General features: G+C 45.6%; 2 protein-coding genes and 3 long non-coding RNA genes across 11 annotated transcripts; 3 read left to right on the forward strand and 2 right to left on the reverse strand.

Annotated features, from left to right (window-relative positions):
• Nucleotides 1-59,143: 59,143 nt before the first annotated feature.
• Nucleotides 59,144-425,908, forward strand: Arid1b (AT-rich interaction domain 1B). 5 transcript variants are annotated; one of them, XM_085687826.2, is made up of 21 exons: nucleotides 59,144-59,266; nucleotides 105,253-105,447; nucleotides 166,065-166,214; nucleotides 195,882-195,992; nucleotides 281,216-281,257; nucleotides 322,381-322,624; nucleotides 345,214-345,303; nucleotides 361,000-361,179; nucleotides 373,506-373,833; nucleotides 386,424-386,569; nucleotides 392,594-392,703; nucleotides 393,375-393,533; nucleotides 399,033-399,242; nucleotides 400,953-401,157; nucleotides 406,145-406,283; nucleotides 406,484-406,656; nucleotides 410,670-410,820; nucleotides 416,013-416,109; nucleotides 417,779-418,562; nucleotides 420,637-420,767; nucleotides 422,787-425,908. In XM_085687826.2, the coding sequence occupies exons 2-21, from the start codon at nucleotides 105,262-105,264 to the stop codon at nucleotides 424,503-424,505; spliced, it is 5,355 nt and encodes a 1,784-aa protein (XP_085543952.2). In that variant the 5' UTR covers nucleotides 59,144-59,266; nucleotides 105,253-105,261; the 3' UTR covers nucleotides 424,506-425,908. The 5 variants fall into 5 exon arrangements, with proteins under 5 accessions (XP_085543952.2, XP_085543934.2, XP_085543937.2 ...); XM_085687808.2 differs by lacking the exon at nucleotides 59,144-59,266 and adding an exon at nucleotides 59,581-61,410; XM_085687811.2 differs by lacking the exon at nucleotides 59,144-59,266 and adding an exon at nucleotides 59,581-61,410 and having other exon boundaries at nucleotides 399,036-399,242.
• A 37,493-nt stretch (nucleotides 425,909-463,401) lies between these two features.
• On the forward strand, nucleotides 463,402-486,396 carry LOC125391015 (uncharacterized). Its single transcript, XR_015739472.1, has 5 exons — nucleotides 463,402-463,503; nucleotides 472,897-473,314; nucleotides 481,663-481,801; nucleotides 483,943-484,131; nucleotides 484,650-486,396. It is a non-coding gene; the product is annotated as an uncharacterized LOC125391015 (long non-coding RNA).
• Nucleotides 486,397-488,508: 2,112 nt separating this feature from the next.
• Nucleotides 488,509-490,846, reverse strand: LOC146895789 (uncharacterized). Its single transcript, XR_015005016.2, has 2 exons — nucleotides 490,679-490,846; nucleotides 488,509-489,875 (listed from the first exon to the last, which is right to left on the reverse strand). It is a non-coding gene; the product is annotated as an uncharacterized LOC146895789 (long non-coding RNA).
• Nucleotides 490,847-499,047: 8,201 nt separating this feature from the next.
• Tmem242 (transmembrane protein 242) lies at nucleotides 499,048-525,835 on the reverse strand. Of its 2 annotated transcripts, XM_048420301.3 has the most exons (4): nucleotides 525,589-525,835; nucleotides 525,022-525,122; nucleotides 520,082-520,219; nucleotides 499,048-500,577 (listed from the first exon to the last, which is right to left on the reverse strand). In XM_048420301.3, the coding sequence occupies exons 1-4, from the start codon at nucleotides 525,671-525,673 to the stop codon at nucleotides 500,479-500,481; spliced, it is 423 nt and encodes a 140-aa protein (XP_048276258.2). In that variant the 5' UTR covers nucleotides 525,674-525,835; the 3' UTR covers nucleotides 499,048-500,478. The 2 variants fall into 2 exon arrangements, with proteins under 2 accessions (XP_048276258.2, XP_085543921.2); XM_085687795.2 differs by lacking the exons at nucleotides 520,082-520,219; nucleotides 525,022-525,122; nucleotides 525,589-525,835 and adding an exon at nucleotides 504,744-506,489.
• Nucleotides 525,836-526,012: 177 nt separating this feature from the next.
• Nucleotides 526,013-534,853, forward strand: LOC125391035 (uncharacterized). 2 transcript variants are annotated; one of them, XR_007228934.3, is made up of 4 exons: nucleotides 526,013-526,865; nucleotides 527,930-528,181; nucleotides 530,474-530,701; nucleotides 533,992-534,853. It is a non-coding gene; the product is annotated as an uncharacterized LOC125391035 (long non-coding RNA). The 2 variants fall into 2 exon arrangements; XR_015001279.2 differs by having other exon boundaries at nucleotides 527,930-528,055.
• Nucleotides 534,854-570,626: the final 35,773 nt, after the last annotated feature.

Genomic DNA, 570,626 nt, shown 5'->3' on the forward strand with positions numbered 1-570,626 from the left:
GAGAGAGAGAGAGAGTTTTGAAAGGAAGTGGGAAGACTCTGGGAACAGAGTCCAAAGATTTGAATGATGGATCTATCAGTTGACCTGGGAGATTTGCTTCAGCCTCTCTCCCACTGTCTAACCATCTTTATAATAGAAGCAACTGCTGTCTGACTTCCTTAGGACTGACAGTTCACAAATCAGGGCCCAGAGACTACGTATTAATTATGAAAGCTTGGCCTTTAGCTTAGGCTTGTTTCCAACTAGTTCTTATAACTTAATTAACCTATATTTTTTAATCTATGTTCTGCCACATGGCTCTTTACCTTTTCTCAGTACAGCACGTCAGACTTGCTCCAACTCTGCTGACAAAATCCTCAAGCCTGAATCTCTCCTCCCAGTTTCTCTCTCCGTCCAGAAGTCCCACCTATTGTCTCCTACCTAGCTGTTGGCCATTCTGCTTTTTATTGAACCAATCAGATGGCACCTTAGGCAGAGACACATCTTTACAGTGTACAAAAAGATTATCCCACAACAAGCTACAGTGATCAACACTTAAGAAACGCGGTCGTTAAATAAACCAACTCGAGTAAATCGTCACTCCTCTGTCGCAGGTTTGCAATGAACTGCTTAGCTCTATTAGTAGAGGATACACACTGAGATTAAAGGGGAAGCAACTCCTTAGGTCCCACAACCAACTGCTGATGATGGCAGCAGAAAACGGGGGCTATGCACAGTAACAGATTCGCAACACCAGACCACCCAAGACCAGAAAATGGCATAACTTCACTGTGCATTGGCAGGAAGACTACTACATTAAATTAAGGGGTCTTGGTTGTGGGGAGTGAAGGAGCACATGAAGTTCTGAGTGACTGAATATTGTTGACGTGAGCACAGCAGTGTGAAGGACCCTTGCCTCAGACTCATGGACAAATGACAAAGCCTCCCCTACTCCAGGGTGTGAGACTCGAAGAAACCCAGCCTCCTTGTTCAGTTGTATGCAGTACTCCATCTCTGTGTTGAACTCTATATAATAAACCCCAACTTTTCTGTGCATCCATGTGTTTTTTTCTTCATTCCCTTGTCATCCTCTTCAGGTCCAAGTCCCTGAGGGCCAAGCAAGGACTGGGCAGCTGGAGACACATCTCGTTTCATAGACTGCTTGCTTGGCAACCGTGAAGGCAAGAGTTCAATCCCTATATACATGGCAGGTGTATATGCTTGTAATTCCAGTGTCAGGGAGGCTCTGTGGGGCAATGGTCTTGTACTTTCTAAGATTTGTCACTTGTATTTTAATAAAATGCTGATGGGCTAGTAGCCAGGTAGGAAGTAAAGGTGGGGCAACAAGAGCAGGAGAATTCTGGGAAGAGGAAAGGCTCAGTCTGCAGTCGTCACTCAGATGCAGAGGAAGCAAGATGAGAACGCCTCACTAATAAAAGGCACCAAGCAATATGGCTGACATAGACGAGAATAATGAGCTAATTTAAGACGTAAGAATTAATTAATAAGAAGCCTGAGCTACTAGGCCAACCAGTTTATGATTAATGTAGACCTCTGTGTATTTCTTTGGGACTGAATGGCTGCGAGACCCAGTGGGACAGAAAAATCTCAGTCAACAGGGAGGCAGGACAAGTGGGTCAACCTAACCTACACGGCAAGTTCCAAGCCAATGAGAAACCCTGTCTTAAAAACCAAGACAGATGACATCTGAGGAACATTAACTGATATTATCTCCACATGCATGGCCACATGTATGTGTACACAAGCACACACACGCACACCTGCATAGGTATGTGTACACACACAAAAGAAGTTAAAGGCTTTGCTTGTTTGTTTGTTTTGTTTTCAAGACAGGGTTTCTCTATAGCTTTGGAGCCTGTCCTGGAACTAGCTCTTGTAGACCAGGCTGGCCTCGAACTCACAGAGATCCACCTGCCTCTGCCTCCAGAGTGCTGGGATTAAAGGCATGTGCCACCATCACCCAGCTAAGGTAAAGGCTTTTTATTATATCCTGAAGGATATTAGCTGCTTCAGCAACAAAAGAACCGATTCAGCCACTAATATTACCATGAAGATGAATCAAAAAGTGCTTTCATTTAAAACCATATTGTCCTTCTTCACAGCACGTCTAGTTAGAGTAAGAAATCACTGTCTAGATGTTTAACAGGTGAATAAACCAAAGAAATAACAGTTATAAAACAAAGAAATGTCTTGACAGTGATTGGCTCTACAACCATCAACACAGCGTCTTAAAGTGGATATTTAGTGATATGGCAAAATGTTCACAATATAAAGTTAAATTTAAAATAGAGGCTCTGGGGCTGGTGTGATGATTCGGCAGATGAGAATGCTTCCCTGTAGTAAGAATAATAAAACTCAGAGACAGATATTGGGGTTCAAGCTGAAGATCAGAAAAGCAAAACAGCCAAGTCTCTAGAGAAGTCTTACGTCTACCAAGGCTGGGTCACTGCAGACTGAGCCCTGAGTCTCTGTCGCCTTCTGCCTTAAATTCCCCTTTAGTGCTGGGATTAAAGGTGTGAGTCCCCACCACCTGGACCTGTTTCTGCACTGATCTTGTGTAGCCCAGGGTGGCCTTGAACTCACGAGATCCATCTGACTCTGTCTCCCAAATCCTGGGATTAAAGATGTGTGACACCACTGCCTGGCCTCTAGTGGCTTAGTGTTACCTTCTGCTCTTCACACTAGCTTTATTTATTAAAACATAAATAAAATATCACTCTACTTCCCTCCAGGCCTAAAGACCTGCATTTGATCCCCCAAGTCCCACAAGGTAATAGCCAAGAACTGGCTCCTGAAAGTTGTTCTCTGAGCTCCACTGAAGCACACACAAACACCAGGCTTGCACAAAACAAAACACAAAATAAACATGGAACGAAATGTTCTATTTTTTGTTGGTTTTGTTTCATGTTTTTGTTTGTTTGGTTGGTTGGTTGGTTTTGTTTTCGTTGCTATCATTTTGTTGTTTGGTTTTTCAAGACAGGGTTTTCCATTATGGCCCTGGTTGTCTAGGAACTAGGTCCTTAGACCAGGGTGGTCTCCAAATCAGAAATCCTCCTGCCTCTGCCTCCCCAGTGCCAGGACTAAAGGCAGGAACCCCCCAGACTTGGCCACAAAGATGTTTTTATGTTGCAGCTTTTAAGCTTAAAATTCTGAACTCTTTCCACTGCCGGGTGGAAGACTTGACACCAGCGCAGTGAGACCAGACAAGGGAGTTCTCGCCAACCTTGTTTATGCTGGAGGAAAAGGCAGAACAAACAACATCCATCAAGGGAAACTTGGATGTCTAGACAGCAGATTTGCCGGCAGAAATTGAAGAAAAGGAAAGAGTTACAGTAACCAATTCAGATCCTGCTAGTAGAGAATAACTGTAGTTTGAGAGCAATTATATAAAAGGTTGAAAGCATTCAAATCAACACTACAAGATGTGCGTTGTGTGTGTGTATATATAAGCAGGGATTTTTTTTTCTGGATTTTCCCAGAAAGGGTTTTTCTGTAGCAGCCCTGGCTGTTCTTGAACTCACCTTGTAGTTCAGGCTGACCTTGAACTCACAGAGATCCAGCCTGCCTCTGTCTCATTAAAGGCGTGTCTCACCACTCTCAGTTTAGCAATAACTTTTTAAAAGACATTTTATGTTTAATTTTATATCTTTGTGTGTAGTTGTGTATGCATGTAAGTATAGTACCATTAGAAGCCAGAATAGGGCATAGCATCTCCTAGGCGTGAAGCTGGTTATGAGCTACCCTGGGAGAGTGCTTTGAGCCTGACTCAGGTCCTCTGACAGAGTAGGAAGTGCTCTTAACTACTGAGTCATCTCTCTAGGCCTATGACTGTTTCTTAAAATACAGGAACGATAATAAACTCCAAATGCAGGGCGATAATCCTCTCTGGAAGGTGAGAAAAGGAGCTGAGTGTGGAAAGGGAGCACATGGGTGGTAGCTTCAGCTATGTCTGTATTGCTCTTGGGCAGAGCACAGAGGCTTATTCCACAATTCTCTGGTTGTCTCATGTGCCCGTAACATTTCATAATTAAAGAGAAGTATTCATAACGAAATAAAAGTTTTCAGTCAAATGTGCCACCAGATATGCAGTTAATTGAACCATGAACTGGTAGAATCATTTTAGATGTATTTGTATTTATGTGTTCATGTGCCTGCATGAATTTATGTGTAGCATGTGCAGAGCCGTGTAGGTGTCCATGTGTGCTGAATCTCCTGAAGCTGGAGTTAGTCTTAGTTGTGAGCCAACAAGTGGATGAATGGAACCGAACTTGGTTCTCTGAGAGAGCAGTAAGTGCTCTTAACCACTGAGCCCTGGTCCCTGAAATACTTTTAAAAAAATATATTATTGACCAAAGCTCAGGATTTCCAAAATAGAAAACTGAATTTCTACAAAGCAAACGATTTTCAATGCAAATAGTTTTATTATAATCATTTCCAATTTTGTTTAAAGTCCAAACCTTCTCTCCAGGGGAAGGAAAATTAAGGCATGTTCTCCCCTCCTTCCAAAACACATTCTCTTTAAAAGGGAGAAATAGATGAAGACATTAACTGTACAAAGCAATAGTCATCCCTTTAGTCTTCCACCAAATCACAAGTTGGGGGAGAAATTGGCGCTTCCAGCTTCGGTACCACAGCCCGGCTCGGGCAGTGCCACATTTACACAGGGCTAACCGGACTCGGCAGTGAAATGAATTGAAACTTACTTAAAAGGAGGAAAACTTTTGGTGCATTCCACACTTCCCCTTAAGTGCACTGTACCTTCAAATCATGCCGCCTCTCGCATTCCACAGAGCTTCGAAACACCCTTTAAATTGTCTACATAAATCACCTCATCCCCTAATGGAACAGTTTTCTCTCCCTGGACAAAAAAAAAAAAAGAGGCGATCTGTCCCCAAGGGGCTGCACCCCAGGATGAAGAGCCCTGCCCAGACAGGACCTCGTGCAGGTGTTACAACGACCCAGTTCTAACTGGAAGCCTGAAGAGTTGACTTCCTGTTCCCTCTGCCACCACAATCCCTGGGTTAAAATCTCTGCCTTTAAAATCTGGGACTCTCTACCTCCTCAGCGCAGAGAGCAATTGTTCCGGTGTGCTGAAACACGGGGTTACACACCAAGAAGGTGAACACAGTCACCAAGCTCGACATTATAAAGGACCTAGAGGCACGCGCCTCCTGGTAAACAGTTCAGTCCTCCGTGGGCTTCCTACAACTCACACATTCCCCTTAGCTCTTCCCAAACTGGTGACTTGCTGACAGGCACACACCCTAGGGAAGACCCACGCCACGTTCTAGGGGTTTGAATGTTTCCTTTGCAGAGAAGCCGCCAGGCCTGCGAGGGGCGGGCCCTGGCAGGGAAGGCCTTGCAGCAACTCACCTCTCCCCGCCCAGCCGGCTGCTCCAGCTGGAGGAGGTGCAGGGGGACAAGCGAAACTAGTTCATGTGTCAACTCCCCAAGGGATTTGGCTGAGGAGGGCCGGGCCTGGAGCAGCCGAGCCCAAGCACGAAAACCCTGGCACCACACTTCTCTTCCTCCATGCATGGCCGCTGTAGGTCTGCTTGCGAAGGTGATATTCTCTCTCTCTCTCTCTCTCTCTCTCTCTCTCTCTCTCTCTCTCTCTCTCTCTCTCTCTCTCTCACACACACACACACACACACACACACATACACACACAAATACATACACACACACACAGTGCTTACTAGCTGCGTCTCCCACATCTCCCATGACTGCAAGAGCCAGGCCAGCTCTCTGGAGAAGGGAAAGCTCGGCCTCTGAAATGTCGGGAAGCCTCCATCTCCGAGCAGGCTGGGCCCAACAACCCCTTCCTAAGGCCTTGGCTTTCCCTGGCCTTGAAAGGGCTGCATCAAACGGGAGACCACCAGACTGCGTTCAAGCTAAAGTTAATATCAGGAACCTCAGGTTCAGACTGGGGGGGCGGCTATCTCCCCAAAGGATCTCTCCCATCCTCGCAGCCAAATAAGGGGGTGCTAGTCCATATCTCTAAAGAGATAAAAGAAAGGGCTTGTGAGGAGCCACGCTGTTCACACAGGGCCACCACACCCGCTGCTGGGCTTGCTGTTCAAACCCCCAGATTCCAGAGTAGGCAAGGAAGAGCTGACTTCACTCTTGACCCCTTGTTTCTCTTGCCCACTATTTCTCAAGAGCCATTTTTCTCCCCCTCCACCATCCCCAACTACCCCTCCCCCCTTCTCTCCTTGGGCTTTCTTGAGAAGAGCTGTTTCTAGAATCCGAAGGAACAGAGAGGAGGATTAAAGGCCCAGAAAGCAGGGGAAATCCTTCATTAGAAAAAGACAAGGGCAGAGCCGGGGACTTCCGTGCTGGTCCCGCCCCCCGCCCAAGTTAATAAGCTACGAGAACCAGTTGCTTCAAGTCCGGACACGCTTTCCAGTTCTGCAGCTACAGAACCTTTTCTTTTCTTTCTTAATTTTTTTTTGTCACTTTAACTCCAGTAATCTTTGGTGCCCCCGAAGGCAAGCAGCACACCTAAATCATAAAGCTTCCAGATGCTTTTGAGTTCAAAGTTTTATTTTCTACTTTTAAAGCCCTCAATAAATTAGGGCAAAGGTAGCTGGAACTCAGCCTCCTGCCCCGCCGAGATTAAGGTTGGCGAGAAGATCTGCTCTTGAGAAACCAGGTGTAACGCGACCTGGGCGGAGGGATCTGGGAGTTGTTTGTGAAAGTGTTCCAGTCCTCTACGGCCTGGGCCGGTCTCCCACCGGCAATCCTGCAAGTTTGACACCAGCCAGGATCCGGTCGAGCTGTCTTTTTATGCAAGTCTCTAAAGCAACCGGGCATCCCGGCTTCAGTACTCCTGGCTTGCAGTGCCTGTCCCTGTAGCCCCCCCCGCCCCCCCCCAGCAACCTGTTTGCTGGCGGGGTCTTCACTGTAAAAGCCAAGTAATGTAGTCAAACATTCTGAACAAATTTAGACTGGTCCTAAGGGAAACAAATTAGTTCTCACTGACGTCTCCCTCCTCTTTAATAGAAGCTTATTGTGTGCTGAGGCTGTCGACTATTCATTCACCTTCCCAGTAACAAACATGCTTCCAAAATTCATTTTAAAGCGTGTGGCATTATGGGGCTGGAGAAACGGCTTAGCAATTAAGGATACTTACTGCTATTGCAAAGGTGCTGGGTTCGATTCCCAGCACCAATATCAGGTGCACACTTACATACGCATAAATAAAAGTGAATTTTAAAGTATTTTTTTAAATGTACCACCAGGAATTTGAGTTCTCGCTAAACCCTGTCTATCTGCACACCTGCATGCATGTCTCTTGTAGTACTACCGCACTTTTGAATCCTGGACCTACTGATGGTATTTAGTGTAGGGAGGAGGGACTCGGATGGTTTCCCCAAGGGAAAATCCAGGAGAAGGCGCTAGGGATGTGGGGAGGAGCAGGCAGAAATTTAAAAGGACAGAAGGAAGGTATCTTTATTATTATCATTTATTATTTTTATTTTATTTATTTTGCATCCCAACCGCAGTTTCCCCTCCTTCCGCTCACGCTGTTCCCTCCCCTCCCCTCCTCCCCACTGCCCCCACCCTCAAGGAAAGTGTCTAAAGGTGACCATGTTCCAGATCCCTGGGATATTCACAAACACACTGACATCCTACTCTAGAAGACCTTCCCCATTAAATCGTCTCCTCAAGGTCAAAGGGGGGGGGGAAGCGGAGGCTTTGGGAGAAAAACAAAGAGAGAAAGGATTGCTTCAAGACCTAGACAGGCTCTTAGCCTTCGGTTTTGTCCATGGTAAACCTGCTGGAACCAGGAGGTTCACAACCCATAGGCTCTCCCTGAGGTTGTGAAGGAGAGGGATGCCTCCGCCCCTCCTGGCCGTCTCCCACACTCCCCCTGGAACTTCTGGGACACCTGCTGCAGCTCAATTGTTTCCTAGAGGGCGGTCCTATCCAGGGAGGGTGGGGCTCCTGCTGGCGGTTCTAGCTGGGCGTTACTCCCAACAGTCAACTGTTGACTGTTTAGGTTTGTTTCACCTTAGTTATATTACAGTGAGAAGAGATTTAACCAGCAGACCAAGAGATCATGCACAGACCAAGAAATGGATGGATTGAACCAAAGGAGAAACTGCGGTCAGGATGTAAAATAAATAAAAATTAAATAAATAATAACAATACTTGTAACACCTGCACGAGGTCCTGACGGGGCAGGGATCTTCATCCTGGACTGTTGGAGCTCCGTGGGGACAGAGCGCCTCTTTTTTTTTTTTTTTTTTTTTGTCCAGAAAGTGAAATTAATCCAAGATTTTGACTGTTCCTTTGCTCAATAAAATCCTTTTGGCAAAGATTAAATGATGCCAAATAGCTATCAGTTTTATGCTGACAAGACTATCAAACTTGTTTTACTAAACACTTTCGCCTTCCCTTCCAACTGTCTAAACAGGATTTTCCCACTTAGCATCCTATCAGGCCAACTGTGATTATACCACAACTTAAGAGAGCCAATGTATCAAATATTAATGTTTGTCTAGCTATTAAAGGAGTTGGTGATTTCACTCTCTGGGCTTAAATAGAGCATACCATTTATAGGATTTGAAAAGAGCATAAATTAAAAAGTATTCATCTCGCCTTTGGTTTTTGTTGGAATGGCTTATAAGATAGCGTATTTTAAGCAGTAAGGCTAATAAAGAGGTGCATTTTCAAAGCACACAGCATGTAAGCAAAACGTTCTGCATTGCTGGAGGTATTCAGACTATATTTATCCAAGGACTCCCCCCCAAAAAAACCAAAATATTGAATAGCAGCCAGCCAGACAAAACTAGAGGTGTGGAGGGAACCCTGGGCCTTGGTCACCGCAAGGCACTGTAAGTGTGTTCCTTTGAGAACACTTTGCTTTAGAAAGTGGAAAAGCAAGAATATAAGGTGTATTAAGAAGAACATGCACAATACACACACACACACACACACGTGTGTGCAAAAGGTAAATGAATGCACTATTCAAGGTGGTCCATGTGTACGCACCACAATGTTTGTGAAAAGTCATTCAGTTAATATCTGGCTCTTATCTTTATCATTCATAGTTTAAAACCATAACTTGTAGCTTTTCATATCAATACCATACACAACAGATACAATAACTATTTATACATAATAAATAGATAGGTAAGTGGATTATTTCAAATTATTTCACATTTCAACCTTCTTTTATTTTGTTGTTGGTTTCTTTTGTGGGGAATATCTGTTTGTTGCTGGTTTTATCCTAACAGTGCAGAAAGAGGTCAAAGGGCATGCTAATCCAAAAGACCATGTGACCTGGATGAAATTATTTAGATAAATATCCCATTTTGTAGAACTAGAACACAATCTTACTAAGTGATTGTCAAATTAAGATTAGCATCTAGAACAATGGTTCTCAACCTGTGGGCCCCGACCTTTTGGGGGTTGAACCACCTTTTCACAGGGGTTACCTACTAGATATTTACATTACATTTCATAACAGTAGCAAAACTACACTTATGACATAGTAACGAGGTAATCTTATGGTTGGGGTCACCACAAGATGAGGAACTGTGTTAAAGGATTGCAGAAATAGGAGGGCTGAGAACCTCTGTTCAAGATAATATTTTATCTCAAATTTTCGTCTTTTCTTCTGAAAACAGCAAGATCTTAAATGTTGAAGAACATCACAAAATCATGTTGAGGGTTCCAGACGAGAACATAGTTTCCTTGCTCAAGAGACATAGGCTCATCCCCACCCCACTACTTCATGTATTGTATCACAGACATTAATGTGTAAATTTACAACGTGAAAATCGGCCATTCACTAAAATCAACTGACTATTTCTGCATTTCTGTCATAATCGAGAAGCAGAGATTGTGTCGGATTGAAGATGACCCTTAAACGCCTTCTGCCGAAGGGGCCACAGCCCTGAAGCCCACAAAGCGCCGGCAGCATCTCTAGGAAGCTGAGTTAGCACAAGTATGCACACAGACAAACACAGCAAACGTGGCCAAGAGCTAACGCTCCAACAAGCATCGCCAAGAGTCCCACACTTTGTACCCAACCTTCAGGAGCAACTTCACCACCTGAGTCCAGGAGCAATAATCAGGATGGGATGATTCCAGAAGTGTTAAATCTTGCTGAACCCAAAGAGCTGTGATTTGGGTCTGTCGTGCACATGTATAGTTAAAATAAAAGAGTCCGTGTGGTTTTTATTTAGTATGGGTGTTTATTTATATACCACATACATTCTCACATGGCACAATTGGACACTTTACAAGTCACGTGTTTTTAAACATTGGAATGCCTTAACTAAATTGGAACTGTTCAAGGTCTTTTTGGGCTTTCAAGAGAACTAGTAAGGAAGAAATTACTAGGAACAAAATAATACACCAATTTCCATTCTGATTTTGCCAGTTTGGTTTCTACCAGAGAATATTCCGTTCCTGTAATGACAGTTGTTGTGCCCTTAATTGAGACATAGTTATAGTACGTGCATATCAATATTTGTAAATGCAAATAGTTTTGGAGAAGCCCCCTGGAGCTCCAGTGAGAGAGGTGGAGATGTGGTGGGTCTGTGGATGGGGTGACCAAGCTCATGCTGTGCACAGTCTCCTCTATGAGCCTCCAATTGGGGATTTACACATCCTTTCGTGAAGTTCTTCAAATGAAAACATTTGTCTTTGTAGAAACATCTGGAGAGCTTGGGGCAGAGATAATGCTTTCTACTCAGGTTGTCCGGGGTATATCCAGGATGGTCTTGAATTTTAAAGTCTATCATATAGGGCTAGGAATAGAGCGCCTGACTGATAAAAGCCATGCCCTAGGGTGCATTGCAAGCATCGCAGAAAGTTGTGTATTTAAAGTTCTTCAGCACACCGCTGAAAGAAGGAAAGAAAAGCATTTATCTTTACATATTACGTAGCACTTGTTCAACCTACTTGATAGCACTGATGTTAAGCATGAAATAAATTTGAAAATTGCAAAGGAGGCCACCGACTGTGAGCTGGTGACATCTATGGACGCAGACGCATTGCTGGGCTGCGATTGCATTGCGTGTACCACTTCACACTCAACCCGTGAAGACCCAGGGTGCTGAGGTTCTTCCTTTATCAGCATTGTTGAAGCACAATCTAGAGAACAGAGGATGCATTTGTTGTATAAATAAAACGGCAACACCATGATTTTCAGGGTATTCATACAGGTGTACCGCCATCACTATATTCCAGCTTCTAGAACATTTCCATGATCCCCGCATCCCCTCATCTGCTGTTGATCCCTGATTTTACCCCCAACCTCAGGCAGAGTAGTCGTTCTTGTAATGCTTGTCTCTACAAACTTGCCTTGCTGGACATTGCACAGAAACGGAGCCGCAGAAACAGCCTTGTTCATTTAGCGTACTGCCCTTGCGTGCTTCTCTGGTGCTGTAAACACCGACCGAAAACAACTTGGGGAAGAGCAGGGCGTATTTGATACACAGGTTACAGTCCATATGCAGAGGGAAGCTGAAGGCAGGAGAGACCCAGGGAAGAACACCGCCCAGTGGGTTACTCCCCTGGCTTCCTTGGCTTTTCCTACACAGCCCAGACACAGCTGTCTAGGGAAGGCACCACTGACAGTGGGCGGGGCTCTCATGTATTTATGTATCCACAGTAAAGAAATTGCTCCGTGGGCCAATCTGAGAGAGGCAACGCTTCAGTTGAGATTTCCTCTTCCCTGGTGTGTCTAGGGTTTTTGAACAAAACAAAACAAACCATTCCACATGCGTTTTTGAGAGTTGGGTTTCTTTACTCTAAGCAACTGAATGAATATCAGTGAGAGAGCATTTCTCTCTGGTAGATTCTTACGGTGAGATGGTTTTGCTGGTGAGTTTGTGCTATTTTTTTCAACAGTTGCCAAGCTGAAACCCAAGGTGGCAATGTCACTTTGCTTTCTTTCCGGCAAAACCCGCAGGCTGCATGTACTTTGCGTCCCTTGCTCTGTGTGTACCTGGTCTGTCTGTCTGCTGCCATCCTGGTGTCTGTGGGATGCCTTATAATTGCCGTGGTTTTGATTTGCGTTTCCCTGATGGTCATGGAGGTTCAGCATCTTCTCCCGTGATTTACCTCGTCTTCTTTACTGAAACATCTGTTCGAATCTGTTGCTAATCTTTAAAACAGTGTTGATTTCTGCATTGCCGAATTGAGTAAGATTTGGATTTTTAATCATTAATTGTCTCTTTACCTAGCCTCAACTTGTGGCCTCTTCATTCTTTGGTTTTTCCCAGTTTTAAATTTCTGAACTATCAATTAACTTTTAGTGTGTATTTATTATATCACACACACACACACACACAAGCAAACTTGATTTTTAAACTGGCTCTGGGGTCGTCAAGATAACTTAGTGGGTAGAGGAACTTAATTGGTCCCAAGTTCCCATTTGTAGAAGGAAAGAGCTGACTCCTGCAAGCTGTCCTCTGACCTCCACACAGGTGCCATGGCACATGCATATTCACGGACACACACACCACAAATACGTATATGTAATTTAAAAATGAAAACTACCCTAACTCTAAAAGAAAAGCACTTCTGCCTAGTTTTTTTTTATAAAGTAAATAATTTGAACACAATAGATGTTTCATAAATATTTGCTGTTGTTGTAATAGCTGGGTATACTGGCACACGCCTTTAATCCAAGCACTTGGGAGGCAGAGTCAAGCAGATCTCTGTGAGTTCAAGGTCACCCTGGTCTACATAGTGAGTTTGCAGACAGCTAGAACCACATAGAGGGACCCTGTCTCAAAAACAAAAATAGAAAACAAAACAAAACCAAACCAAAAAGAGTTACATGTATGATAAAAAAAAACTTGTTTTTTATCAAAATATTTTCAGAGCACCTGGAATGCTAACTCAGTAAATTGTATTGTTTTTGTTTCTTTAATGCTTATTTCATCAAAAGCTTTGGTTTAAAACCATTTTGAGAGGAAGACAAGCTTCAGAGTTTAAACTCGGACAAAGAATTAATCACCAGAGAAAATTTGAAAAAAATCCCAAGAAGACATTACAATCTGTGGCAATTAAAATTTTAAAATAAGATAAATTTGAATTTAGGAACTTTGTTTTTCGGCAAGTGTGTTTGGGTATCTTAACAAAAAAAAAAAGTAGCAACAAAACAAAACATAATTGATTGCAAACGGGCAGTTTTCAAGTGTACCCAAGAGTAAGCAGAAAACAAATTGTGTACCTTAGTTATAAACAATACTTTGGAGCCCAAAGAAAAGATTGAAATAGAAACACATAAGCTTGATTGTAAATCAATAGTAATGTCCCCTATCACTAGTAAATAACAAGGGAGGGGGCAGCTCTTGAGTCCTACCTGGAAGGAGGCCAGCGGTATACACTTGAGAATATTTTAAGGTAATTATCATTTTTGTCTCTGTGTCAGTTAAAGTAGGCTTTTGCCTGCTACTAATTTTCTTTGGGTTACGGAGACCATTGTGTGAATGAAGGGCTTTTAAAGGCCATTTATATTGTGCAAACAGAGGTGCAAATTAGAGAGGACTTGCTCCTGAGAAAAGAGGACTCATGAAAGCTTAGGAACCCAGAACCTGCTTCTATTTTACATGGACAGAAAACACATCAATCTTGCCTTTAGAATATTTTCAATTAAAACGAACAGCGCACAGCACACGGAGAGCCAGTGAAAGCTGTGGTCGTGAGGGTTTTGAATAATTCTTCCATGCCATCTTTGCATCTAAACTGATAAACATATATTAGGGCTGAAATATAATCTGAAATCCCAGAGGGCCAAGATCCCCGAGCTGCTCAAGAAGGTTGTAAGGGAAAAGCAAGACAAAACTAGACCATCTGTTTTACTGTTCAACGTGCCACCGTCAGCAGGGAGGATTTGGAAGGGGATCCAGTTTAAGCCTGAATAGGGATGCAATGCAAGCTCACCGCGTATCATTAGCTCCCTCTCTCCTTGATAGCCAATCCGATCGTGTCTGCAAGTGTAGCTCCCCGTGTTCAAAACAAAGCCCATGGCAGCTGCAGGGACTGAGCTCCCTACACCCTCAGACACAAGGGTGAGTGGATTCCTCCATGCCCCAGGCAGAGCCTCCTGAATAATTGGAGGAGGCCAAGGGAGGTGTCCACTGGGCACGTGCAAGGGCTGGGAGACTCTAATTATAGTTTGCATAGACAACTGTACACAACTGTAAGCATCGGTCTAATTTACTCCTATTTTAGCCACTACTTCCCAATTGCCTAAGATTATAGTGTGTGAGAGAGAAAGAGACAGAGACAGAGAGAGAGGAGAGAGAGAATATATTCTTGAATCTGTACACATGTGTCTACATGTATGCTCACATATGTAGAGACTAGAAGTTAGCATTAGTATCATTCCTAAGGATCGTCCGCCCCATTCTTGGTGGTTGTTGTTTTTAGTTTGTTTGCTTTGATTTGCTTGCTTTATAGTTAGTCATTATTCACTCTTGTTTTTTTAGACTTATCTGTGGATGTGTTTGTGACACATGTGTGCTAGTGTCCACTGAGGCCAGAAGAGGGTATGAGAGCCTCTGGAGCTGGAGGTGAAAGTGATGGGAATCAGCCAATTGGTGCTGGAAACCAAACTAGAGTCCTCTAGAAGGACAGTAAGTGCTCTTACCTGCTAAGCCTTCTCCAGCTACTTTCCACCTTGATTCCAGAGACAGGGTCTCTCACTGGGATCTTGAGCTTGTTGATTAGGCCAGGCAGATTGGCCACAAAGATCTGCCTGCCTCCGCCTCACCAATACTGGAACCACAAGCATGGTCACCACCATGTCTGGTGTTGCTACACGGGTTCTGTGGGATTACAGGCATGGTCACCACCACATCTGGTGTTGCTACACAGGTTCTGTGAGATCACAAGCATGGTCACCACCACGCCTGGTGTTGCTTCACGGGTTCTGTGGGATCACAGGCATGGTCACCACCACGCCTGGTGTTGCTACACGGGTTCTGTGGGATCACAGGCATGGTCACCACCACGCCTGGTGTTGCTTCACGGGTTCTGTGGGATCACAGGCAAGGTTACCACCACGCCTGGTGTTGCTACACGGGTTCTGAGGATCAAATTAGATCTTCATGCTTGCATGGCAAGAGCTTGGCTGGGCTGAGCTACCTCTCCAGCCCCAGATTATATTTTGATAGCTCCTTACTTCTAAAGACATCATCTCCAAAACTGCCTTCCCCCTCGGTAAAACACTTATTTTTGAATTATAGCTGACGAGGTACCCAGGATTCCCACAGAGTTTAAAGAACAGAAACACATGAACTGAAACAGTGAGGAGAGGGAAAAATAAAGACTTCGTCTCAAGGAAAATCCATCTCAACACTCTCGCGTGAACCCCGTGCCCAGCTTCTGCATGGCAGCTGAATCAGAATCTTTCTGTTTCAGGTAGAGTTTGTCCTGTCTTGAAACCTTTGTAACCGCGAAGACTGAAGAGCCACATAAAGGTGGTGAAGGAATGCGCAGGTCTATAGTCAAGCCCTCTGTTGGTAGATCCTTTACTGCGCTCACTGTGGAAGCTGGCTTCAGGATGATGAGGTTGTGAGCTTGGTTTGGAGTTTGTCTGTTAAGACTTTAAAGCTCCTTCAAGGGAGACACGCAGGGACTGAGAGACATTGTCTGTTGCTATGGAAAGTTTTGTACTTAACCATATTACAGCATTCTGTCACGGATGACAAAAAAAAATGATTTTATAGCATATACTTCAGATATTAGAGAAGCATTGCAAAAGACTTTTATACATTGCGTATCACGAAGTCTCACCATCCTGCTGTCCAGTCCCTTCCTGCAAAAACAAGCGATTATGCTTTAGATGCCAGTCACTCGCCGCTCTTTACTTCAGCACCACTGATATTTCCATGGCAAAATTTACCTCTGCTTCACATTTCTTATTTCTCCCCAAGATCTGTCATGGTTTCCATATGAGAACTGTCCTTTCGGTATGTCACATAGTGTTACTTCCTGGTGAATAATTTGACACTGTGATTGTGAACGCTTGCTGTTCATGAGTCCGACTCTGTAGGAACCGGCAAGAGGGGGCCTCTTGTCTGTCAGAGTCTTGGCTTTTCCCGGCACATGTCACAGTTACAATATGCTCGCTGATGGGCAGCTTTGGCGTCTTTCCTTACTGCTAACCACTAAGTGGGCACTGTTCTTTGTCCCTGGCTTGGTTTCGGGGGTCATGGTTGTATGATGTTTCTAGAGTCATACAGAAGGAGGCAGGAAATTCCATAGTCAGAACATAGAGCATGGATGCATGTAGCCTGACTCCTCCATGGGTGAACTGTGTGACCTCAGGCAGGCTTTTGACTATTTCCTGGTCTGGTGCTACAGCTGTGACATTGGAGTGATAATGGTGACCACTTCGTACAACGAGACAGGAATTAAGTGAGGTCGTCTTGGTGAAGCTCTTCAAACTGTGCATGGTCGGGAGTAGGAATGCCATTAAGGGCTGGTTTATTGAAAGGCTCCACATGATACTACTACGATTGTAACTCTTGCCTTTTATCGTGAATGCACGACCACTTCTTTGACACAAGACTTAAAGTGGTGCTCTGGGCCAGCCTAGATGGATATTTGAAAACTATACGGGAACAGGAGATTTTCCAGCGTCCCACAAAGAGTGCTAAGACTGACCGATCGCTAGGCCATATCTACAAGGCCACTGTGGCCGCTAGCGTAGAATAACTATGACTCTCTCTTGTCTACTGTTCCTCTAAAAGCTACAGTTTGGCTCTGGATGACCCAAATGCAACAAAGTGCCTGCTTTCCAAGCATAAGGACACAAGGTTTAACCCTCAGAATAAAAGCAACAACAAAGCCTGGCATGATGGTCTGTGCTTCTAATTCCAGGCCTGGGGAGAGGAAGATAGGCAGAGCCACTGGCTTGGTGGCCAGCCAGTTTAGCCTACCTGCGTAACGAGTCTTTTTCCGTCCTGCCAGTCAGCTCCCAAATAACAACACCAAGACTTATTATTATTTATGAAAACTCGGCCTTAGCTTAGGCTTGTTTCTTAATTAACCCATTTCTATCAGTCTACGTGCTGCCACGTGGCTCGTGGCTTTTACCTCTCCTCCTACATGGCCTGCCTCCTCTGCGTCCAGCTGGTGACTCCCCCTTTCTTCTTCCCAGAGCTCTCTCTGTCCGGGAGTTCCACCTATACCCCCCCCCCCCCCGTCTAGCTAGTGGCCACTTAGCTTTTTATCGAACCAACCACAATGACACATCTTTACACAGTGTAATCAAATACTACAACATACTAGCTGAGCCCCAGACCAGTGAGAGATCATGTCTTGAAAAAAAAAAATGGACAAATTCCTTAGAGATGCTTCTGATGTGGTCTTGGCTCCACACCAGTGTGTGTACACATACATACATACATTCATACATGGTCATGTACTCAGACATGCACATACAACATAACACAACTGTTTTCTAGTACCAACTTGAAAGCCGCAAGTCCTCTTTGTCTATCATCTACATAGATTATCAAACCCAGTAAGAGGTCTAAGACAATTCTGATGACGAATCCAGTGAATATATGTAAGGCTTTACCAGTATACCAGGTTACATAAGTGTCAACATACAGAAAGAGGTTGAAGAGCTCATTTTGCATGATGCCTGAGTGAATCAGTGCAGACCTGATGCTCACTGTCAGGTGTAGTGTTTATCCAGCGCTCAGAGACAGTGCAAGTCCTCTCGTAACATACCTTGGTACTGTCAGGTCAGTCTTGCTGAAACTGAATGGCACTTTTTGACTATTGTTCTTCAACTGCTTTTCAGAAAAATTTATTTCCCTACCACCTCTAATGTGGTCAAATTCCCCTGTAAATATTACCTAATTTATTCATGTAACATCCCTTAGAGATAGGATGCATTCATCTCTGTTATTAGCATCTGGCATGAGCAGATTCACGTTTACTTTACTGGAAATCACCCGGAATAAATCTCATGTAGACATTAATGGAAAATATAATAGGAGATAAACACAGGTAGGCTTGCAAATGAAGATATTTTCCCTCCTTTGAAATCTGTTGACTAAAAAGATAAAAAGTGGAACAACTTATGATGATTGAATAGTAATAAAAAAAAGCAGCATTTAATCTAAATCTCTCTTTCCTGTGATTACAGCATGTTAAATATTACTCGATACTAGGGAGTCTGTTGATGAGCTATGTAAATGTTTTCCAATAAAATTAAATAGATTAGATTTAGAAAGAGAATGCTAACGCTTTGATGGTTTTTAAGGAGTCTTCTTTCCAAACTTTTCAGATGAGATATTTAAGACAGTGCCACCGCCCTCACAGTCCCAGAGGAACGAATGCCATCATTTCTTTACGTTGAGCAGGGGCAGAGACAGCCAAGATGTCCAAGATGTCTGTGCCATCTGCAGTGCTTCACTGCTAATTCTCTGCATGTCTTCTGCCTCCTGCGCTTTGTTTTGGTTGTCAACGTGTGTTACGGAGACAAGACTAAGATCACCCTGCGTTGACAGTTGAAGATTGACTTGGCGTGACGCACCGTGAGGTGAGTCTAATTGCTGTTAATATTAGAAGGACAAATAATCATAGCGAAGAAGATGGGCTATAAAAAAATAAGCAGGCAGAACTAGATCACAAGAGAAAGACAGTTTGATGAGGGGAACCCATTAACCTTAAAGGAGACAGTGCCTTGCTTCGGATGGAGCAGTCGGCAGTGCGACTGTGTTCATACTAGATGGAGAGGAAACAGTTTTTCTGACTCATTTATAGACTTAAAAATATGCTGCGTGTGGAGAACAAGGTCCTTCTGTGGTCCTTGCTAACAGGAGGCAAAGTTCCACGCCGGATGGACAATGGAAAACCATTTTTGCCTTTCCAGACCTCACTACATGGCTTCAAATTCCCAGTCCCCCACCTCTGCCTCCTGAGCACCGGGATTACAGGTGAGCGTCACCACAGCTCCGCTATGAGAGAAGGATCCAGACTATGACTTCTCGAACTCTAGTGTACCCACGAATCTTCAGGTTCTTAAAGAATTCTCGGCTCTGATTGATGACCTGTGGCCTGGTGTCTGAGAGGTTCTATTGGAGACACTCGCAGAAGAGGTCCCTACTGCTGATTCAGAATCATCTTTTTAGAACCCTCAGTCTCCCTACTGCTGGGATTGTACACGTGTACCACCATAGCTAGCTAAAACGTTCTGGTTTCAAGGTCACCTTGAAGTACTGGTAAGGCAGAAGCTAGGGCTAGGTGCTGTGAGGGGCAGACATCTTGGGTCTTCGTGGCATTTCATTCGTGGCCTCCTTGCTATGGTTGTAGTTACATGATGGCTACAGGAAGCGTGGAGATCATCTATCCAAAAATACTCTTCCCCACTTGAGTTCACAATAACTTATGAGAGATCGCCATCCCAGGCTAAGCTGTGAAGAGAACACGCAAGGATCACATAGTATGTGTTCTTCCTACATTCTGTCTGGACCCCACTTAGAGCATTTGCCGGTGGATCCACACTGGCAAGATTGTCTGACACCCTTCAGCGAACAGTCTGGTGTTCTGGGTTCTTGAGTGCATTAATCTTAATCCAACTTCAGATAGCTGACTATGTGGAGGAATGTCGAATTGCTTTTAATAATTAAGGATGCATTCGCGTTGAGGGGAGCCTTTACAAGAGGAAGACGGGTTTGAGAAACCTGATGGCACACTAAAGATTTGGGGTGATTATAGACTATCATTTGTTTTCATTTGTCTGGCTAGTGTGTGGGAATAGCATAGACATGAAACAGAAATTCTGTCCAACAGATGACAAGAAAGAAATGCACAGTTTCGTGGACAGTGCGTGTATTAAAGGTGGACAAGGGTTGATAGCTTAATTATGTCAGCTTCTTTTTCTCTAACTCGTTCTGTATATCTTATCTGTTTATCCTTCCCTACTTATGTTACCGCTATATGTCATTACTATATGCAGATAGTTACTAATTAACACTAGCATGCTATTGACTTATTCACTTTGAGAGACAGCTGCATGTAGCCAAGGCTATCCCTGAACTGACGATATGATTTTGTAGCTGTAATCTTCCGCATCTGTGTCCTGAGTACAGAGATCACAGGTGTGTGGTTTCACACCAGTTGATGGGACGCTGGCAATCAAACCCAGGGCCTCCTGTGCTCTAGGCAAGCACCGTACCAATTGAACTACGTCCCTTGCTCCATAACTCCAGTAATTTCCTTAGTCTACTTTGCAGCAACACATTAACTTCTAGTATTTAATAAAAACGCTCCCTCTTTCCAATATACACTAAAAAGCAAATAAGTTTCGAAACGGGGCTTCAGGAGAGCCCCCTCCCACTACACCTCTCTGGATAGCAGAAACGAGGCCAGAAACCAAAGCTGGAACGTGAGGGCTGAGGTTCCAGACATCTGTAGGAGATAAAGACCTGGCAGAAACCAGCCAGTGGTGGCACATGCCTTTAATCCCAGCGATCAGGAGGCAGAGGCAGAAGGATCTCTGTGAGTTCTAGGTCAGCCTACAGTGTGAGTTCCAGGACAGGAAGAGCTACACACAAAAACCCTGTCTCGATAAACAGCAACAGTAACAATAAAAAAGACCTAATAGAGAGAAGGATGGAAGGGGATAAGGCAGACCCATGGGTGGACGAGCCCTTAAACTCACTTAAACTCCCACAAAAGCCAGACTTTGGTGCAGAGCCAGGGAAACCCAGTCCCTGCCTACAGGAACCAGCAAGAAGTGTGTGAATCTCTGTGCCCGGAGTAAAGGACATCACCTGAGAGCAAATGACACCACATTGGGCCACATGTCCAGAGAGCTGAATTAACATTCTTTGCTTGGAAACCTGACCTTAATTCCATTTTCCTAGAAAATGGCTCCGTACAAATAAGTTAACACTAAAGACAGATCAAAAACAGATGCAGGTCTCTGAAACCCTGAGAGATCTAACAGACATAAACACAAAAGTGTACTGTGAGACCAGTTCCATACACTTGGGGGTTTGAAATTGTCTTGATTTCCCAGTTTTTCTATGAAAAAAAATATATATACACCATAGACTATGTGATGGTTCCTCTTCATCATCAGCTTGATTGGATATAATCACCATGGAAACACATCTCTGGGTGTGTCTATGAGCGTGCTTTCAGAATGATTTTTACTGAAAAGGGAAGATTGGTCCTGAATGTAGGTGGTATCATCCTACAGGCTGGGGTCCTGAATTGAACAGAAAAAGGGAACGTGAGGTGGGTCCCAGCACTCCAGGATTTACTCTCCTGATGCAGAGTGACAGTGACCTCACACTCTGGCCACTGTGACTTCCTCTGTCATGATGGGCTGGATCTCCTCAGACCATCAGTCAGAAAAAAAAAAACCTTACCTTCTTTAGTCACAAGGAAAAGAGTGACTAGTACAGAATGGGTAGCTTACCCAGTAGAAATTAGTTACATACTAGTTCTCCCAGGAAAGCCAAGTCCAAGATGTTTCTCCTGAAGACTTGCCCATGGGCTCGTCAACTGTAACATGAGGGGGCCGCTTGTTGGGGTTTATGTCCTGCCCGGCCCCCCCAGCTGTTTAGCCCCAGAGAAAAATCAACCACACAGAGGACTCTATAAGTTATGATGCTGATTGGCCCATTAGGTCAGGCTACTTATTAACTAACTCTTACATCTTGATTAAACCATTTATCTGATCTATTTTTAGCCATGTGGCTCAGTACCTTTTTCAGTGGGGCAGCTCACATCCTGCTGCTTCGGTGGCCTGGGCAGGAATGGGAAGAATCAACTTCCTCCTCCCCAGAATTCTCCTGCTCTCCTTGCATCATTTCCACTTCTTATCTGGTTTCCCCGCCTACACCTCCTGCCTGGCCAATCAGCGTTTATTTAAAACATGACTGGCAGAATACAGACAATTCTCCCGCACCACTAGACCACCTCACAGTAGTCTCATCGGAAGGGGTCATCTGCTTTGCCCACCAACCAGCTCAAAAGTCAACCTCTTCTGGAAACCCTCGCAGGCACATCCTATGTAAGACCATCAGTCTGGGCATCCTAGAGCCCTGTCAAGTGAAAATAACCACCCCACATTGGAATAGTGGGCAGGGCGCAAGTCAGTCCAGAGCAGAATCCTCTCTGAAAGGAGACCCTGAAGACGAACATACAGCAGCAATGGCAACATGCCATCAAGCTCACAGGAATATAACTACCATGAGAAAGAGTGACGCCAAAGAATTAACACCCAAAACACTTCAAAACGAAGGTCACATACGATGGATAAAGGAAATGTTTAAAGGATGTGAAGCTGCGCAAACAGAGACAATAGGGTGCGATGGCTACACAGAGACAATAGGGCGCGATGGCTACACAGAGACAATAGGGCGCGATGGCTACACAGACCAGGTCAAAGCAACATGAAACAAATCGAGTGTCTAGAAATGAATACATGCTCCATAAAGTCTCAATGCATAGACAAAAGTGTGTTCAACACTACAGAAAAACAGTAATGAAAAAATTGCCCATGATGAAAAATAGAGAGGATGAGACAGAGGAAGGGAAATGTGGTTCAGACATGAGAAAGGTAGAAGAGAAGGCCACACACCCAGACACAGGAAAATAGTCGAAAATGAAAAAAAAAAAAAGGGAGGAGGAATTCAAAGGAAAACCAATGATATTGTTTCTGTAGTAGGATACAAGAATCCAAAGCTTGAATAAACACAATGACTCCAGAGTCATGACCAGGGTCAGTGCCCAAAGGCCACCAAGCATGAGTGGCTACCTGTGTCCCATCCCTGGGACCCACGTGGTGGACAGAGAGATCCAACTTTCTCAAAAAAAAAAAAAAAAAAAAAAAAAGCTGAGCTGTCTTCTGACCTCCACTTGTGAGCTATGGCTTGGGTGCACAGCTGCACATGCATACAAAATAGATACAATATGAAAGTTTTTTAAACAAATAAATACACTTATTGCAAAATGAGAAAAACAAAAATAAGTAAATATCTAGTGTTCTGTTTGTTTGTTTGTTTGTTTGTTTGAAATCAACAATCCTGGAGCTAGTGGAAAGGCTCAGAGGGTAGAGGCATTTCCCATCAAGGCTGACAGCCTGAGTTTGATCCCCGGGACCCATGTGGTAGGAGAGACTAGATTTCCACAGGTTGGTCTCTAAGCTCTACATGTGAACTGTGGCACATGTATGCTGCCCACACATAAACAATAAGTTAACAAATAATAAATATGCAATAAAATATTTTTTTAAAAACAACAATGTCAATGTTTCCTATAAAGGAAATCTCAATAAATAAACTAAAAAGGTTCTGTATACATCGTTTGATTGTAATGCCACAGGGGCTGGTAGGATAACAAAGAGGGCTGAAGTTATGATGAAAGAATCTGAAAAACTAGGTGATAGACAGTCCCAATGTACAGTGCCTTGACTTACAGTTTTCCACCCCAGTGAGTTTATTTGGATGTAATTCCATAATAAAAAGTTAAGAAATACCTATGAGAAAGCGCAAATGGGACTATCTCTCCTCTTTCTCCCTTCCCCCTCCTCCTAGGTCTGCTTCTCCTCTTCCTGCTTCTACTGCTTCTCCTCCTCCTGCTGCTTCTCCTTCTCCTCCTGCTTCTTCTTCACCTCCTGCCTCCTCTTCTTCCTCCTGCTTCTCCTGCTTCTCCCGCTTCTCCATGCTTCTCCTTTCAGAGAGAGGGACTCACTTTTAGCCCCAGCTGACTTGAACTCACTCTGAAGACCAGGCTAGCCTTGAACTCAGAGACCCCACCAGTCTATTTGCCTCCCTAAAGGCATGCACCACCACACCTGCCTGAAACCACCTTTAACTATTTCCTCACCTCAGTGTATACACGATCAAAGGTGAGACACTTAGTGACCTGGTGATTTATAACGCTGGTTTTATAATTTTCCTGTGCCTCATGGCTATTCCCAAGAAGATTTTTTTTTTTAAAGCTTCTGGCTGACTTTGCTACTATAGGACTACATTCTCTGAGTACTTTATGAAGTGCTTTTACATACATCCTGTCGTCTTCTAATTTCCTCCTCTCGGTAATGTAAATGAAAAATGCATTTGCAGCATCCTTCACTTAACTAGCATGCAAATCACCTAACGATATGCAAATGAACAAATTCTGCGGGTGTCGGAAATTCCTCGCCAAGTGTCTTCTACTTCCCTTACCGCTAAGGAGACTTCACTCAAGTGCGCCCAGTGGATACGCTCTTACAGTGGAAAATTCCTGTTTCTGAGAGGCTGGCAGAGCTTGAAGACAGTGATTCTTCCACTAGAATTGCACATGTGTGTGTATGTATGTTCATGTGCACAGATATAGGTGTGTGGGGGTGTGTGCACCTCAAAGTGCAGGCCAGAGGAAAATCTCCAACATCCTTTCTCAGGCACCATCCAAGTATTCCTTCCTTTCTTCCTTCTTTCCCTGCCTCCCTTCCTCCCTCTCTCCTTCCCTCCCTCCCTCCCTCCCTTCCTTCTTTTCTTCTTTTTAGACAAGGTCTGTCACTGCTTGGACCTTACCGAGCAGGCCATGCTGGTTGAACACCAACAAGCCTGTGTCCTCCTCCCCAGCACTGGGATAACAAGTAAACCACCACGCCTAAGTTTTTGTTATTGTTGTTGTTGTCGTCGTTGTTTTCAACGTGAACTCTGGCGATTGAACTCAGGCCCTCTTGCCTCCAAGTCAAACATTTTGATACTGAGCCATCTCCCCAACCCTCCTATTAGTATTAAGGATTAGGCATAGTTCCTACTACACGCACTGTTTCATTGGCTGAAGAACAACCCGGGCTGAATAGCCCTAATATAATAATTGGAGAGTCGCAGAGAGTGTTAAGCAGAAAAGTTCACCACACCCTCCTTGTAAATCTAACTGTGGGGGCTGGAGAGATGGCTTGTGGTTAAGAGGAGTGCTCTTCCAGAGGACCCGAGGGCTCTTCCCAGCACTGACCAGTGGCTCACATTGCCTGTAACTCTAGTTCCAGAGGATCCAACACCCTCTTCTGGCCTCTGTGGGCAGCTGCACTCATTGTGGCACACACGCACACGCGTACACACACACACACACACACACACTAATTTTTTTAAATTAAATAAAATCAAACTTTGAAAATAAAAAACACTTAAAATTTATAAATGAGTGCATCACAATGTGCATGCAAGCAGCAAGCAGGGTGTGTGTGTGTGTGTGTGTGTGTGTGTGTGTGTGTGTGTGTGAGAGAGAGAGAGAGAGAGAGAGAGAGAGAGAGAGAGAGAGAAGTACTGAAGTTTGAACCCAGGGAATTGTACTTGCTAGCTGAACACTCTACCAGAGATTCACTTTAACTAGAAAGTTTAACAGTGTTTGATTTAAACAGGGGCTAGTTTAAACAGTCTAGTTTAACTGTTAAACTAGAAAGTTTAACAGTGTTTGATTTAAAAACTATACAAGAATTCTATCCTTAAAAATGAACTTCTAGTGGGGCTGATATCCGCATGACTTCTGTGATACCCACTTGATATGCGTGTGGGGGTGGTTATGGCAGAGATGTTCATCCTGAATTCTGGTTGCTTTCCTTAATAGGCAGGCAGCTCATCTAGAGGCATAAGAGCAGTTCGAGGCCTGGGCACAAACAAAGAGCAAAGCACCTGGCTATGTGATTCCTCCCTGTTCCTTTCCCGTGGGGCAGGCGGGGTGTCACTGAGGTGTATGCTGCCTTTTTCATGCGTGGAAATGAAGGCTTCTGCCTGGAACCCCCTTGACACAAAGCCTCGCTATTCACGGGCTTCCACAGGAAATCCAATCCATTCAACCCCTTAAAGAGTTACAGTCGAGGCATCAGTGGATAGCAGATCCTGAGAGGCTCGGTTCCGCGATCCGCAGTCACCCCTAAACGCTACTGTAGCTCTCTTAAGATTTCCCTTCTCTGGGACCCAGTCATCAGGGGCACCCTTCTTTATAACCTCTCCAGCATAGTTTTCCTGAGAACTTTCCATTCGTCTTCCAGAATGTTCTCCAAGGTGAGTTTCTTTGCCAGGTGCCCTTCGCCCAAGCCCTATTAAATGGAGCAATTGGGAAGGAACCTTTATCTTATCTTATCTCAGCACATAGTAAAGAAAGGTCCTAGAACAGCAAGGCCCATAACCAACAGTGATCCTGCTGCCCATAAAAAATAGTTCCTCATTAAAGTACCTGTGCCGACGTGTCTCTCTGCTCCAAACCACCTTCATTTTATAAATAGATTCAAATGTAAGGTAGAACAATTTTTAAAATAAAAGGATTATTAACAACACATTAGCTATATTCTCAGTCCACTAAATGTTATCATGAGTTGAATCAGAACTTATTTGGGGGTAGATAGAAACTTGGATATTAAACCTCTGTGGTTTAGAGTTCTGAGCAGTTTCAAAGGTCAGTTTCAAAGGTTTTAGAAAGTCTGGTGTCACCTCCTTTTGGTTTCAAATGCTCTTTATTTTTATTTATTTATTTATTTTTGGTTGAGTGTTCTCTTGTTCAGGGTTTATGAAGAATAGTTTTCCACTTTGTAGCCCATGCTCCCTATGAAGTCCAGACTGGCTCTTAACTTGTAGCAATCCTCCTGCCTCAGCTTCCCAAGAGCTGGGGTTTCAGGCCTATACCACTCACCCACACATGGCTTCAAATGCTTAATTCAAATTTTATTCTAATGACTTAAGACAGGTGATAAATAAATATTTACCTAATGAATGGAAAAATCTATGCATTCTCTCATCGGTAAATAATTCTTGAACCCAAAATACACTAGTCTTCCCCTCTTTCAGCAAACAAAACCAAAACAAGGTGTGGTGTGGTACAAGCCTGTAATCATTACCAGCACTTGGGAGTGAAGGAAGGGGAAGCAGGAGTTGGAGGCGAGCCTGGGCTACATGAGACTCTGCCTCAAACAAACAAGAAAGGGGAGACAGCTCAGACAGAAAGTGTTTGATACCAAAATATTGAAGCCCAGAGTCCAGATTCACAGAACCTACATAAAAGCCTGGTAGACATGGTGGCCCACCTGTAATTCCAACACTTGAAAGACAGACACAGGTCACCAAGGTACGCTGGCTCACTAGGCTAGCCAATTGGCAAGCTTTGGGTTCAGGTGAGAAGACCCTGCCTTAGTAAACAGAGTGGTGGTGGAGAAAGGCAGTTGACATCCATTTCCAGCTTCACAAGCAAGCACACAAACATGGGAACACATTACATATACAAGCCATAAATGTGTATGCATGCAGATGAATGAAAATAAGTTCTTAAAGAAATAAAACCAATATTCATTGGTCTCTGCTGTAGAAACAAAAAACTAAAAGGTAAAATAGTTAATAAAATAACCATTTCTCATAATTAGCCTACTGGAGATTTGAGATAATGTTTTGAACTCCCTTCACTTAAACTAAAATTGCCAACCAACTAAACTGTTCTCCCTAACTCACTTTAATTATTTCAGACTTAATTTTACCATTCATCCCTGCATTGGCAGCTGCATAGCCTCTTTAAAGAACGTAGTTCTTGTTAGTCAACTACTTAGTCAGTTGATGAATTTTTTTAAAAAACTACTAAATATCTAAAAGATCTGAAGCTAAAATAAGTTTGCAAGCATACTCAAGTAGTTAGTTATTTCCATATACAATCCCAGAGAATATTAGGAACCCTTCCTTCCTTCCTTCCTACCTTCCTTTCTCCTCTCCTCTCCTCTCCTCACCTCTCCTCTCCTCTCCTCTCCTCTCCTCCCCTCCCTTCCCCTCTCTCTCCTCTCTCCTTTGTCTCTCTCTGTCTCTCTCTCTGTCTCTCTGTCTCTCTGTCTCTGTCTCTGTCTCTCTCTCTCTCTCTCTCTCTCTCTCTCTCTCTCTCTCTCTCTCCTTCTTCCTGTTTGTTTATTGCTGTTTTTGAGACAAGGTTTCACTGTATAGTGTAACAGTTTTCTTTTGGGCTACCAACCAGCTCCCAAATCATGACACAGAGACTTATTATTAGTTGTGACTGTTCAGCCTTAACTTGGGTTGGTTTCTTGCTAGATCTTATAACTTAAATTAACCTCTTTCTAGTCATCTACAATTTTTTCCATCAATGTTTTTTACCTTTTATTCTGTACATACTGCTTTCACTGCTTGCTCTGTGGCTGGCTGGCTGGCTGGCTGGCTGGCTGGCTGGCTGGCTGGCTGATGTCTGGCTGGCTGGTCAGGGCATCTTTCTCCCTTGTTCTCTCCTTCCTTTTTCTCTCTGGAGCCTAGGTTCCTTCTCCTACTTATTTTCTCTGTCTACCAGCCTGGCCTATTCCTTTCCTAGCTACTGGCTATTCAGCTTTTTATTAAATCAATCAGGTGCCTTAGGCAGGCAAGATGAATCAAATGCTACACATCGCTACATAATTAAATTCAGCATAAGCATAGGTAACATATCTTTACATCTTTAACAAAGGCAGCAGAAACAAATGTAACACACCTTCATATAGTTAAAGTGATATTTTACAGCATAAGCAAATGTAACACATCTTTGCCTAGTTAGAATAATATTCCCTAATATCATTCCATAATGTAGTCCTGGCTGGCTTGGAAGTCACTCTAGAGACCAAGCTGGACTCAAACTCAGAGATCTGCTTGACTCTACCTCCCCAGTGCTGAGATTAAAGGCATGCGCCACCACCACCTAGATGGAACCATTTCAAGAATAAATCCCTGACTGTGGAGGCACCTGACCAGCAGAGAAAGTTCCAGAATGCATCACTCTCTGCTTCCTCCCTGTGGAGGCCTGTGACCACTCTGCTTCCTCCCTGTGGAGGCCTGTGACCAGCTGTCTCACTCTCCGACTCCATGCTTTTCCTGCCTTGAACGACTGTATCCCCAAACCGTGAGCCAAAATAAACTCTTTACTCCTCAAGTTGGTTTTCATTGGGTATTTATCACAGCAACAAGAAAATTAACTAGTACAGATTAAGAGTCTTTAATTCTGAAAAATTAAAGAATTTCACGTTACATACAACTCAGCATTGAGTACTTAGCCAACATCATCAATGCTTATCTCTAGACTGCAACTCCTTCAACGAAAACCCTTGAATGAATGCCAGTTATTAAGTACGACTAAAATGCAGCTCATGAGCTGCAGGGTTTGATCACCAGCACTGCAAAAATAAACCAAAAATAACATAAACCTCAACTACCTACCCATACACTGTGCCCTTAGTGAGCTGAGGTTGCTAACGGCCTTTGGATGAAATCTTTTAATGGCCAGTCAGCCTTAGTTCCCTTGAAAATGCAAAATTAGAGAAAGTCAATAAGATAATTTAAAAAGTACTCTATGAAGTGGAAGAGTTTAAAATAAGTTCTCCAAAGAGAACATTGCAATAGAAACAACAAAAAAATACAACAAAGAACTTAAGGCTAAAGTTCTGAGCAAGGTTTGGAATTCCCGAGAGCTCTATGCGTTATGTTACCTTAATTTTATCCTAAAGGGTTTAGAAGATGTGGAGATGGCTATCACCATTCTTTGACTTTTCATTGTTCTTTTTCTAATTTTGCTCCCTCCCGAAATATAAATTTGTCTTTCAGATAATGACTATGTATTAAAGTTACATCAAACAAGTATCTTAGGATTAAATCAGATCGAAGAATGCACATTCTTTGGGAAATTTTATTAAGTCCAGTTTCTCTAATGAGAGCCTTAAATAGAAATGACCTTAAATCAGATTTATCTTGCATAAAGAGTCTAGGAGTAAAACAGGGTCATCCTTGTAAGTAGGATATTTATTATAACTTCTTTAAAAGCCATTTTCATATCTACGACGTGACGTTCTTTCATTAATATCCAAATATTCTATATAATACATTTATATCATAAAGAAGGTAAACCATTCCACTTCAGAATGACACACTGGGGGGCAGAGACAGTGGCTCAGTTGGTAGAGTGCTTGCTTGTGATGCAACTGTGAAGTCCTGGCTTTGATGCCGAGCATCCCATAAAACTAGGAGTGGTGATCCATGCCTGTAATCTCATCACTCCTGCTTACACCTGGTGTAAGCAAGGACCAGAAGTTCCAGGTCATCCAAGGCTACGTGGGGGTTTGAGGCCGGCCTAAGACACATGAGACCTTGTCTCATATATATATGAGTATTATGTATATATATATATGTGTGTGTGTGTGTGTATACATACACACACACACACACACATATATATATATATATAATACTAGCTCCATCTGTAGAGGTAAGATTAACCAACAATTGTATCCAAAGTCAAAGCTCATAACCACAGAGAGAAATGAAACTTTCTGAAACTGAGCGCGACTTTTTCTCTTTCCTGTTACCAGAAATAAAAACATTTGTGGGGCGTTGGCAATCTGCCCTCCCAGGTATAATCAGTAGGCCTGTGAATTGATACAACCTTTCTAGAGAGCCATTTGGCCGCATGTATTAAACTTTAACACATAAATCTTACTTTTAAATTTAAATAACACAACCTTTGCTTTTCCAGTGCCATTTACAAACTTAGCCTGCGGTTCCCACACACCTGATCGGCGATGATCACTGATATATTTGTAAACAGCCAAAAGCCGGAAGAAAGTTCCATCAGGTATCTGGTCCTCCTGTATGTTGTGGTCCATGTGTGCTTGTCTATTGAGAAGATGGGCTAAAACAAGTGCTGAGAAGATGTTGTCTGTACACATACGTGTGTGGTGTGCATGTGGAGTTGGTCTAAAATAAATATTTTACTGGATAAAAGGAGGATGGGAAGTGCTTTTTCTTAGTCTATTATTTTACTCTGAATTACTTCTTTTAGTTTGATCGCTGTTCCGACTTCTTTGTTTGCATATGTGTTTGTGGCTACACGTTCATCGTGTTGTCTCTGTGACAGTTTACAGCCAATAGTGAATGTCCTTTTAACTGCGTTAAGGGTTTTCTTTCTGTGACAGCCCCCCCCCTCCGCCGCCCAGGATCTTCAGGACACCACAGTGCGCTTGCTTTTTTTACAAGCACAGGAACAAGCCTGAGAATATGGTCAGCTCCAGTGTGCCTGCCTTTCTTGTGGCACCTTGGGAAGAGAGTCACTCTGTAGCACTGGGCAGACACAGAGATGAAGGCACCCTAAGGGGTGGAGATGTTTGAGGAAACTGGCATCGCCATGTCTGAGGGCCCAAGTGGCTTTACAATAAAATAAAAGTTAATGTGCCTTTGTAAACCAATTTTGAAAAAGCCGTAATTGCATGCAAAGCTTTCTCATCTCCTCTCAAGTTGTCTCACGTAGGAGCCACTGGTTAAAGATAGGGGAAGGCAGGGAATGGAAGAAGACACGGGTGTTCCCCATGTGTTTTGGAAATCACATTTATTTGTGTGTTCTGGGGTGGGGGTACATGTGGAGGTCAGAGGACAACGTGCAGCTTTCCATCCTCTCCGACTGTACGACCCCTGGGAGGGAGCTCCGGTCAGCAAGCTTGGAGGCAATCCTTCCACCCTGAGCCACCTCTCCGACCCACAGCTCATATTCTGAAGCCTTTTTCTAGGGAGGTCCCAGTTCTAAACAACACCCTTATTCTAAAGAGAATCGACAACATGGATCAGAAGTACTTCATCTCATCTCATGCCACGTCAATTATAAACTGAAAGAAGAGGACATATTTGTACCATGTGAGCAGGGCTTTTTCAGACTAAAAAGGATCTGTGATACACTTAGGAATGATTATTTCCGTGTTTTCTGATATTGGACTCAATGCACTGAAAGGAAAAGAAACCACAAGGGGAGAAACGGGTACTTAATAGCTATTTTATTTATCCATCTTCTTTTCCTGTTTGATCAAATTTCCAGCAAACTGTTTTGCAGATTAAAGTTTATTTTTGCAGGCAAGGACTCAGTTGAAGCTGCTTTTTAATCAGAGAGGGATGGATTAAACTGCCCTCCTCCTAATTGCTTTGTGAAGCCTTCCCTTCTCCTTAATCTCACTGTAGTTTCTTAAGAAATGAGGCACTTATGTATCCCGGGGTCTTAAATGGAGCTTTCTGAATTGGAGGGGAAAGGAGGGTGCCTGCCGCATTAATCATTGAGTAACATCAATCAAGCTTCCGCTTGGACAGTCAAGTTCAGTGAAGTACAGAAGAACCCGGGGAATGTCTCCCTCTTCATAAGCCCCGACACTGGATATCCGTCATGAAGGCTTATAGATATAGTTATTTACATGCAAACAAAGTTATTTTAATGTAACATAATATTTGGGCACACTGTATAATATTATACAAAATATCATACCAGTTCCTTAGCCAGACTATTTCCTTCCTGCTCCTTCCAAACTTGTCCACTTATTGGCAGCAAGAATTACTGTTTTAAGGAATGTTTTGGTTCCAGGCCCATTTTCAGAGATGATAATGGTTACTCAGTGGTTAAGAGCCCTTGCTGCTTTTCCAGAGTACCCAGGTTCAGTTCCCTGCACCCAGATAGTGGCACACAACCCCCTGTAACTCCAAGTTCCCAGATCTTACACCCTCTTCTGCCTCCTTGGGTACCAGGCGTGTAAGTGGCGTACAACATACATACAGGCAAAACACCCACGTGCATAAAATAGTTTTTAAAAGTTGAGGAGAAGAGGTATTAAAGGGACAACCATAGTCTCTGTCACATAACCAAAATATTCACTCATGACTAGTTCAACAAATAAGCTGTGGTATTTTGACACAATAAAACGCAGAATCATTAAAGGAGCCGTGGGACCCCATAGTTACTAATACAGAGGACTCACGTTGTTTTGACTGAAAAGCCAGTTCTCACCTTCCACTTAATCATCTGCTCGAATCTTCCATGTTAATCTTTTTCTTTTTTCCCAGGTATATGTGTATGTCTATGCATGTTTCCATGTGTATAGGATGCACAGGCGTGTGTGAGTGTATGTGCATGTCTATGCATGTTTCCATTTGTATAGGATGCACAGGTGTGTGTGAGTGTATGTGCATGTCTATGCATGTTTCCATGTGTATAGGATGCACAGGCGTATGTGAGTGTATGTGCATGTCTATGCATGTTTCCATTTGTATAGGATGCACAGGCGAGTGTGGGCACATATGCATGTCTATGCATGTTTCAATGTGTATAGGATGCACAGGCATGTATGGGTGCGTGGGCATGTGTCTGTTGAGATCCCACCTTGGCATCAGATGTCTTCCTTGGTCACTTTTTACCCTACAGAGTGGCAAAGTCTCTCAATCATCCTGAAGCTCCAGGTTCAGTCAGTCTGTTGTGGAATGGTTTACTCTTTTTTCCTTTTTGAGGGGTCCACCACCCAGCTCCTGAATAAATCACATACGGAGGTTTATTCTTAGTTATGAATGCCTGGCCTCAGCTTGACTTATTTCTTGCCTGCTTTTTAAACTTCAGTTATCCCGCCTACCTTCTGCCTCTGGACTTTTCCTTTTCCTCTTTGTGTCTCACTTTCCTTCTTACTCCACAGCTGTCTGGGTGACTGGGCCTTGATGTCCTCCTCTCCCTTGTTCTCTCGTTGCTTGCTTTCCTTGTTTCTCCTTCTATTTATCCTCTCTGCCTGCCAGCCCCGCCTGTCCTTGCTCCTGCCTCGCTATTGACCGTTCAGCTCTTTATTAGACCATCAGGTGTTCGAGACAGGCAAAGAATCACAGCTTTACAGAGTTAATCAAATGCAGCGTAAGCAGAAGTAACACACCTTAAAGTAATACTCCCTGACAAGCCTGTGCTAGCCCATTCGCTCCAGGGATTCTTATCTCTGGCTCCACCTCCAGAATCCTGAGATTACAGAGGGCACCACGACCACCCAGTTTTTAGGTCAGTACTGGGGATTCGAACTCTGGTACTCTCTCTTGTGCAGCAGACACCTTACCCACTTGAGCCACTTCCTAGCCCTTCTATCATCTTGAAGTGCCATTTTAGTTTCTAAAATGATAGACTTTCTAAAATGCCTCTTTAGGATTTAAATTTCTGGCCACACTACATTGTGATGTGAAATAAGCCAGGTACCAACCACACACCTTGATTGCTGGTGGAGTGTTCATTGAGATTCGGTTGTGGCCATTCTGTTATTTGTCACCTCTGTTTGGGGCAAGATGCTGTATATATTTACTATAAAGACAGAATTACTTTTTCAACATATTTTATATGTCATAGTTATTGGCTTCAGACTTTGTTTAAAAAAAAATACATGCTATTTTGGGAAACTTCATGATTAATTCTAGTCGACCTACCTCTGTTCTGTTACTTTTGTGGCTAGGTTGTTGGCTACATTCAAATATGGGATTGTTATAGTTTCTCGGCAATTGTTGTAATTACAATTATTATTACTGCTAGTGTGTGTGTGTGTGTGTGTGTGTACGTGCACAGGGCACACGTGTGATAACGCATGTGCAGAGGGCAGCAGACAACTGGTGAGAGCTGGTTCTCTCCTTCACATGGCTCTCAAAGACTGAATTCAGGTGGGCAAGGTTAGGCAGCCAATCTTCTTTTCTTTCCTTTTTTAATTAAATGATGACCCTCTTTCTGCTGAATGTTAGCGCCTTAAAGTGTATTTCACATAATTAATGTGTCATCACCATTACCAGCTTAGCATTTATCTGGGCTTTACTTTTCGGTTTTTCCGCAAATGCAAGCCTTCACACTGAGGCTGTATCTCAAGTCAGAGGATCTCTGTTTTGAAGCTTGTGGGTTTATTTGCATTTGATACGACTTCTAATTTTGCCTTTATTTCCCCCATCTTATTATGTGTTGTCTTTTGTGTTGTCTATCTGCCTTTTTCTATGTTTAAATTGCATTTCTTTATGGATGTGTGCAGCGTGTGTGTGTGTGTGCTGTTCCCTAGTGTGCCAAACTATGACTGGAACATGTGAGAGTCAGTTCTCTCCTTCCTCAGGAGTGGGATGCAATTGATTTGCTAATTATTCTCACTGTCTTGTTTTTTTGCTTCTCGATCTCAGCCCTAGTGTTTAGGATCAGGGCCTGCACTTCTTGTGGATCACCCCACGCTCCAGGGGAAACAGCAGCTTCGCGGGGGGGGGGAGGCTTTAGGTACCAGATCCAAGTGTCCAATGACACCCTGCTTTCTGTGGAGTCTATGGAACATGAAGATCATCCCCAGGAGAAAAATCCAGCCCATTTGTGGCTCCACTCCCAGCTCAAGAGCCATGTGACTTGACTACATAGTCCCCTTGGCACACCCCACTGCCAAGAACAGCCCTGGCAAGGTAGGCCTGGGAGAAGCACTGGGTGTGGTAAAAGCCAGTTGGCCTGACTAGCTTGCTGTGACGGTGACTTCAAAAGGCTGGAGCGATCTGTGAACTCACCACCACTGGCAATAATGAGTTGAGAAGCTAAAATAAACTTTCATCAGATATGAATGATTTTTTTAAAAAGCAACAACATTTTAACCATGGTAGAAGAAAACTTTTTCTTTAAAAGACCAGTTTATCTTTCTAGCTTATTTCTGACGTTTTAAAGTCATTGTCATAGTACAAGGAGGATGTTGATTTCAAAGAGCATGTGGTCAAGAAGTATAGGGAATACAATGTACTGTAGGGAGGTTCGTTAATAAATTAGGTCAGGCATAGTGGCGCATGTCTTTAATCTTGGCACTGAAGAGACAGAAGCAGGTAGCTTTCTGTACGCTCAAGGCCAGTCTGGTCTACACAGTGAATTCCAGGCCAGTGAGAGAGGTGCATAGTGAGCCCTGTCTCATAAGTAAACAACCAAACAAACAAACATAAACGCCATGTTACGTTCTTGAGTTTTGTGAGATGTTATAACATTTAACTGTAGCTGAAATTAGTATTTGCTATCATTTCAATCTTTATGCTAAATGAACTAAACTTTGTGCCTTCTGTTAGTATGTCCGGATTATTTTGTTACAAAGAGTCAAGAGTCAACCCTGTTACCTGCTAGTTTAGACTCCTTCAGATTGCAAAATTGTAACCACTTTTGTTCTGTTTGGCTTTGCTTTACTAGCTTTGTCAAGTTTCTTTGTTTCAGACAGGATCCCTAGTGACCAGGTCGGCCTCTTAGCCCGGGGTCGTAGGCGCTCAGCACGGGGACACCTGTGCCGTACATTGAAAGCACGTCTTCACACTTTTGGATGAAGTACTTCATTGACCAAGTTAGCTATTTCAGGTCTTTGTGATTGCTTTTTTCCTGTCTGTTTCTGTTTTGATTTTAAGACAAAGTATCTCGCTGACCTGGACCTTTCCATCTGAAGGAGGCTAGCCAGCTTCTGAGCTGAGGAAGCTGCCTGCCTCCTACCTGTCCCTTCCCCATGCTGATACAACAAACCCATAACCCCATACCCAACTTTGTCACATGGTCCTGGAAATCCAACTCAAGTTCTTGCACTTTCGAGAAGCCGCTTTACCAACTGAGTCATCTCCCTAGCCCCCTCAAATAATATTTTTTAAACATCGAAGTTACAAAGAATAACGGAGAGCCAGGCAAGGTGAGGCACATCTGCAATCCCAGCTGGGAGGTGGAGGCCAAAGTTCAAGGTTAAAGAGGCAGAGGCAGGCAGATCTCTGAGTCTGAGGCTATCCTGATCTACATAGTGCATTCTGGGTTAGCCAGCGCTCCATTCATCCTTAACTACTTATCAAATTTGAGACCAGATTCTCACGAAACAAAATTGTTCTTTCAAAAAGACTGAGCTGTCATTAAGACCCTTTCTTAAAAGAGAGAGGCGGAGAGTGGGAGAGACAGAGAGAAGGAGAAGGCGAGGGGAAGAAGAATGAACAAAAGAATAATAGGGGAGTCAGGAGCATCTTAATACTGTACCAACACCCTCACATCAAATGGAGGAAGACAGAAAAATGTGTGCATCATTACTTTAACCACCACTGCTACCACCACCACCACCACTATCGCCATCACCATCACCACCACCACCACCATCATCACCACCATTACCTACCACCACTACCACCCACCACCATCACCATTACCACCACCATCACCACCAGCGTCACCACCACCATCACTATCACTGCCACCGCCATTGCCACTACCACCATAGATACCACCTCACCCTCTTCCTCATGTCGTCCTAAACTTGATGGCTACTGTGTCTCACAAAGAAGAATGGCCATGCTTGTTTTTAAATAGCGTATCATTGGACAGATGTGTGTTTTCCATTTGTGTCTGCCACTCAGATCACAAGCCCGAGTTTCCCTTACGTGGTTGGGCATGGCTATAATTTATTCATACTCATCACTATGTAGTATTCCACCACCTATCTTTTATTGTTCTGTCGATGGGCATTGATCTGCTTCTAGTTCTTTCCTAGCAGCCATAGTGCTGCTCTGAGCATTTTCGTTAAGTGCCTTTTGGAACAGGCTGTTTTCTCTAGAGTTGAAATCTCAGAGTGGAATTGCTAGGTCATAGAGCCTGGGTATTTTCATGAAGCAAAATTGTTCTCTGAAAAGATGGAGCTAATTTACAGACCAATCAGCAGAATATGAGGGTGGCCTCCTCTGCATGACGATCTCCGCACAAAGGGTTTGCCAGTTCTTTGAGTTTCTGGTGGGATTAATTTGTATTCTCTGGATTGAATTCAGTGGAGTGGGACTTTGTTCATCTCCTGGCCATTTGTGTTTCAATAAGTTCTCTTATCTCTTTTTAGACGATTGATCTGTCTTCTTGTTGATATGTAAGAGCTCTTTATATGTGCAGGATACAAACACCTTGACAACTGCTTTGTTTGGTTCGTGGCACTGGAGATTGAATGTAGGGTGTATTCTGGGCAAGTGGTTTCCAACAAGCTCCATACAAGCTACACTTCCACTGTTCTTTTTACTTACTATTTTGACACAAGGTCTCACTAAGCTTCTCTTTTTGGTCTTGAGTAGTTTTGTAAGTCAGTGCTTTGGTTAGGGTTCACTAGAGGAACAGAACTGGCAGAATAAATTATATAAATTATATAGCTATGATCCAGCTAACTCAACAATGGCTGTCCAGTCATTTACAGTCCCATGAGGCTGGATGTCTCAAATGGCCTTCAGTAGTCACCAAAATGTAGAGAAGTAGGCGTGAATGCCAACAAACGAATGAACTAGCCAGCCAGAGTGAGGGCAAGCAAAGACCAAAAGTTTCCTTATTCTGTGGCCTTTATACAGGCTGCAGCAGAAGGGGTGGCCCAGGTTAAAGGTGGATCGTCCCATCTCCAAAGAGCTGTCCTGTCTTCCTGTCTCAGAACATCTAGATGAAAAGTAGGTCCTCCCACTTCAAATGATTATTTAAGAAAAAGCCCCTTGCTGGGCGTGGTGACAAACACCTTTAATCCCAGAAACTAAGAAGCAGAGGCAGGCAGATCTCTGTGAATTTGAGGACAGCCTGATCTGCAGAGCAAGTTCCAGGACAACCAGGGTGACACAGAGAAACCCTGTCTCAAAAAAAACAAAAAATAAAACAAACAGAATTAGAAAGAAAAAAAGAAAGGAAGGAAGGAACGAAGGAAGGAAAGACAGACAGACAGACAGACAGACAGACAGACAGAAAGATCTCACTATAGCCAAGAGACAAGTGACAATCAAGAATAGCCATCACTTTCAGATAGGCCCCTTGAACTTGTGAGTCTTCTGCCTCAGTCTCTTAATGTGGCTGAGATTACAGGTCTTTGCCACTAAGCCTTAGCTCTTGGCATTCTGTTTTACTTTAGTGTGCCTGTATGTGTGTGTGTGTGTGTGTGCACATACATGTGTGTGTAGGCCAGAGATTGACCTGGGAATGTCTTGCTCAATAGCTTTCCCACGTTACCTTTTGGAAATGGGCTCCCAGGGAACCCAGGTCTTGTTTTCTATGCTGGACTAGCTAGCTGATAAACTGATCCTGCAGGATCTGCCAATCTCAATCTCCAAATATTGGGCTTATGCATGCTGGCCACAATACCCAGTTTTATCCCAGGAGCTCATTTGGTAGAAGGAGAAAGTCAACTTCTGAAAGCTGCCCTCTGACCTCCAAGTGTATCATGGCACAGTCACACACACACCCCCACATGCACAATACAATAAATGTTTTAAAATATATATTATATTTTATACATATATCATATATATGATAAGAGATGTGGTGGGAACTGCTTTCTGCCAATAGTTTTTTGGGTACCAGCCTTAGGGCATGGCTTCTGTGTGTGGATGGATCTCGTTTAAAGGAGAGGAAGGGTCTTGTCACTTTCTTGGGAGGTCGGAGCAGAAGCAAGCTTGTGCGGCTGTTCACATCTCCCCAGGCAGAATGGCGGGACATGACGGCTCCTACCTTGTCCTGTACTCTGTGAGTCTGTTTCCCTTTGAACCCCGTTGCCTTTCGTATCCTCGTAATAAAGACAATTTGTAACTTTTGCATTACCTCTCGCTTTAAAGAGAATTATTTAAATTAAGTTTGTGCAATAAAACAGAATGTCTTAAACACACACATTTTTAGAAAAACCTATTAGTTTTGCAAGCATCTTGCTTTAATCTCTTGTTAGTTTGAATAATTTCTCTATCATTAATATTGAGTTTTCTACATAAAACAATATCACACTTCATAAACTTTGCTTCTAAAATGACTACTAGACCTATACTGAGTGGTGGGGCATGGTGGTACACATTTATACTCCTAGGTCTATATAAGGAGACCCTGTCTCAAAACAACAAGAACCGATTTGGGAACTTCGCAGTTCCCTTCCCTGCATTTCACCCTCTTTTACCTTTCCATCTGGCTGTCTCTGTGTCCTTTGACAGTAGACGATTGTCCAGGGCGATCTAACTGCTCATCGGATTGGTCCTTTACTTCCAAGAGCCCAACTGGGTCTTGTTTCAGATCTGGAGTCTTCAGCTCATTGTCCTTCTGTTCCATGTTTGTCTCAAGCCATGCCCACATAGTAAAAGTAATGTCCATGCACTCTAGGATGTTCAATTATCTGGCGTTCCTTCAGTTTTAAGTTCTGAATTTTTTATATGATATGCCATCGTGTGTGTGCTTGTGCTTGTTTGTGTGTGTGTGTATGTGTGTGTTTGTACCCCACATGAACACCGATGCCTGTTTCTATGGAAATCTTGTTTGCCCCCAACTAGAGACTGGCCCCTATAGTGTGAGTTCACACTTGGATTCTCAATATCTCCACAGTTGTCATTGTGTCTTGGCTCACTGTGTGCTTGACCAACTTTCTTACTGATTGAGGAGCTGAGAACCCTCCTGGTTAGCAGCATAGAGTGAGACTATCATCCCACATCCAGACTTGCGCTCTGACCTCAGAAAAATGGCTCTGCTTCTTCCATGTGGGTAGCCTGGATATTGCAAGGCTCCTTGCTGTTTCTCCTCAGTGGGGTTCTTTTGTAGTGCCATTTAATGGATGAGGCAAACTTTCGAGAGCCTCTCCTTGACATGGACTGTTGGGGACTGTGGACCCCCAGACCCTGAATTTCTTGTAAACAACTTGTCTTCCTCGGCTCTGAGTGCCTACAGCTGCTCTGAGCACGAGACCCTGATGGCAGGGGCGTGGGTTCTGATGAGTCTGCAGCTGAAAGATTCTGAGAGCTGGGGCGTGGCCACAGCCCTATATAATCTACCCCTGAGCACAATAAAGAGGGCATTCTTGGCACTCTTTTATCAAGAATGTCCCGTGTCTCCGTGTCTCCGTGTCTCCGTGTCTCCGTGTTTCTGTGTGTGTGTGTGTGTGTGTGTGTGTGTGTGTGTGTGTGTGTGTGCGTGTGTTTTTAAGTCTCCAGCTTAGTTCCTGGCTACAGGTGGAGGTCCCAGCGAGATCGCCCTCGGGAATGGTGAGGATGGATTAAAGATGAGTATGTGTGTTATGTATGTTTGAGTACGTCTTTAAAGAGACAGAGTATAGACAGTCAGATTATAAGCCACAAAAAGATGGGATGTGCACAGAGAATTTGAGTTACATATATTTTGTTTTCTTCCTTTCTTTCTTTCTTTCTTTCTTTCTTTCTTTTGCATGGAGAAAGACATTTGATTTTTGGGAACTGCTAAAAAAAATGTGTCTTGACTTTAAAATATGGGTCTAAGGATATGTTACTTTGAAAAGGAGGCTCTGCTTTTGTTTACACAGAGGATAAGGGCCTGTGGATTTCTTCTAGACTGGTGTGGTTCGATGGACCAAGACGCCCTGAAATGTCCCTGTGAATACCCCCCAAAATTACTTCACCCAATAATCAGCAGGAAGTTATCTGGAGAAAAAACTACACCCAAATTCCCTACTAGAGGTTGTGGGGCCAAGGAGGATGCCATAGGTGGCGGTGGTACCTGGCATATTGGCAAGGGTGGCACTGGAGCTGAGGCGAGACTTCATCATCACTTTCCACCTTATTCTTTGAGACAGGGTCTGTCACTGAGCCTGGAGCTCACCGGATCAGCTAGACTAGCTGGCCAGTGAACTCGGGCTCTGGGATCACAGACATGTGCCACCTTGTTCTCCTCCCCTTATGTGGACACTGGGGATCCAAACTTAGGTCCGCATACTTGTGTAGCAAATACTTTTCCAAGCTCAGTCATCTCTCCAGTCCCAATAACCTATTTTTACAAATACAGTTTTGTAGGGGCTGGAGAGATGACTCAGTGGTTAAGAGCACTGGCTGCTCTTCTAGAGGACCTGGGTTCAATTCCCAGCACTCACTTGGTAGCTCCCAACTGTTCAGAACTCAAGTTCCATGGAATCCAACACCCTCGCACAGACACACATGCAGGCAAAACACTAATCAGTGTACATTAAATAAAAACAAATGAATGGTTTTTAAGAAGCACAATTTGTTCATTAGTAATTTCATTTTCAGTATCTTATTCAGAGTATGAATGTGCTTATTGAAGAGGGTGTCTGAAGCAGTCCACCTTTCTGCCGGAGCCAGAAACTGTAGACAGAAACAGGTCTTGATTACATTCGTCTTTAAAAGAAGACCCCCCAATGTGTATGATGATAGGTACTTTTGATTTCATATTGGTCTTACTTTAAGTATTTGGACTTCATACAATGAATATGTAATATTTGTTATTTGAAAACTCAAATTAACTTCAGCTTCGAAAGGCAATTTTAATGAAGACTGGATTAGGGTGCCATGTTATCGCAAAACTAACTCAGGAGCGATTGTGCCTTCAGCTATGTGTATTTGAGTAAGGGGAAACGCCACACAACGTCCCCAACCGAGTTCAGATGGGACTTTGGAATGCACTGCAGTAAAATGTTACTGGCTCGGAGGAGCTGAAGGAAATGAGTTTAGGTTAATACTTTGTCTAAATATTTTTAGCACTTTTTAGCTTTTATAGACAAACCCAATAAATGGAATGACAAATTGTATCAATTAGAAACGTTTTTATAATGAAAATATTACTTGTCTTTCACTTTCAAATAGAGGGAAAACGTTCATCTTCCTTTTTGCCCCTCAGTCCTTGGATATAGTGCTTACTATTCAAATAGCCTTAAGTAGGGCGTGTCTTAGATATTCTCCCTGGTGCTGTGATAAAGATAAGAAGAATAAAGGAAAGCCAGAAGAGAGGGCTAAGACCTTGTTGGGCCTTGTGGAACACAACAGCATTCATGAGGGTTCTTCCTCCCCAGCCTTTCCCATCCCAAATTCATTAGTCCTTAGCTAAGAGAAAGTAAGGAGGTGGCTGGTAGGTTGTGGTTTGATCATGCAGGAAAGGGTTAATCGTGGGAGAAGAACCCTCCTATCTAGTTGAGCCAAACACCAGAACCAAATTCAGCCCAGGCACTGTAGGGAGAAGCAACAACCCAGGCTTCATAGGAGTCTGGCGCATATGGCCCCTGACCTCAGAATGTCCTTGGATTCAGAATGACTGGGGACACCTCCAGCTCAGAGCGAGACCGGCGCAGTCCAGACTCCCCTTTGCTGGTGGCATCATCTTTCCTGCATTCTCTCACCATGCTGTTTGGTGCACTCATCTGTAAAATAGGGGTGTCACCTAGCATGCAGGAGCCTCCAAAAGAGGCAGAGAGGGGCTCAGGCAGAGTCCCTGCATGGCTCTCCCACACAGCGGGCACTCAGTGAGCATCCGCTGTTACACAGCTGCCAAGGAACACTTTGCGTAAGCGGTGCATGCCAGGTAGTGTTCAATAAGGAGAAGCCGATAGTTGGCAGCCCAGGCTGGCAGGCAGCACCAGTTTCAGCTGTCAGTGGGTAATAAGGTTCCAGCAGTGAAGGACGGGGCATTCCCAATAGAAGTGGACATGGGAGACGGCCGAGTGTGTAAGCAAAGAGCCAGGACTCAGAAGGAGCAGGGGGGTGGTTCAATGGTTGGAAGTCATGGGTGCGGTTAGTGAACCTGTGGGCCTTTGCAGTGTCTCAGCTACCAAGCTCTAGAGCTTAGCTAATTGAATTGAAGAGAACTAAAGCAAAGGAGAAGGGTGCGTCCAGTCTCAAGGGTCTGCTGTAATCTACTTAGACTACACACGGTATTTGCAAAAATGAAGAATCAAAAATGGGCTAGAGAGATGGTGCTGTGGTGCAGGCAGCTGCCACCAAGTCTGGCAAGCTGAGGGGTGTGAGCCCCAGGCCCCGCGTGGGACAAGGAGAGACTGGATTCCCACGTGTTGTTCTCTGACTTCCACCCACGACCCCCCCCCCACACACACACAAGCACACTAAACTAGCCAGTGGTAGGGCGCTAGTCTAGCATGCATGAGGCCCTGGGTTAGATTCTCAGCATCACAAAAATCAAAAATTGGAAAAGAAGAAAAGAAGGAGAAGGGGAAGAAAGGGAGGAGGGGAAAGGGAAGAAGGAAAGGGAGGATTGGAGAGGGAGCAAAGAGAATCACACAGATCCTCCTGGGAGGTTCTGCTCCCCTAATCCCCCTCATTCTATTTTTCTGCATCTTCAACTCAAAATCTCCCCAGTCGTCACCTATTAAGTGTTTTACATTTTGTTTTACAAATATAAACAAATCTATGCATATATTTTTGACTTCTGCTTTTTATACAGACAATAACAGGCACTTGGACTTTTTGTTTTGTTTTGTTTTGAGAGATGGTGTCACCCAGCAACCCAGGCTGACCTTGACCTCATGACTGTCCTACCTTAGCCTTCCAAGGGTTGGGATTACAGGCCTGAGCTGCTACACTTGGCTTTGCTTCAACTTTTTAAAACTTGACGTATATCTTATGGTAAAACTCTCCATACTGGCTGGGCAGTGGTGGTGCATACTTTTTGTCCCAGTACTCAGGAGGCAGAGGAGGGCAGATCTTTATGAGTTTGAGGCCAGCCTGGTCTACAGAGTGAGTTTCAGGACAGTTAGGGCTGTTACACAGAGGAAACCCAAACCAAACCAAACAAACCAACCAACCAAACAAACAAACAAACAAAAAGACTTTAAGTCAACAGAAAAAGCATGAAACATTTTTTTTAAAAAATGACAATGTAAGTCTCCTGTGGATTAGAATTGTAGCGATTCTGCCCTGGAAGAAAAATTCGAGGTCACTACAGGGTTCCTGCTTCTGAACTTATAGCTATTATCACTGCGAGACTTGGTTTGTCTTGGTTTATTTTGTTTTGAGAGAGGTCTCATGTGTTCCAGGCTGGCCTCTAACTCACTACGTAGTCAAGGATAATGTTGAACACCTGAGCTTCTTGTCCTAGCTTCAGAGTTTTTAGGTCTATAATCCTGTGCCACCATGTTGGCTTCACCATAGAATATTCAAGAATCCCATCTTTATTTCCCTTGAAACATCCAAGAAAGACCCTCTACACTCCCAGCCTTTTGAGGAGGCTAGCACCCGTGAACAGTGTGGTACAATTATGCCATCCCTGCTAAAACACACAGAACATTCTGGAAGAGGCTACATAAAGACTATAAGAGCTCGAAGAAGGGAGAATACTTACAAAATGGCATCTTCTAAGAATGATGTAGTTGCTGCAGTCATATGTAACTCCCAGTCAGGCATGGGTGGAAGAAGGGCTTAGGGGGTCTTAGTCATCACTGCTGAACAATTCAGGAAGAGCCGGAGTCATTGCCTTCCTTGTGTGCCCACTAGTGACCTCACCTGCTCGAATGGATAGTCCCAATCCAAGGGTCGCACAGATAGTCATGGTAAAAGGGACACAGTACCAAACTGAAAGCCATGAATGTGAGAAAGAGATGAGTGGAAGGAAGTGGAGATGATGGCGTAGGCGGAATATTCCGTCCTGCCAGCCAGCTCCCAAACAACTACACAGAGACTTGTTTTTAATTATAGATGTTCGGCTGATAGCTTAGGCTTCTTTCTAATTACCTCTTTTAACTTAAATTAACTATTTATATTAATTTACTTGCCGCCACATGGCTCATGGCTTGTTACCTCATCTTGTACACATCCTTCTTCCTCTGCATCTGGCTGGTGACTCGGCCCCTCTTCATCCCAGAGAGCTCTCTCCCCCTCCGCAAGTTCCACCTAACCTCTTCCTGCTTAGCTATTGGCCATTTAGCTCTTTATTAAGCCAATGAGAACAACACATCTTCACAGTGTACGAAAAGATAGTTCCACATCAGATGGGCATGGGAGGCCGACAAGAAAGGGTTGAGGGAGGGGAGTCTTCAGAATGCCGGATGTACATGTGTGGAACTGTGAGAGAATGAAGTTCGTTCAAAAGAAGAAGAGAACCATTAAATCAGATCCTAACAGACTAACCCAATGCCAAGAGTGTATTTAACAGCTTCTTATATTTGAATGTAAAAGTGAGAAGGTATTATGGTTTGAATGAGAAATATCCCTCATAGGCTCCCATCTTGGAACACTTGGTTCCCAGTTGGTGGCACTGTTTGGGGAAGCCATGGAACTCTTAGGTGCTGTGGCCTCTCTGGAGGACACATGTCACTGGCATGGGCTTTGGGAGTCTTTAACCTTGCTCAGCTTCTGATTTATATTTTCTGCTTTGTGCCTGTGGCTGAGGACAGTCTCTCAGCTTCCTGCACCTGCCGCTGTGTCCGCCGATGGCTAGCATGTCATCCCACCATGATGGACTCTCATCTCTCTGGAATGAGAAATCAAAATAAAACTACCTTTTCCATAAGTTGCTTTTGGTCATGGTTTTCCACAGCAAGAGACAATTAACAAATACAGAGAGTAAACCAAACATCTGGAAAATGTACTTCAACTTAGCTATAATTATTCTATTATAAAAGTAATCATGGTAGCCAGGAGTGCTGGTGTTCCTGTAATTTCAGGACTTGAGGGGCTGAGACAGGAGGCTGTTGGAAGTCCAAGATCATTGGGGGCTATACAGTAAGATTCAGTCTAGTCTTGTATACAGAGTGGGAACAAGTCTTCAAAAGGGGGACTAATACTAATGACTTTATTTCTTAGGAACGTTTATAAAATAGCAGAATAACGCTCCTTCTAGACGCCACAGGTTATATAACAGAAATCCCAGAGTTGGTGTGGGATACATTCCCCATGAGTGACTGACTTGCGGGAGGAATCCAAGAAATACTCAAACAACACAGCCCGTTACGGTTGGTCTTTGTCGGCCACCAGAACTTAACGGAAAGACCTTTATTACTGAAGAGACCATGCACTTTGGCCCCAGAACTTGGAGAAATCAAGTTTGTCCTCAGCATGAAGTTTCCTTTGTGCTGGAACTTTCATGTTCTAGAAGGTGCTTTGTGGGGCTAATGGGGTGGGATATTAGCAACAGCCTTAGGCAACGGTGAACCCCGATAGCTACATTAATGACAAGCTTGGCAAAATACGTCCGTTGTTGCAACAGGGATGTGACTGTTACAGAAGGAAATCCAAGTCTCCCCTTCCAGCTAAGACACTGCTGATAGCTGCTGGCTGCTGTAGTCTAGCTGTTTTGTTTGTTTATTTGTTTGTCCTTTTACGGATGTGGTCTCTGGTGGGTTGGCAATGCTCTGGTGGATGGTTCTATGCTCGTGCGTGTATGGGCAACTATAATGGGTTACTAAAAAAGAAAAGAAAATCAGGTTGAGAGGTGAATATGAGGGGGCAAACAAGAGGAGTTGAAACAGGGAAGTCAGGGAAAATATAATAGAAAACATTGTGTGTATGACAATGTTATATAAAATATTATCTGATCCTTAGCTGAACTTCAAGCAAAAAAAAAAAATTTCAAGAAAAGACATCCCAAATGAAGGCAAATAAAACACCAGTGAAACTAAAAACCACCACAACTGAAAAGGGGGCTCTTCTTGGTTGGGTGGGGGGCAGCAGGAAGTGATGCTGCTGTCGGAGAGAGGGGAAATGCCAAGGTCTTCAACTACAGCGGTTGCCTTGGCAGGAGAGAGAGACCCAGTGAGTCAACTGGTCCATTCACCTCTTCTGCTTGATGAGAAATTGAAGGCTCAGCCTGCAGGTGCCATTCAGGTCAAAGGCTGTCACAAGTCCTTGACAGTCCCTTCCCTACTCACCCGTGGCCTCTCCATACACATTTGACACTTTGAAGCAGTGTGCCAATCAAAACAGACCTCCTCTCTCCTGTTTTTATTAAGCAGGATTTGGGTTATGGTTACAGAAGGCTGCCATTTTAGAAGTCCAAATCTATTGCGAAGAAACTGAAGCAGAGGAAAAGTCAAGGAAGAATATGATAGAATGTGTGTGTGTGAGAGCGCGTGTGTGTGCGAGCGCGTGTGTGTGCGCGCGCAAGTGTGTGTGAGTGTGTGTTGTCAAAGTATGCACTTGTGTGTGTGCGTACATGTGTGTGCATGCGCGTGCATGTACATGTGCATGTGTGCGTGTGTTTCTAGAAGAAAGGAGATCTTTGAAAATCACAGAGGGAATTTTCTGGCAGCCAGAGCAGGTTAGGAGTAACAGTGTGGCAGGGATTTTGAGATAAAATATGAAAAAATAGAACAATTATCTAAGGAATTTGTACACAGAAGGTCAGGGGTAAAACCATAATTGAAAATGCTAAAGAGTCTTCTTCCCTTTTGTAAGTTCACTTTGAGCCTAAAATTTCTGACCTCCATGAATTATCTTAGCTCAGTAATGGAGTCTAGATGACTTCATGGTAAATAGATCAGATGATACATTGTAATCTACAACATTGTTTTTCTTTAAGATCCAGTGTTTTCTAGACACAATGTCCCTACAACCCTTGGTTTTTCTAACCTCCCCCCATTCCCTGGCTCCTGGCTCCCTCCCACCCTCCCTTCCTTCCCTTCTGTCCCCTAGGTCACCAGGGTGAGGTAAACTCTTATCTTCGTTGAAGTCATCAATCCCTTTCATACTTCAAACTGCATCCCAAAGAACCACGACGCTCCCTCCCATCCCCCACCTCTGTCGGCCCTCCCCCCCATCCCCCCCTCCCCGGACACAGAACATAGACTCGAGGGGGCAGAAGCCAGCGGCTTGTATCCAGTCACTTTTGCCTTAGTGCCGGTGTTGCTCTAAGGAGGAGTCATGACAACTCCACTTTACCCACTGTCCTATGGAGCCATGGAATCTGGGGTTTCATCTGGGCCCCACATTATCTCAGTGCCTGCCTTCCCCTCCTGCAGATGAACTGACACGGTGAGCAATAACAACTATCTTGAGAAATGGGTCCAGAAGCCCCAAGACTAGACTGTTTGGACGGAATGAAAATTTTTTGCAGTATCGGTTTGTCTTTTTTATTGACTTTCCTGACCTGCCCTCCTTTCTTCTGTGGGCTGCGTGGTATGTGCGAGTTGCATGTACTTAAGTGTGCAGGCCCGTGGGAGCCAGAGCAGGACACAAGGAATCTTGTGATATTACCCTCTGCCTTGTTGCTCTGAGATGGAGTTTCTCAATTAACCCGAAGTTCACCATCTTGCCTATGACCCCTAACTAACTAGGGAGTACTAGGGATCTCTCTGCCACCCAATGCCAGGGTGACATGTAACTATGCTCTATTTATTAATGTGGTTCTGGGGATTCGAACTCAGGTCCATATGCTTTCACAGCAAGTTCTTTTTTTTTTTTTTTTTTTAGTAAATTTTATTAAATTATAAAAGTTTCCATTTCCGCCCCCCCCTCCCAACACCCTCCCACTCCCCCCACCCCCCCCCCCCCTCCTTCCCCTCCGTCCCCCAGGGCAGTCAGGGTTTCCTGCCCTGTGGGAAGCTCCATCACAGCAAGTTCTTTAACCCACTAAGCCCTGTGTCTAGCCCTTCTGCTCCTACCTTCTGCCCGGGCATATCTAAGGATGAGGAGGAAGGGAAACTGTGACCTGTTCATAGCACCTTGGTCTCGGTCACTTTGTGTCTTCTCTCTTCTCTTCTTCCACAGCAGACGTTTTTCAGGGATGTATCCGAAGTATGTCTACACAAGACTTTTTTTAAGCCGGGAATTGAACCCACAGTGTCACACGTGTTGGGTAAACACCAGAGTGTTTACCGCTGAGCTACCAACCCCAGTCCTATGAAACAGATTCACAGTGAGTTACATAACTGAGAGAACTTCCTGGTGATACTTGCTGAAAGCAAAATTTTATTTTGACAGTGCTTAAAAACTTTTGGAGAAGGAATAAATTCACATGTGTTTAATGTGAAAAATTTAATCATGCAACAAGAAAAATGTTTGGGGTTGATTAGAGTATATCTGATTTCCTGAAATCATATACCAGAAAGTACATTTGGAAATTAATTCTCTGTTTAATTCCAAGCAATATGTTAAATGATTTATATAGTCTTTCATTTATCATATGAATCAGGTAGCATTTAGCCATCCTTTCTTCCTTCCTTTTCCCCTTCCTTCTGTCTCTTTGAGACAGGGGTCTGCTATAGCCCAGGCTAGCCTTGAACTCCTATGTAGCTGAGGATGACTTTGGACTTCTGGTTCCACTGCCCACTGAAATCGCCGGCCTGTATCATGACTCTGGGTTTATTCCGTGCTGGGGATCACACCTGGAGTTCTGAGAATGCTAGGCATGTTTGCAGTTCGTGTTTTATATATACCCTGATACTCCAATTCTACAAGGGCAAGGAAACTGCCCAAACCTGCACACCATACACAGAGAGCCGGGTGGGAGTCTGAGTTCTGCCTAGAGATCTTGGAAAGCCTGGTGGTTCGTGTGCTCTGCACAGGGCGGGATGAAGTTTTCCTGCTTGCCTCCTGGCTGGCTTTAAAAATACTATTTTCCATAAATCATTCTTCAAAATCCTTTTTTAAAAAGTCATTTTTATTTTTTCAGGGAATTCCACAGAGTTTGTGTATGTCATTCTCATAAAGATGTCCCTGAGATGAAACCCAGTGACTTGGTCTATTTTCACACTCAGCCTATGCAGGGTATACAAAATAAACAGCATATGGCAAGAAGTTAATGAGATTAGAAAAAAAATAAGTTCACTTAAAATAGTTCCTGGGATTTTCTACATGTGCTTTTGGTCTGGTTTCCAAAGAACGCAGGAGGTTTTCTCTGCTTCAGAGAGGGTGGCTATCTGCGCTGTTTCTTTTGGGGTCAGCCTCATGGAATCAGTCACAACGGTGAGGCTGTTTAGAAACACGTGTCAGGCTAGATGCTTGCAGCCAGAGTCTTATGTGAGGTGCCCGAGTGCTGTGCTCAGAGCACTGTGTGCGGCACTGGCTGCGGTTGACAGTCTGTGGCCTTGATCGTCCTTTGCTAAGGAGAATACTGGAGAGTCTACCTGATGCTGGAGCTGCGAAATCAGACATGGTTAATCTCTGACGACGGCAGCCTCTGAACACATTCTCCTAAGAGGAAGATCGGGCCTCTTGGGAAACATCTTTTGTGTTTCCTAAGTAAAGAAAAACATAAGAATCCCACCTTTATTTTATTCCTCTTTCATTTTGTTCAAGTACGCGTTGATGTGGATTCATGTGTTCGCGTCGCATGCATGCACACGTGCATGCCTGACTCCCGCCGATATTTGTATAAATTAGAGGTCAACCTTGTATAAATTAGAGGTCAACCTTGTATAAATTCGAAGAACTCCTTGTTTCTCAGGAGTTGACCACCTTGTTCTTGGCCTAGAGCTCACTGACTAGCTTAGGTTGGCTACAGTGAGTTTCAGGGATTTCCTCCTTCATCTCTCTGGTGAGAGATGAAGAACAAACAATTCACCTGACAATTTACACGTTTGGTTAATTTATTTTGATGGGTCATCTGTGCTCTGGGTTTGGCTCCTCAATGTCCCCCCAAAGGCATGATCCATGGTGTAGTACTATTGAGAGGCAGTAGAGGCTTCAAAAGGCGGGGCCTAGTGAGGTCTTTAGGTCACTGGGACCCACGGCCTTGAAAGGGATAACAGAACTCAAGACTTCTCTTTTCCCCCACTTCTTGCCTCTTTCTCTGGCCAGGTGGTAAGCCGCTTTGTTGGCCAAACCCTCCCACCATGATGAGCTGCCTTGCCATGGCCCCAGACCAGAAGAGCCACCTAGTCACAGACAGAACCTCAGGGCTGTGAGTCTAACAAATCCTTGCTCTAAGTTTATCTTCTCGGTTTTTTGTTCTAGCGATGCCGAGTTGACTGCATGATCTCAACCTCACAAATTTCTGGGAAAAGGCTCCCAGATCAAAAAGCAAAAATAAAACCAAAACCATTTCCACTCCTTGGGTATGAGGTATCATAGCGGCTCCCCAGATTTCTAAGTATCGGTTAGTTGAGAGTCTATGTGAGCAGAGTTGGTTATCAGAGCAATGGTAGGTGGGGATAGGGAGAGGGTGGGCTGAATGGTACTCTCTGCCATTCTGAATTTGTTGATTTGCCTAGGAAAAGAGAGGAGGAAAAAGCCAGAGGTGAGACCACCATCCTTCTAGTCTATCATCTCCTTATTTAATCTGTCTCTAAGTTCTTTACTGACGAAGCCTGACCATTTTACCAGAGGTCATTGTAATCAAAGGAGGTGCTCGGTGAAAAGAGAAAGACACCCCACTCTCCTGTGAACTCTGTCCTGTGCCAGGATTCGTAGAGTTGCAGTCAGTACTCTGGCTGACTATCTCCTGGGCTGTAAATGGAGATTCAGCTTTCATTCCCAGCCACCCAGACCCGAATAATCACACACAAACTCTATTAATTACAACACTGTTAGGCCAATGACTCAGGCATATTCCTAGCTAGCTCTTACATTGTAAATCAACCCATTTCTATTATTTTATGTTTTACCACAAGGCTCGTGGTTTGTTAACCTCACATCTTGCTTCTTGGGTGGCTACATGGTGTTTTCCTGACTCTGCCTTCTTTCTTCCTGCATTCAGTTTAGTTTTCCCAACTAGCTATATTCTGTCCTGCCATGGGCCAAAGCAGCTTCTTTATTAACCAATGGTAGTAAAACCTATTCATAGCATACAGAGGGGAATCCGACATCACTTGGCCTGCGGTAGGAAATGATCTGCATGCTAAGTGGCTGATCTTTGGGGCTGGTCCACTTTTTGTACACCCATGATATCTTCTGCTCCATCCAACTCTACTGTCCTTCCATTTCTCACTTGAACTCTGTCCCATCATGGCAGATAACTTGGAGAACCATTTATGAAGATGTCTAAGTTTCAAATCTGGTGTTCTTGTCAAGTATGTTATATAGTTAGTCCTAGAGCTAGAATAAAAAGTGTTCCTCGTCGTTTTGTGATCTTTTACCAGGCTACAGTGTGCACAGAACCCTGTGAGTTCATTTTAAAAAGGATTGATCTTAGGATCTATTGCACGTGGAAAGCACACTTGTATCACGTTGACTTTTGAAGGTGACTATATCAAAGTCTTAGACCTGCAAACATTAAAAGAGAACTATTATTGTTGTTGTTTGAGACAGGGTCTCACTATGTAGCCCTGGTCGACGTAGAACCCTGTGTGTAGACTAGAATGGCCTTGAACTCATGGAGAGTCACCTGGCTCTCTGCTTCCTGAATACTGAGGTTAAAGGCAAGCACCACCAAGCTTGGCACAGCCGACTAACGACGTCGTCGTTTGCTTTCTATTGCTGTGATAGAACACCATGGCCAAAAGCAGCTTGGGGAGGGAAGGCTTTATTCTGGAGTCAGGAACCGATGCAAGGGCTGTGAAGAAACACTGTTTATTGATTTTCTCAGTTTACCTTTTATAGTCCAGGAACACCTGCCTAGGGATGGCGCCACTCACGATGGGCTGGCGCCCACCCACATCAATCGTTAACCAAGAAAATATCCCACAGTCTTGCCTCCAGGTCAATTTGATGGAAGCATTTTCAGTTGAAGTTCCCTCTCCCATAACTTTGAGTCAAACTGGCAACACACTACACTGCTGGGCAACAGGAATTTGTGTTTCCGATCTTTTTGGGTGATTTCTCACAATCATAAGATGCTGGAAGCTTCAGCTAATCCCGCAGGGTCTGAAATGCCTCAGCCTGGGCTCCTGGACCGGATGCCCCATCCACACCCCAGCAGTTAGGGGTTTCCTGCCCTAACCTGGGTCTGTTGTCAGTGCCCCACCCCCGACCCACTAAAAAGCTTTAGTTGCTTCTCACTGCTGTTAAGACAGAAACTCTGATTTAATTAGGACTGCTGGACCAAGTATGGCAGCTGCACCAGGAAGCAACTGGCCTCTTTGACTTCACTCCAGCCCAAGCCTGGGGGTGGGGATGAGGGACAGTCTCTTGGTCCAGATCCCCCTAGTGACCATCACTAATGCTCTCCTAGTGCCTTTGCTTCAGCTGTCGTCACTCGGCAATCATGTTTATTTGTGTGAAAATCTGACTAATGGTCAGCAGGTACTTTCAGTTATTATTTCTATGCATGTATTGCTTTCCGAAGTGGCTGCAGGGTTGGTGCTGGTAAGAGGCTGGGCACTCCGCTGCTGGGAATGAATGGGGTTTGGCTGGACATGCCCGGTGGTTTATATGTAGGGAGAGGGTCCTTTCGACACTTGTATACCTTTAGTAAGATGGTCACCTACCCTGAGGAGACCAGCGGTTTAAGACTCATCCAGATGCGGAGAGATGTCTCAGTGCTTAAGAGCACTGGCTTGCTCTCTAGACAGGGGTTGATTCCCAGCACCCATGGGGTGGCTATAAGTATAGTTCTAGGGGGAGCTGATGCCTTCTGGAGTCTCTGAGCACCAGGCTGGCTTATGGTGCAGAGAGATGCCTGTAGACAAACACTCACAAACATAAAACTGAGAGTAATTTTTTAAAGATTCATCTGAAGATATTGGACAGAGTTATCTTAGTTAGGGTTTTTATTGTTAAGAGACATATGACCATGGTAATTCTTAAAATGAAAACAATTGGGGTAACTTGCTTACAGTTTCAGAGATTCGGTCTGTTGTCATCATGGTGGGGAGTATGGAGGCAGATGTGGTGCCAGAGGAGCTGCTGAGAGTCCTACATCTTACAGGCAACAGGAAGCCAACTAAGACAGGGCAGTATCCTGAGCATAGGAAACCTCAAGGCCCACCTCCACAGTGACAGGCTTCCTCCAACAAGGCCACACCTCCTAAGAGTGTCACTCCCTGAGACAATGGGAGCCAATAATAAACTACCACAAGAGCTCACTGAATTTTACATCTTAGAATAACATGTTGCAAGAAATATTTAAATTTTGTGGAGGAAATCTTCCTTGTAATTAACAACTAGCACATTTTTAGGGTATGCCGTTAAGGAGATCCCTAAATTTAGTAATGTCACTTTTTGTAAGAGACAGTCAGAACTAAGTCATTTGGCACTTCCTAGGACTATTGGAAGCCGGTTACTAATGGATCCTTTAAAGGTATCCATTGGTTTTCACAGCGGAACGAGGCACGGAGTAAGCAACTATCACAGCTGAAAATGAAGACGAGGAATGTGCCACATTAGTGCATATGGCCCATTTGGAATTTATTGTACTTGAAAAATAGCTTTTATTTTCAAAGTCCATATGTACTATAAAGCAATTAATCACATCTGTGAGAAAGACCCGGAAGGCCCTTGGATTAAGCCACAGAAACTTCTCTTGTGGAAAAAAAAAAAAAAAAAAGAAGTTGATTAGATTCCCAAAGGACTTCCTCTTGTATAAGTAATTATTATACATTATTGTATCAAATACGTTTACTAGCCAAGTATTTATTTTTGAGGAACTAGACTAATTTATAAAGTGGCTCAACACAAGTAGCAGCTCATCAATGGCGGGAGCCCAGTAACAACAGCCAATGAAAACCCGTCCACTGCTTTTCCAGTATTGGGAGGTGAATCCCGAGCCTCGAACATGCTCTACCACGGAGCTGTAACAGCACCCTTTTTTGATTTTTCAGGCAGGGTCTTTGTGAAGTTGTTTCAAACTTACGATCCTTCAGCTTCAGCCTCCCCAGCAGTTGGGGTTATGGGGTTACTGGCTTCTGCCAGTACTCCTGGCTAGGGAGAATGTTGAGAAATAGCAATCGCCTGTAACTTTCGGTGATGGTTTAAATGAGTGAAGACCGTCATGAAAACAAAGGGGGCTTCAATGGACACACATTTGTCTAAGAGTTATCCAACACTGGCGCTCTAGACTGTAATAAAAATATTTATTACACATCACTCCAAATGCAGACAGCTGGTAACATGCAATGCATTAAAATGCAGTCAGGTTTTCTTCATATGGCTCACCGCTGCTCCCGCATTCCCAGGGCCACTGGAGACAAACCACTGCCCTGATGATAGACTGGACATAGGCTTCTGGAAACTCAACCCAGGACTGGCGGTCTTAGTGATGGCAGAGCTGTGAGGATGGAGGGTTAGATGCCTGGTAGGGGCTGCCAACAATAGACAGCTCCATTAGGTGTCCTTTGGTGAGGAAATCTAAGCTCAGTTCTTCACTGGTCAAGGCCTCTGGAACACTGAGGGGCTGACCTCACTGTGTTTCCATGTAAATGTTTAAAGTTGCTCCCTATTCAGGACTGGGGAAAGGTAACACGTTTTTCTCTTTTGGACACGCCAGGAAGTAGATTCCAGGCAAGTCTGTTGAAGGATCACTTGTAATTTATCCCCATCCCGTTCACTGTGCCCACTTTAATCTCCTCAACAAATATAATACTGCTGCTGTTGGCCAAATCGTTTTAAATTATTTGTTGCCTATTCCCGTCCGCCCCTCTCAACCCTCGATCCTACCTAATTGCTCAGCATTCTGAACTTACAGGCCAGGGATAATTTACATAGCGGTTTCCAATCTGACACTGTAGAGCCCACACCATGCACCAACTCCGAGTTGTTCACTGCTAACGTCTAAATCGCAGACGTGAATGGGACAATTGTTTAGTGCTTTTTAAAGTCCCTGACCAAGACCAGTAGGGAAATCCCATTAGCCCCATTCATCGCATCTCTCATAAATCTAAAAGAAAAGCAAGTATCCAAAGCTTTATTCTTTAATAGTTCTTATTTGTAAAACCTTGACAGGGCTTTATTCCAAATTGCTTCCAAATTACGGAAAGAATACTGAGAAATATGATGGGCAGTGAATCGTGATAGCTTCAGTCGCCGGGTAAATAAGGAGAACAGTAAAAAGGGGCTAATCTAAGAGCAAACAGCACGATGGGCCTTGGAGAGTCAAGAAGAACAGAACTGTGGGATTCTTAGCTACCATCTGGCTCGATTCTCTTTCAGTGGGCAAGCTGAAGGGCCTTTTATTTGGGGCCCTAAAAGTTATTCAAAAGGAGCAGTACTGAATATTAATATTTCCATATAGTTGGGGGGGAAGAAAGAAAACCTTTTGTAACTGGAAAGGCATGTTCAAGAAAATAATGGGTAATCCTCTGACTACACACAGGGCTGGGGAGAACCCTGTGGGTGGGAGGTTTGCTGGGGCCAGAGCCCAGCCAGGCCACCAGCAGCTTTCCTCCTCCAAGGTTTCCTTGTGGTGACAGCAGAGACACAACTGTCATTACGGTTTGAGATTTAGGCACACGAGGTGTAAAATGAAGAAACTCATTAAGAAAAACCCAATGCAGCGATTGCGATTGCTCTATGGCACTAAAAGGGGCAAGGCCGGACTGCTGTGTGGGCAAAAGAAATAAGCGAGGGTTGAAGCTGTGCTTTTGTGAACGGCAAGCTTGTTTCATCATTTTATACCAGACCCCTGACAACTGCCATTTTCTTTATTAAGCACTGGGTTTTACATGAAACTTTAAGAGGTTTTCATTATGCTTTCCTGAGGGGTGTGTTGGGAAAGTTGAAAATAAGCCTAGGAGTCCATTTCTCTCCAGCAAAGGCTTGTTTTAAAAGACATTTTAGAATTCTCGGTGCTTCCAAAGACAAAACCAAGTCCTGCTGGCTTTGTGTTCCCCTACTCCTGCAGGCTGTAGGGCTGTCTGTCTGCTTTAGGGTGTGGCATCTGCCACTGGGGAGGGAAAACTGGCATGTGTCACCCTTTATAGCAGGTTGGGTTCCCTGTGCTGGGGGCCTCTATGTTATTGCCTCTTGGTTTTACTTTTTGAGTGGACTTGGAATTCAATGAGATTTCACTCACATGATTAACTATCAATTTTATTTTATTTTTTTTAGTTTCAAGATTTTGACATAAAAAAATTATTTCTAAGAAACAGGCCAGAGCTGAACTTGATGATTCATTTGCTCTTTTAAGCGTGGTTGTGGATAAGTCACAACATATGGCTTGTCTGAACTGACTTTGCTATATTTTACTCATTTGAAAAAAAGGGCACTTTTATGATTATATGTATATATTTAGTTTGACTGTAAATGTCTAAAAGCATAAATATGTAATTGATTTTAGAATGTCGATAGACATATACACAAAACAGACATATATTCTATTTGTATACGAGAAACTTTGAATTCAGCTTGTGTGGTACAACCCTATAATTAGCATGCATTCAAATATATAAAGAGAAGATCCAGGGGGAAAATGTCAAAAGGCACAGAAACAAAGATGTAGTGTTTTCTTGGCAGAAACTGATGACTTGGCATAAATTTATCTTATGACTGCTACTCACTCATATTCAAGGATATAGACCCTGTTTTCCAGTTGTTTCCAGAGCGTCGGGATCGCTGTTACACTCCGCAATGACCCTGGTTCTCCTCCCTGCCGTTTATTCACTGCGACACCCCACTTGACATCTAGAGTTACTTGTCTATTTAGCCATGTAAAATATTTACACTTGGTTTAGCAAACAACCACCGCAATTGACATAAACTAAAATAGTTTTTATGAGCTGCTAAAGAATGATTTTGGAAAACACTGTGTCCAAATCTAACGTATTCCTTCAGTCTGACCTCTGGAAAGCTTTGGTTTCAAAAGCTTTCTCTCAACACAAGTCAGTCCACCCTAGCACAACTGAGCCATGGCTTGGGTTAAGAAGTCCAAGTATCTGATACAGTCAAGAGGTGATTATAATAATAATGTTCAAAAACATTATACTGCCCAAACAATAGATATCTTTTTACAAAAGGGGAAAGTACTGCATATTTCTGCTTTGGGATTAGACTGTTTACATTATTATTGACTTTATGTTTATTAAATACATCTATTTGGTTTTGCTTCCCATTACTTAGAAATGAACTCATATCAAGAGGGTTAATTGCACACATTAACCTCTGAAACATGATGAAAGGTGTCGTGTGGATTTATGAAGACATGAGATAAACCTTAGCGGTCGCTGTTTTTGCACCAATATGTTAGTTAAACGTCTCCTGAATGCTGTCTGAAGCTAACACTCCACGTTTGAGAGGACACCCAAATGCATTATAAGAAAAACACTCCGTGGGGAATACTATGAGTTTTCATACCTACTTAAGGTGCCTTAAAAAATAAGTTATATAAACATCACCTTGGGGATTGGAGTAGTGAATCATGAGCAATTATTGAGTGCCTGCTGTGTACAGGGCACAGCAACCTTTGCGGCTTAACCTTCACTTAGTGTTTCCTAATTTTTCAGTTGGATGAAGTTGTGGGAATTATGATGGCCTGAAATCAAGTCGGAGAGGCCAAGGTTGTGAAGAATTACATAAGTCCTGGGAGAGACGATGCTTTTGCTCTGCTTTTGCTCGGCCGGCCTGGCTAAACGTTTCCCTTCCCCGCCGGCTCCAGACCACCTCGGGAGGCCCAACAAGACAACTTTGCTTCCCAGCCCCTTCTCCCTCTTTTGTCTGCTCGTCAGACTCGTTTTCCACCTTCGTAGCGCTCCCTTTAGACGTGAAAACAAACACAGGAACGCGGGTTGGCAAGGAGACCGGAGGCACGAGGGGAAAGAGCAGCTTCGGGCCGCCAGCGAGCGAGCGAGCGCCGGCAGCCTGGGCCCCCGCTCCCCCGGGCCGGGTCTAGCGAGCCAGGCCGAGCGGGCGAGCGCGGGGCAGCGGGCGAGCGCCGGGGGCCGAGTCCAGTCCGCGTTTTGCGAGTGCGCAGCAGCCCTCGGAGAGAAGCGGATAATAGTTGCTCCGGCTCGCCCGGCTCCCTCACGCCGCGCTGGGCCCGAGAGGCTCAGGCAAGTCGTACATTTCCCCCCCATATCCGGGTTAGAGAGGAAAAAGAGAGCGAGAGTGAGGGAGTGAGGGAGAGAGAGAGAGAAAAGTTTCATTGCTAGCGGAACTAAAAAACTTTCCGGCGGCCCAGGCCGGAGCGGGCGCGGGCCCCCGAGCGCAAAGGCGCGCCCCCGGCGGGCGGCCCGGGGCTGCGGGGGGTGGAGGCGGGGAGGGGAGGGAGGGCGCCGCGCTTCCCCGCGGGCCGCGTGGATGCGCGCAGGAGGGGCGGCCGACTGCGAGTGGGGACATTGTCTCCCCCCACTCCGCCCGGCCGCGCCACGCCGCGGCGATCATGGCCGCGCGGGCAGCAGCGGCGGCGGCGGCGGCGCGGGCGCGGGCGGGCAGCGGCGAGCGGCGGGCGCCTTCGGGGCCGCGGCCGGCGCCCGGGGCCCGGGACCTGGAGGCGGGCGCGCGCGGCGCGGTGGCGGCGGCTCCGGGCCCCATAGTGGGGGGCGGCGACGGCGGCCTGAATAATGTGCACCACCACCCCCTGCATCCCCGTCACGACCTGAACATGGCCCATAGCGCGAGCGCCGCGGCCGCCGCTGGCTCCAACAGCGCGCAGAGCGGCGGCTCCGAGGCGCCTCTCAAGGAGGGTGGAAGCGCCACCGCGCTGTCCTCCTCCTCCGCCGCCGCCGTCGCGGCCTCTTCCTCCTCCTCCTCCTCCTCCTCGGCGGGCCCCGGCTCGGCCATGGAGACCGGGCTGCTCCCCAACCACAAACTGAAAGCCGTTGGCGAGGCCCCCGCTGCACCGCCCCATCAGCCGCACCACCACCACCATGCCCACCACCACCATCACCACCATGCCCACCACCTCCACCACCACCACCACCACCACCACCACCACGCACTACAGCAGCAGCTAAACCAGTTCCAGCAGCCGCCGCAGCCACAGCAGCAGCAGCCGCCACAGCCGCCGCCGCAGCAGCATCATCCCACTGCCAACAACAGCCTGGGCGGCGCGGGCGGCGGCGCGCCCCAGCCCGGCCCGGACATGGAGCACCCGCAACATGGAGGCGCCAAGGACAGTGCCGCGGGCAGTCAGGCCGACCCGCAGGGCCAGCCTCTGCTGAGCAAGCCGGGCGACGAGGACGACGCGCCGCCCAAGATGGGGGAGCCGGTGGGCAGCCGCTATGAGCACCCGGGCCTGGGCGCGCAGCAGCCACCCGCGCCGGTCGCCGTGCCCGGGGGCGGCGGTGGCGGCCCGGCGGCCGTCTCGGAGTTTAATAATTACTATGGCAGCGCTGCCCCTGCTAGCGGCGGCCCCGGCGGCCGCGCTGGGCCTTGCTTTGATCAACATGGCGGACAACAAAGCCCCGGGATGGGGATGATGCACTCCGCCTCTGCCGCCGCCGGGGCCCCCAGCAGCATGGACCCCCTGCAGAACTCCCACGAAGGGTACCCCAACAGCCAGTACAACCATTATCCGGGCTACAGCCGGCCCGGCGCGGGCGGCGGCGGCGGAGGAGGAGGAGGCAGCGGAGGAGGTGGAGGAGGAGGAGGAGCAGGAGGAGCAGGAGGAGCAGGAGGAGCAGCGGCAGCGGCAGCAGGAGCCGGAGCTGTGGCGGCGGCGGCCGCGGCGGCGGCGGCGGCGGCGGCAGCAGCAGGAGGCGGCGGCGGCGGCTATGGGGGCTCGTCCTCGGGGTACGGGGTGCTGAGCTCCCCGCGGCAGCAGGGCGGCGGCATGATGATGGGCCCCGGGGGCGGCGGGGCCGCGAGCCTCAGCAAGGCGGCCGCCGGCGCGGCGGCAGCGGCGGGGGGCTTCCAGCGCTTCGCCGGCCAGAACCAGCACCCGTCGGGGGCCACGCCGACCCTCAACCAGCTGCTCACCTCGCCCAGCCCCATGATGCGGAGCTACGGCGGCAGCTACCCCGACTACAGCAGCCCCAGCGCGCCGCCGCCGCCGCCGTCGCAGCCCCAGTCCCAGGCGGCGGCGGCGGCGGCGGGGGCGGCGGCGGGTGGCCAGCAGGCGGCCGCGGGCATGGGCTTGGGCAAGGACCTGGGCGCCCAGTACGCCGCTGCCAGCCCGGCCTGGGCGGCCGCGCAACAAAGGAGTCACCCGGCGATGAGCCCCGGCACCCCCGGACCGACCATGGGCAGATCCCAGGTAACCCCCGCGCCGGCCGGGCCTGCTTCCGCCCGGGCCTCGCGAGCGAGCGAGCCCTGACTTTCTTTCTCCGCCGGGTACTTTTCCCCCGCGGCTGGCGGGGGTGGCGGGGGCGCGGCGCCGCCCGGCCGAGTCCGGAGCTGGCGGGGTCGGGGAACCGGGCCGGCCCGCGCCCTCCCCGGCTGCTGCTTGCGAGCCTGTGCCCGCGCCAGGCCCGGGACGGGACCGCGGTCCCCCTCGAGGCCGCGCCCGCCGGGAGGGCTCTCGGGGCGCCGGGATCCGCGGCCCGGCCTGGCTCCGCCGGCGCCCACGGTGTGCCCCGAGTGGGCGCGGAGAGAGAGCAACTTTCTCTTTCCTTCGGGCCCCGGTCGGGTTCCCATTCCCCTGCGAGGTAGAGGCAGGGATAATCGAGGTTAGCTTTGTGACAGCCGTGGCTGTTGGAGTTTGGATGTTTACCAGCAGGAATAAGACCCAGATTTACAACGACGTGGAGGCGAAATATTGTAAAATAACATCGATTCGTTCCTAAGAATAGCCGGGGAGATCCATTATGGGGCTTAGGGCTGCTTGGAAGGAGTCACCTTCAACAGGGAGGCGATGTTGAAGGAATAGATTCCGGATCGATGGAACTTATTTTGATCATGGCTTAGACTTTACTTTTTTATTCGGCAACCCTAGTGAGGTAGTAGGCCAGTGAAAATGGATCTTTCTGGATTGCATTTATGTGGGTTTTCTTGATTTTGCTGTCGCCCGAGTCCCACAGCGATATTAGGAAGTGTCTTGCGCCCTGGCTGTCTCTTGCTAGTAGGCTGAGCCTAAAGACTGACTTGATCTCCTTTGCAAGGTTTGGAATTTGAATTGTGGAGGTAAACTGGCTGTAATAGTCTCCAGACAGCTGCCTCTGAGTTGACATCTAATCTGCCATCTGATTGGCTCCCCTCTCACCATTGGGCATTTAGCACTGCTGATGTAAATAGAAGTGCGGAGCGGTGCAGTCACAAAAATTCCTGCCACAAATAATAACTGAACTCTGTTCCAAGCAGATGGAAGGTTGAATACTATTTAGAGCTTAAATTGTTATGAATCAGAGTTAGTAATAAGAGGATTGGATACAGAGAAACATGCTGTTGTCCAGTATTGGGCATTTATAAAACTCGGGTCTTTGATGGCAATCTTACAGTATGAACATCACATTTATCGTGGACTTTAATTGCGTACTGAAGATAGGAGCATTTAGAAATAATTAAAGTACAGGTCGTTCCAGTTTGGGCTTTGTCGAGCTTTTATAAAAGTCTGCTTTTTACAGATTTAAATGTGAATGTATTTTAATTCTGTCAGCACAGTTTAGTACGTTAAGATTTCAGTATTCCCATTGCAGTAATATTTCTGGCTGATGTTTAATTATCTAAACTCAGAAGAAAGCTATATATTTGGTGATTCTTAATTAGCTTAACATCAGAATGAAGCCATGCCTTTTCTGTGATCTGTGTTCTTGTAATTGTGACCATTTAAAGCTGGTCATGTGGAGGAGTGGACTTAGAATTGGCATATTTTAAAATCCATGAAATGAAACTAATTTTTGTAGAGAACAATTGACTAAAAAAGACAATGAATATTTCTGCGAAACCTGCTCCTCAGTTGGTTTGTAGCACATGGAAGTGCCCCCCCCCATGTTGTTTTCTTCCCTTTGATTGTTTTGTTAGGTAAGTAATGTGAGATTTATTTGAACTGCTTATGAATTAGAGCAAGCATATTATAGGCAAGTTGTAGTCGGTACTGTTTCTTCCAAGTAATTTTCCTCTGTGCACGTATTTCTGCTGTGAAGTTTTGTGATGGTTTTTAATCTGCTAGGAAAGAATAGCAATGGTTCTTTTTATTTAGCTCATTTGTTTTAGAAAGGTGTATTTTAATAATAGTTGTGCATCTGAGGATAGGTTTGTTAGGTAAAGGCCTTAATTTAACAAGTAATTGAGTGACTCCTAGGTTGGTACCCGATATCTGCTGCTTCCAAATCTACATAGTCCATGGAGTGAGTTCTACTTCAATAAAACATTTTCTCTGTTCTTGATGAAGAACTTGTGATTTCAGTTTTTGGTTTTGATCCACACAGTAAATGTGAAAGAGAAGCCTGGTAAAAATAAGCCCATATTATAATTAAAATTCTCATCTTTGTAAACCGTAAAGGGAGGAAGTGAGAGGCAGGTGTAGGTTCGTGTTACTTTTAGAGTATTATTTCTTAATGGTACCAATCATTGTAAATATTTTTTTGTTTGTTTGTTTTCTTTGAATGAGAGTGTGCCCATTATGGCCTCAGTGTGGCCCTTGGGAATTGCTTTTTTTATCTCTGAGAAAAAAAGGACAGACTTATGACCTCAATTCACATATTTCTCTTAGGTACCTTGCCGATAACATATAGAATGTTTCTTTTTACACTTTTATCTTTTCCTTTGGTTTTGCTTTTGGAAGAGCAGTGTTATTTAGTATTTGTTATGATAACTGGGCTAGGTAGCCACTTGTCCATAATATTAGATTATACCAGAATATAGATCATAAAATGTACAGTCATATTAAATAATTGAAAAATAAATCTTTTTTGGCTTTTAATACTTTTAGTTTCATTTTTGGTTTTAGGTAGATGGCTTGGTGACAATTTATTTTGTTGTCACTAGGAATAAAACCTTACTGTTGTGGGGAAAGGTTTTTTTCAAGATGGAAACAAACTGTTTTATGATTTAGTTTGTTCCCTTTTCTTTTTCTTTTGCAATAAGTATTTAAATAGCAGTCTCAAAATGAGTCTTAGGGACTGCTCACATACATAAACTTTTAGGAAGTATACATTTGTCTTGAATTCTGTGCATTATATTTTATCTTTAGTTTACAGATTATAAACTTTTATAAATAATAAAAATTGCTATTTACCATTAGAAAAAAACAGTTAGTTTAGTCTTACAAGGCAAGAAGCCCCAGAATCCTTCCTTATTCCTCAGAGTGACTGTAAGGACCATGTAAGGTCTCATGAAGGTTCATCCCTTCCCTCCTCCATGAGATCTGGTAGTTCAGATCTCATCAAGACATCTTGACGGCCTCAATTTATATATTTGCCTAGAAATGATGACTGTTATCTAGTTAGTGAATTTAGGAGCAGTGGTTCATACTTACGGCCTGTTATTTAAGAAACAAACCCAAGACCCTCCCAAATTAAAAAAAAAGTGTAGTTTTTTATTTTTATGTTTTATGAGATGAAAATATAGCTCAAATCAGTTTTGTTAGATGCCTTGACTTTTATATTACTTATTTTTGATTTATTTTTTATAATAGTAATCAGTTTCAAGGCAGTTGGTATAAAATTATACTTAATTAATAGTAAATCAGATTTATTCTTGGGTACATGTTTTTACCTTTGCTCTGTAATTGGAAACAACCTTCTTTTTTCTTTTTGGTTTTGTTTGTTTGTATTTAAGAATACATTTTTTTGTTCAGGCTTTGACCATTCCATTTTTCTCAATATCGTGTTGTGTGAGAAGTGTGTCATGGGTTTGGGCACAATCCAGATCATGCTTGGACACTTTCACTGATGGAGTTAAACCTCTGAATATCATGTTTCTTCTCTGCAGTTGAGGAGAATGACATCTTCACTCTCCTATGAGGACACCATTAATTCTACTTTGAGAACTAATTTGAAAAATAGGGGACTAGCTACAGGAAGACTTGCTAATCTTCCTGGACACAGTCATCTTTTAAAGAAAACCGGTGTAGTAGGGTTGTTTAGTTTTTAGTTCTGTATCATTAATAGACCGTATTCCTTTATAATTTGGGCTGATGTGTGTGCAAAGATGTCTTCTGATACAACAGGAGCATCGTTTCCCTAGGATACACACCAACTTCACGTCACCCTCGGCAGATCCGGAAGGTGATCCCTTCCTGTATTTAACCCTGTCCTTTCCTGGGAGGGTTGACTTAAAATTTCCAGAGTCTGTGAAATTTCCCAGCTTGTTTTGGGAGCAGTGCAGATGCCCTTGGGTTGCAAGGTTTTCGGGAGCTGGCCTCTTGCCGGGCCTTTTTTTTTTTTTGCCATTGCTGTGTCCAGCTGTCGCTGCCCAGGTCCTGGAGCCCCATGCTCCGAGCCGTATTCTCTGGCTCATTCCACTTTCATTTTTGGCTGTATGTAGCTTTGTAAATTTGAGGTTGATATTTATGTTTAATAAAATAGTCGTGTGTTACTTAAAACAACAGATTTATGGGAAGCTGAAAATGAATATTAATAAGAATCCCATTAATTTTTTTGCAGTATTTACATTTTCAAAATGGATGTTATGAAATTTTTATGGCACTAAAGCAGTGCTATTTTTACTTAAGGGGCCATACCCAATTCTTAGGCAGTTTGGGAGCTGGACTATTTGGGGCTGTGTGTGCCTTTTCAGAGGAGCGTTCTTTTCAGTGGAGGCTTTTGCTTTTGCAATTCTCTGTGGAATTCATGCTGCATGCTTGCTGTTTGTGCACACTTGCTGTGTATGCATTCTTGGATCTGTGCATGCATGCTTGCTTTGTATACAGGCTTGCTGCACATACAAGCTTATTGTGTATGCATGGTTACTGTGTATGTGCGAATGCTGTGTATGCACAATTACTATGTGTGCACACTTGCTATGTATGCATGCTTGAAGTTGTGTATGCATGCTTGAGGGTGAGGAATTCCACGACCCATTCCCTTGTTCCCTGTGGTGTGGGGGAGGAGCACTGGGCAGGGCTGTACATCCACCAAGAAGGTGTCTATGCATCACAGATGTGGATGTTACACAGTGTAGCCAGGCCCAGTTTGGAGACTGTTTGCATAAGACTCTTGACCCTTTTTGGTTTAATTAGGTGATTGAATGAATTCTGGTCTGAAACCTTGATGTACTGTGGTGGCCTTTTTCTCTTAGGAATTCAACAACTAGAAACAGATGCAGGTACCATTTAGTGATTACCTGAGTGTCTCTAGAACTGTACTCAGTTTACCCTGGGTTTACATTTGACTAAATATACTATTCGATATAATTGGATAATATAATAATAGATACACACTTACTGTAGTATCACACTGAGTGAATTTACTGAAGTGTAGTAGGTGTGTCCCCAGGAAGTTTTCTTCAAATGTATTTTGCTTTTGAAGGTATTTGTTTGTTTTTTTTTTGTTTTTTTGTTTGTATTTTTTGTTTTGTTTTTAAGACAGTTTTGTGTACCTCAGGCTAGCCTGGAACTTGGCGGATAGCAGAGGCTGATCTTAAACTTCTGATGCCTTCACTCCTGTGCTGGGATTACTGGTGTGGGCCACTACCACAGTTGATTTTCTGCATTCTTGAGATTGAACCCAGGACTTTGTGTATGCTGACCAAGAACTCTGCTCAGTGGGAATGCTTTTAAGCAGACTGCTCCTTAAAAGTGACTTAAATATAAGTTGAATCCAGTGGGTTTTTTCCAAACTCAGTTCTGCATGGATCGATGCCAAGTGCGTTAGAAGGCTACTGTTTGACAGAGGAATTAATGCTGACTTTATTTTGTTTCTTACATCATGTTTACTTCCAGGACAGACTGTGCATCCACGGGAGACAATCATTTCCATTTTTAAAGTCAGGGAGACGGCAGCAGGGTCTGGAAGGATGTGTTAAGCAGGACTGTCCTTTGGGAGTGACTGCGTGAGGTGCAGTCTCTGCTGGCCAACCCTTGTAGGGTGCTCTTCTAGGTGTTCTGGGCCTTGAGGAATAACTTTTTAGTTATTCTGTATTCAACCATTCTGGAAAGGGAGCCGTATTTGATGAAATCTAGAAAATCCTGGACGGATGTCAGTATCATACTTTTTATTTTTTGGAATAGATTGCCAAAAAAAGTGTTTAGATATATGTCTTCATATATTGATGGAACATCCGTAGCATAGGGTTTACTGTTTAGCGGCTTGTAGGCAGAGTCAGGTGGCACTGGGCACATCTCATTCCTGTGCTGGCATCTCTGAGACTTTTCACATCGTAAACAGCACAGAGGTGCTGCTGTTTCCGTTCTTTGTGTCAAACTTTGGCCTTGCTGGCTGTGACTGTGTGGTGTATTACACCACTTTGTTTGCTTGCTTGTTTTTAAGGGACCATTGGCTCTGCCACTTTATAGTCCTTTAGTAAAGCCTTCCTCAGGTTCCACTGGGGTACCAAGGATGTTTTCCTTTTAATTTAATTAATTTGTTAATTTCTGTTGTGACTTTGGGACTTGGTGGATTTGGTCTTTCTGGAGGTTGTGATTGTGTCATTGCTGGGGATGGCGTCATAATCGCCCTTCTCAGGTTGAAAGAGCCGGAGAACTTTGTGGCGAGAAACCTGGGACTCTGTATGATTGGACGTGGAAATAAACTGTCGTGATCACGTCTCTTTTTGCTTTTTTCTTACTTTTGCACTTTTAGCTTCTTTTAAAGCACATTTGTTTTATATTTGTAGTGTTAAGGGAAATGATTTACACTGAATTTTTTTTTTTTTCCTGTTTTAAATGTTTGGGCAGCACTGCCCTCAACCCCAGACACCAGAGTGAATGTCAGGCGAGGTGACAGATACTGTATTCTCTTTGCTCTTTGCGTCTTAGGTGCTGTAGCTGCTGCTGGTGTCTGTCTGTCTGTCTCTATGCCATGGGCTTGGACTTTGTGTGTAGGCCAGAGGTTGGCATTGAGTATCTTTCTTTTTAGAATTAATTATCTTTTGGGATAGAGTCTCTCACTGAACTTGGAAATTACTAAATCTGATAGACTGGCTGGCCCAGCGAGCCCCAGGCCACCTCTTGCCTCTCTGCCTTCCCTTGTGCCTCAGCAACCAGCTTCCCTTCCCTTCCCTTCCCTTCCCTCCCCTCCCCTCCCCTCCCCTCCCCTCCCCTCTTCTCTTTGGAGAGGGTCTTATGTACTCTGGATGACCTTAAACTTCTTCCAAGGGCTGGGGTTACAGGCATGTGTTAATATTTGTAATCTTATGTGGTATATGTATGCAATGCCGAGCTTCCTACTTGATAGGTGAGCATTTTACCAACTGAGTTCCCTCCCCAGCCTGCTTTTTTGACTTTTTGTTGTTGATGAACATTAAACTCAAGTCTTCACGATTGCAGGGCAGACTGAGCAGACACAGCTCCCCTGTTGTTAGTGTTGAGTCCTCTGTAAATACAGAAGTTCATGCAAAAGGAACTAATAGATGTAAAAAATGCTAAATTAAAAACTTAGAGCAATTGATCTTTTAACTAAAATGTAAAGAGTGCTCCATAAGAGAAACTTGTTAGATCCTTTCTTTTCTTTTTTCTTTTCGTTTTTATTAAAGCTTTTCTTTTATCATACAATATGTTTTGATTATGTTTGTTAGCTTTTTAATGTGAACAGAGTGGGGGGAGGGAGAGAGGGTGGACATTAGGATAATTTTTTAACACGGTTGATGTTGCTATGCAGTCAGCTCTTCAATGATGGACAGAAGGTACCAGATCCTAGAGAGGAAATGAATTTATCTGAGATCCTGTGCTGGAAAGAATCAATAATTATTTTATACGTGAACATTTAGTGTTCATGTATGCTATGTGGTATGTGTCTGCCACAAACAGCCGGCTAGCAGGTGATTATTTACTGAGTGCCCACTTTTTAGTCAGTGCTGTGTAGACGTAGGCAGTTTGTGGGGCTGCGGCCCCTGCTGCTCCCTGTCAACTGATTCCAGTGCTGCCAGGGCTTGCCCTGCCATACCTGCATGGCGAGTATTTGGCACTGTGGCCTTAGAATTGGCACATTTCAACAGTGTGAATGGCAGCTGTGTGGCTCCTCAAAGTCATGGCCTGATATGGGGAAGAGGGTGGGATTTTGGAAATACAGACAATTGCAGGTGGAGGCGATACAGCTGATATTATTTAGCGACCCTCGTTTCTCCCAGTCAACTACTGACTTTGTGCCTGTGCAAAACGTTGCTTCGTTAGAGTAATAACCAAAACCGGAAAATCGAATCATTATATAGAATGGTCCTTTTTCTTTTTCTCAGTTTTCTGCATCACATAGACTCTTGGAAAAAGAGAGGCAGTCTGCCGGACCTGGGGAATCTCCTTTGCTTGCGGGTACTTCTGAGAACTGTTGAGACAATGGATGCTGGCAGAGCCTTAGTGCAGCCAGCGCTCCAGGCCTGGAGTGAAGCTTTGTAGAAAGCCAGGCCCGACGATGAGTGAGGTGGCACCAGAACTCTCAGCGCAGCTCCTGCTTCCTTCTCTATGGCGTCTCAGAGCCCAGTCAGGACTTACTGGGAATCCCAGAATTGATCTAGGAGTTGACATCTAAGTTTTGAAACGTTACCCACCAAATTAAGAATCCATTGTAGTATCTTTCATTTTCTTTTTGCAATTCATTTGTAATTTTAAATAATAAATTTACTTTGCCCAATGAGTTACGGGTAACCTTGGAAATGCCAAGTGGAAAATCTTGCCAAGCAAGTAGTTTTCTGAGGAATCAGGCACAGCTCCCTGGACTTGTGCATTCATTGTGTTTAGTCCTGTGATAGGGTTCGTGAGAGAATGACGTCACGAGGCGCCTCTCCTAGTGGAGAGAGATCGTGGCTGGGAGTCCAGCAGACCCTGGCTTATCGTTGGGCTGGGGCACTCATTCTCTCTGGCCTCTGTAGGGATTTTATTTTCCATTTGGAATGTTGCTGAAGGCTTTCACTGAAGTCCTTCTGTTAATCCCGGACCCTTATGTTTTCCCTGACTCTCTTCCTGGACCTGCTTCTGTCTCACTTCTCAGTATGGTCAAGGGCAAGGTTGACCCGTCAGTCAGGTGATGTTTAGCCCTGCCCAGCTCCAGAGTTCTTTGCTTCTTTGTAGGCTCCAAGTAGCTGTCCACCACTGTCTCTACTCTTAAGCTCCCAGACTTCAGTGGAAGCTGAGAGCCATGTTGATGCTCAAAGTGCATTGCATGGGTGTACTGATGGGGATTTCAGGTCATCTGGGAGGTCCCGGTGAGCATGTCATTGCTGCTGGTAGTCCTCTGGTCAGGATCCAACACTGTCTATTTATACGAACTGAAAAAGTCACTCTCTTTATAGGATTATTAATTTTCAAAATTTCAGAAATTATAAATGAGGCATTTTGGAGTTTCTGGGTAATTGGACTTCTGTTCTTCACTAGCTGAGTTAGCTTGCTTTCTTTTGTATTGTTTTCAACTTCACTGGAACTATTACTTAGATTTGTTTCCTAACAAAATTATAATTTGTTATGTATAGGGGTTAGGGATGTTCTTAAATAATCAAAATACGCAATGTCAAATCTGAGACTGCTAATGGTTTTTCTCTGAATACTTTTTCTTTATTTTTAAATTATGCATATTTGTTGTTTGTGATTGTGTGTTAGTGCAGGTGCTGGAGGCTGGAAGAAGGTATTGAATCCCCACAAGCTGGGGTTACAGGCAGTTGTGAGCAGCCTGTTGTGAGTGCCAGGACCTGAACTCAGGTCTCTCTGGAAGAGTAGTATGCATTCTTAATCACTGAGCCGTCCCTCCAGCACCATTCCTTTTGTTTTTAATGCTGAGATTTAGAAAGCTGTCGTAGACAAAATTAAATTCTGTTATGAACAAGTGCCGAACGCTGTTTGGTGCTTTTCATGCAAAGAGTAAATACAGCATAGGATCCATAATTCTCCCTGGTGAATGATCAGAAACTCCTGGGGGTTTGCTGAATGGAAATCACAGTGAATGGCTGTGATACTGCTCAGATCTTGTGCAAAAGATCACAGCCCTCTAACCGTACCTCCTTAGGGGAAACTGACTGGGGGAGCCCCAGATGGGAGCGGGGAAGGGGAACCAAGCAGAGAACTAAGTATTCCGTGTGAGGATGCTATAGTGCAACCTGGTACCCTCTGTGCCACCCCGAAACAGTAATGGAAAGCAGTGCCCTGTTGGAAACATTTGAAAGGTGCTTGGTAGCTTGTCTTGATGTGTGTCGCTCACTTTCAGATCAGTTGCAAGAACCCTGTGTAGTCAGTGCTCACTCTTTTAGGGACTTGGACGTCGTTCTCGGGTGTGATGATGTTGGCAGGAAAGGGAGTCTAGTGTGGATTTTGTCTTGAGTGTCATTGTGTCATGAGTTCTCCCAGAAGAAATGACTGTGCAGTGAGGCGGACGCCCAGCAGCGGGGAGGAGAGCTGCTAGGTGTCCAAGGCCAGCCTGAGGTACCTAGTGAGTTGCAGGACAGCCTTAGTTACAAAGTAAGGCCCTGCCTCAAAAACAAACAGAAAAGGTCCAGAGTGTTCTTGCAGGAAGGGTCTAATATCAGGTCATGTAACTTTGCCTCACTGGGCAGTCTTGTGCCTGGCCTTTAGGAGGTGTCGCCATAGCCACAATGCAGGCTGCTCTGTGCTTGAAACTGTGGGGTGAGATGAGAGCCCCCAGCCACTCCTCTTGATTAAGGGGTCTGCTCCGCGCAGGGTAAAGGAATCCTGTGGGAATAGTTTTGTTAGGGCTGTGCTTCATATAGGCCAGACTGAGAGTGTGGACAAGCAAGAAGGTCCTGCCCATTAACTGAATGGCACTGGAGATGGAAGGAGAGACAAGGGTGAGAGCCGGAAGTGGTAAGCAACAGAAGGCTGTTTATTGTCTGTGTGACCTCAGGCAAGTGCCTTATGTCTCTGTGCTCTGTAGTTCCCTTCCAAGGAATGGGAAACAATCCTGTGGGACTTCCTGTGTGGACTTGATTAGGTGCCTTTGGCAGTGAAAGGGACATTTTAATAGAGTGACAAGATAGTGGTTTCTCATCAATAAAGATTTTAAATGACTTTGTTCTTTTATTCTTGTAGTTAATTTAACAGTCTATCAGTTTTTTCCTTTCAGAACAAATAAGTTAATATTTGAAGCTTAGTTCTAATCTAAATCACCTCAGACTCTTTTCCTGGTGTTTCTTTCTTAAGTTAGTGAATAGTTGTGAAGTGTGGTTCATAGGTTTCAAGCCTTATGTTAGTACCAAGGCAGATAGGTATGCAGAGAATATTTGTAAATCGTTAAACTTTATGTTCATTGCTTACCATAGACCGCTGCCCTTAGATTACAGAGAAGATAAATACTGGCAATTAGTTAAATGAAATAGTTTGTTGGGGTATTCCTATGTTCCTTATGCTGCTCCCTTAGAAACAGAGATTGTGTAACCGACCTCATAACCGCCTAACTTCTGAGCTGAGGGAAGATGCTGCTACGTAGACAGCTTCCACATTGGATCCTTTAGTCTCTAATTAATTTTCACTATCAATTAAGTAGGTTGAAATTATAGTCATGCAGGCTAGGAGTTTGCTAGCAGTGAAAGCTGCCCTTGCCCCTTGGTGCCAGGTCCCCAACTTGTTAGTTGATGTAGAAAATAGACAGAAGGGGAATTGCCCAGTGCAGGAGGCTTGTCCACAGCCCCTGGGCTTCTGTCCTTTCACCTGGTGGCCACAGCGTGAGGAAGACTGTAATGATTGACTGTTAGCCCTTCAGACACCAGTGTTGACGCTCATTCTGCAGGGAGTGTGTGTTGTCTTTGGAAGTTCCTGTGATTTCCCCTAGGCCTTATGACTCCTGAAGAGGGGAGAGAAGAAAGGAGCGCAACAGAGGAGGAATGTTCCTAGGGTGGCTATGCTTGGACAACTTACAGGAATATGACTTTTTAGTCTGATATTTGCCCTTGTAAGTATTCGATGTTTTATTGAAGAATAGTTACAAAGATGTTCGAGTCAGCTGGCCATCGGTGTGCTGACTTTTATCCTCTGTGTGGCTAGTAAATCCACGGAAGGATTTGGTGAGGAGGAGAGCGCACTCCAATGGCCGAGCTGACGACGCTGGGAGCTGGAGTCATTTCCAGTGTGCAATGATTTCTAGGCCCTCCCAGAGTTTCACGTGAAACACGTTAGGTAGTGTGCACAGCACCACGTGATCAAAATATTTTTCCCTGGCTGCTGCCAGAAGCTGACGATTGCTTCTCAACAATCTCACTTGTTGGGCATCCTGCCAAGATGTTTAAGAAAGGCCCCTTCCGTGAGCCTCCATTCCTAACCCCACTCTGAAGTGCCGTGACCTTCACATATGTAGATTAGCCATGTGCTCTGTGAATTGAAACTGCTGCCTCAGGAGGAAAGCCGTTTTCTTTATTCCACCGGGAATTTGACAGCTATTCTTCCCTGACCTGGGCAAAGAGAATGCAAGGAAATTGGACCCACATGGAGCAGGGACAGATAACCCAGGGAGGCAGCGTGTGCCAGCACGCAGGACTCTCCACCAGGTCCTGCGGTGTGGGCACTGGCCAAAGTGCTAACACACACAGACGTGTCAGCAGTGTTCCTTAGAAAAGACCCTTAACATTGTGGGCATTTTTAATTAGTGTCAAATAGCCTTTCCAAGGGAAGGCATTTTCTTCTCTTCCCTTTTCTTTCTTTTTTCTCCCCCCCTTTTTCGTTTGTTTGTTTATTATTTACTTATATGAAACAGAATCTCACATTGCATTCCAGGCTTGCCTAAAACTCACAAGCTTTCCATTGTTTCCTGAGTATTAGGATCACAGACATGTGCCCTCCCTGTCTGGGCTTCAAGATAATTGTTGAATTATCGTCTCTTTCCTATAAGTGTTTGAAAACAAAAAAAAATATTTTTAAACAAAATACTTTCCTTCTGTGGACCATTACCGGTCTTACATTTCCCTCAGACAAACCTTTCAAAGATGCTCGGACATGGAAGAGATGTGCAGTGCCTGCCTGAAGTGGACTGGTATGGCGTGACTCACTTGAGAGTTTTATATTGATTAATGCAATTAATGAGCCATGGGCTTTTATTAGATGAAAGTAGTTTGAAAGGGTGTTTTTCTCTGTCTTTCTAGTGTGTGCATGCAGACTTAGAGCTCTGCATGGGTGGCGGTCGAGGTACTTGATCAGGTTGGCTTGGTAGAGCATTCAGAAGGAAAACTTCTCTTTGTGAGATTAATCGGTCTGAAGAGGCTCTCTAGTGGGTTCTTGGCAGGAGGGTGAGCTGGGCAGTCTGACATTTATAAGTGCTTTTGTGTGGCTTTCAGGCTGAACTCTTCCTGTGAGCATTCTGGTTTACAACATGGGTCAGAGCTTGGGCGTAGGTACCTGCCTCTCTCAGCAGGTCCAGAGAGATCCCTCCTCTCTGGGGTGTGTGATGAGCAGGCCAGACTAAGGAGCAGAAAGACCTTTTCCTTTGACCTGATGAGGAGAATTAATTTTAAAAATTGGGAGAAATGATTGTGACAACATCCACTTTCAGAGATGTGGCCCCCCGGTCACTGAGCTCATGGGTTAGGAACAGAAGCACACCTCCAAAATGAGATTGATGGAGGTGGGGTGACGGCGGCGAGTGTCCCAGGAAAAAGGAGGCGATTCTGTGAGGGCTGAAGTAGCTAGGCGGCTGTTTAATTAAGGTCAGAGTGGCTACGTGCAGAATGGCCCTTCCGGGAGAAAAGGGTGCATAGAACAGAGGGAGAGTGGCCAGCCGGGCACAGAGAGAATGTCACAGTGGTAGTGAGTCAGCAGCCAAGTCTTGCATGGTTTTTAAAAATGTGCTCTGCCGAGGACAGTTATGTCACACTCAGGAGTGATTGATAAAACTCTGAAGAAATATGCTACTTTTTGTTCTTGACCTCTCAAAAATGTAGGTTTCCGGAAGGACTTAGGCGAGTCATACAAAATAGTGTAATAAAAATCAGTAGCATCAGAATGGCTGCAGTTCCTGGATGCGGCTGTGTGTGCTCTGCACATGTGTACAGCTGGGAGGCATCATCGTTACCCTGGTCTTGAGGACAAGCAAATGGGTAGAATTATGGAGTGTGTTTTTTCCCAGCCCCCCAGGGAGGAATACATTCAGAGGCCCCCCTTCTGTGGATGGGCCTGGAAGCCCACCTCTCTGCTCTTCACAGAGGCAGAATATTGTTGATCTGTGTAAAACCACACTGCGATAATTGAGCTTTTATTATGTGATTCCATTGTCATGACTGAACAAAGAGTAAAGAATCTGTATCACAAGAGGGTGGCTATTGGTTTATTCTGGTAGCATCAGGAGACATTGATTTACACCCGCCAGTCCTGGGAAGGCATACCATGATCTGGGTCATTGCTCTGAGTTACCAAGGCTGTGAAAAAGTCTTGGCGTTTAAAGAGAAGTGTAAATGTCTCCCTCTGTTTATTTCAGTGGGTGGTGGCTGAACTTCCCAAGCAGAAGGTGGGGAGTCTGCATTTGGAATGATTGTAGAATGGAGGAGCTGCTTAATGAGTTGATCTTTATAGAGAAGTGGATGATGGACCGGACAGTGTCTCGGGTCCCTTCTGTTATGTATAAGACCAGCACCTGTGGCTAGCACCTGGGAATTCAAGGAAGGAAGACGGTATCAAGGCGGATTGGATTGATAATTTTGGAAGGGACTTCTCAGAAGATTGGTAAAAGTAGGAATTGGGGAGCTGGAAGAGTAGGTGCATTTTAAAGAAGCCAACAAAAGACGATACTGTTGTGCTGAGCGTGAGAGCGAAGTGCGGAGGTGTGAGTGTTATCAGCCATCGCTGGGCTGGGGCTAAGGACTTGTCCTACAAACACAAGGAACTGGGTTTGTCCCCAGAAGCTGTGTAGAAATAAGTGTCTGTTATGGAATGCTTGTAGTTCCAGCACCCAGGAGGCAGAGCTTTCCCGTGATTCCATGGCCTGACTCTCTAGCTCAACTGATGAGTGCCAGCCGGCGGGAGGCCCTGGAAAGAGGGTGGATGGTATTCCTGAAGATGACACACAGGGCTGTCCTCAGGTCCCACATGGGTGCCCACACATGTGTTCACACAGCTTAAAAAAGAGAAGAGAACCAGGATATCAGTAAGAGTGAGAAACGAGCCTGAGAGAAACCTTCCTGCTTCCTTGGAAAGGTTCTTTTGTGAGATGCAGTCATGATTATCTGTCTTTGCTGTGGTCACAGGACCCCTTCAGGGCCAGATTTAGTGAGATTTGAAAGCACCTGGCTGGCAGTAGAAAACGCTTTCTTGCTTTGCTGCAATGCTTTGAGGCTTCTCGGGCCTCAGGATGCTGGGTCGGATGTGGGGAGCCTTTTGTGTCCTGTGAGAAAGGTACAGGACTGAAGACGGGTTCCCTTTGTGCCCTGAGTAGTTCTTATGCCTTAAAGTCTCAGCAAAAGCAAATTTCAGCTTTGAATAAAGAGCAGTTTGTCCTACAGCTCTCCTCCAGCAGAGGCGAAAGTTCTAGTCTTGACCCCGCGAAAGCGGTTCAGGAGTATGAAAGAGCCAGCTTTCCCACGGGTGTTTCCTCACCTGCTCACGCTCTCCCAATGCTGTTCTTAGCCCAGGCTCACAATATTCAACGTGGCTTTATTGGTCATGCGATTATATTCATAAGAATATGCTGAATGTCTGTTTATAGTAATGTTTTAGTTCTGGAGATGGCTGTATGGAAGTGGTCTCCCCTATGGTGTGGCAGTGTGGAGGGAATTCAAGAGAATTTAACCTTGTTTAGCCTGTAGTTGGAGCCTCAGAGATAGGTACCGAAAATAATCCTTACTTGCAACTCAGAACTCAGGTTTTACTGTGTGCAAGAGGGAACATTATGAAATGTTAGACAGTTTACAGTAATGAGCTATTGATAACTAGAAAGGTTAGTTCTCACACTGAAGAATAAATAGTTCACATGGAACATGAGAAGAAGGTGGCTGTAAAATCTGCTGTGTCCTAATGTGTTTCTCATACGTGAGTCACAGCCTCAATCTTTAAAAGAACTGTCACACAGATTTCTGCCCTCTGGTGCATCCTCAGAATGTACCCCTTTCACCTGGGCTGTTTTCAAAGGTGGTATTTTCACCATGAACAGCTGAAGAGACACATGCAGCCTGCTGTCCGCTGCCTCCTGGAGGCTGGGAGGAGGAGGAGGAGTGTGTAGGATTTCCCATCTGGCCCCATGGGCAGAAGATGGGTTCTGTAGTTTCTGCTGTGTATGCTTTGTTCCGGACTGTGGTTTGGGAATGCTGAGTTCCAGGTGTATTCTGGATAATACAATGAAGATGCTCAAGTTCGTGGCAAGAAAATAGGAAAGAGTAGGAGATGGGCTCCCACCTGGGCATGCATCTGTGTTCTTTAAAAATGGAGACTCTAGTCACGTGATGATGGCATGCCTTTAATCTCAGCATCTGGGAGGCAGAGGGTGACACATCTCTGTGAGTTCAAGGCCAACCTGGTCTACACAGGACAGCCAAGGCTACATACATCGTGAGATCTTGTCCCTAAACTAGAACAAAACCAAAACAAAAGCAAATAAACAGAATGAGCAGATATCCTGAGCCTGTTCCTGGAAGGCATGGCTGACTGTGGGGAAGCCTCAGATCTGGGGTGAAAGGAGGTCGGAATAGGAAGGGTCCCACAGCTTGGGAGTGGGCACGGTGTGAGGAGCAGTGTGGAGTCCCTGAGAGTGGGGAGGCCGCTGTGGCAGTTGGTGTCTAGGTGAACAGAGAGTGCGAGGAGGGCGAGCCACTGTGGGTGGTGAATAGGGAGGAGGAAGATGCTCGGAGATGCTGGAAGAGCCAGAAAGGAAGAGAGAACGTGGGCTGACCCTCCATTCTCTCTGCCTTGGGTGGCCCTTTCTTAGTGACTGGAGCTGTCCTGGCAGGGATGAGGGCCCCGTTTCTGTGTATCCCCAGAAGCTGCTGGTGTGGGTGACTGTGCTTGGGACCTGAGTTCATTTTTAACCCTGGCAACAGTCCTAGCAGGTTTTGTTTGCTGTTCCCACTTTATAGATTTCAGCAAATAGAAGTCACGGGGGAATGTTTGCACAAAGATTATTTACAAACATTTCTGAAAAATTTTTGTCCTCTATTGAGCTACCAGCGTTTCGTGTGCTCTTTCTCTTCGCCAGCTGGGGTGTCCCCTTGGGGTAGACATTGGGAACGACCTTGAGTGTCTAGAGACACTGCTTAAGGCAGGGGCATTGTTGGAGGCAGTGACTTGGGGTCAAGGCCTTGGTCAGCAGGAGTAAGATGTCACTGTATATTTTGTCATCACCTGTGAAGTCATTTGTGTTTGCAAATGTCACGTAGGCTTCTGTCTGAATAGGTGATTCATGGATGCTAAGTCGATAAAGCGGGAATATGTTTCTCCCGTGTATCTGTAATGAAGCCACTTTACAGTTACAGCACACACGTGCCCCTTGCTTTGAGTACAGGTTCCTCCACACTCCCTGTAGCCCCAAAGAGAAGCAGTTGTTTGCCATTGCACTCGAAAGTAATTAGTAATCAATGACATACGGTAATTGGCAGAGTAGCAGGTAGGTGTTGCCCCAGCCAGAGCTGAAGGATTCTACTTGTGTGTTTTGATGTTGGGGCCTGTATTATATGCACCCCGTTTCAGAGTGAGTACACACCCAGCTGAGGAAAGTGGGTGGCAGGTGTGGAATCGGGGATGTGTGCTTTCCTCCTCTCCATAGCGGGTGGAGTTCCAAGCACTGAATTTAGCGTTTGGAAGCTGTTGGCATATGACGGCTTTTTGCCTGCTTGCTTGATAGCATTTGATGTCCTGTGAAGACACCGGGAAAGCTGGAGAAAGAGCTCCCCTTTCCAGCAGAGGACGTCGTTTGGCTAAAGACAAAATACTCATCTAGGAAGCCAGAATAGGGAGATTCCCAGCCGGCAGGTGAAGAGGTCGTGGAGATGTTTCCCTGAGAGAGGCCCTGCCTCCCTCTGAGACCCTCGCCCTGCACATGCCAATCCTGTGCCTGGGTCTGCCAACTAGGAAGCAAGTTGACCCGGTGCTCTTCCTTCCTTTTGAGAGCGTACATTGCCACCCTTTTCAGAAAGAGAACTCAAAGATCCCAGCAGAGAGGGAAGAGAAGCTCTGTGTGTGAGGACAGTTGGGACTACATAGAGAGATTCTGTACCAAGCTTATCCCCAGAAGAGAGTGGTGGTGGGGACTCAGGATTAAGATGTCTGGAGTGCACTCTAGCACTATGGTACACGGTCACTAGCTCTGTGTGACTGGGAGCCAGAAGCTCAGTTCTTAAGTCATAGTGACTGCGCGTGCATGTGTGACTGTAGCGCGGGTCTGGGGGCATTAGAGAGAGTTCTGTGACAGAGTACTCTAGAATTTTTGGTTGCATCCTGTATTAGGTCAGGGAATTGAGACATTTGAGTGCTGTGAACGGCTTCTAGGTAAGAAGGCCTGTTCCTTTTATTTGATTGATCATCAGTAAGATAGGATATTGAATTATTTTTGAAGCTCCTCACTCTAATTTTTTTTTCCTCTTTGAGATGGGGGTCTCAGTGAGTAGCTTTGGCAGAACTCTCTGTGTAAACTGTGCTGGCTTTGAAATTGTGGGTGTCCTCCTGCCTCTGCCTCCTGAGAGCTGGAATAACAGCCATGTACACCGTGCCTGGCTTGAAGCTGTTTTTGATATAGTCAGCGTTATAAAAGTAATTGAGTAAGAATAGTATTATTGCAAGAGAATTCTTTTTCTGGAAGCCTGCGGTACTCACTGTGAAAGGCGATAAGATAAGAATGGGTGCTTGCATTGAACTCACTTTTGTTTGTTCTGTTTCTTTCATGACAGGTCTCATTGTGTAGCCCTGGCTGTTCTGGCACTCATTGTGTAGACCAGGCTGGCCTCGAACTCATAGAGTTCCACCTGCCTCTTCCTCCCGAGTGCTGAGGTTAAAGGTGTGTGTGCGCGTGACTATGCTCAACGTGAACTCACTTTTCTTTCCTTAGCCTTCCTCTGTCTGTCTGTCTGTCTGTCTGTCTGTCTGTCTTGAGACCAGTTCTCCAGCTTTGACCTGGCTGGTCTTGGCATGCTGAGCTAGAGCCCCCTGCTTGCAGACTGTGCCTCCTCCCTGGGTTCTGCTTCTCTCACAGGAGAGAAAGTTTCTCTGTGGTTTGGAACCCAGCCTCTGGAAGGCTTTGGTTGATTTTGCTTGCTAACCTCTGAAAGTCTACGTGAGGCTTGTTAGTGCTTTCTTTCTGCAGTGCTACAAGGACAGGCATCCCTAATATCTGTGTCACAGTTTGAACTTTAACCCCTGGCTGAGTGGTTGGGATAGTTTATGCATTTGGGGAAAAAAATTGTAATTTCGTTGTTAAGATTGACTGAAATGCTTTGGGTCCTCGTATCCAATGAGGCTTAGACTAATGGTCAGGAGGCTGGAGCCTGTGTGTATTGATGTGCTGTGTGGGTTTAACTGGCCGTGCTGGGATGGTCCAGGTGTGAGCAGAGCAGAGGCTGTGTGAGCCGTGCCTCACAGCCTGTCCGCTGCAGGACCTCAGTCTGCGTGGAAGAAATCAGAGCCCTTCTGAGAGTTAGAATTCAGTGTTGCTGAGCTGGATAATTAGGACGTACTGCAGGCTGTAGACTGGATGCAAGAAACTTCCCGTTTGCAAATAATTTAACTTTGTACCGTCATTAGATGAAGCAAAAATCCATCCTTTAGTGTCTGAAAGCTTGACCGTGTGTAAGGGATGGCTGTTGTTTGTGCCCGAACTCTCCTCTGTTGTTCCGTGTGGATGTTGTACTTGGAATGACACTCCTTTTGTTGGGACTTAGCTTAGTCCTTTGAATAATATTGCTTGAACTCAAAAAAATAATCAAATATTTAAGTCCCGGACGTATTCTTGTAGTTGCTCTTATTGTGTAGCCCAGATTAGGCTCGAGCTCCAATGGCCTAAGTGACTTTGAACTTTTGTTCTACTTGTTGAGACCTCCCTGTAAATGTCCAGTTCAAGCCATGGATCTTTAGAAGAAAATAAAAACTTTTAAAAAAATTAATCTTTTTATTTCGTGTGGATGGGTGTTTTGCCTACATGTGTACCACATGTATGTCTGGTGTCTGTGGAGGCCAAAAGACGGCGTTGGATCCCCAGGAACTGGAGTTCCAGTTGTGAGCCACCACATGGATGCTGGAAATTAAACCCTGGTCCTCTGTAAGAGTGGCCAGTGCTCTTAACTGCTGAGCCATCTCATTACCCCCAAGTAAAACAAAACAAACAAACAAACAAACGATCAAAACCCCCAACTTTTAAACATAGCAAATGTTAATTTGAGAATTCCTCGGGGTTTGATTGGGGATACTTTATATTTTTAGAGTTTTTCGCTTTTCATTTTGAAACTTCTATCTAAGTTCTGAGGCTAGAATTTCTTAACATACAGCAAATAGAAGTTTATAGATCTAGCCCACTGGACTTTTTCATTTGAAGCCTAGATGTAGGATGGCTGAAATAGCTGTTCCCTGAGGAATGAGGGGAGAGGCGTTTTAGAAAGGAAACATGGATTGGCCTTGTTTTTCTGTGGCTAAAAATAAGTGATAGCTTATTTTTATATTTCTAAGCATTTGTAGCATCTCATAAACAAAAGAATGCATGAATACATATGAACATATGTGCTTTTAAGTGTGCATTTGTGTATGTGAACATCCACAGTATTAGCCATCATTCTTGGTGCAGCTTTGTGTAAGTACAGGGGTGGAAGACAGCAAACGCCAGCCCGCCACATGGAGCCAAAGTACTTTTGTCTTTTGCATCTCTTTATCCAGTTTTTTTTGTTGTTGTTGTTGTTGTTATTGTTTTTTGAGACAGAGTTTCTTTGTGTAACAGCTCTGACTGTCTTAGCACTAGCTCTGTAGACCAGGCTGACCTCAAATTCATTGAGATCCGCTTGCCTCTGCCTCCCGAGTGCTGGGATTAAAGGGGTGTGCACCACTACTGCCCAACTTTTCAATGAAGAAGCCAGTAGTTTTGGGGTGGGATGTGGCCTCGTTCTGTGATTGTAGAGCAGGAAAGTATGTGTGTATAGACAGAGCTGACGTTAATTAGAGGATTTGGACACTGCACACAGTGTTGAACCTCATCCAGAAGAGTCACAGATGTGGGAGTCCCCTGCTGCCCTGGAAGATTTCTAAAGAACACCCCTCGATTTTAACTGATTGGCAGTTAGGCTCGTCATAAAAAGCTCCGTGGATCATGAAAGGACTGTAGCACATTCTCCAGGCAGTAGGGACCGCTGAGAAGTTTTATTACCAAGAGAGAATTGATTTGGCTGGATAAAACAACAGCAGAAAATAACATCAGCAGCAAAACAAATGAGAACAAACACAGAGTCTCATTTTATGTCTTTTTTCTTTCTTTCCCTTTTTTATTTTTACTTTTTATTTTATTTTTTTATTTTTGAGTGATAGTGGTGTGATGCCCTGGTGCTTATGAGTGTGAAGGGCAGAGGTATCTTGCTCAACCTTATTTTTTTGAAACAGGGTTGCTTACTGAACTTGGAGCTTGCCCATCTTCTGGTCCCCAAGGCCTGGGGTACCCTGATCCCACCCCTCAGCACTGGGATTGCTGGCTTCTTTTTTTTTTTAAATGGTGCTGGGGTCTGAGCTCAGGTCTTTCAGCTTTTACAGCACCCAGTCTACCAGCTGCACCTCTCTCACTTCCTGTTTGTGGTCTTAATGTCCACATCTCTTCGTTCTCCTGAAACGATGCTGTTTAAATGATGGGTGGCACCGCCAGTGGCTAGTGCTGCTACGGCATCTTCCAGAGGCTTGATGCCTTCCTTGGCAGTTCTTCCCCACAGGGTTCATCCTGCCTGTCCATAGTGACTTGATGACGACAGTGGTTTGCTGCGCTGCCGAGGCCAGGCCACCCTTCCTCTGCTCACTCTAACAAGGCCCCGTCATGTGTGCTGGGTGCTGGCTTGGCTTATGGCATTTTGCATCTTCAAGCCACTGTGATAGTCACTGTTCTTGCTTGTGCCTTGGGCACCTTAGGCTCAGCGTGAAGCACAGCAGACAGAAGGCTGTTACTTTGAGTGCCCAGCATGGGTGGCTTCTGCTTTGCAGAGTAGGGTGAGCGTGTGACCTCAATTTGGGGGCAGCGTCACGAAGTGCGTAGCAGTGTTCTAGCACCCACTTCAGGAGCGGTTCTCCAGAGGTTGCGTGGCTGCCCGCAGGGTGTTTTCTCCCTGCTTTTAGGAGCCAGCCAACCAGGATCCTCTATCTCTCCATCCAGAAACCACCTCTGCCCTTTTAAAGCTTTCTTTTCCATACCTGGGCAGAAAGTAGAGGCAAGGGGAGTTACATACATTTTCAACTTTGAACCCTTAGGATTTGATTTTGCATGTCCCAGCCTCTCTGTCTCCAAACTCAACAAGCTGAGCTCAGTGCTAGATCCTGAGCCATAAACATAGTTGAGCTCCTGCTTTCTTCTTCATGAAATGGGAGTTAGTGAACTGCCGTGAGGGCCATGAGGGGTGCTGCCGAGGTCCTTGGTAAGCACTACATTTACATACAGACAGCTCTTTAAAGAAACTTAAGGTCTAAACCAGCAAAGGAAAGCACTCTTGGTGGCCATGGTTGGGACCCTACAGATCAATGGAGAAATGGGTAGCGCTTTCTCCAGTGATACATCTTCTAAGAAAGGGTTTTCTAGGGTCTCTTGGCTTCGTGTTTTCACCCCAAGTGGAACTATAGATTTCTTGCTTTTAGCTTAACAGTTTCCAAGGTAGTGTTTTCATCTGGTCCTCACAGTAATGGTGGGAGGGTCAGTGGGTGTTCTTGTCTTGTCCATGGCAACGCTGGACCACAGTGCATCATTCTGGACACTGCTTGGCCTCAGGCCAAATACAGTCACTCCTGGCTGTTGTGATTTCAGAGTCTGCTGAAGACTCTGCAGGCATTTGGATCAAGGATTAGGCGACTTAGCCTATCTGGGGCCAGATAGTGCATATTTTAGGATTCCAGGCCAGATGATCTTTGCTTTGAATGCTCATCTTTGCCCAGTGGCACCAAAGCAGACACTAACTGGATGGGCTCTGTGCCAGTAAAAACCACATATTCTGCAGTTTTTGAATGTTATGTCACCTTACATGTATGATCTCTTTGGGTTTTATTTCCTAAGTCATACTTCTACAGAGAGCATACCAGTTTGCCAGGTGCTGGACAGAACGTGCTTTACTTCAGGTCCTGTCTCCAGTGAGGCTGGAGGACTTGGTTATCTTGGTCGCCACTCAAACACTTAGCTGACTTGGGGCTGGGAGTTTCCATCTTTTGGATGAAGAACCTGCCGTGTGGAGGGAAGAAGCAGAACACATCCAGAAATTGATGAGCACAAAGCTTTCCAGATGCTTAATTCTTTTTTTTTTTTTAAACTATCTGCCATCCAAGTGAGTTTTTTTTTCTTCTTGTTCAGGAACTCCATCAGTTTCCTTAAATTTCACTCCTAAAGTTTTACATTTTTGTCTTTTTTCTTTGAGTTACAAAATCACAGGATTTGAACATGTTTTTGCAAGTTGGCTATTTCCAGTCTCTTTGGCAGGGTTGGCTTTAGTGCAGCTAGCTTGCTGCCTTCTCATGCTAGACCTTCATCCGTCAAATGCGCTTTCCAGAGCGTGAAGTGTATTTTATTCTTGTTGACGTTGGTTCCAAACATGTGATGTGAGCGTATACAGTGATGTTAAAAGCAGCCGGGCACAGATCCCACCACCAGTGCTCTTCAGGCCTCTGCTCCTGCTCCCTTCCCTCCGGTAAGCTGGGTGTTCTGCAGAGAGGAAGGCTCCCTCTTGTCTAAGCAGTCTCTGAATGGTGACAGCCGTGGCATTGTTTCTCCTGTGGGTCATAGGGTCATTTTCGAATGCCATCCTCTGAGGCAGTTGACCAGAGTACTAGTCTGGGAGAATCAGCCTCGGATCTTCAGGCGGGGGTCCCATCTGAGTCCTTTTCTGATAGCTTCTGATGCAGTGCTAAGGCTTCTTGGGTTGGTGGGTGGTGTCTAGAACATTTTCTCTGGCCAAAACATTCTATGGGAATGGAGGCTGTCATGGCCTACTGTGTAACCAGTGAAGCTTTAACCCCGTTGTGGCACAAGGCACAGGCAGAAACAGAGGCAAAGACCTCAAATTGAATTAAGTAATTGAAATTGAAAAGTCACTGAGAAAGAGGATGAGAACATTTTCTGTTTGGAAGGTACCGGCTATGTGTTCCCCACTCCCGAGTTACTTTGATCATTTCTGTTGAGCTCAGAACTATGATATCATGTGATATTTACCTGTTAACCTACACACACATAGACGTGCATACACTCCTACTATGTAAACAAAGCTAACTTTGAACTTACAGACCTTCTTTCTGCCTCAGCCTGCTAAGTGCTGGGATTACAGGAGTGTGTGTGTGTGCATGCATATGTGTGTGTGTGTGCATGTGCATGTGTGTGACTATGTTGTGGGCCTTGAAATACTTCAGTTCCCTTTCCTTTTTGGGGGCATGGTGCTGAATAACATTGGCGTATACTTTTGTAAATATCTCTTGGAGAAATCCTTTATTGTGGTCTTGATGATCTGTCATGTGTGGGCCTGGCCTCTATTGACTTTGAGTTAAAGAACTAACTTCAGTTCTTTTACACAACAACAGCACAGAGTCTGAGACTCGCACCTCGTTCCCTTTCATTCTCCTTTGTCCGTGCATTTCAAATCTTTCAACTGAAAATTTAAAACTATTAGAGAAATGAACTGGCTCTCCAAAGCTAAAGAACTTTCTGTAATCTGCATGCTGCATATGTAAATAAAATAAAATAAAATAAGTGGGATTGCTTGTTAAGGAATCATTGCTTGTTAAGGAATTCATTAGCTGTGTAAATTTGTTGTCTGGTTTTAAAATATAAAGGACTACCCTTGTCCTCGCTTGCTCTAGTTTTTGCTTGATGAAAGGAAAGAAACTTTAAAAATATTATATTTTTAGAAGGACTAAGATCTATGATTAAAAACAGTATTAAGGATTTTTATTTCATTGGGGAAAATGCTTCAAAGTCTGTGTATCTGAGCATGTCTTGTCTGCCACTGAAGCTAATCAAAGTCCCGCGGCCCAGCAGATCCAAATGATCGCTTTTGGAGATTTTGAGCTGCGTGTCTGTTTCACTCATTCATTCCTTTCACCCCGTGGAGAGCAGAGCGCCGATGGCCTATCTGAGAAGTCGCGCCCGCCTAATTGTGCTCTCCCTCTCCTCACTAGTGCAGTCTGTGCTGCGGAGTCTGCTCCTCAGGCGAGTCTCTGGAGCTCTGGGGGCTGGGCTTTGCTGGCAGACTATCAGCCGAGTGCTCCTCATGGAGGCTTCTGGCCTTTGTGTCTGCTGCTGTGTGCAAGGCTGTCATTCTGTACACAGGGTCCTGGCTGGACTGATAACTCCACTGATCTTGGGAACCTGCTCCTAAATTAAGCTGTCTCTCGTAACATTTCATCCCCGTTTTACTTTTGAGATCTAGACGAAGCCATCCCTGGAGGGCTCTTCCGCTGTTGTATTATTTTTTCATAGGATACCTGATTTAGTTGGAAACAAATTTGTCACCACGCACGCTTAAAGGAAGCAATTTAATAAACAGGGTTTGAGAGGAGCCTAATCAGAATTGTAAAGTGATGCCAATGAATCAGTTGTATTATATAGAGGATGAGGTTAGCTGTTGTTTCTAGAGGAGTCTGGGCAAATCATCGCCACCCCTGCCTTTTACCAAGGAATGGGGAGGAGTGACCAGAGGACTTGGTTTGAGCTTGCTGGTTTATTGAAAACTGCCTCACAAATAGCCATTTCCAAGTCACTTGAAGATAAATAGGTGGGGAGATGGGTATGCTGTGATGTGGTCCCCCAAGTGAAGGCCTGGGCAAGCCTGGCAGTTTGTTATGTGACGATCAGGTGGCACAGAAAGAGAGAGAGATGTCCCCTCATTCTGTCCCAGCTGCAGGGCCATGGTCTGGGAGCAGGATGGCAGAGTGCTGTCAAGGCTGGCAGGTGGCAGCAGGCTCTGTGTTAAAGACCTGTGGCAGCTTCCGTGGGAGATGCAGGCAGGGACACATAAGTACTCGTTCCCCTCGTGTCTTCAGTCATGTGTGCACTTGCAGGCAGCTACAGATAGTTCAGGCCACTTATTTCAGCTCCTGTATATTACTGTCATTGTCTGTATTTCTGAGATTTGGTGTACAGTTCAGGTTGGCCTTAATTGTCACATTATGGTGACATGCACCCTGCTAGGGTCTACAGCAGTACAGGCGGCTGCCCACCCTGCTTTCTGCCTGGTCCTGCGGCCCAGCTGGAAGTGGGTTCATGCTCCTGGTGCTCTGGCATGGGGCTGGGCCTGCTTTCCTGGGCCATTGTACACCATCTCCTCTTTACCTTGGCCTCTGCTGTCTGGGAGACCCTGAACCAAATGGCAGTTACCACAGAGATCGCCTTGAAGGTCTGTGAGCCACAGAGAGGCGTTCCCTGGGGTGGTTTGCAGATACTCAGGACAGGGCAGCCACTGTAGAATCAAGGTCTTGGTGAATGGAGTGTGCTTGAAGATGGGAGGAGCAGAGCCGCTCACAGCAGCTTCTGAGACGTGAAACCATCCAGGACTGCCACCAATACTGGCATTTTGAGCAGCAGCAGGTCTTGCGTGGAGGGTGGTAAGTTACAAGTGTAGCCCACTCGAATGAGGGAGTGTAGAGCTGCTGTGTGCAGTGTGCATTATTTTCCTGACGTGTGGATTTGCCTCCTTTGTGGAAATTCTGGGGCATAAGAGAATATTTTCTCAGAGTTTCAGTGGAATAGGGGTGTAGGCTTTGCCAGGCTGTGCCCTCTAGAGGTCTTGGGTTACAATCCAGGGGCTCTCTGGGCTGTGTTCTGTGCAGGACGGAGGAGGGGGACATTTTCACAGACTGTTGGCAGAATTATTCCTTGAGGTTGTAGAGTTCACAGCAGTTGCTTCTTTGGTGCCCCACTAGAGGGAGAGTCATTGTGGCAGGGACTTTCTGTTTAGAATCTCACCTGATTAGGTCAGGCCTAGCCAGGACACGCTTTTCAGGATCCCAAAGTCCACTGAGTAGGGACTGGAATTGCATCTGCAAAATCCTTTGGCATTTGCAATGTTTTCTTAATTAGGTCTTAAGGGGAGGGGTTACACAGAATTGCAGCTAGCAGGAGGCATAGAGCTCAGGGATCCACTCAGAATTGCCCACTTTAGGGGGAGAGTTCAGATGCACAAGATGGAGGAGTTTGTGTTAGTCTGCTCACGTTTCCATGGTGTGGCACAGGCTGGATACCACTCAAAGAAGAGAAGTCTTTCTCAGTTCTGGAACATGACATCCAAGGTAAAGGCGACAACAGAGTTACTTGCATTCTGGGTCCTCTGCTCTTTCTTGGCTTGGAGGTGGCCGCATCTCTTGGCTGCTCCTGTGGTCTTTTTGTCCATGCATAGGATAAGTGAGGAGGGGAGTCCAGGAGGATGTATGTAAATGTCCTGCCAGTTCGCGAGGCTTGTATTATACAAAAGTTTGGCCAATAACTCAGGTTTATTACTAACTAGCTCTTACTTTTAAATTAACCCATTTCTATTACTTCATATTTTATCACAAGGCTTGTAGCTTGTTACCTCACATCTTGCTTCTCCAGCAGCTACTGGTGTTTCCCTGACTCCTCCTTTCTCCCTGTCTCTCTGTTGGGTTTTCCTGCCTTAGTTATATTCTGCCCTGCCTTAGGCCAAAGAAGCGTCTTTATTAACTAATGATAATAAAGTATATTCACAGTATACAGAGGGGCATCCCATATCAGATGTGAGCTTGCCTTACCCACTCTCCTTCTGCTTCTTAGCTGATTTTAGTTACATCCTTTACATCATGTGACAGTGTTCAGGGTTAGGGCCTCAACGTATGAATTTCCTGGGATGGAAGAAGGAAGGAGGAGGAAGGACCCAGTTCATCCATAGCTGACCAAAGAAGTCTTTTGTTTACACTGAAGTGGAATGGCATGGCCGTTAGAAACCTTTCCCAAAGACCCCGAGTCAGATTTGGGGATTCTGACTGTGTCATATTCACCACCCGAGGCAGGTTCATGCTGAAGAATATGGTTTCCTCCAACCAGCCTAGTGGTCACTGCCTTGCAGGATTTAATTAGCATTAATTGTATGGAGAGTCTATCACCCAGAGAACAGAGTTCTCTGTACTGTAATAGAACAAGTAGGTGCTTGTTCTATTCCTGTATCCCGTATGTACTATGTATCTGTGCTGATGCATTCCTCATGATGGCCTGGCATCCCTGAGCTCACTGTACCAAGCATTCCTGTTTTCTGTCACATCTGTCTTTCACCAAACCTTACACGCAACTGCTGCTTCAGTTTCGACAGCCGGTGGATGGGTGGTTAGATGAATGTTCCTCTGAAGGAACCTGCTTCCTCTTCCATCCATGTCTCTAAACCATTCCTGACTCAGCACTTCCTCCTGAGAAGTAAACTCCTTCTACCCATCAAGTTCCCACATTCAAACATGTCTTTGCACGTGCTACCCTGTCCCTCTCCTTTGGAAGGATAGAGCAGGGCTTTTCCTCAAAGCCTTCCTGTTGATATTCTTGTCAAGTTGCTCCTCCACAGTGTACCTTCTCCCTTTCCAAATAGGAACTAGGGTCTTGACTGAATGAATGTCCCCTCCCCCACCTTTTTGAGAAGGTGTCATGTAACCCAAGCTAGCTTCAAATTCACTCTGTAACTGAGGATGACTTTGAGCTTCTGACCTTCTTGCCTCCACTCTTGGGCGCCGGGAGGACAGGCCTGTGCCACTGTACCTTGCCTGCATATGTTTTCAGGTGCACTCTTCCTGCTCGGCCCAGTGTCAGCAGGACGCAACCAAGTATCATGGGGGAAACTCAGTGAGGAATTGCCTAGGTCAGGCTGGCTTGTGAGCATGCCTGTGAGCCTGTGAGGATCTGTCAGTTCCCTCCCTCCCTCCCTCCCTCCTTCCCTCCCTCCCTCCCTCCCTCCCTCCCTCCCTCCCTCCCTCCCTCCCTTCCTCTCTCCCTCCTTCCCTCCCTCCCTCCCTCCCTCCCTCCCTCCCTCCCTCCCTCCCTCCCAATTTATTTTTATTTTATGTGCTTTCCTGGCATGTATGTTTCTGTGAAGGCATCAGATCCTCTGGAACTTGAGTTACAGATAGTTGTGAGCTGCCATGTGGGTGCTGGGAACTGAACCTGGGTCCTCTAGGGGAACAGAAGCGGCCAGTGCCCTGGACCGTTGAGCCATCTCTCCAGCCCGAGGGGTTTTCTTTATTGGTTAATTGAGTTGGAGGACTTACCCTGAATGTGGGTGGCACGGTTTCAAGGACACTGATGCGTTTGTTTCTCTCTGCTCTTGACTAATTGTGTTGTGTTTGCTACCTTCACTTTCCCACAGTGATGGACCGGCACCTGGAACTGTTAGCCAGATGAGCCCTCCCTCCTTAAGCTGCCATCAGGAATTTCTCACATCAGTAGACATGAAGCCAGACGTGACGCATGCCTTTGTTTTTATCTTTTGGAATTTCTACAGTTTTTGACACGTAGACTCCTGCTAGTGTTAAATGTTTAGTGCCATGTCTCCACCCTCTTGACGTGTGCAGTAGAGTTCTCTGTCTTCCCTGAAGACCCTGACGTTGTATCCAGAAGTCTGAACGGATGCATTTGACTTTGTAAATCCTGTTGTTCAATGGGTCAATGTACGTGCTTAGGGACAGCACGCATGCTGCCTCTCTTTGGAAGCCCTTTGTAGACATCGCCGATACTTAGGGTGTCCTTGTAAGCCACGCCAGTGTCACAGAGCAGCACTTAGGTGTCAGAGGAGTGATGCGGAGAGGGAGGGACCCACCTGTGGTGTGCAATGTCACTGACCATGAGTTTGCCGTGTTGGCACGCAGCGTGCTAGTGGGCCTGATGTACCGATTTGTTTTCTTCACCAAGCCAGCAAATAAAATATTTGGTTGCAAGGTAATAGAATGGTTTAGTGAGGGGATCTTTGTTTGCAAAGGCATTTTGAGGACATACATGGGATTAAAATTCAATGTGGGAAGGAAGGGTAAAGTTCATTAGGGCTCCTCATCAGGCCTGTTTGAGAGAGGTCTTGGGGGAGCTGGACTGTCCAGACGGTATTGTTCCCAGTATACTGGGAAGTTGTCTTACTCCTTTTAGAGTAATTGGCTTAGTTTGGCTGACCTGCTTCTGTGGACCTGCTGGAGATAAAGACCATGCAGGTGAGTTTGAGGGCCAAGAATGGGGAAGGATCTCCAAGACTTCAGGATTTAAGGGGAAGTTGGACATTTTCTTTGAAAAGCAAATTAATGGTAAAGAAAAAAGTGCAGTCTTTGGCTAGATTTATGCTTGAACAGGTGCATTCGAGGTATGGTTATGGATAATATGGTCTCTGTTTTGGGAGAATGACAATCATCAATTAAAATCATTTCTACTTGTTCTGTATTTCAGTGGTTAATTTTTACACCAAAATATTTTTTTTAATTATTTTGTTTGTACATATGTGTGTGTAGGTGTGTGCATGTGTTGAGTGTGTGTAGGTTAGAGAATGAATTTTGGGGGTCGGATTGGGGTTATGTGCATGTGACCACGCGTATGTGGTCAGAAGGCAATTTTTGGGAGCAGGTTTTGGGGGTTGGACTTAGGTTCTGTACATGTGACCGAGTGTGTGTATGTATATGGTCAGAGGATGGCTTTCAGGGGCAGGTTTTGGGGATTGAACTGGGGTTGTGTACATGTGACTGTGTGTGTGTGTGTGATCAGAGGGTGTCTTTCAGGAGCAAGTTTTGGGGGTCAGACTCCGGTAGTCAGACTTGCACAGCAAGCGCTTTTACCCGATGAGCCTTCTTGCTGATCCCCTAAAATTTTTTATGTCCTAATCTCTGTTAATTGATTATGATGACAGGGTTTTAGATGAAGATTCATCAATTATCAATAGACTATCCAACAGTTATAATATTATAAGTTTAATAATAAAACTGTGTCTCCAACAGATACTCAGGTGTTTTTGAAGATGAACGATGCATGTTTGTGTGTGATTGAAAAGGTAGTTTTGGCGTCTGGAGGTTAGTTTCTACATTTCCACCGCCTTTGCCTCAATCCATGCAGCGGGTCATGTGATGCTCTCTGCCTTTCTGTTGGCCTAGGGATCCTGTGACTTCCCTGGTTTTCTTTCTTTCTTGCCCTTTCCCCTTATCCATTTTTAAAATAGCAATGATTCTCATACTGTCAGAATCTCGTGTTGTGACACCCCACTCAGCAGTCATGACAGTAGGTAATGACAGCAACTGCCTCCTGAGAATCAATCAGGCAATTAATTTTGTAAATGAAATGCTGATTATACAAAGCTTCACATGAGAGGCCCAGTGATTAAAATCAATTTAACAAATTGTTTCAGGTGGGACTTGATTAATAATTTGCCATAAATGCTAAGGATATATGACCAGCATACCCGCTGCTCTTCCTGTCCAAATATGCAGGTGGCCCTCTGTCCAGGTTCAGGTAGATGGGTCAGGCTTCATATTCCTCACACTTTGATTGTATGTGCACCCTTGCCAACAGTGGAATGGAATACACAGTTACACTTTTCTATTATTATACTTCATGTTTTCATGTGCTCTGCTTAAAAAATAGTTGGAGGACAGGAGAGATGGCTCAGCAGTCCAATGGTTTGATTCCCAGCGCCCACATGGTTGCTCATAACTGGCTGTAACTTCAGTCTCAGGGTGTCTGTGCCATCTTCTGGCCTCCAGGGGCACCAGGCATGCATGTATTATGTAGACATACATGTGGATGGAATACCCATACACATTAAATTAAAAAAAGACAAGGAAAATGTTGCTCCAGTGGGCCCGAGTTCAACTGAGTTCTACAGGTCTCTTATCCGCATCAGCGGCTCAGACTTCTGATGGTAATGTGTGATGGATCTTTAGAGCGGCAGGTGCTTGCTAGGCATTTTTCATTCTTAATTACAGTAACAGCAATCAGCAGAGCTTTGGAAATGTTTTAAGACTATTGGGAAGAGTGACATTATGGCAGGGAAATAAAACGCCTGTTTGGAGCCTTATCATTTGAATCCGGGAAAAGTCACGCTTGGAGTAGGATGTCTTCCTCACCAAACATTTGTTAAGAGCCTGTCATGAGCCAGGCTGTATATTAGGTTCCATAGTTGTCAATACTTTAAACCTGACACCTTTAGTGAGGCTGTAAGGTATTAGACAGGGGTGGCCCGGAGAGAGGTGGAGGTTAAATTGTCCTTGGCTTTCCTTTGTAAACCGGCTGACCAATTGAAGCAGGACACTACCTGTGTCCCACGTCTGCCTATGGGCAGGGCTAGGATGAAGAACAAACACTGAAGGAGCTCGTTCTCTGATGAGAGAGAGGCAGAGAAACAGCGGCAGTGGCTTGGGTAAATATTTAGTGCCTGTTCAGTGGGAGAGTTGTGATTGGCGGGACCCTGGGAAAGCAGGTGTTGATGCAGTGGCACTTGGCAGGGTTTGGAAGAATTTCCTCAGTTCACAGGGTGGCTGGGGAATGCTGGATAAAGGCTTTCTAGGACTCGGAATGGCAGTAGAACTTTCCATGTTAAGGTGAGTCTTGTCTCAGGGTTTCAGATCTTCAGGATACTTAACCAGTAAGATTTTGGCCAGGTGAGCAGAGAGGAGAGGCTCCATTCACTGTTCATATTCTTCTTAACACTCTGCAGCGCAGAGGCCAGGCAGGATGGAGGAGTGTTCACAGAGTGTTGGGACAGCAAGGGCTCATTGCTTCTCTCTAGTCCCTCATCTTGCCTATGAGAAGTGGGCAGCTGGGGGGGTAAGCCCCAGTAGTGCCAGTCTTTAGCATCTTTTAGTGCCTGCACTCTGGGTGTGTGTCCATCCCTGTGACCTGCTGTGCTAGGCTCTCACACTGATAGGTACTGGTATTGTATTGACTTTTCAAACCAGGCAGCTGAAGTTCAGACAGCTGAGTCTGCTTAATATCTAGGCTGTTTACCCAGTTTGTTCTGCAGCCCTAAGCCTACGGTCATCCATTCTCAGGATAGGATTGGAAAGGTAAGCTATAGTAGGGCTCCTGTTCTTGGCTCAGTCCTCTGTCTACCATGGAAGTCGCTGAACTGCTAGCTGAGTGTCTCCGAGTCCATTCCGGAACCCTCCTTTCCCTCTGCATCTTCATCCGCACCTTTGGAATCATCAGCTTTTCAGTCTGTGCTGAGCTTGAAAAATCCCATACTTTTTCCCCATGGCTAGTGCTTATACCTCTGCACATACATGAAAGTAAACATTTATTAAGAGTGAAATCTTATAAAAGAATGCCAAGCCTGGGCTGGTGAGGACAGCCTTTTAATTTAGCAGTCAGATAGCAGAGGCAGGAAGATTGAGCTTAAGGCCAGCCTGGTCACTATAGAGTGTTCGAGGCTAGCCAGGGCTACATAGTTAGGCTTTGTCTAAATAAATAGATAATAAAAGTAATAACTGAAAGTATTGCATTGCAGCCCTGTCCCCAGCCTTCCTGTCCACACTGTGTGTGTGAGTGTTGTCTCTACCCACAGTTCCGAGGCGCCATGGGTTTGAGTGGCATGTTACCTTGGTTGTTAGCTGCCCTTGGTGCTCCACCACTCTGGTAGAGTGCGTTTAAAATTTACCCCAAAATGTAAGACTACTACAGAGCGAAACCATGCATCCGTCTCAGTTCTGGCACAGCTGACCGTAGCACCTTGCCACCTTTCTTACTCTGTCTGTCCCTCTGTGTGCCCATCCATCCATCCATCCATCCATCCATCCATCCATCCATCCATCCATCCATCCATATGTATTTGTTTTCTCAGCATTATTGAAGAGGGTTGCAGACACTGTCCCTTTGTGTTCCTTCGGAGTACAGCCCTGGGAACAGATGCACTCTGGCACGTGCTGCTGCAGTCGCCGCCCTGACTCTGTCCCCTGTTCTAACCACGTGTGTCCAGCAGTAGGCTTCCCTTCAGTACAGACTCTGTCTAGCCGTACGTTTATATTTTTTATCTTTTCTTTTTAAATTTATTGGTGTTTTACTTTATGGACATGAGTGTCTTACTGCATATGTGTCTGTATATTATGTGAGTGCTTTGGAGGCCAAAAGAGAGCACCGATTCTCCTGAGCATGGACTTATAGACAGTTGTGAGCTGTTATGTGGGTGCTGGGAATCAAACCTGGGTCCTCTCCAAGAGCAGTCAGTGCTCTTACCACTGAGCCATCTCTCCAGCTCCATTGTTCTTTTTTAAAATGTAAAATTTGGCTATGTGTTGGTCATGGTAGCTTCTTTCCTGAGCATCCATGTTAAATGGGAGTCGGTGTAGTATCTCAGTGGCTCTGATAAAGAGCATACTTAGTGGTGGCATGTCTCTGGAAGCATTTGTGTGTCACCATGGAGTGTGTCTGTTGTCCAAAAGCAGGTGTTGGTTGACAATGCCAATTTTAACAACTAAGGAAGTAGAACTGGGTGCATAACTCAGTGCTTGCCATTGTGGACAAGACCCAGTTACCTTCCCCTCCCCCAGCCAGTTAAATAACTTGAGAGAGAGATTGAGGGCAGTGTTGAGACCACAAGGGAAGTCTAGCGTCTGTCCTCAGGTGAGGCTGAGACATGGCTCTAGAGTGTCTTTCCCACTGCCAAATGACACTGGCTTTTCAATGGCTGTCTCAGAGGGAGATGTTATTTCCCTTGGAAAGTTGGGGACATCATGACTCAGGGTTCTTGAAAACTTCTCCCTCATTTTGTAGCTAGTCAGGAGCAGCCAAAAGTGATGGACCCAGGCCTCCCTGATGACAGACTCTTGTTACTCTAGAGAAGCCAAACTGGTGTCTGCATGGTGCTAGTTGAGAGTGACTGCCTGCAGCTCATGGGGCTTCAGAGACTCCGCGGGGACTGTCCTCTATGCCATGATGAAGGAGTAAAGGGTTTCCATACCTTTTAGATCACTGAAATAATCTTATTTCAGAACTACAGAGCACTCTAATAATGATGAGACTAAAATTTTGTCCATGTTAGAAGCCGGTTATGTGTGAATATTTGGAATATGCCGTCTCCTATTCTGAACAAATTTTACACCAAGAGTGGCAGTGTTGGTAGTGTGTGCTTGTGTTTACTGCAGTGCGTGCAGCCAGTGATGGCTCTTCAGCTACAGGTGGTGGGGCTGGAATGCGACACACACACACACACACACACACACACACACACCACACACACACACACTTTCCTTTCTTGATCTTAATCTGTATTTACATGACAAGTGCCCCATGTTATTGTTCTCTCTTTAAATAAGAGCCAGCTACTGAGCTCTCTTCAGCAATGAGTCTGAAGAGTGCATGCATGCTGAGGGATGCAAATAGTGGAGAGTGGTGCATGCATGCTGGGGGATGTAGACAATGGAGAGTGATGCATGCATGCTGAGGGATGTAGACAATGGAGAGTGGTGCATGCATGCTGAGGGATGTAAATTGTGGAGAGTGGTGCATGCATGCTGAGGGATGTAAATTGTGGAGAGTGGTGCATGCATGCTGAGGGATATAAATTGTAGAGAGGTGCATGCATGCTGGGGGATGTAGATAGTGGAGAGTGGTGCATGCATGCTGGGGGATGTAAATTGTGGAGAGTGGTGCATGTATGCTGGGGGATGTAGACAATGGAGAGTGGTGCATGCATGCTGGGGGATGTAAATTGTAGAGAGTGGTCTGCCACTTTAAAAACTTCACAATTTTCTGGGGTGACAGGAGTAACTTGTCTTAGAATAAATGGAAATATGTTTCATTATTATTTTGATATCCCATTTAGACCCAATTTACCCTTTAATAAACTAAACATACACAGACAAACTTTCATTGTTCACAAGGTTATTACATTTGATGAACTAAATTTACAAGTGTGGTTTAGTTAGACAACAATTTACTCACTGGATTGATTTATAAGCTGTTGAACTTTTGGGGATTAAACTAATAATGCTAAGTTTTTGCCAGTTTATAAAAATCAGACAAAAGCTGGAGAACCAAAACTGTTTTTCTTTCTGAACTTGCATTATCATTGTGCCACCATGGTAACGGTTGGTTGGTTTGCTCTTTGGTTTTCACCCTCACTGCCTGGACTCTTTGGGAGACTAGGTAGCAGATAATTCACCATGTATTAAGAGTCGCTGGAGACTTGTGACCTGTGAGCACCCTGAAATATTAGCGCCCCTGAGATATTAGCGCGGGGCTGTCAGAGGCTGTCAGGGCTGTGGCTGCTGCTCAGGGAACCCTTAAGGAGAAGACAGTGGAGCTGAGTTCTGTAGAACGTTCTTTTTGGTGGAGGAATGGCTTGTTGAAGACCTTGATGGGAAAATAAGCGTCATCCCAGAGTTCCGGGAGCCGCTGTGATTGGAGTTGACTGGGGAGGAGCTGTCTGTGTTGGGTAGGGAGAGAAGGGAGTCATGATTAGATGAGGTGTTTTCTCTCCAGTCATACATGTGAGAGGGTCTTGTTGGACACGTTTGGGTAACGATAGTTGAAGCCAGCGTGTGCACAAACTTTGTCTGAAGTGGCCTGCTGGTCATGGGAACTCTTACTTTGCGGATGGAGCCCGACTGACAACAGGCCTTGTCACACTGATAGTCTGGGCTTTCCTGGTCCACAGTGCACCTCCTGTCAGGCATCGTGCTCCCAGCTGGGCACATGGGCGAGCCAGGTAAAACTTCCACCCTTAATCAGTAGTCTGCCGGGGAGACAAGAAGATAAATAAATTATTGGTTGATTGTGCTCTCAGTTCACCGATTTCTTAAGACCCAGGCAGGGCTCACAGGCAGGTGTCTGACTCTCGGCCCTGTGTCCTTGCCTGTATGGCCTTTGCCTCTGATTCTGCTCCTGAGCACTGAACTGTTCATTGCGTATGTGAGAAGATGGAGGGGACTGGCAGTGTGCTGGGCCTTGTGCTCACTCATTGGAGTGAAGTAAGGACGCTGTGAGTCCTCCCGCTCCAACACAGGGTTCATGTGAGTCCTTAGGAAATGCTGTGCAGATCCTCCCTGTGCTTTTTAGCCTTTTCTTGAATATTAGTGATGTGGCTAAAGATTTAATGACGTAGATCTCACTGTCGGCTGGTGTCAAGCTAGGAGATGTAGTTGTGCTTTAGAGGTCCTTAAGGATCTAAACAAGCATGTCTTTAGGTTAGGAGCAATGACCAGAAATAAACAGAAAATGAACGCCACACAGCGTTCCCGGTGGTAGAGACCCAGGGTGGGGGTGGAGGGTTCATACACACCAGCAGCAGTGAGGGTCTTTTTCATTGCTGACTCCGTGACCAGGGTGACATGTGGTCATGGGAGAATGTATTGAGATGTCTTGAAAATGAATGCTTGTTGTCATAGATGGTGTCAGGAAAGGTTTTGGATGAGTCTCCAAGAGGGTGGTTCTCCGGACTTCTGACTGGAAAACTTGGAACCCCAGCCCACCATCACTTATTTGTCTACTTATTTGCTTTCTGGGACAAGGTCTCACTGTGTACCTCTGGATGGGAGTGGAGTTCAGCACAGGTTTTGTTTGCATAACAGCCATGGATGTCTTGGAACGCACTCTGTAGACCAGGCTGGCCTCAAATTCACAGAGATCCACCTGCCTCTGCCTCCTAAGTGCTAGGATTAAAGGTGTGCACCACCACAACCGGCCACACTGTTGCTTCTCATTGGTAGATTATGGTACATATTTGTATATAGGTTATAATATATTTTATGGACATCAATAATTATAATAATAATGGTGGGATTTTAAGCTCAGGCTAAAACTTAAAATGTAATTGGGAAAAGATTGTGTATCTTTTTTTTTCTGTCCTAAAAAACAACAAAAAGACCTTTCAAAAACAAAACTTGCAAGGTCTTGCTGTGTAGCCCAATCTGATTTTGAACTCATAATTCTCCTGCTTCAGCCTCTCATGTGTGTGCTGTCCATGTCCAGCTAGCTTGTTCAGTGACGTGGAAACACACACCTCTTTATCTAAATTTATGCATCAAGGCACATTTATATCAGCAAAAGTGGCGTCAAAAATTGCCATCCCATTTTTTTAAGAGTAGAAGAATTCTCTTCTCATGCCCTTATCATTAGATGTCATTGCACAATTCCACAAATACGTTAGGAGTCCAGAATCAAAACCTAAGAATATCGATGGTGGTTGTTGATGGTGGTATCAATAGTTTACTGTCTTGGACTAGCCAGCAGTGAGGCGTTTTCTTCTGCCATGTCTAATATCCTAGAGATCTATGGTACACCTGTATCATCAGAAAATGTAGTCGACATTGTGTATTGCTAGAAGAGTGTAGTAGAGATAGTTGATTCCAGACTTTTGAAGTTCAGTGTTTTATCAGTCTTAAATGGACTGTGCTGTCCCAGTACAAGTCAAAACACACAGTTTTAGGAGCAGGGTGTATGTTTTCCAACTTCAGTCTGAGGATCAGACCTAAGCACATAATGTCTTGCCTCTTGGAACCTTCCTGTGTCATCTAGATGTGAGTCACTTTTTTTTTTTTGCCTTTGTTTCTGTGGTGACTAAGAACCATAGTACTTAGAGGCTTGACAAGGACTGGGGGCTCTTTATGGGTCTGCCATGTGCATGGGTGAATTGTCAAGTATCTGGTTGGGTACCAATGCTGACTTTTTGTGTCTGTGACCAGTTCCCACGTGACCACAGTCACCCAGATTGTCTGTGTAAGATGACGAGCCGTGCTGAGCCTGGGCACCAGTGAAGTCAGGGATCTTACACAGAAAGTGAGAAAAGGTCATAAAGGGGTCAGATAGCAGCACAGGGCACTGCAGAAGTTGTCATAGGGCAGCCTGGGCAAGTTTTCACACTGCCATGGTAGCAGGTGCTAGTGATGTGCAGGGAAGGGGCCAAGAGTGAGCCCCACCTGTCCCACCAGTTTCTGCCCTGAGTCAGGGGATGCCAGGAGAGAGCCCAGCATCACTGTTGAAGCTGTATATAGAACCACTGTCATCAGGGCATTGGAAGCACTGGGCTATTAAAGCTGTATAGAACCCTTATCACAGAAAAGCCAGAGAAGATTGCTTTGTGAGTGACAGCTCTTCACAGGTTCCAGTGGCCTCATGGTCATCAGCATCAGTTTTGAAGAACCATAACTGTGCATCACATTGGAGAACTTTACCTATTTTGTGCATCTTCCATCTTCCCACTTTCACACCCCCACTGTCCTGGTATAGTAAGGCTTGTGCATAGCTTTTGTGATTGTGGTTTAGTTTGATTGGTTCCATTTTTCTTTGAACTTTTAGGTTGCAGGGTGACAGGCACTTGGTAGCCCTTACTAATTCTGTGTGCGTGTGTGCTTCTGCCTGTGCATACACGTCATAGAGTGTGTGTGGAGGCCAGTGGACAGCTTGCAGATGTATCTGATTTTCTATTGGGCCCCTAGCTCAGCAATAATGACATGGAGACTTATTATTATGAAAGCTTGGCCTTTAGCTTGGACTTTCCCCCAACTAGCTTTTATAATTTAATTTGTTTTTATTAATCTGCTTTCTGCCTTGTGGTTTACCTCTTCTCTGTACTGCATGTCCAACTTTTTTAGTGTCTCCCTGCCACAGCAAATTTATCCCCAGTTCCTCTGTCTCCCCAGAAGTCTTTCCCATTCTCTCCTGCTTAGTTATTGGCCACTCAGCTCTTTATTAAACCAGTCAGAAGGCGCCTGGCAAAGACACATCTTCATAGTGTACATAGCAGCAGAAGTCTGTTGCCGCTTCTCTTATGGGGACTCTAGGGCCCCACTCAGGTTGTTGATAAAAACTTTACCCACTAGCCATCTTGCTAGCCCCCATTTATACTTTTTATACTGCTTGTTCAAATACTTATTTGTACTGGGCTTGGTTACTTTTGTCAGCTTTGCAGGTGATTGGAATATTACCAGCAGAAGACTGCTTCCCACCAGTGAGAAGAGGGGGACCTTTCCCTTTCTGTGAGCTCTTGTAGTAGCTGGATGTGCAGACAGTTGTGGGTTGACCTGTGATGGTTCTTCCTGGGGGTTTTGCAAATATCTCAAATATCTTTTTTTTTTTTTTTCCAAGGCAGGGTTTCTCTGTAGCTTTGGAGCCTGTTCTGTATGCAAATATCTTTATCCATTTTGTGGTTTAGGGAACTGGGCTAGGAAAATCATAGCAAAACCTTTAGTAAACTAGGCCCTTAATTTGATATTCAGGGATAAAGTAAAATTACATAGGTATCTTTACTATAAATACGTACTAGGCATATTCTGATAAGGTGACTCTGAATGGCGATCTAAGTTATGCTAGAGATACACGAGCTGCTATCTTTCGACTTGGGTAATTTATAAAAGGGGATTCCCAGGTCAGCTTTGGAAGCCAGAATATAGCTGGACTCGGTTACCAGTGTGCTTGGAGTCTGAACACAGACATGCTTGAAAACTCTGCCGTACCCCTCCTCAGTCCGTTCTTCCCGGGTGGGACAACAGAGCCTGTGGGAAGACATTAGGCCCCCAAGAGAGACCAGGCAAATCAAGTGTGTGTGTCCTAGAGGAAGAGGGGGAAGAGCAGGGCTGTGTGAATACAGAGGCTTAGCAAGTAATAAAATCCAGTCTGGCAATGGATTTGTCTTGTGGGGTTGACACTCAGGTGTAGCATTGTGGGATGCTGCTTGGGGAGAAAAACCCCACCCAGTGAGGTGACTGTGGACGGTGCCTGGTACAGCATACCGTCTGTGTGAGAAGTGAAAATGGTCATACTCTAAAAGTATTCTAACAGGACGAATGATAACAAACAAATGATTTAAGGGTATATGTGCACACGAGGCCTAACCTAGCCTTTAGCTTTTCGGGAAAAGTTTTGGTTTTGATTGAAGTTCTCGTAGTGAGGAGCTGAGATACTTCTTTGCATGTTTCAATGTTCACATCAGCAGGCTCACAAGGGATGAATTTGGATTGTGGATGAGTGCCTAATAATCGGATGGAAGGAGAGAAGGGTAGAATTAAATAATATGCGTTATAGTCTCGTGAGCGATCCGATGCCTTTGAGGCAGAGATGCGCTGCATTTCACGTTCTTGATTTTCAGAAGTCTCAGGGCTAAGCTAACATTTTTGACTGGAGTGCAAATTAGCTGCATCTTGAAGTGGACTGAGTTGCTGAGATAGATACTATGAAACAGTTTCGTCTCGGGTGAGGCAAGTGCTGCGTTGTGGTAGTGCCCCGTGCAGGCGACTCACTTCCTGCCCAGTTAGACCTTGTGCTTTCCTCACGTAGTTAGGTCGGGCGTTGTGTAGAGGGAGGAGAGTAGAATCCCCATGTTCGTGCTGCCTGAGTGCTGCTGAGCCGCAGCAGCCGTGCTGATGGCTCTCTGACCTGATTGGGAATGTGTGCAGCCTCTCTGTGGGCCGACGTTCCCTCGCTGGTTTTGAAATTACCGGCTCAACCTTGATTTTTCACACTGCCAAAGAAAATCTTGCTTTATCGTTGGAAAGAAAATCTGGAGAAAAATTACACCCTGCTTTCACAAGCATACACTGTAATGTAAATATTCAGAGGAAATGCTTAGTTCTAGATTTTGCTGTTGCCACAGGCATACTAGCATGTGTGTCTGCGAGGCAGGCCAGGGCTATGGAAGAGGAGTGTACTGATTGAATGAAACCATATGCTCTTGCTCATTTCCAGTTATTTTAGGTTCAGTGTTCTTGGTTGGTGAAAGTAAAAGACTTTAAATCCCCAAACTTGTGAATTTTCTTAGGTGGTGTGACCCCATTTTCTCTGTGCTCCACGCAGTGTCGGTCCATGCTCTGCACCCACAGAACTGTCCCTGGGGGCAGGGGGTCCTCTGGCTGAGGCCAAGTGTTTCCCATAGTTTCTTTCTTTTCTCCTACCACTGAGACAGTGTGTCAGCTGCTTGCATCCCTGATCCCTGTATCCCCACATTCCTGCACCCCTGATTCTTACATTCCTGATCCCTGCACCTCTGCATCCCTGTATCCCTGCATCTCCTTATCCCTCTATGTACTAGTATCATGATGTCTCCCCCTCCCCCCAAATCTTCTCCACCATCGACATGGCTGCTCATTCCTGTTCTCCTGTGAGTGTGAAGTGCACACCCTCACTGCTAAAATCATCACAGTCTGAGCACACAGCTGTCATCAAATCACAAAAACAACCCCCCACCAGATGACTTCCCCTGGGTTATTTCACTCCCAGGAGAAATGACCACCTGCAGTCTTGTGGTGGGACATGGAGGGAGGGGAAGCTGGCCATTCTCCCCTTCCTCAGCTGTGGGTTGTGGGGCGCACTGCTTGCTGCTCCTCTTTCTTTCACCCTCACTATTATGCCTCAGTTCTGCTGGTGACACTGTCTTTGCAGAGCTCAGCAGGCACCTGCCCTAGCCAAATGTTCCTACAGGCCTTCCACCTTTACTGTGTGGCCTGCTGGGCTCGGGTGGCAGGCCTGCTTTGTCGCTCCATGAGATTGCCTTCTCTTTGGTGACAACATGCTCCCTGCAGTTCTAACTGCTGTTTCAGACACTTTTGGTTTCTTTATGGTCCATGCCCCCCTTGCCTAAATAGTATTGCTCTCCTAATTTATTTTTCCACCCCTCATTCTCTCTGTTCCTCCTTCCCTTCCCATATTGCCTTTCAAAATGGTCTTGTTAATGTAGTCTCAAACTATATCCAGCTGCCCTTACATTCCTGATCCTCTTCCCCATTGGCCATTCTCCCTGGATAAAGTGAATGGCCTTTACTTGCTAACTCGCCCTGTGCTTATTGAACATTTACTTTGTGCCCCTGGAAGAATCACCTTTCGTGCCAACATCACTGTTGGTTCCCAGTCTTTCTTCCATTGCATATTCCTTACTTAATCTGTGTCTTACCACCCACCTTCCATCACTTCGTAGACTCTGAGACTTCGTGTGTGTGTGTGTGTGTGTGTGTGTGTGTGTGTGTGTGTGTGTGTGGTGTCTGAAGTCTCATCACTGCTGCCTGTCCATCACAGGACCTCTATCTCACCTGCCCAGTATGGCAGCTGGCCCTGCTTTCAGCCACTTCCTGAGAGAACAATCCTGACAGGTGGCTCCGGTGACAGCCTTCTATAAAAGCACCCAGAGGGTCATCGGAAGAGGCAGCCTGAGATGACCTGTCAGGTTTTGGCTCATACTCTGGCCTCAGCCTTCTGCAGCAAATCTTCAGTCTCCTGCATCACACATACCAGTAGCTTCCATGTCCTCTGCAGGCACAGCAGGCAGCTTCGCTTCTAAAGTTGGAGTTCAGTTTGCACCTCCCTTCCCTGAGCCTGGCTCCCCAGTTAGTCCGCAGTTCTTCCTGAGTCCTCACCAGCTTGTGTGGGAGCCTGGCACACAGTAGGTTTGGGGAGAAGGATCCGCTTGAGAGTGCCCTGGGCCTTGTGGTCTCAGGCGAGGGCTTCCCTTGCAGCCCTGCTGCTCTGAGAAGGCCCTGCTTGACCTCTGCTCCTGCCTCTCTGGCCTTGGCCCTGAGGCCCAAGGACTGACTCACCAGACCAAAAATAAAATTCAGAGTTAACTTTGAACTAGTGTTTTTGCTAAGGTGTTTACTAGCTTGTGATTCCCAGTCTGGGGCTATTGCTACACACTCACTATCTTTGGAAATGTTTATGTGAAAGCATTTTGCATTATCTAAAATTCTTTTTACTTCAGCGAATACTTGGGCACTGGGCTCCCTCAGGCTCTGTAGATTTCAGGTCTAAAATGTCATCGCTGTGATAACTTTGAATCAAAAGTGTTGCCAGTCATCTTTATCCTTATTGTAATCACGTTCTCTGTATGCTTTTTAGGAGTCGAGGTACTTAGATGTAAAGTTTCTCTTTATTTATTCTAGATCTTCTTAATTTTAAAATACTTTCTGAAAGTTAGTTTTAAAAAATGTCTCGTTCCTTTAATGTTCTAGCTTAGTATTTTTTGGAATTGTGGTCTTTAATCTCAAGATTTAGATTGTTGTGTTTTATGTATGTATTAAGATTCAGAATCCGTATTTGTTTTAAGTAATAGCTAATAAACTCTCTTCTTTATTTCTTCACAGGGCAGTCCAATGGATCCAATGGTGATGAAGAGGCCTCAGTTGTATGGGATGGGTACTCACCCCCATTCCCAGCCACAGCAGAGCAGTCCATACCCAGGAGGCTCCTATGGTCCCCCAGGCGCACAGCGGTACCCCCTCAGCATGCAGGGCCGGGCTCCAGGGGCCCTGGGAGGCATGCAGTACCCACAGCAGCAGGTTGGTGCCAGCTTATCTCTGCCTTCACCTGTTGTAGTGATAGCTTTTTTTTTTCTTTTTGATTTCTGTGTTACTGGTATTGAGAGAATTTGAGGGTGTTTCTGTGTTACCCCCTTTTTTCTTTGTTAAAGATGGAAAGTTGAACTTGTGATGAAGTAGACCATTTTCACTTTGTTTTTTCTTTTTTAAAAATGGAAATTGATCTTGTAACAAAGTAGGCAAAGTTCCTGCTTGGTCGACTGGGGACTTGCTACTCCCAGTGACCTTGACTTTCTCACATTTCTGAGGTTAACTCTTCAGATACGGAGTTGTGAGAAGACTTCACGGAGGATTTTGTAGTCCTTCAAAGCTTTGTTTTGTTGTTGTTTGAGTTAGTCTGATCATGTTAGCCCAGGCTGTCCTCAAGCTTGGTCTCCCAGTGGTGAGATTACAGATGTTGCCACCAGCCTGGGCTAGCATCAGCTCAGGTTTCCCAGAAAGCTTCTTCTGTTACACTCTTTCTGTGGTTTGTCTAGAAAAGGCTTCTGATTTCATTTGTGAATTTGGTTAGTTGTCTTGGATAGGAGAAGCCTTTTTTGTTCTTAAACAAAAGCCCCCATCTTTCTCTCCCTTTCAGAGTCAAGTGTCGTTAACCACACATGGTTGTCCAGCTAGCAGCACCAGCTCAGCTCAGGGTCTCCGGGGTCTTAGAGTTTGCTTGTTCAGCGGCCTGAGGAGGCCCAGACCTTGCAAAGGACACAATTAGATTCAGGCTTGTCAGGGTGCTTAGTGACCAGGAGCACCAGGAAGGCTGTGCCTGGCAGAGGGGGAAATGATTTTACTGCCTCTGAACTGGGGCGGTCCTGTAACGCTGCCCCCTAAGCCATGGCAGCCATTAACAAACCTTCCTCCCAGGAATTTCTTCTCCACATTTCACTGAAACTCTTCCGTGAGGAAACAAGTCGGCCAGAGCTTGTTCTCTAGAAAGTGGATGTGAAGAGCCATTGACTACATTTTATGTGATGTTGAGCTGCTCACTGCTCGCTCCTGAGGCCGTTTTCTGTAGCTGAGTGTTGTCTGTCCTCATCTTGCAGTTAAAGGAAAGATGGAATTAGGTCAGCCCTTCAGTCCTAGTGTGGTCCCTTACTTTGCACTAGAGCATTATTGGCGGCATAGCTCCACACTGTCAAAGAACAACTCTGAGTGCAAGGATCAGCTTGCCTCCTGTTACTCCAGGTTACCCTTTGCCTCCTGTTACCCCAGGTTATCCTTTCTTCTGCCAGGCTTTACTATCTCCAGAGTTGACACTTCTGATTGGGGCGGGGGGGGGGTGTGCTGGGGAGATAATTGATAGATAAGAAAGTGACTCTGGGCTGCCAACCCCAACCAAGAACCTTGTGTTACTAGAGTTTACGTCCTCTCTGTGAAGGAAGGAGCCCAGTGCAGCAGGAAGCTGAAGGCCTCCTGGCACTTGCAGTTCATCTGATGGGTGAACAGTTCTGTCTGCTGCAGAAGGAGAGAGGCAGAGAGGCAGAGAAAGCCGGGGCTGAAGCCTTGGGATGCTAGCGCTCTTGATTCCCAGCCCGTTTCTTTGACGCCAGGTTGGGAAGGCATTCCCGGAGGAGCTGCAGACTTGTCTCTCTTCTGAGTTCAAGTCTTGCTAGTTTTAGACATTGGCCTAGTTTGTTGAGCCAGAGTGAGAGCCAAATACAGAAAGTCTGTGAAGAATGGTTACCAAGGAAATCTCTTTACATTATTCTCTTCCTCCAGTGTGTGGGGAAAAGTAGGTCTGCACTGAAATACAGTCTCAGTTTTCCTACCTTTCTGGTTTTAATGTAACCCCATGATCTTTACATGCCTTTGAAATCTGATAACTCTTAGATTTACTTGAAAGAACAAATTGCTGGTTATACATCAAGTATTGTAGCAAATGCTTTCTGTGTGGTATACCTTTCTTCCTTCTGTCCTTCCGTTCTTCCGTCCTTCCTTCTTCCCTTCATTCAATCTTTGACTTTTTGAGAAAGAGTTTCTCTGTGTAGCTTTGGCTGTCCTGGAATTTGCTCTGTAGACCGGGCTGCTCTTGAACTCATAAGAGATCTGCCTGCTTTTGCCTCCTGAGTGCTGGGATTAAAAGTTGTTTGTTACCACTGCCTGACTTGTTTGATTTTTTTTTAAAAAAACATTAGTAGTTAGTATAAGTCACAACATGAGTACAGAGGTCAAAATACAGAAGGAATTGATTCTGTTCGTCTACCACATGGGTCCCAGCAGTTGAACCCAGTTCAGGCTTTTGGCAAGCATCCTTGCCCATTGAATCGTCTCTCCTGCCCTCAGCACACTTTTAATTGAAATTTTAGTTTGGGTGTTTTCTGCTAATCAAAAAGGAATGTCCAATTCAGGTGCACAGATCCTTTTGATAATGAAGATAGTAAGTTAGGTGAGAAGGCGAATATGCCAGCTGTGGAAGATCTCAAGCTTTCGTAACAAGTTAATCATGATTAGGGCTCTGTCTGCCTAATTTCACCCCCTCACGCATTTATAAGACTATTTTGCCTCATTTTGAAATTTCAGAAAATAACTGGGGTTAGATTTCTGTTTGAATGTTTGTCAACATTGTAAAGGAGACACAGCTTCAGATATTGATTTCCCTCCCTCCCCCCAGTGCTAGGTATTAAACTCAGGACTTCACAGGTGCTTGCAGCATTCACCTGCTGAGGCACACCCTCTCTCAGTTCATGCGGCATTTGTAATACCAAATCCATGGAACGGTTCCTAATAGGTTGAAATGGAGCAATTAGTAGTGGTTTGAGAAATAGCTGGTAGTTCATGTGCACACACCCTGTGTGTCACTGTACTGGACTTTGGTCTTTTTTCTCCCCCCGAGATCTGGAAATGATAATGTATACGCAGTAAGGTCCAGGCACTGGCTGCTGTGCTGTCCCTTCGTCTTGTCTTAGGATCAGTGTGATTGGCTCAGCACTGTGATAGAGCATAAGTGCAGGACTGATGTTCTCAGAGGAGAGGTTGGGAGATAATTATGACGTTGAGTGTTCATTGAGTGGACATCGCCACCTAGGCATGCCTTTGCTTTGGATGTCGTCCAGTTTCCTGTGTTTGGTTTGTGAACCTCTAATGAGCTGCATCTAGTTCATTTAGCATTGCTCATGTATTTCTGCAGAGGATTAAAATGCAGGAATTCAGCTTTGTAAATTGAGTTGCCCACTTACCAGCTGAGTGGTAAGTTGCCTTTGGCTCAGGGGTCACAGTTTGATTTTTGGCTGGCATTCTACTCCTGTGATAGGAATTTTAAATGTGTGCCCCACTAGAACCGTAGTGCTCGGATGGAATTCCACGTCCACAGCATCTCTGCTTATTTTGTGTCTCTCAGTGGGAGGGAGTGGCCACCGAGTGTTTGATACTAGCATTAAACACAATGGTCTTGATTTGTGTCATGGTAGTTTTAGATTTGAAATGTACCCATGACTGACTTATTGAAGCATGGTGTGATAATAGCGTGCTACTTTAGTCTTTATGGACTGGAACTAGATTTGTGTCTTCAGTCCTTGCTCTCCCACGTCACCAGGCAGATGTATGCCCAAACAGGTCTATCTGCTTTGCGTAGCCTTAAAAACTCTTGTGTTTGGATTTTTATTGAGTTGAGGGGGAATGAATTTTCTCTGCTCTGTGGAGAATGTTCTGCCTCCAGGCTCCTGGAGCAGACCTTGTGATTAGCAGAAGCATATCGTTGACTTCATCTAGGACAGAGCCACACAAAGGTATGGCTTGTCACATGTTGACTGGGTTTTCAGTTTGCGTTTTTGCCTATAGAAGCAGCAAGGGTGTTCTTGGCTGGATCAGGGGTGTGCATGCACAGAGGTTGGCTTTTTTTTTCTCGACTTCTTTGCTCATTAACACGGTCTTTGCGTGTTCACCCTAGGGAGTTTTATACAAAATAAGTAGCAGTTAAAGATCGTAGACCATAGAAGCTTCTATTTGTTTTTGTCAGTAGATTTCAGATACCTCCGGAGGCTCTCTCCCGGGTTTGGGAGTCAATGGGTTAGCATCTTTATCATGCTGCAATTTGGGAGAGGAGTCTGTGGTCATTATACAGCTGGGGAAATGGAAGGAATTAGAGATCCCTGTTTTTAGCTTAGTTTTTTCCCTCCCTCTCTTCCTCCTTTCTTCCTTTTTCTTAGACAGTGTCTTTCTCTCAAGCAGGTGGGCCAGGCTGGTGTGGAACCCAGCGATTCCCCCTCTCTATCCCAGTGCTCTGATTAAAGCCTGTGCCACCACACTCCGCATGTGAGTGTTTTTATGAGAAAACCCAAGTTTTTTGAAGACCTTTACAGTAAAGCACAGGACATGATCATTGTTTTGAAAGTAGCCAAATTCAGTAGAAGTTAGTAATTTCGTTAGGGTGTTGTACTGGAGCATACCAGTTTATACTGAGATGGAAACTAAATTAAGAACAGACTCCTTTGAGGATGACTTCAGATGGTGGGCATTCTAGTCTGTGTTTATTTACCATCTACTATCTGGCCATGTCTCCTTCACTGCGCGTTTGGAGTAAGATGTGTATGTCGGAACAGAAGCATTTTTCTTTGGGACCATTTTGCAGCCAAATCTCATCTCGGAGTGCACATGCTTATTTTGGCAGTAGATGTTTCTAAAAAGGAGACAAACATTGCAATTGTTGGGTGAAAATGAATCTTTTCTTTGTGACTATTCAGGCAGCTGAGCAGTTTCCAGGATTCTTACCTCTGTTACTATATTTTTGGTATAGTGTAGAATTTTTTTTTCATTTACTTGAAAGTCATATTTTGATAGAATTTGAACAGTTATTGTGAAAGGGAGGCTTCATGGAGCAAAGACTGCATCAGACAACATTCCCGTAGGGTTTTTTTTTGTGTGTGTGTGTGTGTGTTTTGATGTGAAATACTTGTTACTGATTCTCTCCCTGCATCATGAGTGTGAAAAGGCATGGTTTTAGTCTCGTCTAAGAACGCTTAGGTCTCCTGCTTTTGAGGGGTGTGATTGGATGAAGGAAGAAGACTTGACATGGGACAGTGAGGAGGAGGAGGTGCTCTGTGTGTTTACACTGAGACTCTTGGGGTTTTGGGTCACTTCACATGTGCCAATGACATCCCTGCATGCATGCTCATACACTTGCTTATGGAACATTTGTGGGGCAGTGGCATTTTTATGTAATATATCCCATATGCTAAAGATACATACATGTAAACCCTTAACTAAATAAGATGAAGGCAGGCGTTTTGCTGTTACAGCTTTGAAATGCTGTGGGATTTATTGGCTATGAGGTCCATAGCATTTTTGTTGGTTGTCCTGTGTGCCCAGAGACTGGAGGCAAGCAGCTTTGCTTTGTACCTGAGATGCTTGCATTTCTCAGCTGTTGAACATTTGTATAAATAATGGCCTTTCATTGGCCTCGTCTGTCTGGTTGCTTCAGGTCTTACACAGTGAACGTGCCTGTATTTACGGTTTGTCAACAAGACTCTTATGGATCACACACCTGCTTTCATGAGGATAGATAGCCCAAGCTGCCAGGATTGGTGCCAGAGTTCCTTGCTGATGGGGTTTCTTACCAAGAAAATATTTCTGAAAGAATTTGTAGATAGAGTACCATATTTACTCCTTAAAATGTAAATTTCTGGAACACTGGCTTCTTACACTGTAGTTAGATTGAAACACCTTTGAAGCAGTGTGACATTGTCACTAAACTTGTGTTAGAAGAAAGCACGCTGTGAGCTCCGTGTAGACCTTCAAATCTTTACCTTTTATACAAGTAAGACAGGATGAGATTATTCTTGGGAGTTTTTTTCCTCCCGAGACAGGGTTTCCCTGTAGCTTTAGAGCCTGTACTGGAACTAGCTCTTGTAGAGCAGGCTGGCCTCGAACTCACAGAGATCCGCCTGCTTCTGCCTCCCGAGTGCTGGGATTAAAGGCGTGTGCACCACTGCCCAGCTATTCTTGGAAATTTAATGAGAAATGTGAGCTGTTTTCATCTATGGTTTGGAAAGCCACATTGGCATTTGTTTTTCACAGAACATTTATATTGTTCTAGATGCAAACTAGCCTCTGTCCACCACTGTGTTTATACTGTTTTCTTTCATATATGATTTCTACTGTGTAATGTACATATAGAGACTCCAACCCCAAATACCTGTCAAATTTTCTGTTATAGTTTTGTTTTATGTTTTTTAAAATTCTTTTTTTTCTGGCGTAAGTACAAGCTTTTAAAAATGATTTATCTTTATTTTATGTGCATTGGTGTTTTGCCTGCATATGTGTCTGTGTGAGGGTGTCAGGTCTCCTGAGTAACAGTATCAGGTAGTTGTGAGTAGCCACGTGGATGCTAGGAATTGAGCCTGCGTTTTCTGGAAGAGCGTTCAGTGCTCTTAACTACTGAACCGTGTCTCTAGCCCCGGTAGTTTTACTTTTAATGTGTGAAAATCATAAGTGATTATTTCAAATGGTTTTAGAATCACTTTAATATGTTTTAAATAAATTTCTCACTTGCTATCACTCAAAAAACAGTATGATATATTTATGTAAAAATTTTAGCACTAAGGCTAACAGTTGTTGTCAATGAAATCAATCAACCACATTTATCCACTGTTCTCTGAAAAACAAAACAACAAAAACCCCACAAGATAAACTAAAAGAGAGAGCAAGTGTCATATTCGTTTGGGTGGCTCTCCGACTCTTCAGAGGTTGGCGTCTCTGAAGTCAGTTTTGTGCCCTGAGGCCTGACCTCTGGGACGCCTGTGCTTGTGTCAGATGACCGCAGTGCCCAGCCCTGTGGGCAGCTGCGTGTGAGCATTAGAGCACTTCTGGACTTGTGATAGCAGTAAGTCAGAAAGTCACCCCACCCTAAAGGGCTGGAAGTGACCCAGAAACCATAACTGGGACAACATAGTCTTTGCCAATTAATTAACCTGTTTGTGATGATGGAAACCCCTAGATCCCACCCCACTGTGTTTATCTCTATAATTAAGGGGGTTGACTACCAGATTTCCTGGCTCAGCTTTTACCTTTGAAGTACCAGTGAGCGAATGACCTCTGATTTCGATATAAGATTTTAGTCTGGTCACTTAACGATCTTGAATGGGCTGATGACTTGACAAATTGAGACATAACTACTGCCCGCGATGTCAGAAGTTCTTTCTAAGACCAAAGGAGTCACAGTGGAATTGTTGGAATGAACGCAGTGTGATCTTTTAAACATTTTACCTGTGAAGTTATTCTTGGGCAACATGTTTTCTGAATGCCTGTCATATGTAGATGTGTGGCCTACGTTAACGTGGTAAACTGTCAGAACACACTTTACTCAGAGTTGCAAAAGAAGCAAGGAGAAGCTCTCAGTTTGTCAGTGGCCAGAAAAGAAGTCTGTGCAGCAAACACTAAGGTAAATTGTGTAAATGAAGCCTGATTATTCTGAACCGTCACTTTCGTTCCTCTTTAACCCCTAACAGGGACTGTATGTCCTGTTTTATATTCTAAGGTGGGTCTTCTCTAAAGGTTAAAAAGAAGGTTTTTATTTTTATATAAAAATTATTAATGGCAGTTTGATTATTTTATATGTAATTGCAGATATTTGCTCTTACAGTCTTGAAAAATAACCTTGAAAGATAATTCTGTGCTTGTGAGTAAAATTAAGAAAGTGCTGCTACTCTGTGTGTCTGTGGGGTCAGGGGGCAGGACCTGGAAGAGAGAAGTCATTGGGATACCTCCCTAGAGCCAGGGAGTCCTGTATAATCCATGCTTCCTTGGGCCTTGAGAGGAACCTACCCTTCTGGAGGTATTAGAAATTTCTGGAAGTTTGAGAGCTCAGATCTGTAGTAGGAATTGCATATAAACATATATCAGAGACATCTCTTACCTACTTGCAATAGTTCCACACTGAATTTGGGTTACTAGATAATATAAGAAAGTGGAAATTATCTAGTTTCCCAGTTTCTATGTGGAAATATGTAGAAACAGATGGTATTCCACAAAATGAGCCAAATTGTATTCCACAAAATAGCCATCTATTGGTATTGATTCAGAGTAAGAATATTTTAACTACTAAACTGAGTAGTCATCCAATTAACCACTCCACAAACTAATCAAGCAACCAACCAGCTAACCAACCAGTCAACCAACCAATCCACCAATTAACTGGCTAACCAGCCAACCAGTCAACCAGCCAACTATCCAACTAGCTAGCTACCCTGTGGAATTTGCTGTTGAGTCTGGTCGGTCAAGAGCTGTGATTCAGGTCAATGCTTGTACAATAGCAAACATTCAGAACAAAGTAAGCCTGAAAGCAGAATGTGCAGATGTCGGAATGAAACTCAGAAATCTGCCTTTGCTAAGGTGATCACATCTTACTTAGTGGTGGTATCCAAGCTGACTTCCCTCAACAGCTGCAGTTCTTGGTACCCCAGGAAGGCTGGCCAGACTCTCTCTGTATTTTCCATCTTTGTGTGCCTTTTTTTTTTACTCTATTACTTTTTAATATTTATTATCTTTACTCCTTTAATCTATGTCTGTCTATACTCTTATTTTTTTAAACTATTCTTTTTATAGCTGTCTATACTTTTTCCTCTCTCTCCCAAGCCTACATACAGATTTTACACACACTTTGACTTGTTTAAAGGTTTATTTTTGTCTAAATATGTCTTTATTGTGTGTCTGTAATCCTTTTCTGGCCAGGAGCGCCTCTTTTTTTTTTTAAATGCTAAATGGCTAGGATCAACTCCATGGCCCTGCCTTTTGGCTCCACCCTGCCCAACATGGCAGAGGTATGTTCACTGCCTCTGCGAGCCATGCTCACCACCCCAGCTCCAGGGACGCAGTAGATCTGTGTCACCATTCAGCAACTAGTAGCATGCTACTCACAAATCCCCTTTAACTGCAGGACTTCACAAAAGAGCCAGAGCTGCCATCTCTTAAAAAGCCATGCAGTTTTTGCTGCTAATGCTGAGTCAGGAATCCTTCTCTTAAAGGACCTGCACCTCTGCTTGTGGCTTACAAACAGAGCCTATCTGGGGGGGAAAAAAAAAGAAACAAACAAAAAACATATTGGCTACCAAGAAACTGCGCTTGTCTCCTGTTTTTGTGGGTCTAGAAGCCCTATTTTTTTCTTTAAGCTTTTTTAGGTCTTGTGTGGATTCATGCCCCAGATAGTGGGTACCATTTTGTAAATAGAGACTTGTTCGTTTCCCAGCTGCCCAGACCCAAATAATCACACAGAAACTATATTAACTACACCACTGTTTGGTCAATAGTTCAAGTATTTTCCTAGCAAGCTCTTATATCTTAAATTAGCCCATTTCTATCATTTTGTATTTTACCACGAGGCTCATGGTTTGTTGCCCTTATCTATTCTTGAGAGAATGTTGGGCATGGAAGACACTCCGTTTGGAGCTTGTTTTCCTCTTGGCAAAAGTGCCCTATGGGCAAAGAACTGCCCCTGCCTCGACCACTGACAAAATGCACAGTGTCCAGACTGAACAAGCAGGACACACACAAAAAAGACTGCCAAGCCTTGCCAAGACTGCCTCTAAAAATGGTCTGTCAGATACTCTATGCTTTAGCCAAAGGTAGATACCCCAACATTGCATATGAGACTTTGGATGATTGCCCAGGTGGCCAGTTGTTTCTGTCATTTCTTACACCTTTTAGAAGTTGCTTGATTGCACTTCCTGTTTACTCAGGTAATATTTTTTTTTCTTCTCGGGTCTTTGATGGGGCTGAAAACTAGATAATCATAGATTTACTTTTCTCTCATGACTTAGCCAAGCCATTTTTAATATAAGACTTAGACTCCTTAGGATAGGATAACTATTGAAACATTTAGCATATGTTTCTTGTTTGATGTTGTTCATGCTGGTATAATTCTAATTTTTATGTATCATTTTGCCTCTTCTTTTCCCCAGACAATACTTGATATTTGTTCTTATTGTATTTAGTTTTGTATTAGGCTTAGAACTGTCTTATTTAGATAAAAGGGAACGTGCTGTGGGAATTCCTTCAGCCAATAGCCTTTAAGATACTGGCCCACTTTGGGCATGGTCTCATGTACTATAAATGCAGACGAAAGCGTGTGCTTGCCTCTTGACTGGTGAATTCAGTTCCAGTTTGCAGTACATGCAGAGGACTGAAAATCGCTACTCTTTCTGTGAGTTCATTCCCAAATAAATAAACCTCTGTTATACTCCATTCCAGGCTGTTGTGGAACTCTTTTGTATGCCAACAATCACTGTTCTGAGTCTTCATGCATCAGATGCATCATGGGACACTTTAGGTAGTTCCAAGACAGGAGCGACATTTTCCTACCATGAGCCTGCAGACAGGAGAGTTAATAAAGCTTGAGCAGGAGAGCCTCAGCAGGATTCTACTCCAAGGATGACCACCCCTTCTGGTTAAACCACCCAGATTTGATACTCAGACGCCTGCAGCATGCTTACTTCTAAATCAGAACTTGTTCTGAGGGATCTTACTGAAAGAATCCAGACACAAATGCCTGCCAGCCTCAGGGCAGGAGGTGGGCTTGGCTTCTGTGCTCTCCAATATGGGCTTAGTTTGTTGGCTCTGGAGGCTTTATAAGAACGCAGAGTGACTTTCAGCAATTCTAAAGTTTGTTTGTTTATTTGTTTCAAAAGATTTATTTTATTATTTATTTGTTTGTGTGTACCAGAATGTGTGCATAGAGACCAGAAGAGAAGTTGAGTAACCCTGGAGCTGGAGTCTTTAGGCACTGATGAACTGTCCACCATGGGTGACCCGACCCCTCCTGTCCTCTGAAAGAGCCGCAGTCACTTTTAATCACCGAACCATCTCTCTAGCCCGCCAAAAGTTTCTTGTGTAAACTTTTTCCCATTTGTTGTCCCATCTGGTGCTCCCCGCACCTCGGCAGGAGCTCCGTCCGTGGGTTGCCCAGATGCAGATTCTGCTCATCCTTTTCCCCCCGGCTGTGCTCTCTGCAGGTGAGCCCTGGCATGGCACTTGAGAAACTTGGCTTTGCAGCCTTGAAGGTTCTGTCAGTGGAATCTGGCCAGCCTGGTGTTAGTTGTATATGACTCCGGTCTCTGATATGAATCATGAGAGTTGAGGGACGTTTCAGTCCTGAGTGGGCAAATACAGATACTCTGTCTTGCTCATCAGTGTAATGTCAGCATCCTGTGCTTGTTTCTGCTTGATACTGCATTGAGACTAGAGATGCTGCTGCTCTACCTTATGACTGGGCATGTTTCTAGATTTTTCTCTGGGACCAGGTATAGCATGTAAGTAGGGGCAGATGGTCAGAGAACTTAGAAAATGGAGAGTCGCTGAATTGGATGTGGCTCACATGTAATAGAAACTCAAGTTGCTATCTTCATCATAGCCATTTACCATGTGTATTGAGAAAGGCTCCAGGGTAGTTCGGATGCCGTGTTAATAGGATACAGTTGCCTGCTGCTGCCTAGCTTGCTGTTCTAGCAAAGAATATTCCTTAATGTTGGAGAAGTGTTCTGCATGTGGTGGTAGACTAGGGTTGGCGGTTGGGCTCGAGCTCTTCACACACGTGTCCATGCTGTAAAGGTCACTCTTCTTAGCAGGCACTTTCTTCACGTGCTTTATGAGGCCTAAGAAGCTCTGTGGAGCTTAACTTTTAGAAAGAGTGCCTTGCAGACTTGGATTTGGAACTGTGGCTGCTGTAGCCTGTTTCCTAACTCAGAGGTTATAGCTACCTACATAAGTGTGTGACTTAAGCTTCCTCCCCTCCCCTTCCCTCTCCCTCTTTTCTCCCCTCTCTTCCCCTCCCCTCTCTTCCCCTCTCCTCTCTTCCCCTCCCCTCTCCTCCCCTCTGTTGTCCTCCCTTCCCCTCCTCTCTTCTCTTCTTTCCCCAAGACAGGATTTCTTTGTATAGCTCAGGCTGTCCTGTAGCTCAGGCTGTCCTGGACATAGTTCCAGAGACCAGGCAGGCTGCCTCTGCCTCCAGAGCACTGGGATTAAATCAGAGCGTGTCCCCATACTCCTGGTACACTCTTTCTTAAAACCATTTCTGTGTTCTTTATTATAGTGGAGGGCCTTTGAAGGGCTTCCAGGAACTTCGAGTCTTAGTTCATTGTTGTCATTGTCACTTTATAATCCTGGCCATTATCATTGCTGTCTTTTCCTTTTCCAAACTATTATAAGCCAAACTATTGCCAGTAGATGACAGAGTGACAGTCTCTGTGTCAGGTCTCCTGCTAAGTACTTCCACTTTTCCTTCCTTACCCTTCTGTCATCCTTTTTGCGTGGTAGCTAATATTTATCAAGTGTTTAGTCTTTCTGGGCTCCTGTTTGCCTTGGGCTAGCCCATTTAGTCTCTAGTCTTCCTTACCTTGCAGATGAGGAAACAGCGAAGCAAGGTTAATCAGCTGCTCATGTTCTCACCCTTACTGGACAGCAGAGCAGGGATCCTGGTTAGCAGCTCTTGATCTTTGAACCCATGCCAGCATCAATTTGTGATTCTAAGAAGTGGGAGTGTTTCTCAGTACCAGGAGTTCTCTTGAGCTTTAAAGGACTAATCAGAATCAAAGGAACTTCCTATTGACTTGGAACATTAGTTTTGTGGAAAGTCTTTTTGTGACATTTAACACATAGAAAATTGGGAGTGGTACTGGAGAGATGGCTCAGTGGTTAAGAATGCACACTGTTGGTGCAGTTGACTCGCTTGGTCATCTCGCACACCCACCTCTCCAGAGCATCTGACACTCCTGGTCTCTGAAGTGCCACACTCAGTTGTGCACATATGTGTGTAATTAAGAAGGAAAGTAAATCTTTGTAGAAAAGAAAATTGAATGTTGCCTATTGCCCCTATCATATTCTTTAGAGTAATTTTTTGAGATAAAAATCCATGCAACGTAAAATTAACCTTTTTAAGTATGCAGCCCAAGCATGTATAGAGTTGTGCACCATCTCCTGTCCTTCTCACCCAGGTGAGACTCTGTGCCAGCTCAGCAACCACATGCCATTGTCTTCTTCCCCAGCCCCTGACAGCTGCTAGCCTCCTTTCTGTCCTGCATGTCCTGGGTGATTTTCTGTACAGAAGGTCATGTCCCATGTGCCCCTTTGTGACTGGCTTTTTCCCATGCTGTGATTTTTCAAGGTTTGTGTCTGTTGATGTCTCAGCGCTTCATTCCGCACTGCGGCCCAGTAATGCTGCCTTGTGTGAACTCACCTTGCTTTCCTGACGCTTTCCACGCTTTAACTGCGAGCCCCCTGGTGTTTGAGATCTTCTGGCTCTTTGAGTCTCATACTGGAGGGTCCATGGAGAGTGCACTTGCTGGATGGTGGTCGTTTGTCTTTAAACCGTGCTCATCTGCTGAGTTTCCCCACGGTGGCTTCTCTCTTCTGCTTCAGAAACAGGACTTTAGTTTTGGCCTTTTTATTTTCTGGATTGTTAAGTACTGGGGCACCCGGCTGAACCTTCCTCTGTGTCTCTGAAATAGTGCTACTTAGCCAGCTGGGGACATGAGACTGTGGGCTGGTCCAGAGTCCTACATATGCAAAGTGGAGACTTCTGCTCCTCTGGTAGAGAGTGTAACCCTGAAGGTCGTAGGCCCAGAGTTTGTCAGTGTGTAAATGTTGGGTGGCGTGGAGAGAGCGCTGTTATGGCGGTGGGGTGGGGGTGGGAATGTTATAAGGTTGGAATGTTCTTCTATCTCCTAGGCCATGGCCTACCTGATGTGTGCTCCAACACTGTTCTGGCATGCCTCTGCCCTTCCCAATCAATCAATCAATCAATCAATCAATCAATCAATGTGTGCCTGTGGAAGTCAGAGGCCAGTCTGTGGGAGTTGGTTCTTTCCTTCCAGTGCATAGGTCCTGGGGATCAAATTTAGTTTATTATTCTTGGTGGTAAGAGCCATTCCGAGACTCCCTTTGTCTTTCTAAGGACTAGAGTCTCTGTTCTTGATGTAGTGAAGTCAATTATTTGAATTAAAACAGACGATTCTCTGTATAAATAAACAGTTCACACTGTAAGACGCATGTACCTGCTTTTAGTTTAACTTGGTACATGGGAGTCGACTGTGTGCTGCGTGGTGTCCCACCGGTCACTAGGTGTCCCATGAGGATCGTGATCAGGTGTTTGCAGAGGGAGACTGGAAAGGAGTAAGGTAAAGAATGAGACAAGCTGAGTAGTGAGCTCAGGTATGGGCTCTGGCCTTCCTGAGGTGGTGGCTTAAAGGGACAGTCACTCGTGGAAGGGAGGAAGGAGCCTTGGGGAGGCGTTAGCTTGCATATACGAATGTTGACCATCCCTACTGTCTCAGGTTCCTATTGATTGGTGTTATTTTTCACTCATTGGGTTGAGAAAATCCCGAGGTCTTTGATAACTTATTAAGTCTGATAATTACTGGTATAGCTAGAGGATCTGAAAGTGTGCTTAGAGGAACAGATCTGCACCCAGGCACTGGAGTGCAGTGTCTGGTGCTGGGTTGGCCTTTGGTGAATGTACGCTGGGAGCAACTACTGCAGCCTGGGCACATGGTGTCTAAGAATAGACGTGGGACTTGCCAGAGAGGGCTGTTAGGGGTCGGGGTGAGAAGCATGTTGTTTTCAAGTTCTGCTGGGCTTTAAAGGGGTTTGTGTGAATTTTACAGAAGTTTTGACATGCAAAGTTTTCAGAGGCTCATGAATATAGACTGCCTCATGCCCCCCTCCTAATTTTCCTTCATTTGTGTTCCATTTTGGTGCTTTCATTCCTCAATCAGAGAGGGAGGGACGTGATTTCATCTAAATAAACACTTGAATGCATAAGTACGAGGAAGTGTTGTGCCAAGGTGGGAAGCAGCACTAGGTCTTCGAGTACAGACACCCCTGTCTCCACAGATCAGACATGTGCACCAGATAAAGAATCTCCTAAGAGGACGTTTCAGAACTCACACGCGGATCCCATTAACCCCATTCTCTTCTCCCTGAGAAGCTGTGTTAAGTTGTATTGTGTAGCCACGCTCTGCTATGGCAGCAGTTAAGCAGAGAACTCCTTTTTCTGTGATGGTCTTCAGTGCTGAGGGCTTTGCACCTGAGTGGGAACCTGCAGCTCACTCAGACAGCACTGTTGATGCATTGAGGTTACAGCCTGTTGTTTCTGATGAGAGAAATGCTGTGGCAATCTATAAAGAAACTGCAGTTTGAATGAAAACCTGCTTTTTCTTCCATGAGGTTCCCTTTCCTCCTGTTGCCTTCTGCCATTTCTGTCAGATAATTTAGTCACCAGTGTTCATGTGAGTGACCATGTGGGACGCGACTGCCAACGTGTTTCCTTCATGTTTAACTTTCTGTCTTGCTGGATTTGATAAGAACTTCATTGCTGTACTTTATGAGAAAAGGCGTGCGCTAGCAGCCCAGCTCCCAGCCCCTGAGTGTGGTGGCCCGGCCAGCACAGGGTGAGGAGACTGTTTCTCCTGGTCAGAAACAAGTGTCATCCCTTGTTTGAGGATTGGAAAGTGTTCCTCTTTACCTCAGAATCCAGAGCTCCATTTTACAACCTTTTGCAGCTAGGACAAATTCCGTTAACTCAGTTCCTTCCAGTCCACCAACTGTAGTGGACTTTGATTAGAAGCAAGTTCTGGGTCACGTCTCCAGTGAGTTCCTGGTTGGAGTTGGCCTCCTAAAGCCCTCGTTATTATACTTATAACTTGGTGTGTGTGTGTGTGTGTGTGTGTGTGTGTCTGTATGACCTTCTGTGTGTGTGCATGTGTATATAGATAGGAAGTCACCCCTTGGTTTTGAAGTCACACGCTTCTAAGTGTCATGGCTTCTGGGTATCCCCCTTTTTTGGTAGACACACCTCTTTTTTTAACTCTTTGTGGGAGAGGTACATATCCCTGGGTCTCAGAAAACTGCTCCTTACTTTTCCTTCGGGTGGTGCCTTTGCTGAGCAGAGATAGATGTGGATGTTGGGTATCATTCTCCTCGAACCCAGAGATTCTGTGCAGAAGCCCGGCCTTTGTGTGTTGCCTATTTTCTTCCTTCTCTGGAGACTTTAGATGTTTTTTATTGCCCTGACTTCCAAAGTGATAAAAACTGAAGTTCGTGTTTCCCTGCTTGTTTTTCTAGACCTGTCTAGTGTTAAGCTCATGCTTTTGTGTGTTGGGTGGGCGGTTTCTCCGATAGTTTCATCATCAGAGCTTCCTTTGTTATTACCATGTGAAAGGTTTGTTATTTAACCCTGGGTTAACTCTTTACTTTCAAATCATTTTCTCTCTCCTTTTCATCTGTTTATCTTCTTTATTTCTGTTTGTTTTGTTTTTTTTTTTTGGCAGACTTGTTAAGTTTTCCATTGTTCTGATAGATTTTTAAAATTTTTTCGTAGTTCCACATTTACTGATTTTTTTGTTCACCAACCTTTGTTTTCTAATAGTCTATCTCATTCTTGAAGGCATGGGTATATTTTGCTGGATATATTTTAAAACCGTGGCTTTCTCTTTGCATGTGACTGCCAGATTCTGGTTTCTAAAGTACCGTGTCCTTAGATGGCCGTGCGCCTTGGTGGGGCTGATGGGGAGCAGGAGCTGAGCCCTCTTGTGTTGTCTGCGTTCCTCTTCCGCTAATGTACCCTTTGCTCTCAGAGGAGTCCGGCTGAGTGGAGGTGGCCGGCCACAGGCCATGGTTTCATCTCATCTGTTTTCCATGGGCTTCTCTCCTGCTGGTCTCTCCAGATGGCAGTCCTCTTCTGACTTCTGACAAGATGGAGGTGAGGATCCGGAAGCGGCTCTCAATTTCTCTTCTCTTTGCAGATCTTTTTGTGCAGCCCCTGGCCACCCTCTGATTCCTGAGTCTTTGGGGTTCTGTGCTTTAATTAGCTTGCTTCTCATCCTCTCACCTAGAACAGATTAAAACATTAATTATCACTTGTCTCTGCTTCTCTCCTTCCAGAAATGTTTTGACCTCCTGTCTGCTGTCATCTCAGCTCCTGTTTTCTCTGTCCTCCTGGGTTTAGACTTTTACCTTTTAGTGCACGTTCGGTGGGTTCCATCAGTAGTTACAAACCGGAGCGGTCTGTTTACAGAAACCTGCGAAGACAGTTTTAGTAAAAACTGCTTTTACAAGCTGTTGTCTGTGTGTTTGGGTTTCATAGTGTGCCACCTGGTAACTAACTTGCTGGCTCTTAAAGTGACTCGGGAATGGATGAACTAATAACAAAGGTGGGTTTGGGAGCTCAGTGTCTGCCTGGGGCTCGATTTGGCAGGGCCCTGGCCTGAGGACCTGTGTGAGGTGGGGTGGCCTTTGTTTAGATGAGCCGGGAAAAGGTCTGCCGAACTGTGGAAGCATCTTCAGAGTGACTGCCCAGCTGTGCAGGGCAGGGCCAGAGAGAGCAGCCGCTAGGCCTGAAGGCTGTCTTCCCATCCAGAGCGAACCAGGCTGGGGCCTGGGAAAGAGTCCTTTTGAGAGGGAGCTCAGAAGAGGCCTGGTGAGAGGGATGATGGGAAGGGAAACACTTGGAGGTGAATTGGGGAAGGAGCAGGGGAGTAGTACTCTAGAGCCAAGGACCACTTGGACTTAGTCTTCGGGACCCACGCCTGGGTATTTTCTGTAGCATGAACTTCTATCTGCACGGCTGTCTTTTGCTTTGGTACAGAAAACCAACTGGGTATTCAGAGGTGTTTTGCAGTGGGAGCGCCGCAGAGCTGCAGACCTTCATGCTGTCTGCAGATGGTTCCCCAGACACTGGAAGTGGTGACCCTTGACTGAAACCCTACCTTGCCGGTCTTTACCTAGTCCTGTTGGAGGACAGTTGCATTTTTATAATTGATAATGAAAATCTAACAGATTGCTAATCTCAGAGAAAGACGAAATGGTGTGTGCTTAGAGCAGAAGATTTTACTGAGGTCTGTGTTTAATGCAATTTTTAGCAAGAAAGGACAAAATGAAAAGAGCCTTTGATTCATACTAACCCAGAAAATAAGCTAACCATATTGGATAGTCCAGGAGCGCTCGGTATTCTCTTGTATGTTGGAGTTCTATCTGCAGGCACAGCTTCATGGTATCTGTATATGTGGCCCAGTGCCAAGACCAGTGTGAAACTAAAAACAACAACAGCAAACTGTTAGAGTAATTATAACAGAAGTCAAGTTTGTAGCCTTCTGTGTCAGGAATGAAAAATAAGAGTCCAGTTTATTTGGCCAGCGTTTGGCATTCACACTGCTGTTTACAGAGCCTTGCATATGGTCTTTGAAACACTGTGTGCTCTTTCCACACAAACCAGCTACCCACTTTTATCAGCTTTCAGGATGCTGTCTTTTATGGCTCTGCCACTGTTAGAGCTCTGTGGTTGGGAAGGAAGTCAGATAGCTCGGAAACAGATCTCAGATCAGACCACCATCCTGGCTGGAGGTCGTTAAGCTTCTGTGTGCATTTCTGGTGCCCTCCTGGTGGCCTGATCCTTAGGCCTCCTTAAGTTAAAAATACCGGGTGTGTGTGGTCTCGCCAGCTGGCATGAGGCCAGGCTTTTTATATCCTGGTCTGGTCTGGGAATGGAGCTCAGTATAGGGGAGGTGCAGGGGTGGGGGGGTCTTTTCTAGCTAGGTAGGCGGAGTGTGGGGAGGCCCTGCTGCTTGGCTGTCCTGGCTTTGTCATCATAAATAAAATATAAGAGTCATCTGATGCCAGCCCTCCACGCATATCTTTTGGTCTGATATTTGTTATAGTAACCATAGAACGATAACTTTAAAGTATAATTTTCTTTTCCCTTTGGAGCCTGTTATACCATCTGTTAGGGAGAAACTTCTGCCTAACTACTTATACTTTAGCTAATTAATTGGGCACTAGGTTCCTGGACATATTTATTAAATGTCAACAACTTGGGGACATTTAGTCTTTGTTTCTGGAGTTTTATGTCCAGTAAGATTTTTCTTAAACTATGTCCAGAATATCCTTGGGCGTATGCACACTACTTTAATTTTTTTTTTATTATAAATTACTGATTAGATTGTTTTGGAGGTGTCTCTCCCTCGGCAGCACCTAGAAAGCTGTTTCTGTCTCCTTTCCTCCCGTCGTCTTCTGGATACTGTTTTACATACTACAATGCTAGAGCTAATGGAGGCAAGGCAGACACACTTCTCCTTGTGTGTTAGACGACGGTAAAGACACAGAATTTTCACCGTGGATGCTCTTGAGACTGTGCCTACAGTGTAGGCGTCAGGTGTGGCCCACAGCAAAGACTGAAGAGCAAAGAGCAGGTGTCAGCTCCTCACAGAGTCGCAGCGGCACATGAGACACACGGGGTCTGCTAGAGAGATGATCATGCTCCGTCTCTTCTTCCCTTGTATCCCCCAACCGAAGGGCAAGAGAAGAGAGAGATGAGCACCATGTGGGTCTTTTGGGGAGTAGGGGACTAAAGTTCTTAGGGAGTGTGATTGGTAAGCCAGGTGTCACAGTTGAGTAGAGCCCATGAAAGGGAAACCATGTCATTGGCCCTGACGGTGACTATCATTCACCGTCAGGAATGTTGACATTCTTTCAGAGTAAAGTACGTGAGAGCATCCTTTGTACTGTTCTTCCTGAAGCCTAATGGCCACATGCGACACTCTTGGGGATTTCTTTTTCAAAGTAGAGTCTTCTGCAACTTTAAGTATTTTTAAAATTTATTTATGTTTGTTTGTGTCTTGAATGTGTTGCACGTGTGTCAATGTATGTGCACATGGGAGGTCAGTTGGAGCTCCATTGACCTGAAGCTCGTCATTTCTCTAGACTGGCTGGTCAGCAAATCTTTAGGATCTCCCAGTCTCTGTCCCCAGTACTGGGGTTACAAGCTGCTCAGCTGTCTCTGGCTTTTCATATGGGTGCAGGGGATTCTACTTGGGTCTTTATGGCCATAACAGGTAGTCAGCTCCTAGGATTTAGAGAATATTCTTCCGGCAGAGTTTAATCGGTACCCCTGGTCATAACCCTGCGTGGGTTTAGTAATTACTTGACTCATGCCTGCCGCCCCTCTCCAGCTTGTATGCATTGGAGTCAGAGCAGTCTACACACAGTGCTCAGTATATGCTCCCACTTTGAACCTTTTACTTGCTTCCTTCTCTGAACATGGCAGCTGTTGGGCGGAGAAGTAGGGCATGTTGAGGGTGCCAGGGCAAGTTACATAGACCCATTTGGCTGGGCTGGTACGAGGCTGTATGTTTTTAATGGAGCTTATTGGGTGATCTTGGCCTCTAGCATTCTCATTTCAGACTGAACATTATCAAAATATGATTCAGCTGTTTTTCTTCCTATGACCCTGTTCATAAGATACAAGGGGCTTTGTGGATCAGTGTGGTAATCTCTTAATTTGTAGGATGGGAACCCATTAAGACTCGCTGTTTGTTTTTAGGTCCGATGTCTTCATGTCAAGGGCTTTGCTGAGGTACCGAGTTAGAGCCACTTGCAAGGCATGCTGTGTGGCAGTGTCATTTTGGAATGGGCAACGTGGATGGCAGGAACCTCTGACTCCACATTTGCTGGGGGTGGAGGATGGTGGTGTGTTTTTCTTTTCCCCAACTTTAAAGTAGGACTTGTAAAGTGCACGCACACACACACACACACACACACACACACACACACACACACACACATATATACATAAATGCTTAATGCACAAAGTAAAAGGGTAAATTCTCTGAATCTCCGCTCTTCACAGATACCAGTGTGCCGTGTGTGTAGCAGGCCGTGAGCAAGGCAGCACAGTGCTCTTCTCGCTGAGCTGAGCTTCCCAGCCTGGCTGGTGGGCTCGCACGCTTTCAGTGCACCCCTTTGTGCAGTGTCGTGCGCCGTTCCTTTGTGTGAATTGGCCGTGTTTGCTTAAGCACCTGTTCCCTGGTTTCAGTTCATGACGGCTATGCAGTGTGCTGCATGCATGCTGGCAGCTTTACATATTAGCAGCCATTTCTTTAAGAAATAGATTCCTAGAAGTGAGGGCCACCAATCCCATGATCAGAAAACAATCAAAATGAAAGAACTGAACTTCCAGCCATCTACTGCTTAAAAAAGTGTTCCTTCCTGGTTCACCAGAGAGCCAGCACCTTCACAGAGGGCAGTGTGAGGGGTTGGTCTGCTCTGCTTGGGAGTGGAATATCTTTCTGTCATTTTGTGTTTTTCATTTGGTCTTTGATCTTCTGTCCTTCACTCAGAAAGTTTAAATTTTACCTGCATTTTGTAATGCCCAATTCACAGACTATAAACATGGCCTTTGTAATTCCCCATTCGTAGAATATAAACACGGCCTTTGTAATTCACTATTCGTAGAATGTAACCACAGCCTGTGGATTTCTCCTGTTTTGTAATCTGTGCTGTTGACTGTAAATTTTGGGAAACTTCTTTTAGCTTATTCTTTGACTTCTTTTGGATTCATAGTCAAAATTAAAGCTGGGCTAAAATTTAGAAAGTAGGTAATTAGTGAACTCTGTAAGGACAAAGAGGTCAGAGTGGGAGAGGAATTGTGTCCCCCTTAGGCAGCTGGGGACGTGCCAGGTAGGATTTTTGAAGTAATGGAGCAGATGTTGAGTTGAACTACTACATTTACCTTTGTACATTAAACTTAAAACTTGGTTTCTTGGGTGGGATCGGATCGGGGTTGAGCGCTTCTGTAGAGTATGTGCAGTCCAGAGTTCCAGCACCAGCACAGCAACACCAAAGCTGGGTGTGGTGGTGTGGCGTCTTCAATTCCAGTACTCAAGAGGCAGAGACAGGCTTATTTCCGAGTTCAAGACCAGCCTGGTCTACAAAATACAGAGAAACCATCTCAAAGAAACAGACAACTAAAACCCAAAACAAAGTAAAAAGGTATATAAATTTTAATACACAGAGCAACGTTTGTGATTAGTGTAATTGCGAAGGTAGAATGTGCAGGTGGATGACTTGGTGTTGGTCTGGATGGCCTTCATAACTTAGGGCTATTTCATAGCCTTCTCAGAAACCTGACGTTTACCGAGATCACCTTTGAAAGCTGTGGCCTGGCTCATGCTCGTCCCTCTCTGAAACCATGTTTACTTAAAAGTTGAAAAGACAATGTCTTTCTTTTTTCCGGCGACAGGAAATGTGCTTGCTGGGTTTATTTATGTAAAATGACTAGGTAATAAATAGTCTCAAGGCACAAAAGCTCTTCTGTGACCCTTCGATTGGCTAGCTACAGAACAGCCCTCGAACTTTGCACCTTGTTCTGCTGTATGGGTGTCTGTGTGTTCACACTGCACATTACCTGCTAGAATAGGTCAGGGTCTTTGAGCACTCCTGCTGCATTCAGTAAAAGATCCATGTAGCAGAGAAGCCAGTAGAGAGGAGTCAGTTTACTTGGGGGACTGTGTGTGCAAGTACCCCCTGGCTCTTACGGTACTCGGGAAACTGAGATCTAGCATCCAGAGCTGACTTAAAAGATAACCTGTGGTCATTCATACAGGGTTCAACATGCTCCTTGGAATTCCTTTTGCAGCCTCTAGCTGCTTTTGACTTCTGACACAACTATGCTTAATTGTATATTTAGGAAATTACAATGAAGAGCAACGTTTTAAAAGAAGAACTTCCCTGAGGATTTCCCTTCTTTGATGGTGAATCAGAGCCTCGGGGCTCTGGGTCAGACTTTTAAGGGTTCCCTTTGGAGCTGTCCAGCTGTTTTGCGATTTCAGACCTGGTTTGTCTTTGACATTCAAGCTCTTAAAATAATTTAGAGCCTTAGGGCGTCAAGAGCGCATTTGACGCAGGCCAACTAGGCCTGCACGGTGTACTGTGTATGGGACTGCAAGATTGTTATAATGATTACTTTCGCATTCAGATGACTAAGTACAGTAAACAACTTTGGCTCAGTTAATTTCTTTGAATATTTATTGGTTGAGTGCTTCACACAGAAAACTGAAATAATGGAAAAGTCAGCACGTGTGTTCAGAGCTGATTTGGCTCCTTACAAGATTCTAGGCTTGAGGATAGCTAGCTGAATGGTCTTTAGTGCAATTGACTGGCAGTAAATGGATCCCCGTGGACGGTTTGCGTGGTTGCACCAGGCTTTGATGGCTTACTTTAGAGGTGTTCTGGTGTGGTTATCTCTGTGTTAGGCTGGTCTAGAAAACAGACAATTTCAGTTGTCTAAATATGTATTTTCTTCCTAGTTGGCGAGAGTGATAAGCAGATAAGGTCTGGGTCAGAACGTCCTGTTGGAGTAGAAGCTGTCTTACGTTTCTGTTCTTAAGGCTCTTTTAACTGGAAGTGGTTGAGAACCAGTGAGTTGGGTCTCCATTAATTCAGTGTTTCCATATGAACTTTCCTCCTGTGATTATGATTCTATCCCAACCAGAGGATGTAATTTTCCTCCCCATGAACCCCAAGTTTTTTCAGTAGTATATGTTTTCCTACAGCTGAGCACAAGGAAACATATCAAGACTAACTCAGGATAATCCTAAAGATCAAACTGTGATTTAATTAGACCCTGTCACTTAGGCCCTGTTAATGACCAGTGACTTGTAGGGCATTTTCCTGTATCCTTGACCTGGGCTATTAGACCTTCTGGCTTATGATCACTCAGCAGATTCAAGGCTGGAGCTAAGATCATTTCTTGTGTTTGTTGGTAAAGTTTTAATATTTAACATTTCTTTCTCCCTTGTTTATGTTAGAGGGGAAGAGGTGTTTACTGAACAAGCAGTTTTGAAAGAAAATCCAGAGGCCTTGGTGAGGCCGTTGTAGAATGGACTGGAGTCCTGCAGTGACACTGAGAGGCAAGTGCCGCCTCCTAGAGCCCCTGCTTCCCCCGTTGGGGACAGCTTTGCTTCCTTGCATGTCAGGTGCTCAGTGTGGTGGCCTGGTCGGACCAGGGTGCAGGGTGGTACTTTATAGTCTTCTAGTGGTTATCAGCCAGACTAGGGGTCAGAATCTCACAGTCTTTGCTTTAATTCCTGATTAATGCACACTTAGGTGTGCCTGTGTTGAGCTGTGGCTTGAGACCAAGTGAATGCCAGTGTAAAACTGACCTGAAATATGTTGACTTATTTTAAACAATCTTGACCCTAGAATTGTCCTAAGGCTAGACTTTATAGAGATCTTGGCTTCAGAATTGATCATTTCCTTTACAAGGAAGACCTAACCTAGGGTCATTTTTTAGGGTGGGGCAAGGCACACCTGGAGGCTGGTGGAAGCTTCTGCTTCCACGTTTTGTGCAGAAGTGGGGGCACGGTGTAGACATGGCCAACTTTGGTGAGCATACTTTGGGGGTTGGAAGTGGGGGCATGGTGCAGACATGGCCAACGTTGGTAAGCACACTTTGGGGACTGGAAAGTGGGGACATGGTATAGACATGGCCGACTTTGGTGAGCACACTTTTGGGGCTGGAAGTGGAGACACGGTGTAGACATGGCCGATTTTGATTGGTGAACACATTTTTGCCTCATTAGTCTTTCTTCATGGCATATTACCTTGTGCCATCTCCTTTTTAACCTGCAGCTATAACTGTGTCTCAGAGACAGTTTCTGCAAGGTGATTCTCACAGCACTGATTGCCTCACTGGGTTTCTAGGAGGGTTAACTGAGATGATACTTTGTTCTTTAGTTGTGAGTTGTGACTGTAACAAGGACTACATTAACTGCATGAAGAGTGGTTAAAACAGTGAGCGGCTGCTCTCCTCAAACTAGCTCATGGATTTGAATGAAACCCTATGCCCAACATGAGTATTTATCTGCCCGACGTCCAGAGGGAAACATGGAGTCCACTGACTTACATCACAGGAGTTAGCTCTGGAGTAGAGGACCTGGCTGGCTGCCCTGCTTTTTGTGAGGTCCTTCAAGATGTGTTCTTGACGTTAGAGATTAGTGTGACAGAGTTAGTTATGTAAACACCTGCCATTGTCATATATAATAACAGTCACCGTGTTTACATGACCTGGTTGACAGTAGCTTAGGTAGTGAGCTCTGAATGTGTTGTGGTCCCCAGGTCCCCATAGGGTTGTGGTGTGGTCTCAGTGTTGCAGTGAACACATTTCTTGGCTTGATTATTAACATTTCATCTTAAGAACATGTTTCTTTTACAACTTGTATCAGAGACTTTGCCTTAAAACATGCTAAAACTAACAAAGCCTAAGATAGAAACAGACACATGGTCTGACGTCATGTAGAACACGTAAGTCTTGCACTCTCATCGCAGTGCCCATGTGTGTGTAAGTGTGCATTCTTAGCATGCTTCACCTAGGAATACAGACCAAGTGCCTGAAAAGTGAGTGTATGTAAACAAACACAGCTTCATGATTGCCTGTGACTGCTCAGACGAGTGTCCGTGATGATCACAGTGCCTGCATTTCCCAGGTTCTGCTGATGAGAATCATCTGACACTCAGCACCCTGCATCCACATGGCCCACATTTCCATGCTTCAATTCATTCAGTGTCCTTGCAGTTGAAGGAGCTATGTGTTGTTGTTACTTCTTGGTGTAGATAGTGGAACCAAGGCAGAAGAGAGACTAAGTAACTTTCCTAAGCATTTCTAGTGGAGAAACTGTACTTGACCCCAGTTAGCATGTCCCAGACTCTGTTATCTTAGCCACAGGCCTGCTCTGTCTGTCCAGCATTCAGTGTCTCTTCCTGGTCTCATAAGAACACTTGTATTGGTCTCACTTGCTTACACGCATACATGTGTGTAGTATGTCTGTTTAATGTATTGTGTCCTGTTATATGTTTAAAAAGCTGAATGATGTCAGCTTTTAAAAACACATAAGTGGATAGTGATACTCAGTGCCCTTACTTTATTGAAAAATGTATTGGTCATAATTTGTTTAATAAAATATAAGGGGAAATAAGCAAGGTAAATGACTGCAGCTTGAACAGCAGGCATCAGAAGCCCCAGTGGACTAAGGTTGGACCGAGTACGACATCTCTCGTGCCCTCCAGAGCCTGTTGTGCAAGGCAGCCTTGATACAGCAGCTGTGATTGAGGGATGCCTTGGCTTGCATGAAGCATCATTGCACGCAGCAGCCTGGAGTCTGATTCAACTGTCTAAGAGCCTGTTGGGTACCTGGAGCACCAGCGTTGTCTAAATGTGGAAACTGAGGCTCAGATAAAGGGGAATCCCGAAAGTTGTGCAGTTTTTAAGGTGTCAGGAACCAGACTGCAGCGTTCTGGTGACACAGTAGTATTCTCCCACAGTTTTAGGCAGTGTTAGGGCCGTCTCCTCTCCATCAGCCTCAGATAGCAGTGTTCACCCTGGGCAGGCAGGGCAGAAAAAGTCTAGTGACTGGATGCAGAGGTTCTGGTCCAGGTCCATAAGTGCAGGATGGGGTTCCCTGAAGCTCCTTACCCAGAAACAATAACCACCACTTCCTCCTCTTCCTCCACCTTTATCATCAGAAAGGATCTCATGTAGTCCAGGCTAGCCTAAACTTACTTTGTGGCCAAGGATGAGTTTTTTACCCCAAAGACAGGGTTTCTCTGTGTAACAGCTCTACCTGCCCTGGAACTAGCTCTTGTAGACCAGCCTGTCCTCAAACTCACAGAGATCTGCCTGCCTCTGCCTCCCAAGTGCTAGGATTAAAAGTGTGTGCCACCACTACTTGACACCCAAGGATGACCTTAAAAGCTAGGATTACAGGCATCCTCTCCCATTTCTGGTTGGAATGTTATCATTTGTTAGAATTCCCAGGCTAACCTCAGGATGAAGAATGTTTGCTGAATTTCTGTTTGGATTGGAAATTCTAGGTATAGCTAGAGTTGGGAGGCTCTGTGATATCTGCCTGTGGTGCTGGCCACCTGCTTGGAGCTTCTCTCCTGCTTGTGTGTGCAGAGACAGTTAGGCAGGGTGCCTTCTGCCACATGACTGGCAGTGCTCCTTTGAGACGTAAGGTCTGGCATTTCCTCTTTTCTTATCCTGTAAGCTTTTGTCTTAAATGGTGGCATAATACTCTGTTTAATGCCCTGGGCACAGCTGCCCATCACCCTTATTTCTGGGGATACAGGAGTCAGCGTGGCAAGAAGGCCACCTTCTTCAAGTTAGCATCTTCGCTTCAGTGACTTAGATTTTTAATGTTCCAGTGTTTACTGGCATTCCATAGTGAAAATGTGCAAAGGGAACAGTTAAAAATGTAATTATTTTATGATTCACAGCAGCTTTTGCTATGGAGCAGTGATACCAGCAGCTTCGCTGTGTTAACCGCAGCCAAGTGTTTCCAGATCAAACCTGTAGGCTGCAAACACATGATTGCTATAGACGTGCTGTCTGTTATCTCTGTCACTGCAGCGTCCTTCCAAGCCTGGTCTCCATGTGCCTCAAGTCACCATCTGCTGCCTGCAGTTTGGAGAGGGAAGAACACTAAGGTGCAAAGCTGTCACTTGAAAGTTGTCATTCAGACCTTCATATTCTTGTCTGGTTACAGGACTGCGGGGGGAGTTGTTTAGCCGTTTAGTCTCAGAGAGAAAAGGCAGGAAGGAGAAGGAGGGAAGGGGGAGCTATAAGGGACGGGAGCATGAGTAAAACCACCTATATTTATGTATAGATTTTCTTAAGCAGAACTTGCATTCTTAAAGTTTTAGTACATCTCAAATTTTATCCTCTAAAGTTGTTATAGCATAGAATAATGATTCAGTAGTTCTTTGCAGTTTTGATGTTCAGAATTTATCACATGTAATAATTGGAAGGACTTTGGCTCACTTTTAGAATTAATTTTTTCGTGTTCCATTTTTCAAACTTCAAACATTCATCTGTTTTGATTTTGATTGAGGCGGATGGCCATAGTAGGATTTGGATACGATGTACGATGGGAGCCTGTTATTGTGAACTGCCAATAATCTCTTAAGAGCCAGGAGTGAGAAGAGCATTCGAAAGTGGAAGTTAGGCCGGTATAAAAGGAGAGGCTTCACTGTGAAAGAATGGCGTTACTGAAGCCCTCAGCTGGAGTCTGATTTTCCTGCAGGTTGGTTATCAGACCCCACCCACTCCCCCACCCCCCGCCCCAAGCTGGCGTTGTCTTACCCTTTCATTCAGCTGGGGGCTGCCATAGAGAAGAAGAGGGTAGGAGTCTTTAGTCAGCAAAGCGCTGCTTCTCACTCATTCACTGGACTTTGTGATGAATCTACCAAGCAGTGTTTAGTTAAGATGTAGATAATTGGCAGCCGAGGAGAGTGGTCCAGACTTTTTATCACAGGAGATCTTATAAACAGAAATCTTTTTGTCCCCGACACTTCATTTCTAGCCTGACGAAATAGATCTTTCTGAACAAGCCTTTGATCTTTTCAAGTGCCCTGCTTTGTGCCGCAGTTCTTTCTATTCTGTATGGCCAGCATTCTTACAATATCTGCAACCTGGCCAAGATTTAGAGGAAAGGACAGGAGAGCCATACTGAAGCTGAGATGCCGCAGCCTGAAGGAGCAGGGCATCCAATGAGGGTGACCCTACTTCCACAGAAGGAAGAGTTGTCAGGTCCTGGAAAAGGCACTGTTTTCATTGCTGTGGCAAGTACCTCTGATAAATCAGCTTAAAAAGAGTGAAGGTTTATTTCAGCTCACGACTTAGAAATTTCAGTCCATGATGGATTGGCCTGTGGATTGTTTTAGGCCTGTGGTGTATATCAGGGAACCACATGTTACAGCAAAAACATTCAGGTTACAGTAGCCAGGAAGCAAAGGGGTTTGTGTGTGTGTGTGTGTGTGTGTGTGTGTGTGTGTATAGCCATTGTCCATTTCAGTGCCTTTTCCCCACAACTTCTTCCTGCTGGGCTCCATCCCTTAAAGGTCTTACCAGCATCCAATAAGAGTATAGCTGCTAACCAAACCTGTAACACATGGCTGTGGGGACACTCAGCCAAACCACAGCAGTAGATGACACAGGACTCACCTGTGTATGTGTGTCTGATTAAGGGGGCAGGCATTATCTTTATAATGGACATGGATTACATACTATTTTGTAGCCCTTTATAGGTATGTTGGTGTGTAGATAAAGTGTCCTTGGAGTATATGGTACACATTTGGATTAGAAAAGTCTGGAGTTCGGTCATAGACGTCTTAATGCTCTTAGATCGTTCCTGAGGGGCCCTTATGCTGTCATGGCTAAGAAGGTACCCTTTCTGTTTCATTTTTTAAATTAAAAATAAGTATCTGTGTATGTGTGTGTATGTCTGTCTGTCTGTATTTGTATGTATGTGTGTGGGCATAAGAGTGTTTCCTGAGGCTTTTTGTCCTGCCCAGTTCCTGCAATCAGTAAGTCCCAAAGAAATCACACAGAGGTCTACATTAGTTATAAATGGATTGGCCCAATAGCTCAGGCTTCTTATTAACTCTTATAACTTATATAGTCCATTATTAGCCCATTATTCTTATCTGTGTTAGCCGCATGGCTTGGTACCTTATTCAGCGGGACAGGTCACATCCTGCTTCTTCTGTGTCTGGGCAAGGACTGCAGAGGAATGGGCTTCCTCCTTCCCAGAACTCTCCTGTTCTCCTTGACCTGCTTCTACTTCCTGTCTGATTGTCCCGCCTATACCTCCTGCCTAGCTACTGGCCAATCAGCATTTATTTAAACATAATTGACATAATACAGACCTTGGTCCCACAGCATAAGAGTGCCACAGTGTACATGTGGCGGTCAGAGGGTAGCTGATGAGAGTTGATTCTCTCCTTCCACAGTGTGGTATTGAGGAGTAAAACTCAGGTTGCTGGTTTTCAGGCTTGGCAGCAGGTGCTTTATTCCCTAAGCCATCTGGTTTGGTGGAGGATTTTTGTAGGACGTACCTGTGACGTCTGTATTTTCCAAGGCTATGACTGGAGTCTGGAGAGCAACTGGACGAAGAGGCTTAGAAGCAAGTAGACGAGGATTTAAGCTAAAAGCAGCAGCAGGGAGGCTAAGGAGGGGTGGGGGGCTGAGGCAGAAGCATTGCATAAATTGAGTAACGAATCCTTGCTACCGCTGAGGATCAGGAATGGCTCAGAAGGGCTTGTGAGGTTGTTTTCTAGCATATGATTGGGTCATCTAGAAAAATGCTAGCACACTTCATGGAATCCTGGAGGAAGAACAGATTGGAGGTTACAGTGGCTAGGAGAGCAGAAAGGTAGGGGTAGGAGGAAAGGAGTTGAGATCCTGCTGCCTCTTTTGCTGGCTCGCCCTCCAAGGCCTAACTTCTGGAAGGTTTAACCTCTTAAAGGTGTCGTTGACCCCTACAAGGAGCCCGTAACCAGCTCTTAAGAATGCTGCAAACTAGTATTCAGAGTGGCCAGTTTGGGCTGACCGGACAGAACGTGGAGTTGGAGACTATGTGTTCTGAGTGTAAGCACTATATGTATTCCGAGACCAGAATGACCTTTGCGGGCATGAAGGGCAGGGGTGGCTCTAAGTGTTGTCATGAAGTAAGTTAGGTAGGCCATGAGGCTGACCGTGTTTGGTTAGGGAGACCCAGGAAGAGTGACCATGGTCAGCTGCAGGGACCCTCCTGCGTGCCCTCCACACTGATGCTGCAGGCATGCGCTACTGCGCCTATCATTTATGTCGGTCCTCATGTTACTATGGCGTCAGTCACTCTTCTTGTTGTTTTATTGAGCTCTACATTTTTCTCCGCTCCCCTCCCTTTTTCTTGCCCCGCTTCAACCCTCTACCATGGTCCCCATGCTCCCAATTAACTTAGGAGATATTGTCTTTTTCTACTTCCCATGTAGATTAGACCCATGTGTGTCTCTCTTAGTGTCCTCATTACTGTATCGGTTCTCTGGGATTGTGAATTGTAGGCTGGTTTTTCTTTGCTTTATGTTTAAAAGCCACTTATGAGTGAGTACATGTGATAATTGTCTTTCTGGTTCTGATTTATCTCACTCAGTATAGTTTTTTCTAGATTTACCCATTTGCCCACAGATTTCAAGATGTCATTATTTTTTTCTGCTGTGTAGTACTTCATTGTGTAAATATACCACATTTTCCTTATCCATTTGTAACATGAGGGCCGGCTTGTTGGGATATCTGTCCCACCTGGCACCCTACACCCGGCAAGTCCCAAAGAAAATCAATCACACAGAGATCTCTATAAGTTATAAAGCTGATTGGCCCATTAGGTCAGGCTACTTATTAGTTCTTATAACTTATGATACCCCATTATCCTTATCTATGTTAGCTCATGGCTCAGTACCTTTTTCAGCTGGACAGGTTACATGCTGCCTCTTGGGTGGTCTGCGCAGGAGTGCCAGAGGAACCTCCCTGCTTCCCAGAATTCTCCTGGGAGAATTCTCATTGCATCACCTCTACTTTCTGTCTGGTTTTCCCGCCTATACTGCCTGCCTGGCCAATCAGCGTTTTATTAAAATATGATTGACAGAATACAGACAATTCTCCCGCATCATCCATTCTTCAGTTGAAGGGCATTTAGTTTGTTTCCAGGTTCTGGCTATGACAAATAAAGCTGCTATGAACACAGTTGAGCACGTGTCCTTGTGGTATGATTGAGCATCCTTTTGGTATATACCCAAAAGTGATATTGTATTGTTAGGTTGTTTTCCTAATTTTCTGAGAAATCGCCATACTGAAATCCAAAGGGGCTGTACCAGTTTATACTCCCACCAGCAAGGCAGAAGTGTTCCCTTTACTTCACATCCTCTCCAGCATAGGTTGTCATCAGTGTTTTTGGTCTTGGCGTTTCTTACAGGTGTAAGATGGAATCTCATAGTTGTTTTGATTTGCATTCTCTGATGGCTAAGGATGTTGAACATTTCCTTAAGTGTTTTTCAGCCATTTTAGATTCCTCTGTTGAAAATTCTCTGTTTAGGTTTGTACCCCATTTTTTTTATTTGATTATTTGTTCTTTTGTTGCCCAGTTTCATGAGTTCTTTGTATATTTTGGTGATCAGCCCTCTGCCTGATGTGGGCTTGGTGAAGATCAGCGTCAGTCATTCTTAGAGCAGCTTGCAGTGCTCCTGTGGGTACTTCTGGGCCAAGTCCTTAAGAGGTGGAACCTTTGGGAAGAAGTTCGGTCATGTGTGAGTGTGTGTGTGGGTGCTTGGTGTTGGTGGGTGTGGGTGATGATGATGGGGTGGTGGTGGCTGTGGTGCTGGGCAGTGTGTGTTAGCCACCGAATAACAAATAATCCACAGTAATCCTGCTTTGTACTCAAGGAGCAGCAGTTTCTTACTGTGCTGTGCTTTGATCACAGATGGTAGACAGGCCTTGCTCTCTTTATGATGTGTGTGTGGCTTCTGAGCCGTCCTTTGGCTTGGTGGTGTCAGCGCTCTGGGTAGAGTCCATCTGCAAAGTTGCGTGTCAGGGGCCTGTAGAAGGAGGACTCTTTGAGACCTGTGGACTCTTTGTAATCTACCATCTGTGTTTCTAGGCTTTGGTACCATCACCTCGAAATTGTTCTTTGAAGAAACTAAAAGACTGTTGAACTCTCACAGGTGATTTGGTTATGCCCCCCCCCCTCCCATCTTCAAGTAGAGAATGAAAAAGTTATGACCAAAGACAGCTGGCTGGAAGGGGCTCACAACACTACTTTTCTCTTTCCTTGAAGTTAATCTTCTTCATAGCAGAGTCTTTCTTGCTTTTAAGTAATTGGATCGGCTTTCAGGGTACACTGAGAATTGTAGTTTACCACGTCCATATATTCTGAAAATGAGTAGACTCCAGGCCTCTGAGGGAGAAAGGGGAGAATGCTCTGGTCACTTGTTCCTTCTTTCAGAGGAGTGCTTTGTGTGCAAGTAGTCCCCGGCCTCAGTGTCCCCGCTGTGGTAGCACATCAAGTGTAGCCCTAGCAGTGTTCTGACCTTCTTCCAGCTATCTGGAATGGGTTTTATGATACTTTAGGAAACTTTTTACTTATACCAAGGCTATGTGTGTAAACGAAGCTCGTGGTTCTGCACTGTGCTGGCTAGTTGTGTCAACTTGACATAAACTAGAGTCATTGGGGAGGGAGGAACCTCAGTGAGAAAATGCTTCTTTAAGACTGGTCTATAGGCAGGCCTTTAGGGTGTTTTCTTAATTAGTGATTGATGAGGGAGGTCCCAGCCCAATGTGGGTGTGGCTATCCCTGAGCTTTTGGTCCTGAATTCTGCAAGAAAACAGGATGAGCAAGCCACGGGGAGAAAGTCAGTAAGCAGTTCCCCTCCATGGCCTCTGCATCAGCTCCTGCTTCCAGCGTCCTGCCCTGTTTGAGTTCCTGCCTTGGCGTCCTTCAGTGACCGAATGCTATGTGGAAGTGTAAACCAAATAAACCCTTTTCTCCCCACCTTGTTGATCATCACGGCAAGAGTAACCCTAACTAAGATGCATGCTACCTCCAGGATTAGTAATCACTGTCCTCCTTCCTTTGGCCCCTCCCCCACAGACACTCCTTTAACCCTTCTAGCTGATTCTTCTGGTCAACCTTCGTGTTTGAGGCACACCTTTAGATGTCCTGTGGTGCTTTTCCGTCTGTACGACTGTGTCTTAGTATTACCTTCCAGCCTGCTGCCCTGGCTCCTCCTGTGCTCTCATCCTCTCAGTACACATTGGGTTTTAAGTTGCATTTCACCGCTGCTGTGTTGCTGATGTGAAGACTGGGTGAAAGATTCAGAAATGAGCCATGGCAGATATCTTTTCTTTTCCTACCAGCCATGTGCTTTCCACTAGAGTGTAGTTGGATGCATTGCCTTCGGTCTCTGCAGACACTACCTCTTCACAAGGGTCCTGTGGTCTAACTGCCCACTTCGGATCTGTTGACTGTGCTGTCATTAATAATGTTGACCTTTGCTGCCTCTCTCAGACTGGGCTGGGTCTTTGGTACTAGTTTAATGTCCTTCTTTTCTTAGGACCCATTGTCTAGTGATTCTCTCAGAAATGGAGCAGAGAGGTAAAACCAATGTCTTACATACCTGAGAATTGTCTTTATTTCACCCTCATGTACAACTTACAAATTCATTGGGAATAATAAAATTTTGAAAATCAGTTAGCTTCAAAATATGTATGTGTGTATAGATATATGTAGATAGATATCTATATATATACACACACACGTATGCATATGTGTGTATATTTTTTATATACACACATTCTGTATATATACACATACATACATATTCTAGATCTAATTAATTTAGATACATATATACATATTCTAAATATCTCTCTCTCTTTCTCTGTCTCTCTCTCTCTCTCTCTCTCTCTCTCTATATATATATATATATACATACTGCACATATATTTACATATTAAGAGACAGGAATTCATTGTCTAGCCATGGCTGTCTTGGAATTTGGTATGTAGACCCGGACCAGGTTGGCCTCAGACTCACAGAGATAGGTCTGTCTCTGCCACCCAAGGGTTGGCGTTAGAGGTATGTCCCACCATGCCTGCGCCTGAAGTGGTTTGCATAGTCTTAGCCACCTGTGTGGTCATGGGATCTAAAGCCATTCCAGTTTTGCTCCTAATTTTTGCTGTGTCTCTGTGCCAGCCCTCTCATTCTTTCACGTTATAGCTTCTTGTCCCAGTGTCCTGGAGTTCATCTCTGCGCCTGGTTCTTTGCCTGTGTATCCTGACTCCGAGTCACAGAAACGCTCCGTAGCCTTAGCTTTACTCTTCATCCTGGGGATTTTCCACTTTTATTCTCTTTTACTGTTCTTTTTAGGATGGAGCCTCTGTGTTGCCCAGTCTGGCCTGGGCACCAGCATCCTTCGTCCCAGCATCCTGAGTAGCTGCTCTTTACTGCTGCGTCTGGCTCTGGGCTCAGGGCTATTTTCTACTGTTTTCCATTTTTCTCTTGGTTTCCCTTTCTAGAGAACTTTCTCAGTTCTAACATTATATATTTAATTTATAAAAGCTCCGTTTGATCTTCTCAGACTTCCCCTTCCTCCACCTTCCTTCGTTTTCCTTAATTTCCTTGTTGCTTTGCTTTCATAAATCCTGCTCTTGTTTCAGAAAAGGTTATTTTCTCTGACCCATGAGACAGCCGGCTGTGGTTTGTTTTACAGTTTATTTTTTTCTATCTTTTCTTTTCTTTTCTTTTACCTCCCTCCCTCCCTCCTCCCTCCCTCCCTCCCTCCCTTCCTCCCTTCCTTCCTTCCTTTCTTCCTTTTCTTTTTCCTCCTCCTCCTCTTCTCTCTTCTTTCTTGATTCTATTTCATGTTAGACATTTTCCTGAACTAACAAGAAATTCCTGGTTGTCTGAGTTTCTAAGCAGGAGTCACTGGACATTGGTCCCTGATTGTCTGAGGAGGGAACTTGAAGTTGATTCCACCTAAATTTGCATTTACATCCGTTCTGTTGGACTGGCCCAGTGTTAACCCCAGTAAGAGGATGGCTGGCGCGTTGTTAGAGGAGTGGGTCTTAGCGTTCGGCACTTGCTGCTGGTGGTTTCTCCAGCAGTGGTTCTAGAGTGCCCCTGCTTAGCCAACCTGCAGGGAGCAAACCTCTGGCTTCTGCCAGGAGGAAGGAGGAAGAGCGCTAAGAGGACCTTCCTCACGGACCCATTGGCGCTTTCTCCCGTGTGTAGGCTGTGTTCTCCTTTCTGCAGCCCCACTGTAAGTACCCGTCAGCCAGCACTCTGCCCTTGCCTGTGTTGGGGATACTGTGTGTAGGGCAGGCTTTGTAGGCAGCCGGGTGTGTTACTGTTTGTCCTTTTGCTTATGGCTTCCAAAGTTTTGTTGTGGTTCTTCTTGTTCTTGGGAGTTTGTTGTAAAAACAAACAAAAAGCAGGCAGCAAGAAGCAAGCTGCGCTGTGATTTTGTTTTTAGGAAGGAATGATTGGATGTGAGCTCAGATCTGCTATCTTCCTCCAGATGTCTCTCTAGGTTATAAATATGGAAGTCATAAAATTAAAACAATTTGGTTACTTCTATGGTTGGAGGTCTGATTGATGTTTTGTGCAACTCTGTAAAGACTTTTGTAATTTATGTGAATATGTACATAAGTATGGGTGACAGTCTGTCCAATAAAAGAGTTTTTACAGACATTCAAATGTAATTAACAGCCTCAAAGAATTGTCTGTATTCTGATGTCTTCTGAGAGGCTGTGATTGTTTACAGAGATTGAAAACCCAGTGTCTTTTGCCAGTGTCTTGAAAGTTGCTTCAATCAAATGTGACTTAGTATACTTTCCTGCTTGGGCAGACATTGCAAAATGACTTGCAACCTCAGTCTGTCCTGCAGTGGGACTATCCCACCCATGATGCCTCACAGTATAATCCAAGTGGTTACAGTGCAGTGTGTTTCAGAAGTAGTTCCCTGTGTGTGTGCGTGTAAGTGATCCAGGCCCCTTGAAACCCTTCTCCTTGCTCTGAGTGCTCACCATGCTTCTGGCTCCTGCCAGAGTAGGTAGGCTCATGTTAGGTAGGCTGTCTTGCACTCCTTTAAGTGTTCCCGGTTGCTGTGTGCCTCCTGTAGCCTGTGCTTCAGTGTCCCCCGGACTCTCTGCTGCCCTTTACTTGCTGGCTAGTAGGCAGCCTCAGTCCCCGATGGTAGACACTGTATAGATAGTGTTCCTGGAACTACTGAAAAGTAGCAAAGGTCATTTTCTCACTGGACACTGAAGTGTAGGCTTTTGAAGGGTTTGTCCAAGAGGTGGTTGTGATAGGCACAGGGCCAGGCAGAAGCCCTCTGCTGTACTTGGAAGGCACACCTAGGGGATTGGCAGTGGGACTGTGTGCCGGGAGTCCCTTTCCATGAATGCTGACTGGCTGAGAAGAAAGGAGTCATCGTGTTCTCATCTGAATAGTGTAGGTACAGTGGTCGGGTGGTCTAGATATGACGTCAGCATTTGATTTCCTCTCTGTTTGCATCAGAAAGTACCTGGGCAGGGTCTTTACCAGAAAGATCATATGGTCTTTTTTTCACTTAGGTTATAGTGAAAAACACCACAGATTGAGTGACCGATGAGCCACAGAAATTTATTCTCAGTTTGCAAGATGGTGCTAGTCGAATCATTAGTGTGAGCCTGTTTCCTGGTTCATAGCTTCTGCCTTATGCCTGTGTTCTCACCTAGAGGAGCTGGAACCATCTGGGTCTGGTCTTATTCAAAAGAACTCTCCTTAAAGTTGAACTATCTAATTATTCCCCAAAGGGCTAGCTCCTGCCACCTCATGGAGGCCATGAGGATACCATGGCAGGGAAAGGGTTGTAGAGGGATGCTTAAGACAAAACCTAATAAAATAGTGGGTTAGTTATTTATATACAAAGCCACCCAGAACTATATATTGTATCTATTATAAATAAGACTTAAAAATCTAGCTTTAGTGGCAGAGTTCAAGACAATCCCGATCTACATAGTGAGTTTCAGGACAGAGTGAGCTGTATGGTCAGACCCTGCCTCAAAACAAACAACATATAAATAAAAACCAAAAAAGAACAAGATTTAAAGACAAAATTTGGGTCCAGTTTTAATGATTCTTAGGGTATTTTTTTGTTGTTGTTATATCACTGTAGATAGGAAGATTGTAAAGAATTTGGCTACATTATTCTGGAAAGGCTGCAATCATTGTGATACCCAATTTAAGTGAAGTCATGACTTGTAAAAACTATTCTCATTGAAAAATGGAGTTAGTCTTTCTATGTCTACATCGAAGTATCTGTTCTTTTAAGACTTCTCATTTCTTTTAAATTGGTATTCATTGTATGTTCTAGGAATGAATTTAAAGACTTGCAAGTCTTTGTTCAGATTTGTGTCAAAGAGGCCATATTCTCATATTTAGCAATCTTGGAAAATTTCCCTAATCATACTTCCTATGAAACTAAATGTCACCTGCCATTCCTGGGCTATTGTTATGGTGTAATGCATTCATTGTTGCTTTAGCATCTGGCTGTCAAAAGGGGATGACAGTAGTTTTCTTTCCTTTTTTTTTTCTGACATTCATTCTTCCTTTCTGTACATTAAAAAAACACCTCCATATAATTAACTATATTTGTTTTATAAAGATTGGCAAAATTCCATGCTCAATGAATTTGTAGGTCAATAACCAGCACAGTTTTAATTTCCTGAAAATAGCGAGCTGAGAGCTCAGGCTCAGCGGTTGATGTCAAGCGGCTTGTATGAAGGGCAGGACACGCACACCCATTCTGCTCCTATACTTGTTCTAGACCTGAGGACATGTAAGCAGGAGCCGCGGAGAGTTAATGTCAGATAGGATAGCAAGAGATGAATTTATCTAAAGTAAACTGTAAAGTGGGTTCCTTAATAAATTTATGTGCCGGTAGAGATTTAAAACAAAACAAAAAAACGTGACATATTCCTGTGGGGGGATTGGTTCTCGGGAAGTAGTGAACTCTCATTTGACAACTAGAGAGACTTGTTGAAAATATTTAAGACTATCACTTCCATATGTTTTAGTGTTCATTGCCATGCTATAACAGCCGAAGATGTGATCATTGCTAGTTCTGTTGTGAATGGTCCAGCAAGCGCGTGGCTTTGGGGGGGACAACCATGGGTCAGGAGGCAGATGTCCACCCTTCCCAGAAGTCACCATCCCTGTGGGCTGGCTGGCCGAGGACTCTGTCCTGTTGTTCATGCTTGTTCTCTTCTGTCAGACAGTTCTAGATATATGACACCCTGGGTTGGTGTCCTTGAAGAAAAGAAAGCCAGTGGCTGGAATACCCCTGCTGGCCTGGCCTGCGTTCTTTGAGTGATAGCAGGCACATCTGGGGAGAGCTTCCTGCGCCTTAGAGATTGCTGTGCATTTGCAGCGCTAGGATGCACTGCTCAGAGCCCTGCTATGGGCTGGTGTGGAGAGGCAGGACTGGGCCAGGCATTCCTGGGATATGGCTGTTCATAATAGACCCTGCCTAACCCTGAATGCAGAGCAGTCTGTCTCCAGAGACTGAAGATCCTGAACACACCCTAATTCAGGGCTTAGGCTCGTACAGAGCAGGGTTATTATTAACACATGACTGAGGTGAAGTTCATGCACTGTCTTTCACATCTATAGCTTAAATTTTTCATGTGCTTTACTAGCTGTATTTATAAGAGCTTGTTTGAATTAAGTCTTGTCAAAGATGAAAGTGGTAGTTTAGAATTCATGGGACACGAATTCTGAATTTTCTAAGAAAATAGAAACCTTGAAAGCTGTGTTTAACATGGTAGCATACATCCCATGGATAGGTATAAAATAAGCGTGTTCTATATGAACATAATCTGTAGACTCTAGACCTAATCAGAAGTAGGTTTTACCAAACCTCACTCTCTTGTACTGATCCTCCTTCCCCTGAATGACAGATATGTTTTATAGTTGATATTTTAAGTCTAGAATCTTTGGATTTCTAATAATGCCAGAAATGGCTTTCCAGATCTCAGTGCATTTTATGACTAGACTCTAAGCAAATTCCCACCTCTTTGGCAATCTGGAGGAAGAAAGACAACTTGCTAATGGAGACATACAAGCAAGTTTGAATCTAAAAACTTTTATGGTTTCTTGTTTATTGTGTAGAAAGGGGACAGTTTATGTAGCTATTTTCGTCTCTGTTCTTTGCAGCACCTAGCTAGCCCGGTGCCAAACAGGTCATAGATAAGATGGGCAAAATAAGCTCTTTTAAAATGAAGGAGCACACTGAGCCAGGCCACAGAAGGATCCTGTTCTTTATGCAGTGGGCCAGGTAGAAGGCAATTCTGGCCAAATGACAATAGACTTCGCACACCGTGCTTTTGAATGTTAGGCGGTGTTTAGTAGAGAAAGCCCAAGTCAGATGGGCGCCTAGGCTCAATTGGTAAGGCTAAGCAATGTCAGAGTGACATTAATAAGTCACCGAGAAAGGTGTAGAATCCTGGTCTGATTGACAGCACTGATGCTCACCAGCACAATTTTAACTTTTATGAATTCATGAGGGCCACATGGAAAAAACCACTGTTTTGAGAATCCCGCTTATGCTCTTGATCAAAGCCTTTGGGACACTGTGCAGTCACAGGGATAGCACGTGTGTCTGTTTGTCTCACTCCTGTGAACAGTGACATCTTTGCGTAGAGTGGTCAGCTTCTGGCCAGTCCTAGGAGTGATGACACAGGGCCTGTCTGCACTCAGCAGGAGTTTGATGAGGTTTTGCCTGTATTTTGGCTCCTTGAGTCTCATCACATACCATTTGAATGGCTTCTTGGTGTTTGAGTAGCAGATGGATGCTTAATCTGAGAGTGTTATTTTACAAAAGTCATTAATGATGATGATAATAATAATAAATAGTAGTAATAATGGGCTTTGTTTTTTCTTTACAAGTTAGAATTTACAAATACAACATGAATTAGTAAACAAGCACCTGTATGTCCACCATGGTCTTAGATGTCTGTGATCCCAGAGTGTGCTGTAGTAGAGCGAGGGCTAGAGTAAACTCAGTGGATTTCAGTTGCAGCCTCTCAGTTCCCTTTTTGTTGACTTGTAGGTGTTACATGCGATTTTATGTGTTGAAGCAAGCGGCTGGGACCTAGTGTTTGGTACCCAGTTACATCCCATCTCCCTTGTCATCTTTTCTCAAATCCTAACTGCTCAGATTGAGTCACTGATTTTTAGTCTGTTTTGCTTAATAACTTTTGCAAACTTTTATCGATTATTTTCCTCCAGTGAGGCAGATGTTTCTAGGGTCCAAGTAGGGCAGAGATCGGTATCAAGCATATAGATAAGCAATGAAGCCTCTATCTTCTGTTCAGGACACTTTGTGCTGATGTCTGTCTGTGACACAGTGGCCACCTGCAGGGCATGGCAACTTGTGCCTGGAATTGCCTTGACTGCCTGTGCTGGGCAGGCCTCTCCAGCTCCAGGACTGTGCTTGTTGAAGTCTGTCTTTGATCTTCTTTCTCTCCCCATCAATCTTCCCAAGACATTGTGTAGGGCGAGCCTCTGCAAGCCGTGGCCAGTGGGGCAGGCTATTCTTACTGGGAGCAGAGGGAACTTGACTTTCCACTTACTCTGGTACATTGCACAATGTCTGTCATAAAACACTCCTAGTGGGTAATGGGGCTCAAGCACAAATCAAACAAAATATGAATACACTTTTGTTTATTATATTAAAACTAGGCAGTGGCCTGACATAAAGTTTGCTTATGGAATACTGCGTTAAATTTTACTTACATGATGTTCAGACCATGGAAACATTAATTTCTTAGATTTGATAGTTGCTGTTTCAAAAACTGGTTTTGTACAAATAATAATAATACTCTTTAGAACCTAGTTAATTACCTTTGTTTCTGTATATATCAAATTTCAGCATATAGTGTTCCTGTAAAGAAAATGGGAAACATGGCATTGAGCCACGAGGTCAGGTCATGCACAGATTTTGATTTCCATAGAAAGCCAACTGTGGCTAATGACAGCTGCTCTTGGATGGACTCGTCCGTCACTTCAGTGTAGTAGAATTCATCTTCAGTCTGCCTTTGACTTGAGATCCAGGCGCTGTGAATTCAAAGCAGGCCAAGACGAGACTAATGCTAGTCTTTACTACAGTCTAAAAATGTCTGTATGTTAGGATTTCTGTCAACATCAGGTGAAAACCAGTGACTGGTGTCTGAAGGCATGGGACAAGGCTGAGTGACAACGTGGCCGAACACCAGGACTCGGCGGAGTGGCTGATATGATTTGGTGTTGCCTGTCCTGTGGTCTGCTTGTGCCTCAGAGCCTGTGGCACACAGTGCCTTGTGTACCATTGCCGTAGATGCTTCTCCAGCACTTTGCTCAGTACTTGGTGTTTTAAGGATTTTCTTCTGAGGTGTTTGTGCCTCTTCTCTTAAAGGGTGAGTCTGGGCTTTGTCTCTGGGACTCTGGGTTCCGCAGCCCGACCTGTCTTTTCCTGGCCTTAGGCCTGCCTTGCCAGTTGTCTGCTAAACCTTCTATCTAATATCTAAACCCTTTGCAGACACAGGATCCTAGGGTAGGAGAACCCAAATCTCTAATGATGTAGGGCAACAGGAAGAGCCTGTTTGGTTCTGCTTGCTTTTTCTGTGTTCATGGTTTTCTCTGGTCCAGTTCCTCTAAGGGATGGCAGCAATGTGTACCCCTGGTGCTACCACCTGTGGTGAAGTCCACTTCTTAGACATGGCACTCCGTAGGGTTCTGTGAGTTAAAAGCAAGGAACGGGCCACTGGTAACTTGTGTAGTGTTACACAAGGACCCTCTCTGTCTGACTGGGCCCGCCCAGTCGTCGTAGTCCCTGTTACCACTCATAAACCATTGCCTTTCAGTGGGTGCTCTGAACTCTGTCCGTTGTCTTTATTTATGCCTTGGTGTACCTCTTCTCTGGCTTTCTGATGAGTCCTTAGCCACTTCACAAAGCTCAGCTGCGTTCTGCTTTGAAGAACTTGCCTCCCTTTGCAGACAGTCTGCGGTGCCTTTGGTGTAGGTCCATGTTGTATTGCATGCTGGGAAGGAAAGCACACAGCCTGACTTTATTGCTGTGTCTTAAAGAAAACAGCTGGTCTGTGCTGACAGGCCAAATAAGGGTTTGGATTTGGTTGATGTATACTCTACTTTCAAAAATTTCTTTAATTATGTGTATGTGTGCTGGTCTGTGTGTTGTGTGTGCACTTGGGTGTGGGTGTCCTCCAAGGGTAGTAGCATCCAGGTCCTTGGAGCTGGAGTTGCAAATAGTTGTAAGCCGCCCCAGCTGTGTGCTGGTTGCTGAAATGGGGCTTTCTGCACAAGCAGTGCACACTCCTCACTGCCTGGTCATCTCTGCAGCCCCCATGTGGTCTGCTCTTGCTAGAAAATGTATAGTTCTTCAGAGACTGTCTTTAAGTTGCCTGTTTGAGTAGAGTTGAGAAACTTTTACATAAAATGTATGAGGCCAGAGTGTTTCTGGTTTGGTTCTTCAGGTATGGACATATTTACATTTATAGAATGAGACATTTTGAAACGTGGGACTGAAATTTAAGCAGGAAACTGATGCACAGAGCCCAAGGGTTCTTGTGTTTTGACTGGAGACCAACACTTGAGGCCAGGTTGGTTAGTGCTCACACAATTTGGATTTCTAGGATTTAGATAATGAATGTTCAGCCTGTTCTTAGATCCAGAATAGAATCCAGATAAACACTTGTAACTGATAGCCGTTTACTACACGTCAGCCCTTCTTGCCTGCATTGTGCTGGCATTGTCCAGTTTACTGCCGGATGCCAGGTGGTAGAAGGCCGGTATGTGAAAGAAGAAGAAGGTTTCTGTTGGGAAGCAACAGAGGGCATGCATGGATAGTGAGGCGTGTGAGCTTTACACAATCGTAATTGCAGTGCGATACACTTTTGTAATTATGCCCATCATTCAGTCTAGTTACTGATATCTATATTTAGTTTCCAAGAGAATAGTTTGTGTAATTCAGAGTGAATTGCACTTTTAAGACCCAGTGACGAAGGCTAAGCGAGGTGACATGTTCATAACACCAACCAAACTGGCCACCCAGTTGCTGTCTGTGTAGCATACACCTCATGCTGTGGTTTGTTACAGGGACAACGGAACCTGAGCATGGCTGTTTCTCCCTGCCAGCGACTTCTTGCTTTTGCCAGTGAGCTGTTGGGGTTCCTTGCGGACAGGGGAGGATACACCTTGAAAGCTGTACCCCTGAGTGTGTTTCCTTTCACTCAATAGAAGGATGGCTCACTGCCACACTTCGTTGTTGCTTAATGTATAGAGATTTCCACAGCTCTGTTGGTGATTACAGAGTGCTACACTTCGCTAACAAACACAGCAAATGTGACGAGAATCCCATGTTGTACATTTCTGTGAATAACATGTTTACATAACATGCTAAATACTTCTGTTAAAGACTTCCTTTTTGAAGTTGCAGATTTCATTCTGGGTTTTGTTAGTGAAGTGCACACTATTGTATAGTCCAGATGACAGGGGAGGTTAGGAGGATTGTAAGAGTTTTCTGCAAACACTAACATTTTTGAAGTGGACCCTTTGGAGAGAGTGAGAGCTGAATGTCTGTCTGGATTACATGGCTGATTTTCCCGCTGTGCCTTGTCGGCACCGAGTGGGACCACTGAACACTGTTCGTCCCTGTCTCCTATTGTGGAGTAGACAGCACTGAAGCCCTGCAGGAAGAGTGCCTGGGGGAACCAATTTGTGTTTATATTTATAAAATGATACTATGGATGATGTGAGCTCTAACCTTGACCTTGTGGCATTACCACAGCCTCACTCATTCTGGTTCTGTTGAATCTTGACTTTGCCTGTGAACTTGAACTTGGCTCACATTCTTTTGACTGCTTTTATCTAGCTGTTGATCTTTGATCTTGGTTTCAATGACTCTACCCCAGACCATGGCCTACTCAACCTGAGACTTTCTGGTTTCTGACTGCCAGCTGGGCCGTCTTCCTAGACACGCTTCTGTTACCTTGGTTCTGAGCACGGTGTTATTTCTTCACTCCGTCATGGGCACCCACCTGCTGTGGTTGTCCTGAGTCACCAACTCTACTCATGAGGCTGTGCCAGACACTTTTCATCTTACTTTGACCTCTGTGGTGCTGGAGACCATGGCCTCCCTGGCAGGACAGCCGCTTCAGCTCATCAGACGGTGGCTCTGTCAGTTTTCTTTTCCCTGTGAGTGGTCACAGCTGAACTTCAGTCCTTTGGGATTAAATCCTGGGGTCTCTGCTCTGCGTGCAGATGCATTTCTATGCCTGTTCTGTTCTCAGAGTTTCCATGACTTTCAGATGCTGAGGACTGGTGATTGTTTAATTAATCTTTTCTTTGACACATCCCAGGGTGCCCTTCTGCTTAAGTCTCTTTAGTGAGTACCTGTCAGTCAAGTCTGCATGCTAGCCAATGGTCTGACTTCTCTACCAACACCATCTTTTGTTTCTAGTTTCCTCCTTCACCCTCAGCCTGAGGACTAAGGGTGCCCAGCTTTGTGAGATGACCGCAGCTGGAAGTGCCACTGTGTGTTTTGTTTTCCTTTTATTTTGAGATTATAATATAATTGCATCATTTTTCTTCCCTTTTAGTCCTCTTAAACCCTCCCATATACTCTCCTTGTTCTTTTAAATTCATGACCTCTTTTTCAAATAGTTGTTGTTGTTGTTGTGTGTGTACACGCGTGCGCACACATATATACTTATATTCCCAAATAGAAGCTGTTACTTGTATGTATTTTTCAGGGATGATCATTTGGTATTGGATAGCCAGCTAGTGTGCTCTTCCCTGGCCAAGACCATCTCTTCCCCTCACCACTCCTTGGTTGCCTGGAGTCCTCTGCATATGGCTGAGGCCTTGTGGGTTCTCCCCTCCGGCTTTGGCGTGTCTGCTGTTGTCCGTGTTCCGCTCAGGTTACGGCAGCCCTGTTGGTAGACTTTCTGGGTGTAGCTCCTGACATTCCTAGGAGACACGACCTCACGGCAAACACCCCTTACATCTCCTTGTCTGCAGTGTTCCCTACACCTTAGGTGTGGGAGTGGGGTCTGGACTCCACAGCTCTGTTTTGATTGGTTGTGTTTCTTTGTAATCCCCTCTGTCTGTTGCAAAGGGAAGTTCCTGGATGAGGTATGAGACCTGCACTCAATTGTGGGTCTGAGGACACATTAGAGCGCTGTTTGGGGCTACGCTGGTGTGGGGAAGTGGGGCTGTAGATGGTCCTCCAGGATCCATGATCTCATAGCCTTGGGGAGTTGGCTAGGGTTCACTACCAAGCATGTGCTTACCATGTATTTTTTTGTGTTTTGCTTTTCACTGTCGCTGGCTGGATCATGTCTTCCCTGCTCTCGTCTGTGTTCTCCCAACTCCACACCAACTTGGATTTGCCTCCAAACAGTAAAATTACCTGTTGCTACACGATGTTTCTCCTAAACTCCTGCTCTTCTTTAGTATCTTCAAAGCCCACCACATGAGGCCCTGATAAAGGCTAGTTTAAAGGAAAGAATGCATTAGAACCTCTTACCCCGAAAGCTACATCCATGCTTGTTGTAGCCATGTACCGTCTGGGCCTCCATACAACCACAGTAACCATTGACTTTTGATTAGTTGTCCCTCACCCCGTGCTCCCTCCACACCAGATGGAGCCTTCACATTTGCTGGGCCTCTGACTGCTGGTGTCACTGCAGGGTCCTGCATTTGCTATTGTGTATGTTTGGAAGTTTCCCAGCACTTTGCTTATCTTGCTCTTATTTTAGGAGCCACTTTTATCACTCACAGTTGTTAGCAGCAAGAGCTGTCTGTCTAGCACAAGCAGCCGTGGAAGCATTGCTGGGCTCTAGGGCAGCTCCTCGAATTGCCAGGTAGACAGAAGGACCAGACCATCGAGACTGCCAGAGATGAGGAGATGGCAAAACGCTCTCCTAGCTGCAGGGCAGTGTGCAGAACCACTGCGTCCCACCCCTTCCTCGCCTATTTCCATTTCTGCTTCTGAGTAAGAGCATGCATACCTCACATTGGGCATTTAATGCAGATGCCCAGGAAAATCCTTCGCGTTTATGTTTCTGTGTGTCACTAGACAAGCCAAAGGGCATGTAGCGCTGGTCTGGGTTTCGTGGTGGTAGTGTTGGGTCGTTGTCGTTGGAATCCCTTCCTAGGAGGAGTAGCAGAGAAGGATGAAGAGTTAGCTGGAGGGCAAAGCAGGTCTGTAGCTTGTGTTCTGAAAGGCAGGCAGGAGGGTGGGCTCTGCTCTACATTGGTACCTTATGTGGGAATATTTGTGGTCATTCTCCAGTGAGCTCAATCTTAGTATGATGTCGTAGTCATTTGCATAGTTGACCATTTGGAGTGTGTTCTCTTGGCAGCTGCTACTCAGTGAGGTGGATGGCACTGTTATCTCATCCTGGGGGAGGCGTGGAAACCGCTGAGCAAAGAGGTGGCTCTGATTTAACAAAAGACAGGTGTGGTTGGGACTCACTTGCCTCTGGCTCCTGATCCCCCATGGCTGTTCCCGGCTGACTACACTAGCCTATGCGTCTCTGCACCACCACAGTGTACACGCATGTTGCATGTGCTGTCACAGGGTCTGGAAGGTACCACAGCATACCCACTGCATAGAATTGCTTCACAATGGACCTGGATGCAGAGTTGAAGTCAGGGAAGGTTAATTGGGTATTTTGTATTCTTGTTCTGACTACTTGTGTTGTTTAATGTTGTAACATGTCTCTGGTTGACTGCAGCCATATGTCATTCAAATGGAACCTGTACTTTGGCATTGGCCTGACAATCACTCAGCTGTGGAACACAGCAATGAAAATTACGAAAACTGTAACTGTTCATTAGACCAGCGGAGTCTATAAGCACTTTTGTGGCCGTGCCCTGCAACAGTGCGCTCTGGCCAATGAGAGTACAGTAGGTTAAGGGCTCGAGCCTCCCCCACTGTGCGTTGTATATTTGTTTCACACTTGCAGATTGCTGTAAAAGCCAGATAGATGAGCACTTTAAAAGATTATAGCAATGGAAAAAGCGTTTTGGGAACGAACGGCCCAAAACAAGTATTATAAGAGGTGTTCTAGTGGATTCTTTTTCTTATCACATTAAACACTTCTGCAGACTTAGCAGTTTTAGTTTGGAAAGTATTGCATGGTTTTTCTGTTTTAAAAGAGGATTTGTGCCCTATTGTTTCTGTAAGTATCATGCCAGCTCTCACTGGGACTTGAGCTGTATCCATACGCTCTGTGAATATGCAGCAGAGCATGTGTGTGTGCGCGTTCATGAGTGTTTATGTGTGCTTAGACATGCGTGTGCTGAGTGTTCCTGTGTTCCAAACTTGATCTTTCATAAGAAAATGAAGTCAGTTCTTTCATGCCTGAGAGAAAAGCAAAACAAAAATTCTACAGGCCAAATTTCAAGCCCTCTGCACAGCAGCAGATGGCAAATTGTAATCGGAGGAGGGTCCTGCCAGCCTTCCGTTTCAGAGTCTGTTCCAGTGGGGCTGTGGGCCTCTGGGAGCCCAGATGCCCCCTGAGGGTGTGTTTGAGCTGTTAGAGGAGCCAGGTGGTAAAAGAGCAGGCTGATGCCACCCAGAGGAAGAAGAGATGAGCAGAAGGAGAAAAGTGAGAGTCAAGAAAGAGGTGTGGTCTGGGGAGACTAATAGCGCCCAGAGAAAAATGGAGCGAGGTGTATACAAGGAGAGAGAAGGAAGGAGTTGGAAAACAGTGGAGTGCTAGTGGAGAGAGAAGAATCGGGACTGTTCTGGGAGCATGTCCTCCAAGGCTTCCCACGAGCTCCTCGTTGGGTGGTGTACTGTTGCAGTCTGGCTATGGAACCAAGGCCGCTGCGTGCTGGTTAAGCACTCTACCATCAAGTCACAGCCTAGCCTTATGATGCATTACTTAGGTGCCCAAAGCAATGATCTGTGAACATTAACAAATACTTGTAATTAATTAAAACTTGTTATAAGTTTTGCATAAGGAAATATCAGGGACTTTTTCAGAAGTTTTACAATTTTATTAAATATTTGTATATTTGTGAAACAAAGAAATCGTTTGATCTGAAGACAGTTTACATAGTCATTTCCGCATATTTCTAGATCTGGAGAAGGTTCTAAAGTGAGTGGTAAACATTGGAGAAGATTTCTCTAGGATTTCCCAGCTCTTCGTCAGGTGACTTGTATACACTCACAAACACACACACACACACACACACACACACACACACGCATGCACGCACGCCTGCACGCAAATGGTTGTTCTGGGTGGTTTTGGGACCCTCAATGGCTGATTTCATTTCCTGAGGATTTGTAAGTTGCTGGTAGAAGAAGCTTAGAATGCTCCTCTAAACCCAGATCGAACCCTCGAATATGGTCTTTGAAATTTAAATATTATAGATTTTAAATTCTAGCAGATTATTTTGGAAGAAATTGTATTATTTTTGATGGTTAAGATTTTCAAAGCTTAAGTCTGTGCTTATTGTTTTTTTTCTTCTACCCATACACACATGTGCATATACATGCAGGCTCTGTTTCTTCATATGTGCATTTGGCTTGTCGTCTTCATTATTCACATTTTAGGAACACGGGAAAGACGTGGGCTCTGGTGCTCTAACATTCAACTTCTGACAGCATCCAGCATTGGAACTTAGTCCAAGCCTGCATATTGGGCATGCCCAGTGTTTGTACATGCTGTCCCTGAGGGGAGGGTTATGTCAGGAAACACAAATGCAGACATTCCTTTAGAAAGGCACCTGTCTGTCTTAGCAGTATTTTACTTTGGGGAGTCGCTTTGTCCCATTGCCCTGGATTTAGTTCCTGAGACATGTAACATGAGGGGCCGGCTTGTTGGGGTTTCTGTCCCGCCCGGTACCCCACAACCGGCAAGTCCCAGAGAAAATCAATCACACAGAGATCTCTATAAGTTATAAAGCTGATTGGCCCATTAGGTCAGGCTACTTATTAGCTCTTATAACTTATGTTACCCCATTATCCTTATCTATGTTAGCACATGGCTCTGTACCTTTCTCAGCTGGGCAGGTTACATGCTGTCTCTTCAGTGGTCTGCACAGGAATCGAGAGAGAGCTTCCTGTGTCCCAGAATACTCCCAGTCTCTTTGCTCCACCCCTACTTCCTGTCTGGCTTTCCCGCCTATACTGCCTGCCTGGCCAATCAGCGTTTTATTAAAATATGATTGACAGAATACAGACAATTCTCCCACACCAGAGACAGAGCTGTGTCCTTTCTAACAGTGGAAGGCCATCCTGAAGGTGAGGAATTTCTGAGCGACTTGAGTATTCTTTATACTGGAGTTTTTGAGACTAAACTACAACTTATTTGCTTGGGTAGTACCTTGTGTGCTTCTGGTCTAGGATAAATTGTGCTCAATTATAGAGTCAGTCATTCACACAGCCAGTGTTTTCTGTGAGCGTCTGCCATTTGTATACCCTGGCCAGCATTAATCAGCGTCCTCCGGCATTACCTCATCGTGGTTATAATTGGTCCTTGTTTTGCTTATGTGTCTCATTCTTGTCACCTGTTACTGTTACTCAAGTCCTTTGTTTTCTCTCTTTTATTTATGTGTTTGTGTTTATTGTGTGTGTGTGCTTATTGTATGTGTGTGTGTGTGGGGGTGTATACTTGCCACTGCGTTTGTGTGTGGTTCAGATGGCAGCTTATGAGAGTTGGGTTTTTGCTTCTGTTACTCAGGTTCCAGGCATTGAGTTCAGGCCTTGGTTCCAAGTGTCTTTATCTCTGAGCCTTCTTACCAGGCCCCCGCTTTCTCTCTGCTGTTGGTGGATAGCCAGTCCTCTGTCCAGTTTCCTCTTTTTAGGCCCGGCTTAGCCCATGTTCTTGGAATCCCTTTTCCCAGCCTTCATCTTGTGGGTCCCTTCTCTGCTGTGGGGCTGTGTTGTTGCTCAGTGTCTTCTGTGCTCTGTTCCCGGCATGTGCTGTGGCTGCCCTGCTTACATTATGTCAGTGTGCCAGGGTTTTCCTGCCCCCATTTGCAGGCTCTGGATGGTTCTGTTGTCACTTACATTTGTATAAGGAACTGTTGGATATTTGTGTAATGAGGAGTAGATGCTTGGGATAGCAAGACGTAGGTGCAGACTTCCACTCTGAGGGCACTGTGGTTAGACTTACCAGAATCTAGCATGGTCAGCTGGGGGATAATAAGACATAGGTGCAGACTACCCTGAGGGCACCATGGTTAGTCTAACCAGAATCTAGTGTGGTCAGCTGGGGGATAGTAAGACATAGGTGCAGACTACTCTGAGGGCACTATGGTTATCTAACCAGAACCTAGCATGGTCAGCTGGCTGCGGATTCTCTCTGTGAGTAGACACTGAATCTATCCTGTCATGGATTGTTGCAGGGTTCAGTGAAACTACCTGTGTGTAGCACTGCCATGGTCATGGATGCTGGTTTTCAGTGAAGGAAACTGACATCAATGGAGAAATGAAATAATGAGGTGTTGGGTAGTTAGAACTGCTAGAGACGGTTCTAGAAAAGAGTTGGTTAGAGCTGACGAACTTTATACTGTGTTTTGTGTCACAGTTTTTTTTTTTTTTTCCTGAGAGAGTAGAACATAAAATAAGGTTGTGATATAAAAATGTTAGCAGAGGACCCTGCAGGGATGGAGAGGGCACTGGCGAAACTCCTGCTTTTCCCCAGGCTAGCCCTGGCTAGCAGCAGGCTCTGTCCCTCTTGTAGGCAACTGCCCTGGTCGGGGTCTGTGCAGGTGACTGTTGGACCCCCAGGGTTCCAGAGGTGTGTTCAGTAGCTAGTTCCTACACACCCAGTTCTTCCTAAGTTGTTACTGTTAACTTCTGTTTTTTAGAAATCTTGTCGTGAACTCTGGGTAGCATTCGTAGGTCTTTCTCTAATTCTTTCTGCCAAGCTTGGCAGAAGCCAAACGGCCTGGAGCTTTCCTCACAGCAGCTGGGCCTTAGAGTCTGGTGACCTAGAGCCTGGGCCCTCATGCAGCAGCTGGGTCTTGCTCCCCAGGCAGTGACAGTCAGGTCCCTGGGATGCTTTGCTTGCAGGGAGCCATCTGGAAAAGCAAAGTAAGCCACAGCCTGCCCGTCTACTCATGTTCGCACCGTACCACACACGCTCCCTCAGGGTCTGTGGATGTGAACCGTGGAATTCTCCTGCTTCAGCATCCTGAGTACTAGGATTACAGGTTCTAGTGTGTATAGTCACCTCAGCTAGATTGTTATTTTTTTCAATTTAAAAAATGTAGTTCAGGGGTCTGGAAAGATCTTTCAGTGGGAAAGTGTTATCTAAACACGAGGACCCGTTTCAGATCTCTTCCACATACATATGAAAAGCAAGAGATAAAAACTGAACTGGATGTGACCACACATACATACCTGTAATCCCAGCACAGAACAAACTGCATTTGTGGACTGTAGAGTGCTTGTGTAGCATGTGTGACCCCCAGTGTTTCATGAACCATTGGTGTGACTCAGACCTGCCACTCCAGCACTTCTGGGATGGGGCAGCAAGATCAAAAGTTCAAGGTTATCTTGGTTCGAGCTGACTTTGAGGCCAGCTTGAATACTTGAAATATGTCAAGAAAGAAAAAGACAGAGGCTGCGCACCACTGACTTTCAGCCTCTGCTCGCCGCTCTCCTTGTCTCACCTCTGATCTCCTTCTCCCTGTTCTCAGCCCTGGACTGAGCTTCCTGGCCACCTGCTTTGGCCTTCAGTCTACTTTGAGACTCGAGGAGCCAGCCACGCTTGGGGCCAGTCTGGTTCTCTTCGTTGTGTTTTCGGTGTTCCTTTCCACTTGTACATTGTCTTCGTCATATTTGACACTTCAGGTGCGTGCTCGTCCCTTAGCCCGTGGCACATTTAGATGCTGTACATTTCAAAGGCCATATATCAAACACGGCAGTATTTAAAAATTTTCAGTTTTGAGATAGTGCATCCTTTTTTCTGCTGATTTTGTACGTATCTATCTCCTTTTCATGAGTGAATGGTGGCTAAAGAGGGTGTGGTGTAGAAACTCCCTGGTCCTTCCTCAGTGAGCTGGAGGCTGCAGGCTGCAGTCATGGGCCTGACATCAGATCATCCATAAAAACAAAACAAAGATCGCTTCTCGGCCTTTTGGCTAAAATCATGTGGGACATCAAATGGGACTCTATAGAAAGTTTCTATGTCATTTAAAAATAGAAAACATGAAGCAGCCTCAAAGACTATAACTAAATACCACTCACAGTCACACATACAGGTGTACGTGTCCACTTATATAGTGCGTATACATCACACACACACACACACACACACACACACACACACACACCCTTTGCCCCTGTGACCAACAATGCTGAAGGTATTATAAGATCTGCAGTGATTCTGTCTTTCCTCCTGTTCTCTGGCTGACTTCCCTTCTGAGTAAGGTGCCAGCTGCTGCTCTATTGGCTCTTTTAAAATTGGTGGGCTCTGTATCCCCAGTTCCATTCAGGAGTTATCTCAGAGAGAACAGCCTTTTAAATTAAATATTCCTCCCACGTGGTCCCGTCACACAGCTACAAGGCTGACATTGCAGCCTCAGCAAAGGTTATCTCTTGAAAATTCCCAGAGATTCCCCTTTGGCGCATCCATGTTGGCAGCTGGGTTTATGTAGGAAAGTGGAAAAGTTCTTGACTTCTCTTCCTGTGCTATATAAAGCTAGAATCACTTACAGAAGGGCAGGGGGAGCCCACAGGGGTCACAGAATTTTCTGAGTCTCAGTGTGGTGAGCAGAGTCTTCCCATGTGCCTGTGAGCAAGTGGGGGCTGTGAGACCCTCAGCACACTGCGGCCTGCCTTTGGTTTTGAAGTCTCTTACGTGTGTGCAGAGTGTGATCACAATTTATCTTATGTATGTGCACACTGTTATCACACTGCTGGTCATAGGTGTGTGTACACTGTTATCACACTGCTGGTCATAGGTGTGTGCACACTGTTGTCACACTGCTGGTCATAGGTGTGTGCACACTGTTATCACACTGCTGGTCTCATGTGTGTACACTGTTATCACACTGCTGGTCATAGGTGTGTGTACACTGTTATCACACCGCTGGTCATAGGTGTGTGCACACTGTTATCACACTGCTGGTCATAGGTGTGTGCACACTGTTATCACACTGCTGGCCATAGGTGTGTGTACACTGTTGTCACACCGCTGGTCATAGGTGTGTGCACACTGTTATCACACTGCTGGTCATAGGTGTGTGCACACTGTTATCACACTGCTGGCCATAGGTGTGTGTACACTGTTGTCACACCGCTGGTCATAGGTGTGTGCACACTGTTATCACACTGCTGATCATAGGTGTGTGCACACTGTTATCACACTGCTGGTCATAGGTGTGTGCACACTGTTATCACACTGCTGGTCATAGGTGTGTGCACACTGTTATCACACTGCTGGTCATAGGTGTGTGCACACTGTTATCACACTGCTGGTCATAGGTGTGTGCACACTGTTATCACACTGCTGGTCATAGGTGTGTGCACAGTGTTATCACACTGCGGGTCTCATGTGTGCACACTGTTATCACACTGCTGGTCATAGGTGTGTGTACACTGTTGTCACACCGCTGGTCATAGGTGTGTGTACACTGTTGTCACACTGCTTTGACTTTGGGTTTTCTACTTCTTGAAAACAACTTTTTGCCCTCTCACTAAGAAATCCTGTTTTGCTGGGCAGTGGTGGCACACGCCTTATTCCCAGCACTTGGGAGGCAGAGGCAGGTGGATCTCTGAGTTTGAGGCCAGCCTGGTCTACAGAGCGAGTTTCAGGACAGGCTCCAAAGCTACACAGAGAAACCCTGTTTCGAAAAACCAGAAAAGAAATTTGTGCTTTATAGATTCGGAAGTACCTGTCAGAGTTTTGGCAGTGATAAAGTAAGAAAGCTCTCCAGCGAGACGCCTTCCTTCTGAGGAGATGAGCCCAGGTGTGTTTTCTTGAGCCAGCACTTTCTTGGATGGAGATAACGAAATTTCCTGAGGAGGTGGCACAGGCCTTTCTGTTTTCTGGTCGCCTGTTCTGTGAGTGTTTGTCCAGATGCCTTCGGAGCCCCTTCTCTTGCTGCCCACGTGATGATTTCCAGGGAGCATCACTTTGTGGGGCTGTGTTCTATGTTCATGCATTGCTAAAATGACTGCACAAGTTCGGGGAGTGGGGAGAACACATCTCATGTTGTGAAGGGCTAACCTTGTTAGCTGAAGTGTCAGCGCTTACCCTCAGAGCATGGCTGCTTTCCCCTATATAAATAATAAAAAGGTCCGCAGGCTCCTCAGTGGACTATGACTCATGGAAGACAGTGGAATGCCTTCCGGGTGCTATCTTCACCAGCAGGCAGCAGCAGTTAGTAGTCTTGACCACTGGTGCCCTTTGCTTCTCTGTCTTACCAAATTTGCATACATAGGAAACTAGCAGTCTCTCTCTTTTTTGAAATTTACTTTTAATTTTTGTGCATTGGTGTTTCACCTGCGTGTATGTCTATGTCAGGGTGTCAGAATTTGGAGTTATAGACAGTTGTTAGCTGCCATGTGGGTGCTGGGAATTGGACCTGGGTCCTCTGGAAGAGCAGTCAGTGCTCTTAACCACTGAGCCATCTCTCCAGCCCCTGATCAATCTTTTTATAACTAAAATTTCTAGGATAAAAATTACTACCCTATGATACACATAGTTTTAGCCTTGGAGCTGAATGTTTCCCTTTTGTGCCCGCGTTGTATCTGAAGACAGTGCGGACTGTATAGACCTTGGTATCGATGTCCTCCATAGCAACATGGGAAGGAAGTGTTAAAGCAAACACATGATTAAGGTACTTGAATGTAAAGCTACAATTATACACTTGATGTTAACTTTGTACACAGTAAGACTTTTGTTCAACCTGGGTTATTACAGAGGTAAATATTTCCCTGCCAGTGAAAGTCTGCATTTTATGGATCCTTAAATAAAGCTTTAATTGGTAGATGTGGGATGGAAGGTGGAGCTTGTACCCTGAGGTGGGAGAGGAGACTGGAATGTTAGTGAGGGCACCTTTTAAAGGTAACAAGGAGGGGCATCCCATTCTTCTACACAGCCTGGAGCCTTTTGCTTCGAAATCATTCATGCTATTTTAGCCATTGTAAGGACTAACTTACCAGAATTGCTTTCAATCAAGAGACAGAGGCCTGCAGAGAACAGGGGTTTGTGATCTGGTAAAGGCATTGGCCCTTTTTGTTGGTCATACATTTATTAATCTAAGTCTGTGCATGAGTTAGGGCACATCCATGGAGCTTGAGTTCATTATGAAAATTAGAAGATTTACCACTTTGTAAAATAGATAATAATGTTGCAGAATTGCTGTCCAGAAGAGATGGTGTGGGCAGGAAATACAAGTGAATGTAAGAAGGGTCGAAATCAATCCATGCTAATAGATTCATAGTGGTTATTAAGAGTAAACAGAGGCTGTTCTGGACATGTCCCTGACTCCTGGAAACTGAGGTTACAAGAGACACTATCATTTAGTTCCCACAGCCGTAAAGCAGGTTCGCTCTGAGTACGTAGTTCCGACCTCCTGTTCATTTGCACTGTGGTTTGTTAAACAGAGAACAGTTGCACCTAGAGTAAGCCCTGAAATTTCGTAGGCAGTGAATAACTGTAAAGTAAACCCAAGCAATATAACGATAGGTATTATTTCATATGTTTCTATCTGTAAAATCTTATGTTGAGTGTACCGTGCTAAGAAAGCTTAATAACAGATTTGTCATTTAAAAAAAGGCTGTTGCTAGTAATAGACGAGAGCTTTTCATTGTTTCACCAACACAAATGTAAATCTACTGTATGGCATAAAAAGCTTAAATTTCTTGCTGAGGGGTTGGGCGGATGGCTTGCTAAACCATCCCAGTTATGTTGTATTGTTTTTGAGTTGGATAGCAGTGTTTGTGGTATAGAACCTTCTGGGAGCCAGGGAACAGACAGAAGTGGGGGTGGGGCCCACAGCAGCCTGAGATACCTGGAGCTCCAGTACCCTGCCTCCTGTTGCATCTTGGGTATGAGACCTCTTTGATCCAGGAATGCTGTGTCAGGGTCTCCTAGCTCCAGCTTAATCTCTCTCTCTCTCTCTCTCTCTCTCTCTCTCTGGGGTGTGTGTGTGTGTGTGTGTGTGTGTGTGTGTGTGTATGTGTGTGTGTAAACTTGGCTTATTGCACCGTGTGGGTGATGAACACAGCACCTTTGTTGATGACTTTTTCTTTCCCACACAAAGAACTGATTTGAGGAAGTTGTGGAGTAGTCTCTCCTTAGGTGAGCCTTAGGACAGGGTCTGTTTTCTTGTGAGGAATGAGCACCTGGGTTGTTTCTCATTCTCAGCTGGGGACTTGGATTGAATGACTGCTCTTGTTAATTCCATTGCCGGCCACACTCTAGTCTGTGCGGACATGTTGACACTGTAGCACTCTAGTCTGTGTGGACATGTTGACACTGTAGCACTCTAGTCTGTGCGGACATGTTGACACTGTCGCATTCTTGCTGCAGCTGCTTCAGCCAGCCATCAGCTGAGGGTCTGGATTTTTTGCTGTGTGAGACTTTTAGTTTCTCTCATGCATGGAAAATATTTGACATTTCTGTGAACTCAGAATCCAGGAGAGCTTGTCTCACCTGAGTGGAGCTGTTGAACTGAAGATGTTTTCTGTAGTTTGACTTCCTGTTGTGTAGATTTTACCTGGGAGGGACTAACTCTACTAAGGAAAAACAAATTACAGAGATTTCTGCTGTTAAAGGTAAGTTGCTACAGTATACTTTCTATTGACTCTTAGAAGATAACAGTGTTAAATAATCAGAAATAAATTACATTTTGTTCTACAATCATGAAAAAGTCATTAATCAGGTTAAGGATTTGATAACACTGCCATATTCTGTAGATAATTTTTGTACACACATGAACCCCCAGATTTTTATATAAAACAGCATTGTTTATTGCTTTGCAGTTTGTTAACTTAAGTCCTGGATCAGAGGCGCACAAGGACTCCTCGTTTTGTCTGTAGTGAGAACCAGTGTGTTCAATGGCACTGTCATATTTTGACTCCCCCGCCTTTTTAATGAGTCTGTTGATGGACTTTGAGTTTTTAGACTCTTCTAAATTTTCAGCAGGCAAAATTAAACTCCCAGCCATGCAAATGATGCTTACTTGCTTCATTTTTTCCCCTTAAGATAAATAAATACCTAGAGACATAATCCAAGTAAAGAAGACGTAGCTTCTGTACACTTTGTGTCCTACCTTAGAGGCCTGCATTTTTATTTGAATAGAAGTCCTGATTGTTTCAGTATGCCCAGTTGCTCTCTAACTTTCGTTACATGAATTGTACACCTGAAAAACACCCTTAAGCGTCTATGAGCAATCTACTCAATAGTCAAATAGAGCCTGCCACATAAGCAAGGCAGGAAGGAGATGCTTGATATGTGTATCAAAATGTCTTACCAAACAGTAAAAATGTGAGGTCAACAATCTAGATACTTTTTCTCTATTAGATGTAGATGTGTATTTTTATAATATTTTCGGTATGATTTATATATATTACAATGCCCAGATTTTAAGTAAGCATGTAGTTTGATGCATTTTGACAAATGTCCAAGTATCCATGAAACTATCTACAAATTAAGGATAGTTTTATCACTCCCAGAAAGTTCCCAGTGTCTTGCAATCTGTTACCTTGATTTCTGTGGTCTAAGTTTGAACCTCATATGTATAGTTTGGTGTATTGAGTGTACATGCATTTAGGATTCTGTTTTTATTTAAACATTGTTCTTGAAGTGCAAATGCCAAACTGTCAGCCTCACTTGCTTGTCAGTCTGTAATCTCAGTTGATTCCAAACATGGTGAGAACAAGTGAGAGTCCCAGGACCCTGAGGAGTCAGCATGGATCTACAGGGAGTTCCTCATAGACACATCCTTTGTCACTTGGGCAGTGCTCGTGGGCTTCTCAGGCCTAGTTAGCACTGCAGGAGTGACAGAGTTACACTGGGGCCCTGATGGCCAAGAACTGAGAAGGAGACAGCGGCTCCTGGACTTTTGGGGTCTTTGTTTTAAAATAGTGCAATTTCGTTTAAGAAGTCTGCAGAAGCATGCAGTGTTTGAAAGTTCTACTTCTAAACTGGCCAAAACAAAACCAACTGACTATTCAAGAGCTGAGAGCCTTCGCTTCAGCCTAGGAGTTACTTATCATGGTGAGAAGTTGGTTCTTAAAGCAGCGCTTAGGGAGCAGTTAATGCCACATTACAGCTTGTAGTTCAATGAGGAGCAGCAGCCTTGATATGAACACCTTCATCGCGTCCAGTTTTACAGCTCACATGGTTGACAAATGATGGGATGGGCCATACTTGCTGTCGTGTAAGACAGAGGCCCTCTCCCAAATACCACTTCCATAGTGTGTGTGAGAGTTTCCATACACCATGGAGTCAACATATTAGCACAAAGCTCCTCGGGGGGGGGGGGTTGCTGGCTGTGTTGACTGAGGCTTGCAGTCATCGTAACACAGGCAGACATGTTATCCTCGCTGCTTCAAATTGCACAGAGGTGCCATGTGAAATCCAGATACCAAATCAGACATGTGAGCATTGAATGGGGGGGGAGCACACGTGGTCCCGGTGCAGGTATTCTAGTATGTGAAGTTCAGCTACATGTGAAATCCTGCTTTAGATACCAAATCAGACATGTGAGCATTGAATGGGAGGAGCACACGTGGTCCTTGTACGGGTATTCTAGTATGTGGAGTTGAACTGTATGAGCAATTTTTGGTTTAACACTGTTTCGTTGTAAAATATCAAACTAAAATAAAGCAAAGATTTCTTTAATGTTATTATTATTATTATTATTATTATTATTATTATTATTATTATTTTAAACTTGCCTTGCCTTAGCAGCCTAGGCTCTGTATGTGAGAAGCCTGTGAACTAATTTGACCATATTTTCTGCAGTTATTGCAGGAAGGTTTTAGAAAATAATTGACCTGGGTTGAAAGGAACAGGAGCATTGGCTTTTTTATTTTTTATTTTTTTTGCATTATTTTCCTTTGATTCCATTGTATGTGCTGTGAACTTGTGCATTGTCTTGGAGATAAACTTTTTAGTATTAAATATTATTTTTTCACTTTTTTTTTTTACTCATTAGAATGTTTGTAGATAATTTGGCTCTTCAATGTGGATCTGGTCCTTTGGTTTCTGAAATGTGTGGGCTCATGGGGCTGAAGTTCTTGGAGTTCTCTCATGGACCATATTGTGGTATTATTAACAGGAGAATAATGTCACTATCCTTAGCAGCTGAGTGGGTCTCACTGCCTGATCTTGTTTTTCTTTTTCTTTCCTGCTCTCCCAATTGGGTTGGGGTTGGGAACACACACACAAAAAAGACTAACAAACAAACAAACAAAAAACCCCAAAACCCAACAACTCTATTAGGTGTGTGGGGATCACTTTGAAGAAAATACAGTCAGTGTTATATTTTTTACACAAGAGAGGACTTTCCTCTGAGCAGTGAGTGACTTAGGAATTTAGGTGGCAGGGCGCTGGAGATAAGAAGAATGATTTCTGCTGTCTGGATCTAGCTCTGGTCTTTGCAGTGTAGGGTTCTTTGTTATTGCCTGTTCTGTCAGCTATGAAATCTACCCTCTATTGGATGGACATCTGTCTTTCAGGAACACACATTGGGCATGGTATTATTTGATATAGTTAGTATCTTCTATGTATGCATTAGCTTTCCATTACTAAGACAAAGTCTGAGGTAATCCTCTCGAATAGGGAAGCAGATTCTTGGCTCCCAGTTTTGAGGGCACATGATTGGCTGGCCCTGTGGCTCAGCGTCCTTGATAGGCCGCACAACATGGCGGGAACACATGCCGGAGAAAAGAGCTCACTGCATGGACAGCAACAGAGATGAGTGTGCAAGGGGTTGGAGTCCCACTGTTCCCTCTGAGAGTGCCCCATTGTCCTGCAGGCCTCACAGGAGCTCCAGATTTCTGCACTTGGGCCTTTGAGACACATTTAAGACCAAGGGGTTTTATTTGATGGCAACGAGCACACTTTCCTTATAGTGTATTAGTAATTGGAGGTGCTGACGTCATCAGCTCACATCTGTTAGAGGCTGAAAAGCGTGTTCAGCACACCGTGTACCCGATCACAGCCTTCCTACAGTGTGAGTGAGTTAGCCTGGACTGTGTGAACTCATCACGAGTTTGCTTGGGGGGTTTGAATGACCCCTACTCCTAGACATTGATACCTGATAGATGTCACACTGTCTGTTGATGGTATGTGACAGAAGCAGAAAGTCAAGTTATGAGAAGAGCTGTAAACCACTGCATTGTGTCTCCCTTCACACGATGGCGTCAAACCCCTATTCAAGTTCATTTACTTCCATCTCTTCAGTCCTCATTTGCTTCGTTTGCCTTTCTTACAGATGCCGCCGCAGTATGGACAGCAAGGTGTGAGTGGTTACTGCCAGCAAGGCCAGCAGCCATACTACAACCAGCAGCCGCAGCCCCCGCACCTCCCGCCCCAGGCCCAGTACCTGCAGCCCCAGTCCCAGCAGAGGTACCAGCCACAGCAGGTGAGCGTGTCTGCTGCCCCCAGGTCCTGTTTTCTCCTCCAAGTATGTGTTCAGAGGCTGACTGTGCCCTGGAAATCCTCCTGCCCTTTAGGAGTTATTGGAGGGGGATGCTTTGTGTGTGTGTGACAGGGTTTTTGTGTATAGCCCTGGCTGTCCTGGAACTAGCTCTGTAGGCCAGGCTGGCCTTGAACACCCAGATATTGACCTGCCTCAGTTTCCTGAGTCCTGGGATTAAAGTCGTGCATCATCATGCTGCAGGAAACAGGGATCTAACCCTTCTTCTCACTGCTGCCTCTCCTCTCCCCACTGCGTCCTACACAGTGAGCTGAAGACTGGGAAGAATAACTTGCAGTAACTGCTGGCATTCCTGACTAGTGGCAGCAGAGAGTTGTCACTCAGGTCACGTTCATTTGTGTTCTAAGTCTTTCTACCTCGGTGAGGCCCCACAGGAGGGTTTGCAGGTTATGTGACCCTCCTAGCCGGCATTTTATCTTGGCCTTTTCAGTCTGAATGTTAAGGGCCACAGCATGGAGCATGGTGGCCTTGGAGCTTCTCTTGAAGCTCAGTCATAGTACACTAAGATACGCACAGAATGGCCAGCCACCATCCTCTAAATAGCTTCCTGGTCTTCCCTTTTCTGCCTGATTTCCTCCCCTCTCACCTTTGATCCTCTGCCATGGCTCTCCTGAGTGCTGGGACTGTGCACTGCCACCACGCACATCTAGTTTCTGGTTGAACTTAGACGAGTTACGGACTTGTTTTGGAGGCAGGGAAGATGATGGCTGAGCAGGTAAAGGCACCTGCCTGTGCCTGGTGAGCTGAATCCAATCCCCAGGACCCATGTGGTAGAATGAGATCAGACTCCCAACGTCTGTCCTCTGACCTCCACCTGTATGAGTACTCACAAATACATAAATGTAATAGGAATGTAAAAGTATTTGTTACTGGGCCATATAGTTCAGCTTACATAGTTGAGAAAAATAGTATAAGGTGCATGCATATTTGTTTGATTCTGTGTCATTTGTTTTAGACTGTGGCTCTTGAGGGGAGTGAGATGTGGGCAGCTGAGAGCCTTGCTCTGCGCCCAGCTGTGCCCAGTAGCGCTCCAGTCTCCTACAGAGCACATGCCTCCTTGCATGCTAACCTTCTCCTCCATCCTCTTTCTTTTGTGGGATGGGTGTGGTAAGGAGAAGGAATATATGTGACACAGGCTTCTTCATCTAAGGGCTTTTTGATGGAGTGAAGATTTCAGACCTTAAATTAAATATGTAAACATGTAGAGCTTAATTTAAAAAATGTGTTGTCTTAATTTTATATGTGTGTGTGTGTGTGTGTGTGTGTGTGCGTCTGTGTGTGTGTGTGTGTGTCTGTGCAGTTTGGTACACATGAGTGCAGGGGAGTCAGGTCTCTCCTTGAGCTGGACTTAACAGGTAGTTGTGAATGCTATGTGGGTGCTGAGAATCTAATTTGTGTCCTGAAAGAGCAGCAAGTGCTCTTAACCATGGAACTTCATTTTAATTGAGTGCATTTTAAAAGCATACCCCCCCCCCCGTGCCCCTCTCCCTGTGCAGTGGAGATGCACGCAGGCAGATCACTCTGAGTTCGAGGCCAGACTGGTCTACAAGAGCTAGTTCCAGGACAGGCTCCAAAGCTGCAGAGAAACCCTGTCTTTAAAAACAAAAGTATATGCAGGGATTTGTTGAAGTTCATTGCCACATGACTTTGATTATAAAACTGTGAAGGGTGTTTATGGTTTTAAGCAAAGCAAATTAGAGCCCCTAGAGAGAATGAAGCTGGCGTCTAGTCCTCCTTCCGACATATGTATGTTTTAAATGCTTGAGCAGCCAGTCTGGGGTGTACAGTACTTTAGTTATTTCATCTTGCTCCTACTAGTGTGTGAACATTTTGAAGCTCTTCCGTATCCATTCCTTTAACTGAGAGGGACTGGCACTTGGGTTTTTGTTGTAAGAAGACTGCTTGTTTGTTCCTGGCTGTTCAACCCCAAAATAATCTCACAGAAACCATATTATGTGCAATACTGTTTGGCCAATAACTTAAGCATATTTCTGGCTAACTCATATCTTAAATTATCCCATCTCTATTAATCTGTGTATTGCCATGACGCTATAGCTTACTGTGTAAAGTTCTGGCGTCTTTTGCCGTTGGGTTACGTGGCTTCTTTGTGACCCCGCCTTCTTTCTCCCAGCATTCAGTTTAGTTTTCCCTGCCTAGTTCTACTCTGCCCTATCAGGCCAAGCCAGTTTCTTTATTCATTAACCAATAAAAGCAGCACATATACAGAAGGACCTCCCACATCAGGTTTTGATAGATGAAGTTACAGGCTTTTGTGAGGGCTTCCAGAACCTTATTGAACTTATCTATGGGCATAGGATCTTTGTCATTTCGTTGAAACACTCAAGTAGATTGCATTGCTCATTTTACTCTCGTGTGCTAAAATGAGTCTCACAATTGTCTAACCAGTTTGATTAAGGACTCTGAGTACCTGTCACTTCCTCAGGACCAAGCTCCAATTTCTCTTCCTTTATGAAGAGTTTACCGACGGCTTCCAGAAGATGGCAATTTGTCAATTCATATCCTTCATATTTAAATATTGACAGTGTGCCACAGGTAGAACCTGTTTTAATGAATACTGTTTTAATGTCCTTAGTTTAGGGATTATTTTGCTGTTATCACTGTCCTTTTATTGATCTGAATACATTGAAGTATATGTTAAGAAATACTGTATCTTGACTATGATGGCTTATTATAAAAATGGTCACTTAAGGGGGAAGGGACTGGGAGAAGAGGGAGGGGACACTTTGGTCAGAATGTAAGATAAATAATAAACAATCAAAAAACCTAAATAAATATATTGTTATTTAAAAGAAAATGATTCCTTAAAATATGTATTCTGGGTAAAACCACAAATGTCAGGACTTTTTTTCTTATGTCTTTTTGTTTGTTTGTTCGTTTCCGTTTTGAAACAGGGTTTCCCTATCTTGCCCTGGTTGTTCTGGAACTTGCTCTGTAGACCAGGCTGGCTTAGAACTCAGAGATCCATCTGCCTCTGCCTCCAGAGTGCTAGGATTAGAGATATGTGCCACCACCACCCTGATATATTCTAACTCTTGAGCTATAGAATATCTGAATATTTTTAAAGTTTAATTTGATATCTATAGATCATCTTAAAAGAAAAAAGAGAAAAGTTTCTTGGCATCTTAATTATCTCTAGCTATGTTACCGCCATACCACCCTTTGCCAGACAACCATACTATTATAGATATACAGGTACATGCATTTATGTATGCATGCTATATACTTATATTTGATAGTGCATGGTATGGTGCATCTCCTGTCCTTTTTTATACAATTGAAGGTGTACTGTGATACCATGTTTATTTTTTTGTTACTCTGTTATCCACTCACATAAATATATTTTCTCGAATTTTCAGTTCTTTATAGCCTTATTGGGTTTTATAGACATATAGTATATTTAATCAGTTCTTTTTAATGACATTGAAGTTGTAATTCAAGCAGTGTTGCCCTTACAACCTATGTGTGTATCATCTGTTAAGCAGGCAACAGTATCTGTAGGGTGATTTGCACAGGTAGCACCGGATGTCAGAGGGTGGGTGTGTTTCCTCTTTCTCTTCCAGATGGCTCCCTGGGGAGGCCACCTTGTTGACAGAGGTTTCTGTCCCACCTGGTCCTGTAGCCATTCAGTCCCAAAGAAACACACAGAGGCTTACATTAATTATAAGCTGTTTGACCTATTAGCTCAGGCTTATTATTAACTCTTACATCCTACAGAAATGCACAATTCTTGTCTGTGTTAGCTACTTGTCACCTTTTATCAGTGAGGCATTCTCGTCTTGCTTCCTCAGTGTCTGCATGATGACTGCAGACTCAGCCTTTCCTCTTCCCAGAATTCTCCTGTTCTGGTTGCCCTGCCTATACTTCCTGCCTGGCTACTGGCCAATCAGTATTCTATTGAACTAATACAGGTGACAAATCTTTACGGGGTACAGACCATTGTCCCACAGCACCATCTCAGTTTGTATACCATTTCCATGGATAAATACTGTCCTGTACTTGTTACCAGTGTCTCACGTGGATTTCTGGGAGGTAGTGCCGATTGTGTCTGTATTTAAAAACGTTTTTGTTTGCCTTTCTCCTGGTCTGTAAATTCATGTCTTTTAATCTTGGCTTCTTCCAATTTGGTTTTAAAATTGATTCATAAAAATTGTCTGCCTTTTGGTAGGCTCTCCTGGAACACAATACCCCCCTCCCGTGTGTGTGTGTGTGTGTGTGTGTGTGTGTGTGTGTGTTGGTAGGAACTGGTTTGTTTTTATTGTAGGAGTGGAGGGGGTTGGGGGTACTGTGAGATGGCTCAATTGGTAAAGGTGCTACTCACTATCCCTGATGACTGTGTTTAGTCCCCCAGAATCCATATGGTAGAAAGAAAGACGTTATTTCCAAAAGTTTTCTACTGACCTCTACATGTGCACTTTTGTGTGGAATGTGTGTGTACACATCATCAGAATAAACAAAGGGGCATTTCTAACAAATGAAATGGATAAAGGGTGAGAAGTCCAAATTTTGTGTTGTAGCCTGGAGACCTAGAAGGGTGCTGGCGCAGGCATGGTCTGAATGGAGTCTGCTTTCCCTGTGACTTCTTTGAATCTGGCCTCAGGATTTGGATGATAGTGTGGATGCTGATACTGGGGAGGGCAGTTTACTTGATTCAAGTCCCCAGCTAACTGGTTGCTTTGATCCAAAAGTACGTAAGTTAACTTCTGCAGCTGTCTCCCCTCTGTAGCCTGGAGATGTCCCTGCTGTCATTTGCTGAATCCCCTGAGATGTGTTGAGTTTCTTCCGGGTTCCTTTCCATTTGGCTTTCTATACTGTTTTCCCTACCACGCTATCTGCTAGTCGCATATCCTCAGTTCTCTCTTCCAGACTTTTCTCAGCTCTTTGTTTTGCTGTGTAGTTCAGACTTGCCTAGAATCTCTGTTCCCCCATCTTTGCTGGGGCTTTGGGCATGTGCCCCCATGCCTAGACTAAACTTACATTTCTTACTGTTTTCCCCCAATGAATTTGTCTGTTTTTGTTGTTACTGTGGTTGTATTTTTCCTTTCTTTATGCATTTTTCTTTGGAATGGTTAGTACTTAAGAAAATAGAAAAGAACACGGTGTGCAGTTGAAGCCCATTCATAGAAGGCCGAGGGCATGTGATACTGAGTGTGTCTGTTCAGTTTTCTGTGCTGCAGGCCGGGGGAGGATGCTGGCCTAAGGAACTAGAGGAGCATCCTGGAAGGAGGTTGCTAATAGTACCTGGTGTGGTGCTTATGGGGGATTAGGGAATGAGAATCAGTCCTCAGTCAGCTTCTCTCAAGGTCCTGGGGAAAACTGGATTATTAGATATTTTCACAACTGGCAAGAGGAATCAAGTGGGACAGAGATGACACTTGTAGAGAAGGGGGTACAAAGCCTCCACCTGCCTGTCTTCTCCTTCACACCTGACTGCACCGTCTACTGGAGTCCTCCTGTTCACCCTTCTTCACAGCTGACTGTACTGTCTGCTGGAGTGCTCCCGTTCTCCCTCCTCCTTCACGCCTGACTGCATCGTCTCCTGGAGTCCTCCTGTTCACCCTTCTCCTTCACACCTGACTGCACTGTCTGCTGGAGTCCTCCTTTCACCCTTCTTCACACCTGACCACACTATCTACTGGATTGCTCCCGTTCACCTTTCTTCTCCTTCACACCTGACTGAACCTTCTACTGGAGTCCTCCCGGTCACCTTTCTTCTCCTTCACACCTGACTGCACCTTCTACTGGAGTCCTCCCGGTCACCTTTCTTCTCCTTCACACCTGACTGCACCTTCTACTGGAGTCCTCCCGGTCACCTTTCTTCTCCTTCACACCTGACTGAACCTTCTACTGGAGTCCTCCCGGTCACCTTTCTTCTCCTTCACACCTGACTGCACCTTCTACTGGAGTTCTCCCATCCACACTTCTTCTTCACACTTGACTGCACCATCTACTGGAGTCCTCCTGTTCACCCTTCTCCTTCACACCTGGCTGTACTGTCTACTGGAGTGCTCCCGTTCACCCTTCTTCACACCTGACTGCACCATCTGCTGGAGTGCTCCTGTTCACCCTTCTTCACACTTGACTGTACCGTCTACTGGAGTGCTCCCGTTCACCCTTATTCACACCTGACTGCACTGTCTGCTGGAGTGCTCCCGTTCACCCTCCTCCTTCACACTTGACTGTACCGTCTACTAGAGTGCTCCTATTCACCATTGCTTTAGGCTGTTTAAATTTCCTTTATGTTCTTCCAAAGCACCCCCTCCTTTGTCTAGAAATGTTCCTGTGCCTTTCCCCTGTTTCTTCCCCTTTTGTTGCTATTGTAAGTCGTATTCTTTTAAGAGTTACTCTTTCTTACCGCTGCTGTGTGGGTGTGAAGCTCATCCCCTGTGATGGCAGTAAGCTTTTGTCAGTGCTATACTCTTTCTAGTTACTTGGTTTTCACAAAAATACTTATTTTTTTTAAGATATAAATTATCATCCAACTTTTTTTTTTTTTTTTGCCTTTCTGCATCCCAGCTTTTCTTTCTGTGTTGTTGGTGGAAACTGGCAGGCTAGTTCTCTTAGCTCTGGTTAGATGGAAGCCTGTAGCCTTTCACTGTAAATGTAATCTTCACCATTGGTCTTCTTTTTTTGATAGCTGCCCATCATTGGGCTATGGAGGGCCTCCCCTTTCTAACTTGCTGAGGTATTTTTTTCATGATGGAAATCGAAATTTTCTTTTTCTTTTTCTTTTTTTTTCCTGTTTGTTAAGTGCTTCTTTTTAAGTATAATTTGTTTCTGATGTAAGAATGTCTCCTCTGGGGCTATTAGACAAGACAAGGTTCTGGAATAAACAGCCTCAAGACACATTGTACACATGTGTGCATGCACACGCGCGTGCACACACACACTTGCACGTGCAGACACACAGTTGGATATGCTTTCCTGGTGTCTGTGGGCTTCTTATTCTAGTGTTGTGAATGAGACTGAGCTGTGATTACCTTCTAGGAAATCTGATGTCTGTGGGGTTTTGTGAGAGAATTGCAGACTCACTGCTTTTCTAGCTCTCTGGAAGGATGGTCTACTCTTAATCTTTTGCAAAAATGTCTGTAAAGCCATATCAAAGGCTGTAATTCTTAATTTTTACTCTTTATTTCTCCCTTGAGTTTTAAACTTGTTATCTTGTTTTTATGTGTGATTATAAGAGTTAATATTTTCTAAAATCAGTTCACATGTAAATATCTTATACATATGAATTTAGCTATTTTATTTATTTTATAATATTAACAAATTCATAGTCTTTATTAGAATCATCTTTGTAATACCCAGAGCTAAGGCATTCAAATTGATATTTTTCTTTTACTCTTTTGTTGCCATGAATGAATTTTCCATATTAATGGACTCTGATGTTTCCATCATGTGTGTAAGTGCCATTGATCATGTCCCTTATTTCCCTCCTAGCCCTGTCCCCTCCCAGTTCTTAAATCATTTATCTTCTACTTTCAGGTCATCTATTTAAGAAAAATCATTTCTGGTAAAAGCTTTCCCAGGGCATCCTTGGTCTTTGTCTTTTCCATTAGTGTGTGTGTGTGTGTGTGTGTGTGTGTGTGTGTGTGTGTGTGTGTACACACATTGTGTTTTGCTCCCAGTAGGGTCTTGCTTTCTGTTTTTCTGATGTGGTTTCTTTTTTGTTTTGTTTTCTGTTTCTGTTTTTATCATTTGCACCCTTAACATATCTGAACCCTTTTAGCCAAGATGAGAGGAGTTCTTCTAAGTACTGTGTTAAGTATTCGCTCCAGTTGATGTATATTGCATTTGTCTTTTGTTTCTGAAGATCGTCTGGGGAGTCCTTCAAGTCTTTGTTTGCTGAAAGAGTTTCTGTGTTGTTCAGTTTTGGTTCTGAGCCAGTTTCCTTAGAAGGGTTGGTTGGTCTTTGCTTGGCCTGTGGTTGCTAGTCCCGATTCCCCCTAGGTGCTAGCCTTCTATGGGTTCCGGCCACCTGGAGCCATGCTTCACCTTCGTTTTGTTAAGTTTCTCTTTTTCACGTGTTCTAAACATACCCTGGAGAGAACTGTACAATCTGCACACACAGTGCCGCGACCGTTTGCATCACTGATGGTTGGTAGAGTCAGGTCAGTGTCCAGCGCTCTCCACCCCAGTCTCGTGTCTTCCTGAGAGTATTTCGGAGTGGAATCAGGACACACATCACCTCCAGATAGTGCTGTCATCTCCAAGTACGAAATCCCTTGTCTTTCCATCTGCTGAGCTAGCCCTGGTGGGATACCAGCATTCGGCCCTAATGCATATATAGGTTTGTTTCAGGCAGAATTTAGACAAAGGTAGCCCACTGATTTAGTTCTTAACCCTTTTATAAGAACAGCTTTTCTCCTCTGCTGACTCTGCGCCTTAGTGTGTGGGTAACTGGGCCATTGTCCCATAGAGTGTCTTTCTGAGCTGTTTTATCTTGGCGTGGCTGAACATGTTCTTCTGTGTCCTGTGTTTTGTCAGCAAGGTCCACTGGCATGAAGAGCAGCACATGTTTGTGGTTGCTGTAAGTCATGGCTCTAAGAGTTCCTGCCCAGCTCCCCTTCAGAGAATGTCCTCTGAAGTTCCCTTTGCTTTACTGCCTGCCATAGTTCTTGCTCTCACCTTGGCAATGACTACCAACCAGCGCTCAGAGACACTGAGATGCAGACCCTCCTTCCTCCCAGACTCCCTCAAGCTTTCTCACCCACTACATCAACGAGTCTAAGCCACATCTTGCGAGGCTAGTTTGGTACCCATCATTACTGACCAATGGGCTGCACATCCTGTGAGTTTATTATATCACGTGGACATAATACTTGATTGTCCCACAATTGCGAAGCCAAGATTGATTAGAGGGTTTGTGTAGTACGCCTCTGGGACCACTTTAAACAAAATTCTCCTCCTGCGGTTTTGCACACCACAGGAGCAAGTGTGAATTTTGACCAGACACCCTGGTAGTGGTCAGCCTGTGGCTGCTGAATCTCACAGGGGCTGTGCCTTTTATTCCTCCTGCCTCTGCTCCAGACCTGACTCTTCCTTTTCTCTTGTTGGTCCATACACTCTTAGCCAGTGGCTTTTCTTGGTCTCCTACTTTGTTCTTCATACTGTACTCCTGTTGCCTTCATCTTACCTGTGCCTTGCACAGTAACCATAAAGAAGCTGAACTCTGCAGCAGAAGCCGGCTTCTCTAGCTAGGCTGATTTCCTGTGCTTGGGAGACCAAGGATGAGCAGAGGTGTCTGGGGCAGTCCAGATGTGTTGGTCAACAATCACATCTCCCTTGTTGTTTGCTGTAAGTTATATTATTTAAAACTGTATAAACACAGAGTGTTGATAGCAGATAATCCAGAAGGCTCACTTTTTCTATATATTTTTTAAAATAAAAGATATAGAGTTTCTATATTTAGTCCAAGCTAGCCTCAAATTTAGGATACTCCTGCCTCAGCCTCCTGAGTGCTGGGATTACACATACCTTCTACTGTACTTGGTTTAAGTTTCCCATTTTCTAGTGAAACTTTTCTAATCCCTCTTTTTTTCAATTTAAAGAGTGTTCATAGTTAAATAAAGCCACGTTTAGAATTTCAAATAAGCCAGAACAATATGCCAACTATATGGTAAAAATGAAAGAGAAGTTTTATTCAGTGTTCCTGTGCATTAGACAATGCTCAGATGCAGCCATTAGAAGCCCGCTGCAGCTGTTTGATGATCGTGTGGGGTCTCTTTGGTCTTGACAGAACAAGAGGCGAGCTGGCAGGAGCCTTGTGTTAGCACGCCTTGTATTTCCAGCAGGATCATCAGTGTGGTATCCTCTGCTAAGATGATAAAATTCTCAGTAAAGCTGTGCACAGTCTTTGGTTAGTACACCAGGCCATCTCCTTCCTAGGAATGTTAGTGCATACTAAAGTGATTTCAAGAACACTTTGTTCCTCTCTGCAAATAGACTTGGTTTTTAGACTCAAACAACTAGCTGTTGTGTTGCTATTCGGGGTTAATGTATGTGTGTTCGGTTATATGTATTGTATATGTACTGAGGATTGAGCCAGGGCCCCACATATGCCAGGCAGGCATTGTACTAATTGAGTTATTTTCCTCATCCGTGTTTTACTTTTGGTTTTTTCTTTAAGTTACGCAGTTTGGAGCTTAGACAAGCCTTGAACTCTCAGTCCTTCTGTTTCAGCCTCCTGAGTAGCTAGGATGATTGGCAAGTGTAGGTCACTGGGCTCTGGATGTTTTTAGGTGCTCATGAGTGCCGGGATTTTTTAAGTAGCCTGGGATGTTAGGCACTGTTGTATCAGTGTGGTATTCTAATTCTGCTTCCAGAACCATACCCACTGAATCTCATTGTATTGATTTGTTAATATTATTTTATTTATGACTTAATGTGTGTATTGTGATGTGCCTGTGAGCGTAGGCAAGCACACTTGCCCCTGTGCCCCTGTACAGGTCAGAGGACAACCTTGGGAGAGCAGTTCTTGTGGACAGTGAACTCCAAGACTGGACTCAGATCTTTGGGCTTAGTGGCAATCACTTTTCTTGGGGCCGTTCCTTGAATTTCTTTACTCTTGTAACAAGTAATTGTTCACCTGACATCTTGTCAGTGCGTGCACGTAACAGGTTTCCTTAATATTGGAAAAATAGTTTGCTTTACCATATACAAAAGTTAAAAATCAGGGTAGTCCCTGGTATAGCCAACAAAGGACAGCAAGGCATTTCTAGCATGGACTCATGTTTCCCCAGTTAAAGTTGCAAGGGACTGAGAGAGGCAGAAGCTCCTAGCCTTGGTGTATGTCTTAGGAGGGATTTTTATTTCTGTGAAGAGAAAAGAAAAGCATTTAATTGAGGTGGTGGCTTACAGTTTCAAAGGTTCAGCCCATTGTCATCACGGCAGGGAGCATGGCGGTGTGCAGGCCGACATGGTGCTGGAGGAGTAGCTGAGAGTCCTACGTCTTGCAGGAACAGGAACTCGACTGAGGCACTGGGTAGTATTCTGAGCATAGGAAACCTCAGTCTGCCCCACAGTGATACACTTCCTCCAACAAAGCCATGCCTCCTAATAGTGCCACTCCCTGAGGGATATGGAGGCCAGTGACACTCAGAGCCACAGTGTGACCAGCATGGAGTCTACAAGATGAGTAGAATGTGGCCAGACCTGCTCAAGACTGAGCAGCTAGACTCCTGGGGACCTGACCGCGCACAGCACTCCTCAGGGAAGTGAGGCAGAGGGAGGACATTCACAGGGATTCTCAGGATTGTTCTCACAGGCTGAGTGACCAGGGAAGTGGTCCTGGAGTATGTATGCAAATGATCTAAGTCTGTAAAGAGAAGTTGTTCAAAATACCCTGGAAATGTTGAAGTTCCTTTCATACTGTTTGTGTTTTCTGAATTATCTACAGCAAACGTGTGTTATTCAGCCCTCACTCTTCCCCTCTCCTTCTTAACTAGCAGGACTCAATACATCTTCATAATCTCTGCAAACCCCCTTAGACGCCCCCTGCCTTTTAGAAACCTTCTCCTGTAACCAGGAGGCTCTCAGCTCCTGCCTCCTCAGGGCAGGGCCAGGAGGAGGAGGGTAGAGGCCTGGTAAGTCCCTCACTTCTGCTCAGGACTAGAGAAGATCCTTGACCCAAGGCTACATTCCCTCAGTTTATCCCATCCCTCCTTCAGTGTTCCTCACCTCTCATCCCATTCCCCCTCACACCCCCTCGCTCACCTTATCCCCCTCACCTGCAGCTGCTTAGTTTACTGAGGAGTGAGATGCAGGTGCCATCCTCCGCCCCGCCCCACTCCTGCCCCACCCTCCTCTCCTCAGCCTTCCCTGGGTTTCACAGACTGTGGTCCTTCATGCTTCCCCTTCCCTCTCCAACCTCTCCTCTGCCTTCTCTGGGATTCACAGGCTCTGGCCCTTCACTGTCTCTCACAGGAGGCCCTGCCTCTCTCCCCTTGTCTCTTTGCCCAAGCCACTGCTTTCTCTTTCTGTTGTTCCTGTTGGCACCAGAGAGCATCTTGCTTTCATCACTGGCTGTCTCTGGACCTTGCCGGTCACTACTCACTCTTCACCCTGTTTTTTCTTTATCTTCCTGTCTCTGAGTGTTGGTCTGTGGTCTTGTTCGCTTTCAAGTCTGTTTTTCTTCATTTTCCCTCTGTTCTTCCCTGTGTGTCTTGGTGGTGTGGCATTGAGTATCTGGAGGGGTGATCATCAGATACCCCTGTGACTGGGACTCCCCCTTCTGCCTGTCCAGCTCCTGCTCTGCATTCCAGAGATGTCCCTCGGGGCTTCCAGAGCTCACCGTGGAGCCATGCTGCCCTTCTTTCCTCTGCAGATCTTCGCCTTCTCTAACCCCAGCCCCAAGTAAATAATCTTCCTGATACTAATTTATTTTTCTTGTGTGTGCTGTGACAGTTGTATGAAGGTCAGAGGTCATTTCCTGGCTGTAGCGCCGCAGCGCCCATCATCTACATAACTTGCTGCACTGAGGTTGTTGCTATGTGACCTGTACAAACTTGTCTGTCAGGGCTTGTATTGCCCGTGCCTTCACCCCTTAGCTTTCTGAGAGGAAGGTCTCTGTGTTGTGGTTGTTTTCTCTGGTTCTGCCAGTTAGTGTCTGTCACAAAACAGACACACAGTAAACATTTTTAATATTGTTGCTAGTTTAATCATCAAAAGTATCTTTTTACCTTTTGGGTTCATGGTAAACTGATTGTTTTAGCATTAAAGAAATAAACCATTTGTTGCTGAGCGTTGGAATTTTGTGACAGTTTTTGGTAGCTAGCTGGACAGTTCTAGCTAGCTTTTTCATATTCTGGAGGTGTGGGGGGGCAGAAGGTTGGGTGGGCTTGCACACGTACACGTGTGCATATGTGCATTCAAGCCTGCCTGTTGGCCAGCAGGCTTCGTCCTCTCGTAGACAGGCAGATGTAAGGGCCGGCCAGGTACAGACAGCAGTCTTTCAGAGACTTGTGTTTTCTAGCTTCCTCCTTCATAGGTTTTAAGAAGTTAGACCCTCCCTAGCTCAACTGTGTGGATAGTTTAGCACATAGTTTCCAGTGGCGCTTGTATCTTGAGCCTCAGCAATGTCCAGGACTCTACAAGCTCCTAAACTTGCGGAACCTGCTGTGCTGTGTTCCAGGTTGAATCAGCCATGGAGATCTAAGAGCAAGGAGAGGTGGTAGGTACTCTTGGCCATGTCCGGGTTTCTCAGGCGCTGAAGACCTTGAGGCTCAGTCAATAACTCTGCATTTTTACTGCTCTCCTCTTCTTCTGCAGCTCCTCTAAGGGAGGGATAGGTACGCTTCTCTTCTCCTGTGGACCGAGTGGATAGCTCACACAGCAGGAACTATCTACCTACCAGTATCCGCCCAACCGTCTGTTTCCTTTGTTAAAAAGAAATCTTGGCTGGGCGGTGGTGGCACACACTTTTAATCCCAGCACTCGGGAGGCAGAGGCAGATGAATCTCTGTGAGTTCGAGACCAGCCTGGTCTACAAGAGCTAATTCCAGGACAGAGTCCAAAGCTACAGAGAAACCCTGTCTTGAAAAACCAGGAAAAAAAATCTTGATTTGTGAGGCCTTACCAAAGAAAGAACCTGAAGTTCTTCCACTCTGAGTACTAGCTTCCCTTTGTGCATTAGGAAAACCTTTCAAGCACTGTGAAGTTGCAGTTTTTGTAGTTGTGTATCCACTGGCTTTCTTTCAGCTGTTTGGGGGTCTGGATGTTGCCTATGTAAGATGGATGTGCCCTGCTTCCCAGGCTCCTGAGCAAACTCCATACTCCTTTCATCTCAGATCTGTAGAACAAGGTGCAGTGAGAAAACGGTTTCTCCATGTCCATCACTCCTGAGGGTTTCACACTGGGCACACGGTCCTACAGTGTCTAGTGGAGTTGGCTGGGGCAGGCCGTCTGGTCTGTCCCTTTGCTGTGACAAGGGTCTTCTGATGCAGCACTACCTTTAAGACCCAGTCAGAAGCCTTGCATAGAGCCACACCTTCTCCCATGCTTATAACACAGCCTGCTGGCTCTCATCGCTGGAGAAAGCCTTCCTGTCTGTACAGGAGTTGCACCAGTAGCCCCAGCAAGTCGCAGCTGCCTTAGAGGCTATGCAGTGCAATGCGTTCTTAGAAGTCTGCAGCATACAGCAGTGCGTGCACCCAGGCTTCGCTCCTGTGGGTGTGGTTTATGGATTTCAGTGCTGCTCCAGATTTGTGAGGAAACCGTCTTCTCAAGATGGCAGTTTGTCGTTTGTTTTGTGTGTGTGTTGACTTGAGGTTACTGGAAAAACTGTCACAGGTATGATCCATGGTAAAAGCGAAGCAGAGCACCTGGGAGCTTTCACTCAGGGGGGTGTCTCAAACTTCATCAGGGCTCAGGGGGGTCACAGCAGGGCAGCAGAGATGTTTTCCAGCCACACTTCAGGGACAGCACAGGGAGTGATGGTGACTGGTGGTCTGAGAAGGTCTCTTGAGCAATGAGCGTGTTTGCTGATGGAAGAAGGTTTGGTCTTAGCAAGGACCAGTTCTGTGTTACTGAAAATAGAGGCCATTGAACTTCTAAATGACCCTGCACTTTAGCAGTCTGGGATCTTACTAGCAAATGTGGCTCTTTTAGCCCCTCCCTTTCAATATTAAAGAGAATTAACAGACTGTCAAGTTTTTTTTTTCTAAAAAAACTTATCTTTATTTTATGTGCATTGGTGTTTGATCTGCATGTGAATCTGTGTGAGAGTGTCAGATCCCCTGGAACTGAGACTTCATACAATTAAGAGCTGCCATGTAGGTGCTGGGAATTGAACCTGGGTTCTTTGGAAGAACAGTTAATGCTCTTAACCACTGAGCATCTCTCCATCTCCAACTATATACTTTTTAAAAATAATTATTTTTATTTTTTATTTATGACACCACTGGAGCCCAGCAGAAGGTGTCAAACTCTCTGGAGTCAAAGTTTCGGCTCTTGTGAACTACCTGACATGGGTGTTTGGGACCAAACTTGGGTCTTCAGAAAAAAAACCCAAACAAACAGACAAACAAAAGAAGCAGCAAGTATTCTTAATCACCGAACCATCACACCCTCCCCCACCATTCCATCCAGAAGAAACAAAGCAATCTTATGAACTGTTCTCTTCTGACAGGGCGTGGGTCACTTGGTAGTTGAGCCAAATGGAAGTAAGTTGGGAGTGGGACTGGGGGTGTTGCAGGCATTTTAACTGTCCTTTCTTAAAGAAAAAAAAATCATCCTATCTTATTCTTTATAGCCATTCATTGTCAGCAGTTTTCAAATGGCTATGGCCAGACCTCCGAGTGTGTGGTGAGTGGCTGCTCGCTGCTGGAGGAAATAGTGCTGGAACAGGATGGGGAGCCTTTGGAACTGTGTCACGTGAGCTGTCACAGTCAGTGTTAGTAGAGTTCAGCTCTGAGAAAAATAGATTCTTACCTGAGACATACAGTGAAAGATATTTCTGAAGTAAACTTTTAGCAACCCGCCTCTCTCGTCCCCACTCTCCGAAGTCACCTTCAGTTCAGTGCCCTTGACACGTGCATCCTACGGTGTGAGCCCTGTGTGTCTGTTTCTCTGTTTACTCTGGTCTGTCTTGGGCTGACTGTAGGAGCCACACCTCCTCCATCCTCCTCCTCCTCCTCCTCCTCTCATTTGTGTTGGACATTTGAGTCCGGTGCCAGTCAGCGCTTAGCATTGGGTAGTCACAGAAGGGATTGTTAGCGCTACACTGAACTGTCGCCGTGTGAGTTGGGATATGCCAGGGACTGGTCAACTGTGGGTTATGATTGAATTTTGAATCTCTTGCACTCTTCTTGTTTGCTCTAGGTGAGAGTGGTCTTGAGTTTTGAACACTTGCTAGAGAAATTTACTGAGCTTGAAGGACTGAGGAGAAAACTTGGGTGTTACTTTAAGGGGAAGTGAGGGCCATCCCTAGACAGTGGGTCAGCAAGTCCCTGGCACTAGAGCAGCCAGGCTGGTGCAGGACACACTTGGTGAGACATGTGGGGGTGGCAAGCAGGTGTGGAGAGGCCGTCCTCCATGTCCTGCTCCTTGTGAGGTCAGTTGTGTACCCACTGTCCCGGCAGACTGGTAAGGGTTGTGTTCTTTGAGGGCTGCCAGTTGATTCTGCGTTTTAGAAGTTCTTTTCCCCCGAGAGCTTTGGGAAAACCCCAGAGAATATAGAAACATGTAGAAGGAAGGAGCGGGCTGCATTCCCACCCGGATCCCGGCTAGCTTACCCCCGAAATAATTACATGGAAACTGTATTCTTTTAAACACTGCCTAGTCCATTAGTTCTAGCCTCTTATTGGCTAACTCTCACATCTTGACTCAACCTATTTCTAATAATCTGTGTGTCACCATGAGGTGGTGGCTTACCGGGAAGATTCTAACCTATGTCCATCTTGGGCCGGAGCTTCATCGTCTGCCTGCCTCTGCTTTCTTTCTCCCACAATTCTGTTCTGTCTTCTCCACCTATCTAAGCTGCTGTCCTATCAAAAGCCAAGGCAGTTTCTTTATTAACCAATGAAAGTAACACATAGGCAGATGACCCTCCTACATTAGAAACAGTGTTTGAAGTATGTGAAAAAGCCACCTGGTGTGGATGCTTTTTCTTAATTGTGTGGAGTCAGGTGGCTCTGACCTTAGTGATCTGAGCCCATGTTCTTCTCAGTACTGGGGAAGTAAGAGACCCTCGGCCTTGGGAAACGCCTCTTCCAGGGTCTCAGTGTAGCTCTTACTGGTCTGGAGCTTACTAAATACTCACTCATGGCAATCTTCCTACCTGGAATACCCTAGTTCTGAGATTAGGAAGCATCAGTAACCACACCTGGTTCTCATTTTTCTATTTTTTTTAAAGATTTATTTTTTGTGTATACAGTGTTCTGCCTGCACACCAGAAGAGGGCACCAGATCTCATTATAGATGGTTGTGAGCCACCATGTAGTTACTGGGACTTGAACTCAGGGCCTCTGAAAGAGCGGCCAGTGCTCTTAACCTCTGAGCCATCTCTCCAGCCTCTATTTTTATTAATATATCTTAATTGTACATACTTGGTCTTAAGACATTTTTGTACATGTATATTGGTCATATATCCACACACACATGCACAGCCCTGTCCATTACTCTCTCTTGTCTACCTTCTGCTTGATCCCTTTGTTGGTCTTTGTACAGGCAAACGCATATACACATGCATGTATGCACGTGCACATGTGCCTTAAACTTGACCCAGTCAGTTTTCAAATTTGCTAACAGGAATATGTGTGAGGGCTTTTTACAGTAACTAGACCACTCAGGAAAATGTGTTCTCCCTTCCTAGCAAGCCCTGGAGAGGGCAGGGCTGAGCATCCTAGTGGACAGATCGTGTGCGGGTAGTTCCAGTTTCCATGACTTAGTGGTATGACGGGTCATGCCCAGAAGACAGGGTATGGCACCACTGTCTCTTCTGCTGACCATTATGTCCTTTCCACCTCTGGTACTGCTCCATTCCCTGAGCTTTGGCGGGGGTGACACAGATGTCCCACCTATGGCTGAGCATTCCCCTGCCATTCACCTTCATCACTTTGGCCAGTTCTGAGTCTCTGCAGTTACTGCCACCCACGGCAGAAAGCAGCTTCTCCGACCAGGCTGACGGGAGCACCAGTCCATGGGTGTAGACATAGTCGCATCAGCCGTTGTGGCCTGTAATGGAAACTTAGTAGGTATTCCCTTATATTCTGGAGTGTAACTGGAAATCTAACTGCATTGGGCTATAATTTGATAGTACCTGCATTTCCATGTTTAATATTTTCAAGATATTTTATTTCTTTTTAGAATGAGAATCAAAAAGGGAAACTCAACCAGAAGTTGAAAAATAACATGGTATCGTCTGTCTGAACCTTCATTTCCTTCAGAAAGGTGGTGGAAAGGGTTCCCTGGCAGAGCTGCCTGGGTGTTTAGGTAGGCCTAAGCATTTGAACCTGGTTCTAGGTTAGAGTCTCTGTGAGCATGTGCAGGGTTGGGTCTGTTCAGAAAGACAGGGCAGGTACATAACCAGGTCATGGCTGCCACTGAGCGCTGGGGTAAGGGGTGTCAGTCATTGAGGCTCATTGTATCTTTGCACCCTTCTCTTCCCTTTATACTTATACTCTAATGCAGGAAAATTGGGGACCCCCCCCCGTATTTCTATTTGCTACTTTTAGCAGTTTTCATTTGATTTTAAAATGCTCATTTCAGTATGTCAAAGTATGAAAAGAAAACTCAGTTTAGAGATAAATCGGTGGCTCTTTTAGAGGACCCAGCTTCTGGTCCCAGCACCCTCATGTCAGTTCATGGTTGTCTTTAATTCCAGTCCCAGGGGATCCATTGCCCTCTTCTGGCCTTGATGGGTACCAGGTTAAACAGGCACACATTCAAGGAAAAACACCATACACATAAAAATAAATAAATGAATGGGTATATAAATAAATGTTTGTCCTTATCAGTCATTTTGATTAAAGACATTTCCTAAGTAGAATAACAAATTGTGTGTATATTGTGTTACAGTGGAAGAGAATTTATAAATGTTTAAAACTGTGCTATCTTTGGGGTTTCCTAGTTTAGGCTATGGTCGCACACCTCACTCCCCAGTAAAGGAGAAGACAGAAATAGCTCATTTGCTGACTGATTTTCTGCAAAGTTCGGCATATGGGGTGAGGCGTGTGTTCATGTCTCGGGTTCACTTTTCTGAGCACAGAAGTGGGGAGAGGCCATTTGCCAGGTGGCAGTTAGGATTTATGGAAGAGGAGGGAGGGACTGTCTCCTTCAGAAGCTTGCAGGGTATTTACTTAGCGAGCACTCTTATCCCAGCTGCTGTTTGTGGAGGACTTTGGCGTCTGTATTTAACTCTTCCAGAAATCTGGATGTACATCAAAGTTTGAGAGCCACTGATGTGCTCACAGCTAACCGGTGCTTTCCGGTCTTGTGCCTGGCCTTGTTCCTGCGCACTAACTCACTTACTACTCTAGCACCGGAGCGTCACACAGGAGCAGTGCCTGGAGCTGGGTTTGGTTGCAGCTGTCTTTTAATCTAATGGGTTCCCTGTCTCTTTCATTCTATTTATACAGAAGAGACACATTTGGCTCCAGAGATGGGCAGATGGTCAAGCCCGAAGGCCAGCAGTGACGACCCTTACATTTGCTTTGAGACCTCGTGTCTGCAGCACAAAGTGGTGGGCCCCGTTCCTGGAGGTTCTGACTTAGTAATTTAGGGCACAGCCTAGTAATTTTCCTATCTGTAAAACTCCCCAGTATTGCCAGCTGCAAGTGGGGACCCTCCTTGAAAATCATGGTAGACTACCCTAGATTTGTAGTAGCTTGTCAAAAAAAAAAAAAATCCTTTGGTCACAGTACCAGTCTAATGTAGCTGGGGTCTGGACTCTACCATTTTGCTAGTTGCCAAATACGTTGGATGTCATCCATTATAATGTAATTCATGGTAAACCTCACATTTCTGGACAATTTTTCTTTTCCCCATGTAGAAATTTAGTTTTCTTTTTAAAGGTAAAAGTTTTCCTATAATCATAGGAACCCTTAAGCGGAATATATATATTTTTTAAATACCATAGAAGAATCTTTAAGCAGCTAGATTTTTTTTTTTTGGTTTTTTTTTTTTTTTAGAAGTGATGTACACGGCCTAGTTTCTATAGATTACTTAAGATGAGAGTACCTAGATTCAAGGTCTCTTCAGTGTAATTTCCCCCCTCCCATCCTTTTGTTTGTTTGTTTTTGAGACTGTATAGTCTTGGCTTTGGAACTCACTGTGTAGAGTGACCTCAAACACAACAAAGATCTGCCTGCTTCTGCCTCTTGGATGCTTGAATTAAAGGAACGTGGCCCATGCCGTGCATCTCATATATTCTTAAAGCACAAACTGCAGTAGAAAGAGCCACCAGGCCTGCCTTCAAGTACTTCATTTTAACATTGTTTAAAGTGGCCAGTGGTGGTGCACACCTTTAATCCCAGCACTCAAGGCAGAGGCAGGAGGATAGCTGTGATTTTGAGGCCAGCCTGGTTTACAGAGTTCCAGGAAAGCCAGAGAAACCCTGTCTCGAAAACCCAAAATTATAAATAAATAAATGAAGTAAAGTGGCCAATTATTATTATCGTCACAGTCCTGATAAAAACACGCAACAGGGTCTGTTTCGTGTCTTAATTTGGAAAGGTTTTGGTGTGATGTGAAGGAAACAGTGGCCTCTAGCTGTTCCTTGTTTGTTCTATTGACTTTGTCTATTGCTCCTTTTCTTTGATCCTCTGTCTTGTTTTCCTCAGTTCCTGGAGTCATTCTGCAGGAACACAATCCAGCTGATGTGGGAGTTTCTTGAACTTGCTGGGTAGGCTGGGCTGGCTGGTCTGAGGTGAGCTCCAGACCCTCTCTCAGGAGCTGTCTTCCTCAGTTTCTCTCACAGCGGCTCAAAGATTAGGCTGTGGTGGGCTGCCAGGGACACTCAGGGAGCTCCCGCCCCAGGGCTGAGATTGCAGGAACACTTCACCACACCCGCATAGTGGGTGCTAAGGTCTGAACTCAGTGTTCGTGTTCTCAAGGCAAGCGCTTTACCCACTGAGCTGTCCCATGTCCCCTTCAGTCTCGAGGCCTTTACTCCATGAGCATTTCTGAGAAATCAGACAGCCTTTAAAGGTGGCACCGTTCAGTCTTAGAGGTGAGTTGGCAAGCCTGCAAGTTTCTCTCCTCGGCAAACACAGATTCTGTTTATATAGTCTATGGATTTCATGCATTTTGTTTGAGTAGGTTGCTATCAGGCCGCGTGCGCCCCCCCCCCATTGTTCCTCTAATTAAAGCACATGCACAGTAACAAGGTGGCTAGTGTAGAGAACTGTTCAGACCACCCTTGCTCAGTCTCCTAGAGCTATTGTGCATTTTAAATCAGGCTCCAGCTGTGTTTGAGCAGTTTTTACAATTTTTTATTTTTATTTCAGTTATTTTATAGAAGAGTATAGTGTTAAATTTGTTAATTTGTAATTAACCTGCTTTATAAATCTTGGTGAAATTATGCACCATTTCTGGTGAATGCCACTATTGATACTATGTAGCTTTGCCCACTAAACTTGGTGCTGGACTGTACCCTTAGGTGATGTGCTTCTTGGTTTGGGAGGAATGGATGCATGTTGTTGCAGTGGGTATCAGCTCCCCAGGGTATTCAAAGCCAGTGCCAGGCTTACCTCATTTCAGAGCCAATGAAAACACGACCTAAATGGCGACTATCACCTCTGTGGAACAGGGAAGATACAAGCATGTTTCACAGCCACAGAGCCCTTGTGAACTCACCCTGGCCATGACACGGCACTTGATACTAGGAATCTCTTGATTTTGATAATTTAATGAAAATGTTACATTTAATCAATTGGCCTCACAAGCTGTAAGGAAACTTGGAGAGTTGGTTATACTGTGATCTAGGGCCAGAGCTGGTCAGATATTGAGTGGGCTATGGGAAGTGAGGTTGTAGGCATGGTCGAAAGAATGCATTGGTCCCCAGTTCCCTCTCCCACCTGATGACTCACTGACCGTGGGCGAATCATTCAACTTCCATGCTTTGACTTTCTCATCAGTGAAGCAGGTCATTAGGCTCTTTGTATCCCGTGATTCAACCACCAGATAAAAATATTCAGAACATTAAATTGCGTCTCCACTGGACACACACAAACATTTTCTCTGCTACTGCTCCTTAAGCTGTGTGGTGTAACTATTTACATCGCATTGATATTGCATTAGGTATTATGAGTGGTCTTCATGATTTATGTACGGGAAAAGGTACTTAGGTTCTAGGCAAATGTTTGGCCATTTCACGTAAGAGATCCGCGTGCCCATACATCATTGGTGCTAGGACCGGTGCTCCACAGATCCTGAGAAGTAGCTGCACCTATCTCATGGGTTCAGGATGAAGGCACAGGATTTATTGAATGAATAAAACAGTCAATAGAAGCCTAACAAACGAGGAGTGGTGACTACGTATTAGCTGCTAAGATGTTTGCCACTACCAACATTAAAGCCGTGAGAGAAGGTCCTAGTAGATGAATTAACATTTTGATTCTAATTCTTTAATGTGCTCTTAAGCTAAATAGAATAATTGCCGTTCACTGGCTAGTTCACTTTTGCCAGGCGTGGCACTAGGCTGTATGGATGAAGAAAGGACTCCTTCGGTAGGGAGCTGTGGAGCGGAGACTCTTGGGTGTACACAGAGCAGGACTGACTACAGCGGATTGATGGGTCTTTGTGAGTTTAGAAATAATGAGTTGATTATTAGAAGTCTGGATGACTTTAGTCCTTAGATCTTGAATTGTCTGTGAGGAAATGCGATTTTAATCATTCATATGCTTTTCCTCCTCACTCACACTACAGTTCAGAAAGGCATGGAGGAGAAGCAAAGACTTGGTGCTGCCGCCTCCAGGACTCTCCTTGGTGCCGTAGCGGGCCCAACTCTACTCTGTGCCCCTCACAGGCTTCACCCTCACTGCAGGTCCAGGGAAGAGCCGTCACTTCCTCGGTCTGTGCAGCAGTCGGCTTCCGCTCGCTGATGACGGGTTTGCGGTGACAAGCCTCTGTGATGTTAGTGAGCTTCTTCAGGAAGAGGTGCTGAAGCTGTGCAGACCCTACTTTTCTCTTGAGTTTCTTCAAATCTTCAAGATAATTGTCCTTTGAAGTAAGAGAAGCTAAACAGTATTTGAAGCACGTATCCAGCCTTTGGACTCCTTGTGTGTGTACGCATGCACCTGTGTCCATGTGGGAACGTGCAAGTGCATCAATACATTTATGTATCACATACTGTGGAGAACATGGTTTTAACTGAAGCTAAAGAAATTGGACTATGGTGTCAGTAGCAGTAGAAAACCATTTGGGCTTTGATAATGTAATTGCTCCATGAGCTAGAGGAAATTTGGAACAGGAGCAAGGAGCATGCGTGGGTGATTTTAGTGACAAATAGAGACATGGTGGAGCCACTCAGCTTTGCCCAAGTAGGGAGATTTGTTTCCTCTATGTCCCTCATCTTGTATCCTCTTAATCTGTGCTTCCCTGGAGCCTCCCTCCTCCCCACCTTCCCTCCCTGGAACTGAACCCAGGGCTCAGACGTTCTAACCCTGTTAAGCCCCAGCCCTACCTTATTGATTGAAATAAAATCCAGACATTGTGCACTTTAAGCCCAACCTTTAATACTGTCTTAAAAATACCTTTTTATTTTTATTTATGTCATTGAGTGTCTTGCCTTCATATCTGTATGTCCACCACGAGCAAGCCTGATGCCCACGGAGTTCTGAATTTACAGGTGGTGTGAGCTGCCATATGAGTGCTGGGAACTGAACCCAGTTCATCTGCAGAAGCAGCTGTGCTTTCAGTGGCTGGACCAACCCTGCAGTCCCTGTTAATATCGTTCAACTTGCTCATTTCTAGCATTTCCTGTTCCTTTCTTCCTTGTTCTTCCTTAGTCTGTTATCCTTCATGCAGGAAGCTGAGCCACAGTGTGAAATGTTCTGATTGATTCACTCAATCTGTTCCTTGACCCTTTTAATTTGTTATTTAAGTTTAGTATTGTGTGTCTGTGATGTATTTATGATCGGTGAGCATGAATGTGGCCTAGAGTGTGGTATAGAGTACAAGTGGGGATCAGGGACAACTTTGTGGACTCACTTCTCTCCTTTCGCTGTGGGTTTCAGAGATCCTGCTCCAGTCATCACGCTTGAGCAGCAAGATCCTTTAACCTGCTAAGCCATCTCCATGGCTCATTTTAAAAAAATAATTAAAACTTAAAAACGGGTAGTTAGATCTAGGTGTTGGACTGCTGGATCGCTAGCCCCGTTTTCTAAGAGGTGCATAGCGTCCTGACTCCTACCTGCACCGGCACCATGGATGCTCTCTACAGTCTTTTCTTCCTTGATCTCAGTTTATTTTTAGTGCCGTCTTTCACAGTCATCGTTTTGCTTTAATTCTGCCAGTAGCAGACAGCAAACTGTGTCTAGTAGCACGTTGCTCCCAGACAGTGTAGCTGCGAACACAATGAGTATTTCTGGACACGAGCCAGGACTCAGCTCTGTGTGTTCGTCGTCCTCATGAGTTTATTTTCGTGTTGGGGTGTGAGCTTTGAGAACTCGTGCCTGCCCTTTACCTGGCTGCTGCTGAGCTTGTCAGTGGTAGGCTCTGGAAATCCAAGAGGACAGTGGCCTCATTAATATGGGAGATCCAGCTCTGCTGATGACCCAGCTAAACTGGCCCAGGGTATGGTTTCAGGGTCCTGGAGATCCTTCTATCAGGGTTCTGTGGATGGCCCAGACATCTCCTTGGAGGATGTGAGGAGAACTGAGACACAGAGGTGGGAGGAGCACCGTTGAGGCCATGTGAGGGTGACAGTGTGCACAGCCCTGAGGGTTAGTTTCTGGAGGACATGAAGAGCTGATCACACAGATGCTGGTTCCGCAGGCAGGAGGAAGCCAGTCTATAGGCCTCGCAGTGGGTAGGAGGCTGAAGTGCAGGGGGAGATTTGTGTTGGGGTTGGGGATACGTCAGATGTGCATGGGCACACAGGGAGTAACAGGTGTGTGAGCATCCTTACACCCATTTGGGAGGTGAGATCTGAGGGTAGAGGAAAGGGGTAGGACATCCATGGACAAGACGGGTGAACTTTCCTTCCATGTTTGCATGTTAATGGAGAAACAGGAATGTCCAAAGTGTGGGGACTTTGGACAGAAGATGTAGGGGAAACAACTTGAAGTGATGGACCTCTGTGTCTGGCTTTTCTCAGCCTTTTCCTATGTAATGACAATGGAAGGCCGAGAGAGTGGTTTTGCATTGAAATTGTGAAGAGGAATTTGGATTTCAGTTGTTTACTCATGATACAGGAATAAGTATTTTGGAAGTGGTCTTGAAGCTTCTCAAGAAACAAGTTTAGACTATAACTTAAAAGGTGAAAATGGTATTAAATCTTTCACTATCTAGCAGTTCTTGGAGCTTTCTGGTAACCTGTGCAAACTAAGTGTCCATCATTCGAGACTGCAGCTCATGAGTGCACACAAACAAGCAAACCATACAGGGCTAGAAAGGAGCTGTCCTGTAGATGGAGGCTGTTGCAAAGCCACGTCCTAGGATTTTCAGCTTCCATCTCTGGTATTTCCTGTAGGGTTTCTCTGAGGTGGCATGGGGGTGACCATGCTAGCTTGTTTGCCCCCTGGGAAAAGCTCCCTTCAATTTCTTTGTCTAGGGGACACATTTAACTTTCTTCTGCATAGGGATCATCTCCCAGGACCAGCAGTTTGTAGTGGTCTGTGGAGTGTCTCCCCCACCCCAATGAAATGCCTTGCGGCAAGGAGATTGGTTTACCTGAAGGTAGGTATTTCCAAAAGTCGGGAAATAGGCAGATTCTGACCAGGGTGGCACTGGGCTTTCTGAAGCCTCTCAGACATTCTTCCCATGCCAAGAATGTTACAAAAGCAGGGGTACCTCTTCCCTCAGTGTGTGTGTGTGTGTGTGTGTGTGTGTGTGTGTGTGTACACATGCACATGTGCTCACTGGGAATAGAACCCACATACCTGTGCATTCTAGGCAAGCATTGTACACTGTGCTACACTCCAACCGCCTTAGTTGCTTTGTTTGTATACCTGGCTCTCTGTTGGACTGTGGACCCTGCAGGCTGGCTGCCCTTTGAGCGCATCCCCATCCATTTCTAGTTGAGTTCCACTGACATCGGTTTGCCACGACTGTCTCACTGCACCTCACTCATCTCATCCCCTTTGGTCTGTATTCTAATTCTTTTGGTGGTGTGGGGTGGTGGGGTGTACCCTCCCCTCTTTTACTCTAACTTTAATGCTTTTTATATTGAGTTGGATGTTGTGATGGTAGCATAAACATCTTGTTTGGATTGTTCCATAGTGATGGACTGGGGTGTAAATTGGCTTTTCCTTTGTTTAGAGCACTTTACCAGTGTCTGTCAGTGTTTTATCATATCAGCCTTGTGATGGAAGGAGACAGGTAGAGAGTAGTGATACTAGGAGATCTATATGCTCGAAGTTGCTTACTGTAATGCTGTGTGGAGTAATGGAGGAATGAAAGCAGCATGACTGCACATCAGTGGGGAGTGGCTAGGTTAGGATGCTTGCAGGTACTGCTGTGCTTGATGCACATCAGTGGCGAATGGCTAGATTAGGGTGGTTGCAGGTACTGCTGTGCTTGATGCACATCAGTGGCGAGTGGCTAGATTAGGGTGGTTGCAGGTACTGCTGTGCTTGATGCACATCAGTGGCGAGTGGCTAGATTAGGGTGGTTGCAGGTACTGCTGTGCTGTAGTCAAACTTGCATAACTAGACATGAGCCACTGAGAAAAAGCTGGGAACCAGCTCAGCACAGAAAGGGTTTCCCCTGTGTCTAAAGGAAGACTGATGGAAATGTTCATTTATGATGTGGACTCGGTGGGAAACTGAGGAAAGATGGATTATTTCTTAAAAATAGCATAGTACCCCTTGTGGAGGAAGGGGAGCCTAGGAAGGATGCTACTTCCTCGTTCTTGTTTATCTCTGTGTCTTTTGAAGTTATACCACGGAAGTCACTTCTGCTCCCTGCCCTTGCTCTCCCCTCCCTTTCCCAGTGCTAAATGACAAGTGGCTGTATACTTGGCCTTTGAACTCGATCCTTGGTGTAGCTTTTCATTTACACTGAGGTGAGTGGGATCCCATTGTATTGCAGCTGACCTTGCCTCATGCTGTAGTGTGGCAGTGTATCCAACAAAGGGAGTGGCCCTTCTCAGGCTGCGACTACCTGACACCTCAGAGGAAGTTTCTGAGCCTGTGCACATGGCCCTACCATGCTCTTTTCAGTGTTTCAGTTTTTCCAGTTACTTTTGATTCATACTAGGAAGGTGGCTCAGACCAGAGCCCGTCATTAAGTCCGTGGGTGAGATGTGGGTGCATTCACAGATGGTGAACCACACTCCAGTGCTTGGTTCCTGTGCACCAGGGAACTGTCACGATATGGCGTTGTTTTGAAGAGCTGACTTTTTATATGATTGACAGAAAAATTTAATGAGTGTTCATGTGTATGCTGGCTTAAACTTATAAATAACTAAAGATGGCAAGGTTGTTTTCAAATATGAATGTGTGCTTTAAAAATATAAAATGTAATGCTGAATGCATTTTTCTGATATTGACATTATCTTTTTATTGCTTATTAAAGTATGTTTAGTTACTTGAGGTGAAAGCAAGTGCGTGTTAAGGACTAGCAGTTTTGAAGCCCAAGTGAGTTATGGGATCTATGGAGCCTTCGCTGTGTAGCCCTGGCTGGTTTTGAACTCCCAGTCCCTTGCCTCAGCTTCCAGAATGCTGGGATTCCACACCCAGCTTCTCCATTATAGACCACGTGGTTCCTCTGCACATGATCCTTAGGGGTGGGCTGGTCCAGATTAGAACTCCTACCCACTCCCTGCGCTCCTACAGTTCAGTCTTTACACTCAAATCCCACCTAAGGCGGAACAAACTCTGACCAGCCATTCTCATGAAATTGGATTTTGGTTTTATTTACAACTGTATTTAATAATTGAAGGTTTCTGTGGTTGGGAATAGTATATAAAATTTTGGTGGAATCTAATTATTTTGAACATTTGCAGCCTCAAGAGTAAATTGTGAGGCCATAGCATTTTCTGATTGTGTTCAGCTGTGGCCTTCTTGCTGCTTGTTTTAGGGGCACTGTCTGAGCTGCACTGTGCACGCACTTTGGCTGTCTTTTTCATGCTCTTTAAGAAGCAGTTTGTTTGCTATAAAGAGAAGCTAGCAGCATCAAAGCTGGTTGAAGAAGGATGGGTTCCCAGACAGCCCTGCTGGTGTGCTCTGGAGAAGCAGGCCTTTGTGAGCCTTTGTGAGGCCATCCTGCACCCCTGCATCATCTTTGGGGCAGAGGAAAGGCCCCTGAATGAGGCCTTGTGTCCACTTGATTTGAAATCCTGTTTGTTAATCTCAGAGACCTGTGGGGTGCCTAGCAGGGCATCTCTGTGACAAGTGGAGACCTCCATCTGCGGGAAGCTTGGTTTGGGGGTTGGAAGGTAGGGTGGTAATATTCCTCCAACTCTTGATCAGCCCCCACAAGCCAAGTGCCACCCTGTGAAGGCCACCAGATTGCAGAACTGTGGCTTCCAGGGTTGCATGGCTATTGGGTTGTGGGTGTCACTCTACCACCATGGTGTGGTCCCCAGTCAACCCAGGCAGCTGCAGTGGAATCTGTCCTGAAGAGACCAAGGGCTTGGTCTGGTGTGGCTTATTATTTGTGTTGGAGATTTCTGTAAGAGTCTGTGGAATGCTGTTTTCAGGCATGAACCTTTATTTTAGAGCCAGTTTAAAGGCAGTTCACACCGACCCTTGGCTGGTGCTGACTGGTGAAATCCAGTTTGTGTGGCTCATGGACTTTCCAGTACCCAGCTCTTTCTTGGCTTAAGAAGCCAGTGTATTCTGTGTGAGTGTGGGGTGGGGCAGCGGGCGAGTTGTAGAGAGTTTTACTAATGAACATTTTCCATGTAATATTTAATAAAATAGAATTTGTATATGGTTCTTTAATGCCTATTTGAACTGACAGAGAAGGGAAGGGAATTTTACTTGGCGGTAGTAGTTTCCATTCTTTTTATTTTCCCTCTCCCATCAGAAACTGGTTCTTCAACTTCCAGAGCCAAGGGGGCAGCTGGCTATGGAACAGGCCCTCAGCCTCTGACCTCGCTGCGGATCAATTGTCTGTCCTAGCAGTGCTGAAAAGCTGAGCAGTGTAGTCAGTAGCCACCATCTGCTCTGCAGGGTCTGCGCGGGGGGGGGGGGGGGGGAGTACTTTGATTGTGTGTTACTTTAGCAGACCGCCTAACCTGCATCCTGAGTTTCTTAGCTCATGACAGGTGTTTTGTTCCTCACTTTTTTTTCGTTTTTCTTTTTTTGTTCTTTAATGTGGTTTTCTAAAAACTATGCCACATGGGCTTGTGGGCTTCCATAGCTGGGTATTTATTGGTTTTCTGGGAGCTCATACCATTCTGTGTTTAGGAGGGCATTTTAACATCCAGTTGTTAATAATATTTTAATTAATGATTTTTTTTTAGTTGAAATAGTATTTGACCCAAATCATAGTTCAGCATACAAGTTTTGTGGCGGCTCACCCCTGTAATTCCAGCTCTTGGGAGGCGGAGGTGGGAATATCATCACAAATCCAAGGCCAGCCTGGGCTAGGAGTGAGATATCCCCCACCCTCCTACCCTAGGAATAGTTAAGCAGTATATCCCACTGTAGGACTAAGGAAAGCAATGAACTCTTGGCTGTGGTTTGCTTTCTGTTGGGTGCTCAGCTCACCTCTATGCCACAAAGTCAGCTCCATCTGTGCGGTCGTCTATTGAGTGAGCCTGTTATCTATATTTACTTATGTCATTGATTAACTACTATTTTTGCTTTTGATAAAGTATTAAATGATTGCTGTCACATGTTTAAATGTTGGCCAAAGTGTAGCATTATTTGATATTTAATCATGATCAGTTTTTGTGTCTTTTTGTTTCCTATATGAAGCTTCACACTCAGAGATAATGATGACTATGTGTTTATGTTTGTTTAGGACATGTCTCAGGAAGGCTATGGAAGTAGATCTCAGCCTCCTCTGGCCCCCGGAAAATCCAACCACGAAGACTTGAATTTAATCCAACAGGAAAGACCATCGAGTTTACCAGTAAGACATTACTGTGCTGATTGGGAAATGTAATTAGTTTGAAAACAAGGATTGTTTTGTCTGTTCTATTTTATATTACAGGAGGGAGGTGTATAGATTTCAGGTTTATCTGAGAGTTATTAACTTTTAGGCTCCTTTCTTGAGAGTTTTGACTAAGTCTGTTTTGTTTGTAGCGTCTTGGGCAGATCAGACACCACTGTTGGAAGGTCTCACCTGACTGGCTCGCTTTGTGAGCACAAAGGAATTTCTGTTGCATTGCTTCTTTTACCTTGCTGAATTGTGGTAGTGACACAGAACGAAAGTGTCAGTGCTGGAATTGAAACATAAAGAAATTCCTGCTTTGCAGAAGGTACAGTGATGTTAGTAATTTGAATTTTCCTGGGACTTTAAATAGAGAAGTTTCCCCTAAAGAACGTAATTTAGTTGAAATTTGGCAAAGCAGCTTGTGCAGGGCCTGCACCAGCGGCTCGTGTGGTGATGGGGCTGTACGCGCTGCCAGCAGCGGCTGCAGTGTGCCGTGTATCAGGGTGATGTCCATGGACAGCTCATCTGGACTCAATTTACCCTGGGATAGAGAACCCATTTGAATAAAGGTTTCTGTATTAACTACGCGAATGAACCTATAAAACAGTCTTTACATTATTTTCCTGTTAACATATTTTGACCTCAAGCATTATTGTTGCTGCTAAATTTCTGTTACAGTTTGTTTAAAACCGAAGTTTGGGAGAACCATGATTTTAACTTGAACTGTAACTTTGCACTAAGTAAAATTCAGTATGTTCTTTTTAAATGTTGGAGAAGAAGCTTTGGTGATGGATGTAGAACATGGCAGGCTGTATACATGCCATGCCCACTAAAGTTGGCTCTGTACCCTTGGAAAAGAAGATATGCAATGGCTAGAGGACACACACTGCCTTTGAGTCTGCTGTACATGGCTATGAAACCTGACTTGTATAGGTTTTGTTTCTGTGAGGGGAGGATGAGTCTTAGAGAAAAGTCCCTTGTTGTTCAGCTGCCTTGGACCATGTATTGGTTAGTTCTTGTTGTTTTGCAGGAACGAGAAAGGCAGTGGGTTTTGTGTTTGTGTTAGAGGCTTTTAAAGCAATTAAAGTGAGTGTCTGGAACGGGACAACACGAGCCTGTGGCAGACGCAGCATGGTCCAGGATTTGGAGTTCAAGTTCAGTCACAGCAGGCAGGGTCCAGAGGATCCCACACTCTTGGTTTTGGGCTGATTTTGTAGTTCTGCCATGGCTGCTGTGAAGCAGGTTGGAGAATGTCCCATAAACAGCAGCTTTCTGCATGGCCATGTGCACTGCTTTCTTCATGGTTGTTTACAAGCTTGACCATCACTGACGTACACTCTCATATGTATTCAGATGGGTGGCCGATGCTCAGCTAATTCTATGGCACAAGTGGGGATTTTTTTCAAAATCCTTATATTTATATCTGTATGTCTTTATGTAGATATAAAGGAGGCATATAATATATGACTTATTACCCACTTATGATTACCTTGCCTACTTCCAAAGAGTATTTCAGCCTATTTCAGTATTTCAGAGAGCATTTCACCCCATCCAGTTCTTTTTATGGGACTGTTAAAAAAAGAAATATCTACATTGGCATTTTCTTTCTGTTTTCGTTGCTGTTTTGTTTTGAAATTCAGAGGCTGATAGACTCGTACTTAAATCACATTTCTCTGTGGGTTTCCCCCCCTTTTTGCTTGTTTTTAAGAGAACAGAACTTCCAGGTTTTATAGCAAGTCTGTATGCATATGGATTGCACAAGGCTGCTCTGCCTAAGCCGTCCAATCTGTTGGGGTAGAAACTGGCTTTATTTAAGTGAACTGTAGTGCACTATTTTTCTTCTGCAGGGCTCCTCATGCATAAACAATCTCTATATGGAGTTTACAAATATGTTTTTGTTTATATTGCTGCTTTGTAAGTTGTACATAATTAAGGTAATTATGGCTTCAGGGAACACTTGGTATTCTGTTACAGCCTTGATGCATGCATTTGTGCAGTGTGACTTAGATACCGTAGCCGCTGGCCTGGCGAGGCTGGTGTTGTAGGATTGTGAAGCTGCATTAGTTGTGCCCGAGTTTGTTATCAGGCCCCTTGGGAGTTGTCTCTCAGGCTATGACTTCTTGTCTTAATGCCATCAATTTCTTTTTCCTTAAAGAGACACTGTAATCCCTGGTTTAGAGACTTTATAAGCCTTAATTGAGCTTTTAAAGTATAACATAATGATAAAACATATATCATTGTTATAATTTAAAAGTATCTATCTATCTATCTATCTATCTATCTATCTATCTATCTATCTATCTATCTAAAGCAGATAGTACTTTTTGAGTCTTTTTTATCCCAATTTGGTGCTGGAGTCCTAGGGAAGTCCTAGATAGCTGCCAGTTTTTCAGTCTACGTTGGAATCCCAAAGAAATATGTTCTAACACGAGAGAAGGAGTGGCTCGGGAGCAGGATGGATGAGCTTGCCAGTGAGAATGAGGACAAGCAGGCAAAAAGCAAAAGCTTCCTTCTTCCATGGTCTTTTATGTTGGCTGCCACCAGAAGGAGTGGCCCAGATCTCAAATGATCCAGATTTAGTTGGGTCTTCCTAGCTTAAATAATCCAATCAAGAAAAATCCCTCAAGTGTGCCCAGATGCTTTGGTTTTAGTTAATTCCAAATTCAGTCAGGTTGAGAGCCAACATTAGCCAACAGCCTGGGTTCTCAGTATTTAACCCTTATCAGCCAGGAACTCACTATGCAGATCAAGCAAGCCTTGAACTCACAAAGATCTGCCTGCCTCTTCCTCTGTCTCTACCCCACTATGATTAATGTGTATACCACCACTCTTAGCAGAGGTAGTTTTTTTTTTCCTTTTTGTTTGTTTGTTTTGCTTTTTTGAGACAAGATTTCTCTGTGTAGCCCTGGCTATCCTGAAACTCACTCTGTAGACCAAGCTGGCCACGAACTCAGAGGTCCAGTCTACTTGCTTTTGCCTCCCAAATGCTGGGATTAAAGATATGCACCACACCCAGTGGTGGCTACTTCTTAATGCTGTTTGCACACAGTGAGATAGATGATACATTTTTCTGTGACCTCATTTCTCCTTTAGAATATTTGTTAGACAATTAGCCAACTTTTTACAGTACACTCTTCATCTTTAATAGAATCCCAAGACTGCCTCCTTTCCAGGCTTGCCTGCCTGTCTGTCTGTGTAGGTCATTTGGTTCTCGATGATTTCAGTTGCAGATGCCCTTAGGTTTTCCAGCTGGCTTAGCCAGAGCCTCACGTTACCCCAGAACGCAAAGGGCTGATAAATTCATACTTGTTCTCTTGTCTTGGGCTGTGACCAGTAATATTTACTTTTTACTTAATGGACTAACTCTAAGCTCAGAACAAATCTCCCTCTGCAGTGTCCACTTATTTCTGTAGCTCTTAATCATCCAGATTTCTCCTAGCTGACATACATGAGTTTATATATCTTGGCATTTCCATTATTGATAGATCTTGACATATAGCATGTGATATAAAAATTAACCTGAAGCACTCCCTCCCATTAGGACAGCATCACTTAGCATTTGAGTCTAGTTTGTGGTTTTCTTTGCTTCTGATATTGACAATAAATGAAACAAGCATACAAGCATACAAGGGAAGACACAATGGAAGGTCAGCTGTGCAAACCCTGGAGCTTATATCCCCCTTCGTTTTGCAAGCCTTGGGTATATCTCAATTTGTAGTCTCATATAACTCCCACAGTATGATCAAGTACATGTTTCCTGCCTGGGGTTTCTATAACACTGGCAGTCATTTCATAAAAAGAAGGCAGACTAGAGCTGCTGAGTGTTTTATTCAGTGATGTCTCTTGTGACATTTGTTAGTACCTTTATTATAGTTGTTTTTAATAATTGACCTAACTCCTTGGTTTAAACTAGGATCTTTTAATGGTATGTACTGTTTTATTTAGCAAGATTTTTTGCTAATAGTATATGTAAAAAGTCTGTAAAGCTGAACCCTAGTTTTAAACTGTTCATTTAATAACTTGGGGAACTTTCGCATGATATTGAATTGGCCTCAGGAAAGCCTGTGTCCTCTCTAGGCTAATGACAGTAAATGATGGCATAGCCGTGACAGCTACTTTGGCAAAACCTTGTCAGTCTCAAAACCATTTTGTTTTTTTTTTTTTCAAATGACAGTTTGCTTTTATCTTGATTATCTTGAGTTTCAAGGGAAGAAGTGGACAATTTGGATAATTAAGCAAACGGTAGCATGAAAGCATTCTTTTATTAGTTATAAATATTTTTTTGCTTGTAAAAAGGTAGCTGTCAGAAACACTAATCATTGTAATTTCTTTCAATATAGTACAGTACATATGTTCTTAGTAAAGTACTAATGAATATATAAAAAGGAGTAATCAAAAAATGAATGTTTTGTTTTCCCTTCAACAAAACGATGTGCTTTTTCCTGGTCATGGAAAGCCATTTATATGCCCCGGTTTCAAAAGAACTACTTCATTGTGCTTGTTCCAGAAAACCCCAGGTTTACTCTGTACATGGGGGTCCTGATTATGTTTACCCAAAGCCAGCATGACTTTCCTGTTCTGATAATACTGGGGAAGGGCTGCCGGAAGAGCAGTGGGGGTGGATTTAGAAATATTGGCTATTTTGGAAGGTCCATCAAGTCATTTAAACACTATTTCTGACCCCATTTTTCTCGAGCAGGAAAAGCTGATTGACATCACAGTTTGATTTTTTTTTTTTTTTTTGGAGTCATCCAAATAGTGCTTATGTCCCTCAGGTTGAGTTGCCACTTTTGAGAGGAAAGGGGTGCTCAGTGCTGGTGGCTCTTAGAAGTAGAGGGTGCTAAACAGGATATTAGATGTCATCAAGAGAATGTTGGAAACCTATTATTATAAAAAAAATATCCTTTGGGGATTATGTGTCAGCATGAGTGTTTTGCTTTTAAGGAAAAAGTCTGGCTTTCCTGTGTTTGTTTTAGTGTTTAATAACGTTAGTGGTGGGGTTGTGCATTTGGAGAACATGAACATCAATGTCATCTTAATGATGCATTACAATCTGTGCTTTTGGTCGTGTAGCTCCTCTGAATGATTGGAACCAGTGGAGGGAGAAGGAGAAACAGTTTTCCTACCTGGATTCTGATCTCCAACTTCTTAACCCAGCCCTCAGACTGTCTGAACCTGTTGGCAGATTTCTGCCAAACTAAATCTCCCAGACGAGTGGCTGTCGGGTGAACTCTTTGGAAAGTTTTTTATTTGTAGTATGATCTTGATTTACATGATTGTCATACAAAGGTTAAGTGTGTAGCTGTCTCCATTGATTGATCCTTCTCACACCTTTCTAAGTGTTTAAACGATTGCAAGTTAATGAGAGAGAAATCTCCCTTGCCTCCATGCTGCTCTGAGTTCAGACATGGATGCGGTCTTGGTGCGGCAGCGGCACTTTGTTCAGCGTTCTAAGTGTCAGCACTTCAGGGTTGCAGTGTTCCACAGTAGGCGCCTTACAGGGCAGGTGCCCAGGGGCAGATGGGAGCCCTCTGTGAAAGTAGACGTCCCCTAGGAGTGCTCTCTGCAGCGTGGCGGCTCCGCCATGACAGCCTTTGCAAAAATTGGTCATCACTGACCAGTTTCAAACTGTAGGTACAAACATAGATCTGATGTCCGAGGAAGTTGTAAAAGGAGAGCTCAATACTTAAATGTCTTACGTACTACTGATGTTGGTCTGGAACTTAATTTTAACCTAGGAGATATCAGTTGTTTTGGGATGAAAGGAACATGCGAAGGTCCTGCTTTTTAGAAAAAGACTGACTAATGTTTAGATCTTGACTGGATTTTTTTATGACGTGATGTTTTTCCCGGAGAGGTTGAATGTGTGACACCCAGAGCAGGGCTTCTCCTCAGAAGAGCAGTAAGCAGGAGAGGCGCCCTGTGACGTGATTCCTGGGTTTCCATGGCGTTGGCAGTCATCTCAGAAAGAGATGGCAAGCTAGAGCAAGGTGGGGAGGGATGCGCATGGCTTCTTTCTTCCAAAATAGTCTGCCACTTAAATATTTATTCTCTAAATGAAAATTCAATAAAACTTTAACAGTTTGGACTTTTTCCAGGGAAAGAAAAGCCTAAATATAATGGAAAGCTTGACTAAATGAATATTTTAGAAGAGCCGTAGCCTGCTTTTAACGCACTCGAATGTTTGAGCACACAGTATTTCCTAATTGACCTCTTCAATCCCGGTAAAACAAATGGTTATTTCTTTAACTTTAATTTTATTTACTTAGTTTGGGATTGAACCCAGAGCCTTGTTCCTGTTAGGCTGACTCTGTCACTAAGCTGAACTCATCGCCTAAAGTGGGGAATTTGAAACTCGGGGTAGCCAAGACATTTACTTGGGGACAATGCATTAATGTTCAGATTTTGTTTCAGTTTTCAAAATTTGAACTAAGTTTGTCCTCTGCAAACTTTGTCATTTCATATCCTGTAGATTTCCTTTTAGTACAAGGGGGAGATGAATTCCGGTCCATTCTGTAGGACAGTCAATTAGTTCTTAGGAAGTTGATGGAGGACTGTGAAGGAGTTCTGTAAAAATAGACAGTGGCAGAATCAGAGACTAAAAAGAGCCGGAACATAACTGATTTGCAGGATATTGGTTTTGATAATAGAAGGATAACGGCGATCTGTAGTTGATAAATGAGGCTCATTAAGTAAGGGATGATGAATGCCTATGCTCCTGGTTAATAGAGAAGTCGGCACACAAATGTGACCCAGCATCCAGCTCTCAGGTGACCTGGGTGGGGTCATAGAGCATGTCTCTGTAGCATGGCCTGGCTATCCAGGATGTAGGCATGTCCCAGGCTCACCCCAGACATCATGCCTGCTGTCTGCGTCTCCGGCCAGTAGGTGGGACCTGGGGGGCAGGAACTTTGGGCGTCAGCAAGCCTGAAGGTGTGATGGTAGGCCACTGTGTTCCTGAGCATGCTCACAGAGCCCCAGCTTGGGCAGGTGTGCAGAGCCTCAGGATACCTGACCGTGGTTGTTTTCACTGCTTATGTGAGTGTCCTTGATTCTCGGCGACCCCACAGCCTCTTCTGCTGTCCGGGTGTTGGCCAGAGAGTACCCACAGGGTGAACACCACATCTCTTCATGTGGTCTCTCCCTCAGCACTGCCTTCAGACCAGGGGGTCCTTGGCCACCAGGAGGCAGCAGGAGTGTTTGCTGCATATTATCCTACTATACTCGGAAATGGCTTTTAATTTACAGATTTTCACTTTGCAGGTGGCCGGAAGGCTCAAGTCTGTTTCCTGTAACGAGGGACCCATGACCAGCAGGCCCTCACCAGTAGCATTTGTGAACAGGTTACTTGATTTTTATGTTTCTTTGGGCCTAGGAATAACTTTTTAATATTAACTGTCATTTTTATGAGTTGGAATAAATAACATGTATAGAAGGTTCCCCCAAACCAAAATTTTCTATTCTTCTGTCACAATGCAGGACTTTAGAGGTGTCTCTCTCTTTCTCACATCTTTTTCTTTAGCCTTCTCCAAATTGTTGTAGAATAAGTGAATGGTCTTGTTTTCCTTTGTTTGGGTCAAGAAATTTTAGCTGAAAATTGTTACTGAGTGAAAGAAGATTATTGACTCAACAAGCCTTCAATTTTCCATGAATAACACTCCCACCCTAGCTTCAGGAACACGCCGTGCACGCATTCTATTTTAAAATACAGACTGTAATTTAAAACAGGCAGTCGGATGCCCCACTGAACTTTGTTTAAGCCTGGAATAAAGGAAAGAGAAAAGCTTTAAGCCACAAAAAAAGTGGCTAAGCTTCCTCAACTGCTTTTCCTCAGAATGCATCCATGCTGTTAAAAACAAGCTTGCAGGAACCGTTGTCAGGCCGTGCCGCAGGCCTGCCTTGTTTCACCTGGTTTGAGGCTCTGGTGTGTACATCTTTTCATTGTTTCATCATTAGCCTGTGAATCCTTCTAAATGCTCACGAGCATCTGTGGGCACTTGTCAGTATGCTTGTGTTTGCACGTATTGTGCAAGGTCAGTGCATGTGTGGATATCATTGCTAATTTTAAAATGTAATTTCAGCATTCATTTATCACATGATAGCTAATATTGTGTTGGTGCTCTGTAGTGATGGCTCTCAGAGTCTCTGGTTCTTACGCTGGAAAGATGTGAATGCGAGCCATCGTCCTGCTGACTCCTGAGGTCTGCACGGCGGTTGTGTGGGAGTGCTGTGCATCAGCCGCCCTTTCTCCTCCTCACAGAAACGGCCAGCTTCCCGTGACTTGTCCAGAGGCACATGCTCTGACCCAGGGAACCTGCTTGTGCCAGGATTGAATGGCAGCTCAGCTCGGCCCAGGGACCTCGGCTCAGCTCTGGTCTTAGTGACTCCTTCCATCCCAGCGTGACCGCTGTTTCCCTCTCCGCACACTGATGCTGTAGACTGAGTTACCGCAGGGCGTCCTGTAGCCCTTCCATCGTCTGCTGTAGCCTCTTCCGTTAGTATTTAAGGAGGAGACAGATGAGATGAGCTCCAGGTGAATGGAGTGAGCTTGCAGGCATCCCTCTGCTGTGGCTCCTGGTGACCAGCCTGCCGTTTGCTTCTGTGAGGGGAAATGTGAATTTATTTAGGAATTTTGGCTACCAGAGCACCAGAGACCTTATTTTCGCCTCCTATCACAACAGACATCTAGCGATTCTAAAGCCCCCCCCCCCACACACACACTTGGGTGATCAGTGTGGAAGTCTTGTGCTTGAGTACAGGGAAGTCTAGGTACAGGAGACAAGCTCGTGGGAGAGCGGAGAAGTGAGCGTGCATGCCCGCTGTCTTCCCTGCTGCTTACAGAGTGGAAAGTAGACAGTCAAGAGCAGGCTGCGGGGCTCATGTCTAACATGTGTTGTGTGAAGGCCAAAGGGGAGCCAGTAGATAGCATTGTGAACCAAGGCAGTGATGCTGCATTTGACCTCAACTTCCTGCTGGAGGCCTCTCTGAACTTTTCCTTTGGTTTCTGACATTGCCAGGTTCATTACATGTTCCTTTTAAAAGTCACTTAAAAAATGCTTTCTATTTTACAAAGGTTTTATTTTTATGTGTATCTACTTATGTGTGAGGATATATGTGTGGATACAGTGCTCGTGGAGTCCAGAAGGACCACTGGAGCCCTGGAGTGGGAGTTAGAGCAGTTGTAAACCACCCGGTGTGTGAGCTGGGAACCGTACTTGGGTCTTCTGCAAGTGCTGTGTGGACTCTCAACCCCCGAGCCATCTCCTTAGCCCCACTCTTTGCCTTTTAACTGAGTCCAGACCCAGCCTCTTGCACTACCTTGGTGGAGCTCTTTCCAGAATAACGCCTTGTGTTTCTGCCTCTCTCTCTACCCTTTCTTCTCTCCCCTCTCTCCTTCCCTTTGCACCCCACCATTCTTTCTTCCTCTGCACTCACCTTTTCTTTGGTTTTGGTTTGGGTAGTGCCGTCAGTGTGTTTCCATTATTTTTGCTTACCTTACTCTAATTTTTGCTTTCCGGGTGTGTGTTGTTCAGTGACACAGCGAGTATCCTCCATGAAATAGGCCAGAGCGAGTGAGTCACAGTCTCCCAAGGGAAGGGTAACAGCTTCCTGCTGCCTCCAAACCTCTGCCCTCCTTCTCTTGCAGTGTCCCACATAAAGAGTCCGCTGATAAGAACAGGGGTCTTCCCTGTCTTGTTTTCCACCACTGCTGTTGGCACTGAGGCGCTATGCCAGCTCCCCTCATGACGGGATGTCTGGTTGATCCTTTGTAGTTCCCTGCACTGGAGCAAGGTTCCTTCAGAATAGTAAATCTACACCTATTGACTCCTGTTTTCAAAAGTCCCATACCTGAGTGCAAGTTTCAGACCATGAGTAGTGGAAGCTGCTAGGAAACGAAGAATCAGTGCTGCAGAAGGTCTTTGGCAGCGTGCTGAAGTATAGGGATATGGGCTGTAAGGACGCCCCCCCAACAGCCATCCCCCATTTTCCTATCATTGGAAAACGCAGCACTTTCCGCAAACCTAGGTAAATAAATTGTAAGGTGCCTTCTGCTTCACAAAACCTCCGTTTTCCTTTTGAGGGTGTTTCTTTTTTTTTGAGACAAGGTTTTATAGATAGAAATTGATATTGAAAGGATGACAGCATTAACTGTACCTTGAATTTCATTTGAATTTATGGAGGCAATGTAGAGAATGTTAGAATAGATTTTATATAAGCAACTCAGTAGAACATAATGGAGTATTCTTAACATTACCTTGGCCAAAGGCAGTAGCTAGCTCAGTCAGCCTCAAAAATAAGTGAAGCCAAGGTCTGGGCAGATGGAAGTTGGTGAAATCCTTGTCATTCAAATATGTCCAGCACCAGAGAGCCAGGAGACTCCCTGTGACCCCAGAGCCAGGGAGGCAGACGGGAGCGTCCCCGTGGCTTGTTGACCAGGCAGTCTAGCTGGACTGGACAAGATCTGGGTTCATAAATTGAGGTGGGAAGTGGAATATAATTGAGGATATCTGGCATCAACCTCTGACTTCTACATGCATGTGCATCCTCATACATATGTGCACATAGATGCTAATTCATACACATATGTGCCCACACACACAAGAAATAAGTGAAGCTGCCAGTCTTTCAGTTTGGCGTTGTGGATTGTCTCATTGACTTTTAACACTAAGAAATGTTTCTTTCTTGAGCAGACATAGATTCCTTTGTATTGCTTTATTTAACATATTTTTTATTGATTTTTTTTTTTGCCTATTTTGGCAGAGTATTTCTTAGTTTAGTTTGTTTCAGTTTTCCCTTCCCTGACCAAGTCCTGCGAAGGACATGCCTGGAGAGATTTTTCTCGACTCTGCAGGGTGTCTTGAGCTAGCTCCATGGCAAGCATTTCCTCATCTGAGGTGTACAGGGTCCTGGGTTAGCTCTCCAGCCCTCCCTCTACCGGTTTCTTCATTCTATGTTAAGTCATTTTTCTCCCTATGTAAAGAGGAAGTTCTTTCATTAGAGGTATAAAGTTTTGGTTTTAGTAGTATTTATTTAAATGCTGTTTTATGAGCTAAAGCTTGAACATATTATAGTTCCCAAAGACAATTAACAAAGCAAAACAGGATTAATAAAAACAAGTTTACATGTGTGTATTTTATGTATTTAATTTGATTCAGATTTTGTCTTTTTTGAGCTCAAATTTCCAGATGTGGAAATAGAAAGTTGCCAGTGGTTGTCTTAGAGTCAGCGGCTCACTCTCTCTGCCTGGCAGCTCCTCCAGGCACCCATGTGACACATGCCACCATGTGGTGCCCTGTCAGCTTTCACACTCAAAACTGGGGTCACCTCCTTTGAAGTACAATTATTTTGCCCAAATATTTTCTTAGTTGCTATTCTTAGGCTTTTCTTTGCATCCCTAAATGTTGACATCTTCAATTAGGACACAGGCTCTATTCAAAAAATTAAATTACATTTAACAATCAGTTACTGATTGCCTCTTATGCCTAAATGAGTGTATTAGATGTAAGAATAATAAAACAAATAAATGAAAATTGTAATTATTAGTTTCTGATCCACAGTTTAGTGTTTTATTTTGACACAGTGTCTCGCTGTGTGGTCCAGGCCCAGTAGAGGTGCATGATGATCTCCTGCCTCAACCTCTCTACTGTTGAGAGTTCAGGCATGTGCCCCCCATGCCCTGCTTAGTGCGTGTTTATATCGTGACATCTCTGCTGTGAGAAGTCAGAGGGACACCACCCCTGAGGATTCCTGTCATCCTGCATCCTCTAACCTGTTTCTTCCTCTTACCTTTTGTGAGCCATCTACATGTAGTTCTAGAATTCTCCTTTAGCCCATGTGATTTCACAACGTGTCTCACTGTTTTATAAACGTCTTGGCATTCTGAGAGCAGCGGCTGCACCGCCACTCTTCCTGTCGCCTTCCATTCTAGATGTGAGCGCAGTGTCACTGGGAGGCCACCCTGTGCGGAGAACGCACCCCTTGCTTGGGTGGTGGAGTAACTCCTCTACAGCTTTCTTGACTGACTTCCCACAAACTTTCTTGTTTTTATTATTTGCTTGGCTTTTTAAGGTTAAAGACAAGTTATTAAATTCCTAGCCATCCTGATGCATCCTGGTCAATTTGCGGTTAATAATTTTTAAGTGTGTGTCAGCTGGTCTGAGAGATGCTGCCTGTAGTTCCAGCTCCTATGGATTCTGCAATAGAAGGATTGTTTTCAAAACCAAATTGACCATACATAGTTATGGTTGACAGAAGGCACACACAGATAACTGCCAGTTAGGGTGACGGCCTAGAACCTCCGTCTTCCACCCTGTGTGTGTGTGTGCCGTACACTGGAGTACCTCACTCGCGCTGAGTTCCCAGAGCCCGGAGCTGGAGCTCAGCAGCTCTTTTCTAGGAGCAGGAGCTGCTCTGCAGATTACCTGAGCACTGTGAGGAGCATCCGAGGCCTCCAGTCCTTGACTGCGTGGTCTAACCCAGCACTAAGACCCCGTGGCTAGCCCTGCGAATTCTGCTGTGGCTCTTCGTTTTGATTTTTGTTCACACAGAAGAAAACCAAGATGAGACAATAGAAAATAAATATTACTTTATGATAAAATTTCCAAGAAATTGGACATTTTGGGTTTTGTTAAACTACCAAAATCAAAGTTATGGTGGGTAGGGGTCACTGATAAAGAGGCAGAATCTGCTGTAAAAACCAGGCCTAAGAAAGTGCAGCTGTGGTTTGGACAGTTGAAATGCCCTGTGCTCCGGCATGGTTGTCAGAGTGGGGCCTGGGGACAGGACAGCTGCTGTGCCCTGGTTCATCCTTAACTCACGCTCTCTACCTGTGCTGTTATCGGTGAGTAAAAATATCGCCTAAAAGAAGCATCCATAAATGGGAAGAACTGCTTGGCTTGTGGTGTAATAGTGGGCTTTCAATAAACTTCCTAGATGGTTCCAGAGTTTGTAGATTTCAGTAGTTGGTGCCATGTTACCACAGTGCCTTTCTCTCTAGCTGTGGTGATGGCAGGGCTGTAGGGTCAGCCTGAGATGAGAAGTCAGGGCCTAGCTCCAGGCACTTTAAAATTAGATGCCCAATGGTAGCTCTTAATTTAAAACACTCTGTGGAGGCAATGCGGTAGCAAAGGACTGTAATCCTACCACTTGAGAAGGATCAGGAGGGGCTAAGACTTCAGAGCCAGCCTGGGCTACATAGTAAGTTCAAAGCTAGTCCAGTGTATATAAAATCCATCTCAAAAGTTAAAAGAAATTATACTATGTATATATGTGTGCATGCATATATATGTATGTGCATGTAGTAAGCCCCTGTGCGCATATGCATGCTTATATACATATTTATGCATATACATACATTTGAGGTGAGGTGGGGGAAGTTATTAATAATTTATTAAATAGTAACCACTTATTTGGTCTCTGCTCTTTCATCCCAATTGTTCGAATGAAATTAAATGAAGAATAAAGACATTGCCTTGGGGGTGTTTATGGGACTCACACCGTAGCATTTCTCTTCCTGATTCTTGGTGCTGCTCCGTCAGTTCTAGTTATCCGTGTTTAACCCCCAGATTCTGTGAAAATTCCTGGGGGAGATCACAGAGGAAATGAACTTAGACAAATACATTTCACTTTTCTTCTGTTTTTGTTTTTGTTTTTTTAGTGGTCACTTGTGTCACCTGGTGTCACGATGAGCTCATCTCTACTTTCAGTTTGTCTAACAATCCAATGTCCATTGTAGCTGTCGGGTGTGTAAAGCAGGGTGAATGCGTTTCCCCTCCAAAGCATGCGATCTAATGCAGTGTGGCCCGGGAGCTCTAACGTACTGAGCAGAGACTCAGAGTCATTTTCCTCACAGAAGTCTATAAAGGTGGATTGGATGGAGAATTTTTCTTGCTTTTTTTCCCCCTGAGAATTAGAGAGAAATTTGTTTATTTTTGTGTGAATCAGTGGTCACTTTCAATGGAGAGCAAGCCACCCCAGTGTGGGAGAAGAGCTCATCTCTTCTGGGGTGTTTGAGTTTGGGATGGGTAACCCTTGTGCTTCTGTAAGGACTTGAGTTGACCTAAAGTCAAAAGTTCATATTAACAAAAGCTGTTCTAAGTGATTGCAGCCTGTCCAGGAGAACCAAGAAACGCAAGTAAGCCAGGATAATGTGGTCACCACCAATGGCTAGCAAATTTAAGGCTGTGTTCCCAGCTACCACAGCAAGGAGAGAAACTTGAAGTTGTATAATTCTTAATTAAAAAAGTAAACACTATTTCTCAGTGAACTTAACCTTATATGATTTTGTAGAAGGAAATGTTCTGTAGAAACAATATTCCTGCAAAAATAATGAAAATGCTATCAGAATAGAGGTTTGTTAATCCACTTGTAAAAAGGTGATTCCGTGGTGTTTGGGAAGAGACTGTGGGGCCTGAGTTAGACCTTGTCACCTAAATGAATGAACAAGTGACTATTTTTTATAGATTTTTTGTTTTTTCGAAACCGGGTTTCTCTGTAGCTTTGGAGCCTTACCTGGAATTAGCTCTTGTTGACCAGGCTGGCTTCAAATCTGACTTTTCTTTTGAGATAGGTTGAAGTGACTTATTCTTTGTAGTTTTGACATTTTCTGTTGTGTTTCTGTGGGAGAAATTGGCCTATCCCTTGGTTGTAAAATTGGTGGGGCAGTGGCAGCTAGCCCTTGATGGGTGATCGATGCCACCCGTCTGTCTGTCTGTCCATCTGTCTGTCTGTCTTCCGGCACATATGTGATAAGATTCACACTAGTTTTTGTGCACCTCAGACTGGGTGCACTGTCGGGGCCGGAGCTTCCAAGGAGAACTGACAGACTTGGCTGGCCTAACTCCCGTCTCCACCCCTAGGAGAAGTCCAGGGAAGCAGCTCGGTCTCCAGGTATTATTGTAGTCACTGCCCATGACCCTTTACAAGAGAGGTTTGGGTGCCTGCCAGTGACCCAGCCTGGACAAAGGACAGCAACCATGCTTTGAAACCATAGTTCTTTCTCTTGGGTGGAGGCCTGGGCTGCCTTTCCAGTCTGTGAAGGGGGCAACTCCTGGCCGCTTTTTTTTTTTTTTTAAGAAAACTAACTTTTAAGATTAGAACTGTACAACAGAAAGCGAATTTATCACACACTGTTTATTCTTATAGACAGTAGCATTATAATGAATCTGTCTTTGTTTATTGGCCCATCTTAATTATTTGTTACTAACTTCAAGTAAAAGAAAATCCCACTATTTCTTTTTAAAGACTTTTCGGAATGACTTCAGCTCCGGCATAATTCTTCTGGATTTCTGTGACCATGCTTGTCCAGAACTTGGTGCTTTTTCAGTTCTGGGCTTTTAGTATGGTTCAGCCAGGTTACTGCTGGGCCAGCCTTGTTTTTACAGAGCCCACAACTTACACCCTGGCAGCTCAGTGAGCCTGCCTTTCCCTGGCCTGTGCTGTGGTTGGGTGGTTGGAAAGAAAAGCAGCTGGGGTAGGGCAGGTGTTCTCCCAAGCCCAGGGAGATGGGTGCAGGCCCCGCTCCTGGACTGGAGCAGTCTCAGGCACACGGGGTAGTGGGCGTGGAGGCTGTTTTGCAAGTCCTGGAACAGAGCAGGTCCTCGGTCACTCCTGATTTGACCAAGAAAAGGAGGTGGAAGAAACTCTTGTGTTTTCTCCTGGGAGCCAGGCAGAAGCTAGGCAGAAGACTGTCCTGTGCATTGAGTCTTCCCTGTTGACTTCTGGCCTTACTCCCACCGTCCCCTGGTGCACTTGAGTAACACAGGTCTTCCCCCAGGAATATGAGACTGTGGTACAGTCTGCCTCATAACCTTCCTGGATATTTTTATAATTTATCATCAGCTGACACTGCCTGGGTAGAATATTCTTACCACTCCCTCTGGCTGCTGGAAGTCTGAAATTACATCTTTGTCTTTGAAGTCAGGCATACTGTTAGCGTTGCTATGGTGACAGGGTGGGTAATGGCCTCGGCAGACAGGGGATTGGTACTTAGCATTGAAACGCTGCTGTACACAAGGCCTTGCTTTTTAGAGCGGTTACTGAAGTCTTCCCTTTTAGTAAATGTTTAAAAATTACATTTTTACATGGTCTTACTAGATTAATAGTCATGGTTTATTTCGTTTTAACTGCAAGGATAAAAGCATTATTCCATTAAATGGGTAGCTTTTTTCCTCTCTTCTGGTTTATGCATTATTAACACAGGCTTTCCTGTTTTGCTTGTAACATTTTATAGGCTTTTTCAAACACGCAGTCAGATTTGCTCTGTTGCTCCTTTAGTTTTTGGATTAACCCATTATCTGCTCAGAGGGAACAAAGTTCCAACAAACTAAGCTTTAAAATCTTGAGTAAAGTTTTTTAGGTTTTTTTGTTTTTTTTTTAAGCTGTGTTTGCAGTGATGGTGATTGACTGTTCTGGTGAGTTGTAGCAGTAACCTGATTTGAGAATGCTCTTATTGTGAGACCTCCCTGAGTGCCCGTGTGTCCCCCACTCTCACAAGGAGTGTTGGCAGAAGGAAAGCACAGCGCTCTGGGGAGAACAGGGCTTTCTGAGAGGTTTCAGTCAATGTAAATTTAGAAGTCATATCTTTGACTTATTAAATCTGTGTGGGGATTGAGCATGTGCTTATACATGCACACACATGTACACGTACACACCTCTATGATTTTAGATTGGTGACTATTTTGTTATGGCAAATGATGTCTTTTTAAGCTCCAGGTACCCATGTTTCTGCTTGCTTGATATATAAATTGCTCCTAACACCACAGCTTCGTGACACAGAATGTCACATGGTGAGATATTTTACTTAGGTAATTTAAGTTAGTTAGGGGATCCATCCTTAGCTTGCTGATTCTTTGAATCTGAGTTCTATCTCTGCCATTCTCACCCATGCAAAACAAATCAAAACCCTTCTAATACATGAGGGTTGTTCCAAGCATTTGCAGATTTTTCCTCTTTTTTCCCCCACAAGGCTATTAGCTATCATCCTCTTTGTATGTTTCCAGTCCCCTCCATCACCTGTACCCACCCGTTCGCTTAAATAAAACAGGTTCATTGTGTTTCCCAGGTTGGGCTTGAACTTTGGGGCTCAGGCTCTTCTGCCTCACTCTTGTACTGCGAGTGGGACTCTCCTGATCCTCCTACAGCCCCCTCCCCTGGGCTCTTGACTCGGAGTCACGTCTGTCTCTCTAAGGACCTCCAGGTTTGCTGCCTAAGCCAGATTGAATATTGGAGACCTGTTAGGGTACACATTCGGAAAGTGAGTGGCCCGGCTGCTCTTTCCCACCCTGTTCTCGGAGAGACACTGCTCTTAGGCAATGCCCCTGTCCCGTCCCTGAACTCAACTGGGTGTTCTCGATGACACACTGGTTTGTACAGGACATCATTCAAAATCTTGCTCACAAGTATTAAGATCCCAAATCTGATGCCTTTGTATTTAGTGTGATTCCTTGATTTGTGGCTTTTGTGAATCACATTTCATAATAAGAGTTATAGTAAGAACTGTCAGCGCTGGTTCCTGATAGCTATCCAGGTGTAGTAAGTCAGGAGTTGGCTGTGTGTTTCAGGTGTGCATTACCCACTGGAGCCGCTGTGTGTTCCAGGTGTAGTAAGTCTGGACTTGGCTGTGTGTTCCGGGTGTAGTAAGTCTGGACTTGGCTGTGTGTTCCGGGTATACGTTACCCACTGGACTTGGCTGTGTGTTCCGGGTGTAGTAAGTCTGGACTTGGCTGTGTGTTCCGGGTATACGATACCCACTGGGGTTGGCTGTGTGTTCCGGGTATACGTTACCCACTGAGGTTGGCTGTGTGTTCCGGGTATACATTACTCACTGGGGTTGGCTGTGTGTTCCGGGTGTTTGTTACCAGTCAGCTCAGCACAGTCCTAAGAGACTTTAACCATCTGGGAATCCCAAACAAAGCAGGTTGTAGCTGGCATCTGTATGTGTTATGTAGGCTGTTTTTGTGGATTACACATGACTTTCCCAATGAGACAAGTATAAAGATGAATAATTAAAAGTTAATTGTAATTTGTGGTTAAGATAATCGTACCCTCACCAAACTGCATTTTCTCGGTGAAAGAAGAAAACCTGATGTTTCCAGCTCATTGATGTTATGGCATTGAGGAGTAGGCCTTACCCCTGCCCAACATATAGAGGACCAGCTAAACTGAACATCAGTCGGGAGAACCCGAGTCCTCTGCTGGCTGGGTCCCAGAAACAGCTTGTATGCCAGTGGATCAAGGTCTAGGATGTTGTCTCTGGTTTGGGGACCTTTGAAATGAAACTGTATCATTTGAGGGGCACAGGCTTTATGGACGAACATTGCTGGTCCCTGTCTTAGTTAGGGTTTCTATTGCTGTGATAAAGACCATGACCAGGAGCAACTTGGGGAGGAAAGGGTTTATTCCAGCTTACAGTCCCACAGCACAGTCCCTCACCTAGGAAGATACGCAGCAGCTCAAAGAGGGCGGGGACCTGGAGGCAGGAGTGACGCAGAGGCCATGGAGGCCGCTGCCTACTGCCATGCTCTTCATGGCTTGCTCAGCCTGCTTTCTTAAGAACCCAGGACCACCTGCTCAGGGGTGGCCTGCCCACAGGCCAGTCTGATGGGGCATTTTCTCAGTGAATGTTTCCTCTTTTATAGTGACCCCAGCTGGTGTGAGGTTGACATAAAACTCTCCAGCACAGCCACCTAGGCTCAGGGCCTCGTCTGTTAGGGTGTCACCGAGACAGCAGGGCTAGTAGGGACTCTGCCTCTTGTTCATCTCACCATCTTGGTAGCAATCTGACAGATGGCTTATTTTTCACCTTCTGTTGCCAGCTGCACTGGTACCTCCTCAGGTATAGCCAGAGCCTGGATGTTGGAGATCTAGACCCTGGGAAGACATGGAGACACAGCAGCCTCCAGATAAACTGGCCGCCTCCTGGCTGGCTGCGGTTTGGGGGGGGGCAAGCTGAGCGGCCTACTCAGGAAGATTTCCTTTTCCTTTTGTGTCTGTCATGACTCAGATCCTTTCATGTGTTCTTAGAGAGAAGGCACATGGTTTCTGCTTAGCCTCATAACACACTGCTTCTCCCTCTCTGTTTCCATGCCTCAGAAATGGGGTGGAGTAAGTTCTGGAGATCAGTACTTGGGAAGAAGCAGAAATTAAAGATCTTTGGTCAAGATGATAGATGGGGGAGAGTGTTTGGTGCAGTGGGAAGTAGTTCTCTGCGCGTGCTCTCTGGCAGTCTGAATCTCTGTGGCTGGCAGAAATCCCTCCACCCAGTGGTGACCACTGAAGCTTCTCTGTGGGCTGCAGTTTTCAGTTGATTTGGGGTGAGGGATGGCAGGGTTCTTTCTCCACTGAGATTTAATGAGTTCCCTTACATATATTTGCATCCCTCCTCCAAAGGGAGAACAGAGGAGTGCTTTTTACTGAATATTGCCCCGACTGTGGGTTTGTGGCACAAGGACCAGCATCCCATGGTGCTTATGGAAAGTGGGCGGCAGAGTCCATACATGCTTGGCTTCCTACATAAATATAATCTATGCACATCTCCCATTGCTTCAGAATACCTCCCGATTACTCACAGTACCAACTGCAGTGTGAGCGCTGTGTGGACAGTTGTTAGACAATGCTATTTAGGGATAATGACGAGGCCCGAAGCCTATAATGTCCAGTGCTGACCCAGTTTTTCCCCAAACATCTTGCTCTGTGGTTGAGTTTATGGCTGCTGAAGTCTGACCATGGGGTCTGGGAGCATCTCTGGCCAAAAAATACTTTGTGCAGTGATAAAAATAGCCCATATTTGTGGAATGTACATTATTCCATATGCGAGCCCCTGGTTGTCTGGTGCTGTTGAGTCTTTGAACTATGGCTAGCTGGAGCTGAGTTTCAGACTGTTGGTTTTTAACAGACATCTGTGGCCTGTGGCTTCCATGCTTGACGGCACAGGTCTAGAGTATAGATGCGTTCTGTTCAAGATCTTTGTACAAAGTGGCGTTTTCTTGGTCAGAATAAGAATTTTACTTACATTAGGACTCTTAAGTTCTTGGTGTGTAAACTGCTAACTTGAAAAGTGATCTGAACTAGCATGTGGCTATACAAGAGTAAATGCGGCAGAAGGGGCAGATATTTTAGATGTGGGGAGTTGGATTTTCTGCAGGTTTTTAGCATATGGGTTGCACACCAGGACTGCAATTGTAAGAATGATCCTGTACATAACTGAGAGCTGGGCCTCGAATACTATTGCATGCTCTAGCAAGCTGCTGAGTTTAGTGTCTCTCTGCTTGCTCACTTCTGATTGCTCAGTTGTCTGTGTTTAATGGAAACAGTTCTTACAGAGGTGGGCTCCTTAAGGATATTTCCTGAGTGTCCTCACCTCCTCCCCTGCTCTTACACACGGAGAACACGGTCAGCAATGGCAGACGCCAGGTCGGGAGGCAGTAGCATGACTGCAGGGTGGGGATAGAGGTGTAAGGCTCTGTGTGTGTGTGTGTGTGTGTGTGTGTGTGTGTGAGAGAGAGAGAGAGAGAGAGAGAGAGAGAGAGAGAGAGAGAGAGAGAGAGAGATTGGGATAAAAGTGTGGGGCTTTGGATGACTAGCTCTGTGGTCCTTGTTCTCAGCATTACCATGTTGATGGAGCCGTAGTGATCAAATGCAATTATCTTAAGGCTTTTACCGGTGTCCTTATTTAGGTGTCTGTATATGGGACTAATTTGAGGCCTGTGGATTTTAATAATGTCCTTGAATAAGTATATCAGTGTCTGGTTATGGGTAGAGGACAGAAATCCCTTTTCCTCCATGGGCCCCAAGTAATTGTGTGTTTGTGTATGAGAGCAAGTGGCGTAGCAATTTTTCAAAAATAGATTTTGTTTATATTTTAATTTTTCTTTTTTCTCTTTATTCTTCTCTCATATAGTACATCTTGACAATAGTTTTCCTTCCCTCCACTCCTCTCAGTCCTCTCTTTCTCCATTTCCAGAAAGAGAGTGAGAGAGAGAGAGAGAGAGAGAGAGAGAGAGAAGACCTTTGATGGATATCAACTGAACACAGCATACATAACAAGTTACAATAAGACTAGGCATAAACCCTCATATCAAGAGCTGGCCTGGGCAACTCAGTAGAAGGAAAGGGGTCCCAAGAGCAGGCAAAAAAGGCAGAGACAACCCCACTCCCACTCTTAGGGGTCCCTCAAGAACTCCAGCTACACAACCATAACATGTATGCAGAGGACCTAGATCAGTTTCAGCAGGGTCCCTTCAGTCTCCATGAGCGCCTATGAGCCCTGCTTAGTTGATTTTGTGGACCCTGTCCTGCAGTGTCTCCACCCCTCTGGCTCCTACAGTCCTTCCCCCCCCCCCCCCCCCCCCCCGTCTTCTGTGGTCCCTGTCTTCTGTGGTATGCCCCTGGCTCCACCTAGTGTTTGACTCTGGGCGTCTGCATCTGCTCCTGTCAGTCCCTGATTAATGCCTGTCTGATGCCAGCTGGGCTACAAGGGCAATGGCAGTACTAGCCTTTAATCGTGGGCACTCAGGAGACAGAGGCAGGAGGATCTCTGAGTTAAAAACCAGCCTGGTGTACAGGGCATAGGGATTTTTAAGGCCCTGACTTTTAGGGCCCAGTTCCTGCTTTCCGAATGTTCGGATATTCAGGAGAACTGTTTTATATTGGAAACAATGTGATTTAGTGGTCTGGATGTGTGAATCAGGATTTCCAGTTCAGCTGTTGCTGTCCCCAGAACTCCACTTGGGCTGTCCACATTCATTTCCCTGGTGCCACAGCTCGCCATGGCTGGAGAGCCTGTCCGACTGGTATCTGAGAGTGGGAACTTACATCTTTTTATTGCTCAACTCTTACCCATCAGAGAGAAGAATGTGAAACAAGAGGTCACCCATTTCTGCTTGAGTCCACGGTGTACAGATGGAGGGTTTGCTATTGCTAGATGCTCTCACTTGTTCCGTCTCTAACCCTAATCCCATTTATTTATGGTGTGAGAAGGAGAAGTGAGTTCACTTTGTTAAGCAAGTCCTGAGCCTTTGCAGTGTGCTGTTATGATGAATACATTTCCAGTGTGAAGAGTTGGAGAGCCCCTCAGATAAGGGCACACTTTCCAGCAAATACATTCTGTAAATACTGTGCATTGTTACACACTACGATATGTGATATATATAATAATGTAATAATGTAGTCATCTCATTTCAGTGTTCTTTGAATATCTCCAGCATTCTTTTATTCTTTTGAATAACTTATATTTTTGGTTATACTCTGAATTCTTTTTCTTCAGTTATTTGGATAATTTCTATTTTAAAAAGTGCGGTGGTGGTGCATGCCTTTAATCCCAGCACTCGGGAGGCAGAGGCAGGAGGATCTCTGAGTTTGAGGCCAGCCTGGTTTTAGGGAGGGAGTTCCAGGACAGGTTCCAAAGCTACAAAGAAACCCTGACTCTGGGGGGAAAAAAGTGCTGCTAAACCTGATGAATTCTTGTAGTTCAGCCAGTGAAACTGCACAGACGATGGCGTGGTCAGGAACAGCTGGGCCTTCGTGTGCTGCTGAAGCAGAGTGCTCTGAGGTGGGCAGAGGACATGAAGTCCCTTCCCCCTCTAACCTGCTTGTTATTTGAGATTTTTCAGTCAAGTCAAACCACTAACCACTTCTTGCACCTCAATCTAAACATAACCCCAAAGACCCAAAGACTTTAATTAGCGTACTTCTGTTAAGATAATGAGGAAGTTATTAGATGAGACGGTGGGACTTACAAAGGAAGCTGCAGCCCCAAATGCACTCTTCCGTTAGCAGGTGCAGTGCCATGCTTGCTGGCCTGCAGCAGGTGCAGCGCCATACTTGGCCTGCAGCATCTGTGAAGGGCCGAGCCTGGAAGACTGGACTTAGGGTTCCTGTGCACAGCTTTACCCCAGTCATCTCCTGAAGGAATGGGTGCAGCCTCTTCCTACTAAATGCTTGCTATACAGGTCCAAAAGTTACTTAATTTTGTGGACAGTCTTCAGAGAGGGTTACATTTGCAGGGTAAATTATCTGTGATCTTCTGTCCATCAGAGTTCTTCTAAAGACACGTTGTGTCAACTTGGCACAAACAGATCCTCGCCACCTGCCCAGGGTGACTGCAGCTTGCGCCGCTGTGCTTTCCCTCTTCTGTGGCCAGAGAGGGCTCCTGTGGCTGCCCGAGTTTGTTCTGTGTGCCAAGTTTTCATTTAAAAAGATCTTAGAAGCTTGTCCACCCGTGTTCTGACTCAAGAACATCCTGCACATTCTAAACTACTGATGTGGTTGTCTTTAAAATCAGCATTTCACTTGCTTTTGCACCATTTCTCATCTTCTTTTCTTAACACCTCAGAAATGTGTTTTTGACAGCGGACCAGGCTCTGTACCAGTGTGGTATGCTGTCTCTGTGAAGGATGCCATTTGTTGACTCATAGAAATCCCCTGAGTGCTGATACATAAATTCTGTTCTTGAAATAGTGCACTGTGGTTTATAATAAACTAGAAAGTATGGTTTCGTTTTGGTAATTGTGTTAGTTCAGACAAACAAGAAATAATGTACATAAACTTTATTGACAAAGTGATATCTTTAAGAACTACTGTTTGTGAGCAAATGTTTTTCCTCTGTAGGAGTCTGGTTGGATGTTGCAACCAGACTCCTACAATTCCATGGAGTCTCTACAGAGCAGCTGCTTGCTAACAACTTCAAAAGCAAAACAGCCTTTCACTGCTAATCCCTGTATTGCATTCTTGCTTAGAGGGGGATTTGTCAAGTGGGGCAAACCCTCAAATTACTTTTTGCAAGAAGCCCAAAAAGAAATAAGTAAAATGGCATTTGGACTTATCCAAACCACAGCCTTAGAACTGCACGCTTACTCTTCCATCTGTCCTTAGAATTGTACACACATTCGTCCACCTGTTCTTAGAAGTGCACATGCACTCTCACACCTGTCCTTAGAATTGCATGTACTTAGAATTTTACACACACTCTCCCATCTTTCCTTTAACTGCATATGCTCTCTCCCATCTTAGAATTGCACATGCATATACTTAGAATTGCAATGTACGTACTTAGAATTGCACACACACACACACACTCCCATCTGTCCTTACAATTACACACGCACGTACTTTGAATTGCACACACCCTCTCCTCTTCTTTTTTGGATGTGGGTTTAGAGAGGTGGTTCTGTTAAGAAGCCGACTTTCCTGGGTGTGTATGAGCTGAAGCAGCTGGAGGTACACAGGATAGACCTTGCTGTCCTCCTGTCTAGGTAACGGTGCCATGGAGGAAGTGCTTGCAGAGTAGCACACCTTTTTCCCATGCTAAGAAAGGAAAATAGTTGTAAGATGGGACATTGATCACCAAGCTAAAGATTCATGTGTTCTCATGGAAGAGGAAGAATGGAGCTTCGTTCTCTGTCCCTTAGCATTGGCAGAGCCCTGTGCTGTTTACACAGCGGGAAAGTTACAGCACAGTGTGTTTGGTACCCATGATGCTCATGCACTGTGCCCAAGTGCCTGGCACACTGGGCTGTTCAGCAGAAGGCAGATGCTAAAGTACAGCTTTCATTTATGCAAAATCCTCTGTCAGGGACCAACCATTTGCGCATGCCATTCCAGCTACATCTTTGAGAACAAGAGGCTTCACCCCACACTTGAGGTGTGTGCTTTGGAGTGTAGAATGAAAGTGTCTATTACACTTCGTGCAGCAGTGATACCCAGGCCACAGCCTTGGGGGTTTTACCCAAGATGCCAGCTGACACCTCTGCGCTCCAGAACATCTCTGGATCCTCGCAGTAGCTTGTGTTCTCAGGCTTTTACTGAATCTTGACTCCTGTCTCCACACGAGGTACCACTTAATAGAAACATGTTTCTTAAAAGTATTTGATGAGAAATGAAACCCTGCACAGTGGATCTCGTTTTCTGCTTCCTATGAAAAGTGATAGCTATCTAGTGTTTTCTGATTGTTTCTTGAAGTAGAAATAGACACACAAGGCAGGGAGACTGGTGTCTTATTTACCTAGGATTATCTTTTTTTTTTTTTTAAAAAAAGAAAATCTGTATTTTATATATTCTCAAAACACAGGAACCCCTATTTGGGTAAGGAATAGCTTGCCCCTTCTTTATAGCGAGGAGGGGGAAGCAGGCTGGCTGCCCTTTCAGAATAACCATGTGCATGCATGTGGACATTTTTAGAAGTTGGCACATACATGTGCATTTTCTGGCCTTCTGTGTGATGTTTAAGTGCATGTAAACATAGATTCAAACCTGTTAAGAAGGGGGAAATTCCTTTTAGATATAAAGCCCCTTTGCTGTCATTGATACTTCTAAAACTTGGAACTAAAGCATCACTGCTTCCAAGTTTCACTTTTATTCCTATTATTTCTTTATAAAAGAATGTTTCAGATACCTGTGCCAGTTTTTGTAGCTGCCGTACTTATTTTCATAGGTTCTGTCTGTATTGGTGGGCGTGTACTTCACCCTGCTTCATTTAGATCGTGTTGTGTCCTAAACATGGTGGTGCGGGGGTGTGTGTGCAAGGGGTTGGGAATACAGAAGGAGCTTAGAAATGACTGTTGTTCATGTATGTGTGAGACATACATGTTCCTGTAAAGTAGTGATCACTGTTTTCTGTGTGATCTTTGAGTTTTCTCTGCATATATTTATAAATTGCCTGTCTCTTTTAGAAAAACTGATTTTTTAAATACTGTTTGTTTTATACTTGGGAATTTTAGCATTCTCTGCTGTCAAACGTAGTTTTAAATGACGGCCTAGTATCCACACGGAGTTAGCCTGTGGAGGAGACCATGAATGCACTGTGAAGTGTGTCTGAACTCTTACATTGATCTCCAGTACTCATCCTCATTCTCAGCCATCTGAGCATTTCAGAATATTGTTTACTAAGAACAACCAAATTTTACCTTAAAAAAAAAAAAACCTGTTTTATAAACAAAAGCTGCTCGTTGGGGCGGGGCGGGGGGCGCGGATGGACAACTTTTCCTCATAGTATTTTTATTTGAAATTTTTGTTTACAGAAGTCACACGATATTTATCTCATTAAACAGAAATGATTATTTGCTTATAAGATGACTCAGAAGGACTGTATTCACTGGTGTGAACTGTGCACGGCTTGGGAGCCTCTGCTTCCATGTTCAAGTATGACAGCCACTCAGGGAAGGGAGTTGTGGGGGAGTTTCCCCCTTTTTGGCCTTAGTCTGTTTATCACTGACAGCAGTCAGATTGACTGGGCTCCCTGGCCAGCCATGTGGGATGCTCTCTGCGCCTCACCTGCTCACACACCTGGCACTTAGCTGCCTGTCCTGCTAGCTCATCCTGACCTACAGCAGTTGGCTACTGGAGACTGAACTCTGAAGCTTCTCAAACTTCCATGTCATCCGTGGCTGTGACTCAGACTGGTGGTGCCAGCTCTTCCCGACTCTTCCCCGACGTTAGCAGGCCCTTGGCCTCATTTGAAGGATTTATTTGATTTCTCTGCTAACACCTTAGATATCAGTCTGCCTACTGGACAGAGCCAAATGGAAGCTAATGGTCACATTGCATTTGAGGCCAAAATTCTTACTAATTTTCCTCCTACCCCTAATTTTTTAAAAAAGAAAAAAAATCTTTGTATTCATTCATGTACTGAGATGTCAGGCATGCTCATTTGATATTCTGTGTAGGAACTATTTGAGATAAACATGGTTTTAAATTCTTAATGGCAGATAATTTTTGTTTGTATTCAGTCAATAGAATGTGTCTCTGGGTTAAAAATTGTAAATTTGAAACTTCTACTGCTGTATAAAATTGAGGATGATTTTGAAACCATCTTTATTTTTTAAAGATTTATTTTTAATATGTATATGTGCGTGGATCTATGTGCACTTGGGTGCCGGTTCCCATAGAGGGGAGAAAAAGACACAAATCCCTTGAAACTGTAGTTAGAGTTTGCAGCTTTGTGAGCTGCCTAGTGTAGGTTCTGGGAACCTAACTCAGGTCTTGCACAAGCAGCAAGTGGTCTTCACTGCGAGCCTTCTCTCTACTCCCTAGACCAGCTTTGATGGCTTCACCTCAGTTTCTTACATGGAAGGGTTCCATTTTTGTTAATATTTTAGGTCGACTTAACTAATGCTATATTTGTCCTGTGTGTGGTCTGTGAAGGTTTTGCTTTGGGCATATGGAACAAGTCATCCTTTGACTGGCCTTTATTTGAGCTTGTAGGAAATGAATAATTGTATAAACAACCTACGTATCAATGTAGATGAGGTGCTAAATAAATTGTAATAAGCACCAGAGGCCATCTGAATGTGTTAATCTCTAGGCTGTGTGATGATTTTTGTGTTGTGAAAGGTTAGCTTTTCAACTGCAGGACTTAATTACTTTTCAGATGAATATTTCATGGCAGTTACTTTCCTCTGCACGTACAGCAGCGTCCGTAGTCTGGGCCCCATGTGGCAGACACAGGCAGCTGGGACCAAGGTTCAAAGTGGTAGCATAATCCAGTGGGGCTTTCCAGTGGAGCCTGGCCAGTCCCTGCCAGGACCGCGCCCACCGTCATCTCCGCACGGAGGAACCTGCCTTTTCAGCCCAGTGCTCGATGTCATTCTGCAGCCGGTGCATCCCAGGCTGAGCCACCTCCTCACTTCCTTAACAGTGTGGAGAATGACTGTTACCCAAGGAAAGCGGCTGGGGATTATGATGACTGCTCGGTCTAGTGCAGGAAGAATTTAGTGGAATAAACCAGATCTCCGTGCTGACATATTCATTATATAAAAACTAGATTAAGCTTACCTTAAGTTTAAAACAGAAAAAGAAAAACCCAAGTTAAAAGTTACCACAATTCAAATAGGAAGCACTATGCTTAACTTGTCTTTAGCTCTATGAAATGTGGCTTTAAATATTGGGAATATAGTGTACAGTAGTGCTTGTTAACTTTTGAGAGGGTGGTTTTCACTTTTTTATTATTAGCTTGATTGTCAAAATGTTATATTTAAGCTCAACATGGTGGCACACACTTTTAATCCCAGTACTTGGGAGGCACAGGCAGATGGATCTCTGAGTTCGAGGTCAGCTTGGTCTACAGAGTGAGTTCCAGGGTGGTTAGAGCTACTCAGAAAAACCCTGTCTTGAAAGTTATATTGAAATGTACATTTCTAATTGTAGTTCTTGAAAAGAATCATTGATCTTTATAAGTTCTGCGATTGTTCAGGCCTTTAGATTTTGGTTTTGCAGGTGAATACACCCGTTTTAATTACCTGGATTTGTTTTGAAGTATTTCTGTACTTGCTTTTCTTGTATTTGCTGTTGGTAAAAGCCAGCACACAGGCTGTAGCTCCTCCTGCATCCCTGGGGGTTCAGAAGCTGGTGGCAGCTTCCTCCTAGTGACTCAGCTAGTCCTAGTCCTCCCTACAGCTCACCTACAGCCCGGGACTCTGGAACCTACAGCCCCTCAGATCCCGGTTTGCCGTTTCCTGCTCGGCTTACACTGACTTTGCTGTCCACAGCTCTCCAGCACCAGAGCTTGACCACCTGCCATGTGGTTAAGTAGATGCTTAGGACAGTGGTTTCAGTTCAGGGGAAATGTCACTGCACTACAAGCACAGATCACATTTATTGCCGTATGTCGCTCCTTTAGCAAATGGTGCATGGACTAAAAGTTGTTTTCAGATTTTGTTAATGGGCTTAACTTTTTCTTACCTGTTTGTCTTGATTAGAAGTTTTATCTCAACCATTTTTAGAAATATATATGTGTGTGCATGTAGTCACAATATTCTCAAAATCTGTCCTGTGTTTGACCATTAGATCTGTGTTGAATTTTTAGTTAGTTTTAAAAGGACATGCACACACAAATATGTGTAGGTATGTACACACCCTTTAGATAAGAATAGCCACTGGTATTAGACACAGATAACCATAGAAATGTAATTAAATATTTGGTATGAAAAAGTCAGGAAGATAAATTAACTGTCACCCATCAGGTTAATGATTGATTTGGATTAATTTTTCTCTTGGTACTTCCCTCTTTTGACTGATTTTTCATTGCTCTGTTAATGATGAATAAGGAAGAGAGGGAGTGACTGTGGTGCGCATGTGCACACGGCACACATTTCGTACATGAGATTGGCTTCAGTGCTATAGTGAGGTTAATTGATCTTATATATTCTGCTTGATATTTAAAAGTCATGATCACAATTGTGAGATATATTCTTTAATATGTTTGTTGTTGCCATGCTGAAATATGTTTAGACTTTTCTGATTGTGTTTGAAATTGTTTAAATTGATCATTTAGTTGGAATAGCATTTCCTTATAGTATTTGTAGTTATATATATATATATTTATATAGAAATATATATACTTATAGCATATATATTTCCTTATAGACTTGTAGTTGAAACACTGAGTGCATGAGTTTGTTTTAAGTAAGCTGTACAGTTACTGTTGCAGGGAAAATAACTGAAGGAGAAAGATTTGTTTTGGTGGCTGACCCCATGTTTTGGGCAGAGCATCATGGTAGCTAGAGTGGATGGTGGAGCCGCTTACCTCACGGCACAAAGGGAGCCAAAGAAGGAATCAGGCACAAGCACCCACAGGCTGTCTTACTGACCTTCTTCCCCCAGCTGGGTCCTACCTCCTAAAGCTTCCAGAATTTCCCCCAATTGTGCCCCAAGCTGGGATCCAGTCCTTCAGCACATGAGCCCATGGGATCGTTTCATATTCCGGCCGAGTTATTTCCTACTTGTCCATGTCCGGAGATGGGCTGTCCTGTTCATTTCCGTGCCTGTTTCCAGGCTGCTGCTGGGAGGGAAGGTAGAGGTGTGTGTACAGGACACACCACGGCCACACCCACAGTGTCTCCTTGGTCACATTTCTATGCCCTGCTCACACCTTCCTCGGCTCTGGAAGTCTTCACTGCTGCAGATATCTTGGCAGTTAAAGCATCGATAGATAATGCTTACTGTCTGTCTAGGTTCAGTTTTCATTACTGCCTCGTGTAAATCAAGCTTACTATTTGGATATTTTGCTTTTAGTTTATAAGATTAAGGGAGTGTGGGAAGTTAAGAGTGTTGAAACATTCGTACCTGAAGAACATAAACCAGAGCTGTGAAGCGTTAGGGCAGCGTGGATGTGGAAGTCTTTTGCCTCTGAAGTCTGTCCGTTGGCCCTCACCAGGCGTGCCAGTCCGTGTGGGAGGTTTGCTTAGAAGACCAAAGAGGAGCCTGCGCTTGCCTCCTTCTCCTTCACGCTCGTCTTCAAGCCCTCTGGTGTAGAACTTCCCTTGCTCCCGTTCTGTTTGTGAACCTCTTACACATCTGTAGAAATCGCGATGGACACCTAAAACATGAGCAGGATGCCTGTAATCCCAGTACTCTGGAGGTCAGGTGAGCAGGGCAGTATGAGTTGGAGACCGGGCTGGAGTACACAGTGAAAGTCATCCTAAAACCAGAACAGCCACCCAAGATAAAATAAGTCATTCAATATATGAGATCCTGGGTGAATATAGTATGTCCTAGAATCTTAACATTCTTATCACTCTAGTAGTTAGGAAGCTGTAGTCACGTCCTGGGTCTTAGCTTGAATTCCACACCACCACTTCTAACTGTGCGCATGGAGCCGTTCATCACCTTTGTGCACATGTTGATTTGCCATTGATGGGAACAGAGGCTCCTACCCATGTGAGATGGTGCACTTGCGGACTCTTAGTAAGTGGTGGCCTGTGTTTTGGTCATGAATACTCTGGCTTGGAGTTTTGTGCTGGCCCCTGCAGTGAAGAAGGCTGACCCTTGGCAGGTCTTTTGTTCATGGCCCCGACAGCTGGGCAGACATGGAAGAGGTGCTCACGTGTCTCCCAGGAGAGCATTGCTAGCAAGGTGCATTAGCTTTTCATCAGTCATAGGTGGAGGAGTGCACTCCAGTTTAGCACATTTCTAGAGAGGGCGTTCCAGATTCCTTACATGCGGCCTACAGATGAACTCGAGCAATCAATTCATTCATAAATTATTTCATGAATGAACACAGTAAAAACATACCTCACCATTCGTATCTCATCAGTTTGTCTGTGTGTGTCAACAAAATTATCTAGAAAATACTGTATCTGAACAAAAGTCTCTTCTCATAATGAGTCTGTTTGCCTAGTCTAATTTTCTTTCCAGCCCCTGAGTGAATGGACTTTTTTCCTATGCAGCCCCGCTGGAGTTGTGCTGTAGTTTGTCCTGTGTGCTGCAGCTTGCTCAGAGGCAACCAACAAGGAAAAGGGGGGGCCTCAGACTTTAAAACATACCCCAGAACTGTCTTTCTAAAATCACTTCAGCTCAGTGTTGTCAGCATGAGTGAGGACTAATATTCTGTACTTACTGATTATAAAAAGTCCAGGAACACATTTAGAGCCCCATAATAATACAGCAATTACTTTATAATTGCTCTCTATGAAGTAGCTACCTAAAGCCAAGTTCATGAACCACACTGAACTGTATTTGAGTGGTGCAGTTTATAATTACTAATCTGTAATCCAGATGAGTGACTTCACACACACGGAGCAGGAGCTTACGAAGTTTACCTGCTGCTCCTGTTTGGTGAAGAAGATGCCATGTCTAGTGGCCGAAGCTCGATGCTGTTGGTATGGTTTATTCTGTGTTGTGTCGGCTGCCCCCAGACAACCCAATTCCAAGCCAAAGCTTTTAGTAAAGAAAGCTAGTGTTCCCTCCTTGTACTGCAAAGAACTATAGAATATAGAAATGTATAGCTTCCCTGGCCACGTGCCTCTGCCTAGCCTGTTGTTGCTTTAACTGTCCCTCTTTCGTACGCTGTCGGGGTAGATGTGCTGTACTGGGAAGCAAACCCTGGCCCCTGCACGTGCTAGGCAAGTGCTCTCCCACTGATCTACGTCTCCAGTCCTTGCTTTGGTTTTGATTTTGGTTTTGAGATAGAATCTCACTGTGTCTGGCAGGTTGGCCTGGTGGAACTCGCATTCTTTTCCAGCCCCACTCAGTGCTGGTGTCACGAGCTTGCACTACCATTTCCAGCTGCCTGCTCTGTGCAGTTGACACTGTGGATGGCAGTAGGTGACTCTGGAGCTGGAGCATCACTGTCACGTGCTGGACCTGGTTGTCTCGGGCTGCTTCCCGGATCTGTGGTGGTGAATATAATTTTGCCTTAGTGGTACTTTATATGAAGTGTCAATCTCAGGTTCCCTCTAGGCCCGGACTGTGATCTGACTTGAGCCCGGGGCCCTGTTCATGTCCCTGGAGCTGCACGGCTCATGTCAGCTTGCTCTCTCAGAGCTGGCTGGCCAGTCTTCCGGCTCTCTTGACATAGCTTTCCTAATTAGGCCAGGTCTACATAGCATCATTTCCCCTTGGAGTAACTCAGAGTCACACGATTAGGGACCTTAATTACATCTGCAAAGTCCTTTAACCTTTGCCGTGTAAAATACCTTAATCACAGAGGCAGCATCCTAACTTAGTTATAGGTCCTGTCAGAACTCCAGATGTGAGTGGGAGATGCATTGGGGATGCTTGGGGTCCTCGCAGAATCTGTTCACCATTGTAGGATGGCCTTGGAAGACTACATTTCCTAGGGCACATGGTTTTGTGTCTTAAAACACTTCAAATAATGCATGCAGAGTTGCAACATTTAGTCACATGATATGAGATTTCTGTCAGAATGCCTAAATGAAAACTAAATGCCTAAATTTAGAAGGAATTTAGCTAATTATGTGCAGTCAACAGTAGCAGTTCTTGCATGTTTATTGGACACTTTATGGTGTGTCAGGGACGGACATTGAGAAACCAGAAAGGAAGTGTTACAGTGGGGCATGTGGAACAGGACGCCCGGAAGAGGACTGGCCCTAAGCTGCTCACCTCATCTCTGTACCCATGCCTACTTCCTGGGCTTTTCTGGGCAGAAAATTGAGCCGGTTGTCCCCTTCAGAATGTCTGTTCAGTGACATCATGTGTCTTTACGTGCTCTCTTCAGTTCACGTGTAAGAGGACTTTAGCGTGCACACAGCTGCGCAGTGTGCTCTGTGGTCACAGCTCTGGCCCTGTGGGGCCTCTTGTCTAGTAATTTACGCAAACTGGAGGCCATCTCTGCATGCCCTTTTCAGATGCATGCGTGCTCTCTCCTTGTTAATCTGAGGGTTCAAGTGAGCTCAAGGCTGACAGGAGTCTCCTCGAGAGCGGCTACAGCTAGCCTGTGGAGCCAGCACCATTAGAGTGGGATTGATTGCCTGTCTAGTGACCTTTCTTTGAAACAGCTGTCCTCCAGCAAATGTCAGGCCAAAGGGGTTAGCCTTAGAATTTTGGTAAACATTTTTCTATGTTTAAAAAAGAAAAGTTTTAGATTCTTGGTATTTTGTTTCCTGTAAAAGAAATTTAAAATAGTCATACCGGCGTGATACTTGGTGTTTTTGCTGCTTTGATAATGGCTAACACATTAGGCTAGTGTGTCTCACATTATACTATGTGATAGACTGTAGACATTATAATAAACTTTAGCCATTTGTAATGGAATCCTAGCCTTGCATTCTGTCATGCATATGAAAAGTGTTAGTCTAAGATGGTGTGTTGTACAATATTTCTGATGGTTATTTTTGGGTGTCAGCCTAACTGTGTGGAATGAACAAACACCCAAGGGGCTGAGACAGGCACCTGTGAGGGACTTTTTCTTAACTGAATCATTTGAGGTGGGAAGACCCACATTTAATGTGGGCCTTTTCTGAGGTAGGAAGATCTTCTTAATTCTGGAGCACACTTGCTGGCGGCAGCTGTGTAAAGGACATGGAAGAACGAAGCTGCCGCTCTCTGTTGACTTGACCTCACTGTCACTGTCCTGGCATTAGAGCCCATTTCCTCCGGATTCCACCGTATGCTGAGGACCTGTGGACTGGACAGTTTCTGCATTCTTGGACCTTCCATTGGTAGATAGCACTTGTTGTACTAGCTGGACCACAGCCTGTAAGCCATTCCAATAAATATATGATATATAATATATTCATGCAGATACACACACACACACACGCACACACGCAATGCCATTCTGTCCATTCTTTTCTCTAGGGAACCTGACTGAAATAGTACCATAGCTACCAGCTAGGTCTGCTACTCTGAGAGGATGTGCTGGACAACTTGATAGCCACCAGCTAGACTGGCTGCCGTCAGTTATGACTACTTTAATTATAAGAGTGAGGTGTATTAGGCTTAATGAATTTAAATAGCTACCTATTGCAAGGGCAGGCTTATCAGCAGCACCTAGTGTAGGCGGTCTCTACTGCTCAGTTAGGCTCTGTGAATGGGGTGGCAAGCATAGCTCCTGAGGTTCCATCATAAGGCTGAAACCAGATCATCTTTGACATCCCCCAACTCTCATTCTTTGCCGAAAATTATTTTCAAATGCATTTAAGTAGCATATATAATGTTATTTCTGTTTCTAAGTTGCTCGTCTTCTTGAATACATCTCTTGTATTTATACAATGAAATTGTTTGCACTTTGATCATAGCAAATTTAATCTTGAAATATCAGAATTTCCATCAATAAATAGAAACCTAGAAGAACACGGAATGAAGAAACAAAGTTCTGTGGGCTGGAGAGATGGCTCAGAGGTTAAGAGCACTGGCTGCTCTTCCATAGGTCCTGAGTTAAATTCCCAACAACCACATGGCCACTCATAACCATCTGCAATGAGATATGTGCCCTCTTCTGATATATAGGCATATGTGCTAGAACAATAATTTATATACATAATAAATAGATAAATTAAAAATAAAAGAAACAAAGTTCTGTTTCAGTTTGCATTTTTAACTTCCCCAAACACCCCTGCTGTAAGGAGAAAAAATGAGATTTGGTTTATTTGAATGATTATACCTTCCTTCCTCCCCCTCACACTTATTTTTAATTCAGTTTGATTTGCCAGTTTATTTACAATATTTAGGACATCGGGTTTATATTAAAATTCTTTTTATAACCACTCAATGACATGTTTTCTCTGATGGTAGATTTTAAAAAAAAGGAAACCGTAGAGATGGCACTTTGGGTAGAGGCCCTTGCCATCAAGTCTAAACATCTGAGTTCAGTCCCCAGAAGTCTCATAGGAGGAGGAGACAGCTAACTGCCAAGTTGTTCTGACCTTTATACATGACCGCACCATGCTCCGACAGACAGCCAGGCGCATGTGCACATGTGCGATCTCTCTCTCTCTCTCTCTCTCTCTCTCTCTCTCTCTCTCTCTCTCACACACACACACACACACACACGCACACACACACACACAGCCAGAGAGGTCCACTGGTGTGGGGTGCAAGAAGTGGTGCCGAGCTCTGTCATTTTATGGGTTTTCCTGCCCCAAAACTTGTCGATTGTTCCAGTTCATTTTTCTATGACCTGCATACAGGTTCACTCCCTGTCTGGGAAGTTTCCTTGTGGAACAGTTCTCTTCAGCATCACACTGTGCTAATTGAGGTGTGATTTCCCAGCAGGCACCTGACTTGAGAACATAATTTTATTCATTCAGAGATCACCAGTGCCCAGAATTTTAGGAGAGAGGAAAAGATACCTGGGCGGGGGTGGGGTGGGGGAGTGAAACCTAATGGGACTGTTGCTCTCTGTGTTGTTACTGTGTATATATTTCAGGCCTATGGCTGTGCGCTCTGTAGTTTAATAATCGGAATGAGGAAGTGTGGCAAGCAGCCTCGACCAGAGTGGTGCACAGAATCTTAAGCGTGTGCTCTTCTGGCAGTGCCGGCTTTCTAAACTGCACACAGACAAAACTATGTGAGTCCTAGGCTGGTTACTCATGCTTCTCACGGGGGAAGTATTAACTGACTTTCCTTGCAGCATACTAAATTTTTCAAAAGCGAATTATGATTATCAAAACAGTTATTTATATTTTGATCATAAACACTTAGCAATAAAATAATTAAGGTATGCACAAGTCTTAAGACATAATACTTAATAGCGAAGTATAAACATAACTTTTTATATGTGCTAGGAAACAGAAAATGTGTTTTGTAGTGTTTGGAACCAAAGTACCAGTGTCTACACGAGCCTCACCTCAGATCCCTTCATCAGTCTTTCAGTGCGTCTTCCTGTATATTTAAAAACTGCATTAACAATTGTGTACTGTTCTAGGTTCAGTGCTCTGCTTTGCTGTGTTAATCCAGTAGCTAGCGCATCTATTTCCTCCAATGTTCTCCATTTCTTCATTGCCTACCCCTAGCTACTTTGAAGTGCGTGTTACTTCACTTTGTCCTTGTTAACCAGGTCCATGTACGACAGAATCATGGGCCTTGCTCTTTTGAAAATTACTTTCTTGCAGTGGCTCTTCTTGAAGACTCCATGCATGTGTGCTCCCGCCTTGCCAGGTAGTTCTCTCTTCATCTCACCTAACCCTGGGAAGTAGAAAACTTTGTTCCTAGGAAACAGCAGCAGACCCAAGCAACGTGGGCGTTAACTCTGCCATCATCTTCACATGGGCACATTGTCACAGCCTGAAAACATCACTCAGAGAGGCAGGACAGGCACGCCTGCCTTTTCTTTTCTTTCTGTTGGATATTCGCAGGTTTGGTTTAATTTTGGGGGTCGTATCACTCGGAACCCTCAGCTGTATTAGCTGCAACCTGTGACTTACCGGTACTAAAACACATTTTCCCTCAGTACAGCCTGCTTGCAAACGTCATGGTTCCACTTCACAGAGACAGGCTGGGTGTGGTGTAACCTCCCCCTCCCCTTCTTTCTCTGCTCTCATGTGTTTGAAACCCACTGTCTCCTATTTGAATTGTTTCTCTTTTTGACTGTTTTGAAGGTTCCACCAGGAGCACTGGTAAGTTCTTCTAGAGATGTGATGTTTTTGTTCTCTAGTAGATACCTAGGAACAGAATTCTGCCAAGCTATTTTACAAAGTGACTTTAATCCCATCAGCCGTTTTTGCTGCCCACCACTTCCGGCACGTCACTTCCGCCCTGCACAGTAGCCCTTCTGACTGGTTTTAATTCATCTTCCCAGGTCACTGGAAGTAGTGACACCTTGTAGTGTGGGCATTGGCTGTGGGGTTGTGGGTGTCCTCTAGCAGAAATCTATTCAGATCTGTAGGCCATTCTGAATTTGTGTTTTTGAAGTTTACAAGTTCCATGTCATGGATATAAATCTCATGTGCAGACCTGACACCTGTTTCCTTAAACACCTTGTTTGAAAAAAAAAAACACTTAATGTTGCTCAAGTTTTCTTTTGGGGGAAAGAGGGTTTTCAAAACAGGGATTTGGTGTGGGAGGTTCTTCTGTCTATGTGTTGCGTTCATTGGTTAATAAAGGAACTACTTTGAACCTATAGTAGAGCAGAGCTTGGGTAGGCAGGGAAGATGGAACTGAATGCTGGGAGAAGGAAGGCGGAGAGAGATGCCATGGAGCCATGGCTGGAAGTAGATGTGCTGAAACTTTGCTTGACTTCCTGGTGATACAAAGATTAATAGAAATGGGTTAAATTAAGATGTAAGAGTGAGCCAATGAGAAGCTAGAACTTATGGGCCAAGCAGTGATTTAATGAATACAGTTTCTGTGTGATTATTTCGGGTGTAAGCTAGCCAGGTGGCCAGGATCAACAAGTGAGCACTCCTCCTACAGGGTTTTTCTATGTAACACCTCTGCCTGTCCTAGAACTCTCTTTGTAGACCAAGCTGGCCTCCAACTCACAGAGATCTGCTTGCCTCTGCTTCCCAAGTGTTGGACCATCACTTCTAAAATAATGTTTGCTTTTTTGATCTTAAGTATGTGCTTTCTTACTTTTTAAAAGATCTTTTCACTGGACATAGAATTTTATTTGACTATCGTTTTCCTTTAGTTTTTGGAAGATGCTGGCCCGCTTTGTGGGTTTTCTGTTTCTAAGGTCTTTTGTTATTTTTGTTGTTGATTTTTATGTTATGTAGTTTGTTTGTTTTTCTGCTCCCTTTACATATTTTCTTTGACTAGTGCTGAGTAATTTGATGATGACTGAGTGATGTAGTTTCTTCCTGCCTTTTGCTTGAGTTCTGTTCACCCATCAGTTGTACAGTTTGAGGGTTTCCATCAAACATGAAACAACTTTGGGGCCTATTTTTCAGACATTCTCTCCCACTTCCCTACTTGGCAGTGGCTCCTGTCACATGGCCATACAACCATAGAAGTCCTTTTTCTTCTCGGCACCTTACTGTCTCCACCCATGCTCCCCTCTGAGTTAGTGGATCTGCCGCTGAGGGCATGGGGTGTGCCAGTCTCCTGCTGCCGCTGAGGGCATGGGGTGTGCCAGTCTCCTGCTGCCCCAGAACCCCAGGTAGGAAGATCATATGAGGCAGGACTTAAGGCCTACCTCAGCTGCACTGAAATCCCATACCTAAAGCAAAATCAAAAGGAAAAACAAACAAAACACAGGGGAAAAATACAATGAAAAATAACCAACAGGGTATAGAGTATCTTGAACACGAGGCATGGTTTTCTGCCTGTAGAGGCTGAATCTGTGGACGCTGTCATCCCCGCCATGCTCTGTGCATTTCAGCCTGTTGTTCCTCTCAATCTAGCTTACATTTTCTTGCTTTTTTTTTTTTTTTTGTATTTCTGGTCTTTTTTAATTATATGCCAGATGTGACTTTTACCTGCTGATTATTGTGTCAGTGGATGTATGTATTGACGAATATATGTATCTGTGTGCACATGAATGTGTAGTGTGTTGTGTATATGTGTGCATGTTCAGGCCCAAGATCCATACCACATGTCCTTCCTCAGTTACTCTCCACCTTACTTTGAGACATGGTTTCTCACTGAACCTAGAGCACATGTTTTAACTAGACCGCCAGACCAGCACCCCAGGAATCCTCCACCTCCCTAAAACAGTATTTCATGAACACCAATGTGCTTGGCCTTTCACATGGGTCCCAGGGGTCTGAGTTTAGGTTCTCAGACATGCGTGGAAAGCTCCTCACTGACTTAGCCATCTCCTAGTCCTGGATGACTTTGTTTTGGAGACAGTCTCATTTCCTACATAGCACAAGATGACCTTTGAACTTGTAGTCCTTTAGACTCCACCCCACGTGCTGGGGTTACTGACATGCACCACCATGCCTGGCTACTGGGCCTTGAACTCACAAATTTGTACACGATAAGCAAACTTTGTAACAGTCAAGCTACATCACCTCCCCAGCCAACAAGTTGGAATTAAAAAAGTTAATTCCTACAGTGTTTTTTTGTTTGTTTTTGTTTTTGTTTTTGTTTTTTCGAGACAGCTCTTGTAGCCTGTTCTGGAACTACGGCTTGTAGACCAGGTTGGCCTCTAACTCACAGAGATCTGCCTACCTCTACCTCCCGAGTGCTGAGTGCTGGGATTAAAGGCATGCTCCACCATCGCCCTGCCCTACAGTGTTCTTGAACTTCGATCTAGCATCCAGTTCCTTCTCTGAGCAACAGCTGGATTTTAAGCTATGTAAGTTAGGACCAGAGCACTGTTCGGCACCAGCTCGGTCTCTCTTCTGAGGCAGACTCCTGTCTACTGTTCCATGCAGTTTCCCCTCCCGACTGGTAGAAATAGTAACACTTTTGTGTTTTGTCCTAATATTCTTGGGGTAGTTCTTTTCCCTTTCTCGGATGGTGTCTTGATAGATTTGTTGAGTGTCGCTACTTGGTACTGGAGGGGACCGCTGCTGGCACCTAGGGAATGTGCTTCCTGGCCATCTCCTCTCGCCTTAAAGGGCTGCCCGCGGGTGTGTTTAGACTCCAACCATTTCCCAGACCTGGGAGACTTCATATATTAGTCTGGCTTTCCCTCCCTACATGGCAGCCTGGAAGTTTACACAAGACAGCATAGCATGGGTAAACTGATTGCTTCCTGGTGTTCAGGGATTGTGGTCCACATTTGCAATGTTCAATATGTTGAAAGTTTGCATTCCCCTTTATCCAGTCTGTTTATTCATTGTTTCTATGGGGCAAAGTGAATGAGACTCTGGAGGAACGTTAGATGCGTGTAAAGGGAGTATGGATTGCCACGTTAGTATGTCCATGATGGGAACGCAAAGGGGAGTGGCATGTTGGCGCTTTCTCAGAATAAAAGAACCACGTCACTAAAGAGTGTGACTTTACCTTCTGCAGACAATATGGATATAGTATCTCACCTTTTCTAGTTAAGTATTTTTATGTTTCTTTAAGAAACCAGAATCAAATTATGTTGCCTTTTTTCTTCACAATTCTTCCCAATTTCTATCCGGATGACAGCTGAATCAAGTATATATAATCCTTATATTTTAAAAATAATAAACTTATTATAATGGTATTGTACTGCTTAGTGAGTGGGAGGAAATTTAAATGTATCTTTAATGTTTATGTTAACATTATTTGTTGTAATTTTAGAACATTCCTAATTTATCCTTTGTCCTTAACTGTTTGCAGATTTCAGGTGACATAATCATTTGAATGAAGAACCCAGCTTAGTAGACAGGATCCATTCTTCATCACATGAAGAACAGTTTGTATTTATTGTAGGTCGGGGTTCAGCCACTCTGATTGCTCTTACACAGCATACCATGTTGATACCATGTTGGTCAGCTTTAAGCTTTTGCTGTCTGTTGTGGGGACACCCGCCCATGGCAGGCATGGGAAGTTGGGAGGTCAGGGCTACCTCGGTGTTTCTAAGAATGTTGGCCACTTCAACTTGTTTTCTTGGATTTGAGATCACCACTAGCCGAGGAGCTTGGAGGTCTGTGTGGCGCACAGCCATGGACTGGCGGACATGTGCACAGAACAGAAGCCGCTGACTCCTGGGGCCTAAGGGTGGCCAGTGCTTTCTGGCTGGTGAGAGCCCGGAGCTGGTCCCTTCCTCTGCAACCTGAGGGCACTCACATTCCTGTCACACCCTCCCTTCCGTGCACACAGGTACTTTGTGGAGGTGTGTGTGTGCATTATTTTTGCAGGGGGGTTGTTGGAAATGGAAGCCGATCAGGGAAACTGAGTTTCTGGCCTTCTTTACAGCAGCCGTAGAGAATCAGCCGCTAAAAACAAAAGGGAAGGCGCATGTGTCCCAGGGTAGATTGGAATTTAGGTGCTTTGAGTTTTCAAAAATAACTCCACATTTAGAAATGTGTAGCTAATCCATAGGCGATGAAGAGACATTGAGGTCATCTCTCCAAGGCCGTGGCACTCATTGCTGCATTTTAGCGCGAGCCTGCTGGGTCACCTTTGGCACTGGACTAGAGTCACAGTCCTCTCTGGACCGCCTCTTAGTCATTCCTGGTGTAGAAACTCTTTGCCACATGCTTTACTCCATGTTTATCCGGCTGGCTCTCCCTGTACGTCCCACCCCTCAAAGCGGACTGTTCTCACACTGGCAAACCTGTCATCTCTGCTTTCTCTCTCCCTTGAGTGTTCCTGATGAGAAGTCCCTTCTGATGCAGTTTCCAGTGGCGGTTAACCTTTCAGTGCATCCAGCCACTCCCCAGAATGCCCTTCATTAGTTTTCTGACCCTTCACTTTGCCTCATATATTTGAATCCCTTGTTCCCCAAATCACTTGTCATTTTGATCATGTACATTCTTCACCGGAGTCCTCGGAGGATGTGATGGGAGCTAATTCCCTTCGACTTGGTCGTCTCAGAAAATGTCATACATATGAGTCATTTATGAACCTTGTCCTGCGCTCCGGATAAAAGCAGGTTTTTATTAAACAGTCGCTGTTCTTAAAAGTTTTTATGGGAAGAAAGCATTCATGTGTTTTAGAATATTTTGAAATTCCTTAAGGCTGTAGCTCTTAAGAGCAGCTCAATTTTGACAGCTGCCCTTGAAGACGAGAAGCAAGAATATAATTTGATTCTGTAAAAATCACTCGAATGATTTGAAGTTGACAGCACTCTCTGTATTGTCTCTTTCTAAAACCAGTGTAGTAATCTTCTGCCTGGAGAAATGCAGTCAGTACAACAGAGCCGAATCCACGTTCAGTCATTTGCACAGAGTGTGAACTAGATTCATGTCCGAACCAAAGTACGTGAGCTGGAAGAAATACATTTCCAAACACTAATTGCAAGGCCGTGTGCTCACATTTAACAGACCTGTGTAGACACTGATATTAATGGTGGTTTGTCTTTTAATTAACTGCAGTGACCTCACCTACCTGGTGCTTCAGTCTTAGAGTGACGCAGCCCAGGCCCTTGGGCATGTTGCAGAAGCTCTCTGGCCAGCAGCTGTGGACTTCTTGTCAGTCGCTTTATAATTTGAAGCCCCATGCTGTGACGTGAGCAGTGCCCAGGGTCAGACCATCCTTCTAAGCATTCTCGTGTGAATGACATCAGTTGCATAGACTTTTTCAATCAAGAACTGTATAGTCACTAAAGCCCCGGACGTTGCTGCAGAGCCCTTGGTGGCACCGTTCAATTCTCCCTTAGGGACTGCCTTGGCCAGGCCTGGCTCTACTAGGGTCAGTTGGCAGAGCTGCTTACTTCTGACCTTACTGAATGCCACACCCTGTGGCTGGTGTGTTCAGATGCAGCCCCTGTCCCCCTGCGGCTGGTGTGTTTAGATGCACCCCCGTCGCAGGGTCAGTTTTCAGCCTCTGTGTTTTGTACTTCCCTCCAGCATGTCTCAGCCGGAAGGCTTTTTGTCTTTTACCCTTCTGGATTATCAGGGACAGCAGAGGGGAGAGAAAGGGTCATAAACTTTTTCTGTAGTAGTTTTAAATGCAAACTTTATTTCAGTTCCAGTTTGTGTAATAGATCATTTTGTTAAGCCTCCAAAGTTTGGCTGTCTAGGGCTGTGTAAACACATTCAGGTACAGACCACCTCACAGTCAAGTCATTAGCATAAGACACACAGTCTGTCACTCACTGGGGTGAGTTGTTGAATTTCTATATATTTCCATCTCTTCACACGTGAGATGGTACCAGGGCACCCGAGGTGCTGAAGACGCTGCATTGTGATCTGCAGACAACACGCGCTCTTGTTGCCTTAGAGAGTTGGGATCCTTTTGCATCCTCTGTTCTGTCCTCATCTGGACTTCAGACCAGTGCTATCATTCTGAAGGAAGTTACTCGGAAAGCTTAGTAGTAGTAAAAATGATGCTGAAGACAAACCGGCCGGTCAGCATCAGCAATCTCTAACAGACACTAAAATGAGTGAGGAGCGGAGGGGACCTTTGTGTCTTCTGCTGCAGAAAGACAGCCACGGCTCGTGCCCCCGCTTCTCCAGGAGCTTTCCAGATGCTGCACTTGTTTGGTGTCTCTGGTTCCTGTTCCCACTCACCTGACATCATCTGTGCCCCCCGCCCCCCATTCTGAGGCTCTCTAGTTATCTTTGCAATTTTTTAATGCATTCTCCTCCTTGTTTGAGATGTGGGTGTATAAGCTTGGTTATAGGAAAGCCTGGATCAGCCCCATTCACCTGACTGACTGTTTGACTTCCTTCCTTCCTTCCTTCCTTCCTTCCTTCCTTCCTTCCTTCCTTCCTTCCTTCCTTCCTCCTTTTTGTTTTCTTTTCTTTTTTCCCTCTTCTGAGACAGGGATACTCTGTGTCGCCCTTACTGTCCTAGAACTCACTCTGTAGACCCGGCTGACTTCACACTCACAGAGATCTGCCTGCCTCTGGCTCCCAAGTGCTAGGATTACAGGTGTGTCCCACCACTGCCCGATCCGACTACCTTTCTTGAATCTAGGATTTTTTTCTTGCTGTAATCTTATTCCTTTGAGTTGAATAGTACATGTATTAAAATTTTTTCAAGTAAAAATGTCATGATATTAATGTAATCCATGGATGATGAGGCAATGTTGAGTGTGTGTTGATTGTGTTGGAGGATGGATAAAATATTGTGAAAGTGGCCAAAGCCTGCTTAACCAGTTTCACGTCAAATGATTGTTTGTAGACATGAATGACCTGCACAGAGAATATCTGGTATGCAGGAAATTCAAATTTTTCAACATTCTGTGACTGGTCGCAGAGTGGTTATTGCTCAAGAGTATATCTGTAGATAGTCTTGCTGGTCACCCATTGGAGGCTTTTTGTGAAGGGAGCCAGGGGAAGGGAGTAACAGCCCTGAATACTAAGGGAGCAGGAAAGCTCAAATGCTCCCTGTTGGGGAAGGACTTGTTAACATGGCCTACTTTGTGGGACTAAGGAGGAGAGCATCTGTGGCTTCAAGTGAGTTGACTCATGTTTTGTGCCTTCTTTTACACGTACCATTGGGTAGTCGCAGCATACACGTTACATGTTGAGGGGGACAAAGGACAGAAGGGTGTACCTCTTTGGATTTAACTCTTTTTGACCTTGGTTTATCATATTTTATCATTGTTCATTTTTGGTTTTGCGGTAAGGTTTTCCTGTGTAAGTGAAGGTCTGAGCTCTTTGAACTTGCTTTGTGGCACAGACTGGGCCCTGATCTTGCAATCCCTCCTTCCCGAGTACATGCATTACCTTAGCCACCAACCCTTATTCTCTTGTTGCTGTGTATCTGAATGCAATTGCTGTTGCTCCCTCAGCTGACCCTTTGCTTGGCCGGCCCCTCAAGCTCGTGCCCACAAACTGCTTCCCTATTGGGGAATGTTGGAGTGTTGACATGCTGCTGTTCTCCTCTGTCCTGGCGTGGTCAGGGTAGGTTGAGGATCCCATTGTTTGTGTCCTGGTGAAGGTGGAGTGAGGGTTCCATTACTGAGGGTTCCATTGTTTGTGTCCTGGTCAATGTGGAGTGAGGGTTCCATTGCTTGTGTCCTGGTCAAGGTGGAGTGAGGGTTCCATTGTGTGTGTCCTGGTCAAGGTGGAGTGAAGGTCCATTCTTTCATAGTTGGGGCAATCCCTGCAGGAGGAAAGATGATGCACTTTAATAGCCCTAGGTAATTGCTGTTCATTGTCAGCAGCTGAAGGTGTAGGAGGGCCACTAGCTGCTGTGTGACACAAACACTGTGAGTTTCACCTTAGTGAGATTCTCCTCCGGGCTCACATTTACAATCACCCCAGTGTGCATGGATAGCTGTGTGGCTGAGACAAGCCAATGACTACAGACTTGTAACCCCCATTTCTTGACCTGGAACATGGAGATAGTGCTGCACACACACTGGCCGAGAGCGAGGGGTCTGCATAGGTGTGCACACAGGACTGCCCCAGCCAGCAGCCACGCACAGGAGCTGCAGAGCTGCCTGTTTGATCGTCCCCCTCTGAGGGCGATCCTCCACTGCGGCCATGTGGAAGATGGTGGGGAGCAGTCCTCTGGCGCTTAATCTATCGCATCTCTGTCTGTTGTTCATCCCCTTGGTGTAGTTCTTACCAAATAATGTGAACTGTTTTCAACTTTTGATAAATAATGTGAAATTTCCTGGAAGGCAGCTGTGCACTATACTGCCTCCATACCCATGAAATCTCTCATGTGGTGGGGTGTAAAGCCAATTTCGTGCATTTTTGGTGCATGTATCACCATGTCAGTCATAAGGTTGCTTCTTTGGGGACCAGAAACAAGACTAGGAATTTGTCCTTAAGAGTCTAGACTAGGGACTGGAGAGATGGCTCAGCAGTTAAGAGCATTGACTGCTTTTCCACAGGACCTAGGTTCAATTCCGTTACCCACATGGGAGCTCATAACTGTCTGTAATTCCAGGATCACCCTCACACAGATACGCATGCAGACAAAATACCAATGCATATAAAATAAAAAGAAGAATAAATTTAAAAAGAGCCCCTACAGTATACTGACTTGTACAATCTCTCTCTCTCTCTCTCTCTCTCTCTCTCTCTCTCTCTCTCTCTCTCTCTCTGTCTCTCTGTTATATTAGATGTCCGGTCTAAAGTCATGTACATATTTGGCAAACAATCTACTACTGATTTACATTCCTTGCCCATTAACACTTTAATTTTTGTTTTAGGTTTTTGTTTTGTTATACTTGCTAACTATAATTATGTGTCTTTAGTAGCTTTTCATGACTGGTCATATTTCATAGCCATGATGATCAGTGATTATAACCAGAAAAGTAGTCATGTGAATTGTGGCCTTACTTGGGAGCCAGGTGCTCTTGCATGCATGTGGTGTCTGTCAGCTCTTACCTTCCTGGCATCCAGGGACTCTAGGACTTAGTAAGTTGCCCATCGTTGCATAGCCAATAGGGAGGATGGATGTGGAACTGCCACTCCTACAGCCTGGCCCACATATTTATGTGCTCGCCAGTTTTTTGGGATTTCCACTAGCAAATGGAGATGAATCTGTTTATGCAGGTTTGGCCACCAGATTGTGTCAACTGAGAAGCAAAGACATGTTCTAGGTACAGCCACAATTGTGTATCATATCCTTCTTGAATTTCAGTAACTCAGAAGTACGCATGATGAATACTGTATTGAGTACCTATTTTTCATGGATTTTAATTAGGCTTTCCTGGAACCTAGTACTTTCATGAATATAAGTATACTAATAAATTCTCTATGTTCTGATTATGTCCTAATTTGAGGCACTTCAAAAGTTCTGTTGGAGTTAAATGAAGTGTTTGTAGTCTGCTCTTTATTGTGTATCTTAATTTACTTCTTAAGTGTTTGCTCAAGTATATATGCGTAGTAAAATTCTTAATTTTGAAAATTAGCCAAGAATATGCAAAAATGTTGCAATCTTAATTTAATAGTAAAGAAAACAATATTTTTTTAAAAAAATCAGCAAACTAATGAAGAACATGAGCAGTAATCATGCCCCAGTAGCTAGTTTGCAGTTTAATGTTCTCTCCAGTGGGAATATTTTTGTACAGTATATGATATTGTATCCCTTTTATAAAGTTTATAATAACCATCACGATCTATAACTAGACACTGCACTTAGTTCCTATTTTAGTTCTGAAATCTGTGGAGTTCTGTCTGCTGTAACTTTACCTGCAGCAGATAGGGACTAGACTCTGCCTGCAGGTGCTCCAGCAGCCTTTACCGGGCAAGCTGTTGGCAATATGGCAGACATTGTGGTTCTGTCTCAGTTTTTTCAGCGTCATAAGAAAAAATATAATAAAATTGTTAAACATTAACCACTCACCAGCGTTTCATCGTCAGGGTAAAGTGTAAGACGGAAATTGCTGTCCTGTTACTTCCCTAGCTTTTGACTTTAAGAGGGGTTTGTTTGTCCTCAGAACTGTTCACAGCAAGTCTTCCTATGCTTGCCTCTGCTAGGTCTCTGTTTGTTCCCCTTATCAGGAAAAGTGCTCAGAGAACAGAAGGACGAAGGCTCACACCAGGGCCACACCCTGTGAGGAAGGAGGTGTTGGAATGACCTCCCGTCTGTACAGCCTGAGTACTGATAAGACAGCTGTCTCAGTTCTCCAGAGCGGACGTGGCCTCTGGCTGCCCAGAGGCCCCTGGGCCTTGGAGGACTGGCCTGCATGGAGCTGATTGGTAGGCTGGTGTCTTCCATGATGTGGGCCGCAGAGGCTAGCACCAGGTGGGTATAAGCTGGAGGAGGCCCAGGCTGCAGCGGGGCTGTGGAGGGCAGCAAGTACAGGATAGGTTACAATAGTTTTGAATTTTACAGAATCAACTCAAATAATATTGTTTATTCAGTGAATGGAGAGACAGATCTTACCATAGGCCTAGTGTTCAGGTACCTGCTGTGGAGCTGGAGATCATCATGTTTGTGTTTAATATGTGCCCAGCTGTCTATGTCATTGATAATCATACGTATGATAGGGCGAGGTAGGGAGATGAGCCTGCTCTTACTGTAACACAGTATGGGGAGAAGCCCCCCCCCCCCCCCCCGGTTTCTAACAGTTTTCTGTTTAGACATGATGTGATGATTCTGATCACCAAGGATTATTTCCTGTTTTGTGTGTTGCTTGTGTGACTTTATATCAGTTTATAGACATAGGTGGTTTGGGTATAAGGTACATTAGAACTTTCTGGCCAGAATGCTATATCTTCAAAGTTTTCTGAACACAGGACTGTGCAGTGTTGGGTGTGCACATTTTAAACTTGTGATGTTTGCTTCGCCTATTTCCCTGTTCATTTTGAGTCTGTACGCAGCAGGGATGGGAGGAATAGTGACCGTTTGAGGAATAGTTCCCCCTGAGCTTGACGGATGCGGTCGGTCATGTATTTACAGTCGCTGCCATCTTGTCTGTGTTGTGTGCTCTGTGTGGTCATAGGCTTGCTCTCATCAGTGAGCTCTGACTGTGTACGTAGTTGGTAATTGTCTTAAATTAGAATCCTGTTATAGGCTAGTGGAGAGAGCACATACGGTCTCAGCAGTGGAGATTCCAGTTAGTTATTTGTGGGCCTCACAGAGGTGCATCTTTATTCATTAATTCCTCTGGAAAGATGAAATGACATTTAAACAAACAGAGCTTTAAAAATTATAATGTCTCCAAGGGGCTGGTGAGATGGCTCAGTGGGTAAAGCCACCTGCTGTGGAAGCTGTGGCCTGAGCTCGAGCTTTGGAAAGTGCACAGTGGACTCGAGAGCCAACTTCATGCACGTGCACAGCACAATCAATTAACCAGTCCAGAAAACTGACAAAATAATGTCTTCAGAAAGACTTCCTAATAAAACCAGTGCACTTGCTCTCTCTCCTCCCTTCCTCCCTCTCCCCCTCCCTCCCTCTCTTCCTCCTCTTACACACACTTAAAAATAATTGTTTAGGAATGTAGGATAGACAGAGACTCATCATTTCTAATAAATGCTGTCATTGGTGCCCTCTTCTGGGTTACATAGAACATATTCTTTAGCCATCCCCTCACTTCCTCAAGACCTCAGCTCAGACAGAAGAGATACAAGCTAGGGCTGTCTAGTGTTTGTCACCCGTGGCTTCCTCTCTGGAATTGTGGAGGGTTGGCATACCCTAGTTCCACAACCCGAACTTTGCAGATGTGTCCCAGTGTACCACAGAATGGAAAGCAGAGACCCCTCTTGCCCTGCCACTGAACTCAGGGAACTGAGGTAGAGAAGCCGGGACAGCAGCTGCCTCTCTGATTTTCTAGGACCATCTTTGCAAGGCGCCTTCCCCGAGATGCCCCTCTGCTATGCAGGTCATGACACCCTGTCCATAAGCAGCGTCAGCAGAAGGGGCCCCAGGAATCCAGGTGCGCTTGGAGACTGCTGTGGCAGTGGGAAGGCTGAAGTGGTTTACAAATAAGTCTAGAAAGTTAACTTCATTTTCCTTGCTCCTTTATTTCATCAGACAGGACTCAGTTTACTTAAAAGCTAGAAAAGGAGTCAGGACAAAACTGGCCTGTCGCTTTACTGATTTTCCCATATAGTGGTCTATGTCAAAACCAGCTAATTCGTAGACGAGGTTCTTCTAAGTAAATAGTTTTGATAACTGATCAGAGCAGCCTATATTCCAGATTAAGTATTTGTTGGTAAAAATGCCCTGAGTTGTAACATGAGGGGGCCTGTTTGTTGGGGGTTTTCTGACCTGCCCAGTTCCCCCAGCTGTTTAGCCCCAAAGAAAAATCAATCACACAGGAGATTTCTATAAGTTATAATGCTGATTGGCCCATTAGGTCTAGCCTCTTACTGGCTAACTCTCACATCTTGATTAACCCATTTTTCTGATCTATGTTAGCCATGTGGCTCAGTACCTTTTTCAGTGGGCAGCTCACATCCTGCTGCTTCGGTAATCTGGGCAGGAGTGAGAGGAAATCAGCTTTTTCCTTCCCAGAATTCTCCTGCTCTCCCTGCATCATTTCCACTTCCTGTCTTGTTTTCCCACCTACACCTCCTGCCTGGCCAATCAGCGTTTATTTAAAACATGATTGATAGAATACAGACAATTCTCCTGCACCACTTCCCCCTCTTTTTTAAAAAAAGAAAAACAAAGGAAAATATCCATAGTCCATTTTTGGGAATGTGGGCGTAGTATTCCAGGCTACTTCCAGCTGGTTGGGGGAGCTGATAATCTTATGGGTACCTAAAGAAAATTTAGAGTTATGATCAAGTCCTGACTGAAGTATCCTGTGAGTCTTGATCATCTCAGGCAGCAGTCTTGAATCTGTTCTGAATGAAGAACTCAGACATCTGGGCCATCTGTTCCTGTCGGAGATTTTTCAGGTGACCTCCCTTGATCAAAGATGATTTTTCTTAACTCTGAATAAATCCACAGCCTCTCATTTTCTGTGGAAACAAAAGCAAAATCTCTTCTCCAAAGTAACATACCTTTTGACTTCAATTTTGAAGCCGGAGTATTTTCAAAATATTTTTCTTGGATTAATTCTGCAGCATTTATAAGCAAATATCTTTTAGCAGCTGTTGCTCCTTCCTCAGCATTTAAACAATTTAAAGAGAGCATAATAGCAAACAGTATCAAGATTCTCTGTGTATTTTCCATCTTTATGTGGCTTTATTTTAACCTCTATTTTCTTTTATTTTGCCTTTTAACTTTTGGCTTTTTGAGACAGGTTCTCTGCATATCTTTCTCCTGGAACTCCCTCTGTAGACCAGGCTATCTTTGAACTCCCAGAGATCCATCTGTCTCTGCCTCCCAGGCTGTTCGTTCGTTCTCTCTCTCTCTCTCTCTCTCTCTCTCTCTCTCTCTCTCTCTCTCTGAGAACTTTAGCCTGTATATATTTTTAACACAATGTAAACCATTTAGAGGTTTTCTTACTCTTTGAATCTCTCTTTACTGTGTATCTCTCTTTTTTTGACCACATGGGTCTTTAATTTGCTAAGGAATATGGAGAAAACAACAGTCAAAAGCTCTTAAGGTGTTTCAAGATCTTTGCCAGGAAACAAGCTGCAACAGTGTTTGGCCCTTTAGGTCAGGCTTCTTATTAGCTAACATTCACATCTTGATTAACCCTTTTTTCTGATCTATGTTAGCCATGTGACTCAGTACCTTTTTTAGTGGGGCAGCTCACATCCTGCTGCTTCGGTAATCTGGGCAGGAGTGAGAGGAAATCAGATTCCTCCTTCCCAGAATTCTCCTGCTCTCCCTGCATCATTTCCACTTCCTGTCTTGTTTTCCCGCCTACATCTCCTGCCTGGTCAATCAGCGTTTATTTAAAACATGATTGACAGAATACAGACAATTCTCCTGCACCACTGAGTTACCGTCAGTGCAGTGCTGGCTCGGACTGAGTGGTCCCTGGTTTGCTGGAGTATGGTTGTGGCTGCAGATGTGTGTTGCCAGGTGCTATGCAGGATGCCTGCGGAGGGGGACAGCTCAGGTGAACAGTGAACAGTCTGGAGTGTCAGGATGGCCCAGTGCCTGCCGGTGACATATTATAGGGAACATGGTACTAGCTGGCAACTCAGTGTGGAAGAGAGGTTCTGTAGCAGGAAGATAAGCTGAGGAATCCCCAGTACCCACCTCCAGTTGGGACATCTGATTTTAATATCTTCAGATATTTTTGATAGTAACTGGCTAAGTCCTATGACTGCGGCAAACTCAAGCTCAGCGTGAAGAGTGACTTTATCTTCCGTCCTCATAACAGGACCTTCTCTTTATGTCAAGCCTGCATTTTTCAAAAATAATTTTTCTTTTACGTGCATTGGTGTTTTCCCTGCATGTATGTCTGTATGAGGGTGTCAGATCTTGGAGTTACAGACAGTTGTGAGCCACCATGTGAGTGCTGGGAATTGAACCCGGGTCCTCTGGAAGAGTAGTCAGTGCTCCTAACTGCTGAATCACCATCTCTCCAGCCCCCAATCCTGCATTTTACTTTGGGAAAGTTTTAGTAAATGTATTTCTAGAAATTATGGATTTCAAGCCCCAGGTTTGAAGTAAATTTTTTTACATTAAGGCTAATCAATTTTTAGTAACTGAACTTATAGTTTTATTATTGCCTTAACATCCAAATCAAATTTACATCTTGGATTACTTGACTTTGTTTATTTAGTTTTAAAACTTAGACTTGACTGAAGGGGTCGTCTTGGTAGAAAATGCTGGTAAGCTGCTACAGTTCCTTAAAACCACAATGAAAGTAAGGTGTGTGAGGTTGGAAAGAAGGAGAAGGTGTCGCTATTGTGTAGATGTGATGTGGCAGAGTTGTCCTGGTAGACATGGCATCTTAGCATTACTCAGTTATGGCAGGCACCTTGTCAGGATTTGTCTCCAAAATTTGTCTTAAGTATTTTGTCCTAAGAGAGATAAGAGTTAATGTGGTCCCTAGAAAATACCGTTATAGCTATAAAATTGACATTCTTAGTATGTTTGGTTCAGCATGTGTATTTATTAGTCATGTGTATAAACATTATATAATCGGCAGGATTTAGGGTTTGGATATGAGGTGCACCCATGGACGTGTATTCTGTCAGTTTCTTTGCCCGAATTCTACAACCTACAGGACAGTTCTTGGTCTGTGTCCTAGTCTGTAAGTCAGGATCTATAAGTCTGCAGCCACACTTCCGTCATCCTTCTGCCTTTCCCCCAGTGTCACTGCCACTGTCTCTGATTCTTAGCTTGGAATAACACCTATGGCTTTCACAGTACCCCTTCGTTATTTCACTTCTCTACCAGGACATAATGAAGGCTGCCGTCCTTACCCTTTTCCTATGAGGAGTAGAAATTCCTTTCTTGGGAGTGAGTTCAGATGCTGAGTGGGCGGCTGAGACTTGAACACACTCACTTCGACTTGTTTTATGGTTATTTTCACTTTGTCATGCTGTTTCATACAACAGTCTATCTTGCATCATTTTCAGGATTTCATATTTTAGTTAACATTAACATAAGAAAATGCATTTGAGTGTCGAAAGATTCTCCAGGAAAAATGATGTCAAGTTATTTGCCTTTAAGTATATGATTTCCATGAGATTGAGTGGAAGTCTGCAGTTACACAGAACAAGCCATATGCTGGAGAGAGCAGCACTCAGAAGTAGTCTGTCCTCAGATTGGGTGCGGATGTGTTTTGTGGGGATATTTGGATACATTCTTAAGTGCTTTGGCTTAATGTTCAGGAGTAGCCATGCCATCCCGAGACCGTCAGTTTGGCCCCAGAGCCCAAGAGTGGATAGTGGTGGGTCCACTCCAGAGCCGGCTCTGCCTGTGTGGTTGATGTGGCTCCCTGTGAAGACGGAGTTTGCCTTTACCTGGCGTTCCATTGTCTGCCCTCTCCAGCCTGTGTGAAGGATGAGGAGAGGTTTGCTTTTTTGTATTTTCTTCAGTGGTGATTTTAGCCACCTGTGACATGTCCACAGAGTTCCTGGGCCAATGGCCTCAGCCCGGGAGCCATGGGGTGCACAGTGAGCCCTGTCTTCTCAGAGGGTACTGCACTGTCTCATGCAGGATGTTGCTGTCTGGTCAGTGCCCTGGGCTTTTGTTGAAAGCAGCCCAGGGCTGTTTCTGCTTGGGGAGCCCTAGATAAGCACTTGTCATTCAGAATGGATAAAGCCCAGCCATACAGCTGCCCACTACTGAATGCTGGACAGGATTCCTGCTTCCTCTGGAGTTTTTGATTATATGCCAAGTTAGGGTACAGCATCTCCCCAACAGAGACTTTTTTTTTTTTGAAGGACATAGGTATGTGTGGCTGAGCCTGGCATTTAGGACCAGATGGAGTTACTGTATTACTATTGTCTCAGTAAATATAAAAAGGGGTTACTTTCTCAAGGGGTTCAAGTCATGTGTGTTTTCTTCTTCTTCCTTGTCACATGATAGTACAGAACACTAAAGGACCATAGACATCGGGGTCTTTGGTCATTAAGCTGATGTCTGCATGCTTGCTTTGTCCTGGTGTGTGCCACCAGTCTTGCTGACTCAGAGGCCTTTCTGCTCAGTAGACACTGGAGACTGGCCCCCACCTGCAGCTCTTTGGGGCCTTAGCATTGTGTCATGGAGAGGACGAGTGATATGCAAGCAGGGACACACATCTGTGGTGGTCCTTACATGCAGAATTAGTTATGGTGATGGAGACTATCAGGCCTGGGGCTCATTCATGTTATGTGGGCAGGGAAGACCTGCAGCAAAAACAAACCTTTACACTAAGGTCTCAGTTATCAGGAGTCTGATAGGTAGATTTCAGGGAGAGAGAGTAGCTGAGGGAAGTCACAGATGCAGGAGTGGACAGGATGTAGTTGGAGGTAGGTCCTGGGGTGACATAAGAGACAGGACCACAGTCTTACCGCCTCGCTACTATTGGAGAGTTTCTGTGTTGTCATTTTGGGTAGGACTCCACAAAATTCTCTGAGGTAGATGCATACTGATTGCTTAGCTCAAGGTGATGTTTCTCTTTTTATTTCTCTGTGATGGGCTCTGGGAGAGGAATCCAGTGAAGGGCGCCTTCGGTGTGCTGTGTGTTAAGAAACAAACGTATCGATTGTGTTGTGGTGTATTACGTCACAACACAGTTCTAAAAGGATTTGAGACTGTGTCCTGATTTGCATGGCCTTTAGCATGCAGGGGTCCGATGGTCTTCAGTTGCCCTGTCATTGCCAGACTCTTGAGAGGTGATCTCTCTAGTAGCTCTGAGTGTTGCTCTTTGCAGACACCGTTTTCTAATAAAGCAAGCTGGGTTCTAAATGTCTGGTACAACAACTTCGTAAAGCTGGTGGGATGGCTGGGTGGACAGTGACCTCCAGCACCCGGGGCAGGGAGGGTCCTTTGACCTCTGGGACCACTGACATTTGCACATACACACACCCCATATGTGTATATTTAAAATGACTTAAAATTCTCGAGAACACATTTTACAGATTCTTTTTAAAATATACATCTTCACAGCAACGTTAAACCATGATGACGTCCTTTCCAGGTGTAGGACCTGTTGTTCCTGAGTCTAAGTACCATGTCTCACGGGATCCAAACAGGAAGTCAACCCCCTTCTGCTGGTGGTCCTGCCAGAACCTCCCAGTGCATGCATCAGCGAGATGCTTGGGAGGTCCCAGTTCAATTTGTTCAGTTCATCTGAGGTCACTTGTGCTTCCCTAGAGGAGAAGGCCTTTTTCTCAAGAAATTGACAGTCTGATGCCAAAGGCTACTCATCGTTTTCCCGTTCTGTGTTACTGAAGGAAAAGACCAGGAATCTGATGTAGGCTGCTCTGTGCTTTTAGTACTGGGGAGCCTTGTATGGTGTCTTACATATTATCACACCTAAACTGCATTTGCTTTGCAGAAACAATGTAAAGAGTGACAGTGTTTGAAAGTCTGAGTTTCTAGGTACTTACAGTGATGATTGTAAACAAGGATTCTCTGTTGTTGGCCGAGAGGTTCAGCCCTAGGAAGCTGTGCCTGAGAGAGGGGATGCCCACTCCTTGGTGCTCCTCGGGCTCTTCTCTGGGGGGGTGGGCTGAGTTCTAGAGAGAGAGTGGATGCTGATCCCCTGTGCACACAGTTGTACCTTGGACACCTGAGGATGCAGTGGTCTCTCAGCGGCCAGTTCTCCACAAGTGTGTTCTGCCTATCCAGGGCTCTTCTGTCACAGGTTAGGTGCTCTTAGGTTGCAGAATGTGCTGGAAACGCTGGCATTTATTTAGTGAGTTTAGAACATTGCCTGCGGTTTCCTTATTGCCAAATCAGGATGAGAAAGAAATTTCAAAATTGAGCCACAAGTTAATATTTTCAGGTAGAAACTTCAAAATTTTAGAAATTTTAAGTTCATTTTGCAGGTCTCTGTCTCTCCAATTTATAAAAGAATGGCTTTATGCTGCCTAGAAGACATTAATGTTTCTAGAACTGTTTGAATGTATGGGGAGATGCGTACACCTGAGTGCACATGTCTCAGGTGCACTGGCCATGCAGGCCTGCAGAGATGCCAGAGGTCGGTATCTCCTTCCACGGCTTCTCCATCTCTTCTGTGGCAGGTATCCGATTAGCCTGGCACTGGCCAGTTGACTGGACAAGCCCCCAGAGCTCCCTGTTGCTTCCCCTCCAAGCCTGGGGTTAGAGGTGGGTAGCAGCACACCTGAGTTGGTGTTGCTGTGTTTTTGATGTGGGCTCTGGGGTTCTGAGCTCAGGTTCTCATACTGGTACAGGCAGCAGTGTGTTTACAGAGGTGACTCTCCAGTCCTGAGAAATTTCCTTTAACCTATGGATTCTAAAAAGCCTTTAAATTGATGCTAATCAGCCCTAAGATCTTAAAGGCTCTCATGTTAAGTTTATTGTACAAAGCTGACATATACACTATGCAAATTTTCTTTATATATTAAGAAAATGGGCTTTTCCTGTATATTGGCTATGTTGTTAACACATTTTCTGGGTTCTTCTAGCTCCTCATTTTTGATGATACACTTTATTGTTATGCTATATGAAAATTTAACATTGTTAGCTGCTTTAATAAACATTAAAATATTGCCTCAGAATTCTTAAATAGTAGCTGGAGAATTCAAATCTGTTCTACGTGAAAATGCCTTTTGTATCCTGCATTTAGACAATTTCTGTGGAGCACCTGCCGTGTTAGAGCAGCTCTACTGAAGAAGCTGTGATTTAGTGGATGAGAATGTCCTGCAGGTAAAATACAAAACACTTTTGTATAAACTACCTTAGAGAAAAGTGAGTTAGTATGCTCAGAGTGGACATCCACTCTGAGGCTCAGGGACGAGGTGAGAACTCAGCTGAGACAGGAGCATGACAGACTTGGTGCATTATAAACATTCCAGAATAAAGTGGAGGGAGGGAGGCAGAGCAAGGGAGTGAGAGGTCATAGGTCAGGCTGTGGACACAGCACAGGGCTTTAGTGCACTATGGAGTTAGTTGAGCCTTGGCCCTGGGAGCCACCAAAAGCCATTGTAAGGAGAGCTTGAATTAACCTACGGTGTCACCTTGACCTGGCATACTTGAATTTTAGAAAACCCTTCTTTTGACTATGTGAGAAGAGACTGAGAGGAGCAAGATTGGAGTCAAAGGTCTCTGAGTAAGACCCAGAGATGGGCAGCACTGGGTTTGAATGTTACCACCCTTCATGGTTTTCAACCACACAACTGGGGGGGAGCACTTGAGGGAATTTGGGGTTGGACTTGGATGGTGTAGATTTATGCAGCAATAGTTGCAGAAGGACTGAGAGTCGGAGTTCTTGTAGAAAAAGTTTCTCATTAAACTTAGGAAGTATAGATGTGAAGGTGATGGAGGATTATGAGTGTGAAGTGATGAGAATATGGGTATGAAGTAATGGGGAGTATGGGTGTGAAGTGATGGGGGTATGGGTGTGAAGTGGTTGTGGGGAGTATGGGTGTGAAGTGATGGGGGTATGGGTGTGAAATGATGGGTGAGTATGGGTGTGAAATGGTAGTGAAGTATGGGTGTGAAGTGGTGGGGGAGTATGGGTGTGAAGTGGTTGTGGGGTGTATGGGTGTGAAGTGATGGGGGTATGGGTGTGAAGTGGTGGGGGAGTATGGGTGTGAAGTGGTGGGGGAGTACGAGTGTGAAGTGAGGGCGTATGGTGTGAAGTGGTGGGGGAGTATGGGTGTGAAGTATGGATGTGAAGTGGGAGAGTATGGGTGTGAAGTGAGGGGATATGGTGTGAAGTGGTGGGAGAGTATGGGTGTGAAGTGATGGTGAAGTATGGGTTGAAGTGGTGGAGGAGTCTGGGTGTGAAGTGGGGAAGTATGGATGTGAAGTGATGGAGCAGTATGGGTGTGAAGTGATGGGGGAGTGTGAGTGTGAAGTGAGGTAGTATGGGTGTGAAGTGGTGGGAGAGTATGGGTGTGAGAGAGATGGGAAAGGGTTAGGACCCTTGGCCCTCTGGGGTGATGTGTTCCAGTGAAGAAGGGAGCACAGGAGATGAGAGGACTTTTGTTGTTGTTTGGTTTTACTGTCAGGAAGTGATTGCCAATCCGCACTGAGGTGACAATGAAAGCTGAAGTAGTTAGTGTCGTGGCCCCTGCTAACATCACCACTTACTGGCTGGAGTCTGCATATTACGGATTCCTCTTAATAACCCCTCCCATGGTGTTTTCCATGGAAGCATCTCCAAGTGGGAAGCTAAATACCTGTCCCAAAGTCCTTGAACTCTCTGCTGTCTTGTGAACTCTGCTTGCCAGGTGTTAAACATGTGTCACAGAACACCTTAGGAAGAGGCCAGCTTGGCAAAGTCCCACACTTTTGCACTGCTGCTGAGGAGATGAAATACTGATTAATGTGTTTTTTTTTTTAATTTTAAAACTTAAGATTGTAATTCTAAAAACCAGATGCTCTCCCCAATAATCTCACAGAAAAATGGTAGTTACCAAGGTTAGAGATGTGTACTTATAGCTGGGCAGTGGTGGCACGCCCTTTAGTCCCAGCACTGGAGGTACAGGTGGGTCTTCTGAGTTCTGGTCTGCAGAGCAAGATCCAGGACAGCTAGGGCTACACAGAGAAACCCTGTCTCGAAAACATAAAAGAAAAAAATGAGTCATTGAGTTTGCTCTTGTGTGCCAAGCACCTCCTGGAGGTCCCAGAATTCCTTGTGGCTGTGTGGGGAGCAGATCAAGAAGGTGGATCCTGTGCTCCACAGTGGTTGCCATGTATATCCACTTTCAGCTGTGGTATTAGACTCCAATTTCTTCTCAGAATGGGAAGGGGACATCTAGAGGGGTGTTTTAAGATCGGTCACCTGACATGCTTAAAATATGGCGGTGTTTGGGCCGTGCCGTTTTCATCCAGCGACAGTACTTAGTGCTGAGAGGAGCAGCACGGATGGGGCCGGAGAGTCCATGCAGATTATTTCTCTGCAGGATCCATGGTTTGTTCAGGAACTTTCAAACTGTGCCCGTTCCTCTCCTGTCTTTCATCCCACTCACCACAGCTGATGCTGGATTGTCAGACAGATAAATTTAGTCCAGTGCATTCTGAGTTCCTAAGCTGACCGACGCTCTGGGTGTGAAGGGTTCCTCCACATCTGCCTGCACCCAGCCTTTGCTCTGAGCTTCCAGGACTCGATGTGTTACAGCATCATTGTGTCAAGGCTTTGTTCATTGGTGTGTCCCCGTCCTTTGTGCCTCCCCGTCTCTTCCTTCCAAGTAGTTCTTGCTACCCCTTGCATCCTTGAGAAAGATTCAGACAGAACAGAATTTTGCCTTTGTTATTCAGCAGCTTGTTTAGAAGCTCACCTTCCTCATAGACAGTGCTTTCACAACGACCCATAGCTTCTTACCTCGGATCCCTTCTTACCTAGCGACTGATTGGAGCGGTCTCTGGGTTTGGACTCTGCCACTCATACATGGTTTCATAAGATTTCATAGTGCTGCAGATTAATTTCACTAAAATATAACGTGCTGGTGAAATAAGTTCTGATAGCTTGTCCCAACCACACTCCCTCCTTCCTTTTGCAGTATAATTTTTATTCTAGATTCTGTGGTGAGCGTGTGTGTGTGTTATACAGGCATTTAAACCCAGCATTTCTACTACCACTGAGCTTATGCCCAGTCATCCTGAGCAGAGAAATTAAATTAAGTGAATAATAGCATTGGTTCATTGTGGTGTTGTTTAGTTAGAGTTTAGTATAGAGGTCAGTAGGAGGGGCCTTAGGTTCACTCTTAACTGAGCAGTCATCCATTGGATGCACTAAGAAAAATCTAATAGCTAACCTAGTTACCATGACACAGTTCTTATTTATTTCACTTACTAACTGTTAGGAAACAAGGTTTTTGGCACTGAAATGATGCCAACAAGAATGTGTATTCAGAAGGAAACTGTGGGCCTTTGCGCGGTCACTTACGCAGTCCTGTTTTCTGTAGATGAGGGGCCTATGTGCTCACAGTTCATGAATGGGCTCGGCACCTGCCATTTTTCAGGTTGAGTGCCTTTATTTCCGGGTGGAAAAAGACTTGATTCATCAGAAATCCACCTTTCCAAAACCAAGCTCCCTCCCCCCCCCCCATGGTGAGAATAATCTTAATACTTTTGTTAGTCTAGATCAAATGCCAAGTATCGTATGTTTGTACACAGTCACACACACCCCTTTATGGGTCCCGGTAGCAATGGCTCTGTCCTCCAGTGTCTGTAGTTCATGAGCCTGAACTCCCCACCTGAGGAAGCATTCCAGTGTAGGGAGAGCTCCATGCAGTCTCTTCCCAGTGTCTCATTTAGATCTGCCAGAAGCTAGGAACATCTGAAAGGCTTCGTCTGAGAGATGCGGTTTAATCGGTTGTCAGATCCCTTGAAGTGGAGCTTCCTGTGCCCTAAAGATGATGCTTTCTAAAACTTGTCAAATACTTAGTTAATTAAATGAATTTTTTAGTTAAATGATTATGAAATTTAATAAATAATTCCCTCCAGTTTTCCAGATTTTCTACTTTTACTTCCAAGTGAAGAAAAAATGTCCCACAATACTATTTATGCTTTTAAGAACTGTTTAATAAATATTGCAGATTGCTACCAGATTAGGGCATTGAGTCTAGGTGTTTGACGGGGTCCTTAGGCATACTCCCTGTTCCATTACATTCTGGAAGAGTTGAGGAACAGAAGGAGTGGAGAGGACTGTCTGATGTCCATCACTTTTCTCAACACTGGCACCAAATCCTTGACAGAAGCAACTTAGGGGATCCTTGGATCAGGCTCCAGGTTTCAGAGTGTCTGTCACATCATGGAGGGACAGGGAAGTGTGGCGGCAACTTGTACACACATAAATAAGTAATTAACTGACATTCTAAAGCCATGTATCACCTTACTTGTTCATGGAGGTATTCTTTGTCATGACACAGGGAAGAACTTCCTGTTGTCAGGTGTTACTACTCATTGTTAGCTTGGGGAAGGGTCGGCACATTGGAGAGAAACTGAAACTCTGGAGGAAACAGGGCTGTTCTGACTACACATCAGAGCACGGAGAATGGAGGTATAGCAGATATGTGACCAGGTGATGGAGTGGCCCAGGGAGGGATACAGTCTGTGCAAAGGGCAGTGCTCCTGTGTTTAGGGCTTATGTGGAGATTCTCCTAGGTCTCCGGAAGGGTCCTACATGTGGCTTTTTTCAAAAAGAACATGCCCTGTGCATTAGTCTGTCTATGAAGACTAATGAAGCTTTGTCTGCACCAGACAACACAGTCCCCTGAAGTTATCCTGAGATGATGCTCTGCACATCACACAGTCCGTGAGTTAGTGATGGTGTTGGGCCGTTGTGAACAGCAGTTTGCTAAGAATCTGGTTGGACACCTTGCTTGTGAGGGCCTTGACCTTGCTGTTTGCATAGAAGACAAGGCACAGAGGCTGGGTACCCTCAGCCCAGTCCACACGCACACAGGCCATCAGCCCAGGTAGCTTGTGCTTGACTCGGCCTCTTGAGAGAAGAATGTGATGTACAGTAGCCAGCCCTTGTTCAGTGCCCCATGGAGGGTTTGGGCTCGGCCTTTCCCTGTGTGCTCTCTCTGCTAGTACTGCATCTCCTGTTGCATGTTTCAGTGTTAGAGAAGCCTGGGATAAGGAGGGAACTTGGATCATATATATAGTTTTTTATTCTATTTTATGTGTATTGGTATTTTGCCTACATGTATGTCTGTGTGAAGGTATCAGATGCCATGTGGGTGCTGGGAATTGAACCCGGGTCTCCTGGAAAAGAAACAAGTGTCTTAACCATTGAATGATCTCCTTAGAACACCATGGGATCTTCAAATAAACATACTGCTAACTTACTGGTTATGGCAAGTTTTGTTTTCTCTGCTCTTGGGTGACTTTGAATAGGGTAGAAATGATCTCCCCTGCTCTCAGCACAGAGTCTAGACTTTCTGATTTTGAAAACATTGTATGTATTTTGACTCCAAAGCTTGGAATTCAGCACCAGCACCTCCTGTGAGTTTGGGCAGTTATGTGTCCATCCATCGAGACTGAGAACCCTCTTTCCTTAGTGCCCAGTCCTCCTGCAAGAGAGTAGGGAGGGAGGAGGGAGTAAGGGGATCTCCTTTTGGTGACTAGGAAATTGCCACTTATACTACTTTAGTTCTGTGGAAAGTCTGTAGATCGTGATCAGTAGTAAGATCATCATAGGATGTTTATTATTTTAACAAGATCAAAAAAAAAAAAAAAAGGAAGGACCGCCAGGTGGTAGTGGTGCACACTTTTAATCCCAGCACTTGGGAGGCAAAGGCAGGCGGATCTCTGTGAGTTCTAGGCCAGCCTGGTCTAAAGATGGAGTTTCAGGACAGCCAGGGCTACACAGAGAAACTGTCTCGAAAAATCAAAGAAAACAAACAGACAGACATGCAAGAGTTACCCATGTTTCAGAGTTTATGATAACAGAGCACACAATACATCTTTAATTACAAAGCCCGTTCACACTTACTCTACACTATGTATAGAGAGTCCTGAGTGCAGTCCACCTGCAAAGAGGATGACAGGCAGGCCTTGTGGTTCTGTGGAAACAAGAGCAGCAAGTCTGTAAAGCAGGACTCTGACAACATTATCTTAAAGTCCTTTCCCCACCCTTTCCGTCCCTCCTTCCCAGGTCTCACCACGTAGCACAGGCTGCCTTGGCATTTTCTCTGTGTCCTAGGCTGGACATGAACTTGTGATCTTCCTGTCTCATCCTCCCCAAGTACTGGGTTCACAGGTGTGTGTTGCCATACCTGGCTTGTATTTTAAATATTATTCAAAACATCAGATAAGCTGAGTACTAAGAAATTTATTACTGAAGACCTCATAGGAAGTCTGAGGAGCAGGGCAGACCCGTGTTCAAGGGGAGTAGGTACATAGGTGGAGAAAGGCAAAGTGACAGGGTATGATGACATACTGAGCTTGAACCAGCGTTGAGGTCCCACCTCTAGTGCTGGCCAGTCAGGACGTAGAGGCCAGTGAACCTCTTGGGCTCAGAGATTAAAGTCCAGTCTGGATAGCACAGTGGGACCTGTCTTTGAAATAAAATGGCCAACGAATTGAAAACAGAAGAACTGAACGGTGTGCAGTTAGAGAACAAAGCAGAAGGGAGATTACAAATCAAACTGTCTACTGTTCACAAAGGGGGAACTAGTCTAGTTAGTCTTGGATGGAAAGGAAACCCCTTAAGGAAGCAAAAGATAAGAAGAAATTGCTATAAAGCAGCGACTGAGTGGGGAAAGGCAACACGATGGGGTCCTCTGTCCTGATAGAATCCTCCCATAGCCAACTGTTTTCAACTAGTGCAGTCTCAGAGCCTGGAAGGAATCTACCATCTTTCTGGGAAAGTCTCTGTGCACCAAAGCACCCAGTTCCACAGTAACGCAAGCAGACTCTGAACTTCTTCCAAATACTGGGCAGCTTAGGAACCCCTTTTTTTCTATCCAGCACATTCTAAGCTGCTGAAGCCTTAGTGTCCCGTAGTGACTCGTCACCCCGCCACTCACAGGGATTCCAGGCGCTTGTCTTGGGAAATGCATGTTTTAGATGAAGTCAGGATTGAGAGTCAGTCACTGGGTCTCAGAAGGTGCTGCCGGTTGTTGGTTCTTCTGTCCCTTACTTTTGAAATTTTAGTAGATTTGTAGCCCTCACAACTCTGCAAACACAGGTGGTGTGGCGTTTCCTCAGTCACACAGATGTGGCACAGACCTGTCTTGTCTTAGTTGTCCCAGGTGGCAAGTGGCAGATGGAAAGTCTAGACCTGCTTGCTTGGCATTAAATGATCACACTTCCAGGCCAGGTTAGCTCAGGCCTTCAGCTCTTCTTTAGGAGAAGGTTACTAGACCTTCTGCTTAGCGCAAATCCCTAACCCGAAGGCCTTGCCTCAGTGCTGTGAAGAGGACCTGGCTACTTCCTGGGACTGGAATAATATCCCTGAGGGTGTTGTCAGCCATAGTTCTGAACCTACAGAGAAGCTAAGGGAACAAAACCTCTTGCTGAGTAAATGCCCGTGTGGATGCCACTGTCTGCTGTTCTCCGCAGGAGACAAAGTGCAGGCCTCCCAGGCCACTCTGTTCTTCATTGGAAGGAGACACTATTCATAGAGCCGAAATTCTTGGGCAGGAAGAGATTGGCATCTAAACCATGTAAGTTCCCACAGTCCACCCTTCAGATTCTGAAGATAGAACAGTGCTGTGTGTGGTCTGCCCTGAGTACAGGACCAGCCACCCATCGAGACTGAACTATTGGGCTCACAGTCAGTCTTTTACTGTTTTCATACAAGTCAATGGTGTAATTTTTTTTATGACTTTTTGTAATCATAGATCTGGTGGTGGCAATAGGTATGAGAAAAAAATATAAAATATCAACATATTTATAACACTTGCATGTTCAAAAGTATTTTGTATGTATTGAGTCAAATAGTGTGTCTAATTAAAATTAATGCTGTTCTTGTCTTGCTAATATGTCTGCCAGAAGATCTAGTATCCGTGTGGACATGTGATCTTGGGTTTGTGTTGGGCTGTGTGGATCTGGAAGATTTACCAACCAACTGCATGCCCATGGCGGTGACTCTTGACCCCACGCAGAAACCACAGACCCATGAGCTGTAAGGACGCTTCTGAGCCCCGTCCCCACTGTGCAGCGGTGATGCCAAAGCCTGAGAAAAAGGACAGCGCCAGTGGGCAAACACCAAATAACTGTTAACCCACCCACTGTCACCAGTCAAACCACCAGTCTCTGTTGGCACAACCTTTAAAGTAAGAATTCCTCCACTAACGTTCTGAGTGGGGTGAAGTATTTTATAAAGGAAGAAAAAGCTGAGGGTGAGCCAGGGTTTTGGATGAGTCTGCATAAAATGAGTTCCAGGCATGGGGTGACCGTGGAGTGCTAACAGAAAAAGGCCAGTGATTCTGGAGTTGGCCCCCAGGAAAGCGGCCTTTGTGTTAGATTGGATGCAGAGGTCCCCAGCTATTGGCTGGGGGAGCTGTCTTGATTCCCAGAAGGAGTTGGACCTGTTGAAGAATTTGCTGCAGACAGTGTGGGAATACTGATGGAGTCAGTCTGAGAGTTCCATTCTCAGCAGAAGTGGATTTAGGCATGCAGATTGAAAACACAGGACAGGGATTAGGGCTGCATTTTGCTGGAGGCTAATAAAGGGCTTCCTGTAAGGACAAGCTGCTGCCACACACCTGGCTTTGGTTGTCAACAGTGGGTTCCAGCCAACTGCAAGTGGAGGACAATATTAGAACAGTGATCATCTGGGGTGGGGAGTGTAAGCTTAGTTCTGGTTCCTCAAATTACCATGAATGACCTTAGGTCAGTTCCAGTCTGTTTGGTTTCCATTTTCTTCTTCCATAAAACTGAAGGTGTGCCCTCAGGACTCGGTGTTCTCTTGAGGCTTTTGAACAGGGCTGCCATGAGTGTGCCCGAGCAGTGAACCATGCAGCGCAGAGGTAGACCATGCCTCTCCAGCATCCTCTCACTCCCCAGGTGACTGGTTCCAGGAGCCATCTCCTTTCTCCCCTACTGTCTGAAGCAGATGTCCTCAGTATTCACGTGATGAAGCAATGGTGAGGAAGGCATTGAGTGCTTGGACTCCAGCATCCCTAAGTGAGGTCCTAGCTGCGAGTGCTATCACTTAGAAGTTCTAGATTACTAGCATTGCTTTACATTTTACTTCCTTCAGTTATCGAAAGGAATTGACCAGGTTAGCTGTATGGAGCACAGGATCTGTCGTGGGCTGAGAACGTGAGTGTCTCTGGCCTAGTGAGCTTGATCTCCAGCCATACTAAGTACCACACAAAGGCTGGGCCGGCTGCTCCGCAGGTTCAGTCCTGCTGGAACAGTCTCATGGACTTTTTCTTTTCTTTTTTTTCTGAGCTGACTAGAATGGATTGCACCATAGCCAAATTAGATGTCAGCACAAAGGGAATTCAATGGCAGACCTGAACGGAGTAGAAGTGGCAGGTGGAAATCAATTAAAGGAGCCAGCTGCAGGTTCTGATGAGTGGCACAGGCCAGCCCTGTGGGGATCTTGTGCCCTTACTGGAGATCAATGCTTTGACTTTGTGCATTGCCAATGCACACACACACACAACCTTTGGGCATCCTGAAATTTTTGATGGCATTATTAAATACTTGAATGTTTGCTAGGAGTTTTTGTTGGTTTTTGTGGCTCAGCACATACATCATTTCTTTGGGGGACAAAAAAAAAAGGGTATGAAGCTTGTTTAAAAACGAGCTTTCTACTTTCCACTGTTAAGTCCCAAGGAAAACCGCTGAGAGAACTTGTGACTAAGACTCTGCTTGCCTATTGAACTACAGAGATGCCAATAGTCCAGCAGTGTTGTCAGCACCCTGTGCTCTCTATGAGAAAAGCTAGCGGTGACATTATTTCTGCTGACTTGTCTCTTTTGGTTCTTGCCAGTCTTGCTTCTCCGCTATTGAATGAGTGGCCTAAACCGGTGTTCTTGATGTAATTTTCCTCCTTGAAAAGATGACTAACCTCAGCTTGCATTGTTTTCTCAGAAGGCAGATGCCTAGGGTTCATAAATTAGCAATTTTATGAGTATTAAAATGAGAGTAGGTATGTTATGAATCCGTTAATAACTTTGCTCCTTCTAGGTGACTGATAACCTACACTTTAGTGACTTGAAACTTACTCTGATTACATTGCTGTGGATTGAGTCCATGTTTCCATCTTGCAGGGTGCAGCTACTGTTAGCTTGGCAGGGGTAAAGCCCGAAATATGGTTGACATGGGCAGGGCAGTGTGAGGTAATGCCGGCTGCACACAAAACACTGGCAGTGTTTTGAAAGACGATGATCATCTGAATTCTGAATTTGAGGACACATTCATTTTCAGTTAAACATCAACCTTTAGATTGGCATCAAAACTAGAACACTTAAGGTCATCTGTAAAAACCAGTATTGAGTCACACGTACAGTTTATTACATTTGCTCAATAGAATTTATTGACTACCTTCCATACACTAAACTCTATGCAGATTGCTCTATTATGCCAGGAATAAAAAAGATGAATAGCAACATACACTGTCCTCTGTCTTTTAGGAACACATAGGCTAACACTGAAAAAACAATCAGAAAACCATAACTCAGTATTTTGTAGACTAGCTGCCTAATTGGACTGGGATAAAAGACAGGTGGCATTGGATGCCACATACTTCTCTTCACACAATGCCATTCATGAGCTGTAGGTACCTGGGAAGTAATTTAGAATTAATGACAACCAGAACTGAAGAAGAGACGCGGGAGAGTGAGCAGTTCCTACCACAGCAGCAAAGTGAAGCTCCTTCTCAGGAAGACTGGTGAAGAGTCAGTAAGGGACAGACAGGGCAGAGGTGGGCAGGAGAGCCGTAGGGAGCAAGGGGGAGAGTTAGCTCCTTTTAACTTAGAGGTTTGGAGGCATAGCTCAGGAAACTATTCTGTATGCAGCTGAAAAAGTCTGGTCAGCCCTGGCGCTCCAGGGGATGAAATGGAGAGAAAGTCTGGGATTTAGCACACTCTTTGCCGTTTTAAAGCCGATGGTGTGAGTGAGAGTGTGCAAGGAAGCCGATGGCGTGAGTGAGAGTGCAAGGAAGCCGACGGCGTGAGTGAGAGTGTGCAAGGAAGCCAATGGCGTGAGTGAGTGAGAGTGTGCAAGGGAGCCTGAGAGATCTGGGGAAGACAGCAATTCCCATGATGGCTGGGGAGTCTGCCTGGGGGTTTGCAGCTTTTGAGCAGACTTTCCACCACTGAGTATGCACACAGTCTGCTTATAATCCCTGTGCATATATCTATGTGGTTTTTAATTTTAAATGAATGTAAATTAATGGATATATGATAGTTTCATGTGTGTCGTTATGTTTGATGTTCAATTGTCTCCCTTCCCCATTGTCCTCTCCCATGTAATCTGCCCCATATCCTTTCTCCCCGACAGTCCTTTAGTCTTCCTTACCATGCATTTAAGATTCCTTTCCTCTTTTCGCCCGTTTTAGTTCCATGGCTTCCACACGAATACACAGACATATATGCAACTTTAAATACAGTTCTGCATGTAAGAGATAAAATAATGAGCATTTCTGACATTGATGATACTATTCTGAAGGAGACCCACCCTCCTTACAGTAAGGCCCCCAACTCCTATTTTCATCAGGGTAGGGTAGTTTGTTGTTCAAGGGAAAAGTGCCTGAGACCGTCATTTTGTTCTGCCTTCCCTGTGTAGGTTGTGGCAGTCACTGAAGTACGTGTAGCTCACTCCCCTCTGTAGATGCTTCCCCAGCTCTGAAGTGAGTCGTGTGTCTTCAGCAAGCTTCTCAACAGAACCTTATCACAGAGTATCCAGACTGACAGAGCTCATGGGCTGAAGACAGGGAAATTTTTCTGTTGAAACAAATGGAAACTTTTTGTGTTTGGGTTGGAGAGGTTGCTCTTTCAGGTTTGTTAAGAGATACAAAAGTAAGTTAGGTACTATAGCCCACCTGGCCTCCTATGCCATCACCTTATAATTGGTTGCTCTTTTTATGTTATTACAGACATATCTGTCTTGATCCTGACATATCTCCCTCTGATACCTTGTGCTTGATTTCCATATTAACTAGATGGCTGATCTCCTTATGTATCTTGGTGTTTCTATTTTTGAAAAGTATTTCAGTATGAATTTAAACTTTAATACCTAATCCCAAGCAATTGGTTGGGTGTTTTGTTTCCAGTTGTTAGGCTTCTCCTGTATGGCTAGTGGACAGTTGACTGTCACTAGTACAAACTGAAATGCACAAGTACAGCTCCACACTGGATCATGAAAGCACTGCACAGGCAAAAGATGAACATGTTCAGTAAGTTTTAAATGAACACATGTTAAAATAACATTTTGAGTGTACAGGGTCAAATAATAAATGTTAAAATTAATTCTTCTTGTTTTCGTTTTACTACGGAACACCTCACCAGTGTTCTTGGTGTCTTTGTATGGGGCTTTGTTCATCTTCTCTATATAGTTCAGTTTTGGCCTCTGTGTGGCTGAAATGAGCTTTTTTTACTCCTTCATTTTTCTTGATGTGGCTACTAGAATATGGTATAACACCTATGTAATTGTATTACATTTCTGTCAGACAACATTGCTCTAAAGAATTTTATGTGAACTACTCTGTACCCTGCCTAAATTGAGTTGCCCCTGCTGTGGGCCTGTTTTCCTCTGGTGGATCTAATTGGTAGCTCCTTTGCCCTGTGTATAAGCCAGTGGCAATGCGGCAGTGACTCTGGGTCATTTAAAGCCCTCTCTCTTGATTATGGAGAGTCTTGCAACTGGCAGAATGGGTAATTGATTGACATTTCTTTGGTTATTCATACGGCAATACTCCAGTCAGTAAATATCTAGTCCGGAGGGGGAAAATAATATTTTTGATACTTTGTTTTGGTTGCAGTTTCTTGTAACAACAACAAATTAATTTTGTAGAATATGTGTTCACCTCCTCCTTTGTTCCTCAGCAGAGTTGGGTAGGCAGTTGAATAGTATCTAATTTTAGGAAATTGTCTAGAAGCAAGTTGGTCACTGCTATGTTGTTCATGTCGCACTGTTGAAATGGCACAGACGTGAAGTCCATGGACATCTGAATGCCTGTTCTCAGTCTTGGGGTGGCTCCTGAGGGCGTAGGTCAGTTATCTGGAAACACAGCTCTATCAGTCTTCTTCAAGAACAAACCGGTAGGAGTTGAGAGACCCGCGCATCAGACGGTGACTTACGATGCACTCAGAAGTTAGGAGTAAAGCCAGCTCTGCTTCTGCTGTGGCCCAGATGCTTCGCTCCTCACTGTCCTGAAATGGAAACTGAGTTTGATAGAAAGGGAAAATGCTCAGAAGCATTTTTAGAGATACTGCAGTACAGCTCCGGGTGAGTGGTTCCTTCTCACATGTCCGCAGGTCATCCCCAGGCCTCAGCCTCCCTCCCCTGATGAGATTACCAGTGCATTGCTGGGTGTGAGAAGTTCTGGTTCCCAGCATTCAGTAGAGTGAGTCACTGTCGGGCTCTGCTAGAGGCTCTGCACGTGGTGGACTGTACTTAACATATGCAGTGTCCTGACTTCATGGCACTAGTGGGGATACATGTGTGTAAATGCATGGTTATGTATGAAATGAACATACTGCAGTTCAGTCCTGAACTATACATATTCTAACAATGGGGATCAGAGGAGCCTTGGAGAGAACATGAAGGGCCTGATAAAGGGCGAAAAACAATAGTTGCCGTATCACACAGGTCACCAGAGAGGGCGATTACCATCCATTAATGAGTTCAGGGCAATGAAACCGCTTGGCATATTAGGAGCAGACTCCCCTGGCCCTTTAACCCAAACTGAGGAGTTTATACTCAGACCTGGTGTTGCGAGCGCAAACTAAAACTCGTGTTTCCAAGGATAACATAGGAACCATGCGAAGTGGATGGGAAATCCTGTGCGGTTTCAGCTGTTGTATATTAGAGAGAGGATGGTCTCCCCAAGGCACCGGAAGAGAACAAGGCTGGAATGGATTTAGGAGATAGATGCGGGGGGGGGGGGGGGGCTTACTACTGATTTGGTCCCAGATAACACTAGTAAGCTCCTTGAATTCACCCAGCAGCCATGACGTCGCTGTCACTATCCATGCGCAGACAGGCTGGATACTAAGGAACTGGCTTAGGAACACAAAACCAGTATTTGAAGGAGTTAAATTAAACCCCATACTCTTAATCCAAGGCCCACATTACCTAGTGATGAGGTTGAGAAACAGTTGTGAAATTTACAGCCTAGTGGCTTTTGCATCAGCTGGGGAGGAAGAAGCCATTCTTTAAGTTTCATTGCCACTGAGTGCTTTCTCCATTCAGCCCAGACATCTCTCCTTCGTCTCACCCGTGGCTGTTGTTTAGTTTCCCGCCTTAGCTGTCTTCAGATGGGTGTTTACCGATCAGTTGGCCGTCGTCTTGGCTGCACCACAACGTGGAACACGGTCATTACTTGACCGTGGTGTTCTCTGGCTGTTATGGGGAAGTCTGGTGCCATCATGATGGCTGTCTTACCTCACTGAAGCCAGAAACATCTGAAAATCTAACCCGCTCCCTCCCTGCAAAGGAGGAATAAGTGGTTCAAATCAGTGCCATTTGGAGGACTAGAAAGGAGTAAAAGGATACAGGGCTAGAGGCAAAGTAAATGTCATGGAAAAAGTAAACTTTTTGTAAAAAAAAAAAAAATAGCTTTTAACCAAGTATTAACTGGTTGTGGTTTTTAAAACTTTGAAATAAAGCATTTACTAAGGCATATTTCTATGAAAATTATCAGCAGGAAGACAAACAAGGTGGAAATTCTGAACACACACTGATGACTTAGCCAAGAGTCAATTTGTGTAATTGTTGATTTTAGGTATATTTACTGAGTATTACCGCAGATCCTAACATTTCGAGTATGAAATGATTTGATTCTTAGCATGTCATCATGTGTGTTTGCCTTTGATCCTGCTGCTACTGTACAGAGTAGATAGAGCTGAATGAGAAATAACACATGGCGACGCTTAGGTGAGCCTTGTCAGCCTGACGACAACAGTAACAGGACTGAAAACCACATATTAATTTCTTTAAGCATTTGTTTCTGTAATTTTACTCCTTAAATTCTGAAGTTCCATGTAGCACCTGCTTATAACATCAAATATTAATGGCGAGTGAATTTGTGGTTTTCTTTTGCTGAATTCCTAGATTACTTTTCTTCCAAAAAGTAATGACTTGGGATTTGTGAGTATACATGGCAAATTCTACATAACCAGAATCGGGTTGTTTGCAGAATTTGACCATTCAGGGCCTGGCCTGGATCTCTGGGCCCGCCTGCATTCCTCATGGCTGCTCTGGAAGCCTGGCTGCTGGACACCCTAAGTCCCACTGGCAGTTTTCACGTCCCCTACACTGGTAACACGTGTGCGTGGGTTTCCTTTGTTTCCCGAGCCCCAGCCTCCCACAGTTCTCAGGCCAGAGAGTGACTGGGCACTCCTCCAGGGAGAAAGTGCAGAGCGCACAGGCCAACTGCGCAGACTCTGCTGAACCCCCTGTGGCTGCAGGCTGGGCTCCCGGCAGGCACCGCGGCGGGAGGCCCCACCCCGAGTGCTCTCCCCAAGTTTCTGCTGACGCAGCTTGCAAGGCCGAAACCCTGGCCCTAGCTCTGTGCCAGCGCCTTCCTGGTGTGCCAAGGGCTCAGCGTTTCCCTTTTTCGCTGCAGGCCCCGTCCGCCCGCAGGGAATGGCCCTCTCCATCAGAGTGGGACTGGTTGAGACTTGCTTTGCCTGAAGAAGCAGAATTGCTGACCCCGAAACCCAAAGATTCCGGAAGGACCCAGCTGGGGCCCCTTGTGGGCGGGGCCACGGGGTGGCAGGAATACCGATGAGCAGTGGGGGCGGGGCCGTCAGGGTGGAACTTTGGGGCGGGGCGATTTCGGGAGGCGGGTACTGCTCAGGGGAGGGCTGAGTGGCGGGGGGGGGGGGGGGGGGTAGTGGGCGGGACCGATGGCTGAGACCCAGTTTCTGAGGCTTGGAGACTGGTAGACTTTATACTTCAACCACACATTTCTGCAGTGAACTATATTAGATCCATGCACAAGGTTCCTTGACGGGAAAACCAACTCATACCATTTTTTAAACTTGGGAAAAGTCTAAGCTTTTGTAGCATTTCATCTCCTGTCTGTACCTCCTTCAAAGTTCTAAAAAATTTTACTTGATTAATTAATGATAATGGGAATAGGTCAGTGAACCACCTGTGCCGGGTGCCTCAGAGGCCAAAAGACGCATCATCAGATCCCCTGAAACCAAAGTTCCAGATGGTTGTGAGCTGAGAACTGCACCTTCCTCTCTCAGAGCAGCAGTGTCCCTTAACCACTGCGCCATCCTTTCAGTTATTAGCCCCTAAGAGGGTTTTGTTGGGATACTTCCCTGGAGATGAAGGGCTGCTTTCTCTTGAAGACCTAGGGCTCACTGGCTGCTCTCTTCACTCATCTTCCAGGCGTTTTAAGTGGGGTATTGAAGTGTTGTGACCCTGAGCTTTCCAGCCACACACACAACACTTGTGGTAGACTAATCAGCATACATTACTGCACCTAGGAGTGGTCGGCTGTGACTTCTAGTTTATACGTTGTTTTCATTGTGTTCTGTGGCCTGAATGATTTTTAAAGTCTGCACACTGTTGCTTCTATGGTAAGAGTATAATTAATCATCATTAACAGGAAGTATATTTTTGGTCACATCAACTTAATTCTGGAAATTTATTGGAAGCTCTTTGAAAGTGTTGTAAAGTTTGTTACAAAAGTTGCTGAGATAGAATCTGAGTAGGAGTGTTTCTTATGTACAAAGTATTTTTTGTACAACAGTGTCTATGATGTGTATGCAAATGATATCCTATGAGAAATAATTATTATAGTATGGACATTGCTAACCTTGCTCATTGCTTCTTGCTTCTGACACTTGGCAGTTAAATTTTAAACTAAATTAAATCAAAATTATTTGGATCTTTTGTAAAAAGACACGAGTACACCATATACTGCTACACTGCATCTCCCTTTTTAGAAAAACAATCTAAAGGTGTGTGTGTGTGTGTGTGTGTATGTGTGCACGCGCGCGTGCATCCATCTACTGTTTATGTGCACCACATGAAGGCAAGAACCACAAGAGACCCTGAAGAGGGTGTCATATTTCCTGAAACCAGAGTTACAGGGATTGTGAGCCACTGTGTGGGGAGCTGGAAAGCCAGGTGGTCTCCTTGTAAGAACAGTAACTGTTCTTAACTGCTGAGTCACCTCCAGCCCCTGCACTCTCCATTGTGTGTGTGTGTGTGTGTGTGTGTGTGTGTGTGTGTGTGTGTGTGTGTGGCTAATTTTCCTTTCTGTTGTGGGTGCACGAGGAAAATATTGGGTGTCTTCTTCAGTGTCTTTCCAGCTTAGTTTTTGAGACCCACGAAACGTGAGCCCTTTCCCTGGGGATTTTCCTGTCTCCAGGTGTTGGGAGGATAGCCCGGCCACCAACCTGGTTATACATTGCTGCTGGGTTTCTAACTCAGGTCCTCATTGTTGTTTAACCATCATTTTACCAACTGAGCCACATCCTCAGCCCCTTTTTAGGTTTTGAGTTTGTATAATGGTTGTTAAGCTGATGGAGGTCAATAAGTTCTGGGTCGACAGGCTTTTAAATCCTTGGCTTTGTGAATATTGAGTTAGTAGAAAGACTTAATTTTCTTTGTATCTCAGGAGGGATAAGTGTAATTAGAAAAGAAAGCAGAACAAATTCTTTCAGATAAACTGATGCAGTTTGTAACAGTGTAACATGAATTTAATAAAAAACATTTTCCCTCTCATTCCACCTGCTTTTACTTTTACATTGACCTCATTGATGAAAACTGTCCCGAAACTGTTACTGTTATATGGGACATCCTAGACTTTACGTCCTTACTCGAAGAGATATCTCTTGGGGATATTTTAATCACTTCTATCTCCAAGTGCAATTTCTGTGTATATTTGCTTATACAGATTTAGAATTTGCTTTGCAGATTCTAAAGATGAATTTTGCCCCTCCAATATCACAGTGAGTTTGGAATTCTTGTGCTTCCGTGGTTCCTTGAATAAAACCTAAAATCTTGGAAGCGATATGAAACAGATGAATAATTTGACCTACTTTCCATTTAAAGTGTAGATCGCTGTCTCAGATTATTTATACTTTCAATTTTGATCTCTTTCCCCATTTTTAAATAGTGGCTTTGTATTAGTAATAGTTGATTCCCTCCCCCGTATGTGTGGCATTGAGCTCACATTTCATATGCAATTTCTCTGCCTGTGCAGGCCTGTCACTGAACTTGAGAGCGCCTTTTTGCATGCCACTTGGCTTGGGCTCTGCTGAAGTGCTCCTCTGTGCTTTGCTTTTTCACCCTCCCTACCAAGCAGTCCATGATGGCAGTTGCTGTGCCAGTGTTCACAGAAAACATTGCTGCTTTGTAAAATGTGAGACAAATGAAGTTACTGCCAAGTGGCCAGTTTCTTTTTATGTTTGTTATATATTGTTTATTTCAGAAATCTCACTTTTACCTCAAAGGCCATAAAGAACGTGTTTGAATGAAATTGAGTCTCCTTAATTTAGAAGCCCTGACAGAGGTGCTTTGGTATAACACATCTCCACGTTTTGCCTGAGATGGCTTTCTCTATAGAAAGGCAACAGGGCACTGCCTGCCAAGCAGGTGTAGGTAGAATTTTCTCTTTGAAGACTTGACTTGTGGGACCTGACCTACAGACTGAGTAATGTGTCCCGGAACAACCAGGAAGAGCTGGGTTGTGTAATGTTTTCATGTCTACTCTTGAGCATGCGGCTTTGACTTCAGTAAGGGCTACTATAGTTGTGTGCGTCTCCTCGTGGTTGATTTACTGGTTTCCATGTGTAAATTTATTCAGTTGTACAAAATTACAAAGCAGATTGGCTTTTTAGTGTGCAAGAAGCTCTGAGTTCAATTCTGGGCACTAGAAAAAAATAATAAATCTTTTTTAGACAAATGTTTCTTTTCTAATTTCAGAAAACAACCTGTAGGCATTTTTGTCTGTGCCAAATACATTTAAAAGTACCAGTCTTCCCTGCGAAGTGAAAGTACAGCAATTTCCAGTTCATAGAGAAATTTCCAGAATTTATTTGCTGAATTATTGTTTGTTTTTGGAAAGAGGGGCTCCTTCTTCTGTACCCTTTACTTACCTAGAACTCACTGTGTAGTCCCCAGACTGGTCTCTGCTAGGGTCCTCCTGCCCAGCTTCCTGAGTGCTAGGGTTGGAGGAATGTGCCACCAGCCTGCGTGAGAGTTTTAACCCAGTTCTAGAACTGTCAAGACAGTAGAGAAAGGTGCCGTACACCCAACAGTAAGGGTGTTTGGAGGATGTAACTCTACTATGGATGTAATCTTGTCCATACATTTGGGAAAGAGTTACTTTTTCTGAGGACTGTGAGTTGCTGTTTTATAAACTGGAAGCAGTGATATGTAAAGAATAGTATTCCAGGAGGGCATCAGTACAGTCACAACAGGCTCTGTTGTGCTCTCAGGGAGTCTTCTCCATCCATTCATCGTCCGCCCCTTTCCATGCCAGCTCCTGACAGCCTCAACACCGTCCTCGCTCTGGGGCCCTGTGCTTTCTAGAATACCATAAATGGAATCACACAGTGGCGACCCTTTCAGCTAGCTTCCTTACTCAGGACAATGAGGTTGAAGTTCACCGATGTTGTTGCTTACTGTTGAAGTCAACTTCTTGTTACTGGTGGGTAGCTTTCTATGTACTGATATGGCCCGTAGTTTTGTTTTTTTCTGTTCGGCAGTTGAGGGATGTTTGGCATCTTTCCAGTTTCTGTCAGTGAGAAATGAGTAATAAATTTCCATGTGCAAATGATTTGCTGAAACAGATAATTTCCTTTGTGAAAAGAAGCAGTTCTCTTCTTTAACTCCTGGCCATTCTGGTCATGGGTTTAGACAAACTGGTTTTCTTTGCTAAGTCCAGTCATCTTCACTGATTCCTAGCCCATTGGGTAACTTCCAGGATCCTCTGTGGATGCCCAAGGCCACAGGTTCTCCTCTGGTGACCTGCTATCAGAGACTTGACTAAGCAGTGTCAAATGGGTAGGGGCAGTATATAGCATGGGCCACCTGACCCTTACAGTCTTGCTTTAAGCTAAAGTGAGCTTCTCACACACTAAAAATGTCACAGACTTAACAGGGCCACGGTAAGCTTCACACTACTCAAAATGGTGTGTAGCTTCAAACTTAGGAATGGACTATTTCTGGAATGTCCCACTTTATGCATTTTGTTTGTATCACAGTTGAAACATGGATAATAAAGGGAGCTGTCTCAGGTGCTTAGTGTTTCAAGGGAACACTGTGATCACAGAACTATAGGAGTGACCTTGTTATTTAATGTCAGGATGTGTCCCCTTGATGTGAAGCAGTTCCTTAAGAGCCCATTTCAGATCAGGGCTTGTGCAGTTCCAGGGTCGGCTCTAGCAGGAACAGCTGCCGCCTTCTTCTCGGCGCTGGCCTTGCTCGACAGCTGCCCAACTGCTCATGGCCGCCACGGAGAACTGAGCCCCGGGAACCCCCAGACCCTCACTTCTTCAGAGAGCAAATGTATGTTAAGTCTCTTTATTATAGAATATTGATATTGAACAGTTTGTGAAGTCTGAAGAGTGTGAAAATAAATCACAAAGCATGTTCATGACGTTACTACTTAGTTTTGAAGGTTTCCTCTTCTTCCTGTGTTACCGGTTTTATAGATGATGTACTTGTTACCTGATAGGGAGCCCAGTGGAATGGTGTGGCCCACTCCTGAGCAGTTGCCTTGAAAATTTCCTTCTCTGTCTTGACCTCCTCTGATGCCCTGCAGTAGGCTGCGCCTCCTTCACACATACTGTGTTTTGCATTTTTTTTGGTGTGGAGGGGTGCCCTTCACAAATAAGACTATATTAAACAATATAAAATGTAAAAGAAGGAAGTGGGTGACAGGATTAGTATGGAACCTGGGGGTGGGGCACGGACCTGAAGAAAGGCAAACAAGCTTTGTATGTATATCTTCATCCATCCTTCTCCAGAAAACTCCTTCTAAGCTTTGTAGCAGTTGGTTTGCCTAATCAGACAGGTCCTTCAGAGAAACGTCACTAAAAGAAGAATCCTCTGCAGCACAAAGGGTGACGCCCACAGAGTTGCGTGCAGACACACCTCATCTTCCTTTTCTCCTGACTGTCTTCGTTCCAGACCTATAACCAAGACTGTGCCACGCAGTTTAAGCTTCAGAGGGCCTAGGTGTTTGTGATCCGTGATGGTGAGACTCCGCCAGCGTGCGCAAGTCTCACCCATTTCCGTAGAACTATTTTAAGGTTCTTCTCCTTTGTTCTTCCTCTTCCTTCCATCCCGGTGGCAGGACCTGGGAGAGGGCAGCAGCAGAGAAACACCACTGGGTCCCAGCACTAGGGGCGTGGCTGAGCAGTAATCCGGACGCATTTGTTCATAGAAAGATGACTGTGCTTTGAAAACACCTCCTGGTCTCCTTGGGATCAGGTCGTTTGTCCTGCCTTTTTGTGGCAGTTTGAGGTCACTGTGGCTTGTCCGTGTACAGTGTCATCTCTTCCTCTATGACTTTATATCAGTTTCAGTCTCTATGCTAGGCAGGCAGAGCCGGGGGATAATTAGATATATCCACATTTTCATCTTTTAGTACTTTAGTTCATTCATATATATATATACATTATATTTTCATGTATAATATGAAATTCATACATATTTATATTTTTTCAAAATACAAAATTGTTTTTAAGAAATGTAATTGCAGTTTACTTGCTGCCTTCTGTTTTAAGATCCTAATCCTAACCCATAACTCCAGCCCTCCATATAAAAGGTTGAATGGACAGAATCTCTGCCTAAAAGACAGCATTGCAGTTGAAGCAAAGTAGGGTCTACACAAGACGAGCATTTAGGAAAGATCAAACCCATTTCAGCCTTGGTAGAACTTACCCTTGCCGGTCAGCGCGCTGCATGGTCCAGTCCTGCTCGTTGTCTGTGGCTTGTTTGGCTTCTCAGAGCAGGACTTGTAAATAAGTATGAAAAGTTTCAGTATGCAGTGGACGTAACGTGAGGGACTCAGGATGGCAGCCAAGCAGATGTGACATAGTGCATAAACACTGGTGTCTTCTGTGCATGGCGTCACCCGCTGTAGTGCATCTTAGAACCATCTGCATGGAAAGCACTTCTTTAAAAGTGTTTCTAAAATTTTATTTGAAAATCTAGATGATTTATAAACACAAGTGAAGTTATGAGCACACGTGTCTGTTTTGGCCTGTGTTTTCCTGATGCTACCGCTGTACTTGATAAGCACCAGCCGTGTGGAGATGACTTGTAAACGTGTGGTTTTCTTAAGGTGTGGAGTTATGCATGTGTCTGGGCTCACACACTTACAGATCACATAGCTAGGAAGGTTTCTCTGGGTCAGAGAGAACATTTATGGAGGAGGTATGTTACACCACTGGCCAACTATGGCCTGCGGTATGAGCGGAATTGCCTCCCAGTCCCCATGGAGGCAACCAGCTAAACTGCAAAGCCCAGGTTCCCTTTGTCTGTGTATGAGAAGGATGGGGTCTCTATGCAGCTTCAGTAAAATCTCAGTTCTAACCTGACTTTGCTCACTGCACGTCTAGAAGAACTTCTACAACCGAAGAACAGAAAGTGCCTGTCTTTGAGTAGAATGCTTTCTTCATTGCTACCAGTTTTCAAGACTTAGCTCTCTTAAAAGAATTGAGAACCTACTCTTGGCTAGACAGACAAGTGCATTAGATGTGTCCATGCCATCAGTAAATGCAGCCAGACTGGGGTTTGCTTTAGTTTACACTAGTATGTAACTCGAGAGTGTATCACCAGCCAAATGCTGCCTGTGACTTTAACCTATGTTATACGTGTACCTGCATCGTAAGGAGCCATGACAAACTAGGCTCACACATGTGTCTGTATCCCATTCTCTGTACTATAGTCACCGCATTCATTCACCTGCACGCACCTGCTCAGTAGGTAATTACTGACTTCTCGCTGTCCTTGACACTCCTTCCAGGTGATGGTGAGAAGATAGGCCAGGCCGTGGTTCTTGTGGGAAGAGACCATACATGAATAAACAGAAATTTTTGAGTAGTAAAACAAGGAGAGCTTGGTGACACGTGGACAGGCATTTAGGTGTTCTGTCAGCAGTGTTTGAGGAAGAGGCCCCGGGTGAGGAGCACAGTCTGGGGCAGCTGGAAGAAGGCCACGGTGACTAAGTACCACAGTAAAGTTTTGCACTCTGACCATTTACTGAGGCTCAGCTAGGCAGTTCCAGGTTCTGCTAGGTTTTGTCTCCCTTCTTCCAGTAGCCACTGATGAGCAAGACAGTGGCCTTGCTTCTCAGGGTTGACCAACCCTTAGCTAAGGAAGTGTGGCGTTAGTCTCTCCCTCTCCCATAAGCCCATCTAGACTCACCCCAGAAAATGATCTAGGTGTGTGTTGCCTCTTGGTCCCTAGACTGAAGCACAGCACGGCGTTACTGCCGCTGCTCTGCCTTGTTGATTCAGGTACATCATATGCCTGGGTCAGATTGAGCAGTCACCTTGCTCACTGCTGACATTTTCTGCACACTCAGCATACCGAGTGGGTTCTGGTCTGGGACCCATTTCCTTTTCCTGCTTCAGGAACCAAGACCGAAGTTTCCTTAAGCATTTAGAGAAGTCATTACATAGGCACATGGCTGCAGTGCTGGCAGCCTCTGTAAGCTCGACAGCCAGGTACGTGGGAGACAGTTAGCATCCTGGGGCTCACAGGCACAAGTATGCTACTTGTAAATAAGGAAATTCTCATATTGCCTATTTGTGAAAGATGTTACTCGGTGTCACGTATAGCCAATGATTTTTGGCAGCATACATGTATTATTTGTTACCATTATTTGTTTTTTTTTTTTTGCTGATTTAGAATGTATTCAGGGAGTAGACATTGTAATGACACACACTGTGTGGGCAATTGTGTTTTTCTGTTGCCAGCTAACCAAGCACCTGAGCAGTTGTGACAGGCACATCCTTGAATTGCATTCGGGCTCTGTATGCTACGAGGAGAAAGGAGAACAGTAGATGAAAGAGGAACACCAGCAAAGGTTTCTGGTTTTGTGTGCTCACTTTTTTATGGTTTATAAAATCCCAAGGCTCGTTAGTAAGATCTAATAGTCAGCTGATGTGGTAAACACAACTAAAAGTAAACCACTGAGCCCAGTGCGAGCTGCTGGTATTTGTGTGGTTGGGGTGGCGTGGGGGGGGGGGTAGAGAATACATTAACTTGCACTTTGAATTATCTAAAATCCTGAGACATGTTTGAGAGAGCAGTTTACGTACTTGCTTGTCTTTTCCTTAATGTAGACAAAAGTACAATCAGTGATTTCACTTGGTGTATTGGCCTTTTGGGTCCAGCCAACTAAAACATAGAAAATACTATAAATAGAAGTATATTTTGTTTCTTTGGACACAAGTATAGGTCAAACTTGTCTTTTGTTAGACCGTGCTGTTTTTTGTGAGAAGCGCTGTTGTGTCTGAGAACCCTGGACCCATTTTCCCTTGGGTTGAATAGCAGGTCACTTGGGTAATTTTGCCTTTCCCATCTCAGCCTAGAATTGGAGACAAAAATTACATCATTTTAATATTTAATTATGCTAAAGATACAGTATCTCTAATCCTTGGAGAAAATAATAGATTATTCTTCTTCATGGTTATTCAGATGGAAAATTAGGCCTGCTCATTCCTTCCCCTTGTTATTTTGAAATAAATGCAGATGGATCAAACATTTAGATGTAAAAAAGTAAAGTCAAACATTAAGAGAAAACATGTGTTAAACAGTTTGAAACTCGAAGGAGAGACTTTCTGGTGTGACACAAGTCCCACAGGGTGTGGAGGAAATCTGAAGTGTCTGGGTTCTCATTCAACCCTGTTTTGAAGTTCACTGCAGTGAATGCATTTCTCCATGTTAGAGTTCTTGAAAATGGAGATTCTCAGTTTTGTAGTACTGTCTAGTGTAAATGTGCCGTACTCTATATAACTACATCCTAATTTTGTATGCGTTTTCTAATTTGATATTACATTAACTAATGATGCAGTTTCCATACTCAATAGGTAAGCAGTGTGTCACAAATTTTTTCCGTAAATGGATATCTCTGACAGACAGATTTCCAGGTGGGCGTGGCTATGCTTGAAGATACTACACTGTAGAGTTGTAGGTTCTTGAGTTTTGTCTTTGTTGCTGATGTAGGGACTGTTTGTTTTTTACCTACCTCCAAGTGTTCAGGAATCTACTCCACACATACAAGTGCTGGCTGCTGCAACGTCATTCATTGGATTATTAATGATATCCAATGACTGTTAATGTCATTGTCTTATTTTATCCAATTACTTTTAATTAAACAAGATCTCCTGCAGTAAATAACTCTTCATTGTAATACAATATACAATGAAGAATAAGGTGCTGTGCCTGAAGGCAGTTACCAATGCCACCCCCAGTTCTCGGGGGTGCTGTGCACAGTACACAGGTGATCCAGCCATTGTTCACATACATATGCTACCTCTGTTCTTGTTTCTTCTGGGGGCGTGGTAGAACATTACAGAAAACTTATGTTATTTGCACAACTAGGTTTTCTTTATCTGTTTTTATTATTGGTATTCTTTTTTATTTTTTTAAATTGATTTATTTATTAGTCTGTGAGTGGGGAGGACTTATGTTTGGGAATCAGGACAACCCACATGAATTAGTTTTCTCCTTCCTCTACGTGGGTTCTGGGGATCAAACTTGGGTCTTAAGCTTGGCAGCAAGTGCTTACCTTGCTGAGCCATCTCTGGCTCTGAATTATTTTTATTCTTTCTCTGGGTGCCTTTCATGGGAACATGGAAAGGACTTTGAAAGTGAGAAAAAAAAAACATCTGATCAATTCTGCTTCTTAATTCGTGTGTTAGCATCCTCAGTCCTGGGCAGATAGTCACGTGCAGTTGCGTGGCTTTGGTCGGGGTGACTAGGAGAGCAACGGAGAGGGTCACGGTCAAGGGCTTGGCTACTAAATGCTGACTTGGCTGTGCTTTGAAGTTCTCTAGATGGAATCTCTGTAGGCACTTGTGTCAGCCAGTGTTGACTGTGCTCATTTGAAACCGGTGTGACAGGGCCTCAACTTTGCAGCCTGGGAGCTTAGGTTTTGTTATCATCCCCCCTTCTCTCCTTCTTTCCCTTCCTCCCTTCTTCCCTCCCTCCCTCCCTCCCTCGCTAGTAATGTGCATGGATCTTCTGCCTGCATTTTCACTGTGTATCATGTACATGCCGGTGCCTTCAGAGGGGGTCAGATTTCCTTGAAAACTGGAATTGCAGACAGTTGTGGGCCTCCATGTGGGTGCTGAGGATTGAACCCAGCTTGTGTTAACCCTTGAGCTGTGTCTCCAGCCATTTTGTTGTCTGAAGCCTCTCTCTGCCTCACTGAAGGTCGACTTCATTCCTCTGTGGAAAAGGACATTGGCCACTGAACCCTAATCTCCCTTAGTAAAGCCTGTGTGGCATTCTTATTGGTGACTTAAATGCCACTAATTTAACTCTCTGCAAACTGAACTCAGAAAAAGAATGGTAGCAAAGGTAATCTCAGTTTGTCCTCTTTGATTCTGAAGTTTTAAAACAAATGTATAAGGATGCTCAAATACATTTCGCTTGGTCGTTTGCATGAAGCTCTCCACTTTGTCTTGAGATACTAAGCGCAAGTTTTGCATGGATTAAATGCCCGGAAGGCTTTTCTGATGACTGTGGGAGTGTGTGTCTTTTGAGGGTTTTAGTGCAGAGTAGAGCCGGTAGGAAGAATCAATATTTAGATATCAATGCACACCTTTCCAGTTTGGTCAGGTCTTTCTACTGAAAGCATACTTTATTTTTCAAGTTACACATTTTTGCTTTAATTTAAGAGTTGGGGATTGCTTCATAGCCCAGTTAAATAGGATACCAGAGGACTATAGATCAATACAAAGGTACTTCGGCTTGTATGTAGATAATTTCTAATTTCTGGATAATGAGAGACAAAATGGTTATCAGCTTTTCTCTATTATTTTCGAATTCACGGCAGAAGTAGCACAGAGCTTGGCTGGTTCCCGGACTTTGCTGACCTGAAATGGTGTGAGCTTGAAATACTCCGCTGCTCCCACTAGAGGGGCTTCTTCCAGCAGACAGGCGCTCTGTGACCAGCGTGAGAGCCTACACACTGCTGTTTCCTCCTTAGTAAACTTAGCAATCTCGTGGTTTTCCAGTCGGCCGTTCTGTTTGTTACCCCTAGCACCTTACAGAACAGGGAGTTTTAGGACAGTAAGCCAGGATACATATTTTAAAATCATGGTATGGGAAGAAAGCAGTTTGTGGAGTTCCCTAAGTGAAAGGCGTTTAAAAGTCTAATAAGAGGTTTGAAACGCCCTTCAGCATGCTGGAGAGAGAAGCGGGGCGGCGGCTGGAGCCAGCCTGTGCTCAGTCACATGCCGAGCTCTGGGCCCCACAGAAAGCTCTGCTCTCACCTCCCGTTGTCAAATATAGTAAAGCCTTAGCTTTAAATAGATTTCTATTTGCTACTGATTTTTTTTTTTGCTACTTGACTTTTAAAATCTGTTAAAATATGCAGAGCTCATGCTGTAGATACCAATCCCAACCTTAATATGCTCAGCAGTAATTGTGTGTGTGTGAAGATAACCCACATCAGGCTGCATGTCCTCACTGAGTGATGAGGACAGCAGATAGGCCCTCTAGGTACACCTCACAAGCGCTTGTCACAGAAGGCCGTGGTAGTTGGGTTTGGCTGTGTTTTCTCGCTAAGGTTTATAGCTGAAGTCTGCAGTGTTAAGTAGGAGTTGTAATTTTAAAAATATTTGAGGTCAGTAGCCTGTTGTTGTAGAAGGCAGGACTCAGGAAATTCAAAGATACAAACTTCTTTTTTGTGGGTGGGTGGGGAGATCCTAAGCTAAAGTCTACACTAAGGCTTCTTTCTAAATCTACAGTTAGCTTTGGAAACGAGTGTAAACAGAAATGGTGTAAGTAGACCTTACCATGATTTTCTACTCTAGTTGATCCAACACCTCAGTCTTTAGCCTAAAATCATATTTGATATCAGCAACATATGTTTTTCATCACAGTGTAGCTGCTCATCCCAGCTCTGCATCCAGTCTGCTGAGGGAGGGAGGTTCTCATCCCAGCCCTGCATCCAGTCTGCTGGGGGAGGGAGGTTCTCATCCCAGCCCTGCATCCAGTCTGCTGGGGGAGGGAGGTTCTCATCCCAGCCCTGCATCGAGCCTTCCATCTCTGCTGGAGGCAGGGCCCTGATCTTCATCAGTGCTTTCTCTTTAACCCTTTCGGTTTCATGCTGGATGCTGGATGTCAGTCTGCAGGGTAGTCTTCCTTGGTGTCCCTGTCCTTACCAGCCCCTCCCCCGGAGCCTCAGTAGGTGCCCAACACTCAGACTATCTGTCAACTTCTTTCCTTGTTCCTTCCTCCACATTGGTTCTTTGTAGTAGCCAAACTTAATACACCAGACTGAATAATAATGTTTAAAAAACAGTAATTATCAATACATGTCTCGTTCCATGCAGCTTTTAAATTCATGTTAATGAGCTCCGTCGTCTGCTGCAGAAGACTGACAGCCAGTTTTGAAGTTTTGCCATCATTTTATAAGTTGCTGCCTAGACTCTACCTGCCTTTCCCAGAGCACACTGCTTTTAGGAACTCTTGCTCTGCAGCATTCCAGAGATTTGCTCTGCCCATTCCTGTGTGAGCAGGACAAGAAGCTACTCGCAGCCGGGGCAAGGAGGCAACCAGCATAGTGACTGCTTATCTGAGCATGACTTCCCTCATCTCCTGTCCATCAGTGACAAGCCAAAACAAAGCCCAAAGCGCAGCAGCGGCTGTGGTGTGAGCGCTGCTGCAGGCATGGGGCAGGTGGGCCCTCCCTCTCAGTGAAGCCCCCTGGCCCTGTGAACAGGATCCCTTCTGAGCTTCTTCCCAGAGCCGGCTTCTAGGGCTGCACCCAAGAGGGGTTCTTGATAGTGCCTAAATTATGTCTCTCCTTATGATTGCAGGTTGAAGTATTGGCCTCGGAGGATGCAGCCTTTGGACTCAAGGTGTGTGGCCTGGTGTGGTTTATCATGGTTTCCCCACCCCCACCCCCATTCCCTAGGCTTCACAGTAAGGCTTTGCTGTTCCAATCAAACACCAGTGGACTAACCTGAGCACATGTGGGCATCACGTAGGCTGTGGTTAAGATTAGACTTCTACTGTAAGGAACTACAGAGAATCCAGAGTTTGGGGTAAAGTGATTGGCTCCTAAATTTGCTTTAGTCCTGGAGCAAGGTTTTCTGACATGCTATGTCATTGTTGACCCCCATTTGGGAACTAAATGAATGTGACCACTGTTAAACAATGCTGCCTTGGACTGATAGTCCCTGCTTGATACCCATCCCCACTGGTCTCATCATTGCCTCTTCAAGAAGGAGCCCACTGTTCGCAAAGGCCTGTAAACAGTCATGGCAGAGTGGGTTTCAGTCCGTGCAGGATACCCGCTGCACCCATGTTTGGGGAGGAGAGAGTGTGCAGGAGCGAAGGGGGTCTCTGTAGGAGGTAGGGCCTGAGCTGAGTTCTGAAGCCTGGGTTGTGTGCAGACCAGTAGGAGCAGCAAGGAGAAGCGAGGCTTAGGACAACCTGGAAAGTTGTCTTTACCTCATGGAAGTAAATAGGAGCCACACACAAGCGTGGCCCAGCTCCTTCTGCAGCAGGAGTCTGCGGTAGAGTAGAGTAGGTGCCATTGCAAAGTGAGGTCGGCGGGAGCCCGAGAGCAGTGTGGCTCCTCTCATCGGACTCCACCCTGTTCTGTGTCCTCACTATCAAATCACAAGTTGCTCCCATTTGTTTTTCCAGTTTTCTCTGTCTCCATTCAGTGTACGCCCAGGCTTTAATTATGCTAATGAGGTGAGATGACCACCCCATCAGAACTGTTCTGAGCCTATAAACTCACCAAGATTATACATCACAATTAAAAAGAAATTATAAATTGATACATAAATGCTCTAAATTTATCTGTTAAAAGCTTAATGTGTTTTGATGTTTCATGTCAGAAGTTATTAAATATCATAATTCTGAATAGAGCCAACTCAGTATTTACAGGATTAAACGCATGTTCATCATCTTCTAAATCTTTGGTTTTGTCTTTAATTCCCAGCATGCATTCAGAATATTCACTGCAGACTTAATAAACCTGTGAACTTATCTCCTGAATCCACTGTATTTATTTACTCAGTAGAAAGATGAGAGCTGAGGGAAGTCCACATCTCTGATACCCTGCTGGCTAGGTGTGGCTTGTGTGCAGAGAGAGTGCTCACATTGCTTTTGCAGCCCTAATCCACTTACAGAGCCTTTTCCCAGTGAGCTGGACCAGGTCTTCAGAGTCTTTTAGAGTCCTTTTTTTACTTTTGCAGATCTATAGAAATTTTAAAAATGAGATTTTTGAAGAATTTTGTTTTACAGGTTTATTTTCTGGAGCTCAGCAAAGGTGCTTCAGCTTGAAAATTTATCTTATTTCTTAGAAAATTTGGGTATTTGGCATTGGTCACAACAGGCATGCCTTCCTATAAAAATTGCTGAGGAAAATAATTAAAACGCTCTTCTCGTGTAGGTGCTACACTAGGACTGTGTCGGCACACACAGCCTCCTCCTGGTCCGCAGCAGTGTGTCATATCTGGTCTTTCTTTTTTTCTTTTATTTCATTTTATTGTTTCTAATTGTCCACCAGTATTTTTCCTTATTTTAGGCCAGAATAAAATCTGTAAGCTTCTTACTTGTTCAGATGACTTGTCTCAGTGTCCCTGGACAGGGACTCAACTGTGTTGGGACCCAGAGATGCAAAGAACTTCCTGTGTCAGAATGTGGTGGCCAATACTCAGGAAATCCATTTCAGCCATAGAGAGCTAACCTGATGGTAGGGCTGACGGAAATTACTGTTCCCAGCTAGTCAGTGGAGCATAGCTAGGCTTGTGCTTATTAAGTGTTGTGTTATTTCCCACACGTTCAGGCCTATTGTTTAACAAGGCTTATCTCCAAGAGAACTCAAAGACTTGTAACTACGTCACAGTGTTGTTCACGTGGAGATCTAAACTTTTAAGTAATTTCAGATTTCTTGAGGTTATTTTACTTGTACAATCAAAATGCATAGTTAATTTTTAAGTTCTGGGTAGTTGTTCAAACAAGAGTCACAGTGACTAAGAGTGCCTGGTAATGACATGAGCGCCAACATCCGTCTCCATCAGGAGAGGGAGACTCTAACCTAGAGATCTTTGTTCACAGAGGTTTCTGTCCCACCTGGTTCCACAGCCATTCAGTCCCAAGGAAATACACAGAGGCTTACATTAATTATAAACTGGTTGTTCTACTAGTCCAGCTTCTTATTAACTAACCCTTACATCTTAACCCATAATTCTTGTCTGTGTTACCCACGGACAAGTGGCTAGGTACATTTATCAGTGAGACATTCTCACCTTGCTTCTTCTGCATCTGCATGATGACTGCAGACTGGACCATTCCTCTTCCCAGAATTTTCCTATTGTGGTCATCCCACCTATACTTCCTGCCTGGCTACTGGCCAATCAGCATTTTATTAAACCAGTACAACTGACAAATCTTTACAGGGTGCAAGACCATTGTCCCACAGTAGATCATTGTTTTTAACTTTGGCCATTGTAATAACCATTGGATAATTCTACAGAATGTCAGTCCAGGGACGGTCAACATGGTTGCTTACTGTTTGATATGATTATCATGTCTTCTGTGTCATACATGAGCAAAGGAAAGTTACCAGCAATACTGAATTGATGAATCAGCTAAACACACACATACATACACACACACACACACACACATACGCACGCACTCACGCACGCACGCACAGTAGGGGGTTTGATTATGTTGTTAGACGTAGAGAAAAAGCTTTAAAATTGGCCTGTTGCTTCTGAGGAGAAATTAATAGTAAGCACATATCAGAGTGGAGCAGCTAAGAAATCCCCGAGGCCATTATTCCAGTGTTGCTCTGGCCTCAAGTTCCAGGGCTCATTGATCCTCCTGCCTCAGCCTGCCTCGTAGTGGGAACAGCACTGCTTTATAAAGGGTTAAACTCTATCACTCTGCATCAGGCTCTTTCAAGTCCTGAGGCTCTGGGTGTCCTCTGCCTTCTAATATTTTGTAGGTGGCTAAGTTAAGGATTAAAAAACATCAGTTTTTTATTCCATTCTTTCAGTACAGATACCTGTTACACACACACACACACACACACACACACATACACACACACACACACACACACACACACACACACACACACACACACAGTTAGGTGAATGACTAGGAACTTGAAGAATTTGAAAGCTTGCTCAAGTTCACACTGCTCATCAGTAACAGAGCTGGGATTTGAACCAACAAGGTCAAATCCAGAGCCTTTTGACTTCTTTTTTTTCTGGATGGCGTGAGAATCACTGTGGTGTGCACCACTACCCGCCCCACTCTTCACTTCCCATCTCCTTTCCATCACGTCTGCTCCACCCCTCCCCTCTTGCTAAGCTTCCTAATGACACCTTTAACTCTAAACCCATGGGAATGATTCAGTCCTGTGCGAGGCATGGCGTCCTTGTCTGCTTCCCCGCTTCCTCTGGCTCCAGCTTAGCTGATTGTCTTCTAGTCCACCTGGCTTGGCTTTGCCCAGGTCTTTCTTCCTCTGTACTTGTCAGGGCTCCAGCCTAGATTCTGCTGCCTTTGCTCTGCCAGTAATATGCCTCCTTCCCGCTCCAGACATTCTCATGTGAGGCAGGGATCTCTTTGAGGCCCATTCAGGCTGGCCTTGAACTTATGATTCCCCTACCCTAGGCTCGCAAGTGTTGGCACTACAGGCTTGAGTCGCTGGTCTTGCTCCCTTAAATGTCTCTCTAAAATAACGGGTATGCATGATGGTCAGAGAGGATGTGAACATCTCTCTCTTGTTCCACACAAGGCAGCTCCTAGAGCACACTCCTGGTGCTTGCTTGACAGTAATATCATTTCACTGCAGAACAGTTTTAGGAACTCTGTTTTGTTGTATGGCTGATATGTTCTTTCGAGAAACCCTTGTTTTTTATAGTCCTCTTCCATAATTTTTGATACGAACAATTGTAAAATTTATAGTTGATGAGAAGAGTTTATAATATACCATAGGGTCAGCAAGATGGCTCAGTGGGTAAAGACTCTTGCCACCAAGGCTGAGGACCTCCCTGACAATCACATGGTGGAGAGAGAGAACCAATTCTGTGGATGGAAGACTTTTCTCTGTCCTGCCTGGTGGCACTGGACCAGTTTCTCTCCCGCCACCGGGTCCCACTTGCCAGTTCCCACACCCACTTACGAATACCACAGTGAGGCTTATTGTCAGTTACAGTTGTGCAGCCAGTGTCTTAGGTTTCTTACTGGCTAGCTCTAACGATTAAGTTAACCCATTTCTATTAGTCTGTGTATTGCCACAAGGCTGTGGCTCGTGGGTGCAGCATGTTACTCCTTCTGCGGCTACATGGCATCTACTCCACTCTGCCTATTCTCTCTCTGTATCTTTGAACTTTCTGCCTAGCTTTACTCTGCTAAGCCATTGGCCAAAACAAATTTATTCATCAACCAATAAAAGCAACACATATACAGAAGGGCCTCCCACATCACAACTCTTTCAAGTTGCCTACTGACCTCCAGCCTTCTGTGAAGCCCAGCGTGGGTTTTGGGATGCACTTCAGTCTGCATGATGTATCCCCAACCTCACTCTCTGCAGTTCCCGCACCCAGTCCTCCCTGAACCTCCTGTAGTCCTCCATGAACCTCCTGTAGTCCTCACTGTTAATCCTGCTGTTGAACCCAGGATCCCATCTTCTTGCCAGAGAAAGTGAGCACCGATACAGGACTTCGCTGGTGCCGTTTCTTTCCTCGTAGTTCTCTGGAATTCCCAGTACTTGACGTGTGACACACCACAAAGAGGCTTCCTTCTTACCACGTCACTTTGTATATTATTTTGGCAATAATTTTTTTACTTGTTTGGAACACCTAAAATTGATTACTATGAAATAAAAACGACTGCATAAGCTAAAGTTACCAAGAATAGGGCTTTCAAGTAAATCCTGAATGTGATTACCCCCATGTATCGTTTTTTTACGGACTTCGTGGTTGAGTAGGCATTGAGGGAAAGATAGCCTCTAAGTTTAGCAAGGCCGTGTTATTATCTCCATCAACAGACTCCAAGCATGCCATCCCGTCTCTCTCTGAGCCCATCCCTCTCTCTACCTTTCTCTAGAATGCTTTTCTTCCCCTCCCTGCATCTCAGTCAACTTCTCCTCCTGACTGAGGTCTGCCCTGCTCCTCCTCCAGCCTCTCTTCCCTAGACTTCTGAGTTGTGTGCAGCCTCTGGGCCTGCAGCCCTCACTGCCGTCACAACTCATTTGGAATTTCTCCTGGGCCACTTTCTTTTCTTCCTCTTTTGTATAGAAGAGATGACATGATGTGGCCTGGCCCAGTTCTATTATGTGGCCTTTTGTTCGCAGCAAGATTGTTCACTTAGAGACTTCATTTTGTTCCTTTCTGTCTATTCATATTGGCTCGCGTGGCTAACAGTAAATGCGTGTTAATGATTGCTCAGAGTTCTGATTGTGTAATGGTTGTGATGGCTGAGAGCGAATGCCTCCTTGGTGTTCGCACAGCTCTGCTACATTCCTGTCCCGTCTCCGCCCTTATCTGGGTCCATACAGAATGTGGCAGTCTTCACTTGTACCTCAGAGCCTGCCTGGCGGAAGACTACCCTCTGGGTGTTGAGTGTGGATAGTGTGGAGAGCCAGCAGGTTTTGCCTTGTCTTGCTGTATTACAATGCACTCATTGGGAAGCTCCGCAGGAGTGCTCACTGACCCTGTTCTTTTGTTCCTGTGACTGTCCCGCTGTGCATGTGTTCCCTGCACGCATGCAGAGACAGGAGTAACAAATTCACTGGCTCTGCTTCTAGTATTCTACAGGACAGAAGCATATTCAAGTTTTCCCTAGAACTTACAAATAATAAAGGCATTAGTCTGCAGAACTTCACACCAGTAGAAGTAAACTTTAGTTTGGTTTTCAGAATATGGTATTTTTAATTATGAAAAATGCGTAGACTAGAGATTGTGTTTGTCCACAATTAAGTTGTATTTGAGTTTATTTCACCCCAGATATTATAAACTATTCTGAAAATAATGTATATTTCACCTTCTTCATATAAAAAAATGTCAGAGCATGATCCATAACTGTCAGAGGTAAGGAGAAAACAGCAATGACAGCTTCCCTCTGCTGGGCCCCTGGTAAGAACAGGGTGAAGTTTATGTACTTCTGGCCCTTCTGACCAGTTCCCATAAAAGGAGCCCAGCTAGAACTTCAAGAAGTTCATCTTCTCTCAGTCCTTTTGGATTGTAAGCATCTTGAAACAACCTCTCTACACTCAATGTTCAATTTGGACATTGATCTATGAATTATTTACTCATGTAGCCGGGAAAACTCAAATTAGTACAAGATAACTAAAATTAAAGTTAAGAGTTTGGCCAGCAGCATTTCAGTAGCGAGCCGGCTAGTGGTGGCCACACTGGCCCAGGGCACAGAGAGCGTGTCCATGACCAGTGAACTCATCAGCCAACTCAGTCCCAAAGTAAAGGTCCCAGACCAGCTTTGTGACACTCACACACTGTATGTCACAGAGTAGCCAATGACTGACTACTGGGCATGAGAAAGGATGGAGCACTAAAGGACTCCACAATCTCAGCAACTTGCTGGGAAGCCTAGCGGATGCTGGTTGAGCAGACACAAGGCATGGTGAGGATGGCAGCTCCATTAGATGGTCACTGCGCAAACAGTGAGTTGTGTCTTGGGCCACCGGTGCAGTACTTGCTGATTTAGAGTGTTTGGTTGAGCACAGTAAGATTCTGGGTATTGTTGCATCCAACTGCAAAGCACACTAAGTTTGTTAGAAACAGATGCCCAAGCCCAGCAGTGGAGGGTACACACCTTTAATCCCAGCACTTGGAAAGCAGAGGAAGGTGGATCTCTGTGAGTCCAAGGCCAGTCTGGTCTACAGAATGAGTTCCAGGATAGCCAGAACTGTTTCACAGAGAAACCTTGTCTCAAAAATAAAAAGAAAGGGATGTCCATTTCCTTTTCTTTGAAGTTACATTAGTATCGATTCTTGTGCACTCTTGCTGTCTCCCCGAGATGTCTTTTCTCAAGATTTTCCTGGACAGCTCTGTGGATGTGACCATGACGCAGACAGAGGAGTGTTCAGGTAATGATGCTGTTAAAATCGAGCTGCAGGCATTTTCTTTTGAAGTTCTTACAAGTTCATGGGACTCGATATGAAGGGTTTGCTTTGGTGTTTTTAATTTACCTAAAATGCTGACATCTGTTAGAAATAGTAGTGAGACAGAGAACCATGTTTATCCCTCGTTGTTTTGGTCACCGAACCTAATTTAAAATGATAAAATGTATGAGCAAAGCCAGCAGCCTCGGCAGGTCTAGGAATCCCTGTCCTGGCTTCTGCTTTTGCTTCTGCCATCTGCTGGTAGCTCAGACACATTGCAGCTTGATCTTAAGTCCAGTTTGCCTTACTGTTACTGTTATATAGGGAAGGTTTGGGATGTGTTTGTATGCCTGAAGTGGTGATGCAGTGTTGCTTATGTTTAATCTCTTATTAGGAGCTATTATAACCTAGTTTTCAACTCTGGCTTTATAGGAAGACATGAATATAAAACTTATGAAAAATATAGAATTCTGATGATCAGATTATTTGAAATCCAAAGAATAAAAGATACACTTGTTAGAAGTTGTTTTTTGTTTTGGTTTGCTTTTTATCTTTGAGAAAAGGTCTCATAATGTAGCTTGCTGTGTAGACCAGGCTGATCCTGACCTTACAGGCCTCTTTCTGCCACTGCCTCCCAAGTGCTGGACTGACACCTGGCTGTGAGGTCTTAGGAACATGATGAGGAGGTGCTGAGAGCTGTTAGGGTCTCACCTAATTTTGAGCATTGTATTAAATATGAAATGGAGATCTTTGTCTGTTAACTCACAATAAAGAGTCCTTGTCTAGGAGTTGAGCTCAGTCTGTCTCTCTGTCTCTGTCTTTCTCTGTGTATGTCTCTCTCTTTCCCTCCCTCTCCCTCACCAGTATAAGGTAGTCAAATGGATTTCTAGTTGTCACTAATATTATTATCAGTTCTAGGATGCTGTGAGCCTTTAATTCTTCATTTACGGAAACACGCTGGCCAGAGGTCAACATGAGGTATCTTCTGGAGTCAGACTCCAGCTCCCTGGTGAGGTGGCATCTCTCACTGACGCTCTAGGCCAGCTGACTAGGGAGCCTGGGACTCTCCCTGTCTCTGCCTTGCCAGAGCTAGGATTGTAGCCCTCCCCTGCACCTGGCCTTTCTATGGGCTAGAGATCTGAGTCACATTCTCAGGTTTGCACGGCAGACACTGCTAACAACGTCTTCCCAGTGGTCTGTGTCACAGACTTGCTGTTTTCATTAAGCCAAACCTTCTCCTGTCCGCACTATTCTGTCTGCCAGTATTTGCCAGTCAGAGATAGTCTCCATGTCTTACGGGAAATAGAAATGTGCTTCATTCACAAACACATCTTCTTATTCAATAAAGTCAGGCAAAAGCTTTAAAAGAAAACATGGATAGGAATTTCATTTTCTGCCACCTTTGTCTCCTTTTCAGATTTCTTAAAAACTCATCTTGGTCAGTTATTTTTCATTTTCCCAAACAGGAAGAGTAGCTAAAAATACTACTCTCAATTTCTCCTCAGCGAGGAAGGTTGACAGGTAAAGCCACTTACTTTCGGCCCTCTCTAGTACCAAAATAGGACAAGAACCCAGATCCCTGCTCCCAGGCGAGTGCTCTTAGACGAAACTAGAACAGTGCTCACTCTTAGTCTTCCAAGCCCGGAGCTGCGTTTCAGACCGAGTCTTACAGAACCGTCAGTTTCACGGTGTAGAAATAGTCCAGACTTGGCAATGTTTCATGAGTATGTTAGCCTCCTATAAATGATTTACAGCTAGCAAACAATGGAATCATTTTTTAATTGCTCATCCCAAATATGTGTGCTTTTTTTTTTTTTTAAGTTCCAGGGCATCCCAAGTTGTGTGTAGCGTTGACACGACGGAAAACTAGCCAGTAGATGAGTTAGCCTTGCCAAAGATATGCACTGTTTCTAGAAAATTTGTTCACAATTTACTGGGAACCAGAACTAGCCTGACCAAACGGTAGTGGTAGGCATTCCGTTTCTGGGAGGGTTGTCTTTCCCAGTCTGGGAGGTGGCAGACCCTGAGTCTGGTCGGTACCACAGTGCCAGAGTCTTCCTTTCCCAACGGTACTGACGCTGTGACACAGAACAGTTCATGCCCACTTGGTCAGATTCTGTTCAGTTTCACAAAACAATGATAGGAGTTCAAGATGCTTTCGGGTACTGTGGTTTTCAAGGAGGCTCTTTTTAAAGGAGAGGAAGTGATGGTGGGAGTAAGCTTAGTTCTTCTTGTAGTTTGAAGTCTGACTGATGCTGTCTTTCTCTGAAGACATGATCTTGGCAATATTTTTTTGAGGGCTTAATTTTCTACAACATATCTTCTATCATCTCCTTCAAACACTTTTTACAATTAGAGGCAGGTTTTGGGGGCCCCTGATAAAGTTGCTCTAACCACGTCAGTAACCTGCAGGCTGCTTATGGTGTTGCTGGGCAGAAGAAGGAATAGCACCTGGGGAAGATGGGTGCCAGTTTTGATTGTGCATCTTTTAGCTTCTCCCCAGTGCTAAGCTGAGTCCAGCTCTGTTTCTTGAGATGGTGGCGGCCCTGCCCCTCCCTTCCCCATGACTTAAAGTTGACTTCTTCCCAAGCTATGTCAGTTTTTTCAAGTAAGTTGAGAATGTCAAAGTGGCTGGTGTTAAAAGAACCAATATGTTAGAAGATGCATGAAGCCAAGTAGAACGTTTGCATGAGTTAAAGACCGTATTAGTGAATGGTTTAAAAAGTCAGATTCGAGCCGGGTTAGGAATGACTGGTTGAATGATACTTATAGATCAGACATGTCTGTGATAAATCCATGTAAACATTATTCCCAAATAAGAAATAAAGTTATCATTTTACAACTGAAGGGTTGTCTCCTCTGGGGAACTCATCAAAGATGAAGCTCTTGGAGCAGTATTACAGAGAAAGCGTTTCATAATGAACTCAGAAATGCAGCTGGAAGTGAGCGAAGGTCTGGGGACTGTTGTTCTCCTGACTCTGCTTTTACTCCTCTAGCAGTTGGCTTTTCCGTCTTGTGTGGCTGCTTTAGTATCTCGTGTGTACTGAGAGGCTGGACTGTGTCACAGAGTTCCGTCTGAAAGCTCACAGCTCTAACACAGAAGTAGTACATTCGCCCATCACCTTCTTGTCATAACAGTGTGTATTCACCGAGATCTGGTGTGTCTCCAGGCATTGATTGTAAAGTTAGGCCAAGGGTTTTGCCATCGCTGACTTGGTGATTTGTCCATAGCGAAAGCCAGTGGCTATATGCCCTCATGTGCCAGGACAGGAAATTCCCCTCACCGCCCACCGAGAACTGCCACGCTCAGGTGCGGCCTTCCGTGTGTAGCCACTCACTTTGCTGTCTGCAGTGTATGAGTTTAGATGGATCTGTGAACGTGAGCGAGGAGTGTGTGGAAAGGCAGAGAAGGTCAAAATGGTTGACTTGGGCTCCTTGTGGCACAGTACGCTATGTGTAGAAACTAATTTGTCCCTCTAGTTACATTGGGCAGTTTAAATCCCTTAGCTGGGGACTCCCTAGCAAGTCAAGTCCTTTCTAAAAGAAATGCCTGACTTCGTCCTCCTCTCCATCAAGGAAACGTCCACTTCAGGAGTATACGCTTCTTATTGTGGGGAAAGGGAGATGGAAAATGAAATAGTAAATGAACACATTATTTAACATGAGAACTAAGTATAGGCTTTGATTGAATAGTCTGTATTAGATGTGGTAAATTTAATACAATTTTAGGAAATATTTTAAAAATAATTGAACTTCTTGAAATTTGTATCAACATGTTTACTGTGTTTTAAGCTTGTTACTTTCCCCAAGTTTCTAAAGTGTGCTCATATTTTGCGTCACTCAGTTGTTAACCCCTTCTGGCAAAGCTAAGCTTCTGTGGCTCTCTGACTGTGTGCAGAGTGGAACAGTGTGACTTTGTGCTGCAGCAGGAGTAACAGCCGTTTCCAGGCCTGAAACTCTCTCCGTGACGAAGGAGGGTTCAGAAGGAGCTGAGAAGACCTGGTTATTTGATGTAAAAAGTATTTATTGTGTGGCTGCAGATTTGACATGATAACCTTTACAAAAATTAATCTCAGGCATGAACTAAAACACCTGATGACGTCACACTCATGAAATGAGTTTTGCCTTCTGATCAACTGTGGAAACATTTCTAATGTGTCTGTCGCAGCCTATGCGGCCATCACAAGCGCAGGTAGGACCGGGCCAGGCAGGCACACAAGCAGCTCATGCGTTTGCACGTATGCTCTTGTGTACCGAGGATGCGTGGAGAACTTGACCTCCGCACAGGGTAAGCTCTGAAGGGAAGGAAATGGAGATCTGTCAGGCTTGCTGGCTGGAGTCATGGACAAGAGCAAGGCCCGTCTGAACTGCCACTCAGTTCTTATTCTGCGTTTGCACGGCTGCTGATTAGAGTGGCTTTCGCCCAATTACGCTGTGATTATTCTGCTGCACTGTAATTGACTGGGGAGATATGCTAATACCTGTCATTTGGGAGATAAAAGATGAGCAGGGGACGCAATGCATTATTTAGCTGGCTTGTGATAGATGAGGGATGCGCAGAGTGCTTTAATTGCTGAGAAGAGAGGTTAAGCTGAACGAACGGATGAATTAGAAATGAGTTTTTTTATGGCTTGTGGAAAAGTGAAATAAAGGAAAATGTGCCCTAAACTAAGGCAGCAAATAGGATGAGCACAAGGCAGCTAGATCTTCCAGTATCTTGTTTATCAGTTTAAATAGGAGCAAAAATGTAGCTTGGAGTTCAGTAAATAATAAGCAGAATGAGAATATACAAAACATTGTATATTAAGCAAAAACAATCGTAGAATCATTTTTACCTTAGATGGCAATATTTGTGATTTGTGAACTCTTAAATTTACAGCTTTAGCTCCTGCTGAATGTAATATGCAGCGTTTCTGAACTTGCATCTTTCAAATGTAAGCCTCGAAGCATCTACATTCGGTGTGCCTATTTCTGAATCAATGTAGGCAGGAAGGCTAAGAAGAATGAATACTTATAATAGCAGAAGAATGTAATAATATAATTAGTGAGAGAATATAGATAATTCTTGAGTGACAGAGTCGGGGCACTCAGTGCTGTGCCCTCATGAGCCGGCTAGGTAGTTAGGTATTGACATTTCCTTGGAAAGAAACACAGGGAGAATCTAATTTCCCTTTTTGTGGTGTTTCCTGTTGTCACACCCATAAGTAGTCTTCTGCCCGTATTTCTCAGCAGTATTTAAATTATTATCTTGGCACTTCAGTGATTATTTGTATGATGATGGTTTGCTTTGTTTTAGTCGTGTTCAGTTAATAGGAGACGGTGTGGCAGATGCAGGCTGAGCGGCAGTTTGCAGATGTGGGTGTCTCAGAAGGAAGACAGGCCTTGCACACGCTAGCTCCCATGCAAATCATATGACACACCACACGCACCAGTATACTAAAATGTCCCCACCCCACACAAAACTGCTGTTTTATTCTGTGGATGAGGAAGCGGTGATGGAGGCAGGAGGCGAGCACAGAGCTGGTGTTTCTGTGAAGGGAAGGTGGTGACGTTTGCATATGGTTGAGTTCTCTGCAGCCAGCCAAGCTGCAGCCTGCTGACTCAGTGGACTGACCGAGAAGTAGCTCCCAACCCAGCCCCAGGGTGCGTGGCTCTGAACAGAAAGCTCACATCTGAAGATGGCGCTGCCTTCTATACTCAGATTTACCATTTCAGAGGCTGATCACCTTTCTCCCCCTCTCTCCCATTCCTCCCTCTTCTTTCTTCCTCATTGTTGTTTGCTTACTTGCTTGTTTTTCATATTTGATCTGAAACAAAGTAAATCTTCTATCTGGATACTTTCTGTTGATGTCTTTGGGATTCCAAATGGACTCCATAGCTGTGTAACAGAACAGACAGCATAGGGCATAGGATCAGTGTGTAGGCAGCCTTAAAGACTTTAGGATGAAATCATCATGGCTAAGACAAACACCAGTGCATAGCAAGAACTGAAGCGTGAGCTGTGCCCAATACAAACGCCACATTTCAGAAAGCGAAACGGCACAGCTGTCCCGGGAATACTGTTCCGTATTGACTGTTCTTGTCAGTAACCTCTTTCCTTTTGTACTGAAAAGAAATACAAGCTGGTCCCATCCACCCTTCTAGCCAGGCAATTACTGAATGCTGCAACTTTGTCTCTTAATCTTTACCAATTTTTCTATTAAATAATGGACTTCTTTGAGACCTTAGCCCTCAAAGGGTTTACTTTGTTTATATGTTTAAAAACAAAACAAAACATTCTATGCCTTTTTGATGTTTGCCTGATGTAATATGTCTCACTATAAATCTGGTTTATGGTTAAATAATTGTATGTCAGGAACTGTGCTGTTCCATTCTTTGCCTTAGATTAAGTTCTTTCAAAAATACCGGGCCATGAAACAGCTTTGTCACCGGAAGCGGCCTAAAGCCAGCTCCCTTTCGTTTCCTCTGCATCGTCTCAAAGCTCACTGCTCAGAGGGGATTGCTGTTTTAGTCCCGAGCTAATAAAAATATTGTTTATAATGGTCCGAGGCTAATAGAATTATTTTTTAATATGTGGGTATATTACTCAGTACCAGAGATTCCAATCTCATTTGGGGGTTTAGCGCTAGCTACAGTGGAGAGTGAGGCAGCCCATTTTAGCCACATCACAAAGTCGGAACTGGGTCCTGTGAGACAGTGCTAACCAGGAGAGCTTCCTCCTCTCCTGGGGCTGCTGTCTCTGATGTGGGAGAGGCTCCTGCCTAATGAGCTAGTATAGGATGTAGTATTGAGAGAGAGAGAAACACAGGGGTCACAGGTATGGGTGCTGGGTGGTCAGGTATCTAAAACAATTCTTCTAACAAGTCATTTCTGCAAGATCAGATGCATTAGCGCAATGTTCATTTTTTTACTTCACTGCGAGTCAGGTGGCCAGTGCCTGCATCCTCTGCTCAGAATCTCAGAAAGTCACTCTAAAGGACTAGTGTAGTTAGGTTTTTATCACTAGTTGGCCAGATTCTTCTCTGTGGCTACAGTTCTGAAGCTTCGGCGTAGCTGTGGGAGGTAGGCCAGGAGCCATACTCAGTTCTTGGAGACCCCCAGCTCCCTGCTCCCCGCAGCTCCATTTGATGGTCCAGCAGGAGGCTTGCTTCACATCTTACCCACCTTGTAAGCTTTGCTGCATTAGACCAGGCCCTCCCTGGGACAGCATGCTACTCTTAGTTCTGAGTCAGCTGATCAGACCAGGCCCTTCCTAGGACAGCATGCTACTTTTAGTTCTGAGTCCACTGATTAGCACCTTAATTGATTATATAGGTGAAAATCCTCTGCTCTGCAGAGTAATAGGATCTCAGGAAGTATGCTGGTTACAAGCACAGCTCTGCCCACACTGGGGTCCTGTGGGCCTGTGGAAGGGTATCTGTCTTCTAGCACAGGGAGCCCTTACACAGACTTCTGTGCCTGCTGCAGCTGTCCAATGCTGTTCTGCGCTTCTGTTCTCACGGCTGCCATCTGCAGGTGCTGGTGACCTCTGTCTCTTCTTCCCGTGGCTGTGTTTGCTGAACTCTGGAGTCTTCACAGTCCAGCCAGGAAGGGAAAATGAAGTCTGTTTAGGCATGGAGCAATGGTTCTCAACCTGTGGGTTGCAACCCCTTTGGAAGTTGCATGTCAGATATCCTGCATATCTGATGTTTACATTACAGTTCATAACAGTAACAAAATTACAGTTATATAGTAGCAACAAGTTTTAGGCTCGGGAGTTACCACTCCATGAGACATTTTATTAAAGGGTCACAGCATTAGGAAGGTTGAGAGCCCCTGCTGTGGAGACTTGAGATGCCAAGGAGAAAAAGTGTCAGTGTGTGTGTGTGTGTGTGTGTGTGTGTGTGTGTGTGTGTGTTATATCATTAGACCTGCCTCAAGTCTTTCATATATATATATATATTATTTTGGAACATAAAAAAGAGAACCAATACAACTAACTTTTTTTTCTGGTTTTTTGAAGCAGGGTTTCTATTTCTCTGGGTAACAGCCCTGGCTGTTTGGGAACTTGCTTTGTAGACCAGGCTGGCCTTGAACCTACAGAGATCCACCTGCCTCTGCCTCCTGAGTGCTGGGATTAAAGGCAAGTACCACTACCACTTTTTAAAACATTCTCTAAGTTCTGTAAGTGAACTCCACATGAAATACAGTATATGTTCTTTTAAATTTTTTAAACATTTTTTGTCTCCTTAAAGCTCAGGGTCACTCTTCCTTTTAAAACTCTGTGCTGAGATATGAACTTACCTCAGCTAACAGCTGGTCCCCTCCAGAATAGCCTTAAGGGAAAATTCTGTTTTTTAAGTAGGATTTCTGTGCACTCAATTTGATTTCTGCCTGTAGAGGAGCTCCGTGGAGCCAAGCATGTTTCTAGGAAGACTTGAGGCAGGTCTAATGATATTTTTTTAATTAGTCATGTTTGGAAAATGTGTCAAAAATGTAAATGTCATAGTTACTGCGCTTGATTCTCAGATCAAAAGGAAAGCTCGGAAGGTTGATTTGAGAGGGGCCCAACACAAACAGCGCACTCTGTGACTGGCATGGATGTGTTCTGACTTCTAAATGAACTTCTGATGTCAGCATGTATTGTTTTTCTTTTTCAAAACTTTTTGAGTTTTAGTGGAATATTTTATGGATCTAGACCTCTCTGGGAGTCTGCAATTAAAGTCTGTGATGTGGCCAGCGAGCTGCTAGAAGTCTCTGTTACCCAAGCTCACGTTCCGTGCACTACCCCCTCAGTTGTCACTAGCCAGGTCCACTGTGCTGCCTTCACATGGGACTTTCCCCTGCAGTAGAGGGGCAGCCACTCCCTCAGCAGCTGTGCTTGTCTTTCTGTTCCTGGGCCCAGGTAGCTTTTGGAAGGTAGGAGAGACAGAGATAGAAACTTGACTTTTGTGTGAGAGACTGTGAGCGTGAGCATGTTGCTTTGGTTTTTTTGGTTTGAGTAAAATCAGTTATGAGCTGCGAAATTAGTCTGGAAAAAGAAGGTTTTCATCCATCAACGATGTCGTGTCTGTTGGCATACAAAAGACGTCAGAGATGGTATGTCGGTGCCGTGTGTTGTTAAGCTTTTAGGAGCAAATGAGAAAATGGGTATTTAGAAAATTGGCAATTGTATTTGGGTTTGGATGAAGAATCGACTAAACTGTATCATTGCTTTTTTTTAAAAAAAAAAAACAGGGATGATGTGGAAGCCCTCTTGTGCTTGCTCCCTGCCTTAAACTTTGATCACATAGTGAATTCATCTGTAAATATTCAGTGGGATGCAGAGAATATGAAGTTGGTGAAGGATGGAGTGGGCTTCTTAATAAAAATGAGTCACAGAGTATTTGTGTCTGTCCGTTACAGACTCTTTCTGGGTCTAGCTCGTACAGCATTTCATTTCTGTCAGTGAGACAGGCCCTTTAAACAGACAATGAGCAAGGCCCTAGTGGCCCTGTCTTTCCTAACCCTCCAGTTTTGCTGCTGGCTTACAAAGAAGCTGCCGAGCACCTGCCTGAGGAAGATGGCAGTGGTGGTAGGGGCCTGTGGGGGTTGTCATAGCCAGGGGTTCTGTTTCTGCTCCCATGGTTCCAGGCCCACAGAACACTTTCTAGTTTAAATGAGATACCCAGGATTAGAGGGAGAGCAGGGAGTGTTGCTGTCCATTTCAGGGTGGTTCTTAATCAGCATCTGAGCCACTGTTCGCATCTGCTGTCCTTTCCAAGAGGGCTGGTTCTGTGGGCAGCGTGTCAAGAGGAAGTGGATTATTCCTGGCAGAGCTCTTGAGTTTCTAATTACTGGATTCCTGGCTTAATTGCAATTACCTGGACACCCAGGCAGGGTGAACTTTTGGAAAAGAATGTAATTAGTGAAGCAGGAACTTTGCTGCTAGCTCCCTGTCTAGGTATCAACAGTAAATAGAGCCCGGTAAGTCCACATCTGTGCAGATCACCCAACAGTGCTAGAACTCTGGCTTAAAACATCCAAGAACACCCCTCTGTGTGTGTGTGGGGGGGTAGGAATAAGTAATTATCTAGAAGAAAATAATCACCAAATAGTGTATTATCTGGGCAAGCATTATGCACTTGGATGAATAGAGTGAAACCCCAAGGTCTGTGCGGGGACAGGAAATGACCTCATTACTTACTCACCTCATCAGCTTTTCCCTGTCTGAACTTTTCATTAAAAATTAAATCAAGCCCCCTCCAAAACACGTTAACCGAATTTGTCAATACAGTCTAGATTTATCTTGAAATTATTTTAAAATCTTGGGCGGTAGAGATGAGTCAGTGGTTAAGAGCACTTGCTGTTCTTCCGGAAGACCCGGGTTCAGTTCCCCACACCCATGTGAGGCTCACAGTCATCTGTATTCCCAGTTTTAGGGGATCTGCTACCCTCTTCTGACCTCTGTGGACACTGCATGCATGTGGTGTACATACATGTCGGCGAAACGCTCATGAAACTAAAATTTATTTAGTTAGCTTTTTTGTTTCATTTTGTTTTTTGAGACAGGGTCTCTCTGTGCAGTGCTAGCTGTGCTGAAACATGCGGAGTAAACCAGCCTGTCCTCGAATGCATATCCACCTTCCTCTGTCTCTTCAGTGCTGAGATTAAAGGTGTGCACTACCACTACCCGACCTAAAATTTTGTTTTAAAAATAATTTTTAGATCTCTGAAGACCAAATCTGAAATATCATTTTTCTCTGCTCTTCACAGCTGAGCGGCCCATCATGCAGTCTTAGCCCAGACTAGGCTGTGAGAACACGGAGCCTCTGCTTGTGGTTTATTTTACACGTTTCTGATTTGGTTGTTAGCCCCCTGCTATTTTCCTCCCTTTAGCTTCTCTGAGCTCTGTCCTTCCTTTCCATTCCAGCAAATTCCTCGTCCACACCAAGGTTAATTTTGTCAGCCCATGGTTAGTTAACTCACAAATGGTCTTTAATGGCTCCTTCCCCATGCAGTGCTAGTCCTTCCGTAGCACCCTTCTTAAGATATGTCGGAGTGGCCTTTCTCCCCCGCTCTCACCCACACGCATGGGATCTACACGGGCTGGCTTGCTTCCTCTGACACTACTCAAGCCTTCCTGCCACTGGGACATCTTTAATTCCTCCCCATCCTTTGATGGTAAGGAGCACATCTAGCTGATAGCTTTCATACATTTAATTATATTTTTATTTAGGCTGTAGTAAATTAAAAAGCATGCTGCCGGGAGCCCGGCTACACTGGAATGCATCTCTGTCAGCTGCTGAATAGTAGCAGCATAGAACCGTAGAATCACACATGGCGTTAATAGCGTAAAATACCGAAGAGCACGGTGAAGATGGCGTGCATTCCTCAAGCCACTCCCAGTGGTCCCCAGCACCTCTAAAGCCTTGTTTGCGTTATTGCTACTGGTGTTATATTATTGTTACTCAGGTCTTAGCCCTGCAAGGTGTCTGTGGCAGGTGATAGTCCCATCTTGTAGGCAAAAGAAATATGTGATGAACATATCCTGTCCATCACCCAGTCAGTGGGTGCTAGATACTAGTCGAAAGTATTTTACTCAATTCCTAATTCTTATGACTTTTACCTTCATAAAGTTGCCGGATTTGGGGCAAAATACAAATTGAATTTCAAAGAAAAAGTAAAATTTTAGTGAGCCCAGATACCACATAATACAAACTTACACTAAAAAAGGATTTGTTGTTAGGCTGGTGTTTGAGCATTGACTGCTCTTGCAGAGGACCCAGGTTTAATTCCCGGCACCCACGTGGCAACTCACAACTGTCTGTAACTCCAGTTCCAGGAATCTGAGCTTCTCCTGGCCTCTGTGACCTCCATGCACACAAGTGGCACATCAGACATACACGCAGGGAAGATACCCATACACACAGAATACATTTAAAAGTTTGTCATTTTTCTGAAGTACAAATTCAATAGGATCCTGTGTCTCACCTAATTATCCTAATCCTTATACACAGTGCCTCCTCAGAGACAGTTCTTCAGTGGTTGGCAGGAGTGGTTCTGGCTTCAGCCCTTTAAGGCTTTATCATGCTTTTGTTCTTATGCAGTCCAATACTGACAACTTGGGGAGTGTCTCTGCTGCAGTCTTCCTGTCCCTGTTGTGCTTAGGGAGTGTTTTTATGGAAGGGACATAATGCTAAATTCTTCCCAGCAGCTGAGTTTGCAGAGGGAATGTGAAATCCTCAGTAGGACTGTTGTTGAAGACAACCCAGGTGAGCTGCCACACTGGGAGAGAATGCAGTGTTCAACAAAGTCCCAATGCCGGATCTGGATCCCCAAAAACAGCTCTGCACTGGAGGCTTCCTCTCTCTCTTGCCATTGAGCCTCTCGGCTTCTGCTGCTAATCGCCACAGACCTGAGTTTGCTTTGAAAACTTGTTGAGTGTTTATTGAATGAGAAATTGATGGCAGCACTCTGCTCAGGACTGTCTTAAATCTTGTCCTGTCTGTGGTGTTTGTTGTTCTGTACAAAGCATCTATTAATCAGACAGTGTTGTAAGATATGTTTTAAAGAACTGAATTACACTGGAATGTGTCCAGCTGGACCATCCTAACCCTGTGCTTTGAAGAATAGTGAGAACGTCTCACGGTGGCTTTTTTATCTCCCTTTAAAAGTATTTTTAATTCTTAGACTATAACAAGTCCCGAGTCAGGTCAGCCGCTGGTGCGGGTGAAGGAGCTGCTAATCATTTTCTTCATGTTCTTGTGAAATACGTGTTGCTGGCGGAAAGGGAGGGCGAACATTAGCATTTACTGCACAGGTAAATACTCTATACACCTTGCCGCCTACTGGACACATGCCGTGTTCCTGTGTGCAGGCACAGGCACCAGAGGTTGACACCTTTGTGTGTGTGTGTGTGTGTGTGTGTGTGTGTGTGTGTGTGAGAGAGAGAGAGAGAGAGAGAGAGAGAGAGAGAGAGAGAGAGAGAGAGGGTCTCTCACTGAACCTGGAACTAATCAATTTGGCTAGGCTTGCTGGGCAGTAAGTTCCAGGGTGTCCCATCTCCACACCCTCTTCCCCAACACATGTGCTGCCATCTTTCTGTGGGTGCTAGAGATTGGACTGAGTTGCCGAGGACTTCAGTTCTTCCTGGTTCGTCACAGGGCGACATTACTCTGGCATAATCTGCAGCTTGGATCAGAATCTCCTCACAGCTCAGAAGTGACTGTCAGCGGTAGAATACGCTGGGGAGGAGCCATCCCTGGTGTTAAATACTTCCAGGTTGTAGTATTGATTAAGGCCTGGGACAGTCCAGCACCTCTGTCTTGTCAGTGGGGTGCCACAGAGGTGGGACCCATTGCCACTGCTGTCCCCAGGACCCTGTGCTCCTTCTAGGCTGGACAGCTCTTATTATAATGAAGCAGTTTCCTTGAGATAGACCAGTGCATTGTTCTGGTCATAGGGCGCTGACTTGTCTCCTTAATGTACCTCATGTAGACCTGGTAATAATTACTCATCCAATTTATTTTTAATAGTGACAGATGCTGTAGAAGAGAATGCTCTTTGCTTTGCATTGGAAATCAGTTTTTCAGCTGGTTGTTGGTGGTGCACGCTTTTAATCCCAGCACTTGGGAGGCAGAGACAGTTGGATCTGTGAGTTCAAGGTCAACCTGGTCTACACGAGCTAGTTTCCAAGACAGGCTCCAAAGCTACAGAGAAACCCTGTCTCGAAAAACCAGAAAAAGAAAGAAAAGAAAGCCATCTTTTCATTTGAAAATTGCCGTGTGTTCATAAACACTGAGAGTTCAAAGCTCCTTTTCCAGAAAGCTTGTTTAGTGTATCTTTGCTTTTGAAAGTTTTATCCATTTTGTGTGTGTGTGGGGGGGGGGGGGGTTTCATCTGCATTTACATCTGTGCACTGCAGTGCACACACAGGCCAGAAGAAAAAAGTGTCGGGTCTCTTGGAACTAGAATTTCAGGTGGCTTTGTGGATGCCGGGAATTAAACCCAGGTTCTCTGGGAGAACAGCCAGGGCTGGTAACCCTCTTAACTACCGAGCGGTGAAGACGCCAGCTCCCAGTTGTATCAATTTGTAACATGAAAGGACACAATGTAATTTTCAGAGCCTGTATTGTTTTGTGTGATATTTGAATGGTATTCTCAGCATTTCTTCTAGGTTGTGAATGTTTTGTTTCTCACAGTAAATGCTGAAAACTTAGGTTTTCCTTTTCATGCTTGCGACCCTTCTCAGTCTTCTGTAACCCAGTCCAGTACACATCAAGAGGGAAATTCACCATGCGCATTTCTGAAGATAAAGTCCCCCCCCCTTTAAATGAGACCTGTTTTGGCTCTGAATATTATTGGTTCATATTTAATCAAGATATATTGTTCTATGTGTGTATACCTCTATATTACTTTTATTTTAAATTTTTTAATTTTTAAAAAAATTAATGAATTATGCATTAATTAACAATGCATCAAGATTAGTTTATGTCAACCCTTGAGTTAATGGTCATGTTGGTGTTTGAACCAGAGCAGGTAAATGAGCCCTGTTGAGAAGTCATTAGTGGGCTGGAACAGTTGTGTCGTAGGGTCAGGGGTCAAATCATTATGTGCCCTTAAGAACATCTGTTGAAGTTGGACTTGTTGCTGTTTTGAAAGCGGGTCTTATTTCTTATTTTCAAGACAGTGTTCAAGAATAGTGTCTTATTTTTATTTTATTTAAATTCTTTTTTTGTTTTGTTTTGTGTTTTGAGACAGGGTTTCTCTCTGTATTAGCCCTGGCTGTGCTGACTCTCTGTAGACCAGGCTAACCTTGAACTCACAGAGTGCTAGGATTAAAGGCGTGCACCACCATGCTCCACAAGAATAGAGTGTCTAGGTGCTAGTTCTGCTGTCCTTGCCTCCAGGGTGGTTGTTGAGAGACGGCATGGCCGGACACCCCTGTCTGACCTGGAATTTAGATTGTCGCCCAGTCCAATCTCAAACTCCTAAATCAGTTTTTTAAAATAAATATTATGCAAGCATAACAAAGGTAGGATCAATCTGTACAAATCATAACATTTAGCTTGATCCTCTGTCTCAGAATGTGATACTGTGTGACCAGTAGTTAGTTCAGCCACCAGAAGACCCGGTGCCTCCCTGAGTCTCTCTCCAACCACCCCAGTCCCACCAAGAACCAGGGTGTCCTAAGGAAAGGGCACTGCTGCTTCAAATGCCGGTGGTGGTGGCCAGCGGCCAGGCTGGTCCACTATGGAAAGCAGTTTCATGTCTCCTCTTCAGCATGTGAAAAGGTGTTGTAGAAAGGGGTCACAAAACTTGGGGAGCTCGCGTCAGCATTCATTCAAATGAAATTTAATGATTTAGTCACGATAAATGCCCACAAGAGAGTAGCCCTTGCATTGAAAAGCAATTCTCAGAAGTTAAAAAAAAAATGCAAAAAGGAGGGAAAATGGCATTTTTTTAAAATCTTGCCTCTCCATTCTTTTTATTTAAATTCTTTTACATTTAGCTTATTTGTTTGCTGGGGCACATGTGTGAAGATCAAGGGCAGGATCCTGTAGGAGTGAGTGAGTCAGTTCTCTTCTTCCACACGGAGGCTCCTGGGATCAGATGTGACCGCTTGGCCCTTCCCACCAAGCCCTCTCACAAGTCCACCCTTTCAGAGCAGTCTATACAGCCTCCGAATTTTTATTTATCTCTTGATAATGAAAAATAAAATAGGATGCACATTAGCTTAGACATATCATCTGTTAAATTCCCTAAAGGCTCTGTGGAAGAAACCTTAATGATAATGATCTTCTCGGGCAAAGCCCTGTCTTGCTTGCATGCAGCATTATGGTCTTTGGTAGTCTGCATATACCTGAGTCAGCATGGACTTTGCTAAAGCCCACAGTGCCCAAGTCCCTTTGCTAGGACACCAGTGGTGTCACTGTTCTCTGTTCCAGTAGGAGGGCAAGGAACTGAGTGCAGTGAGGTTTCGATTTTTCTGACAGAGCAGAACTAAGATTTTCCCAGCGAGATGAAGAGAATAAATGCACTCGGATTAAGTGATTTCCATTCCAGGAAAACAGTTGGCCCTCCTGGAAAATGCTCAGATAGGCTTTCTTAATTTTTCCATTGGTTGTGGAGTTGGGCTAGAAGCAACAAGGAGGAAAACATCTGTTAGATTAGTGATCAGGAAACCCAGAAACCTGGTTTTGCAATGGGAGAGCCATGCTGAAGTCTCACCCTCTGCTAGTCTTCTGCAGGTGGAAACGCGTTGCTTGTCCCTATTTATCATGATGGCTGGCAGACTTACGTGACTTCGTGCTGGCCCTCTCACTCCTCCCCTTCAAAAAGGAAGGGGGAGTGGCATGCACATGCATACATACACACACTCATACATACAGACATACACATACACACACTCATACATACAGACATACACATACACACACTCATACATACAGACATACACATACACACACTCATACATACAGACATACACATACACACACATACATACAGACATATACACACACTCATACATACAGACATACACATACACACACACATACATACAGACATACACAAACACACACTCATACATACAGACATACACAAACACACTCATACATACAGACATACACATACACACACTCATACATACAGAAATACAGATACACACACTCATACATACAGACATACACATACACATACATACAGACATACACAAACACACACACACTGAATAAGAGCAGCCATTTATTTGCTGTATTCTCTGTAGTTTAAGAGGATCTCAGGTTTTTGTTTTATCACTACCAACCAGTTATGAATGAAGAAAAGTGAATGTGGTTAGACTAAAGGGCTAGTGAGGAGGAGGAGGAGAAGGAGCAGGAGGAAAGGAGGACAGGAGGAAAGGAGCCGAGTTCAGCCCACTAGCCCGTGCTCTGAGGCCAGCCCTGCATCAGCTGCCATCCATCGTGTGCACCTCCTGGACAAGACTCTGTGGGCACTAGACAGGGTCCCCCTGTTGGGGCCTCTCGTGACAAATTCTTGAGGACATACTGGGCTCAGAATTAAGCTGAGACACTCAGGCTCTTGCTTCAGAGTCACCCTCAACCCCCAGATCACAATGGGGCAGGGGTGCACAGCTTTCTTATACAGGCCCCAGTGGCCCCAGCGTCTGTGTCCCCCCAGAGGACCTCATTCTCTAGGGCTCATCATTGCACCTGCTTGCTCGGCTGTGTCACTGATCTAATGCTTGCATTTGTGCCATATGCCCAAAGCTTTGTCTGTTCCCCTTGCCCCGCCCCCCCATTTCATTGCTGATCTGCTTCATTCAGCCACCCAGAAAACGTGTGCCACAGGCTCCATGCTGGCCTGTCTTCTGTTCCCTTTGCTCATTTTCTTTCTGCCTCTTCTTCGTACCCCCTTGATTCATATTTTTTGTGCCCTGTTCTGTGTAGTTGTAAGCATCCATGGTTGGCTTTTCTGTCACTTGAATTCTTGGGCATTTAAGTTCGGTTTCTGCTGTAGCCCATATGTTTGTGAACTAAAACGGTTATAAACACTTCAGAACCCAGAGCTCTGTAATAAACAAACGATTTATCACATTACATTGGAGCAGGGACCCATTGCAGGCTGAGAGCTGCGCTAGGTCACAGATGGTATACATCATGACTTAGGGTCTCACACAGCCGTCTGCCTCCACCACTTGGCTCTCTTATAGTTAACTCCTGTGGGGGCAGTCAGCGTACAGAATGGGGCAAAATATGATGATTGACCGATTCTAGCAAAATTCTTAGATATTCAGTATGAATTCATCTAACATATTGCTGTCTGACTTTGCTCTAACTTTTAACTGTGAGGTCTTTGTTGTGTTTGAGGATCAGGTAAGCTTGCTCGGTAGTCCTCTGCCTGTAATAGTGTGAGTTAGTTATCCTCGGGTGAATCAGTTTATGGTCCTTGATTTACAGGACTGTGTGCAGCCCCTGTAAGACCCGCTTCTGAGGAGATGGAGTGGATGTGTTTGTAGGTCCAAAGAGTTAAGAGAACCAGAGAGGTTGTTAAGACACACCAGCAGGGAGTAACCAGGATATAGCAGATCTGTTTGCCGTCCCCAAAGGAGGCAGAAGACTGTTGTTGTGCACACTATGGGTGGCTTCTGGGTGCATTTGCATATTGGCTCTTCTGTTTATCCCTTACAAAGTTGTTTTGAAACAGGCTGTCACTATAGCCTAGGCTGGCTTGAACCTCACTCTGAAACCCAAACTGGCCTCAAATACATGGCAGCTCTCTTGCTCTCACCTTCCAGTGCTGGGGTTGCAGGCATGAGGCACCATGCTTGTCTCAAATTTATATCCTTATTTACTAAATGAAGCAAGATTTGAAGATAGTTGTATGCTATATAAAGACTGAAATAATAAGTATTAGGAAGTGTTGTTAGGTACAGCTGTGCATGTTTTTATACAAGTACACACACACACACACACACACTTTTTCCTGTTGATGTTGTGCTAGTGGGCTAATGAACATACCTATCAAACTGAAATCCATTGTAAGCTGGTCACAGAATGTTTGCATGAGTTTACAAATATCCCCTTTAAACACGCATGTTTCAAGGTTCCCTGGGACTTGTGTCAGTTCTGATCATCCTGTACAGGTCTTAACAGTCAGTTGTGTGCTTCTTATTGGGGGGAGGGGGAGATTTGGCCTCTTTATACTTTACTTCTTTCTTCTTCATTACCTAAAATACTATTGACAGAATCCTCAGTGACATGTTCCAGAACAGCACTGGTGGCCTCACATTGTTCACTGTGGACATTAAAAACTGTTTAGAAAGATTTTAATCAAATAAATTTCAAAAAAAAAAATGTAACCTGTTGAAGGGTCAGGTCAGTACCAGGACTTCTTGCAGGGAGTCTGCAGTTAACTAATTTCTGGAATGTACTGTAGCAAAGCCCACTTCCCTACCCCTGGAAAGAGACTCGGCTGGGTTTCTTCCCTCTCCTGAGCCCTGAAGCTCTGCCTTCATTTATCCACATCTCCGGTACTAGGAATGCTCTCTTTTCCAAGAGAGGTCCTGCATGCGTGCTGAGAACATGGACCAGTTGCCAGGGTCTAAAGCCAGCCTGGAGAATTTTCTCTCTGAAGAATTCACAGTAGTTTGATGCTGATAATCCCAAGAGGTGGGTAACAAGAGGCCGCAGCCAGTGCGAAGGAGTTCCACACATCCCCACTTTCCTATAACAAGCAGCAGTCAGCGGCTCAGGTTCTTCAATAAGCAGCCACACTGCACACGCTCCCACATCCTGGCCAGCGACATTAGCCTTGTCACTTGGTAATATCCATTGTTCTCTTAAGATGAATTAGGTAATTTATAATTGCAGTTTCTTTTAAAGATGCACAAATTATAAAACTGTCAGTTTACATATTACCTTAGTAGAAGACCACAGGTTGGTCCTCTGACATATGTATATAATTATGGGCAAAGATAGGTTTCGCTTACAAAAAAGAAAATGTGATAGTAGTTAGAAATGAAATGGTGGCACTACTAATAATTTTTACTTCATTTTTCTGATTTGTTGTTGTTAGGCATAAAATGTGTTGCCTTAATTTTTCATTTACTTTCATTTTTAAGGTAGTATATGATACCATGAGATTCCTCTTTTCATCGCTGAGATTGGCTTCCTTCCTCAAGGGAGTCACCGTAGACCCCCTTTTCTGTTGCTTGTTAAAAGTCTTCGGCAGAATAAAGTTAACAGCAAATGTCACTTCCTAATTGCCGTAATGATCACACAGCTGTGCTCTGCTTGGATGCAAGCTCTCTGCTTCATTTCCTGCACAGATCCTGTCTTTCAGCCTGCGGTGAGGAAGCCCAGTGGCTCTCTGGCCACTGCTGAGGGCCATCGGTCAGGCCAGTGCAGGGCCCCATGAGCACAGGGCTGCTGCACGGGCACTGCCAGTCAATTGCAAGGCTTCGTTCTTCGTTTCCTTAGCTTTTGTGCTTGCCTGCTTGTTTTCTTACTTTCCAAGTCTTTCTCTTGTCTAGGTTAGGATGGTTTTATTTATGAGTATGTGTGTTTTTGCAGAGGAACCCTTACACTTAAATGACCCTGTAAGAAGCCCATAGAAAAGCAAGTGCCTGCAGCGCTAATAATGAGAACTGACGAGGCGGCCCTGCTGGGTTTATTTATGACCTTCTGCCTTTGTTAGCTCTTGTGAGAAATTCCTTTGTAACCATAACAATATTGTCGGAGTTTGGCTGTGTACAGAGAAATCCTACCGAGCCCTGAGGCCCACAAACTGGCAGCCTTTCAGCTCATAACCGATCGCCGTGCTGCCCGAAGACGTACGTTCCCCCTCAGCCCTCTTTTCTTCAATTCTTAAGTGGTTTTCACCAATCTTTCCATGCGAGGTTTTTAAAGAAGATGGTGCTTTTATTCTCAGAGCCATATGGAGTGCTACTTAGCACTGTGGAGGAACTCAAAAGAGGGCAAACTGTCGGTCAGGAAGAGGCGAGTCTGGGCTGGGTGGATGGTAGAGAGCCAGGTAGCAGCACCCTGCCGCTCGCTGACACTCCTGAATCTGTGACCTGCAGCACAGAGCACTGGTTATTACGTTAATTCCAGTCCAGCCCTTTAACATCGCCTCAGCTTGTTTGCTTTTGTCTTTCACTTCCAAATGAGACAGCAGTTTTGAAATCATTCACAAAGCATCGTCTTTATAGTTGTGATTATCTTTGGTTGTAAGTGAGAATGGCTAACATTAAAAATTGACCTCCTAAACTGAGAGAGATGACGAGTTGTTCCTCCTGGCTTTGCTCAGGACACAGGAAACCCGAGGCTGAGATTGCTGCTCTCCAATCGCTCCTTGACGTGGAGCTACTGCATGACAGAAGAGCTGTCTCGTAGGTTCTGTGTGCGGTACTGATGGGCAAGCGACTATGTGTCTCACTTTCCAGAGGCCAGCTTTGGCGAGGGACATGTGCCATGTGACCCTTTCCCAAGTATAACGGATGCTCACCATCCTTCCTTGTGAGCGCTGTGGAGGTTCATGGAGCATCAGTTTGCGCACACAAACATCTTTGTGGATATAGGTTATGTGGATTCATATGCAGTTAAACCAGTCTAAGTTTATTTTCTGCTTTTATTCTATTTTTTCTCCTATAAGAATTGCATTGTTTGTAACATAAGATTATTTTAATAATACATGTTTTAGGGAAATCACTTATCGAGATCTAAATGATTTATAGTCTGCCATTGTCTGTCTAGTTTTGCTATTTCCTGTCTTTAAATTTATCGCCACACTATAACATAGAATAATCAAAATGATGGTCAAAATGCATTAAAGGAATCTCTACTAAAACATAGTTGTCGTGGCCTCTTTGAGACATAGGCCAGTGTTACAGATGGATGAGGACCAAGCCCGGTGTTACCCACTAGGAAGGGGCACAGTCAGGGTGAAGGGGCACAGTCAGGGTTCTTCCCAGCTGTCCCAGCCCAGGCGGTCCCCCTCCAGGTGGTATGTCCTCCGCTGGGCAGTGTGTGCCTTACAAAGGTGTGCCGTCTCCCTGATCTGCAGCATGCACATGGAGTTGTCTGGTAAATGTTGTGCAGGGATGTGGAAGCCATCTTGTCCCGTCTCAGCACTCGTCACAGTTGGCATTTTCACTCCTGTCTTTCTTCACCTTGGCATAAGTATGGGCTTCTCATTGTTCGCCGGTGTTCGCCTTACACGCAATGCATTTCGTGTTGGATTTTTATGTCATAAAAGGAAGAGTGGAAACTCTGGATGTTGGCTGTGTATGTGACCGTTTACATTTACCGTGCACAGCAGCTGCTCACACAGCACGTGTGTGCTTACTATTCTGTGTGTAGAGTTTGACGAGTTGTCACTGAGACAGACGTGTTGTTTGCTCCTCTGTTTGGAAGCGAAACTGAGGCTCAGTTAGGTTAAGAAATGTTCCAGTGTTAGCTGAGGAGATGGCAGTGCCCGCCTGCAGCAGCCCTTGCTACAGAATCCTGCCTGCAGAACTGCCTGCCATGCTGTCTCTAGGGAATCCACGTGGTTGAGGACAAGAAATGAGCCTTCCTCTGGTGCCAGCACCACGCTGTGTGTTGTACTGTCTGCAGCCTTGTCCTTAACTCTGCTGGCAATGCTGGAGGTCATCCTACTGTAGCCTGATTGGGTGTGGTGGCCTGCGGGCTGTCTGCCCACATTCTGTGTTTGCACGGGAGTGAGGAGCCAGTTGTGAAGACAGCCATCTTCTAGAGCCCAGGTTTCCTTGTGACCACCTTCAGGGCCCAGAAGGGGAGACTGGTGTTCATGAGAAAACTGGGTACTTCACAGAAGCTGGTTGGCTAGTGAGGCAAGAGGAGGCAATTATGGGGAAGGTCGCACCTCCCATACATTGATTTTGGTGCCTGGAATAAAGTTCAGTTTACCTTGAAAATATGTGATTCACAGAGACGTTAAGCAATGTGACAGGCAGTGGCCCCCACCCTCTAGGAATCTCTTTGGTCTTACCAATGTATGGGGCCATGTTCCAAGCAGCCACTGGGGTGGCCCTGAAATGGCTCTACAGGGTTAAGTGGGGTACAGTGTGGGGCGGACTCACACGAGGCCTCTGTTGACAGTGTTGTTTTCTTCATATCATCACGGCTATGATTACTAGCACTGGAAATTTCTGTCTTCAGCCTTGAATGGTTTATGACCACCTCCTCTCAAGGAGTGTCTGAAGTAACATGAAGCGGTTACTTGCTCTTAGAAAAAATTATTATGTAAAAGTGCACTTGAAAGCCAGCCCTTCAGATGGTAAGTGACCAGCTGGCCTTGGAAGAAAATGGGAAACAATTTGTTTTAGAAACCTCTTATCTAGGTGAGCCTGTGAATCATAAAAATAAGAAAAATCCGTAATGTAAACTGGACTTTTAGAAGACTACTGCATGCCTCGAATCTCGTTTTAAAACAGAAAAGTCCCCATAAATTCTTTATGTCCGTGACCTAATTAAACTAATTGTGTACAACTCTCTTTTAGTCCATTTTGTTTTTGTTGCTTGAGAGTATATGGTTTTAGGGTTGACCATTTTGTATTGGATAACCAATTAGGAGATACGTAACAATAATAATAACATAAAAAGAGGCTATTAGTTTGAGAGTTGGGGGAACATGAATTGGTGGGAGAAAGGAGGAGAGAAGTGATATAATTGTATTTTAATTTAAACTGTATTTTTAAAACAAGTACAAATTAAATAAATGGAAGTAGTGTTAAAAATATAAATAAGCATGGGCCATTTCACTTTTAGTTTTGCTACTACTGAAGATATTTGGTGTCCACTGCATGTTGGTGGCTGTCCTCTTCCACTTCTCTGTGTGAGTGGCATGTCCACTCATGTTGGTGACTGCTCCCACGTAGACGCTGTCCTCTTGCCTCTAGACATCTCTGTGGATAGAATACATGAAAACTTAGGCTGGATCTCCAAGTTATGTCATAGATGCTCTTTTAGCTTGAATTGCTGACACATGGTTGTCCAGAGTGGTTATATATTAATTTCCCTTCCTACCCTGTATATGCAGCAGAATAGAGGAGAATAGAATCCTCTTCTGTTGTTTTATCATCGTGACATCTCCATTTGTGGCATCACTGTCATTTAGTGTTGATAAACATCACCCTAATTGTCATATAAAGTAAGTCCCATCCCACATCAGGTGCGTGAGAAGTGATTATCTTGACCACGTAATAGTGAATGGAGAAAGGGCAGTCTTTCCTTACACGCTCCAGAGTAGCAGGCCTGGGGAGATGGCTCAGTCGGTCAAGTACTTGCTGCACAGCCGCGTGGACCCAAGTCCATATCTCTAGCACCATGTAAAAGCCAATTACAGTGCCTGTAGTCCAGGACTGAAGGGTCATACCCAGGTGAACCCTGGAGTTCACTGGCCAGCCCGTCCATCCCAGTCAGTGTGCTCTCACAGCCAACAATGGCACTGCCGTCAGCCTCCACATCTGCACACATCACACCAGTAACAGCACTGTGGTCAGAGCTGCTTCGGGCAAAAGTCCACAGACAGACGTGAAAGCTAACAAAGCTGAAGGAGAAAGAAGACTTGTGTAGCGTCAGAATCATCCCTTCAAGTGTTTGCCCCTTTGCAATGACCACAGATGCCACCCGCCTCATGGTGGTCCTCAGAGCAGGAGCTCCACCTCCACCCTTGTGTGTGGCGTGGACCTGCTGACTGTCCCCACACATAAGGTAGGACAGAGCAGTGGCCACTTAGCCTTAGAGAGTCCTGGAAGTTTCTTCCAGTTGACGTACTTCCTGTTGAGATAGGATGAGGGGTGCGTCTCTTCTGTTGTATTCTTACCCAAGATCAGCAACTCTGGGCACATCATGAGGAAACACCAAACAGTGGTAAATTAAAGAGCATTTCACAAAATACCCAATGAGACATGGAACTCACAGAAAGATCAGAAGCTGTCCATGTACAAGGGCTTCCCTGGATTGGACCTTGGAATGGAGAGAAGACTGGAATGGAATGAGCTGAGTCTGCAGTTCTGTTGAGTGTGGCAGCAGCATCATTGTTGGGGCGGTGGCTTGTGCACAGGCGTAAAGCACACAGAGGCATGGTCAGCATGTGCAGGAAACCCCCCAATACTGGCTATGGAAGGCGTGGTTAGTGTGTGCAGGAAGCTCCCCAATACTGGCTATGGAAGGCTTGGTCAGCATGTTCAGGAAGCTCCCCAGTATTGATTGTGGAAGGGTGGTTAGGGTGTGCAAGACCCTCTTCCCCCACACTGGTGTAGCATGTGTAGTCCAGATTACTTTCAAAACAAACAGGCTTTTAAAATCCAGGGAAGGCCATAAAGCAGACATGCATCCGTGTGGTTCAAGTTAATAGCAAAAAATACCCAGACAACCAAGTTTTAGTGTTTTTTCTACTGACAAACTTCTTATTCCACATGGACTCACTATAGTTCTGAGTTGTAAGTTTCTCAGTCATTGTTTTCTTAAGTTGCTAATTTATTTGCAGTTTCTACAGATCCTGCTGTTTTAAAGAATTTCCCTGCTACGCTGTCGAAGAAATAAATGTCTCCTGAGGGCTCATGCCTTTTTGTTTTTAAGTGTTATTTTTAGGGGTTTTGCATGCTTAGCATTGAACGTCTGAGATAAACAGTGACGTTTTGCACCTTGAGAGATGCAGAAGGTGGTATTGATGGCTTTTCTGCCCTAAAAATTTATAGTATGTTTTCAGTGATAAAAACAGGAATCAGGAGACAAGAGTCTAAATCTTACATATTTACAGACCTTGTTAGTTTGTCAATTTCCTCTCAGAACACATGGGTCATTAATATTTATAGGTTCATACCTGGTGTGATATTTTTTAAAACACCAAACCATATTCCAGAGCCTTCCTCTGCTTCACTGGGTGCCTCTCTGTTAGAACCAGGTGACCCCAGAGTCCCCGGGGGTTGTAGAGTGGAATATAAAATGTTAAAGGTGTGTGTTACTCATAGCTGGGCTTTAGAATACTGACTGCCTGGTGCTTTGAGATGGTGGGCTCATTTTGTATGTTGATTCTTTGAACTGCTTGCACTCATGATATTACCGCAGTCTGGAGAGCACAGGGCTGTTTACTGGAGCTGCTAGCGCATTGGCCCTCACTTTCTCATTGTTTGCATATCTGTTTAATTCTGCCTGTTTTTAAGATATGTTGATTTGGGAAAAATGCAAATTTGTTCTTAAACGCTACCTGGAGTTTTGATCTTTAGTTCTTAAAACGTCATATTTGGCGCCCCCATTCTTTCCTTTTCTATCTTTTAAGAATATGTACATTTAAAAAACAAAAACACTTGCTGGGCTTCTCTTGGCTCCCTAGCTCCTAAAATCATCAGGGAGAAAGAAGTTTCTATGTTTTGGAATAGCAGAGCCTCTAAGTGTCATTCTCCAGCTGTCCCTGGCCGCTTCAGCCCTGCCCCTTCTGGCCAGCTTCCCCACCACCACCACCACCACTCCCAGTGAGCACACATCCTTAGGCTACACCCTCCTCAATCATGTACACCAGAGATCTCCTGCTTTCTGCCGGCTCCTACACTCAGCTGCTACCTTTCAACCCTGCCAGTGGACCACCCTCCCTCTAGAACATACCTGCCTGCCTCATCACAGTGGTCCCCAAGAAATGTCCCTTGGGGTCACAGGCCATTGTGTTTGCTACAGCAGATACCACCTTCTCCCTCCAGAGAACATGATGCTTTTTGCCATAATTTATCTGTTTGTCTCTCCCCGTTAAACCTTGGTGATAGGAGTTTTAGTCTGTAAGTCCGCAAAGTACCTGCCCCCTGACGTCTGAAAGGATCCATGTGGACATGCTGCCCTCTTGAGTTCTCCTTCCTGCTGCACAACTGCAGCCTTAGGTATAGCATATGCCCAGGTCTGCCATATTGCCGTTGTAGTGCCCAGCTTTGTTTTCAGAGCCTGTATTCCGTATTTGCCCCACTCTCGCAGTAGATAAAGGGCAGCAATTAGCTTTTCAGTGCTGGCTTAGGCCTTGATTGAAGGGTCTTGTCTGTGGATGAGGACTTGGTGAAGAATATGTGAGAGCTCATCAAACAGTATACTGTGGTTTATTCTGGTGGGGAAATAATTGCAATATCCCAGGTGCCAAATCATGGCAGTAGGATTGAGTCATTGCTAACATTTAGGACTGTTTACAAGGTTGTTCCCAGGCACTTTAACAAAGGGTTTGGGTTACTTCCAGGTGCAGGTTAATTCCAAAGTTCACATGACCAAAGTTATAAACTCTTTTACCAAGTTGACTCTTAATTCAAGACTGTGTGTGCTGTGTTAAAAGGGCCATTATGTTGCTATTGGTAGCCAACACATCTGGGGATTGTTATTAGCCATGGGAGATCAGAGAGTCACCCAGGGGAAGTTCAAAACTAGGAGGATTTTGTGAGCCCCTCCCCGAGAAAAGGCTCATGCAGTGAGCAAACAGTCCCTTTACACATCACGTTTTCATGGTGTGTTGCCTGCCCCTCTGGACCTGCAGTGGCAACAGGCCTTATGTAGGAAATGTTCACCTGGGGCTGGGGAGACGGCTCAGCTAGTGTTGTGCTGGGCAAGCAGAAGAACCTGTGTTCAGATCCCTGGCACCCATATAAAAAGCTACAAACCGAGGCACTGTGGAGACAGCAGGATCTGTGGGGCCTGATGGATAGCTCCTCTGATGGTGAGCTCCAGGGTAAATGAGAGACCCATCTCAGTAAATAGAGAGAGATGGAGGAGGACACCTGCTGCTGACCGCAGGCCTCTGCATGCAACTGCATCTGCACATACACCTGCGCACAAACAGGTGTGTGCATACAACACGTACACATACATCAGAGAGAGAGTTTGCAGCCCAAAACATTTCGTAATCACTTTGTTTATGTGCTGATTCTTAACTTTTATTTATTCTTTTATGACTTTATACATATAATATACTTTGATCATAACCCTCTCCATTAGCCTATCTTATCCCCCTTTTACTATACCCTTTCTTTCCAGAACAAGACCCCCACTTTGTACTTTCCTGTCATTTTTAAGGAGGTGACAGCTGTTACCATATGTGTATTGGTATACTTTAGACGAATTCTGCTCTTGTTAAGTATCTCTGTAGTCAGTACCCTGGAAACGTGAAGTGAGAGTTACCCACAGTGTTGTCATTGCTTGACTAGAAAGAACTGCAAATGAGTCAGAGGCAAGTTGTTTCCCAAAGAACAGCTCTTGGCTATCTCCCTGGGTGTGGATTCTGATCCACATTTTCCGTGAATTTCCCTTGGTGTTGGGAATTCTCTTGCCATCCATGGAGTCTGTGGTTTTCAAACCTATGCCGAGTATTTTCTCACACATCAGTTGGCTGTCCGTTGTCATATGTTGTCCACAGGATGAAGAGGAACATATTTGAACATGTGAAAAGAAAAATTAAGACTTGTAAGTTGGAAGGAGAATGGTTTTAAGGCCTCAGATCAGTGCATAGGATTTGCTCTCTTGCCTGCCTTCCTGATGTATTTCACACTTCATGTTGGGACCAGAACTCTAAGCTTTTAAAAACCTCATTTGCCATCTAGACAAACGAGCAGCAGGGCCTTGAGTAGACAGCTTGCAATGCGGGTTTGTGCTAAGAACCCAGGAAAGTCATGGGAATCTAAGTCACTGAGAGGTTTTCTATTTCTGTGTCAAATTATTAGCTCGATTTTAATATCAACTTCAAGGTACATTTATTTCAAATGCTTGAAGTTACAGTACCAGAATCAGCTGGGAGGGTGTGAAGTGACTTCTGGTGCATTTCAAGGGGGCTAAGAAGCTAAGGAGTCTAATTCCTTGACCCTGGGGTGCTGCTTGGGGCTTGGGCTGAGAATTCATTCATAAAATGTAATAGCTGGGTGAGTAGCTTTCAGGAGAACTTTTGTGGTAAATATTTCTAACTGTTTGCATGTGCTAGATTATGCCGGATAATATTTACAACTGAAGTGCTTATAAATTCAGTTTAATTTGCCCTTGAACATTTAAGTACCTCCTGTCTTTGCCCCATACCTGACATAAGAACCAGTGCCCTTAAAGTTAGGGTCTAGTTGAAGGTTGTGTGTGGTGTGTGTGTGTGTGTGTGTGTGTGTCTGCTCTTGCGTGAGAGAGTTGAGATGTCTGTGTGTGAGTCTGTTTCTCTGTATGTGTCTGTGTGTGAGACTGTGTGTGTGTGTGTGTGTGTGTGTGTGTGTATGTAGCAAAGTCTTCCTGCTTCTGAACATCACTGAGAATTTTAACCCATGCCTTAAGCCTCTGGGAAGTCACAGTGAGAAATCATTAGCTGTGTCCTATTAAAACCCTGAAATGAAGCCTGTGCCTGCCACATTGATTGAAATATCTTCTCCGTTCCTAACTCTGTTCATCCCCTTTTCTCATGGGGTGTGCCTGAGCAAGGGATGCCCAGATGTGTACAGTGTGGGGCAGCTCACCATCAGGGCTGACCTCCACCAGCAGCTAATTGTACTGAGAGCTGTGGCTTGGAGTGTTTGGAAGTTCATTTGCTTTTTGAAAACCCACTTATTTAATTAAGCAGGGGAGTACAGTTTCCTAGCGTATTCCCAGTTCTCCGAATCAGTGACACAGCGCCGATATTGACTGAACTTACCCTGGGCCAACATGCTAAATTATGCTTTGCAGTAGTGACTCATAAAGATCAGCGTAAGTGTTTTCAGGGAGGTTCCTGTGTGATGTCTAGACATTAGAGAACTCATACCCTGCACTCCTTGTTTTCTGTTTGCATGTAGGTCTTTTTAAAGTAGTTCCTGCATACCATCTTCATGGAGTTTGCCATGTGCTTGTAATGGTTAAGTAAAATGCTGTGGGCAACAGGCCATGAGACCACTTCACAGGTCCCCAGCTGTGGTGGGCAGTGGGTCCTGAGACCACGGCAGGCCATGAAGGCAGCTGGGTCCCAGGCAGGAAGCTACGTGTTGACTGAGAAACCGAGATGGATAGACACGCCATGCAGAGTGAAGTTGGGTATTAATTTAGTGGGTTATGGAAGGGGAGAAGGGGGAAGAGGAGAGAAAGAGAGAGAGAGAGAGAGAGAGAGAGAGAGAGAGAGAGAGAGAGAGAGAGAGAGAACAGGGAAGGGAAGAAGTGGGGAGAAGGGAGAGACAGAAGCTGACTCTTAGAGGTAGGGGGGAAAGAAGGAAGGGACTCAGGCTGGAAGCTGAAGATCAGCTTGCTTCTGCAGAAGTGGGGGGGGGTGACTTGTCTCTTAAAGGGACAGGACAGACCATTACAGCGCTTCCCTTCCTGGGCCTGGACATGAGGAATCAGGAACATTGTGCTGCTGTGTTAATTCATAATTGTTCCTCTTGTAAAAGTCAGCTAAGACTCCTGTCACTCTCTAGTGGTCCTTCTCTGCCCAGTCCCTTGAGTTAATTTGAGATTTTTTTATTTGAACATAGAGGGTGAGGGGGGTGAGGTTACAGTGGTAAAGTCTGAGCAGAGGCCTTCTTGAAATGGTTTTAGAAGTAAAGTGTCACGGGGTTTTGTGATGTTCAAGACAGGGACTTTTAGAAATAAATGAACCATTGATAGTGAGTGCACATTAATTTTTGTTACATTAAAAAATATTTGGTCTTGTGGGTAGGCATTAAACAGAGAACACCCGATGTGCTAGCACGATCTCACCACAGCCAGCTATGATGGCACAGTAGTAACTTTCTAGGCGAGAGCCCGAGAAACCGTTGCCTTACTCATCCCTCCATTAGGAGAGAGGCTGGAAGGAGTGCTATGGGGTGATGCCTACAACCCGCAAAGAGCCCTGGCTGTAGTCCCCAGACCTAACTTACCAGCTCTCCAGCAAGATGAATGGAATCACTGTAGCTGGAAGGTGTCTTAGCCGTGAGGAGATGCAGGCACCATGGTCCCAGTAGTACTTACAGGAGAAGGAGCTGGTGCCCTGCTGACTAAGTGTCCTCTAGGGGCGTGTTAGTGACGGGCTTCTGTGTTAACGAGGCTGTGTGCTTAAACCAGGCTGAACTTCCTTCATTAGTGGGCTTTAAGATAGCTCTGCATATGGATATGGTAAGGATCAGCAGGGTGGGAGTCTTCTGTATCATTTACATAGAAAAGTTCCGAGAGGGTATAGCAGTAATATAAAAATTATATCTTTTTATTGCTCTTCTGTTGCGCCAAGGTCTAGTCAGCGCTGAAATTCTGATGACACGTGAACACGAAGGAAGCCACCAGTTTTATATTTTCCTCTTGGTGCTTCCTTGATCAGCCTGTTGAATAACAGAAATGTTTTCAATGCCTCTGCAATTTGAATGGAGCTCTCTTGACAACCGTCCTCGCCGCCTGTTTTCAGCAATAATGTGGAATTTTAAGAGAGGATGGGGAAGAAATTTGTAGGTCATGCAGAGAATTACAAAAATTTATGAGTAACATTCCAGTTTTTATGAAGGAAGATTTGCATAAAATTATTTAATCACAATTGAACACTGAATTTACATTGTGCCTGTTTAACTCTGTCTGACGTGAAGTAGAAATGATTGTCTATCTAGCTATTTATCAATTATCTTGAGAGGTATGGGACGTATGTTCCCTCACCACTCCCTTCTTGCTAGTGTCGGGAAGCACCTGCCTCAGATGTACCTGATGCAGCCACTGACTTGTGGCGATCAGTGGCCACATGCAGGATTTTCTGCTTTCCTTCCACTGTGTGGCCACGCTCACTCACAAGCACCCCACCTGCTAAGTCCTCCTAGTCCCAGAAGAGGGTTTGTCTTAGTCGTTTTTTGGTTTTTGTTTTGTTTTTAAGAGAAAACTAGTAAACTATGGGAAATGTTTTGTCTTCTGTTTTTGTTGTTTTCTTCTCAAAGCTAGTTAGTGAGACAAGCCCCACCTTCCCTTTGAGCTGATTAGCCAGTCACATCAAACTGTGAAGTTGAGCTTGGTGCAAGGGGATGAGATACCATTACCACCCCATCAAATGGGAGAAAACCCAAAAGCCTTGTGTTGTTGCCAGACCCTCATTCTAGGCGATCTTTTTTGCAAAGCAAATCGTTTTGCACAGTTCCCTCCGCTGTATTTATGTTTCTTCCTTTGGTGCTGAGATTATTCATTCCCAACATAAACCTACACCTCTCAGTTAATACTTTCCAGAGGTTGTGTAACTATTTCTGTAAAGTCTGCATGAACTATGGCCTGCAGTGAGGTCTTTGGGTGAGCCACCTAAGCCCTGCCTAGCACCTTTGCATCAGGAGTTAGAAGGCAAACATCCTCAGTCACATGGCCTGTCCCAGTTGCTTTGCTCAACCATTGCCACAGCATTCATAGGCAGTGCTAAGGGCTGGGTGTGTCTTGATTTAAGGAAATACACGAGGCTGCCATTTGAATTTCATATATTTCCAATATGTTAACAAATACTGCTGTTGGGGTTTTTATTGTTGTTTTGACTTATGTGTGTGTGTTGTTTTAAGGAAATACACAGAGGCCACCATTTGAATTTCACATATTTCCAGTATGTTAACAAATACTGCTATTGAGGTTTTTATTGTTGTTTTGACTTCTGTGTGTGCACGCACATGCACAGTGTGTTTGCACTCAGCCATGTGGGTAGCTCGTGGTTAGTGCATAAGTGCAGCTCACCTTTAACCCACAGGTCACCGACTGTGGTGGTTTTGCAAGTTCTTAAGTTGGTTACATGTATTAGGAAGGGAATGCCTGGGAGGCAAACACTGGAAAGCTCAGCCCAGGATACCTTGTCCTTTCCACCAGATCCACACCCACCCAGTTCTCAGAATGGGTATGGTGATCAGTGAGCGGGAAGCCGGGGGTAGAGGAAAAGTGATCCCATTCTTTCTGGACATGTCGATCTAAATTTGTTTGTGGAACCTTGCTAATTGTGTTGATTGCCAGAGGTTGGTTTCCTTGAGTTGTATATGGCATGCTTCTGGATTAATAACTTTCCTATAGCCCTACCTGGCTTTGTAAAAGTAATATCTAATTTATAAGATCTAAGTGGGACTATCACTGAGTCAGTCAGTAATCAAGTTTAAATAGGAAGTTTTACCAGCTGAGTGTGTGCAAAATCACCTATGCCATGCGCCTAGAGCAAAAATGTTTGTTTTATCTTTGAATTCCAAGCAATCTGATTCAATTTACCTCATCTTATTTGAGAGATTTGATAAAAACCTTTTCCAAAGGTTAGATATTTCCAATCATTGTGTTGTTTTTCATAAGCAGAACTATTTGACTTGATAAGATTACGTTTTGTTTTACTTAAACCACTGTAAGACTTTTTAAATATGCACTCTGCATTTTCCTGGGGCTGATGAGCTGTGGTGTGTGTACATTTTTAGCTGTGATAGCATCCTCCTAAGAGGGGAGTTCCTGGCACAGCCCAGTGTCCAGGGCCTAGGGTCTAGTCCTGGGTTCCTCTGCTGCCTTGGCAGCTGCATTTCTTCTGAGTCCCCAGGCATCTTACTGGGTCAGTCTCGAGCTCTCTCACTCCAGAAGGCCCTATGGTAAGCAAGGTCTGGCGTGCCAACTGAGTGGGGCACTCCCGTCCAGAGCAGCATGCCCTGGTGTTGTGTACCGCAGCTTAGGCTCCCTCTGCATCTGGCTTCCAGTCTTGAGGGACCTTACTGAGCTTTCCACATGGAAGAGCTGTCACACCAGCAGGCCTGTGTCTGGTGTCTGGGCATCTGAAGACAGTGGCGCCCTCTCTAGGCCTGGGAACACAGCTGCTGTGTCCTTATCTGTCGGTGCCTTTAATTACCTGCGTTCTCACCTGAGGAGCATGCCCAGAGTGGGTCTTTCACGTGGAAACTGTAGTAACTCCTCTGAGAGTGTAGGAGTCAAATTAGGTGGGATTAACAGTGCAAAATTCCTGCATAAGGGCATGTTGTGTAACATTAGAACTCATTTCTGGCCATATAATGTCAATAGGATTGTATTTCCATAATATATTAAAATGCAAATGCCAGTATTTCATTATAATGCTTAAAAATGGGAGAATTTCTCACCACAAAGTTCAGTTAGAATTTGACCATTATTAGGCTGCAGCATCCCTGCTTTAATTTCCATGGAAGGTTGCCCCAAGCCTGTAGCTGCTCAGTTTATTGAAGTCTTCATTCCTGTGGTAGCTTGCTCCACAAAGGACTGCCTGATCAAGCATTTTGAATAGGTCCACAGCTGGGCGCTAGTGGCAGAAGGGGGACCTTCAAGGTTAGCTTGCGCGTGAGATGCAGCTCGCCTCATCTTTTATGTGATGCCAGGCGTTCTGTGTGAGTTCGCTGGAGTCCACAGGCTGGTCTTGCCCACTCACACTGTCTCTGAAGGAGGAATGGCACTGTTACTTTCCAGTTGTACTTTGTGTGCTTAGTGTTCCCCGTGTGTGAACACCTGCCTTTTCTGTCTTCCTCAGGACCTGTCTGGCTCCATCGATGACCTCCCCACGGGAACGGAAGCAACCCTGAGCTCAGCAGTCAGTGCGTCCGGCTCTACGAGCAGCCAGGGGGATCAGAGCAACCCGGCTCAGTCTCCTTTCTCCCCACATGCATCCCCCCATCTTTCCAGCATCCCTGGGGGGCCATCGCCTTCTCCTGTTGGCTCTCCTGTGGGAAGCAACCAATCTCGGTCTGGTCCGATTTCCCCTGCAAGTATTCCAGGTACTGTCCTCCTTAATCATCTACTGTCCCATCCTGGGTCCATCTGTCGTCCCCCTCCCCCTCCCGGTGTGAAGCCAGGTCTGGCCTCAGTAGCCTCTCTCATTCTTTGCCTTCCTAGTCACTTCCATCCTTACGACACAGATATGATTGATTACACAGTAGTGATATAACTGCGTTTCTCACCACACATTCCAGAGTCCCAGTTTCTAAAGAATCTCAACAAATTAAATGACCAACTACTTTCTGATGAGTTGATGGGGCATTGGGGTGAGATGGTTGAAGACTGACACCTGCCTTCAAATGTTCAATTTGCTATAGACTGAAACCGTCACTGTCAGTTGCCTTATAATGGCTCTACAGTGAAGAGCCTCCATCAGGAAGTGTCCTGAAGGAGACTGCTGGCTGGTGGTGACCGCGTGTCTGGTTCTGTTTGGTGGATATGAGGTGGCAGTTCTTCTCTAACATGTTTTCAGAGTTGATATTTATTTATGTCTGATCACAGTCACACGGTTGGTGCCAACTACAGTCCAAAGTGCCATGCTGATACAAGCTCACACCTTCCTTCTGATAGAGTGCATGTTCTCGCTAACTCTTGTGTTCAAGTGACACCTGTTATCTTGTGTGTACGTACATGTGTGTCTGTGTCTGTGTTCTCTGGGGATTCTTACTTTAACCACATTCATCTTTCTGGTATTGTACCAGCTAACTTTTGCTAACATGGTACAGGTAGTTTCCAGAGAGCACCTTCCACTAACCTATTAAAATGATAACTCAACAACTAATAAACTTCTTAATAATTTATCGTATTCTTCCCCATAATCATGGGTGATAATTTTTGCCTGTTTTACTCCTTTCATGTTTTAAAGATGTGTATTGCTAACATTTATAAATAATACTAGTTATACGTAGATTATCATGTGTAGCAGACAGTGTGTTATTTATGCAGTGTGATTAGGAAATGAATGTAATCTAAGAACTTGTGTGCTTGGGATAACCACATCCACCTGCCTGCTTGTTCCTTAACTCAACACCATTTTCTCTCCCTGTCTCAAGTATTCTCTATATATTATATCACTTTTTAAAAGAATTTTATTTATTACATTTTTAGAGTTTATGCTACTATTTTGATTTACTATATTTTTATGGACACGTATCCTACTTAGGATGATGATACTATTTCATCCATGCTGAGGGACTGTTAATAGCCACACACAACAGCCCTTAAAACCAGGCAGGTCTCCTAGCAAATCAGAAAACACGGTTTCCTTGGCCACACTCAGTGGGGTGTGCTTTAGTTTTCCTCTTTTTTGAAATTAAATGTTATGTTTTTATGATTCTGCCATAACATATTAGGTGATACAGTTGAAGTTTGGGTCCATTTTGGCTAAGGCATTTCACTGTGTTCTTCCTGGTTGGCTCCATTGTCACCAGCTGCTGTGCTGTATCTAATCACACTATCAATGGTGTCTAGTCCTGAGGTGAGGCCGGCAAAGCGCTCCTTTCTAAGTTACTTCCCAATGGTCTGCCTCCTGCAATGACACAGAATACAGTATTGGTTGTGTAAAGTGTGACACACACACCGCTTCTTGGGGTTCTTCTAAGCGGAATAACCTCCTAGAACGTCTGGTGAGCAAATTTATCATTTTTCATGCTCTCCCCCAGTTAAATAGTAATCTCACTTCCTCTTTCAGTCACTTGTTAGCTGAGCAACCTGAGCAAGCTGCTGAGTGCCTCTAGGCCAGTTTCTCCACCTGTGGCATAGCATGTCTCATTTGATTAGCACACAGATTCCCTGGACTGTGGGACAGTACAGTCACAGGACAAATATTCGGTGTGTGGTACTGACCGCTGCTCCCCAAACTGAGACGTGGAGCAGTCCTGTGATCTTTGTTCAGAGCAGTGCAGTAGGCCTGTGCAGCCATGTTCTACTTCTTCATCTCCGTCTGGCGCTGCTCACGTGAATCTCGGAATGTTGAGAGTAAAGCTTCTGCTCTGGCTTACCTGAGCGGCTGGGATAAACACCATGATGCCCCTCCCCACCCCCACCATGATGCCCCTCCCCACCCCCACCCCCAAGTAAAGACAAAAGGAAAGAAATCTCAGGAAGAAAAGGGCTAGATTCATCTTACAGGTGCAGTCTACCATCAAGGGGATCCAAGGCAGGAATGCACGGTAGTGGCTTAAAGCAGAACCCATGGAGGATTGCTGCTCATTGAATTATTCCCTGGCTTATATTCAGCTACCTTTATTTGATAGCCTCGACCCACCTACCTAAGAGGATAACACCCACGGTGGGCTTTGCCCTCCTCTATCAGTTTGCATTCATTGCCTCACAGATGTGGCCACATGTGTGATAGAAACAATTCCTCAGCTTAGGTTCCCTCTTCCTGTCTGTGTCAGGTTGACGACCAAGCTTGGCCATCATGTTGATCCCTTGTCAGATTGACACACAAATGCATCATTGCTAAACCATAACCCTTCCTTCCTTGTTTGTTTCCATGATCTCATGTTAATATAAGAATACCAAATGAGGTGTAAAACTCCTACAGTCTTAAAAATAAAACAACCATTTAAAAGTCTGGGTGCTGTTTTAAATTTTAGTGTACTTGCTGAGCACTCCTGTAAAATCAAAACCAGGTTATATATTTGTTCTAAGAGGGAAAGACCAGAGCACAGTTAAAACCAAATCAAAATAAAAGCAAAGTCCAACAGTGTCAAACCTCTGTGTCTGACATTTGGGACTCAATCCTGGTCTTCTGGTCTCCAGAGGACTTGCGCAGTTCCGCTTCTCTGGCTCTGCCCTCACCAGGACAGTTGGTCTCAGGGGTTCAGCTCCATTCCATACCTGCTGATGTCCTTGAAGATCATCTACAGTTTGTTTGCATTTTGTTTGTCTTTTGATTTCAGGGAGTCAAGCCCAGGGCTTGCTTGGCCCATGCTAGGCAAGTGCTCCTGCACTGAGCCACGTCCTCAGCCTGAATGTAAGGTTTTATATGGTGGTCATTAAATTAAATTAAATTTTCATGGCGCTATTTTCATGAGAGTTTTTTTAAAAGGTGTGACCTATTACTCATTGTGGTGGTACTTGTCTACAACTCTAGTACTTGTGAGACTGAGCAGGGGAATCCCAGGTGAGTCCAGTTGGTTTATATGGTAAAACTAGTCTCTAGGAAGTATTCAGCACCTTGAGTTTTCCCGCATATGCTAAATTTGCACACAGGTTGGAGTTGATCATAGGAGTTGATTTTTTTGCTGTTTATTTACTTTTAATTAAATGCTAAGAGTCTTCTGTTAGAGACTAATTCAGCCCAATTCCAGTCCTATCCTCATTTCTCCTCTTTAGTTTTGTTGACTGTATACTCCAGGCTGGCATAATACTCCCTGCACTTGATTCTGAGCAGGTGTACTGACACCCGTGTATCCGTGTCCTGTAGAGGTTGCCTGATGTCCCGGGACATGGTTCAGGAACGTGGTGCAGCCTTTGCCATGCTCTCGCCCTCAGCACCAGCTTCTTTTATGTGACCTTGTCCGAGGACTGGCTCTCCAGTCTCTCCTTTCCCGCCCGCCTCTCCCTGGGAAGCACTCAGTTGCTGTGCTGCCCACATCTGGGCCAGACAGGGCCAGATGGTCTGTGCGTTCATCCTGGAGCTGCTGCCCAGGATCTGCTAGAGAGAGAACCACCTTTCCCCATCTCTGCCCTGATATATGGAGTTATCAACTAATGGGCCTCACAGGTAGATCAGCACCCTAGTCAAGTGATTCTGATTCCTGATTCTCCTGCACTGCCTGACACTCCCACTGTGCTCCTGTCCAAGGCCCAACCCCCATGATCATCCAAAACTCTTGGGAAGCTACCGGAGATGTCCTGTTAGGGACACAGATTGCCTCCCTAGCACACCATACTCCCGCCTTGCAGATGCCTGTTGTTACCACGTAGCAGATCAAACAACATCCAAGAGTTCATGCCAGCTGTGTGGCCTTCTTCTCTGGTGCCACTGGGAGGTCTGCTTTCTGTTACCCTCTCCTCAGTTCTCCCCTCCCGTTAGTGATGTGTTTGTCTTTAAAGACCAGACTGAAGAGCCTTCATCCTCCTTGTTGGTAGGAGACGTGTGTTTCATTTTGCTTAGGCTGTAGTTAATTCGGAAGTGTTTGCCATTACTGTCTTCCAATGACAGATTTGGTCATGTTTCAGTGTGGCAGTTTATGTAACGACTCAGGAGTCCCTTACGGGGGTTCATGAAGAAAGGCCTTTGAATGTACCTGCTTTGAATGCACAAATACAGGATCTGGTCCCCCAGCTCTGCCCACGCTGAGTCAGCACCCGTCAGTGCTCTGCTCGTGGCTGGCCCTCCCGTCTGTTGGTTTCGCTGGCCTTGCCTCCTGAGCCCCTTCCCAGATTACTAACAAAGCTCAAATGTAGATCAGCCCACCCTTTGCAACTTTCTTTTAACACAGAGGCTTTCGTCAGCTTTTGCTGCCTGTTCTGTAAGTGCAGCCAGGGTTAAAGATGGGGAAACCGGGTGGCTGTGCAAGGGCGGGTGGCGGGCAGGTGCTGTTGTGGCCCGAAAGACACTGCTGCTGTACAGCTTCACCGTTTGCATTGTTCACGCTTCTTCTCTGCTTTCGTTAATGGGTATCTGGGGTGTGAACTTCAGGGTGTCCTACTCTGGGTGGAGGTAAGTCACTCTCATCTGACCGCAGATGGCCACAGATGGGAATAGGCTAGGACAGGAAAATACAAAGTTAGGTGTTCACATGAGTGCCTCACCAAAGGGGCGTGGCTTTCTGGCCTTTCTTGTGTGGTGTTGGTTTTTACTATAGAAAGATCAATCAAAGACATATCTTCCTAGCCATAAGCGCAAAACAGCATTTTACCAAATACAAAGGCCAAAGCCCTCCTACTGATTTTTGCTTTCTTTTTTTGTGTTTGTGTTTGTTTGTTTTTCTGATTGTATAAACATTGATGTATCTTTTGCTGATGGAGGTGGCTTGCTCACCTTCCCCTCTGACTGCCAGCTGTCCAGATGAGGTCAAGCAAGAGTCCGGAGAGCTTGCGAGAAGAACCTAGTGAGGAGGGACCTTGACTCAAATCTTTTAAGTGCTACCCTCTGCCCCTCCCCTTCTGTACGTTCTTTCCTTTTCAGTAAGCCCCCTTCGCTCTGCAGCTGATGTGTGTGCAAACACGCATGTGTGTGCATATACACACAGAGCTCCTGCACACCTGTCCCCTTCCCAGGAGGTGACACCCGCTAAGCCTGGCAAAGGCCTCTAGTTTCTGTCCTTTGCAAAAGCTTGCCAGGATAGAGCTCGCAAAGGAAGCTTGGCCAGAGATGGTCTGTGCTCTGGGAACTCCTTTTCCTTAGAGTTTGACCTCATTCCTGAACTGAGCTCTGTCAGTTCAGCTCCTGGAGGGTGAATTGTTCATCTAGCTGGCCCTCAGACAACAAATGCCCGCGTTTTAGAAAGGATAGTGGCACGGGGGATACAAGTTGCTGGGCTGCTCTGTGATATTTAAAACAACACCAGCCCCTCCTCAACAGGACACCAAGTGGCCTCCAGAGCTGCAGACACAAAGAAGAAGACATTCTGGTCAAACATTAGAAAGGAGGCTAAAGCCAGGAAGAGAAGGATGATGGCAGCGTGGAATAGTCATGGGCCAGGGTGAGCAGGTATCCCCTGAGAGCAAAGAGTCATGGGCCAGGGTGAGCAGGTATCCCCTGAGAGCAAAGAGTCATGGGCCAGGGTGAGCAGCTATCCCCTAAGAGCAAAGAGTCATGGGCCAGGGTGAGCAGCTATCCCCTGAGAGCAAAGAACCGCTCCTGATGTTTGACGAGATGAATGTCTATGAGGTGCACAGCGGAGGGGCAAACCAGTGTCTCCCTTTGCTTAGTCCTTCCTCCATAGATTAAGTCTTTCAAGGCTCAAGCCAAGCCCATTATGAGGAAACACATTATCCACATTTTAATTTATATTTAATAAAACTAAGTAAATAAACACGGGTTTATTTCTGTGTGTAAATGTTTCTGGGCCAGTTGTCTTTCAGGATTGCAAGTATGAGGCTATATGTGGTCTTGCGGGAACAGCAGAACCGTTCTGTGTCTGCACTAGCCTCCTACCTGCTAGCTCATGTCCCAGCATCTAGCACATGGTCCTTTTTGGCTTCTCTGGAGGTAGAAATTCTGTGACAGCTTGTTCCAACGGGAATGCATGCTGCTTATTGGCAAACTGAGCAAGCAAAAGAAAAAAATTAAACACAAAGTGCCATTGATATATCCATGTTTCTAATCTGTGGCGGCACAGAAAACATCAATTCAGCATTTCCACAGACTGAGAGAACTTAGCCAGGGTTTTTTTCCCCTTACAATGTAAAATATTTGTGTGTTAAACAAAGCAGTAATTTCCCATCCTTTCCAAATGATGCTTAGCAACAGCGAGAGAAGCAGAAGCGTATTTGGTTTTGAGAGGTGGTGTACAGCCCTGTAGAGCTTGGGTAGGGCAAGTGTGACATTCAGCCTCCCCTAGCAGATCGTAACATGTAACAGTTCATACCGAGGTTCGCCCCGTGTGAAAGGGCTCTGTACTGGTGATCACACACACACACACACACACACACACACACACACACCAGCCTTGCCCTCTGGCACCTGTGACTACCCCCAGCCTGGCAGTCTCCTGGCTGGAAGATGAGTGTAGCTTCTACTTTCCAAAGATGCAGGTCTTCAGTTCCTCTAACCCCTTTGAAGTTAGGTCTCTCTCTTCCTCTCCATCCATGTTCAGGGACTGTGAGGACGCTGGGAACTTCTCCAATGTCATTCCCTCCCGACTTTTTATACCCCCTTACCTGAGCCCCTGCCACCCTCCTCCCCCGCCTTTGGTACCTGTCTTTGTGTTCTTCTTCACTGCATTGTCTGCTGAAGTGGGTCAGACTCCTCATTCATTTCTTGGGCGCAGTGGACTGTCAGGGATGCATGCCTTCACAGCCGCACACAGCCTCTGGAAATGCTCTTGCCATTGACCTGCTGAGGACTCAGGACTAGAGGGGTACAAAGGTGTATGACCTAATTGAAGCCTAGAAGACAGTTTCAAAATCCGTTTTACTACATTTTAGGACGTAGTGTCTAAATGAATAGTGTCGAGTCAAGGTGTTTGTAGGCTCTTCTGTCTGAGTGTTCTTCTAAAATGGAGTAAGTTGTTGATGTAGAAGGAGTGTTAGGTCTCTCTCCCCATCTTCTGATAACCTCAACCCAGGAGTATTGTGATGTGCTGATTGATTATAGCCGTTCGGTCTGCTACTAATCAATTTCATCACTTAGTCTCGTTCACACGCTTGCACCTTTGATTTCTCTCCCCTAGCAGGATGATGGAGGTTGTCATTGACTAATGGAGAGCAGCAGTGACTGCAGCACGAGACAAACGGAATGCCGACACCGATCCTGAAATGAATTAATCTTTAATAATCCGCATCTGCATGTTTATAAATGGTATAACCAGGGACTGTTAGTGTTGACACTTTCCCTTCCAAACAGAAAGTGACATCAGGGTTTGTACGTGGAAACCGCTTTAGCTGTGCACAGCAGAAAGCCAGGAGCGTGGCCTCACTGAGGAGCCAGTGCTGCTTGCTGCCCAGGAGCTCAGGTCGCACTCCCGCTGCTGCCTCGTCAGGTGTACCGTCAGGTCGGCCCACCTGCTCAGGTCCTTCCATCCTGTGGCACCTCCTTGGTCCATTCGTTCCCCAAAGTAGACTGGACTTTTCTAGAAACTCCAGGGAAATGCACTGAACCAGCATGGAGGTTCCTGTTCTCAGTAAGACAGATATGAAGTACATAAGTGAGTGTGGTTATCCCAGGAAACAGCTCGCAGTCAGGCATTTGGACTGGAGTTCAGATCCCTAGAACCCAGGTACAGGGAGCCTCAGCATTGATTGACAGGTCCTGCCTCGCTGAATAAGGCCTGCATATTATAATTATTTTTGCTTCGTTTTTATAGTTAATCTCTACTATGCCTACTAAAGAGAAAACTATATCAAAGGCCTTTATATATAGGAAAAATACCAATATATAAGGTTCAGCGTCCTCTGGTCTAGAGCATCTGCTCGAACTTTTGGAGTGTATCCTCAGTGGATAGGGAAGCTGTTACAAGATTGGAATGTGAGGTTTTAACTGCAGTGGAGACCACTAGAGGGTGAGCAGGTAGAAGTATCATGGTCTGGCGGTATTTTGTTTGTCTTATAACAAATAAAGCTTGCCTGAAGATCAGAGTGCAGAGCTAAACCACTAGAGGCCAGGAGGTGGTGGCCCAAACCTTTAATCCCAGGACACAAGGGCACCTTGGGCTACACGAGATTGATCCAGTCCCAAAGAGAAACAGAAACAAACAGTGGTGGCCCACACCTTTAATTCCAGCACCAGGGAGATGGAGACAGGACTGATGTGGCTGGGCAGAGAGAAGAACATACAACTGAAGGAGACAGGCGCTCATTGCAGTCTGAAGATTCAGTGTGAGCATACAGTCTGAGGATCTGTAGAGACAGGATCACCCTTCAGTCTGAAGGGTCCAGTAGAGGTTAAAGGTCTCTCTGGTGGCTGGCTGCACTGCTCCTCTGATCGCTCAACTTTCACCCCAATATCTGACTCCAGGTTTTATTTATTAAGACCAATTAGAATTTGTGCTCCAGCAAGGTTATGAGCTCAGTCTGTAGTGCTGCCACAGTGCAGAGTCTGTGATAGGTTGCAGCTCCAGTCTCGTGCCAGAATCACAATTATTCTTCACAATTATTACTTTGAGTCGATTCCAAAAAAAAAAAGCATCTGTTTTAACAAGTTGAACCTCAGACCTCAGTTCTCAGTGTATTGGCCTGTATTAGTCTATCTTCTCTGCTTCCTCCCCCTCACTCCCCTCCCCTTTCCTTTCTGTTTTCTTCTTTAGAAAAGGTCATGGGACAGATTTCCCTGTTTCTGTACTGCCAGTTATGATGGTGGACCAGATCTTTGCCCAAAGCTGAATAACATCTAGTGTGCTAATTCCTCTTCCTGGCACCATCCATCACCAAGACCCAGACAGAGTCTCCTTCTCTTTACTGAGTAGCTGCTGACTTCTTCTGTGCAGATTTTGCCATCCTCTGGGTGTTGCTGTTGTGAGAGGAAACACTTCCCTGTACATCGAGGGTGGAGCACAGGACATGGCCAGCAGGGGGCGCTCAATAGATGTTGGCCAAATTTAAGAATGCCAGTTCTGAAAGGAGAAAAGGGAGTCCAAGGAAAGAAGCCAGCTTCCTGTGCTTTGGTGTTTTCCCCTATCATTTGGTCATTCTTTTCCCCTCTTGTGAAAGAGTCTCAACTGTGATAGATCATTCTGTGTGAAAACCTAGTTCTGAGCTTGTCGATATAAGCCAGGTCATCATGTGTGAAGGCCCTTGCCTGGTTCTGATTGTTCAAATGCATTAGCATTTTGAGGTGAAATATTAGCTAGTGACTAAATCTCTGCCTTGGCAACAGGAAAGTAATATGCTTCCGATATTTGGAAGAGATGAGCTATTTTGAAAGCACTCTTGATAAATATCTAGCTAACACCTAAAGTCAGCATTAGTGGGAAACACATGAGGCTGTAGCTCGTTCTGTGTTGTATCTTTTTCTCCACGTCCTTTTGGTTTTCGTCATGCATCCTCAAATTGTCCCCTGTATCACAACCTGTAACCTGGGCACAACTCACAGAGTTCCCAAGAGCACAGCCACTGCTCCTCACGTAGCTGCCATTTTGGCCTGTTCTGGGTGGCTCAGCCTACCCAGAAGCCCCCTCGGTAGGCTGCACTATTGAAGGGTTCAGTTGCCCAATGCCCTGAGTTTCACTGCACATCTCCCTTCTCTTCAGAATCCATTGATTGAGGCACCAAACATATGGTACACTCTGAACTGGGACATCAGAAAGTTACTTAGATGTTTATTAACTTTAAGTGTGAGCTGTAGGGTGTTAGACAGACCCCACGTCTTAGAAATTTCAGTCAGTAGCTCGAGTTTCCAAAAGTAGTACAATGCTTAACTTTCACTTTGCTTTTAAAAGTAGTTTGGATCTGGGATTGTAGCTCAGTTGGCTGAGTGTTTGCCTAGAAGGAGTAAACCCTAGATTCTCCAGCACCGTGTAAACAAGGCATGACAGTCTGTGCTAGAAACCCCAGCCCTTGGCATTGAGCTTCAGCTCCACTGCCAGTCAGCCTAGACTACATGAGACTCTGCCTCAAAAAGAAATAAATAGTTCCTTCAGATGCCTGTCCCATAAACATGAAGACCTGAGTTTGGACCCCTAAGAATCCGTGTAAAAAACTGAGTTGGTGGCACACAATCTATAATTCTAACGCTAAGGAGGCAAAGACTGGTGGACCCTGGAGCTGACTGGCCTGTCAACTTAGCTGAATCAGGGTGCTCAACCTCTAGTGAGAGACCTGATCTAAAATAATGAGGTGGAAAAATACAAATCAACCCCTGGTGTTCTCCAACACATGTGCGCACAGACATGTACACATACCACAAACTAACTCAGTCAGTGTAGTTTTATGTGAAGGGTATAGAAGTTTTACATTTTATCACGAAAATAAACTGCTAGTATAGTTACAGATGCAATAAATCTTTACATTTTTCAGAAAGTTGGTTAATTTTACACAAATTCTATTTTTAGCAGAAGGTGTTCTATACTTAATAGAATAGAAACTGTGATTTTAGTAATTTATTATTGTGTGGATACATATAGCCAAGGACACGTGCATGGCCCGTGTGTGGAGGTTTTTGCAGAGTCCGTTCTTTTTCTCTACCTTTATCCAGATCAGGAACTCAAATTCAGGTCACCAGACTTGCACGGCAAGTGCCTTTCCTTGAGTAGCCATTTTGTCCCCCCAGTCCTGTGTTTTAATCTGTTGATCTCCTTTCTCGGATTCTAGTGCCCCCAACCGTACAGCTTTCTCTCCCACCTGACTCATCCAGTGGTGTCACATGCCTGGTGAGGGAGTGTTGTATTAGAACATGGCCCCTGTGCCTGCAGTACCCCGCTGCCTGTGTTCCTTCTCTTGTGGTGTAGTCAGGTGTACGGTGGCTGAGGGCAAGCCCAGGCTGCATACCATTGTCATAGCTGCTCGTGTTTACAAGCAGAATTGTCACCAGGTGTGGGAACCCAGACAGTGCCGCAAGGAGGTGCGGAAGCGACACAGCTTGGATTAAAGCAAAGAGTACCTGGCTCCCACAGCACCTGTCCTCATCCCGCTGCAGAGCCGGATCAAGGGGGAGAAAGGGAGCAGGCAGGCGTCAGCTAATCTTCTCCTGGGGGTCCAGGTGGACAAATTGGCAACCCCATTCACAGTTTTTTTTCCCTTGTCCCCTTTGTATCATAAGAACTGCTAATCGGATCCATGCTGCTGCAACTGTGGTTAGTTATTAGCAGAATAAAGGCAGATTTCTTCAAAAGAACGGGTGGGAGAAACGACTGTACAAAATTGCAAGGTTGTTAGAATCTTAAACGCACAGCAGTCGATTCCCCCTTACTCTGAATTACGCGATGAATGCAGGCCTTTCATCTGTCACTATACCCGGTTCTTCACAAGGCAGCCAAATAGTAAGCTGCTCAGACGAAAAGAAAGGAATCTTAGAAAGAGGAAAAATATTGAAGAGGAATAAGAATGGGTAAGAGAAGGGGAAAATTAGGTTTTGTTTCTATTAATTTGTCCTGGTGAGAGAAATATAAACTGCCTGCTCTGTTTGCCCCCTCCCCCCACACACACATCAAAGCCAGGATTAGAGCAGATTTAGTGGGTGGCGCTTCTGCATTTCATGTCTGGAGTTGTGCGTGAGTCAGACTTGGAACCGACCACTTTTAAAATCTTTTTAAATCGACATCAAGATGCTCCTTCCCGGGTGAGCAGCGTTCTATCTGAGCGTGCTCTTCACCCCTGCCACCAGTGCGCTTTCCCAAATGCAGACTTGGAGTTCACCCCGGCTGGAAAGCTTTGAAAAGGATGTGTTTTGATGAGAGTACAATCACATTTTCAGTATGATAGTTTAGTCAGTTGAATGCATTGTTTGACACCCACAAGGAGTATCTCCCAAACTGGCTCCCCAAGATAGACGTGGCCCCATTATGCCGCTTATCCCGCCCACCTCCTGTGGATGTCGTCACACGGGGCTGTGACGGACACAGAGGAAGCCGCTAAGCATGCCTCCACATTTGCCTTTCTTTAATGGCCACTTCTTGTTTTCCAGACACTTTTCATTCTTTCACCAGTTACTGAGAGGAAAGAGCACAGAAACTGAACAAAGCTGACATGTTGAGTAATTCGACAGGGTGAACCACAGTGCCTGTCAGCAGGAGAGGCTGTTTTGAAACCTGGCCTCAGTAAAAGCAGAGGCTGCACCTCCCCTGAAGCCCCAGTCACCAAGGGTAGCCCAGACTAAAGTTGATAGTCTCATGCTGACGACCTGACATGGAAAATACTCGGACTTGGTCTGCCTAAAGTCAGAGCACCAAGTGGCCTAAGCAGTCAAATCTGCAGCCTGAGTTTGGTCTTCAAGTCTCAGGTTGAGTCTACCTCATGCCTTGCAAGGCCTTTGTAGTGTCTATGCCTCAGAATTTCAGTATGAAACTTTCCACACTGCAGGGCTCTGGGCATCAGATGACCAACTCTTAAACTCTTAAACCTCATGTTGCAAATGTAAAGTGGACTTTGAGAAGTTAAAAGGTGGCAGGCCACAAGGACAGCTCCGCAGGCTGCTGCCCAGCCTGGTGGCGCCAGCTCAGGCCACCTGACCTGCACGCTGTAGGCGAGAACAACTCCTGCAGGTTGCCCTCCGGCTGCCACACGTGCATCCTGGCACCCGCGTGCCCCACCAACCCAGGCAGACATGCTAAATAAATAAATAAAATGGGAATTTTTTTAAGATGGTAATCGGAAAGATTCTGGTTCGAATCTAGAAGGCCAAGTAAACAAGGTGTATTATCACAATTTTTTTTTTAATTGAGAAAAATAGCACTGCAAACCAAAGTGCAGGTGTCTGAGGGAGTCTGGTCAGAGGCTGGATTCTTTGAGTCAGTGTGCAACACGCTCGCTGCTGCTCCTCATCTGCCACATGATAGGCCTTTGTATCCAGTCAGCCCTCGGGTCTAGTAAGAGCCACAGAGAATCTTTCTTCCCTTCTTACTGCTATGGCTGAAAGTCACGAACCTTAAATGCGCTCAGATTTTGAAACACTGATATAGGTAGTCAGTGTGGAAAATAAAGGAGGCTGAAGAATGGACAGACACTAACTGCGATTTTCTGCAGGAAATTCGTTCTCCCCTTACAGTCTTCCTGCTGTATGAGTTTGGGCAAAGGAAAATGCAGAAGGCAAGAAAGGTCAGGTGAGATGGCTTAGTGGGCAAAGCTCCTGCCAGGCCTGAGGACCTAAATGTGATCCCAGAGCCCACACGGTGGAGAGAGAGAACCAGTTCCTGGAAGTTGTCCTCTGACGTGCGTCCTTGGAGCCTCTGCGCAGGCGTGCATGCACACGGTGGGGGGGGGGGGGGTGGAGGAGGCAGGGAGACAGAGTAAAGCAGGACAGTGTCCACTTAAAAGTTTGTAGCTTTTGAGACAAACTGGAGTAGTTAGGGTTTGATGTGTAAAATATCTTAACAGAACACCCCAAATTACAAACCCCGAGTATTCTTAATGATATTCTGCCAGTAATCAAAAAGATTGCTTTTCTAATATCTGAAATAATGGACAAATCACAATAATCTGGGCAGTTTTGTTGGCTAGTCGCCTCTGAGGTTCTTAGCACACGCAGGTGCCTAGTGACAAAGGCTGGAATGCTGTTGCAAACTCCTGGCTGCTGAGGCAGCTCAGCGAGGGGCACCTGCTACTGAGGCTGCTGCCAGAATTAATCCTTGGGACCTGCATAGTGGAAACAGAGAGCCAACCCATGCAAATTTCAGACATGAGTCATGAAACGTGTGTGGATACACATAAACGCACCCACTTACACATACATATTCTCACACACACACACACACACACACATCCTCTCACACACACCACATATAGACACACACATAGATACACACACCGCTTGCACATTCTTATTTTCTCTCTGTCTCTGTCTCTCTCTCTCTCTCTCTCTTTCTTTCTCTCTCTGAGGGGCTGGATGGTTTGTTTCAAGGCTGCTATGATTCAGTTCTTGATCCTGTATGCTGTATTAACTGGGGGAGGCAGGAGCCCAAGGACGTTCTAGTTACCCTCAGTAGCGTTACCTTGACAGCCTGCTCACTGTGTCTATCTTCTGTCATCCCAACACAGTGCTCATCAGTCTAATGTGTGCAGTGAGATCTCATCAATAGTTTATTTTCTATTTTGTTTGACCAAAGAGCTGAGAAAATAATTTAGCTCTTAGACCTGCCCTTACTGTGATTATCAAGGAGGTCGGAGTCTACTGGAAGTTTGGCTTGCAGAGGTTTTAAACCAGGCTATTGTGTGACTTCTGGAAATGGGGGGAATAAGCATCTATTAACCCCAGAGAGGCCACTGACAACAGACCAAAGAAACGAGTCCACCAAGTGTAGCTCAGTGACCTAGTGAGCTTATGGAGGTGACTTGTAGGAGCATGGTGACGCAAAGGCAGCCGTGTCTCCAAAAAGCTCACCCCAGCATGTCTGTGGCTCAGAAAAGTGGAATCCCTGGACCTCCATACACAGCTTGCAGGCGGCTCCGTGGGAGTCTCCTCTCCCCCAGAAATCCTTTCCTGCTTTTGTAACCTTGGGAAGGGGCCTTGTGAATCTCAGACCCTCGGAGACCAGGAGGCATCGTTATAGCTTTCTGAGTCTTCCAAGCAAGTGTGTCCTCCTTCCGACTGTGCAGCACACTGCCGTGTGTTTACACAAGCCTCTGTGTTGAATGTGGGAGGGCGTGACGTGTTGCCTGTCCATGCTGCTCTTGCTAAACACTACCTGATGTTTACTGGCCTTTCAGCACACCTGCCCGCCTGATTCTTATTTACAGAATCATTATCAAGGCTAACTAACTCTGCCTGTGGGGCGATCCCAGGGCGTCACAGTGTCATAAGTATGGTTCTATTTTTGCCCTTTCATGTGTCATCAGTGGCTGCTTTTAAACCATCCACAATCACTGAGTTAAGTAGTTGTGGCAGAGAACATATGGTCTGCAAAGCCTAAAATATTTACTATCTGCCAGTTTATAAAAAAAAATAGTTGCCTAATCCTGATTTAGAATAACAAGATAAAATTACATGATTACTGTTAACTCATAAAAATCTAATTAGCTATTAGTCTGAGTTTGCTTTCTGGAATAAGCAGCCATTTATTCGTTCGTCAACAAATATGTATTGAATGTTCACTGTGTGTCTGCTTCTGGAGATGTATCAAAGAATGACACAAACAGAGGCCCCTGTTGTTGTGGGATTCACACTATAGTGAGATGTCTCAGATATTCGCACAGGAGTAAGTTGTAAACATGTGAGTATTAATCGCAGTATCCACTAGTGAGAACCGTGCCCCATCGTAGTGACCCAGCTGGACCACTCCACACCTTGCTGCTCTGCAGCCGAGCTCCTGTATTAGCTGGCTCTCTTGCTGCTGGGACAAAATACTGACCAAAGCCACTTAAGAAGAGAAGGCTTTGTTCTGGCTCGAGTGGCTGGGAAGGCCTGGTGGCAGGAGCCTGAGGTGGCTGGTCACATGGTGTCCTCAGCCAGGAAGCAGAGATGCATGCTACCCAGTGCCTCTTCCGCTTTTTATTCAGTCCTGGGCCCCAGTCCCTCGAGTGTGCCCCCACACTTGGGTGGGTCTTCCCACTTCAGCCCGTTTAATTTAGAAAACCCCTCACAAACTTGCCCAGAGGCTGGATTCTATAATGATCAGAATGAATCATATTGGCATCATGGCCACATAGTTATTACTAACTAGCCCATTGCCTATAAAGTACGCTTACTAGACATGTGCCAATTTGCCAGAATATACGTATTGGCCAGTTTTCTCTAAGTTATGTATGAAGTCACAATATCTTGTTTATATACTAAAAATACTTACTTTATTGTCTGTTTTGCCTGCTTTTAATTAGAAAATTTACCCTCAAAATCTAGTTAGTATGGATCTAGAAAGGAAATATTGTACCAGATTCTGGTTGTATGTTAGCTAAATGGCGTTTATCCCAGAGAGTCTGAGTGGTTCAGTAGTAACACCTCTATTTATATTATAGACCATGAAAATAAAATGTAAGGGGGATTGTAATCTTTAACAAAATCCAGTCCCCAGTCATGACTTTAGAAAGAGAAGGAAGCAGCAGTCCGTCATCAGGTGTAGGGTGTACGGTTGGTTACATTGTGGACAACCTTGCAAGGCTTTTCTAAGTAGGATACAAATGAGGCAAGGATGGCCACTTCCATTAATATCAGCAATGTAACAAAGCTAGCAGCCAATGCAGTTAAACAAGAGATTCAATTAAAGACAGAAGAACAATTATAGAAAAAAAATAAAAGCGCTTCTTCTTCTGGAAAATACCAAATGGAGGATGACGCCAATACAGCTGGAGGGCCAGGAGGACCTGGGGTCCCAGGATTAGGAGGCCGCAACAAATCCACATAGGATTTGTCAGTGGTTTTAGGCGCCATGGTTGTGGTCAAAGCCATGGCCCTGGTCGAGGCCTCGGGGCTCTTGGAGATAAAACCGAAGACAAGGATTGAATCCCCCTCACCAAGCTGGGCTGCCAGGTTAAGGACATGAAGATCCATCCTTGGGGGAGATCTACCTGTTCTCTCTGCCCACTAAGAAACCCGAGATTATTGACTTTTTCCTGGGAGTATCCCTAAAGGGTGAGCTGTTCTGAAGATCATGCCAGCACAGAAACAGATTCAGGCTGGCCAGCAGACCAGGTTCAAGGCTTTTGTCGCTATTGGGGACTACAATGGTCATTCTGGCCTCAGTGTCAGATGCTCCAAGAAGGTAGCCACTGCCATAAGAGGAGCCATCATCTGGACCAAGCATTCCGTTATCCCTGTGAGGAGAGGCTAGTGGGGGAACAAGGCTGGTAAGTCTCACACTGTTCCGTGCAGTGACAGGCTGCTGTGGCTCTGTGCTGGTGCGTCTCATCCCTGCCCCCAGAGGCACTGGCATAGTCTCTGCTCCTGTGCCCAAGAAGCTGCTGCTGACGGCCGGCATTGATGACTGCTACACATCAGTCAGGGGCTGCACTCCCACCCAGAGCAACTGTGCCAAGGCCACCTTTGATGCCATCTCTAAGACCTACAGCTACCTGACCCCCAACCTCTGGAAAGAGACTGTGTTCCCCAAGTCTCCTTACTTGGAATTCACTGAGCGTCTTGTGAAAACCCGCACCAGAGTCTCTGCTCAGAGAACCCAGGTCCAGCTGTGGCTATCACATTAGGGTTTTTATACAAGAAAAATAAAGTGAATTAAGTCTGTTAAAAAATAAAGAAAGAAAAATAAAATAAAACTATCCCCCAGTGCAGGTATTTTGATAGAGAGTCCAAAACTAGACTAGATATATGACTAATTAGTCAGTGAAATGATAGCCTGTCAAATCACTAGAGTAAGGATGGGATTTTTTTACGAATTGTTTATTTACATTGTATTCAGATAGATACTTGCCTGCATTTATGTAAGTATACCCCATGTGTGCCTGGGGCCAACAGAGGTTAGAAGATGCCATCACGTCCCCAGGAACTGGAGTTTACAGGCTGGTGTACATAGGAGGGAGTGGCTCTGTGCACGTTTTTAACTTTGACTTTAGAAGCAGCCCCCAGTGCCAGAGCACGTGCTGCCAGCCCTGGCAAGCAAATGGAACAGCAACACTGTTAAATTTTTAATGTTTAATGTTTAATTAAGGAAATTAGTTGATTTAGATCAATTTGAGTCTGTTTCTATTGGTGAGGTTATTAGTAAGAAGCCTCAAATGTTCTCTAGTTCGGGACTGGATTTGGAGATGTGTATATAAACTAGTCTTTATACATATACACATTGGCATGTCAGTTCATGTGATACATGGGTTGGGATATGCCTCTATCCTCTAAGAGAGCAAACAGCATTATAATACCATTAACCGTGAGCCTTCCAGAAACCTGGAGCTAAGTCCTAGAGCTTGTCACCAGAAACAGGAACCAGGATTTCTAAGAGTGACAGACCGATCCCCGGATTTGTGCAAGACAATTCCAGGATGAGACTGAAGCCTCTGGTGGTCCTAAAAATAAGGCCATGTTTACTGAGAAGAGGGAGACCTGGCAATAGAGCCCAGGAACCAACTCTGGAGCCCACAGCGGGAGAATCTGCCTCCTTTTCATTCATCTCACAGCCTGGGTCACCTCCTGTTGGTCGTGGGAGTGCACTAGGTCCCCATAGCTGTGACAGATCCGACATGAGCTAACAGGAGAAAAGATGGCTGCTAGACCTGAGTTTGGGAAGTTTAGATATGTGTTAAGGTGCCAGTTGCTCTGGGTCTAAGTTGGGTATTACATCATAATGGGAACACAGGCTAGAACATGGCTGCTTATTTGCTGGTGGCCAGGAAGCAAAAGAAAGAACAGGAGGCATCCATCTTAGGATTCCCTCATCAGCTGTTGTCCCAGTAACCAGAGGCCTTCCATTAGGTCTACCTCAGAGGACACCACTTCAGAGACCAAGTCTTTAAAGCTTGAGTTTGGGGAAGATTCCAGGTCAAAATTTTTAGATGAAGGGACTAGGAGGATGGCTCAGCAGTTACTGAGAAATCCCGAGGACTAGAACTACAATCCCCAGAGCACACTTCAAGCCAGGTGCTGCAGTAGCCCCGCCCACAGTCACAGTGATGGAAACTGATTGACTCCCCAAGCCAGCTGGCTCAGTGAGCTCTGGGAGAGACCATGCCTCAGGGTATAGGTGGAGAGCAATCAAGGAAGATGCCCGTGTCTACTTCTCTTTTCCACATACATGCACACACATACATGCACTACATGCACACACATGCACTACGTGCACACACACGCCAGTTGTTTCCATTAAAAATAAAACCCATAATAAGGAGCAAAGCCCTCAAGTTCTGAAGAATTCCTACCTGTCCCTTAAGTCAGTTCACATCATAGGCGAAGTCTGCTTTGGAGGTCAAGCTCGTGCAGAACCGGGTACCTTCTGTCGTGTGCCGTCCACTGACCGCATGCTACAGAACCATTCAGTCTTCCCCACATGTGGCAACACTGCGGGAGAAACATTCCTTACTGCTGTGCTCCTTAGAAGCAAGATGTGGTCCTTTCCTCAGGGAGTAAAAGGTTGATATGAGAACATGACTCTCCTCATATAGAAATCCGGTTAACACACATGGAAGTCAAAGGGGAGATAGGAAGTCACCAATAGCAGATAGATGTCCTTGTGGTAAACCTCATAGGCAGGAGCTTCTAATAGATGCTGAAAATAGCAGGTGAAAGTTTCAGGAGACATGAGGCTCAGGTGAACCTCCAAAGGGAAATGAACACCTCGAAGTGAACGCCAGCCAGATCATGTAATCCACATGAACACCAGAGGTGGAACATGTCAGTGTCCCGACCCCATGATAGGGTGCACAGAGAAGGATGTGGTACTTCTCACATGTCCCAAACTGCATGTCCTCGTTTTCAGTGATGCAAATGTCTTACCCTGACTGGGGAGCATCATACAAAATAACTCATTAGGACACTCCCAAAGTGTTGAGATTATATATAAGGTGTTAGGGAAGACTGGGGAACACTAAGGGGACATGGCTAAAAGCAACGTTGGATGATCCTAGAAACAGGACATTTACTGGAAAAATTGACAAATTCAAATAAGGTCTGTAGATATATGCCTACATAATTATGTTATAGTTGCATAAGATGCATCCACAAGGGGAGGTTGAGTTCTGGGTGTGAGGTGACAGTAGACTGTGCTTGGTGTTTCAACTAAACAAAAGTAGAGGCTGCGGTAACTACCAGCACCTCACTTTAAATTGCTGCACCCTTTACACAGAGCTGTTTCCACAGCTGTCAGTTACTAAATACCCAGGCGGAAATGGTGGGATTCGTTCTCATTTGCAGTGGTGGGGTCCTGCTGGATTTTTCCGTCATGCTTATTTCATTACAGATATAGACGCGAGTAAAACCTGGGGCGTAACAAAGGAAGCAGCCTCTGGTCTGAAATACGGTTCAGACTGAATTATGGAGGTTGGAGTTCCTAAGGTTGACTTGTTTGCCTTATGTGGCTGTGTCCTCCTTTGAAATAATTACCAAACTCTGAAAGAGTTTACTTAAAGTTAACATATATAAAGCCCCACAGATTGAAGGATTTACTTAATTCAGTTCATCAAAGGCTCTGGATTTCCTTCTGTGGACTGTGGACACAGTGAGTTCTCCTGTGTTACTTCACATGTATGTTACTGCTGTAACAGTAGTTATGCGGTTATCCCTGCATGCACACAGGCAACCCCAGTGATCACGGTTATGTAATAGTCGTGGAAGAGGCCAAGAAAAAAAGAGGGTGAAAGCAGGGAAATTGGCGTAAACTTTTTTCTTCAACATTAAACAGCTGGTTGTTTTGTTCAGAGGGTTAATTTAATGTGTGCATTTCTCGTTGCTATGAAGGGGCATCACCCTTCCATTGCACTAGGTAGCCCACAGCAGTGGTTGGCTGTGGCGATGATGCTGTATGCATGATGGCGTGAGTTTCTTGCAGCCTTTTTATTTTTGCTTGGTGCATCGTATGGGATAACAGTGCCTCAGGCATGCACAGTGGAAGCCATACTGCCCTGTGTTGACATAAAATTGCTGTTTGTTTTCTCTGTGTGATCCTATGACTCCAGCCTGTCATGCAGAAGCAAGCATTATAGTGGAAGCGCTTACTGTCTTGCGGCAGCTCATTCCCCAGTGACACTTTTAAAAGTCTGAGTTTGGCTACAGAATGCTTTAAATTCCTAAATGGACTATAGATTGGGGCCATGGGGCATTTCATTTCATAGGAAGCATGCAACCCGCAGTGGCTACAGAGCAATTTGTGTAGATCTATAGCGCGTCAGTGACCAGCGTTTGCCCTTGGAGTTGTTTTAGACCAGCATGTTAAACGTTTTTACTGTACAGGTAATTATTGGGTATTAATATTAGGTTACTATAGATGCCTAAGATAATGCCAGTTGGTGCACACTGGGCTATTTGTCAAGTCGTCTTTGTTACTGAGTGGGCACATCTAGGGGCTCCTCGTGGCTCAAGGTATCTCCTGGGTGTGACAAAGAAATACTCAGAAATATGTACCAAGTTTTATATTCTCTAAAAGTGGGGTGCCTAAGCCCCCCATAAGAATTTGAGGGTTATTTTACAGTCTTGCTTTCGTAACTATTGCCTTCTACCTGCGGTGGAAATCATTGGCCTTCCATTTGCTATCCTGTGCAAGAATTATTATTAGAGTTACTCATGGCAGTCCCTGCAGACTCCAAGACTGAGATGCACAGATGTGTGTCTTGCAACCTCCAGTGACTTGAATTGGTGGTGATCTTGAAGTTTCTGTCTCTGCTCGGCAATAATTCTTGTCAGTAGTGTATTTGGCTAGGGGAGAACAGGACCTGGGGAATCAACATATAGTTAGCGCCTGCTGTCCTGATCACGTGACCACCATTCAGAGGAATGTGGGGAAATTGTGTGTGTGTTGGGGGTGTCTCTTTCATATTCATTGTAACAGAGGGATAAGGTAAAGCATAAAATAGCAATACCCCCATGCTGTGAGTGCTTGGGCCTTCAGGGTGGTATTAAATTCAGTACTTTTGAATTCTGCTGTGTCTTTAGCCTTAGAAGTGCATCTAAACCTCCGGGACAGGAAGGGAGTTAATTGTGTAAACGACCTTCCTGATGCTTAGTTCAGAATTATGCATCAAGCCTCCACATGATTGATCTCTCTCTCTTATCAATAAAATAAGTGTCTTTTTTTATTTTGTATTCTGAGATGATGAGCTATTGTATATTCTTCATGCAAAGGGAGGGAGGACGGAAAAGACGTGATTCTCACCTCAAGAAACTTGCATTATATGTGAAGAAATAATTGAATAAACATTAAATTACTGGGAATTAAATAAATGCTGTTGCTGTATGAGCAACAGAAATCAACAGTGGCGGGACAAAGCCCCTCTTCAGTGCTAATATACCTCCCGCTTTGTGTGCCTTAGTGAATCTCTGATTGCTTATTAGAAATTGATGTTACAATATTGATTGGCTATCACCAGTGAGTGAATGCCAGTTGTTTTTCATTCTTATCCTGTGGGGCTGAGTTCAGACTCCAGAGCTAAGTTTGGATGACCGTCTTGGGTTTCTGGGATGTGGTGAAGGCTGTGTCGAATTGCAGCCACTGGTTGATTGCTCCGTGAGGTTGAAAAGCCATTCAGCAGTTTTTGCATTTTTAAGCAGGTCTTTTGGTAAATATCTTTATCTGCTTCATTTTACAGGGGAAAGAAGAAGTCCTGTGTTTTCTGAGCTTCCTTCTCTGCCTTTGTGGTCACGAGAGTGAGCTGTTAACTGCATCTTGGTTTCTGTAGTCGCAATATCAATCCACAGTATAAACCCATGTTTCCCTCCTGTGTTTTACAGGCAGCCAGATGCCTCCCCAACCGCCGGGGAGCCAATCAGAATCCAGTTCCCATCCTGCCTTGAGCCAGTCACCAATGCCACAGGAAAGAGGTGAGTCTCGGGTCATCCCCAGCAGTCCCACTGTACACAAGGTGGATGAGGTTGCTCACCCACACAGATCATGTTTTTTGTCAAATGAACACAAGCTTTCATGTAACAGAAATCATGAAGAGGAAGCTGTCTTTCTTATAGATTGGGTGACATTTAGCCAAGGGTGACTCAAGAGTCAAAGAATATGCATCGTGAAACATCATCTGTATACATTTTGATAAACTAATGTCTACATTTGTGTGTGTGTGTGTGTGCATGTTCATGTGTATGTGTATGCAAGTGTGTGCATCTGTACGTGTGTGAGTGTATGAAAGTATGTGTGTCTGTGTGTAGGACAACAGTTTTGACTGATCACTCATTCCTGTGATGTTTGCCAGCAGATTTTAAGCACATAGCAAGACTTTGTATAAAATTGTAAGGTCTTCAGACTGGAGTCCACTTGGGAGATCATATGGTCAGCCCTCTGGGGTAGACTGTTGAGTTCACATCAATTCCCTCACTAGAAGGTTGGTGGCACCCTGGTCAGAAAAGGAGCATGTGCTTTCCTGATGCTTCCAAACAGTTGTTGTCTAGCATCTACGAACTCTTCATTGGCGTTACTGGGCGCTGCGTGTCACTCCATGGTGTGTTCATACCGCCGGGTGTCCCTTAGGCTTATCCCTCAGTCCTCTTGTCCTCGTAGGAAAGGTACTGTTGCTCCTGGGGGCGGAGGGCAAGGAAAGACAGTTTTAACCCAGATTGGCATAGAGAAGGGCTGCGCATCGCCACTGGGCCAGGGATGATTTTAACCTAGTTTCATATGGACTGCTTCTGTTTGTGGGTCAGGTGGGTTTTACCTTTTCCACATAGGCAGGCGTAGAGACACAAGGTTCTGAGTGCTGGGTACCTGAGTGCTTCTGGGAGAATGGTAGAGATGGCTGTGAAATTTTAAAGTGTGTGTGAGCTATGTGTACTTATGAATTCCATCTCTGGGCCTGCCCCAGATTTCTCACCAGGAGGTTAGGGGGACACAGTTTAGTCAGCATTGTTGACAAGCGCCCAGCTGTTGCCAGTGTGAGGGGACGCAAAGGGGCTATGGTTCATTGGTCCTGGCTTACAGCTTGGGTCTGAAGTTGGGCCAGTGAGGTCACAGTAAAATCGTTCCTGCACTGGGCACCCACACTCCCAGACCAGGCCAGCACTGAGCAGGACATAGATAACTCTTGTTTGGAAGTCCTAAAATAGTAAGTACAGCATACTAGGTAGCAGAGAGACGCCCTCACAGCCCCTCACAGCCCCTCTCCAACTCTTAAAACTGATAAGATCTGAACATAGGCATAGACCTGCCATCCGTGGGGACGCTGAGTCCAGTCAGTTCACAGGGCAGGTAGGTTGTTTCCCCTGCAGAGGCATTATCCTGGTCGTTGTTTTCTTCCCTCTTACCATTAGTGTGATTTGGCTAATACTCTGGCTACCTGACAATCTGGGTTATTGTAGCAACCATTTCCTTCAAGTAGCAAGTTAATAATTAGTTTTATAAGTTGCTAGATCTTTTATGAGCATATTCCCTAAACCTCCTTCCCTAAAAGAGCTGGCTAGACAGCTTCCAAAGAAAGCAAAACTTCCTTTTTCAAAAGTAGCTCTTAAATTATGGGCTGACATAGAGGAGTTAATTTTCCTTTAAAAGTTAGAAAAGGGAATTAAAATAAGCTTCTTATTTGTTGAAATTTAATAAGAAATGTTTGCTCTTAGCACCATTTGATACAATAGAAAAAACACTTGTTTTACATATTTGATAGCTAGTATCTGTCTTCAGAATGGCTTCTTCCAGCCCCCAGGTGTTGTTAAGGCTCAGGGCTGAGATATGCACGCCAAGTGGCTTCCTTTCACACGTGCTGTGGTGAGATGGGGAAACCCTGAGCCCCACATTCTGCTCCTTGTGTGTTCTAGGACACATGCTGTCGTTCACGTCAAGAATCATGTAAGCACTTACCTGAACACAGGCCCACACAAAGATGCGCTAGGCAGTTTCTGAGCCCTGCCTCAAGTCCCCATAACAGCAGTGTCCTGGAGCCACGTCCTCCAGGCTCACGCTGTTGAATGAATTCTTTTAGCTTTTTGTCCTGATATTATTGCTTCTGCTTGGCCCATGTGTTGTTCCCATCAACAAACAACATACCTGGTTTAAAAGAGGTTCGCAAATGGCAAGGTCTTGCTCGCATGGGTCTGAACAACTTTGGTATCTACAGGCAGTTACGATGCTCACATATCCTCAAGGACGAGTTTCTGAGTTCCGCAGACTCTGCTCCTTCCTCTCTCCTGGTGGCTCTGTCAAAGGACGTCAGTTGTGAAGCCTTTTCCACACATTGTACTTCAGTGCAGATGACCATGACGCACTACAACTGTCTCCTTTCCTGCTCTAGAAGGAAGGTAGTCGTGCCTACATACAGATGTGGCAGCGAGGCTTCCAGAAAGGAGAGAGATGCTTCGGTGTTGATTGGCTTCTTCCTTCATTTCTGTGGCAGTGATTCTTAGCCTATAGGTCTCGACCCCTTAAGGGTCAGATGACCTTTTCACAGTGGTCACCTGTCAGACATCCTACATGTCAGATACTTACATTATGATTAACAGTAGCAGAATTACAGTTATGAAGTAGCAATGAAATAGTCACTGCAGCATGAGGAACTGTATTAAAGGGTCCCGGCATTAGGAAAGTGAAAGCCACTGTTGTATGGGGCTCTCTCTACACTTTCACCTATTTTCCAACATAACACGCCATTGACAGTTCAATGCTGAAACGTTTATTAACTGAAGGATTCTTTTTAAAAAGGTTAAAACTTGAGTTTGATACTCTGTAATAACATGTATTTGTCAGCTTTGGTTGGTGTGACGAAGACCTCATATAAGTAATTTGACAGGTGGAAAGGTTTGTTTTGGTTTGGGGCTTCAGAGGTTGTAGTCCAAGATCAGCGGGCTCCATGGACTAGGGCTGAGGTGAAGTATCACAGAGAAGATGGCACACCGGAGCGTTAGTCCCCTGAGACACCTGGGGAGCACAGATAAATGGAACAGGATAGGCCCTCCACTGACAGGCTTCCTACAGCCAAGCCCAGCTCCTTCCTAACTCCCATTACCTCCCAACACTACCATCAGAATAGGAATCTGTCCGTGGATAAGTTATCGACTAACTCAGAGCCTTCATGATCCAATTATGCAAACTGTGATTGAATCTCCCACCATTGGAGCCAAGACCTCAGCACAGGAGGCTGTGGAGGGCATATCATAGTTAAGCTGTAACAGCAGGTTTGTTCCTGGTTCTTGTTTTAAACCAGATCTTTCTGTAGAACCATGTTACATCATGCACAGTTGCCGTCATCTGGACAGAAGGGGTAGAGTGTTAGAAAAGTGCCCCAGAGGTGTTTAGGCTGGTAGGAGCCTTGTTTCTTTACTTTTAGTGTGTACATCTTAGACTTCCTAAAGAGCAATTTGAAAAAGTCATCAATGTGTGGCCCATTTCTCAGAACTGCTTGGACTATGGAATAGTCATCCGAGTAGATAAATAAGTATAATAAGTACTAACATTAAAGGGGTCACAGTTTTAACCCCTAAAACACTGTAAACCTAATAAAACTAGTAAATGCCCTTCTGGTTTATTGGATTAGCAATTAGGTAAAAATATTGAAGGAAGCCTTATTTATTTGGACAGATGTAGAGAGGTCAAAATTAATTTTTTGCAAGCCTTTTAATTGAATCCCCTTTTAATTTTCACAGTGGTGTCTAGTTAAATATTCACGTTGATGCTGGTGGTTTTCTGAAGGGCTATGCTAGAACTGGATTCGCAAAACCAACACAGCTTGTTTAACCCTTTTCATCTAGCGTGCCAGCAGGGACTTCCTGAGCATAATCCCACAGTATTTGAATAATTAGAAGGTAGTAATGAGGATTTAATTAGTCCTTGAGATAGGTTGAAACAGAACCCCTAAGAACTTTCCCTCTCAGACACGGATCGCAGGCAGAATTGATGGTGCCGCTAGCTGTGCTGTGCTGGAAAATGTATTCTGTGGCTTGAGGCAGTGCTTCGGTGCCGTTGTGTGAGCATCAGATCAACACAGGAGGCATCCTGGGTGAAGTCTTCCAGAATTGTTGAGCAGTGCCCCAACCATGCCGACCTACATAGAGATCTCGTTTTCCTCTCCCTGTTCAGAAAGAGGAGTTGCCATAGCAGCATGAGTGCTAGCTAACCATGCCTAACTGGGGACTACTCCTGCCCTAGCAGATACCAGCATCAGCGAAATCGAACCAGTACAGCCAAGAGAAGAGCAGTAACAAAGTGTTGCCTTTTTATAAATTTCAAGTATTTTGTGTGGTCAAACACCATAGGGTCTTTGGCCGTTTTTCATCAGAACCACACAAAAAGAAACTTGTCCTTGGAACCTGATCTGTGCAGTGATGTTTCTCAGTAACTGCATTTTATTAATAAAATTAGTCTGGCACCCAGGAAAGCGTGTAACAGACTGGGGGTGGTACACATTGAGATGTTTTTGTGAGCAGCTACAAAAGGAGAGTCAGAACTTAGGCAGTTAGGATCGGCCCTTTAGTGCTTAGGTGTCGTCTTCCTAGCCAGAGACTTAGGTGTTAATTTATACTGGGTTAGGAAGGAACGTCTCGATTGCTACCACATTCCTCTTCTATCCTAACAATGTTTCTCTTTACCAACTATTGGTGGGTATCAACTTCTCTTCCAAGTGAGCAGAATTCTCATCAAAATTTCAGTCACATATTGTATGGAAAAGACCTTTCTCACACTGTGTATGCATGTTCATATTCGTGCACATGTGTGTACAGGTGCCTTTGTCAACAGTTCTATATCTTATTTGTTGAAACAAGAGCTACCACTAGACATTGACCTTAGCACTTTATCTCTACCAACTGGTGAGCCAGAGAGTTCCAGGGGGCCACTGTTTCCACCTCCTTGGTAATAGGACTACATGCATGTGCTGGCATCCCTGGCTTCTTAAGTAGGTGCTAAAGACCCAAACCCAGGGGCACCTGAGCCATCTCCCCAGCTCCTTTCTTGTACTTTCTGGCGCCATGGCATTGGAAAGGTTCTCTTGGGTCTCTGTGGGTCCCTGAGCCCCTTAAACACACACCCAGATCTACGTGGACAGCAGAGGCACTGTCAGTGCCGGACACTCCCAGAGCCAGCAGTCCGTCAGTGTTCATGCCATTCAGCACACGTCTCCCAAGCAGAGAACTAAGAGTGGTATGTGCCGCATGCCTCCTGCATCAGTGTGTCTCTTCCAGCATTGTGGGGGCATCTGGAGTCTGCACTTCTGATTTCTGTCACTGATTGCCATCCTACCTCGCCATTCTCTCAGATTCTGAGGATATTTACATGGAAATAAGTAAAAACTTTAATATTCCAATATTCCAATATTGTGCCTGGTTTCAAAGTGAGAGCTATCTCAAAAGATGATTTGTAAATTGTTAAGGTTTTTTTAAGATTCTTTGAATGTTGATTGATCTAATTTCTAATTTTATTTCTTCTTTTTATTGCTTCTTTTATCTGCAGTCTGTCTGTCTTAGTGCCGCCTTTATTTTTGAGATTATATTTAATCATAGCACTTCTCCTTCCTTCTCCTTCTGCCCCTCCCATGAACCTTCCTGTTCTCTTATTCATGAGTTTTTTTTCACTAATTGTTCTTACATGTTTTTCCATACGTGTGTTTTCAAGGCTGACCATTTGTATTAGATAACCAGTTGGTGTGCTCGTCCCAGGGGTAGATGATTTCTCCTGCTCCCAGCCTTCCTAGAATTCTTTCTGCAGGGTTGAGGCCTCATAGGTGTTCCCCTAACCACTTTAGCATGTGTATGTTGTTGTTCTTGTCTTACCCATGTTTGGCTAGTCTTTTTTGGTGAGACTTGATGAGTGTGGCTTCGATATTTCTCAGAGACACAGTTGCACAGCAAACTCTGACCCTCTGGGTCTTAGGATCTTTCCATCCTTCCTCCTCTGCGATCCCTGAACCTAATCCAACTTGCTGCAGTAGATTGTAGATGTGTCCCTTGGAACTGGACTTCACAGTCTACGTTTGATTGGTTGTGGTTTTCTATAATGGTCTCAGTCTGTTGCAAAGAGAAGTTTCCTCAATGAGGGTTGAAGACTACACTTACCTGTGGGCATAGGGACAAATATTTATAGAGTGTAGTTAGGGATTGTGGTAAAGTGGGGGCTGTAGGTTCTCCTCTGAGATCCATGACATTACTAGCTCTGGACAGCTGGCTGGGTTTACAGTACCAGGCATGATTTCCCTCTTATTTGACTGATCTGAACTATCAAAAACAGATAAGCATGTTGGTGCTAAAATCAGAGGCAGCCATGAGGAGGGTAAGGAATGGAATTGGGGTTTGGTGTTTAGTTCTGATGGGGGAACCTGCAGAGAAAGGCACCCACCTACCTCTGGTTCTCCACTTTGAGACTGACAGTAAGCCTGCCCACACTGGGAAGTTCCAGGGATGCCCTGGTTATTGGGGGTGTTCTCTATTCCTTCCTAGCTCCTTCTAGATCAATGGAGAAATTGCCTGCTGACCATTAGCAACAGTCCCCATCTCCTCCAAAAGCAATTGATTAGCCTTTGCTCTTACTGAAGGATCCCTTCTTATGACCTGCAAAATATGACAGTAAACTCAAATGGGAGGTTGCTTACAAGAGATGGTGTCTGGACCTCACTCTAGAGAGCTTTCTGATCTCTTGAACCTCTGGACTCGGCCTCTGGGAAAGTATGTCTCACAGGAAGTTGGAAAACATTACGTACAGGAAAACTCAGTATTTGCTGACGAGTGTCTGTTTACTTTTAGGGTGTTTTAGAGGAGGTATGGTGCTGTCGAGTGTCTGTTTGACTCTTAGGGTGTTTTAGAGAAGACATGATGCTGTCACTCCATCAGCTTCTCGCTGCCTAGGAATTGTGCATGTGACAGTTATTTCTGTCAGTTCAGGCATCTGAGAATGTCTGGATCTTGGTAAATTCAGTATTGTGTATTGCATAAAATGTGTTTTCCTTCTAATCCTTTTGTGTTCCCTACCTCGGTGAAAGACCATTTTTTGCCTTTAATCACAAGCCAGAAAGCTAAATCAGCCAGACCTGGCTCTCCATCCGAGCAGTCATGGGGATCCAGTAGCTCCTCCGTGTACCAGGTCCCCACATGAGCTGAGCAGCCAGTGTCTTCAGGTATCCTTAGCAGGTCTGTCTTTCTGCTGAAGGCCCTTCTCTGAGCAGCCCTGTCTTCTCTTTCTGGGCTCTCTCCACACCCTGTCTCACAGTTTGCTACCACATTAACCCTGTCTTAGAAGCTCTGTGTACACTGACTGACTGGTCTGTGAGCCGCCAGGATCTTCTTGCCTGGCTCTCACTTAATGGTCAGGTCCAGATCACTGACCGTATTTAGCTTCAAGTCACTATTTGCCAGGTGTGAGGTCAATGAAGAGGCCCCTTCCTGCTGGACCGCCCGTCCCCCATTGGTTGGGTGTCACAGCTGAGGCTGGCAGCTCTTGGCCACTCACGGGTGGTACCACTGAAGCATCATAGGCTAGAGCTCCATGGGGGCCAGGATTGTGGTCTCCTCTACCTCAAATTCCAGTGTTCCCTGTCCCATGTCCGAACTCCTTTTCATCTGCAGATGCTGCGGGAGCAGAAGATCTGGGTTTAAGTTTTTAAATGGCAAACTTAACCATTAATGATTTTGTGACCTTGGACGTTTGGTGAAATCTGCTTCCTGATACATAAAACAAAGGTCAGAGCGTCCTTTGGACACAGTGTGCATGCAGCTGGAGAGGACCTTGTTTCTGAAGTGGTGAGCACAGGGCAGTGGTTATTAATAAGATGAGCATCATGCAGGTCGCTCGGATGAGATGGGTTGGAGCCCACAGAGAGCGCTGTTTGCATCTCTTAGCTGTGATCAAGAGTGTTCGGGACGCCATGGCCATCCGCTCGTTTGCTTCTTTCAGCCCAGCAATGCACTTACCCTCGTGGCCCTCAACTCGGAAGACAACTTTTGCAGCAGACAGTTGCATAGAGAAAGGCTGAATGTTTTGTCCCCACCTACCAGCAGGGTAATCCGTCTGGCCCTCCCCGGCTCTAATTTACCCGGTGATAGATGATGTCGCTTTGGATGTAAGTCAGCAGTTGAGAGCGAGTGGGGTGGGCAGGGGCAGCCTAGTGGCTGCTGCTGCGGGGCCTGCGTGTGAAACTCGGCAGTAGCAGGGGAAGGAGAAAGAGCGATTCTGCCAGTTAACCTAATGGCACAGCTGGCGCAACGCGGGGGGCCTGGGTTAAAGCCTTGAATGGGTCATTAGTTCCCGTCTTCCTCGGAGCAGTTCATGTGGTGAAGAAAAGCAGGCAGGCAGATAAACACTGAAGATATTAAAATAGGACCAGAATGTTTCTTACGGCCCATTTTTCTCTCCAGATAGGAATGTGACACCTATTTGTGAGTGTAATGGCCTTTCTAGTGGAGACACGGGGCTGAGGCGGTGCCGCCTGTGACCACAGTGACTGGCTCACAGAAACAAGTAATTCTGAAGGGGTTTTTGTTTGTTTTTTTTGTTTTGTTTTGTTTTGTTTAGCAGATGCCAGCCTGAAAATAGATTGTCCCCGTGCCAAAGGAAAAGCATGTTTGTGTTTTGGTGGCTTCTGGAGCTTTGTGTGTCTTACAAGTGCTCTTGTAGCGCTCAGCGACCGACACGACCACCTTTGGTGAAGCAGTTGAATAGAGTGTGACTGGGGCCTGGCTCTGCTGTGCGAGCCTGGTGCTCGCCTCAGTTCCTCTGCTGTTCGAGCCTGCTGCTCGCCTCGGTTCCTCTGCTGTGCGAGCCTGCTGCTCGCCTCAGTTCCTCTGCTGTGCGAGCCTGCTGCTCGCCTCGGTTCCTCTGTTATGAGAGCCTGGTGCTTTCCTTGGTTCCTCTGCTGCGTGAGCCTGGTGCTCGCCTTGGTTCTCCTCCTGTAGGACAAACCATTACTGGGTTCTTACTTGACCCCTTTTCTCCAACAATCTTTGCAGAATTTTCTATTGCATACATAAATCACGGATAGACAGTTGGAGGTCAAGACGCTGGCTAAAAATCCTTCCAAGTTTAGCTTTTCATATATACGATGACACCGAAGAGAACACTGGGAAGTCCTTGGTCTCCACACCTTCAGAAAATCCTAGTGGGTTGCTATCCATTATGTTCATGGTTATCATGTCATTGCTATCCACCGATGCTTGTGGCCCTGAGGTTAGAAAAGCTGCAGCCCGTTCTCACTCTTCATCTGGAATATCTGTTCAGACTCTTGACAGGAAGTGCTCATTCGTATTCTCCTCCCCTCTACCCGTTGCCCTCATAGGCCAAGAAAACTGTACACTTGAGTCATGGGACACCCAGAGCTGGTCAGGCCTGAAATGGCTTGAGATTGGCAGGCTTGTCTTATCTGACCCACATATTGTGGCCTACCAGTTATTTCTAGAACCAGCCATTTGGTTCTAGAAATTGGATCTGTGCTTTCTGAATATTGAAGTCAGCTCTGGCTGACTATGGAAAGAGAACTCAGCAAACAGGCCCTACGGCCACTTGCTTCTTCCTAGGCAAGGGCTCAGACTGCAGGCCAGAGGTGCTTGGGGACAGCATTCCACCTGGGGAAGTAACCACTTACAGGGACTTAGAGTATGGTTTGCTTCACTAGTAAATAGTTTGTAGGGGAGCCTGGCAAAGAGATGGGTTTGTGGCCAGAGGTAAATGGTGGGTTATCTATAAGCTCCTGAGGAGTTTGTATCTGACTCTTAAAAGCATCTTTTGTGTGAATGCGTCAGCTCTTCATTTCATTTCCCATATAAGGGAGGTGCAGTTGTCAGAAATGGCAGCAGACAGGCTCCCATGTGGTAGCTCCACATTTTAGCCTGGGTTTTCTGACCAGAGCCCGCAGTCTTCATGGCTGCAGGCACAGTGGGGTTGGGCAGAGGGGTATATTGGCACATGTTTAGGTGGTGGAGACAGCTGTGCTTTCTTCCCCATTCAGCGCCCAGTCTTCCTCTCCTGTCAGTTGCTCCTTCTCATGACAGCCTTCCCTTGGGAAGGACTCTGAACACAAGGCAAGAACTGGCCAATCCTGTTTTATACAGTAGAAGTACAGGACTCTGGATGGAGCTGCCCCATTAGTCACTCTGGGCATGTGTGTTTGCTCCACCTGCACACCCGACACTGCCCGGGCAGATGAGAAAGGAGGGCTTAAAGCCGCAGGTGCTCACAGTCTGTGGGAAAGCCAGTTACAGGAAAAGACCGCCATGTCAGCATGCTGGCTACTCTAGTGCAGGGGTCATGCTGCTGGCCACACGTGAAAAACACCTTCTGTCCTACAACGCCAAGGGTGGTGACAGGTGGGACCATCAGGGTGGGAGTCCCTGGGGATAAAGGTGCAAGGCCTTTTGGCACAATGCAAAAAGGAGGACACTAAGCAGTTTATCCAACTGTGCTTTCCCTAGTGAGTTTCTCTTCCCATCTGACTGCAGATTGCACATAGTAGGGATAAAGCTTGCTTTGTGAGCCAAAGGGTACATGAATAAATAAACACACATCAGTGGTGGTATAAAATATCTCTTTTAAACTGTCTGTTATGTATTTAAGTTCATAAGTAGCACAAAATCTCAGCATTTCCTTTAAAAAGGTTCTTTTCTTTAGTTGATGAAGGCTAGAGTAGAATGGAGCCTGCAGGTCCATTTGTGTAACATTGTCATGAACCTAGATACCAGCTTGGTGGCTTAGGTTGGCACTCACACAGTGAATAGAGTGTTGGTAGGCTCACTGTCCGGCAATAACTGCCTTGTATAGCATCCACGGGGCTCTTCAGCACAAAAGCATGCTTTCGTGTACACTTTCTCTGCTTGACTCTCAGAATGATTCCATAGCCCAGGGAAAGAAGAGCCTGCCCTGCTCCATGTGGATGTTCACAGTCAACCATGCTCTGCCCCGTGTGGGTGCTCACGGTCTCCTGTGCCCTGCCCCACATGGGTGCTCACGGTCTCCTGTGCCCTGCCCCACATGGGTGCTCACGGTCTCCCATGCTCTGCCCCGCGTGGGTACTCACAGTCACTTGTGGCAGAGGCAGGTCGGAGGCTATGCATCTTTCCTGGCCTCTATGAAACTCCTTGTTTGTGAGAGAGAGAGATGTAAGTTTTATCTTCATGGGACATTTTTAGTAATAAACATTCCTCTATATAATACAAATAATTGCCTAATCTAGTGCTTTGTCCTGCGTTTGAATTTCCTCCTGTAGATACTTGGTTGGGACACGTGATTCTTTACTACGTACAGTGGCTCGGTGTGGAGGCTTTTCACCCTCTACTCTCTAAGCTTCCCTTGCTAGAAAGTCTGCTTGTAGCTAGCGACACTTCACACCTTGCACAAGTACAGCTGTGTTCTCTCAGCTGTCAGGTTTTCTCTTCTCCACTGTCACAAGCTGCCATTCTGTAATAACTTCCTAAAAGCAAAATACAGGCAAATAAACAGTAACACCATAAATAGGCAGAAATATTTTATTGAAATTTGATTTTTTTTCCTTTTGAGGGAGAAGAAATGCTTACAATGCCCATTTCCTTCTGTGAAGATTTAAAATAATAGCACAAACAATTGAATGACCAAGTCCAAAGAGCTTGCAGACATAGCCCCTCCCCCTCCCTGCAGGAGACAACAAATATGTCTGTCTGAAATGACAGAGAGCTAACTAGAGCTGGCATGCCGAGCCACTGTCGAGCCCCTAAGATGAGAAGGGCTTAAGAGTCTAGTTGGCGTCTATACAGCAGACCTTGACACCAAACTAGCCCCCATCCATGCTGCCGTGAACCAGACCACCCCTGCTGACCACTTGGGGACAGGCTGGTTGCTTTTAGTGGTGTTTGTTGGGAGCTGATGGGGCTAGGTCTTCTTATGGTGGCTTTCTCCTCACAGCGTGTCTGTCCCCACGTCACAAATGTACGTATTGTTCTAGATTTAGACAGAGGGGAAATACCTCTTTCTCAAGCAACTTGTGCTCACTTTTCACCAATCTCTTTAGAAGTTTATGTCAGTATTCCGTAACTGTTTAAAAATTGAACGTCCTGGGACCTGGGAGTGTAACTCAGTGGTATACGCCTATCATGCACCAAGTGTGGGGGCCTAGTCCCAGAACTGCGGGGGAGGGGGCAACTAGAAGTGTTCTTTAGTAGAATTCCTGCTGGTGGCCAGCTGTGAGTCTATATCGACTGATGTATGGCTGTGAGTCTCTGGCTGGCCTTGCCTCTCTAAACACAGCTCCCCTCCAGTCCTTTCTTCATTCTGCACATTGCAGCAGCATTAGCTTGAAAAGTGTGCGGGGTCCTGTCCTCCTGTCCCTTTGCTGTCGTGGCATCATCTGGCCAGTGCTGGTATTCGAACCAAGAGTCCAGCTCTCTGCAGATCGCAGAGCAGGCTGTAAGCCCTGTGTGCTTGGGAGGTCACTGCTGTGTGCAGGAGAGTATCAGAGACAGTGGCTGATGCGTTGAGACAGATGGCAAGAGCACGGGATCCTAAAGGAGCCCAGAGGAGCATTCAGATTCACTCACAAGAAGAAAAGTAGAAAGTGCAGCACAGCACAGCCGCACACTGTAGAGCTCCCGAAGAGCGCACTGAAGCAGTGGCTGCCCTAGCCAGAGACTCTGGTGGGAAGCAGAACAAGCGGGTTGCTTCCCAGGACATGCCCTTCCCAAACCCCTTGGAACATGTACACACCTGAGCCCCCAGGTCATACAGACTCCACATATTAAAGTAAAAGCGGGTGCACAGTAAACATTAGCTTATCCTTTGTTGATGGATACTGCGTCCCAGAGTCCAAAGGTATCCTTGGCGATGTATAGACCAGGAATTTACCTAGTCTTGCAGAACTCTCTGTCATGCTGACTCTGTTGAACCTTACAGGAGTCTTTATTTTAAGAGGAGGCAACTGGGGCCCCAGAGAAATTATGTAAAGTTGCAAGTTATAGTAGCACTGTAATAAATTCATTTACATATCTGACCAACTAGATTCTGAACTGAAGACGCAACCCTGGGAGCAGGCCTTCTGTCCCCAGCCCAGCAAAGTTAGTTGGTGATTGAGCTACAGTTGAGGGACAGCTGAATGCTGAAAGGGCCTGCATGGCAGCGCTAACCAGCCACAAGGGAAGCGGTTGCACACAGCCCTGTGGATCTGAGCGCCTTTTCTGTTAGCCAGGGCACTGTCTGAAAACCTGGAGGATTTCCTAGGAAAGCTTGGGTACGGCTCCGTGGAACATCTGAAGATGCAGTCATTTAGAGTAATGTCAGTGCCCTGATTCCCGCTTGTTTTCAGATTGGCAAAGCAAACATTTTCTCTGATGATTTCTATCTAGGAGCTGCCAATTGAGCCCAATTTCATAAGATTCCTTTTTATAAATAAATTAGATGGATAATAAGAAGCTCTCCTCGCTTTCGCTGTATGTCTCTTTAGGCAGAAGCCGTGTTAGAAGAGCTCATTTTGTTCTCAGGAAATGTAAGCCCTGGTCTCTGTTACCTGGTGACTTTGCTTTCCTACACTTAACTGCCTTCCTGCAGGCCTGTTTTTCCCTGCAGCTGCGGAGGCCCCACTCTGGGTTCAGCTCTGAACAGGCGTACCTGCCTCTCCCCAGCCAGAGTCCCTACTGAGAAACGTGAGCATTCTCCCCCAACACACTTGCGATGGCGACCTGTCTCAGGTTGCCTTTTGTCAGTATGCTATTTGAACACATACTTCTGTTGGCCTAGGCTGCTCAAGAGGGTATTGCTAACTTTGTATTTCTCTAGAATTTAAGCATGTGGTTTTCTGATGCATTAAATACCTGTTTATCAAGAGCCTACTGTGTTATGCTCTGCAGCATCTTAGACACCCGTCCAGTTACTCAGAAAGCGGTTTGGGTCGGGTGTGGTACTGCCGCCACTCATCCCAGTGCAGGGAGTACACCAGGTGCGTGCCGTCCAGGGAGATCCAGCCTGCACTGGGTCATAAAAGGGTGTGGAATGCAGCCCGTGTACCACAGACAGGCTGAGGTGTTGAGTGAGACGTGATCTTTGGTTTTTGTTTTGTGTCACTTCTTAGTGAGGAAGAGAAGGAATAAGTTAGTTAAAAACAGTCTAGTGGCTGGAGAAAGACTCCTTGGAGCTTTTCTTCCAAGCATGGAGAAGTCTCTAGATACCAGAGCATGTGTCAGAGCCAGGTAGATGTGCAGCAGCCTCTGACTCCCGCACTCAGGCAGAGACTGGAACCCTGGGGCAAGCTGGTGAGCTGAGCTCGCCGGAACTGCTAAGCTGGGTTCAGCGAGAGACGCTGCCTTGTAAATGTGATGGAGAGTGGTGGAGGAAGACACCAGATACCAACTTCGGCCCTTCACATGCATGTGCAGACAGGTGCACCCACACACATGTGAACATGCCTACACACATCACGTAGGCATGTAGAAGTGATGCTGCACGTAGAGATGATGAAACGGATTTAGAAGGCGTGAGAAAGTGTGGGAAAGGTGATCCAGCTTGAAGTTGGGCATTCAGGGAACGCAGTAGAAGAATGTGCACATGAAGAGACTTCTGAGAAGTAGAGACAGGACAGTATTCGATTTTGTTGAAGGTCAGCGCTTGATACAATCTTCTGGGATGGACAAGGCTGGCAGATAGACATGACAGCAGAGGGAGAGAAACTGTGTCCGTGGGGTCCACGTGAGGGGCCTCCAGCAGACGGTGTATTGCAGGCCTCAGTGCTGCGGGAAGCTGTGAGGGCTTCATGTGAGTGAAGGGTTTGTCTGGTACCTCTCTTTAGTCCTGAACATTAGCTCCTGCAGCTTTGTAGTAAGGACTAAGAGGAGGGGCCTGAGTAGTTAGACCAATAGCAGGAGGCAGACTTTGCAGAACGGGGACTGAAGAGATGAGCCATTCACAGTGTCATCAAGACAGGCTGCCGGATCCAGTGTGACTGGGAGGGGACTGTTGACAGAAGCGGCTGGGCCTGTGGTGACGTCACACACAGGTGGGACTGTGGCTGACAGAGCAGATTCTGGGCCTGTGATGACGTCACACACAGGTGGGACTGTGGCTGGCAGAGCAGATTCTGGGCCTGTGATGACGTCACCCACAGGTGGGACTGTGGCTGGCAGAGCAGATTCTGGGCCTGTGATGACGTCACACACAGGTGGGACTGTGACTGACAGAGCAGATTCTGGGCCTGTGATGACGTCACACACAGGTGGGACTGTGGCTGGCAGAGCAGATTCAAGGGTGGAAGTTGGAAAAAATGCTGAGGTGCAAAACACAAATGGGCTGGGTCCCTGCAGTGCAGTGAGTTGGCTCCTCATGGGTGCTCAAGCTGTCAGGACGGAAGGCGCTCCGGTGCTGTAGACCTGTGCCCCACAGAGAAGGCACGGAGCCCATCCCGCCCTGGTATGAGTGGAAGTTACCCTGCTTTGCTTGTCTGTGGCCCATCTACAGAGGAGGTAGTGGGGACTTCCTCTTCACCCCCATGGCGCTCCCCCAGATCTTCCTCCCTGGATTTGAGATGTCTTGGATGTTTCTCTGCGGGAGCCAGGGGGTCCCAACCCTCTCCCCATCTACCTTCTACAGGATCCCACGGATATTTTGTGTATACAAAAATGATAAGACACCTGCGTGACTGTTTCTGTTTGTTTCCCATGTAGGTTTTATGTCAGGCACACAGAGAAACCCCCAGATGTCTCAGTACGGACCTCAGCAGGCAGGACCATCCATGTCACCCCACCCTTCTCCTGGGGGCCAGATGCATCCTGGAATCAGTAACTTTCAGCAGAGTAACTCAAGTGGCACTTACGGTCCACAGATGAGCCAGTATGGACCCCAAGGTAATGAAGGCAAAGCATGGTGGTGGGAGGAAGGGGGTTTTCTTAATGTGCTCCTCAGGACTTTAATGGTATAAACAGGCATCACAATTCTGTTGTTCACTATGGCAGATGGTGAAGTTAATCGAAGCTGTGATGGTAGAAAGTACAGCCACCGTCCTAGCATGTAGGGCTTGGCCTCTGGGTAAATGCTCACATAGGAACGGTGCAGACCCGGTCCTGGGGTGTAGCTCCAAGTGCTGGTGAAGAAAGGCACAGCCACATCCTCAGAATGTCTCCTGTTTAAATTGGCCATTCGTGTAGCCTGCCAGTTCTTAACAGCACACACGCCCTGGTAGCCTCTCCAGTCCAGGGCCTAGTCTTTCCTCAGGTGCTACAGAAGACACACAGTAGCTCCCACTTTCCTGACCCTTGCATCCTCACAGAACACAGGCTGGCACGGATGCAGGTCTGGGGCTGGAAGGCGATGAGGGGATAGGAACATGTGCAGAACCGTACCCATATCAGTTTCCATGCCACCTTCCTGAAGCGTCAGGTCTGTGTAGAGCCCTGTTGCTGTGTCTTTAAAACTGACAGGTGAATTTTGGAGTCACTTTTGGTACTAAGACATTTAAAGTATCGTGCCTGAATTATGTTTAGTGTACTGAAATTAGACATTAGTGGATCATTTGGATAGACTGAGATAATCTGGTGTGGTTGCTCGAAAAATCCTCATATCTGAGAATTCAGGAATATTCCAAGTTAAGACAAGTGCCCCAAAGACAGGCAGTTGCTTCTGCCCACGGGAAGCTGCATCTCATTGGGATCTGTGTCTGTGGAATAAACAAACGGAGGCTCCCAGAGCCTGGCCAGCCCATGAGGCCCTCTGAGGATCAGCAAGTATCCTGAAGGCCCTGGAAACCGTGGCTTGTCCAGGAGCAAGTACTTCTCATCTGCAAACAGTGACTCACCAGTGTCTTACCTTGAAGCCCCGTCTATAAAAGATGTTAGGTATTCTTAGAGTTATCATCGATGGGACAGTTTCTTTACCTCATGTTGCTTTATTGTGCCTATCTTTCAGCTTCTTCTGTTGCTGGGAGAGCATGAGAATACCCAATAACCCTTTCCAAATGACCCCTTCCTGCTTCGTTTATGTGCATGTGGGCAGGGTGGGCAGAACCTTGGGGTTTGCTATGACTGACTTCATAGCATGTCGTGAAGTCTTCTATGCCGCTAATACAATGAGGAGCCCGGTTCGCAGCTGAGCTGAGATGGACCCCAAGCCAAATTCCCTGTGGGAGCCTACCTGCCTACCCCCTTACCAGGTCTGCATGGGCTCTTCACAAGCAAAACTGGGCTCCTTAGCTATCATAGAAAGAAGCTTGGGCAAGTGTTTATAAATTCTGTAGTTACAAAAGGTGTGGACCTTTCCTGAGATGTATTTGGACAAGGCTGGAACCATGTTCTCAGAACTGGGACTACTGGGGGTCTCAGCCTTGACCTCAAACCATGTGGGTTTCATGCAGACCCATGTGGGCTTCATGCAGGCTTCACACATGAGCTCTGTGCTTGTGATTTCTTGGATCCTCTGAGGAGTGCCTATGCGTAAGATGTAAGCTCTGCTATAGCAGTTGAGATCAGGGAAGGCCATTGCTGAGAAATGGATTTCTTTTTTAGACAATCCCTTCATCTCTCCACGTCACTGCATTGAACTATCCTTTGTTTAAGAACTGAGCCAGGCAAATCCGCCCTCACACAAACTGCTCTGTGTCACAAACCCTTCCTGTGACTTCCTTCTCCCCCAGAAGAAACATGTTTATATCGCCTTGGAGGGAAGTTGCTTCCTGGTCTGGCATTCTACCTATTTGCTTCAGTCCGAGGGTCTTTTCCACAGCACAGCCCTGGGTCCGTGCACAGCAGTGGTGTATCGTCAGGAAGGCATTTCTGTGGGTTTCTCGGTACAAGATGACAGTCAGAACAATCTGAAGCGAGGGTGGTGTCCACTCTGGGTCCTCTGTCAGCCTCTCCATCTCAGGCCTCTGACCAAGCCTCCTTCCTGTGTGGCATCAACACCATGATCCACCCCGAGCCACGGCCCCTCCTCAGGCCCCACACTGGCACTAGTGATCTTAAACCAATGTCCAGTCTCTGCCCATGTTCAACCCCAGGCCCCTGTCTTGTCCTAGCAAGCACTAAGGGATAGGACCTGGCGTGCTCAGGTCAGGGACTGCCTGCCTATGCTTCCTCCTTGGCATTCCCGTGAGGCAGACCTCTAAAGGAGGGTTCCCCTTCTTCATCTTAAGCATTTAAATTACTGGTAAAGCAGCTCTAGTAGGTCACAGTCAGAAAGACACCACTGTGTGGGACAGGTCTCTAGTCTCAACCCTCAGGCTGTTAATATGACAACTTTATCCTGGGGTTCATTTGTTTTAAGAGGAAGACACTTTACAGCTTCTTTGGCTAACCCTTTTTATCATCAGAGGCAGCAGCTTCAAAACTGTTATTAGCCAAAGAAGCCAGGGCTCACGCCTGTAATCCCAGCATTTGGGAGGCAGAGGCAGGAAGATCACTGTAAATGGGAGGCCAGCCTAGGCTACTTAGTAAGATACTGTCTGGAAAAAACGAGAACAAAACACCAACCAATGCTTATTGTGTGCCGCTGAGGGCGGGGCCATATCCTGAGCAGTGTCCACATTTGAGCCAGGAGAGCAGACAGCTTTTCTCCGCATCTCTAAGGTGCACACTCCATCTTCATGCAGACTGCTGGTGTGTTCTGAGTGAGCCAGTCAGCACTTTGCAGATAGAAAAGCAGACTTTGGCAGGCTGGCCTGTGTGCCCTTCATCCCCACAGGTAGGACCAGGCTGAGTGATGGCAGAGGCCACTCCATGGCTACCAGCTACCCCTCCCAGGCCTCAGTTGGGCTCCTTCTTCATTGTGCGCTCATTCCATGAGTGTGGGAGAGATAAAGACTGACTTCTTCTCTTCAAGAACAAAGACCATCTTGGAACTTTAGGAATGGGGAAGTCCCAGAAACACTAAGGGCCCTGACAAGTGTGCTAATTCACAGCTGTAATCCAAGCACGGAGAAGCTGAGGCAGGAGGATTGCTGCAAGTTTAAGCTCAACTCAGGGTACAGAGTGACTCTCTGACTCAAAAAAGAAGTTAATTAAAATTTAAAAACTTATAATGAAGAAGGAATATGAAGGAGATTAGAGAAATAATTCCTATGATTTACAGAAGGAAAGGGTGTTAGACATACAGCATGATGCCTCAAAATTGAATTATTAAGTATTCAAATAAGATGAAACCAAACTAAATGTGTAAAAGTGTTTAATTACAGCATAGTCTATGAACTAGCACTTCCCTACCTTCAAGCAAGCACATGTAATAACCACCCTTGCTAAGTGTTTACGAGGAGAGAGGGCCTCAGGGACTCACTTCTACAAATAGAAGGGAATTATGGAATTAGCGTTAATTATTAATGATGAATTTGGGGGAAAGAGGGCAGAAATCAGTCTGATCTCCATGGCCGCCTGCTTCTTCGAATCAGTCTGATCTCCATGGCCGCCTGCTTCTTCCCGAGAAAAGCATCTCACACTGCCCATCCTCGGACACTGCTCAGCTTGGGTCCCTAACCCAAAAGCAAGGGTCTGGCCTCAGTTTGCTGGATGTGCAGCATCGCCCTCAGCAGGTAACTGACTCGGAGTCTGGGCTCCCACCAGTTCACTTCTGGAGAGGCGTCTGGAGTCTGCACGGGCTGCAGCTGCCTCCGCTTTCTCTAGTGTGTATCTGAGGATGCGGCCTGGGGAGCTTCTATCACCAATTACTTTGGAAAAGGTATCTTCAGAAAGGTTTCAGGGGTTTTCTTTAAAGCGATGAGACACCATCTGAGTCCTGGACTTTCCTTCTTCTCTCAAATTCAGCCAAATCAAGTTGTGAATGGTGTTCAGGTGGAGTGAGCGCTGCTCCAGGACTGTGAATTGCATGGTAATTTAGCAACTATTTCAGGTCCAGGGATGCAAGGTATAAATGTCAGAAGCTGTCTGCCTGCTAACTGTTGAGAGTTCCACGTGGATGCCCAGTGTCACCATGACCCAGGGCTCCCGTCCTTAAAGTTCCATCGAGTATGAAGACTCAGTGAGTTCTGCCTGCCCCCCCCCCACCCTACCATCTCTGCTGGAGACTGGCGCAGCCTGGTTAGTGTTCCAGAGGCCGTCTCTGTACAGGGCTTTCCTTCACGCCCCTCCCTTGTAGGCAGAGGCTGCTTACTTATTTTCCGGCTACCCAGACCCGAAATAATCACTCAGAAACTATATTAATTGCAGCACTGCCTGGCCAATGACTCTAGCATATTCCTAGCTACATCTTGCATCTTAAATTTACCCATTCCTTTTATTTTGTATTTTACCACAAGACTCATGGTTTACCTGTAAGGTTCTAGGGCATCTGTCTCCTTCAGCAGCTACATGGTGTCTCCTCAACTCTGCCTACACTCTCTCTTTCTCTCTCTCTCTCTCTCTCTCTCTCTATATATATATATATATATATATATATATATACACACACACACTCATTCCAGCCTGGCTATATTCTGTTAAGCCGTTGGCCAAAAGCAGCTTCTCTATTAACCACTGGTAATAAAACATATTCATAGCATAGAGGGAATCCCACAACACTCCCTTCATTTCCCCTTGAAACAGCTGACAATGTGCTTGTCATGCTAACCTTTGACACTGGACAAAAGGATTCATTCCACATTCTAACCATTTGGTTCTGATTAAAGGAATATTCTAATCCTCAATCTTACTAGGGAGAAAACCAAATTAGATCATTGTATTGCCAGAGTGGTTAGTATAACCAAGTCATATCTGGATGCTCAAATGTAGCCTTCATATAACAGAGTTTAAGCATGGATGTCTCCTAGTCTGATGATTACCATGATTTGGTCAAACCCTATAAATTGGAAATTTACAGTGAAAATTAATTTAAAATGAAAACTTCATAAAGCCGCTCTACATTTGACTCCTGTGAAGCTCCTGGTTCCCTTCTGTAATGAAAGCCAGCGGTGTTGGCCTGCATTTCACAGGTCACTGAGATCACAGGTCACTGAGAATGTTCCTAGTAGCCTTTCAAGGGGATTCCATAGGCTGCAACCAGTGGAGCAGGCACCTCCTCACCTCCTCCTGCATCCTCTGTCCCTGGTGCCTGGTGCAGCCCCTCTGGGCCCAAGGAAGATGTGGAGTTCTGCAGTGTGTGGCAGATGTGTCTCTTACTCTCGGGGACCTTCATTCTTGTTATCGAGATGTCCCCCATAGCTCGGGAGTAGCAGTCTTTAAATACTCCTCCATGTCCCTGCTTACTCCCCTGTCATGTCAGAGGAATGCACCGGAGTCTGCACCGCTGTTTCTGCTGCTCACTGGTTCCGAACTCACAATGGAAGAGATTTTTGTCTCGCTGAGCTTTGTCAGGCGTCCGGAAGCTCCTGCCGCTGTAGTGTCTCGCTGTGCTTTGTCAGGCGTCCGGAAGCCCCTGCCGCTGTAAAATGTTTGCCCCATTGTAGCTGTAATGAGGGTCTGCCATTATTACTCCATCCATAGGTGAAACAACTGAGCTTTAGAGACAGCAGGTTTCTGAAGCCACGTGCACACCAGATTTACCTGATGTCAGCCTGGCATCTGGTTGTCCGCAGGTGTCCCCAGGGTCTGCACCAGATGATAGCCTTCCTGTTTCCCTGAAGTTCCGGGAGAAGCAGTGACTCACTGCCCTTTGCGTCCCTCACACTCTGTAGCTGTCACTGCTTCACTTCCTTCGTAGTCCTCACCAGGAGACATAGCCTGTGTCCCTCCATTGGCACCCAGCAGCCGGCACAGGCCTGGCATTTGAGAGCCTCTGAAGAGCAATTTCTCAACAGCTGCTGCTAAGGAGCGGAATCCAGAGCAGACATGGCCACCTGCCTTGTATGGGTTCTTGGTGGGTGGGCTCTGCAGTGCCTGAGGCCATGTCTTATATTGTGCCCAAACTGTGGAAGGTGAAACTAAGGCTGATTCTTTGCCATTTCTATATTTTATGTATTGAGCTTGCACTACTTTGTAATTAGGTTTTTTTGAGAACTGTTATTAACACATGCAGGAGGGAAACCTTGCTAAAGTTGGAACTGCTACTGTAGTGACCAGCAGTATAGAATGAGGACAGTGTGGTTTGATAAAGTGTCAAATGCTTATTGACCTGGAGAAAGCAAGGTGCCTTGTATACCAGTGCAAAACACAAACCATTATTCTCCCAAATAGTAGGATTTAATAAGGTCGGTTATCTTTGATTTTGAACCTCTATTTGTGGTCTCCTTAACTACTTTATCTGTGACCCAAAGAAGATTGTATGGTCCCGGTAGGAAGAGAAGTTTTGTGGGGGGTTTTTATGTATCTATTTTTTGTTATTAATACAGAAAGGCTTTTACCAGTAAGTCACATAAGAAAAGACTTAGTTATCTCTTGTGAGCGAAATGAAAATTTTAAAGCCATGGAGAATTCTGTCTTGTGCCTGTTAGAATGGCCGGGACTTTTGAACAGTTGACAACATCAAGTTCTGGCTGCCATCAGTAGCTGTCCTACAATACCCAGTGGCTGCTCAAAGTACACAGCGGCGTCCTGTCAGCTAAGAGCACACTTACTCTGGAGCCCAGCTTGCTCTCCTAGAATGCCCAAGAAGTGAGACAAAATGCATCCACCCGAGTTCTGTTCACAACCAGTGGAGCTCTAATCAGTCCTGTGCTGAGTCAGGAGTGTGATGCTGAGTGTGGAAAAGGGAGTTCTGTGTCATGCTAACAGTGTTCTGGGTCCTGGCTGCACTGATAGTTACAGAACTGCATATGCTTGTTATTATATATGTTATATTTCAATGCCCATGACTTCATGTAGAGGACTGCCATTAAAACGGGAAACACTCAGTGAGCAAGGTAAATGCATGCTTAACCCTAATCATAAATGCCTGTATTTTTATTTCATGTATGTGAGTGTTTGCCTGCATGTATGTGAGTGCACCTGCCTTGTGTATGCCTGTTGCCCACAGAGATCAAAAGGCCTCTTTTTCTTTGGAACTGGAGTTTACAGGTTGTAAGCTGCTAGGAACCAAACCCATGTCCTCTGCAAGAGCAGTAAGTGCTCTTAATCAGGAAGCTCCCTCTCCAACCCCGCGAATGTATGTTTTTATAGCATATAGTGACTCATGCGAATTGTTTCTATCCAAGATAGAAGGTTTAAGTTCTGAAGCCTGTCATATTTTGTCCTTCTCAGCATAGGAGAATAATACCGGGCCTTGCCCTTTGTCGGCTGGGCACAAGACCTCACGTGAGAGCAGCAATACTCGATTTAAGAACAGGAACTTGGAGTATTGATTATGACTATCAGCTACCAACGTGCTCGAGTCAGATTCAAAATTATCTGCAGCCCTCCTAAAATAATAGTGGTGACTTAAATAGCGTCTAGCTGCCGCTTCCTCTATGTGGTGCTTGAATGTAACTCCTGCTGGGCTGAGATCTGAATTCATTCGTGACTGATTTCCCAAAGCTGGTGTGCCAAGATGAACCCACTTGAAACTGGTGGGCTCTCGGACTTGGCTGCAAGAGCAGTCCAGCTGAGGTGGGCTGGCCCGGCATCTGCTGCCTTCATTGTGCCTAATGCTGCACCCATCTGTTTTCTGTCAGAGCCAGTGCCAACAAATTACTAATCTATTAGAGAACCATGGGATGAAGACTCACTCCTCAGTCCTGGCCTTTCCTCTCACATTTTGCTTGGCTTCCACATTTGGATTCTGTTTGTTGGAGCACAGATAGGAGCTGTAGTCTACATAGCGTGGGGTGGGTCATGCCCTGCCCAATCCGCTCATCTTTAAAGGTGGTAGGGAAGCGGCCCCGGTGTCCTGTGGCTCAGTGCTGATGGTAGCGCTGCAGGCTCTGTGCCTTTAGTGTGGCAGCTCTCTGGTGACAGCGCCACTGTGGGGAAGTCAAATAACTCGGAAAGGTCGCGCTGCCAGGCAGTGTCAGAAGCAGAGCTCATCTCTCCATGCTAAGGCCTGGGCTTTACCCTGGAAGCCATTCAGAGCCTTCAGAAAGGGTGGTCATCTAGGCACATGGGTTTAGTGAGGAAAGCTTTTAAAGCTTCAAGGAAGAGAAAGGGGACTTTGTATTTCTTCCCCCACACAGAGGCCTCTAGAATTAGAGCAACTCCCAAGACATGTGATTCTGTGTCAGCCCGACTGAAGGAAATAGAGTGAGAGTGGTAATCCCAATACAGGCTGCACATCAGAGCTCTGTGGGCCACACTAACCGTCCAGAGTCCTTCCTGCCGAAGCTGGAGCTCCCCCCCCACCACCACTGCAAACCATCCCCAGAGTCTACAAAGGATGCAAGCTTGGGGAAGGATACAGGACAGTCAGGAAAGCTGAGCCATTCTTTCTTCTGTGGATCTTCATCAAGATTCATCAGCTTTTTAGGCCCTCACTCCATAATGAGTCAGACCCAGAATGGGAGATCTCTGTCTCTTAGCACAGTAAGCAAAGCTCCATAAGGTCAGGAACTCGCTTTAGTAAAATGGCATTCAGAGTGGGGTACAGTTTGCAGTGGCCATGTCTAGATGCTTGTTTAAGGCAAGATTCAAGTGTCATTTCCTTTTTTGTTTGTTTGTTTGTTTTGAGACAGGGTAGCCCTGGCTGTCCTAGAACTCACTCAGGTTGGCCTCGAACTCACAGAGATCCACCTGCCTCTGCCTCCCAGAGTGCTGGGATTAAAGGTGTGTGTCACCAACGCAGGCTTCAAGTGTCATTTTCAAAAGGAAAGGGGCTTCTTCCCCAGGAGTCGTTCATCAGGTGTTGGGAGGGTGCGAACTAGTGTCCGAGTAATAGTGTGAGCGTGTGATCATTTGCTAGGATGCTCGCACTGTAAAGAGTTTGTCTGGGTAAAAGCAAAGCCAAAAAGGAGCTGAGACAGAGATACTACAGGTGAGGGGCTGTGACATCAGAGTGCCTACTCATGGGGAAAGCATCCATTGCCAGCTTTCTGAAGATCCAGGAGAGTGCTACTCCTGCTGAGCTGGCCCTCTGCAGGCAGATGACCCAGAGGTGGGACCCCCGGAAACCACTTCAGAACTTTCTGGAAGAAGTTTTCAATTGTGAACAGTTTCCACGTATTTTAAGCCTTTGTTTAAGAACAGTGCATGCTCGATTATCTCTGCACATTCTGACTTTGCAGAGGTGCTGTGTGCAGGGAAGGCCTGCCGTTGGCCCGCCCCTTCCTCCAGGTCCTCAGATTTTCGTCTCTTTATTGGAATCTTTTGTTGGACTCTAACCCCACGTCGGAACATGAAAATGTTGGTGGTTAATTTTTTTCTCTTAGGTGCCTTGACTCTTTTGGGGGCCCGCCACCCAGCTCCCAAATAAATCACACACAGTTTCATTCTTTCTTATAAGTGCCCGCCCTTAGCTTGGCTTATTTCTAGCCAACTTTTCTTAAATTATCCCATCTACCTTTTTCCTCCAGGCCTTTCCTTTTTCTTACTTCTGTATATCTTACCTCCTCTCTTACTCGGTGGCTGGCTCTGGGGCTGGGTGGCCAGGTGGCTGCCATTTCTTTTCTCGCTCCTTGATCTTTCTTGTCCCCTTTTCTTTTTCTCCCAGAGTTCTCCTTCTGTTTATCCTCTCTACCTGCCGGCCCCGCCTATCCTTTCTCCTGCCTCACTATTGGCTGTTCATCTCTTTATTAGACTATCAGGTGTTTTAGACAGGCAAAGAATCACAGTTTCACAGAGTTCGACAAATGCAACATATCTTTGCATCACTAGAACAAATGTTCCCCAGCATAAACAAATGTAACACTCCTTAAAATAATATTCTACAACAGGGAGCTTGGATCTGCCCACCCTCAGCCTTCATAATGGCATCCTGTTTACACTCCTGACTTGAGCCAGTGTAACAGCTTATGGGCAAGACCCAGCACTGATCCCCTTCAGAGGTCAGCAAATTATTCCCTCTTGTTTTGGCTCTGTTTTATAAATACATACTTATCAGAGCTGTGTGAGTATCTACATGTGGCTTCTTTGGAGCTATAAGCTGTATTGACAGAATTGAGTAGTTGACCCCCAGTGCTTGAAATATTTACTCCCTGGCCCTTGGCAGGCGCACTGTGCCAGCCCATGGCCAGCATGAACAGAGGCCTCCACCTCAGCAGTAAATAACAGCACACACTTCACAGACATTTGAAGAAGAAAGCTCACCCACCATGCCCCTAGCAGCAGGTCCTGGTGAGCCCAGAGTGTCTCACTTGCTGTGGTTATGGAAGTCGGTCAGCTTTTGTGGATTTAAGAATCCTGTTTGAATGTTGTCATGCGTGGTTACATAAGCACTGAAGAGGCTGCACACAGTACAAAGTGCTTTCCCTCCGAGCCACACTCTCAGCCTACCTGGGTCATCCCTGGCTCCCCAGTTGTTTGGGACAGGTAACTTGTCATCCCTGGGTCTTGAGTGTTCACCTTCAAAATGAGGGTTCCAGTGAAATGCTTTCTTGGACATCTTATAAGGAATCGAATTGTTTTGAAGAACTCAGAACTGAATGTAGCACATAATAATAGTATAATAATAGTAAGGTTTTTATTATTAGTCCATTTTGTGTCTACTGAAAATGCCTTTATGTCTTCAGATGTGTGCACACTCAGGAATGTGACCCTCAGGCTGGCTAGCTCCAACTGCTTCCCCTCCCAGCTCCATGTTGCCCCTCCTGCTTCCTGTGAACTGTCCCGACATGTCCCTGCTTGCTCCCCTTGGCATCCCCCCCATTCACCAGCCGCTGGAGACAGGTTTCCTAAGAATCCCCAGTCAGTGAGCACAGGGCTTGTCCCGCCCCAGAGCCTGGCCTACATCAGCACCGGAGGTTTCTCTTCCCCTACTGCTTGTACAGACAGAAGTCTACACTCCTTCAGGATTCCTGGGCCTGCACCCCAGTCAGAATCACTCCCCTGCCACCATCGTGTGGTGTTGCTTTGGGGCTGTTTCCTCTGCCCCCCCCCAACCACATATACCAGTGTGCATGCACCTACACAATTCTTAAATCCGGAGCTCTCCCAGTGCAGCCACTTAACTTAATTCCCCTGCACCTGGAGCAGTTTCTGGTGTTTTTGTTGTATGTGTTGTCATTAGGTGATGGGAGAATGTTCCAGAATGTAGTCAGGACAGCTGAGAAAGTCTATCCACAGACTATAGACATTTGTCTTTTTTATGTTTGTTTCATTTCTGGGAGATAGCTTGTTTCGTTGGTAAATACATGGATTTTTCTCATCAGTTTGCATGAGCTTCCGTCCTGACCTCCAAGCTAGGGTTTTCTCGTTTATAAACAGTGGTGTGTTTGGTTATTGGAGGAGCTGGATTAACTCGTGGGGCAGAACGCTTTAACCAGGTGTCTAGTGTGCCCTTTGGCTCAGCAATTAACATCTGCTGTTCTTACTGAAGTCGCCATGCCAAGGTACGGTAGGAAGGGAAGCATTGCTGCAGCGCAGCTGGAGGCCCTGCAGGTGCCTTCCTCCCCTCACACCACCATTCCCTGTGCCCATTGTCCTGCTAGGGTGACACCAAGGACATAAGCCAACCGCTTATGAAAAAGGGATGAGAAAAGGTTGGTGCCCACAACAGAACAGCCTTGTTGGATCTGTGCAGATACACGTGACACCGTCCTGTGAGGTGGGGAGGGGTCTTTGTCTACAGTCAGGTGGAGGTGGGATGTGGTAGGACGGTCTCAGTGGCCCTCATCTGAAGACTGTCTAACATTGTACTTCTGGGTGAAGTGGAAGATGTAAGGTATTCAACAGATTGGCGAAATTTTGGGCTGGGAACTCTTGATTTTTGTAACAACAGTGACTGACTCTAAGGCCGTGGGTGTGTTAAGCAAATGCTCTACCGCTGGCCTATGTTTGTAGCCCTTTATTTTTTATTTTGAGACAGGTCTTACTATGGTGGTCAAGCTGTCCATGAACTCTCCAAGTAGCCCAAGACATTTTTGAATATGTGATCCTCCTGCCTCAGCTGCCCACGTAGCTGGGATTACTAGCCCAAGAGTCCAGACAGCTTGGTGCACGTGCTCTCAGACTGGCTTTCTGTCCCAGTGTCGCATAGTCCTTTGGGCTCTGTCACTGAGCTGGTTCTCCAGGTGCCTTGGGAATGCAGCCGTGTTTGCACAGAAGTGACAGATACAGAACATGACCAGGGCCTAGGGCCCCGTGCTGGGCACTTCACTCTACAGAATGTATTTCCAGCAAATGCTTTCATGAATGTTTAAATAAAAGGCTTTAACTTGTCTTTGCTTTTTGTCTAGGCAACTACTCCAGAACCCCAACATATAGTGGGGTACCCAGTGCAAGCTACAGCGGCCCAGGGCCCGGTATGGGTATCAATGCCAACAACCAGATGCATGGACAAGGGCCAACCCAGCCATGTGGTGCTATGCCCCTGGGACGAATGCCTTCAGCTGGGATGCAGAACAGACCATTTCCTGGAAACATGAGCAGCGTCACCCCCAGTTCTCCTGGCATGTCTCAGCAGGGAGGGCCAGGAATGGGCCCACCAATGCCCACTGTGAACCGCAAGGCCCAGGAAGCCGCTGCAGCTGTGATGCAGGCTGCTGCAAACTCAGCACAAAGCAGGTATGCCTCTGAGACAGGTCGGGCTGTGTGCCCACATGACCAACACCAGCCCATCCTTCCCTTCTGTGTTCCAGAGCAGCAGTGCTTGTGTTTATGCGCGAGGCAAGGTCAGAGAGGTGATAGACAAAGCCTTCTTACCTACGAGGAAAGAGTCTGAGTGGTGGGAGATGAAGTGCCTGTAACTAGTGCCTCTGACTGTAGCCAGAGAACCAGTTGTGCCATGCATAAAGGAAATGTCTGCCCTGTTTCACTTTGATGAGTTTTAAGCAGAAAACACTATAGCCTAACTATTTAAAGTCTACGACATTGCAAAAGAAACAACTTGCATTCACACACTTGAACAATGCAATTCGAATATGCACACTCATTTGCACGTGCACTTGCGCACATACTCAAACATGTACAGTTATACCGTAAGATCTCTATACAGTAGAAACTTTGGTCTGGTGTGGTTGCACACACTTTGATCCTATCGCTGGGAGGCAAGAGGTAGGCAGGATCCCGAGAGTTTGAGGTCAGCCCAGACTGCCATAGCAAGATCTGGGCTAGTCAGGGATACATGGTGAGAGACCTTGTCTCAAAAAAAAAAAAAAAAAAAAAAAAATCAAAATCTTCTTTGTGTATATGTGTGTACTGTGTGTTTGTGTGTTGGTCTAAATAAGTATAAATATGTATGGGATTTTGTATTTTATTATCTGATCATTTTCCTGTCCCAACCAAATTGTGGTTCTTAAAGTAAAAATAATATTTTAGACAGTTCAAGCTGGTTGAGCAAGGCTTTACCCTCTGTCCTTGGTTTTATTCTGAATTCTTAATATTAATTAAATATATAATTAAATATACCTCAAAATACCATAATTTTAAAATATGTGAAGCAAAAATGAACTTGCTTTAAAAGGGTCAGATGCAGACCTGTCTTTCTAAAAAGCACACCAGAAACTCTGGGCCTCAGGGTACCTGCAAAAGTCAGGAAAATTCTGACTTTTTATGTGTGTATCTCTGTGTCTGTGTATGTTCAAATGTGTCTGTGAGTGTCCATGAACGTGCATTTGTTTAGATGTGTCTGTGTGTATCTGAACACACATGTGTTTAAAATGTGTCCATGTGTCTATCTGTGAACACGCACATGTTTAGACATGTCTATGTGTCTGTGTGTATTTGTGAACAAGCATGTGTTTAGATGTGTCTGTGAACACTCACGTGTTGAGAAGTCCGTTTCTTCCCCTCTGAAGCTGGTACTCTGAGCAAATAGTGCTCTAAACTCTGATGCATTTCCTCTGAGGAATTGAGTGGAAACCCGGCGTTCCTCCCTGTTCTCTTAGCTCTGTATGCGCACCTAAAACCTCCTGACCCCAAGTGTCCGCCCCGCAGCCAAATGGCACCGCTGCTCCCGCTGTAAGCGTCTTAAATGAACTGCCCGTTGTTGCCGCTCCTGACGCCCAGGTTACTTCACTTCTGTTAAGTAGGAAGGGTGTGATTGCCTCTGACAGGGCCTATGATGGCAGCAAGGCGGCCATGGCCAGAGAGAGCAAGGCTGGACCCCACCTGATGAAAGTGTTGGTGCTTCTTTTCTGGATCAGTTGGTAGTAGAAATCCCTGTGTTAATACCCAGCCTTGCATTTGTTTTCTGTGTTTAACCAGCAGACTGACCCAAAGCCAGCGTCACATCCTCCCTGACTTAGGTCTCAGCTGTTTAAATGGTGGCCATTTGTTGATTTGGTTTACCTCAAGTCAAAACTATATGTAACTGATAAATTGAGAGTAGCTATGAGAATATACTTTTCTCTCTCCTTGGCCCTTTCCTCTACTCTGTTGAGTTTCACAAAGCCCCGCCAGGTAGATTCATGGCCCAGAGTAGCCTCTTTTCCCCTAGTCTATAAGCTCACACCGATGCATGGAATGGTGTGGGCAGGGCCTCAGACTGGTGCTTCAGAACAAATCCACACAAGCTGTTGTTCCATCTTTTTTTAGACTACATGTGTTAAGTCACCTGTGATCCCAGCCACTCTGGGGCTAGAGGACGCCCCATGTTTTTTTCCCTAACTGTGGCAGCTTCCAGACTCCCTGATGCACCAGCCTTACCATTATGGGTAGGAAGCAACACCCCCCAGAGCTTTCTGTGGGAGAGCTGGGCATTTGTCCCAGGGCAGTGTGATGAGAGTCCTCTCTCTATCTGGGTTTCACCTGCCTGCATTCCTTCATGCTTGAGAAGAAAAGTAGAACTGTTACCTCCACAGAAGCGGTGACATCTCCCACCCTGCCCAGTCCCCTTTGCTGTTGGTGTTCTGTGGGGAAATCAGGGTTGTGCTGCCATACCCAGGAGCCTGAACCCTCCAAAAGTAGAGCTGCTGGACCCCGGGGCAGAGGAGAAGCCTGTAGTACCACTGAGCCTGCCCGTTAGCCAGTGACTTCTGTTATCTCTTCCTCAACAGAGGCCGAGAACGAATGACCAAGGAAATTTGATGAAATAATCAAGAATTTTTTGCCATTCCACAGTGACGTTTTGGTCTTAATGTCAACACAGGAGTTGTAGACAGCAGCAGAATGGCCTTTCTTCGCCGCTGCAGAGCTGTTGCCGGGAAACTGCGCGTGGTACTGAGGGTTACTCAGCAATAATATTAGCATATCATGTTGTGTGTGTTAATCAGGTCCGCACATCCTTGACCTTGGCAATGAGGGACAGTGGAGACGGGCCTCCAGCTGAGCCCTGCAAACAGTAGCCCCAGCTCCGCTCTCATCCCTTCTTACCCCTAACTCCAGCTTTGGAGTAGTCTTCCCTTCGGTACACACCACCGCAGACAGCAAGAGCAAAGGGTCATTCTGTAAACAGATTCTCACTGCACACCAGCAAAGACTCCTGTGAACATAATCCTCAATCTAAAGTAACTGTAGAATGAGACAGACATGCTTATTCTTGGAAGCCTACTCTCCCAACCTTGAATTTTCCCATGGGGTCAGCTCACTAGTCTAGAGGAAGGTAACGGTTTGTCATCAGCGGCCGATGGCAGGCTCGGTCCTCCCAGCTCAGGAGTGCTGTTTAGACCCACAAAGCTGTTCTGGCTGCGCTTTGCCAAGCCACATTAAGCAGCTGTGTAAAATGAATTTAAATGGCATGCATCAGAGTAAAATCTCTTCCACTGGGGCAGAAAATCAATGTTAGCTAACCAGCCTGAGAAGATCAACTCGGCTCCAGCCAGCAGCTTCCCGAGAGCTGCGAGAAGACAGCACCTCCTCCTTAATAGAAAATGAGGAGGAGCAATGCCAGAGCTCCTGTGAGGTCCTCCACCTGGCAGAGGCTCTGTGCAACCCCTGTCTGCTGCCTTTGGTTTGCTTTTCATGGTTACAGTACCCTTTCTGAAAAAGAAAGAAATCCAAGTTTTGTTTCTATTTAGGTCACCCATCTGCCCCGCTTTGCAGAGCACTAACCCCCCCTCCAGGTTTTCAGAAGGCCGACTTGGCTGTGAGAGAGCAGTGTGTTACAAGTCTCTGCAGCCATAGCCAAGAGCCCTGGTTTCAGCATGATTTGCTGCCCTGGGCATCAGACTCACAGTTTGGCTTGTTTTTTTTTCTTTTAATTGATGGATGGCAGGTGAAGCCGCTTTAGAAAATGTGTTTCTTTGGGGAGAGGGGCGGGAAAGCTTGGTCTTTGGGCCGCTATCCTCCTTCCCAAAGAGCACAGAGCCTGGGAAAGAATCACAAAAGGACAAATTATTGATGACGGTGGGAAGCGTGTGTCTGATTCAGCCAAGGCAGCAGCGTGCTGGAGAGAGGAAGGCTTGTGAGCGGGTGTTGTGATGACGGTGTTCACAAGTGGAGTGTAAGATACAGGAGAAAGCATCAGCTTACCTGCTTGAAAAGTCTCTCACTGGTGTCAGATTTGAGGGTGACTTCTAAGTGTAAAACCCACCTGCTATGTTGAATAAGCTACACATACATAGGTTGTTTCTCTTTCTGCCCTTTGGATGAAGGAAGGGAAGTATCTGTAATAGCAAGTGCTTTGGTGCCCACTGCCCACGTGCTGTCAGGCGCGACGGCACCTAAACATCCAGGTTAATGATTTATGAAGAGTCACTGTGCTCAGAAAGTGTCTTACAATGGGTTGTTCTAGAGCAGCAATAGTTAATGGGGTTTTACTCTGGAGTGTGGCGTCTGTTTGAGCCTCGTCTGCCAGAAGCTCAGGGAAGACCTTGGCCCCTGCTTCCTCAAGAGGCCTTGTCATGAATCCTAGACATAGCCACAGCTTCTTGGATGTTCTCAGTGACTGAGTTCATTACCCATGGCCTTGACAACACAGCCACACATGGAAGCCAGCGAGTGTCCTCAGCCCAGCACAGCCACACATGTGAGCCGGCGAGTGTCCTCAGCCCAGCACAGCCACACATGGGAGCTGAGTGTCCTCAGCCCAGCACAGCCACACATGGGAGCCGGCGAGTGTCCTCAGCCCAGCACAGCCACACATGGGAGCTGAGTGTCCTCAGCCCAGCACAGCCACACATGGGAGCCAGCGAGTGTCCTCAGCCCAGCACAGCCACACATGGGAGCTGAGTGTCCTCAGCCCAGCACAGCCACACATGGGAGCTGAGTGTCCTCAGCCCAGCACAGCCACACATGGGAGCCAGCGAGTGTCCTCAGCCCAGCACAGCCACACATGGGAGCTGAGTGTCCTCAGCCCAGCACAGCCACACATGGGAGCTGAGTATCCTCAGCCCAGCACAGCCACACATGGGAGCCAGCGAGTGTCCTCAGCCCAGCACAGCCACACATGGGAGCTGAGTGTCCTCAGCCCAGCACAGCCACACATGGGAGCTGAGTGTCCTCAGCCCAGCACAGCCACACATGGGAGCTGAGTATCCTCAGCCCAGCACAGCCACACATGGGAGCCAGCAAGTGTCCTCAGCCCAGCACAGCCACACATGGGAGCTGAGTGTCCTCAGCCCAGCACAGCCACACATGGGAGCTGAGTGTCCTCAGCCCAGCACAGCCACACATGGGAGCTGAGTATCCTCAGCCCAGCACAGCCACACATGGGAGCCAGCGAGTGTCAGCCCACATGTCAGCCCAGCAGTGTGTCCTGCATTGTTTGTTCCATTTAAGATAAACCTGGCAATTCCAAACAGTTGGCCTCTTTGCCAAATACAGTAGTTGATATGTGGGTCTGGGAACTTGGGAATTACCTAGGGTTTGTTTGGGTTTTTTCCTTAGAAATTCTTCCAAGGAAGAATCACAACTTCAATGTACAAAAGTCTGACAAATTCCTGGGCCTTTTGACACCAGACTTGTTGGATGGAGTTCATTTCCTCAATGACAGCCACCCCCAGCATTGTCTAAACTTTCAGATTGCTGTGTCTGCCATTGGTCTGTAAGATCTTTATCCTGTTATCACTCTGTGGGTTCCCAGCAGAGGGTGGCAGAGTCTGGAGCCAGATTTGTGGACACTGCTCAGTCTCTGCCCTTTATTTTCTGGTGGAGGACACTGAGTCCCCTGAGTTAAGCAGAGAAGGTCACCATGAATTTGAGGGAGGCTGCAGGGTCTGTCTCAGCCTGTGCGGTGCTGTCCCTAAACTGGGTGAAGGGTGAACTCTTGCTTTGCGCGTTCCTTAGTCTGTAACGGCTGTTCTGGTAGAAACTGAACCTGAACGTGTATCTGAGGAAGGCCACCCTTCCCGCAGAGGGCTGAGCTCTGTACCTTCGTCTGTTGAAGAGGACATGGGCCGTGTATCTGCCTGGAGCCTGGGGCCCCGGCAGCACGGATAGGCAGTCGGCCCTTGCTGGTACTCCAGTCTGTTTGACACTGTGGTTGCCCATACACTACTGCTTCAGCCTCACCATTAAAACTGGGAGAGAAGCAGCTGTGCTGTGGGCCGCGCGCTGGTCTTTGCTGTCCCTGGAGGAGTCTCCAGTGGACTCAAAAGCATCTGAAGGAGGAAAACTCTCAGACTTAGTTTTTAAAAATAAACGAGTGCTAAAAATCAATCAGTTTGAAGCCTCACTGAGCTTGGCTAGAAGGTTCTACTGAGTATCAGGAATCTGAGCATGTATATCTACATTCTAATGCTTGCACCAGGGCCACAGAAAATGTGAGCGAGTATACCTATGTTCTAATGCTAACACCAGGGCCACAGAAAATGTGAGTGTGTGTACCTACGTTCTAATGCTAACACCAGGGCCGCAGAAATCATCTGTGCTCAGATATTAATATGATACCTTTTGAAGTCATGTTGGTTACTACATCATGGCTAACAACACAAGCATTCAGAGTGTTGAAGGAGTTAAGTTTTGCAAGACAAGGCAACCAGCAGCCTTCCTCTATGGAAGGAGGAGTTGGCCCTGCTACAGACAGAGAGAAGTTAGTCTGGCTTTCCTGCAGAGACACTACAACCTGTACTGGTGTGTGCCACATGTCCACACACTCCAAGCTACTGTCCTTGTTAAGATGCATTCCTCATATAGTTCATACCCTGTATTACTGTTTGCCAGCAAGGTACTTTTCCTGTATTTTGCTCTGAGGCCAGTATGACGCCATTCTGCTGATGGACGAGCAGCCACTGATGTGGAAGTACATTAATGGAGAGAGTGCATTAACATGTCAGAGAGACCAGCCCCCCCCAAAAAAAAACCATAGCTCTAGCCCCTGGTTGTAGTGGGATCCCCATATTGGACACAGCGGGTGATTTGAATTAACTAAGACAGCCCTTTGGATTTCGGACAATTAGGTTTCAACATAATACCTATGATTTGAAAAGTCTTGTTGTTGAAAGACAAAGAGAACAGATTTCAAAGGCTGAAATAGAATTTTTATTTCTGAAATTAGATATAAGCCTTTATTTTGTCATCTAAATACTGTACTTTCATTCTTGGCCCCTTTTATTCTATTCCAAATTGAGAATTTGAATGAATATTATTATGTTATTTTAAGATTATCAATTAAGTCTTCCAGAGTTACAAAACTATTATGGAAGTTATGAATTACATAAATAAATCTTTAAATTAAAAAATAGTAAAACATAAATTCTTAAGGACTAAAGAGTTTTAGTGAATCAAATTATGAAATACACAGCAAATGTTTAATGAACTCAAATCCATAGCCCCATCCCAGCCATGTGGGGACAAGGCTCTGTGCCCATGTTCTGATCGGTGTCCTGAGTGGGTCTGTGCAGAAAGAACACGGCTGAGCACTGGTACCCAGGACCCCTCCTCAAAGCTCCCTGACAAGCAAGGGTGGGAAAGGCAAGAGAGCATGGCAGGACCACCTTCTCCCGGATGGGCATCAGGCCAGGAAAGCGAGCTGGGGTGTCCTGGATCAGGAGGAGCTGGGCTCATTACCAACCTGACACTAGAGCTGGGGCATCGGTTAACCCAGGTCAGAGTTCATCTCCACAAACACGTCTTCATGTCCTCCCATAAGATCCTCCTTGTGCTCTCCGTGGACAAAGAACACGCCCCTTTACTTAAGTTAGTCCCCCTGCCCTAGTCTGTCTTCACACTGAGGACCTGCGCCCCTGCTTGCTGATCTAGGCCACTTGTTTTTGCTTCTGCCCTCAGCCCTACATGGTGTCTGCCCCCATGCACTTCATGTACACTAAACAAACTGGATCATTCCATCTCGTGCCAGTGCCATATTCCCACCGGCTGGGAATACTCAGCTCTGTGACCAGCACATCGCGGTTCCTCAGAGTGAGGAAATGCCCGTTGTCACTGCAGCCAAGACCTGCATTGTCAGCCTGCCAGATTCTCAGACAGCACTGGGAACGGTGAGGCTTCTCAGGCCACAGCAGTTTTCCCTGGAGCTGGGAGGGGTGGGTGCAGAGGGTGTGCCCTGGGACCTGGCATTATTAAGTTTGGAAGTACCTGGTGTCCTCATAAAGACCACAAGGAAGAAACTGACTCCTGACTGCCCAGGGTGCCTCGATTTACTGGTATGGAGGACCTTGGGATGTGGCACTCTAAGAGTCCTCTTAATCTTATTCATCGTACTTATTTTGACCTATACGTCTGTCACTAACAACCAGACCAAAGCTGACAGCCACAGGGTTCTTCTGTTGTTCATGCTGGAGCACCTTTGTGGGGTCCTGATCAAGTCCAGGACTCCGCCTCACAGGGCAGACAGTGGCATGCTTTACTAAGGTAAACGATTTCATGGCCTAGCCTTAATAAGAAGCTTTAAGAACTATTCTATAAATTGGAAATGATAAGCTGGGTGTGTGGTTCACACCTGTAATTCTAACACTTGGGAGACTGAGGCGGGAGGATTGCCACAAGTTCAAGCAAATCCAGGGCTGTATATAGTGTGTTCCAGGCTAACTTAGGCTACAGAGGAAACCCTGTCTTAAAAATAGAAAAGAAAATCAGAAATGACTATGTTCGTGTTCCCTGGAGAAGTGCATTGCTTGTATGTGGGTTTGGGAAATACTGCCAAGACAGAGTAAGAGGATGGAGAACTCCAGACCCAAATTAATTTTGTAAGCTGAGTGACAGGTCTGCTAAGGTACTAAAGATCTCAGCAAATGCCTGCAAGATATATGTATTCTTAATTATCTCGCTGCTAAACCATCACTTTGATTACTCCTCAGTGTATGTTAATTAGCCCCTTAGTGTCTGCCACGATCCCGCATCCTCTGTCTGCGGCTGGCATTCACAGACCTCCAGGACCTCTGTTAAGATACAGCTAGACACTGTCCCTCATACTTGTCGTCTGGAAACGGTGTTCAGGTAGGACAGGGACTTGCCATGTGGCCGTTCCTAACACTGCAGAGGAGCAGCCTTCCTTGTTGATTGAGGATTTTCTTAATGTTATGATAACCTCAAGATAAAATGCTAAATTAGCATCTTTATGTACAATGTGGTTAGACAGAGGCCTTTTTATGTGGGTACACATAGATGATAGATGGATTTTTTTATTATGTAGTGTGTACCTCATCTTTGTCCAAGTAGAAGACTGTGTAATTGTGCCGTGCGGGTGGACTACTGCATGGTACCAGAACCTGTTGGGGGAGGCTGTTCATTTATTTCCCGGCTGCCCAGAATCCTGAAGTAATCACACAGAAATATGTATTAATTATAATACTGTTTGCCCAATAGCTTAAGCGTGTTGCTAGCTAGCCTTTACATCTAGAATTAACCCATTTCCATTCTTTTATATTTTACCATGAGGCTCGTGGCCTACTGGCAAGGTTTCAGCTAACAGGTTGTGTCTTTCTCCTCTGGCGGCTTCATGGTGTCTCACTGACTTTGCCTTCTTTCTCCCAGCATTCAGTTTAGTTTTCCCGCCTAGCTCTACTCTGCCCTATCACAGGCCAAAGTAGTTTCTTTATTCATTAACCAATAAAAGCAACACACATACAGAAGGATGTCCCACATCAAGAACCCATAGAAGTTCCTCGGGAAAACTCCATCTCCTACACCCACTGCTGCCTCTGTGCCTCCTTCAGGCTGAGCAGGAGGTGGACGCTGCACCATCAGGAAAGGACTAGTGTGGAAGTCTCAAAATTAAGTGTTCCATTTGTGTGATTATTAATAAATGGTATATAAAACAGAACAGTAGGCTCGACAAAGCAGTCAGCTTTAAAGATGATAAGATCATTCTTAGTCACCACTAAAAGCCAGGCTGCCAGCGACCATATTTGCATTTTCTTTATACTCTGAAGTCAGAGCTCTTGAACTCTGCTTGTTTTGGTTGGTCTGAGAGCAAGTAAGGATAGTTTAGATCGTTTAGACACCAAATGAAAGAAAGGGCTAAGTCTGCAGGCCAACAGTGCTGTTGAGCAGTGGAGTATCGACGTGAAGTAGCTGTGAAAGGAGATGTTTGGGGCAGTGCGTGCTTTCGTGAGACCTCAAGGGACGTGCAGAACCTCACAGGAAGAGCCGCGCCAAGACGCCGTGGGAGGATTAGCTCTGTGTACCGTGGACCGTTGTCAGCCAGGCGGGAGGCTTCGGAGATGGCCTTGATGCTGAGCCCAGATCACAGAGACACAAGGCCAGGAGAACTTACACCTGAAGGGCTGGAACGCTGTGCTGCAGAGATCGTTCTGGAGGGCTTGTGGCGACGTCCTACTGCCCCTCTGTTAAAATACCACTCTCCCATTCTTCAAAGAAAAAAGAATGAAACTTAAACTCCTTCGGGTATCCCCTTCACTCCGTTTTCTCTCACCCAGATCTTTGCAGTGGCCTCCTGAGGCCAGATTCTGGTTCCTCCGTCAATGGCTGCCAGAGGACTATGTCTTTAAAACACACATCTTCAGTGTCCTTCCTGCTGCCCAGTAGTGCCCTAGACCTCTTTAGGATCAGGGCAGAGCCTCAGAGAGCCACCCGGAGCCCCTTCTTACAAGGCTGTGCTGACACCAAGTGTCTCAGAGCCCTGCCTCTATGGTTCATTGTTCCTCACTGGCTGCAGATCTGAGGGGTGTGCGGTGCCAGCTCCTCCTCAGGAAACATTCGTCCCCTTACCGCATGGTCATATGGTGTGTAGACTTCTGTTCTGTCTTTGCGCAGGCTACTGTTCACTTGTCGTTTGTTGCTTGGGCCACGTCTGTGTGCCTCGAACTTACTGTCCTCTCTAGTCCCATGTGCAGCCCCAGCTCTGGGCAGATAACTGTGTCATTTCCTACTCAATGGAAGGGATTTCTGCTTAGTCTTACCTAATCTAGTGTGTCTTCTAGAGCAAAGGGTGTGGAACAATATGTTTTGTTTAAATAGCCTCTGGTCCTGTGATTTTGCAGGGATCCATGGTTCTTAAATCAAGGGCACTCAGCTCTATTCTGTGTCTCTTCAATAATCCAAATACAGTTTTGTTCTCACAGGATTGACTGGCCAGAGCCACTGATTTGTGGGAATAATCATGGCATGATTTTGCCACCAGCATTGTCATGGCAGCAGCTGCAGGCAGGACGATGGATTAGCTATGGCAGAAACTGACCCAGGCAGGACAGCCTGCTTCTTCACTTTGCTTGTGTTGCTTGAGGGGCGTGTGTGTGTGTGTGTGTGTGTGTGTGTGTGTGTGTGTGTGTGTGTGTTCAGGAGACACTGAGTGATGGTAGTTCTGCCCATAGTTGAGTCCACTAGAAATTGATGCACAAAGGAAATATACTTCATGGTTTTGAACAATAACTTATTTGAATCTTTTAAATATTTTGAAAATGTTGACTGCTATACACTAAGAGCCACCAAGGTAATTCAGAGAGTGAATAGCTAGTTTTCGGAACAGGTGGGGAAAGGGTGAACTTAACTCTCTTCTCAGGGTGCCTCCTAGCAGCATCTTAGCCACAACTGGGGCAAGCTTTTCAAAGGGACTCTGTTAACCTAAGGCAAGCTTAGCTTATGGCAGAGAGTCCCACCGTGCCTTGCACAATTAGCCAGTCCTCCTGTTGCAGTGAAATTTCCCTGGGCAAGCAGACCTCTGTGCCACTACTAGCAGCCAAGAGTGAGATGAAGTGTTTGTTACTGAAGATAAGCGAAGTCCCTAAGAGGGATTGCATCTCTGAAGTGAAGGCACTTCAGCTCTTCCTTCCCTGTGACATCATGGGACAGAGGACGCTTTGGGACTCCACCCTGGATGTCTGCGGTCTTCTGCATCACTCCTTAAACCACATGTACAGATATTGTGGTTTCAGTAGGACCTGATTTTTACAGGTTAACTAATAGACTGAGGAGGAAGCAGGGCTTTCTCTCGTTCCTATTCTTCAGAAGATTTGGGGCAAAGAATTGTTTTAGTAGGATTCTCATACTACTCTCTGGTTGATTTTCATCTCTTGACTTCTGGTTTGGTGAGGTGAGGATGAGGATGCTGGTGAGGATGCTAAGCAGTGTATGCTATCAGCTCTTGTTACGAGTTAGGGCTGGAGAGGGCTTGATGCCTAAGATCATAGGGTGCTCTCATGGAGGACCCGAATTCAGCTCCCAACACCCATCTCAGGCAGTGCATGACCACCCGTGTCTCCAATGCCACAGGATCCAACATCTAAGCCCTCCATGAACACCTCTATACTCATATTCTCTCTCTCTCTCTCTCTCTCTCTCTCTCTCTCTCACGCGTGCAGTAGGTAGATAGGTAGGTAGGTAGATGAGGGAGAGATAGGGAGAGAGAAAGAGATAGAGAGAGGTAGGGGAGAGAGAGAGATGGAGAGAGATAGATAGGGAGAGAGAAAGAGATAGAGAGGTGGATGGATGGATAGATGGATAGATGGATAGATCCTAATGTACCATTAGGACTGGGCTTCTGCCTGTGCCTTAGTTTTGGACTGGGCAAGTAGACAGGGCAGGGGTAGAATGACCCAGGATTTGATCCTTGGTGCCAAACATGACAATGAAAAAAAAGAGCCATCGATTTTGCCTGCTTTTGTAATTCCTGTTTTTATCTCAAGTTCCTTACTCCTGCTTATATTTATTAAGCGTAGTGAATAATAACTCGAAACACTTGACACAATTATAAATGTAACTTATTTGTGCAACTTATGAACAGTATATTGAATATTTACCAACCGGTGGAGTTCAGCCTCTCAGAAAGGGCCAGCCTTACCCTTGCATCTCGAGATGACTGCCAGGGCCCTGTGCAGCCGACATGGTGCTCAATGTGTGACTGTTCTTTCTCCCTGCAGGCAAGGCAGCTTTCCTGGCATGAACCAGGGTGGACTTATGGCCTCCAGCTCTCCCTACAGCCAGCCCATGAACAACAGCTCCGGCCTGATGAACACACAGGCACAGCCCTACAGCATGACCCCGACAATGGTGAACAGCTCCACAGGTAACCGGTGCCACCCTGTCTTCCTGTCTCCTCTCTTTGGCTTTATGGTGAATGCCCAAATGGCCTGAGAAGGGGAATTCCTCAGTGCGTGTGGGCTAAGTCCACCCCGCTGCTTCAGAAAGCTTGCTTAGTCCGTGACTTGATGTAAGTGATTTGTCATGGTTTGTCCACTACATCCCCATGTTTCAAGCATCTTTAGATTGAACTGTATTTTCTACTTTCTCCTTATCCTGGGAGTTTCTAGGAGGATTGAAGGCTCCCAGAGCAAGAACTGTCACTGGCAGTGACAGAGGTAGGCGTGTAGGCTCTGTGCTGCAGAGGAAGAGGTCGCAGGGCCGAGCAGCTGAAGCACTCTCGGGACAACACCTTTCCCTATGTTGAGTACAATGTCAGAAATGAGAAGCTGACGTTTGGTTGAGCAGCATCCCTTTGGGTGGGACTCGACCATTGTTTTCTCTGGGCCTGGGAGGAGGTGGAAAGTCCGCCAAAGCTCTGGGACATGTCACCACACTGTGACCCTTAGCTCACGTGCTCCTCTTTACCGTTCACACAGCTTTGCCCACACTCTCTCTGTGTCTGAGTCTCCTGGAACCTAAGCTCCCCTTTCCAACCCCCCTTCCCCCACCACCACCACCACTCTCAGAGCTCTCTGTCACAGAGAACAGGCCAGAGCGTTGCCTGCCTGAACAGCGGAACCACCCAGCCCTAGGGGCTCACTTCCTGAAAGTTTAGAAAAACACAGACTAAACTGAGTCCAAACTCAGGGTTTCCAATACCTGAAACCCCCCTTCCCAGTGTTAGGCAGGTGGTGTTCACGGCAGAAATGAAGTATGCGGATCCAGCAGCCTGCCAGCTGGGAGCCGCCTCCTCCTTGCAATGCTGCCCAGCCCATACAGGGTCTGGGTCGGACAGCCTGTGTTCTGTCTGGCTTTCTGAGATAAAATTGCTTCTGAAACTGGAATAAATTTCTGTCTACTGTTAGCGATACTCATTTTTTCCCTTTTCCTTTAAACCCCAGAGCTCCCAAACGCTCTTAGTAAACAGATGGCACACGGCCCTGACCAGGAAGATCTATGTGTTCTGAAGAAAGAACCAGTTTTATGGGGCTCATAGAAAGGGTTTCATTTTATTATTCAGATAATTCAGCGATTCATTACTTCATGCAGAGGAAATCTGCTCGGTGAAAGACCATTTATCCTTACAGCTTTCTGTAAAGCATAGCAGTATATTTTTCATGGCATTGTGCATTTCAAAATATTGAATTTTTAATAATTTAAACATTTATCAAATTTTGTTCTACAATTTATATGATTTCATTTCTACATTATCGAGTCTGACGCTACCTGATAGAAAGAGATCACTCAGAAAAACTGAGGAGTATTGACCGCCCAGCATCTCTTGTGTCTATTGACAGGCCCCTGTGAGTCTTCTCTGAGGGTTAGTCTCTGAGAGGAACAGGAATGGCAGGACGTCAGCAGTGAAGCACCCCCAGAACTGTGTGCTGCCCCACACACTGGGAGTGGTTCATTGTGATGTCCACCTCTGTGGCTTAGGACCGTGGCCATGGAGATCACTTCCCACTCCCAGTGTGGTCTTCCATCACGGTGCCCTGTGGAGGAAGGTGGAGAGGTGTAGGCAGGACCAGCAGTGGGGTTTTCTGAGATTCCATTAGCACCTCCTGTAACTAGCTTCCCAGCATTCCCTTCACTGAGCCAGTTAATGGTGTTATAGAAGGTCACACACACACACACACACACCCTCCTGTGTAGGAACAATGTCACCAGACTTCATGAGCAAATGATTACCTAAATGGAGACAGTATGGGTACAAATGTGGCAGGCATGTCTTCCTGAGTCTTAGCAGTTGTTGGGTGGGAAACAGTGGGGATTGTCCTCTGATGGAACGATCTGGATTCACTTTTGGGTTTGAAATTCGTTTTTAGCAAGTTGGATTAAAAAGTTTGAATCACTTAATGTTGTGAGCAGAAGTATAACATACAGGTAAACTTGTGTACCGTGCGCTGTAGTCGGGCCCGTTGTTGTTTTAGCATTTGTAGTAACTCCTTAATGCTCTGCTGTCTGCTCGTGAGGCGTCGCCTTCAAGAGGATTTCTGATTCCAACGACCAGAAAGCCCACCACCCAGAGCTCCATGATGGCCTCTCCAGAGCCACTCAGTAGGAACCAGGCCTTTCCACCATGCTGCCCCGGAGGGTAGGAGCCCCCATCTGCTGCTACAGCAAAACCTCCCCCCAGGGAGCCTTGGCCAATTCTAATCCCAAGAGTGAAGCGCCCCTATCATTTGCCTACCTAGACACTGAGTGCCAGCTCTGGTAGCCCTTACGAAGAAGGGGGTCAGTGGCACTACCACAGAACTGCCCAAGGACTGCCTACTGCAAGGCACCTGGAGTGCCCATTAGAGCTGCAGAGCCTATCCGAATTCTGAGGGTGTGTCCAGGAGGCTGTGTTATTAATAAACTCCCAGGTGATCTTCACATGCCCAAATGTGACAGCCACAGATAAGGGAACCTTCTACTCAGAGGTCACTTGATCAATCACTGTCCACCCTCAAAAAAAAAAAAAAAGACAGCAAACCGGGGACAAGGAAGGAAGCAGGCAGAGCAGGGACAAGGGAAGAAGCAGGCTGAGGGACTTGATAAAGCTTGTCAGCCAGGTTTTGTAAGATGGAAGACTTACATGCTGAGGTCATACCAAAGTGCATCAGTGTGCCTGCTCCTGTCTGGAGGAGACACTGGTCTCTATTGTAGAGCCAGTGCAGAGGCTGGCACCTGGGCACACTATGGAGCCATGCCCTCCTCGTGTTCCCTGGTACTCCCTCAGAAGGCTGTGCTGTGAGGAAGGGTGCTTCCCCAGAGATCGTTCTGTAGCTCGCACATGCGCTGTATTCACCGTGCAATGTATTCTGCCACACATCCAACCTTCAAGCAGGCGGTGCCTGAGATGCTGGTCAGAAGGATCCCAGTGAGCTTGAGGCTAGCCTGGACAGCATAGGGAGCTCTCTAAACCAGGCTAGCCTGACAGCATAGGGAGCTCTCTAAACCAGGCTAGCCTGGACAGCATAGGGAGCTCTCTAAACCAGGCTAGCCTGACAGCATAGGGAGCTCTCTAAACCAGGCTAGCCTGACAGCATAGGGAGCTCTCTAAACCAGGCTAGCCTGGACAGCATAGGGAGCTCTCTAAACCAGGCTAGCCTGACAGCATAGGGAGCTCTCTAAACCAGGCTAGCCTGACAGCATAGGGAGCTCTCTAAACCAGGCTAGCCTGACAGCATAGGGAGCTCTCTAAACCAGGCTAGCCTGACAGCATAGGGAGCTCTCTAAACCAGGCTAGCCTGACAGCATAGGGAGCTCTCTAAACCAGGCTAGCCTGGACAGCATAGGGAGCTCTCTAAACCAGGCTAGCCTGACAGCATAGGGAGCTCTCTAAACCAGGCTAGCCTGACAGCATAGGGAGCTCTCTAAACCAGGCTAGCCTACAGAGAGGGAATTTGTTTCCAAAAATAGCAGCAACAAATTCGTGAACAAGGTAGAATGACAGAATATCTCTAGAATGTGGGATTTTACTAAGAAAGGGAAAGAGCCTTGTGTGTGTCACTGCCTTCTGGGAGTGGATGCAACTGTGTAAAGAACAGAGAGAGAAGCTGGGAGGAAGCAGGTTAGCTTCCCTCAAGTCCTGTGTTCCCTGAGTTCTTGGGAACCATGACCCCTGGTGGCCTTAAGAAGTCATTTTAGCTCCTACATCCCCATAGCAGGACCAGCGCCTGCACTTGGGATATGTCTGCATTTACATGGCTCAGGCAGCCCCTGCTGTAGTCTCCATGGTGTCGTAGCAGATCACTTGCTGTCCCTGGCCATCCCATCCGAACTTCACACTCTGGACTCCTGGGGAATTGGAGAATCAGCAGTTGAGGGAGGGCGTATCTGACAGTGATGTGACCTCTTTCCTGAGGAAAGAGGAAAACAGTGCCCCTGAGAGACCACAGCCCTGGAGGCTGCAGATATATGGCTCTGTGCAGCAATTCTTTGAAAGTTTGGTTAATTCAAAACTAAGCATTTCAGTAGAAGGAAAAATAAAATCCACAGTCAGACAGACAGTGCAGTCATGTAGTTAGAAGAAGAACCTGTGCACTGTGTAGAAAGTGCCGCTCCAGTCCCGTCCCTCAGAGCAGGAGGGCGCTGCAGGTGTATTCGCATACCCAGGGTGCCCACTTCAGACTATAAAAAGAGAATGAAGAAATTGGGGAATTTCAGATTCCACATAGGCTTTATTCATCAGAGTCTGATAATGAAATCAGTGTGAGCTGCTACTGATGACGGTAGTACAGTTGGCTTAGTTCTTCCTGCTTAAAGTTACTTTTGTGTACGTTAATGTGTGAAATGCATAAAACATATCGCCATTCCTACTGCCAAAATAATATCCAGATATAACTTATAAAACTGGCCAAACAGCTGTCACCTCTGGAGTAGCGGGATTTGGCAGAAGCCACGTGCTGTGACCTTCCTTCTCTGAATTGCACTGGCTGCCATTGCCCTGAGCAGCGTGCAGAAGGGCAAGGACATGCCGATACTCGTGCACAGGCCCTTCCTCCCTGCTCCACGTTAATTCCTCTTCTTCTGAGCGTCCAGGCTCACTAATTCCTGTCTCGTTGGGCCCTGCAGAGAAGCCACGCGGAAGCCACTGAGCGAGGCGGTCTTCGGCTGTAATATCACTCAGCTGCTTTTTTTGAGGTTTCACACATTCACAGAAATAACACATTTTTAGCTGATCCCAATAGATTTTCCTCTGCAGCTGCATCACTTGAAAAAGCTTTTTGTTCCAGTTCTTAAAGTCTAAGTATTGAAAGTAATTTGAAAAAAAGAAAAACATCTCAATTATGATTTGTGTGTGTTGTGATGACTTTAAGGGCTGACTGGGCTGCAAATGGGCTTTGCAAAGCCAGCCAGTGTGCCTGTGGAAGCCCGGGATTTCAGAGCACAGTGTTGAGTGTGCCGACGTAAACTCCAGGGCACGTGGAGGGGTAGGCTGTTTTGGCAGGACCTATGGTCTCAACCTGCAGTGATGCTAACGATATTAACAAATTAGCACCATGGAGCTTGCCAGCTGACTCACCAGAGCCTGCTCCTTCTCTCTCTGCTGTAATTAAAACTAATTATTTTCTAAAACACAGTAATGCACGGATATGTGCAGTGATCATTCTGCAGGGCCTTCAGCTGGTTTGCTTTCCCTTTTTTCCTAGTACATTGTGCTCCCTGCGTCCTGCCTGGCTGAGCCCACACTTGCCGTTGCAGCATCTGGAGCGGGTTCCGTGTATGAAGCCTTGTGGTTCTGCCATCCTGGCAGGGAGCAACTTCAGATCGCTGCCTCAGTGCCCCTTGTTCCTCACACGTCTATTATACCTTACTTGCAGCTCCTCTGTCTAGCTCAGTTGTGTGGAAGGCTTGACAGTAGCTTCTATGGAAATTCAGCTCGATTCCCTGGATAGCCACGCTGATTGTCCTCAATAGTCTTGAGTCCTTCCTCAGAAAGAAACCGCTCTCCTGAGTGTGTCTGTTGGTGTCTACCATGAGGATGTGTGAGTCAGTTGTTCTCTGAACATAGGGCCTGGGTGGAGCTTGCTGCATCGACATCTCAGGCCACAGATGGAAAGTGTGGCTTGTGTCAGGAGCTCCTGTGATGTCTCCTTAACTGTAGAGGTTGATACAGATACACGCTGCAGTTTCTTCCAGCGTGAGCAGTTCATACGCCTGCCCGTCTCTACTTGTCGTCTACTCTTTAAAGCTGTGATAAAGAGAAAGAACTATAAACTGGCCTGTGTTTGGGGGTCTTGGCTATACAGGGTCTGTTTCCTCCACCATGTAAAGGAATTTCAGACTTCAGCGTGTTCCAGCATCCCATGACTCTTTTTTCCCCCCTTTCCTTCCTTCAAGGGAAGCGTGGGTGCCAGGTGAGCAGAAGTGCCCTGGTGCATCCCAAGTGTAACCTTCGCTCTCTGCTGTTTCCCATCAGCTTCTCTGGGTCTTGCAGATATGATGTCTCCGGGCGAATCAAAGCTGTCCACACCTCTTAAAGCAGACGGTAAAGAAGAAGGCGTGTCCCAGCCTGAGAGCAAGTCAAAGGTACTTCCTCCTCCCTGCACCCTTGGTTACTGCCTGCAGGGCGACCTTGCTGTGCTCTGCCTGGTGCTGACACTGTCTCACCTCTCTTGCCTTCCCGTGCCACTGTCTGCTGTCTTCCCCACCCCAGCCCAGCCCCATGGTGTGGATCTGAAAGTTACAGTGCGGGAAGGGTGGCGACCTCGCTAAGAGATGCTGTTGGGGAAGCAAAGGATTTATTTATATTGCTTGGTGTGGGTACTTGAACCCATTTTTTCTGCATATAGTTCAGAGCTTCCTATTTTGGCTACCTCCACAACAGCATTCTTACTGTTTGTTTATTTCCTAAATAAGGCAAATGGCTTTTTCTTTTTCTTTTCTTGCTTTCTTACTTTCTTGCATAAGATCTATCCCATGCTTAGCATTCCATCCAAGCTTAAAGTAAGCTTGGTAGCTTTGTGGCCTTTTCAGTGTCCAGCAAACTGACCAGGCATACTAAGACTGTTTTAGTACTCTGTTATGTATGTTTCCATGTGTGTTTGTGTATGTCTTCATATATACATTTGTGATATGTATGTGTGCGTATGTACGTGTATGTGTATATACACAATTCATCTGTTACACTGAATGTACTTAATTGTTTTAAATAAAGTTTGTTGTACCTTTGTCGTTTTTTTCTTATTTCCCTACTGCAGGATAGCTACAGCTCTCAAGGTATTTCTCAGCCTCCGACCCCAGGCAACCTGCCAGTCCCTTCCCCAATGTCCCCCAGCTCTGCCAGCATCTCCTCCTTTCACGGAGACGAGAGTGACAGCATTAGCAGCCCAGGGTGGCCCAAGACTCCGTCAAGCCCTGTAAGTGGCCCTGGTTGTTTGTCGTGGGTTTTGTATGGAAGGGTTTGGGGGGTAGTTAAATATTTACACTTTAATGCTTGCCAGTTTGCTTTATAAGACTCCACTGTTGATCCGTGAGAAAGCAGAGTTTATAAATCATTTCATTACTGACAGCACATTCGTGTGTGTCATAGCTCTTTCCGGCGTTCTTAGCATGTTCTGCATGTTCTGGGGTGAAGCCCTTCCTCCTCGTGGAGAGCACTTGTGCTTTAGGGGATCAGGCACCACCCTGGGGGTGCCGGCTGTGTGTGCCACCGAGGGCTTCTCTAAAGCAGCCAGGAGATAAATGACACATTTGACTCCTGGTTTAACTTTGTCATGGTTATTGTATCTAAAAAATGACTTCAAAGCTGTTTACCTGAAATAAATGAATAAATATTGCAACCAGGTACAGTGCGTTATAACAATGACCTGTTTCAGTTATAAATTGTGTGTCTGACACGGCCAAAGCTATAGAAATGTTAGTGCATCTGAATTTTTAGGCTAAGAATATGCCCCTGCGTCAGAGTCACTGACAAGGACAGGCGCCAACAGTCTTCAGATAAGTGACAGCAAGTGCCATCTACATACCAGGAAATGCTCTTCTGACCTCCCAAGTTGGGCCTTTATTCCTTCTAAAAATATTATCCTGTACCAATAAAAAAATAATATGTTATTATAACCTTTTACTTTACATTCATATATAGGGAATTAAAAGATTTTTTTTATAAAACATGAAATAAGTTCTCAAGAAATGTAATTAACACGCTGATATCTGTAAGGTAGTGTATTAAAGTGCCCAGCTCAGGAGAGCAAGTTGGAGGGAAGAAGACCCTGGCTGTGCAGGAAGGAGGCAGCCATCAGTTCCTCGTCCGCTGGGGTAGACATGGAGAGCCCGGCATGATGGAGAGCTGGTGGCTGTAGCAAACGTCTGTGGAACTCTGCTGTAACCCGCACTTCCAGCCAGATCAGAGGAAGGGGGAGCTGGACCCCTTGTTTTTAGGTGCTGTTGTGCTGTTGGCTTTGAGCCTCAGAAGGCAGCCAATACTGTGTGTTTGGGGGTTGTTTTGTTTTTCAGTAAACCACCTTGGAAATTTTTTCTTCTTCCTTTTCCTTCCGTTCTCTCTCTTTGTAACAGGAAAAAGCTTATGAATTAATAATGCTAAATGAATGGGCAGAGTCCAAATACATTTACATAAACGTTTGCATATTGGCTCAGTTTTAGAAAATGGTAATGCTTAAAACTTAAGATAATAATTGAGAATAATTAGTGAAAATGAAGACCTTAATAGGCTGGGAACCATGATAAAACACTTACTGTTGGTCCTGGAGTCGCAGCTGACAGAGAGGATGCTGTGTTCCAGCTTCCTGCTCAAGCTGTCCTCACCCAGCGAGGCCTGTGCAGAACTACCCCGGATTCTGTCTTCTAGCTGGACATAGTGACCCAGGTCTATAATCTCAGACTGGGAGGCTAAGGCAGGAGAATCGTGTTTGAATCTAGCCTGAGCTAAATAGCAAGCCCTACCTCAAAAAAATAAATTTTATTTAAATGTAATAGAAAAGTAAACTAAAGTGCTGACCGCATATTCTGATGATTATACTTGAAATTTAGCATGTTTTTTTAAAAAAAAATATTACCACACATCTCATTTTATGCTGTAAATTGCTTTGTGTTTAAGAATCAGTTAGCACACCTGTGGCTCCAGTGCTAACCAAGGACAAGAGAGGCCGTGTTTGCTGAGTGGAGAATGCTAGGCCCTTGCTGTGTACTCTGCTGCATGAGATGGGTGTTCCGGAAGGGGAGTGCAGTGCAGGACCGCGTGCCCCTGGGGTTCTGTTTCAGAAGTGAACTGCTCCTGCAGAGAGGCCACTTTAGTTGGTGCTTGAAACCGGTCTTGAGTAGTGTCCCCAGGAAGACTGTGCTAATAGCAAGCATGAGCTGGGCAAAATAACAGAGCTGCCATGGTTGCTTTGACAGTGTGCTTTGGACCAACAGTGCTTTGTTAGAAAACATTCTAAAATATAAATAAACATTTGTCCATACGCGTACACATATACAGAGAACCAAGCATATGGCAAAGACTGCTGAAATGTAAATCTGCCTCAGAGGCTCAAATGCGTCTGAGCTGAATTAAACTATATGCAAGGAAAGCATGTGTGGCGCCATAAGAATATCTTGCTGTGATTTTTCAGCAACGTCCATTCTTTTTTCCTGCTCCCCAAGGGATCAGAACCTGGGATACAGTGTTCACAGCCCAGAACAGTTCCAAGTGGACCTGTACTCCTGCGAAAGATACAGGGTCTTCCTGAAGGCCCTTCCCACTGTTGTAGGCCGTGTCTCCTCAAGACAGTCCTCAACTGGGGGCCAGAGCAGTGGCTGCTCTTGCAGAGGACCTGGGTTTAGTCCCCAGTACTCAAAGATGCCTCACAACTGACTGCAACTCCAGTTCCAGAGGATCTAGCGCCCTCTTCTGGCCTCCATGGACTGTACACACGATACACATATATGTAGGCAATAGACACATAAAATTAAAAATAGATCTAAAAACTAGAAATTTCCTCAGAGAGTCCATCCAGCCAGTGCCTAGCAGAGAGGAAGAGCTGTGTTCAATGACAGCTGTTTGAGCTAGTTATTCATCTGACCTGCGCACAGTCAGACTTTACACCACTTTCTTTCATAGAGCAGCTTGCATACCATTAGTGTGAAGGACGCTGTGCCGAGTGAGTGCATTCACAGTTGCCAAGCTTATGTCGGTGAGAGATCCGTTGTCAGTGCACTGCAGAGCGGCACACTACGCTCTAAGACAGAGTACTGCAGGAGCCAGCCAGCATGTGACCGGAGAACCAAGCCTCGGTGTGGGTTAGCCGGCAGGCCTCCTGGGAGATTGCTACGCAGGCACCTACATTTCTTGAGCTATGTGAAATACTTTTGTCTGCATGATAAAACCATAAAAATGAAGCCGGGCAGTGGTGGCGCACGCCTTTAATCCCAGCACTCTGGAGGTAGAGGCAGGTGAATCTCTGTGAGTTCAAGGCCAGCCTGGTCTACAAGAGCAAGTTCCAGGACAGGCTCCAAAGCTACAGGGAAAACCTGTCTCAAAAAAAAAAAAAAAAAAACCATAACAATGCCTTGGGGAAGATGCAAAATTATCAATAACTATTATCTTTTATGCTGGAGAGATGGTTCAGTGCTGGGAGTGCTTGCTGCACTCTCAGGGACCCAGTTTCAGGGCCCAGCACCCACACCCACGTTGTGTGGCTCACAACTGCCTGTAACTACAATTCCAGGTGATTCCTGTTCCCTTTATGGACTCTGGACATCTGCATGCGTACACACATGTCCGCACACACACACAGGTGAAGACAGACACATTCGAACACAAACATACACACGCACAATAAAAAAAAAAAACACCGTTGATGAGCTACTCATTGCCCTTTCCTGATTATAAGGGAACAGATTAGAATAACACACAGGTTGACAAAGAAAGGTGACCAAGTTAAAATCTACATATGCAGTATTTTAGGTCTGCTTCCAGCTCTAAGAATCCTCTCAAAAGCAGGGACAAACGCTGCTGTACACTGGTCCTCTGTTCATGCTCAGTTTCGGTCCTCAGGGAGGAGCGCACTGACCGGAAATGGAGGCTGGGTGGAGGCTGGGTCGTACCTCCCGGATCCCGGCAGAGCTGCTCAGATCTTTCAGGTCCCCTTTAAACCATCGATGGCCTCACTGTTCTCACCAGCGCACTGGCGAACCTGGCCTCCCAGCTGCTCATGAGGGAGTGTATCTGACTACAGGGAAAAATGCTTTTCCCTCATGTTCTTATTTCATGATTTCATTTTTTAAAAGCACTGGGCTTATGTTTGAGTGACCCTTCCTAAAAGAAGTACAGCTCTCTGCCACCGTTTAGCAGCCCCTGCTAATGGCCTCCCGCTGGCCCTAGCCAGGCTTTCCTGCAGGGTTGCTGGTATGGCCTCCCGCTGTCAGCTCTGTAATTTCTTCTCTTAGTAAAATGAAAATAAAGTTTATGAAAAATACAATTCAAGAGCTTTTCATTTGGATATTATATATGCATATGTATTGGACACACACCCTAAAAGATCACACTGTTGTGAGGAGGCCACGTGTTAGCTCCCGGCTGCTCAGCCCCAAAATAATCACACAGAAATTGTATTAATTAAATCACTGCTTGGCACCTTAGCTCTAGCTTCTTTTTGGCTAACTCTTACATTAATTTAATCCATTTCTATTAATCTGTGTATGGTCACGTGGCTGTGGCTTACTGGTTAAAGTTCTGTCCAGTTCTGGCAGGGTTACATGGCTTCTTCCTGACTCCACCTCCTTTCTCCCAGCATTCAGCTTAGTTTTCCCTGTTTACCTCTATTCCCTATGCATTTTCAAGACAGTTTCTTTATTAACCAATGGTATTCACAGCATACAGAGGGGAATCCCACATCAACACTTGCTTCCCATTCTGACCATGTCAGCTACCCTATTCAACCCTTCAGTACTGGGGACTGAATTTAGACCTCCCTAAATACCATCGAGGTCTAGCCCCATCATTTCCCTACTTTATTTTTTTTTAATTTGACACAGGGGCTTAATAAACTGTCAGTCTAGCCTCAAACTTTGTGATATTTCTGCCTCAGCCTTCCCAGTACTTGGGAGTACAGGTTTGCACAAGTGGGCCCAGATTGTCCGTGTTTATGTATTTTATTTATAGATTTTATGCCTCGGTAATACTAAAACCAGAGGCTTAACACTACAGGCAGAATGGCCTATAGAGGGAAGCTGCCACTTACTGAGCCTGGTGTGTGGTTTCTAGGGCGCTAACCACACTGGGGTGCTTATCTGATAACCCCTTGACCTCACTGAGAGGCTCAGAACCCTTACGAAGGTGCCAGTTTTAGCTGCCCAATAGCTTACAAATGCCAGCAACTTGGAGGCACACCTGTGTTGCCTGTGGTTTCTGTCCTCTTGCACACTGCAGCAAGCACCAGGTGTCGGTTCTATCATGTGACCTAGTTTTCATAAGGACACATATTAGTCATTCTTATTTTGAGAAAAAATGTGGAAATGTGTTATTGGAGGTGAGGGCACTTTATGGCATCAGACATGAGAAATTTGACCACAGACCTTCCTTCTTTGGACTGCCAGTGTTTTGGTTCTCAGAAACACATGAAACCTCATTGGACTCTTGCCTTCTGAGACTCTGTGCTTATAGCAGAGTGTTTATTTTTACTTCAGTTGTTTGAAGTGTTAAAATGAAGAGTTTGGGCATTTTTATTTGAAATCAAAGTGTGTTATTTAAGAAAATGTATAGTTTGTGCCTGAACTAGTAGCCTTTGTCCCTAGCTGTTGCAGGATAGTCATAGTTTTTAAATGTGTTTCCTGTGCTTATCCGTTCTGCGCTCTCTCCTCACCTTCTCCCCTCGCCCGACTCGGCTTCCCCGTGCCCGCTGCCACACACTCGCCACTAGAAGTCCAGCTCATCTTCCACCACTGGGGAGAAGATCACAAAAGTGTATGAGCTGGGGAACGAGCCAGAGAGGAAGCTGTGGGTCGACCGCTACCTGACCTTCATGGAAGAGAGGGGTTCCCCAGTGTCCAGTCTTCCCGCCGTGGGCAAGAAGCCCCTGGACCTGTTTCGACTCTACGTCTGCGTCAAAGAGATTGGCGGTCTGGCGCAGGTGAGAACGCTCAGTGCCGAGCAAGTGTGCTGATGGCCTTTGCATGGCTCCTTTGGGAAGCTGCATTTTTATTAGTTTTTTTCACAGAGGAGAAGCTAAGCCTGTAGGAAGGTCACCTTCCTACGACCCTGTGGTGGCTGGAGAGGTTAGGATCCCTGACTCTCCTACCTACTTGTGTGGCCTCGGTTTCCTCATCTATACCAGATCGTTAGCATTTTTCCCCAGCAGCTCTAGAATTCTCTGGAATCTGCTACAGATTCATAGTAAACACTCCAGAAGTGTTTTAGAAATGACTAAATTCATCATAAATTTAGTTCAGATAAAAAAATCAAATTCACTATTTTAATTCAAACTAAGTATAATGGGACACACCTGTAATTCCATGCTTGGAGACAGGAGGACCAGGAGTCCAAGCCCAGCCACAGGGTCACTGAGTTTTCTATGTCTCAGCTCTGTGGTTCTGGGAGTTACAGGATAAACCTTTGTTCTTGGCCTTCCCTTCAGTTCCCTGCCCTCTACCGGACTGAGGCCTAGGACTAGACCCATTAGAACTTATCATAACGATGCTAAGTTATATGTCACAGTCCACGTCACGTGCTGCATGAACCACCTCTCCTCCCTCTCCCTGTGAGCCCTGCTCTGTCTCCCCTAAATGCAAATCACCAAGATAAAGAGCAACTGGAATCCACTCATGCGGTGGTCTGTAGCTCACGCAGGACTGGGGACACTCATTGTTGCTGGCTCCGTGCTGTTTCCAGCAGGCCTGCAAGCAGGCGCTGTGCCATGGCCGCCCAAAGCCCAACGCTCTGGTTGACAGAGCAGTAGAGCTGCAATCCGAAGCAGCCGTGGCCTGTTGATGCTGTCAAATGTGTTTATTGTGACTGTTGAGCACTAAATGAATGGACGTAAGGAACCTTGTGCTAATGTTTGGATCCAGATAGCCATTATTTTATGACCATTGCAAACCACCCAGCATAGCACACATCAAAAGGCACGAGCCTCCATCTTCCCTGAGCTATTTCTGTGTCTTCATGTTTCATTCATGCCTTTATCATTTCACAACCCATTCCTGGATAAGAACAAAAAAGTTGAAGTGATTGCCCCCCCCCATCCTCTCTTGGAGTGCTGCTGTCTTCAGCCTCATGTAGTAAGCCCCGGAGGATGCACACAAGCCTGTGCCCCAGACACTAAGCTTCCGGCCAACACTCCAGCCAGGGAGCAGTAGCCCTGCTCTAGATACTTCCTGTGTCCATCCCTCAGGGAGCCTCGGTGAGAGCTCAATGGAAGAATGTAGCCGGGGTCACAGGGGTACACTCTGGTGGCTACTGGAAGGGAACATTATTTTTTCATGTACGTATAGTGCTGTTATTGTTAGTATTAGGCATCCTTTTAGAGATTGGGTGGGAATAGGTGGGGGGGGGGGCTCCATTCATTCCTGGGACTCAGGAATCCGGAAGCTCTTATACAAATCTCTAGGAGATGGAGCAGGCAGAAGACCCCAGCAAGTGGGCTTTTATGTAGCCATCGGCAGGTTCCTTAATGGCTTTATAACTGCAATGCTGTCTGTGTGCTGCTGAGTGGGAGCGATGAGCACTGGTTAAAAGAGGCAAATTGACAAAAGTAAGCCAAGACATTAAGTGCTTGTTTGTCTCCTGGCTTTAAACAAGCCACTTTGCTGCAAACCAACGATCCTGCCCATTTTTTTGCTAGGTTAATAAAAACAAGAAGTGGCGTGAGCTGGCAACCAACCTAAATGTTGGCACTTCAAGCAGCGCGGCTAGTTCCCTGAAAAAGCAGTATATTCAGTACCTGTTCGCCTTTGAGTGCAAAATTGAGCGTGGGGAGGAGCCCCCGCCTGAAGTCTTCAGCACAGGGGATGCCAAGAAACAGCCCAAGCTGCAGCCGCCATCTCCTGGTAAGTGACAGCTGGCTGAGCCAGACCCCAGGCCTGGAAGAGGAGCCGACCTCCGACCTCCGAGTGAGATGCAGGGCTGCCCTTTGCTGCCCTTCACATCTGACGCAGAAGGCCACACTCCCTGTCGCTCCTCTTCGCCAGAGTCCACCTTCGAATCCTGAGCCACATACCTTTGTTTCTAATACAAGGATTTAAAAATACTCCATCCAGCCCTAATCAGAGTAAACACCCACATGAACCCATTCTGCTATTTCACAGCCCCAGTGCTGCCACCTTCAGGCCCAATGGCTGGCTTGCACCGCCTCTTCTGTCTGGGCTGGGCCACTCAGATTTGTACTTTAAAAAAAAAAAAAAAAAGTGAGATTGGACTTAGTTTCTGCTGTTTCCTGTCCAGCAGGTTCTTACCTGGAAGGAATCCCTGCAGTATGGTGGAAAAGGCCCTTGTGTGCCGTCATGAGGCAACTCCTTCTTGCCCCTCCACCCACGCTGTTGGTTTTTCAGCTCTCCCTCTGCGCCCCCCCCCTCCCCGCCAGACTTTCAAGTGTGAAATTAGCAAACACTGTGTGCTGGTAGCTCCTGCATTAGAGACAGGAAGGCATTAGCCTCCTGCTCACTCAGGAAAGTCCCACCAATGCTGGTTTCTAGTCACCGGCTGGCCATCAGAGATCACATGGAAGCCTAGGTACCCGGCAGCACTTGTGGGCACGCTAGCAGCTGCCGCACCAGGGGGAGATTGTGCACTGATCCAGCAAATGGCCGGTTCTGAAGCCAGCTGACAGCCATGTTTCTCGAGCATGTACACTGTGTCAGGCGGCTTCTGTGTCCTTATTTTATTTTCACATCAGCCCTGGATGCAGGAACAATTTAAATGTCCCTGAGAGCGTAAAGACAGGTAAAGTCTTAGAACCCAAAACCACACAGTGAGGGTGCAAGAGCCTGTTTTGGGCTGTTTGGCCATATGATGTTCACTGAACCCTTCAGATACCTCAGCCTAGATGGAAATGCCTTTGAAGCAGGCCTGATGTTTACATCAGAAGCCAGAAGAAGAATTCAGTTCACTTCTAATGCTTCTCTGGCTACTGTCAGCATTGATAAGCTGCTACTGTTGGCAGTGAAGATGTCTCTCATAAGTACAGCCAGCCATGCACTACCCTGCCCATCCCTAGATGTAGGCCTGCCAGTTGGAAAAACCCTCCCCTGCAACCTCACCCTTAATGATCCCGAACTTTCACCATTTAGGTGTACCTGAGCACTGGACAATCTAATTTTAAAACCCACACAACATTGCATTCAGTTCACAGAGTGAAAGAAGCTGCCCGTGAACAGCCCTGAGACTATTTCTCCAAAATAAAACCCCAGTGGGGTGCAGGCTCCAGAGCAGTAATATCTGCAAAGATCTAAAGATGCATTTTATTCGTGAGGAAAGAAGTCGTGTCCCTGAATGGCCTGCGCTTGTGTGGAGAATAGCTCTCCCAGCGTGCCTCAGCCTCAGTACAGGAGGCCCTGCCGGGGTACAGACCCTGCAGAAAGTGGAGGCCTGTTCCCTCGACAGCCAGCGTTTCTCTTTCCCCGGCTTAAACCACTGCCTCTGTGGCAACATTATCCTTTCTACTGCACAAAGGAGCGTAGCTTGGGCATGCATTCTTGGTCCAGATGGAGCCAGGGTCCTGCTGTGATGTGGGGATTTAGGAGCAAAGCTGCATCCCAGAGAATGCATGCCCTGGGCTCCGGACCACACAGAGCCTGTCCAGGGGACAGTGAGCAGCAGTACCCTGGCCCATGGCCAGGTCTGTGTGACAACCCTCCATGCATCAGATGGCCTCCCTGGCTCCAAGACCCTTGTGGAGATAGTCGAAGAAAATTATTCCTGTGTCAGGATGTTTTCTTGTTAACGTGGGATTTTTAAAGCTAATTTTCAGCTAAAACTTTGGTGCCAGCACATCCAGGCAAACTAAAGCAAAGGTTTCTAATGAATATTCTAGTTTGTTCTCCTATCCGCCACTGAATCAATTATTCCTAAATCATATATCTGTGTTCTGAGAGGATTCCAAATTTTGGGTCTCTGGCCGGTTTTGACTGACTGTGGCTTTATGAATCTAAAACTGAGTTCAGTCAAACCTCAGAGGCTGTCCTTTTAGCCTCTGCAGCTACATCCTGCAGACAGACACTGCAGACAGATCACCCCTTGAACTCCTGAAGTCTGCATGTCTAAGGTGCCAGTGGGATTCTTACACTGAACTTCTCGAAGTTGGTGAAGTTTAGTCAACAGCAGGTGGCCCCAACAGACTTGGGGAAATGGAGCTGAGGAGTGGGGCAAGCAGAGACAAGGAAATGCCATTCAGCTAGTAAGTTTGTAACCCAAAACCGATCTGTCTTTGCTGGCAGGTGGCTGACTGCATTTCTATTATTAGCTGACAAGTGATGTCACAAAACCTGTCAGGGTTCCAACTAGGGAATCCTCAGAGGAAGACAAATGAGAAAGGGGCTGCAGTAACAAAGGTGCCCTCTGGGTGACCTCTAGTCACTAGACCTGGGACACATCAGCTGTTCTCACACTGTTACCCGCAACCCCCACCCCCACCCCAGAACTGGGGCACTGGGTTCATGCTGTGTAAATTATCTTCCCAGCCAGGAGCCGGGCTGTTCCCCTCTGAAGTGTGTGACCGCACTTAACCTTCAGTAACCTTTCCATTGTTTACTTTAGAGCATACATTTGTAGCTTCTGGCAAAAGGTAGGGATATCCTAGGGAGCCAGCCAGCCTTCTCCGCTAATGGAGTTGAGAGAGGGTGTATTCATTTTTTTTTTTCCTGAAAGGAAAAACTCTGGCAAGAAAGGAGAATTTTTTTTCTTGTTTGTTTTTTATTAGCTGTAAATGTGACTGCTCTATAAATAAGGTCATTCTAGCATCACAGCAGGCTGCAAGCCATATTTCCAAGGGAAGTGACGTGGCATCCGAGACAAGCCTTTTTGCCACAATTCTGCGGTGTTGATAGGACTGGCAGACTGACAGTGTCCTAAAAGGCTCCTTGCTCACTCCTTGCGGTCTGCCTTCTTAGTGCACGCTTCCAGAGTGTCAGTGCTGGTTAGCTTTTCTGCTCCATGAGGAGGTAGTTGGCTTGCGATCCTGAAGTCATCCCTAAGTCATCCTGAGCTCCACATACACTGTGGGCAGCCAGTCAGGCCACAGGGACTGGGCAACCCACATCTGACAGACAGCACTTGAACATGACGAAGGCTTGCTAAGAAGAAGTGCAAAGGAAACTCCAATTCCCAAAAGACAGTCTATATGTCCAGAAATGAGCTCAAGCTGGACAGGAGAACTTAAGGTGGTTAGATAAAAAGCCAGCATTCTTCCGGAACTTGTGAAACTGGTCCCCATCTGTCAAAAGGAGTCATTTCCCTTACCTCTGACAGAAGGGACAAGTGACCACCTGTTGCTGCGTATCAAAGCTCATTAGGGGCCTCTAGACTCCCTCGGTATCAAAAATAGCCATTATACATTTCAAAGTTCTTGGTAACACGCTGCCTCCCCAGGGCTCCTCCTCCCAGACACTCCTGTTCTCTCCTCACTGTGCCCTGTCTGTTCTCTCCCCTCCATCCTCCCCTTCCACAGACGGTCTGGTCTTGTCTGCTGGCCATGTTCAGTCTTATGCCTTGGCCCTGGGCTCTTCCAGATGCCTCTGTCTGCTCTCTCGCTCTCATATCTCCAATAAAAGCCTTCATCAGATCACAGAGAGACCATTTGAGCAGTTTCTTTACTGTGTCTCTTGCGTACATAAGTGATGCCCACTTTACCCATTTCTGACCCCTTTGTGAAGAAATAGCTTAGGACTTTAACCTCCATTTCCTCTGAGGTAAAACAAGCACTGGAGCGAGGCTTGTCCCCTCCTCCACAGGAGAGCAAGTGTCATTTCCCATGTGCCGGCCGGCAGTCTGCAGTGCTCAGTCCCAGGCAGTTGTGCAGATGCCATAAAGGCGGGGTTGTGTGGCCTCTGTCAGTTGGCTACACTGTGGGTTCACCTGTTGAAAGGAGTTCAAATGCACCAGACACAGATTCCCTGGAATGTTCCTGTCTGATGGATACATGAAAGCAACATCTATCTATGAACATCTAGCATGCTAAAGACTACGATGGATGACAAAGTGGGCAAGGTTAATTAATAACCCACTTGAGTTCTGAAAGGGGCTCCCTTCCAAATGCTGTTTTTCTGAAGTAACTGTGGTGGAAACAGTCTCAGAATCCCAGCAGCAGGATTGAAGAACTAACTGCAAGCCAGCCTGATGTGCATCTGTAATCACAAATCTTACAGCTCAAATGAGTGTTTTTAATGATAGAGCATAGGTGTCCAACTGTTGCAAAGATATTAAAATAGTGTAAGGTGCCTTGTTAACCTACATAACCACTTTTGAGCTGCAGACATTCCCTGCTGCAGAAGAACCCGTGTTCTGAAGCACTGTATTACAGACCATCAAACTGATGTGCCAAAATTTTCGTCCCATTTCTCCTTTATTTACATTTAGAGTATTTCCAGCAACGCTGAGTTAAACAATTTTCTGCCTAAAGCCTTCTTTTTCTTAGAGTCCTTTTCCCCGGGATAAATACCCCAGGAAGCAATTACCCAGTCAAACGTATAACTATATTTTATGGCTCACAAATGAAGTATGTTTCTAAATCGTTTATTCCGAAATATTCCTTTACTGGCTGATGGGGGTAGAACTCAGAGCAGAGCGTTTGTCTTAGCGTGTGAGCCCTGTCTTCCACCCTTGGTATACGCATGCTCACACATACTCTCTCTCTCCCTGCCCCTCCCTCCTTCTTTCATTCCATTCCCTTAATAAAAGCAACATATAAGTGACTGATTTTTGCTACATTGTTGCTATGTTTCCAAAAATGTCTTCCTTTTAATCTTTTCATATACATGGCTGTCAAATTACTTTACTCGATGACTCTAGCAGCTTCCCTTATTTTCCTTTGGCCACTGCCAGCTAACTCAGGATCCTTACAAGGCCCACAGACTCCACAGTCAACTGGCAGCAATTCGATGGCAGAAGTTCCCGGTGACCTGAAGCCACCAACCCCAGCATCTACCCCTCATGGACAGATGACCCCCATGCAAAGTGGAAGGTATGTTCCGGGGGCTCTGAGATGTAGACTCAAGTTTCATCTTGTTTTTGGAAGACACCTAATAGAAAACAGTGTTGTTCCCTGGTTAGTTTTTAAGCGTTTACCGCTGTTTTAGCATATAATAGGGGTCCATTTCTCGGGCTCAGGGTGTGTAGCTGGTGCTGTGGTGTCATTCAGCTTTCATCGTTTGCATCTTTCAGGAGCAGTACAATCAGTGTGCATGACCCATTCTCAGACGTGGGTGATGCGGCATACCCCAAACGGAACTCTATGACTCCAAATGCTCCGTACCAGCAGGGCATGAGCATGCCAGACATGATGGGCAGGATGCCCTACGAGCCCAACAAGGACCCCTTCAGTGGGATGAGAAAAGGTACAGAGAACGGGGTTTCTGCATGGGCGTGGTTCAGAAGGCTTTATTCTCGCCATTGCCTCACAGCCTAGTCACCTATTCACTTGGGACAGATCTGAGTGCCTGCCATTTAGTAACTCAGCCTCACTTCCTTGCTTAAGCTATAGCTTGAGAAAAACGTAGCTTCTATGTGTCTTATTTGCCTCATCTAGAAATGGCGACAGTGTTAGAGCCTGCTTCTGGTGTGCTGTAAGGGGTGAGTCCGTGCACCAGAGCCAGTGGAAGAATGGTGGACTCCGTGATCAGGAGGTGCCCCCTCTCCCACATCATCAGCATCATGTTAGCGTGTGCTGGGTACTGTGTAGTGTGCCTCTGCTTCTTACTTAGCTCTTGACGGACTTAACAAACTTAGAGGGAGAATCACAGAGGCCGTGACTGAAGGAAAAAGCAACAGGAAAGCTTGGAAATACAGTGATGTTGTACAAATGCATCAGAGGAGGGCAGAGGTCCTGATCTGGAACTCTGTGTAAACTAGACTGGCCTCAACTCACAGAGATCCACCTGTCTCTGCCTCCCGAGTGCTGGGATTAAAAACTTGTGCTACTATACATAACAGCTGTGAGTTTTGTGATAGCCATAAGTGGAGTGATGCATAAAGCTCCAGCTTGGTTTTGATGAGTATTATGGACTATAAAAACATAACAGGAGAATCTCAGCACTTTTAGCATTGGGTGTATACTAGCAAGCAAATGAGATTTATAGTATTTCAAACATATTTCAGAGAACAGTTGCATAAAGCAAGATAAACTGTAATTTTTCCTTTCAAGAGTCTTGGGGCTACTTCTAAATACAGGTTTACAAAATATACAATAAATCAAATAACCTTGAGATGTAAAGACCTGTTACAAGTAGCTGGGTTTTAGTGGTGTGAGGGGGTTTTTGGGTCCAAATCCCACCTTTAGACTCTAGACATGTAACGATAACATGCAAAAAACAATCTCTGGTACTTGGGGTGGGACCTCTGTGGCCCTCCTCTCTCACACCTAAGTCTCTAAGCTAAGAATGAATTTGAGAGGCTGTGGAGGTAGCCATCGGGGAAGGCACTTTCCACACAAACAGGAGGGCCTGGATTTGGATCTCCAGCATGCACATAAAAACTGAGTGTGGCGGAGATACCCACAGCTCCAGCTCTATGGGCCGAGACAGGAGGATCCCCAGACTTTGCTGGACACCCAGCCTAGCCAAGTTCATGAGCCCCACATTCAGTAAGAAAGAGCTCATCTCAAGAGTAAGATGGGGAATAGAGGGAACTTAGATCCATGTGGGTGTGCACCTGTGCATATGCACAAACTGGATTTGTGCAGTGAGGGGAGCAGAGAACTGTGCTGCTGGAGAGTACGACGTCTTCATCAACCACGTACGTCGTAGATAAATGACCCAATCCTTTTATATTCACTTCACCTGCTGCCTCATAGCATTGGGGCATCTATTACCAAAATAGAGCTGAAACGCAGTCCACGGGAAAGATTGTCTTCCAGCTCTAATTTGTTGTAAATAATATTTTCTATCCTTCAAGTTGCCTTATTCTACCACTCAGACCAATTTGGTCAGTGGAAACCACTGTTGGTGATGTCGCTGTCATTGGCCTGTGACTCTGTGGTATAGTGAGTCAGTCTGGTCTCAGAACCCTTAGCCTGTGGAGGCGGCTGTGCCTGCGCACCACCACCAACCTCCAACCTGCTTGTTTCCTTCTCTCTCTGAAGCTCTGGCCATGGTGCCCAGTGCCTGAGCATCTGTTAATATCCATACACACAGCTGTGCTTAATCTTTACCTAGACTCTGGTGCCGGAGCACTGGACAGGCCATTTCCTCCCATTTTGCTCATACAAAACAATTGTTGAAATAAAGTGTTTCTGTGATTGTGGCAGTGTCTCCATGAGATGGGAGATAGATTTTTGAGTCAAAGATTAGAAATGAAGTGTCTCAGTAACCTTTTATGATATTGCAAACTGCCCCAACCTCCCTGACTTCAGTCAGTGCAACTTCCCTGTGTTTTGGGACTGTGTATCAGGGACATAACTGATGTCGACAGTCTTTGCTAGGGACCCAGCTGGAGTCTGGGACCTTCCTATGTAGTTTCTAGGGTACCCTTGCCATGGGAGGTGTGTTCCAAGAAGATTCAAGATCTTCCTAGCCCTTTGTGAGCTCGTGTGAATGTTTGCTTGCATCCATTTTCCTGATCCTGTTGGTCAGCCCCAGCCATGTAACCCAGCCCAGTGTCATTACAGGGAAGGGAACTACATGGGCTGTGAACACACATAGAAGTGCTCTGTGTGTGCCAGGGGATGGCTGCCCACAGCAGGGACCGGCAGAAGTTGCAGCAGTTACATGCACTGGCGGGAGTGTGCAGGTGTGTGGGCCCCACTTACTAAGCTCATTCTTAACCAGCCACCGGAACATCTGCCAATCAGATCATGACTTACATTTATACAGTGATGCCACACGTCTGTCACATGCTGAGTGAATGGCTTTTTCTTGGTTTTGACTTACTATCTTTTTGTTGTTGTTGTTGATTTTCTAAAGAACTCTTTGTGTATTAGGGAATTAAACTACTTTCCTTTAATTATGACACTTGACTTCTGTCTGTCTCTATCTTTCCATCTATAAAATGGAACATAATTCTCAGAACTGGCTCTACCACAAGTCGCTGTGAACTCAGACAGAGAGAAGGTGGAGGCTGGGATATTCCTGCATTGGCCTCAGCCCTTGTGGCTGGTTCACAATGTAACAGCATTGACTCAGAAAACTTCAGTCAGCTTTGCTTCACTAAGACATAGCTGTCAGAATGAAGACAAGTAGTAGCCATAGAGTCATTAAACGTTAAAATATTTCAAATACTTGCTGGCGGATGAGGGACTTGATACTGCTTTCTTCAGGCTTTGAGCCGATGCTCATTGCATATGCAACCTCATTGGTGGTCTGCTTTTTGACAGAAATAAGTCTCTGCTTGTCCCATCTTCGATTTTCCTGTTTTCTTTTTTAAATATGCATATGTATGTATTTTCAAATGAATGTAAGTGCTTCCAGAGGCCAGAAGGGGGCCTCAGATCCCCATAGAGTTACAGGCCATAGTGAAACGCCAGGCACTGTAGATGCTGGGAACTGAATTCAGGTCCAGCAAGGGCAATAGCCACTAAGCCATGTCTCCAGCCCCTGAAGCTGTTGTGAATGCATGTTAATGGCAAGGGTTTCTGGCTTTTCCTTATAGGAGTGGGAGCTGCTTTAAATACATATTATATGTCTTGTTTATAGTCCCTTCATGAGCTGGTATCACCTTGTTCTACAGACAATAGTCAACATAAGCATGACAGGCGACACAGACCACACCTATGAGAGCTGGACTATAGATACTCTGAGGGCTCAGGAGTAGGTTTAGCCTCTGCTCTCAGCCTCACACAGAACCAAGGTGTCAGCCAGGACTTCTGAGTTCCAGGTCCCCTTCAGGTTTATTCAAGTTGTTGCCAGAATTTATTTCTTAGTCTCTTATGGTTATGGGACCAGAGCGACTGTACTGTTGTGGGCTGTTCTCTGTGAACCCTTCAGGATGTCCCTCTTTCGATGACAGGACCAGTAGGAGAATGTCAGAAAGGCTCCATATTCAGCCTTCAGCCCCAGATTTGAAGGGCTGCTTCAGTGCTCCCTTAGGGTGAATGCACAGCCAATTGTAAAATCACTACATCTCTGAGTGTTTCTTGCCGTGGAACATACCACAACCATGGAGCCACAGCCCAGCTGGTTTCTGGGGCCTGCCCAGGTTAAGCTCAGAGGCTCATGCAAAGCAAGCACCTGGGATGCAGGTGTCTTTCAGGCCATCTCAGGATTCTGCCACCTTGGGAAGACTTCATATCCTATCATTAGTATTGTGGTGTGTCATACAACATATAGGGATCACAGAAATTTCTAGAAGTGGGTGTGTAGGTCCTATGACTTTTAGAAATTGCTTAATTATGTGCTTTTTTTTTTTAATACCACAGTGCCTGGAAGTAGCGAGCCCTTCATGACACAAGGACAGATGCCCAACAGCAGCATGCAGGACGTGTACAACCAGAGTCCCTCGGGTGCCATGTCCAACCTGGGCATGGGGCAGCGGCAGCAGTTTCCCTATGGAGCCAGTTACGACCGAAGGTGAGTGCTTTTTGGTGAGATGAGACAATTTACCAGAAACTGCTTTCCTCAGATGCACACTTCTGAGCCCTGGTGCCTGAGATTCAGTGGCAGTGCAGTAACCATGTCCAGTGGCTACTTACAGGGGGTGGCCTCAGCCAGACCCTGAAGAACTTGGTCTCAGACAGTCAGGGGCTGTTGTTTATGAGCAGGTGTCAGCAGCAGACCTCAGATTCTGGTGTCCTGGCGGGACTGGCAGGCCACTCTTCCCTCAGAACTCAGGAACCACCCTCCCACCCAGCACCAGCACCCTCAAGGCAGCTGTTGTTACCACAGTGAGACTGCCTAGATGTGCCTGTAACTTCTGCAAGCTTCCTGGGCTTTTCAGTACCAGGCTCTCCTCCCCCACACTCCCTGGGGATGTAACAGGAGGAGCAGGCTTTTCACCCCAGCCGCCCGGCTAGCTTAGCCCTGAAATAGTCACACAGAAACTATATTCAGTGAAACACTGCTTGGCCCATTATTCTAGTATATGTTAGCCACATGGCTTGGTACCTTTCTCAGCGAGTCAGGTCACATCTTCCTTCTTTGGTGTCTGGACGGGCCTGCAGAAAGAGCTTCCTTCTTCCCAGAATACGCCTGTTCTCATTGCCCCGCCTCTACTTCCTGTCTGGTTGTCTTACTTATATTTCCTGCCTGGCTACTGACCAATCAGCATTTATTTAAAACATAATTGACAGAATACAGAATTGTCCCACACCACTTCCCCCTCTTTTTTTTTTTTAACAAAGGAAAATATCTGCAACATGGAGGGGGCCTGCTTGTTGGGGTATCTGTCCGCCCGGTACCTCACAGCCAGCAAGCCCCAAAGAAAATCACACAGAGATCTCCATAAGTTATAAAACTGATTGGCCTACTAGCTCAGGCTACTTATTAGCTCTTGTAGCTTATAGTAACCCATTATTCTCATCTATGTTAGCCATGTGGCTCAGTACCTTTTCCAGCGGGGCAGGTTACATCTTGCTTCTTGGTGTTCTGTGCAGGAATGCGGAGGGAGCTTCCTTCTTCCCAGAATACTCCTGTTCTCATTGCCCCACCTCTACTTTCTGTCTGGTTGGCCCACCTATACTTCCTGCCTGGTCAATCAGCGTTTATTTAAAACGTGATTGACAGACTACAGACAATTCTACCGCACCACTTCCCCCTCTTTTTTTTTTTTAAACAAAGGAAAATATCAATAGTCCATTTTTGGGAATGTGGGCGTAGTTTTTCAGGCTACTTCCTGCTGGTTGGGGACGCTGATGATCTTATGGGGACCTAAAGAAAATTTAGAGTTATAATCAAGTCCTGACTGAAGTATCCTGTGAGTCTTGATCATCTCAGGCTGCAATCTTGAATCCGTTCTAGATGTAGAACTCAGACATCCAGGTCATCTGTTCCTATCAGAGATTTCTCAGGTAGTCTTCCTTGATCAAACTGGATTTTTCTTATCTCAGAATGAATCCACAGCCTCTCATTTTCTGTTGAAACAAAAGCAAATCCTCTTCTCCAAAGTAACATACCTTTTGACTTCAATTTTGAAGCCAAGGTATTTTCAAACTACCTATCTTGGATTAATTCAGCATCATTTATAAACAAATATCTTTTAGCAGCTGTTGTTCCTTCCTCAGCATTCAAACAATTCAAAGAAAGCATAATAACATACAGTATCAAGATTCTCTGTGTATTTTCCATCTTTACGTGCCTTTATTTTAACCTCTATTTCTTTTATTTTTACTTTTAACTTTTGACTTTTTGAGACAGGTTCTCCGTGTATCTTTGTCCTGGAACTCCCTCTGTAGACCAGGCTGTCCTTGAACTCACAGAGATCCACTTGCCTCTGCCTCCCAGGCACTTTTAGAACTTTAACCTTTAGCCTGCATATATTTTTTAACACACTGTAAACCATTTAGAGATTTTCTTCATCTTTGAATCTCTCTTTACTCTATATCTCTCTTTTTCTGACCACATGAGTCTTTATGGAGAGGATTAAAGCCATGACTTTGACCGCTGGATCCAGCCCATTCCTTAACTTTCCAGCCTCATGGTGGCAGAGGAACCAGCAGTAGCCATTTTTATTGCCACAACTCTATGGCGTTTCAAGGTTCCTGCCAGCAAACAGGCTGCAGCAGTGTGCTCACAAACCACACTCAGATGCTCTGTAGTCAAACCGCCTGCCTGAAAGAGTCAGAGTTTGCCCTGGCAGGACGGCCCAGAAAACCGGTATTTTAAAATGGTGCACCTTTTTTCATGTTACGGCTGAAAACCGAAAAGCATGCAGTCAGCTTTTTATCAACACCATTTAAGTGTTTCTTGGCAGGACCTCTTAAAAGAGCTGCAAAGTTTTACAACTAAAGCTGAGTCAGGAAGCCTCTCTTAGATGAAAGTGCTTGCTTGCCCCCAGCAAGCAGAGCAGACCCAAGAAATTGCTGCTTTCAAGAAACCATGCATAATGCTGTTATTTTGTTCTAGAATTACTTCCCAAACTGTCTCAGGCTTTATGTGGATGCAGTTGTCCACATGTTAGTGCCATTTGTATCATGGTGGCCTGCTTGTTGGGGTTTCTGTCCTGCCCAGTTCCCACAGTTGGTAGGTCCCAAAGAAAATCACACAGAGATCTTCATAAATTATAAACTGATTGGCCATTAGCTCAGGCTTCGTATTAGCTCTTATAACTCATATTAACCCATTATTATTATCTATGTTAGCCACATGGCTCAGTACCTTTTTCAGCAGGGTAAGTCACATACTGCTTCTTCGGTGTTTGGACAGGACTAGAGAGAGCTTCCCTCTTCCCAGAATTCTTCTGTTCTCTTTGTCCTGCCTATTCTTCCTGTCTGGTTGTCATGCCCATACTTCCTGCCTGGCTACTGGCCATTCAGCATTTATTTAAAACATAATTGACACAATACAGAATTGTCCCACACCATGGGGATACCTAGGATATTGCACTTGGCTCTCAGGCTTTCCAAGTTCTGGACCAAGAGTGTATTTTGCTCTTAACAGACATCTCTGAGAAAGTCCACCATTCAGGGACACAAGAGTCCTTGAATCCATTTTGATATTCACATGGCAGGCCGAGCCACAGGATCACTGTTGTACCGATTGTACTTAGGTAGAAAGACAGTGGGATGTCACAAGATGGCCCTCAGAAGCCTCATCCTTCAGTGGTGACAGTGATGGGCTTTCTTTATGAAGAGATCCCTCACCTGTGCCCCTGGCTGTGACACCAAAGGCTTCCCTAGTGAGACATGCTCCAGGCAGGCTTTTAGCCTGTGGTATGTACTTGTGATCTGTGAAGCACACGAGAGGAGCGGACCTTGTCCTCTGTGGCTGCCATGTGCAGGTAAAGGGCAAGATGGATTTGAGTCCCTTCCTCCATGATCTGGATATGGTTGGTGTCTGCCCAGGGCAGCATGGCCACACTCAGGCCCTCTCACAAGCACACCTACTAGAGCCAAGAGAGGTGGTGTGTGGAAAGGGGCTCAGAACAAGGAGTGGGTGTGAAAATAACAGTTACACCTAGTCAGGTCTCCCTGGGGTCTTCCCAGAGCCTGACTCCCAGCGCCACTGGGAACCAGGTGACATGGTTGTTGACAGAGGTTTCTGCTCTACCTGGTCCCACAGCCATTTGTCCCAAAGAAATAACAGAGGCTTACATTAATTATAAATTGATTGGCCTATTAGCTCAGGCTTTCTTATTAACTAATTCTTACATCTTAAATTAGCCCATAATTCTTGTCTGTGTTAGCCATGTGACTTGGTACCTTTTATCAGTGAGGTGTTCTCATCTTGCTTTCTCTTGGTCTTGCAAATTCAGCCTTTCCTCTTCCCAGAATTCTCCTGTTCTGGTGACCCAGCCTACACTTCTTGCCTGGCTACTGGCCAATCAGCATTTTATTAAACCAGTACAACTGACAAAACTTTACAGGGTATAAAACCAATGTCCCACACCTGGTGGTTTCAGTGTTCATGCCCTGACCACGTGTGATGACATCAGTCTGTGAGCCATCGCAGGTACCTAGTGCATGGGATGAGGCTTACAGTTAGCCTTTGTGGATCACAGTGTGGATCACTAGTATGTGGGATAAAGGTTCAGTTGGGGTCTAGGATCAAGTAAGAACTACTGATTTTTTCCCCAGTGAGATTAGATAGTTGTGCAAGGACAGACACTCCCTGAGAATTCCCCGTTAGCTGGCTCTTCTTCTACTGCAGAGTGCCCTGCTTTAACTAGTCCACCTCAGAGCCTTACCTCGCTGTTGGCAATCTTCTGAAAAGTGTTACCTGCCCGTCTTAAGTTTTATTCTTATCAGTTACAGTTCTTTTCTCTATCCTCCCTTCTAGAGCCTTTCCCTGTCTATTTGCATGTGGTAGTCTAATTTTTTTCTTATTTTCATTTCTCGATCAGATTAATAATATATCCAGTTCAGTTACTCTCCCCTCCGACACGATCCAGTCTTTCTAAATTAAGCCAGTTTGTTGTCACAGCTCCAGCCCTGTTACCCTTGAGAGTGTTAGCTTCGTGGCATTTACGGTTTCTGAATGTGAGAGCAGTTGAAACTGAACACTGTCTATTTCTGAGTGACGATTTGGTAGGACTTTCGGTCACTGCTAGTGTCCTTTTCCATACCCTTTGTCATTAGGAACTTAGAATTTTGACCACTTCTCTACCAGGTTTAGCATCTGGGGACTCACTCACAGAGTCTAGCTTTAAAAACTGAAGTATGTCTGTCCTCAGTGAGGAGGTAAAGGAAGTGGCATCATCCATGTTCTTACACTTCTAGAAATGCTGCCTCTGAACTCCAGTTAGTTTCTTCTTGCTTCTGGCTCCCATGACAACACCATGCGGCACTCGCCAGTGAGTGGGTAGGACTTCCGCCTCAAAGGAAGAGGCCACAGCCAGGACAAGTACATACAAAGTCCTGCCTGTCCAACCGGTATTCCTCTGACACCTATTAGCAAACCTGAGCTGGAAGTTTGGCTCCTCTCCTAAGATGGGTGTTACCATCCCTGCAAGAAATTGGGCTACAGCTGTGGTGTCCTGCTCTGTTGGAAGTAGTGCCTGTGGGGAGAAGGCAGAGCCATTGGGTAGAGCTTCTGGAAATGGGCTGTTCGTGTCTTTGTTTGTCGCAAGTTCCGTGTAAACTAAGTTTTCTTTGAATACTTTGATCTAGGCATGAGGCTTACGGGCAGCAGTATCCAGGCCAAGGTCCTCCCACAGGACAGCCGACGTATGGAGGACACCAGCCTGGCCTGTACCCACAGCAGCCGGTGAGTGGACCAGTGGGTGTGGGCCTGTTTTCCCTTTGTCTTTCTTATGAAGATTTGGGGAGGGCCAATAGCAGCTGTATGCTCTACTCAGTAGTCAGGGAGGGCTGGCTAGGAAGTCCTCCTGGGATTTTGAACTCAGAAAATTGAAAACAGCTCTTGATATGTAGTGTGCTGGGATACATAAGACATGCTGGGCACATGTCTGTGGTCACTCCATGTTCCAGATCTATGAACTGAGCCAACCACAGGTCAAAAGACAAGTGTACAGAGCGTGTGCATACATTTCCTTCCTCGTTCTCTGAACGAGTGGGCACAGCTACTTAGATAGCATTCGCTTGCACTGCACTGTGATCCGATCCTCTGGAAATAACTCAAACACAGAGTGTGTTTAGATGGCAGAGAAAGCTTGAACCTTTGTCTCTAAGGGACTTGAATGTCTGAATGTGGCCCGCGGGGGTCCCAAGACCAATCTCTGTAGATACCCAGGGACAACTGTCTGTTAGTCAGTCCACTGCAGGACAGAAATGTGCCATCCTTAAAAGAACCCAGACTGTTGTAGACCAAGCCTAAAAGCTGACTCTTAGAAATGGGCTGTTTGTGCCTGTGATACCGACATCACCTATTTTGGCTGAGTGCTACTCTAGTGACTGTGTGGCCCATGGCCCCCCTGAAGTACACTCACTAAAATATTTCTTTAAAATGCTAACTAATGACATATTCTGAGTAATAGGGTAGTTCATGCTAGCTCCCAGCTGAGTCATGCAAACGTCACAGTGACCTTGAGGATGGAGCTTCAAATGTGACCTCAGACACTGGATCCAGTTGTTGCTGAGCCACCTTTTTGATCTGGAATCTCTGGCAAAATGAGAATACACACACAGAGAGACACACACACACCTACACACACACACACACACACAGAGAGAGAGAGAGAGAGAGAGAGAGAGAGAGAGAGAGAGAGAGAAATTGTCTTAGAATTTTTCAATAACAAAGTCGTTTTGAACTCTTACTTCCGGAGCATACCTTATAGTTATTGAATCAACTTAATGTAAGCAGTTGGAGGTGAGGTGAAATAGCATAGTTCTCCCTCGGCATCTCTGCTGCCCATCAGGAAGTCCCAGCCACACAATGGGCACTGGTAAGAGTCTCCAGGGGTAGCGTTGAGGGGAAGGAGCTGTGTGGAGGGACCAGGATGCGTTTATTGGAGAACTGGACCTAGACAGCAGGCAGAAGCCAGGATATGGTCACCAGGTATGGTGACCCAGCCTGAGGAACTGTGTTGTATGTATTGCCATCTATTGAGGTCTAAGGGATCTCTTTGGTCCGGAACCTCCCAGGGTGACCTTGGGATCTCCAGCCTGCTCCCATAAGGCAGAGCATCTTGTTCTGTCTGTGCACATGTGCTGCTGTGCTGTCCCTGTATGGCAGCCCAAGGAGAGGGGTCCTTGTTTTCCTCTAATAAAGTTTCATATCCATGGAAGCAAACTTGAGAAGCCCTCCTCAGAGTGTGTGGTGACACTGAAATCCAAGCCTAAATTGTCAGTCTGTAAGAGCGTCCCATATTCATTTGGAAATGAACAATCTACCCAGTAATAACTATTTTGCATAATTGTGTATGATTATACCTCTAAGAGTACATCAGTATGTTTTGTCTGTATATGAATTTCAGAATTACAAACGCCATATGGATGGCATGTACGGGCCTCCAGCCAAGCGCCATGAAGGGGACATGTACAACATGCAGTATGGCAGCCAGCAGCAGGAGGTGTACAACCAGTACGGAAGCTCTTACTCTGGCCCGGACAGGAGGCCCATCCAGGGACAGTATCCCTACCCCTACAACAGAGAGAGGATGCAGGGCCCAGGCCAGATGCAGCCACATGGAATCCCACCTCAGATGATGGGTGGCCCCATGCAGTCAGCCTCCAGCGAGGGGCCGCAGCAGAACGTGTGGGCAGCACGCAACGATATGCCTTATCCCTACCAGAACAGGCAAGGTCCAGGTGGCCCCGCGCAGGCGCCGCCATACCCAGGCATGAACCGAACAGATGATATGATGGTACCAGATCAGAGAATCAATCATGAGAGCCAGTGGCCTTCTCACGTCAGCCAGCGCCAGCCTTACATGTCGTCGTCGGCCTCCATGCAGCCCATCACGCGCCCACCTCAGTCATCCTACCAGACGCCACCATCGCTGCCAAACCACATCTCCAGGGCGCCCAGCCCCGCCTCCTTCCAGCGCTCCCTGGAGAGTCGCATGTCTCCAAGCAAGTCTCCCTTCCTGCCCACCATGAAGATGCAGAAGGTCATGCCCACAGTTCCCACATCCCAGGTCGCTGGGCCGCCCCCTCAGCCACCGCCAATCAGAAGGGAGATTACCTTTCCTCCTGGCTCTGTGGAAGCCTCACAGCCAGTCCTGAAACAAAGGCGAAAGATCACCTCAAAAGATATTGGTGAGTTTAGAAGGGATGTTCTGAAAATGGGTTGTCTTTTCAATCTAGAGCTTCAATTTAGATGTAATTTCCATCCATTCAATTGGATGAGATTCTTAATAGTATGAATTATCAGGATATTTACATAAGGGAGCGTTGATTAGACCACTCATCTGAATAAGAAACAGGCCAGAGAAGAGCCTGCATTGAAATAATGATACTACTAGGTGCAAAGGTTGCGTGTGTGAGAGACAAGGGCTTCAGGAAGAGACCTGGGACTCCTGAGGAGTCACATGCTGTGCGTTGGCTTCGGATTTAACCCTAACCAAGCCACTTAATTGCTGCAGCAAATGCTTAAGAGACCCCTGTGAGGCTGAGGGAATGGACGGCAAGCAGAGCGGTGACAGTGTAAGCTGAGTTTCTCTGGGGAAAGGCGGAAGCCTGGCTATGGTTTATAGATGGATAATGTGATGTGTGGTGCTCGCTGCTGTGATGTCTGGAGCTGCGGCAATCCACACCACGCTGGCAGATACAGGCCGCGGAGTTAGCCTCAGCTGCATACTAATGCGCTCGCCCGTCCTCTGTGAGACGACGGGAATACTAATTAGCGGTCTGGAGTGTCTAGGAGTAAGCACAGCTTTTGCTGCATTTATTTTGAAGTTCTTTTAACACAACATAGGAAATAATAGCTCTTGGTTGTATAAGAAATAAAAACTTTTTCAGAGATTTTGGAATCACTTGACTTAAACCATTTGCAGTGATTAGACAAATAAATAGTAAAGATACTTTCAATTGTTGGATATAAGTAGGTACATAGTGAGAAAAACGGCATCTTTTGTAATTTGGATCTGTAGCAGATGCTGGAGCATAGATACTGAGTCAAATTTTACAGAGAATTTAAAATGAAATAGATATTTATGTTTGTGTATGTGTTGTGTGTATAAATAGATATATATCTACTTTTTAAAGATGTATTTATTTTTATTTTATGTGATATTTTGCCTACATGTGTATCTGTACTATATGTATGCATTGCCCAAGGAAGCCAGAAGAGGGTGTTAAATCCCCAGGACTGGCGTTCCGGATGGTTGTTAGCTGCCATTTGACTGCTGGAACCCCAACCCTGCTCCTCTCCAAGAATAAGTGCTCTTCACTGCTGAGCCATCTCTCCAGCCCAGTATCTAGTTCTGTTTTGTTTTGGTTTTTCCTCTTAATTCAGTTTCTATCAGTGATTGCCTTCAGCTTAGGGAATTTTATGTTCCTTAGTTTCTAAAGTCTGATCCCTTGTATGACAAAAGTCTTAAAAAGCTTGTAAAACAAAATCACAGCAATGACGTCTTTGGACACACCTACTTACAGCCCCCCACACACACACACCCGTGCATGCGCACACACGCACGTGGTACCACTTGTAGTTGTGGTGAGGGGGTCACATCCCAGGCCCCTGCAGGCCTCCTGAAGAGCTCCCATTTCAGACTCAGGACCTGGGGAGCCCCCAATGCGGTCCTGTTCTCTCAGCAACCCTGACAACTGGTGGCAGGAGTAGGAACAAAAGAAATGCGGGCTTTCTGCCTCCCTGTCCTTGACTCAGCCACACCCTGAAAACTGACAGTGTCTGGTTGTGGCCAGGGCACATTCTGAACGAAGGGGCATAGAAGTGAGAGAAACACTGCCGGAAAACCAGACCTCTGGCTAAGGCTACGCTGTCTGAGCTTACATTTTCCTCTAATTCCACAAACTTGCCAGTCTCAAGATGCCACCTTGAGGTCCTTTTGAGTGAAGGAGGCAAAAGAAGACAGCTCTGCTGGGGGTTCTGCTATGCAAACCTGGTGCCCCCTACTGACTCTTAAGTGGCAGAAGAACACCCAAGGTGACAAGGACCATGCATGCTGGCCGGGTCCTCCCGCAACTAGAAGCTCTTAAGGCCCTGTTTAACCCCCAAAGAGAAAGAACAAAGTACCCTGTAGGGTTAGCACCTCCAGCTAAAGTCAGGCAGCGTCCATGGCTGACTGCGAGCATTTGTAAAGCTGTGCGCGGCCAACGCTCTGCTCTTCCTCCAGGGCAAATGTTCATAATGTCCTGTTCTCCTGTTTAGTCACTCCCGAGGCGTGGCGTGTGATGATGTCCCTTAAGTCGGGTCTGTTGGCCGAGAGCACCTGGGCTTTGGACACCATCAACATTCTCCTCTACGACGACAGCACTGTCGCCACCTTCAACCTCTCCCAGGTGAGGCAACCACAGTGCAGCTCGCACAAGTTAGCATGTTCCACAGTTAAGAGGGGCACAGTTCTTGTGCTGGTGTCTCAGCTGATGAGCAGGGCCTGCCCAAGACTTTGAATCACTGTGGTTACTATGAAGCAGCATTCATCAACAGAGTTGCCCGAGGACTTAGTCTGGGATGAAAATTCCATCATTGGTGTGCATGTGTGTGTGTGTCTGTATATATGTGTGTGTGTATACATATATATACATATATGCATTCCCATATTTCTCATAGAAAACAAAGGGTGTGTGTGTGTGTGTGTGTGTGTGTGTGTGTGTGTGTGTGTGTGTGATAGCAGTTAAGAATTTGTCACATTTGTTTGAGGCAGGCTGTCATGTGGCCTGGCCTTGAACCTACGTGATCTTGAAGTGGACCTGCTTCCCTGTGCTAGGGTTGGATGTGTACCACCTCCCCATGCTGCAGTTTTTCCCCAGTAGAAAATGGATAACTTATTATGTAAGAGAGTGGAGTTTGATGACCCCAGTGTCCCCACCATAAGACTGAGATGATCAGGGACTCCTGGCCTTGCCTGCCTCTAGGTCTGCCTCCCTTCTGTCTGTCTCCTGGCTGTTCTGAAGCATTCATTCGAAATCTTGCTGCTTAACCCTATCAGAAACCCTCTCTTCAGAGTAGCTTGTAGCAGTGTGACTAACAGATCAAAAACCCCGAGAAAGATGCCAGTCACTGGGGTTGTGGCCTTTAAGAGGTGCTGACAATAAAAGTGAGAGGCTCTCTCTCTTTGTGGGATGTAAACAGCTCAGCCTCCGAGAATGCTGGTCTCTCCATTCCTTTCCTGCTATTTAATAAGACCAGAACTTTTCACCACCCTGTTTTTTTCACCATGTCTTCGGTGCAGCCCAAGAGACAATTCTAAGTTGGTGGAATAAATTAATGTGTCACAAACATTGTGTGATCTGGTGGTGGGGTTTTGTTTTTAAGAAAAGCTTAAATGTGTCCAGCCTTTTCTAGAACCTTCACCCTCGTGACAGGTGAACTCTGGCTGATCGTGCATTTTTATACCCGGAAGTGCTTGATTAACTTGCCCTTTACTAGGGCAGAGGTAAACTTGTGAAAGGGAGGGGACCACCCAAGCTTCACGTGGGAGAATTCCTCTGGGAGTACCAAAGTGACTGTTTGGTACAACTTATGTCCCCTCACCCTGGACAGAGTCCCAAGCCCCTTCCAGGGAACAGAGATGCGCAAGTGTGGGTGGCTTCCATGGTGTCTGTCACACAGGAGCGTCCTTGCATGCCGTGTGCAGCCAGAGCGAGCAGTGTGAGCAGGAGGGCTCGCTCACTTTTCCACAGGCCGGGCCTCTCTGCTAGTGGCGCCTGTCTTTCACTAACTTTGCCAATAACTGAAATGTAAAATTGCATCTTATGGAGCAGTCTCATTCGTTTATCAGGGACTAAATTGACTAAATTTGATTATAATTTTCGGTGTTTATGAGCTACTACATTGCTGAAATTATCTCCTCCAAAAGATATAGAGGGAACATAAGTTAGGGCAACCTATGACACCTGAGACAAAAATAGCCATAAAAATCCTGAGATTATAACCATAAAACCCCCAGCAGATGACTCCCAGATAAATAGAAGAGGAAACAGATTCGCTCTGGGTACAAGAGTCCATAACATCCTTGCTCCCACTCCTAACTCGGCAAGCTGTGGAGAGTGGGGGAGCTCCCCATCTGTGGAGACTGGTGCTGTTCTCACTCACCACGTGGGAACCATGGCTCTGGAAAACTGGTGCCGGTGCTGGCAGTGCCAGTTGTCAGAGAACCAGAGACACACTTGTGCACGCTTGTCCGTCATCAGGAAGGTAGCTTTCGGGTGTGTGGTGTGCCCTCCAGAGTCTGGCCAGAGGACATTAAAACAGTATGGGCGTCGTTACCCAAAGCTGCCCTCGGCTCCTGCTCTTGCCCCTTCAGGCAGAGCTGATGACCTCCCCACTCACCTGTGCCTGTTCTCTCTCTCCTCCAGCTGTCTGGCTTCCTGGAACTTTTAGTAGAGTACTTCCGAAAATGCCTCATTGACATTTTTGGAATTCTTATGGAATATGAAGTGGGTGACCCCAGCCATAAAGCACTTGATCACCACGCGGGGAAGAAAGACGACAGCCAGTGCTCAGGAGACGATTCTGGGAAAGAAGAGGAGGCTGAGTGTCCTGACGAAGAGGAGGAGGATGAGGAGGAGGAGGAAGACAGCGGAAAGACAGAGTCGGAGGGGACGAGCGGCGCTGCTCCTGCTGCTCCAGATGCCACCGTGGACCCCAAGGAGACGCCAAAGCAGGCCAGTAAGTTTGACAAGCTGCCCATAAAGATTGTCAAAAAGAGCAACCTGTTTGTGGTGGACCGGTCTGACAAGCTGGGCCGCGTGCAGGAGTTCAACAGTGGGCTCCTGCACTGGCAGCTGGGGGGCGGCGACACTACAGAGCACATCCAGACTCACTTTGAGAGCAAGATGGAGATCCCTCCTCGCAGGCGCCCACCTCCGCCTCTGAGCTCCACCGGGAGGAAGAAAGAGCCAGAAGGCAAAGGTGATTCCGAAGAGCAGCCAGAGAAAAGCATCATAGCCACCATCGATGACGTCTTGTCTGCCCGGCCAGGGGCCCTGCCTGAAGACGCCAACCCAGGACCCCAAACTGACAGCAGCAAGTTTCCCTTTGGAATCCAGCAGGCCAAAAGCCACCGGAACATCAGGCTACTGGAGGACGAGCCCAGGAGCCGGGACGAGACGCCCCTGTGTACCATCGCGCACTGGCAGGACTCCCTGGCCAAGCGCTGCATCTGTGTGTCCAACATCGTGCGGAGCTTGTCTTTCGTGCCTGGCAACGATGCAGAGATGTCCAAACACCCAGGCTTGGTGCTGATCCTGGGAAAGCTGATTCTGCTGCATCACGAGCATCCAGAGAGAAAAAGGGCGCCACAAACCTATGAGAAGGAGGAGGATGAGGACAAGGGGGTGGCCTGCAGCAAAGACGAGTGGTGGTGGGACTGCCTTGAGGTCTTGCGGGATAACACACTGGTCACGTTGGCCAACATTTCCGGGCAGCTAGACTTGTCTGCGTATACGGAGAGCATCTGCTTGCCGATCCTGGACGGTTTGCTGCACTGGATGGTGTGCCCGTCCGCAGAGGCGCAGGACCCCTTTCCCACCGTGGGGCCCAACTCAGTCCTGTCACCACAGAGACTTGTGCTAGAGACGCTCTGTAAACTCAGTATCCAGGACAACAACGTGGACCTAATCTTGGCCACACCTCCATTTAGTCGTCAGGAGAAATTTTATGCTACATTAGTTAGGTACGTTGGGGATCGCAAAAACCCAGTCTGTCGAGAAATGTCCATGGCGCTTTTATCGAACCTTGCCCAGGGGGACGCACTGGCAGCAAGGGCAATAGCTGTGCAGAAAGGAAGCATCGGAAACTTGATAAGCTTCCTGGAGGACGGGGTGACGATGGCGCAATACCAGCAGAGCCAGCACAGCCTCATGCACATGCAGCCCCCACCTCTGGAACCCCCTAGCGTAGACATGATGTGCAGGGCGGCCAAGGCTTTGCTGGCCATGGCCAGAGTGGACGAAAACCGCTCAGAATTCCTTTTGCACGAGGGTCGGTTGCTGGATATCTCGATATCGGCTGTCCTGAACTCTCTGGTGGCGTCTGTCATCTGTGATGTACTGTTTCAGATTGGGCAGTTATGACACACGTGAGCAGGCACGCATGCGTGAGTGAAGATAGAGGGTCACATAGGACTGGCTGTTTCTGTTCTCGTTTATCCAGCGTAGGATGAAGGAAGAGTCTTTGCTCCTCTGCCCCGTCACTATTTACCAATTGGGAATTAAATCATTAATTCGAACAGTTATAAAATTAATATTTGCTGTCTGTGTGTATAAGTACATCCTTTGGGGATTTTCTATTTCTTTTTTTTTTAACCAAAGTTGCTGTCCAGTGCATTCAAAGGTCACTTCTTTTCCACAAAATTTCCTTTTTAATGTTTTTTTTTTTAATGTTGTATTGCAGTTTTGGGGAAGTGAATTGAAAGAAAAAAATTTTTTGGCAAAAGAGGCTAAGATAGGAAAATTTCACCACACCGAGGCAGAAAGGTGAAAGGAAAATTGATCCTTGAATTGATTTTCTATGAATTTTATTCTTCACAGAATGATAAAAACAAAACTGCACCCCATCACCCAAAGCTCTGTGCAATAGAAACTTCTAGAGATATAGGTATAGGGGCTCGAGGAAGTGTGGCAGTCAGTCAGAACTATGAGTGATACTGGTTTCTCCACAGGAAAGTGGTTACATTAGGCTATGAGCAAAAAACAGCGCTTTCAGTTAGGGGTGAAGCTGCACCCTGACAGCCATCCGCGGAACTGCTTCCTCACCACGACCGCCATATCTGCTGCGGTCCGGCCTCCACGTGACAGTTCTTCACAATTCCTTTCATCATTTTTTAAATATTTTTTTTACTGCCTGTGGGCTGTGATGTATATAGAAGTTGTACATTAAACATACCCTCATTTTTTTTCTTTTCTTTTCTTTTTTTTTTTTTTAGTACAAAGTTTTCATTTCTTTTTCATGATGTGGTAACTACGAAGTGATGGTAGATTTAAATAATTTTTTATTTTTATTTTATATATTTTTTCATTAGGACCATATCTCCAAAAAACAAAAAAAAGAAACAAAAAATACAAAAAACAAAAACAAACAAAAAAAGAGGGTAATGTACAAGTTTCTGTATGTATAAAGTCATGCTCTGTTGGGAGAGCGGCTGGTCCCAATTTGCTTCATGAATCAAGGTGTGGAAATGGTTGCATACGGATTGATTTAGAAAACGGATACCAGTACAGACAAAAAAAAAGAAAAAAAAGAAAAGAAAAAACAAAGAAGGAATAAACAACTAAAAGGAAGAAACACAACTTCAGCGATTTTTCTGTGACAGGAATCCACATTTGTATTTCAAGATAATGTAGTTTAAGAAAAGAAAAAAATGAAAAAAACTTGATGTAAATTCCTCTTTTCCTCTGGCTTAATGAATATCATTTATTCAGTATAAATCTTTATATGTCCCACATGTTAAGAATAAATGTACATTAAATCTTGTTAAGCACTGTGATGGGTGTTCTTGAATACTGTTCTAGTTTGACTAACATGGTTGCACAGTAACCAAATTATTTACAGGAAATAGGGGAGATGTAGCAGCCTCCTCCTGGTAATGAAGCCTGAAGGCCAGAAGGAACTTTTGGGGTTACCTGCTTGAGAGTGGGAAGCAGCAGTTTGATCTCTCAGATTGTTTAGCAGATTAGACCTTCTCTGAAGCAATTAAGAATGATGACATTGAGGTGTGCCGATTGCCCTCATACATGGGTGGTGGCTGCCAATCCCCTGCAGCGGGGCCCTCCAAGCTGACTGGCCTGGAATCACCACGTCTTTGTTTTAATCGTAGCTCGCACTCGCCATGTTGATTCTGTGTGCCTCGAAGTTATTCTGCATTTAGTTTACTCCAACGTGTATAATATTTCTATGTGTGATGTTGAAAAGAACATGTTATATTGTGTGTGGTGTAATAGAGCCCAGTGATGGTTCTATTCCAGGGCGTACTCTTGTCTTCCTTCCTGCCTGGTGCCCGCTCACTTTCTAATACTCAACTCTGATTGAAAGGTTTTCTTCCCGGGTCACTGACTGTTACTGTGGAACATTCGGTCTCTCTGAAACTGCCGCCAGTGTCCCTCACTCTGCCTCTCTCTGCCCTCTCCAGTCTACACTTCCTGTCCCTCCCACACCCGCCACTGTAAGCCTTGCTCACATTAACATGGAGGAGCTAGGCGGGAACACACAGTCATAACCAGGGTGAGGTGTGACTCTGGTGTCACGAGAAATTGTTTTCTCCTGCAAACAGTCCTCGCCCCACTTCAGCAAACAGATCTGTGTTGAATTAAAACCCCACTTATAATTCTGCTAAATTTTAATACATCTGCCTGCAAAGAACAGATTTTAGTGTTGCCCAATGAAAACACAGAGATGGGTAAGAGAGAATTCAATAACATCCTAATCTCTCTTGCAGTACAGACAGATGGATGTTACAGGTATCTAGCACCCCAGTTCCCTCGTCAGAAGAGCGGCCCCTTGGAAAGCCAGGTGCCTTGAGTAGCCGGTCCCAGAGCAGACTGCTGGTGCTCACTGACACCAAGCCCCATGTCTAGGGTCTTCTGGGAAGTCTTGCCTCCTCCCTCCACTCTCACCCAAAACCGACTTCCGGCAAAGGATTTACACCTGGATTGATTGACATTATCTTGCCTATACCAAGTTGCTGCTCTGTCCTAAAAATTAGTTGTTTTCTTTTCTAGGACTTCTCAGAAATTTGCAGGATGACCATATTCTAAATGTGTACCGAAAAAGAGAGAGAAATAAAGGTGCAAAGAAAGTTTAGTATTTTGGTATGGTGCTATAAAGTTAAATCTGTTGGTATTTGAGTGTTTTTTAATATACATACATATATATATATATATATATCACATAAGAGATATTATTGGGAGGCATTGGCTAACAAACAGCTATTTGAGATGTACAGTCAGCTTTTGCTTGGCTGTTGAAAAGCTAGTTATAGTGTTTTCCTAGTTAGAACAGAATTGTACTCGACAGGGACCATGGGTTGTCGTCATACAGTGCACATTCTTAGCCACCCCTTCTGCAGGCTGATGGCCAAGGCCCGAGACCCATCAAACTGTGTGCCAGAGCCCTGTGTGTTCAACCTACAAGGAAGTGAGAAAGGAGACAGACGGCCCCTTCTTGCTTCTTGCTGAGTTGGAGTCACTTGTTTAGAGAGTCCAGCACAGTGCCCAGAACTACCACCTCGTGCCCCTAGTGCACCCAGGAGAAGTGACCTTGAATGTCATGGTCAAGACAGCTTTATAAACGGCTGTTAAATATTTCTGATAGCGATATGTGATCCGCATATGGGTACCTTTATACGTTACCTTTAACGTAGCAGGAAGTGCTGAGTGTGTACCCATGCCTAGATCCAAGGACCTCCATCAGTGGGGAATGGTCCTGCTGCAGTTACAGTCAGATAAGTCAGCTAGGTCTCAGCACCTAGAGTCAAGTGTAGTCTTGACTGTCCCGATGTCGTGTGTAGTCTCAAACTGCCGACAGTACGAGGTCCCTGTCTACCATGTAAGTTCCTGAAATATGCCTTTCTCCCTCTTAGACCTTTCATTAGGATGTGGAAAGATAAACAATAGTTACCTGGTTCCCAGTGGCACCCAAACCAGGTAACCACGTCTGGGACTACAGAGCTCACCAAAACAACACAAAGGTGGTTCAAAGCCAGTGTCGCCTTAGACCCCTGCTACTCCCAGCCTCCACTTTATGCCCCACCCAAATCCCAAAGTCCTCAGACATCCCTGAGTTCCAAGCTAATTTGCTTTGGAGTTTACAATGTAAATGTTCTGAGGAAGTTGGGAGTTGGTGGGAGATCACCAAACTGTTGAAAGTAGGAAACTCACTTGCCTTCCCAAATCTGACCTGGGGACATGGGGTTCAAGACTAACTTTGCCCAAAGTATGATCTAGGAAGGAGAAGGCCTCAGAAAGAGAGGAATGGCTTGTTTGGTCTCCTGGAGGTTTGAGTTTGAGCCACACTGTGCCTGTTCATCTTGAGTGTTTTCTTCCTTTTGAGCCTGGGATACATACACAGCCCTTTTCCCTTTAAACATGGTTCAGGGCTTTAAGCAATGCACTGTATTCTTTAGGCAGGCCTACATGCCATCATTAGCAGAGAGAACAGTGAACCATCTCCAATTCTGCAGCCCGAGGGACTTAAATCCTTTCATCTCAGCTTTGCCCACTCCATGGAATTGCTAAGAGTTGTATCAGATGCTTTCTTTACGGCTTCAGGGAGTTGTTTGGTGTGCATTCTTCAGTGTACGGTGTACATGTGTGCCTACACATGCCGCATTTCCTTTGCTGGTGCCCTGAGCACACATTCAGCAGTTTTAAAATAAGGCCTTCAAGGCTGTCTTTCTCTTTCCATGACCCATAACAGTTTTTAACCATTTTCCTAGTGAAGGCCGACATGGAGTGGCCTGTTGCTTGCCTGGGTTTCTGCTAGAAGTGATCCCCGTAACCTCTCTGTTGAATAGCATTTGGGATGGAGGGTACCACCTTCCTTCCAGGCCTGAAGGAAATCAATCTGTAGAGTTAACCATAATGCACAGTCCCATTGCCCCATCTTGCTTTTTAAATAAAGTGTCACACCTTTCAAAGGTTGAATGTGACAGATGACTGGTTACAATATTTGTCTTGATGCCAAGTAACACAGAAAAGTCCTTAAAGACGTCATACCCTTCCTGCTTAGCCAAATGGCACTGGGTCTCTGTCATAGAGAAGAGTTTCTGGACGCACTTGGAGTCTGTGTTCATGGAAAGCATGGATGAGAAAATGACAGTTGGGCCTTTTTCTTCTGCTTGAATTTGGCGTTCAGCTGGCCCCAGCACCATGCATTCTACTGACTAGATTTTCCCAGAGTCAAGGCACTGAACATGGACACTGCCCCTGGAAGACAGCCATCAAATGATTGGCCCCTCTGGGCAAGGACTGCAATTCCCATCACTACTTCTGGTAAGTGATGACATTTCATTGATTTAGTTAATTGGACCACCTGAAGGTACATCATAACTCCTGGCTGTTCACAAGAGCCTTAGTATGGTGTGTATCCCATCTACCTCTCCAGAAGATCCAAGGCCAGCACCCGCACACCTGAAGCTAGGCCAAAGCAAAGACCTAGAAGTTCATGTGTCTAAGAAGATGACTCAACTTTACACAGGATTCAGAAATGACCAAAAGCACTGAGAACAGAAGCCATGGTGTATGGTGTTCGTGGGTCAGAGGGGAGGGGTTTCATTCCTGCTCCAGAACAGAGACAAGGTCTCATGCCCTTGGGTCTTTCTTTGCTGTGCTAAGGAGGAAGGCTCAGGCCTGGCCACCCCTATGTGTTAGAATAGCATTGGGTTGTTTGTTTGTTTGTTTGTTTGTTTTGAGACAGGCTTTCTCTATAGCTTTGGAGCCTATCCTGGAACTAGCTCTTGTAAACCAGACTGGCCTCGAATTCAGAGATTCACCTGCCTCTGCCTCCCGAGTGCTGGGTTAAAGGAGTGTGCCACCACTGCCCAGCCTTAGAATAGCATTACATTTAATGAAGGTCTGTCTGCACATATACTGGCTCCTTCCCAGGGTCTCCCTCTAGCCCTAGCCTTCATCTTTATAATCCTTAAGAAACTTGAAGGATGTGTTTAGCATTGGGAAGGAAATAGTTATCACCTGTGGATGGAGGCATCTGACCTCTGCTCTCATAGTCACCTAACGAGCGATAGTGGGCGCGTCTACTAAACACCAGTCGACTGTCAGGGACCAGGGCTCCCAGACATAACCAGACATGTTAATTTCCCATGTGACCCTTCCCAGATCCCTTATCGATGAGTATTTAAATTTCTTCAAAAATTACTTTGGGCCTATGAGCTCCCATAGATACTACACTGAGAAAATAGACTCCTGTGTGAATCTGACCCTAAATGCTTTTTGTGAAGGTTGAAATACAGGGCCATTCATGCAGGTCGTGGCCGATTCCATGCGCAGTGGCCTGACCGTTAGCACTGGGTCACTGGGGTTACCGAAGCTCCTATGTGGGCACTCCTGGCACATCTACCTGATAAAGTGACCGCCAGCCTCCCTGTTGGATGGTGCTTAGAACTCTGATTTTGAGATCATTATCTTTCCTGCTTAGCTTTTCAGCCCTTTGTGCCTTAAAAGAAGACATCCAAGAGACAACTGACCTCCAGGGCAGGGTTGAAGGATGGCACCAACCACGTGAGGGCTTCAGTAATGCTAACCCTTCACGGAAGAGTACATTTCACATGTTGAGTTTAAATATATTGAGCACGGTACTTAAAAGCACAATGCTTATGTTGTTAGCTCTGCTTCTTTCTGTTGTTTTCACCAAATGGTCTGATCATACGGCCAGCATTTCCTGGGCCGGATGATCTGAAGGGAGTGGGCTCCTGGTGGCACAGAGCCATGGTGGTTTGTCAAGGTGTGCTTCAGTTCAGAAGAGCTTGCCGTCAAGGCCTCCTTCGGCCAACTGTATACATTCAATCCCCTCTCATTTAATGTTCAATGGCTGATGTGGCATTGGAACAGGATATTGGAACAGATCTGGGGGCAGGGGGATCAGGTTTGGTTAATTAATGGGAGTTTATATTGGCAAACCTGCTTTCAAAGATTATATTTGATATATTCATTTGGGGGCTTAGTACTGAGCAATCAGATCTTGACAGAAGCTGGTAACTCCCGCCCACCCATAGAATCTGTCTTTAATGGTTGTTGCTTACTAGGGTAGTGCGACAGTGCCTGGCACCTGCTTCTGCAGTCAGGCTTGTATGTGGAGAATTGAGGTTCCATGTGGGAGAGTGTTCTCTTTACCCCTTGTGCCTAGCTTGTCCCATGGAGTCAGAAGTAAGGATTGTGTTGTTTCTCATAAACAGACTTTTCAGGGTGCTGCGTGGAGGATGCCCTAGGACTCTAGGCCAGTGTCCTAACTCTTATCACATGGGTCCTTCTAGCACCCAGGGAGAGCTCTGACCCGCCACTGGAGAGCTCACTGGTGACAAGGACTCTGGTGTGCCCCAGGAGCAGGACCCACTCCAGTTTCTAGGAGGCCAGGTTCTTTGGATCCTTCCATGACCTAGTCCTGCTGAGGTCCGGCTGAGGTCCTGCTGAGGTCCTTGGTGCCATTCCCCACAGCAGAATGGTGGCCAGACCCTGAACCAAGGATAGATACTCCACAAACCACCATGCTTTTCCCTTGAGAAAAGAAACATTGACCATCATGGATGTCATATGGAGGAGTGAGTGAGCAGGTGTGTGCCGTTCTGCAAGGCACTGCTGCACACTGGCTCGGCGTGCCATAGCATGATGTGGGCAAGGAACCCGGCCCAGCTTGGATTGGGAAAGTGTCCTGCCTAAGCAGTGAGCTAGGCATGGTCCTGAGCATCCCAATGTCTAAAAGAGACCCAAAAAGTTCATCTGCAGGCTTAAGATGATCTGAAGGAGGAGCAGAGAGTAGGCACAGGGTCATGTCCCCTTGTTCCCTCTGAGAAGTTGGCACTGGAACACTGCTGGGAGTGCCCGTGTTGGAAACACAGCCAGGTTCACAGTTAGGAAGGTGCAGCTGAGAGAAATGCGACCATCAAGGGGCTCGCAGGGCTCAATCTAGACTTCTGAGGGCTGAGACAGAATAGCCCCAGAGATATTAGAAAACAAAAAGGGGCATGAAGGAAGCAAAAGGAGAGACCATGACCTGGGAACATGGATTCTTCTAAGAGCCCAGCACACCAGGAACCTGCTTGTCCACAAGAGCTTTCAGGAAAGGCGCCTGGGCTTGAGCCCCATGTGGCACCTCCTCATCCCTAAGCCCCTACATTCGTGTTGTTTCCAGTCTAAGGAGTAGCAGCAGGAAGTACATCTTCAAACCGGGGATGTCCACAGAACCCCAAGGGCTCATCAGTGGGTGCTGGATCCAGGGGTTAGACTCAACACCTCAGAACTGGTACCAGCTGTGGGGAATGGTCTCCGTAGGTTACCACAGGCCAGCATAGTATGTGCCGAGGACTGGAGTCTGATTCAGAACAAGAACATTAAAGGATAGGGGGATGGGAATGGATGGGAGCCCAGGAGAACCAAGTGGAGCCCAGGATAGTCAGTCCTCATCGGGGCCCAGGATATGAACCGGCCGACAGTGACCACTGTCCTTTCAGCTCAACAGCCTGGAGCCAGTGGGGCAAAGTGCTGTGCTGTAGGAAGGGGGATGCCCTTCAGCTCATCCTGTGACTTCCCCTTGAACTGTTCCTTCAAGGAGCCGCTGAGGTCTGCTATCCTTCCGGGATTCCCAGTGCATCCAGGAAGGAATGGTCCCTGTGACCCTGTGTGGCCAGCAGCCTCAGTTCTCATGGATGCAGAAAGCAATCTGTTTGGTCTTCGTAAGCTGTTGACCCAAGATGTCAGTGCCTGCCAGTGTTTGCGCTTAGTCCCACGCCTTGTTCTCTGAGGATGCACCTCTGTGTTGGGGCTGTCGTTAGCTGCCCTCAGCCCCGAGACTGGGGAACCTGGCTTCAGCTTGAAGGCTGAGCCCGAGCAGCCCACGAGGCCCTGCAGAGCCTCTGCAGGCAGGAGAGGATCAAGCTGCTCGCTGAGCACCCACGCTAGAGTTAGGAGTGGACTACCGCATGTGCCTTCATCAGTGGGTAAGTCTAGAAACTGGAGAGCTTTTGACAGATCCATAGTGGTGCCTCATCCTGATTCCCCAGCACCTAGGACCCTGAGATTCTGGAGAGTGCCTCTGTCAGGTCATGTGGTAAGTGACCAGTTTCTATTCAGTTACTCTCCTTTCCAAGGACGGAATCTCCAGATGAGCCGAGAATGGTGTAGCGCCACATGGCCCTTTGACTGTGGCCTCCTCTATACTTCTCCAAGCTGCCGATGCCTCAAGACCAGCTTTCCCAGGCTACTAGAACATTTCGGGGAAAGCCCCTTGGTCCGCAGTGCCTCCCAAGTGCATCCGAGCTTTCTTTTGACTGCCGGCGCCTGAATGGAGACTTTTTATTAATTATGAAAGCTTGGCCTTAGCTTACACTTGTTTTCAGCTAGCTTTTAAAACTTAAATTAATCCATTTTTATTCATCTACGTTCTGCCACATGGCTTGTTACCTCCCCTCAGTACCGTATGCCCATCTTCCTCCACATCTGACTGGCAAACCTTCAGCACCTCCGATTCTTTCCCAGAGTTCCTATCTCTGCCTGGAAGTCCCGCCTGTCCTCTCCTGCCTAGCTGTTTTTCTTTCAGCTCTATCAAACCAATCAGAAGGTACCTTCGGCAGGTGAAGTTAAACAGACACATCTTCAAACAATGTACAAAAAGATTATCCCAACATTTAGAACCATTTGCAGGCATACTGTATGGGCTCCTGAATAGCCTATGGGCATTTCAGAGCAGGCTGGAGTGGGGGTGCGGTGTGGCCTGGTGGCCCCTCCAGACATCACCCAAGGATCTCCAACACTATCCAGGGTCACACCCCACAGCCCAATGCTCGGAGTAATAGTCTGGCCTTGGCCTAACCAAGAATGACCGGAAAACAAACAAAACAAACTTGCTTTTCTGAAACCCTTCTACCCAAAGATGGGTTGCTGGTGTTCCCATGAAATTGGAGTCTACTAGTCCCATCTGTGCCTGCCTTTCTCTGGGCCCGCGTGCCTTTTCCAAACAGTCCCCAGCCTCCTCCACACTGCCCACTTCCAGCCCTTCCTCCTCATTCACCGAGATAGATGTCTGCGCCGTTCTCACTTCCATTGCCTCTCGGAGGGCATCCCCAGGACCAGCTCCCCCATCGCGGTTATGCCAGCTGCCTTGCTGAGTGCAAACAGTCGTTTCCTACTTCCTCGCACTCCGCTGTGCTCCTCACTTGGGTGTTCGCTGAAACGTTGTCACTTCTGTTTAGCTTTGTTCCACATACTTAGGACATTCCTTGTTGATCATAGAGACATTGTGACATAATGTCTTTCTCGACTCTGTTTTGTAGATTCTCCCAGTTTGGGAGGTTTTGCTTATTTTTCCATTCTTCCCCTTCATGTTGTCATAGACAGTGGTTTATGTAATTTCTATCTTTGATCTTCTTTTGTTTTTCAAGCATTCCTTGTCCAAATGTGGGCAGATAACCTGTGTGCCCACCGCTTTCCCCGAAAGCTGTAATCACTTTCCCCTGTGTTTTCTTTGGAGCGCTCTGCAGCCATTGCTTGACTTCCATAATATCCGGTCCCTAGCTCACTGCTTCTGGAGACCTAAGCAAGAGGAACAATTCATTAATATTTTACTGCTAAAAATGATTCTTTCAAACCCTCCTTTCATGGATGACGTTTCTCCTTGTTTAAATGAGACTATAATTTTTTTTCCATTTCCTGGGGAAAAAAGCAATTTCATAGGAAATATTGACTGACTCCCTCACACAAACCCCTTACTTTAGACTTCAGAGTCTTTTAAAGTGTCCAGTTATTATTTTTTCTAATTTGATGGCTTCGAGAGTGACTTTATATGAAACTGTTGGTATAGTTTACTGAAATACAGAAGTGTGTGGAGACTTCATTCTGGAGGTCCCAGCAGCTGCAAGATAGAGGTGGAGCCGCTATGGAACTGGCCATGCCCCAGGAAGGACCTCCCTGCTGGGCAGGCGGGCTATAGGATGTGCTTCCTGAAGCCATACTCCTTCCCCAGGATCCCCAGGAATAGAGAGGGCTTTCTAGAGGCCCACAAAGGCAGCAGAGCATTAAAGAAGGGTGTCGGTATGGGATGAATGCATGCTTTGCAAACATGCATGGAAATGAGGGGGAGGGTGGAGTGCGTTGTAAGTGCAAACCTCCCTCAACTGCTGCAGCCACTTCCCTGGGGTGCATACAAAGCTGTCTCTACAGAAGTCATTGCTCTGTCCTTTTAAATGGGACCTGAATGGCTGCTGACAGGGTCTCTGTCCTAGGTGCCTTCACTGGCCCCTGTGGTGGCCCCAACCAGCTTGGCACAGAGAGGTTCCTCCTCCACAGAGAGGTCGTTAGGTCTCTGGTTAAAATGTCTCTTTTGTGACCCAGGACAAGGGCAGGACAAGGGTTGATGAAATGTTTCTTCAACGTCATTTTAAACAGCATTTTAGAACGATTTTAAATTCTCATGCAAGTTCACAGGTAGTGAGCCCCGTGCACTCTGCCAATTGCACAGATTTGCATCTAACTAAGCATGACCCAGAGCTGAAAGCAGGAAACGGACACACTTCTTTCCCGGCAGCGGACACAGCACCGTGCCCAGGCCGTTTACCTCATGTTGCCTTCTAAGTCTGCTTAGCTCCCCAGTGCCATTGGCAGCTGATCTCCAGCAGTGGCACCAGCTGGGGCTTCATCAAGCTCCCTCCCGGCAGTCGCCATGATGGCTGGGCAGTGAACACTCCGTGCCTCTCCAAAACATTCTGCCCCTCAGAATCGTGAGACACCCACTACCCAGCTGGGTCACAGTGTCCACTTGGTGGAGAGAGCGGTTTCATTATACAAGAGCAGGCTGGGGACACGGTGAGTGCTCGGTTTATAGATGTTTGGGGCTTGGAAAGACAAAACGAGAGCCAGCATTGCCCCGCAGGGAATGGTTACCCCATATTTAAAAAAAAAATAGAGGCCCTTTATTTGAGGAAAAACCAAATCAAATGGTTTGGGGTTCAAAAGAATGAAAATATATCTTGATGACAGACAGTAAGGAAGACATGATTGTGAGGGAATCTGGAACAGACAGGTGCTCGGTTATAATGGGGGGGGGTGAGTGTTGTTTTTCACGGAAGGAAGACATCCAAGCAGTCAGTCATTAAAAAGGCAGCTTAATAGTCTCATCATGTCTGCCCCGTGACAGCTCTGCCGGCTTCTAATTTGTCCTGCACCTCAAATTACCCTTCAAGAGCAACTGTGTCCTCCGACCGAGCTGTCCCAACAGGGCGGAATGAGGAAAGCCGGGCTGTGTCTCCTCCACGTTCCCGCTTCTAGGAGAGAAGATTGATAAACGCAATTAGAAGTTTCTGGAATTGCTTGGAGAAGAGAAGACCAACTGGGGTTGGAAAGGAGGAAGGAGGAGGTCATGAGTGGCTGAGGGATGCTGGGCCACTGCTGGGTGCCATTCCCCTTGAAGTCAGAGAGGCCATGTAAACACAGGGATAGGTTAGGCATAAAAAGTGCTTACCTCTGGGCTTCGGGGAAGCTTGGGCTCTGCTTTGCAAGGCGGATGAGGGCAGCCCTGAAGTTGCACCCACTGACAGGTGACAGGCAGCCCTGGGGTTGCCCTGAACCTAGCATGACCCCTGGGACTGCATGGCCACTTAAAGTTGAGTCCTAACACCTTGTGGTTCTCGCTATAGCAGGTACAAGGCTTTCTCTCCCTGGGCACAAAAGTCCCCACCTCTAGGCAGCTACTGTGAGGGAGGGCTTGATGGAGAGGCCCATCTAGCTGGCTTGAAGGCCCCCTTTAGGGCGCAGGCTGAGGGCACCTTCTCTCTGAAGAGCAGGACCAGTGAACTCACAGGCATGAAGTCAGAGCAAAGGAAAGTCTAGCCTAAAGGGGAGAAAGCAACCGGGAGCTCAGGCAGAGCTAACACCCTGAGCACTGGGGACATATGGCATTTGTCAATCAAACGCAGAGCAACCTTCAAAAGTCATTAGAAGGCTGCCCCATGCTGTCCCAGCCATTTGTGCCAACTGATGGTTTCTCTGTCCCACAGGCCCTGTGAACGTGCTGTTCCTGGGACTAATTAGCCTTCCAGAGGGCAGACAAGAGCCCTCCACTGGAACTTTCTGAGGAACACAGCCACCAGACAGCTTCAAATAGACACCACTAGAAATAGGCACAGGTCCAAGAAAGCAGTGGCTGCCTCTCTCCAGGAACAGCCAGAGCTGCTTCCTGTGCCTCAGGCTAGTGGCCTTCATACTTCAGCCCAGCTTCAGTCTGGCTGGGCAGAGGTCACTGGTGTTCCCCTTAGGCCTTTATCTCCTGACAAGGGGACACATCTCCTTCACGGCAGGACCTGGGCTATCATCAGCCTTCTGCAGAGTTCCGCGAGGATGAAGTGTGGGTCTGGTTTGTTCGCTGTGGGTCTTCCAAGGTCTGGCATGGAACAGGTGTTTGTTTATTCCATGTGCCTACATGTCTGTGTTTGTGTCCTCTAACAGATTCTCATGGGCTTTCCTTTCAAGAGCACTTCTCCTCCTCCTCCTCCTCCTCCTCCTCCTCAGGAAGGAATCCAAGCATCAAGGAGAAATCCCAGCGTTTGCCAAGATCAGGTTGCTGCTGTGCCTGCCCTTGACTGTGAACTTTCCTTGCTGTACCTGGTGTTTTCAGTCTGCTCCCAAGGAAACCTTCCCAGTCACCACAGCCCATCTGGGAAAAGGGTGTTTGGTTGGTTTCCCCAGTTTTCTATTACTATAACAAAATACCTGAGTTAGTTAAATTAAAAAGAAGAAAGGTTCAGTTTTAGCTCAGCGCTTTAGTGGTCTGTTTCCATGTTGCTGTTCCGTGAGGAGACAGGAGAACTCCGTGAGGAAGCTGCTTGCTTCATGGTCAGTTCAAGGAGAAAGAAGGGACGGGGCACAACGGTACCCTTCAAAGGAGCACCCCGATGACCTAACCTCCTTCAGCTAGGCTACACACCCTAAAGGTTTTCACCACTTGCGAGTAGCACCCTGGCCTAATTGGCCACTTAGGCCTTGGGGACACCCTACACCCTAAGTAGAGCAGCTAGGTGTCCCGTGACGTCGGTGTCTAGGTGCTGGAGCATATGTGGGACATTTGACCACAGTGAGACATCACGGGGCCTTTCTGTTGGTGTCCTGAGCCAGGTGAGCACTCTACCCTCACGCCCTGCTCAGTGCTCTCCGTCTGTTCCCGAGGACGGAGGGCTGACCAGCTAGGGTCATGGCAGGACGGTGACCGTCTGTGACTGCGAGAGGAAGTGCTCTCAGCTGTGTCCCGTCAGCCAGCAGGTGGGGGGCTTGAAGTGCGAGGAAAAGATTTCTCTTTTCTTCCGGTGATTTATTTATTTTTATTTTATATGCATCGGTGTTCTGTCTGGATGTGTATATGTGTGAGAGTTACAGACAGTTGTGAGCTTCCATGTGGGTGCTGGGAATTGAACCTGGCTCCTCTGGAAGAACACCCAGTGCTTTTAACTACTGAGCCATTATTTCCAGCCCCTAGGAAAATATTTCTATGAAAAATAAAACTTACCTGGAACAAGAGGATCTTCAGGTGCTGCCCCGGATCCACCAAGTCCACTTATGAAGACTTGAGCTGAGTTCACAGTAGCTGTCACAGGTGGCCACTGGCCTATAGCACCTTGTCTCCCAGCAAGCAGGTCAACAGGCTGAGCTCCTGGCCTGCTATTTTTTTGCTTAAAATATGAGCTTAATATTAGTTAGTGCCAGAGGTATAGCTCAGGGTTGAGTATGCATGGGAATCTCTAGGTCCAACACCCACACTAAAAAGAAAAACAGGTCCATTCTGGAAGTCCAGAAAGAACAGGGACAGAAGGATGAGAATTGAAAAGCAAAGCCAGTACCTGCACATCTGGCATCTAGAAATATCTGCTTGAATAAAAGTTTAATTTTATAAGCAAACTTTAAAATTTATTATATCATGAGCCTCTCTGTGTCATTAATTTTTCTAGAATTTGAGCCTTAGTGGTTGCCTGGGGTTCCATTTATTTCACCAATCCTCAAATGTTGGACTTTTATGTCTTCCCCACATTTTCACCATCGTAAAAAATGCCACCGTGAACATCATAGAAGATGGATCTCTGAGACGATATGTAATTAATTCATTAAGATAAATTCCTGGGAGTAGAAAGTCTGTCAAATGGAATGAGTGCTTCTTAAACCTCTTTGGACATGTGGCCAAGTTACATTCTTGGGAGCGACACATCACTGAAAATCCCAAGAAAAGGAATCTCCCTCTTGAACCAGCCATCCTTGGATTTCTTCCCCCAAAGAAATGGACAGAGTAGTATTTTTTGTTTCTTTGTCAGCAGGCTTGAAGAGAGAGAGAGAGAGAGAGAGAGAGAGAGAGAGAGAGAGAGTGTGTATGTGTATGTGTGTATGTGTGTGTGTATGTGTGTGTGCATGCATGTGTGTGTGTATGTGTGTGTGTATGTGTGTATGTGTGTGTGTGTGCGTGAGTGTGTGTGTATGTGTGTGTGCGTGCGTGTGTGTGTGTGTGTGTGTTTTCAATCTTTTGGAGATTTTCTACCTGTATTCATTATCGATTTTTCCACCAAACTATAAATATTTTATAAAAATTGAGTTCCATTCTCTTGAGTATCCCAACCGCCACTCCCCCCACACACACCTCAGTTTTGTGTTTTTAGATCCAGTCTCTTTATCTGTAGAATGAAACGTTAAACCAAATGACCTCTGGATCTCAAAGGTCACTTTGAAAAGCTCAGCCCACTGGGTCCTGCTGTGGATGCGGAGGGGGAGAGGCATGTCACCCTCATCCACAGGAAGCTCTACCTTCCTGCCGCTTAGCATAGAAGAGTGAAACAGGAACCGTGACCACGGTCCCTGGTGAGCTGCACACCTGAATGATCAAGATGGGCACACCGCCCCTGAGGGAAAGGTCAGGGCTGAACCATCCCCAGGTGGAGGTGAGAAATATGTGCTAGGGCCTGTCTTGTCCCCTTTACTGGCTGAGGAAATGACATAGCCACACAGTCCATAGGTGGATTAGTGACTTTCTTGTCAACACAGCAAAATACTTGACAGAAGCAACTTAAGTGTTCAACAAAGTATGAACATTTTCTCTTAATAATTTTAATTTCACAAGCCAGATGTGGTAGTTTGAATGTAACTGGTCCCCATAATCTCACAGAGAGTGGCACTATTAGGTGTGGCTTTGTGGGAGTGGGTATGGCCTTTTGGAGGAAGTGTATCACTGTGGGGGCAGCCTTTGAGGTTTCCTATGCTCAGGATACCGTCCAAAGTCTCAGTCCATTTCCTGTTGCTTGCAAGATGTAGGAGTCTCAGCTCCTCCTCCAGCACCATGTCTGCCTGCACGCCGCCATGCTTCCTCCCATGGTGACGATGTACTGAACCTCTGAAACTGTAAGCCACCTCGACTAGATGTTATCTTCGTAAGAGCTGCCAAGATCGTGCTGTTTCTTCACAGCAAGAGAAACCCCAACTAAGACACCAGGCCCAAGACTAGCCCCAAATTTCGTGAATTGTGTGTCTCCCCACCCCATGCATGTGTGTGTGTGTGCACATGCGCACTCACCTGCTCACGTGTCTGTATTTATGTGGAGACCAGAGATGACTATCAAGTTTCTTCCTCAGTTGCTGTCCCTCTTAATTTTTGAGACAGGGTCTCTGACTAAACTTGAAACTTATCATTTCAGCTCAGCTGCCCCTCCGGTTAGCCGCTGGAGTCCCCATCTCTGCTCCCTGGTGCTGGAGCTACAGACCCGCTCTATCCTCTGCCTATTACCTGCGTGCTGAGCATCTCACCTTAGACTCATGGCTGCCCAGTGACTGCCTCACCCACTGAGCCACCTCCGCGACCCCATGGGATACTGATTTTGTGCATCAAACTGTCTCATTCCATGTTCACACTAAAGAGGCCATTTCAGTGTGTGTTGCACAGAGAATGACCTAGCCGAGCCGCGGAATAAATAGTAACTAAACCTCTCATTTCCAGTTTGAGAAGTTAGACCTGGGGGAGGATCCTTCAGCCCGTGTGAGTCCCTGGAGGAGCTGTGACCCACGGGTACAGATCAGCGTGGGCACTCGGTTCATCCAGGTCCTGTATACCTGGCCTGGGACTTGCTCTCCGTCCTCAGCAATACCCCACAGCTGCCATGTGGTTTGAGCGTGTCCCTCAGCTTCTCTGAGAGCTGATATCCTCCTGTGAAATCCAGTTCATCACCCCACTTCAGTCTGTAGGTCCTTCTGTCAGTCAGGGGAACTCCATCTGTCAGGGATGGGAGAGGAAGGGGGTGCAACTTCTCTCAGAGTTACCTGGCAGCATTTTCCTGGGCAGGTTGTTTGTAGCTCACTGAGGTGAGGATAGAGGATTTGAGACACTGTTATAACACTGGAGTAAAATTAAATGCTGGTGTGTGTGTGTGTGTGTGTGTATGTATGTGTGTGTGTGCCTGTGTGTGTGTGTGCCTGTGTGTGTATGTGTCTGTGTGCCTGTGTGTGTGTGTGTGTGTGTCTGTGTGCCTGTGTCTATGTCTGTGTGTATGTGTGTGTGTGCCGATGTATGTGTGTCTGCATGCCTGTGTGTGTGCGTGCATGTTTGTGTGTATGTGTGTCTGTGTGCCTGTGTGTATGTGTGTCTGTGTGTCTGTCTGTCTGTCTGTGTGGTAAATCTTATGATCTGAGGCTTATTCAGCAGCAGCAGCTGCTGCAGGAACTGGAGCTCCCTCTCCATCTCCTCCCTTCCCTAGCCCCTGAGTGTGAGCTTACCCTTTAGGATGTCACGAACTGCACAGAGGCAACAGGCCCTGGGAGGTCTCTCTTCTGCAGCATCTACTGACGTCAGGAGGGAGTGGTCAGGAGTCTCTGCCTTTTCTCCAGAGCTCAGCTCTACGCCCCACAATCCTAGGAAGCCCAGGGGTCTAGTTGACACTTGGAGTGGGACCTTGGGTCTTCCCTGTAGATGTTGCACAGATTCTATGGGTGGCCTATAGCTGTACTGGGTGACTTCATTCATGCTCTGGCAAAAGAAACTGAAGGAGAGAAAGGTTTACTTTGCCTGCTGCTTTGGTGGGGAGGGCATGAGGGCAGAAGCTGCCAGTCGCGTGACCACAGTCGGGAAGCAGAGAGAGGGGATGCTAGCAAACTGTGGTTTTTATACAGTCCGGGACCTCCAGCCCCTGGGATGGAACCACCCACGTTCAGGATGGGTTTCCCCATCTCAGTTATCCCAGTCTAGAAACTTCTTCAGAGGCATGCCCTGAGGTTTGTCTCCTAGGCAATTCCAGACCCTGTGGTGTTGATAATCAAGATGAACCATTACAATGTGCTTAGCACAGAACGGAGACCTGCGGTGGTCCAGGACAGGGCCTGTTCTGAGGTCATGTGCACTGCTGGAGGAAGGAACTAAGAGTAGAGACTGTGTGCAGAGGTAGATGGATGACAGGAGCCACAGTCATCTCTCCAGTAGGTAAAGCATGTCCTGTGCAACCACGAGGTCCTGAGTTCAGATCCCCAGCACCCATGTAAAGCTGGGTACCATAGCACACATCTGTAATCCCAGCGCCTTTTACAGCAAGATAGGAGAAGACAGGAGGGGAAGACAAGAGAATTCCTAGAAGTGCAGGGGCCGGCTAGCCTGCCTCAAGGTTGAAGGTTGCTCTCAGACTACTTCATAATGCCTTGGCATGCTCTCTCTCTCTCTCTCTCTCTCTCTCTCTCTCTCTCTCTCTCTCTCTTACACACACACACACACACACACACACACACACACACAGGGAAGAGGGAGGGAGCCAAACTAAACCACACAAGGGCAGTTCTAGAATTCAAAGGATCCCAAGTTCTTGCTCTTTTTCACCAGAAGTCCTGCTCCAGCCCCCAGTGCCCCCCTAAGCCTCTAACCCATGGGGTATAGTCTTTGTGTAGCCGCATTCTGGGAAAGTTGGGTACAACTTTTTTTTCCCTACACCTCAAAAGAAAACTTTCCTTTTTAAATTAACAGGGTGTCCACTGCCAGTATTTGTGGCTGGTCCCTGGGCCGTAACTCTCCTTCAGAGCCGTGGCGGGCAGCATACGTAATGAGACGTCAACATGAAACTTGATTTAAAGCACCTCTTCATTAATATAACAAACGAAGTGTACCCAGATTTGAAAGTATATTCCTGTGGGCCTAATTAAAGCTCGGAGCAAAATACATGTGTGTGTATATTTTAAATGGAGACATTCAGTAGGTAGAATTAGCTACCCAAATTAATTCAAATTGAAAAGTGTATTATGAGAGCATTGTTATTATTAACACAGCCAGGGCTCCTCAGAGAGCTCCCCAGCAGTGTGTTCCTGGTTTAGAGTATGCTCCGTGGTGACAGGTAGACTTCACTTCAGAGATCTTATATCCACAGTCTGCCCATGGCTTAGCTTGGCCCATCTTAATGATGCTGCTTTTGGCATAGAAAGGATTCCCAAGGGTCTTGGAGTCCGTAAGGGTGTTCTTCCTGCCTGGGAGCTCTTCCTCAGCACACACACAAAGGCCTTGCTGCAATCAGGAAGGGCTAGACCCTGGTGAAGCAGAGAGGGTCACTAGCCAATGAGGAAGAGGAGAGGTGTAGGATTGGGTCTTCGTATGTAGAGCAAGAACGTGTGGAGCAGACAGGAATGGGCATGAGACAGCAGGAACTGGAATGAGCAGCGGTCTTTACAGAACCCATTGCCTTCCAGTGTGGACCCAAAGGTGTGGTGTTCATGTCACACTTGCCTCTGTGAGTGTGCAGGGCCCTGCTCTGATGTGTGCCTGGAAGCCAAGGAAGTGACCCCCAAGCCTGAGTCATAACTCAGAGCTCACACTACAGAGATTTGTGGGTGGGGTTCTGGGCATGATTTTGGTCAAGATGAAGATAACCCACACGCCCACCGAGGTGACCATCTCCATGGCTATGAAGAAAAAGGCCTTGCATCCATGTTGAAGCAAGACTTACCAGTGTGATCTTCGGGTCATAACATGTCATCTACACAGAATGAGAAATAAATCCAGGGAACAGGAGAGGTGAAGTAAGGGACTGGAGGACTTCTCTGGTTGATAGTGGTCTCCAGGAAAAGGCTTGGCACATGTGCTTTATATATAGAGTGTCCACATGGGTCCACTCAAATAAAAGGTGGACTCTGTCCAGCAGGGACAGGATATTCATATGTACTTACAGGCCAGCCCTCTGGCTCTCTATCCCCACCTCTAAGAGGAGACAAGGCAGTGTGTATGCCATGGGGATCTATATGAAGCCAAAGTGAAGGTCTTTACATGAAGGCGCATTCTGCAGACAGTGTGCGTTGTGTGGCCATCACTCAGTGTTCTCCGTTTGCTGACTCGTCAGCCCCCGGGGGACTTCTCGGTGAATGACCTTTGTACAGTGCTTTGTAATATTCCAGTCACTCTCCTGGGTGTCATCCCCTTGAGCAGCAGATGGCGGCATGACCAGATATTATCTCCGTCACTCTTACCCTCTCCAAGGAAACCGAGGCTCCCACGGTATACAGTGTGCCCAGCTCTAAGTAGCTCCTGAAAGCTGGAACGCAGGTTCCAAGATGAATCTGTTACTCCGTCCCTATTACCCTCTCCACTGAAGATGTGGTAGGGAATCCCCTAAGGAACCCAGAAAAGATGCAGAGAGAAAGCTTCACAGAATGGTGGCCCTTGAGTGCGGAGACATGGTTTACGATATGGTGACTTGAAAGCAAATGGCCCCAAAGGGAGTGACACTATTAGGAGGTGTGTTCTTGTTGAAGGAAGCGTGTCACGGTGGGGGCGGGATCCACCGTCTCCTTTGCTCACGCTATGTTCGGTGTGACACTCAGACTCCTTCCTGTTGCCTGCAGGTCATGAAGCACAGCTCTCGGCTCCTTCTCCAGCATCAAGTAGCCTGCGTGCAGCCATGTCCCACCATGATGATAATGGACTAAACCTCTGAAGCTGTACGCCACCCCAATTAAATGTTTTCCTTTATAAGAGTTGCCATGGCCGTGGTGACTCTCCCCAGCAGCAGAAACCCTAAGACACCTGACATAAAAGCAGGGATGTCAGGTGAAGTCAGCCCTGTGGTAAGGCACATCTCTGTCTGGTCAACAAGCAGCCTTATTTCTAACCAGCTGTTACGAGTTTCCATGGTGACAGGAAGACCTAAGGTCCCGGGTCAGATCTCTCCAATTCCTGGTAATTGGTTGGAAAGCTGCTGACGGCTACAGAAATCTCTGTATTCAATTGGAAACTATTTACAAACGCATAATAAAGGAATGAACTCATGTCTCAAACTGCTCTAAGGTGGCCTTTTGTATTTGAGAATGCTGTCGCCTCCCAGGGTCACAGACCTAGATGTCACCCTGCCAAGCATCCTCCCCCGCCCCCCAAGCTGATTCCAGGTAGTGGCCTTGGTGTGTGGTTGGCAATACTCACAGAATCAGAATAATTGATAGTGGTTTCTGCACTCTGCACAAACGTACTCTCTGAACAGACCAGATCCATTCTTCCTGCCTGACCCATGTCCCACCCTTTAGGATGGTTGCACTGGAGTCACACTGGATGCTACTCTGTGAGCCAAGTCTTCAGAGTTAGTGTCAGTGTTGAGGCCAGCCAAGGGTGGTAATAGAGGGAGTGGACAGCCTGCCCACTTAAGGAGATTTTGAAGAAAGGCCCCAGTGAAAAGAAAGGTAGATTTGCTCTTTTCGGTGGGAAAGACAGAGATCTGGTCCCAGTCTTCAAAAGCTAAAAAGAACAGGGCTGTTGACCAGTGAAGGATAGTCACCCAAAGGGCAGTTGGAGCATGTTCGGTGAGTGCCCAGGAAGTCCTGCCCACATCTGAGGAATGGACCCTGATCTCCTGGCTTCCCTGGGATGTAAGTGATGGCCCCAGAATATCATTGGATTCCAAGAACTCCTCAGTAGAATCAGTGAAAACGGAGATTTTGGAGGGGTGTTGGCCATGGAACTCTGAAACACAGGCCAGGAGAGTGGCCCTACAGAGAAGCCTCCAACCACTGACTGGCTCCCAGCGTGGGGTATCCTGTCCTTCTGCCCCCACCTTCCTCTCGTCTCCTTTGCTCCCATGTGGCTCTGAGAGACACCTTGAGGACAGGACTGGCAGGGTTTGGATGAGTCTGGGTACACTTTGCCCTAGTCCATGACAGATCCCTGTCTCAGACAGTCATTCTGCCTAGGCTGGGTGTGTTCGTGATCCCAGGCTGATCCCAGGCTGATCCCAGGCTGATCCCAGGCTGATCCCAGGCCCGGGGAAGGTTGGGAAGAAAGTCCAACAGCTGGCCTGGGTGTCACGGGACTGCCTGAATTGCTGATGGGAACACATGTCAGAGAAGGCTTGCAGCAGGTGGCCCAGTGGGCAGCCCTGTAGAAGGAATGGTGGGCCACTTCCTGCCACCCACTTGGCTAGCTTTACACCCGAAATAATTACACGGAAACTGTATTCTGTAGCGAAGAGCTGCGGGCAGGCCTGCTTTTCATCCCGCCCGGCTCCTGCACGGCTAGCTTAGCCCCGGAAATAACAACACACAAATTGTATTCATTTAAACACTGCCTGGCCCATTATCTGTAGAGAGTTAGTTACTGACTAACTCTCACATCTTGATTAACCCATTTCTAATAATCTATGTAGCACCACGAGGTGGTGGCTTACCAGGAAAGATTCAGCATGTCTGACCTGGTGGCTGACTCCATGGCGTCTGCCTCACTTCCCTTCTTCCCAGCATTCTGTTCTGTTTACTCCACCTACCTAATTTTCTGTCCTATCATAGAGCCAAGGCAGTCTTTTTATTAACCAATGAAAATAACACATAGACAGAAGGCCCATCTACATCATTTCCCCTTTTTCTATTTAAACAAAAAAGAAAGGCTTTCACTTTAACATAGTAAAATTACATATAACAAAACAGTTATCGAGTAAGAATTACAGTTACAATATTTATATCTATTTTATCTTTATCATAATAATGGAAAACTATAACTATAACTAATCATTCTTCAACTCCATCAAAGACTCCAGAAGGATATAATATTACCTAAGTAAACAAGAAGTAAGCAACTTCCAAAACTCTAGAAATGACAGAGACATCTTGCTGCCTAGACAGTCACCCAAAGTTCCTCTGTACTGTTGGGGCATCCATCTTCAGCCTACAGGCCCATAGTATCCAGAGACATTTCCATGAAGCAGGAAATTTCAAAGGCAGTTCAGTCACTATCTGCTGTGTCCTGCAGAATGTCTCGCAGACTCTTTCATGAATCAGGAACCACAAAAGATCTACAGGTTCTCTGTGTCCAGTTTATATGACAGTCCAGGCAAGAGCAGTTTCTTGCCCAAATGGCTAACCAACTCCATAAAGAGTCTCTTCGATGCCCATTTTCCTCTTGAAGTAGATTAGTGCTGCCAGGAGCAGACATGTCTCATTGTCATGAAAAGCCCTAACTTATTAAAACATTAAATGCCATGTTCTGTAGTCTTTGAGAGATATGAAGAATACCTATCTGAAATATATCTATGCACATCTAGAAAATTAAACTAACATTACTACAAGCTTGACACTGTAAACCATTAAGAGGTTTTCTTTGTCTTTGAATCTCTCTTTACTGTATATCTCTCTTTTTCTGACTGCATGAGTCTTTAAGGAGAGGATGAAAGCTGTGGCTTTGACGGCTAGATTCAGCCCATTCCTTAGCTTTCCAGCCTCATGGCAGAGGTACCGCCAGAGACATTTTTATTGTCACAACTCTACAGTGTTTCAAGGTCCCTGTCAGCAAGCAAGCCCATCTACATCACAGCCCAATGACAAAACCGTTTGTTGCTAGAACATGGTTCCCTGGGGTCCCTTGTCTAAAGTTTAGGAGGCAGATGCAGGTAATGGGCCCCAGTTCCAAGAATCCCTAAAAACTAGGGCTGCGTCTATTTCTTCCAGATCCCCATATGGTCATAAAGAATAAACAGGGATTCCAGGGTTCTAATTTAAACTCCTAGGGTCCAGCCCCACTGGAGCCCTGGGCCCAACACAGAGGGATGCACCAAGCTCACCTCACAATGTCACTACAGGGTCCACTCCCTCTGCAGTCTGCAGGCCTCCAGGAGGGTCTGCCCAGGTCAACAACCAAGCGGGCAGGACATGAGGGCCTGGTCTCTGGGGAGCACTGACCCAACCCGAGTACCTCATACTGCCTGTGAACAGCACATGGAGCTCTCCTGGTCACAAGCAGGCAGGGCATTCCTTTCAAACCTGCCTGGGCATAGACATTTAGCAAATTCCTATGCTCATTTTGGCGCTTTGTAGGCAGAAAGAAACTTCCCAGAGGAGACCACATGCCCAACCCCAGCCGGTGTGGGTGCCCAATACATCATAGCCCTGGAATATGTCCTTATATAAGGGCTGACTCAGACCTAGGCTGCTAGCTAAACCAACTCAGGAAAGCCCATGGCAGCCTGTGATCTAATTGGAAGTGAGTGTTAAAAACGAGAAATCCAGTCTCACAGTGAAATGTCAGGGAGTGCCCATCTCAAGCCCACCCCTAGACCTTTGGTATTTTACTGTCTTTATCCTTGGCAGCGAGTGACTCCCATGTTTCAAAGAAGGAACTTTAAATGTTCAAAAGAGCTCCACGATTTCAAAAAGCACTTTTAAGAGCACTTTGATGGTTTAAATGCAGACCTGTGAGTTACGTATCTCTTCAATTACAGGGGGCTTTGCCTCTGGGGGAAGCATCTTTGGAGAAATGAATTGGAACTTTGTCGTCCACGGGTAGTGCTTTGTTGATGGTGATTTAGGGGCTGTTTGTTGAGATGGGGTCTTATCTTACATAGGCCAGGCTAGCCTACAATTGGTTCTGCTGAGGATAACCTTGGAAGCTTGGAACTTCTAATTCTCCTGCCTCTGCTTCAAGAGCCCTGGGATCCCCAGCCCCAAAGTCAGTCTTAGGCAATGATGCGGGGGAGATGCACCCCAGGGTGTTGTGCCTGCTGGCGTAGCTCCTTAGCACGAGCCCTTGTTTTTAAGTGTGTGTGCCATATTCTAGCAGGTGGGAGGAAGAAGAGAGAAAAGAACAGAAGATGAAGGAGGCAATTTCCTGTCATCTGACCCTGTGAGGATCTCAAAGGTGCCATAAATGTGGCCTGGTTCTGAATGTTCCTCCCAGGCCAGGGCAGCGAGGTGGCCAGACTTGATTCATAAAGAGCGATGGTGAGCTGCTTTGAGGATGGCTGCCTCCTCTCCTCTTAGCGTCTACGCCCTGCTGGTGTCTGTGCGTGAATCCATGCATGAGTGCATGAATGAATGAGCAGTACAAAGACTGGGTAAACGGAGGAACCCCATTTCCCTTGCTGCACACACCACAGCTTGCCTGTGGTCTTTGGGCAGATGAGCCTCCCAGCTTGGATCTTCAAGGAGCCAGCAGCCTCCAGAGCTGGGAAGGAGGCCGTGCGGTGAAGTAAGCGCTCAAGCTGTCGGGTTTAGAATTCCTGCTCTGCCACCTGCTGTCTGGGTGACCTCTCCCTCTGCTGTGTCCTTGTCTATCGAATAGGGTCATCGTGGTCTCTTGGGCACTGATATTGTGATGACTGATAGAGATATATGACACGTGCTTAGCAAGGAGACTAGGCCACCTGCCCTTCCAGAATGCGCACTGACGGTGATGGTGGTGGTGAGGATAGCAATGATGATGGACCAGTGTAAGGCTGGCAGTGATGTCATGGGGCAGCAGGTGGTGATGTCATGGGGCAGCAGTAGTGATGTCATGGGGAGATAGGTGGTGATGTCATGGGGAGGCAGGTGGTGATGTGATACGGGAGAATTGTCTGTATTCTGTCAATCATTTTATTAAAACGCTGATTGGCCAGGCAGGCAGTATAGGCGGGAAAGCCAGACAGGAAGTAGGGGTGGAGCAAAGAGACTGGGAGTATTCTGGAAGCAGAGCTCCCTCAGCACTCCTGCGCAGACCACCGAAGAGGCAGCATGTAACTTGCCCAGCTGAGAAAGGTACGGAGCCAATGTGGCTAATGTAGAAAAAGATAATGGGGTAACATAAGTTATAAGAGTTAACAAGAAGCCTGACCTAATGGGCCAATCAGTTTATAACCTTATGGAGTCCTGTGTGTGATTTTCTTTGGGGCCTGCCTGCTGTGGGGTACTGGGCGGGACAGATACCCCAACAAGCCGGTCCTCATGTAACAGTGATGTCATAATGAGGAAGGCAATGATGCTGTCACTACAAGTTCGTTCAATGCTTGGGTCCCAGTGTCACCACTCCTGCTACAATTGTGCCTGTAGTCTGCACCATGCCTTACCCTTATTGGTCACCCCCAAGGACAGGTGTTCCGCCCTGCTCCTGGGGCAGCTCTCTGGGGAAGAAACTTAGCCCCGTTCTGGCAGCTGGTAGTCAGTCAGGGTGTAGTGTCATCAAAAGCCGAAGAACATGCCTTTTTTCCAGCTGCTCAGACCCTTCTCTTGGTGTACCTGTGCACAGCTGGCCCTTCTTGCCTGCTTGGGCACAGCGGGGATATCTACTGTTGCCCAAAGTCCAAGGACTGGCTTGGGCTGGGCTGGAGGAAAGACAGAGAGAGAGTACTGCATTGTTTCCTAGAACAATGAACTTGGAAATGTTTTCCGAGAAGAGGGAGCTTGGGGGTGACAGCTTGTGCCATTATGGTGGCTTCCCAAGAGCCTGAAATGTGGGTGAGAAAGCAGACTGAATGGGTCATATCCAGTCACACGGCCTTCCCAACTCCCACCTCTTCCTGGAGTCTCTGGCAGAGACCAGAGTTGTTTTGCTGGTGCAAACCTGGAGCCATAGCTCCCTGAACCCACTTCAAGTTCGTTAATTTGTTCTTCTGGCCCTTGTGCCCGAATTCCAGTGGGGACTGCAAGGGCAGGTCTGGAGGCCAGCACCCCAATAGGCCTTCTGGGCGCTCTGGCAGAGCTCTTAGTGAGCAGCAGAGGGGAGGGTGACCCGCATTCACCACACACGCACTGTGCTTTGCAGAGTGTGTCGGCGGATACCTTTCAAATAGACAAACATCAAGTGTCAGACCATGAGTACGTAACATCAACATTGTCTCATGGGATGCCTGTCCTTGCCTTGCCCACAGCAGGACCCCTTTTTCCTCTTCTCCGTTTTGCTCCAGACAGTGGTGGCTGGGCTCACCCCTCACATTCCTGCCTCGTCAGAGAGGGACCCTGCCTCCCTTCCCTGCTTTGGAAGCAATCTCTAGTCTCTGAGATTTGAAAGCTAATTCCCTGTCCAGTCTGTTTTCTCTTAGAATGGAAACTGGTCCCCAGCAGTATGACTGGTGAAATTACACATCCTTGGTTTTCTGTGTGGCGCATTGTGGGGCTGAGGGCTGCTGGGGGTAGGGACCCAGCTGGCAAAACCCGACAGGCCCTGCCATTGTCCTAATCTCTCTCTATTACGGAAATAGATGCCGAGATGGGAATTACTGTGGCCATAAATCAGCTTTGTGTTTTGGATAATCTAATACATTTTTCAAGTGTTGTGCGAGCCGTTCGGCATGCACAGAACCGCTCAGTTGGCACAAAGTTGGCAATCAATCTACCCCCATTCGCTCCCCAGCCGGCCTCGCCACCTCCTTCGAACCTTCCTAATATTTTATACATAAAGCAGTGTAGATTCGTGGGGCACCGCAGCTAGTAAATGCGCCGAAGACTCAGCTTTATGGACTGGTAGCCCAGCCTTGTTGGCGTCCCAGCTTCTGAAGATTTTATTTGGTGTGCTATGCTAGAAGTGCCTGCTTGGTTACTCTGTTCTATTATAATTAGGTGTGTTCTCCTCCAGAGAGACAGGAGACACAGGACGATAGAGAGAAGGCTCAAGGGTGGGGCTCTCAGAAGAAAAGAAATGACCCTCTTTATCTGCCCTTTTATCCTAGCCCCTCTAAATGGGTTCTGGATTTTTTGAGACTCCCTAAGGCATGGGGGGGGGCACAGAAGCAGCCCGAGTTCAGCATCCATATGCTGTCTCCATAGATTACTTTCTCGTCCCTGCACCCTAGGACCAGACGTCAAATGGATGGAAACCCCTGCGGGGGAGGGGCCTGGCACCACCAGAGGAAGTGGAAACACTGGCGGTTTGCTTCCTCTCAAGCACAGCCCTCGTAATAAATGCACACAGCGAATGTGCTGAGCAAACACCTCCGCGTTCATCAATATGCGGGGCTGTTTATTGCCTCATAAACTTGGAAGCAAGTGATATTGTCTCTTAAATCAATGGCTGCGTGGACAGCCTTGGCGCTCCAGGAGAACAGTACATCCAGGCCTCTCGCAGGCTGAGATGAATGGCGGGAGCCCACTGAGAGGTGCTTAGTCACTGCCAGGGGAGTCAGAGCCCCTTGGGGACAGAGCAGGGCCAGGATGACAGCCCAGTCCTGGACATCACCGCCTGGAGCCACACTGCTGTGGAAAGGCATTGTAGGACAGGGAAGCAGAAGTCCTCATCTCTGGGTGAGGACCAGCGGGTGTGCGTCTGAGGGCCCTGCTGGGTATCCCCACCCCTATGTTCTCAGAACCTTGCAACAGGCATCCAGGGACAGGATGGAGGTGGGAGAGAGGGAGCAGGGAAAAAGCCAGGACTAGACTTCCAGTGTGAGCTGGGGAGGCAGGGACAGGAAGAGACTGCAATGCAGAAAAGCCCATAATGCACTGGGCTAATGACGTCGGCCTTTCAGAATTCTGTCCTGTATGGGAAGTGGCAATCCTTGCAGCCACTAATGGAGGGGCAGGGCAGGGGACTTTTTGGGGTTGAGCTGGGCTGTTTCCTCTGATGCATCAAATGGTGGCCTCCAAAAGCATTCATTCCAAGCCTAACCAACCCCCTAGCCTGGGAAAAGAGAGCCTTTGAAGAAGTAATTAAGTTAAGAATTGGGAGCCTGGGATGCACTCAATTCACTGACAGATCTCCTCATAAGAGGGACAGAAGTGGGCTGGCAAGATGGTTCAGCTGATAAAGTGCTTGCCGTGCAAGCCTGGTCACCTAAGTGTGATCCCTAGGACAAACACGGTGGGAAGGAGTGAACCAAGCCCTGCATGTTGATTTCTCACATACATGCACACAGACATACATATATACATACACGCGCACACACCATACTCACACGTACATATATACACACAGACACACACACATGCATACGTATGTACATACATGCATGTATATATACATACACAGGTGCACATATACTTCATGTACATGAACATATACATTTACAGAGACACATGTACACACACACACACACACACACACACACAAGGGGCAGAGGAATTTGAGGCAGACAGAAAAGAAAGCTCAGGCGGAGGAGGCGGTCCCAGGAAGATGGAAGCCTGGATGGCAGTGATGTGGCCAGGCTGTACCCACTGGTTTGGGTCATTCTGACACGAACTGGTATGGGAGAATTATCTGTAATCTGTCAATCATATTTTAAATAAATGCTGATTGGCCAGGCAGGAAGTATAGGTGGGAAAACCAGACAGGAAGTAGAGGTAATGCAATGAGAACAGAAGAATTCTGGGAAGCAGGAAACTCCCTCCGCCACTCCTGCCCTGACAGCTGAAAAAGGTACTGAGCCACGTGACTAACACAGACAAGAATTATGGGTTACCATAAGATGTAAGAATTAGTTAATAAGAAGACTGAGCTAATGAGCCAGTTTATAATCTTATGGAGTCCTGTGTGTGATTTTCTTTGGGGCTTGCCGGCTGTGGGGTGCCAGGGGGGACAGAAACCCCAACAAGCTGGCCCTCATGTTACAACAAACCAGTTGTCTCAAGAATGGAAGCACAGCTGCTGGAAGACCCCACATGATCTCAGATTTGGTCTCCTGTGGCTTTGTCACCAGAGACCACAACCCTGGTGATGCCAAACAATAGAAATATAGGCTTTCGTGGTTTGGAGGCCAGAAGCCTAATCTAGTAACTGCTTGTGACAGCCCCAGGACAGGCAGAAGAGGGGTGGTACGGGGAAGATCAGGTGTTTTCCCCAGCATCTTATAGTGCCTTAATAAAACTGAGTGGTTTGAGGGTCATGCGATCACATACATTGTTTGCGTTCATGGTAGACTCCTGTGAGTCTATGGTAGACATAACATGTGAAGCCTAGCTTAGTTGTGTGAACTGGGTGAAACTTGAATGCTTTTGGCCTCCAGAAGTGGCGATTTTAAATGGCTCAACATTATTAACATTACTGTAGAGATCCTGGCTATTCAGACATGTGTAGTCAGAATTGCACCTTACACACCCCATATGTTGGAGTCCAGTTATAATTAAAGAGGGTCTTGATGAGCCATGAACCAGAACAGGGAATGGGGACTGGATGGTGAGGAACAAAGGCGTATGGCCAGCTGTCAGCTGGAGGCAGCCTGGCTCTCGCGGCTTGGCCATGACGTTCGCCTGTTGAGCAAACACAAATTGAACACCAACTTCAAACAAGGACCACTCTGTGACCAGGATGGAGAGAGACAAAAACAAGGCCACTCCATAATCGCATTTGAGTACAGATAAAAACGAGCGCACCGTTCAAACCACAAAATCAACCACATCCCCTCCCTCCCCCATAGCCTGAGTGATAACCAGTTCTTCACAATGTACAGTCATGTTCACATTCCATTCCTTGTGTCCCAGATAAGTTAGTGATACCCAGACCTACTGATTCCAATGTCCTGATGTCTAAGGCAGAGTGACCACCCCCAAGTCTTCCCCCAGTTATGTAAGTCCTTACCCACCCTTACTGAGATGCCCCATTCCATTCCAGTTAGTTTTCGCTGACAGCTTGACACAACCTAGAAATACAAGGGGAAGAGTCTTCATGGGGAATTATCTAAATTCAGTTGGTCTGTATGCATGTCTGCTGGGGATTATATTGTCTGTTGACGTAGGAAGACCCAGCCCACTATGGGTGGTACCGTTCCCTAGGCTAGGCCTTGAACCGTGGGAGTAAAGAAAGCTAGCACACAAGCAAGCAGGCAGGCAAACATGAAACACGGGTGTATTTGTTTGCTATGACCAACGGTATCAGGTCCTGCCTCTGTGACTGGGTACCAGGCTTTCTGTTTTAACCACCAGCTAGCTCCCAGATCACGACACAGACTTATTATTAGTTTCAAATATTCGGCCTTAGCTTAGCTCTTTTCTGGCTATCTCTTTTAACGTCAGTTAACCTCTTTCTCTTCATCTCCCTTCTGCCATGGGGATTTTTACTCTTTCTTCTGAATATCTTGTTTTCACTGCTGACGGGTGGCAGATGCTCGGCCTCTTGCCCAGGCATCTTTTCCTCCCCACCTCCGTTCTCTCCTCCTCCTTCTGTCATTCCTCTCATTCTTCTTCCTGAGCCTAGATTTCTCCTCCTGTTTAATCTCTGCCCGCCTATCCTTTCTCTGCCTAGCTATTGGTCATTCAGCTTTTTATTAGATCAAGCAGGTACTTTAGCTAGGCAAGTAAAACAGGTGCAATACTTCTTTACATAAGTAAACACACACAAGTATAAGCAAAAGTAACACACCTTTACACAGTTAAAATAATAGTCTGCGGCATAAACAAATGTAACGCATCCTTGCCCAGTTAAAATACCATTCCACACCATGACTCCCCTGCTATAATGCCCTGTAATCTGGAATGTTAACCTAAATTACCCTTCCCTCTTTTATGCTGCTTTAAGTCAGGGTAATTGTCAAAGCAACAGAAATGAAATTAGAATGGTCCTCTGTCCCGTATAGTCTTCCCTGTGGCCAAAGTGCCAAGAAGACCAACTTTGCACAACCACCCATGTGTTCCTGGTATCTTTGGTTATTAGTCGCTGATTATGACGTCAGGCTTAGCCAACCTGGCCTAGCTATCTTGTCCTGAGGACCAGGACCACTTCTAGCGCTGCTAAGACCTGCATTACCACCACCACCATCATAATCCCTACCTCCAGCACCACCACCACCACTAGCCAGCAAGCCCCAGGAATGAGCTTGTACCTGCACCCCCCACCACCACCACAGTACCAGGATTCCAGACGCACACCCCATACCAGGCCTTCAGACAGGAGGAACTCGGCCCTCATGAGTGTGTAGCCAGCAGGAACCCACTGAACTGTCTTCCCAGCCTCAGCTGGTCCTTCTCCCAGGAGGGCTTTGCACAGGTTTGTTCTGGTGTCTGGCGTGTGGATCTCATCATTTCACCTGTGCCGGGCCATCTTATCTTCTTCCTACCCAAGTTCTTGAGTCAATCTGCCCAGTCCCTCCAATCCAAATGCAGCCACACATAAATCCTTCCCAGAGCCAAGAATAGAAGCTAAGATTTATGAGTCTCCATCTATTACTGTAACCAGCAGGCTCACTTTCTCCCCGTAGCCTTTATTTCATGACCACATTTTTCTTTATAAATGGCACCTTTTAAAGATGCTACATAAAGAGGCCCAATTCAGAGTTTTAAATTCAAATTATTAGGGCCTTTTGAAAAGATATTAGGCATCTGAACTACGGGCGGAAAATACCCTTTTTACACGCTTGGGTAAGTCCAAAGCAGCTTAAAGGATTTTCTTCAAGTTTTCAAAATACGTATAAAGATATATAATTCACTTCTGGGCTGAGGAAAAATATGATAAATTCTCACACAAAAGCGGAGCCTTGAGAAAGAAAAATAGCCTCTGCGGCCGTGGAAATCAGGGTGTCGTCGCAAAGCTGCCCGCAAGCTTCCAGACCTCATCATGCTGATGTCAAGGCTGTCTCCAGAGAACCGGCTCTGGGGGTCCACGGGGGGCCTGCATTCTGGGGTTGCCTCTTCGTGTGTGCGTGTGAAACACCCACCAAAGTCAAAGACTAGAAGCTGTAAGCAAGTTTACCGTGAAGCGTCTAACAGCATTTGGGTGCTGCTGGGTGTAAACAGGAGACCTTTTGAGCCAAGGAGAGAAGCTGGCAGCTTGGTCCAGTGCTAAGGAACTGGACCGGGGGGACCCCATTTTCTCCCCTGTGACACTGTACTGCCATAGAGAAGCAGATTCTCAAATTCCTCAACAGGCACCTGTGGCTTGAGAGTGTGGCCGCCCCCTCACAAAGTTCTTGGTGAGGGGGTCACAGTTCCCACCACAGCTGAGGAAGGAGATCAGTCTGCACAGTGCTCCTAGCTGCTCCTAGGGCCCCGGAGTCTCCAGAATCCACTGCCCTGATTGTATAGGAGAATGTACCACAAAGAAAAGTGTGGGCCACATTCAAGGGATCAAGGCAGGGAAGGGGAAGAGGGAGTGGGGAAGGTAACCCATTTATTACCCCCCCTTGATGAATCATTTCTTAAATGTTCCATAGGGCACTATCTCATTTATTTTGCGTGCACACACGCACATGCACAGACACACACACACACTCCCACGCCAGCTTCTCTTGCTAGATATCTCTCTGTAGAAGGAGAGGTACTATGTGTGTGTGTGTGTGTGTGTGTGTGTGTGTGTGTGTGTGTGTATGTATAGATAGATAGATGATAGATATGATAGATAGATAGATAGATAGATAGATAGATAGATAGATAGATAGATAGATAGATAGATAGATAGATAGATTTGGAAAGCTATATTCTCCTTCAATTTTACTGTTCCCCCAAGTGGACTCCAGTCACATTCTGGTGAGCATCTAAAAGCACCCTGTCTCCTGAGGTCCTGCTCAGCCCTGTCCTTCCTGAGTGCCAGGTGTCCCTGTCATCCTTGATACAAATGGCAGAGGCTCAGACCTTTGAGCTTTCTGTGAACCTTCAGAGCTTCAGAGGCTGGGCCTAGGTGTTAGCACACCTGTGCCCACACACCTCTGCCCACTCACACCTTGCACCCTGAACTCACTCACACCACACTTGGCTCATCGGGTGCCTACTGACACTTCAGAAGCCACTCCATGTCCCTAGAGCTCTCCCCAAGAAGCCCCAACAGGGTTTTGGATGCTTAACCCATAGGGAAGCAGGAACACCTGATGCTCTGGTCCCAGAGGTCCAGTGGTCCCTCTGAGGATGCAGAGCACAGATGCATCACTGCACCTGCAGCCGCATCAGATAGACATTGATTTTTGTTACAGCCACGAGGCACATCCAATTAAAAATAATCACCCTCATGTTCCAAGTCGACCTTTTTCTTGCCAAAAGCAATGACTGGCACTCACTCCGAACAATGCTGTGTATTGAACATGGCCTCATTTTCACAGCTGACCAGAGAAGTTTGAGAGTGTGTGCACACTGGGCCATCTGGAGGGCTTGCCAGGCAGCCTCCATCCACACAGGCCTTGAAGGCTGCGGCCGGGCAGCTCCTTGTCTGGGAGCTCAGGATCAAAGTGCAGTGCTAGAGGTGGTGAGGCCCAGCCAGAAGCAACAGAAGGGAGGGTGGAGAGGTGATCTGACCCGATTATAATTCCAGCCTGGGAAGTGTTTGTAAACATGGGACAAGGGTCAGCAGTTTAAAACTCGTGTTGCTCTTGCAGAGGACCCAGGCTCGGTCCCCAGTGTCTACACAGTGGCTCACAGCATCATAACCCAGCTCCAGGGATCCGGTTCCTTCTTCTCACTTCTGTGGGTATAAGGCACACATGTGGTATACATAGGTAAAAAACTCAATACACATAAAATAGGATAAACATATTCAAAACAAGAACCTGAGAGGAGGCGAGCCCCTTAGTATTAGAAGGCAAATCCTAAGCACATTTACCTTAGCACAAATCTAAAGGGTTGGGGTGTGTGGGGTAGAATATGATACGCCGGCCTAAAAAGCTGTTTCTGTGCTTATTGATCAGAACGAGGCGACGTGGGTGTCAGGCAAAGGGTTCAAGCCCTGACTTTGCCCAATTCATACCTGTGCAGCCTTAGGCAAGTTACCTTACCTGTCTAGAGACCAAATTGGTCATCTCTAAAATTAATGATATCACACAAATGGAATATTTCTGATGTGGGATTTCCCCCTCTGCGTGCTGTGATTACCATTAATGAATAAAAAACTGCTTTGGGCCTATAGCAGAGCTATAGGGGAACAGAGCTAGGCGGGAAAAGCTGAACAGAATGCTGGGAGAGAGGAGGAAGAGTTGGAGAGACACCATGTAGCCCTGCCAGAGCTGGACAGAACTTTAGCCGGTAAGCCACAGCCACATGGCCATACACAGATTAATAGAAATGGGTTAAATTAAGCCAGGCAGTGGTGGTGGCGCACGCCTTTAATCCCAGCACTAGGGAGGCAGAGGCAGGCAGATCTTTGTGAGTTTGAGGCCAGCCTGGTCTACAAGAGCTAATTCCAGGACAGGCTCCAAAAACTACAGAAAAACCCTGTCTCAAAAAAACCAAAAAGAAAAGGAAAGGAAAGGAAAGGAAAGAAAGAAAGAAAGAAAGAAAGAAAGAAAGAAAGAAAGAAAGAAAGAAAGAAAGGGGTTAAATTAATGTGTAAGAGTTAGCCAATAAGAAGCTAGAGCTAATGGGCCAAGCAGATTTAAATAATATAGCTTCTGTGTGGTTATTTTGGTTCTGGGAGGCAAGGATGAACAAGCGGCTCTCTCCTTGCCACATATTTTTATATAAAACCTTTGGAAGATAATATGGTGAAGGTGTGAGCCAAACTTATTATTCTTCACAGTTTTATATACCTTTCAACGTTTATCCTAATATCTATTTGCCCAAGCCTAGATATAGCTCAAGAGTTTGTATTTAATTTGTTTTTCTTCCTCGTTGAAGGTAATAAGGAAAAATATATTGTACACAGAAAACCATTTGCTGCCAAATCTCACCCAACCTCTCTCCTCTGACACATTCTTTCTCATTAAAAAAAAAATCATTACATTTACTTATGAGGCAGGGGGACAAACATGCATGTGGAGGTCAGAGGACAACTTGTGGGAGTTGATTTTCTTCTACCATGTGGGTACCAGAGATTGAACTAGGGCCACCAGGTTTGGTGACAAGCATCTTCATCTGCTGAGCTATCCCACTAGACCAGTCTCAGCTTCTAAACCCAGACGTCCATGAATTTATATGCTACCAGCCTCTGGATATATGATGTATAGAGATAGATAGATAGATAGATAGATAGATAGATAGATAGATAGATAGATAGATGATAGATAGATAAATAGAGAGACGTGAATAGATGATGATAGATAGATGATAGATGATAGATAGGTAGATGATAGATAGATAGATAGATTGATTGATTGATGATAGATAGATAGATAGATTGATGATAGATAGGTAGATAGATAGATTGATTGATTGATGATAGATAGGTAGATGATAGATAGATAGATAGATTGATTGATTGATGATAGATAGGTAGATGATAGATAGATAGATTGATTGATTGATGATAGATAGGTAGATGATAGATAGATAGATAGATAGATAGATAGATAGATAGATGATAGATAGATAGATAGATAGATAGATAGATAGATAGATAGATAGATAGATGTGATCTGCGTATCTAAGTCACAGAAATGTCACTTGTTCTTCATCCTTGTTGGCATATTGGTTTCTTTTGTGGGTCTTCATATTATTGAAGTTGACCAAGGTCACGGGAGGCAGGGACTAGGGAGTAGAGCAGGGATTTAGCTCATTTGATTTTGACTTTGTTCTAATTACTTCCTTTGTTGTGGTGTCTGTGCGTGAGTAGGGATGCCTGCTTGCCATGGTGTGTGTGTGGAGGTCAGAGGACAACTTCCAGGGGTTGATTCCTTTTCCCATATTGGTCCTGAAGATCAAACTCAGGTCATCACTTGGTAGCAAGCACCTTTGCCCATTGAGCCATCTCTCTGGCCCAAGAGCAGAAGCTTTAATTGATGGAGTACAATGTCACTTTCATTTTTCTCTTGTGATCATTCATCTGGTGCTGCAGTTGAAAAAGCTTTCCCTTCTCCAAGGTTTTTTTTTCTTCCTACTGTGTTTTCTCTCCCCTCCTCCCCTGTTTCTCTGTGTAGCTTTGGTGCCAGTCCTAAAACTAGCTCTTGTAGATCAGGCTGGCCTCCAACTCACAGAGATCTGCCTGCCTCTGCCTCCTGAGTACTGGGATTAAAGACATGTGCCATCATGGCCTGGCCTATTGTGTTTTCTTATAGAAATGTGATACTTTTAGAATTCACACCAAGCCCCATGATCTGCTTTTTAGTTACATTTTGAATATAGCTTGAGGTCTGGCCTTTGGGTGGTGGTGGTTCACATACGGGTGCCCAGTTATCCCAGCGTTCTGTACTGGAAAGATTGCCTTCACTCATTGAACCGCGGCTGCACTGTGGATAGAAATCAATAGACCGCCCAATTCAGTAGACATCTCGATCTTCATTTTATAACTATGCATTAAAATAAACCATTTGCCTTGGTGACAGGGCATGTACCTCAGTGTTGGAGCTCTAAGTCTGATCCCCTGGAGGGAGGAAAGGAGGGAGGGAGGGAGGGAGGGAGGGAGGGAGGGAGGGAGGGAGGGAGGGAGGGAGAGAGAGAGAGAGAGCGAGAGAGAGAGATTTTCTGCTCCAGTCTTTACTCTCTGAGAGTCCTTGCCAAGACCCATTGCCCCGCTGGCCACCCTCTCTTGCTCTCCACAAGCCTTGCAGTCTTACGGATTCCAGCTGTCTCAGACAATGCCTGGGCTACGATGCCTGAGGTTCGCTGAGCCCTGCACGGTAGATAGAATTCTGCTTAGATGAGCGAATGGGTCTAGGGAGGGTCCCACATCATGTTTTCCAGAAACAAAATGACCATAATTCCAGAGCCCAACATGCTTTGACCTCCTGCCCAGGCTGGACCCCAGAGTACCCCTTCTGACCACCCAGTTGCCCTTACCTCCTCTGAACTCCATTCATCCCCAGCCCCAAACATCACAATAACACTGAAAGCCTCTGCTTTGAGATCAGGATGTTGACTATCCCTAACTTACATGGGTGCTCTCCCACAGCTGCCTGGGGAGGTGACACCGTCTATTTTCCCCGCAGTTACCATAACCATAACCAGCTCTGCAGTTAGCAAGGCCCCTGGACATGACAGTATGCCTAATGAGACGAAGAAACACCTCCAGCAGAATTGTAGTTCATTTATCCATGTTAACTGGCCATTCATGATCATTCCCCAAGTCCCAGCGCGCTGAGGGAGGAAGTGCCCAGGTCACCAGGGCAAGGTTAGTCTGGCTTTGGGATCCCTCCTCCTTCCCAATGTAGGACAACTCAGAGTTGGTATTTCCACTGTTTAAGCCACACCCCCTGCAGATAATCAAATGAAACATCATGCTGAGAATGTTTCTTTTCGCAGAGAAAATTGGTCTTGGCCAGATAAAAACTTATAGGGCCTTGTTCAGCATCCCCACCCCAACCCCACCCCAGGGATGAAGCCCTGCCTTAGGACAGTCACTGGACTGGAACTTGGTGTCTAGGATATTTTTCTGCCTCTGTGTTTGACCTAGGTGCTCCACCAAAACTGTTCATTTGTTTGTTTGTTGAGCAGTGATTGGCGATGAGTCAAGCCCTGAGTCCCACCTCCAGGGTCTCCCTACAAATTCGTTTAGAATGGAGAGTTCCCCGGAAAATGCGGCTCCTCTTATCCCTGATGCCTCCTGGCACAGTAAACTCCGACTTCCTGAAGAGAATCCACCTGCCTCGTTCGTTTCCACTGATGTTTTCCAAACTTTTTCAACTTGGCACCTAATCCTGAGGGAACTTGGTTGGAAATGAGCGCCTTGAAAGTCCGATGGGATGTTCCCATAAAAGCGGGCTGTGTGCTCTGGGCCATCCACCAGTCCTAGCCTGGATGAGACTTGAGGAATGTGGGGTTACCCAGGGTCTCTGCCCCCTCCCTCCCGGCATTCCCTACTCACTGACCTGGGAGGCTAAGAGCATCTTCTGCCCATTGTGGAGAAAGAGGGAGCCAAAACCTGCCCAGGACTCTGGGATGAACCAGTTGAGTGGCTCTGCTTGGCACCCCCAATTCAGGATGAGTCTGCATCTCCAAAATTATCATGGCGTGCTCTGGCCGACACAGTGAGTTCCTAGCGTGTAGGGTGTTTGGAGGCTTTTTCCATTTTTTCTTTCTTTCCTGCCATGCCAGTTTTCCAAAGAGATTCATCTTCTCCAAATGTCAGGATTGAATTATGAACGTTTTCCCAGCCCACTCCCTTCTGTACCGCATCTCCAGCCTACTGCAAACTGAGGCCTAGGATTAGGAATCGACTGTGGAAGCCTTCCAATCTGCCTTTCAAGAGGGATCAGCCGCGGGGGGGGGGGGGGGACATTGGAATGCCACAGGAAAGCAGGCTGCCCCCCTCGGCACAGCAGAGCCTCCGCGCTTACTAATGCAGAATTCGATTATGTGCTGACTGTCCCTGAGAAATAAGCTCTCCCCACCGCCAGGAAGCATGTGGAAAGTCCAGAGTCAGCAGGTAAAGCCCCCTCCCCTCTGCTACCCCCCACCTCCCCGCACCAAGCTCCACTTGTCATTCGTAGCCCATGCATTTATTCTAATTCTTTATTCCTTGTTATTCTGTCAATTTCTTAATCTATTTATGCTGACTTTATTTTTAGTGTGCCTATTGTGGCAGCAGATTCTGAAATTGCCTTGGTTGTTTTCTGAAAAAACGGTCATTACTAAACCATCGTATAGACCCCCCAATAAAATAATGTAAGCCCCAGGCAGTTTGTGGGAGGCTGCAGCAGCTGTCTGCCGTTGGAGCTGCATATCAATTCTGCCCTTGGAGGGTTTGCCTGGGAGCGGCCCAGCCCAAGCAAAGCAGTATGTGTCCCGTGGAATGAGGCTTTGGGTCCTGCAGAAAAAAACGCTTGCTGCCACCCCTTCTGGAGGCGTTTTTTTCCCAACGCTCATACCAGCTCCCTAAGTTTTGTCGCCTTGGTATAAAAAATGCAAATGATTGGAAAACCAATTAATCTTTAGAAGGTCACAGTTGTCTTGCTGCATTCAAGAGACAAGCTGTGCATTTGGGGGGGGGGGGAACGTGGTCTGTACAACACCTTCGTGGAAGGTACTGACTAGTCCTAACAGGAGCATGGGGCTCCGGACTTGGGCCACCATACAGCCATGCCAACACGAACAGATCATTCTCAGATTGCTTCCCATACGCCTGGAACCTTCCAAGGGAGGGTGGCGTGAAGGAGCAGACCTCAAGGTGGGTACGTTTCTGAGGAAAGCTTCATCAGACCAGTGAGTGCTCAGTGGGCGGGGAAGGTACCCCGTTCTTCATTCAGGCTGGGGGTGTTGGGGGCACTAGTGACTGGCTTCACAGCGGTGATCATAAACACCTAAGTCCTTTTCTGGGGGTTCTACAAGATGTCAGGGAAAAAAATGTTTTTTCTGAGCTAGGTGTGGTGGCATATGCTTATAATTCAGAACTTGAACAACTGGGGTGGGGGCCTTAATTTTCAGGCCAGTCCAAGCTATATAATGAGGTTACCTGGACTACTTACTAAACCCTGTCTCAAAAGAGTAGTTCCTTTCTTTGGTACTTCCCCACACCCATCACAGCACACCCGATTGCTGCCCCCTTCTCTCCTTCCCCTGCCAGTCCCATAATTCCAGCCTCACAGGATGCAGTTTGTCTGACCTAACAATCACTGCCATCCCACGACTGAGCCATGACAAGGCTTGTGACCAATGAGACTCTGGAGACATCAGTGAATGGGGCTTCTGGGGAAGTGTCGTCTTTCCCTTCAGAGAGGGAGCCTTCTCTCTACATGGTCCCGCTACAGATGCGTCTGTGATGCGAGGTGACCCTGGAGCAGAGCAGTATCCTATGCTGCTGCAGGCCCTGGTGTGACGTGTGGGATGACTGTGGGTGCTGAGGATGGAAGAGCTGGTCACCCGGCCCATCCTAGGCGGCCACCTCTGGGCTCCCGGCCACATGAGCTGCTTACCTCTCCTTCCTGGCCAAAAGCATTTTGGATGGGTTAATGACAACCTTAACAGTCCTGTTATCTAGCGCAGTGACTCCACCACTTGGTACTGCCACCCAGTTCCTGCCATCTCCCTCTGAAACTTCCGAACTGTGCTTGAACGCTAGGGAGAAAGTAGAGGCGTCCCCTCCTTCCTGGCTGTCTATGCTGCTTTGGGCAGGTCTTTCACTAATTGCCAGGTTCCCTGAAGAAAGTATGCAGGGCTTAGCAGACCAGTGAGGAGATGCCTAGGAATGGCCAGGCATGCGTACCAGGGGTGCCCAGTAGTCGGTTCACAGATACAGCAACCATCAATTTTAGGGTTGTCAACCCAGAAATAAATTCTGTACCCTTTAGCTACTGCTCCCTAACTATCTCCGCTGCCACACCAACCCTGGGAAGTCACTAATCGACTTTCTGTATCTACATTCAAGTTCACATAAATTGAATCACATACTACGTGGGCTTTTGTCACCATTTTTTTTCACTTAGCATGAAAGTATATTGATCTGTCTGTCTATCATCTATCTGTCTATCATCTATACATCTGTCATCCCTGTGGTAAATATATCACCATTTCATTCCTTTTGATGTAAAAAAAAAATTCCACTGTGGAGACATACAGTTGATTTTCCTTATTTTTGTTTAGTTTTATAATGTCACCTTGCACATGGAAATGCAATCAGTTTCCTGAACATTCCTAGGGACAAGATTTTTACCAACCTATACTTTCTCCTTGCTACAGACAGATGTCTGACAAGACACAAGTTGAGAGAGGGAGGATATAGTAAGGCTTATGGTGCTAAGGGACACAGTCCATCATGATGAGGAAGCCATGGCAGCATGGGATGCCTCATCTCATATTTCTGTAGAACAGGAAGCAGAAACAGGGCACCCCAAGACCCACTTCCTCCAGTCAGGACCCAGCTCCTAAAGGTTCCAACCCCCCCCCCCCATTCCACCCGAATCTGTGCCTCCCTCTCCCGGTACAGTTTGCGCGCCTCCCGTACCCCTCACGAGTTTGGGCGAAGTCCTGGGGATTGAACAGAGACACACACACACAAAGAGACCTGGGTCATTCATCAAGAGCCGAATGCCAATTTTATTTAGCTTTCTGCCAGGTTAATATACTTTGCCCCAATAAAGGAGATCCCCTCCCAGCCAGATGGGGAAGCCAGGCTCGAACAACCTGGCGCTGTGTGAGAAATTCCTCCCAGGCAGGGGGCGGTGGGCTGAGGGCAGTGACAGACAGTTGAGAGGGGATAAGGCGCCATGGGAACTCTTCTGGGCAGGTGGGAAATTACCATTCCAAAGATTTAACAAAGCCTACAGCTAGATCACCAGGCTAAAAGTGGAGCTAGCACAGAAATTAGCAGGAAGCTTGGCTGGCTAACATAAACAGTCCTTGCAATTTGCGCCTCAAGGAGCAGGGGGGAAAACCCAGGATCCTACACCCCCCCCCCAAAAAACCGTGTCACCATCTGAGGACCTAACATTCAAACGCATGGGCTCATGGGGGACATTTCACACTCAAACTGTAACAATTGATCAATACAACACCTAGTTCCTTGTTTCATGTATATTTTTCTTTAAAGACATATTATTTAATATGTTCTGTTGGTTCATTGACTCTGAACTCATGATCATTGGTCTTGTAACTCATGCCAGAATGACTGAGGGGTTCCAAAGGCCCTAGTTAATGCTTACCATAGGCGCCCTTGTATGGATTGAAATCACCCAAGCTAGGTGACCAGCTGTCCCAGTTTGCCCAGACCTAAGGGATCACCCAGGAGGTAGGCCTGTCAGCTCTAAAGCCACACAGTGTAGGCAACTGAGGAGTGTTTGTCCTCCTTTCTTTCTAGTTCTCCTATGAAAGGGTTTGCTTGACCTACAAAATGAAGGAACCTCTGTTTCCTAGGCAGCCTCTTTGAGGATTTGAATGGATATCTTGGGTCTAAGTCTTCTCAGGTTGGGCACCCTGCTTTAGGGATTTTCTTCAGTACTTGCAGAGTGGCAGAGGCCACTGGCTGATGGTCATTCTTCTGCACCCCAGCCTCTTTTGCTGGTAGCTGTGGCTGCAGAAGACCTAGAATGTGAGCTGAAAGAGTTTGGCTGCTTCTAGACCTGACCTGGACACACCTTCCATCCCCCTCTTGTGCTAGGGAATGCTTCCTGCCCTGTGCTGCAGGAGGCTGGCTTCCCACTTATGGAGCCCTAGGAAGCAGGTAAGCAAGCGGAGTCCCTGCAGGGGAGTCCAGCTGTTACAGCAGCCAGCATCGCTCTCGCTTGGCTCATGGGCTGTCAAATCCCTTGCTCACCCGCTTTTGCTTTTCTACTTCCCTTCCAGCCTTGTCACCGTCCTACACCACACCTTCCCCCTTCCTCAGAATCCTTGCTCTGATGAAAGATGAGCCCGTGACCTCACGCCAAGTCCAGTATCAAGCTTACTGTTGGCGCTCTCGCCGCTGCTTCTCCTTGTCTACCTAAGGTCTTGGCCCTTTGACCCCTGTTTGTCCTCAGATGACTCTGAACATTCCTGGTCAGCGTCAGCATCTACTGGGGGACCCGTGGAAACTTCTGGACTCCTTGTCCCTCACTTCCGTGTTGTATCCTCTGGGCAGAGAACTCCTCAAACCTCAATTACAATTGCAGTAACATCTGTGGCCCTCTTTCTTAGCCCCGCCCTCTTTCTCGGCCCCGCCCTCTTCCTCCCCCTCAAACCCCCCCCTCCCCCCCCCCCCGTTCTCTTTCTCCTCCAGAATTCTGACTACCCATGGTTTGTGGAGCCAGCACAACTACAGCCCATACCACCCCAGTCCTTTCCCAGGGTTCCAGAGTCTGTCAATGTGTCAGACCTGCCCCTCCTCCACCGGGCCTCCCAAGCCTGGCTCCGTCCAACTGGTCAGCCGCTCTGTGTGTAGCCCCTGGACTAGCGTCATTAGAACCGGAGCCTTGGTGGCCCTCACCACCCTCTGCTTCTCACCAGCTCACTCTGCTAGCAGTCCTGTCTCAATCTTCTCGGTCCTCTGGACGTTGGCACCCTGTTGTCATCCCTCCTTAACTAAGGACCACCTTCCTTGTGTTCTTGGGGAAATGGGAGGGCTTGAAGGCATGACTCCTTGGCAGGCTTTACAACTCAGCCTAGTTTATAGCCTCAGCCTTGTCCAGCATGGGCAAGGCCCTGGATGAATCACAACACAGAAAAGAATAGAGGAAGAGAGAAAGAGGGGGAAGGAAGGAAGGAAGGAAGGAAGGAAGGAAGGAAGGAAGGAAGGAAGGAAGGAAGGAAGGAAGGAAGGAAGGAAGGAAGGCCCTTTGCTCCTCCCATTCACTTTACCCTACTTCCTCTCCAGGAACCTCTGGATTCATTTTCTGAGTTACACAAACTGGGAGCTTAGACAATGGAATGCCACATCTCTCTGCTCTGGGAACTAGAAGGTCAAGATTGGCAAACTGATGGTTCCCTCTGAGGGTTGGAAGCAAAGGAGGCTGATGCTCTTCTCTGTGGATGTGGCTGGCTTCTACTCACAGCTGTTTCTCATGTGTGTCTATGCGTGAATCTCTTCTTATGTAAGAATGGCAATCTGACGCCATTTCTACTTTTCTATGTTAAGGCGTATCTCCCGATACAGTCACAATCTGAGATACTGGGAGTAGGTCTTGACCATGGGAACTGGAAGGAGCAGAATTCAGTTCATTGTCCCCAGTGCCCATTCCTCACCCTGGCATTCTCTTATTTTCTTTTCTTTGCTGTTTTTTTGAAGTATTTGTTGTTGTTGTTGTTTTGTGTGTGTGTGTGTGTGTGTGTGTGTGTGTGTGTGTGTGTGTAAAGTATTTTAATATGTCGTCTAGGCAGGCCTGAAACTCACTATACAGTCCAGGCTGCCTCAAACTAGTGGCCTTCCTCCTGCCTCAGCTTCCTGGTTGCTGGGATTGCAGCATGCACTGCCACTCCTGACATATTTGGGTTTCTGCAGTTAGCATGTGCCTCTCCTGCTTCACTATAACCTCCGTGAGATCAGGGAGACTTCTCTCCTGTTTGCTCATCTGTCTCTTCAGACCTGAGCCCTGTGTGAGCTGTGCGAGTCGATGCAGCCCTCCCCATCCCTCTGAATGCCCCACTCTCTCAGCTCGTGCCCATAAGCCACATCCCTATCGCCTCCTCCAGAAAAGGCTAGCATGACTGTTTAAGGCCTGAATCTGCCCCCAGAAGGCCTTTGAGGCCTTGGGGAGAGCACGGCTTTGCGTTTTCCTTGCTACTGCTTCATCGTTTGTCAGATCTCCGTGTCTTCCAGAAACAGAAAGATGAACATACCTGTCAGCAACTCCAAGTCACACTTCTCTGTGTGATGCTTAATTGATGATTATTTATTTTCCATGGCAATCTCATTAATTTTCCTGAAAAGTTATCTTTTGTGTTTATCAGCCAAAATGCCAAAAGCAGGTAAATACCATTAGAGAAAGCTGCTCAGGCCCAAGCCAGCTGCTGTGTAATTGGACTGAGATGAAGAAGATTTGGTTTGGAAACCTGAGATTTTTCTATGGTATCATGATTTTTCAGGAAAGAATATAGTCCTTCTATGGCCAGAGGAAGGATAGGTTAGGTATGGCCCTTGAGTCTAGGGTCAACCCAGTGCTCTGAGAAAAATGACATCTTCATCATGATCATCACCATCATCATCACAATCACCATCACCACCACCATCATCATCACCATCATTATCAACATCATCATCATCACAATCACCATTATCACCATCATCACAATCGCCATCACCTCCACCATCACTGGCATTATTGTCACCACTACCATCATTACCTCCATTATTGTCACCACTACCACCATCATCACTGTTATCACAATCTCCACCACCATCATCACCACCACCGCTGTTATCATTCCCCGTCATCACTCGCCTCATCACCACCACCATCACTGGCATTATCGTCACCACTGCCATCATCACCAACACCAGCACCACTGCTGTCATCGTGGCGGTTACCAAGCACATCAGGTTTTCTCTCCTCCCCGCTCTGAACAGAGTCTCATTTATTCCCTAGCCGGCTCTGAACTCACGGGATAGCTGAGGATGACCACAAACTTCTGACTGCACACCGTGCACCATCATTCCTGGCTTCGTGTGGTACCGGGGATTGAACCCAGGGCTTTGTGCGTGCTAGGCCAGTACTCTACCAACTGCGCTATCAGCCTGACTCCTGCATCTGGCTTTTGATCGTGTTTTAACCACAAGATCATGTAGAAGCAGTGTACCATGTTAAAGCACTTCTTTCATCAGAGATGTGGAGATCAGCCCGTGTGATGCGGGAAGTCCTCTTACACCCATGCTTCCTGACGCAAGTCGGCGGGGCAGGGTGGGAGGCTTGCCTGCTCTGCTAGGGGCAGGGGCAGCTGGAATGGCTCTCCTCTGGGGGCATTTCTGCTGAACTCTGGATGCAGAGCTAGCAGCTGCTCCAGAGCAGGCACTTGTAGTTGGTCAGTTTTTTTCCTCTTTGGAGGTCTGCACCCAAATAAATGCACAAAGGTTTATTTTTACTTATGAATGCCCAACCTTAACTTGGCTTGTTTCTAGCCAGCTTTCCTAAGTTTTACCAGTTTCTCCTCTTCTATGTTTTACTGCTGGACTCTTTCCCTTTCTTTATTCTTTATTTCCTTCTTCCATTCTTGCTCCATGGCTGGTTGTGTGGCTGGGTGCCTGACCCCTGCTGTCCTTCTCTCCTTTTTCTCTCCTAGCCTAGATTTCTCTTCCTACTTATTCTCTCTGCTTGCCAGCCCCACCCACCCTTTCTCTTGCCTTGCTATTGGCTGTTTAGCTCTTCACTAGACCAATCAGGTGTTTTAGGCAGGCAAAGTAACACAGTTTCACAGAATTAAACAAATGCAACATAGAAGAATTCAGCAAATCTTTGCGTCATTAAACAAATATTCCACAGCATAAATGAATAGAGCACATCTTAGGCTAATGTTCCACAACAGACACTTCTCGTTTTGATTCCAATGGCACCAAAAAAAAAAAAAAAATCCAGTGGAACCAAGTACTTCTGAGGTAAATTCAGGAGCTAACTGGCCAAAAGCAGTCAGGTGGGCAAGCTCAGAGCTAGGGGCCAGGGGCATCCAGCACCTTGAGGTAAATGTTCAAAATGATTGAAACAAGACTCAGACCCCGACCAGGCACTCTTCCATCACCATTGAAGGGGAGGAAGCTCCCCTCCTCCCCCTTTCCTACCTCTTGTGAATTTCTTGTTTTTAGAAGCCCTCTGTCCAGTGGCACCGTGTCCCTTCTTGTTTCACCAGGCCCCAACCCTCTTTCATTTGGACAAGTCGGGTGTGCAGAGCAGTACGGGACAGCCAGTCCTAACTGAACTACCCTCATCCAGCCCATTATGCCCTGCATAAGTTTGGTGGTGGTAATAGTATTGACTGGGTAATGGGGAATTGAACAGTATTTTTGCCTTGACGCAGAAGAACCTTCAACCACACAACTGCTGTTTTGCATATGAGGCAGCTGTCGGTGCAGAGACGATCGCCGTGAAAGACATCTTTCGGGAAAGTGTTGCAGGCTCCTGGACACCTGCTCCCGCACTCGGACATGAGACCCAGTTAGAGCCTTCTTCCTGCCTCTGTTACTCACTGTCTACTCTCTGGAAGTAAACCCCACTATTTTGGGGTGTCATTTTCCCACATTGCCTGGAAATTCCATGGCAATTTCTTTACCTACCTTCTCCTCCCCCATTTCCCTCCCACTTTCCCTCCCGTCCCGTATCTGTCGCATTTCAAACTCAGGGACTTGTATGAGCTAAGCAAGCGCTCTGTTCTAGAGCTATACCCACACCCTTGCTTTGTGACTTCAAACATTTGGCTTAAAAAATATAGCAGATAGGAAGTCACAAAATAAGAAGATAAAAATTACCAGAACTTCCTTTTCCTGTGGTTAACTGTAGTTTTCCCCCTGAGCCCCATGTGTGCCTAATGTCAGGTGAGAACACACAGCCAGAGATCATTTCCCATTTGAGGCTGTTGAAGATCGTTTCTCTCCACTTTCCCTCGGTGGCATCTCAGTTCAGGGACGCTGCTGGATCGGGGTTTACTCGATGTGGGAGATCGCAAAGGCTAACCAACTCTTCACCCACTTGGTTCATCTCCAGCCTGTGCTGTGGGCTTTGCTTTGGCCAGTGAGGAGCCGCAGGAACTAGTACAGAGCTTATGTGGTTGCACTTGGTTGGTCCTTCCCTCTGCTCTCTCCAAGAACCCAGTACACCCCAGCTCGCTACAAACCCCAGGAGCAGAGTGGGAAATGGGGGAGCAAAGCTGACTTACTCTGGGGTGTTGAAGGTACTGTAGAATGACCAGCAATCCCAGATGTGTGTGAGGTGACCCATGTCGGTGCAGAAATGTGGCAGTGTATGTGTGCTCCTGATCATAATGGATGTATGTTGTCATGTGGCATCTCAGCTGCAGGAAGTGCACTGTGTAGAGTCTGCAGAGAGAACCTCTTTCTGATTTGAGATGCTTAGCCATTCAGAGCTTGGGACCAAGCTGGTGAGTTTGAATGGTGAACTGGAAGGTGGCCGCAAGGCCATGAGCTAAGGGAAGTGGTGAGTTCCAGTATCAGGACCAATGTCACATGTGGGCCTCTTCACACAGCACGTCACCTCTCGGAGCCTCCATCCCATGGTCTATAATACAGGGATCAGATCAGATGGCACCTCAGGTCTGCTCAGGCTTTGAGGACCTGGGATTCCCAGATGGACTCCACAAATTCAGGTCAGAGCCCGAGTTCGGATCCCACTGAGCTGAAGACCTCTGCCCCGAAAAGATGGCGTTCTTGAAACTTCTATGTCTGAGCACTTCTGCACAATGTGTTTGACAGGTGGACAATGAACGCTGATGACAGCTGGGTCCCCATGCAGGCATCAAAAGGCAGCAGGAAAAGACCATAAGCTTGGCATTAGACACCTGAGGTGTGCCAATCAGTGCTCCCTCGAGGAACGGAACCAACAGAATGAGTCTGTAACAGAGGTGGGCATCGGAGCTGCTTACGTGGCACAGGCCGGGTCATCCAACAGTGGCTGCCTGTACGCTGAAGAGGTTGAGAATGCAGCTGCTGTTCAGTCCTAAGACTGAATGCTTCCACAGTCCTGGTTGGGTGCTGAAGATCTGGAGGATTCCGGAAGAGTTGCTGGTCTTTGTTCCATATTAGGAGGCCAAAGAAGTTAGGCTGTGATGGCAGCGAAGAATGGCCCCAGCAGCAACTAACCTCACTCACACCAGGGAGCAAGGGCAAGCAAGTAAGCAGCATTCTTTCCCTTGATTCTATATGTGGGACACTGGCAAAAGGTGCTACCCACTTTGGGGGGGAGTGCATCTTCCTCTCTCAGTTAGTCCTTCCTGAAAATATACTCACAGAGCTCCCTAGAGGTGTGTCTGTCTCTCTGTTTCTCTCTCACACTCACCCTCTCTCAAAAGGTTTGTTTTTATTTTTAGATGTGTGTATGTGTGTGTCTGTGTGAGTTTAGGTTTGTGCATGTGAGCACATTGCCCTCGGAGCCCAGAAGAGTGTGTTGGATCCTCTGGAACTGGAGCTATAGATGATTTTTAGACACCTGAAGAGGATGCTGGGAACCAAACCTAGGTCCTTCTCTGCAAGAGCAGTACGTGATCTAATGGCATCCCTCTGGCCCACAGAGGTATGTCCCTTAGATGATTCTAGATTCAAGATCACCTTCACAAGACAGCATGTTAGGAGGTGTTTGACTGGAAACATCCTGTCACACCCAACAGTGGCATCCACCATAGGGTATTTACCGTTTACTCAACAAGAAATTCTGGAGGTCGGTGATCCTAAGGACAGTCAGTGTGTTATCCTAAGGACAGTCAGTGTGTTATCCTAAGGACAGTCGGTGTGTTATCCTATGGACAGACAGTGTGGTATTTTGGCCCTGGGTGAATCTCAGATTTCCATGCTGCGTCTTCCACCTGTTGGCCTTGTCTGTGTCCTCAAGCACCTAAGAAGTATACCACAGGCCGTATACTTACTGTGCACAGCATGTCTACAGGTAGGAAGAGCAGTGGCCTTGATGAGGGGATTTGTCCTGAAGCCCCCACCCCACCTCCCACCACTACTTAATCAGAGAGAAACCATTTCTCATAAGCTCCTCTTGCATCTCTTTGGCCAGAAGGGGTCACGTGATCTTCCATATCAAGTACCAGCAGGTGCAAACAGCTGAAATGGATGGTGATTTGTCTGCTTGGGCCAGCCAGATTGCCATGAAGACGTGGTACTGGGCAGGGAGGGCAGGCTGGAGGTTAGTCGGTAGTTGACAGAATCCCAACTGTTTTATTCGATTATAGTTTAATTATCTGCGTTGAGCCAACCATTTGACTTCTCTGAGTTCCAAATTCCATGTCTGAAAAGGTAGAATGGTCGTATGTTATGGAGCTGTTTTCTTGGGAATCCAAGCCATGTAATATCAGGGAAGGACCCAGTGTTGCTTGCTGGCATTTTCAATCATGTGTATTCTTCACAAGATCAGGCCAGCAACATCCCAGCATGGATGTGGGCAGGGTTCATGAGCCCCTCTCCCTAACTGAGGAGCCATTGACTGACTTCTGGGTCAGGGAGAGTCAGTTTTCTTTAAGGCTGTGTGGTAGGTTGGGCACACTCAGATGGGTGGTTCCCCACACAGTACAGATTGAACTCAGTGGGCTGTTTTTTAAATAGAAAGAAAAAGAGGGCATAGAGAGAGATGGGGAAGGGCTCAGGAATGGCTATAGTCAAAATATGTTATATGCACTATGAAATTCTCAATTAATAGAAATATTATATTTAAACATCACAGTAGACTAAAGCAAGAACAGGAAGAAATGAGGTAGTACTAATGTAAACCATACCTCAAATGTGTGCATTTCCCCCTCTGCTCTAAAGACAAAATACACCCAGCTGACCGCAGATCTCAGGAGCATCGCGGGGGATGGAGAGCAGGGCACACGTGTGGTGCACATGCTTGCTCACATATGTGTGGATGTGGAGGGCAGAGACTGCGGTCACTTGCCTTCCTCAATTGTTTCCCACATTATTTTGAAGTCGGGATTTCTAGTTGAAACTGGAGCTCACCGGTTCAGCTACTCTGGCTGGCCAGCAAGCCCCAGGGATCCTCTTGTCTCTGTCTCCCTAAAGTTGGGATTGCAGGCCCCCACTATAATTTTATGGTGGTGCCGGGAGTCTGAACTCAGCCCTCATTCTTGTGTGGATCCTCCCCACCTCAAGTATGCTGGACTGTACCGTGATCTGCCATGTTCCCCCAAACCAGCCGCACTTGCCCTTGATTCATTATTTTGGATGGCAGTGGCAAGGGCAGCCCCGCAGAGCCATCTATTCCCAGTTTTCAGTTTCATTAAACCCTCTCTCCAGGACAAGACACGCATGAGCATTGCCAAAGTCAACATGCTTGGCTGCAGCCTTCACGCCGCGGCCCCTGCTGCTGGGACAGGGCTCTGTGCTGGTTCGTACATATTGGTTTTGGACAGTGACTGCTGCAATTCTGTCTTCTGATTTCTTATGGGGCAGATTTAGCATCTGGCGACATGGCCTCTGACTGGGAGGGCTCTCTAAGCAAGCGTTAGAGTTGGCCGCGTGCTGGAGGCAGCTTTGGGAGATGAGGCGAGGGGCATCTGCTTGGGCAGACAGGTGGCCGTTCCGCGCTCCTGCGGGCCTGTCCAATGGCACTTGCCAAGCTTGCAAATCTCTCTAGAGAGAGCTCTGCATTCTGCCATTCTCTCCTTAGTGATCCGACCGTTGCAATTCTACAGGAGATCCCAAGCCTTGGTCCGACTAGGACAGCCGCCGGCACTGATCTTAATCAGAGGCCGGATATATCTCAGGAGCCCCGTCTCTGTCATGGGGCCTGCAGGTGCATGAGTGACAAAGTCCAGATTCTTCCCAGGCCCCAGAATTCTATGTAATCTGCCCTTTCTCCCACTCCAGCCCCTGTCCTCTCTCAGGACACCGGCGCAGTGGCATAGGAGAGACTGTGGCTAGACCACTCTGTTGCTCCCCTGGACGGTTTTAAACTAGAGGACCCTGGAGCAGCTCTGGGACCAGGGTGAGAGCCAGTGTCATCTCTTCTGAAGAAGACCTGTCATTTGGTTCAAGTTTGGGGACAAATGACTGTGCCCCACTCTAAAGAGGCCCAACCCTGTTCCCAAACAACCTGACCCGATCACGACACAAGGCAACTTGAATCTGCAAAACCAGTGGCTTCCATTCCCACCGTGGCAAGATAATGGCATGATGTGGTGAAGTTCTGGTTAAGATATAGTAGCAGGGCCACGTGGGGTGCGTGGTGAGTGGGGCCTCCTCCTCAGCGCGCTCCTGGGCAGCAGGCTGCACCTCGGCTAGTGTAAGCAGAAAGGGAATCACTAACCACATGAGGAGACGCACACAACCCATGGAGCGTGCTGGGGAAGCAGGTCAAGGCCGGCCTGCCAGGATCGCTGAAAGGACTACACGGGACACCAGGTTTTCAGCTCGACAGCTGCGGCTGCCCCTGTACATGAGTGTGTTGAGAGTTGGTATCTTGGTGAGGGCAAAGCCCAATATAAGCACACCCAAAAAAAAGAAGTGGAGAAAGATTAATACTACGCACCGCACAGGTGAGTGCAGGAGTCCTTTCCAAAGCACTGCCCTCGTGGTGGGAGGGGGGGCAGGGGGGAGTAAAGAAGCTATTCGTATTCCTATAGGAAAGCAGTTTATGGGCGAGCACACTTCTGAGCATGCTCAGTTAACGAGCATTCCTGCGCATGCTCTGTTGAAGACCAAGAAAGGGTGTCTCACACCCACGAATGTGTTGTCGGGCCCAGAGTGGACTCATTGGGGCTTGGGTACTCACCTTTAATCCCAGCATTTGGGAGACGGAGCAGGAGGATCCCTGTGAATTCAAGGCTGTCTGGTCTACATAGCAAGTTCCAGGTCACCAAACTACATTAGTGAGACTGTCTCAAAGGGAATGAGAGAGACAGAGAAAGAGAGACAGAGACAAAATGGGAATGTAAGAGAGGGAGGGAGAGAGGAACAGAGGGAGGAAAACAAGATTTTTGAGGGAGTGGGAGGTAGAGAGAGTGGATTTGGGAGGAATTAGAGAAAGGAGTGGGGTAAATATGATAAAATATATTGAATATATGTAAAAAATCTTAAAGAATTAGTGATTTTTTAAAATTCCATCTCTGAGACACACTTAGTCCAAACTTATGTCCAGTATATGTTCAAAAGGTTAAAATGGGAGATGGGACCCTTTTGAGGATGCTCAGATGCATCAGAGTGACGGCAACAGAAACAGCTCAGCTCAGACTGCTGGGCTTTCACTTTTAACATTTCAGTTGGGAACAAAAGAATCTGAAGTTGCATTGCTGCTGGTGTTTCTCTTCCTAGGTGCCTGCCTCAGAGGGCAGCACATCCATCAAGGTGTTTTATCTACTCAGGAAGGAGACCTGGCTTCACCCAGTCTATGGTCCAAGTCGTTGTCATCAGCAGAACCCAGGTACCACCTGTGCCAGCAACAGGAAGCCCTGGAGATACCAGTTCCTACGCGGTACCGCCTCTGAGCCGAGGCTTGTGTGGTGGTGACCGGTGGATGACCTCTGAACCCAACCCACAAGGAGGGTGTGTCTGGCTTCTGTGATGAGGAAGCAAACCCCCTGATAAAGGGATGTCAGAGTTCCCCAGGATGGCAGGGCTGTTTAAGACTAGGGGACGGGGGTTTCCCAGCAGGGAAGGCTGTGGATGGGGTTCCACAGGGCACAGTGGCTGGCTGGTTAAACAGGCTTTTGTAGCTCCTCATGGCCTGTGCTTTGGGCCCTGATAAAGCTTTAATGGTACCATTTCTCCAGCGGGCTGTTAGGCCAATGGCGGGCTGCTGCCCCGGGGAAATGATAACACAAAAGCCCTTATTGTCAACATTTGCTTCCCACCAAGATGAGCCAAGCACGGTAACTCTTTCATGTTCAAGTATCTGCAGTAACCCTGTGAGGCAGGTTTATCCCTATGGCTGAGAGTTTCGGTCTCAGAGAGGCTGTCAATCCTACAGCAAGGAGGAAGAGGAGGATGAGGCGAGGAGGAGAAGGGAGAGCGAGGATCAGGGAGCAGCCTGACCCCAGAGCGGGGAGCCTCCTCTAGTCCATCACACCGTGGCTTTGTAATACATGCATGTAATCTACAGAGGTCTCTAGGATACAAAATAAACATCACCACGTTCCTGATGAGGCCCGCGTGACAAGACTAGGTTTATAGGGAAGTGGTTATCCCCTCCTCAGGGTCAAGCTCTTCCTAGTGTTTCCTGAAGAGAAGCCCTTTCTGTGATCCTGGCTCCTTACAATGTGTAAGAAGGACCTCTGATGCCTGAAAAGCACACTGTCCGAGACAGAAAAGCCCTGTGCAACCTAATGAGGGCAAAACAAAGAATCATTTCAATGGCGGCTCTGTGACCATAGGTTAGGTCCCTAGAGAGCGCTCGCAGGTTCTGAAGGGAGCGCTGTGGTGTCTGGGGGTTCTCCTGCTCAGTACCGCTTCCCCGTGATTTATTTCCTGTGGGTTAGGAGCAAGAAGCGCCACTGGCGTGTTCATTGGCGTGGTCACTCAGCTGCTGGCTATGGGGAAATAATACACAATAACAGCTAAGCAGAACAAACATCAAACATTCAAACTAGAGTGGAGCGAGTCGGGTTGGGGAGTGAGCAGAACAGGATCCGGAGAAGAAACACTCAGAACGAAGGGATGCAGAGGGATGCAAACCTGGGGGCCGCTGAGGGCCCCCTCCCCGGGTGCCATGGTGTCCACGTGGGGGTGGGGACTCCTGGTCTCCCTGGCTCCCATCCCCAGCCAGAAAGTCCTGCTTTCTGCTCTCCTCGGAACCTCTCTCCTGCCCTCATTTCTCTTGCCCTTCTCGGAGTTTATTTTTAGCGGTTTCCTTTCTGAAGCTGCAGACCGCAGAGAGGCCCTGCTCCTATCCTCCTTCCTCTTCACCTTGCCTCCTGTACACAAGGATGAGCTCACCCTTCCCCAGCTAGCTAGCTTGCCCCTCTGGCCGCCAGGTTGCTGTGAAGAGACCCCAGTGCCTGGGAGCAGTGGAGTCAGAGAGTTTCTTCTTCAGCGCTCAGGGACTGCTCCGACCTCCCTAATTACCCCTGGCTCATTTCTAATCAGCTTTGCCATTATCTTGCACTGAAGCCCTCCCAGAATCTCATTAATTGCCTATAAGTACAGTTGGCTGGTTCATTTATTTTTTTTTCTTTTGAAAACAGAAGATCCAAATGGTTTAACCCTATTTTTATTTTAAGACTTTAGGAGTTTTGTAAATTTCAGAGTTAAAGACAAAATGTCTGGATACATAGTCATCCAATTCACATGTACACACACCATGTGCCAACAGTACAAAACTTTGTGGGGGCAAGTGGGAAGGGAAGGGGCATGATCTGAGGGCTGGAATGTATGTAGCATGGGCATCATCCCTCTTACCACCATCACCATCATCACCTTCACCACCACCAACACCACATCATCACCACCAACACCATTATCATCATCACCACCAACACCATTGTCATCATCACCACCAACACCATTGTCGTCATCAGCACCACCATCACCACCAACATCATCACCATCACCACCAACATTATTATCACCAACACCATCACCATCATATTGTCATCAACACCAGCACCATCATCACCAACATCATCACCACTAACACCATAATTACCATCAACACCATCAACACCAACACCGTCATCACCAACATCATCACCATCACCACCAACACCATTACAATCAACACCATCATCACCAAATCATCACTACCACATGATTACTACCAAGACCAACACACTGTCTTCCATACCTCACTATCACAACCACTACCAATAATAATACATCATTATCAATGTCACCATTGCACCACCAACACTTCCATCCTCATCACCACCAGTGCCATCACTAGCACTCTCACCACCATGTGTACCATCACTATCACCACTCAAACCATCCTGAACAATAATACGTCATTACCCATAATGCCATCATCTCTGCTACCATGGTCAGTCATACTGTCTTTACGTTTAACAATGCCATCACTGCAGATAGCACTATCACCATGAACACCAGGAAACCACCATACCATCTCCACCCAACCACCCCAGTCAACACCACCAGCATCAGCACCACACCACCACCATTTTCCTGTACCATCACCACTACCAACAGCAAATTGGTTGCTTTTATATTTGCTGTGAGTCATGTGGAACCTAAATAGCTTAAAGGAAGAAAAATGGTTTGGCTCAGTGTTTTGAAGTGGTCCCGTCTGTGACCTAAAGATACAAATCTTGAAGAAAGTATGAAGAAGCCATAAGATACAAGAAACATCACTCTTGACCATAGGCCAAGGCTGAAGCAATTCTCCAACAGTTGGGCTGTGGAGGTGAGACCTCAAACAAGCTGACTGAGCCAGGGCAGTGACCCAGAAGCCCAAGGAAAGAGGCAGCCAAGGTTATGGGAAGTGGGGCCCGCTGAGCACAAGTGCTCACCAAGTCATTAGGACTCCAACAACCTCATCTGCAAAATGCCAATGGTTTCTTGTGTGTGGCAGGCTATCGTGAGTGCTGAACCTTTGGCTGCCCCATTAGGTCAACATGTTTCATTGCTCAAACCCAGATAAGAATGCAGATGGGCATCTGTCCTTTGTCTCAGCCTTGTGACTCAACTTTCAAAGCCAAGTCTAGGCAGACTGGGAGAGAGATGATGCAGGGAGGCCCACGTTCTTGATGCTTGGTGGGAGGAAGTACCAGCTTAAGCTTCCAGGCTCTTCAACTGTCTCTCCTGCTCATGAGCCTGAGATGTCACCACATGACGGTGACACAGATGTAAGGACATGGTTCAGTGTAGACATATCTAGAAGCAGTGGAGCCTGAAACACTAGGCCCTGATTTGCCCTTGCTGCCTACACAGATTGGGATGTGTCTTAGTTAGGGTTTCTATTGCTGGGGAGAGACACCATGACCACAGCAACTCTTATAAAGAAAGCATTTAACTGGAGTGACTCACTTAAAGTTTCAGAGGTTCAGTCTGTTATCATCATGGTGGGGATCATGGAGGCGTGCAGACAGATGTGGTACTGGCTACATCTTGGTTTGCAGGGAACAGGAAGTCAAATGAGATACTTGGCAGTATCCTGAGCATAGGAAACCTCAAAGCCCACAGTGACACACTTTCTCCAACAAGACCACACCCACTACAACAAAGTTAACCTCCTAAAAGTCCACTCCCTATGAAATTATGGGAACCAGTTACACTCAAGACACCAAAGGGTATCTTGAACTTTAGCCCCCAAGTACATTTCAGCTAGTATTTTAACTCTAAATACTGAGGAAGGAAAGGGTAGCAGAAAATATAGGTGTTCGATAGACCAAGTTAGGGGTTCTCACAAGTCAGAGGGAAAGTATTGTGTGATGCTAACCTTTTAGCTTTCTTCACACGAAATAAGGTTTACTTATCAGGAAGTCATTCATCTCATGATTTCTCTCTCTCTCTCTCCCCCCCCCCTCTCTCTGTCTCTCTCTCTGTCTCTCTCTCCTCCTTTTCCTTTAGGCGTGAAGGATGCAGGAGTAAAGGATCATGGATTCTGCCTCTGGAGTTTCAGAGAGCAACTGGGGCCAGCCAGTATATGACATGAAGGCCCTTTGAGAGAGGAGCAGGCCATGAGAGGCCATTGAATGAATCTATGAAGGTAAAGCATAGATTTTAGTTGAGCCCCCAAGATGTTAGAGAGCCAAGCTGTGAGACATCTCCCAATAGAGCCAGGCCAAGAGAGGCATGTTGCGGGCAGCAAAACTGGGGGTGGAACCATTGAAGACCCTTAAATTAAAGTTATGGACACTGGATATAGAGCTACAGGATTTGGTGTTTGCCCTTCTGGGTTTTGGTCTTGCTTTGGCTCAGTATTTCCTTCTGGGCTTTGATCTTGCCTTGGTCCAGTATTTCCTCACTGTTCCTGCTATTCTTCACTTTTAGGATGAGAATGTATAGTCTATGCTATTATATATCAGAAGTGTGTAATTTACCTTTTGACGTTACAGGGGGTTATAATTAATAGATTCTCTTGAGTCTCAGAAGAGACTGTGGACTTTGGTTTTAAAACAGTGTTGAGACTGTGAAAGACTAGGAAGACTTTTGGAGTTAAACAAAAAACATTTTATGTTATGGTATAGCCACAAGACTGTGGGGGCCAGGGAGCAGAGTGTGGTGGCTTAAATGAGAAATGTCCCCCCACAGGCTCAAGTGTTAGAACACATATTCCCAGTAGGTGGCGCTGTTTATGGAGGCAGTGCAGTCTTGCTGGAGGAAGTTACATCACTGGGGCAGGGCTTTGAGGGTTTAGAACCTTACCCCTTCCCAGTTCTCATTCTGCTTTGTGTTTGTGGTTGTAGGTATGCTTTCTCAGCTGCCACACCTGACACTTGGTGCTATGCCTCATTCCCACCATGATGGACTCTTATCCTGGTGTGGGAGAATTGTCTGTATTCTGTCAATCATGTTTTAAATAAATGCTGATTAACCAGGCAGGAAGTATAGGCGGGTCAACCAGACAGGAAGGAGAGGCGGGGCGATGAGAACAGGAGAATGCTGGGAAGGAGGAAGTTCATTTCTCCAGAGTCCAGCCCAGATCACTGAAGAAGCAAGATGTGAGCTGCCCCACTGAGAAAGGTACTGAGCCATGTGGCTAACATAGATAAGAATAATGGATTGATATAAGTTATAAGAGTTAATAAGAAGCCTGAGCTAATGGGCCAATCAGTTTTATAACTTATGGAGATCTCTGTGTGATTTTGTTTGGGACTTGCCAGCTGTGGGGTACCCGGTAGGACAGAAACCCCAACAAGCCAGCCTACATGTTACATTATCCCTCTGGACTTACAAGCCCAGAATAAACTCCTTTATTCTGGAGTTAATAAACTCCTTTATTCTGGTTTATCTGGCAAACCAAAGTTGCTTTGGGTTGTGGTATTTTATCACAACAATAGGGATGTAGCGGGGCCTCTGTAGTCCAGGGCAGCTCCAAACTCAAGACTGTGGAGTCGTAGGATTACAGGCTTGTATCACGTTCATCAACCTTTTTTGACTGCCTGCCCTTCCCTGCCCCCAACACAAAATGTCATGTAGACAACGCTGAGGAAGACTTTGAACTTCTACCTCTCCTCTCTCTACCTCCTGAGTATTGCCAGTACAGGCTTGTGTGATCATGCCCAGTTTTGTGCTATGGCTAGGAACTGAACGCAGGGCCTTTTGTGTGATTGCCAGCTAAGCTATACCTGCAGTTTTGTCCTGAGCCTCACACACGTGTGTGTGAATGGTTGAGAGAAGAGCATTCAGGACCATAGTTCTCAGATTCTGCAGAAAGAACCTCCAGGGTAGCATTTAAGCATGTCAGGTGCAAGAAGCAGTGTGGTTTGGTTTTTGTTGTTTGTTTGCTTTGCTTTGTTTTGTTTTTGTTTTTGTTTTTGAGACAGGGTTTCTTTGTGTAGCCCTAGCTATCCTGCTACTCACTCTCTAGACTAGGTTGGCTCCAAACTCAGAGATCTGCCTGCCTCTGCTCCCCTCCCCACCCCAGTGCTGGGATGAAAGGCGTGCGCCACCACCGTCCAGCAACGTTGCAGTTTTAAGATCTCTTGACTTTCCAGGAGGTTGCAAGTGATTAAGACTGGCAGCAGATTCGAGACACAGTGGCCCTGCCAGGTCACAGGGTGAGAGCATGCTGGTTCCTTCTGTTCCTCCTTCTCTCAGAACCTGCTCTGCCAGTCCTGCGGCTTCAGGACCGTGGCTTCAGGAGCCAGAGCCCAGGTGCCTTAACAAGGGCTTCTCTCTTCCCAGGCTGTTGAGAGTTAAAGATAATGTGTGTGAAAACGCCCCGGGCAGAAGGCAGGTGCTATTATTTGTAATTTACTGATGAAGAAACTGAGGATTTGAGGCCTCGCTTGAGCGCCAGTCTGGAGTCCTGGGAAAGATGGTTTCCAAAGAAAATACCCAGGGCTCCCTTGAGCTCTGAAGATGCCTTCAAAGGTGAGGTTTGGTGGAGTTGCTGCTGTGTAGATTACCTAGAAAGAAAAGACTCATGGGATGAGTCACAACCCTTCACCCCCCCACACCCCCTACATGCCCCCAGCTCCTTAGGTACTGGCCTGAATCCATGCACAAGGAACAGAATGAAACAGGGATCCCCAGTGGCTGTCCCCCGTACACCCACACACTGCCTGGCAGACTTGCCTTACAACCCTTTGCCTGTTTTCATCACCAGCTCTTTATTTATGTCCTGGGTCAAGGGACATGACCTAGAGATTCTGAGTCAAGGCCATTGTCACTTGGCAGTACTTCATTAGATCACGGCTTAGGGTCTCTTAGGCCCAAGGGAGTGTCCAGGACACCTGAAATATTATTTCTCCACCTGAGACTATCAACATTTGGAATAGCTAATTCTCTTTGCAGGGGCGGGGGGAGGGCAGTGCTGGGAGGTGGGTTCTGTTCTACCCACCAGATGCCAGCAGCATTCCAGTCGTGACAACGAAAATGTCTCTAACCAGGCCTCGCCAAACGAGAATCACTGATGGCAGAGCTCCCTTTTCCTGCCAGCGCGTGGAAAGGAAGCGTGGTGTTCCCTGTGTGTCAATACGGATTTATTTTACACCTTTTCGGATTTAAATTCACACCAGAAAGCATTACCCTGGAGTATTTCAGCTGCAGACGGACCAGACAGGGATAGGAATGGGATTCTCTTCTTCACAAAAGGCCATGGAAAAGCCCCGAGAGCTTCAGCCAGGGACAAACCCTCAGCTCAGATGACTCGGGGAGACAGGTGCCCAAGAAGAAACCAGACATGCACATGCACAGGGACAGTTCTGGGCCTGCTCCTTTGTTCCAGGGTGGACGGCTCTTAAAAAAAAAAGAAAGAAAAGAAAAGAAAAAGAAAAAGTATTGCGTGTATTTTATGTGTATGTGTTCCTGTGTTTGCGCATGTGCACCCACGTGCCATGTTGCGTGTGGAGGTCAGAGGACAACTTGCAGGAGCCTGTTCTCTCCTTCCACCATATAGGTTTCCTGGGATCTAACTGAGGGTCAGGCTTGGCGGCAAGCCCCTTTGCCATCCTCCAAAAGATCGTTGTGGGACTCCCAAGTGGGCCTTCAGTGCCCTTTGATGGAAAAGCAAATTTCAGTGGCCAGGGAAGGTAAGACCTCTACTTTGGAAGGAGCATACATCACCCTGCACACGCGGATGTGACAGAAGGAAAATGTGGTAGGCAAAGTGAAATGTCAGTATTTGTTACCGATGGAGTAAAGATAGGGTTTCAGGCGATTCCTCGTTTGTTTGCTTGTCTTGACACCCCTCCCCCCGTTTTCTGGCTAGTCGGTGAAGTTGCTTGTAGCGAGAACTGCAGCCAGAAGAGGACAGGGTTCTCCAGGAGCTGGAGAAGAGAGGGAACCCAGAAGCGACCCCAGCAGGGTGACAGTCTTTCTAGGTGCTTTCTAGGTGGAGATGTCACCAGGAGGGCTTGTCCTGGGAGGACACGGCCCGCCCTCCTCCCCAGGCCGTGAATCCAGGCTTGGAGTGGCCTGTGCGGGGATCCGGGGTGTGGCCAAGGACAGCTGCCAGTGTGACCCGGGGCCTATTGGCAGATCGGAGTTGAAAGTGTGTTGGGCGTCTCTAGAGCGCTTTACTGGGCTTAGTTCCCAGGTTCACGGAAAGAGCCCGCACCGCCAGAGTCATGGCCTCTGGGCTCGGACAGCGCCCCCTGTCGGTCTTCACGCGTTGTGGTCAGGACCGGAAGCCCCACGTCCTGTCCTACGGCAGCAGCCGCCTGCCCGCAGCTCGGCCGCCCTCTGCTGGCAGAAAGTCTGAACGACACTTGGCGTTTGCTGTGCCCTTGAAAACGGAGAAAGCTGGGCACAGCGGTGGGGAAAGGGGACGCCTGAGAGGGAGGACCTTGGTTACTCTCAATGTCTTTGTGGGGCTTTCGAGGAGCACGACAAGATGACTACCCGTCCCAGGGTCCCTCTAGGTCTGTGAGTGGCCTGCTGAACAAGCCCGGCTGGTGTGCCAAGCGCCCTGCAGTGGTGTGGGGGCGGGGATGCAGGGGTGCGATGGTCCTCATCTGGATGTCTTCGAAAAAGTGCTACAAACCGAGAGGCTTAAATATCATATTATATTCAGAAATGAATTACTTCCTAATATCGCTCTCTGAAGGCTCCAGGGAGGGTCACGGGCAGAACTAAATTCGTCCCACATGGCTTTATCCCTGAGCCCACCTTGCGTGTCTTCTCTGTTTGTTAGGATTGTTTGTTGTTGCAATAATCAAATATAACTTCATCTGAATTTGATTATCTCTAAAATGTCCCTGTCTCTAAAATAGGTTACAAGAAGGAGGGGTGGGAGTGCAGGGTGACTTTCCAAGTCTCTCCTCAAACATGAAGTTAAGGCAGGAATTCAGGTAGCAACAGTCATATCAGTGCCCACAGTATAAAGCAGAGAGAAGCAAATGGGACCTTGCTTGCTTGTGCTGTGGAGCTAGCTCGCTCGCTCTACTCTTAAATAGCCCAGGGATCCAGTCTGTGAAATGGTGCTTGTTCAGTCTCAGGCAGTCCACACATTCAAGTAAAAGAGCTAGCTTGCACACTTGGGCCCCTAGCTCCTACCCTGTCCCCAGCTTTGACTTGTATTCCACACTTCCTGGACTGCCATGTTGGCCCTCCCCAGCTAAGAAGCAGCTACAGAAGAGACTATGCTATCCCTTACATCAACAAAAGGCTGGAATGTTAGGTCCCAGGCTGTCCTATTATCCAGAAATGAGCTCAAACTGGTATATGAACTGCCTGAGACCTGAGAGAGCTGGTCACAAGGCTGGATTTTTCTTCATCAATCTGCAATCTGCACCTTCCTCCACAGATGTTCCCATGGGCCAACCTTCCTGTACCGAGGACGGTTGCTATCCTTTTGCAAATCCATTTTCTAGGCTGTCATAAGAGAGGCCATTTAGCATGTGGTGACAAAAATTTGTTAATTCCAGCAACTAAGATGCTGAGGCAGGAAGATCTTAAATAGCTTAAAATGCGACCCTCAGAACTGGGTGACTCTCTAGGAAGCTGTTATTTTGTTCACGTGGTTTAGAGGAGGAAAATCAGACCCACAGAGATGAGTCCAGGTGAGCCTGATGAAGGATGCCCCAGGTGAGAGAGTTATAATCATGCTAGGTAAATAAGATCATGGCAGAGGGACACATGAGCCAGCAAGCTTCAGAGAGGATCCACCTGGCCAGGATCAGGGATAAACTGGATACAGAGAGCGTTGAGGCAGAGGCACCAAAACCATGCCTTTGGTGGAGCTGAAGAGATGGCTCAGTGGTTAGGAGCTCATGCCGAGGACCAGAATTCAGTCCCCTTGTAACTCTGGTTCCAAGATGGAACTCTGTCAGTGGATCTGACATCTATAGTGGTCTATTGTTTGTGTTTTAATAAATAAAGCTTGCCTGACAGTCTGTGCAAAGCAGCCACACTAGTCACCCATGCAGGCTGGGTGGTGGTGGTGCCTGTCTTTAATCCTAGCCCTAGAGAGGTTTATAAAGTGGGATGAGACAGGAACTCATTCTCTTTCAGTCTGAAGATTTCAAAGAAGTAAGAGTTCTCTAGCGGTCTGCCTGCTTTGCTTTTCTGATCTTCAGGTTGAACCCCAATATCTGTCTGTAGGTGTTTATTACTCGTGCTACAGATGCCAGATGCCCTTTTCTGGGCTCCAAGGACACTGCCCTCATGTGCACACATCCACACCCGGATACATGCATATACACAGAATTAAAAGTAAAATCTTTTTTAAAAGAACGTTTGTGAATAACCCGTAGGAGCTGAGCTTGTCTTCTGGTTGCAGTCAGGACAGAAAGCAGGGCTTCCCGGTGGCCTGAAGGAACCAGACACAACGGGAGGTACCAGGTGTGCGCACACCCAAACACAAGTGTGCGCGCACCCAAGCACAGGTGTGCGCGCACCCAAGCACAGGTGTGTATTTTCAGTTTCATCATAGGAAATAGGAAAATATCTAAAATCTCATAGGATAATACTTCAAAAAATATTAAAGGCCTAAAACAAAGATATCTTTTATATGCTAATTCCCCCAGCTTAGGTGAGCCGGCGTCTTTATCCAATGTCCAGATTTTAAACGACACTTGCCTGAGGAAGAGGTGGGGCGTTGTGGAAGACTGTGTTGAACGCCAGAGTTCACCCCGTTGCTTGTCCTAGGAAGAGGTAGGGGCCTGGGCTTGTAGCAAGGCAAGATCTTTTATAGAAATGAAGGCTTAAAAATATGCTGCTGCACAAGATGTTTTGTGTTGAATTTATCTCGAATGCCAAGTCAGGATTTCAGATACCTCCCGAAATAAGAAAGTGACAACGGCAGGATTTCAGAGTCTTTATTTTTATTTATAATTTATACCCTGTCGGCTTCTAAACAGACCAGAGGCCGCTTCCAGTAAAAGATGTGTGCACAGTGAAGTTGCTAAAATGGGTTGAGAAAACTGGCACAGAAGGAGGAGGAAGCGGAGAGAGCGGTAAAGTTTGCACAAGTCAAGATTCCATTTAGTTCGGAGCTTTGTGGTGGCTGAAGCACGGGTGAGAAAAAGAAGCCTGGCCGGCCTTTCATCATCTGAGAAAATAAAGTCCGCAAGCAGGGAGGGGGCTTGGTCTGCAAGGCCTTCCAAGAAGGGCCTCTGAGGAAGGCAAGGGCTGGGCACTCCCTGCCTAGGGTAACAGGTGCAGGAAAGGGCCTGGCTGAGGAGATTTGGGTACTCTAAGCTGGGCAAGGGTCTAACTCAGCCCCTTGATTCCAAAGGCCCTGCTTATCTGGCTTCCTTACCCACAAATCATTAAGGCCAGGGCTTTAGAAGCCCACAGGTTCATATATCTGGGCCTGAGGAGGGGCAGGGAGGGTGGCTAGGGGTACAGAGGGCACTCGGAGCACAGGCTGCTGTCAGTACAGATGCGCAGTGGATGATGGAGCCAGAGCTGAGGGGGAGGGGAAAATTGGTCCAGGGTTGGGACCAGCTCTGCCTTACCATCATGTCCCCTGGGCCTTTGAAGAATATGAGAATTCTTTTTTATCATCATTATTTAGCATTTTAGCAATGATTTATTATTACAGGGACGGGGCGCTGACATGGCACACATATAGAGGTCAGAGACAACATTCTGGAGTGAGCTCTCTTCTTACACCTTTGTATGAGTTCTAAGGATCGAACTCGGGTCACTAGGTTTGTACGGCAACCGCCTATTACCCGGTGCACACCCCCAGTCCTCCACCCCACCAGTCCTCAGCCTGATGATCCCACGTCTTAATGTGGTTCTCTGAATTACGATGCTGTATTTGCAAGGAATCCAGCCGAGTATATTGTGCTTGGCAGTGTGTTATCTGGACCTCTAAGAGCAATTATATGGGCCTGCAGTACCGGGGCCTCCGTTCGATTCTCGCAGTAGGCGTGCAGATACAGGCATTTCCAGGTCACCTTGGTTCCCTTCTCATCCGCAGGCTTCCCTGTGGGAGAACAGGCTGCTCTGAAGGGCAGACATGGGCTTAATCTGAGCTACAACATGTATTAGATGGGTGCCTAGGACCAGTTATTACATCTGATTTGAATATCAGCCGCGTGACTCTGGGAGGATTTTTTTTTTAACCTTTCCCAGGCTTTGCCTTTCCTCTCCTTACAGTGATGATGATGACGAGGATCTCCATGTCGTGAGACCGTATGGGACAAAAGCTTTAAAAACAGTTCCTGAAAAAAAAAAAAAAAGAAAGAAAGAAAGAAAGAAAGAAAGAAAGAAAGAAAGAAAGAAAGAAAAAGTAGTTCCTGATCACAGCAAACACTACTCAAGTATTAGTACTATTCGTATCACTAGGGCCGGCTGCTGCGTGCCCCCTCCTATCCCTAGGGTCCTATCTAATCGCCTGCAGTGGGACTCTGAATTGCTGAGTCTCCCTGTGTTTGGCACCAGGGTCCTTAGAAGGTTCTCCTGCCCGTGGGCCCTTGGAATTCAGCACCCTCAGGGTTTTACATAGAAAGCCTGGTGCGCGCGTCAAGATCGCAACAGAGGAACCCTCACAACCATCCTGTACTTCAGGCCTACATCTCCACCCAGAGAACCCAAGTGCAGGCCCCGCCCAGCTACAGCTGGGCCATTTGTTCTCCTTTGCTCTCCTCTACCAGAAAAAAAGGGGGCTCCCGGGGGCTCCTGGGGGCTCCTGGGGGCTCTTGGAGGTGCAGTCACAGCTTTCCTGTTTACAGCCTCAGCATCCCTTGGGCCACTCCCGTCAGGCTCTGCGCCCCCTGCTGGCTGCTGGCGGCGGCGCCTCGCTCCCTCCCTCGCCTCACTTTGAAGGTCTTTTTCCCTTTTCCCTGGCGAGAAACACCAAGTTTTTACTGGAGGGCTGTCTAGTTGTGACATGCCCTCACCTAGTGCCAACCATAATAACTGTGTCTTTGATGAATGAAGGAGAGAGGAAGGGAGGGAAGAAGGGAGGAAGGGAGGGAGGGAGGGAAGGAAAACTCTTGGTCAGCTAAGAATGCTTGTGCCTTACCTTCTGGTGCTCACTCGTTATTTCAGCCCCTATCCCCCGTGTTGGGGGGGGGGGGGCTACATGCTGCCAGATCATTTTGCTCTGCCTCACTGCCTTTAACAAAAGGAGCATAGCACCGGTGGCTCTGTGGAGGTGCATTCCATAGCCTCCGGTTCCAGCCAGTTAGCCCCAGTCTCTCTGGTCACTCTGGCAGGGCTCTGCGCCCTCTGCTGATACTCTGCAGGGCAGGTGGAGCTGGCTCCCTAGGACCTAGTAGCTGGGATTAAAGCTACTCTCTTGCTATGCTGCCCAGAAAACCAACTCTGGAAGTAACCAAGGGTGGCGACAGATTGCCGAGAGAGTACAGTGACACTAGATGGGTTATTTTCAGGCAGGTGAATAGAGTTGGTTTTTTTTTTGGGGGGGGGGGGGGAGAGCAGAATTCAAGAGGGATGAGACTGCAGTGGGTTTTGCTCTCTAGGAAAGTAATTGTTGGTAACGAGAGAATTTGCATCACGGTGCACTCCTGGGACGCACAGCAGACAAGGGAGTGGTTCTCAGGCTCTGGTCACTGCGCTTGCACTACCAGCCTCCCAGGGTTTTGGGCAGAACATGTGAGCCAGTAGGGACGCCAGAGCTCAAGGCTCTGATGGAAAGACTGTTGCGCGCAATTGGCCACTGCCCTGGTGTGATTGACAGGTTGCTGTAACATCACACCAAGAGATAACAAACACAAACCCAGGTAACTTTGTGAGATACGCAGACCCCACCTCAAGTGGACCCTAATTGTGTGTGAATTCATTTTCTCAAAATCACGGACGCAGCCCAGACAACGACAGTGTCCACATTGCCCCTTCCCTCACTGGAGTGAACTGCTGGGAAGGCTCTATTTGTGCCAACATGGAGGAATGCCAGCTCTCCGTTGTGTTTCCTAAGATGCTCCACGGTCTCTCAAAACTCAAATATATGTAGCAGAAGAAAGACTATCACCAATGATGCCCAGCTTGCCAGCGGGCTTGACTCTAACACACTAGGGGACTCCTGACAGCTGATGAAATGGAGCCTGGGGACTGGGCGACTGGACCGAGCTCTGAAGGAGCTGAAGTGATGGGGTGATAGGCACATATACAGGACGGGGTGGGTGGCTGCCGGGTGTCGGTGCTCACTGGCCCTCCTCTGCTTCAGTGTGCCCGTAGTGAGGCAGGGGGTGGGAGAGGCGTGAGGTGTGTGTTGCGTTAAGCATGTCACACACTGCTCACTAATATGGCGATGCAGGCTTTCTTATTCCTGTTTCGGAGGTGAAGGGTCTTTGATGATTGATTCCAATGACCAACTTGACACAACCGGAGAGCTTCGGAGTGCAACTGTCCATACCAGGCTAGCCAGTGGTGGATTGTCTGGATGGCTTTAACAGCTGTGGGAAGATCCACCCTAAATATGGGTGGTACCTTCAGGTACCGCCCAAATAAAAAAACTCGGGAGAAGGAGTGCTAGCAAGTTTGTCTGCCCTGTGTGCTGCCTCCGCAGTCACGGACGCTACAGCTATCCGTACATTCACAGCTATTGGAACCAGCTTTTTGGGTTTCCAGCACAAACTGAATATCAGACATTCTCTGAGACCACTCAGGCCTTCTGCGTTACAGCAGGGCTCCTGAGGTAACCAGCCTCGTAGACTGAACAACTCCCGAGCTTTCAGCTTCCCCTGTGAGAGACAGCAATTATTGGTCTGTTCTGCAGTATCATGTAAGCCGATCTGACAAGCTTTCTTTTACTATATACTAATTCTATGGGTTCTGGGTCAGCTAAGCTGTGCCTTCAGGTGGAGGAGCCTGAGAGTAGGAGGCTGGAGCCAGGGAAGGGAGGTGCTGGTGACGAGGGGTTCCAGTGGGACTCCTTACCCGCAGCCCTTGGACACCCTCTCAGGGTGGACTGCCTGGTTCCACATGAATGTGAGGATTTGCCGCCATTTGTGATGAAGGAGTCTTAGCCACGGAGAATATTCCTGGTGTATCGTGGTGTAGACCAGTCTGTTGATAGCTGTTAGGAAATGGACGAGGTCTGGAAATGAACTATGTGGTCTGTGAAGTTTTCAGATGTTTCCTGGGTTCAGCATTGAGGTTTTCTAAGAAGTGCAGCTGAGCTGCTGGAAATGCATTGGCCTCTCTTGGCCTCCCTAGGCCTCTCTGGACCTCTCTGGGCCTCCTTGGGCCTTCCGGGGCCTCCCTAGGCCTCTCTGGACTTCTCTTGGCCTCCCTAGGCCTCTCTGGACTTCTCTGGCTCTTCCTGGGCCTCCCTAGGCCTCTCTGGACCTCTCTGGGCCTCCCTAGGCCTCTCTGGACCTCTCTGGGCCTCCCTAGGCCTCTCTGGACCTCTCTGGGCCTCTCTAGGCCTCTCTGGACCTTCTTGGGCCTCCCTTGGCATCCATGGGTCCTCTTGGGCCTCCCTGAGCCTCCTTGTACCTTCCTAAGCCTCTTTGAACCTCCCTACACCTTTCTGAACTTCCCCGGACTCCTTGGGCCTCTCTGGACCTTCCTGAGCCTCCTTGGGCCTTCCTGGGCCCTCCTAGGCCTCCCTGGGCCTTTCTGAACCTTCCTGAGCCTCTTTAGGCCTCCCTGGGTGTGCCTGGGGCGGGATATTACCACCCAGTAGCAAGTTGCTGAACTCCCAGCCCCAAGCCTCCAAGTGGTGCAGCTACTGAGCTGCTGACATTTAACTTGGAGAGAGTGATTTAGAAATTTGGAGCCAATGGGAACAAAGTCATTGCACAGGTCACAATGGCAGCCGAGAGCCTAGAAGACACTTGTCCTGCCCTGTGTTTGAGAATGAGCAGGCAAGATAGTTTTAATTCGAGTGCTTACTGCCCAAGCACAGAGCGGGCTTCACACACTGAAACTGAAGGCACATTAACCTGGCAGTTGAACCTTCCTGATAATTCCCACCATATCCTGGCAGACACAGCTCCGGAAAGCAGCTGACCTGGGAGTTTGTCATGCCGTGTAATTAATGTGTGATGGCACTCAGCTTAGAATGATTTAGTGACTTGAAAAAAAGTAAGATAGGAGGCGGAGGTTTACACAAAGGTGCAAAATGGAGAGTCTGGATGGAATTCGTGGTCTTTCTGGGGCACTGTGGGTTCAAGAGAAGCGAGTGGCTGGTTGGTTTGCGTAACTTATTCCAGGAATAGCTCTGCGCCCAGGGCATTGCTGGGTGCCCTTCTTGATCCTCGGTACTCCCGGGGTGAAGCTTCAACTAAGGCTGTCCGGATACAAAACAGACCCCTCCACCCGGGAGATTAGCAAAGAACCTGAGGCTCAGTGTTCTGTCAATACTACAGATGGGCAGGGAGGCTTCAGAAATAAAAGGAGGTCCGTTCTGGGCAAGGCTGCCTCGCACCTGGGTGGGACTCCAGGTCGCTTGGAAGAACACTGGTCAGATCTTCATCTAATGTGCTCCTTCCTCTTCTAAGCTGGCGAGTGCCTTGGCAGCTTGACAGTTAGAAGCTGGAGTTAGAAATCTCAGCCCCAGGACCCAGGACCCAGTGCTTCAACATTTGGATGCAATTAGTTTTTTTTTGAGATTTTCCAGGCTGAGTTGTGGTCCGTACGGGTGAGAAGGCAAATTTCATTTTTGCCTGGACCCGGCAGTACCCTAAGTACAGACGTGAAGATGCTCTTGGCAGTGAAGACCCCGCCCCATCTTCCCTTCCTCTGCCCTCTTTCTTCTCCTTTCCCTGCCTCCCTTCTTTCCATGTAATTAATTTGTCAGGTGCTTAGCAGACCTAGGCCTGATCCTGAAGGAACAAACCAGAGGATGATGCCCCTGCCTGCTGGGTGTGTGGTGTCTCTCTGAGTTCTCCCTGATCCTGGGCTTTTTAACCCAAGCCTTGCCTCCCACTCCGGTGGCAACGTTCAGAACCCTGAGAAGTTTGACTACCCTACTCCTGCACAGAATATACATATTGTTACTTTCTGTGTTAGTCAGTTTCATTGTTGCTGTCACCAAAACCAGACAGAAGCATCTTATGGAAGGATGTATTTTGGTTTATGGTTTTAGAGGGTTCCGTCCGTCATGGTAGTGTATGTTGGGATGAAAGTGGTCCACATTTTGACAACCAGGAAGCAGGAAGGTAACAAGTATCAGGGCTACTATAATCCCAAGGACCCTCCCACTTTGTTCTATTCCCTACCCCCAGATCCACCTGTCTTTCATCACACACATGCACTGTGCTACTATTGTGAGTCCATTAGAATATGCTAGAGACTTCCTGATCTAGTAGTCATCAACACAGATACCCTGGCGTGTACCCACATCTGTAGTCATCAACACAGATACCCTGGCGTGTACCCACATCTGTAGTCATCAACACAGATACCCTGGCATAGACCCACATCTGTAGTCATCAACACAGATACCCTGGCGTAGACCCACATCTGTAGTCATCAACACAGATACCCTGGCGTAGACCCACATCCGTAGCCATCTCCACAGATACCCTGGTGTATACACACAGAGGCATGCTTCATAATCTGCTGTTTTCTCACTCCAATCAACTGGGCAATCAGGATTAGCCATCACAGCCAAGTAGAGGTGGCACACACCTTTAATCCCAGCAATCGGGAGGCAGAGGCAGGTGGATCTCTGTGAGTTCAAGGCTAGCCTGGTCTATAGAGTGAGTTCCAGGATAGCCAGAATGACACAGAGAAACCCTGTCTTGAAAAACCCAACCAAACCACCACTAACAAAATATATCACAATCCCAAATTCATACGTTAAATTCTGATGACTCCTAGAGGAATGACCTCATGTGTGGGAGACATTTGGAAAACACAAGGAGTGTCAGTGACATGTCTGGTGGAGCCATGAGCCGGTGAATTAATGTGCTTTCTGTCCCTCCAATTCTTGACAATCCCAGATGGGGCACAGTGTGACTCATCCAGTCAGATCTTCCCAGCAAGGGCTGTGCTGCAGAAAACCAGGATTGGCTGAAGCAACAGTGTGGTTTCCCAGATACCTTACCACAGTCATTTGTAATAAAGTCTGGAAGGGAAGCAGCACTGCCCACAGGAAGCCGAAAGCCAGGGTTTCTCTAAGTGGCCCTCTCTTCTGATGGGAGCTCTTCCTTTAGCCTCTGTGGAATCTGTTACACTAGGATCTCGGCTCTGTCACCTGTAGCAGCTTCCCGAGGATCCCTGTAGGGCTCTGGCCACCAAGGCCAAGGAATGTGGTGACCCTCCTGTGTTTTCCAGAGGAGGTAGTTGCTGTGGCATATTGATGCTGCTCCAAGTAGAAATGGAATTTCTCAGAGCAGGAAAATAAATCTATGCCCATCACTGGCAGAGCACAGGGGCAACCATGGTGCTGGGCTGTTCTGCAACCACTGGTGAGAATTCAATACAAGCCATTTTGTCAGTTTGTTATTTGAGCTGGAGACTCAGACCAAAAGCCCTGAAGTTTACACATCTTAGAGATGATTTGCCCAGGGTCACCTGATGGACTGCAAACCTAGACAAACGGCCTCAGCCTGGGTCAACGGCAGCACCAAGAGTCTCTTCTGTGGCTTTTCAGATGAGCAGCTAACAGGTATTATAATCACACCATTTGCTCAGCCTGCCTGACTCGGCTTCTTGGGAGAATCTGCCAAGGATGACCTTTCTGTCAAGTGTTTACCCTTATGCCGGTGAGCATATTTAGACAGTCACTGTCTGTTTACAGATCAGTTATTCACCTCCCTATTTCTTACGTTTGCCACACAGCACACGTGGAGGTCAGAGGACAACTTGTGGGAATCTGCTCTCTCCTTCCAACACGTGGGTCTGCAGGATCGAACTTAGGTCATCAGGCTTGGCAGGAAGTGACTTTTCCTGCCGAATCCTGCCAGCCCTCACTTGCCTGGTTTTTTGTTTCATTTTGTTTTGTTTTTTGGTATGTGTATGTGGGTTTGTTTGTTTGTTTGATATCGATTCTTTTTAGAATGTGATCATGGCTCATTAAAAGGCAATGAGGCAAAGGATTTGATCCAGCTTACATAAGAAAATATAAGTTAAGGTCCTAAGTCACTGTTAATCCTGAAACTATGTGCTTCTTGGTAACGGATTCTAATTTTCTCCCAAACTGAGTTATCTGCCACCAGATGGGATTTTCTCTGGCCTCACTGTGGTGAGGGGAGCTTGCTTTCCTCTTGGGTGTTCACAAAGCCCCAGCCTTTGACAATGTTAAGGACAGCAAGAAACCCCAATGGTTGCTGCAGCACTCAAAGACTTTCGGCTAGAAGGAAAAATGCCTCAATTGAGCATGATAAAATACTATTAAAATATGAATTACACCATCTCTCATGGGAAATTTAAGTATTTGAAGAGTTTTCTTTCTTACTTGTACCCCACTCACTGTTTCAAAGAAACACATGAAAATGAGAAAATAAACAATATTCTTTCTGAATTAAATCTAGGAGAGATTAAATTTTGCCCCAAGTGAAATAGCTACATTCAGTGGATTTTAATTATTTTTGTCCCCATCTCCCCCCTTAATTTCTTTGTTTCCCTCTTAAGTTGCAATGATTAGTTTGTGACTTTGGTCCACACTAAGCTTGAGATTGTGCAGACCGATGTGGTGTGACAAGCTTGGCTCCTCCTTTTCACCGAGCAGGCTCAGCTCCTTCCTCAGTGTGGTCATGTGCCTTGGGACTGGGATGAGGAGGGTGACAGAAGTCACATGACCCACCTCGGCTCTTCTAGGCTTAGGGCGGATGTTCGCTCTGCGTTCTATTGGAATCTGTGTTCCTTCTAGTCAAAGGCTCAATACCTTGAGTGGTGAGCCCTATGACATACCTTCCCTGCTCAGGGTGTGTCTCTACTCTGAAGTGCTCTGGGTGAGAGAACTGTATAGCAGGGCAGTGGGAACTTCTCAGTATGGGTTGTTTTCTGGTAAGAATCCTGAGGTCTGCTCTTCTCTGTCCACCGTGTTCTCTCAGTGTGGCTTTCTCCAGCAGCTGTGGGCTTACAGTTCTAAGAATAAAGCTTAACAAGCACGCAACGGAAGCCACATCTTACCGAAAGCCTCCTTAATGTTGGCTTAGATGGGAACTGGAAATGGATGTGCTAACCCTCCTCTAAAGCGTTTCTAGTACCCAGTCTCCATGAAATGGATTGCTTATGGGGAGATAATGTCTGCTCTATTCCTTTTTAAGTCTGTGAAAAATGTCATCCTGGTTAATAGGGTGATTAAAACCCTTTATGCTCCAGGAGATAAATGTGATTATGTTTTTCATACTCTACCCAAGATAAAGACAGCAAAGAAGGCAGACGCGAAATCCCACAACACTTCCTCTCTTCCGTATCCGGGGACATTCAGGACGTGTACACAGATGGCTCCTCACATAAAGAATAACATTATCTCTTAAACATTTTTCCTTCCCATTAACCAATTTAACAATATGCCTCTGGTAGGAAAGAAACAGACAAACGACTAAATCCTCTGGCATCTGAGTTCTGTGGAAAACACTTCAGTGACATCACTCGCCTGTTCTGAGATTTCATCTCCTTTGCTCCAGTTTTTGCTTGTAAAAGGCAACTGGGGCCCATGGCTTCTTCTTCTAGGAAAGCTGTCCCCGCCACGAGGCGACCCAAGTTATTCCTACGGGGACATGAAGTGTAAGGACAGGGCTCTACCACCGGCATGCCACAGAAGCAAGTACTCCGTCCTCGGGTGTGGCTGCCATCTACAGCCCCCGTGACCGGCACTGCCACATTTACAAGGCTCTACCCTCGAGGAGCTTGCAGAAACTCGCAGTTAATAATGGTTTCTCTTTTTATCCCTTCAGTGAATACAGCTAGTCTCTTTTTCTCCTATCCAGTGGAGGTCTTTGCGCGAAGGGTTGTGGGCAGTGCCCACTCCACACACCCGTTCTGCCGTCTTTCCTCCTCTGCATCCAAAGGTCAGGACTCTTTTCTCCCCGGAAGACCGGTTAGAAGATGGGTAAGGATTTTTTTCCTACTCCACACTTGCTAATCAAGCTCACGATCTTTTCTTGGATTTTTAGCAGGTTACATGTGAATCTCAGACACCGATTACACCTGTTTAATTAACAATACAGCAAATTTTAACAGGGCAATGTGGTCTAGAGAAAAATGTTACATTATGCACTTGACATTTCATTTAAAGAGTGCCTTTAGAACTAAAAGGTTTCACTGTAACAGATTTTGAATGCACTTTATGGAACACGATTGCTGACTAATTAGGACCCAGGTAATTCTAAAGGAACTACACACCTGACATTCAGCCAGAGGGTTTTCCTCTAGACATATTGACACACTGGTGTTTTTCCTCCTTAACTATGTGCACAACCATTTCCCATCAGCTTTCTACAAGGGATCACAGAGCAAGCACACAAGAGGTTGGATTCATAAGAATTAATTTCATTAAGAGAAGGCATCAAAGGCTGGGGAGATGGCAGAGGTTAAGAGCATTGACTGCTCTTCCAGAGGTCCTGAGTTCAATTCCTAGCAATCACATGGTGGATCACAGCCATCTATAAGATCTGGTGCCCTCTTCTGGCCTGCAAGCATACACAAAGGCAGAATGTTGTATACATAATAAATAAATAAATCTTAAAAAGAAGGAAGGAAGGAAGGAAGGAAGGAAGGAAGGAAGGAAGGAAGGAAGGAAGGAAGGAAGGAAAGAAAGAAAAATAATTGGCCCCAGTGCCCAGTGACTTTCTGGCTACCATGGTTTCAGATGGTAGCAATTCTGCTCTATTTCCTTTCACCACTGGGATGACATTACAGACGTCAGTCAGGGTACAGGGACTCAGAACCAGTTTCACAACAAAGTACATTTTACAGCCGTGATGTTGTCATTACTTCTGCACAAGTGTTCTTGTCTGGGTCATCATCCTCTGTTGCTGGCGTGTTGTCCCATGTGCAAGGATCTACAAGTCCTTTGAAGGAGGCCCTCAGCCGTGTATACTCAAGTCGAATCGGACTGTGTTCAGAACAAGCTGCACCCATTTCCAGTACTGGACTCACTGTCTTGGAGATTGGTCAATAGGAACACACTTTCCAAATTCTTAGTCATCTGAGATAAGATAGGCTTTTAAAATTCATTTAATTAGATACACTGAGGTCTGTACTGCTATTAGGGGGGTCTGTTTGTCATGACTTTTTTTCTTAGTATTTTTTGAGAATTTCACGTATGGGAACTGTGTTTGCACCATTTTCCGCCCTTCCTCTCCCCACTCCACCCCCTTCATTGTCCACCTTCGCTCACTTTCTAATCTACTTCTTTACTATTGTTACACATATACATAGGTGTACACACACAACCTACTGAGTTTCTAAAAGAGATTTAACTTTAGTTTTTAATTGTGTATGCATGTGGGTGTGTTCACAGGTAAGTCAGGTGCCCACAGAATTCAGAAGAGGGCATTAGATGCCCTGGAGTCGTAGCTCAGGTGGTTTGAGTCACCCAAATGCCCTGCGGTCCTCTGTAGGAGCATTGTGTGCTCTAATTACAGAGCGCTCTCCAGCCCTTACAAAGATTTTCTAGTTTACTGGTTTTGCAAATTTGAAACATGGTTTATTGTTCTAAACAGATATATTTCCTCTGGGACCCCTCCTCAAGGGGAAGTCTCAGTAATTAAAGAGTGGTCTTAGCTTTAGGAAAACAGTCCTTCCCTGTACCATGGGCAGATGGCTATGGCTGTGGCCCGTGGGTTCACTGGCCATCTGCACATGTTCCTAGAGAGAAGTCATCCAGTCCTGTTCCAATGTGGCGTTTCCAAAGCTGCTGTGCCTGCCGCAATTCTCACGGAGCCGTCCACACCCATCTCACTTAGACTCCAGTACTTCCTCCCACTTAACAGCTGACTCAGAGTTCTTGGGAATCGTTGGAAATATGGATTGCATCTTGCTTCGAAAGTCCTTCATCTAGAAGAAAAAAGTATCAAATGTCAGAAGGAGGGAGGGATAGGCGAAGCGCTTAGAGGCAGCATCTTGCTGAGCGGGAAACACCCTGCTCTCACAACTGTGAGCAGACAGCAGCAGTGAAGCTGAGCGCTGTATTCAGCACCGAAGAGAACACCGTTCTTCCAAGAGTGAACCTGCTAACTAAACAACAGACAGCTTTACTCCTGGTCTAGAAAGCAACACGTCTAACTCAACAGACTCCCAGGATGCACATCTGCAATCTACAATGTGCATCTACAACGGGACGCATGGTGGCTTCCATTTATAGAGATGCAGCAGGCAATACAGTTACTGTCCACCTAAATACATAACTATACTCAGGCCATTCAACATCAGAAGTTTAGAGCTGGAGATAGAAAAAAAAAACTAATGATAAATATATTATTATATTCTCATGTGCCAGTATGAAAAAACCCACACTGAGATTTCACCAGTGAAAGGGGATTAAAGCCAGAGTCAAGGAGGGGTGTGCAGACCTCTGTGCAGGGCATCACTGACGTGAGGGAGAGCAGTCTCCCTGGGTGCACACTCCGTGTATCAGACCCTGCCCCACAGAGCTATCTCAGGAGCCATACATGGTCCTGGCCGACCCCACCAGCCACACCCCAGTCACATCTTCCTTTGGATGCAGGTGCTGTGCTGGTTCACAAAGCTTCCAGGGCTTTGCAGCAACCAATCATTTCCGAGAGAGGCTATTGGAGATACAGGTAATTTTTCTTTCTTTCTTTCTTTCTTTCTTTCTTTCTTTCTTTCTTTCTTTCTTTCTTTCTTTTTTTTTTTTTGCTGTTGACGATATGTATTTATTTCAAACGGAGGCTAAATTTGTACACTCTTGCTAAATCCAGGGTTTACATCGTTTTCAGTCTTTGTAAATTCTAGGCTAGCACACAGCCTCCGTACCATACACATGGTAACATGGATGCTGGTGTTGGAGAGACCACTGTTCAAATCCCGGCCACTGTCGCTCCCTCACCAGTATCCACACAAGCAGAAAGGAGACAGGGTACACTTGCCTGAAGCGTTGTGAGGACAAGCTGGGGTGGTGCACACAACGCACAGCCCCTCCCCCACCTCAAAGTGAGCACCCAATCTGAGGCCACAGCCACTGTAGCATTATTCAAACATGTATGCTGGATTCTGAAAACAAAGCTCACATGGGTGTGGACATCATGGCGTGTTTACCAGAAGCGTGGCTTTATAGTTCTGGGCCATTTGGTGTGACTATTCTCACCATTTTATGAAATCTGTAGGAGGCCAACCGTCTGGGTCCTCTAGATTCACACACCAGTCTTTGCATACTTAGGCAAACACTCTGCCACTGAGCCCCAAAGCACATTTCCCAGTCCCCATCTTGTGTTAGGCAAATGTGACGACCACTACTCACAGACACCTGCTGGCCAGACGCTAATCTTGAATACACACATGGGCATTGCCTCTCCTTACCATTTTCTCTGGACTGTATTATGATGAGCCTTCAGGAGAGACCCTCCGCGAGCACCAGCAACAGCGCTACATCCGTGACATCCGTGGAGAGGGACTAGGACAGGGGAGGGGTCTCTTCTGTGGTCACAGCTGCTGTGACCACCATACGCAAGGGGTGGCAGGGGTAACCCAGATGCTGAATACCCAAGATTCACACATAGAGCGGCTTGTCAAAATGCCAATCACAGCCTATGAAGGAACTTCACTGTGATGTTTGGGTTTGAAAATCCAATGCTCCTCTGGCCACGGTTTTTAGTATGCTGCTCCTTGCCTTTCTGGCTGATGTCTTTTACAATTTGTGTTCGACTGGCTAGCGTTGAAGCCCAAAAACAGTTGCTTTCCACAGTCCCTCATCAGTGGTAATGTGGTCAGCTGCTAGGAACAATAAAGCCAGGAAGCACAGGTGAGGCTGGGAAGTGTGTGTGTGTGTGTGTGTGTGTGTGAGTGTGTGAGTGGGAACACTGCTCTATCCCCCACCCCTGACCCCATCCCCTGTCTCCCAAACCTCAAAGACTGTATTATTTATTCCTGAGGGCATATGTTCCTAGAAAACTTCCGACTGAGATGTGGGACACCTCAGAGGTGGACACTGAAGACACAGGATAGAGGACCCTGCTGAGTCCTGTGCCTTCCAGCTGTGGGGGTGGAAACCCAGAGTCCACATTTATGTGATAAACAGGCTCTCAAGTTGCTTCAAACAATGGGGCTCCATGGGGTTCCAAGATGGTATTATTTATATGGACAGTATCTATCAAATATGTATCAGTGAAGGTCATACAAAGGTCAATAAATTATTCCTCTGTTTAAAGATGCTCTTCAAAAAAGATTTAAAGACTGGGTATTACTAAATTTAATCTGAACCTAAATATACCAAGGAAAATTCACAGCTACTGCCATGGAACTTCCCCTCAGCCCCCAGAATTTGATGAGTATGAGCATGCTGGTCACATTACTCCAAAGCAAAACTCTGGGATCTCCTCTGCTCTGCTCTTGTTGGTCAGGGAGAATGTTTTTATGCTATGGGTTGCAGGGCCACCCTTATAAGCACGGTCTGTGGGCCGCCACAGGCTATTTCCTGCTAACTTCTGGGAGTGTTCTGTGTACAGATTAAAGCATAAAAGGCCTTCCCTGGAGTGACGGGCCCTAGAACCCTGTCCTGAAATACTGCTGTCCTCTGAAGCTATTATTGGAAATACATTCAGAGGTCTGATATTTCAGATGTTAGGATGGAACCAAGATTATGCCTCTGATAATGCCCTCGTCTCCACTCCAGTAGCTTCCTCAGGGCTATAGAACCAGTCAGTATGCCAGAAGCAAGAACAGCCAGTGGTGTGGCTGGTATAGTTATCATTCACCCCTCAACAATGAGCGGGGCAAGTGCGATCCCCTTCTGAAGACCGCAGACGAATGTGTCATGCGGGTGCTGCCCCACACTACCATGGGACGTCCGGACTGTGGAAGAATAAACTGAAAACCATTTTGTCTAATGCATTATATATTGAAAATTTGCTTAAAATATTCAGGTTATCTCTAATCGCAAAAATCCTTACAGAATCAATTCTAACAGGCAAGCAGATGTTGCCACTAAAAGCTGAGTTTGAAATAGTTTTTGATTTTTTGTGGGTATATTTTGCCTTCTTCATTGACTGTTTCCTGTATAAGCTCTGCTAATCAGTCCTGCCTACAATCTGACCACCATGGCGTTCATGTTCAGTCTGCTTCACAAGCATGCCAGATCAGTTCTCTCCCTTTCTTCCCATCTCCTCTCCTCCGTCTAACCCCTCCTTACCTCTCCCCTCCCCTGCTCTTCAAGCAGCTGCAGTCCCCATTTCATGAAGCCTCTAAACAAATATATGTAAAAGTATGTTGTCTAAATGTATGCATAGTACCATGTAGGTGCTGGGAACTGAACCTGGGTCCTTGAAAGAGCAGCAGGTGCCACCCTTCCTGTCCCCTTCATAATATCTTAATGGCTCAGGGAGGCCATTCCAAGACAACAAAGGTAGTCTCAAAATGTACCACAAAAATTTTTACGTAATTTTATTTTTAAATGCAGGCGTTAATTTGTTTCTAAGATTTATTTATTTTATAAAATAAAATATGAGTGTTCTATCTGCATGTACACCTTTAGGCCAAAAGAAGGGAGCAGACCCCCATTACAGATGGTTGTGAGCTGCCATGTGGGTGCTGGGAATTGAACCCAGGTCCTCTGGAAGAGCAGCCAGTGCTCTTAACCACTGAGCCATCTCTCCAGCCCATAGGAGTTACTTTCTAAAATGGCATAGGAGTGGATATAAATGTACCAACCAGAATGGACCAGTATGTGTTCTTACGAAAGTTATCAGTTTCTTGAACACCACACCAACAGGCAAGAACCAGTACTTGAAACACCAAAAATACCTTTAATGCAGTCACTCAGAAACTGAAAAGGCAAAGCCACCCTGCAGCTGGATGCCACACAACAGGAGACCAAACCAAGACCGCCATCCTTCAGAATCCCCAGTTCACGCCACATCCGCATATACTGCATCTGTTGTCTTCGGCAGCTTTACAGGGCTGGCTTAAAACTTGATATCTTTCTGAATTTTCCAAAGTGTTTCTGCACTCTTTACCATCTGGGCTTCCTCTGTGGGGCTCAGCTTTACCTTTATAATATCGGAGATGCCATTTTCTCCCAGGATACAAGGCACACTGAGAAACACCTCTTCTTTTATTCCATATAGACCTTTAATTTTGGTGGAAACTGGATGTGTTTTCCTGAGATTCTTCAGAATACTTTCTGCAATATCAGCTACAGACAGGCCAATGGCCCAGGAGGTATAGCCTTTCATTCTGATAATGTTATAGGCACTGGCAATTACTTCTTTGTGGACATTTCCCCACTGCTCGGGGTCTTTGCTAGTTCCTATGGCGGAATTCAGCTCTTTCAGAGGAACGCCAGCGATGTTCACTCCACTCCACACGGGGACACTTGAGTCTCCATGCTCCCCAAGGACCCACCCGTGGCAGCTTTCAGAGTGAATCCCAAGCCTCTCGCCAAGCATGTAACGGAAGCGAGCAGTATCTAAGTTGCAGCCACTTCCAATAATACGGTTTTTGGGAAACCCGCTCAGTTTCCAGGCTACGTACGTTAAGATATCCACTGGATTGGAAACGATAATCAATTTGCAGCGGGGGCTGTGTTTGATAATACTGGCGATCATCACCTTAAAGATGGCTACGTTCCGCTGGACTAAATTCAGGCGCGTTTCGCCTTTCTCTTGGCGTGCACCTGCTGTGATAACCACTAACTCAGAGTTGGCAGTGACGTGGAAATCTTTGCTGCAAACAATATTTGGCATTTTCATGAAGACACTGCCATGCTGGAGATCCATCGTCTCACCCTTCATTTTTTCTTCATTACTGTCAACAAGGGCAAGTTCATCAGTCAAGCCTTTCGCTATAATGCTGATGGCACAGGCCATGCCAACTGATCCAGTTCCTATAATGGAGACCTTGTTGTGGAGAATGGGCTCTTCGGAGCTGATTTGCTGGATAAGTTTACCCTTCAGGGTCGACATGGGGGACGTGGGAGTGACGCTCCACCAGGCCCGGCTGAGGGGCACACGCAGCACCCGACGGGGCCGCAGAGCTATGCTCAGGTCCCTGAGATCTACTAAAGCTGCACTCACTCTTTTGCTGGTTCGCAGGATGCTCACAGTCCAGGCCATGGCTGCTCATTCAGGTGGATGAAGTGAACCAGGCGAGGAAGACGGTTGATGCCAGAACGGTCGGTCGTTGCCCCATAGTACAGGCCCAGACCCTCCTACTGCGGCTGCGCAGCCCCCACTCAACGGTGCTGCGCGTGGGCTAAGCACAATTTGGGTCTTCCAACTCCGGCAACAGCAGGCCTGCAACAAGCCTTAATAAAGGGCTTTCACCCGCAGCAAGGAATAATGGAGTTAGTTTTACAAACTCCTACTCTCTAATGTTGATAGATAGAACCCAACCCTGACCCCTGGAATTAATGGTTTCCTGTTCTCAGTGTGTATATGACGAAGATAAATCCTTGAGCCACAACAAGGATCTACCAAGAGGCAGCATGGCGGGAGGAACAGGTTCCTCGTTTAGTGTTTTCAGCTGGAGGTCCTTCTGCTTAGGAGGGATTTTTGCCCGTATCCTAACTGTGGTGCGCCTGGACAAGGCAGGAGTGAGAGGCAGGAGCCTTAGTAGAAGCTGACTGCAGAGTTTAGAGTGCCTCCTCTTTCTCCTGCCAAAGGAGAGCCCGCGATCGAGTACAGATTAAAAAACAAAAGGAACTCAGTGGGTAAAAGCATAATACTCCTGCAGGGAACCCAAGCTGGGGTCTCCACACCCACACTGGAGGGCTCAGAACGGCCTTTAGTTCCAACTGCAGACACCTCACGTGCTCTAGGTCCGAGGGCACCTAGTACAATTGGCGAGTATAAAACTCAGGCGCACACACACTCACATAAATGAACAGATTAGAAATGACACAACAAAAACCAAAACAAAAAGTTTTTCCTAAGCCCTGCAGTTTCTTAAGGAGAAAGATGGCCTTACAGTCCTCTACTGAAATGAAGGTGTCTTTGGAATGACCTTGGAACAGCAGGTTCACGTTTAGCCAATGTATAGATTAGATTACTGACTAAAGTAGTGAAATACAATTACTTTGCAAAGCTGGCACCAGTATATCTCATCTCCTCTGTGTTTTTCTGAATCTTGTGAACTAATCTCAAACCTCTGAGGAGATGCAAACCTTACAGTTTATGACAGACCTAACGAGCTGCAAACGCCCAGCAAACATGAGAAGCGCTCGGGGCACGTCCTCTTGTAGACTGTTTCCAAGCCAGAAAGAAGCAGAGCCACTGTGACGCAAAAGACAGACAGATGAATTCTCTACACGCTGGCAATCAGATTTATGGCAGCAAACTGTCACATTAAAAACTAATTAAAATGGTGGCCACTATTTTAGAGGAATCCACAAACTATCACTGATAGCTGCAATTTCGTTCATCCCACTCCTCACTGGGAGTGTTCAGCCTGACAACTGGTCCACCTTCTTTCTCTAATGATTCCCGTGACCAGTCAGGCAAGTTGTTTTCCAGGGTGAGAGCTCTTGAGTCTGAGATTCAAGGACATGGTGACTCTTAGCTGGACAGCTTCTATTGACAGTCATTTTCCTTCCAGAGATTGAGCCTCTTCAGAAATGCAATCTTGATGACAGCAGGCTCTTCAGTCTTTCCCCTCAGTCACAACTAAATCAATTTTGAAGGGAAAATGACAACATTCCAAAATAAAGAATACCCCAAACAAAGCAGTTCTTTACTTACAGTAAGTCTCAAGACAGCAAGCATGAAGACAGGCAAGACGGTCATGACGTCCAGAGAAGATGGAGGGCTACTCAAAGATATGCAAAGCCAAACATAGCCAGATAGCTCCTATTGGCTTTCTATCTTAGGTGATTCATTATTCCTTCAATTGAAGACCCAGTTCAAAATATCTATTAAAATGAAGCTGGGTGGTGGCAGCACACACCTTTAATCCCAGCACTTAGGAGGCAGAGGCGGGTGAATCTTTTGAGTTTGAGGCCAGCTTGGTCTACAAAGCTAGTTCCAGGACAGCCAGGGCTACCCAGAGAAACTTTGTCTTAAAAAACAAAACCAAAACAAAACCAAAAAAGTAATGTAATATTACAGTTGAGGCAGGATGCCACTTCAATGCTTTTGGCTACATCACTCAGGAGAGGGAAAGATGAAGAGCAGGACCACCAGCGTGTATCTAGAGCAGCGGTTTAGTAATGGAGATGGAGCTTTCATTTCCTGGTCACGCGGTTCCAAATAATCACACAGAAACTTATATTAATTACAAACTGCTTGGTCTATTGCTCAGGCTTATTACTAACTAGCTCCTACTTTCAAATTAACCCATGTCTATTAATCTACGCATTGCCATGTAGCTCATGGTTTTACCTGTGATCTAGTACATCTTGTTGCTCTGGTGGCTTCTTGGCATCTCCCTCACTCTGCCCTTCTCCCTGTATCTCTGCTTGGATTTCCCACCTGGCTCTATCCTGCATTGCTATAGGCCAAAGCAGTTTATTAACCGATGGTAATAAAACAAATTCACAGCATACAGAAGGGTTATCCCATAGCAGGCTCTCAGCCTTCCTAATCCTGTGACCCTTTAATACAGGTCCTCATGTTGTGGTGACCCTCAACCATAAAATTATTTCATCACTACTTTATAACTGTAGTTTTGCTACGGCTATAAATCCTAACGCAAATATCTGATATGTGACCCCCCCCCCAAAGGAGTCATGACCCATGGGTTGGGAACTGCTATCTAGACTGATGACAACTGCCCCCTCTCCACCCTGTATATCCCCTCCACCTGGACTCTCCCTGCCAGCCCTTGCCTTCCCTCCTTTCTCAGGAGTCTAGTCAATGCCATCCTATTGCAGATCTGTCAACCCTCTAAGCAGAGTGAGTTTTTAAAATGCTGTGTCACAACTGTGCCCGGAAGCCATGATGGATTTTGTTACAAACGGTTAAATGTAGAAGCTTGCGGCTGTGCCAGAGAGGCTGCTCTTATTTGTCAGCACAGTCCTGTCCTCTAGGACATGTCTGAGTGCAGGGACGAGGACCCAGTGAGGCGGTGAGGGACAGAGCAGGCCAGGTCCTCAGGGAGCTAGAATTCTCAGGGCAGAAGCTAACAAGGTGGGTAGGTGAGGACCCCTAGGGCCTGTCTGGAAGACTAACATGAAGAGTTTCCAGAGGAAGCTATGAGTTAGTTAGGGATGTCTCAGCTACTTTTCTCAGCTAGGCCTTTCCCAAACCTGCCACCTTAAACTGGAGCAACAGCAACACCCACAGGGCCGGAAGCACAACAGAACAAAGCGTGGGAGCAGAGAGCACTTCACTCCTTTAAAACTATTTAAAGTTGAGAGCTCATGACCATAACCAGCAGAGAACTCCTCAGTGAGGGAAAAAGAGAAGCTGAGAGGGCAAAGCCAGCGCTGCAGCTGACCTGGAGGCTGCTGCGGTGTAGTTCCGGCAAGGAGGGTGCTTGCTGTAGAACACAGCAAGGAGGGTGCTCCTCGGAGAACTCAAGGAGGCTGCTCCCCGGAGAACACAAGGAGGGTGTTCCTGGTAGAACACAGCAAGAAGGGTGCTTGCTGTAGAACACAGCAAGGAGGGTGCTCCCGGTAGAACAAAATCAAGGAGGGTGCTCCTGGTAGAACAAAATTAAGGAGGGTGCTCCCAGTAGAACAAAATCAAGGAGGGTGCTCCCCGTAGAACACAGCAAGGAGGGTAACATGAAAACTAGTTTTTAAAAAATTAAATTAGAAACTGAATTGAGCTGCTCACAGATTAAGGTGATCCTCATGTGAGGGTATTTACAAATCTTAGCCTTCCATGTGGAACACAGGTATAGAAGAGGACCACCAAAAAAATCACTCAGGATGACTATTTAAGAATTAAACACTAAAAAATGAACTGGCCACTCTTCTGATAAATTCTCCAAATCACATTTTTGCATCATCATATTCATTTTTTAAAAGATTAATTTATTAATTACGTATACAATATTCTGTTTGCTTGTATGCTGCAGGCCAGAAGAGGGCACAAGATCTCATTACAGATGGTTGTGAGCTACCACGTGGTTACTGGGAATTGAACTCAGGACCTCTGGAAGAGCAGTCAGTGCTCTTAACCTCTGAGCCATCTCTCCAGCCCCAACATCATATTCATAACTGCTGATTCAATGTGAAAGAACTCAGATTAACCAGTAAAAAGAAAGGGATTTATGACTGTGTTTGATTTGTGTAACTATTTTATATCCCTATGTACCCAGGGTCATGAAAACATTTCTTAGGGAAAAGGGTGGAGAGGGGAAAGAGTTAAGAAGCCCCATGCTACAGCCCTGAAGAAGCTGGTAGCCCTGAAGAAGCTGGCCGCACTGCAGAGCAGCAGGTAGGGGTGGGCAATCGTGGTGGGACTGGACGTGGTCTCGAAGTGAGTGGGCTCCTTCAAGTAAACCTTTTAACAGGAAGCCATAGAAGGTTTTAAATGAAGCATCATCCATCCGACTTACATTTTAAAAATATCTCTGGCTTCCATGTGGGGAAAAATCTGGGGGAAATGAAGGTGAGGTTGGGACATCAGCCATCAAGGAAAGGTTGTCATGATCAGCATAATTCACAGAATGAAATAACATCAGCACATTAAGTTAATTTATTTTTGAAAGAGGATCTCCTTACATAGCTCAGGCTGCCCTTAAAACTAGAAGAGTCATGTTCTGGGATTATAGTCATGTGCAATATCATAAAGATTAGCATGCAAATAAATGAATAAGGAAGAGCTGAGGAAATGGCCCAGTCAGTAGAGCGTGTCCTGCATAAACATGAGGACCTAAGTGTGGTCCCAGCAGCCATGTAAAAGCTGGTGCAGCAGGATGAACCTCAAGTCCTGGTCAGTCTAGCCAAATTAGTAAATCTTAGGCTGAATGAGATGGAGAGAGATTGAAGCTGTCTAACACTGACCTTTGGGCACGCACACACACACATGCGCGCGCACACACATTTTTTAAGTATTCTGGAAATCTTTTAGTTAGGAAAATTCAGTTTGAGAGAATGCTTCATTTTCTATATAACTGAGAAGCTAATAATGACAGACAAATCTATCAACATATGTAATGTTTCAGAACTCTATCTGTAGAGACTGATCAATAAGAGGTGGCTTTCACGTGAAGTGTAAGAGAGGCGACAGTGTCAACTCCGTACCCAGTGCTGTGTTTAGAAAGAAGTGCTCATGTGAACCCAGTGAGCTCAGTGATGAAAACGGAGGAAACGCAGAACCCTAACCCCCTCCCTCCTGTGGGATCCATGCGGGAGCACTGAGGTGCCGCAGCCTGGTTCGTGTCAGGCTCCGAACACCATGTCTCTTCCATGCCGCTTATCTCTCCCAGTAACTGGCGCACATTCCCGCTTCATAGAATGCTCTCAGGTCCAATTTACTTATAAAAAGAAAATGGTACTTTTTTTAAAGAAGTATTTTGGAAATGTACTCAAAGAGCAGATTTCCCCCTTCCCTATACTTAAAAAAAAATACTCCAAGTCATTATCTCCCACTTTAAGCTGAGTGAGACCATGTGATTCAGACCTCTGTCACCATGCTCTTCCGCATTACATCAAATGCCTCTCCCCAGCTCCAGCTAGGCCATCCGAGCTGCTGCAGTGGAACAGGAAATAGGGTGACAGAGACGTTCCTGTCACCTCAGACTTGAACTGATTAACTGGTGCACAGTGCTACTTCCAATTCATTTTTAAATGACTCCAGGAAATGATTTCTCAGTCTGCAAGGCTGACAGGTCGCGATGACTGAACTGCAGCTCCCGCAGATCCTGTCAGAGGCGGAAGGGAGCAGAGTGGGAGTCAGGAGAAGAAACCTGCTCTTCTTCCTGGGCAGAGCAGCTGATTAGGCCACTTCAAAATGGCTGCCATTAACAATTTGCCAGGAAATTCAGGCTTGCTTTTAACCTTTAGCTGAACCAGTAAAAAAATATCCAGCACCAAGAAGCCTATTTCCCTTCTTAGACACCTTCAAAGTTAAAACTTGGGAGCCTTCCCACAGTTTTACATAACTACAGGCCAGCTGTTTCGTCTGAGACAAGTAAACGGAGTAGTGAGCAACACTGGGGAGACACATGCATGTCCTAGTCATTGGGGAGACAGACACATGCATGTCCTAGTCACTGGGGAGACAGACACATGCATGTCTTAGTCATTGGGGAGACAGACATATGCATGTTCCAACAAGAGACACTGGGGAGACAGACACGTGTATGTTTTAGTCACTGGGGAGACACATGCATGTTCTAATATGAAACATTGGGGAGACACATGCATGTTCTAATAAGAGACACTAGTGAATATTGATGAAATTAAAGTTAGCAAAGAGGACAAAGAAAGAATTCCACTGTTTTTAGTAAAGGCCCTCACAGTGGCATAAGGTTTAGAAGTAAGCCTAAAGTGCGAACATAAAAATTATGTCTCAAAAATAAGAGAAATCAATTAAAATATATATATTAGCAGTTACAAAAAAGAACTGGAGAAAATAATTTATTTATTTATTTATTTATTGAAGCAGTCTTGCTCTATGCCCATGCTGGCTGGAACTTAAGCAGCCCAAGCTAACCTCAAACTCTCAGGTACCGCAATTGTAGGTGTGCGTCAGCTTGCCAGGTTGGGCAAATAAACATGCCAGAGTGCATCCCAACTTTCCAGGGTCTCTCAGGACAGAAAACAGCTGGAAGGTGCTTCATCCACACATAGAGCTTTTTGGGTTTGAAGAGAAGGAGGTTGGGCTCTTGGGAGAGAAGCAAACAGCAACAAAAAGAAGCAGGCAGGATCCAGGGAACTGTACAAGCTTCCAGACACAGCTATCTCCAGGTAAACCTTCAATGCCAGAGACTGGCAAATGTTGCAGAGAAAGACAAGCCACCAAAGGCCAGGGGGCTAGGGCTAGGAAACATATGTGCCCTTAGCTTCTCAACTTCTCAACCTTTCTATACAGTCCCTTAACAGCGCACATCAAAAACACTTAAAAAAAAAAAAAAGGCCCTTGCTTCAACATTAACATTTTTTTAACATTTTTGGTCTTTACAGCAATTTTCTTCATCGAGAAAAGTGCGCTAAGATGTATGTGTAACAGGATCACTATAACACTTATGAGGGCGACATCAGTCCCCAGGCAGGGCTGATTAAGCAGATGTTAGTATCTAATGGAGTACCATGAAGTCATTAAAAGTGAAGAAGATTTATGTACTCTACTGTGTGAAGATGGCCCCATGACTGTTCAGTGAAAAATAACCCCAGAGTAGCACATTGGAGTAGGAGCGCGTTCATCTGACACTATGGATGCGTCCTCAGGCAGAGAGGACAGGTCTGACAGGGAGCCCCAAGCTATGGACGTGTCCTCAGACGGAGAAGACAGGTCCGACAGGAAGCCCCAAGCTATGGACGTGTCCTCAGACGGAGAAGACAGGTCCGACAGGAAGCCCCAAGCTATGGACGTGTCCTCAGACGGAGAAGACAGGTCCGACAGGAAGCCCCACTCTACCAGTGATTATAACTCGGTGCGGGGTGGTGGCAGGATTCTGTTGTGCTTTTCATATGGAACAATAAGCAGTTAAAGACATGAATTATTAAAAGATATTTTAAAAAACATAGGTTTTACATATTTAACACACATATATATTCACCCATAATTTGGATTCCACATGTTCCACAGGGTCCCAGAGCGGTGCTGGTAGATGGTGGACACTTTGGGAGGGGGGCCTTGTGGAGGAGGCCAGGAGGGACATAAACGGAGACCGTGCTTTCATTTCCTCCCAGTCACCCAGACCTGAATAATCACACAAAAGCTGTATTAATTACAACACCATTTGGCCAACAGCACAGGCACATTCCTAGCTAGCTCCTACATCCTAAATCGATCCATTTCTATTATTCTGTATCTTGCCACAAAGCTCATGGTTTGTTACCTTACATTCTGCTTCTTGGGCGCCTGCCGGACTCTGCCTTCTTTCTCCCTGTATTCACCTTCGTTTTCCTGCCTGGCTACATTCTGTCCTACCATAGGCCAAAGCAGCTTTTCTGTTAACCAATGGTAATAAAACATATTCACAGCACACAGAGGGGAATCCCACATCAGATGTATGCTGGGAAGGGGCATTTGGGACGTGGACTGTCCAGCCTTCCTCTGTTTCTTGACTGGTGGTGTGAGTAGTTCATTCCATGGGGTATGCCTGCTATGGCTCTCCATCACTCCACAGGAGCAGAAAACATGGGGCCACTCAGTCATAGGCTGGGACTTCCGAATTCATGGGCTGAATAAGTCTTTCCCAAAGGAAATGAAGGCCCCCAGGTACTTTGTTACAGTAACAGACTGACTCAATATGTAAGACAAAGCCCTCCTTGCCCAATAGCAAAAAAAAAAAGTAATGCAGTTAAATCTCCATTTATTCATTAATTTAAAATAAAATCTCTAGATAATTTAATTTGCTACAACAGAGAACATTTTCGTTCCTGGTTTTTTATTACAATTGATGTTTTAGCTCCTATAAAGGCAACAGCTGTAAATTATAAATTCTTACCCACCAGGCATCATGAACACATTCCTTACAAGCCATGAGAGAAGCCAGTTTCTTAGATGCGCAGAAACATCGAGCCTAAGACTTCTGGCCTGGGAGGAGCATCTGCACTGCCTTTCAGCATGATGCAAGATATGATATAAAAGATTCCACATAGTTTCACATTCAGTAACGCCAGCTGTGGTGACTGCTGGGCCTCTGAGATGACAACGGCGCAGCACAGGGTCACAGGCAGACTCCCTTCTATACTGCAGTATACTGCAGTTATAAATGCAATAGCCAAGAAATGGTGGGGCAGCTAACACTTCACCTTCCGAGAAAATAAAGAACAACGTGGTCTAGTTATGAATAAGGTAAGCCTCTCTAAAATCCTCTGACCATCAATTAATACACAGTAAATAATAAAAGGAGACCATTGACAACAACAAGGCACGGCATAAGTAACATACCAATAACTAAATGTGCTTCCTACCACAAACAGGAACCACTGCTTAATAGTGTACCACTCTCAACTATTTGCTAAGCCACCTGCCCTGGCCACATCTAATCACACTGTCCCCAGTGTACTTGCCTGGGCTGGACGGTCAGTCTCAAGGAATCATGTGCACAGCTGGTTTAGCCAGGTGAGAGGAACCTACAGGGAAGTTTTGTTTCTTCCTCCCCACAGTAAAACCACTGAGATGAAATATCGCCTCAATAATACTCAAATGCTAAAATACTGTAATGCAAAATGATCAATGAACTCACACAGTGCAATCAAGCTGTACTTGCTGGCTCAGTAGCGATCAGGGCACTGGGGTGGCTGGAGCTGAACTTGGAATGGTTTCTAAGGGCCTCTCTTTTAACCCTGAGCAAGCCAGTGCTTTGGTCAGCTAATGCAAAAGCTTTCAGAGCTGTTGTTTTGGGGAATCTCTGATTAAATTCTACATCACTATATGAGATATAACTTATTTTTACATTTGAGGTGTTATATGAGTTCTCTGTACGATGGAATTTCAAAATAACTATGTGCAAATAAAGTAAAGCAAACATATTTTAAGACACTGAAGGTTTGATTTGAGCAATTTAAACATGCTGCCTCTCAGACCAGTAGAGGTAGCTGTGAATTAAAACAGGAAGGCAGGCGCTTTGGGCAGCTGCTCACAATCAGCCACTAGATGGCAGGCAAGAGGAACTGGGTCTACAGCAGAAACCGCTCAATTTAAGGTAATTCACTGGCAATTTAGTGACAATGCAGTTGATTTTGAATTACCTGCTTTTATCAAGGAATGGCCACCTCACCTACATACTAGGTGCAGAGGCGTGGGCTAGTCTGCTCATCATCTGCTGAGATTGTCACTTCAAATTGTAGAAAAATGGCACTTCCCCAAATGGGGCTGGACACAGGATCCAAGTTCACCAGCAATCGCAGGCCAGCCTACTGCCTTCACTCAACAGGCACAAAGGCAGCCTCCCAGTTTTCTAGGGGCCTGGCACAGGGTTGTGCAGCCAGCTTGAGGTAGCCCCACAGATGAGTTCTGGAGGAATAATCGGACAGATTAAGAACACGCTGGTCCTTTAAAACATGCTGCTGTACAGAAAGAGGGTCTAGTCTGAGTCTCCTGAGAGGTGTCTCTGAAGAGCAATGGACGGATGAGCCCATGACTCTGAAGTGGGAGGGAAGGTATTTGCATTCTCCATTAGGACACTAAGATGCAGTGTCAAAGAGTCTACGTGCTTGCGCATGATCTAATGCTAACTAGAAAACACATTTTCTCCCTCAGATATTTTACTTAGGTAATAATCCTCTTATTGGTGTCATGAAACAAAGTTGTTCATGCTCTAGAAACTAAAATAGCACAATCTAGCCCATAAAGTCAAATCCTCAGGAGTGTAATAACCTACTTTTGTTGGTCTATGAAAATTTAGATTCATTTCTTTTGATGACCCTTGTGCTTTCCCTTTTATTGAAAATAGACTTTTCCCTTACATAATCTATCCTGATCATAATTCTCTCCCTCTGCTCCTCCCAGTTCCTTCTTCCCTCCTCCCCCATGTGGACCATTCCCTTTCCATCTCTCATTAGAAAACAATCTGGCTAAGGGATAGTAATAAAATAAAATAATGAAATAAAAACTATCACGTTAAAGTTGGACAAAACAGAAGGAAAAGGGCCCGAGAGAAGGCACAAGAATCAGCTGTACTCATTTGCACGCTCAGGAGTCCCAGAGAAACACTAAACCGAAGCCATAATATATGTGCAAAGTACTAATAGGGTAAAAAAGAGATAAAAATATACATAAATAAAAGCAAAAAATAGTACTTTTTTAAAAGGAAAAGTCCTGACACTGTGAGACAAGAATCCTCCAAAGATGCCATGGCGTTTGTTTTCTGTTGGCATCCACTGCTGGGCATGCAGCTTGCCCTTAAGAGGAGTTTGTTTCCCAGGGAGACCCTAAATTTTCATTTGCAAGTAGTTATCAATTAAAGATTGCTTCTGGGTTAGGGATTGGGGTATGTGTCAGCTTCTCCTTGCAGCTCTAGGGCCCCGTTCAGGCCCAATGCATGCAGCCTCAGTCTGTGTTAATCATGTTGATTTAGCAGACCTTGTTTTCTTGGTGTCTTCCATTCTTCTGGCTCTTACACTTTTTCTGCCTCCTCTTCTGCAGGGTTCCCTGAGTCCTGAGGGTAGGGACTTGATAGAGACATCCCATTTAGGGCTGTGTGTTCCATGGTCTCTCACTCTGCATAATATCTGACTGTATATCTCCATATTTGCTCCCATCTGCTGCAGGAGGAAGCTTCTCTGATGACTGGTGAGGAAGGCACTGATCTATGAGTACAGCAGAATGCCTTTTTATTGCTGTGTTTTTGTTTGTTTTTAGAACTACAGCATTTAGCTTTATTCTAAGTCCCTGGGCTATTTAGTCTCAGGTTCTTGGTCACCCAAGCAGTGTCAGGTATGGGTTTCAACTTAAGGGGTATGTCTTATGTCAAATCAGATACTGGTTGGTTATTCCCACAAGTTTTGTGTCTCCATTGTCCTAGTGTATCTTGCAGGCAGATCGGCAGTATAGACCAAATTTATGGCTAGTTTGCTGTTTACATTTCTCCTTCGGCAGAGTGCAGAACACTTTCCTGTACAAAGATACTAGCACGCAGGTGGGGGGAAGGCTCTATGTAGGCACCAGTTCAACTTCTCTATGTTCAATGAGTTGTGTAGATGTTGTCTTCAGCAGTGGGCCTTGCCTGTGATGATGCAGAGTACTCGAATCCCCCGCCTCAGCTCTCACCTGCTGATGCCTACAACACTACACACCAGGGACGCCAGCTGTCAGCACCACATGGCCAATGCAAAGCATCAATGGCTGTCACTTCCACAGGAGCAGAAGTGTCTTCACACAGACCCCATGCAGGTCAGGGAAGTCTCCTGGGCTCCTAGGCAATTGTGCTTTATTTTTGGTACAAAGTAATAAAAACAAAATCTTACATAGATAGGTGAGGTGAGAGTATAGGCATCCTGTGCAGTTTTTAAAGTAATATTGACACTATACTAATACTTCTAATTCTTAGAAAATTATTTACCCACAGTCTATGATTTGTTTATATATTCCTGTCAACATTCTCCTGCATGGGTTTTCAGCCACCCTCTTGTTACACACAGCTGTAAATCTTTCCTTCACTTGCCCCTGGAGCCTCAGCATTTGCTGCTTCAGACAGTACCTTAAGAGTCTCTTCTACAGGAGAAAGGCTGGTCTTGTAAGAGACCAACGCGATCTAGGAAAGTTTGATGAGCTACCAAGAACCATGTGGATCGGATCAGTCAAATCCATCACTCCCTTTCCCTTCCCCTATTTTATTTCCCCTCTTAGCTAGTAGAGGTAAAATTGGAAAACTAGGTCCTAAGTAGTCAGAGCTAAGTCCCAAGCTCCAGTTTCCTGGAAGAGACCTATGTGATCGTAGGCAAGTGACTCAATCTTACCACTCCCCAATATCAGCATCTTCTAGATGGCTACGTCTCCATGGCCCAGTGTCTGAAGTGGGAGAAAATGGAACAAACACCACCAATCATCGACAACCCTGCAGTTCAAGTTTCTGGCTTTTCTAAGGGGCCCCAGTCTGCTGTGGGAACAGGTGAACAGGAACGGTGACTGCAGGAAAGGCGGGAGGCGAGTGTGGCTGCCATGCCTCCAGTGTACTGCGAGCAGGGAGTGCAATGCTCATCTTTAGTTAATAAATGTGAAAAATGCTCCGTGTGAAGAAGGCTGCTGTGGCAATTCCCTCAATTCAGTCATCTCCACCACCAGATACAGCCACCAATCCTCCCACTATAAAACAAAAGCACCAGACTTCCCTGCTCTCCACTCTTCCTCATCATTCACTTCACAGGGAACTCAAGGCTTGTCTAGACTTAGTGCTCCTGATGTCTTCCTTCTGTTCTCTTCGGAATCCATCCCACTGAGGCTTTCTACCTGTGTCCCTGATGAAGCCCACAGGCTGAGCTCAGTGACCATTCAGTGTTCCTCGATGTATCTTCATCAGCACATAACCCAGCGACTCTCACTATTTCCCACTCTGCGTCCACTCCAGCACTTTCTGCTCATTCTCTAGCCTAGAAACCCTATCCCCAGGCTCTCCCTCCGCAGGTCTCTCTCCTCTCTACCCTCACTAGCCGAGTTCAGCTGGAAGCAGGGCTTTTATTTCTATCCATATATGGTGAGTCTCAGATTCATATCTCTATCTTGACTCCTTCTTGACTTCCAGATTCACCTGTTGACGCTCTACGTGTGTGGTGGCTTCAATACATCTGAGTCCTTAGTCACCAGGGAGTACAACTGTTCGACATGAGAAGGATTAGAAAGTGTGGCCTTGTTTGAGGAAGTGTGTCACTGGGGGTGGGCTTTGAGGTTTCAAAAGCCCATGCCAGCTCCCCCCAACACCTTTCTCTGCCCATGGATCAGGATGTGGCTCTCAGCGACTGCTCCAGCACCTGCCTGCATGCCGCCATGCTCCCCACCATGGCGATAATGGACTAAGTCTCTGAAGCTGTAAGTAAGACCCCAACTAATGCTTTCCTTTATAAGAGTTGCCTTGGTCATGGTGTCTCTTCACAGGAGTAGAACAGTGGCTAAGACAACATGCCTATCTAACAGACAGCTCAAGCTCACAAGTCCCACACTGAACCCATGATTCTACCAAAACCTGTTCCAGCCACAACGTCCCCTTCCATTTTCCAGATGCTCAATCTAATGCTAGGAGAAATCCCACATCCCACCACCCACAGCAACCCCCTGCCGACTTTGACTATGAGAAAGCTCTTTCTATCCATGCCACTAACACCACCTCTGCAAACAACCACCCCCTCCCATCTGTCAGTACAGCCTGGTCCACAGAGCTTCTCATTATTATTTAAGAAAAAGGGAAGAAATCAGTCATTCCTAGTATATAATTTTTAGTTCAGGGTATCCATTTTATAAACACGCACACACACACACATCCTTAGAACTTTTGTACATGCTAATAATTTAAGTAATTAATTAAAATGCTTTAAAACTGTTTATGTATATGGATGTCAGACAATATAGAAAGCAGTTTCAAGTCAGTGACTTTATTAAATATGTAACACCAATTCATACAGAATGAGCATTTGCTCTGAATCAGCACTAATATTTGAAAATCTTCAGTTACTAACAACAGGAAGTTTGCCTACATATTGATAAGAATTTAGTCATATTCTATGTCATTACTACAGAAGACAGAGACCATATTATATGCAAATCTGAAAACCAGAAAGTTTAGACAACACAAAATCAATAGCCAGGTGCCAATCACCAGGCTGGTTACTTACACTGTGAACCCCTAAAGCTTTCCAGACTGCAAAGCTGATCACGCCGACCCCACACCAGGCATAAAGAGATCCCCAGCCCAGAGCTCGCAGAGCAAGGGACGACCCACTCTCTGGTAAGGCAGCCGTGGCCACAGTGCCCTGGAATGAAAACAAAGGGCTCAGGTAAAACACTCAGTAAATGCACTGGAAGCGTTTGCAGCAGATCACGGTTCTCCCTGTGTAACAACCTGACCTGGGAGGCCAGCCCAGCCTAAGGTCAAATGGCAGCTTTGCTACCTCTCTAAGCATGTGAGTTCTCTGACAGATGGATATTGGAATGTGTGGTCATTTATCCTTCCAGAAAAACCTGGAACATTCTATTAGGTTCACTGGCATTTTCATGAAAACAGCATTAGAGTAAATGCTAATTTGATAAGGAATGAAGGATTTACAACACTGTCTTCCACCTGGAAAGATTATTTCACTTGACTAAAGCTCTTCCTGTTTTTAGAGTAGTCTGTACACTGCTTAGCACACTCCCAGTGTGGCCTTTTCTATGCACATGCTGTGTGATGGCAGGGGCTAGTCCCAGCATGGATGCCACTCTGCTAGCCTACTTGACCGCAGTCTAACATCAAGACCAGACTGGTGGATTCTCCTTGCTCGTTTACTGACACTTTTGGTAGATACCTCAGACCTAACTGGGTCGCTGAAATCCTTCTGTAGCCATGTTCTATTATAAACACAATATACTCCAGTATTTTGCTCTTTTTCCACATTGTGGCAGTTTTTGCAGGCTCCACCGCACCATGACTTTGAACTGGCCTCAATCCCTACCCAGAAGCAAGGACATCAACCAATATTATTCTGTTAGGATCAGTTCCTATGCTTTGCATACTTAAACAGATCAAATAGCCAATTCCCTCCTAGAAAAAACAGGAATTCTACACACACACCCTTCATGGTCTACATAAACCCACATTTATTTTACTAAATCAAATACAAAGATAACCATATAAAAATAACTCAAGATTACATAGCAATATTCACAACAGAATCTCAAATTTTGCCTCAGATTTTTAAGAACTGGTATGCCATGTTTGTGATCAGTCACCTAGTTTGTGAGGTGAAAACATTAATAATTGTCTCCATACTTCCAAAAATGAATTGTAGTAGAAGCTTGATGTTGAAGATCGTGCACATGTTTTTTCTTTTGAGAGAAAATACCAAATGCTGTTCACACTCTCTGTTCAAAATGTTCTACATAAAGTTGGCTGACTTTCTGCAAGATTTAACTTACCAAAAATGATGTTTCATAAGAACATTAGACATAGCAATACACATAGTCAGCATTCTTGTGTGCAGGCATATGTGCATGTCTGTGCATTGTGTACTGGCATGAGTGCATACATATGTACATACATGTTTTAAAAGCTACATTTCCCTTCACTGCCGTATTTTTAAGTTAAAATTAAGGCTTCCATATTTGGAAGTTAAAATGATAACTCACAGCAGACAGCTCTATAATCTTGAGATATGGGCACACAACAACAGGTATGTATTTTTCATGGACAGCACTACATTTAGTCTCACAGTTTTGTGATAAAACCAGTGTAAAAAGTACAGGTTTAAAAAATAATCTTGGAGGGATGGATATAGCTTATTGGTAGCATGCCTAACTAGCATGTCAGCCCTGGGTTCCATCCCCAGCACTTACATACACAAACACGTCTGTCTTTCTGTCTATCTGTCCCCCATACCTCCTCTTTGTATCTCTTTGTGGTATGTGTGCATTAACAGATAAAAGAAACTCAAGGGAATAATATTTTTTACTTTAGTTTGTACTTTGCATTTTCCCCTTTCTCTTTATTCAAGAAATTACGAAGAAAAATATACTCAATACTATTCTTTATCAACTTTCAGCTTCCTAGTGTCAGACTCGGCAATTAGAACATAAAGCACTAAGGGAATGATTATGCCCCTGAAATATAAAAAGCGCAGGCAGCTCCCAAATGACAGGTTGGTCATTTGGAGGTCCTTTTGTCTTGCAATTTGAATATGTTTCCAGAGTAGAGCACAGCTTATTTAAATAAGAGTATTGCTAAGAACAGTACCATTTATTCCTCAGGGAGACAAAGAGGGAGAGTACTATGTTAGTCTGATTGCTTAATCCAGCATGCCTCAGTGTCTTGCTGTTTAGTGGGAACAGCATTCAATGCCTTAGTGGCTGTGTGTGTCAAATGAGTGAGGTCCTTGGAAGAGCTGCTAACACACAGTAAGCATTCAGATGTTAGAATTAGTACCGTGAACATGATAGGAGACCTCCAGGTAGTGACTGCACTACATGGCCTAAGGATACTTCTTGAATGGGTGCTCAGTACGTACCCAGTAACTATGCTGTCAAGCAACTGTCTGGTAAGTGGGGATTTGCTAATTTCAATGTTTACACAACATTTAATCACTCTATGCAGTGTTTCTAAAGTTCTTTTATACATGAGCCACAAAGATGTTCAATTATGTAGGCCTTATTAATATTTAACACATTAGAAATTAAAACAGAAATTTATACTTCATTCATTTAAAAATGCCAAATCTATTATATATTGCTACAAATCCATTTTTATATTAAATAACTATCTTTCCAACCCCCCAAAAAGCAGAGATTCACGTTTTATGCTTTTGTCAATCTTCTAAATGTCCAGCCTAAAAAGTGGCTTTCAAATCTATAATTAATCTTTTACAAAATGTTTTCTTATATTTTTCATTGATAGTTGGAATATATGAATAAAACTCTGGCTTCACACAGATATGTGGTCAGAAAAAGAAGTATTTGATTAGCTTTTATTCTTTGTAATATACCAGTACTGAACAAAAAAGCCTTCTGAAGGTTGTCACACAGAGTCCTATTAATGAACATTTTTTTCGTTTGTAACATTCAAATCACTAGTCAGCTTTGCACTGTGAATGGACATCATCCCACGCAGAGTGACTGTCCAGAAGGTACTAGCTCACTAAATGACACAGATCTTCCAGCTGTTGATCTCATGTGCTAAACAGCATTTTAAAAGCATCATTGGGATCACAACATCTCATCAGCAAAGCTGTTGACTCTGAGAAGCTGTCAAGCTCATGATGGTAGTTACGAGTCTAAGTGTTTTCACTGACAGTGCTTACTATCAGTGGCAACAAAGACTGACAACTGCTCTCCTGAAGAGCCAGGCTTACTTGTGTGTTTAAGGAAACGTCTGCAAAATACCCCACTTTTGGGTAACTGACAGCCTGTCAGTTGTTCCTTCACGAAGAAGATACTCCTCAGGGAAGACGTGCTGGTTTAGCGCATGAGGAAATTGTTTTTCTAGAGAAAAACATCTCATGTCACTGTGAAGCAGGGGTGCTTCATGCACACTTCCCACCTCCTCACAGGAAACTTAAAAGTCGGGCACATCTAAGTCTCATTAGCGAATAAAGTTAGCAACTTTACTGCTTCAACAATAACATTTACCTACTGCTGGTTCCTTTGAACTTTGTTTAAAAGTACTGGTGAATTACAGTGAAGGACTCAATGAGTGCAAGGATGGTCTTATCATCCTCAGCCACTGCTGCCATGATTATGCCAAGGACTGAGTGTCCACTTGAGTACTTTACCACCCACAGCTCTAAACACGAATAGGAAAGCAGTTGTCTCAAGGACCATCAGGACTCCATGTAAAACTGTGTGAGACCACAAAAAGCATGTGTGATGAGCCAATCACAGAGCACCAAGCGTCAATATGACAATCCCTAGCTCTTATCAGATTCTTAAATAGATCCCTGACCCAAGGGTTAATCTAATTATAACTGTGGTTTGGAAATCAACACAACTGTTAAACACCAATATTGGTTGGGTCTTAATGATATCTGACGCAAAATAAATTTCTTCTCTAAAACTATTGCATGACAGAGGGAGAAAATGACCCACAAGAGCTACAGAAATGATCTTAGCAGCTCTGTATGCCTTTGGAGTATTGAGAGGAAACTGAAAGCATTTTACATATAGTCTCTTGTCATTACAGTATCTGTAAAGCTTAAGTATGATTATTACAGACAAGTGGGAAGGGAATTGGTTTGTGGTTTTTCACAAAATAGCCTTCCATAGCACACATTAAACCAACTGCATAGTTATTTGGATGAATATCTAATTTTAACTCTCATAGCAGACACTTAAGTTCCAGATAGACATGCTGTTGATTTTTGTACCCTTTCCACCTTAATAGTAGAGTGCCTGAAACATAAAGGATCCCAAGCACACATTTGCTGAAGTGGTGAAGCAATAAAGAAATCAGCCATATGGATGGGAAGGGAAAAGAGAAAACATAACAAGAAACTACAAATAAATATCAGAGTATTTCCCACCGATCAGGGAAAAAGTGCACGACCTCACACAGCAAATGTACACTCTGGCTCAGAGAATGAGGATCTTCTGTCTCAAGTGGGGTATAGCTATCCATCCAATGCATTCTGAGCATCTGTGTGCCAGGAACTTTATAGGGACTGAGGGTGAGCAAAACTTGAACCTTGCGTTAAAAAAAGAAAAGAAAAAAGAAAAAAATTTCACTCATTTTAAAGAATGCTAACATCTCAACATGTATGAAATAGACTTACTTCTTGCAGCTACAATCAACAGACTAAGTGACGCTGTTTTTCCTTCTAAGCAGGGGCTCTTGTTATCAGTAAGTTACCAAGTCATGCTGTGAGTTGGAAAGGCAAAGTATGCGTTTCCAAAGTTTTGTTCTGTCAATTTTAAGAAAGCACATGAAAAACGTCAGGACAGACAAGACTAGTATACTTTTAAATCCATGAGGTTTTTGTGGGTGTGTTTTTAAAAAACAATGCGAAAGGTCACTATTTTTTTTCTATGCAAAAATAGCCGTCCTTTGTTAGAAGCAACAGCACTGCTGTAAATAGATTTTGGAGTCACAAACCTTATTGAACCACTCAGGACTTTTCTTTTTAGCTAATGATAATGTTGTAACAAATCCGGCCAGCATTCCCGCTGCTGCTGCAGAACCAAGGAATATTCCACCTGCCAATAATTAGGAGAAGGTATTAGAAATAAAGTATAAGTAAAAAGATTTGCCTAAAGGAAGTCTCAGATTGAACTCAAAATGCGAAACATCAAGGCTAAGGAGGCTCTTGAGAAAACCTGTGACCTCACGACCTCTGGTTCCCGCGGCAACTCTTAAGCACTGCTCTCCAGAGCTTAGATTGAGTGTTTTCCCTTTACCCTGTCCTCTACGACAGCAGCGCGAAGTTGCTCCACAGAAGAAGAGATGGTGGCAATCAGAAAAGAGCAGGATACCAAGAAAATCTACAGAGAGGGTGGTAAATACAGCATGGACCGGAAACTAGATGTGCCCGCCCCTGCCCAAGGAGACTTCACCCGGTGACGTATGGGCCCCACAGGCTGAGTTCGGGGTAAAGCTCAAGACAAGGGCTCTCAGAGAGGAATGACTTCGAGAACATCCCATTCCAGCGCAGGGCAATCATACCTTTTATCAGGAAGAGCCGATCGTCCGGGGACCCTCCAGCCTCTAGTGGAGAAGGCTCGCCAGGCCCTGAACCCGCGGTCTCCATGTTTAAAGTCTCCTCTACCGTGTCCGTTTCCTAAGAGGACCGAGTGGAAGCGCAGGGGACAGAGAAGAAAGGTTCCGTAGCAGCGTTCCCTGTGCACTCTGAAGATGTGTCCGTATCACCGCGGTGTCTCCTAACACTCGTGAGAGAAACGTGAGGACTGCTCTCTGTGTCCCCAGCCCAGAACAGAGGGCGGCGTCCTGCAAGGAGGCCTCCCGGGGAGCATCACTCGCCTTCTGCTAAGTGATGACTTGTTGGACTTAAGTATTTTTGTCTACTTGAAAGAATACTCAGCTCTGACTCTAGGAGGCAGTGAGGGGTCGCAGATGGAGCTGGGAGCTCAATTTCCGCCTGGTTTGGATCCTGGAGCTCAGTTTACCACTAAGCCTTACACTATATTAAAGGGTTTGGCCAACGCTAGCATGCTACGATTGTAAAAGGCAAGCCTCAGTATGTCCCCCGTTTCTTTCTGAGAAATTTCGAAATAGTTGTTACTTCAGATTTAAGTGACAGGCCCAATTCTTGAAGAGAACCAGCCTACCGACTCCGCTGGACACGCCTTCCCGACGATCTGATTTGCCCGCCTGCAGTGGGCGCCCTGGGTTAGCTAATGACTGAAAGAATGGTACCAGCCCAGACAGCAGAGCACAGAGGTGTGCTCTCAGGGCTTGTTATCACTGGCTTCAAGGCTACCCTGGGGTTGCTGGGAGCCATAGCAGCCTGCAACCCAATCATTACAGTCTGGGAGGACGGTGTGCCAAACGGCGATAGTTTGAGTAAATGATCATTGAGGGAAAGAGGCTAGTGGGAAGTAGCAAGCGTTTTCAGTCTCTCAAAGGTAGACAGGAGACTCATGACATCATCTTTCTAAACGAAGCCAGCCCATTTGCCTCGATCTTTTTCTGGTCACTTCTTGAGCGTGGAGGTGGAGAATTTATAATCATTTTGTATTTCCCTGCTCTCAGCGTATTATCTGGTCATGTATAATAAATGAGCCTCAGGAGAATGAGAAAAATGTATGCATCGGGTTTTGCAGCAGTTAAATGCATCTATTTAGCTCAAACCTGCATTCAGAACTCATAGCACTTCCCATCTGTGTGAACTTGGTGTTATACAGCTTCTCATTTCCTCATTCCCCGCATTTGTTAAATATGGAAACAGCTCCTCAGAGGATTTCTGTGAAAATTGAATGAAGGTAGGTGTGTATGTATTGTACATTCCTCTCAACCATTTGGAAAGCTGACACAAGTGAATCATAAGTTCAAATCTAGCCTAGGTAACAAAACCCAATTCCTTCCTTTTTCTTTTCCTTTCTTTATTTTCTTTTTCTTCTCTCTCTCTCTCTCTCTCTCTCTCTCTCTCTCTCTCTCTCTCTCGGAGGTAGGTGTGTGTGTGTGTGTGTGTGTGTGTGTGTGTGTGTGCGCAGTGGGGTTAGCATAGCGTCTCTCATAGATAGTAAATGTTCTATTGTTGTTGCCATTGATTCCCAGTAGTGACTTTAACATTAGCCTATTAAAGGTTATAGTTGCCCAGTTTCTCCCACTGGCGATTATATCTCTGAAAGTTTGGGACAGCATGAGATTCTGGGTTGAGGCACATTGCTCTGTTTCTGTGTGGATGGGATCACATAAAGTGTGTTTGACCTCTGAGTTCCTTGCAAGCCCAGTTTCAAAGTCTGGGATGGCCTGTTAAGAACAGTCAAATGCTGTGCTAACTTGTTCAAACATGTGAGGACTTACACTTTTTTTTTCTGTCATATGACAGTGACCATAGTTACTACATATTGGGTGCTTCCCATATGACCTTGCTTTAACATTATGAATCTCTGTTCAGAGGTGGTAGAGCCTTTGAACTGTGAGGCCTTCTGGGAGCCCTCATGTCACTGAGAGGTGTGCCCAATGGATCCAGCTTTGGCTAATCAAGAGGGACTGTGGGATCACAGCCTCTTCTTCTTCTTCTGTCCTTATTCTCTTTAAGATAGCTTGCAGGTGAGTTCCAGAGCAGCCTGGTCTACATAGCAGGTTCCGGGCTAGCTAGGGCTACACAGAAAGACACTGTCTTAAAAAAAAAGAAAAGTGGTTTTGTTCTGTTACCTGTTTTCATCATGATGTGGCTGAGAAAGGACCGTTGCCCACAGCTGTAGTTCTTATTCATTTGCATGGGTGGGATGGAATCCTGCTTATCTGTGCCAACAGACATGACTGGCGCCCCCAACACTGAGCAATGTGAATGATCTCAGGTGTTTTGTTGTGGTTACAGGAAACTGTCTAACAAAGGACCACAGGGCACGTAGAACTTCACATGCATTTAATCCTCTCTATAAACCCCGAAAGAATAACGCACTCAAGTGCACACAGCTGTTGGGGGGCAGAGCCTGGTTTTAAGGTATGTTCTTACCGATGAACAGATGCTCGCCACCTGAGCTTAATTACTGGTGTTCCTGGAAAGGCTTGGCGATCACTGGCGATCACTGGATCAACTACCGGCCCCATCCCAGAGTTCCTGAGCTGGGTAAGGCCTAAAAACTTGCATGTCTACAAATGGAGAGCCCGTCATGATTTTCATTTTTTTTTTTGCTGTGTCCACCAAAAGCACAAATGAATTTTAAGGATTATATTATTGTTTACCATAAAGACTAGAATGTTGTTGTGGAATATTACTTTAACTATGTAAAGATGTGTTACATTTGTTTATGTTCTAACTAACTATGTAGAGGAGTGTTACATTTGTTTATGCTGCATTTGTTTAGTGATGTAAAGATGTGTTGCCTTGCCTATCTAAGGCACCTGATTGGTCTAATAAAAAGATGAATGGCCAATAGCTAGGCAGGAGAGAGATAGGTGGAGCGGGTAGGCAGAGAGAATAAGTAGAAGGAATCTGGCCTCTGCAGGAGAGGGTGGGAGAAAGAGAGGGAGACACCCAGGGCTAGCCACCTAGGCAGCTGCCTGTCAGCCAAAGCTGGGGTAGGACATACAGAATGAAAAAAAGAAGGTAAAAAATCCTGAAGCAAAACGTAGGTGGAGAGTTAAATTAAGTTATAAGAGTTAGTGGGACAAGCATAAGATAAGGCTGAGCTTTTATAATTGATAATAAGTCTAGTGTCTTGATTTGAGAGCTGGTTGGTGGTCCAAGAAAGCCAGCTACAGGAGACTATATTTAAATCTAGGGAACTTGCAGCCTCCTATGCCCAGAGCTTGTCTAATTGTGTGAGTGCCTTCAAACCCTGTGTGACCCCAGTCTGGGTTTATAATGGTGCTGGCACTGGGGCTGGCTCTGTGACAGATTTCCAGAACCTCAGAAGCCCTTGAAGATCAAGGACAGGAATTCCTGGCTCTGTGGCTGGGACCACATTCCAAGCATCCCAGTGAGGACACTGAAGGGAAACATTTCTTGAAGATAGTGTTGTTCAAGGTCTTCGGTGTCCACGGTGCACACCATCGGGAACTTTGTGCGCAAGCTGATGGGCTGGCTTTATGAATTTTTAAAATTTATTTTTGTTTTCATCTGATGTATGTACCTGTGCAAGAATGTGCTCTGTGTATGTGTGTATGTGTAGGAGGTGTTCAACGAGACTTGAAGAGGGTGTGGATCCCATGGAGCTGGAGTCACCTTAGATGAGTGCTGGGACCAAATGGGTGCTCTGAAAAGCAGCACGTGCTCTTAGCCCCTGAGCCACTCTAGGCTCCGCTTTAAGGGATGCTAGCATCCCACTTTGACTCGCCTCTGTAGGAAGACAGGAGGCAGGCTTCATATAGGTGATTCACAAGCCTCCAGCAGTCTCTCGTCAGGTAGTAGACTTTCTCTGTACACAGCAAGACAACAAACATTTCCTTGAGGGGGATAGAGAGGTGAGTCAAAGGGCCTTGGTGCACCCTGATGTGCCAGTGTAACTGTTAGCTCAACGGGTGCATGATTCCCTTTTAGAAACATGCAATAAGATGGTCTGCTGGAGAAGGGTGCTGGAAAAGGGAATTTATCCCATGGAAACATTCTTGTTATCCTGGTGTTTGGTTGAATCAGCTAAAAGTCCACACCAACAGTAACTCTGACCATGCAAGTTCTACTTTAAATTTCAACAGCTGAAAAACCTGTTGACATCACTGTTTCCAGAATTTTGGAAGCCTTAGCTGTAGCTAGTTTCACACACCAGCAAACTTCTTTTCTTTCTAATCATCAATTTTTAAGATATTTATTTGAAGTTTCCGACATTCCGTGTGTAAAGTCTGAGGCAGAATTATTTTTAAAATCCAGCGAGGGTCATGTATTGGCCACAACAGTTTTAGTGCTGCTTGATGTGAAATAGTTGTCACAACTCTGGGGCAGAGGTCTCTAAAAGTCATTGCCGGGGCTGGAGAGATCGCTCAGTGGTTAAAAGCACTGCCTGCTTTTCCAGAAGTCCTGAGTTCAATTCCCAGCAACCACATGGTGGCTCACAACCATCTGTAATGAGATCTGGCGCCCTCTTCTGGAGTGCGGGCATACAAGGAGGCAGAATGTTGTATACATAAAAAATAAATCTTTAAAAAAAAATAAATAAAAGTCATTGCCTAATTAAGGGCACGCATAGAGAAAGTCCTGCTGGATTTGAGTCCCTGAGTTTCCTGTGAAGGAAAGAAGTGAGTTTTCTGTCTGTAACACTGGGCTTTCTACACTGGTAAAACACTGACCAAATCAACATGTTCGTGTATTTACTCAGTGCTGGGAAACATTGTATCAAGGGACATGTGGGAACAATAAAGAAGACATGTGCTTTAAAAAATGTACTACCTTGTAGAAAAGACCAATTTTCTGGTTTAAATACAGGCTTCCAGGCTAGCTCATCAAACCGGATCTTGGTGACAACGTTCTTGGAAAGCAAGGAACTGGAAGCAGTGTGTCATGAGGAGGAAGCCTGGGATGACAGCTGAGCCCATGTGGTCCTCGCCTCCCCCCATTCAGGGTTTTGGATTCTTCCCAGTATCTGCACCAGCTCCCCAGGGCTGTACCTACCTTGCAATGCACTACAACAATCAATACGCTGCAACAGCAATGGTAAGTACAGCCTTAATCCCTGCGGAGTGAGCCGAAGCCAGGGCTCATTATTCACTTCCGGTATCTCGGTGCTTAGCTTTCAGAATCCCATTCTGTAACTCTCCCAGGTCTAGTAATCTGTCTGCTTCATCACCGGCAATGAAAGTTGCCATAGCAGAGTCTTGCTTTCCACTTTTCTTTACCGCAGAGCGTGTCTTTCCTGGCTCTTCCTGTGAGATCATTTAACTATGATTCTTAATGATCATTCAGGAATCCTCTTGACAACTGTCATATTTCACCAGATTTCTCCTACAAAAGAGTGATACATACCATTTCCTCCAGCTGCTTGCCTTTCTCTTCTGAGGATCTGTTGTGTAGAACTATCTTCCAAGCCACACTGCCACCATCTTCAGGAGTGCTACTGAACCAAATTTCAAAAGATAATCACAGCTGGACCTGTGGGCTATTTTCATCCCTCATAGGAGGGAGGAAGCAGAGGCCAGTGAATCCTCCCTGAGTATTCAGGCATCCCTCCCAACCAGTTGTATATAATTTTTCCCTAGTTACGTGTGGTCTTGGGGGAGGAGATAGAGGATGTAGGTGGGGAAGGATGAAGGGACAGGGTTCCATCTATGAAGCCCTAGGGACGCCACCAGCCTTGCTGTGTGGCTATTTTAAGGTCATCTGTGCTCCTGCCTATAATCACTTACCCGTTACTCTGTAATAAGCCTGCCCAATAAACTCACTGGTACCCAGGATGAATTCTGGTACAGTCAGACATACTTGCTGTTAAAAATCTATGATATCAACCACTGTGTCACTAAACGGTTATTATGTGTGTTTTATTTATATCAATAATATGTTCTAACATGATATAATAGAGATTATAAACTACATAAGATACCTGGAATCCTAACACTTGGGCTGTAGAGGCAGGATGACCAGTTCAAGGTCATCTTTCGCTGTGTAGAGAGCTCAAAGTCAGCTTGGACTACATAAAACCTTAAAATAAAACAAAGCAAGCTTCAGTCTCATGTGTGAAGATGACTACACTGTTGACATTGGCGTTACTTTTCCTGTCCACAGCATGTGTTCTTCAAGCATGCTTTATGGTCCTAGGGGCTGGGTTTGCTCTGAAGTGCAGAAACTCAGAACTTCTCTTGTTGAACCTCACAAAGCCAAGCTTTAGTTTCCCAAGTAGTGGGGCTTCCCTAGGCCTGACTGCCTTTGTCGGCGATATTGATTTTAATTGAAAGTCTTGTACTTTGTACCTCCATAAGCAAAGGTGGTTTGCTCCTGGCTTACAAAATGTGCTTCAGCTCTGAACCTCAACTATCACCCGTGAGTCTATGGAAGGCCAGGAGATGGGTGTGCATAGGCGTGCTCAGAATGCAGAGGGCACGGCAGAAGAGGCTGGCTCCTAAAGTAGGTACGGCAGCTTGGATCTGCATCAAATACCTAGAAGCAAATAGGGCTTCTCCTGGGGGGTAAAGCTCATGCTAGAGGGTCAAAGCAAGAGAAACTGTCAGTCAAAGTGCTCGCGGAGAAGGGACACCTTTTCCGGTTCACATGACAGTAACTCTTAGGCCAGTATTGGCTTTGGGAAGAGAATACATGTGCATTCTCGGGCTAGAAGCTTATTATAAAGTCAACTGTTGGAGTTTGCCATTGCATCCTGTACCTCAAGTTTATTCTTTCTGTATCTCTGCCTCTGTGTGTGTGTCTCTGTCTCTCTCCCTCTCACTTATTCTCTCCCTCCCTCCTTCCCTCCTTCCCTCCCTCTCTCCCTCCCCTCTCTAGATTCTGCAGTGTCTGTGCTAGAGGCTCAGAAGTAAATGTTGAGTTAAAGAACCTTGTCATTAGATCTTAACAGTTTGTATACAATGTCTCTTCTCAAACTACTTGAATTTTTATTATTGGGGTAGAGGACATAGGGTAGCCTTTGGAAAGTTTTTCTAAATAATGTTGGGTCACCCAGCCGTCCTCTCTGCACCCCCAGAGAAGTGTCTACAGCTGCTTTCCACTGGGGCTGCCTGCTCCCAGTCCAGCAGCGCTTTGTTGCATCTGGGCTCCTTTGATTTACTCTCGTTCGTGGAGTGATACCCTCTGAGGCTGTGATGATGCAGCCTCCCAGAATGTTTCAGTCCACAGTAAACTGCATGCCAGCTAGATACTGGCGTTTTATGTAGGTCAGCTGTGCCGGGCCCCATGCCCTTTTTTTTTTTTTTAAAAAAAAAAAAGTTTAAAGCCTTTGATGGATTCATTGCTGAGTGCACTATAAATAAATACAACCTCGAATTCCAGACAGTGAAAATGGTGTGTGAGGGGCTACATCAGAGCTAGCTTTGTGAACAATGACCCTTTCAAGGTGACAGAAAAAAAACCTGGATTGGTTGTTGGGAATCCAAGGTCAAATCCCTAGCCCTGCCAGAGATCAGGGATCAGCTGGCTTCCATATCTCTCAGTGTATGCTCAATTTTCTTCCTCTGTCATTTGGGGGAAATCACACAGCTGACAACTTTCTCCAAGTATCTTTTGGGGTCATGTCAATTCCTGAAGCTGGCATGTGTTACCTGGAGATACACACACACACACACACACACACACACACACACTCACCTACTTCTCTCTACACCTCACAATGTTTCATAATCAAATACGTCTGACAAACAAAATCTAAAAGATTTTTTACCCAGGGCTTCTCAGAGCCTTTAGGAGGAGGGTATAGGAAACACAGTGATCTCATTAGACCCCAGAAACCTTTGTTCAGGGGCATCTTATAGCCTTATGTACTTATGTATCCTTGAGTGTAGTCCTGGAAAATATAAAACTAGTTGGTTGAGCTCTATGACAAAGAGAGAGAGAGAGAGAGAGAGAGAGAGAGAGAGAGAGAGAGACTACTTCTCTTTCTCTTGTAGCTCCTGTCACATCTTATAATCAGAGATGTCACCATTCTTCAATTTTTTCTGCTCCAAAATGGTGGTGGGAATAGCAAAGGCCAGATTTCACGATGGGGCAAGAAACTGTCCTTCTAACTTAAAACAAAAAATATTGTCTCTCTTTTCCATATCCAGTCAGTGAGATTTTAGTTTAGAGCCATACAGATTCTAAGAAAAGACGAAGTTTTATAGGGGGATGGGTAGGCAAAATAATCTACTTCATTCCTATCAATTAGGAACAAAAATGCAGTCCCCAAAGCACGTTCTAAATAGCGGCATTGAGAAACCAAAATAGACTTAACACACGGTAGAATTAGGCGCCCTATTTCAAGCCCTGCTGTATGTTTATCCTTATTTGGCTGCTCCTTCCAGAGTTGCATGACTATGGCAATGAGAATGACCTTGGATCCTGCAGCTGGTCATCTCAAATCCAGGGAAGATTAAGCTTCAGTGGCTTTCATCACAAATGTAACCACAGGGCCAGCATGCTTTGGGAATGTCTTCTACCTTGTACCTTTCCTGAATTCACCACGTGTTCTGCTGAGATGTGAGCAATACACCATGGGAAATCCAACCACACCTTCAGCCTCGGAGGAAAACAACCAGAGACAGCCTCAGTTACAGAGGTCCTTTCCAGAGGGCCGTGGGTCTCATCACACACGACCCACTTGCTCTGGACAAGGCAAATTGATCAGAATCACCTCCAGACCAAAGGGCTGTCGCCTGTAACACAGCAGCTCCATCCTATGGCAACTGCCTGCTTTGATGATCCAGTAGATCTCTAATGCAGTGTCGTGGTTGTGCCTTCTGTCCTGCAGGTCTATCTGTTCATCTCCCCCTAAATACTTCCGTAGTTGTCCTCTGTGGGCTTCTGCCCAAATCTGCTTGCTCCTCTCCGTTGGGGTGGTCTGAATAGGCATGACCCCTATAGGCTCCTGTATTTGAGAGCTTGGCACTATGAGGAGGTGTGGCCTTGTGGGAAGAAGTGAGCCACTGTGAGGGCAGGCTTTGAGGCCCAGGGTGGCTCACAGTCAGTCTCCTTTTGTTGCCTGAGAATCAAGATGTACGACTTTCAGCTCCTTCTCCAGCTTCGTGTCTGCCTGCACACTGCCATGCTTCCCACCATGGACTAAACCTTTGAAACTGTAAGCCAGCCCTGATGAAATCGTTTTCATTTTTAAGAACTGCCATGGTTATGGTGTCTCTTCACAGCAATAAAATCATAACTAAGACATTTGGTTTCCAAACTTGCTATCAGTCTTCTCAAGAAATCTCACTGGCCCTCAGGCAATCTTTGCTAGAATGGGGAGACAAACCCTTCCTCATGTAAATCACTTGCATACCCACACCAAGTAGGCCCAGGGAAGCAGGCAGCTAAAATACCAGCCATGGCACCTGCTTCCCCCATCACACATCCTGTGGAAGCCAAGGTCCTCGCGAGGCCATTAATGGTTGGCTGTCATTTCTCATATTACTGTGGTTAGTTTGGATGCCACTGCTGCGTCCCCTACACCAAGTCCTTTGGGAATTCCATTCCCAGAGTCAGATCAAGTTCTTTATTTGGCCCTGTGCACCCTGCCCTACTCCTGGCACAGCACCCAGGATGGACCATGTGTTGGGTGGTTCTTGCAACACTGATGTGCAATGGAGTCTGCTCTTCATGTCCTAAACCTTCCTTGCCAACTTTCTGAGCACTATTATTCAGGCTGCCTTTGAAGCTAGAAAGCACCTGAGTTCAAAGGATTAACTACAAGTCACGGAAGGTGGCACTTGAGACCGTGCCACAGTCTCTCTCCCCAGTCATGACCATTTCCACATGTTATAACAGCAGCTGGCACCTAGCGACTGACACTGAATCAGAACAACATGTAACTAAATAAATTCAAGTGTATCTGGTAGCAAGGCACACAGGGTATTTCAAAGCAGTGAAGGACATTTTAACAATGTAACAATCAATAATTGTCTAATTATCAAGGGAAAATTTTGATTGTATCTTATGGAACAAGGAAACCATAAAATAAAGGGAAGAAACCAAGGTGGAATACACCCTTGAACTGGGGAACTTTCCAAGTATTAACACAAATAAATAAACAATCTAATTTGGCGATATACAAATTTGGAAAGATCTCATTGGCAGATAGAATTTGAGAACTTCTCCTATAGTTCTCCCCCTTTGTGTTTGGAGTGGTAAGTTCTGGCCATGGGACACAGCCGGCATCAGCTGGTGTTGTCTCTTCTCTCTCCCTGGATCACAGACATGACGGCTAACGCTATAGCAGTCATTTGTTGCCTCTAAGCTGACAATCAGGAGATGCCAAGAGCAGGCAGGGATGTAAGCCTCCCCTTGTTGTTGTCAGCTGTATGACTCAGCCTGGCAGCAGCCTCTCCATTGGATATTTGTTGTGTGAGAAAATAAGTCCCTCATTTCAGACAGTAGAGTTGGGCTTTCTGCTGCTTGGCATCAGATTCCTTCCCCTCTGATTCCAAACTTGAAGGAAAACACAAATAGCAGAAAAAATGCTTGCAATGTTAAACACAAAAATTAATTTCCTGCAAATATGAAAGCTTCTATAAATAACAGGATAGAGACAGTCTAACCTTAAAGGAGCAAAGGGTATGAATAGGAATGTAAAAAAATAAGTAACTCAAACAGTAAGTTCAGTAAACCTCAGCTTTACTAGTTATTAGAAAAATTACAAGTAGAGCAGCACTTTAATGACTTTGCCACCAACTAACACTGCAAACCCGGGAGAACTGTACCATCTTCCGGGAAGAAACCTGACAAAAACGCATCGAAAGTTTGGTAATGGCCATCCCCTTTCGTTGGAACATGGTCCAAGAATGGAGTCGTGTGAGGAAAGTCCTGGGTGCTTGTGAGAAAACACCAAGAAAACCAGACGTGTTCTGTGACCTCAGTTTCTTCAGAGCACAGAATTGTTCTTGGACTGTGTGTCTGTGCTCCTCCTCCCAAGGTACAGCAGATAGGAAGGAATTTACTTCTGATCTGGCTATTGCAGGAAAACATGTTTTTGTCACGTGGGGTTTTTCCTTGTGATTGTGTACAGCTTGAACCCACGAGAACTTTGCTCATGAAAAGGTGACTTTTCTTAACCCTCAGAGTACAAGTTATCTGAATAAAGTTGGCTATTGCATGAGGCCTCAATTTAGGCTCCATTCTCCCAGGTTCCACTGCCTTTAGAGGAATGATTACCTTTTGGGAATTTGTATGGAGTAATAGTTGATGAACTGCAAAGATTTGTCATGAGGATATCTACAGAAGTGCTGTGGATAATTACAAAATAGTGGAGGGTATGGTCAAAGAGAGCTTTGGTTAAATGAGTTACAGAACTGCCCCAAGTGTCCTAAACATGCAGCTTTTAGTCCGCAGTCAGGGTACACTTGTCAATAGCCAACAATGTTCATTATTCATTATTAAGTGAATGGCAGATTGACAGACACAAATAGGATATTTTCATTATTGAGTTCACATATTTATGTGTGCCATAAATAGCACAGAAGAAAATGTGTTAATACCTTCCACATTATTCCTGAGCTTGGCCCATATTTCCTGTTTATTACCTATATATAAACTCGGGTTGCTTATGACTCTTTGGGCAAAAGTACTTACTCACTTAAGCCTGTCAAATCTAAGTTCAATCCTTTAGTTTGACATGATGGAAGGAGAAAACTCTCACAAGTTTTCTCTGATGGCCACATGTGCACGGTAGCACGCATGCATCCACGCCCACACGCACAACACACACAAATGAATGTGATAACAAAAGCTTTAAAACATGTAATTTTTAAAGCTGGGGATCACATCACACCCCTATACTAACAGAACTTGAAAAGGTGAAGCAGGAGGAATGTGAGTTTGAGGCCAGTCTTGTCTACAGTGGGAGATCTAGGCCAGTTAGTTACACACAGAGAGAAACTCTCATTAACAACAACAGAACATAAATTACTTTTAAATCAGGGAAAACACTCTAAAAATAGCTCTTGGTGACCACAGGGAGATAGGTGAATTGATGGTTTAGTGCGTCTGGTTGGGATACAGTGAGGTGTTAGGCCCACAATAAGGATTTGAGAATATCCCAAGAGGCTAGTTAATACAGAACACACAGACAGTCTGCTTCCCTGTCGGCTTCTGCCCGAAGTGCTCTGTCCTGTACAGTAGACATTGCTGTATTTGTCTATCTGAGGCTCAGCCCTGCTTTCAGGGTGCTCTGCATTTCTCCTTCATGATCTAGAGCAAGTAATTTAAGATTGAACTCTCCAGGAGTAATTTTATTTCTTTTATTTCCAAGCTTGGGCTAGGAGCCATGAGCCTATATATCTCTCCATAGCCCCATAACTCTGACAGAGGAGTAAGTATTGGACTCTTCTGGACAGGTAATGAGTACTTTGTCTTAAGAGCAGAATAGGCAGATGAATTTTTTTCCACAGCTGGCTTTTGCCAACCCCTGTGCTGACTTACTGTTTTCCAAATTACCATTTTTCCTAATGCATCAAGCCAGGAGCAGGGACCGCATCTCGGTTACTGGATGCCCCAATCTCCCTTCCACACAATACTGAAAATGACTGTTTCCCTGAAGGCAGTCATCAGGAGGATCTTTCAGAATCAACACGTGCCAGCTGGAAGTTCTCCAGGGTTCCTCTTTTTTTTTTTTTTTCAAATGAAGGAGAGTATTTTATTAAACTAAGACCAGGACCGATGGGGAAGTAGGTTGCATGGGGGGAAATAGTGAAATTTATTATAATTACATCTCTCACCCAGGGGCCCAGCAGAAAGTAGAAAACCCCTCAGCTAAGTTAAGACAGTCTCTCTCACGAAGGTACTCTTTACAGTGTCTTTGACAGGGTTCAGGGGACCCAGGAGAGGGGTGAGGGCATCCAGAAACTCTCAAGGGTAGGAGGGGTGTAAGTGAGTGGGACATGAAGGAAACCAGTCAGGGGTGAGACTGAATAGTGACCCCCACATTGTGTCCCTGCTGGAGCTGACACCACAAAGGATGGCATCACCCCCAGAGTAGGAGCAAGAATGTAAAAGGAGCAAGGAGAAATACTCTACCTCAGGTCCTCTGACCGCCCCCGCTACTCTTCCATTGGCCAAATCCTAGCAGGCAGGAGCAGAGAGGGACCTCATGAGGCTTTGTAGGGGGAAAGAACGAAAGGCAGAGAAGGGAACAGACAGACAGGATTCAAGGGGATTTTCCTCCCCACTCAAGGTGACATTTCAAATACAGGGTTGCCATCATTCCTCCATGTTTCCTCCAGGTTCAGCTATGTAGGTTGTAAGAATTCAGAATTTTCAAGAGCTGCAGAAAAGGCCCAGGAGAATCCCAGAGAAACACACGGTTACACTGAACATTTGTGCCTCTTCAAATGTAGGCATTAAAGTCCTTACTCCAATATGATGGTACGGGAGCGAGAGCTTTGGAAGGTGATCAGTTTAGCTGAGATGGCGAGAGTGGAGCCCTCGGAAAGGGATTTCCCTTGTGGGAATAGACACCAGACAACTCTCACCTCCTTCACCGTGAGGAGACAGACATGCACTAGAAGCTGGCCGTTTGCAACCCAGGAAATGAGCTCTTACGAGAACCAAACCATATTGGTATCCTGATGTCAGGCCTCTACCCTCTTGAATCACGAGAAATAAATTTCTGTTAAGTCAGTCTATGGTATTTCATTATGACAGCCCAAGATGATGAATGCATAAGCAGGTATGTACTGAATATGGTGGCAGTTACTATTGCTTGAGCATGGGTCTGGGTCCAGTCATAGCGTCCAGTGATTACCTGCATGGGCTCCTTCAACCCCAGCACCTGCCGCAGAGATATTGCTACCTCTCTTTGATGTAAGCAGGGGCACTGTTGTCTAAGGAACCATTTATCTGTCCCCCCCTCCCAAGTCTTGAAGCCATCTAGGTAAAGGCACAATTCTTAGAGAAAATGGTCTGTAAATGACAGCTACAAGTAGACAAGGTGGATGGTATTCTGGAGTTAACTTCACATCTCTCGAGGAGGAAGAAACAAGGTGAGCTGAGGTCCCAGGAATGGGGAGCTGATTGTAACTGGCAGTTACAAATCCAGGGCTTGTAGCTCTTGTTCCTCCCTTGTTGGTCTGCCTGGAGCACCCTTCCTCAGCACCACCTTGTTTTAAATGACAAAAAATGCTATGCATGTATGGTGAGCAATGTGATGTTTTGAAGTATTAGTGTATGCATACTGTGACGAGGCTGAATCGAGCTATTAATAAACCATTCATATTCATATTCATACCTCATTGTGGGGAGGAGCATTAAAATTTGCTCTCCAGAGAGTTTTCAGGACCAAGACAGCACCTTGGTCTTAGCGGTCGTCACATGGACTAGCTCTCTTGCACCTTTTCTTCTCGGGTAAATATGATTTTCTTTCCTTTGACCAGCATCTCCCCGAGTCTTCTTTGCCCCTGCATTCTACTGGAAATCATTCTACTGTCTGATGTCAACTTTTCAGCTTCCACATATGAGGTCATTTGGTATTTGTCCTTGGCCAGCATCTCCCCGAGTCTTCTCTGCCTTTGCTCCAAGTCACTGGAAACCATTCTTCTGTCTGACGCCAACTTTTCTGCTTCCACAGATGAGGTCATTTACTATTTGCCCTTCTGTCTTTTTGTTTTTGAGGCAGGGTCTCTAAACGTAACCTTAGCTGTGCCTGGAACTCACTACGTAGGCTGGAATTAAGGTGTGTGCCCCCACATTTGGCCACATTTGTCTTTCTGTGTCTGACTTGTTTTATAGAATGTCATCCAAGGATACCCAAGTGCTATGAAGAACTGAATTTCTGCCATTTTCAAGGCCAAATAGTATGCTATTGTGCATATATACACTACAGGAAAGCATTTGTCTTTTGATGGACACTTAGGTTCATTTTGTGTGTTAGCTATTACGTCTAGGGCCACAATGAACACAAGAGTGCAGATGTCTTTTAACATCTATTTCCTTTCTTTACATATATTCTTAGCAGCAGGTTTTCTGGATCATGTGCTAGTTCTGTGTTTAATTTTTCTGAGAAACCTCCATAATGTTTTCCAATGACTGTGTTGGGAAGACCTGGGACAAATGCAAGCTCAGAACATGAGTCTCATTAAAAATCAGCTATCTGGACAATATTTTGACTTTTTGGAGAAGACAATCCAGGCTGTTGGAGGGTGGTGAAGTAGTTTCCTCTAGGAATGGACAGTATTTCTGGCTCTGTAAGAGTTTAGAATTAGAGGCGAGGCTGGGGAAGTCCTAAATGTTCATACTTTTACATAAAGTTCAAAAAGACACTTGCGGGTTGGAGAGATAGCTCAGTGGTTAAGAGCACTGACTACCCTTCTGGAGGACCTGGGTTCAATTCCCAGCATGCACATGGCAGCTCAGAACTGTCTGTAACTCCATCTCCAGGGAATCCAACACTCATGGCAAAATACCAAGGCACACAATATAAAAAATAAGTAAATTTAAAAAGAATAAATTTGCCATTACTGAGACAATCTGAGTGTACTTGGATTTTATGTGTTTTTAATAAAGAACTGGATCCATTAGAACAAAGACAGGGCTGGGGAGGTGGCTCAGCCAATAAAGTATTTGCCACACAAGGGTGGGGATCTGAGTCGCATCCTTAGCAAAGCTAGACTCTGGAGCACACACCTGTCATCCCAGTGCTGGGAAGGCATAGACTGAAGAGTATGATGGCGCTGGCAAGACAAAGATGTGTGTGATGACTAATGTCAGCCAACCTAGATGGGTCAGTGAGAGACCCCAACTCAAAAATTAAGGTGGAGAGACTGAGGGAGGCACCCAACATTGACCTCTGGCATCCAGAGCCATGTATACATACCACACATGTGCACATACACACACACACTCACACACACACACACTCACACACACACACACACACACACAGAGAGAGAGAGAGAGAGAGAGAGAGAGAGAGAGAGAACAAAGACAGTCTACCTTGTGATTTCACTTAAAAGGTGTAATTAAATAATTGATTTTAGATAGGATTTTAAATTAAATTTAAAATTTGGTTGAATTTATGAATAGTATTGGAATGTTTAAGTGAACTGAGAGTCAGTATTGTTTATTGGGTTTATTGCTGATGCTTGAGAGCTGGGAATGATTCTGCTTCATAGTTCAAAGTAAAATGGAATGTATTAAATTCATAACTGTAGCTTAACATTGACAAGGGGGTTTTAATTAACTGCAGCATAAATGGAAATGATTGTTCAAGGGTTTAGTCTGTTCAACTTGACATCACCAGTCATCGATGAAAGAAGCTAAAGTTAGTTATTCTTGCTTTACTGCACCATTAAGTTGAGAGTTATGATTCAGATACCCTAAAGGAATCACTTCAGGTTTTAAATTCATGTTCTGAACCGTGGTTGTGGCTTGGTGGTAGAATACTTGCCTAACATGTATAATGTCTTCTGTTGGGTCCCCAACATTGCAAAAAATATCAATAAAAATAAAATTTGGTAGAGTGCTTGCCTAGCACACATAAAGCCCTGGGCTTCATCCCCAGCACTGCACAGACAGGGCATGATAGAACATATCTGTAATCACAGTTCTGGGGGAGTTAAGACAGGAAGATCCAAAGTTCAAGGTCATTCTGGGCTTTTCATAAAATAATGAACCTTTAGGACTTCCTCAGTCCCATCTTTAATTCTGAACTCTTACAGAGCTGGAAATACTGCACAATCCTGGAGGGAAACAACTCCATCACCCTCCAACAACCTGGGTTGTCTTTTCCAAGAAGTCAAAGGAGTCCAAGGCCAGTCCAATCTACATGAGTCCCTGTCTCTGACAACCAGTCAATCAAAATTGGCATGCATTTCCTCCTCCACATTTTCCTTTAGCCTGTCCCCAAGAGGGTGCCCTTCTTTCTGAGATTAGCTGTGGGGAACTGCTCAGAAAGGCTGAAGGCAAGCTGTGGGAAGTCACTGCCTCATCCTAGAACACATGCGGCTGTTTACAAGGTCAGAAGGAACGTTGGCTTTGCATCTGGGGAGTATTCACCACAAGAAATCTACACACACACACACACACACACGCACACACACACACACACACAGAGTGGGGAGTGGTTCCTCAGCAACAGGGGTCAGCAGGAAGCTGACCATCATTGATAGGGCCTGAAATACATCTCCAACCTCTTCTCCATATTTTTGTTCATATCAACACCTGGTCCTAGAGGAGAATAGCTATTTCTGCTTGCCCAGTGCTACCAGACACTGTTCCCATTTCTTATCAATATTATTCAAAAGCCTGAAGGATCTATGACTATTATTTAAAGGGCTGAATATCACTCATCTTCCAATAATGCCTAAGTCTGGAGCCTGATGGAATGCCAGGGTAGACCAGTTATCTAGCTGGAGTAATTAGAAATGGTGAGACATATTTAAGCCAAGGAGTTAAACATCCCTTGAAGAGATGAGTCGGGGCAGTAAGAATGGTATGAATATCACTTAGTCATCCTCCAGACTTCTCAGCTACACATGTCCTGAGCACAAAAATCACACACAGCATATCTGAAGAGATTCACCAGATATAGGAGACAAGCAGTGCCCACATGTGACAGTGACTCAGTGTCTTGTTTAGGGTTTCTGTTGCTGTGAAGAGACACCACGACCACAGCAACTCTTACAAATGAAAACATTTAACTGGGACAGCTTGCTTACAGTTCAGAGTTTCAGTCCATTATCGTTATGGTGGGACATGGTGGCATACAGGCAGATGTGGTGCTGAAGAGGTAGCTGAGAGTCCCACATCTTGTAGGTAACAGTAAGTGATCTGAGTCTCTGGGCATGGCTTGAGCATATATGACAGCCCATCTACCATCACAGGGTGCACCAGTTGGATACAGTGGGAACCTGAACAAACCAACTGGCTAGACTAGTGGAATCAGGGTGCCCTAGGTTCACATGCGAGACCCTGCCTCAGGTGAAAGGTGGAGAGTGATTGAGGAACACACCTAATGTCAACTTATGACCTCCACATGTATGTGCACGCCTGTGCTCCCTCACATGCAACCATGTGTACACAAATGCATGCACACCACACAACAAATAAATGTTTAAATAAACAAGTAGATAAATAAAAAAAATCCACAGGAGAACCAGAGGGAAATGACAGTAGAGATGATGACGGGGTAATACTTAGATCCTCCAAAGATGATCCGGTGGAGAGACATGAACTGAGAGCCATTTCCTTTTCCTTTTTTTTAAACCCTCTTTTCTGTTTTGTTTGTTTGTTTGTTTTGAGACAGGTTTCTCTCTGTAGCCCTGGCTGTCCTGGAACTCACTCTGTAGACCAAGTTAGGCTCCATCTCACAGAGATGCACTTACCTCTGCCTCCTGAGTGTTGGAATTAAAGGCATGCGCCACCATTGTCTAGCCTGAGAACCATTTCTCAGGTGTCAGCTTAAGGTAGAAAATGTGAGAAGGGGCACTTGATTCAGTGAACTTTCACAGAGTAAAAGTTACCCAACCGAGTAACTCGGCTCCTAGCTCCAGCATTCAGAGACAGCCTTCGTGCCTTCGTTCCATGACACCTCCCAGTCGTAAGTGTCTCCATGTCTTTCCTTCTGCCGCAGCAGGATTCTAGGGAATGGGTGAGTGGTTTTTGTTCTTCTTGTTGTTTCGCTCATGAGTTTTAGATGCGGCATAGCAGCATCCACTCCTACCCCTGTTGTTGCTGTAGGTTGTTCCTTGTTTGCGAACACCATGTAGATGAAACTGTGTCCATATCTGAAAGTTTTAACACACTATAATATTTTATGAAATTTACATGTGTTCTGTAACTACCAATAGTTTGTTCATTTTATTTCTATGTCCTGTTCCATTGTGGGACTGTCATTTATTTATTATATTCTTGGTGGGTATTTTTGTTTTAGGACTGTAATGGATAGTGCTACTGTGAACATTCTTGTTCATGGTGTTGATGATTTCCAGGAGTGAAATTTCCGGGTAATGGGGTATGGGTGTAGTAAATTCTGAAAGACAGTTTTCTCAAGTGATTTTGCCAATTAGCTTCCACTCCATAACAAAGCACCCCAAAATATAGTGGCTTTGAACAGTGACTCACAGTAATCTGGGTCAGTATAGGGGATTGAATTAATCTAGAATGTATGTCAGCCAATTTGAACCTGCCTTTCAGGTCCTGGGGTAGTTGATGATCTAGCAAGTCATTGGTTGCCATTAGTTGCAATGGCATCGTAGGTCACTCATCACTGTCTCTAGATGCACTCACCAGATGTACTGGGAGCCATGGCTTCTTCACCGAGGTCATAAGGAGCACAGGCTTTCTCATTAAGGTCATTAGACACCATGGCTCACTCATTGCCTGGCCCTGCAATCTGAGTCCACTCACATGGTGGTAATGACAGACCTCTCACAACAACAAAAGGGTGAACTCCAACCTAGCAGCTTCCCCCTGCCTTTTCTTGTGTCACATTTGCACACTTCTCTTGTGTGTTAGTGGCAAAAGCATGTCTCATGACTAAGTCCAGATTCCAGGAGTGGAGAAATAAACCTTATCTAGCTACAAATTAGATATGCCAATTGCAACTGCCTATTTATTGTGTGGACACTTAGTGGGCATTTAAAAATTTCCACAGCATTTTGCATCAACCGATGCTCCCACTAGCCATGATGTGAGAACCATGGCATTGCCACGTCTCTCTCATTTGAGCTATTCCACCGAGTGACAGGATCTTTTGATCTTAATTTTCATTTTTCTGTTGACTAATGCTATCAAGCACCCTGTTTGCTTGTGTCCCTCTGGATGTACTTTCTTCACGAGTCTAATCAAGCTCCACTTCTTTATTCTCAATGAGATATTTTCCTTTTCAATTATTTGTAGGGAACACAGACATCATGTGATGATTTATCTTGGTTGCCAACTTGACTGGATCTGGAATCAAATAAAAGGTGACTAACTGGGCTCTCCTGTGACAAATTCTCTTGATTACATTATCTGAAGTGGGTAGTTCTGCGCCAAACGTGGGTGGCACCGTCCCAGGGCAGCCCAGAAGAAGGAGATGGAAGAAGGGCATTCTGTGCCTTTTGCCTGCTTGCCTTCGCTCTGGCTGACATGTTCACTTATTTCATGGGGGTCACTGCTGCATTCCTTCATTGATATTAGGATCTGGGTTTGGGCTTCCAGTTTGGATAGAAAACCAAGGATGTTTTAGGAGCCCTCCAGGCCTTCTGTGCCAAATTGGGACTGTTGAGACAACTGACCACATGGATTGATGGACCACTGAGTTCCCAGCGTCACTGGTGTGAGTCAACTGCTGTTGGACTACTCAGACCCTTTTATGTAAGCCAATCTGGCAAACTCCTTTTAATATATAATCATTATATAGATTCTGTTCTTCTAGGGAACCATGAGGAATACATGCAGCCTTCTCATAGAGCCCATCATGTACCTTTTCATTATTCTAATGCTAATCTTTTGAGAAACAAAAGTATCTTTTAAAATAAGATGTATTTATGTGTGTGTGTGTGTGTGCGCATGCACATGTGTGTATGTGTCTGCCTGTGTACACATGGAGGCTAGAAGAGGACATCAGTCCCTTCCCTGCCACTCTCCATCTATTCCTTTGAGGCAGGATCTCTCCTTGGACTCGAGCCCACTGCTTTCTCAGCTGTACTGGAAGCTGGTAAGTTTCAGTGATCCCCCCCCTTCAGTCTACCTCCCTCGGAGCTGATGCTGCACAGCAGGACACCTGGCTTATTCAGTGGGCTCTGGATCCAAGCAAATGATCATTGCGATTGCACAGCAAGCAATCATTCCTAATATTGGGAGCTGTTCTTGTCTCCATTCTATCACTGTGAAGAAACACCATGACCAAGGTGATTGATTATTAGAAAAGAAAGCAGTGGCCCGGGGCTTCCTTACAGTTTCAGGTTTAGTCCATTATCACCATGGCAGGAAACATGGCTGCCTGGTGGCCTGCGCTGGAACAGTAGCCTGATCTGTCGGGAGGGAGGGAGAGAGAGGGGAGGGAGGGAGGGGGGCTGGAGGGAGGGAGAGATGTGGGGAGAGAGGGAGGGGGTTTTACAACCTCAGTGTACACTCCCAGTGACACTCTTCCTCTAACAAGGCCACCACACCTGTCAATCCTTCTAATCCTCTTACATAGTGCCACTCCCTGGGGACTAAGCTTTCACATACATAGGCCTGGGGGCCGTTCTCCTTTAGGCCCCCACAGCTGCTCTCCATTTTTCCATCTTTTCCTCACATTTAGTGCCTTTAAGTCCCATTTAAATGCTCTATGTTTCCACAAAGGTGGCGAGGCTCTCCCCCTCTGTTATTGTCTGGGCATTCCTTTATCCTCCCTTTACCGTTTAAGGGTATGGTCCATCTGGAATTGTGCTGTTTCCCTCACATAGGTCTGTTGCCCACACTTTTCTGTGAATACCCAGACCTCGGAACAGGCGCACGCTTTCCCGAACCAAGCCCATGAGAATGGATTAATATCCTAAGGGTTGAAGCATACAGACACAAAGAAACCTTTCTCATTCACCAAAGAGTAAATGGCCACTTTATTAAACTCAAGTCGGGTATATATACTAGTGGGCAAGGGGGCAAAAGGGCAAAGCCCCCTCCCATCAGGAGCAGTGGAAGAGGGTGACAGGTGTCCAGTGCCCAAGGCCAGAAGCAGCTGCGGGAGGCAGGCGTGGCAGGTGTATAGGGCTTGTGGCTGGAACCTTGTTTACAGGTGGAATTACCATAACAAAAGAGGGCCAAGTTCTTTCTAAGCTAAACCCTCAGGCCTGTGCAAGTGCAGAAAAGCCAGGGAGCCAGAGGTCAAACGGCCCTGCAAATCTCCAGGAACAAAAGGGGGAAAGACCTGTGTACCTACATAGGTCTACCATCATTTACTGAATGGATCACTTCTTTTATAATCTTCATCTGATAGAACAAAGGTTCACTTTATATTCTGTTCATTCATCAACACCGTAGTTAGTCATACTCAACATTTGGAAGTTTTATGTTATATTGGAATACGGTATATTGAAATCTTATGTGTGTGGTTGTTTTGCCTGTATGCATGTCTGTTCACTGTATATATCTGGTGCCTGCAGAGGCCAGAATAGGGCACTGAACCCCCAGGACTGGAGTACAAATGATTGTGAGCTGCCATGTGGATTCTGGGAATTTAATCTGGGGCTTCTGGAGGAGCCACTGAGCCGTCTTTGCAACCCTTTAGACTTTTTTACATTTTACTTATCTTCTAACTTAATTATCTCATCTGTAAGTTACTAAATCCAAGTTCAGTTCTCAATTCAATTATAAAAATTAAATAGGTTCCAGTTCTTGGTGAAAACCTCTATAGTTTCATGACCATTTCAATCATACTTTTATCTAAAATTATAAGCCTCATAAACCTAATGTCTGGATCAAATGTGTTCTCTTTCCATTGTCTTGACTTTTTCCTGGTACTTTTTGGTCACTTGTCATATTTTTTTTTTTGGTGTGCTTGGTAATAACTTAATTAAAAGCAAGACATTTTGTATAAAAAATTACACAGTGTGTTGATCCCTCTTTTCAAATTAGGAAGTGAACTGATTGAATTTGAGCTTCAGAGTTTGGTCTGGTTTTGAGAGAGGGCCTTGCTATGCAGCCCTGATAGAACTCACTATGTAGACCAGGCTGGCCTGGAACTCACTGTGTAGGCCAGGCTGGCCTGGAACTTGCTATGATCCCTCTGCCTCTGCCTCATGAGTGCTGAGATGTGTCACCTAGATGTGACACAGACATGAGTCACTAACCTTGCTAAGGGCTTCAGGTTAAGCAAGGGCTACTTATCTCTTATTTACCTTCATTCCAGGCACCAAATCTCTGACAAATGAGATGGTGGTTGTTTGTTTTCTTGCCTTGCCCCGACCACATATGCTTAACTGAAGAACAGGGAATGACTTGGAGGGAAATTACACAGGGAATGTGGTGCTTGATTTTCTGAGTCCTCAATCCTTGCCATCAGCTGGCCATGAATTCTGGGCTTTACCTTCCCATCCTAGTAAGAATCTTGCCTGCTATACCATCTTATAATTCATTTGGCTTCCAAGCTCCAGAATATCCACGGAGGAAATTGTGGTGGTATCTGTCTGGTTCACTTCCATGTATTTTCTTTCTCTCCAGGATTTTGGCCCTACTGATGGCTCTTTGGTTACTAATTTTATTTCTTCATCCAGTGTGTGTGTGCTTTAATCTTCTGCTTTTATGATTATATTTGTTGTGGGACTCTGTCTTCCATGTATGGCATGATGGTTGCCATGTTGAAATGAGAACACCTGTGATTTCCACAGAAGCCTCTCCCAAGATTGGTCTACTATGGAAGGGAGGAGGGCAATGAAGTTCATGGAGTCTGCAATTCCCTAGGGGTTTATAAGGGGTTAAAAAGTGCTTTGGAGTGGGGAACATTTCTTTGGTGTAGCTTCAAGTAAACTGTCCTGGACCCGGTAAGTAACTCCCACCACCCTCCTCCTCCTTAAGCAAGCCTGTAAACATGAACCAGACCTAGGAAGAATAATATCCTTTGTCATTTTTTTTTGCCCGTTTTATCTAGGGTGAATAAAAACAGAAAACCCCACAGTGTGTTTTGAGGAGAGGTAATGTGTGTGATAAATATTTTTTGTGTGGTAAATATTGTCAACTTGGCAGAACCCACAGTCATCTAGGAGACAAGTTGCTGAGCATGCCTGGGAGGGACTATCTACATTTGGTTAACTGGGGGGTGGGGAAACCCACTCTCCATGTAGTTGGCATCATTCCATTTAGGCTCCCGCTACCATGGCTCCCCATCATGATGGACTGGGATTCAAAATCACCTCTGCCTTCCATCTATTGCTTTTCTCAGGTCTGCTGTCACCAGCAGGAAGCGAGTGACTAACATGGTGTGATACATGCTCCTCACGCACAGGTGGAAGCAAGAGCTCCCATTTGTCATCCTGAAAGACAAATAATACGTTGTCAGCAGCCAGCATCATGGGAAGGGGATGTTCTCTATCTGCTTCCTGTAACAAGAGCTTCCCGCGGCGCCTGTCTTCCCAGCCCTGCAGTTCTACTTGACATGGAGACTTTGACAACTTGCTCACACATTCTGTAGCTTCCCATCAGGGTCGGAATGCATTCCTGGTGCTGGTCTCTAGGGGAACAGAACAGTTGTTCTTGGCTACTGACAGCTGGGGGTGTGGCTGTGGCAGCACTAGAGGGTTCTGTAGAGAGGTCAGGGGTTAGCCTTGACAAACCCCCTGGGATAAAATGTAGGTCATGTCACTGAAAGCCCAACGAGAGGAAGAGCTCACATAAATAGCCCCCTCTTGAGATCTGGCTGGTGCTATGTCTAAGGAAATGGTTTCCATAGGAAACGATAATAAAAATAGAATTATTTTTAAGCTGGAAGGAATGACACTTTAGTGTCCTCCAGATTTCAAAATAATTTAAAATATCAGAGGAAATGTTTGGCTATTCGGCTATTCACAGCGTCCTTTGTGGTGTCCCTCCTCTTGTGACCAAACGGAGAAGAGATGGCCCCGCGGCGGCGTGTGTTTGAAAGATGCAGAGACACTTCCAGCCTCTCCGGGCCACCGCTGTGAATTCCGACTCGGTGCCGACCAGATGTCTCCATCTCTTCTCGGTTGAGTGTTTCCAGCCTTAAACCGTGGAGGCTTCTTTGAGCAGATTGCATTAACAAACTAACACTTGGGTTTTTATTCTCATAGGAAATGACTTGCTTTTAATAACTACAGTTTGCGCTTTGTGGTACGCCTTACATCTTCCTCTCTCTCTGTGTATGTTTATGTACATATATATGCATATATGCATACATGTCTATCTATGTATACACATACACACTCATACAGAGAGAGGGGAGTTGTATATGCAGAGTCTTACCAGTGTGTCCCAGGCAAGCTTGAAACTGTGTTGCTCAGGCTGCCCTGAGCAATCCTACTTCTTCAGACTCACGAGCACTGGGATTACAGCCATCAGCATTTTTTTTTCCCTTCTTCTTTCCAATTGCTTTGTTTCTGTTAGAGCTCAAATGCCACAAGGAAAACACTTGGAGAAAGCAGGTCATCTTGGGGTACCAGGCAGTAGGAAAGTGTCTGGGCAAACGGGCTTTCCTATCTGTGCTCCGAGAAGGTGAGAAGCGGAGCCATTGCCCAGAGAAAAGGACTTGACAGCTTAGGCCCTCTCGTCTCCTTCTTCAGGGAGATGCTGTTCTAGCCTGTGTTCTGTTGCTGTGATAAAACACTCCAAAAAGCAACCCGGAAATGAAAGGGTTTATTTGGCTGACACTTCCAGGTCACAATCCATCCTGAAGGGGAATCAGAGCAGGAGCTTTGGTGGGAACTAGATCAGAAGCCATGGAGGAATGCTGTTTACTGGTTCATGCCCTGGCTCACACTCGGCTGCTGCTTTATTCTGCGCAGGCATACCTACCTAGGGACGGTGCTGCCCACAGTGGGTTTGGCCCTCCCACACTGATCAATCAAGGCGATCTTTTGCAGACGTGATCACAGGTCAGTATCATTTGGGAAATCGCTCAAGTAAGGTCCCCTCGTCCAGGGTGACTCTAGGCTGTGCCAAAAATGACAATAAAAGCTGATCAGGACAAGAGATAAAGAATTTTCAAACTTGATGTAGTTGACAGTAGGTGGAGGCGAACTCTAGTACTAGCTCTGTAGCATGAGACAGAGCTGTGCTCAGAAGTGTCTCCAGGGTGAATTCTGCTGGCCTAAGATAGAACCTGACCCCGGCCATTTGTTCACATCAGGTGCAAAAACACATACCCAAGGGAGAGCGACTGCTGGAGCCAGGCTATCCTTGCCAGAGCCGCTAGTACTTAGAGCTGCTTTATCATCCGAGGATACCCAGTGCTGGCTGTTATTAAGGAATTTCAATATCCTGAAGGAAATAGAAGAGAAGATTATAGGAACAAAGGGTGGGGTGTAAGTGATGCTTTGCTCTTCAGGGAAAGTCTGAAATCGGCTGGGAAGGAGTAACACAGCGGATAAAATCTGCAGGTGTTTTGATCCAATGGTAAAAGGCATCCTCCCACTCTTTAATGTGGAATATTGAATCCACCTCCTTTGAGACATTTTCAGGTTGCCTCAAACCAGAGTGAACATTGGCCTGGCTTCTTCAGTACCCCGAAATTGCCCTCAAGTGGTGTGTGTGATCTCAAGTGAATGGCAGAACTGCCTAAGCCTCAGCTTCCATAGCATTGAAAAGATTCTGATTCTCAGTTATGTGACCAGGATCAAGAGTAAAAGGAGAGGGGTGGGAGAGACAGCTCAGCACTAAGAGCATGTACTGCTCTTGCAAAGGACCCAAGTTTGGTTTCCAACACTCACAGAAGGGTTTACAAGTGCCTGTAACTCTAGCTCTAGGTAATCTGATGCTTCTGGGGTCCTCAGGTACTGCACCCATTAACACACACACACACACACACACACAAACACACAATAAATGTTTTTAAAAGAGAGTGAAAAGAGGAGAGCGAGGATGTCTAGTTTGAATCGCGTAAAGATTTAACAAAACAAGTCAAGAGAACGCGGATATGTTGGGAAAGTATACTGTGCTTTTTCAGAACTACCCAGAGAACAGGAAGGAAAACAGAAGCAGGGTCTGGCACACTTCCCAAGCCTCCTCCCCCACACAACCATTCTGATTAGTTTTTACTGTGTCCTGATCCTAAGGTTGCCCAACTAGAGGATAGAGAACAGACAGGAGAGCAAGTTCTACAGTGGTCAAGGGAGTTTCTCTCTTGTCACGTTAGAGAAGCTTCCCAAAGCGAGCCGTGCTAGTAGCTGCCATCACCTTATGGTGAAGGAACTGCTCACCGTCAAGGCTGCAGCTTAGAGAGACATCTTTCCCATTAAGTGGAGACCACAGGCTAATTGACAGATGAAACTAGGATGGGGCCAAGAACATCTTCAGCAAAGCGCATCGGCACACGTTGCTAAGGTGCTCCTCCTAGGGTTTCTAGGGCAACCGTTATCTCTCCACCCTATAAGGCTATTCCTAGCCCAATGATGACAATCAGTTTCTGTACCTGAAGGTCTCCAATTCTATTCACTATCTGTGGCTTCCCTGCCTGCCTTCCCCACTGCACTTTCCTCCCATAAACCCTGCCTGCCTCTACCCACCCATTGTCCTTCTAATGTTCATGGAGGATGGAGTGACTTTCTGGTAGCCACATGCAACACTCTCCTGCCAGCTTCCACATGGCTCTTCTCTGCAGTGTCGAGCAGGGTTTCACACCCCGTTCCCTTTAAAGCTTTGCCCTTTCCTGCTTCTTTGCAGCTCTGCTCGGGCTTTTTCTATCTCTGACTAATGTGTCTCTGTTGGATTTGCTGGCTTCTGTCCCTTCAGTATTACCATTCCCCGAGGTTCTGCCCTGAGTTCGCTCTGTCATTGCTCTATATATTTGTCCTACTGAGTCCGTTCATTTGCATGTATGCTGAACTAATAATAGGCCAAGCTGGGTGTGGTAATGCACGCCTCAAAGGCAGAAGGATCTCCGGAAATTCAGGGCCAGCCTGACCTCTTAAAATGAAAGAAAACAAAAGTAACGGGCCAATCACAGGAAAGCTGAGCTTTACACGGTTGAGACAATACAGACACAAAATTCTAGACCTAAATATCGGTCGTCTGTCTATGTACAATTGTGCAATTTGGTAAAAATTATATCATTCTATACACATGTAGCAGCTTGCTTTTTATTTCTTATTTTATTTTATTTTTTTGAGACAGGGTCTCACTGTGTAGCCCTGGCTGTTCTGGAACTCCCTACATAGACCAACCTGGCTTCAAACTCATAAATACCAATTTGCCTGTGCCTCTTGAGTGCTAGGATTAAAAGCGTGTGCCATTCACACCTGGTTGCAGCCTGCTTTTAAAAATTTCAATAATGTAGTTTGAATATTGCTTACATTTTCTTTTCACTGCTGTAGCAAAACCCCTGACCTACCAGCTCAGTGGGAGGAGAGGTTCATCTGGGCTCATGGTTTCAGCCCATGCCAGGCTGGCTCCACGGCCGTGGCCTGAAAGAGGCTGGACCATTCTTTCAGGAGCCTGTGGTGGAGCAGAACTGCTTCACCTCATGGCAACAGAGAAGTGGAGAGGGGCCTAGGCGGGGACATGTCCTCAGCAATTACTTCTGGACATTCCCATCGCTTCCCGATCTGTGGGGTTACAATTATGGCTACTAATCTATGGATTAATCTATTGATTTTGAAGGAGTATTTATGATCCAATCATCTTCAATGCTCAGATTCCCTGGCTGAGGACCAAGTTTTCATCCTACTTCATATCAAACCACAACTGATACACTAAGAGATCAGTGTATCATCTTTGCCACCACTTTGTATTCATTTGCTGGAGCTGCCATAATAGAACCAAATTTCAGTGGCTGGATGACTTGAACAAATATTTTCTCATAGATGTAAAGGCTAGAAGTCTGAGATCAAAGTGTGAAGAAGCTTCATTTTCAAAGGTCTCTCTTTGGTTTGGCTACAATCTCCCCGTCTCCATATGGGCTTTGCTCTGTGTATGTCTGAGATGATGAATTAGGGCCCACTATCCTTAAAGGTTTATATCCGAATACAGTCATGCTCTGAGTCCTGAGGGCAGAATTCCAATATATGAACTTAATGGTGCTGAGCCAAAAATCTACCCCATAATACATGCCTTTGTTTAAAGCGAATCTTCATTCATGGTTATTAAAGTCATTTCCCCCCTAAATATTTAAACAGTATCTTGCTAGATGTCTATCATCCACAAGGGTAGAATTTTCTTGAATGACAAGTAGAGGTTGTGTAAAGATGTGGGTCAAATGCCAGCCTCCCCTGGGAAGCTGCCCACTAGTGCTCCTTCCTTCACCTGTGATTCTCTGCCCTGCTGTGGGCACCATCACTGTAGTGACTTTCATTTGTGTTTTAATAAATAAAGTTTGCCTGAATATCAGAGAGTAAAACAGCCCCACAGATCAGCCTTACAGACCAGGCAGTGCTAACACACGCCTTTAATCCCAGTAGCCACACTAGTTGCCAGAGAAACCAGATGGTGCATGCCTTTAATCCCAGTTTTGCCTGCCTTTAATCCCAACCTTAGAGAGGATTATAAAACGGGAGGAAACAGTTCTTAGACACAGTCTCATTCTGAGATGCCTGGAGGCAGGATGGCCATTTTCAGACTGAGGTCGAGGTAAGAGCCAGTGGCTGGCTGCTTTGCTTTTCGAATCTTCAGGTTGAACCCCAATATCTGTCTCTGAGTTTTTATTAATCATGCTTCAGTGCCCATTTGTGTATTATCCCTGTGCAAGAACCCTACGGTGCATTTTGGTTCCCATTCAGTGACAGTCTCACCCATTTGTGCTCCATCGTCTGCAACACACGCTCACACTGTATGGAGATGGGTGAAATCCCACACCAGTCTGCTGTACCCTGGAGCTCAGTGCTTAGAAGGCTCAGCTCTTCTGTCTGTGACATTCAGGTTCTTTGTTTCTTTTACTTCAGGGCTCTCCTCTTCCATACTCTTCTGTTAAAGCCTCAAGAGACTTTTTTTTAAAGCTTTGCCCCAAAATTTCTGAACATCTGTGTCAGTCTAGACGATTGGATCTCTGTCATCCTTAAGACACAAGAACTAAAAAGTGGAATTACCAGCTTTCCCTTTTTCCAGGAGGATCACACGTGCTTAGTGGATGGATGTTGGCTGAGATCAAGGAAGATGGAAAGATTTTCTTGTGATGCACTAACCCATGGACAGGGCGGAGCATCTCAGAAGACTCACAATATTTGTGTATAACCACTATGTATGTGCCCAAATCCTGTGACTCACCCTGTTTATAACAAAGCAACTGTTCTGTGTCTCAGTAGGAGCACAGGTGTCCTCCAGTCGCACAGGACAAGACCCGAAAGGACGTCACAGATTTCAAGACAAGAAGCGTTGAAAGGGAATTTCCCTTGCAATTGGTGGTTTCCAGAGGGTGCAATCTTTTGTCTGAGATAACACCATGTTTGAAAACATTTTCAGTCATTTCGAAACAAATTGAGGTATGAAAGTAAAGGCATACATTTTTTAAAATTAATAAATGTTGCTGGGATTTAACAACCATAGTAATATGATAAAAATACAATGGTCTCCTCTGTACCAACTATGCATAGTAGAAAAAACAAAACATTATTTTCAATTTAATTTTCTAATCATCTTTTTCATCCTCTTTCCCGCCAGCCTAGCAGAAACAGCAAATATCCAGAGTTTTATATTTAGCCTCCCTTGAACTTTTTTTCAGATTTCAGCATGTGTGTATTTAACCATAAGCAATATGTCCTGTTATGTTTAATATAAAACATCATAATATATAACTCCAGAAAAATCCTTTATTTCATTGAATGTTATTGAAAAGTTCTTACACTAAAAGTTATTTTGCTTCCCTCATACACTGTTCTACCATGTAAACAAGCCATCATTTTCTTTATATAATTTCCTACAAATGGACACCAGGCTGTTTCTAGACTTTTTTTTTTTAATCATTGGAAATGATGGTCTAGGTAGCCTTGGGCCTGTCTTCCTACATAGAGTGTTCCAGAAGGAGGCCATGTGCAAGAGGGCTTCTGCTTTCCTCACCAGGCTTGTGCATTGTTTAGTGGCTTTTCCCTCCTCACCAAGTGTTCTGCGAGGTGGTGGGGAGGAGGTTTGAGGAAGCCATTCTCTTAGTCAGTCCAAGCTGCTGTCATAAAATATCACAAATCAGTGGCTGAAGGAACATTGACTTCTCACTGTTCTGGAACCTGGATGCCCGGAACCAAGGCACCAAACTGTTGGGTTCCTAGCAAGGGCCCTTTTCCTGGATGCTTGAGATCAATGTACCAAACTGTTGGGTTCCTAGCAAGGGCCTTCTTCCTGGTTTTCAAACAGTCATCTTCTTATTGCATCTTGCAAGGATGGGAGCTTATAGAGGACTTTAGATATAGATATGGTTATAGATAATTATGCTTCCTCATATTTCTTGTTATGTTACTAATCCATTCATGAGGTTCCATGAATTTGGACCTAATATCCAAATAACTATTCATTATATATTATATATTCATTATATATTCAATACATTTATTATATTATTTAACAATTGTGTATATAATTATATTATATCATATATGATTATGTTATATTCATTCATTATATATTATATTATACTCACCAAAAGACCATTCGTTATATTAGGACAAGACCTTCAACATATGAGTTTGGAAGGGAGGGACAGAGATGTGCAATTTGTAGCCTTTATCCAAAGTCTAAACTGTGCAAATACCTCCCCGAATAAGACATTAAAAAGCCATGTATTAAATTTTAACTTCACATACAACAAAGAATCTTGCCCAGGGATTGTATTTGGAGGCACATTGAATAAAGATGATAAAAAATTCATTTCCTGTACTAAATTACACTCAGCAAACATTTGTTTGAGTATAAGAAGGATCGTATATATTCGAGTTGGCTTTAGGAGAAGAATTGCAGCTTGGGTAGGGTCTGCCCTGTCCCCTTCCAATCCCAATTCAACTGCCACCTTCTACTCCTGACCTGATGTTACAGCTGTGCTTCAAGGGCCAGAGCTAGCCTCAGATCCCCTAAGCGTCCAGACTGGAAGCTGGCACAAGGCCCCTTCCTCCTGAACAACCAAGAAGGGTCTCCTGGAAGAGGAAGGTCAGTGTGGTAGTTCCCTGGAATGGCCTATGGGATCCATAGGGCATTTATAAAGTCTGTGATGTGATTCCAGGCCACGAAAGTAACTATGTGCACGTCTCCCCCCAGAAAAATGGTTAGAAAACAGAATACAATATAAGAACCAGCTGCTTTTGGATGTTGCATAGCAGCAGAAAGTGAGATGAATTTTCTTGTCTGGGGAGGGGGATGGTGAAGATATTTTGGACCATGGTGCAAGGAGAAGGAACCCTGGCATCCCCTGGACATTCAGTGTGCTCCAAAGGACACCATCTAAGATTACATTACTCTAGCTTCAGAGTGAAGCAAACCTTGCCGTGCTCAGGCTACTGTAACCAATTCACTGTACCACAGAGCAAAACTGAGGTGAGACGGCCATGTCAGTGGCTCTAACGGGACACCCAAGACAATTAACTCAGCTGAGGAAAGGCTGGTTTTGACTGTGGTCCAGGGCTGGCTGCCCTGTTGTTCTTGGTCCTGTAGTGAGGCAGTCTATCAGACCGGGAATGACTAGGAGAAGAAGCTGCTCACCTTGTGGCAGCCTGGAAGCAAAGGGAAAGGAGGGGCCCCAAGTTCCCAGGAGTTCCTGCAATCTTTTCAAAGACACACTCACCTGTTATGACTAGCATTTTTTTCTACTAGACTCCATCTCTCAAAGATTCTCTACCTCACCCCACACTGCCTTTAGCCAGTGACTAGGTCCTCAACATATGGACCTTTGGGAATACTTAACAAAAGAACTTGAGTAATGATGAAGTCTTGACTCTCAACAATTATGGTGTCTATGGAAATAAAAAATTACTAGACATGTAAAGAAGCAAGAAAACGTAACCTTACAAACCAGAAAGATTTCCAAGGGTGGGAACTAGCTGGGAGGTGACTCAGGTGCCATTAAATAAGCTTATAACTAGGCATGGCGGCACTCACCTGTGATCCTAGCACTGGGAGTTGGGTAGAGTGGGTCAGAAGCTATAGGTCACACTCTTAGCTAGTGTGTTTAAGGCTACCCTGAACCACATGAGACATTAACTCAACACCTTCCCCTTTCCAATTAAAAAAAGAAAGAAAACTAGCAACAAGAAGGAAGTATTTATAAGTAAGTTCAAGGGCTTACAGATAGGGTTATAATAAGCACATGGGTGGACAAAGCACAGCAAGAAAACCTAATACTGTGACACAATGGTCTTGTGCCCTATAAAGATTTGTCACTTGTAGCTAGGCGGTGGTGGTGCTCACCTTTAATCCCAGCACTGGGGAGGCAGAGGCAGGCGGATCTCTGTGAGTTCGAGGCCAGCCTGGTCTACAAGAGCTAGTTCCAGGACAGGCTCTAAAGCTACAGAGAAACCCTGTCTCGAAAAACCAAAAAAAAAATGTCACTTGTATTGGTTCAATAAAATGCTGATTGACCAGTAGCCAGACAGGAGGTATAGGCAGGGTGACCAGAATAGGAGAATTCTGGGAAGAGGAAAGGCTTAGTCTGCAGTTTTCACTCAGACACAGAGGAAACAAAATGAGAATGCCTTACTGATAAAAGGTACCAAGTCACGTGGCTAGCACAAACAAGAATTATGGATTAATTTAAGATGTAAGAGTTAGTTAATAAGAAACCTAATCTAGTAGGTCAACTAGTTTATTGTAATTAATGTAAACCTCTGTGTGTTTCTTTAAGATTGAACAGCTGCAGGGCCAGGTGGGACAGAAATCTCTGTCAACATCCTAGAGAAAAGCAAAATGAAAAGTTAAGAAATAAGCACTAAGCTAGTTGCAGTGGTGGATGCCTAGAACCATTGCACTGGGGAGGCAGAGGTAGGGGGATCATTACAGTAGGCCAAGCTGGTCCAAATATTGAGTTCTAGTCTAACCAGTGTGATGCTGCCACAAAGAAAAACTAAAAATATATGTCTTAGTTAGGGTTTTATTGCTGTGAAGAGACACCATGACCACATCAGCTCTTATAAAGGAAAACATTTAATTGGGACTGGCTTACAGTTCAGAGGTTCAGCCCATTATCATCATGGTGGGACATGGTGGCATGCAGGCAGACATGGTGCGGAGAAGGAGCAGAGAGTTCTACATCTTCACATTTGAAACACACTAAGCCTAGCTTGAACTTTGAGACCTCAAAGCCCACCTCCCAGTGACACATTTCATCCAAAATGCCACATCTACTCCAATAAGGCCATACCTCAAAATAGTGGCAGTTCTATGAGCCCAAGGGACCATTTTCATTCAAACTACCACAATATATGAAATGGAAAATGCATTAGATTTTTAATTTAATATTATTAGTTATTATTTATGTTCTCTCTCTCTCTCTCTCTCTCTCTCTCTCTCTCTGTGTGTTTGTGTGTGTGTGTGTGTGTGTGCACATGTGTGTCCCACGGTGCACATAAGGAAGACGGAGGACAGATTTCGGGGGTCTGCTCTGTCTTTTCTTCATGGTTCTGGGCTCAAGCTTGGGTCATCAGCTTTGCAGAGCCAGTGTCCTTTACTCACTGAGCCGTCTTGCCAGCTCTCATTATTTTTTCTTCTCTTAACGTCATAAAATAGCACAGACATTTAAAGCAAAATTAGTTCATCACATATCACATTTTATAGTCTTGTGTAAATGTAATTATATGATATTGTTGTTTTAACAAGGATGAAAGAATTATATTGTTTTGAGATTCTAAAGTTTATTTATTAAACTGTAAGAACTGTGGTCATTGTGTATGTTTGACTTTCCAGTGTAACAACTTAAAAACAAGGCAAAGATAGGTGAAAAGCCAGTAGAGGAATTGAGTAGACCTGTGAAAAACCAAGAGAAAGCAAGAAAGGAGTAACAATAAGTTCAAACATTAGGTAAGACAAAAACAAATCACAATATCTATCACATTAAAAGGAAATGTATGAACATCCCATTAAAAATAGACTATCTAATTAGGCTAAAAAATAATAGCAAGACCTGCTCACATGCAGTTTTAATGAGTTACCGTCTCAGAGAAAATGAAAGTCAAGTACTGGAAAAGCAGATATACTATGTAGGCAAATAATACACATAAGAACATTAGCATGGATGGCATGTTTTGGTTCTAATTGTCAACTTGATCTGTTCACTAGGAAGACCGTTCTAATGAGGAAGTATCTCACTCAGGTTTGCCTGCAAGCATGTCTTGGCAATCCTCTTGACTGTTAATGGATGGGAAGATCCAGTCCACGGTTGACAGGATCTTTCCCCAGATGGGGTCCTAAGGGTGAAGAGATCTAAAAGTGAGAGCGCTATTCTCTCCATGTTCTTGAGTACACGTGATTGAAGGTTCTCGTCTGAAGTTCCCACTTTCGCGGTTCTGGAGCTGTAAGAACAACAAACCCTTTCCGCCCCATCCTTGCTTTTCGTCAGGATATTTGTCCTGATGACAGAAATGAGGCTCCAACAGGTGGCTAAATTTATACTGGGTGAGTCAGACTTCAAGACAACTTCCAGTAAGTTTAGAAGGGTTGATGCTCACAGGTTCTCTCTCTGACCACCAATGGTCAAAGTAAAATGCAGAGCAGGGAACATGACTCAGTGTTGACTTAGCATACATACAGCTCTGGGTTTGATACACACACACACACACACACACACACACACACACACACACACAATTAAGTATATGTAGAAATAACTCATTTAAATGGATAAGAGGAATCACAGACAATTAGAACATACTTTGGGTTCTATAACCAATACACAATACAAAAATGTGTGAGAGGCATCTGATGTGATATTTGAGGGAAATCTATTGTTTTGAATGTTTCAAACAAGATACATGAATCCCATAGCAAAGAGAGAAAAAGAATATATTACAAATAAAAGGGCAAATATAGATGGAATGGAAAACGAACCATAGATTCAATTAACCAGGCCAAAAGTTAGATTTTCTCTTTCGTCCCCCGCTCCCCTCTCACTCAAACTCAAGGACGATTTCATCAGAGTTAGAGGGAAAAACACCAGGGCAGCTCAGCGCAAGTCTCGGCGGTTGCCTGGTGGAGGGAGACGGAGAAAAGGAAGAGCGAAAGCAGCCATGTGTTTTGGGTTGGGGGTCTAACGTGTTCAGCAATAGAGTTGGGCAAAGAATGCCTGCCAAGCAGCAGCATGTCAGGAGGCATGGGGGGCGGAGCCTCAGAGAGCAAGAGGACAGCCTGCTTGGGCTATTAGCCAGAATTTGAAAGAGAAGAGGTAGAAATAAGGAAAGGGAACTGTCACCCTTTTCTGGGGACTCAGAAAGGCTGACAGGTTCTGACATGCTGCCACCGCGCCGCCGCAGGCCCCTGTCCCAGAGTTAGGCTTCTAAGAAAATGAATGTAACTGCCAAACTCTAGCAAGGCAGAGTAAAAATGTTAAAATTTGCAAGCAATGATCTTACAGACATTTAATGGAAAGTAGCAGAAAATTATGGACAATTGTATAAACATACCCCAAACCTAAACAGAACAGAAGTTGAAAACTGCAACTTGCCAGAAGAAACACAGGGCAAAATTGAATTCCAGAGTAGTTTTTGTTTTTAAATCAAATTTTTTGATAGTAAACCTTAACTTGAAATAGAATGCTAGGATCATATGAATTGATAAAGAATTCTGTCAAATATTTAAAAAAGAAAGAACTATCTTATCATAGCTTTTTCAATAAAGTAGATGAGGGATAATTCTTATACTGATTTGTGAGGCCAAACAAATCACGAAACTAGTATTTGAGAAAATAAGAAGCGAGGATATAACTATATACTTATCCTTATGAAAATAGATACAAAGTTTCTCCCAAAAAGTTAATAATTAAATTCTAACAATATATGAAAAACACAGTGCAATTTGATTAAAGAAGGAATATCTCATTGTTGTCACCAAATAACAAAAATCAACTTAAAAAAAATAAGAGAACTTTGGCTGATAGTTTGAGGGCTCTAATACCTCCTGATGGGAGGGCATGGAGGCAGGGGACTGCATGGCAGCAGCAGAGGCGTTTGGTAAGCATTTCTGAATCAGGAAGCAGAGAATGAATAGGAAGTGCTGTTTGGATATCAGACCTCAAGGACTGACCCCACCCCTACATCCTAAAGGTCCCCGTCACCCTCTGGGGGCAAAATGTTCAAACACATGAGCCTATGGGAAACATTTCACGCTCAAACCCAAACATTCAGAAATGTAAAACTGTCTTTCAGTACTCAGCTCTCAATCAATTCATCATATTTAGAGAACAAAGGAAAAAATTAATCATGTCAATAGGTATAAAAGGAACATCTGGGAACAGTCAAATACCCAAACATAAACTCCCAGTAAACCAGAAATAGAAGACAACTTCCCCAGCTTCATAAAGGGCATCTGTAAATCCTAAAAATAGCATTGCATTAATGATGGAGAATTAGATGTTTTCCGCCTAACGCTGGGAAAAACGCCAGGGTGCTAGCCTGTCTGTTTAATGTAGTTGCTACTCTGGCTTCCATGTGTAAGCCTAACACGAGTTGTTACAGCCTAGTCCTTCCCACTGTCTTTGGCTCAGTGAAAACTTCCCCTCCTGGGTGGTTGTTTCTGATACAGTTACTTGCTTCTCACTTCCCTAACACAAACCTCAAAATACCACAGCTTCTAAATGAGCCATACCCGCAACCATGTAAACTGTTTCCCCTCTGCAGGTGTTTTCTGTAAACTAACCTGTTCATAACCCTGAATGATACTCAGAGGATAAATATGAATAAAGACGTAGTCTCTTTTCTCTCTCTCTCTCTCTCTCTCTCTCTCTCTCTCTCTCTCTCTCTCTCTCTCTCTCTCTCTCTCTCCCTGTCTCCCTCTCTCCATCTACCTCTGTTCTTGTCTCTCTCTCCCTGTCCCCCCCCCCAACTCTAGTTGCTTAAACTCCCCGCCTCCTCTAGACTCCCAGTAGCCTCCTCTAGTGGCCTTTAGTCTCTCTGGGACCCTTGAATAGTAAATGTTTTCTGTTTGATGAATATCAGTTTCACTTCCTTATTGTATCTCACTTGCTTGGAGAAGAGCTCAGATGGTGAGGTGTGTGTTTACAACCCTGATGCTGAAGAGACCAAGACAGGCCGAGACAGGCAGATCACAGGGTCACTGGCCAGCCAGCCTGGCCTTCTTGTGGAGGGTCCGGCCAATGAGACTGTTTCAGAATGGTGGATGGTACCTAAGGTTATCCCCTTACCACCACATGCTGGTACACACATGTGCATTTGCCCCTGCAAACATATGAACATATATGAACACACACACAGACACACAGCAACTATAAGATGAGAAACCACAGCAGTTGTCTACTATTTTATTTTTTGTAGTCTGAAATTAAAAATAACTTTAAATAATTATTTAACTTTTTTCTGTGGTGGTGTGGGTTAGCAATTCTGAAACCCTTAAAGATATATTTTATTAATGAAGTTTGCTCTTTGATAATTTCATGCATGTATATAATGAGTCTGTTTACAACTTCCATTCTTAGGTCCCTTCCACCCCTGTCATTTCCCTTCTTCCTTATAAATCTCTCTCCTGTATTCATTACGTGTGTGTGTGTGTGTGTGTGTGTGTGTGTGTGTGTGTGTGTGTGATGTGGGATTTCCCTCTGTATCTTGTGAATATATTTTATTACCGTTGGTTAATAAAGAATCTGCTTTGGGCCTTTGGCAGTGCAAAATAGAACAAGGCAGGAATTCTAAACAGAGATAGAAAAGAAAAGTAGGTGGAGTCAAAGAGACGCCATGTAGCTGCTGACAGAGACAGATGTTGAACAGGCCCAGAACCTTACCAGTAGGCCATAGCCATGTGGCAATATACAGATTAATAGAAATGGGTTAATTTAAGATGTAAGAGTTAGTTAATAAGAAGCCTGAGCTAATAGGCCAAGCAGTGTTGTAATTAATATTGTTTCTGTGTGATTATTTCGGGTCTGGGTAGCCAGGAAATGAACAAACAGCCTCCAACAATGTGTGTGTGTGTGTGTGTGTGTGTGTGTGTGTGTGTGTGTGTTCCACAGAGTTTAACCAGGACAGTCTGTGTAACATTGGGTTTGGAACTATCCATTAAAGCCTGATGAGTTTACCAGTTGGTATAAAACTGGGTACTATGCCTTCTTCTTTCCAAGAATTTTCTTGACGCCCGTAAATGGCAGGGTCTTGTGAGCCCCTTCTTCATCCATATCATACTTGTAGGCAGCCCTAACTTGTGTGGCCCAGCAGGTACAACTGATGTCATTCATGATTACCAGTAGCGTTGGTGTGCTTAGAAGATAACATTTTCTGTCCCTCTCTATCTTCCACAGCCCTAAGGGAGTGGTATAAAAGTCTTGTTTGGGGCTGAGCCATCAACCATCTTTTATTCTCAGTATCTTGTACAGTTGTGGATCCCTGCATTCACCCCCATTAATGGAAATGAGAGGCTTCTCTAAGCCTCTAAGGCTGAGAGTAGTCTTTGTGAGTATCCACATAAATATTTGAAAGGTGGTTTGGTGTTGTGTCGATTTATCAAAGCAGCAGTAGCAGATCCTCCACCTCAGGGCCCAAGATTTTCTTATTCTCAAGTCTTCACTGGTCACAGTATTAGACATGCGCTATCTCTTGTAGATGTGAATCAGGCCTCAATTTCAAGCACGGAATGGTTGGTTAGCCCCACAGTAGTTCTGCCACTATTGCCCCAACGGAAAAATCTTGCCTGGCAGGCTGGTGTTGTAATTCATAGAATTCATTTTGTATTCTAGGCTTAAGGAAATATATTGAGAATTTTGAAAGGAAAAAAATCTACAAACATAGAAAGCAAAAAGCATAGAATACAGATTGCAGTTTTGAATTGTAATTGCACATGTAAGTTTAAAGAAATGGCTTTTCATATTAAAAATATATACGTGTGTGCTCATCTTTGTAGAAAAATGGAAATAGAGAGAAAACATGCATGTATTTCCTACTGAAAGGAATGAGGACCCCTTTTATAAATGTTAGACACCAAAGTAAAGACAGGGAGAGCCTAACATGAACTTGGAAGATGGGGTTGAGTCAGAGAGCAGGAACAAGGGCCACACTACAGGAGAGTTAGTTGAAGGGCTACTGTTGGTCAAATCTCTAACAACTTAAGTATCAAAATAACTGTCCATGTTGATAAAGTATAACCCATTGAATAAAATCAGTATCTCAGGTCAGTGCTGGCACAAACACACTAAAATACACTGACTGTTGATGATGAAACAGTGAACAAATTTATGACAGAATGCCAAGAAAGAGAAGAGGGGGTGAGAGGTGGAGGAAGAGGGGGAGGGGTAGAAAAAGAAGGAGAAAGGGTGGAGGGAAGGGAGAGATGAAGAGAGGAAGGGAACAGGAAGGAAGCAAGCGAGAGAGGAAAGAGGCAGATCCCAGTGGGCATAAGATCAGTTATATTCTCACTGTTGCAGCTCTCAGTTACAAAGGAGAACTAGCAACTTCAAATTGGAAAAACCTTCTTATCTAAGTGTTCAACACGAGTATCATGAAATGCTGGACAAACTGCCATCTTTTGGCATGTTACTGAGAAAGATAGGCCATCTCTCATCAGATCTCTACCAGAAGGCATCACCTGACCCCACACCCCTGCCAAGTAAGTGTCTAAATGAGTTAAACAGGGAGGCTGGACGTAACATAGCTTATTGAAAAAAAAAAGTACATCTATGCTATTAAAAAACTGTCAGATCTTTAAAGTCTAAGTGACTATGTTGCACTCAGAAACAAACCGAGAAATTAGTCTATGTTAGAACAAATTAAAAATGCATTGTTATTAAGGGGAAACATTATATTTACAATAGAAAACTAAAAATGAAAAAATGTAAGAGTTATATAATTTCTTTTTCTTACCAAATCATCTATAATTGCATACACCCTCATATTGTTTATCCCTCAGGTGGAAATGATCTTCAAATTTGACTTGCATAGACTTATCAGATGTTTTCAGGATAGCAACCCATGCGGATTGCCCCTTCTGGATTTTAGTGATCCGGTTATTGCTAAGAACCCTGCATGAATAATTTGGCATTCTGATAAGCACATTACATTTTTTCTTTTTATAATAAATATAATGAAAACTAGTAAATTAAAAACAACAAAAATACAATCAACACCTTTAGGTGAATTTACTGCATACCAGGCACTTCACATGCTAAAGACAGAACAAAATGTCACAGTTAGCAGGTTTAGTGAGGCACACCTTGAATACCAGCACTAGGAAGGAGGATCCAGGTGGGTTATTGTGAGTTCAAGGTCAGCCAGGGCTTCGTAGTGAGACCCTGTCTCCAAAATGATGATGATGATAATGATGATGACAAATCTACATTCAGCCTTCGAGGTATTCAGTATCAGTTATATAGTCCAATACAATTTCATTCTTGCTAAGTGGCAATGGAATGCCAGTCATTTCCCAGTATCCAGAGGAGGGTAGAAATGACATGGGTTGCTTTACAGGCTAACTTGAATCCTGATATAGCAATAGGCATTTCTCAAAATCGATTTTCTCTTTGAGATAATATTTTCATGCAGTCCAGACTGACAAAGAATTAGCAATTCTCTTACTGCTTCCTCCCACATACTGAGAGACTCCACCATGACCCAGCTCCCCAAATTCTTTACAGATGACAGCCGAAACTTCTGAGATCCGCTTTGGGTTCTTCAAGGATTCTCTGGCTAAGCCCAGTTTCTCGAAGGGAGAAGGGTTTCTTTGTTTTGCTTGGGTTCTTTGGCCAGCAAGTGGGTGTGGACTGTGCAGAGCAGGGTGTGGAAACCCAACACCAAGTTCCGGTTGGAACCGGGAAGCCTTGCTGTGTGCTGCCATCTTCCTCAGGCTTGATCGTGCTGCTGCTGCACACATTACAATCTATCAGCATCATCACCTGGAGCCTTTGCATCTCTGCAGGCCATGAAAACAGGGTGCATCCCTGGTCCTTCCCGGGGAAGAAGCATCTGCATTTGGGGTGCCAGACTCAGTCAGCTATGCTTGTGCCGCCCTTCAGTGTGACCCAGCTCAGGCAGACAGAGGGTAACACACCACGCCTTCACGCGGACTTATTCCTAGAACCGGAGGTCCAGAAGCAGCAATCCAACTGGCACAGTACCGCGTACAGTCTCAGCAGACCAGGGATGGTTCTTTGCCTGTTGCCTGACACCACTTCCCCTGTTAACACAGCTGGAACCTTGCGAGAGCCTGCCTCTGCATGCGATCGTGGAGAAACCGTAGGCAAACCCAAGTGAATCCTGTTTACAAAAAGCGTGGCCAACCTCTTCCATGACTCCAAGATGATAGAACTCAAAGAGAGGAGGCTGAATGTTCTGTATTAAAGGAGACTGAGTCTGAAAACAAGGTGCAAAGTGAAACTCTTGAGCTGGGAGAAAGAACCAGCCAGGAGGATATTATCTTGGTAACTGATGAATGAGTAATACAAACTTCTTCTTCTTCTTCTTCTTCTTCTTCTTCTTCTTCTTCTTCTTCTTCTTCTTCTTCTTCTTCTTCTTCTTCTTCTTCTTCTTCTTCTTCTTCTTCTTCTCCTTCTTCTCCTTCTTCTCCTTCTTCTCCTTCTTCTCCTTCTTCTCCTTCTTCTCCTTCTCCTCTCTCTCTCTCTCTCTCTCTCTCTCTCTCTCTCTCTCTCTCTCTCCTCTTTCTTTCCCTCTCACTCTTTGGCTTCCATATACATGTATGTAGTGATATATCATTTGTAGTATAATAAGTAAAGCTTGCCTGGAGATTAGAGAATAAAACAGCCCTATTGGTCAGTCTTACAGACCAAGCAGTGGTGACACACATCTTTAATCCCAGTAGCCACACTAGTTTGTCATAGAAACCGGGTGGTAGTGGTGCATGCCTTTAATCCCAGCCCTAGAGAGGCATATAAAATGGGAGGAGACAGCTCTCACACAATCTCATTCTGAGATTTCTGGAGGCAGCATCGCCATTTCAGACTGAGGTCAAGGTAAGAGCCAGTGGCTGGCTGTTTTGCTTTTTTGACCTTCAGGTTGAACCCCAATATCTGTCTCTGGGTTTGTATTAATCATGCTACGCACGTATATACACATGCAGTCACCTAAACACAAACACATACCCAAAGAAAACATGCAAGGTAAAAACAACAGGCGTGCAATGATTCCATTTTTTTTCGTTAAATGGCCCATGTACGTATGTGTGTATGTGTAACATGAATTATATGAAATGATCTTCATGACTCTTACTTTATGGCGGTGGGAATTTGAGTGATCTTATCTTCTTTCCATTTATGTGTTATACCAGCTTTCACGGTGCAGCACCATTTCATAAACATACTAAAGCAGCATTTTGGGGTGAAAGGACAAAAAAAATCACTTGATGTAACATAGTTTTTATTTATTTTTATTTTGTGCATGAGTCCCCCACATACACACATGCACACATGCACACATGCACACACGCATGCTAGAAAAGAGCATCAGATTCTGTGACAGGTGTCTGTGAGCCACCATGTGGTTCCTGGAAATTGATCTCACAGTCTCTGGAAGAACAACCAGTGCTCTTAAACCTCTCAGCCATCTCTCCAGTCCCTGAAAAAATTAAAAGAAACTTTCTCTTTAAAAAGTTCCTGCCTTACCTCATTTTGTTTCTGTGACACGCTGAATGTATTAACTTTAAACGTTTTGCCTTTTGATACTAAATGTCTCTAGATACGTTGAGCATGTTCACAATTGTGAGCAGAGTCTCTGGGCTGGAAAAAATTAGGAGTCTGATTTTCTTCAGAATTCTATTCAGAATAAAAGGTCTTGTGTTTAGATCAAAATTCTCCAGCGTTCTCCTAGGCCTATCCCTTTGTCTTAGGTACCTGACTGTGGGAAATCGAATCTGCACCACCCTCCTGGCATGGTTCGCGTGCTTTCGTGCGGGCCACGAGCTTGGGGCAAGGGCCTGGGGATTAAACAAAAGACACACACACACACACAAACAGACCTGGGTCATTCGTCGGGAGCCAAATGCCACTTTACTTAGCAGAATGTAAGGCTAATATACCTTGGCCCCAGTAAGGGAACTTCCTCCCAGCCAGGGGGGGCGAGGGGAACTGGTGCGGTGTGGGTATCTTGCCAGGCAGGGGGCGGAGAGCAGCGACAGACAGTGGGCCAAACGGAGACTCCCGGGCAGGTGGGAAATTGCCATACCAAAGATAAAGCAAAGCCCTAGGCTGAATCACCAGGCTATAGCAGAGATAACAGAAACTAGCAGGAAGCTTAGCTGGCTGACCAAAACAGTCCTCCAGATGCACCCCAGGGAGTAAAGAGGGACGGCGGAAGGAGGGGCTACACCTGACCACCCTGAGTGCACATCCATGCCCGCCCAGAGAGATGCACACAGGAAAGCACCAGATCTCCTGGAACCCGAACATGCTGCCTTGCCCAGTGAACAGGGCCTTCTTCCATGTTGGCTGCCTCAAGGTATCCTGAGAACCTATGAGGAGGGTTGTGAAATGCTTTGAGCTGCTCAGATGAAAGAAACCTCTGCTTTTGTTTATAAAACAACCCTTGTTGCTAGTGAGTCCACCAAGTCAGCCGAGAACAGAGAAAGACCACTGGCGTCCAAGACACCACCAACAATGCAAGGAAGGTCGCTGTTGGCTCTAAGTGCCAAGATGGTACAGCTTGGTGACTGTACTTGAGGTGGATGGTAAAACTGTACAGTTAACAGATGGGCAGCAAGGGCTCTTAACTGCTGACTCATCTTGAGGTGGATGGTAAAACTGTACAGTTAACAGATGGGCAGCAAGGGCTCTTAACTGCTGACTCATCTTTCCACCCCCTTCCCCAGATATAATTTTAAGACAAACGATTCCTTCCTTTTATGTGGGAATGCCAACTATAAAGATAAACACACATGATGGACAAGAGTGGATCCTCTTACACACTCTGGTGGACAGACTTACCCTAGCGTCCACCCTCCTGAGTGCTCCCTTCCCTTGCAACCTGTGATTTGCTTTCTGGCTAAGGGAACATGAACATTTGACTCTATAGTATAGAGCCTGCTTGCTGGCAGACTTTCCTTGTTGGGTTAATGAATTCTGGGAAATGCCAAGGTGATAATGAACTACAGGTAGCCTCTAGAAGTTGCAGATGTCCTCTGGGAACTGGGGACAGTTTCCATGGTCAATCAGCAAGAAGTTGGAGGCGTCCTACACATGCATGAAAATGAATTCTGTTAGGAACCTGAAGTGAATTCTTGGAAGTGAATTCTTCTCCAGGTCATGAGAATACAACCTAGC

This window comes from Myodes glareolus, chromosome 1, assembly GCF_982192425.1.
Source record: "Myodes glareolus chromosome 1, mMyoGla1.1, whole genome shotgun sequence".
Lineage (NCBI taxonomy): Eukaryota > Metazoa > Chordata > Mammalia > Rodentia > Cricetidae > Myodes > Myodes glareolus.

Coding starts and splice junctions, on each gene's coding strand:
- Arid1b (XM_085687808.2), top strand. CDS start 59,596: ATGGCCGCGCGGGCAGCAGCGGCGGCGGCGGCGGCGCGGGCGCGGGCG. Junction 281,258..322,380: donor ATGCAGCCTTTGGACTCAAG/GTGTGTGGCCTG, acceptor TGTCTTCCTCAG/GACCTGTCTGGCTCCATCGA. Junction 406,657..410,669: donor CTTCAGTGGGATGAGAAAAG/GTACAGAGAACG, acceptor TTAATACCACAG/TGCCTGGAAGTAGCGAGCCC.
- Tmem242 (XM_085687795.2), bottom strand. CDS start 505,808: ATGGCCTGGACTGTGAGCATCCTGCGAACCAGCAAAAGAGTGAGTGCA. Junction 500,578..504,743: donor GCATCTCCGATATTATAAAG/GTAAAGCTGAGC, acceptor TTTTTCTTCTAG/ATGAAGGACTTTCGAAGCAA.